General features: G+C 40.9%; 1 protein-coding gene and 1 non-coding gene across 8 annotated transcripts; both read left to right on the top strand.

Annotated features, from left to right (window-relative positions):
• Positions 1–26,949: 26,949 nt before the first annotated feature.
• On the top strand, positions 26,950–389,145 carry LOC125450743 (protein prune homolog 2-like). 7 transcript variants are annotated; one of them, XM_048526831.2, is made up of 20 exons: positions 26,950–27,144; positions 96,982–97,086; positions 106,441–106,643; positions 109,448–109,641; positions 117,148–117,306; positions 137,229–137,323; positions 252,968–253,126; positions 265,896–271,945; positions 276,074–276,190; positions 313,616–313,692; positions 323,060–323,278; positions 332,885–333,061; positions 352,141–352,243; positions 355,566–355,697; positions 356,585–356,671; positions 362,560–362,658; positions 374,318–374,353; positions 376,449–376,487; positions 379,810–379,857; positions 385,007–389,145. In XM_048526831.2, the coding sequence occupies exons 1-20, from the start codon at positions 27,109–27,111 to the stop codon at positions 385,038–385,040; spliced, it is 8,169 nt and encodes a 2,722-aa protein (XP_048382788.2). In that variant the 5' UTR covers positions 26,950–27,108; the 3' UTR covers positions 385,041–389,145. The 7 variants fall into 7 exon arrangements, with proteins under 7 accessions (XP_048382788.2, XP_048382790.2, XP_048382791.1 ...); XM_048526833.2 differs by lacking the exon at positions 374,318–374,353; XM_048526834.2 differs by lacking the exons at positions 26,950–27,144; positions 96,982–97,086; positions 106,441–106,643; ... (3 more) ...; positions 252,968–253,126; positions 265,896–271,945 and adding an exon at positions 273,482–273,572.
• A 15,065-nt stretch (positions 389,146–404,210) lies between these two features.
• trnai-uau (transfer RNA isoleucine (anticodon UAU)) lies at positions 404,211–404,306 on the top strand. The gene is made up of 2 exons: positions 404,211–404,248; positions 404,271–404,306. It is a non-coding gene; the product is annotated as a tRNA-Ile (tRNA).
• The last annotated feature ends 94,453 nt before the right edge of the window (positions 404,307–498,759 follow it).

The following is a 498,759-nucleotide window of genomic DNA, read 5'->3' on the forward strand; positions in this document are numbered from 1 at the left end:
GGCGAGCAAGTCAATAACCTCACTCTCTATCTGAGCAACAGACCTTTGCCAAAACTTTGAGTAAGGAGACAGCTTAGACCCTAACTTTTATAGTTCTTTAAAGGCAAGGGTAAGGTGCTGTGTTTCTGATGTGATTCAGTTGGTCCACCACTAGGTTTTAATTAAGACACAATTTATTTTAACAACACAGTTAAAAATACCAAAGAAAACTGGCATAATTTGAACTCTTCTGAATTATTTAATAAGATAATATATTATTTAACCACTAATTGTCAACAGTTCCAATATAGGTAGCATCTAATAAACGTACCTTTTGGAAAAAATGCATTTCAGCAAAACTTCTATGATTCTCATGTACTGTCTCTCTCCAGGCCAGAAGAAAGAACCTGCCCCTTATGATTTTTCAAAGGGAGCCTCACTATTTAAGACTTTGCTATAGCAGAGAACTCAATTCTTTAGCTTAGCAGCCAAGAGGAAACCTTTTAACTACCTAACTGAAAGCATAAGCCAAAGAACCTTGGTTCTCATAAATAATACAGCATGGAGGTAGGGGAAACACAGCAGGCCAGGCAGTGTCATAGGAGCAGGAAAGTTGACATTTCAGGTTGGGACCATTCTTCAGTTCTCAAGCTTTGTTTAGTTCATTTAAAAAGAAGGGAGAATTCACAGGCTGTTTACCAACCACCTATATGAAGCAGACATTATGGCGCCACTGTGAAAACCCTCTCTGCAAAACAAACAACACAGAACACATCTCTCTTAAAGGCACGGTACCATTACACATCATACAAGAGAATGAGAAGGAGAGAAATGAAGAGGTTTAGGGAGACAATTCGGAGTTTGGGGCCTAGGAAGCTAAAAGCACAGCCCTCAACAGAGGACTGATTAGAATTGAGAATTCCAAACACACCAGAATGGAATACAGGTGTCCTGGAGGATTTTGATGCTAGAGGTTACAGTGTTTGAGGGGGAATAAGAATTTTAAAATTTGATTGCTGCTTAACCAGGAGTTAGTATAGAGAAGTGAGCACAGATATGCTGGCTAAACAGTACTTGGAGCAAGTTAGGCCATTGGCAGCAGAATTTTGGATAGCCTCAAGTTTATTGAGTGTAAGAAGTGGGATGCCACACAGAATTTAGTTGAAACAATTAGGTTTAGAGGTAACAAGAACGAGGCTGAGGGTTTCCTTTACCAGTTCCCTGGTCCAACAGAGCCCAATCCACCTCCCCACCCCCAACCCCAAGGTAAGCCCCACTCCCTTGTACCAGGATGTTTTTCCCCACCCCAGCCGATGCACAACACCCCCTAACTCCCTTGGCATGGCCCCTTCGCACAATGTCTGTGAAAGCAACACCTCAACACCCAACAGCCCTCCAGACTCAATATTGAGTACAATAATTTTAGGGCCTGAACTTTCCCATGTCCCATCCCACAGCTCCACACATCAGGCCTTGTTACCACATAGCATGCTACTACAAGCCCCCTGTTGTTAGTCATTAACAGTCCCCTTTAACAACTATTCACCCTCCCAGCCTGATCATTAGCAACTCCATTGTCTGTCCAACTGTCTTTCTCTCTCTTTGGGCTCTATTCTATCGTTTACTCCCTACCCCACCCAGCTCCCTATTTTCTACATATCAACTGATGTTTTCCCAGCCACCATCAGTTTTGAGGAAGAGTCACCGGACCCGAAATGTTAACTCTTTTTTGCCTTCATAAATGCTGCCAGACCTGTTGAGCTTTTCCAGCAACTTTGTTTTTGTTCCTGATTTACGACATCCACAGTTCTTTTGGTTTTTACCTCATTTTGTCTTCTAATCTGGCTCCAATGATGCTTTTCCTTGCAGACTGACTGCAGTCCCACTATTGGATACTATTCCTGGTAGGAGGAACCAGAATGTTTCCAACTTTTGGAAAAAGGATTCCCTCACCATTCTGAGCTAATTAATGCAGCTTCAAACAATAAATGGCTGAGGCGCAATCTACTGGAGCAGAGATGAGCTCTCCCCTGATGATATTTCATGTGAGGAGGGTAACAGATTTCTAGAACAAGTAACATTGTGCCCAAGGTTATTAAAGGCCATCTCTAGCCTTGTCTGTCCGTAGTGACCTTTGTTCCATCCACGACAAGGAGGCAAACAAAGTATCTTTGAGCAAGCATAATAGAAGTTATTGGACAACATTGGTTGATGGTATTTTTGAGGAAAAGACATGATTTTTATATCAAGATGAGGGATAGAATCACTAGTGGGTACATGGTTGTGGATGTGAGGAAATGCATATAAAGGGATGGACGTGCAATCAGTTTAAGTTATTGTGAGGAATGTGCAAGAGTTGGTTTGCGAAAGGCAGGATGGGGTCTGGTGTGCCACATACAGCAGGATATAATGTTATTCTACTCAATTTCCAGTCCTGATCAAACAAATGAAATTCTTCTGGTACTATATCTAGCAGTTCATCACCAGGCTTCCATTGCTCACCTCCTGAGACATGTGCAGCTGTGCCTTCTCACTCTCGCTGACAGGCTTCTTCCTCTTGTTAATGGAGAAAATTATCTTCCTGTGGTCTTTCACAGACCACCATCAGATCAATTGATGCATCAGTGAAATGAGATGCAGGCTTTCCATGTTGGAACTCCATAATGACTCTTACTTTTCTCTGTTCCCCATTTCGACAATCCGTCAACTGTCATCTTCGCAGCATCGTTTTAAGTAATGAGTTAATACTGACATCATGGAAATCTGGAAGCAAATGCATGTCATGGGCAAAAATTGCAGCAATTGGTCTTACTTTTGGGTTCCCCATGTATGATACCCAATATCAAAGCATTGCCATGTTAAAATACCATCCCTATGGTCAGAATGCAGATTGCAGTTGCAGACCATTCAATGCAAAATGTCACTTAACTTCTGACCTCAGTACAGCCTTGGTTTAAATTTGGGCAAAAATATCACATTCCAGAGGTGATGTGAGAGTGACTGCCCTTGACGCCAAGGTCACATTTAATCAAGTATAGCATCAAGGAGCCCAAGCAAAACTGAAGTCAATGGGAATTGGAAGGAAAATCTCCGCAGGTTGAATTCGAACTTAACATAAAGAAAGATGCTTCTGGTTGTTAGAGCTGAGTCATCAAAGTCGAAGGAGAATGAAGCAAGAATTCTTCAGGGTAGAGTTCCAGGCCCATTTATATTCAGCTACTCTGTCAATGATCCTCCTTCCACCATAGAGTCAGAGTAGGGATGGCCATTAAATATCACACAATGTTCCGTACCATTATTGATGCCTTGGACACTGAAGTCAATTTACACAAAACTCATTCACAGCAAAGACAACAAAGTGTGAAGCTGGGTGAACACAGCAGGCCAAACAACATCTCAGGAGCACAAAAGCTGACATTTCTGGCCTAGACCCTTCATCAGAGAAGGGTCTAGGCCCGAACCGTCAGCTTTTGTACTGCTGAGATGCTGCTTGGCCTGCTGTGTTCATCCAGCTTCACACTTTGTTATCTTGGATCCTCTAGCATCTGCAGTTCCCATTATCACTCATTCATAGCAAACTTGTTCATGCCAGGCGATGTCTATCTTCAACAAGAGAGAATTTAAGTTCACCACCACTTTCTCAAGGGTAACTAGGGATGTATAATAAATGCTGGTCCAGCCATTGACACCTATGCCACATGAGTAAACAAAGAAAAGGAATTGCCATTTAATTATCAATAGCATTATCATCACTGAATACTATCCCCACTAACAAATCCTGCAGGTTACAATTGGCCAGACACTAACCTGGACCAACTAATCATTTAAATACAATGCATCTGAGTGCAGGTCAGGTTAGGAATTCTGCAGCGAGTAATTCATCTTCTGTTTCCTCAATTTCTCCAATATGATCTACAAGGTACAAGTTAAATACTCTTCACTTGTTCGGATGAGTACAGATCCAAGAGTCAAGAACATTGACAGCATCCAGGACAAAGTAAATCACTCAACTGGCACCCCATCCAGCATCTTATGCACCATAGTAACTCTTCAGATAACACCTCACAACCCCTTGAAGGACAAGGCAGATACATGGAAATCTGTAAGCTCCCCTCCAAGCAGCACACCACTCTGTCTTGGAATTACATTGCTGTACCTTCACTTTCACAGAGTCAAAATGTTGGGAATTCCCCTATTAACAGCACAGACCAAAGACTGGGCATTTCAAATAGGCTCCTCACCACCACCTTCTCCAGGGCAGTTATCGATTGGCAATTAATGCTGGTCCAGCCAGCTAAATTCACATCCCATGAATTAAAATAAAAAAGTGCACATTGGCTGATAAATTACTTTTACGTTGATCTTGAAGCAAATCAACAGAGGTCTTGCGTTGCTACTTTTATGTCCCCAGCACTAGTGCTTGTTTCCTGTGCTGCCAGTGTGATATGCACTGGGGGGAAAGGTGTACTCCATCAACCTCCTTGCTTGTCCTAGAAGGTGTTGATTCAGCACCACCCAGATGTCACACACAAAGCCTAATGAGCTAATGTGATGCCATGCTTCAGGTTTGAGCAACATATGGCCAACAGGTTTCACATTGTTGATTCAAGAGAAGCAAGCATGAACTTGTGCGGCGGGAGTTGCAGCAGTGCTAATTAAAGAGACAGACATCCTGATTCCAGATAGTATAGCTTCTTGAACCTTTGCTTATTGTGAAGTGTCAGAACTGTAGTGAAGGTTGAGCTTTTTTTTGAGTTCCTGACTTGGTTAGAGAGCATGTCATATCATGACAGCTGCATGGGGTGGAGGGAAACTGGGGACAAGAGTAGGTGGCCTGTACATGTTTAGGCTAGTAACAGCAGTTATGGGTTGGCAATGAAGTGCTTTTGAGTCTGTTGACAACAGGAAGACAGACAAGAGGTTGTGGAGAAGGAAAGCTCTAGGCTGTGCTCTCTATCAAGTTGAAACAGGATGCCACCATGCTCCTTGACAGTGGGCAGAAGGATCTCTGACAGATCTGATAAACACAGCATCGCAATGCACTTGCCTATATAGCACACTCTCCTTTTGGCTTCCCCATTGAGATCTTGATTTGAACCAGCTGCAGGATTGTTCCTCACCCATTTTATAAGGAATTGTCTTTCAATTGGTCAAATCATTCCTCAGTGTTCAGACTCAAGCGTGTTGTCTGAATTCAAATTTAATATCCAACGTCAATATATATCAAATTACATCAACTTCTTATTGACTTTTCTATGGACTAAAGATGATCAGGCTTGATATCCAAAGTTGAATTTCTGACCATCCTGACAGTTTAAACCAAACGACCTCTAACTTGTTCTTATATTTTCCACTTATTGTACATTCTCTACCATGATGCTCAGAATATATATTTACGTCAGGCTCCTTCTCACAGAGCACCCATCTTCATCGATTGACTTTTTATCAGTTTAACACAATGTCTCCACCTTCCAAAAACAAAAGCCACTCTGAGCATCATAGTATGATAACTGGCTGGCTGTAAGAAAACTTGATTTGTCCAGTTAATATCCAATTGTAACTCAAACCATTGCCTAATAGTCATATTGAGCTGAGGTTAACTTGATTGGACACAAATTAAATTCTAACAGAGTACCATTCAGCAAGATTGCAGATTACGCATCCTTTACTCCTGCCGAGGTTTCAGGCTATTCATGTCCAAGTTCACCACATGCAAATTCTAGCTCTATACCAACCTAGATACACAGTGCCAGTATCTGAATTGGTGGTTGTGTGTGTAAGAACCAATGTGATTGAATCCCTACGGAACGAGAACATTCAGCCCATCGAGTCTCTTGGATCCTCTGTGGAACATCCCATCCAGAATCGGTCCCAGCTCCAAACCCCTCCATCCTATGCCCATAAACCTAGAGTTAGCATGGCCAATCCACCTAAACTTTGGACTGTGGAAGGCCAGCAGAGCACCCGGAAGAAACCCACGCAGACACAGGGAATATGTACAAACTCCACACGGACAATCACCCAAGGCTGGAATCAAACCTGGGTCCCGAGCACTGTGAGGCAGCTGTGCTAACCACTGGGCCACCGTTCTGTCCAACGTCACACTCTTTAACAAATACACTGTTGGTCGCTTTTTTACTTCCAAAGTAGATAACATCACACTTACTCATATTATACACCATCTGCTCTGTTCTTACCTATTTACTTACCCTGCTCAGGTCCCCCTAAAGTGTCCACGTATCCTCCTCACAAATAAACGCCCACATAATTTTGCATCATCAGCAAATTTGGAAATATTATGTTTGATTCCTGAACTCAAATCAATTATTTTGATTGTGAACTGCTGTGGTCCTGGTATTGATCCTTGCAGTATCCCACATAACTGCTGCCTCTTGAGAATAATCCATTTACTCCAACTCTCTTTTTTCTTTACAACAACCAATTTTCAATTCATTGTTAGTTTATCAGCCATAATCCATGTGCTGAAAGTTGTTTACCGATCTCCCGTGTATGACCTGACAAAAGCATTCTGAAAAGCCAAATACACCACATCCACAGTTTTTCCTTTATCTGTATGACAGGATTTCCATTGTTCCAATGTAAGTCCAAGTTAACACTGTACAATGGTCTTCTATGTTTCTGAACATCAATTCCTTTATAATATATTCCGATATTTGCTCTACTACAGATGTCAAACTAACAGATCTGTAGGTCTCCATTTCCTCTGTTTGTCCATCATAAATAGTAAGGCTACATTTGTTACTTTTCAATCTGCAGGAACTTTACCAGCGGCTATAGAATTTTGAAAGACACCCTTAAAATATACCCTACAATTGCTATAACCAACTCCTTCAATATGTTGGGATATAGCTCATCTGGTCCTTACGATTTATCCAGCTTCACTCCAGTCAATGAGTACATGTTTATTAGTAGTAATTTCTCTTAGTTCTTCATTTGCAGTCTTCAGTTTGTTAGCATTTCTGAAAGATCTTCTGTATCTTCCTCCATGAAGGCAAACACAAAGCAATTGTTTATGTTCTCTATTATAAACAAAGAAACCTACAGCACAGGAACAGGCCCTTCGGCCCTCCAAGCCTGCGCCGATCAAGATCCACTGTCTAACCTGTCATCTATTTTCTAATGGTCTGTGTCCATTTGCTCCCTGCCCATCCAGTCATCTACCTTGTTGTAAAGGCTGTGTTCACTCAAGTAGGATACTCTGAAATCTTTGAAACAAAATTCCACATTCTGATCCTTTTGCTGATTTGCCTGCCTTTGCTTCATATGTTTTCCAATTTCAATCACCATTGTTCTACTTCTTATTATAAGTTTTGATTCCCTTCAATCCAAAATCCCACTCAAATTCCTATCCCCTAACTATCTGGGGGTGGCATGGGGCCTCAGTGGTTAGCACTGCTGCCTCACAGCACCAGGGATCTGGTTTTGATTCCAGCCTCGGGCAACTGTCTGTGTGGAGTTTACACCTTCTCCCTGTGTCTGCATAGGTTTGTTCTGGTTTTCTCCCCAAGTCCAAAGATGTGAAGGTTGGGTAGATTGACCATGCTAAGTTGCCCATAGTGTCCAGGATGGGAAAAGCAGGGACAGGATAAGGGGTGCATCTGGCTGGGATGCTCTTCCGAATGGGCTGCTTCCACACAGTAGGGTTTCTATGATTCTATCGAATTTTAAACCTTCCCTAACAGTACCAGCAAAAGAGAAAAGGCAAGATTTTAAGTATTCTGTTCAAATGCATTCTTTCATGACGTTCCTGTGCCAGCTGAAATTTGAATTATGAGGAGGCAGTGATGAACTATAAAATTGGACCCTTAGTAGGGTTGTGACCGTCAGGTGGATATCTGACTGGTCAGTGTGTATCTTGAGCGGAAGGAAGTGCTGATGGGTGAATCATAGATGTAATGTGTTGATTGAGGTAACAGGTGGTTGTGAATAGCAGATGCTAAATGAAGAGACATTCACTTAACTTTTTCAGCTGCACCACATTGTTAGAATTCTCATGGTTCACTGCTAGGTCTTCAGGTCCAAACTCCAGATGTTAGCCTTCCAAATATATGCTCCTTTTGACATGATAGTGATCCTTGAGGAGTCCATGTGACCTGTTGTGGAATTACTTCCTGCTCACTGATATCACAAAGACCTCCAACAATGCATTCACCACTCTGGAACATTCAATCTACCACGATGTATTTACATTACATTGAGGAGGCTTTTCTCATTTGTTTTGCAAAACATTCCTTCAAATGAGATGCATGGCATCCAATCCACATTGACATGGCTCAGGTTGACTTCTCTCAAAAAAAGCAGAAATTGAAGGTAAAACTCAACAGGTTTGGTGGCCTATATTCAACTCCAGCACCTGTGGAAAGAAAGCAGAGTTAATGTTTCAAATCTGGTGGCCTTTCTTCAGAACTTCTCTCCTAAGTTGTGCAACCACTTTTTCTGGTGCCTGTGTCATGGAATCATGTGGCAGGAGAGATAGAAGTGCTTGGTGCTGTCAGGACTTTGCAAAGATCATGTCACTGATATCATATTTGAACTTCTGCTGTATACCACCTCAGATGCTGCAAGCCTGGAACTGCCCACGCTGTTGGTGCCCAAACATCATCACCTTTGTCTCGTTGTGGAAACAAATATTTTACAACTGGACAGAGGGGACAAAGACTAATGGATGCAGGGTGAAGGAGTGGTTGGGATGGTGCATAGCATAGTGTACAATAATCCTTTTCATGCTGTATGAGAAAAGGATGTTGGATTTGACTTGAGACTATGATACAATGTAAGTAGGTCTAAACCCAACTCATTCGTCTGGAAGCAGGTTTCAACAGTTTCTCTCTGGCTTCTCATGCTTGATGGTTAATACCTCTACTATGGTCTCCTGCATGTTCTACTAGGTCAATGTCCTGAGCCTCATCTTCACCTTCATCCTCAAAAGACTCTGTCAATCTCGATTTTCTCTGCATCCAGGACATCCAATACTTTCTTACCTCCGGTTGTGAAGAACAGAGCATGCCAGATTAATGTGGCACACCCTTTCTGCTCTATATGGAAGGTCTTTGGTGGAGTGGTCCAGGCATTGAAACCTTACCTTAAGGAAGCTTATGGTCTGTTCCACTATGATCCTGTTGGAACCAAGGACAGAATTCCATAAAGGTATCTGTAACAATCTGGATGCACCTGTGTGTCTTGGTTTGGGATATGCCACAAAGGTTCCAGTTGCTCCTTGAAATGAGTGACTTGCATAAAAATTCAAGGCAGCTGTTACCGTTCTGACCATCAAAATTAGATGGACACCCATTCCTTCAAAGTAGGTACTGTTCCAGCAGATAATACAGTTCAGTGATAATAACCCAGAATATCTGTACTCTCGTCTGAATTGTGAAACTGTGAAATATAGAAAATGGCAGTGAGATCTGTTGATGTGCTGCCTGGACATTTTCCTGTACCTCCTTGGAGGGTCTTCACCTGCTGCTTCTCCCTATCCAGGGAATCCAGCAATGAACATAGAACATAGAACATAGAACAGTACAGCACAGAACAGGCCCTTCAGCCCACAATGTTGTGCCGACCATTGATCCTCATGTATGCACCCTCAAATTTCTGTGACCATATGCATGTCCAGCAGTCTCTTAAATGACCCCAATGACCTTGCTTCCACAACTGCTGCTGGCAACGCATTCCATGCTCTCACAACTCTGTGCGTAAAGAACCCGCCTCTGACATCCCCTCTATACTTTCCTCCAACCAGCTTAAAACTATGACCCCTCGTGCTAGCCATTTCTGCCCTGGGAAATAGTCTCTGGCTATCAACTCTATCTATGCCTCTCATTATCTTGTATACCTCAATTAGGTCCCCTCTCCTCCTCCTTTTCTCCAATGAAAAGAGACCAAGCTCAGTCAACCTCTCTTCATAAGATAAGCCCTGCAGTCCAGGCAGCATCCTGGTAAACCTCCTCTGAACCCTCTCCAAAGCATCCACATCTTTCCTATAATAGGGTGACCAGAACTGGGCGCAGTATTCCACGTGCGGTCTAACCAAAGTTTTATAGAGCTGCAACAAGATCTCACGACTCTTAAACTCAATCCCCCTGTTAATGAAAGCCAAAACACCATATGCTTTCTTAACAACCCTGTCCACTTGGGTGGCCATTTTAAGGGATCTATGTATCTGCACACCAAGATCCCTCTATTCCTCCACACTGCCAAGAATCCTATCCTTAATCCTGTACTCAGCTTTCAAATTCGACCTTCCAAAATGCATCACCTCGCATTTATCCAGGTTGAACTCCATCTGCCACCTCTCAGCCCATCTCTGCATCCTGTCAATGTCCCGCTGCAGCCTACAACAGCCCTCTATACTGTCAACGACACCTCCAATCTTTGTGTCGTCTGCAAACTTGCTGACCCATCCTTCAATCCCCTCATCCAAGTCATTAATAAAAATTACAAACAGTAGAGGCCCAAGGACAGAGCCCTGTGGAACCCCACTCACCACTGACTTCCAGGCGGAATATTTTCCTTCTACTACCACTCACTGTCTTCTGTTGGCCAGCCAATTCTGTATCCAGGCAGCTAAGTTCCCCTGTATCCCATTCCTCCTGACCTTCTGAATGAGACTACCATGGGGAACCTTATCAAATGCCTTACTGAAGTCCATATACACCACATCCACAGCTCGACCCTCATCAACTTTTCTAGTCACATCCTCAAAGAACTCGATAAGGTTTGTGAGGCATGACCTGCCCCTCACGAAGCCGTGTTGACTGCATTTGATCAAGCCATGCTCTTCCAGATGGTCATAAATCCTATCCCTCAGAATCCTTTCTAACACCTTGCAGACGACAGGCGTGAGACTTACTGGTCTGTAATTGCCGGGGATTTCTCTATTTCCTTTCTTGAAGAGAGGAATTACATTTGCCTCTCTCCAGTCCTCAGGTACGACTCCAGTGGAGAGCGAGGATGCAAAGATCCTCGCAAGTAGCGAAGCAATTGCATTTCTCGCTTCCCAAAGGAGCCGAGGACAAATCTGGTCCGGGCCTGGCGACTTGTCAATCTTGATGTTTGACAAAATTTTCAGCACATCAGCTTCCTCTATCTCTATCCATTCCAGCATGCACACCTGCTCTTCAAAGGTTTCATTCACTACAAAGTTCATTTCTTTCGTAAAGACAGAAGCAAAAAACTCATTTAGGGCTTCCCCTACCTCCTCAGACTCCACACACAAGTTCCCTATGCTATCCCTGATTGGCCCTACTCTTTCTTTGATCATTCTCTTATTCCTCACATAAGTGTAAAATGCCTTTGTGTTTTCCCTAATTCGTTCTGCTAAGCCTTTCTCGTGCCCCCTCCTGGCTCTCCTCAGACCATTTTTGAGCTCCTTCCTTGCCTGCGTGTAATCCTCTCTAGCTGAACTTGACCCTAGCTTCCTCCACCTTATGTAAGCTACCTTCTTCCTTTTCACAAGAAGCTCCACCGCTCTCGTCATCCAAGGTTCCTTTATCTTACCCCTTCTTGCCTGTCTCAGAGGGACATATTTATTCATCACTCGCAAAAACTGATCCTTAAACAGTCTCCACATGTCTATAGTTCCCTTACCATGGAACAATTGCTCCCAGTCCATGCTTCCTAACTCATGTCTAATCGTGTCATAGTTTCCTCTTCCCCAATTAAATATCCTCCCATTTTGCCTAATCCTCTCCTTCTCCATAGCTATGTAGAATGTGAGGCAGTTATGGTCACTATCACCAAAATGTTCTCCCACCACAAGATCTGATACCTGCCCCGGCTCGTTTCCGAGCACCAAGTCTAGAATGGCCTCTCCCCTCGTCGGCCTGTCAACGTACTGCGTTAGGAAACCCTCCTGAACACACCTTACAAAAACAGCTCCATTCAAATCTTCTGCTCGAAGGAGGTTCCAATCAATATTAGGAAAGTTAAAGTCACCCATTACAACAACCCTACTGCGTCCACACTTTTCCAAAATCTGTCGACCTATGCTTTCTTCAATCTCCCTGCTGCTATTGGGGGGCCTGTAATAAACCCCTAACGAGGTGACTGCTCCCTTGCTGTTCCTAATTTCCACCCATACTGACTCAGTAGGCAGATCTTCCTCGACAATGGAAGCTTCTGTAGCTGTGATACCCTCTCTGATTAGTAGTGCTACACCCCCTCCTCTTTTTCCCCCCTCCCTATTCTTTTTAAATGTTCTAAACCCTGGAACATCCAGCAACCATTCCTGCCCATGAGAAACCCATGTCTCTGTTATGGCCACAACATCATAGCACCAGGTACTGATCCATGCTCTAAGTTCTTCACTTTTATTCCTGATACTCCTTGCATTAAAGCAAACACATTTTAACCGATCCCTTGGTTCCTTCCCAGGAAAATCCTTCCCACTAGCTGGTCTACCTCTTGCTACTGCCTCACCTGCATCAGCTCTCACCTCCGGTATACAGCTCAGGTTCCCACCCCCCTGCCATACTAGTTTAAACCCTCTCGAACTACTCAAGCAAACCTTCCACCCAGGACATTGGTCCCCTTCCAGTTCAGATGCAACCCGTCCTTCTTGTACAGGTCCCACCTTCCCCAGAAGGCATCCCAATTATCTACATATCTGAAGCCCTCCCTCCTACACCAGCTGCGTAGCCACGTGTTAAGCTGCGCCCGCTCCCTGTTCCTCGCCTCGCTATCTCGTGGCACCGGTAGTAAACCAGAGAACACTACTGTGTTCGTCCTGCTCTACAGCTTCCATCCTAACTCCCTGAAATCACTTTTTATATCCTCAATCCTATTTCTGGCTATATCATTAGTGCCAATATGTAACATGATTTCTGGCTGTTCGCCCTCCCCTTTTAGAACCTTATACACCCGATTGGAGATGTCCCGGACCCTGGCACCAGGGAGGCAACATACCTTCCGGGAATCCCGATCCTGACCACAAAATCTGTGGGGAAATGGAACAGCATGTCAGCCATGGTATTCCTGAATCCTCACATCAATCACAATGAAGTATGCCATGATACAATGTGCCCTGAAGGCTTTGCATGGAGTTCAATGTCATGCCTGAGGTATGTAACCAAACCAAATATAAGTTGAAAAACAAAAGTGCTAATGGCCCATTAGCCAAGTGAAATTCTGGCATTCATTCACTATGATGGATCCCCACACCCCTCACCTCATTTCATTTCCTGCTTACTCACAGTGACACCTCCCAGCATTGTCTTCCAATGTCAGATATGAACATGTTATTCAGAAATGAAAAACCCAGCAAAGACTTTAACATTCTGACTTTACAGTTCGCATTTGGTTTTGCTTATCTGACACGACAAGGAGGCAATTAGTGCAAACTATCTACCAGTCATGGTTGCCTGATGCCATCATTTTTACAGTTCATTTTTGCTAAACAAATGTCCTTCCAATGAATATTAATTTAATGCCAGATGGATGGCTTTACTGAATCAGTGAATGCTTGATTCAAGGAATTACATCAAGAAGGGACTCAAATTCAAAGAATTCTTCTCAGTCCCAAAGAGAAGAACAGTGGCTAACTTCACTCACTCTGCATTGTGTAGCAGCCATTTTGTCTTGTTAATGCACAGTGATTTTGGATCGAAGATGTCAAGGTTTCAACACTGTACCCATGTTGGTGATTTGAAGGAGTTGTCTGAGAGGCAAGATGATCTGGCATGAAGTATGTTCCCTTTGTGTTTCTGTTTCTGCATCATAGAATCTGTCCAATGCAGAAAGAGTCTATTCAGCCCATGGAATCTGCACTGATTCTCTGACGAGCATCTCACCCACACCCAGTCCCCCACCCTATACCCGCAACCCCGCATTTACCATGGCTAACCCGCCTAGCCTGCAGATCCCTGGACACTACAGACAATTTAGCATGGCCAATCCACTGAAACTGCACAAATTTGGACTGTCAGAGGAAAGCAGAGTACCCAGAGAAACCCACATAGATACAGAGTGCAACGTACAAACTCCACACAGCGAGTTACCCACTTCTAGGATCAAGCCTAGGTCCCATCACTCTGTCAGACAGCAATGCTAACTACTGAGCCATTGCTTCATCCCTCCCTTCCCTGATGACATTTCAGAAGTCCCCACTCCTATTTCTTTCAGACCACATATAAAACTGTTAATGACTCAATGTTGAACCAATGGCTTTGTAAATTGCCATTCCTTTCATGATAATAAGCTTCGCTCATAGAGAGGCCAGAATGATTGTCATTTATGAAAACCTACCTGCCCACATTTACCCATTCCCTATACTGTAAGTGATCTCATATTTCTACATTGAATTGACCTGCTGTCAATGTATTCATTCCCTCAGTGATTCAGTCCCCAGACTTGAACCTCTCACTTTACCATAGATTACCTGCTGATAAGCTTCCTGACTATTAATGCCCAAAGTCCTAGGAGTAGCTGTGGTTACCACCAATCTGGCTGGACACCTGTAAATGCACACAATGGCAACCCGGTCTGATATCTCCACTGCACCCTGACTGGGCTATCATTAATTCCCAGACATGTTGCATTTGGATTTGCAGGACTGTGCCTCAATCCATGGAATGCAAGCACCCAATTTTCCAGGCTCTGATAGGACCAAGCATCTGACTTGACTGTGGTCAACTCCTGGGCTGGAATTGGACAAGCCCCTTGACTGATTGTGGCAGCACCCCCTGAGAGGTTGTAGTGCCCATTTGGCCCCACTATGGATCAGTCACCTTTGACTTTCAAACATGGCCATTTGCTTGAAGTACACAAGGTGTTTTGCCATGCATGCTGGTGGCACATACTGCCAGTGGATACTGACAGAAAATGGCACCATATAGTAACTTCTCTGCCCCTTTGGATCTTTAGTCCCTGAAACCTGACAAGCTGTCTGCCTAGCCCTTTGTGCTAAAAATTAATGCAAGTTCACAGAGGTTAACATGCTGTAACTTTGCACTGAAGAGCCTATGTGCTGAAAAGCAATGCAAGCCACACAGGCTGGGAGCCAAGTATGCACAAAGTGAGTAAGAAAGTAAGCTAAGAGCCATAAAATGTTTCCTGTGTAGATGTACAAGATGCATTTTGTGTCCCTGCATACAAAGCAACCTGGCAGAAGAATTTCAGTCATAAGTGGTCCTTGAACTACCCATCAAGTCTTGAAGCACTGACATGGTGTGAGAGTTGATACAGAAGTGGCCATGATGGCATGTTGAGGCTGCTGATTTGGCCATATGTGTGGAGGCTCGGTGGGGTCAGTGCTCATGGAGTGTGCAGGCATGTTGTGCTGAAGACAGAATTGTCTGAAAACCTGGAGAAGCAAGCAGCAGGCTGCTATTGCTAGGTAATTACTCTAACTTGCGTAAATTGGTACACTTAGTTACTTGCGAAGGAGTGGAAAATTGGGAGTTGCATAGAAATTAGGCTAATTTACCTAATAATGAAACAAAAACGGGTGGAAATAAAATGGTTGTTGCTCATTAACAAGATTCTGCACTCACCTTTCAAACCTGATGGGAAAAATCAAAAACATTTCTCTCAATCTCAATAACCTTTTTTTTTCTCATTTCTGTCATATTTTCTCAACTTTCCTGCCCTTGTTCATGTTGCTGCAACTTCTCTTCAACCTTGGCTGTATTTTTTTGAATGGTAAATAATACTGCTGGGGACCTCTTTTGTGAGCAGATGATACAGGCAACTTTGATGAACAGAAAGCAGGCCAAGAGTTGTTTTTGAACACTATAATCATGTAAATATGAAAATTGTATGGCTACCACCTCAGTCTATCAGGGTATAGTAGGTACCATTTCAAAACCTTTGCACACTTTAAGCTATCACAGATCTGCCTGGCTTCCCCTTTGTTTCATAATATGCTCCTTCCAAAATCAAAGTGGATAAAATGGTGCTGAGCAAGCTTGGTGAAAACCAAATGAGAGGTAGATTGCCTAATTTTGGTTTACAGTTTCAGGTTAAATGGGATACTAGGCACATTGGAGCCTGGGAATTAGGTTCACTCAGGACTATTGTCTCAAACTCCATCTTGTTATTCAAGATTAGCGGTATCAAAAATCCCACTTAATTCGTGCTTGATTGTACTATATCCACAATCATCCCCTCCACCCAGCACTGATGCTCAGTAGCAACCAGTACTATCTGCAGGCTGTATTGTAGAAATTCACCGATGGTCCTGAGACAGCACCTTCCAAACCTGTAACCATTTTTACCTCGAAGGACAAAGCAGATTTGTGGGAGCACTACCAGCACCTGCAAGTTCCCCTACAAATGATTCACAATGCTGTCTTGGAAATATGTTGCCATTCCTTCACCATCGCTGGGCCAAAATTCCATCCCTAATGGCATTATGGGTCAACCTACAGCACATAGACTGCAGGGGTTCAAGAAGGCAGCTCACCATCGTCTTCTTGAAAGCTACTAGGAATTGGCAATAAATGCTGACCTGACAGCAATGCCGATGCCCCATGGATGAATAAAAAGAAATTCTTGATATATTTCTTCACTGGCAAAGACACTTTCCAGAACCAGAGGAATCTAACTTCTAAGGATTCAGTTTGCAGCCTCAGCAACAGTCATTAAGCCACGACCAAGTGCAGGATTTTAGAGGGAAACTTCAATCTGAAGAGCCTTTTGCTGACTTATTCTCTTCCATCAGGATTAAAATGCAGAATACACAAAACATTCATTATCTCCTCTGTGATGTATTTGAATGAAAATCACAACTCATTCCGGGAACTATATTTAATTGTATTTTGTGTTATCTGTGCCCATTTTGATTTAACCAAAGGCATAAAAGATGGGACATTAGTCAATAAAGGAACTGATACCCGCATAAGCTTATTCATATGCAAATATGAGCAGAAGTAGGCAAATTGCCCCTATATCCTGCTGTAACTGTATAATAAACTCACAGCTGATTTGAAGACTTCATACCAATTCCCTGCCTACTCCTAATATCCTTTGGCTCCTTTCTTAATCAAGAATCTATCGACTTCTTCCTTAAAAATATTCAATCTCTGCCTCAACTACTGTCTAGGTAAATAGTTTCATAGACTTGTGATCCCCTGAGAGGAGAGAAAAGTCAACACATTTCTGCTGTAAATCAGAGACCACTTATTTTAAACCTCTGTCCTTTAGTTCTAGTTTCTCCCACAAAACAGTACAACTTACAGCATACACCATGTATTGTGCCCTGAGGAACTTGTACGTTCCAAGAAGGCCACCTGCATTCTTGCAAATTCCAATGAATATTGACATAAGCTCTCCAACATTTCCTAAAAGGATAATCTCCTCATACTAGAAATCAGTTAACCAAATCTTCTCTGAATGGTTTCCGATCCCATAATGTTCTTTCTTAAATAATGAGACTGGCATTGCATGCTGCATCCTAGATGTAGTTTCACCAATGATAATGGGAACTGCAGATGCTGGAGAATCCAAGACAACAAAGTGTGAAGCTGGATGAACACAGCAGGCCTAGCAGCATCTCAGGACCACAAAAGCTGACTTTTTGGGCCTTGTCCCTTCATCAGAGAGGGGGATGGGGAGAGGGTTCTGGAATCAATAGGGAGAGAGGGGGAGGCGGACCGAAGATGGAGAGAAAAGAAGATAGGTGGAGAGGAGAGTATAGGTGGGGAGGTAGGGAGGGGATAGGTCAGTCCAGGGAAGACGGACAGGTCAAGAAGGTGGGATGAGGTAGTGGGTAGGAAATGGAGGTGCGGCTTGAGGTGGGAGGAAGGGATGGGTGAGAGGAAGAACAGGTTAGGGAAGCGGAGACAGGCTGGGCTGGTTTTGGGATGCAGCGGGTGGAGGGGAAGAGCTGGGCTGGTTTTGTGATGCAGTGGGGGAAGGGGAGATTTTGAAGCTTGTGAAGTCCACATCGATACCATTGGGTTGCAGGGTTCCCAAGCGGAATATGAGTTGCTGTTCCTGCAACCTTCGGGTGGCATCATTGTGGCACTGCAGGAGGCCCATGATGTACATGTCGTCTGAGGAATGGGAGGGGGAGATAAAATGTTTCCCGACTGGGAGGTGCAGTTGTTTATTGCGAACCGAGCGGAGGTGTTCTGCAAAGCTGTCCCCAAGCCTCCGCTTGGTTTCACCAATGTAGAGGAAGCTTCCTCTACCTTGGGGAAACCAAGCGGAGGCTTGGGGACTGCTTTGCAGAACACCTCTGCTCGGTTTGCAATAAACAACTGCACCTCCCAGTCGGGAACCATTTTAACTCCCCCTCCCATTCCTCAGACGACATGTCCATCATGGGCCTCCTGCAGTGCCACAATGATGCCACCCGAAGGTTGCAGGAACAGCAACTCATATTCCGCTTGGGAACCCTGCAGCCCAATGGTATTGATGTGGACTTCACAAGCTTCAAAATCTCCCCTTCCCCCACTGCATCACAAAACCAGCCCAGCTCATCCCCTCCACCCGCTGCATCCCAAAACCAGCCCAGCCTGTCTCCGCTTCCCTAACCTGTTCTTCCTCTCACCCATCCCTTCCTCCCACCTCAAGCCGCACCTCCATTTCCTACCCACTACCTCATCCCACCTCCTTGACCTGTCCGTCTTCCCTGGACTGACCTATCCCCTCCCTACCTCCCCACCTATACTCTCCTCTCCACCTATCTTCTTTTCTCTCCATCTTCAGTCCGCCTCCCCCTCTCTCCCTATTGATTCCAGAACCTCTCCCAATCCCTCTCTCTGATAAAGGGTCTAGGCCCGAAACATCAGCTTTTGTGGTCCTGAGATGCTGCTAGGCCTGCTGTATTCATCCAGCTTCACACTTTGTGGTTTCACCAATACTGTTTGCAATGGCAGATAAGCATCTCTACTTAAGCATTCCAATCTTCTGGCAATATTGACAACATCCCATTTGTCTTCCTAATAATTTGCTTCTACTGGCATGTTAAAATTTTCCTATTCATGTACCAAAGCACATCAGAGTGGTGCAATTGCTTCCTATTTAAATAACATGCTGCTTTTTTATTCTTCCTGCTAAAGTGGACAGGTTCACATTTTCCCATATTGTAATCCATCTACTAAATATTTGCCCTCTGACTTAACCTATCTGTATCTCTGTGCTGACTCCTAATTCCTCTTCATAACTTACTTTTTTCCACCTTGTTGTCAGCAAATTTAACAACTGTACATTTGGTCCCATTAGCCAAGCCCTTAATATTGTATTTCACCCCAGGTGAGAAGGGTCCTAATTCCCCTCTTGGTTAGTTGCAACAATTTTATGAAGCATTTGTTGCTTACACATTATAATCACACTTGAAATAAAATTTAAAGCATCAACTATGAAACACCAATTCCAAGGTTTCTCTAAGTTTTCTTTCATATGATGATGGCTGCTAACATTGAGGAAGAAATCACCTTTTGTGTTCTTGCCAAATTCAGTCAATGTTGCTTTCTCTGTCGTTTGTAGGTCAAAGTAAGCTACTAAAATACGGTTAATTTGTACTTTTCATGTCCCACTCCATTGACCTTCCAAAACTAAACAACTGAGCAGCTAATGATTCTAACATGTTATCTACTACTGACAAGAGTTTTGGAATTCAGAATGACCTGGTCAATAATAAGAGGGAAGCATATGTCAGGTATAGACAGTAGAGATCGAGTGAATCCCTAGAAGCGTACAAAGGCAGAAGGAGTATACTTAAGAAGGAAATCAGCACGGCAAAAATAATACATGAGATAGCTTTGGCAATTAGGGTTGAGGAGAATCCAAAAAAGGTTCGACAAATACATTACGGACGAAAGAGTAACTAGGGCGAGAACAGTGTCCCCTTAAAGATCACAAGGCTTGATTCAGTTTCCAGTCTGCCAGGAGGAGTGTGTTTTAGCAGGATGCTGCCCAGAGTGGAGGGCAGGTCTAATGAGGAAAGGTTGAAGGAGCTAGGGCTTTTCTCATTAGATGAGAGGTGACTTGATAGAGGTGTACAAGATGGTGAGAGGCATAGATAGAGTGGATATCCAGAGGCTTTTTTCCAGGGTGGAAATGACTATCACGAGAAGGCATAATTTTAAGGTGATTGGAGGAAGGTATAGGAGAGCAGTCAGAGGTAGGTTCTTTGCACAGAGATTGATGGGTGTGTGGATTGCACTGCCAGCGGTGGTATTAGGGACCATTTAAATTGCTCTTGGATAGGCACACGGATGAGAGTAAATGAAGGATATGCAGGTTAGTTTGATCTTAGTGTAGAATAATCAGTTGGTACAACATCATGGACCAAAGGGCCTGTATTATGCTATACTATTCTATGTTCTATGTTCTAAGGATGTCCATGTGTGGAACCAGAGGAGATGGGGGAGATAGTAAATGAGTATTTTGCATCAGTGTTTACTGTGGACAACCATATGGAAGACATAGAACATGGAAAAATAAATAGCTGCATATTGAAAACTGTCCATATTACAGAGGAGGTGGTGCTGGACGTCTTAAACTCATACAGGTGGATAAATCCCCGGGACTTGATCAGGTGTACCTTAGAACTCTGTGGGAAGCCAGGAAAGTGAATGCTGGGTCCCTTGCTGGGTTATTTATATCATCGATAGCCACAGTTGAGGTGCCACAAGGCAGAAGGTTGGTTAACATAGTGTCACTATTTAAGAATTGTGGTAATCAAAAGCCATAGAGCCTTACATTGGTGGTGGGTAAGTTGTTGGAGGGAATCCTGAGGGACATGATCTGCATGTATTTGGAAAGGCAAGGACTGATTAGGGATAGTCAACATGGCTTTGTGCGTGGGAAGTCATGCCTCACTAACTTGGTTAAGTTTTTTGAAGAAGCAATGAAGATGATTGATAAGAGCAGAGTGGTGGATGTGATCTCTATGGGCCTCAGTAATGCGTTCAACAAGTTCCTCATGTTAGACTGGTCAGCAAGGTTAGATCACATGGAATACAGGGATTACTAGCCATTTGGATACAGAACGGGCTCAAAGGTAGAAGACAGAATGTGGTGGTGGAGCGTTGCTTTTCAGACTGGAGGCCTGTGACCAGTGGTGCTCCACAGGATCGGTGCTGGGCCCACTGCTTTTCTTGTTTACATAAGTAATTTGGATGTGAACATGACAGGTATGGTTATTACATTAGAGTTACAGGGAGAGGCTGACTTGGCTGGGGCTATTCTCCCTGGAGCACCAGAGGCTGAGGGGTGACCTTTTAGAGCTTTATAAAATCATGAGGTGCATGGATAGGGCAAATAGCCAAGATCTTTTCCCAGGTTAGTGGACTCCAAAACTAGAGGACATAGGTTTAGGGTGAGAGGGGAAAGATTTAAAACACATCGAAGGGGCAACTTTTTCATACAGAAGGTGGTGTGTGTATGGAATGAGCTGCCAGAGGAAGAACAAAGAATGAAGAAAATTACAGCACAGGAACAGGCCTTTCAGCCCTCTAAGCTTGCGTCAATCCAGATCCTCTATCTAAACCTAAGTGGAGGAGGCGGATACAAGTACAACATTTAAAAGGCATCTGGATTGCTATATGAATAGGATCGGTTTAGAGGGATATGGGCCAAATGCTGGATATTGGGACAATATTTATTTAGGATATCAGGTCAGCATGGATGAGTTGGACTGAAGGTTCTATTTCCATGCTGTATATCTCTATGAATCTGTCATTAAAGAATATTCAAAACTAATGTGAAATTCTATTGTATCATTATCACCATTTCTCAAAGAATCTTTTACAGCAAAATTATTAATTAGGTTTTCTCATTTCATCATACTGAATGGAAAATATCCCAATCCTTAGTTGGTTCTTCAATGGACTGTTCCAGAAACCATTCTCTTATACCGTGGCATTAATGCTGATTGCGTTTATCCAGTCTATATGTAAAATTAAAGTAACTCTTTATTCCTGTATTATTCACATTTCAACTGATTCTACATCTTGATTCATATCTGAGATGTTCCCTCACTGATGCACTAATGTCATTCCTACTAAGAGACCTACCTTTCTCTTTTTTACATTTTCCCTACCGTTACTAGGGGCGGCACGGTGGCTCAGCGGTTAGCACTGCAGCCTCACAGCACCACAGACACGGGTTCGATTCCAGCCTCAGGCGACTGTCTGTGTGGAGTTTGCACATTCTCCCCGTGTCTGCGTGGGGTTCCTCCGGGTGCTCTGGTTTCCTCCCACAGTCCAAAGATGTGCAGGCTAGGTGGATTGGCCATGCTAAATTGCCCATAGTGTTCAAGGGTATGTGGGTTATCGGGGATGGGTCTGGGTGAGATGCTCCAAAGGGCAGTGTGGACTTGTTGGGCCAAAGGGCCTGTTTCCACACTGTAGGGAATCTAGTCTAATCTTACCAAATAATGAAAATATTCAGTTCTCAATCTTGGTCATCTTGCCAGACATGTCTCTGTGATATAATTAAATCCTATCCACTTACCTCACTTTGTGCCTTCAAATCATAAATCTTGGTGTGAATGCCTCATGCAATCAGATAGAGTGCCTTTATCTCTTGCATATTAAAATTATTCAGCATTCTGATTCTATTTCATCTTTATTTTTGACTGTCTTCCAATTTCACTTTCTGTTTTTTTACTTCCTGTAAGCTGCTTTGTTTCTTTCCAATCTGAGCGCTCTCTCAGGTTCCCAATGCCGGCAAATCTGGTTTAAAATCTCCCCAATAGTAGTTGGAAATGTTCCTATTGGGGTATTAGCCCTGGACTTGCTGGGATGCAAATAAGAACATGAATTGCTGGAGAAACTCAGCAGATATCACAGCATTTCTAAAGAGAGAGGCTGAGTTAACATTTCAAGTTCCACACAACACTAAACAGTGCTGAAATAAAACCAGGTTACCATGTGCATGTGACACCTGCCCCAGAACCAGTCTCAAACCTTCTTGTCTTCTTGTTTCAGTTCACCAGCACAAGTTGAATCATTCAATTCTGGCATACGTGACTGTGTGTAATGTTCAGATTACTGCTTTTGAAGTCCTGCTTTCAAATATCTTTCCTCACTCCCTTAAATCTCCTATTGGGATTTCATCCCCTTTACTACCTAATTTGTTAGTCACAATGTGGACTATGATCTGTAGCTGTTGAATCTCCCCCAGAAGAATGTCCTGCAGCCTCTCCATGATATTACTGATGTTGCCAGCGGGGAGGCAACATACCATCCCAAAGTCATATTTATGGTTGGAGTCATGGTTATCTTTTCCGTTCATAATGAATCCTCTAAACAATCTTCTTCCTCCCCTCCTGTGAAGCTTTGGTGCTACCAGTTGCGCTTTGGCTGCACACTACTTTGGAAATATTGCTCTCACCAATATCCAAAATGGCAAACCAATTAGCAAATAATATTTTTTCAGGGGACGGCTGCATTAACTGCCTGATTTGCCTAAACTGCCTGGTGGCCACCCAACCCCTTTCTGCCTGCATGTTCCTGATCTGTATTTGATCACATTCCTAAACATGGTATTCAAATAGTTCTCCGATTTACAGGTTCACGAGAGTGACTCCAACCATTACTTTTGAGATTCTGAATCTTGGAGCACAAGCTTGTGAAGTGACATTTCCTGCAGATATGTTTATCTAGGAGGTGTCTGTGTATTCATGATTTCCCACATGTTACATGCTGGCTTTTACATGCAGATGAGCTGCCCTGCCACAACTTAACTTTACAGACTGTCTAAGTGTAAAGCTTGCTCATTACTCACAAACCAGCTACTTCAGCTGCACAGACATAAGAATCAGAAACTTGGGGGTGAAAAATGTTTAAAATGTAGAAATGAGAGCAACCCTCTCTCAACGCTTCCCACCCACCCACACATAAACTCATCAAAACCCCCTCTCCCCATTCACCAAACTCTCATTTTCTAAATCTGCTTTCAATCAGCACTCTATTTCAAAGTTCTACTTTTAACTGCTCTCAGGTATCAAGCGCAAAAAAAACAGACAATTATATGAAAGCAATAAGATTTAGACGTTGAAATTACATCTCTCAGCATGTGTGGAATTATTGTGAAGGTTTAGCTGTAGCACAATTGTACTTCCATGATATAACTCATTGCACAGATCACCTGTTTGATTCCCATTGGAAATCTGAACCCACTGCTTAACCAGGACTTGCACTTTGACAGTTGATAAAACACTATTTCATTCCGAGATGCTGCCCATTATCAAGTAATCTAGGACAAAAATTTAAAAAAATGATAACCCTTTCTTTCTGTTTTCCAGTATGTCTTATGGGTCCGATTTTCCGAGTTTATTAAGAAAGTGTTGGCAAATTTCTTTCCAGTTCCTGATATGTGCATTGGCCTGGAAAAGCTTCTTGTTGTTTTCATGAATGTGGAAAATTAGCACTTACATATTTTGCTTTGTCGTCTGGTTCTCTAGGCATAAATAAATAAGACTTTCAGTTTTAGCCTGAATCTGATGGGAATGTGCCTACAGCACTTCAGACAAGATAGGGCAATGTGTTGTATGATCCATTTGACTGTCAATGCCTGACTGTAGTTATTTAAGCCCATGGCAAACTGTTCCACTGCAGCATTTGTAAGGGTGCAAGCAGCAGTTCACAGGAGACTTGATCTATTTAAGAAAATTGCCTTTTTGCTCTGAACATCAAAGTAACAACCTAACATGTCTCCACATCTGAAACAATAAAATGAGAATAATTAAGACATATACAGCTGAAGGATGATTTTTAAACTAATTTGAACTGATTCACAACAGTTGCTTACTGCTATAAATAAAAATATAAAATCTCAAGGCAATTTTATTTTCTCCTGGATCAATTATTATTCTATGATTATATTTTACACATTATTTAGTTTTCTATTTGCAATTTTGATTGAGATTGGAATGGGATTTCTTTGTTTGTGTACTTTTCATATGTAGCATCCTTCATCATAGTATCCCCCAGCAGGACTGGACAACTGGTGCCAGATTATGAGCTGTTGTATTCTGTTGACTCTTATCCACCTGAAAATGGAATCATAGTAGCTGTGAGAAGGAGACTTCCTTTCAATTACTTGGAACAATATTCAGGCTTAGTTTTATCAGTGAAAAGATCTCAGTGTAAAATACAATCACGTGAATCTTTAAAATGCTTTATCATGCTGGTCACAATGATTGGAACGGTTCAGTAATAAGTAAATGATTTGTAATTAAGAAAGAGATGTACATGTATATTGGAGCTGAAACAATTGATACTTCAGAAAGTTAAGTAATTTTTAATACCACTATATGCAAGTTACAAAAAGGCATATGACCCCATTGCACATTCCACAACTAAAGGAACATAAACTATCCAAGCAAGGAGGCTAAATTAAACTTATGCAAAACACTGGTTCAGCATCAATGCAGTCCAGATTGCATCCAGTTCTGGGCACTACACTTTAGAAAGGATGTGAAGACATTAGAAGGGAGCAGTAGGAGAATTATTAGAGTATTTCCAGGAATGGGAACTTCAGTTACAAAGGGATATTACAGAAATTGGGACTCTTTCTCCTTGGAGAAGGTTAAGAGATTTGATAGCGGATAGCACTGATTTAAGGTAAAGAAGAAACATTAGCAATTTTTTTTGACAAAGCAAGTGGTTAGAATGTGGAATGCTTTGCCTGAAAATATGGTTGAGGCCTTGTCCATTGAAGTATTTAAGAGGGAATTGGTTCATAGTCTGAAAAGTAGAAAAATGGGGAAAACACAAGGGAGTGGTTCTAGGTGGAAAGCTGCTTCAGAAGACCAGCACAGACACAATAGGCTAAATATTGCCTTCTTCTGTGTGGTTCCCCAATATATCAAATATGGTTTCAATATGTTCGAAAAATTGCAGAAGTAAATGTAAACACTTGCTCCCACCTGGGCTAAGATATTAATTATACATCCATGGCAGCAGTGCTATTATTGTTTCAGCTCTACTGAAGAATTAGGCAGTAATATCACAATGTAATCAATATCTTTCCTGCTGTGCTCTTCAATTTTACTCTGAGCACTGGAATCAAAGGCTGCTCTTTTCAAATCTAGATGAGAGCGAGTATACAATATAGTCCTCACAATAATGTATGAAAAAATGTTGGCACCTACACATCATGAAAGAAGTTTATCTTTTCTTCTTAATGTTTCTAATTTTATTTCACATTCACAAAACTTTAAAAATGAAGCATTTTCACATTTAACCAATCATTTACTTTCATAATCAACACAATAGCTGATATGTGGTTAAAGGAGCAGCTTATATAGCCAAAAATTTATATTTATCAAAATTAACACACAGTTTTAAGGGCAGCGCATGGCGTCAAAATTCATCCAAGAAGCATTTATAAAGCATTGCATCACCTTGAGCATAGATTGCTGCAGATAGCAGTTGCCTACTGACGTCTGGGTCATCGATAATGGTATCAGTCAGACAAACGCGTTGTAGAGGGTTGTAGAGGGGCTGGGCTCAGAGTTGGGATGGATGGGAAATTGAATGGACAGGGCTGCAGGATTATGTTCATTATTAACTGCACAGAAACGCCAACCCAAATGTCTCACAAATCAAGAGCCAAACTCTTAACAATCAAGACATTTGATATGCACACCGGGAGTTGCTATTATACATATATATATAAACCAATATCGATGAACACCATTGCGATAAAATTGATTCCCGCTCTTCCCAACTCATTTCCCTCTGGGCAAAAAGGGCCGCAAAAAGTTTGGTGACTACTTTTTAACCACGATCGCAGTGCCTCGATGCGTGATACTTCAAAAGGTAGGCAATGATCCATAGCAGCAAGGGGTGGGGGGGGTGTTTCTGAATAATGTTAGGTCCTCCCCACTTTCTTGCTCTATTGCAGATAAACCTCACGCAGCAACTCTCTGAACTCCTGCCAATTGCAGCAACTTGGTGGTGATGTCAGTGAGCTGGTCACACTGTTCTCATTGGGTATAGCCAGCTCAACGGCTGTACAGACGCTTTCTGCTGTTGTAAGGATGTGCTGACTGTGATACTGGGCGGTACTGTGAGTCTCCGCTCCCGATCACACTGGGCGGTGTTGTTTTGAGGTGAGAGCACCGGAGCGAGGAGAAACCCGGCTGATATTAGGCACAACTTTCTGTCGAATGCAGAATTTACGCCATCACCAAACACACGGGCAGAGATGGAAGAGTTCCTGCAGTATACCAAGTCCATTCTGGTAAGAATGTCCTCAGATTGCCAGAGTTTTTAAACCGTGTACAGGTCGCTAAAAAAAGTACCCATCATATTTACATTAGTCATACAAATGATGTCTGCAAAACATTACTCCTTTGCTGAAGACTGGGTGTGTTGTACTGTGAGTTGCGATTTCTTTTAACAGTACAGGCGAAAAAAAACAATCAAATCTGGGCATTACAAACAGCAGCCACCAATTACTGGCCACTTTGTGGTCTGTATACAAACCAACACCTGCATTCGACCTCACTAACGTAAACTTCACAAAGGACTGGCAAAACTAACTATTACACGGGGCATTTCTGGAATATTTAGCCCTTTTATTTGTCAGGGATGGATTGGATTCAGCTAAGATATCCACTTTCTTAGGCTGTGGTATATTTAAGATAGAGCCAGTGACGCTGTAAGCGTTAAATACAGTTTGGCAGGTTAGTTGTGGATTAAGAAAGCCACATTTTTCCTCTTCCATAAGGATACGCAGTGTCAAAGATGAGACTGATGAATGTGCTATTCTTGCTGAGAACTGGGTTTGGATACAGGACTCCTTTTGCAGTAGCCTGTAATAACTTTGGCACGAAGGGAAGGACTGTGTCACTGCTACACCCCTACAGTATATTCCAGTTGTTGGCCTGACATGCGGGTTATGCACCGAAGGTGGGAAGCACTCAGCCTCCATTTCTGTTGGTACCTCCAACCCAGTTTTCAGTGGAAGGAAGCTGATAACATCATATTTTTATAGCAGGATAGTTTTTGATGACATTGGTAGTTGTACTTCCTGGACAATATTGCTTCTTTTGGGAGATGTCAAACTTATTCACAGAATTATATACATGTTTTCATACTATGAGATTAATTATTTTTAATTCATTCAAATTATGCTGTAGGGCTGGTGTCACATGTAGGCCAGACCAGGTAAGCGTGATGTTTCCTTCCCTAAAGGGCATTTTTCCATCAATCGACAATGGATTCATGGTCTATTGGACTCATGGTTTATTTATGCGACTCTTAATTCCAGATTTTTCTCACGTTCAAATTGCACAATCTCCTGTGGGAGGATTTGAACACAGATCCCCAGCACATTACCTGGGTCTTTGGGTTAACAACCCAGCACTAGGCCATCGTCTCCCCTATTTTAGGAGGAAAGTTACAATCACTACTAAATCTTCGTATTGTATGAATTTTAAATTCTTAGTATAGGAAAAGTTTTAATTCCCACATTTCAGTGCTTGGACAATTCTTTTGAATCTTATGAACTAGTACGTGTACAACTTAAAATGCTTCCGACACCCTCCCCATGCAGTAATAGTTCAAAGTAAATTGTTTTCTCACTAATGTAGATATTCATACAGTTAGCATAGCCAGATGTTTCTGTTGAAATGTAATGATGAATCTGGATTCATGTAGTTAATCCAGTCGGCTTTTGACACCAGGTATAATGTATAAAGAGCAAGTTTGTTTTTTTTAACCAAATCCTCATAATGAAAATAATTTTTTCTACTCTAATCCTGGAATAATGAGTGGATTGAAGACTTTTTGTCTGGATGCACTCTGAACTTCAGCAAGTGATTGCTATTTAATAATCATAAATAAAAGTTAATGTGAAGAGTAAATATTGACAGTGACAATGTTCCATATGAAATAGGAGTGAGTTAATGAAGTCCAAATTCAATGTTGTTTCACGTTGAAGCAAATAGAATCCAATTTATTGCACCTCAAATTAGAAATGTTTTGAAACCCATCTTTCAGAGTTTTTTAGATAATTTTTAAATGTTTGTACATACTAAGTTAGGCCCTGGAATTGAGTGATGTTTCAGTTAGAATAGTATATCACAGAAGGAGGTCTTTGGCGAACATTATGGTGGCTTTTCCCAAGACTAAATTAGTTAATTCCATCACCCTAATCTTTCCCACCTCCATTTAATATCTGCCCTTCAATACTGCTTAATTCCAATACTGAAATGACATTCTTTTCAAGCTGGGACAACTACACTCGCAAGCGTTGACCAATATTTGCGGAGTTGAATGACTTGCAGTTCTTAAAGAACCTACTGGAAAGTATTCAAAACAAGGCTCAAAACATCCTGCAATGACTTTTTAATGGAGTCAGATGGAGAAAGACTGCTTCTCCTGATTTGCTGAAACTACTGGCTGCTGCTGGCCTCACCTTTGTCTTCCATGCTTCTGTATGTACGTGTAAACCTTTGTGCTGGCTAAAATCGGTGAAGCTGCAGCAGTTAAGTTGCAATGAAGCCTCTAAATGGTCCTCACAGCTTCTTTTAATTATAAAGATGTTGCCCAAGAGGAAGTTTAGGACAGACCTTGAGCCCCGCTTTCTTTGTTTCTGGACAACTGAAATTGTGCTCAGTTTTAGGCACTAATCAATTTGTGCAGAACTTATAGAAACTTTGAATACTTTATTTTTAAAGAAAAAACATTGCAGGGGTGTGAAGAAGCAGCAGCGGAGCAGGATTGATTGGATATCTGTTTCATGTGCACTGAGTGGCTCCTTTTGTGCTGTATCATTCTATCTAAGTAAGATGCAATGTTTAGTGTTGAAATACAAGACGTAAAAATCTGTACCTCTGCCTAACCTTGGAATAAAGGCAAAGGTGGAAAAGAATAGACTGTGTGGTTATTGGATTTCAAGCCAGCTGCAATCCATGTTAGCTAAATTGACAGTTTTGTCCTTTAAAAATAATTTTAGCGCCTTGTTTATTAGAAACATTTTCAAATTACTTCAGGTGGATTATGACATTGTATTAGCTGAACTTATCATAGGAACTTTGGTCATTTTATCGTTGTCATGTTATGCCGTGAAAATAATAATTAATCTAGATACCTTCTCGTGCCTAAGTTGCATTGGAGTCTGATTAGTTCAGTTGTCTATGAACATGGTCCTTTAATAATGGGAATGGAGCAGGCACAGTCCCCATACTGTCTGCTGTTGTTCTTAGGACCTACCTCTACACCTTGTTCTTTTGTGACATTATGGTGCAAGAGTGATGTGGCTACAGTTATGATTGAAATGCCATGGAGAATGAGAATGCTAAATGGGAGGGGGAGAGAGATTGTATTTTTTTTGAGACTTCAGGATCTGAAAAGAAAACAGAACTCCCCAATTATCAATCATTTCATTCCAATCGTTGGCATATTGACTGATAACTAATGAGTTATCAGCTAACTTGGAAGCAATTGCTGTTTTTACATTTTAGAACATCAGTATTTGTTTCTTTTTAAATCTGTTTGGTTTTATATTGATAATTTGTTGAAGGACTCCTTTTCTACACTTTGGTATTACTGGGAAAGTAGTTACAGTTGGCTAATATCACATAAAATTGTCTTGAGAGACTCTGGTTATTGATTGACACAGTTGCTGAATAATTGATATATTGAAAGAGAATTACTTCAGAGTAGTTCCTGGTAGAACTTGTATTCTCAGTTCACCAGAAGCAGACCTGAGAGAGACAGTGCTTTTAAAATGAATGTGACTTTTTGTCTGGTGCTGATGTCTGTCTGCACTGGTGTCATGTTCAGCTGCCAGATTGCAGATAAGTTGCTTCCTGTACCTTTACCGTACTTTCTATAGTCAGGAGTTGGTTCTGCACGTTTTTAACACATACAGAGTTCTGTTTTTAGGTACTTTGCTGTTTGTGGATGGAACCAGTAATCATTTATTTCTTTGAAAATAGTTTGCAAGGTCTGGTTATTAACAATGTTATTATAATGCAGTGCCTAACTACTACATGGACATTTCTATCAACATTAATTTTTCTTAGATTTCACATTTCCTCTGGTGAAATGCAACAAATGTAGGACTATTTATAACTAGATTAAATGGCACAGAAACAGGCTATTCTGCTGAACCAGTCCGCATCTGTATTCAGGTTCCACTTGGGCCTCCTCTATATTTCTTCTAAGCCCAACATTGTGACCCTCCATTCTTCTCTCCTTCAGTGAGTTTCACATTGTTGTTAGGTATATACTTTCCTTCAGAATTCTCTAGTGGGTTTCTTTGACAATCTAAGATTGAAAATCCTTCGTTATGATATTCCCCATAAGTCAAAGCATTCTTTGTGTGTCCACTTTATCAAGATCTTTTGTAATATTATTATTAAGTGATCCAGCAGCCTTCTTTTCTTGAAAAGGAAACAGACCCAAATTGTCAATTTGTTCCTGATATTTTTCGTTTTTGTTTTCTGAGAATACTGAGGGGCCTGGGTCGGATGGTAGTGGAGAAGATGTTACCACCAGTAGGAGAGACTAGGACCAGAGGGCACAGCCTCAGACTGAAAGCATGACCATTTAGAGCTGAGATAAGGAGGAACTTCTTCAGCCAGAGGGTGGTGAATCTGTGGAACTTATTGCCACAGAAGGTTGTGGAAGCCAAGCCATTGAATACATTTAAGAAAAGTATAGATACGTTCTTGATTGATAAGGGGATCAAGGGTTTCGGGGAGAAGGCAGGAGAATAGATTGAGAAATATATTAGCTGGAGTGAATGTTGAAGCAGTCTTGATGGGCTGAATGGCCTAATTTTGCTGCTAAGATCTTATGGCCTTATTTTTGTCCACAGATTTCTGGTATCATACCTGCATGTCTTCTCTGCACCCTTCCAGTGACTCCCAATCTTTTCTATAATTTGTTGACCAGAACTGTGCATATTACTCAAGTGTGGTTTAACCAAGGTTTGATGCGTGTTTAGCAAATCTCCTTACCGATGTAATTTCTCGGTTTTGTTTTATGGCTTTTTTAACCTATGGTGCAGTGCTTAGCAATTGATTTTTTAATTTCTACTTCAAGATTCCTTTGTTCCTCCACTGTATCTCTCCTCTCAGACTGGAACAGGAAGTCAGTGCCACTGATGTCAATGTTATGTGCCAGTTGTCTGTTGAATGCTTGTCATCTGATTGCTGCTCCTTTTGCTGTCTGACCTGCTGCAGTACACAAGATCTGACTGCTCAGTAAACAAACCTTGTACCTTCAATGTATATCTTCTTGGCAGTAAGAATCTGAATTACAAAAACCTAGTTGTCATGTTGGCTGTTTTCACTTCGGTCTACCTTCACCTCACAAACCTATCATCCAGAATAAACAAGTAATGTCGGCTATTTGTTCCACACTAGTCTTACAGCCTCTGCTTATTTAGGATGTAGCCTTTCTTCCAAACCATTTCCACTTACTCAGCCTTAATTGCTTAAGAAAATCACCTTCTGCTGACAATGTTATTTGTCCTGTCCTCTAATTTCTCAGTGAATTCATCTAAATGATCAAACCTAGAAGTATACCTGAGCATATTAATTTGCACTGTAAATTAGTATATTCAATACATTAAATTTTACTGGTATGGATTATTCCTTTTTTTATTAACCACCCTGTAGCTTTCCAGCGTCACTACCATGCTTCACTACAACTGTTTCAGCTCTTATTTAATTCAATCATTTTGCATTTGTTTGTTCAATGTGAAAGTTTTGAGCTTACTTGCTGCCTTGCCTTATTTTTATTTGACCTTTGATGTCCATTTCATTCTGATTTATGCCTGCAGCAAAAATTTGGATTTAGTTATGATAGCTGGTGATGACTTACCTGCTGAGTCTGACATGTCTATTGACATCAATGGTTCATAACTTTTTTTAAATCTACAAACCGGTTAGGCAGGGAGAAAACTTTTTGCTGTCACTCTGTCCTTGATGACTTGATGGTTTTACCCCACCTGCTTTTGCTTGGCAGTAGAAATAACTCATCAGGATTAATGGCACTGCTCTTTGATAAAACACCAATAAGATGATTTTTGTTTGAAGCTGGTTCTAATTACGGGATGCACATTCTGCCAGTTCCTCCTTTAGCTCCTCAAATGTTGAAAATCCCATTTTGCAGTTGTGCCCTGATGGGACTGTTGGTAGCTGCTTCAGAACTGTGAGGATACAGGACATTCAGATCTTGGGAGTTAAAAGTCAAACAAATTTTCCTCACTGAATTCCGGGCCTCAGTTACTTGCGTTTTTCGGCCAGCTCATGGGTCACACTTTGAGAATCACTGGTTTACTTCATCCTCCTGCAGATCAAATTGTCCTGATTTTCCTACTGAAACAATTTCTTGTAGAATTCTTTTTCGTTCATTTGTGGGATACGGGCATTGCTGCCTAGCCAGCACTCACTGCCTGTCCCTACCTGCCCTTGTGAAAGTGATGGTGAACTGCTATAGTCCCCCTGCTGTGACCATGAAGGAGCAGTGATATATTTCCAAGTCAGGTTGGTGAATGGCTTGGAAGGGAACTTGAAGGTGGTGGTATTCCTGTATATCTGCTGCCCTTGTCTTTCTCGACGGAAGTGGTCATGAGTTGAAAGGATCTCTGGTGAATTTTTAGAGTGCACTTTGTAGATGGTACACACTGCTGTTACTGAGCGTCAGTGGTGGAGGGAGTGGATGCTTGTGGATGTGGTGCAAGTCCTGGTTGGTGTCAAGCTTCTTTAGTGTTCAGAGCTTCACAGCAAGTCCTGGTTGGTGTCAAGCTACAGAGCTTCACCCATCCAGGCAAGTTGGGGAGTATTCCTGACTTGTGCTTTATAGATTGTGGACAGGCTTTAGTGAGTCAGGAGGTGAGTTACTTGCGGCAGCATTCCTAGCCTCTGACTTGCTGTTAATAGAACATAGAACATTACAGCACAGTACAGGCCCTTCGGCCCTCGATGTTGTGCTGACTTGCCATACCAATCTGAAGCCCATCTAACCTACACTATTCCATGTACATCCATATGCTTATCCAATGACGACTTAAATGTACCTAAAGTTGGCGAATCCACTACCATTGCAGGCAAAGCGTTCCATACCCTTACTACTCTCTGAGTAAAGAAACTACCTCTGAATTCTGTCCTTTTTTTATCTTTCACCCCTCAATTTAAAGCTATACCTCCTCGTGCTCGCAGTCACCATCCTAGGAAAAAGGCTCTCCCTATCCACCCTATCTAACCCTCTGACTGTTTTATATGTTTCAATAAGTCACCTCTCAATCACCTTCTCTCTAATGAAAACAGCGTCAAGTCCCTCAGCCTTTCCTTGCAAGACCTTCCCTCCGTATCAGGCAACATCCTAGTAAATCTCCTCTGCACCCTTTCCAAAGCTTCCACATCTTTCTTATAATGTGGTGACCAGAACTGTACGCAATACTCCAAGTGTGGCCGCACCAGAGTTTTGTACAGCTGCAGCATAACCCCTTGGTTCCGGAACTCGATCCCTCTATTAATAAAAGCTAAAACACTGTATGCCTTCTTAACAGCCCTGTGAACCTGGGTGACAACTTTCAAGGATCTGTGTACATGGACACCGAGATCTCTCTGCTCATCTACACTACCAAGAATCTTACCATTAGCCCTGTACTTTGCCTTCTGGTTACTCCTACCAAAGTGCATCACCTCACATTTGTCCGCATTAAACTCCATTTGCCACCTCTCAGCCCAGCTCTGCAGCTTATCTATGTCTCTATGCATCCTCCATCACTATCCACAACTCCACCGACCTTAGTGTCATCTGCAAATTTACTAACCCATCCTTCTACGTCCTTGTCCATGTCATTTATAAAAATGACAAACAGCAGTGGACCCAACACCGACCCTTGCGGTACACCACTAGTAACTGGTCTCCAGGATGAACATTTCCCATCAACTACCACCCTCTGTCTTCTTTCAGCAAGCCAATTTCCGATCCAAACTGCTATATCTCCCACAGTCCCATTCCTCCGCATTTTGTACAATAGCCTACTGTGGGGAACCTTATCGAACGCCTTGCTGAAATCCATGTACACCACATCAACCGGTTTACTCTAATCTACCTGTTTTGCCACCTTCTCAAAGAACTCAATAAGGTTTGTGAGGCACGACCTTCCCTTCACAAAACCGTGCTGACTATCCCTTTTTATTCTTTTCTAGATGATTATAAATCCTATCTCTTATAACCTTTTCCAACACTTTACCAACAACAGAAGTAAGGCTCACTAGTCTATAATTACCAGGGTTGTCTCTACTCCCCTTCTTGAACAGGGGAACCACATTTGCTACCCTCCAGTCGTCTGGCACTATTCTTATTACCAATGATGAGTTAAAGATCAATGCCAAAGGCTCGGCAATCTCCTCCCTGGCTTTCCAGAGGATCCTAGGATAAATCCCATCCGGCCCAGGGGACTTATCTATCTTCACACTCTGCAGGATTTCTAATACCTCTTCCTTGTGAACCTCAATCCCATCTAGTCTAGTAGCCTGTATCTCAGTATTCTCCTCGACAACATTGTCGTTTTCTAGAGTGAATACTGTTGAAAAATATTCATTTAGAGCTTCCCTTATCTCATCTGACTCCACAAACAACTTACCACTACTATCCTTGATTGGGCCTAATCTCACTTTCATCATTCTTTTATTCCTTTAATACCTATAGAAAGACTTAGGGTTTACCCTGATCCTACCTGCCAACAACTTCTCATGTCTCCTCCTGGCTCTTCTGCGCTCTCTCCTTAGGTCTTTCCTGGCTACCTCGTAGTCCTCAAGTGCCCTAACTAAGCCTTCACATCTCATCCTAACATAAGCTTTCTTCTTCTTCTTGACCAGAGATTCCACTTCCTTCGTAAACCACAGCTCCCGCGCTCTACAGCTTCTTCCCTGCCTGACAGGTACGTACTTATCTAGGACACACAGGAGCTTTTCCTTGAATAGGCTCCACATTTCTAACGTGCCCATCCCCTGCAGTTTCCTTCCCCATCCTAGCTCCCTAAATCTTGCCTAATCTCATCGTAATTGCCTTCCCCCAGCTATAACTCTTGCCCAGTGGTATACACCTATCCCTTTCCATCACTAAAGTAAACATAACAGAATTGTGATGGCTATCACCAAAGTGCTCACCTACTTCCAAATCTAACACCTGGCCAGGCTCATTACCCAGTACCAAATCTAATGTGGCTTCGCCCCTTGTTGGCCTATCTACATACTGTGTCAGGAAGCCCTCCTGCTCGCACTGGACAAAAACTGACCCATCTATAGTACTCGAACTATAGTGTTCCCAGCCAATATTTGGAAAGTTGAAGTCCCCCATGACAACTACCCTGTCTCTCTCACTCCTATCGAGAATCATCTTTGCTATCCTTTCCTCTACATATCTGGAACTATTCGGAGGCCGATAGAAAACTCCCAACAGGGTGACCTCTCCTTTCCTGTTTCTAACCTCAGCCCATACTACTTCAGTTGATGAGTCCCCAAACATACTTTCTGCAACTGTAATACTGTCCTTGACCAACAATGCCACGCCTCCGCCCCTTTTACCATCTTCTCTGTTCTTACTGAACCATCTAAATCCCGGAACCTGCAACAACCATTCCTGTCCCTGCTCTATCCATGTCTCTGAAATGGCCACAGCATCGAAGTCCCAGGTACTAACCCATGCTGCAAGTTCACCCACCTTATTCCGGACGCTCCTGGCATTGAAGTAGACACACTTCAAACCAACTTCTTACTTGCCGGTGCCATCTTGCTTCCCTGAAACTTTATTTCGGACCTCCCTACTCTCCACCTTTTTGTATAGTCGAACTACAATTTTGGTGCCCATCCCCCTGCTGAAATAGTTTTAACCCACCTGAATAGCCTCAGCAAATTTCCCCCCCAGGGTATCGGTACCCCTCTGGTTCAGGTGAAGACCATCTTGCTTGCAGAGGTCCCACCTACCCCAGAAAGAGCCCCAATTATCCAAGAATCCAAAACCCGCCCTCCTGCACCATCCCTGTAGCCACGTGTTCAACTCCTCTCTCTCCCTATTCCTTGCCTCACTAGCACGTGGCATGGGCAACAAACCAGAGACAACAACTCTGTTCTTCCTAGCTATAATTTTCCATCCTAGCTCCCTGAATTTCTGCCTTAAATCCCCATCTGTATTCCTACCTATGTCATTGGTGCCAATGTGGACCGTGACTTGGGGCTGCTCCCCCTCCCCCTTAAGGATCCCAAAAACACGATCAGAGACACCACGCACCCTGGCACCTGGGAGGCAACACACCAACGGTGAGTCTCTCTCGTCCCCACAGAACCTCCTATCTGTCCCCCTAACTATGGAGTCCCCAATGACTACAGCTCTACTCCTCTTCCCCCTTCCTTTCTGAGCAGCAGGGACAGACCCTGTGCCGGAGACCTGTGCCCCACTGTTTTCCCCTGGTCAGTGCCCCCCCAACACCGCCCCCCCCCCCCCCCCGCAACAGTATCCAAAACGGTATACTTATTGTTGAGGGGAATGGCCACAGGGGATCCCTGCACTGTCTGCCGGTTCCCTTTCCATCCCCTGACCGTAACCCATCTGCCTTTTTCTTGTACCTGAGGAGTGACTACCTCCCTGTAACTCCTCTCAATAACTCCCTCTGTCTCCCGAATGATCCGAAGTTCATCCAGCTCCAGCTCCAGTTCCCTAACACGGTTTTCGAGGAGCTGGAGTTGGGTGCATTTCCTGCAGATGTAGTCAGCAGGGACACTAGTGTTGACCCTTCAACTGCCCTGACCTCCGTTCCCATTATTCTAAATTCCCAAAGACACTGTTAAAAAATAAAGAATAAAAAATAAACTTGTTACCTTACCAATCAGGCGCACAGACCTTTTTTATTGGTTAGAGGAGGAGGATGGGTGGGAGACACTATCCTAGTAGTGTTTCGGGTAACGCAACCACACAAATATATTACCTCACTTACTCAGCAGTCCCATGTCCATTCCTGTTCAGCGTACCTCCGCCTATTCACAAGGTAAGCTTTTTATAGATTCAAAAGCAGTGACTCACCGGCTTCCCGACAGGCCCCTGGTCCAAGCTCCCGCTTGCACTGCTGCTCAACCAGAAATTTGCTGCACTCGCATGGTTGCTTTCACTCATCTGTGCACATGGACACCCAGGTCTCTTCGTCCATTTATATTTCTCAATCCCTTGCAGTTTAAATAATACACTGATTCTATTTTTAGTACCAAACTGGACAACTTCTTATTTATCTATGTTCTACTGTATCTACAAGGCATTTGTCCATTCATTGAACTTGACTAAATTGCCCTGAGCCTCTTTACATCCTCTTCAGTATTGTCTATCCCACCTGGTTTTATGTTATCAGCAAGCTTATTAATGATGTACATTGAAAAGCTGGGACCTAAGCACTGATTACTGAGATACCACAAGTGTCACTGTGTTTGATTCTGAAAACAATCTCTCTTTGCTGTTTGCTCACCAGCTGTGAAATCTATGCTGGTATATTACCACTAATCCCATGTGTTTTGATATCTCTTCTGTAGGACTTCATCAAAAACTTTGTGAAAATCCAAATACACCATTTCCAGTGGTCTTCCTTCTCTATTTCGCTGGTTATGTCCTTGAACTCCAATATATTTGTCAAACACAATTTTCCTTTCATAAATCTATGATTACTTTCAGTGTCTGTTGTCACACCCTTTATAAATAACTTCGGCTTTTTTTCTGTACTAGTGTCTTTGGGCTCATCAGCCTGTAATTCCCAGTTTTATCCCTTCAGTTTTAAACATTAGATTAACATTTGCCACTCTACTAACTGCTATTACTGTTCGAGAGTCTACAGTACTTTGAAACATGACAATCAATGCATCAACTATTTCTGTAACCACCTCCTTTACTAACCTGGGCTGTAGATTATCAGGGCAAGGGGATATATCAGCCTCGACTCCCACTTTCTCTGGCAGACCAACACACTCTTTATGTATGGTGTTCCTTCCTCATTAAACCGCTTGCTGTTCATTTCTATATTTCTAGCTTGCTTCCTCTCATCCTCTAAACTTGTCTCCCCGATTAATCTTATGGTTATCCTCTGCTGCTCTTTCCATTCTGAAAAATCATCTGATTGACAGCTTCTTGCAATTATGTGCTTTCTAATTAAGTGAGGGAAAGCATCAAAGTTATTTAGTTAATCATAAATGGTACCTCTTCCTATTAGCATTATCATTTGTGGTATTTGGATTGTTTTGAAGAGAAGCATAATGATGCACATTACTGCTGTGAAGGTTTTCCTTTCTTCAAAATAAAGGTGGAAGTCATTCTGAAACAGTGAGCTAAATGCTTCAGTTGTAAGAAAATGTGACTGCGATCGCAATCAAGGGCTTGGCAGAACTCTGCTTAATGGAAACCCATGTTTATGTTTTTGGGTTTATGACTGGCAATGTAAACATGCTAAGCTCTTGGTTTTATTTTGGGTTCACTGGACTCAGTTGAGAAGAATTAAGAAATGAGTTTAGAAGCAAGGTTTCAGTTTCTCTCCTGTTCGAAGTTTTCGTGTCAGAGGAAACAGTGCAGCAACAATATTTTCTCTAATTTGTGACATTTCTAAGCCAGGAGAGTTTGGGATGCAAATTTTCAGTTTGTTGGAATCTAAGAGAAATTAGGCCATTAGAAAGGCTCATGCCATTAAACTAAGAAGAATCTTAAAATTTGTTTCTACAGTTCATGAAAGAGTAAGTTGAAGAAATCAGTTGAATAGATTCAGTGCGTTGAGATGGAAGAACAATTTCTCTGAACTTGAGTCTCTATGGCAAACAATGTTGGGAAACCAGTTAAAACTCTGTTCCACTATGTATGTTAAGGTCGTTCTAGTTGTACCAGATACATATAAAACCTACATTTTGTTCCTTTGTGCAATAAGCTTACTTGCATGATGCTGTAGGTATTCTTTAACAACAATGTGTTTCAGTGATAATTAGCACATTAACAAAGCAAAATATAATAAATGACGAATTAATCCAAGTTTCATAGAGATCTAACTAGTCCAGTAGTATCATCAGCTGGGGTCATAACACTTAGGAAAAGATACATCTGTAACATTTAGATTTGTGAATACAGGACACAGTAGTTTCCCCCGCTTTGTGATTTTACCAACAGCCCCAGGCCCAGTTGGGAAACAGTCACCTCATGAGTGGTGGTGTAGTTGAACCACTTGACAAAAGGGTCTATGGTGAAAGCCAAAAACCATAAACATTCTTTATAGAAGTTAATGATTTGAGGTTAATTTTCCCTCCAGAATCATGGGCTCCACAACACAAATCCAGCAGTATGTGGGGAAACTTTCCACTGATTCCTCCAATTCCATTTCTTAGTATTTCTGCTTTTGTATTATCAATGGAGGCAAAAGATCACTCAATATGCTTCTCATCAATGCCAACACATCACTAGCCTACAAGGTTACCATAGCACTGTAGACAGCAAAAACAGTAGATTTATACCACATTAGATTCTGAAAGATTGATGTATTCTGTCTGTAATAGTCAAATTGGACTAATCATGGCTCAATGAGCAATATCTGTGTGTGTTGGAATAGCACAATGTACAATTTGAAGCTGTGATGCTAACCTGGTGAAACAAAAACACAGGACGAGATACATGTTAAACAGCAGAGACAACAGCGATTCTATAAACTAAGTCATCAGCGCATAGTCATGCTGTCTTGCCACATCAAATTCAAATTGATAGTGGATGCCCAAGGAATTTATGAGAAGTGGCTTCTTGAACATCCCCTACCTGGTGAGGTATAAACCAAGCTCTTTGGTGCTTAAGGCAATTGCTGAAACATTGGCAGACATCGTCAGTTGTAATTACTGAACAGATGACCATTGTGGCTTTTCTTCCAAGTTCCAAGTAAATTGGTCACCAAACCATGGTATAGTAGAAATGAAAACACTAAAATGTAAAAGCTGCTTTCATTGTCCAAAATATGATCTCTCCTAAAAAGAGGAAAATACAATTTTGTTATTTAAAATCATACAGAATATATTGTACTGCTGTTAAGTTGCACTTAATAGTGCTATATAGCCTTTGCACACTGCTTAGCTTGGATTCCATTAGGACTCAATTCCAACCGATTACATTTTTGGTTCCGGCGTGGACAAGAGAGTTGAACTCCAGAGATGAGGTGGGACTGTTTTTGACATTAACGTGTCATTTGACTGAGTGTTAGAACATAACCTAAATGAATACCAACACATGACTGATGTACAGGATTCCAATGGCACTGTAGACAGCAGAAATGGTAGAATTTTGTATTAAAAATATGCTTAAAGATTAATGGCGTCTTCAGTCTCTAATAATCAAATTGATGGATTAATTGTGGCTCAGTGAGCTCTTTCTGAGTGTTTGTTGGGAATAGCATCATGTATACCTGAAGTTGAGATGCTAACCTGATTTAAAATTACTAAGTTGTATTTTCCTCTTCTAAGGAGAGATCATACTTTGGCAATGATAGCAGCTTTTGCATTTTAGTGATTTCATTGGATTGGTGATGACATTGCTTGGAATTTGTTGGGGGCAAGTCACAATGGTCATAACCTTAATTGGGGAGGCACAGGCCAAGTGCTTTTATCGCTGGACTGTTAATCCAGCGACCCAGATCATACTCAGACCCAGGCTCAAATCTTGCAATGGCTGATGGTGGAATTTGAATTTAATGAAGAAAATCTGGAATTAAGAGTCTAATGGTGACCGTTAATCCATTGTTGATTGTTGGAAAATCCCATCCACTTCATGAATGTCCTTTTTAGGGAAGGAAATCTGCCTCCTCACCTGATCTGGCCTACATGTGAGTCCAGACCCACAGCCCCTTAACTGCAAATAGGGATGGGTAGTAAATGCTGCTTCGTCAGTGATGCCCTCATCCCATGAACGAACAAAGGAAAGAAAGACATTGCAACAGAGATGGGTGATTTGTAACTGCTGATTTTATCATGAATCTTAGAATCTTAGAATCCCTACAGTGTGGAAACAGGCCCTTCGGCCCAACAAGTCCACACCCACCTTGGAGCATCCCACCCATTCCCATCCCCACGTAACCCACCTAATCTACACATCCCTGAACACTATGGGCAATTTAGCATGGCCGATCCACCTAGCCTGCGCATCTTTGGACTGTGGGAGGAAACTAGAAGAATTTGAATGCAGGGTTGATTATCAGGAATGAAAATCAACTGATTGTGTTTTCAGAAGCAACTGACTGCTGTTAATCTGTCTACATAGAGCCATTGTCATAGAGTCATACAGTGTGGAGACAGATCCTTTGCTCCAACCAGTCCAGGCTGACTGTAATCCCAAATCAAACTGGTCCCACCCTCCTGCTCCTGGCCCATACCCGTCCAAACCTATCCTATTCATGTACTTATCCAAGTATCTTTTAAACATTGTATTTGTGCCCACATCCACCACATCCTCAGGAATTTTATTCTACACGCAAACCACCCTATGTGTTTAAAGAAAAAAGCACCCCATTTCTTTTTATTGAATCTCTCTCCTTTCCTTTCACTTTAAAAATGGGCACACACTTACCTCATTGTAAAACTACACTTACTCAGAAGTGTGTTTCTGAAGAATTGGTATGTGTAAGGAATAGTAAAGACAAATCAGCAGACTCTTTGCATGGAAGGCAGAGAGACAGATTATGATATTACTAGGTAAATATTCCTTCTTCATCCAACTCTAACAAAACAGATTAACTGGCCAGTAAGGCTGAGAGGAAGAGCAGGCAGAGTGTGGTTGTGAAACAAAACATGTCTGGTGGACTGAAGCACATCTGTTTCAATGCAAGAAGTGCAACAGGTAAGGTAGATGAACTTAGAGTTTGGATTAGTACTTGGAACTATGATGTTGCTATTACAGAGACTTGGTTAAGTGAGGGACCGGTTTGGCAGATTAATGTTCCAGGATACAGATGTTTCAGGTGGGATAAAGGGGGATATAAAAGGAGTGAGGGAGTTGCACTACTTGTTAAGGAAAATATCACAGCTGAACTGTGGGACCGTACCTTGGATGGCTCACTCAGTGAGGTAATGGCTTGTTGGTCTAGGGGTATGATTCTTGCTTTGGGGATTGATCCAGCATGAATGTGAGAGATCCTGTGTTCAAATCCCGGGTGAGCCCTCATTACTTGCCTTCATTTGGGGTGGCACAGTGGCTCAGTGGTTAGCACTGCACACTGATAGCGCTAGGCACCCAGCTTTGATTCCACTCTTGGGCAGCTGTCCATGTGGAGTTTGCACATTCTGCCTGTGTCTGTGTGGGTTTTCTGTGTGCTCTGGTTTCTTCCCACAGTCCAAAGATGTGCAGGTAGGTGGATTTGCTGTGCTAAATTGCCTGTAGTGTCCAGGAGTATGTAAGTTAATTGGATTAGACATGGTAAATGCTGGGTTACAGGATAAGCAAATGGGCCTGGGTGGTGATGCTCTTTGGAGGGGTGGTGTGGACTTGATGGGCAGAATGGCCTGTTGCCACACTGTAGGGATTCTGTGATTCTACAGTTTGTTTTTTGTTCCATTGCTTTTTGTGGGACTTTTGTGTGACTGGCAGCAATATTTAATTACATTAATCAACACTGAAGCAATTAATTTGCTGTGAGAATGTTGGGTCATCCCAAAAGCACGATGAAGTGCTATGTAAAATATAAGAATTTTGTGTATTGAGCCAAGAAGTGCATTTGTGTGGCACATAAATGTCTTATGAATCATGCTTGTTATTCTTGTTTGCTTTTGGCAAGCTAGGGGTCTCTTCAATTTAAATGTCACTTCCATCCAATCTGATTTCATTGAATTTATACTTCCTGAGTGCAGAAGATGCAAGTTTTAGAATTAATTTTCTAATGAAAATAAACTCTAACTGTTGTTGTGAAACAATATGGAAACTGCAAAATAAGAAAAGTTAGAAGGGCATTTTTGTGCTGTTACAAAAATATTTGTGTTTGTATATCTAGCTGCATCGTCTTTCTGGAATTGTCATAACTAATTTTAAAAAACTGTTTTTGAATGTAATAAACTGTTTAAAAATGTACTGGTAATGACTAATGAATCTATCATTAAGCAAGAAATAGCACGACATCTGGATAAAATTGTCCCATTGGAACACCCAGCATGGGTTCATAAAGAGTAGGTCATGTTTAACTAATTTGGAATTCTTTAAGGACATTGCTTGCATGGTGGACAATGGGGAATCTGTGGATGTGGTGGTATCTGGATTTCCAGAAGGCATTTGACAAAGTGCCACACCAAAGGCTGCTACATTAAATCAAGTTGTATGGTATTACAGGTAATATATTGGCATGGATAGAGGATTGGTTGACCAGTAGAAAGAAAAGAGTAGAGGTAAATGGGTGCTTTTCTGGTTGGCAGTCAGTGGCTAGTCATGTGCCTCAGGGATCAGTGTTGGACCGCAATTGTTTACAATTTATATAAATGATTTGGAGTTGGGGACTAAGTGTGTTGTGTCAAAATTTGCAGATGACGCTAAGGTGAGTGGTAGAGCAAAGTGTGCAGAGGACACCAAAAGTCTGCAGAGGGATTTAGATAGTCTCAGTAAGTGGGCAAAGGTCTGACAGATGGAGTACAATGTTGCTAAGTGTAAGATCATCCATTTTGGTTGGAATTTCAGCAAAATGGACTATGTTTTAAATGGTAAAAAATTGCAGCATGCTGTTGTGCAGAGGGACTAGGGTGTCTTTGTGTATGAATCGCTAAAAGTAGGTTGCGGGTGTAGCAGGTAATTAAAAAAGCAAATGGAATTTTGTCTGTCATTGTTAGAGGGGTGGAGTTTAAAAACAGGGAGGCTATGCTGCAGCTGTATAGGGTCCTGGTGAAGCCACACCTGGAGTACTGTGTGCAGTTTTGGTCTCCTTACTTGAGAAGAGATACACTAACACTGGAGGGGGTGCAGAGGAGATTCACTCGGTTGATTGCAGAGTTGAAACAATTGGATTATGAGGAGACACTGAGTAGGCTGGGATTATACTTATTGGAATTCAGAAGAATGAGGGGAGATGTTATAGAAACATATAAGATTATGAAGGGAGTAGATAAGGTGGAGGCAGGGATGTTGTTTCCGCTAGCAGGTGAAACTAGGACTAGAGGGCATTGCCTCAAAATGAAGGGAAGCAGATGTAGGACTGAGGTCAGGAGGAACTTCTTCACCCAAAAGGGTTGTGAATCTGTGGAATTCCCTGCCCAGTGAAGCGGTTGAAGCGACCTCGCTGAATGTTTTTAAGGCTTGGCTAGATAAATTTTTGAATAGTAAAGGAACTAAGGGTTATGGTGAGCAAGCGGGTAAGTGGAGCTAAGTCTCAAAAAGATCAGCCATGATCTTATTAAATGGTGGGGCAGGCTCGAGGGGCCAGATGGCCTACTCCTGTTCCTAGTCCTTATGTTCTTATGTTCTAACTGTTAGGGAAATGTAAATTTGAAACACTGACAGCAAGATCCTGGACACAGCAACTTAGTTCAGTCGCTTAATTTTTATTTCCTTGTTGTACTCCTTGAATTTTTCTATATTTGGTTGAAATTATTGAATTATAAAAAAAATCAATTCATTAAATGTTATTTGGTCATGGGAGCCACTTTAGACCTTTTTAGAATTGGCAGCAAAATTGGAAGCCTACCTGTAATGAAAAATAGATTTGCAACTTTATCTTTTGAAGTTGAGATCAAATACATGTTTCCTCTTTGGTTCTTTGACCACTGCTGTAGGCCTAATCTAGCAGCTCTGTTCTTTGACTATTTGGGCAGCTCAGTCAGTAGTGTTGCAGTAGAGTCACTGTTGACAGTAGACAGCAAGTCTCCCACCCAGAATGCATTCTGTTCTCCTACCACCCTCGGTGCATTCTTTAACATAAAGAGAACTGATTCTTCAACTGACTTGTAGAAGGTGGTAACCAGCAGGAGATTTTCTTGTCCGTGTTTGCCCTTATGCCATGAGATGTCGTGGAATATGGAGTCAAGGATTCCCAGGGCAACTTCTTCTGAATAGGTACCAATATGTCACCATACCTTCATATCTTACAGACGATATAAATCTGTTGCTTGACTCATCTGAGGTGCAGGTCTTCCAAAGTTGACCATTTTTAGAGGACTTTGCAGAGGTTGCTATTGTCATTTCTGGTGCCCAGGTCCGTGCTCGGTGGTCTGTTAAGTTTCCTTCCTTCTATCAGATTTCGTAGCAATTATTTACAATTGTATGGCTCGCTAAGCCATTTCAGGGAGTATTTAAGATTTGGGAATGAAGCCACATGTAGGTCAGACAAGGTGAAGATAGCTAGCGAGTTTTGAGAAGATTTGTAGCTCAGGTTGAGGTTCTGGATGTGAGTTTGCTCGCTGAACTGGAAGGTTAGTTTTCAGACGTTTTGTCACCATTTCGTCACCTAACCAGATAAATAGAAAGCGGGACATAACACCAGCGCTTCGTCGGAGGCTCATTGAAGATAGCAGATAGTCCTTCCCTGAAGGACATTAACAAGCCTCAATCCACAAAGTTTAAGATCCCCAGCAGATTACCTTTGTCATCCCAGGTTTATGAATTAAATTCAAATTTCATTATCTGCCCTGCTGGGATTCAACTGTGACCCAAGGGCATTAGCCTGGGTCTCTGAGTTACTATTCATAGACAGTACCGGTATGCCAATCCACAAAGTTTAAGATCCCCAGCAGATTACCTTTGTCATCCCAGGTTTATGAATTAAATTCAAATTTCATTATCTGCCCTGCTGGGATTCAACTGTGACCCAAGGACATTAGCCTGGGTCTCTGAGTTACTATTCATAGACAGTACCGGTATGCCATTGCCTGTTTTTGAGGGTCAGAGGGAGGTTGAAAAGAGAGAAGCTGATCCAACTCCCACTCCCAGCCCCCATCCTCTTATTCTTGGTTACATTCCCATGCATTGTTTAGTTGTTGTATTGAAGACCACAAGAGAACTATAGACATTCCTAATAGTCTTCATTACACATCCTCAGCTTCTAGTTTTTCAAAGGTAGCCTTTAAGCATCCATAATACATTTTAAAAGTATTATCATGGCAAAATGATGACTTTTCTACATCTTGGTGTACTCACTACTATACTGTCCCATTATGGTTATGTACATGGATATAACAGGTAATTCAGCAGTGATTCACTTAAAGCACCTAACACTACAAGTAATGAATGCAGTTTTCTGACTCATATTCCATGAACATGTGATTGTGGAATTACTTTGTTCAAATGTCAATGTAATTCTACTTGGAAAAAAATTCAGTACTAATGCATGACAAAATATATCGTCTTGTAAGTTTGAAACATTTCACTTGTTGCAGAAAGGTTTTATTGAACAATTGCATTTACTGTGGCAATTTTTCACTATAATGCACTGAAGATAACAGCTGACTGGTTGACAAATTAACAAGCAAGAATAATCAAGCAATTTTGATATATTTTCAAATTAGCTTGATGAAAGATAATGCAATAGTAATTAACAAAGAATTGTTTAATCAGTCTTGCATCAATCACGCTGGGAAGCAATAAAGACAAGACCACTTTTTAAAATTCAATGCATATCTGCTTAGATTATGTTACTAGAAATTTCTTTTCCTTTTTTCCATTCTGCATCTTCCTGTACCTCTTTTGGATTCTATCACGTTATTTGTTGACCAGGAGAGTGGGTAGAAATCTCCCTCATCCTATTTAAATCTTATTCCTGTCTCTGCACTTCTCATAATGGAATACTCTACTCCGATTTCCCGGCAATTTTTCTCCTTGTTTCCGCTACCTTTGAAATTTTGTTCATTTTTGCTGCCTTTTTTTTTTGAAGTTTTGACTTCACTATTCATTCCCCCATTCTCAAATATGGTGTGCAATTTATTCTTTTTCTGTATGCAGGAATTGCATTTAAATGCGTTGTTTTCGCTTTCTGAAAGTGAATATAACTATATGTGAAAATTTAACCTGATTTAATGTTCATCATCGTTTTATCATAAATGAAAAGCATTAATCTTGAGAATGTCTTTGAAAGCACAGCACTGAATACAAACTTTAAATCACCATCTGCAAGGAAAATCAATAGCAGCAATGACATATATTCCTCTTTTTGTTCATGTAATTCTTCATTTTCATGAAAGGTATAATTTGTGAAATGTACCATTTTTCATTTGTTTCTTGTGCACACTGGGTTAGGGTGTCAACCAATTCAGTTGGCAGTAGGGAAGTCATGAGCCAAATTTTCAGGCCTCTCCTACAGGTTGGGAATGGAGAAGGGTGTTTAGTTTCAGGAGGTCTTTCCAATGTTAACTAGGGCAGGGGCAGTGTGGGACAGCGATCCTGCATGGCTCCCATTTTGCTGAATTTAAGTCGTTGAAAAAGATTGTTGATGTGGTTGCTGTCTGTTTCTGATCAGCATGTGTTGCCTCTGTATCACTGACTAAGGGGACTAAAGGATGTGCCCTTGGCAGTGCATGTGATGAAGGAAGTGGGCACTTGGACATTGAATGGGTCTTCAGCCCACCATCATGACCCACCTACGGCTTACCATCATGGGACAGAAGGCTGCCAAACAGTGAAATGTTCACATGGTCCAAAGGAAGGATGAACATGAAGTGGGCAAGGCTGGTTATGTGTTCAGTGGTGATGATGGGAAAACCCCCTGCAGAAAGGGTGGACCCTGACCATTAGGGGGCATGGGAAGGGAAGGAAGAATATGAAAATCGTATCCTCAACACAGCGTCACCTGTCAAAGGCATGACTCCCTGAAGATGACTGAGATCCAGCATGGAAACTAACTCTCCAAGCTGTGTTATCTTGTTAACAAACTGTACCTTTCAGTTGTTCTTGCCACATCCATAGGCATCCAAGTCACCATGTCCTTGCTATATGTCTACACCCTGCCAGAGATCAGCTGCTGACCTTGATGGCATTCTTCAACATGGCATCCAACACGATCACTGACAACTCTGTTTACCTGAGCTGGGCAGTACATTCATTTTGCTACAGATGTAGCCTCAAGAACAAGGAATATTGTGTTTCACATTGCATTTGTGGATTCACTGAGCTATGTGGCATCATTGATACACCCATTTTACCCTCAAGGCATCCAGTGATCACATGGTGTAATCCATTAACAGGAAGAGTTTACTCAGTACTTAACCTTACTTCATATCGGTACACACTTGCCTGGCATCTGTTATGATTGTGTATCCTCCATCCATCCACGTTGCTTCAAATCTACACTTCAACTCTCAAAGCACATAGATGGATTGACGATAGATACCTCTTGACAGAATGGTGGATTATTTGTCTCCAATTCCCAGACACTGATGCACCACAGTTTTTTAAAAAAAAGACCATTGTAGCAGGATATTGGAGTGCCCCACCCAACTTGCTCAAATATTTGAAGTGCTCAATAGAAAATCAATTGAAGTTTGAGTACCAGAGGCTGGATTGGTCAGGTTATGTCCTGCGATAGCTTGCTGCAAGGGCTGTGTCATTGTGGTGCTCAGTGTGTTGTCTATATGGCTCTCTAGAGAGGTGTGGACCTTGAGCATAGAGAGATCCTGCGGGAAGAGGAAGTGAAGGTGGAGACAGATGATACTGAGGGCACACAATCCTCTGTTGCTACAGGGAGGTGGCTGCGCTCTTAAGGGTTAATGAGGATTCCATCAATCCTCAGCATCTCATGATTCAGAAATGTTTCCTTTGAGTCTGCTCAAATTGAGAGCCAAGGCATGGAAAGGAGTCTGAAATAAGTGCTAATGGAAACATGGAAAAAGCATCTTTGACCATTAAACCCCGTACTGTTAATAAATGGGACACATCTGCTAAGAGTGTACATCCTCTGTCGAGGTCCCATTTTCGCTATCAACATGCCAAATGACATTTCCTGTTAAGGAGTCCCAGATGTTTGCCTGAAAGTGCCATCATTTGTATACTGTAAAGAGAAGAAAACAGCCTGTAAGGCTAAAGCTTAATGACCCTCTTAATTCTCCACTTCATAGAATCATAAAATCCCTACAATGTGGAAACAGGCACTTTGACCCAACAAGTCCTCACACCAACCTCTCACCCAACCTCCCACCCAGACCCATTCCCCCTATAACCTACCGAATCTAGGCCACCCTGAACACTATGGGAAATTTAGCATGGCCATTCCACTGAGCCTGCACACCTTTGGATTGTGGGATGTAACTGGAGCACTTGGAGGGTAACCCACACAGATGGTCACCCGAGGCCGGAATTGAACCCATGACCCTGGTGCTGTGAGGCAGCAGTGCTAATCACTGAGCCAGTGTGCCACCCTTTTTGTTTTTCTCTCTTTCCCTGTCTTTCCCCGCCCCCCCCATCTTTTTTCCCCTGAGGACTTCCCATCTTTCCGATTTTAGATCCAAATGACTTCTTTAAGGCAACCCTGTCTCTAGTTCCAGGTTCCCAGCTCTTTTGTGACATTTGCATTCACTGTGGCACTGTTGTCCACTCTTTGGCACAAGCAGCAGATATCTTTCTTTGGGCAACCACTGGTGTCTCTGGCTCCCATTGTGGAATCTAAATTTGTTCCACACTTCACTGACCTGTGTCTGTTCCTGGATCCACTGGCTGTATTTAGACAGGACACAAGTGTCCATATCAATGAAGGGCTCACTTGTGATATCTGCACTTATAGATTCATAGAATCATACAGCACAGAATCAGACCCTTAGGCCCAACTCATCTGGGCTGACCAGACATCCCAATCTGACCTAATCCCATTTGCCAGCATTTGGCTGGTTTAACGTCTAAACTTTTCCTTATTGGTATACCCATCCAGATGTCTTTTAGATGTTGTAATTTTACCAGCCTCCACTTCAAACAGTTCACCTCAGAAGACAGGTTTCTGCCCCTGAAATAACACAATGAGCCGGATTCTATCAACGCAAAGCACATGGCTCGCGTCCCCGAGAAGGGAAGATGGTTCGAGACTGACTGACTTTGAAAATGCTTTGCTCTGCAGAGACTTCACACTGGGGACAGTAAACAAGCTGAGGGTCACGGTTTCATTCTCTCAGTTGATAAGAATTCCGGCCCTTCAGAGATTCTGGTCGATTTCTCTCACTCAACAAAAACCTTGGAATGGGCTCTCCTTCACTTTTGATCTGGTTAAATAACATGATTTGGAGTGTGATAGCTGTGTACTTTTTAAAAAAAAAGTAAAATAGTCATTGCCACTGACCTAGAGTGTATTGATTCCTGATTTCAGTCAGCCTTTTCATCTGATCGTAAGCGATTCAATGAACATTTTTATTCATTCGTAGGATATGGGGATATGCCAGCATTTATTGCCGAGCTCTACTTGCCCTTGAGAAGGTGTTGGTGAGCTGCCGCCTTGAACCATTGCAGTCTATGTGCTATAGGTTGACCCGTAATGCCATCAGGGAAGGAATTCCAAGATTTCAACCCAGCAACAGTGAAGGGAAGGTGATAGATATATTTCCAAGTCAGGATGGGAAGTGGTTTGGAGGGAAACCTGCAGGTTGTGGTGTTTCCAGTAACGGCTTCCTTTGGCCTGTTAGACAGAAATGGTTCCAAAAGTGCTATTTAAGGATTATTGTTGAATCTCTACAGAGAGTACTCATTGTTGCTACTAATTGTTGGTGAAAGTCTTCAGTAAGAGACCATCAAACCACTGCCCCATGGCATTCAGTGACATGACCATCACTGAATTACCCCACTACCATTATCCTGGGGCTCACCTTTGCTACTGAGTGTTGGTGGTAGAGGGAATGGATGCTTGTGGATATGACACAATCAAGCAGGCTGCTTTGTCCTGAATGGTGTCAAGCTTCTTGTGTTATTGAAGTTTCACTCTTCCAAGACAATGGGGAGAATTCCATCATATTGACTTGTTACTTGTATTTGGTGGACTGGCTTTGTGGAGCCAAGAGATCAGTTACACTGTTCCTAGCTTCTGATAAGTTCTTCTGGCTACTGTGTGTACATAGCTGATCCGAGTTTTGAGAAGATTTGTAGCTCAGGTTGAGCTTCTGGATGTAAGTTTGCTCGCTGAGCTGGAAGGTTCGTTTTCAGACGTTTCGCCACCATTCTAGGTAACATCATCGGTGAGCCTCTGGTGAAGCGCTGGTGTTATGTCCCGCTTTCTATTTATCTATTTAGGTTTCCTTGGGTTGGTGAAGTCATTTCCTGTGTTGGCGATGTCATTTCCTGTTCTTTTTCTCAGAGGGTGGTAGATGGGCTCCCAATCAGTCTTTGTTGATAATAGCTAATCCAGTTAAGTTTCTGGTCAACAGTAACCCACAGGATATTGGTACTGGGGGTTCAGTGATGGTAAAATAATTGAATATCAAGGGGCAGTGGTGAGATAGTCAATCATTGGCTAGTACTTGTGTGGCCTGAATATTACTCGTCAGCCCAGCCTGGACATTGTCTAGGTCGTGTTGCGCTTGATCATGTATTGCTTTGGTATCTGAGACACGCAAATGGTGCTGAAAATTGTTCACCAATAAAGACACATCCCTACTTCTGACTTTGGAGAGAAAATCGTTATTGAAGCAGCTGAAGGTGGTTGGGACTAGGACACTACCCTGAGGAACGCCTGAGAGATGTTCTGGAGTTGAGAATACTGACCTCCAACAGTCAAAACCATCTTCCTATGTGCCAGGTATGATTCCAACCAGTGGAGAGTTTGCCTCCCGATACCCATTGGCTCCAGTTTTGCTAGGGCCACATTTAGTGAAATGTGCTCTTGATGTTAAGGGCTGTCACTCTCCCCTCACCTCTAGAATTCAGCTCTTTTGTCTGTGTTTGAACCAAGGCTATAATGAGGTCAGAAGCTGACAGCCCTGATGGAACCCAAACTGGGTGTCGTGTAAGCATATACAAAAAAAGGAACTGCTGGAAAAGGTCAGCAGGTTTGGCAGCATCAGTGGAGAGAAATCAGAGGGGTTCAAGTGACCCTACCTCAGAACTGATGGTAGCTAGGAAAATGGTAGGTTTTTATGTGGAAAGTAGAGTTGGGGTAGGAAAGGCATAAGAGTAAATGATAGGGAGAAGAACAGTTGGACAGACAAAGGAGTGGATAAAGATCAGCCTAGGAGATTGAATAATTTCTAATGGGGACAATTAATGACTAACAATGGGCTATGTATGGCAGCAGCCCACTATGATAATAAGGTTTGGGGGTAAGGACATGGGAGGAGGTGCCTTAGGCACTAACATTTTTGAACTTGATAGAGTCCAGAAGGCTGGAGAGTTCTCACGTCAAAAAGTTGGTGCTGTTCTCCCAGCCGGAGCACTGCAGCAAGCTGGAAGCAGATCTTGGCTAGGGAACATGGTGGCATGTTGAAGTGGCAGGCAACTGGAAGCTGTTCTGTGAAGCAGTTGCCCTGACTGCATTTCAGGTTCCCAATGTAGAGGAGACCATGTTGTGAGCAGTGAATATAGTCGACTAAGCTGATTACTGCTGAGCAGATGCTGCTTAATAGTACTGTTGATGACTTTTGCGCTTTACTGATGATCAAGAGTATACTGATGGGGCAGTCATTGGCTGTGTTGGATTTGTCCTGGTTGTTGTTTTTTGTGTACAGGACAAATCTGGGCGATTTCCAAATTGTCAGTGTTGTTACTACATTGGAACAACTTGGCCAGGTAATCACAGAATGCCTACAGTGTGGAAACAACAGGCTCTTTGGCACAACAAGTCCACACCATCTCCCTGTAACCCACCTAACCTACACACCCCTGAACACTACAGGCAATTTAACATGGTCAATCCACCTAGCCTGCACATCTTTGGACTGTGGGCAGAAACTGAAGCACCCAGAGGAAACCCATGCAGACACAGGGAGAATGTGCAACCTCCACACAGACAGTCACCCGAAGGTGGAATTGAACCTGGGTCCCTGCCGCTGTGAGGCAGCGGTGCTAACCGCTGAGCCACTGTGCCGCCCAGGGGTGTGGCAACCTCTGGAGCACAAACATTGGCCATTTTCTCAGTTATAGTTGGAATAATGTTGGACAGTTATGTCAAATAACCATTATCACGGTGGGTATATGGAATATATAAAGTCATTTTTCTGGATTTTAGAGAAATCTTAAGAATAGACTGCTTTATGGTCTAAACTGTTCTGTGCTGATATATTCGTAAATGATATGTAAAAGCTAAGTTGAGAATACTGTTTCAGAGATAGTGGGAATTGCAGATGCTGGAGAATCTGAGAAAACAAGGTATAGGGCTGGATGAACACAGCAGGCCAAGCAGCTTCAGAGGAGCAGGAAAGCTGATGTTTCAGGCCTAAGCCCTTCTTCAAAAATGGAGGAGGGGAAGGGGATTCTGAAGTAACTAGGGAGAGAGGGGGAGGCAGATAGAAGATGAATAGCAGTTTCAGGGCCGAACAGATTATGAGAGTTGCAGTGGGAGAGAGATTCACTGAGGTCTTTCTGGTGGGAGGAGGGTCCAGGCCCGAAACGTCAGCCTCCCTGCTCCTCTGCTGCTTGGCCTGCTGTGTTCATCCAGCTCTACACCTTGTTATCTCTATATTTGAGAATACTGTTATTGGATGCACAGTTAAAGTATGAGTATCAAATTCTATGTTAATAGCACATGGCTGGCTCAGCCATTTTATTTGCAAACCATAGTTTTAAATTGAGTCACCCCATTGCTGGAGTTCTGGAGTAACATGTAGGTCAAACTAGGCAAGGATGTGATGTATCCTTCAAAAGATTCTTTAAAAATAACAATTGACCTTTGTTCCCTGGACACTATTATGGTGGCTTTTTAATCCAGTGTTTTTTTAAATTGAATTCAACTTTGATAATCTGTTGTGGTACAGTTTGAATCCATGCCCCAGACTCTCAGCCTGGAGTTTTGGATTACTGGTTTGATATAACCACTACCTCACTGCCTCCCTTTATCTGCTATTCTGATCGAAGCACCAACAACTATATTTTAAATGAGCTAATTGTTCCATTAAAAGGTGAGAGAAATTTGGTACAAGATCTTTTTACTTTCGTAACATAATATTGATCTGTCAAACTTGCATGCTGTTGCCAGAGGATTCCTTGTGGAACATCTGAGGAGAGAATTAGGTAGAACAATTTCTAAAAGAGCACTTTAGTTCTGTTTTCATGGATGGACTCCTAGCCAACATCCCAGAAATGACATGGAATCAAAGGCCTTGTGAGAAGAAGAAATTGGAAAAATTTAGTATAATTAAATTGGCAGTGAAATTCATGGGACTAAAAGCTGATCAAGGCTGGGCCTGAAAATCTACATCTCACATTATTAAAGGGGACAGCCCTGATGAAAGGTCTAGGCCCGAAATGTCGCCTGTCCTGCTCCTCTGCTGCCTGATCTGCTGTGTTCCTCCAGCTCCACACTGATTCAACTCTGACTCCAGCATCTGCAGTTCTTGCTGTCTCCCAGCTGTGGAAATAATGGATGTGTTGATCTCATCTTCACAACTTCTGTTGATGTTCAAACACGCCTGGTGTCAAATGTAACTCCACTACTTGGGAAAAGGATTAAGGGAGAAAAGCAGAAATTACTGACCAGTTAGTCTAACATCAATAGTAGGGAAAATGCTAGAGTCTTTCATGGATGTGAAAACAGGGTGCTGAAAATTATATCAACAGCATTAGAAAAAGTCATTGTGGGTACAGCGGAAAATCATGTTTGAAGAACTTAATGGAGTTTTTGGAATGTAACTCATAGAAGAGATGAGGGAGAACCAGTGGATATGTTATATTAGGATTTTCAGAAAGCTTTTGATCATGTTCCATAGAGATTAGTGTGCAAAATCAAAGCACACAGAATTGGTGATAATATTGATGGCATGGATTGAGTCTTAGTGGATGGGAGACAGAATAGGAATAAATGGACTCTTTTTCATGGTGGAAGGTGGTGATGAGGTGATATAGCCATCAGTGTTTGGGCCTCAACTTGCAAACTAGAAATGGCAATGATTTGGATTGGGGAATCAAATGTTATATTTCCAAATTTGTTGATGGCACAAAACAAGGTGAAGGTGGGGATGTGGAAGCTACAGGGCTATATGGACAAATTGAGTGAGATGGGAAATGCATAACAGATCTAGTGTAACGTGCATTAAAATGAAGGCATTGACTTGTTTGGGAAAAACTGAAATGCAAAGTACTATTGAAGTGGCAGTCTTTTGAGAGATCTTCATGCACTAGGCAAACCGGGTGTCCTTGTACATCAATCATTGAAAGCAAGCATGAAAGTGCAGCAAAGTTCTGCATGGCAAATAGTTTTGTTGGCTTTCATTGCAAAAGGAAATCTTGCTGCAGCTGCTCAGGTTCTTGATGAGCCAGTACTTGGAGTATGTTTGTGCAATTTTAGATTCATTACTTAAAGGTATACTTGCAACAGAGGGAGTGCAGCAAATGTTCACTGACTGATTCCTGAGATGGTAGGATTGTTGAGAGAGGAGAGATTGGATCGGTTAGGCCTGTATTCACTGGAGTTGAGGAGAATGTGGACAATCTCATTTGAAGTGTGTAAAATGTGACAGGGCTGGACAGATTGAATGTAGGGGTGATGCTTTCTCAGAACAAGAGTTGTGGCCTGAGGACACTGGTTTGGCTACTTAGGATTGAGATGAGGATAAATCTCCTCACTGAGGGTGGTGAACCTGTAGAATTGACTACCACAAAGTGGTGGAGGCCAAATCACTGAATATAAGCAACAAAAATATTTTGACACACAAACAGTGCTAAAGGCTTTGGGGGAGTGATTGGAATATAGCATTGAGATAGAGGATCAGCCATGATTATATTGAATATTGGAGCAGGCTCAGTAGACCAAATAGCCTACTGTTACTTGCATTTGCTACATTTCTAATCCACAGTGGATTAACAGGGATTTTTAAAAATCGAACTACTTGAGTGGAGTTAGCCAACCTCTTGGTATTGTGAATAAAATTATGGCATGGGGTGACATGGTGGCTCAGTGGTTAGCACCGCTGTCTTATAGCACCAGGGACCTGGGTTCGATTCCACCCACGGACGACTGCTTGTGTGGAATTTGCTCATTCTCCCTGTGTCTGCGTGGGTTTCCGTCGGGTGCTCTGGTTTTCTCCCACAGTCCAGAGATGTGCAGGTTAGGTGGATTTGCCATGCTAAATTGCCCGTACTGTTCAGGGATGTGTAGATTAGGTGGATTATGGGGAGGATGAGCCTGGGTGGTATGCTGTGAGGGTCGTTGTGGACTTGTTAGGCCAAAGGGCCTGCTTCCACACTGTGGGGATTCTATGATTTAATGATAAAGCAGAGCTGTGATTTTTTATCCAGCGCACCCAAAGGAAACAGGGTGCTTTGTGTTTGCCTGTTTTCCAGCACTCTTTGATTTGTCATCAAACTGAAAACAGATAGCAGTATTGATTTTGAGTTTGAAAAGGTTGGGTGTCCTTTCCCATAGCTTTGAGAATCTAATATCTGCTGACACATTTGTGCGGAACTGTGATTAGAAAGGAATTACGTTGTCTGGCTTTGCAACAGCTGCCATAGAAGCATAGAAATATATAGGCTATTTTACACTTCAACCCTGCCTCATGATTAAATATATTTGTGGCTGTGCATGCAATGCAGCGTCCTGTTCCTGCTTTCTCCCTAACCCTTTGACCACCTTAGTCCTAAGAAACATATCTACATCTTTCTTGAAAGAATTCCAGAGGCTTGCTATTGTCTGGATGAAGAAATTTCTCCTCATGTCTGTCCTAAAAGACCTACCCATTATCCTTCGACTGTGACCCTTGGTTCTGGACTCCAGGTCCATGAAGAACACCCTCACTCCATGTACCCTGTCTAGTCCTGATGGCATTTTCTAGGTTTCTATGCATCCCCCACCCACCCCCCCCCACCCCTCCCAATTCTTCTCCCCTCAAGTGAATATGGTCCCATCCGATCTGGGTTCTTTTGTTTTCCAAGCTACTTGTGACCAATGCAAGACAAATATGATGGAGAACCCTTTTGTATGGAGGTTGGACTTCAGCCAAATGGATGATAGAGCTGTCCATTTGGCACAGCATTCAGCTGGAATGAAGGACGGTGAAAGTAACTTGAGAATACGTCCGGAATGAAATACAAGCTGTTACAAGTGATCTACAGGAACACTGTCAGAACCTGTTTGGAGATCTGGGCATCAAATAGATGACGATAGGTGAAATTACTCCCAAACGCTATCAAATTTTAGGGGAAATTTCAAATGTGGGTAAGACAAATGGGTGAAATGTTACACCATAATGGACAGAAACGGTGTGGAACTGCTTCTCAGATCACAGCTAAATTCTCTCTTGTGCTGGCCATCAGCAAACTTGGGAGAAAAGCAGCAAGCAGTTCGGAAGCAAAATGGTAGCAGTAACAGTTATAGGAGGGGTTGGAGCCATTTGCTGGGCACAGTGATTGAGGCTTTGCTTGAGGCTTGGTAGGGGAGTGGGTTGTCTGGAGGTGGTGGAGGGCAGGGTGTGGGCTTTCCTGCTGGTGGGACTTGGCGGGAAGCAAGCTGCTTGTCTGTTAGGAGGGGTGGGGGAGTGGGCTGCCTATAAGGGTGAGGTGTGATTTTTGGGGGATGAGGATTGAGGGCATCCTGGTGGTGGTTGCGGTGGACGGCAGGTGGCGAATAGGTTTGGTGGTGCATGGAGGGGCAGGGAAACAGGCTGCCAGCTGGTTTGGGGATGGGGGTGGAGAGAAGCAGGCTGGCTGCTGAGTGGGGTTGTTGGGAGCAAAAGGGAGGAAGTGTTCAGTGAGATGGCGAAAGGAGGAGGCTGCTGCAGGGGGTTGGTGGGGTGGGGGGTGCGGTCGGTGAGCAGAGAGGCTCCCATCCTCTCAATCTGAAATGATTGACTTCTTGTCCGGAGAATAATGGGGAATAATGAATATTCCCAAATTGGAGATTTCCCCAGCCGGGGAAACAGACACTGTTTTCCCTATCAAGCTCCTTCAAAATCTTATGTTAGAAGATGACTCCTCCTATTTTTCCTGACTTCCAGAGACCATAAGCCCAACTTATTTCAAATTTTCAATGCAGGATAACCCTCTCATTTCAAGAGTGAATTTATTGAACCGTAGCTGTTATCTTTAATGTCAACTTATCCTTACATATATAGACCAAAAATAAGCACAGTACTCCAGGCTTAATCCTACCAAACCTGTGTACAACCATAGCAAGTTTTCCTTTCTCTTGTACTACAATCTCTGCACTAAATGCTGTCACAGCCATCCAAAAATCCTTCCTCAATATAGTTCATGAGTTAAGAATTTGTGTTTAATTATAATTTTAACTAGAGAATGATTTGAATTTAAAAATACCCAACAAGGCTAAAGTCTTGAACAAGATCAGGTTAGTTTATTGCAAGACTGCTCTAGTTATTCTAATAATTTGACAATTTCTATTGAACTCTTCTGACTTGGAAGCTCTACACTAAACTCTGTTTGACTGAGGAAACTGCTCATTATGAGAAGACTCAATTTCCCCTGCTAGTTTACTGGGTTCTGATTATAGGATATTAACTTGAAGTGGGAACATTGGCTTTCTCTCTCCATTAATGTTCCCAACCTGTTTTGAATTTCCAGTATTTTATGTATTTTACTTCAGATTTGTACTATCTACAGTATTTTGGTTTTATACTCTGGCACACTTGACACTGAATGACATTGAATGTTTTAAGCGCAGATTTTCCTTGTCCCAAGTTGATGGTAGGACAGATGTACAAATTTACAGGTGAATAGTACATTTTACACTCTCCCGTCCCAATGTACTTCGCAGTTGGTGAAGAATTACAATCACTGTTAGTTTGACAAATGCAGCATAATTTCAAAAGATCAGAGAGTTTGTCCAAGAGTATTGGCAGGATGCTGAGATGAGCTCCAGAGCTTATTTAGTTCTGTCACCAAGATTCTTTACATTCATGCGATCCCAAAGATGATAATTTAAAAAAAAACAAATGGTGCAGCACTCGCTCAACATGATACTGATGTGTCACCCAAGATTATGTCTTTACATCTGTGCAGTGGGCACCATCCACTATCTTCTGAGTCAGAAATCAAAGTGCTATCTCTGAGTCAAGGCTGATATTTAAACAAATACCAAAAGAACTGCAGATGCTATAAATCAGAAGCTGCCAGACCTACTGAGCATTTCCAGCAACTTCTGTGAAGAAAAACCTCAGTTAATATTTCAGGTACGGTGATCCTTCCTCAGAACTGATGGTGGCAGGAAAATGTTGGCTTGTATGCAGAAAGTAGGGAGGGGAATTGGGTAGGCAGTAAATGATAGACTAGAGCTCAAAGACAGAAGAGCAGTTGGACAGACAAAGGAGTTGATAAAGGTCTGGCTAGGAGGGTGAATAGATGTTAATGGGGGGTGTTAGTGACTAACAATAGTTAGTGTGTAATGGCAGGCTGTGAGGTAGGGAGATAGAACTTGGGAGAATTCAGGCCCTAAAATTATTGAACTTGTTTATTATTGAGTCCAGAGGGTTACAGGGTGCCCAAGTGGGAAACAAGGTGTTGTTCTTCCATCTTGCACTGAGTTTTGCTGGAACACTACAGCAAGCCTAAGATAGAGATGTTGGCTGGGAATAGGGTGGTGGGTTAAACTGACAGGCAACATATAGCTCAGGGTCTCTTTTGCAGTGAAGACCACATTGAGAGCACTTACTGCAGTAGACTAGATTCTAGGAAGTGCAGGTGAAGTGCTTCTTCTCCTGGAAGGTACATTTGGGCCGTGGACACTGGGGAGGGAGGAGGTAAGTGGGCCGGTTGCAGGGGCAGGTCCATGGGGCTGTAGGGAGGTGTTAGGAGTGAAGGAAGTGTGGACTAGGTTGTCCTGGAGGGAACGGTCCCTGCAGAAGGTGGACAAGTGAGGGGAGTATGTATCTGGTGGTGGCATCTCGCTGGAGGTGGCTGAAATAGTATCTGATGATCTTCTGGACGTGGATGGTGGTGGGATGGCAAGCACAAACAAGGGGAACCCTATCGCTGTTGCGGGAGAGAAGAGAAGAGAAAGAGTGAGGGCGGAAGTGCAGGAGATGTGTTGGACCCAGTTGAGAGCCCTGTCGACAACGGTGCTGCAGAATCCTCAGTTGAAGAAGAAGGTGGACATTTTGTTTTAAACATGTTGACCCACTAAAGGTCGGCTTCATCTGAAAGGGACAACTTTGCAGTGATTACTTGATAAATTCAGTGACAATCTTCTTTATATGGCCAAGTTCCAAATTTGCAATACTTTTAATTGGCTCCCTAAAGAACAGAAGCAAATGCACAGAATAAAAAGAAAGATCTCAATATGTATTATTGTGTTTTTTTTTGCAGCAGCTTTATTATTGGCTTTCAGAAATTGTGTAAATCAATAATTTATTTTGTTCACTTATCCTCTATTTAAGGAAAACTTATTCTTCAGAAATGCTTTTCTGTTTGTTCTTCTAAACTTGAACCTATGAAGAAAGCAAATTGTGTGCCTTATTTCAGAATTTTGTTTTTACACTTCCTCCTCAATTGAAAATAGTCAATATAGATTAATAATTTCAACATTTCATTACTTAGTTAAAGAGTGTTATCAAATTAGAGAAATATATTTCTGCAATTAAATTCTTTGAGATCAACAATGTAAATTGTAAGGACTGTTTCGTTTTGTGTTTTATTAGAAACTGTGGGCTGAGCTATAAGAGCCTGTGTTTGAAATGGTAGCTATGTGTTTTGAAAGCAAGAAATCTGACAAACATTGGGCATCTTCTAAGAAACTGTTTGAATAAGCATTAATTCTCGTTTGAATTCTTGGTGATTAGGAGCTGAGACATGTTACCAGCAAAGGCTCCAAGAAGTTCAATGATAACTGGTCACTAGGCTATAGACCAATGATAGAAACCTTGTTTGCCAACAGCCATAATTTGTTTTTGGGTAGTTGAATAGCTTGGATAACTGAATAGTAGCTGGAGCTGAGAATAAGTTTACCGAATGTTCAGTTCTTTCCCAGCTTTGGAGCAGTCTGTCTTATCTCAATAGTCAAATTCACTGTAAGCCTGAAGAGAATCAGTTTATCTGTCTTGTAATAGTTACAGTAAGTTATGACTTTTCAATAATAAGTCAGTTTTTTTTTAAAATACAAGAGAACTGGCCACCTTGTGTCTCTTGCCAACAAGTGGAGAAGGACGACTGAAGCAATATGCTGACCAACAGAATATTCATAAAGACCACCTCAACAAAACCTGGAAACAATGACTACTGAACTGTCTTTCCCATTTTCCCCTTCGTCTGTACCCTGTTGAACCCTGTTTTCTTGTCTGTCTGTAAACAAGGGATAGTTAGTAAAGGGATTAGGGTTTTATAGCATTATATATGCCAATAGTTTATAACTAGTTACGCGCAGCTAGACTCTCACCGATTCCGATAAATAGGAATTCCTTGTTCAATGCTGAAACCTGGCCAGAGTTTTCTCACAGATAAGGGGAACTGCAGATGCTGGAGAATCTGAGGTAACAAAGTGTGGAGCTGGATGAACACAGCAAGATGCCGCTCAGCCTGTTGTGTTCATCTAGCTCCACACTTTGTTATCTCAGAGTTTTCTCACAACCTGAGTCAGAAACTCAAGTAAATTAAGTAACTTTACACACTTTTAAAAGTCTTTAAATATTTTCAGCATCTGCGGTTCTTCAGATTATTATTTTTATAGTGTTTTAAAAACCTTTAATTTGCAATGACTCCAGGAATAATGGGGTTGATTTCCATCATATTACCCCAATGAGTCAAGACAAAGTAAAAAGGCTTCTTTTCTGGAAAACTGTGAAACCTACATTAGGATGAACAACCTTTCCTGTAAAGTAGCCCAGTCGAATTAGAGTGAGGATCTATATGATTAAATAAACATTTGCTTGCTTATTTGCACTACCAGTTAAAATCATTGTTATTTGCAGCATGTCACTTGAAGATTAATGCACTGATACTAATTTTCTTCTTCCATTTAAAAGATAAGGTAATCTTTTAAAGGAGTAATGTGTTCATCAATGAGATGCTTCTGCTTCCCGAGCTAAGATATCAAGCGTTCAGACCACAATATGTATTAGTATATCGATATGGAGAAATAAATATACAATATTTATTACATTTATAGAAGGTGTAATTATCTATTTGAAGAATAGCCATCTGACTTTGACATGGATACAGAGCCTTAGAAAATGGCTCCTGGAAGTCACATTATAGCCCTTGTGCATTCAGCAAAGGTACATCTTTAGAGAAGGAATTACAAGCAATCTTCAGAAATTCAATGAGCATTTCTCAGGGTAAGTAGGAACTTGTTAACAGTGGCTTCCCTGAAAGTGTGAACAGATCTTCCCAGCTCATCAAAAAATGACACAATGAGAGTCATTCAAGCTAATGATTGAGTTTTTTTTCAAAAAGTTAATTACCTTGACTGAAAGATCTGAAAGGTCTTTTCTGCAGAGCTGGGTTAACCCAGTATCTAACGTGGAGCATGAATTTACTGGATGGGATAGCAGCCATTTCTCAATTTTGAACTGTATAGCAGATTGGCTGTGAAGAAACACTTTTTTTCTGCCGAGATTATAGCAGCTTTGTTTTGCCCATATTAACTTTAAACCTTTTCTAACTATATTTTTTGGGTAATAACTTCATCAGTTTTGAAAATTATTTCATAAACCACCACAAATATCAAACAACGACAAGTCCAAATACAGAAAAGAGAGAGAGGTCATGGTGATATGATGCAATGATCACGATCTTTCAATGTTGGCAAAACTAAAGAATGATCAATAACTTCAGAAAGGAGGTGAACACGCCCCTATTTACATCAGTGGAGTGGAGGTTGAGAGCGTCCAGTTCCAAGGAGTGATGATAACCAACAACTTGTCTTGGACTTCCCCATGTAGACATGGTGGTCAAGAAGGTGTAATAATGCTGCCTGTTCCTCATGTGGTTCAGGAATTTTGGCATATCCATAAGGACACTCACCAACTTGTACACATGCACCACAAAAAGCATACTATCCAGTTCATAACAGCCTGGCATGGCAACTGCTGTGCCCAGGACCAAAAGCAACTGCAGAAGGCTGTGTACACAGCTCAGACCATCACTGAAGCCAACCTTCCATCCATGGACTCTAATTATACCTCTTGTTGTCATAGAAAGGCGGCTATCATCATCAAGTACCCATCCCACCATGGTTATGCTCTCTGACAACCTCTTCTGTCAGGGAAAAGATACAGAAGCTATAACACATGTAACAGCAGGTTCTAGAACAAGCCCTTTCCTGCCATTATTAGACGGATGAATGGACTCTCGAATTTCAACTAATGTTGATCTTGACTCGGGCACTTCCTGAGCGGTGTAACCTGTAAGCCTCACACTGTCCAAGTTTTTTTTCCACCCTATGATCTGCATGTCCTTGCTTACTATGATCTACCTGTACTGCTCGCAAATAAAGCTTCTCACTGTACTTGGGTACATGTAACAATGAATCCGATCACATCAGATGAAACTAACCTCCTTATCTTCAAAGCCTAACGCTTTGCTGCTTGGTTTTTAAAATGAAACACCGAGTAAAAGGAATCTACAAACAGGCATGTATAAATTCATAATTTGCAGGCCATTCTGAGAATGTACATATACACACACACACACACACACACACACACACACACACACACACACACACACACACACAGACTTAACAGTTTGTTAACTGACTAAATCATGGCCTACATTGAGAGATAGCAAGAGCTACAGATGCTGAGGTCAGATATAACACAATGTAGGGCTGGAAGAACACAGCAGGCCAGGTAGTTTTGTTTTTTTTTCCTTTTGGCAAACTTTTCTCCTAAGCATTACTTATCTCAGCTGAGACAACACTTTAATATTGATGAGCCCTAGATTCAGCCTACATCAGCATGCGGGTTCACAGGATGGTTAAGGATGGATCCTAAATGACCCTTGTATAAAATTAGTATTGCTTTATTTTGAATAATTCTCCTTGCAATTCTAACAACCTCTTCAGAAAAGAAGTTATACAAAAGAAGGGTCCAGACCCAAAATGCCAATTTTCCTGCTCTTCTGTTGCTGCTTGGCCTGCTGTGTTCATCCAGCTCTACACCTTGTTATCTCAGACTCCAGCATTGGCAGTTGCTGCTATGTCTCCTTTTATAATCTTCTGTTTTTTTAACAAAACCATTACAATGTTTCTTCCGTATATGCACCATAAAATGCAAGGAAGGGTAGAAAAACATGTAACATTGCTGTACATAATAAATATCAAAGGTAAATTAACATATAAATTGCTGGATTTTAAGCTATGTGTACTTTAGGAATGACGTTTAGAATAAAGTCACGTTCACTCTACCTTCATTTCTAATTCAGTTCTGAGCACCCGCCTGCTACTCCACAAGAAAGTTAACTGAGGCAATATGCATACATTACTAAAGAGATTGTAGAACAAGTGTTCAGAATTTTAATGTTACATTTTACAATAAATAGATGGTAGTGCATGTTTTGGAGGTATTGATTTTTGGGTGCAGAAAACAGACTGAGTTGTTTTTCCAAATGAAGCAATGCATTAGATGCATTAACATGCTAAAGAACTGAAAGCCAAGCCTTAAATGTTAACTAAAATATACAAGTATTTGAATAGTTATTACAAAAAATTATCTTTAAGGGGGTAACTGACTGTTCCAGCTGTCGTACTCCGTTCACTGTGGTCAGTGTAATAAACTGCACATAACTAAGCTATTTGAGATGACTTGGATGTATTTTGAGAGTTACTATCAGATGGGATTAATAGGTATCACAGTGTAAATTCTGCCCATCAGGATACAAAGGTTCCATTCCTGGTAGGAGCTAACTCACTGTGTTCAAATGTATCCGCTTTAGTTTGCATGCACCAGAATGTTTCAGAAGCAGTGATGTGTTCAGACTTTGAAATTGAGCCTCACATCTTAGAGACGGTTTATTTTAGATGTCATATATCGCCATTATGCATTATGCAAAATCCTTTCTGGTTTATCAAGACGAGCCGATCTCCTGCCGAGGACTTCATGTGAGAATCCTCCCCCTCATGGGGATTGTTAACATTGATGTACCAAGCCATCCCTGGTGGTTCAGCTGGAAGACCACAATGTTCAGGAGAGAAAACTGACTGGGTATTTAAATAGTCAACTGCACAAAAACACCCAGAGCCCTGTCAGCTTCTGTGATGCAGCAGCTACCAGTTTTCAGGAAAAAAAAACAGCAGTACCATGCCTGCTTCTAGGAGCACAAACTTGCTAGGAATAACAAAACCACTGAAAAAGCTCATGTAGACCACAGGCAGTCTTACCCGAACTGCAAAGGGAAAAAATCCAGACCGTAAATCCTGAACAACAGCGGTCAGTAATTGGCAGCCATAGTATGTTATTTTCAATAGGGAGTGGATGAAAATTCTTCCTTTTTAAGGAAAATTTCTCAGTTGCAATGATTTAAATAAAAGCTGAAACCACTAGATATAGAAATTGAGTGTTCTGAAAATCACTTAAAATTATGGACTACGGTTGGGAAAAATGTCTTTGAAAACAAGAACACTTTTGTCAAGGAAATTGCTTACAACGTGTGTATAATTTGACTTTAATGAAAAGCAAAAGGGCACAAGATCTTATTTCTTTTTTAAAAAAAGGTAGCTTTAAGGGGACAAAGTATAGCAACCAAATGTTTTCTTAAAGATATGACAGTGGCACGACATCATCTTTCATTGACAAAGCCCAAGCTCAGTTGCATGGAAGTTGCAGGTTAGAAATTGGGTGTCATCTATTTGAAACAGATGAGGTTTTTTTTAGGGTTGAGAGAGTTTGGAACTCTGCCTGCAAAGGGGGTGAAGCAGAATCTTCCTGTATTTTTAAGACTGAGGTAGATTCTGGTTAAACAAAGGGGTGAAAGGTTAGGAGGGATAGTCATGGCCTTATTGAAAGGCAGAGCAAGCTGGGTGGTTTCAGTGGCCTATTGATGCTCCTGATTTGCATGTTCGAGTGCCAGACTGTTCTGTTCATAATAAAGCTCTCTGTTCAAACTAAGAACCCTGTCTGCTGTTATCCATTGCCTCTCTGCTAAACAGGATAGATGCAGAACAGATCTAGCAATTCAGAAATGACCATCGACAGCAGCACTGAATTCATTCAATTTGTAAATACATGGGCATGGTATATCCCTCACGTTAACTTTCCTCATTCTACCAAGCTGGATAGTAGTGTGAACCATGCTGGAGCTGTGCTAGGCATACCGGAAATTGAAATGTCAACCTGGGGACATCTCTGCACAAAGAGTATTTGTTAAGCTGTGGAGGCAGAATACTGTTGACAGCTAAGGACACTTATAACCGATGGATCCTACCAAAGCTTTGCAGTCCTGTCATACCCAGTTATCAATGACAGCAGAGAATACAATGAGACAGAGAGACTGCACAAATATCCCTATTCTCTGATGGTGGAGCCTAGTCTGTCAGTGAAAAAGACAAAACTGAAGTATTTACAACACACTTCAGCCAAATGTGTTTAGTCTATGATCCATCAGAGGCTTCTATCTGGGTCCCCTGCATCAGATTCTGTTTCATCTAATTCCATTTATCCCACATGATATCAATAAATGGTTAAAGGTAGTGGATAATATCAAAGGCTATGACATTGTCTTGGCTGTACACCAAAGAATTGTGCTGCAGATTTAGCTGCACCCAAAGTCAAGTTCTTCTGTATGGTACTGGTGCTGATATCTATATAGTTAATTATGGAAAATTGCTTAGGAATATCCTACGTACAGAAGCAGGAGGACAGATCTGGTTTGCCAATTACTACACAATTAGAAAAGTATTGGAAGGTGCCATGAATGATGCTATTGAGTAGAATTGACTTATTAGTAATATGCTCGCTGATGCACTGTTTGAGTTCCACCAGGACTACTTGGTTTCTGACCTTTGCAACTTTGAACCCAAAATGGAAGCAGAACTGAATTCCGAAGGTTATGGAAGTGATTGTGCTTAATGTTAAGGCATTAGTTGACTGGTTACGGCATCCAGTAATGCTTGTAAGTATGAAATTAACAAAAATCGTGAATGAATCTGCCACTGGGAGAGGTGATTCCTTGCATAAAGGAAGATTATGGATGTTGGATGACAATCATCTTACTGTGCAACATTGTTGCAAGTGTTTCTCAGGGCAAATCCAACATGCTTTAATAGTTCCCAGCGTAATTTCAGAAGTTGGCATGTTCACTAATGATAGCACAGTGCTCCACTCGACTTGTAACTTCATAGATAGTGATGAAGTATATGCCTGTATGGAACAAGAACTGGATATCATTCACACTTGCACTGACAAGTAGGATGTAACAATTGCACCACATCATTGTCAGACAATGATCATGTCCAGGAGAAACTCCAATCGCAAACCCTAGGTATGTAAAATTGTAACAGTATCTTACAACAGAGATAAGGTCTCAAAGGTTTTAATTATGAAGCCCTCTTGAGATGTTTGGAGATCACATTCGGTGATCTTTGCCTGGAGTTGATAGCTTTAATGACAAAAGGAGCTGTTTCTTAACTGCTTACAAAAATCAAATAAAAGATAAATACATGTCAAAAACATTGTAAAGGCTTAATGAACAAGTTGTGAACTGAATACTTCTTACTTGCGATAATGTTTATAATGTTAACAGAATGAAACCACATTTTCACATACCATCACAATGTGCTTGGTTGATCAGTATTGGGTTCCTCATGCATGCTTAAAGAGTTACACGTGGCTCCAGAGCTTCAGGTAGCAGACTTTTGGCCCAGAAGATCAAGGGCAGTAGACACAATACTACTGCTTACATATTCCTCTCCAAGTCTTAAGCTTCCCAGACTTGGAAATGTAACTCTATGCCCTTGCCTCTGCCCCGACCTCATTCTTGTCCTCCTAAATAAGACAGGAAGGCACCGCCCACCAACAAAGCACGCATACAGCATTTGAATTGTACTGGTTCAAGAAGCAGGCTCAGGATCAGCACTTAGGGATGGGAACTAAATATTTGTGTCAGCAATACCGATACACCGTGTCAAAATGAAATAAAAATACCGTTTAACACCGTTTTTATGTTCGAAGAATGGATTACTTGCTCTGCAAAATGCCGAATTGGAAGGTTGGTGTCACTCCTCCATGCTGTTTGACAGTAATGGATAGGTTTCCTGTAAGGCGTGTCCACGCACCAGGCATGCCCATCCAAGCTTTTTTGATCTTACCTCCATTAAAGACCACCTCTAAGGCTTTGCCGCAGAAGTGTGACCTAGCTGTCTGTCAAGCTGACACCTGCTCATATATATTTAACACATATAATGTATATGTAGAAACCCTTTAGCGTGGAAACAGGTCATTTGGCCCAATAAATCCACACTAGCTCTTCAAAGAAGATCCCATCTGGACTCTGGTTCAGAACGAAGAGAAAGGGTGGGATTCCTAAATCTAGAGCTTGTGAATGTTCAAGTAGGGTATGGCAAAAAAGGAAAAACCAATGCATAGAGCTTCATTTGGCAAAATGAAATGAGGAAAGCCAAGAAATTATATGAAAAAGATATTAGCAAGCAAAGCCCAGGGCAAGTCTAAGATAGTTTTCCAAAAACATAAAACACAACAGGACAATTTAAGGCAAGAGGTGACTGTGGTGTTTTCGCGGATGACCACTCCTGGTACCTTATGGTAGATTATGTTATATAACGTAATAATTCTGCACGTTTTAAAGTTTGAGCTGTACTTAGATCCACCCAGTTTGGTGACGTCACAGAGCCTCTGGGTGAAGAATTAGTTGGAACCTGACAGCCCTTCCTGATAGAGACTGATGTCTCTTTTCTGCCTCTTTTAGTAGTAGTTAACATGCCTGGGAGTTAACGTAACCTGCATATAGTTCCTGGAAGAAATGTGCCTGATAAATTTACTAAATTCTTTTGAGGAGGTAATAAGTACGGATAAAGGCTTCTTGAACCGATGGATGTATTTCATTTGGGTTTTCGGAAGATGTTTGAGTACTGCATGTTACGCCACTTAATGAGGTAAGAGCCCATCTTGACGGATGTAGTATATTGATAGAATAGCAGAGTGGCTAACTAATAGAAGACAGTTTTCTGGATGGCAGCCTGTAACTTATGGTGTGTCACAGATCAGTGCTGCAACCACAGTCTCCTGCAATATATTTTAATGACGCGAATGAGGAAAATGAATGTATTATAGCCAGGTTTGTAGATAACAAAAATAGGTAGGAATGCACATGTGAGGCAGACCAGAGTCGGCAGAGGCATGTTAACAGGTTGTGAGTGGGCAAAACCAATTTGGCAGATGGAATATATTATGGAAAAAATGTGTGGTTATGAGAATGAGAGGTTATCCTATTGATAAGTTCAAGATTCTTAATGCACTTGACAGGATCAATGCAGAAATGTGGTAAAATAACTCCACAAAGGCTAATATCCCATCTCCAAGTCACCCTTTATTTACACATGAACGTTCCTTGACCGTAATACTGCCTCATTCAGACTAGGGTGGCAGAGAGTCTGTCTCTCTACCACTCTCACTTTTTATGTCGACGAGTGATCTCTGATTAGGGCCTTAATCTTATTAGTCTGGTCCAGTCACCGAACTCGTTCTGAGGTCCAGCTGGCTAACCATATTACAATCAACAGTTTCTGCTTGTGGGAGAATTCAGGACCAGAAAGCATAATCTCAGAATATAGAGTCGTATTTTTAAAATAGAGAGGAGGAATTTCTTCTTTGAGTGTAGTTAATCTGTGGAATTCTTTAACACAGAGAGCTGCCGAGGCTGGTTCATTCAAGTATATTCAATTCTGAGACTGATCTTTAATTAGTAAAGGAATCCAAGTTTCTGGAGGAAAGGCAGGAAAGTGGAGTTGAGAATGATCAGATCAGTTGTGATCCACTGAATGGTGACGCTAACTTGCTGAATTGAATGTCTGACTTCTGTGTCTTATACTTTTTAAACCATATCCAAGTATCCAAGCCCAGTGTCCTTTCTGCTCAGTCTAACTCATGGTCTTCGCTCCACCACGAAGTACTTTAGGTTGCAATAGCAAAGAGGGTTACTGGCAGACTCCACCTCAACCATGAGCCAACAATGGTTGTTACCAGTCATCGCATTACATAGTGTAACATTTTCAATCCTTACCTGGGTAAAGGTTGTTTGCGGTATCTTATTTCCACCAGTCGTATTTTGTTTTTGCTTTGTCTTGGGCTTATCCAGTGAGTAGTGACATAGGACACGTTGCTATAGAGCATCAGCAGAGGAGTTATTGCTCTTCAAAGCCAAAAGGACTTATAACCACACTGGGTCAGGTGTAATTTCTGGACTTCTAGGGAGCTGATACGGGTACTCCTACTTCCAAAGGTCAGAGCAGAATTTCTTGTCTCTACACTGACTTTGTGATCTCTGTAGAATGGGTAGATATTAAGTAACATGAATGTTAACCCCTTCAGAAACATTACCTTATACCACAATAGGTATGGTTCTTTAGCATTATTGCTGTTTTATTTAGTATATCTTGTAGAATTAACACCCCCATAGGGCTGCTCTCTGAGAGAGATGACTGGTGGTAGTTTAACCTGAGTCACGATGCCTCAGGTGAGTTTGAGAAGACCACACCTTTGTAGAGACGTCAGCTGGTATGGAAATTGAGCCCGTGCTGTTGGTGTTATCTGCATCACAAACCAGCCTTGGCAAATCTGGGGACTATGTGAATGATTGAAATCAAGACTGCATTAACTGCGTACTACCTGTCCTTACCAAAAGCCCAACAATGCTTCAGCTATTATTTATTCTCCCACGTCCAACTCAGATCTATTGAACAGTAATTCAAGTCTACTTATCAGTTTCTCGGCCAGTTGTTTTGATTTATCCATTCTTAAATTGAATTTCTAATCTGAAAGTTACGTTCCCAAAACTCATTTGTAATGAAATTGGATATTCACAACAGTCTGAGTAGTTAGCATATAGTATGTAGCCAAGAGCAAGTGCTCTGTTTTAACAAGATTACATTTTCTTATCTTAGAATCCAAATGATTTTGCATTTTCATGTGGTCAGAGTGTCCGCTAAGTGCATTATGCCTCTTTCAACTTGGGAAGGAAATGGCCTTGATATGCAATATGTCTGAATTTCCTCCTTGCTGTTGGTCATTATTTCTGTTGTTACCCTAGAAAATATCAAGTAAAAGTGCTTTTAGTGAATTGTGCTGCATGTGTGTCGTGTTTATGTGGTGAAAGTGAGTTTCCTGGAGCTTTCTGCCAACAGTTTGCCTGCTGAGGCACATAGACCTCCGTTACAGAACTCCTCACATGGTGACGCTGACTAGGAATGTGCTCTTATGCCACACTGCCCTCTGGAAAGGTAAGGTGTTGCTAAATAGGCACAGCTCCATTATTTACTGAATTGAGCAAAAATGGGGTGATTGTGGCACCTTGAAAAATCCTTAAGTTCTGCTGCTGATGTTTGGTTTAACAGGTATTCTTCAATTTCTTTTAGTTTTGTTTAGAGTTCTGTTTGATCCCTTTCTCATTGTTTTTGTCTCACCCCATTCTATATTTTCAATTGTTGACCCATCCGCCTTTCCCGTATTTCCTGTTTTTGATTTTCATTTTGCTAGACATTTTAGCATTTGCTGGTGAGTAATCTCTGCTTTGATGCCTAGTGCTAGCTTCTCGTGTCTACTTATTTCATTTCAGAAGTCTCAGGCACCAGTACTTGACTATGTTGGATTGACATTCTCAACATACTATTGCTGCTTCTGAAATTAGTCCTTAATTCCCTGCAGCTGAACATTGAACTAGCTTCTTTGACTGCGTTGCTATTGTGAATTTACCTTTTTCACCTTCTAGCTGCTTGACCTTCACTGCACTTTGGTTCTCACATTCCACTCCCAGTACTTCCTTCTGTCAGTCTGTCTTCCTGTTTCTGCCTGTCTTCCTGTTTCTGCTTGTCTCCCTGTTTCTGCCTGTCTTCGTCTGTCTTCCTGTTTCTGCCTGTCTGTCTTCCATCCGAACGTCCATCCATCCATCCTTCATGTCTTTCTGTCCCGGTTTATTGTTCATTGTTTCAAAATGACCCTGGACAGTGGCGATACTACCTTCTCACGGTGTTTTGTAACAAAATACACGTGACAATGAATAAATCAAAGCAAAATTCCCACTGTACAGTTGCCTTTGAACATGCAGCTTTGTTGCAACCTATCGAGCAGCTTCCATTCTGCCCCCTCCTAAAGGACACCTGAGCTCCCTGAAAGATGTCGAAGGACCATAGTTCAGCTTTTCAAAGGGACACTGCACCTGCCCAAAGTCACCTTACCAGATCTGACATGTGCATGTTGTGTTTTGGATGTCCCATGAAAATGCACTCTCCCCTCCTCTCTCCCAAGTAGTCCCTATCAGAATGAAAGTTTAAAGTTTCAGGGGTGAGACTTCTGGATATGGGCCTTAAGAGACATTTTCATATTGATCGAAGGGCTCTCAGTCTTCATGAACGTTTATGCCTGAGTCTCCAAAAGTCCCAAATAGGTGTTATGAATGCAAAGTTGTAAACAGTTTTTGTCAACTATTTCTTTAAATCTTCTAAGTAAAGAAAAATGGAAACAAACACAAATTAATTAACATTTTGACCTGCACACAAAGTTAATCAGTTTGCCGATGCCATTTTAAGATTGGATTATGGTTTTCTGATTTAGATCCAGAAATACTGTGGGTAAAAGTTGCAGTTTTGGTTTGAATGGCCTGCACCCAATGGAGAAGCGGAGAGCAAGAGAGAGAACCATCTTAAACTGAAAATGTTGATTCCGTTGGGAGATTATATTCTGATCAGGGCAGTCTGTGAGAAAGTATAAAATGCTAGAATACCTATCTGGCTTATGGTTAGAGGCAGAAGTCTACGATATAATCTTTTACAGTGTAAGAGTGTTTTGGGATTGTGGTTTATCAGGCAGACAAGTTTTTTTTCTGAAAAATTAAGTTAGAAGTTAGGAGCATCTTTAAAATGTTCCCCTCAGCTATGTGCCGTGGTTAAGTGGTAAACTTGCTTTAGGTGCTCTGAAAGCTGATGTTAGAAATTAACTTTCTTTCTCTTATCTTTAAGGATTCAATATTCCAGTTGCTTGTGTTAAGAATTGTTATTCTATGAAGAGTGCCATGTATGACAAGTTAACATTAATCCTTTATATCTACAGTTTAAAACGCAAATTACCAATGAAAGAAAATAGTATTGTCAGTTGTGTTGTTAGTCATTTGATCCAGTCACAGCTTAAAACATGACAATTTGACATGCTTTTCTTTCACAGTGAACTGGAAGTTTGGATTTCTGTTTCAAAGTTATGGGTCTCCCTGGAGATCATCGTACCATTTTGTATGAGATTGAACTTTCCTGAATCACAAGATTGATAACCATAGAAAATGCATTACTGCCTAGTGCATAAATATTGCACCTTCTGGCTGCTTGAACTTGACTGCTGTTGGTCCTCAAGTTTCACTCCCAGTACTCCCTTCTGACATACTGGATTTGCGGGTGTACGCTGAAGTCTGGTACATTCTGTAGCTCTGCTGTACCTCTTGCCAGTATTCCCTAACTGACTGTTAGCTCTCCACTCCCTCAGCACTTTATTTTCGCTGAATAACATTCAGCAGTGATCTACAGATCTGTCTCTCAAAGAGCATTGACAGTGGCTGAGTCGGCAAGGTGGGCCCGAAGCTGACTGCTAGAGGAGTTGAGTTTAGTCTGGTGTAGTACTGTCTAGTGAATAAATATTGCTGTTGATGTTCACACACCTTTTTTAATTTCCAATCAAATGAACACAATGTGATGTCAAAGCTAAAACAGCAAAGCCAAGTATATTGATCCCGAAGATACAAGGAACTGCAGATGCTGGAGAATCTGAGATAACAAGGTGTACTGCTGGATGAACACAGCAGGCCAAGCAGCATCAGAGGAGCAGGAAGGCTGACGTTTCGGATCTAGACCCCTCTTCAGAAATGAAGAAGGTCTAGGCCCAAAGCATCAGCCTTCCGACTCCTCTGATGCTGCTTGGCCTGCTGTGTTCATCCAGCAGTACACCTTGTTGTAACCATTTATTAATCATGACAGTGAAATGTTACAGTTTAACCCTGTGAGATGAGGAATTCTGATGTTTTTATGCTGTTGGAATTGGATTTTCCACATTGATTTGGAGAAAAACTGTTAGTGTAAAGCAAGTAGCATATAGATATGCCTACATGGAGGCTTTGATCCTCTGTTTGAGCCAAATCTACAATGAAACAATGCCCCAAATTTTAACTGGTCAAAGGCCAAATTCATGCTTTTTTAATGTAAGGATGTATGTGTGCTAAATATTACAAATATGTCACCTGTTAAGGTATTGTTGATGAAATTATGAGATTAGTACAGATTGTGATGCATTTTGGTCATCTTAGTTAATAACTTCTACAGTCACACATCACATGTTATGACCCCAGGTGATGGTGGTATTGACAACTTAGATCCCTGGATGAGGTTTATATTGGAGTTTTTTTGATTAGTTAATCAATTAGTAGTTAGTCAATAAGATGTATATACATGGGGCTCTAGAATTTCTTCAATGAAAGGAAAGAGGTGTTTTGTACAAAATAGTCATGGGGAAAAAAAGACTTATTATGGAAGATAACTGATTTTGCAACACAGTAAAACAAAATTTCACCCTGTTTCCCCTCATGATCTATTGCAGACACTCCATTCCAGAGAAATTGCATAGCTATCTCAACTCTTTAGAGTTCTATTTAGTTGACTCCTGACCCTTTCCTTGCCATGATCCATGGAGACAATTTGAGTCTGTTCCTAATCTTAAACATGAGCCTTTTGCACATATTTGAGAGCATAAACACTCCCCATTCTAATACCTTTCAGATTTCTAAACAAAATTTCTTGGCTTGAAATTTTCACCAACCAAATACTTCTGCTTAAGTGACTTGTTCATGGAACTACTCTGAATCCATCTGAGGAAAAACAAAATTAGTTTTGAAACTCAACCCTGGTGATCTTTGACCTGAGTTACAAAATATTTGCTTGTCTTGGACGCTTAACTGAAACAAAAAAACTTTCCATGTTAACTCTACCTGTAGTAAACGAAACAGTATAAGCATCTTTTTATTAACAGTACAAGAGTTTACTTAGTCACTTAATCCTTGACAAAATGTTTGATTCGAATCTCTGTTCTGGATGGACACCTTGACCTTATTTTTCTTTTATTAAAGGAAAGCTGTGCACAGAGTTAACCAACAACCACCTTTTATTTTGAACATAATTTGCAAAATATGTACATAAATTATGCAACTTGTATTTCACAAACATCACCCAATAGACTCCTCAAGCTTCAGTTTCCATTCTCTTTCCTGGACATTTATCGCGTGTTTTGATTACTTTGAATAAATTCTACTTAGATCAATCCATAGTTTGTTTCTCACAAGTTTGCCCCTCTTCCCATTGCCTAATTTACAAGCAGCTTTTGCCTGGGTGACCTGTTTTGGTATTGTGCATCTCATTCAGACACCCTTCTTTCAGTCATCTGCTGTGGGCTGAGTAGCCCACTCCCTCTGCTAGAGTGCTCCTAAGATTGATGTTACAAATGAGCTTTCTCTTACATGATCTTTAAGGATTCAATATTCCATTACTACTTGGCAGGTAAACGTGGAGACATTACTCAAGGTCTGTCAAGAGCATTATACATTAATAGCATAATCTTGAAATGAAGTAAGGTACTGCAGATGTTGGAAATCTGAAATAAAAGCGGAAAATTATGGAAATACTTAATTCTGATGAAGGGCCCCTGATGTGGAGCATTAACTCAGTTTATGGACACTGACGCATTTTCTGGCTTTCTTTTTTGGTATAACCTCTGGATTGATTGAACAAAGTAGTTTAATATTTATTCACTTTGTCAGCTTAATATATTATTATGCCTAACCTGCATCTATTCTAACCTAATTTATTTCTAAACGAGTCATTACAAATTCACTTTCAGCATACCATGTTAGGTTGTGTTAATATTCCTATTACAATGGCTTTTGCAGCCCCTAACTACCAGAATCCTTTTTCCTATACATAAAATAATACACTGGAAAAAGAATGTTAGAACTGGTACTGTTGGGTTTTGCTGAGTTCAGCTGTTTTCCTTGGAAGAATTTTGTTCAAAGTCCATGTACTGATGATATAATTGGGGTCATTTATGGGGCAAGACTAATGAGCTTGATGGTAATAAGGTGCTGAATACACAGTTGACTCTGAAACATTTCTGGGTCTGTGATTTAACTTCTATTAATAATTCAGTGCTCTCTGCCTTATTAACTTTGCTGTTCTGTTGTTAAATGTTTGTTTATTTTCATTTAAATGAAATCATTACTGACTGGAAGCAGATGAAAGAGTCTTGATGCTAAATACAGTGAAGCTGATCTACTGGTCACTGGTGCAGCTGGGATATGCTCTGCGGACTGCACTTTCTTAAATGGGAATTCTAACGATAAGAGCTGTCTCCCTTCCCCCAATCCTGCAACCAGTCTAAATTTATTGGAAATGAACATTTTGAGCCAGAATCCAAGAATATATTTACATGCAAGGAAATAGTTAACTGTAGAAAGCAGGTTGATAGTATGAATAATGGTGCCAAGACTCATTTGTATCTGTATGAAACAGTATACTTATATAAGTGGAGAACTTCCCACTTTGATAGAATTGCAGCATCCTTTCAAGTGTTGGTTGCCCATTTACTTATTGCATTGTTACATTTCAAACCATCTCTGTTGGCTGAATCCAGTTATCTTAATTAGTGATCACATCATTGAGGCTGACAGGATGTTCTAGTTTGTTCTGATATGACATATATTCGTATTTTCAAATAGGAAACATGTTTTTAATACATCTTTCACTTGCTTCTTACTTTGCTATGTCCCCAGAAAGTTTATTAACTTCTTGAAATTTATGCCCATGGGTAAAGCCTCACTTACTGTACCTCATCAATATACTGTTCTTTCTGAGTGAAGCTAGATAATTTGTTAATGCATTCGAGATGGTTCAGAAGAGGTTTATTCATTTAAAAATTGGGAATGATGTTGTTGTCTTAGGAGGATTGGTTGGATGGCCTGAATTTGTTGTCATTGGAGAATAAAAGTTTGAGGAATGACTTGATTGAAATGTGTAAGATCTGGAATAGTCTTGACAAGCTGGATTTGGAAAGGGTGTTTCCTGTTGTGGTTAGTCCAGAACTAGGGGTGCGATTTTAAAGTTAGTGCTGTTTCAGGACAGAGATGAGAATTTTGTTTCTGAGGGTTGTGTAACATTGTAACTCTCTGTCTTGAATGCTTTCGGATGTACATAGATTCTTGTTAGGCAGCTAAATCAAGGGTTATGTGCAATTTGAAACAAGCAGATCAGCCATGTTCTTATTGAACAGAGCAGGCTCAAAGGGCTGAATGGTCTATGTCTGCTTCTGTTTTATACATTTGCAAGACCCTTAGAGCAAGAAACTGTAAGATGCAGAAACACACGTTCGCCATTAAGCCCATCAAGTCTGCTTCAGCGTTCAGTGAGATCATGGCTGGTTTGGTCATCCTGAACTCTATTTTCCTTCCTTTCCTTGAGCTCTTGATTCTCTTACTGATTAGGAATCTGTCTAGTTCAGCCTCGAATGTACATAATAGCACACTGTGTGGTTAAGAATTCCATAGATTCACTACCCTCTAAGAGAAAAAAGTCTTCATCTGCCTTAAATGGATAATCCTTTATTCTGAACTTATGCCTTTTGTTTCTAGATTCTCCCACAGGGGGAAAATAACATTTCAGAATCCATCCTTTCAAGTCCCAACAGAACTTTGTATAATTTGAAAGGTTAACCCTCATTCTTCTAAACTCCAATGAGTTCAAGCTAACCTATTTAACCTGTCCTCAAACCTAATGAATCTTCTCTGGACTGGCTTAAATGCCAGTGTATATTTCAGTTGATAAGGGGCCTAAAACCATTCACTGTATTCCAGGAATATTCTAACTGATGCTAACAAGTCTAACTAGTTTTAACAAAACATCCCTACTTTTATAGTCCCTTCCTTTTGAAATAGAAGCCAACATCCCATTTGTCTCCCCAGTTCCATGGTGAACATGTGTGGCGAGCATGTTGTGATTCATGGGTGAGGACTTCTGAATCCCTCTGTTCCATTGTTTTCTACTGTCTTTCTCCATTCTCCAAAATGCATGAACTCTCATTTCTTTGCATGATACTCCATCTGATGAGTTTTTCCCTACGCATTCAACATGTCCATATCCCTCTGCAGACTCTTGTCTTCACCACTTGCCTTCCCACCCATATTTGTGTTATGTGCAAATTTGAATTCACTTCCCTCGTGCAAATCATAAACCTGTTTTGAATAACTGTGGCCCCCAGCACTGATCCCTATCACTGTCCATTGGTTATGGTTGATATCCTGAAAATGCCCTCTTTATACCAGCTCTATCTCTTCCATAAGTTATTCAATCCTCAATCCAATCCAATGTACTTTTCCTTGGATCATAGGCTACTTAATAATGTAACAACCAAAGATGTGGTACTTTGTCAAACACTTCCCCTTTAACTATCCTACCTTTTACTTCCTCAAAGAATTCTATTAAATTTGTCAGGCATAATTTCCTCTTGATAAAGCCATGCTGATTCTCCTTGATCATGTATGCTTCTAAATGCACTGCTACTACATCCTTTGTAATAAGAGTCTACCGTTTTACCAATGCAGACAGTAAGCTAACTGGCCTATAATTACCTGGTTTTTAATATTGGTTTCTTTGCCTTTTTAAGTAAAGAGGCCACTTTGGCAGACTTTCAAATCTCTGGGATATTTCTAGAACTGAAGGATTCTTCGAAGATTATTATTAGTGCATCCACTTTCTCTGTAGCAGCTACTTTTTATATCTTAGGATGCATTTCATCAGATCCAGGGATCATATTGGTCTTTAGTTCCATTAGTAATGATTATTGTATTTATTGCCTTTTGAATATTTAGTTACTTTCGGAATGCTATTAGTGTCTTCTGCTGTGTTGACTGATGTGTTTGTTCATTTCCTCTGCCATTTCCTTCACCAGCCTCATTCTTTAAAGGTCTATGTTTCCTTCAGCCTCCCTCTTCCTTTTATATCTTTAAATAAACTCTTGTTGGTCCATCTTGATTTGACACTCAAGTTTACACTCAAAAGTTTATCTCCTGCCCTTGTTTTTGGATATCTTATTGTTTTTAAAAATTATCCCGATCCTCTGATTTACCACAATATATTATCACATTACAGCGTTTTCTCCAACCTGATGCTATCCTTAACTTCCCTGTTTAACCATAGTTAACATGCCATCTTCCTCGAGTCACCCTTTCTCAATGGACATTGATTTATCATGTGAGCCATGAACTATTTTCTTAAATGACTACCATTTTTCCTGAGCCCCTTTTTGCAGCTGAACTCCTTTCCCAGTCCACTCCAGCTAGATCAGCCCTTATTCCTTTGTAATGACCCTTTTTTTTGAAGCTCAGCATAACCGTTTCTGACCCACGTTCCTCCCTCTCAAATTGAATGTTAGATCTCCTATGTTTTGATCACTCTTTCTTAGGGGACCTTTTATTCTGACAAAATTTATTAAACCTGTCCCATTACACATCACTAGGTCCAAAATATCCTGACCCCTGGATGGATCCACAACATATTTCAGGAAACTGTTCCAGACCCACACTAATTCTTCCCCATGGTTACCTTGTCAATCTGACTGTTCCAATCTATGTGAAGATTAAAATCACACATGATTAATGCTCTCAGTATATCTTGATTTATTCTGTTTCCTACCATACAGCTACTGTTCATTGGGTGGGGTCTCCTAATAGTGTAGTCTTCTTCTTTACTCCTGACCTCCACTCTACTCCTGATGGTGTTGCCCCTTCAATTCCTTTTGAGAGTGACTGTTACTGACATCATGGCCACAAAGGAAGGTGGTTATCGCTGTTGGAGGTCAGCCATCTCCACTCCAGGATATCTCTGCAGGAGTTCTTGAGGGTAGTGTCCTAGACCCATCCACCTTGAGCTGATTCATCAATTTCCTCCCCTTCATGAGGTCAGGAGTGAGGATGTTCACCAATGGATTGGTGCTGAACATTGCGTATTCATGACTCCTCAGATACTGGAGCAGTCCATGTTCAAATGCAACAAGGTCTGGACAATATACAAATTTGAGCTGACAGTGGCAAGTAATATTCACATCGGATAAATATAAAGCCAATGACTATCACTTATTGGAGACAATCTACCCACTGCCCCTTGACATTCAATGGTGTTACCATGACTGAATCCCTCAACATCCTGGGGCTTAGTACTGATCAAAAACTCAACTGGACTCACCATGTGAATGCACTGGCTACAAGGAAGTAACTCACCTCCTGACTTGTCCACCATCTACAAGGCTGAAGTAGGTGGTATAATAGAATATTCTTTGCTTGACTGGATGAGTGCAGCCAGGACAAAGCTGCCAGCTTGATTGGCACCACATCAACTTTCTCCTCCTCTGACCCTCCGTAGTAGCAGAGTGTACGCTACAAGGTGCATTACAGAAATTCACAGACAATCCTCAGAAAGCACCTATTAACACAAGCCCGCTTCCATCTCGAAGGACATGGGAACATCAACGCCTGCAAGTTCCTCTTCAAGCCACACACTGTCCTGATTTGGAAATATATTGTGCTGCTCCTTCATTGTCACAGGGTGAAAATTTTGGAATACCCTACCTACCAGCACTGTGGGTCAACGTGAACTGCTTTAGCTCAAGAAGGTAAGTCACCACCATCTTCTCAAGGTCAACTCAGGACAGGGAACTGTGCAGGCCAGCCAGCTACACCCACGGGAAATTAATTAACAAAATACTTCACCCATGTGGATCATTGCTGCAGTCCTGTCTTTTCTAGCTGGCCACATCTGTGAACATCCAGCAAGGTGAAGTTCACCTGGCACAGACACTAGATCTGACTTCAGTTCTTTATGGTTAGATTAGATTCCCTACTGTGTGGAAACAGGCCCTTTGGCCCAACAAGTCCACACTGCCCCTTGAAGTATCCCACCCAGACCCATCCCCCTATAACCCACACACCCCTGAACACTACGGGCAATTTAGCACGGCCGATCCACCTAACCTGCACATCTTTGGACTGTGGGAGGAAACCAGAGCACCCGGAGGAAACCCACGCAGACGCGGGGAGAATGTGCAAACTCCACAGACAGTTGCCAGAGGCTGGAATCGAACCCGGGTCCCTGGCGCTGTGAGGCTGCAGTGCTAACCATTGAGCCACCGTGCCGCCCTAAATTGTTCAATATGATCCACTTGCTTTCTACATTAACCAGCTTTGGCAGTGAATACTCGATTCCTTCCGTGTCAGCGCACCAGTGAGGCAATTTTGCATCTTGGTTAGTGATTCTTGTTCTCATAGAATGAATTTACCTTCATATGTAGCCAATGAACTTTTCAGAAAAGTTAGTGCAGTTGTTTTAAAATTGTTTGTTTTGTTGGGCTGGCGCGGTTGTTTGTAACATGACCCTTTTAAAACTGAGCCTTTTGCTGATGTGGACAAAAAAAGTAAGTCTTTTCTGCTGACTGTAAGAGTCTTTTTATTTTGGGTAGCCCTTATCCAGTTCCGAGTGGGGTCAAACCCATGGCACAAAAACAATGTTCCTAATTTGTACAAATTACTCAGCATTTGGTTTGCTACCATAGATGGAATTACTTCATGCTAGTGTTGAATGTCAAAAATAAGGTTTGGCATTCTATTCAGTAAATCAAAACTCAAAAACAAAATATGGAAGACAAAGAATGTTATGACTACGTTTAAAAAAAATCTATTAAAGGAAACCTTCCTCTGCAAATTCTTTATTTCTGGTGATGAAAAATGTTGATGTTAGTGAAAGCCCACAGCAGCAGGGGAATGGTTTGGACGGTGCCCTGATGGCTGAGTGAGATTGCTAACTTTCTGGGTCATCATGGAGCATCCAGTACTGAAACATGAATCTCCTGAATTCTGCTGTAAGTAACCTGAAAGTGACTGGTGGATTTAAAAGAAAATCTAATATATTCATTCAACCCTTCGATTAGTTATCATCAAGTGAGGAGCGGTCTAATGGTTTCACTCTTTCCACATTGCTTGTTTGACTGCAGCCAGTTTCTTAATGAAAAGGATGCAGTTGCCCATTCAGTGAGTGTTTTTCTGTTTACATGCTGTGATATTTGAAAAAGGGTGATTTTCTAATGACCAGAGAGCTGTTATTCCACTTTGGATATGACTTGCACATGGAGACCCTGTGGAATCTCCAAAGTAGCAGATGCTCAAGGAGTCTCATGGGAAGTTGAAGATTGCACTGGACAATCCCTCCGTGTCTGGAAAAATCAAAGTCTCCACTTTTAAATCCGAGAATGTAGAGATTTATAATGAACCTCAGCAAAACAGTTATTCAGGGAGCAATGGGCTGTGTGTTTAAAAACACATTCTACTTCCTTATTAATTAATCAACAGACCCATGCTTGATTCGTACAGCCCTCACATGTCTGGACCCTGACCCAACATGTCTCCTGGCTACAACCCATTATACGGCACTGCATCCTCCTTTTCCCCCTTCCTCCTCAAATTAAATCCCTTGCAGCTGAACCCAATTCCACTCCTGTTTCCCCACTGCCTGACAAACCGTCTCCTTCCCTCTCTCTGCACCATACTCAACACACCCTTCTCCCCAACCAGCCTCTGGCCCAACCCCAAACTCCTGCAGGGCTCGACACGACCTCCCCTCAACAGCACTGAACCAAGCCCGCTTCCCCCTTCCTCTGCACCTGGCGGACAGACAACAATTCCCAGCAGCCCTCTTCCCACCCCCACCCCCACTGCTGCTAGCTAACCTGTTGCCAGACCCGGTTTTCTCTGTCTCTCAGCCTGACCTCCAGAAACACTGCATCACTTAACTGACCCTGTACTTAGTTGCATTCTTCCCACTTGGCACCTTATCATTTTCCCACTGGGCATTCCACCCAGTTGGCACTCTGTTTACCTGGCCCGTAACCCTCTGCTAGTCTGGTACCCTACTTGCCCAGCTCCTGTAGCTTCACATTTAGCTTATTAAAAGGAAACCTTCCTCTGCAAATTCTTTATTTCTGGTGATGAAAAATGTTGATGTTAGTGAAAGCCCACAGCAGCAGGGGAATGGTTTGGACGGTGAACTGATGGCTGAGTGAGATTGCTAACTTTCTTAGTTAGTAGCTTGACAGTAGCTGTCAGTGATTGTCAGGAACTTCTTAAATTTCAGTCTTTGCAGCTAACTGCTGTGAAAAGGGACATAATTTGGCAGTTTTGTGTTACAAAAGAGTTGTTCACAATGGAAATGCTCATATCTCTGAAGGACTGTGGATCAGAATCTTCTCTCAGTAATACAGAACTCCCTTCTCTGGATTTGAGAGACAGGGCCTGAGTGACAATCTGAGGTTGCTGGTCCTTGGAAAATCTGACTCAATCTTTTCATTTTTATTTTAAACCTAACCAATTTTTCCAACCAACCTGCTTGGGGAATGTTATTACACGTCTCTGGAGCAGAAGGGAGTTGAATCTGGCCCTCATGGAGCAGGATTAGGAACATGACCTCCTAATGATAGGCCCCCCCAATCATTATAAAGAGAAGGAGGATACTTATTGTTCTTGATTATTTTATTTAGACTTACTTGGACTTTGACTCACAGACTCAAGTTTTGCCTTCAAGCAAATAGAGTCGGAGGAGAGAAAACAAGTGATTTTACAGTCCAATTTAATAAAGGTATATAGGGCATTTGAATTTCATTGACATTGGTATTGAGGTGATTTAAACATGTATCTGGACAATTATCTGTTTCTCTAAAGATGGCTGCTGAATTGTGTTATTTAAAAGCTCCATCTGTGGCACCTGGATAGTCAAAATCGACAAACAGCATTTGAAACTTGCAAGTTGTCCAGGGACAGAGAGAGAAACAGCCCAGTCTAGATCTTCCACTGCCTCAGTTGTTCCAGCAAGCAGGATAAAAAGCTGCATCAATACTCACAAGTCCAGTTAGATTGTCACATGACCTTCTGTCTGCAACTGACCAGGGACCCAAATACAGTCATGGTTAATGTATTTCAGTCACCTCACTTACATTTGAGATTATCTACGCACACTCCTTCTGTAGCCAGCCAGATGACTATGTCAAATTTGTTTACCCTCTGCTGGTTAATACCCAGGTGATTGTTCTGGTGCTTTGCTGGAGAGTTAGCCGATGGCCCCCAGTCATCTTTCTGCAAGGTGATTGTTCTTGGTGCAGTTTTACTGTCAAGGTGTTTCCATTTTGGTATATATCAAGTGAAAGAACTGAGGACGCTGTAAATCAGAGACAAAAACAGAAGTTGTTGGAAAAACTCAGCCGGTCTGGCAGCATCTCTGAAGAAGAAAACAGTTAACTTTTCAGGTCCCGTTCTGAGGAAGGGTCACCGGACCCGAGACATTAACTTTGTTTATTTTCCTGCTCAGCTGCTGCCAGATCTGCTGAGCTTTTCCAGCAACTTTGTTTTTGTTCCATTTTCGTAGAGTTGGAGTGCGCAAGGTTCAGTGATACAAATGTGCAGGTAAGATGGAGATTCCTGCTTTGTTTTGAGAAGATTGGGACAACACATCCATCCTAGGATAAGCCAACCAGAGACACACACGAGAATTCCTAGAAGCATGGCATTCCAACCGGAACTCCATCAACAAACACATTGATTTGGAGCCCATCTACCACCCTCTGAGAAAAAGAACAGGAAATGACATCACCAACACAGGAAATGACACCACCAACCCAAGGAGATCTAAACACATAAATAGAAAGCGGGACATGACACCAGCGCTTCACCGGAGGCCCACTGATGATGTTACCTAGAATGGTGATGAAACATCTGAAAACGAACCTTCCAGCTCAGCGAGCAAACTTACATCCATTCCTGCTTTGTGTTTTGTTGTGATAAAATGACTATGTTCCCACCTATTATGATCTAAATCTGCACTTCTAATTAAATGTTTTTCAGGAAAAGTTCCTTTACTGTGGCTTTTTATTGTGGCATTTATCTTGTCAAAACTGTGGGGCTTACATAGAGTCCTAGTCCTTTTTTAAAACTTTTTCATCCTCCCTTTTCTTGTCCTGCTAATCTCTTTTTCATTAGATTCATGTAAGCTTTCTTGTTCTCCGCCCAAATAATTTCTGAGACCTTTCTGACTCAGTAGCCCTAGTTTCAGTGTCTTTTCCAGCTCTTTTACTGTTCCTTTTGAATGCATCTCATTGGAGCTTAAAGTTGATAGTGGTAATGCTGATGTGAGCATTCAGGATTTTACTACAGTTCTCTTGTCTTCCCTTTACTGTTTTTTATGCTTTCTTCATTAAATAATATTCATTCTCTTTGCAGATCTCGAACTTTAACTACTGGAGCCTTCATTTGCTCCTTACAAAGCCTGTGTTTGCTAAGGTCTCTATTCTCGAAGTAAAGCTGGCTTTTCTGACTGACCTAAGTAGAATATGTGCATTTAATGTCATATGAATGAACATTAACCTTTTCAGAACCATTACCTTGTACACCAATTGCCATCTCTAATTGAGGATACATTGCAGAACTGAAAGTAACTGTACATTCATTTCTACTTTTCACCACCATGCTCAGCCCCCATAGTCAACACTGAAGTAGGAGACAAACTGGCCTATGCAAGTTTGGAGAACTTGCAGAAGACTGAATTTTCTTTAAACAATTAATGGTTGCCATTCCCTTTAGGTTTCAACAGCTTACGCAGGAACCAGCTCACTTGCACAAGTAAGCATAGTGCATTGGCATACTGCCCAGGTTATGGAGCATTCAGCTGAATTATTGTTTTATTTTATTGGGCTTTGCTGACTGAAACTTAACAGAATTTAATGTTTGACAAGCTTTTTGTTAAATAAGGTGGGCATTATGTAGGATTGGCGTGAAATGTCAGAGGTCTCTCAGCAACCTGTTATGGGCAGTCCATTGACAGGTATTTTTGATGTGATAATAGTGGACAACGATCTGATTGGCTTAGGGATACATTTTTGCATAATTTGTGTACATCACGTTGTTTGTCAACTGTCTTCTTCATCATTATTTAATTAGTTTCACCCTGATTTTAATTGGTTATTTGGCTCTTGATAAATCAAGTGCCTGTACTATTGAATATCTTTTTCTTCAATGTCTTTCACCAAATAACTCTCATAATTATATGTATTATAGTATCTTTACATTCACTGCTGGGGGACAAAGAAAGCGTTTAAAGCATGTGATGATGTGATTTCAGTGCAGTGACACCTCTCAGAATCACTGAAATATTACAAAACAGGAGTAAGTGATTCAGCCCAACATGTCTATTTGCACCATCTCTTTCAATGAACAGCCCACCTTATCCTAATCACTTTCCGCCTTTTGTAACCTGGTGTATTCTTCCTTTCCAGATAACAACTGCCCAAATCACTTTTGAAAACCACTAAACCTGGCTCTCCTCACACTCCCTGGCTTTTGTAGATCCTAACCACTCACTGTCTGAAGCGACGTTTTTCCTCATATCATTGTTTCTGCTTTGATCTGTTGCCCCCTTGTTTTTGAATATAGGGTTCTTTTTTTCTCTACTACCCTGTCCAGACCCCTCATGATTTAAAATATCTCTTATCAACTGTCTTCCCTTCAAGGAAAATCATCCTAACTTCTCTAACTTAATAACTGAAGGATCTGATGGTGAAAGCATTTCTATGAATCTTTTCTTCTCCTTCTGTCTCATGCCTTTCATTTTTGCTAAAGTACGGCATCTAGAATGAGACATGATACTACAATTGAGACTGAACTCGTGGTTTATACATATTCTATCTAATTTACTTGCATATTCCCTTTATTACTCAAACCTGGGATATCGAATGCTTTATGAACTACTGTCTTGACCTCTCCTGCAACATTCGATAACTTATGATTTACATATGCACATCCATCCTCTCCTGCACCTATTTAGATTGTACTATTTATGTTATCCCTTCTTCAGGAAAGGGCCATTTGACTTGAAACATTAACTCTGCTTTCTCTCCACAGATGCTGCCAGACCTCTTGTGGTCCTCCAGCAATTTATTTATTTTGATTCAGATTTCTAGCATCTATGGTTCTGTGCTTTTTTTCAGCAAAAGATAGCATCAGGTTGAAAGGAAAACAAGATGCCAATGTGGCAAAGATGAGCGATTTAGGAAAGGTTTTTTAGAAGTCAACAACAGATCTCCCAAAAAAAATGGAGAAAGTAAACTTGGGGGGTAAGATTGCAAGTATTATCTTGACAGACAAGAGCTTCCTCAAATAAATATGTTTAGAGAATTGTCCATCTGATAAAAGACAGAGTTTGGATAAATGTGGTATTTTCAGGATGGCAACCTGTAACTAGTGCTGTAAGGGTCAGTGCTAGGGCCACAGTTATTTACAATATCTGTTAATGAGCTGGATGAGATAAGTGAATGTACTATAACCAAGATTACAGATGACTCAAAAATAGGTGAGAAGACAACTGTTAAGGATGGCAGAGAATCTGCAGTGGGATATAGACAAGTTATGCGAGTGGGCAAAACTTTGGCCGATAGGGTATAATGTGGGGAAAGGAGAGTTTATGTACTTTGGTCGGAAGAATAGAGGAATTGATATTACTTAAATGGAGAAAAAGAATGCAGAAATCTTGTAATGGAGGCATTTGGAGTCTCAAAAAGTTAGCATCCAGGTTCTGCAGGTAATTAGGAAGGCAAATGGAACATTGACTTATTTTTCAAAAGAGTAGAGGGGAAAATAAACAAACCACAGTTTTGGGTCCCTCATCTAAGGAAAGATGTTGTGCCATTGGAGACAGTCTAGAGAACTTTCATTAGACTGATAGCAGGTTTGGAGGAACTGCCATATAAGGGAAAGTTGAATAGATTATACCTGTACTTGTTGGTATAGAGAGGAATGAGAGTGACTTTATTGAACACAAGAATCTTAGGGGGACTTGCTAGAGTAATGTAGCAAGGTTGTTTCTCCTTGTGGGAGAATCTAAGGCCAGACGACAAAATCTTAGAATATAGGGTTATCCATTTAAGACAGATGAGGAATTTCTTCTGAGGGTATTGAATCTGTGGAATTCTTTATAATAAAAAGCTATTGATTCTGCAGTCATTAAGTATATTCAAGACTATGATAGATTTTCAGATAGATAATCAGTAAGAGAATTGAGTAGAAGGAACAAGCAGGAAAGTGCAATTCGAGCATAATCAGATAATCCATGATCTTGTTGAATGACAGCATATGTGGTGGGCTGAATGGCCTATTTCTTCGCCTGCATCCTGTGGTCTTATTTAAATTGTCTCTCCTTGTTCTTTCTACAATTTAGACAGTAGCTGGAACAAGCCTCTGAAATTGAGTTGCATGTTGTTTGGGCACCCAAACTGATGTCTTGTTCATACTTTAGAGTATGATGGGTGCATAAGCTTTAAGAATCATCGGCCTTTCATGACAGTTATCATGGCTCTGTTCTTGTGGTGATCTGGAGAATTTGGAACTGTGCACTGTGACAACCACCTGCTTTATAGTACTGGTGTAAGCACCAAACGATGCAATGTACCAATGTTTATCCAAGGTGGAAACAAATAAAATCATAATCTAATCCAGTCCATCTTTCAAAAGCTTTGACAGCCCCCATTTCCCTTTTTCCATGCATGGACAATGATTTTATAGCATGTAGTTTCACACACCTTAACTCAATGTGGTACCTCAACCTGTCATGTGACTCATTTTCATTTGCCTAAACCTTTCAAAATCATTTGTGGGAGAAATTTGATTTAATTGCTTTATCTTAAAAGCCTTTTCTAAATTTGCATGTTATTCGAAAATGCAGAATTGTTATTTTGATGACTTAGCTTTGGCACCCGTGTTTAATCTTGGAACAAATTTCAATAAATTTTCAAGATACAGCTATTGCTTCTGGTTGTGTTTTGTTATTTGGAACTGTGTGTATTTCAAACTTCATTGATCTTTTTATGATTTAATTCAATATGCTTGGCAGCAATTGTGTCCAAAATGTATTAGTTTTGGAAATGTGATTCGTCTTTTCTTCTTTGAATCTTGAGAGTTTAACTGGCTGCCTTGAAATAGTTCTGTGAAATTTTTACTCTTCATATCAGTGGCGTTGCCAGAGTCAAACTTTTCATTATAGCCTAAGCACTCTCGTGTCCCAGAGGAGCGCAGACCTTTTCCCAAACAGGATATCAAACTGACTTTATTGATTGGGAAGTTGCAAGACAACCTTGCATGAAGGTAATGAGACTGTTAACAACAAATGTATATGCATTGCCTTCAGTTATATTCACATTGCCACTAAACCTAATGCCATGTCAGACCCAGAAAGCACAAATTTCCTAGTTATCACAGTATTTAAATAGTTTTTTTTTAGAAAAAAACATGTTAGCAGAATCTTTTAAAAAAAAAATGACTGACACGTACTTACAAACTTAAACCTGTGACAAATACCATCTAGAAGGACAGGAGATAACAAGGTTCAGAGCTGGATGAACACAGCAGGCCAAGCAGCATCAGAGGAGTAGGAAAGCTGACTTTTCAGAGCTAGACCCTTCTTCAGAAAGGACAGGCGCACCAGATAGTGGGGAACAAAAACCACCACCTGCAAGTCCTCGTTCAACAGACTGACTTGGAAATATATTGTCCATGTCAAGTTCATATCTTTCATTGTCTTTCTCAACTTTTGATTGTGAACTGAAATGAGGAAAATGACTGGTTTAAAAAGCAAGGATTGTTGAAGGAGTGCTGCACTTGTTAAGAGCAAGTCGTCTGACATTCAGATGCTGTTTATAGTGTAGTTTGTTCAAGTGGTCCCAAGGAAAGTTTAGTTACAGGAACTGGGGATGCTATACAAATAGGGATTTGGTTGGCAATAGTAGGTGATTAGTCTGTGATACAGTGAGCATTTACCAATGACAAAAACTTCCTGCTTGCCAGCAACTTTGTCTCTCAAGTAGTTTGGGGGTGTGAAAGTTCAGGGTAGAAGTTATCGGTACTGTGAAGGGAAGGAGCTGTTTCTGTTGTGCAGCAAAAAGCATCTACAGCCTGAAGACAGGCAGATCATTTTTCCTCATTAGTTGCTATAAGCTATTACTTTAATTAATAACTCTTACGAACCTTTTCAAGTGTGAACCTGGGCCTCCTGCCAGTAAGCAAAGGTGAAAGAAGATTGCAAAGCAGCATTCTGATCATCAAAAGGACCATCTCAGCAAATTCTCTATGAACAGGGATAGTAGGAACCAGAGAATCTGAGATAACAAGGTGTAGGGCTGGATGAACACAGCAGGCCTAGCAGCATCAGGGTGGCAGGAAGGCTGACATTTCGGGCCTAGGCCGCCCTCCAGAAATGTGGGAGGGGAAAGGGGTTCTGAAATAAATAGGGAGAGAGGGGGAGGCGGATAGAAGATGGATAAAGGAGAAGATGGGTGGAGATGAGACGCAGGTCAAAGAGGTGGGGATGGAGCCAGTAAAGATGAGTGTGGGTGGGGAGTTAGGGAAGGGATAGGTCAGTCCAGTGAGGACAGACAAGTCATGGGGGCGGGATGAGGCTAGTAGGTAGGAGATGGGGGTGGGACTTGAGGTGGGAGGAGGGGATAGATGAGAGGAAGGACAGATTAGGGAGGCGGGGATAAGCTGGGCTAGTTTTGGAATGCAGTTGGGGGAGGCGAGGGGAGATTTTGAAGTTTGTGAAGTCTGTATTGCTACCATTGGGCTGCAGGGTTCCCAAGTGGAATATGAGGCACTTCTGCTTTCTGGAGGGACCACTCTCTCCGTGATTCCCTTGTCCGCTCCACACTCCCCCTCCAGCCCCACCACACCCGACACTTTTCCCTGCAACTGCAGGAAGTGCTGCATCTGCCCCCATACCACCTCCCTCACCCCCATCTCAGGCCCCAAGATGACCTTCTACGTCAAGCACATGTTCACCTGCACATCTGCTAATGTGGTATACTGCATCCACTGTTCCTGTTGTGGCCTCCTTTACATCAGGGAAACCAAGCGGAGGCTTGGGGACCGCTTTGCGGAACACCTACACTCAGTTTGCACTAATCAACTGCACCTCCCAGTTGTGAACCATTTCAGTTCCCCCTCCCATTCCTCAGACGACATGTCCATCCTGGGCCTCTTGCAGTGCCACAACGAGGCCACCCGAAGGTTGCAGAAGCAACATCTCATATTCCTCTTGGGAACCCTGCAGCCCAGTGGTATCAATGCGGACTTCACAACTTCAAAATCTACCCCCCCCAACCGCATCCCAAAACCAGCCCAGCTTGTCCCCACCTCCCTAACCTGTCTTTCCTCCCACCTACCCCTTCTCCCACCTCAAGCCCCACCCCCACCTCCTACCTACTAGCCTCATCCCACCCCCCCGACCTTTCAGTCCTCCCTGGACTGACCTATCCCCTCCCTAACTCCCCACCTACACTCACCTTTACTGGGTCCATCCCCACCTCTTTGACCGGTCTGTCTCCTCTCCACCTATCTTCTCTCTTATCCATCTTCTATCTGCCTCCCCCTTGCTCCCTATTTATTTCAGAACACCCTTCCCCTCCCAGATTTCTGAAGAAGGGTCTAGGCCTGAAACATCAAACTTCCTGCTCCTTTGATGCTGCTTCGCCTGCTGTGTTCATCCAGTTCTACACCTTGTTATCTGTATAAACAGGGACCAGTTTAATTGTCTTCACAGCTTTTCTATTTGCTCATAACAACCACATATTTTGTGTGCCTTTCTATCTATATGTGTGTACAGGGACAGAGTTTTATAAGTGGGTTAGAGTTTTAACCAGTAGAGTTATATGGGGAGGCCACAACCTATCGGCATTATTGCTAGACTATCAATCCAGAAACTGAGCTAATTTTTGGGGACCTGTGTTCCAATCCCATGATAGGTCGTGGAATTTGAATTCAATAAAGAACCTGGAATTAAGGGTCTAATGAGGATCGTGAAACTGTTGTTGATTGTTGGAAAAGCCCATCTCGTTCACTCATCCTTCAGGGAAAGAAATCTGCCTTTCTTACCATGGTCTGGCCTACTTGTGACTCTAGACCCACAGCAATGAGGTTGACTGTTAACTGCCCTCTGGGCAATTAGGGATAAGTAGATGGATAAGTAGCCAGAGATGTCCATGTCCCATCAGTGAATAAAAAAAAGTTGATGGCTTATAATTTTTTAATGTTCACTAGATTAATTATTTGTTAACAATTCTTGTGTAAACAATTTTTGTATAAACAGACACCTGGCCCATTCATTCCATCATCCTAGGTCTAAAAGATGAAAAAAAATTGGAGAGTTCTGCATGCTTTTTACAATTTTTAACTTGTGTGACAGCCCTGCGATTAGTGAACTTTATTTCTACATTGATGCATAACACTATTCCTTCAAAGTTTCTTCTTTAAAATGCTGGAGCACCCTAACAGCATTGAGTCTACCTATACAGAATAGACTGCAGTAGTGCAAGGAGGCAGTTCACCACCACTTCTCAAGGGCAACTAGGGATGGGCCAATAAATGCCAGCTCAGCCAGTGCTTCTCACAAGCCGTGAAAGAATTTTTAAAAATGTACAAAATGCCATCAACCCTAACGGAACTTTGATTGTCTGTACCTTTTTCACGTCTGGTTTTGACTGATCTTGGATAGCGTCTCTCATTCTGTGTTAAGCTCTGGAGGTGTAAGGCCAAAGTGTAACTCTGTCAATGACCTGACCCTCACCAAGTGTCATTCACACGTCACTGTTTGCTTCCTGACCTACAGATATCTCTGCTTAATTGACGTCAGAATCTTAAAATTCTCTTGCTTGGTTTCAGGTTTCTTCATGTTTTGCTCCTTTTTATCTCAGTAAATGTATCTAGCTTCACACCCCTCCAATTTGCCTTTTCTCTAGTTTTACCTTCTTGCATATATTCATTTTTTAAAATCAGTCTGCATGGGTTTCCTTGTTATTTGTTCCCTAGGCCCTGGACTATGGAATTCCCTCACCAGATCTTTCCATCCCTCTTCCTGTCTTTCATCTTTAAAAATACTCTTGGCTCTTTGACCGAGCTGTTTATCACTTGTTGTAATGGTCCCCTTTTAGTTCAATGTCAAGTTTTGTTGGATAAAACATGGTGAGGTGCCAGGGACATATTACAATTTAAAGGTTCTATATACGTATATAGGTTTTTCTTGTTAAAAGCATAGAGGATAATCATAGTTGAAGTGTTGGTAACTTTGGCCTGATTTCAAACAAGCATTCTTAACAAAAACTTTCTGGAATGTGATGATTCACTCAGTAGAATTTCAAACTCTCTGCTTTTGTCTGATGGCACCAGATGTTTGTTTCCAAATTCCAACAGTAACTTACTGCACCAGGTTTGAACTGACTGTATCCTCTTCTCCAATATTTTCTAAATGTGGATTAATTTACTTTTGGTATATGCTTGAAAATACACAATTTTTAAGACTACTTTTTCTCACATGTTTTTAGCATTTAGCAGATGTGAAGTTGCAAGAGAGAAAGAAATGCACATACATCTGATTGTTCATGGATTTTTAAAATTCACTTGTGAGATGTGGACATCATTGGTTGGCCAGCATTTATTGCCTGTCCCTAGTTTCCCTTGACAAAGTGGTAATGACCTGCTACCTTGAACTCTTGCAATTTTTTTATAGAGCCAGAGGCGTTTAGGGAAGGAGTTCCTGGATTTTTGACCCAGTGACAGTGATGTATTTCTATGTCAGAATGGGAAGTGATTTGGAGGCAAATGTGCAGATTGGAGGTCCTCCTTGTATCTGCTGACCTTATCCTTCTAGATGGAAGTGGTGGGGAGTTTGGAAAGTGCTGTTTAATGATACTTAGTGAATTTCTGAAGTGCATCTTGTAGGTAATAGACAATGCTACTCCTGGGAGTCAGTGATGAAGGGAGTGCATGTCTGTACAATGTATTTTCTTACCTTTAATGAATGTAAGCAATTGAGTGGTTCTCCACACAAAAAAATCATTAAATTATGCTACAGTTGTTTAAGGCTGTGATTATCCAGCATGTGAAGTATTCTGTTCAGTTCTCAACACTGCATCCTAGGAATTTGATATTGGGACTAAAAAAAATTGAATTATATTGAAAATAAGACAAAGCACAGTCTCTTTATGGAATTATGATGGGGGTGAATGTGTTCATTGGCATGGACTAGTAACAAACTAAGCTTGTGTCCCTTCGAGAATGGAAGATTAAGCAGTGATTTAACTAAGATGGTGATGATTGATAGGGTGGGTAGGGGAAACTCAGAACAGACTTCATAACTTAGTGAGAGCGAGCCTGGTAGTGATATCAGGAAGCATATTCTCTCACAGGGCATTGAAAACCTTGAACAGTCTCCTCCAAAATGATTCTGAGTGCACATAAATTGAAAAATTCAAAACCGAGGTTGGTTGATTGTGTTAGGATGCTCAACCAAAGTGAGTAAGTAGATTAAGGTACAAATCATCCAGGATCTATGTTTTGCATTTTGTTTACTTTTGTTCCCATGTCAATATCTGGAAATTTAGCTAGTTTGTACTTCATATTGACCAGGCATCGCTCCAATATGAAAATGGACCCGATTCGAGTCACCATGTCAAACCTCATTCACAGATCTGCAGACAATGAAGGAAGTTGTCCAAAAACTTGGATTGTTTTTTTCTTCTTTATTGCAAATTTGTACTAGGAAAAGTAAAGAAGTATTATGCATAAATTTCCCCTTAAGAATTTTTCACTTTTATTCATCTGACCTTAAAATTTTTCTTTCAGCTGCCTGTCTTGGACTGCTTGAATAACTTTGCCTGTTCGGACTGATCACCCTTCTTTCTTTTTCTGACTGTGCACTCCACTTGACTGCTAAAACTGTCCTCTACTGCATATTCTTCAACACAGCTCCATCTTTATTTTTGCCAGTAGTTAGCTTGTGCAATCTCCTACACAATCGATGTAATTCAGTGACTTTCTCTACAGCAGAGCTAAAAATCACTACTTACGACATTGAGGCATAGCTCTACCTGTCTTGCAACGCTCATATTCACTGACATTTGAGTGTGTGAGTGATATTGGGAACTGCAGATGCTGGAGAATCCAAGATAATAAAGTGTGAAGCTGGATGAACACAGCAGGCCAAGCAGCATCTCAGGAGCACAAAAGTTAATGTTTCGGGCCTCGACCCTTCATCAGAGAGGGTCTAGGCCTGAAACGTCAGCTTTTGTGCTCCTGAGGTGCTGCTTGGTCTGCTGTGTTCATCCAGCTTCACACTTTATTATCTTCACTGATGTTTGGTTCAGTTTCTCCTTTCTGAACTCCTGTTTGGCAACTCTGGAACTGCCCTAAGTAACATGGTGAAAACCTTACCATAACCCCTTCTATTGCTGGTGTAGAATTGAATGTTGACACCTACCAATTCTTCAAACTGAGTGTGCTCCGAATATTTGATTTCACAGAGAACTCTGGCTTGCTCAGTACAAAAGAGATGGATAAAACTAGAGGATTTAATCACATACTGTGCAGACAAGAACTTGGACTTGATACTGTCAAACTGGATATTGTGCAATCTCAGATTATATGAACTGAACTAATTATTATGGATTTTGAGAGTTTATTTTCTATATCCTAAATTGATGTATGTGATCATTACTTCAGTACAGTGCCAGTTATTAATCTGTCTCAATTGTTATCTCCAGTCTGCTCATTTTCCTGGAAGCTGATATAGTTATTTGATTAAGTTAACTCTGAAATGCTTTAAAATTAATTTATCCTGCACAATATTATTATATTTTTATATATGCTTGTGCAATATATTATACATACAATTGGACTTGGTTGCATGCAGTTCACTTTGGTTATGTTTATTTTACAGATGAGTGGGAATGATTTGCCCAGAGTTCATGTTGTGCTCGGTGACAACAAATGTGACCTGGATTCTGCTGTTTCAACTTTAGCCTATGCTTACTTCCTTTACAAGGTACAAGCACGGTGCAGAGTACACTTCTACAACTGAAAATAAAGTATTGTGTATACAAATAAAGACAGGAGTGATGAATTACAATGTAAAGTGAACTGATCATCTCCTGCACTGTAGCAGATAAATGGGCTAGATTTTCCAATGGTGTGAGTATGTCCAGCAGCTAGATTTTGGCTGAGGGTTGAGGGTGGTGTGTAGGATAAATACGTTGAATGCAAATCATAAAATGACAAACTATTTTGAAGTTACTAGAGCTTTGCAATCATTTCAATTGACAGTACAGGTGGAAGAGAACCCTTAAAGGAGAAATGCAACTTTTTTTCTGGCGTGTTTGTTAGGAATTTGACATCTAGATGGTGCTGTCACATCTTCAGGGGAGGCTTCAAAGCCAGTTAAATTCTTTTGAAATGAGATAACAAAGTGTGGGGCTGGATGAATACAGCAGGCCAAGCAGCATCTTAGGAGCATAAAAGCTGACATTTTGGAACGTCAGCTTTTGTGTTCCTAAGATGCTGCTTGACCTGCTGTATTCATCCAGCCCCACACTTTGTTATCTTGGATTCTCCAGCATCTGCAGTTCTCATTATCTCTGATCTAAATTTTTCTGAAGCCTAGTTACCATTGTCATGCCTAACAATTCACAAGAGTCAATTGTACTTTTTGCAAAGGATAACCAAGAGCAGTGAGCTAAATAGATATAGTATGGTAGCTCAGTTGGCTGGATTGGTGGTTTGCAATGTATAACACCACCAGTAGCAAAGGGTTCAATTCCCATGCTTGGTGAGGCCACTATAAGGTCCTGCCTTCCCAAGGTGTGGTGATCCTCAAGTTGAATTCACCAGCAGCTTCTCTGTTAGAGAGAGATGACCTATGGTGGCCTTCACTGCAGAGAGGGTGTAGTGTCGGGGTAATGCCACTGGACTGGTAATACAGAATCTCAGGCCAATATTCTAGGCAGAGAGTGAAACTTGAATTCAACAAGAAAAAATACCTGGAATAAGAGCTAGCCTGATGGTGATGATTGTTGAAAACAAAATCCAATTCATAAATGTACTTCTGGGGAGGGGCCATAGATAATCTCAAATTATGGACAGCTGAAGTGCACAAAATTAATTTACAACCTGAACAAGGTGGCATTGGAGTAGGGCTCCTGAACTGGAGCTTGTCTGCTCTGACAGCTTTTCCTGTCTGTTTTCTTTTATTTTTTCTGTTTTTGTTTTCTTTCTATACCTTTTACTCACACCAGTTGTCCTGAGCTTGGATGGCAGCAACGATGGCAGGAATCCAGTGTGGACTTTGAGCAAGCCCTTACTTACTTTTCCAGGACATGGCATCAAACTGTTGGCAGCTATGTTAGCGGAGGTGACCTTGGTGAGGTAGACCCAGTGGTGAGAGATGGTGCCTGAGGATGGGCAACTTGGTTGTTGGTCAGGTCTCGCGCTAGTGGTGACCAGATGGCTAGCAGAAGGGCATCACAGAGACAGCAACAAGGTGGGCCCAGTGATAATAAACATGACACTGATTTTGGTTGGCCTGGTATAGATGGTGGTGGTGGAGTATCATTCCAGGGGTAGAAGGTGGTGCCTGAGGATTAGCAACTTTGTTGATTGGGCTCGGTTTAGAAGGCGAAGTAGTGGAGGGGGAATGGTGGCACAGGCATCGTTGATGGTGATGAGCTGGCTTAGAACTGATTGACGCTCTTTAAGCTATATCTTTTATCCCCCCTTATTCTTAAATTATTCAAAATGCTGCCGAATCTTTATGACAAATAAAAGCTTTACACTGTCTTGTATCGTAGCATTCCTTTAAAATACATGTGACAATAATTCCTCCCACCCTTCTACCTTCCTCCTACCCTTCCACATTCATAACTGAGATGGCAAAGGGTGGGAAAAATAACTTGATTTTTGTGGAGTAGAGTTCTTTTCGCTTGGCATTCAGAGAGAGAACTGTTCTACTTCTGGCCTTGAACGTTTCTGTGGTTCTATTTTGAGAGGGATAAAAGTTCCAAAGTTGACAAGGGCTTCAAGCTACATCAGAAGGACCAAAATGCCATCAAAATGGGGTCGGCATTCCCGAGTACTGTCCGTGGAAATTTACAGGGTGAACGTCATGTTTAAATTACCCATGTCCACACCGCTCTGTGACATCACGTGATTACTGGCACAGGGTGCTTCCTAAATGTTGAGTTAAATCAGGAGGGGTCTGGACAGTCAAAGGTTGTGGCTGTTGCTATTCACTATGACATTTGGACGCAGTCCTTGGCAGTGAGGAGAGCTCCGAGCACCTCATTGGAACTCCTCACATTTGGTAGGAGGGTCCCCTGAAATGGCAGGAGAGGAATGACTTGGCTTTTGTGGAATGGAAGCTTAGATGTCAGCCACGGGAGAATAGCTGAAGGGAGATGAAGAAAGGGAAAAGTACTGGGGTGAATGGTATGTGGAAGTGGGTCTGAAGTGATTGGAATGAAACAGACGCCATCATTGTCTCCAGAGTCAGGAACAGCAGAAAGAGCAGAGAGAGCGAAATAGCCGATGAAATAGAAGAATTAATGACTAAAGGTCTTAAACACAGTGGTATTAGATTGTGGAATCCTTTACCAGCTCATGACCACGGAGGCAGCAACTAATATTTAACATTAAAGAATCTGGAGTTGTTGAAGAGAGTGGATTTTAAGGCCTGTCCTGTGTGGAGATCTCTTTGTTTCTGCTGTTCAGTTAATGGGTGGTCTCCTGGTTCTTGGAACGTTTTGGAGTTGTGGCAAACTTTATTGAATGGCAAAGGATGATGGTGAACTGAAATTACACCACGCTGGCTCGGCTCCAGTGTTAGTTGTCGTTTCAGGTGAGAGCGAGAATGCTCCAGTTATTACAGCCAGGCCTAGAATACTTGGCAGCTCCTGTTATTGCATGCATAATGACCGTTGTGATGATAAGGGCATCTATAAATAGAAGCCATTGCTTACAAGTTCTTTAGGTGATCCTGGTTTCCAGATGTCACTGTAATGAGAATTCAGTGATGTTACTTGAAGTATATGTATTCTAGGACCATGGTGGAAACTCAAGGACCTTCAGTTCAACTCATTCTCCAGACCAGATATTGTGAATAAATCTAGTCTTATTTTCCAGCATCTGGCCCATAATCCCCCTCAACCCTTTCAATTCATATACCCATGCCCTTTAAATGTTGTAATTGTGCCAGCTCTCTCCACTTCTTCTGGCAGCTCATTCCATACATGCACCACCCTCTGCATGAAAATGTTGGCCTTTAGATTTCTTTTAGATCTTTCCCCTCTCTCCTTAAGCCTAATTTTGGTTTCCCCCACACTTGGGGAAAAGACTCAGTCGATCTATCCTATCCGTACCCCTTGTGATTTTTATAAGTCTCTATCAGGCCACTCCTCAATCTCTGTTCCAATCTTTTCAGCCTCTCCCGATGGCTCAAACCCTTGAACCCTAGAAACTTCTTTGTAAATCTTTTCTGAACCATTTATATTTTCACAAGATCCTTCCTATAACAGGGAAACCGGAATACAGTATTCCAAAAGTGGCCTAACCAATGTCCTGTACAGCTGCAACATGATCTCCCAACTCCTATGCTCAATGCACTGATCAATAAAGACAAGCACACCAAACGCTGCCTTCACTATCCTTCTGTCTTGATGTCCCATTCAGTACTGACGCAAAGGCAGGAAATTCGTCATGGTTTCCAGCAGATCTCGGGGATAACGTTTGCTCAGGGGGTCCTGCCAGGGTATGTCGAGGGGATCCTCTGATATCAGCCTAGGTGTTTGAAAATGGTCAATCAGCCACTTAGGGCAGCCAGAGTCAGGATGTTGCCCACAAAAGGGGTAAATAACTGAATATTGGGCACCCCAACACCCATCTTGTCTCTCTGCTCTACTTGGTATTGATTTTCCTCCTGAAATGAGATGGAGGCAGATATAAAAGCAGATAAAAACAAGTGAAGGAAGATGTTACAGGCATTAGTGAGAGTGGTAGAGCATGAGCCTTGGTGGGAGATGGTACAGTAGGTGAGGCCCCAGAAGATGTTGATACTTCCATTGGCAGAGTGCAGAGATCATTGACCTTCTTTGTACAGTGCTGTGCATTCCTCGAGGTGGTTGAGCTGCTTTAACCCACATGGTAACCTTAGACTGATGTTGTGGCTTTCACTGCTGGGCCTGAGGGAAGAAGAAGCCCCATATCTACAAAAACCTCATTGATCAGGATTTCCCCTGCCTACAAGTGAGGTGTGAATCTCCCTGATTGCCACCGGGAACCATGGAAGGTAGCTGTGGACTGACTGTGCTTATCTGGGAGTGCAACAGTCCTTTAAAGATGTTGAGTGCAACAGACACTGGAGAAATCTGGGATATGTGCTTCAGGCAAGTTGTTCTGGGAATGGTGCATGGTAAGGTGGGGCTAAACTCTGCCATGATGGATGCTATAGGGGCAGAACAGGTGGTTAATGACATGAGTTTGTAAGATATGGCAAAAATCTCTCTCGACTTTAAGGTGGGAATCCCTCTAACTTATACTTAGTCATAAAATGTCAGATTCAGCCCAAGAATTGACAAGCCTGAGAATGTATATTTACACTTTTCTTTATACACTGATAGTTTGGTGAATAGTATTGAAGAATGAAATTTGTCCAGAAAATGTTGTATGTCATTCTTGTTCAATTTAAACATAGTGTAAAATAATTCAAAATTAGAACTAATGAACAGCATCCATATGGCTATCCAAGCATCATTATTCCTGAAGTGTCTCCGTTCAGTACTCCTCATCTGAGTGTTGTGCAGCTTGACTTAGTGGCATTCAGGATTCTATGTCAGTAGGTTGTAGGTTTCAACCCAAATCCAAGACTTGATCATATGGTAATTTTGAAATCCTGAGGGGGAAATAAGTGAAAATTGGTATGCTTGAATGGTAACTGAACACATCACGTCCTGAACAAATGCACTCCAGGGTCCTTTCTGATGAAGTGTCCTGACCCGAAACGTGAGCTTTCCTGCTCCTCTAATGCTGCCTGGCCTGCGGTGTTCCTCCAGCATAACACTGTGTTAGCTCCAACTCCAGCATCGGCAGTTCTTACTATCTCTCTTCCTACCTTGTTTTTTACACGTAGAGGAAAGATTCCAGCCAGTCTGCAATTCAAGGAATTGGTATGTTACTATATCAATGGAATGTTTATCAGCTATGATGCAGGTAATATAACTTAGGCTGGAGCTATAATGCAGTAGTAAGGATGATGCAGTTTTTAGATAAGATGTTAATCTAAGGGTTCTGTCATCTGTTTGAGATGACAAGTAATAGCTTAACACGAAAAGCCCTGACTAATTGTTATGATTTGTTGAAAATTGCTGCAGTGTTAGTCTACTTAGGAAGTGTTCAAATTTGAGGAAGTAGTCTATTGGGTATTAGGCAACATGGAATATTCTGAAGACCTGAATGGCATTACATAAATGTCGGTAAGATGGAGAAGGTGGCTAGTTGTAATATTGCTAGTGATCCAGAGACCAGAGACATGCTGGAACCCCGGACAGCCCACTTCTTTCTACTTCGCAAAATTCATAAAGCAGATGGTCCCAGTAGGCCCATCATATCAGCCTGTGCCTGCGCCACCAAGTTCATTTTCTCCTATATTGATTCGATCCTCTCTCGTCTTGCCTAGACCTTGCTCATCTACATCTGCAATTCCCTGCATGCCCTCCGTCACTAGGTCATTTCTGGGTCTATGGCCTTAACTGCCTCTGGTTCACCATTAATGTCAGATCCCTGTATACCTCCATTCCCCACCAGGATGGTCTGAGAGCTGTCGGCTTCTTTCTCAACTGGAGGCTTGAGCAATTCCCATCTACCACTCTGCTCTCCTTGGCTGAACTTGCTTTCTCACTGAACAATTTTTCTTTAATTCGACTCACTTTTGCCAAGTTAAAGGAGTGGCTATGGGCACCGGCACAGGTCCCAGTTATGCTGGTCTCCTTAGAAGGTATGTGGAACAACCGTTTTTCCAGTCCTACGTAGGCACCTCTCACAACGCTTTCATTCAGTACATCAACGACTGTCATGTTCCTGTCTAAACATTGAAAAATCTGTTAATTTTGCTTCCAGTTTCCACCCCTCCATAACATTTATGGTTCATCTCTGACCAGTCCCATTCCTTTTCTTGATCCCTCTGTCTCCATTGCAGGGAATAACCTCCCATCCACTGCGAAGCTGCTGACTCTCATAGCTACCTTCACCATAGCTCTACGCACCCCACATCCTGTAAGTGTTCTATCCCATTCTCCCAGTTCCTTCGCCCTTGTCATATCTGTTTGGATGATACCACCTTCTAAAACAGTGCAGCTGACATGGCTTTTCACCCACTGTGGTTGACAGGTCCCTCAACCGCATCTGACCTATCACCTGTGCTTCTGTCCTCTCCCCTTCCCATCACTCTCAACAGTGTGATCCGGTCCCCCTTGTCCTCACTTCTCATCCCACCAACCTCCGCATTCAAAGGATCATCTGCTGCCATTTCCGACAGCTCCAGCAGAATGCCACCACCACCTTCCCATCACTCCCTCAGTCTGCATTTTACAGGGACTGTTCTCTCAGGGACTCGTTAGCCCATTCCTTAATGACTGCCAGAACCTCTCTCTCCACCCATGATACTTACCAAAGTAACCACAGCACCTGCAGTGATTTGCTTCTGGAAACCTGCTGGTGAAAATCCCACACAGTAGCTTAGGGGCATTTAAAAGTCTGGCACGCTGTCGGTCTCAGGGTAAGATTCTTGCTTTGAGGCTTTTATGGAATGGATGCAACTGGCCTGGATTTTCAAGGACTGTTATAATATAGTAGTAATGGCCTTACACTGGGGCCACAAGGTCTAGGTTCATGTCTCCCTTACCATGGAGTTTCATGAAACAAATTGATTTTTTATGAAAGAAAACATATTTTATGAACGCCTTCCTAACCTTCTCTCTTTCCTTCTTGTTGAGGAATTGTGTTGTATGTGACAGTTGTTGCTCTCTGACCACCAGCCAACATTATTGAGCAGGTCACAGGGTGCTGTGAGGTGCTCAGTTGTTCTCAACTACATGTACTTGCAGAGACCCAACAATTGAAGGGGAACACATGTTAGAATGTTGACTTTTACCAGATGCCTTGAAATGGAGTTGTCATGCAAAGTGCTTCGCCATCGAGTGAAGTGTGAAGTGTAGGATGATCATAGTCCTGAGCTGTGACAACAACTACAGTTTTACCCACTCTACTCTCTTCATACTCTTGTCGGGAAGATGTTGTATAAAGTTGTTAGGGCCTGAAAGGGTTGAATAATGTCAATAAGGTATGAAGGGCCATTCTTCAGAGGAGCCAACCACTCCTCCAGTTCATCAGAGTTCTGTACAAGTTTGCCATGTAGCTGTTGCTGTACCTTTAAGTTGGGCCTGATATTCTGCAGAAGACGATTATGTACCTTAGATGTAATTAGCTACTAAATATCATGTAATAAATCTTGCCCCTGTATTGAAATCAGAGACAAATCTTTTGCCAAAGGATGCCCATGTGATGCCTTCCTCTCAAGTAATCAGCGATTTGACTGATAACAGCAGAAAAAGGATTGATAGCAGTGAATCTGCACATATAGTGTATTGGCTGTGCTGACGTGCAACATTTTAATTAGTGGGATCCATTGTCTCTTCTAAGGCAGAAGTAGCCAAGGTGGGAACAATGTGGAAAAAATCTGCTATTTTACGAAAACCACAATCTTTCAAGGAGAAGAAGGAAAAAAAAATTCAAGTCGGAAAACCGACTGAACCTTTAAACATTCAGCACCTCTAAACATTCAGCACCTCAAAAGCACACTGAGATTGTCGGCTTCTGTGAATGCAGTAGCCAGCAACATAAAGACCGTACGGGTAATAGACATATATTTGTAGCTGTAAAAGCTCAAATGAGTTGGAAACTGCAAAATATATGGAAAAGAACAACTGATGAAAAGATGAAGAGTCTCGCCAAAGCTGTAAGATGAAATGCCCAAATTGTAATTCTGGGATACAATAGTCAACATTGGACACATGATATGAGTTAAATCCCTGAGTAAGGTTGGAAAATTTTGTATTGTAAAAGCAAAATTCCAGGCATAATTAAAGAGAAATTAAAACAAGTCATAAAGCCCTGTTGGGCAAATCAGCATTGTTGTAAATGTTTGGAAAATTGAGAAGCTGTTCAGAAAAATATTTGTGAGAAAAGCGCACTTAAGGTAACTGTCAAAATAGCACTATAAATTTAATATTGAGCATGGAAAAGTTGAAGGCAGAAAAGTTAATTTGAAAGGTATTTTGAAGGTTAATAGACTTTTTATTGTTCAACTAAAATTATTTCCATAAGCTGCATTGTCAATGTGAAAACGTACAAAAGGTTTTAAGAAGAATCATAATGTAAATTCTCCAAAATGCTAAAAAGGATATATAAAATCATGGAGATGGGGGACCCAGTGTGATCATGTAAGCTTTCACCATTTTGTACACAAAATTAAAGGTTGTTTTACTCCAACTTAAACCCTTTTAGCGATAGAATCATAGATTGTACGGCATGGAAACAGACCCTTCAGTCCAGCTTGTTCATGCCAACCAGATATCCTAAACTGATCTTGCCTCACTTGTTAGCATTTGGCCCAGAACTCTCCAAATCCTTGCTATTTATTGTATCTATCCAGATGCATTTTTAAATGTTCTAATTGTATCCAGCTCCACTTCTACTTCTGGCAGCTCATTCAATATACGCATCACCCTCTGTGTGAAAATGTTGCCCTCTCAGGTCCCTTTTAAATCTTTTCCATCTGCCCTTAAACTTATGTCCTCTAGTTTTAGACTTCCGTGCCAAGGCAAAAAGACCTATGCACCCTATCTATATATCTCATGATTTTATAAACCTTTATAAGGTCACCCCTCAGAAGCTGGGTTTTGAACCTAGGCCTCCTGGTTAAGAGGTAAGGACATTACCACTGTCCATTAGAGGCCCCATTCTGACATTCACAGTCAAATTTCTGACTTCTGTTTCCTGTGTCTATTTGGCTACAGCACTATTTGGTGAGATCTATTCCAATGCCACATCGTTGGTTTCTGATGTTATCAAGTTAATGTTAAAATTGTAAAATGCACTTAAGTGGAAGTGGGAATAATTTTAGTAATTATGGTCTTAAAATGTGTGTACTACTGTCAAATTAGTTTATAACTTTCTGAGAGGAATTTCTTAGTTTCTAAACCTGTCAGGATTTTAGAGATTTAATAGGAGAAAGTGTATTCAAATTTTTTCAATTTAAAATATTGCCACAATTATACTGTATGCATTCCCTCTACAGACCCAATCAACTGATGATCTTTATGTGCCTGTTCTGAATATACAACGTTCGGAATTTCCTCTTCGCACTGAAGTTGTGCTGGTTTTGCAACAATTGAATATCCCAGATGATTCTTTAATATTCAGAGATGAAATTGATCTCCATTTCTTAAACAGAGAGGGGAAGCTGACTTTAACACTAGTTGATCATAATATGCTGACAAGGTACAGTAATTCAAAACTGTCATTTTCATTTAATATAATTTAAACAGGAGTTGATTTTGGTGTTCATTTATATGTCAAAGTTTTGGGTATTTTTGGCCTTTGATTATAAAAGGAGAGAAAATCTATTTATTCAACTGAATTGGGAGGCCCAGATTTTATTAATGCAATTGGATGACTCTGCCTGGAATGTGAGTGAGTGAACCGTTATTGCTGGGTCTATTTTCATTTTAGGTTTATAGCCTCTCATCTGAATAAAACTTGAACAATTTTTGGTGTCAATATTACTCCAGTTTCTTTAAAAGTGAAAGTTATTGACTTAATTTTTTTAAAATCTGGTAGTCAGAAATTCTTCTCTTGAAGCAGATACTAGCTCTCTAATAGAAACTTGTAATTTTCTGGAATTTTAAGTTGGTAATGGAATTAATTTTGCAGTTTATATTTGAAAAAAATACTTTTTCATTTGAAAAAGTGCAAATTTTAGAAAGATACACTTGGAGCATACCTTCCAAAAGGAAGACCTTTGGAGGTGATAATTTAGGCAAAATTAATAAATATCAATATTTATTTGAAACATCATTAACAAGCTAGAGTCTTCTAATAGGCAGAAGTAAGCTAAATGATGATTCACAATTATGCTTACAGCTCACACATTCATTACTGAAATGAGAGAATGTCGTTAATATGAATGGTGAAATTAGCAAGCATAACATGTACAATAATCATCTCGGAAAAAGGCAAAGCCATTCCTAATCACTTAATGAACAAGAAAAAAATTCAATGGCACCCTGATGATCACAATGTGTATGATATTTTTGATATACATGATAGCCACTTGTTTTACTTCAAATACACAATATTATTAAACCTTAATGGAGGGAGAGTGGAAATGTGTTTCCGTTTCTTAGGTGGGAAATCCAACTTTTAACTGTAATTCATTATTGGAATTACTCTGTCTGCAGGATATAACACCCAAGTATGCTTCCATTTCTTTTGTTGTGCTGATTCTTATGGGAATGATAATGGGGCCACATCCTATTCCTCCAAACCTGTCCCGTTATTGAAATCTTGCAGGGACCTGGAACTACTTTCTTTTTAATAAAGTAAATTCGTAATTTTGTTATTTACTAAAGGAGTGAAAACTGAAAATTCTGTAGTTTAAACAGGAAGAATTTTTATTATACAAGAGTCAAATGAAGCAAATATGAAACACCATCTTGGATAGCCACCTAATATTCGGAATCAACATACGCTAAATATGAATTAGCAGGTGAACTGTGATTAACTATAATCAAATAAATTGCAAATTACATAGATCTTACAAATTGATTTGACTATCTACACATTATATAAGTATTAACTCAATCGTAGAATTCTTTGAAATTTGTTTTTTTTTTCACAAACGATTTCAGCTGGAGTCATTGCAGAGCTTGTTCTAATCCTCAGCCAACTGCCACTAACCTTTAAACATATTGACCTTTAAAACCAAGCCCGAATTTCCAATTGAATCAATGAAATCCACAAATTAAGGAATTGGATAAGAATCTTTCTGTTTAATTTGGTATTAACTTTCCTGTAGCTAATGCAGAACCTTAGTGATCCAAACCTTAGGTTTTGGTATCAATATGGCAAGAGAACTCTTGATTTGAGTTTGTTCAATGATATAATTGTTCAGCACAATTTAATTTCCTTTCACTTGAGCAAATTTTCCAGGATTGGCTATAGCTGTTAAGTTGACCTGCCTGCTACACGTCAATGCCTAGAGCTCCCCAGCCCTCTTAAGTGAGGAAGTACGATGGCAGGGAAACACAATGGGTTGTAAAACCAAAATGGAAGTTGTGAAATGAAAGAGCTTGCATGGGTTTCATTTAATCAATACTACTCTCCATTTTCAAGCTTGCTATTCTCTTCTGGATGCTTGCCAATATTTTGATTACTAGGGTAGAGATTTATGGCTCATTGAGCTGAGCACTGTTTAATATTTAAGGTATTTCAACACTTCCAAACGTTTTTAATTGAGTAATGAAAGAGTTGCCCTTTTTGGGTAGCATTCTGCTTCCTACCGTCTTTTTTTATATAAGATGAAAACTCATGATGGCTAAGTAAAAACTAATGCTATTCATATAAGGCTTATGGATTATCTTCTTTTAACATCACTGAAATAACGAAATTTAAATGTTTCCACATTAATTAGTCAAATTCGTGGGAACAAATAGGTGTATGTTTCATTGAAAAATGTCCTTTAGTAGAGTTAAATGCTTAAATATTTGCAAAGGAATGATAGAATGAAGGTGCCATTTGAACAATAATTTGCATTATATGGCATCTTTTTTTTAAAAAAAGTGCAGCAATATTTAAAAGAAACACTCTTTTGATCTTGTGCACACTTAATAGGAAAACTTTATTTATTGGTACCACACAATACAGTTTTGTCCCATTAGTGATTTAATGTAATTTCCATTAGTTAAAGAAGCTAATTTAAACCAGTAGTGTCAAAGAGACAACAATTTCAATTTCGCAAATAATCTGTTTGGCATATTTAATATTTGGAATTAATTGATTAAGTAATGCACTGTTTACAGTATGGGGCTGATTTAATTTAACTGTGTGCTTGAATAAAGCTATGCAGGAAAATAGTTTGAACAATGGAGCCTGTAGGTTTGCTTTCTGTAACCAGAGTTTTGCAGAGTCAATCTGCATATTCCTAATTTTTTTAAATTTACAATTCTTACTTTTTGATTAGTTACTGTATGTCTGGAAACATGTAGACAATATAAATTACAGCCGGTACCTCTGATGTGTTTTAGTGATGATAAAGCACTTGAAACAGCTATTATCAAAATAATCGATCACCATGACTATCGTGAACAAGAACGATTCCACTCTACTCAGTGTGAAATTGTCCTGGAGCCAGTTGGATCCTGCAGCACCCTAATAGTTTCAGAAATTCTTCAAGAAGCTCCAGATTTGCTGAACGAACAATTAACGCATCTTTTCAGAGGTAAAAATAATTAATTCTGGTTTAGATCTAGTTGTTGGTAAATTATATTTGCATGGAACTTACTATCTATAAGATGTTTTTTCTTTGATACCAAAATCCATTTGAAAGAATGAGAATGCTGTAGTTTTATGTTCAGTAACCTGGATGGAATGGATAGCTCCATTGTGTTTCAGACAAGGTTCCAAGTTGCGTTTCTAGAACTGTGTCAGAAGGAGCCTTTTGGTTCTATGAAACAACCAGCCACTCCAGACAAGCTCAATTTGTACCCATAGCTCACTTGATTATTTCTGTACTTGAAAGAATTTCGGCCAAAATGTGTTATAGTGCATTAACATGACTGCAAAGCACCACTTCCACATTATGATCATACTATTAGATAGTATCAGATAGCCTGTCTGATTTTATTTATGAGAAGAGAATGTTTCGGGCAGGCCTAGTATTTATTACCGATTTCCAACATAGATAAATGAAATAATCCTGTTAATTGTGCTTTTGACACTCAACTATTAAAAACGCTTTCCCAACTGCTCTTGAAGGTGAGGCACACAAAGCGAGCAGAATTTGGTTTGTGGTTCAACTCGATTTTATTAGCAAAATGGTCCTACTAAAATGCTAAGCATTTCCCGAATTCCCACAATACTTACTGTCTATCTCACTCTGTCCATCTGAGAAGAGATATTACCCGTAACAATCCATGTGTTTGAAGCTGTTGAAATCTGCTTCCTCTTTGATATATCAGTCAGATAAAGTTGGCTTTCGTCCACAAAAGTGGACCTTGCAGGTCAGGGCAGATCTTTTCCTGGATTGACTGGAGTTGCTGCAATGTCTTCTGTCATGAGTCTTGGTACAGATCTTCCCTGCGAGTCTTCGCTAAGTCCTCACTGACTTCATTGTGGGAATGACGTCCGAGTTCTTATCCTCCTTCACCCTTGACCTTCCATAATGTCCTGTGGCCTTTGGCGACAAGCTTAGTTCAGATCATCCAGTGGGGTCGTGCCAGGAGGTGTAAAGTGCACATCTTCGGGCAGTCAAGATGCCAGCATGTCTGATCTCGCTGAATCTTTTTAACTTCTTTGAACTTGGTTTCTATTGTTTTCCGTAGCTGTTAGCTGCTGGTTGCTATTTAATTTAATTTTGGCCAATTTTCTGTCAGGCCTAATTTCACCAGCTGTGGATCAATTAATGATGCTCAATTTTGGGCCTGTGGGTGCTTGACCACAGCGCTAATTTCAAAGTAAACTGAGGCCTACTTTTTGAAATCCATGCCTTTGTGCTTGATCCATGGCTATTGTTTTATATTTCATCAGAGCAAATTGTATAAATTAAAACCTGTGGATAGGTGGCAATGACAGGCCAGATGTTCTGTCTTGCCTGATACTGACATTGTAACATAAATCTAAGAAAGTGCTGAAAGTGTAATGACTACTGCAGGGATCCAGATATCAGGAAACTGTCTATGTACTGCAGACCTGATGTGTGCTCTTTACACAATGGAATGTTGCCAGTTATGGCAAAAAAGTTCAACAAATAGTCCTCTGTTGTGTTTGAAGGGAACCAATTGAGTGCTAAGGCCAAACAGCCTGTGAGAGATTTGTGATTTCTTAAAATAATGTGTACGCTCAGCCTATGCCTTATTTGATATGGAAGGAGGTCTTTTGGCAAAATTGGTACTGATTCATTATACTTTGACTGTTATTGAATAATGCAGCATAGAAGGATGGCCATGCTAGTTCTGTGAAGGAATAATTTGGCCCAGTTCCTCCCTGCCCCCCCACCGTTGGTCTTGTAAATGTCTCTCTCTTTAAGATATCATCGAGTCATAGAATTACTACAGTGCAGAAAGAGGCCATTCACCCCATCATGTGTGCACCCATCCTTGAAAGAGCACTCCATCTAGACCCTGTCCCCCAACTCCATCCCCGTAACCCGACATTTGCCATGGCTAACTCATCTAGCCTACATTTTCCAAGACACTATCGGACAATCCACCATGGCCATTTCACCTAATCTGCAAATCTTTGGACTGTGGGATGAAATTGGAACATCTGGAGGAAACCATGCGGACATGGGGAGAATGTGCAAACTCCAAATGGCCACCCGAGGCTGGGATTGAACCCAGGTACCTGACACTTTGAGGCGGCGGTGCTAATCACTGAGCCTCTGTCCTGCCCCGAACATTTCAATACAAGCAGCTTCTGAAGTTGCTATTGGATATATTTCCATTACTAATTTTGGCAGTGTCTTGCAAACCCAACAATTTAAAGTTCTGCATTGCAAGGATTTTCATTCCCCTTGAAGAGACAGGGCCCACTCAGTCCTTTTTCTCATCATAATCTCTGTCAACCTTGTCACCTGAGAAGCCCAATCCTAGTCTCCCTTACATATCACTCCTGTTGGATAGAACATAGCCTTTACATGGAACATCTCTTAAAGATCACCCAGTGCAAATCTGCAGTTCCATTTAACGCTGACCTGATTCATTCTCGCCATGTCAACATTTGTCCCTTTTCCAAATTAGTTCTAAGTTGGATTGTTCCTTGTTCTTCTCCATGTCTAACTTAAACCTTATGCAGTGATGATCAATCTAAGCCACATATGCCCACATGTACTATGTCCACCTCATTTCCCAGCACCAGATCCGGAAATGCTTCCTTTCTGGATAAACATGCTTATCAAAAAAGCTGTCCTCAGCAAGTCCTTCTCCTTACTGATACTTTAAAATTACCCAATTTAATATTTGGGGAATTCAAGTCCCCCAATATCACCACTTTACTACTTGCATATTTCTCTGCTTTCCCTGCTGATTAGTTCTTCTGTCACTCACTCTAACATTACCAGTAGAATGACCTTATCACTTCTTTGCTTCTCGACTGTAATCAGATGCCTTCTGTCCTTATGAGCACGACTCTTTCCAATTCTGTGATGTCTTTCTTAATCCATATCGTCATCACCCCTTCCCTTCTCTGTTTCCTGAACAGTTAATATCCTTGTAAACAATAGTCCTTAATATATTATACTCAAATTTGGTTTTTTTCCCCATTACATTATGTTCTCATGCATTTACACGTGTTTCTAGCTCACTGACCTTGTTTATCATACCTTGTGCATTTACAGGCCTTAGCTGCAAACCTGTCTTTACATTTTCTTTATTAGTTTCTTAGTCCAAATTAATATGGTACAAATTCCTTCTGTACTACTGTCCTGAACTTGTACATGTGCCCTGTCAATTCAGTTTCAATCTTTCGCAAACACATTTGTGAACTGCGAGTACATGGGTTATACGTCCAAAGGTCTGAAGCAATCTCTTTTGGATGGGTGCCTACAGCTCCATAACTGGTCCCAATGCCTCAAAAATCTGAAACTCACACTAGTTTTCTATTTTATCTGATATACTATTACCCTGGTGCCATTCTACTAAATCTCCTCTGCTCTGTTGCCTCAGGATTTGAAGCCCTTCCTAAAATGCAGTGCCCTGAATTAGCAACAATACAGTCCTCCTATTGGGATGTAACTAGTGTTTTTAGCACGATTTAGTATACAGGCAGCTCCTTACCTCTTCAACCCATTTGGATGGCAGCATGGCTTACTTAAGGCGCTCCATCCAGAAAGGTGATTTCTACTCCCTTCTCCCCGCCCCGAAAAACCAACATTTTTGTCTGAGGCCTGCGTGAATAATTTACTCCTTTAACAAAACCAGGATTCAGCTGTTCAGACTCCCTGTCTCCAATTATTTACCTAAAAGAGCCCATATGTCATTTTCTGAGCTGCTTCTCTTCTATCTTGATCTTATTCACTAAGCAAGTCCTACTTTTGTCATTACTTGAGATGCTCTGGCATTTTCTAAAGTACAGCGTTTCAGTTACATTATCTGTGCACATGTAATAGCTTCAGTCAAAAGTTACCTCTGAAATATCATTAAAAACCATGAAACTGGATGATTATGATAACAGCCATTGCTATTATATAAATAGCAGTACAGCCATTCTGCACGAACCATTTATTAAAGTTTTAATCTGATCCTCGGTCAGAATCTCTGTTTGCTTTGTGATATCGGATGAGGAAAAATGTTTTAAGAAAACATCAGAGGTAATCTCACTGTTCTTCTAATCATGGGGCTTAGTCACAAAACAGCATTGTGGGTCTGCTTACACACGTGGACTTCAGTAGTTCAAGAGAGCAGCTCAGGATGGGCAATAAATGTTGGCTAGCCCATGTACTGTCAGTGAGTAAGAAAAAAATGGTTGGAATAAACATTGGCTTTGCAACTTTCTGAAGGACTGTGCAATACAATGCACCACAGTATAGCACCACACCTTGATGTCAGCCCTGATCCTATGCTCCTATCTTGAGATAATGGGAGCTGCAAATGCTGGAGAATCCAAGATAATAAAGTGTGAAGCTGGATGAACACAGCAGGCCAAGCAGCTTGTGTGTTTGAAATTCAAAGGCTAGAATGCAATTAGTCAAGTGACCCTTAAAAAAACTACAAGATCATCATTTGATGATGTCTGGGAACTTGAAGATTGAATTATTCAGAAAGCTCATACCTTGAAGGATTTTGAAATAAAATAAACATCATTTTCTCCATGGTAAGGAGCAGCTACTATTTGAGAACCAATACGTTGCTCATCATATTGCTTCATCTGTATGTAATGAAGGGAAATCTGAATAGTGTAATTAATCTGAGTAGAGCTATGTTAAATGAAATGTTTTAGCTCTGCTGCATTTTCCAAAGAACAGGCTGTAATCTCTGTTGTAAAACAGCTCTGCTTCTGAAGCTGCTTTTAAAATTTGACTTTAACACTTATAATTACTTGTAAGCATTTAAAGTTTTGGCAAAGATCTGTAGCTCAGGTCGTGGATGAGGTTGTTGTCTTGCTTGCCGAGCTGGCTTATTTTTGTTCAGACATTTCATTACCATGCTCGATGACCTCGGGCGAAGCAATGTTGCTTCACTCTGCTTGGAATATATGCTTTCGGGTCCATTATGGTGAGTACTGTCATTTCTGGTTTTGATCTGTATGGGTTTATTTGTGGGGTCCAATTCAAAATGTTTGTTGGTTGAAGTATGGGTGGAGACTGTATCATAGTTTCCCAAGCCAAATATAGACATGCATGGGAATTCCTAGAGGCATGGTTCTCCACCTACACGTCAATCAACAAACATATAGAATTGGACCCCATATATAAACCCATGCAGATCAAAACTGGAAATGGCAGTATTCACCACAATGGAATGGACAGTATAAGTTCTAAGCAGAGTAGAATAACATCGCTTCATTGGAGGCTCCACTGATGATGTCATCTTGCATGGTGATGAAATGTTTGAATGAGAACAAATCAGATCGGTGAACCAGTCAGCAGCCTACTTTTGAGCATTATCACTGCATTGATTGTCACAGAAACTTCTACTCCAATAACATGTTGGTTCATGATTCTCACTTGAATTAAGCTCAGCTTCTTCTGGTGAGTGCAACATTTAAAAAGTACATCTTGCAATGTTGCTTTCTCTGCCATACCCTGAAATTTTGTTTTATGTTCTGTACAACACCTTATTTTTCATGGGTTAGCAGATCTGTGATGCTCTGATCCAGGAATACCAATCCTGACACACTGGACAGAGTTTTATTTGAAGCAACCAGCTCGCAGTGGGGTGTCCGGTTTTGGTTCGGGAACCTGTATGATTCACTTGTGGGCTTTCAATGTCTCTTTAACTTAAGAGTGTTAGCACCCTGACCAATCAGGGAATGGGTGAGATGATGGAATTGAATCTGTCAAAAAGAGTGTCTCCAGTGAAAGGGATCCTGGCAAGGATACAAAAGCTGAACTATAGACTGATATCTAAGGCTTAAGCAACCATGCGAGTGGAGTGGAAACCTCGAATGGCTAGTCTCTGTAGGCTTCACTCTTAAGGTCCTTATATAGCATGTTATGGACTCAAGTGAGGTTAGATTTCATATAGATCAGAAGAGGACCTTCCTGGCTAGGTGAGCATTTATTGCCCATTCCTTATTGCCTGCAGAAGAGAGTGATGAGATGCTGTCTTAAACCACTACAGTTCTTGGCATTTAAGGACGCAAGATGCTGTTAGGGTGTTTCAGGATTTTGATCAAACAACAGTGAAGCAGTGGTAATATGCTGTGGGGCTAGGGGAGGAAGTTGGAGGTGGTGATCTTCCCATGCTTCTGCTGTCCTTGTCCTCCTTGGCAGTAGAGGTGACCAGAAGGTATTGTTGGAGGAACCTTGGTGAGTAACTGCAATGTAATGATCCACACTGTTACCACTGTGTGTTGGTGTTGAAGTGAGTGACCATTAAAGGTGGTGGATGGGGTTCCAATCAAGTGAGCTGTTCTGTCCTGATGACATCAAGATTCTTGAGTATTGGTGGAGCTGTACTACTCCAGGCAAGCTTTAAGTATTTCATTACATTTCTGACCAGGGCCTTGTAGATGATGGACATACTTGGGGGAGACAAGAGGTGAGAATATCGATACCAGCTTTTGCAGGCACTGTTATTTATATGGATAATCCAGTTGAATCTCTGGCCACTAGTAACTTCTGTGATGTTCATAGTCATTGAATGTGAAGGTGCAGTGGTCAGATTCTATCCGGTTGGAGATAGAATTGTCTGCCATATGTGTCTGCACATGGTAGTTGTCACTTTTTGAGTCCAGGCCTGGATGTTGTCCAGGTCTTGATGCATAAGGACCTTGACTGCTTCAGTACCTGAGGAATTTCAAATGGTGCTGAACATTATCTAATCATTAGTGGACATCCTACTGCTGACTTTTATGACGAAGGGAATGTCACTTAAGCAGGTGGACATGGCTAGGCCTATGAGACTTCCCTTAGGAGCTACTGCAATGATGTATTGGGGCTAAGATGACTGATCTCCTACAACCACAGCTATTTTCCTTCAATACAGATGTTGCTCCAATCAGTGGAGATTTTTTCTCCTGGTTCCCATTGACGAAAATTTTGCTCGGGGCTCCTTGATGCCACGCTGGATTAAATGTGGCCTGATGTCAAGGGTGGTCACCCTTAATCACCAGCAAACAAAATTGGAAGAAACAAAATAACAAAGACCTAATAAGTGCAGATTCAACCCTTAACTGATGCAATGCATAATTGCAGCTGTACTCTGGAACAAAATAATCTTTTACCAGTAAGAGTTACCAAACTTGAGATTAAATGCAGCAGTGAAGTACGTGATTACATATGTGTATTGGGACCATTCTGTTTCGAATAAGGGCTGTTGTGACATACTGTTTTGTTTCGATGTGTGAACGTTTATTACTGGTGATTTTAAGTAATTAATGCTGCAGTCGTTGGAGTGACTAGTTATCATTCGATTTAATCTTTACATGTTAACATCTTTTGTTTCTACATTTCACTTGTTGGAATTCAGTTTCTGTCTCACTGAACTACGTTTTGCAATTAATACTGTTGCATTAAATTCTAAGCAGTGGGATTACTAATTCTTTTGTAAAAATATTTGTTTGATAGGTGCAATAATCTTAGACTGCATGAACATGACCTCTGAAGCTGGAAAAGTAACTTTGAAGGATGAAGAAATGCTAGCTGCTCTAGAACAGAAGTTTCCGGATCTTCCTGCGCAACAAGAGATTTTTGACACATTGCAGCAAGCAAAATTTGATGTTTCCGGTATTTATTCTTTTTCTCCGTCTGATTTGATTGTCAATAGAGCAATGAGCCCAGTTTGCTTCCTATGATTAGCATTCTTGCTGGTAATCACTGCTTTGAAGATTAATAGTCCACATTATTTTGAGCCATCAACTAGATTTTTGAATCTACTGTTAAAAATATTAATCTACAACGTTTTTCTCAATCTTGGTAGTTGACGGAATTGGACCAGGTAGCTGTTTGCTCCTGATGTGAGTAGGTTCTGTCCATTTTGCACACTGAGCTCCATTGCCATGCAGCAGGCAAATGAGCAGGTGCCAAATGAGCACTCTTCTCTAATGTGTTGGCTTTAAGCCATTATGGTATTGGATGGCCAAAATACTGACCTGAAGTAAAGAGAAACAGGAAAATGATGCAGAGTGGGATAAGTGCAACTGGAAACCAGAGCAGAGGAAGTTCAGGAATTTATTGGGAATTTTTGTTTTCAATAATTTGTGAAGTATGAAATTGATCAAAAATGCACCAGATGAGTAGTCAGATGATCAACTGGTTACATTTGTACATCCTACCAGTTACCTCATGTTTGAGAGCTTCAGAAAGCATGTCCTTAATTACTTTGGAAGAAGAGAGTATGTCATTTAGTTCTTTAGTTGTGTTCTGCCATTCATAGAGATTCTGATGGATCTGCATCTTGACTCCATCTGCCCACTTTCAGCTTTGTATCCTTCTAGACCTTTGTGTAAAAAAAAAAGACCTCAAATTTAAAGTTATTTTTTAGAGTCAGGGATAGATACTGATGGAGAGTTTTCCACACTTGTCCTATATTTTGAACCAAATTTTTTTTTCAAAATTCACTTCTGAATTCTTTTGTTGCCTTGTCCTAGACTCCTCCATCAGATCACACATTTGTCTCGATTTTCCTTATCAGTTACTTCAAAATTCTGAACACTTCAGACAAATCTCCCCATAACCTTCTATATTCCAGAGACTTCATGTTTAATTTACATGATGTCTTCTCACAATCTAATTCTTTGAGCACAGTAACTTGCTGTTCAGTTTACACTTTGCTTGTGAGTTATACTTAATACGTCCAGACTGCATTATAATTGATTCTTGGAATGAGGGTATCATTAGCTTTTATTTCCCACCACCTTCTCAAATCACTTTGAACTGCTTTGATCTACTTTGACACAATGACATTGAAGGAATGTTACATTTCCTAGTGACAATAGCGTATGACTTGCAGGAGAACTTTCAATTGGTGGTGATCCCAAATATCTTCTGCCTTTGTCCTCTTAGATGGAAATGGTCAAGGGTATAGTGGGTGCTATCTAAAGAAGTTTGTATTACCATTGTCCATCTCGTAGATGGTACATACTGCTGCTGCTGAGCAGTGATAGTGGATGATGGAGTGAGTAGTGATGGAGCAGTGATGTAAGATGTTTGATTTTTATGTATTAGTACAATTTTTTAGAGTTTAGGTTTTGAAGAAGTGGCATGTGGCTTTTGGTATATCTCTAAGATTAACTTGTCGATATTTTCAGAGCCGTGTCTTTTTAAAAAAAAACAATATGAGAGGGTGTTGCTGTCATGATAATAGGATTTGTTTGCTTTGGGAGAGCTCTGAACATGGACAGAGTAAATATTGAGCATTGACTAGTTTACTGTTTGGAGGATCCGTTTTATTTTGCTTGGGGTACTAGCCCATAGTTTGGGAAACTTCTGTTTTTTAGTTTAGAACCATTGGTAGAAATCAGATATGTGAAAAGGGAACTAATTTAGAACTGTTGGGAAATGGGTTACCTCAGAGTAAGGAAGCTTAGAAGTTCCAGATCAGAAATGTTTGGTTAGAAACTTGAAGGCTTTACTCAAATAGAGGGTTGAGAGTCTAGGGTTAGTTGTATGACTTGTCAAGAATGAGGCAATGAAATTTCCACTGGTATGTGAAAGGAACAGTGAAGTTAAACCTGTAAATGTGACAAATGAGCAAACTTTCTCTGTGAAATTACTGCACAGGCTGGTATCCTATCATCAAGCCACCTTTTATCTACATGGGGAGAGTCCATGACACTGAAACAACTCCCTCCGAGTCAGCTGTCAGAGTGAACAGAATGTCTGACACACTCCTGCTCTTATCTGTCAGCCTGGGCTCCCTGACTGGGGCTGTTAATTTGGACCAGTCAGGAAACTCTGAGGGCTACCTGGCTGACCTTGTTACGCTCACTGCACTCTGAGTTCTGTAAAGTGTTGTTGTTGGGAAAGGTGGGATTTATATTTTATCACGTTTTGAAACCTTTCAAATTATGTTGTATCTAATTAGCTTGGCATTAACTTTCATATTCATTTCTTTTCTATAATGAACTTCTGTTCTATTGCTAAAACCAAATCTGCAATAGGGCGTGCATGCAGCTCAATGAAATACAACCTGATTAAATAAAAACAAAGCAAAATATGATCTTTCAATCCAGATTTCAGCCTGACTTGTTTGGTAGTAATATCAGCAATGAGTGAATGTTTATAGATGTGGTGCCGTTGTGTGGACTGCTTTGCCCTGGATGGCATAAAGGAACAGGCCATTCGGCCCAATAATTCCACACCAACCCTCAGAAGAACATTCCACCCAGACCCATCTCCCTACTATGCCCCTGTGACCCTGTATTTCCCATGGCTAATGCAACTTACCTACACTTTCCTGCACACTATGGATAATTTAGCATGGCCAATTTTCCTAACTTGCACATCTTTGGACTGTGGAAGGAAACTGGAGCACCCGGAGGAACCCCATGCGATCACGGGAAAAATGTGCAAACGCCACACAGACAGTTGCCTGAAGGTGGAATCAAACCCAGGTCTCTGCTGTGAGGCAGCAGTGCTAACCACATTGAGCCACCACACCATCCTTTTTTTTTCAAAAAAAAATTTCTAAATAAGTACTCGGACAGCCAAGCTAGCAGCTAGAGCTGACATGGTCAGCTACCTGAAAATGTTCCCCCACCAGCAAGAGTACATTCATAGAATCCCAAAGATTCTTGAGTGTTGTTGTGGCTGCACTCATCCAGGCAAGTGAGGAGTATTCCATTAAACTCCTAACTTGGGCTTGTGAATGGTGGACTGACTTTATGGAATGGGGAGGCGAGTTACACACAGTACGATTCCTAGCCTCTGAACTGCTGTTGTCGCCATTGTATTTGTATGGTGAGTCGAGTTCAGGTTCTTTTCATGGCAGCCCCCAGGGTCTTTATGATGGGGGATTCAGTGCCATGATTGAATGTCATGGTTTTATAGTTAAATTCTCTTGTTGGAGGTGGTCATTGATTGATTGTCACTTGTCAGTCCAAACCTGGATTTTGTTCAGCCCTTGCTGCATTTGGATATGGATTGCTTCGGTATCTAAGGAATCAGAAATTATGCTGGAAATTGTACACTTGTCAGTGACCATCCACAGTTTTAACCTTATGAAGGAAGGATAGTCATGATGGAGCAGCTGAAGATGGTTGAGCCGAGGACACTGACCTTAGGGACTCCTTTGGGATGTCCTGGACCTGAGATAACTGACCTCCAACTACCACAACTGTTTTTTTTTGCACTTGGTATGAGTCTCACTAACAGACAGTCCCCCTGCCTCCCCGTTTCCAATATCTCCAGCTTTATCAGGGCTCTTTTAACCAAACAAGGTCAAACGTGGTTTTGATGTCAAGAGCAGTCACTCTCAACTCATCTCTGATTCAGCTTTCTTGTCCACGTTTGAACCATGGCGCCAGGTCAGGAACAGGTTGGTCCTGGCGGAACCCAAACTGGGTGTCATTGAGAAAGTTAATGCTGAACAGGTACTGCTTAATAACACTATTGATGATTTGATGATGTCCCATATCTGCATTGCCATGCCTAACAGAATGATTCCATTGTTACCATGGGAGTTAAATCCAATATTCTCCATTGATTTTCTTTTTAGGGAAAGAATAAATTAAACTAAGTTTATAATTCTGGGGCATATTAATTGCAGGCACAGGACAGTTGCCTTCAAGATAAGAATTTATTCTCAAGAAGCCAATAAACAGCTCTCCCATCAGAATTCAGTAATAAGAGATAATGGGAACTGCAGATGCTGGAGAATCCAAGATAATAAAGTGTGAAGCTGGATGAACACAGCAGGCCAAGCAGCATCTCAGGAGCACAAAAGCTATCAATTGTCCTTTCTTAAGATATGAAAATGCAAACTCTGTGTCCGGGAAATATTGCAAAATATTGCCAAATGTGCCAAATCATATCATATGTTCTTGTGTTGTGCATGTCTGGATGCCCTAGAAAATAAATATTGTGGCTTCAGCTGCTTTATTTCAACTTCAGGTCTTCATGTTACTTAATTATTTTATCATTACAGATGAAGGCGTGTTGGGGTCGAAAACTCGTGGGATTATCCTTGTAATGGTGGTACTGACCCCATGAATTGTGCATGTTCAGCTAGTACACTTGGATAAATTTATTTGGTCTCTGCCACTTGAATTACATCCCAGGCTTGCCTTCACTGTAATATGGAAGACATGGATTCTCTTCCAGCTCCCATGCCAGCAGCTCCCTCGGGGAATCTTTGGAAGCGGTTGATGCCTCCATAAATGTTCTGCTAATTTTGATTTGCAGCATATCGGAATGACTGATCGGGATGTGTTCGTCCTCCAGTCCTCCAGCTCAGAGCCTCCCTTTCCCAGGCTCCCTTTCCTTTGCATCAGAGGAGCAGGAAAGCTAACGTTTCGGGCCTAGACCCTCAGTGATGTTGTAATTTAAGAAATCTGTTCCAAAATGTTCTTCAGGATCAACTCTGGATCCTGTCTGTTAAGAGTCCTTAGTAATTAATTTAGGAATTACGAGCAAAGATTTATGGATAATATCACAAGGAATTTTATTTAATATGATCAGTAAATGGGTGGTGAGTTTTAGTAAGTACTCATTCTCCCTGTTATTCAACACTGGCTAGTTTGCTTGGGATCTTCACAGTACAGTGGAAGACAACTGTATAGTGTGGCATTAAGATCCGGTGTGGGTCATGCTGCAGCAGTAAGGATCATGATAACCAGCTACAGTACTACAAGATCATGAGAACAATGTTGAAGGCCCAACAATATAGACAGAAGGGAGGCATGAGGATTGGGTATATCCATCTCGAAAAGATGACCCTTATGCACCTGTGCAAACAACTGAAGGCCCACATTCAACTTTCCAGTGCCATTTGGTACCTCTGGATATCTGTAAAAAATTACAAAATGCGCTATAGAGATAGGAGGAACTGCAGATGCTGGAAAATCTGAGATAACAAGATGTGGAGCTGGATGAACACAGTAGGCTAAGCAGCATCAGAAGAGCAGGAAAGCTGACGTTTTGGGCCTAGACCCTCCTTTAGCTAGGGTCTAGGCTCGAAATATCGGCTTTCCTCCTCCTCAGCTGCTTGGCCTGCTGTGTTCATCCAACTCTACACTTGGTTACCGCATGTGCCATAATCCCTTTCAGACAGCCTGTTGGTCATCAAATCATTGGATTGTCATAGCATAACACCCAAAGAGGCTTTTTCCTGTTTCATCTGTGCTTTGGGCCATGTTAATCCTGTATTTCCAAGTGAGCTGTGTAAATAGATGGGCCTGTAGAGGAAACAACTAATGTCTTTATTACATGCATAATCAGACACAAGCAGTAACATCTTAACTGTTCATTCACTTCTTTTCTTGATTCCTTGTGCTGCTTCCTCTTTACTTCCAGCTGAGATGGAGGCAGGCTGCTGACATTTATGCCTTTGTCCTGGGAGTCTCTTGGTGTCTCCTCATTTAAATATTCATCCAGGCTCCACCTGCTTTCAGAGGCAGAAGTGCTCACTGCTGCTGGCACCTTCTGATGTTGAATCTGTGGGTAACACATTTAACCCCAGCTGCATACAAATTCAAACGCAACAAGGCAGGAGCTATAATTCCAAGTGTGTTGTTTATCCATGTTTGAAAAGAGATGGCTAAGAAAGGCACGTTGGCACCCTTGCACCCTGGTTCATCACCTTGGAAGACCTGGTGAACAAGTTATTGGAGAGGAGTGTCATAGAGTCATACAGCATAGAAACAGACTGTTCGGTCCAACCAGTCTATACCATCCCTAATCCGAAACTAAACCAATTCTACCTGCCTGCACTTGGCCTATATCCTTCCAATACTTTATTATTCATGTACTTTTCAAATGTCTTTTAAACCTTGTAAGTGTACCCACACAACCACTTCATCTCTAAGCTCATTCCACTCTTGAATCACACTGTGATGTAAAACAAAAGTTGCTCCTCATGTCATTTTTAAATCTTTCTCCTCTCACCTTAAAAATATGCCCCTGGTCTTGAAATCCCCACCCTAGGGAAAAGACACCTGCCATTCACCTTATTCATACCCATCATGATTTTGTAAACTTCTGTAAAGTCATTCTGCAACGTCCTATTTCCAGTGGGAACAGTCCCAAGCTATTCCAGCCTCTCCTTATAATATACTCTCCATTCCTGGAAACACCCTGGTAAATCTCTTCTGAACCTTCTCCAGATTAATAATGTCCTTCCTATAGCAGGTTCCTGATCAGAACTTGACGTAGGAGTCCAGAACGGGCCTCATCAATGTCCTGGACCACCTCCACGTCCCAACAGAAATGGTGACATAACTTCATTGTTTTCCATCCAGAGGCTATGGTTGAGTTTAAAAACAAAATGTTTGAAAAACATACAGTATTGTTTAGCAGTTTCCTTACCCAATATCAGCTCCCCAGCTCTGCTTTCTTTCCAGTACGATGATATGTTAAAAGACAACTTTGCTGAGTGACAGTCATTACGTCCCAATTCTTATATTCAAAGGTCTAGCAATGAAGATAAGCATGCTAAAGCCCTTCTTAATAGTCCTGGCTACATGTGACACACACTTTGAAGAACTATCTACCTGAATCCCTACGTCTCTCTGTTCTGAAACACTACCCAAGGCCATATTTATAATTGTATAAGTCTTGCCCTTTCTTGTTTTACCAAAGTGCAATACCTCTCATTTATCCAAGTTAAACTCTGCTGCTGTCATCTCTCGGGGCTGCTGATGGAGACGGTCAGCACCAAACATTGCCAACAGGGATGGAGAAGCTACCTGGTCAATGTCTTTTCCGCAGTCAGAAGAAATGCGCAGCAGTGCGGTAATTATATCCTTTGCTCTGCTTGAATGTATGATCATACTGAAAAGAAAGCAGAGAGGGGGAGTTGTTGGTGGGTAGGAAACCTGTGAGCCAATAATTTGCAAACATCCGAGAAACCATGAAGTGATTTGTCCATTTCTGTTGGGTATGAATGCCTGTGTGATGCGATTTCAACTACAGGAACACGACCATAAAATGTAGGCACAGAACTATGCCATTCGGCCCATTTGAGATCACTTCTCCATTCAGTGAGATCATGGCTGATCTGATAATCCTGATTCTACTTTCCTGCTTTATCTCCATACCATTGGTTCCCTTACTGATAAAGAGTCTATCTGTCTCCGCCTTTAATCTACTTACTGACCTCGGCCCGACAGCCCTCTGTGTGATCAGAGATAATGGGAACTGCAGATGCTGGAGAATCCAAGATAACAAAGTATGGGGCTGGATGAACACAGCAGGCCAAGCAGCATCTTAGGAACACAAAAGCTGACATTTCAGGCCTAGTCCCTTCTTCAGAGAGCTGATGAAGGGTCTAGGCCCGAATTGTCAGCTTTTGTGCTCCTAAGATGCTGCTTGGCCTGCTGTGTTCATCCAGCTTCACACTTTGTTATCCTAGCCCTCTGTGTGAAACAGTTCCATCAATTTCACAACTCTGAGTGTAGATTGTATTTCTCGTCTCTGTCTTGAATGGATGATTTCTTATTCTGTGGTTATGCCCACTGGTTCTACACTGTCTCACAAGGGGAAATAACCTCTCAGCATCTAGCCTGTAAAGTGCCTTAAAAAAAAAACCCCATGTGTTTTAACAATGTCACCTTTTATTCTTCAGTACACTAATGAGTACAGGTCCCACCTACTCTATCTTTCTTAAGAAAATCCCTCCCTGCCTGGGATCAACCTAGTGAACCTTTTCTCATCTACCTCCAATGTCAGAAACCTCTCCTTAGTTAGGGGGGCCAAAACTGTTCACCGTATTCTTGGTTTGATCTAACTAATGCCTTGTATATTCATAACAAGACTTCCCTATTTTTATACATCATTCTCTTTGAAATAAAAGTGAACATTCTCTACTTCTTGCTAAACTTGGATGCTAGTTGTATGTGATTTATGAACAAGGGCTCAAATCTCTCTGTTCTGCAGCTTTCACCAGCTTTCCTCCATTTAAATCATATTCATCTTCTCTATTCCTTCTGCAAAAGTGCATAACCTCATTTTCACACATTATGTGCAAAGTGTTTTTTTTACCTCCTTGCTTAATCCCTCTACATGCCTGTGTCATCCTCATTGCTTCCCTTTCCGCATATTTTTGTGTCATCTGCAGACTTGTGGAAAGTACCAAGTACTGTCACCATTTGTACCATTTCTTCACTGACTGTGCTTGATTATATTGTGTACCTCTGAATGCTCTGTTATTACACTCTATAGACTTCGGCACTTTCCCAATGATAGCTATTCAGCTCCCTGGCTTTACAGTTTCCTGTTTTCTCCTTTTGTTTCATTCTCTTTTGGAATAAGTTTGTTTCATTGACAGGGAGATAGTAAGACCTGCAGATGCTGGAGCCAGATTCAATGCAGTGTGGAGCTGGAGGAACACAGCAGGTCAGGCAACATCAGAGGAGCAGGGAAAGCCAACATTTCGGGTTTACGCCCTTCATCAGGACTTGGGAGCGGGAGCGGCCAAGGCAACTGCGTGGTTAATGGTGCCAGGCGAATAGAGGAAGAGGTTGCGAATAGGTTTGGGGTCAAGGGTGTGGAGGAGGCCTGTGTTTGGAGTAAGCATGACCAAGCTTGGCATACTTGCCATCCTTGATGTCCGGTCCGGTGGAGGAAAAGCCATTGTTGAGGGTGTGGATCCTGTGTAGAATGAAAAACAGTGGAGGTCCTTTGCAGGCCTGGGAAAGGGAGGCTCTGAGCTGGGGGAGGCCTGACTGTAGTGCAAGGAGATGCCAATGCATGGCTGCGAGCTTGGAGCTGAAGATCCACAGAGAAAACAGTTTCTGGAGGTTTTGTGTATTGTAGATAATGCTTGGCGATGTTTGGTCCAAATTGGGATGGCCTGAATGTTGTTTGGAATCTATGGGGTATGAGCTGGCTGCATAGGCAGGTACTGAGAAAGGAGCAGTGCCTGTAGTAACAGGTTTGTTTTAGTATGTGGTTGAAGAGCTTCAGGATGGAGTTGCAGTGGGAGAGGGACTCACTGAGATCTTTTTGGAGAGAGGAGGACAACTTCTTCAAGATGGGAATCCTTGGAAGAGGCTTTGCAGTAGGGACTTCAGTGATCTGGAGATAGGAAGAACAGTACATGCTGGTGTCAGAGATAACATAATGTCGAGCTGGAGGAACACAGCAGGCCAGGCAGCATCATAGGAGTAGGAGAGCCGGTGTTTCGGATTTACACCCTTCAGGACTCGTGGTTAAGTTGACAGTTTTCCAATCCTTTGGGACTTTGCCAGAACTTAAGGATTCTCAGGAGACTTTTTTGCTATTGTATCCACAGTCACTGTAGCTACTTCCTTTAATGTGTTAGGATACAACCATCAGGTGCAGGAATCTTAATAGCCTTTCGCTCCAGTAGTTACCCCCGTATGTTTTCTCTGACAATTATTATATTCCTTCTATCCCTTCGCCCCTTGATTATATAGTTTGTGTCTTCTCCCATGCTAACTGAAGTGAAGTGGTTTGTTTAATTTCTCTCGCGTTCCCTGGTTCCCTGCTTTTTTCCCCCATAGATTCAGTTTGTAAGGGACCTCTTTCTTCCTTTGTACATGCTTAAAAATAGCTCTTACTGTCTCTTTGTATATCACTTGCTTGTTCACCATCAATTTTTTTTCCCTTGTATAATTTTAGGGCATCTTTTGGTGGTTGTTAAAACTTTCCAAATCTTCTGCTTTGCTCGTAATCTGTGCAATATAGTATGTTTTCTTGAATTTAAATTTGATACTTTCCTTAACTCACCTGGTTAACCAAGGTTGGTTTAACCAAACACCCTTATAGGGTTCTCCTTCTGGGTCCAAAGCGCTATCATGGGCTTCTGCTGACCAGTGCTGATCATCCCACATATTCACTTCTTCCCTAGCAGAGCCAAGAACACATCTAATGGGCAAAATCAATCTGGTGGAGACTAAGAGCTCCATCAGTTTAATGTTGATCCCATTCATTGTGCATCTTCTCTGCAGCTGTAACATTGTATTCCTTGCTGTGTTCTGTTAACTTGATGCCCTTTGTATGATATCATCTGCCTGTACTGCACACAGAAAACGACCTTTCACTGTACTTAGGTACATGCGACAATAATAACTCAAATCGAATCAACCTTGCCTGAGTTATTCAGATGAAGCTCAAAGATAATTCCACATAAACCCTCATCCACCAGCTTCTGGCCTGTTACATGATAATTTCAAGCCTGACAAACTGCTCACTAACTCTGCCTTTTAGTTGTGGCCCATGCAGCACTTCAGTACCCTCCATTTTGCACATGATACAGTAAAACAAATGTACAATGACATGCAAACGTTTTTCAGCCTGTTTAGCTCTGAAGAGGAGTTAGACTGGACTCAAAATATCACCTCTGTTTTTCTTCACAGATGCTGCCAGACCTGCTCAGTTTCTGCAGCATTTTCTGTAGCTACTTCCTTTTAATGTGTTAGGATACAACCATCAGGTCCAGGAGGCTTCTGGATGCAGAAGACTCGTTCTTGATTTGAATTTAGATAGAAATGAAGTGATTGAAAAATAGAGGCTTTACATTAATCATTTATTTTTAACTCCTGAATTCAAATACCTTCACGAATACTGTTATTTTGCAGTGTAAACAGCAGCAATGAAGATAAATTGAGCAATTCCAAGAAATTTGATATCCATTAACTTTACTGGACATGATAAATTTTGGTGAGTGTATTAGCAGAACAGTGCAATAGTTCCATGATTTTGCAGTATGAAGAGTGGTGTAACTCACTTATGATACAATTTCCCGTGATCTCTGTATCATAAAATTAACTGAATGTAATTCAGTTGTGCAGGACTTCACTAAATTCCGTATCCTTATCTGAGATTTTGTCTGACAGACCTGTCTTGTTATAGGCATTGGCAGGCTTCTTAAATTGCCAGAATGTTCCCTCACTGTTTCAGACTCAGCATCTACAGTTTTTTCTTCTCCCTTTAGCTCTATATTTTATTCATTCAACGAATGTGGACATCACTGGCAAGGTCAGCATTAATTGACTATCTCTAATTGTTCTTGAGAAGGTGGTGGTGAGCTGTCTAGTTGAGTATAACCGAGTTGCTTAATAACTTTAGAGGATAGTTCAGAGTCACATTGCTGTAATCTGGAGACACATAGATACATGGTTAAGGTCTACAGATTTCCTTCTGTGAAAGGGCATTGGTGAACTAGATGGGGTTTACAAGAATACATTACTTTCATTGTCATCATTATGGATGTTAGACTTTTTTGAATTTTTATTTAATTGAATTTAAATTCTCCAGCTGCCACAGTGGGATTCAAATTCCTATCTTCAGGTGATTAGCTTCAGAATTATTAATCTGATAGCAAAATCACTACACTACCATACCACAGTTAGTTTTTTCTAAATACGTGGCAGAACACAGACATTCTATTCGTGAACAGCTGTGGTAATTGAATATGTGTGGTACATTTCACTTGAAATTTACATGCTGACAGGTCCTAGCAGGGACCCTCCATATGGACTCCTGTAGACCCCATTCAGGCGCCCTGTAACTTTTACAAATTGGGACATAAATGGGTTCCTTGGTAAACGTGGTCCCCTCGCAGCCCTCAATAGTGGCAAATTTCTCAGAATGTGCCACTATTAGGATTGCTAGATCCTAGGTAATTTTAGGTCTTAAATCATTTTGAAAAGGCATTTTTGATTAATCACAGTTATTTATTAGAACCAATGACATTTTAGGTGCAACTACAGACAAAAGCAAAGCAATGGGGAGGCAAAGCTCAGAATTGTGAAGGAAACCATTCATGTTGTGAAGCAGTACTTAACATGCCTGGGCTGATCGTGGGTAGTCTTACAGCTTTACAAGGCGTTAGCATAAATATTGTCTTGCTAGATGTCCCAACTTCTACCACAAAGTGAAGTTCCGGGATGCAGTGCACTGGTCCAGATGGTAAAAATACAGCAAAGGCTGATGGTATCAATGGGGAATTAACAGCAGCACTAAAACTGTCACAAAGACCAGTGGTCTTGGCATTTATTGTAGCTGTGGATCAGCTCCACAATTTTCTAAAGCAACAAATCATATCTAACAAGGAATATAACTAAATCAACTGTCCTTTTTTTTAATGCTGTGATGTGCAAATATTAGTCATGTTAAAATGTGTGCCATAAATTATGTTTTACCTTTCTTGGAGAAAAAAAACTCTTGCCCTGTAAAACCTGAGTTTCCTAATAATACTTGATTTTGTTGAGTTAATCTTAACTGTGCCTTAGCTCTGTGTCTTTCAGACTCATAACTGCTGTTCATTTGTGTGTCTCAACTAATTGAGAAAATACTGCTCCACGCCATTGTTTGGAATATATAGAACACATTTTAGTCCAGAAACAATCTGTGAGCAGCAACTGCCTCCAACCTCTGTCCACAGATGTCAGAATCAGCAAAGCACCAACCTCCCTATATTGTTATAGATAATCCTGAACCACCTCTGAGTACATTTCAGTGCTTTGCAACACTTTGTTGCTGGCTGACTCCTTAAATTACAGTACTCCTTGTGTTGTCGCAGACACTCGTCAACATTTTGCGCATCCACATGGATGACCCTGTGGGCTTCTTAGATTGCTTCCCTAGAATTCACTGACTTTGCACTTTAGTGCAGTGCTTCAGTCAGAACTCCTAGGCTCACAGCATTTTTGTTTTGTTTATTCTTGAATGGGATAGAGGCATTATTGGTGAAGCCAGCAATAACCGCTCATCCCTGGTTGCTACATTCATTTTACTCACCCTCAGTACAGTCTTCCGTACAAACACCGAGCCAGGACATGTCTCGGCTAATGAGGTCTAGCTCAGTCCAAGAATCTATACCCTAAACAGCAAGGTGAATCAGCATTGAAACCAAAACCCTGTTTCATGACAATTCCGGTTACTTTCCAAAAGCTACAGGTTCTGAGGCCATTTTGACAGCTGCTGAGAGTGGAGGGGATAGATTGCCAGGCAGGCAAGGGAAGCATGTTTTGACAGGGTAATTGAATTAAAAAAAATTTATGGGCATTGTGGGTATCGCCAGCTAGCATTTATTGTCCATGAATAATTACCAGAGTGGATCTGGTTCCTGATCTTTGAAAGCCTACTTCCTCTTTATGCTTGTTAACATTCTTGATTTGGGAAGGGTACACAGGAGTCAGATGTCTGCATACGCCCATCAATGTCATCACATGCCTCATCTAACCGTGTCCTGATGTGCCTGGGGCATTTGTTAGCTCAGTTGGTTAATTAGCAATGGAGAATGACAAAAATGAGTGTTTGATTCGCAGAGATAGTAGGGACTGCAGGTGCTGGAGAATCTGAGATAGCAAGGTGCAGAGCTGGATGAACACAGCCAGCCAAGCAGCATCAGAGGAGCAGGAAAGCTGACGTTTTGGGTTTAGACCAGCATCTGCAGTTCCTTCTATCTCTGCGAAGAAGGGTCTAGGCCTGAAACGTCAGCTTTCCTGCTTCTCTGATGCTGCTTGGCCTGTTGTCTTCATCCAGCTGTACACCTTGTTATGTCCGATTCGCACACTGGTTGAGGTCACTGTGATGGTTCCACTTTCTTGACCTTACCCCTTGATGAGGTTTTGGTGACGGTCAAGTCACCACCAGCTGTCTCACTCAAATAAAAGGGCATGTCCCTGGTCATCTGGGATTGTGGTAACTCTACCAATTGATGTACCCACGTCACATGAACTTAATTGGCAAGATGCTGTTTCGTCTTACTTCACAGTGAGCTTTGTGATTCCTGAATAAGTGAGAAGAAAATTGTCCAAAGTTTTTTCAATTACTATGTAATATACTGATGCAAATAAGACATGTTTGCTCTTGAATATGCAGATGCAAATCAGCAACAGCTACAATGGCTTGCCAGCCTGGATCCTGAAGAAAATTTTAACTGTTTGGCTGAGGCTTGGCTTTGTTTTGAGGTTTTACTATGTTCTGACCTAGAGTCTCTCTGTTCAGGATATGTCTTGAGTGAGGTTATGCAATTACCTTTATTCAAGTGCTGTTCCTCAGGCTCAGTCAGACTGGCAAGGGCCTCCACTTCCATCTGAACACCCTGCTCCACTTACCGCATTTTCCAATGATAAGCCCAGTTGTAGTGCTGGTGTGAAGTCCAGTTGGGCTTCAGCTAATAGACCCTTTTGCATGGTTACATCATTGTACCCGCATACCAAATGGTCTATTGGCATCTCATCAAGGGTTAAACCTGCCTCTGCCGGTCATCTTAACTTAGTCAAAAATCCCAATATGGATTCCCCAGTTTTTCCCCTGGTTCTCTAATTGCCAGATAAAAACGGTGCTGTTGCACAATTAGATGAAGCTTGAAGTCATAGGAGAGATTTTAGTATCTGGTGGCTCTGGGAAAGTTAGGCTCCTAATAACGGATATACAAGCTGTCAGGCAAATTACTTGTTGCGTTGCATCTGCCCTGATGTCATTTGCCAAGAAAAAAATAATGCTTTCTGCCCACATAAGGGGTCTGGTCTTTGACTGCAGGATCGATTGCCTTCCCAAATAACCGCATGATGCCAGAAAAGCTTACCCAGATTCAAAGAAGAACGTTGTGAGTGAATTTCATCGGGAGTATGCTTTACCCTTGTTGCCACTGGCATCTCTCCACAGAGGCTGGTAACCTGTCAGCAGTTTACCCTTTAATTACATCTGGAGAGTCATTGACACTAATCCAGCTGCATCAGAGCCAGTTCTGAGTGAACAGGATGTCAGACGCTTCTGTCTTTATGTCAGCTAGGGCTCTCTGATTGGCCCAGATTAACAGCCACAATCAGGGAACTCATACTCTGTGCAGTCTACTTGGCTGACCTCATTACAATCACTACACAGTAGCTGAAAATAGAAGTGCCAATGTTGGACTTTGTTTTATAATAGAACAAATTTAACAACTGTACTTTGACAAACAGAGCTCAGAAGCAGGATTTTTGGCCCATTGGTACCTGTGCTGGATCCTTGAAAAAGTGATCTAATTCTCAACTCTTACTTCATAGCCCTACAAATGTTTCCAGATATTCAAATGATTCTTCCTTTAATTGAACATGCTTCCATCATGCTTCAAAGCATTGCAATCCAGATCATTTGACTAATGACAGAATAAATCAAGCAAAAGTATTCATGCTTCTGAATCCGTCTGTCAAATATTGTCCCCACCCTACTTTAACCATTTACTCATCTAAGGAGAATAGCCCCAGTTTTTCTATTTTGAGCTAACGGTTCCTGACACCATTCCAGTAATGTTCTTGGCATCCTCATTAAACCTTAGCCATCCTTCCTAAAATGTGGTACATATAATGGATTGTCGTCAATTCTGTATTGCATAACCTGTGCTTTATAAAGATGTAATGTAATATCTTTGCTTTTTGAAAAGAGAGACTGGGGGTTTCAGGTACATAGTTCTTTGAAAGTTGTGTCACAGTTAGGCAGGGTGTTTAAGAAGGTCTTTGGCATGCTTACCTTCATTGCTCAGACCATTTGAGCATTTGGATATGTTGAGACTGTACAGGACATTGGTAAGGTTATTTTTGGAAAACTGTGTAGAGTTCTGGTTGTCCTCCCATTGTAAAAGATATTATTAAATTAGCGTGTGTTCGGAAAAGATTTACCAGGATGTTACAGGGACTGGAGGGTTTAAGTTATAAGGAAGGCCTGGGACTATTTCCCCAAGGAGCGTAGGAGGTTGAGGGGTAACCTTGATAGAGGTCTATAAAATCATGAGCATAGATAAGATGAATAGCAAAGGTCTTTTTCTTAAGGTTAAGGGAGTTCAAAATAGGGGGGCATATTTTCAAGATGAGAGGAGAAACATTTAAATGACCTGAGGGGCAACGATTTTACACACAGGGAGGATTTGTGAGTGGAATAAACTGCCAGAGGATGTGATGGATGCAGGTGTTGTTAGAACACTTAAAAGACATGCGGGCAAGTACATGAAGGATGTGAACCAAATGCAAATGAGTGGAACTAGTTTAGTTTGGGAAACTTGGTCAGCACGGATGAGTTGGACTGAAGGGGGTCTCTCCATACTGTATGACTCTATATAGCTCATGTGACACCTTTATTCAAAAGAGGAAGGAGACAGAAAGCAGGAAAATAGGCCAATTAGTCTATTATCAGTCACAGAGAATTTGTAAAAATTCGTTATTAAAGAGATTATAGTGGGATTTTTTAAAATCATAATGAGATCAAGGAGAATGAAGGTGGGTGATCATGTTTAGATAATTTTGAGTTTTTTTAAGAGGTTGCAAGTAGTTAAAGGGGAATCTGTAGATGCACCATACTTGGTTTTCCAAAATGCTTTTCATAAAGCCCCACGCCAAAGGTTGTCAAACATGACATGAGCATGTGATGCAGGGGAGAACATATTAGCAAGGATAAACTACAATGCTTTTTTAGCATCTTATCCAGCATTTGAAGTTCATCATCCTACTGCACAAGTGCATGTCACTTCTCTAAAATTCTTCAAAGCCACATTGAAAAAGATTTTGCATGAAGAATTCATGCTGTGTGACAGCTTTGTGTAGTGCTGCAGCTCAATGTATGTTTATTGTAAGATGCTGTAAACTGTCTTAATTTGCATTGAACTGCTCATAAACTTGAGGTAAATATAACTTTGTGAAGATCTTGGTCTTGATAACTCCATGTACAAATGTTGGAGAGGTGTTGAGTATTATTTATTGTGCACCACGTGTGATTATGACGTTGTAGTCTTGCTATTTTGTCTAACTTGGACATGACTATGGTTCTGACAAATCACTGTAGCCAGTTTTCATTAGCATGTAAATTATCTTGTGTTCTTGTTTTCCTTCAGCCTGGATTTTGAGAGCGGATGCTACCAGTGTTAGCATTTCCACATACTGGTCTTGCATCAAGCTTGATCCAAATGAATGATTTCACAACAATTATACCTTCAGAACAGTCCTCAGAAATGCTACCGTAGCTATTCAACAGCAGATCAAATTTTGTTTAGTTGCCTCAAATTGAATACTTTGAGCCTCACTTCAATTCACTAGGCCGGTGATTGTCTAATAAGAGGTTGCAAGTAGTTAAAGGGGAATCTGTAGATGCACCATACTTGGTTTTGCTGACACATCTCACTTCAACGTTGAGCCATTTGTGGGATTTGACGTTATTGGATATTGCACTCCATTTGTTCACACAGTTTTAACCCTTCACCACCGTAGATTTTCAAGTGAACTGCAGCCTAAGTTAGAGACATTTCACTGAATTTGCTCTTGTATGTGCTTCTCTTCACATTGGAACAAGTTGCAGCCATGTAGTTGTGCATCTTGATGTATTGTTGATTTACCAACATTTTTCTACAAAAATCCCTGATTTTGTTTGAGTTGCATAGATGTTGTAGAGCCCCAGACTTCTCTTCACTTAAGCACTCTTGATTCAATTCAAGGTTGTGCTCTCTGCCTTTGTGACATCATTGTTTCGAGAGCACTGCAAATTGTTCTCTTTCTCTCATTAATCTTTGCCCAGCAGCAGTTGCATTATGGCATTTGTTTTGGCAAATTGAGCATTTCATGTTGGATGGACATGACTCTGCCATGTGTATGCTGTTATAGTGATTATAGGTAATCTACAATGCTATCTGCAGAAATTTAATCAATTGATCTCAGAACTTAGTGGTGTTAGAAGTCTTCTGACTATGGACTGATGCTGTGCTAGCCAATTGCACAAGACAGAATTCCTGAGCATTCTTTGTTTCCATCTCTGTGGTAAATACAATCATGCAAACCAGCTCAAATATATGATTTTGTATGTTTAATGACTTCGATTTGATTCTTTCATCCACTAACTCTTATACAAATCTAGGTAACAGTGTATATTTGAGAACATACCAAAGTTCCGATATCGTGATAAATTCATCAGTGCCACAGTGTATTACACAACTGTTTCAACTGCTTTTCTGATTTGCTGTTTTCCCACTATCTCATTTGGTTTAGGACTTGAGTTTCTCCAACCTTAACATTACTTTGTGCGTATTGTTGAGAGCAGAAATTTATTTTTAGCATGCTGTACAATTCTAGATCAATAGCTTTGCAAAACTTCCTATTTGCATTCAAGAATCATTTTATTTGTTGTCTGGATCACTTCAGATTCACCTTTTTGACTTTGAACATATGATTAGCTCTGAAAACCCTGTCTATTCTTTCAATCTATGAAATGAATGGTTCTGAAGCCGTCTAGTATGTTCCTCACCTTCCAAGTGGATGTATCCTGTGTGCACAGTCATATTACTCGATTTCAAATGTAATAATGACAGTAAATAGAAATTAACTTGTGGAGAAACTCCAATCTGGCAGTCTTTGTGAAGAGAGAAAGTCTGTTGGGTCCAGTATGACTCTCCAGAACACAGTGGACTCAAAACCTTAACCCTGTTGCTCTCTCCACTGCTGCTGCCAAACCTATGGAGTTTCTCCAGCACTTTGTGTTTGCATTTCACAACTCAGCCGTGTGCAGTATTTTGTTTTAATTTTAGTGCCACATTAAACATTTACTGTGATTGCCTGTAACAGTGTTGCCGAGTTCAAGTCATCCTCTGTAGAACTGACTGACTTACCCAAACCAGCTAGATGGCAGATGAATGAATGGACGGACACTAGGACCCTGCAGTGACCAGCTTGCATACCATCCACTATGTCCAGAATAGTGAGAACCAGCTCAATCCAAATAAAATTTCTGTCGTCTGATCTAGCCAGTCACATGGAACCAACCTATCTTGTTCGTCAAAGTCTTGACTATCACTTATTGCCAATATTTTTGTCCTCTGATTCCACCTTCCTGCTAATGATTTGCTAATATCAAAAGCTAGTAACAAAAAAAGACAGACATGAAGATAGCTAGATCTTGTTTAATGCCATCATTGCACAATGCACATTTTCATAGCAAATGAGTGCATTACACCCACAATGAAAATATTTTGATTACTTTCCAATGCATTTAATTCACTTTAATTATATAATCTTACAGGACAAAATGGGACAATTTATCTATTGTGAATGCGCCAGTCTTAAGAATTATTCAATTGGATATACTCCCATAACTTGACAATCCTGAAGATAGACGTAAATAAAACCTTGTTCTTTTCTACAGTATCTATCCAACTTTCTTTTGATGAAGGACATTTCAGTTTGCCACATATTGCTGCATCAAAGAAATTCCTCAATTGCATTTCTGATTCTTCTTCGTAACAAAACACACCTAATGAAACTTATGGAGTTACTGTGTTGCTTTAAGAGATGTCTTGTTGAATCAAGGATCACTGCTGATTGATGTCAAGCCATAATTTTTCTGTGATTAGCTTTATTTATTGATGTCATTGATCTCCAAACAGTATGGAGAATTTAAATTGCTTTGTTTTATCAAGTGATAGTTTTTAAAATATTAGCTCAAATTTTGGCTGTGTCAAATGTGTTGTGGTATTGCTTGATAATCCAAGGCAACAGGAAATAATTGCTGCTGTGCCATGTAGGAAAAGTTTTAAAACATTGTTATTTCCACTTCTGTTATAGGTTTTAACACTGAACAGGTTTTGCTGAGAGATCTTAAGGAGCTGTCAGAAGGAGATACAAAACTTGCAATTAGTACTGTGTGTATGACCCTGGAGGTGAGTGTATTGATGGTAATAGTAGCTACAATTTGTCAATAACATTAAATAGGGTGGCCCATTCTATCACATGAATATTTACTTTCAATACTGCATGCAACACCAACAGCGCAGTTTGAGTGATGTTACCACCACTTTATGGATGTAAATGCTTAATTGTGGACTGATTTGCATAATGCATATTAATAACATTTTTAATGAAGAGTGATTTATCATTATGTTTTAAAACATCACAAATGAAATATTACATTCTTTATTCTGAGAACTATGTGATGGCTCAATAGGGATTCCTTAATATAGAATGGAACATGACATTTTTCGGTTCTCTGGATGTACTATCAGATGCAGAAAGCACGTACAAAATTGGATATTGGCTATGAGAGCTATAATTTTTTTAAATTTTTCGTTTTAATAACTGGAGAGTGTGATCTTATTATAAAGTCTTTAATGCCCTTCTTTGAATATCATTGGTTAATTATGCATATTGCAGAGAGAAATTAGACTTTTGGAATGACTATTATTTTGTCTTGCTTGTTCAAATATTGTGCAAGGATTTATTTTTGAGTTACATTGTTTGTCTGAATTTTGCTAACCACTTTTATTTGTGTTACATCCTTTCACAAATTGATTCTAGCTTTGGCAATAAATTAAGTAGAACATTATTTTTTTAAAATGGCAAAATAAAAACTTTACAAATTTGTCATTTTGAATTTAGCCTGTAAAATTTGACTGTTTAGAATGTAAGTTTGATTGGTAATCATAAAAATATCAGCCAAAAACACTTCTCCACATTAAGATACTCAAAGTGTACTGATGCAATTATAGATCATTCAATGGTAATTGAGAATGGTACATGCGTTAGTAACGAGGTTCACCGTTAATTCACAACTGCATTTTTGGTAGAAGGACAGGATGCAAAGCAACTGAGAAGGAAATGAGAAAATGTCAAGGCCAAAACAAATTGCAAGACTAAAGGCACTTTTATGTCTTGGCAGTTGTAACCAGAGATTTGTGCCTGTTTGACCTTGAAGAGGTTTGAACTTTGTGTCTCATTAATTTCCATTTTCAAGCTTTCTAAAAACTCAATATTTTAAAATAATGCTTGCTTACATTCTTTCTCAATCTCTTGTTTCTGTTTATTCACATGTCCTGTTATTTTATTGACATGTACGCAATTCAGTAAGCCTGATCTTCTGCATTTCTAAAGAATTATTAATTTGTCAACTTCCAATTACCTGCCTTGACAGTCTTTCCACCAACAACTGGTATCCCAGTTTTGCCGCCTGCTGTCATTTATTTTATTCTGTGAAACTCAAACCATTGCAGTTAACTCTCTTATGCATCTTTGCCAGCTCCAGCTATCTCCAGCATGAACTAATTTCAAAATTTTCTTGAAAGACAATGCAGTTTTATTCGCCACCAGAAACGTGTCAACAAACACTGGGGATGAGCTTACCAACAGCATTGTGGCTGTAGAGGGTACAGGGCAAGTACCTAGTACAGACAGGAATGCGAAGGTAGTTGTCGATTACAGCTTTTAAGAGTTTTATGTTGTGAGAATGAAATCTGAGTCCTGGCTGCTTAGTAGCTGCCTTATTTTTATTCTGGAACAGGGTAACTTGCGGATAGCCTCAATTTCTTCGTCAGTTGTGGTTTTTCCAAATAGATTCTTTTCACTGGCGCTGATTTGAGATGAAGGAAGTGAAAGACTATGTCAGATGTTGATGTCCTGACTGTGTCCAAACCTTGTTGCTTTCTGTCCTTTTAGAAACAGAAGGAATAGAAATTATCAGTAGGATTTAGCCATTTGATTTATTGACGCATGATCTTTCAGCATGATTGGCCGATCCTCTGTCAATGCAGTGTTCCTCTCTTCCCTCCTGCTCTTGACTCCTTAATTGTTTCTTAAACATACTCAGTGACCTGGCCTATAAGAGTCTGGAGTTAAGCTAGACCAAATCGATTTCCTTCCCTAAAGGACATTAGTGACACAGTTGATTTTTTTCATGGTCATCATTAGAGTCTTTTTGTTGCATTCACATTCCACCAACTGCCATGGTGAGATTTGGATCCTAGTGTCACAATATTACTGAGATCTTTGGATTATTAGCCCTCCAATAATACTATCTGGGCATCCTCTCTTCTAAGCTTTTGCTTCCAATGTGCGAAGTTATCATGTATGTGTAAGTAAATTAGGGATGCAAATTTCTGCATTTCAGTTCTTTTTGCTTAAAATAGTAAGGAGGTGATTTTGTACAACCCACCGTGTGGGCTGCCTGAGTTTAGCAGGTGACTACAAGAGGTTAGCAGTGTAAACACACTATATAAGGAGGGGGGAAGAGCGACAGTGTCAACATGGAAAAATAGAAATCATGTTTGACAAACTTGTTGGACAATTTTGAGGATTTCCCTTTTACCATATTCTCAATGCCCATACTGCACCCATGAAGTCTCCTTGGTTAATGAATCACAACTCCTCCATGTTGGATGTCACTTGGTATGAGTGCAGAATACAATGTGGTTGGGGAACTTCAATATCCATCAGTAAAAAGTGGCTCAACAGCGTAATTACAGACTAAACTACTCACGTCGTCTGCTGGTATTTATGGCAGGAAGTGAGAGAACCACCAATAGGAAAAATCAGCCTTGACCTCATCCTTGCCAATCTACCTGCCGCAGAGACATCTTTCCACAAGAATATTGGTAGGAGTGACTACAACATAGTCCTTATGAAGATGCAGTTGTTTTCACATTGAAAACCATTTTCATTGCTTAGCTGGCATTGCCACACTGGCAAATGGGACAGACTTTGAGCATATCTAGTACCTCAAGACTGGGCCATGAGCCACCAGCAGCAGAAGTGTTACTCCAACTCAATCTGCAAAGTCATGGCCTGCATAACCCCACTCAACCATTACCATCAAGCCAGGGGATCCACCCTAGTTCAATGGAGAGTGCAGGAGGGCATGCCAGGGGCAGCAACTGGCAAACCTAAAAGCTTGGTGAAGCCACGAGACAGGATTACGGGTGCACCAGACAACATGAGTAGCAAATGATAGAGCTATGCAATCACAAAACTAATGAATCAAATCTGAGCTCTGCAGTGCTGCTGCATTCAGGCATGAATGGTGATAGACAATTAGCTCACTGGAAGAGGAGGCTCCACAAATATTCTCATCCTCAGTGAGGGAAGAGCCCAGCACATTAGTGCAAAAAATGAGGCTAAAGCATTCACAGGGACCTTCAGCCAGGAGTGCCAAGTCGATGATACCTCTTGGCCTCCTCCAGTTCTCTCCAGCATTACAGATACCAGTGTTCAGCCAAATCTATTTAGCCCATGTGATATCAAGAAACAGCTGTAGGCACTGGATATTGCCAAGGTAATAGGTACCAACAACATTCTGGAAATAGCACTGAAGGTGTATTCTGCATCTCTGATCATGCTGTGCTAGCACAGTTACAACACTGGCATTTACTCGACTATGTGGAAGATTGCCCAGGTAGACCTGTACACACAAAACAGGGCAAATTCTAGCCAGCCTATTACCATCCCATCTGTCTACTCTCAATCGTCAATAAAGTGATGGGATGTGTTGCCAACTGTGTAGTCAAGCAGCACTTGCTCAGCAATAGATGGCTTAGAAGGGGTGGACGCTAGGAAGTTGTTTCCGTTGGGTAGGGAGACTAGGACCCGTGGGCACAGCCTTAAAATTAGAGGGGGTAAATTTAAAACTGAAATGAGACGACATTTCTTCAACCAGAGAGTGGTGGGCTTGTGGAATTCATTGCCACGGAGTGCAGTGGAAGCCGGGACGTTGGATGCCTTCAAGGCTGAGATTGACAAATTCTTGATCGCTGGAAGGAATCAAGGGCTATGGGGAGAGTGCAGGGAAATGCCCATCAACCATGATTTAAATGGCGGAGTGGACTTGATGGGCCGAATGGCCTTACTTCCACTCCTATGTCTTACGGTCTTATGGTCTTAATAGCTGATCACTGATGCTCAGTTTGGTTTCTGCCAGGGCTATACGACTCTTAATCTCATTACAGCCCAAGATCAAACTTAGAAGAGCTGAAATCTAGAGGTTAGCTGAGAGTGACAGCCCTTGCCATCAAGGCTACGTTTGATTGAGTGTGGTATCAAACTGCCCTAACAAACTAGAGTCAAATAGAATTGGGGAAAGCTCTCTAATGTTTGGAGTCATACCTGGCACGAAGGAAGATCGTTGTAATCATTAGAAGTCTGTCACCTTGGCTCCAGGACAAGGCTGCAGGAGTTCTTCGGGGTAATATCCTTGGCCCAATTATCTTCAGCTCCTTCATCAATGACATTCCCTCAATCATCAGCTCAGAGCTGGGGATGTTTGCTGCTGATTGTGCAATATTTAGTACCATTTATTACTCTTCAGATACTGAAGCTGTCAAAGTCCAGCATTTGGCTTTCCAAGTAGTAAGTAACAACTGTGTTACTGAAGAACTAGGCAATGACAATCTCTTAAGAGAGTCTAACCAAAAGAGTAAAGTGGGCCTCTATTCCTTAGATACTGGGAGAATAAGAAGTGATTTAATTGAAAATAATAAAATTCTTACAGGACATGTCAGGGTGGATATAGATAGAATAATTCCCCTGGTGCGTGTATGGAAGGAGCTGCCAGAGGAGGTGGTGGAGACTGGTACAATTACAACCTTTAATAGGTTTTTTTAATGGGTAAATGAACAGAAGGGTTTAGTAGGATATGGGCTAAATGCTGGCAAACGGGACTAGATTAATTTAGGACATCTGGCCAGCATGGACAAGTTGAACAAGAAGGGTCTGGTTCCATGATGTACAATTCTATGACTCAATGTTGCCTCTAGAATTAGGGATATACTTTTATGACTGAGATAAGGAGGAGTTTCTTTATCCAGAGGATGCTGAATTTTTGAAGATCTGTACCACAGAGGGCTGTGGAAGTTCAATCACTGAGCATGTTCCAAAATTGATTGTTTTCTGGAGATGAGTGAGAGTAAGGAATGTGGAAATGGTTTGGGAGTTTGACATTGAGCTAAATTATCAGGCATGATTTCATTAAATGGTGGGGCAGGTTTGATGGGCTGATTGGCCTATTAAAAAGTTCCCCTTTTTATAAAAATGTTTCTAAAAATCATAACACTGTGCAAAATTCCCAGGCAGCTGCAATAATGTATCCACACCAAACTAATAAAGCCTGCCCAAAATATTCACACCTTCAAGCAGAGTTAACAGCAGTTTAGACAAATGCTACTCTTTGAAGATGTGGCTCCTGATGGCTGTAAGGAGTCCAAACACTGGTGCAGAGGAATGGTCTGTAAGAGTCCATCTGGCCGCCAGATTTCTAACCGAGTAAACAGTCAGGAAACTTTAATAGACTGGACAGTTTATTGCACCAGCCTGGATTTCCATATTGTACAGGCAGCAGGTGATGAGCGCACTGCTTCTTTGCTTGAAGAGAAGTAGGAGTGTGTTTGCGGTTAGAGCATCTGATATCCTCAAATGTAGCTGCTGGGAATACCATGGGCATGTTGACACAGACATTGATTCAATTAAACTGAGACAGTGAAGCTATTGGCTGCACACAATCTAAATTGATTCTGAAACCCGTCAGCCAACAGCAGGAAGCAGTCCTAAAATCAATGATCTCTCTCTCTCTCTATGTCTGTCTGTCTCTGTCTCTGTCTCCCTCTCTCTCTCTCTCTCTCTCTCTCTCTCTCTCTCTCTCTCTCTCTCTCCCTCCCCCACCCTCTCTCTCTATCTCTTTCTCTATCTCTCTCTCTCTCCCCCTCCCCCCCCGTCTCTCTCTCTCTCTCTCTCTCTCTCTCTCTCTCTCTCTCTCTCTCTCTCTCTCTCTCTCGCCCCCCCCCCCCTCTCTCTCTACTGGTCCCCCCTCACTCCCTCTCTCTCTCCCCTCTCTCTCTCTCTCTCTCTCTCTCCCCTCTCTCTCTCTCCCCTCTCTCTCTCTCTCTCTTTCTCTCTCTCTATCTATATCCCACTCTCCATCTCTCTCTCTATCTATATCTCTCTCTCTCTCTGTCTCGCTCTTATATATCTATCCCTCTATCCTTATCTGTCCCTGGTATACCTATCTCTCTATCCCTATCCCTTTATCCCCCATCCCCTTTTCCCCCTATCCCACACCCATGTCTTGTCTTTAACTCTCGCAAACTATTCTTCAGATTACAGATGGCTGTCTGAAAAACACCAGGCAAGAATAAGCAAAGCAGATCAGTGTAAAGTTGACATTTATTTTGAGATGATTTGAATGTAAAAGCAGGGATGTACTACTGAGGCTTTATAAGGCTCTGGTCAGGCCACATTTGGAGAATTGCCTGCAGTTTTGGGCCCTATATCTCAGGAAGGATGTACTGGCCCTGGAGCAGGTTTAGAGGAGGTTCACAAGAATGGTCCCAGGAATGGAAAGCTTAACGTATGAGGAAAATTTGAGGACTCTGGGACTATACTGATTGGAGTTTGGAAGGATGCGCGGGGATCTAATTGAAACTTTCAAAATACTGAATGGCCTTGATAAAGTGGATGTTGGGAAGATGCTTCGATAGGTAGTAGAGACAAGGACCCGAGGGCACAGCCTTACTGTAAGGGGAAGACCTTTTAGAACAGAGATAAGGAGAAACCTCTTCAGCCAGAGAGTGGTGAATCTATGGAATTCACTGCCACAGAAGGCTTTGGAGGCCACGTCATTGAATACATTTAAGACAGAGATAATTAGATTCTTGATTATCAAGAGGATCAATTGTTATGGGGCGAAAGCAGGAGAATGAGGCTGAGGAACTTATCAGCCATGATTGAATGACTGAGCAGACTCGATGGTCTGAATGGCCTAGTTTCTGCTCCTATATCTTATGGTGTTATGGAAACTTTAAAATGGATTTCATGTGCTGAAACGTGTGAAGCAGGAATTTGACCCTGTAACATTATATGTTTTAAAAAGTGGATCTGATATATCAGCAAATCTTCTATGTCCCCTTTTCTACAACTGCGAAGTGATGCTCCCCACATGACTTAAGCAGAACTGGAAACAGCCTGCTAGTCTTCAAACTTTGAATTCTCAGATGCTCTTAGTCAATAATCCTCTGGGTTTGGCAGTGTCCTGGTACAGATTACCACTTATTCTTGCATAAGGGTAATCTCTGTCACCAGGAGGTGGCACGTGGGATGCCGAGGAGCCAGAAGTAGAATTGCTTAATGTGGAATCCCTATTCCCTGCCCCTTTAGTCCAACATCCTCTTCTGGCCCATTTCTACTTTGCTGCTAGCCAAAAACTAGAAGACATTTTACTAAACTTCAGTGAGTTGCTGAATGGTCATGAAGACAATTTCCTCAGTCCTAAATAAGGTATCATTCTGAATGTGTGGGCTGTTGGTGAGGGCCAGTTTATAGCATTGGATGTTCTATACTTGTGTTCAGTTTTCCTTTGGATATAAACGTCAGTATGAAAGGTGAAGACATCATGGTGTTCACGGCAGAGATGGAATCCTCCAATCTTACTGACGTCCACACTCCAGTGTGTCCGGGAAGACTAATGCAAGCTCTGACATTGGCTGCTCCAACATGTGTTGACAGAGGGATAGGCTCATGTAGGATGTATTAGCTTGAAGAATGATGTGCACATGAAGTCTTGGGAAGGCAGAATCAATGGCTTTGTCTGTAACTGTGTTGTGCCATTCACCTATCCTGCCTTGATGAAGTCCATGTAAGTCTTATGACTCTGAATCAGGGAGTGGGACATCCCACATGCCAAGCTTTCCTGTCAATTCCGTGGTACCTGGGAATTGTTTACAGAAACTGATTCTGTGCTTCAATCTGTTGGGAATGAATCTCCCTGTGACCCTTTTCAATCTACAGCATCAAGTCAAGAGAGACACACCACTGAAGCAGAACACTACCCTACTATGTTAATGCTTTGTCTCTGCATTTTTAAAAAAAACTCTTTCAGACATCTTTACAGTCCTTCAAATCTGGCCTCATAGATTCCCTTGAAGTAGTGGAACTGAATTAGACAGATGAGTGCTCACTCTAATTGTTGGGAATCCTGGAAACCCGTCGCAAACACACTGGCTGTGTTTTAAAAAAAGCAAACAAGTTTTGGGCCCTTGATATGCTGCTGGAACTCTCTCCTCTTGGCAATTCTGAAAGTTACAATTCAGCAGTTGAAACTACATTACGTAAGTGATATTATACATGCCGTGATGGGAAAAGGGATATGCAATAGGATCATCTGGAGAGCCCAGATGTGCAGCCTGGTCCAATCAATGAACTGGATGCATATCCATAAGTGCACACTGTCCTTGCTGAAGAGCAGAAACGTCCTATACGTGGATCCGAGAATTACCATAAGGATTCTTAGAGGCTGGTGTATGAATGATGCCAGTGTATGTAGATGTGGGTGGATTGTGGCTGGGTCCTGTGGAGTGTGCCCTGATATGTTGGAACAAGTGGCGAACAGGACTTGCCAGGTGCCTGCTCTAATTTCCATGTCAATATTTCTTTGGCCAGATGGATATCTGTATATTAATGAGATGAGTTTGAATGTTTAACAAACAGTAATCTGCCTGATATGGCAACCCACTGCTGCCTTGTGAGAAACTTGGCACACCGCTTGGCAAAAGCATAAAAGGTGAAGAGAGGTGCTCCCAACTTCAAGATAAGCTTTTACTTCAAATGGTGCCTTAGGCCACATTGCTCAGCCACTAAATGCTTTTTCCCTGTGTTGTAGGTGTAACTGCTAGTTCCTAATCCTCCAAGCATCTGCCTTTCAATAAGGTTAATAAAGGGGCCTAGGATGTGATGGAGTATAGAGTATATCTGAGTTGATAGGAGATATTGTGTCTGTCAAGGAGTGGTGTAAGGGCCCATGGTGTTCAGGGTGACCGATCCGATGGTGGGGGCAAGTGTCAGGTGCAGAAGGCATGGTGCTGTAGGGGTGATATCTGGGTGGGGGATGGGGATGTCAGCTGTCAGGGAAAGAGGGGCTAGTTGGGTCCAATGGCAGGGTTTTTGGGGGTTCTGGGAAGAATGGGGGTTGTCATGTCAGGGCTGTTTGGGGCATGTGATATTGTTATGAAGCAGAGGTTGATCCTACTCTCAGAACTAAAAGCATAACAGCCAAAGAGGAGCAGCTCACCCTATAATCTGTAAAAAGGTTGTGAAAAATGGTCTAAACTGCTTTTTGGCAACTTCTAGTGTTTAAATAAAATAAATCCGTGACATATACTTTAAAATCAACAGTTTATTTATCTAACTCTAACAGTGAACAAATTAACTAAGGTCATAACAAACCATATAAATCCCTTCTAACTAGTAAATATTCCCAAATAAAGCAAGATTCTAATGGTGTGCTGTTCCAATCAAAACAAGTCCCACCTAGTTACAGTTGGCTTCAGGTATTCTGGAATGTTCTTTTCCTTATCCATGGATTCTTCTGTCAGGAATGTTAACTAGCTGTGCTGTTGGTACCGTTATCTAGATGGTGCTTTCTCTAAAACATAGAGGAGGCTGTGAGAGCCAGTGATTTTTCTCTCTTTCTCTCTCCTCCCTCTCCCTCTCCCTCTCTCTCTCTCTCTCTCGAGAGTGCTAAGGGCCATTAGCCCTGGTGGATGGCAACTAGCTCTGGGGTCTTTGTCTAACTGCCCCCTTCTTTTATAACCTTGATAACCTATCAATATTTCTAACGATAGGATTGGTTCACTGTTTTCAAATCATCATACTTAAATTTAATAGGTTTTTGGCATCTAAGTGCCTGGTTCAAATTGTTTGATCAAAAACTTGTTTTCTTGGTTTAAAAACTGCTGCTTGGCCTGCTAACTGTATGACATTTTGATACAAATGTGTCAATTCAGGTGCTGTTTGTGGACTTGCAAACTTTCAAGCTGCTGCTTACAGACATCCATTGTAAATCTGTAAGCATAGAAAAAGCACATGATCTTTTAAAGGGCCCTCACAATTCTAACCCCCCCCTCGGCAATTTACCAACATCAAATTCTAACTTATTCCTTCCCAATCCACATGTACCCTACTCAAGCTTGCAACGTACAATGGGTGTCAGTTTGATGGTTAATTACTAGGGAGTTACTGAAAATTTTTAAAGGTCTGACTTTTCATAGAACTGCAAGTAGGAAAATAAATCCTTTGAGCCTGCTCCGCCATTTAACACGATCATGACTGATCTTATCCCGGTCTCAACTTTCCTAAGTAGTTATTTATTTAACGAAATCTGAACTTTGCGGATACTTTTTGACGGTTCCAGGTATAGGGCAATTGCCCAGCAGAGTCTTCACTTCTCCAGGAAATTCCTTAAGAGTCTGCAGTGTCAGAGAATTGGCCAAATCCCATCCACATCCTGTAGTGCAGCATAGCTGCAGAAATATTATTTAACTAATGGAAAATTTGGGCCAGATTTTTGTTTTGAGGAATGGTCAGTCTTATAAAGCCTGTTACTTCAAGCATACACATTATTTGCTTATCCCACTGGTGTGGTTAATTATGAAAGAGGAATTGCATAAAATTATCTTGTGTTTGACATAGTGGAGCTACTGTCCTATTGGTCACTTAGTTTCACCCTTTCATCAAATTATGATCTGCTTGATAACCCGCCTGTTTTCAATGTAAGTGACTGCCCTCTGTGTTTGAAGAATGACTCTATTCTATTAATGAACCTAAAGCAATGTATATTTACTTGGTTTTTGAAGTAGGTGTTATTTCAGGTATGCTACTTAACTTTACTAATGTGTTATTCTGTTGCGATACTGAGAGATTGGCCAAAACACACATAATCTAGTTGGATTCTGCTGATAAGCTCCCACTGCTGGACAATTGACTTAATGCAAGGAGTCGGTGCTGCTTGCACTTTCCCTGACTGCTAGTAATATTCTATTAAAGGTTACCTTTCTTTTATTGTTTTACCAGTTACAATAGCAATAAATAATTTGGTTTCAAAACAAAATAATTAAATTAATCAGAGACTACACTTACACCACAATGAGAATTCTTTGTTTGAAAAATGTAATTTTGCTTTTTAATGGTTCTGTTTTATAGCCTATGTCTGCAGCTTATGTTTGAAAGTTGTCTGAGGAAAACAACCACAATTTGATTCCTGTGTCAAACTGAGTCTTCGCTCCAGTTATATTTTATTAGAACACTTTGTGAGATAACTATTGCTTCTTTAATTTGTACCTTAAGCATAATTTACTATGAATCCTAAACCAATATGAAAAGGATTACATGCTTCCAGAAAATGCTTTTTATATTTTTAAATGTGGTATAAACAGAAATTGTTTGTTCAAATCCTGCAGTTGTGCTTAAATCCACAACTTTCTCGGCAAATGACAATTGAACCAAAGTCACAGACTTCCTGTTTCAGAACACTTTTTTTTCAGATATTTTTAGTATTAAAGTTAATTTGTACCTTCTCTTGTCCTAAGAAAGTATCCAGTACTGAATAAAGGTATTGCTTTTTTTGAAAATTATTCATATTACATTGTGTTGAATTTAGACATTTGTATTTGTATAAGTAGAGGTTTGTAAAATCATGAGGGACATGGATAGGGTGAATAGTCAAGATAGTAGTAGTTGCAACAGTAGTAGACTTGCCAACTTTAAGGGCATTTAAATGGTCGTTGGATAAACGTATGGATGATAATGGAATAATATAGGTTAAATGGGCTTCGGATTCGTTTCACAGGTTGGCGCTACATCGAGGACCGAAGGGCCTGTACTGCGCTGTAATGTTCTATGTTCCACAGTCCATTCTATATGTGTAGAACTGAAAATATCAATCCAATGCCTATTTTGTATTACACTTAGATTACTGACATCCCGTGGCAATTTACTTGTTTTATCCCAGGACGCTAGTTAAACAATTTAAGAGTGTTCAAGGACATGATGTCAAGTTATTCAAAATATTTCTGTCAAAATATAATTCTTCTGCAGTCTTTCTTCTGTTGGTTCTTTTCCAACATGAACACATTGATGTCCAAGATACTGTACTAACCATGAAATTAAAGGAGCTGCTATTTGTTTACAATATTAATTTAATTCACAAGATAAATTTGCATAGTTGTCAAAATTCTTAAATTTCACTTTTTGGAATAGTCCCCAACACACATTAACGTGGCTATACAGAATCATAAGGTTTGATCATTTCATCTGCCTTCACTTCTTTCTGAAATTTTCTATTGTTGACCTATTGTAACAATGAATTTAAAAAATGACAGGATTTAAAGATTTTTATGAATTAAGATCTTTAAACCAGTGATTTTGAGGAATTGAGGCATTTTTGATTATAATATTTTAAGATTGCAACATGAAACTAAGTAATGCATGTAAAACAAAGTAAAAATAATTATTCATATCTGAATTTTTGGAATTATTTCAATGATTTAATTGCTTTTTTATATTTAGCCTTCAATACTTTTTATTTTTATAAAATCAATTTAGCTTTATGTAATTCCTGGCCTCAAAGGATAAAGTTGTTCTTGAGATTGTGAAATAAAGTGGACTAGTACTACTTAACAATAAGTAGTGTATAAGATTGAGGGGCATGGACAGGGTGGAGACGAAGCAACTATTCCCCTTTGTTGAAGGGTCAGTAACGAGGGGACACAATTTTACAGTGAAAAGCTGATTTATTGGGGATTTTATGTGGAAAAAAAGCTTTTCACCTAGAGTGTGGTGGGAATCTGGGAGAGTAGTAGAGGCCAGAAGCCCCTCAGCCTTTTAAAAATATTTGGATGATCACTTCAAATGTTATAACATTCAAAACTCTGGACAAAGTGCTAGAAAGTAGAATTAGTGAAGATATGTGATGTTGGTGCAGCCTTGATGGGCTGAAAGGCCTCTCGTGTACTCTAAGTCTCTGACTCTGATGCCATTTTCCTTGCCAATAATTCTTATTGTTCGCGAATTGCGTCAACTTGGGCAGTTTTTTTAAAATTAACTTACAGGGATATAATAGACTTTGTACTTGGTTTTACTTACATGTATTGTGAGTAATTGTACAACATAATTAGAGATTTTTTCAATAATCACATTTACAAAATATTTATAAAATTAGAAGTATCTGCAACTTACACTGAAGTGTTTATACTCCCAGTACATTAAATACTCATATATAATGTATTATGTCCAGTTTTGTGATGCAATATAGTGCACCTAAATGAACAAGGACATTATAGTAATTCATCCTTGGGAACACTAAAAGACGCGTATCTATAAGGTGACTCTTATCTCTGACAAAAGTCACTGAGAATCTGCCAAAAACATGTCCCTGCTATAAAGAACCTAGCCACTCATTTTTGTATACTCTGGACCTTTAGTGATGTACTGCATAGCCGAGGGGAGGCCATTAGAGATTAATATTAAATAAATCACCAAGGGGTCCTCTCTCAACCCAAATCTTAAAGCCACATAGTGTGCTACTAATGTGCTTAAATGGGTTGAAATGAATTTGTTTCATGGATGTCATTTACATTATGTATATATTTATTTATGATTTTTTAATTGTGGTTGGAAATAAATGTTAGCAGATACAATATGAACTCAGTAATAGTGAACACTTTATGCTAAATCAATCAGTTCCAATTAATCTTAAGTGTACTATGGCAGTGTGAGACTAATTCTAGTAGCATTTGACATCATGAAAAATAATTCTTTTAAGATGAAAGTGGAATTATTTAGATGTTTCAGATGGAAGTACCCTGCAAGTTTAATTATCATTAATATATAATGGTATTGGAACTACTACAAGTAATAATAATGTTTCAATGCAGGTATTAAACAAACCTTGTGAGAACATGTAACAATTTTTAAACAAAACTTTACTTTTCAACATTGCATCTTGAATAAAAAGTAATTTTATTTTACAAAGCAGCACCCAAACCAAGTATTCACAAATCTACATATTTACTCTCAAATATTCTGTTGCTACAATAATTCTTTCAGAAATGATTTTTGCTTATAATTGACATAATGCTTATTAGATTGCTATTCAGTACAAAGTATTCTTTAGTAAAAAAAAATAGGAGTTAAAAATTTTAGACTGGTATTCCTTTCTTTTAAGGGATTTAGTATTTTGCCTTTACACTTTAAAAGTATGAATGCATTGCTTCATAAAACTATTCCTCGATTACAGAGGTTCCTTTCTTTGTCATTCAGAAAGCAAATGAATGCTGTTTGAAATAAATATCTCCCTATATGCTAATTTGGTGGATTTTTTTCCAATTTAGCCAAATTTGGTTCTGTTCAAAAAAAAACAAACTTGCATTTCCTTTACCTTTAAAGTTATATCATTAGATTCCCACCATATGGAATTCCCAGCATCACACTGACTGCATGCTCAATTTAAACCGGATGCATTTTTAAACAAAATGGTCTTAACATGTCCCAGTGGGATATACTTGAGGGAACAATACTCTGTTTCAGAGCCATGAACTTCTCTTATATGTGTTCACTGTAAGATTTTCTCAGAACAGGTAATGTGAAATTGAAAGTTTTGCACATCATAGCTGATTTTTGCAATGCCATTACTATCAGTAGGTTATTTGTTTCCTTCGAATTGAACATCATCAGACGGCTAAATGACATGACATTAGCTTATAAGCTGCTGTGGGCGTTCCATTGACTGTGAGACTAATGTGTTTCTCTATCTAAAAGTTATGGAAGTTTTATTTATCTCGCATACTGTCAAGAGTGTGCTTTAATACTTTCACTGGGATTTGATGATGTCTTTTTTTTTGCAGTAATTTATTTCATGCCTAGTGTTGTACAGATGTTGTATCAGCAGGAATTTATTTCTTTACATTTTATCAGCTACTCATTAACCCTTGCAGGGCTACTCATGAAATTTGCATTGTTGAATGTGCATTTTCCTATTTATTCAACAATAAACCAACACGAAGTGACATTTTAATCTTCACACAGTGGAAATTGATTAACAGGAGGACATTTCAATTGACCAGGCTACTTGTATGTCATTGGCAACTGTTGATTCTGCTCTGAAGTATTAGAAACATTAGTGTTTGAAGCTTATTTTAATGTTTCTCTATTTTATGTATGTTTAAAAAGTTAGTCTGTACTTTTAATTTTTAAAAGTATTTTGCAAATGTTAAGACTGTCTTACTACAATGGCCAACTTTAAATAAAATGTGACTGAATTTGCCTGTATTCTGATATAATCAGTGATTAATTTTCTGGCTTAAATGTAATTGATTGTAGTTCTGTCTCCCTGTTCCACATGATGTTGTTTCATGTTTTTGGATTTTGCACTTGTACAGTGTCAGCCGTTGGTAGTACTTGCGCTTCTCACAGTCTTTATATTCTTCACTTAGAATAGGCAAGCCGTAATTGTTTTGGCAATTTTCATGAATATTTAGTCCAACAACTTTGTGCATTCCATGCATTTTGATCGCTAGCATTTGTATAAGATGCTGGCGAAGAAAAGAATTCTGGAGAAGTTGGCAACTTGGAAAGGAACACCCTGATTTCCAAATTTAACAATATGTGTTGTTGATGTATGTTGCTGCCTGATTTACTCTTAGAGAACAGTGAGTGTTGATAGGCGGAACTTTTGCATTCATAATTTGGCTGTGAAAATCCAGATGGTGTCCCTTTTTGTAGCTATCAGCTTTTTTCAACAGATTGATTAAAATTCATCACATCTCGGAGAGATTTCAAAATTAGATTGTGAACGTGGTCACTAACCTCACAGGTACTTGGACAAATACTTTGCCTGATGAATTCATCATTAAACCCCCTACAAGTTAGAAGTAACTGTAATCTGAGCGTTGTTCTAAGTATGGAAATACCTTATTTACATAAATATGTTTAAAATAGAAAATAACCGCAGGCATTTTGTGTAATCAGACAAATAAAATAGGAATGGATTTGACCTTTAATTTCTAGAGAGGCATTTTTGGTATATCATGGAAGTGCCAGTGGTGAATTTCCTTAACCCTATCCCTAATATCCTTTCGAGCAATTACTGTGCTGTGAAAATGAAGGTGCATTGGTTTTCCTGCGGTAGATGTTGGGTCTACTATGGTCTTCCAGCTAGAATTGTATTCTAGATCCCTGAATAAATTTGCCATTTTCTGTGGAAAGTTTTCTGCCGTTTACATTATTGTGTTTTTCTTTGCCTGGTGGTTTTGACAACTCAATTTACATTGAACAGTGATGCATAAATACCACTACTCTGGGATTATATCTATAGATATGTAAATAGCCATCGGAATGAGTAAAATTTGGACCCCGGAGCTGATTACAGATCCTGTCCAAGCATCTACAATGGAGATGCTAAGCAGGCAGGTCTTTGTACTGATGCCAGAAACCACCTCTCACACATGAGCACACACTTGTGCCACCACTATATAAAATAATACAGAACAATTATTAATTAAAGGTTGAATTGTGGAAGTTGAGAAATGCTGTGGTCAGATTGAACCATGTTCTCAGTTGGCTACAGCAAAAGTAAAGAGAAACCTTAAATTATTGATATGGCAAAAGGATTTCTGGCACTAGCTAGTGATGAATAATGCTCATGCTCTGGACTGTGTATTGAACCTGTGACTTTTCGATTTAAGCTGTAAAAGCGCAGTTGATACCTGACACTGGATTAACTCCTGTCTTGGATAAAAAGTGCACACCCATGCATTGTTGTTAGAAGAAAGGATTTTCATAAATTAAGGTGGAAGGTTTTTCTTCAAGGCATTCAGAGTTTGTAGCCCTCCATTTCATTGCAGTATCAAGGCTAGAGAACGTAGGTAGTGTTTCACTTAAAACAAGAATATTGTACTTTAACCTTGGCATCCCTAATGTCACTTATTAATGTTCAAAAATTCAGAAAGAAATTGATTTGTGCCCAATTATTCCTTGTTTGCTACCAGCAGTCAATGTCTGTGTTATGTTGCTGGCTGGGTTCCGCCAAAGGACACGTCCAGGTCATTGAGATTGTACACGGCCTCTGGAAATAGAGATCTCCAAAGCGGAGGTGCTCAATGACAGTTGTATTTAAGTGCCCGGAGAAGCTCTGAGACTTTGATGTTTGTACACTATTTTACCTCGAGGCTTTCCACATAAACTTGATTACCCTGTAGCTGCCCTGTTAACTTCATTCTCATGTAGCTGATATCCAGATCAAATCTTCCAGCCTAGCATGTAGCCGGAGTGGAAACAAAATCATCTGTATGGTTTACCACTGAGAAATGAATATTCTGGACTTTTTGGCATGTAACACCAGCTGAGATTTAATATTCTTCTTCTGTTCAAAAGAAAGCAAAACCAATGACATTCTTTAACCGAATGCATCAAACAGTGAGTATCTCGTGGCAGAGGTCAGATTTATCATTCTTTATAGATAAAACTGCATGTGGTGGCCTTTGTCGAGCCAAACTTTTATTTGAACCGATTGCATTGTAATATGTATACAGAAAACCGTATTACATTACAGTTATAAATAAAAGATGAATTGATTGGGACTATGCTTCCTTCGGAAGTTATTTGATATTTTGATGCAATGCTTTCTTATATACAAAAAAGTAATATGTTGCTCAATAGGATATTCAAGTCATACCAGACTCATTTAAACTGGTACTGAAATGTAATTTGCTCCATAATTAAGTTCTCTATACAAAATATTGGTAAGAAATCTCAGATTAAAAATCTACTTAAATTCTAGCTGCTAACTACTGTGGTTTTGAATGGCACTGACTTTATTATTATTGCTTATTAAAGCACAATTTTTTTGTTCAGTTTTAAATTGTTGTTCATTCGAGGTAGACAAAAATAACAGAAAATGTATAAATTAGTTTTTAAGAGTGCACTGTTAGACACAGCTAATATGTTGAAGTGTCACTATTGGAAACACTAAGAAATCCATTCAATATGGATGCAATATGTAGATTTTCCATTCAATTACTTTTGGTTGAAATGCGTTCGAACCTGCTAACAGCAGCAGATTTTCTTCGGATCAGGGAAGGATAGGGATTCTGGCTGGAAGAGGTGTGAATGATACATTATGGCAGTTCATCATGGTGTGTTATTGCAGGCAGCGCATGCTGTATCTGAAGGATTTAAGCAAAAAAAACTTGTAAGGTTTTGTTTTAAATCCCCAATATCGTTTTTTGTGCAATTGGTCATACAATGAACTACTGCATAACCCATAATCTGATGTAAAACTTTGGCTCCTTGGATGTTAATAGCAAAGCTGGATACCTGGGACAAGTGTTCTATATATTCATGCTAACTCCCAAATGAAACAAAAAACATCATATTATACACATAGATTGCATCAGGCAGGCGATGGCCTAGTGGTATTATTGCAAGACTATTAATCCGGAAACTCCGCTAATGTTCTTGGGGTTTGAATCCAGCAATGGCAGAAGGTAGAATTTGAATTAAGTCTAGATTTTTAAAGAAAAATTAAGAACCTGTTGAAATCACAGCCAGTTGTCAAAAAACCCATCTGGCTTACTAATGTCCTTATGGAGAAGAAATCTGCCATCCTTACCTGGTCGAGCCCACGTGTTACACCAGACCTCCAGCAATGTGGTTGGTTCTCAACTGCTCCCTGCAATGGCCTTGCAAGCCATCCAGTTTAAAGACAGCTAGGGGCAAGCAACAAATGCTGGCCTGCCAGCAACAGCCACTTCCCATGACTGAATTAAAACAAAAAAGTTCATATTTGGAATACTTGGAGGAAAGTACTGGGTAGTACTGGAAGCAAGTCTGTCGCATTTTGTTGTAAGTGAGCCATGTCCCTGAGTCATGCTGCTTCTCAAATTATGTTAACAGGGAGCTATATGCATTGATTTGGAGCTGTAGCATTGCTTCACAGCTGTCGTTGAAATTTAGTCTGTTCAGCTGGAAGATCTCTTGTCTTTCAATCTTGCTTTTCCAAGCAAGGCAATGGGTTACTCTTCTTAGTTACTTTGGGATTCAGAGAGCACCCCCTGCACATGGGTTAAACCTCTCCCCGCCCCTGTAGTTATGGCTGAATGGTGCACGACTCCTCATTACCGGGATCTGCCATCCTAGCTTCATTACAGTAATTTAAATTGTCTTTGAGACATTCAAAAGAGAGATGCCATCCTCTGTTGCCCACCTCAGTAGCTGAGCTTGCAGTACTGCAGGCACTCTAACTGGGCTGGCAGCTCTTGGAGTTGGGCTATCGCCCTCAATTCATAGGAGGTTGTATTGGTGGCCTCTTAACTGACCACAACAAGAAAATCCTGCCCAGGGTTCTACTTTTGTCTTGCTGGCAGGATAACTAGCTTGTGAACAATTTAGTCCACTGGCTGCTATTTGATTCATACCAATAGGTTTCGCAAAATTCCTTTTTAGATTTTTGGCAGAGTAGATAGCTGGCTGACTTCTAGACTTCCGTGTGCGTGAATTTGAAGTTGAGGGCACTATATAAAATCACACAGGTGGCCTTCCAACTATTTACTTGCCTGCTGCTAAACTGCTTGAGATGTAACAGGGTGGAGGGAGGTCTGCTCAGCTTTGGGCCTCTTGTAACCCAGAAATCCAATTTAATGGCTATCTGGCCAGCAGCTCTCTAAGGTCTGGGGTTCTCCTAGGAAAGGGACATTGAATTGCTTTCAGCATTGAATTGCTTTCAGTGTCAAATTGCTGCTGAGTAAATTTCAGGATCCTGTGCAGGCTTTCTGCTGTCCCCAAAACTCTCTTTACATTGGCACAGCAACACGGTGCCAATTCAGCTTAATATGTAACTTAAATCAGGAATTCTGGTGTTGATTCACATTTTTGCCTTTTGCTCAGGAGTGTGTAATTGATGAGTTTTATTCTCACTTTTATTGGATTTTTTTGCTAAAAGTCAACGTTATTTTGTTTTGCCCATGCCAGTGGTGAGTTGTTCTTGATGTACGCCACTGTGGCATTCACATAGCATAAGTTGCACATGCAAAATCTTACTTAATCTTGATTCTTTCAGTCTCTGGTTTTAACAGACTATTTGGCTTTACTTTACCTCATCCATAAAAGAAGATGCTGATATGCAAGTACATGCCAGTCACATTTGTAGGAAAATTCTTTTGCAACAATTTTGAAAGATCAAATTTGGAATGCATTTGAAATACAGTTTGAAGAAGGAGAGTCGACATTGAATCAAACTGTAAAATGCCATGTTTGTCACATGCTGAAAGTTTTCAGAGAGTGCGTTGACATGGTGGATGGAGGAAATCAATTAGATAAATTATTCCTGAATTGTTTAACAAGGCCGGAGAAAGAAGTTGCATTAACATGGCACTCCCCATTTCAGAGGGGCATCTCAAAATGTTCCTTAATTAATTCAAGAGAAGTGGGCATGCACTGACATGCAGGGCCCAGGAAAGGGGAGTGCTACAGTGATAATTACTGGGTCCATACTTCAAGCAGACTCAGGAATGGACAGGGCAGTCGCTTATGTGACCAGTCACGGCAAGTTCATCCCTGTACTTCAGACCCTGAGCCAGTGAGAAACTTCTGCTCCGTTCAGAATTCTGTCATGCTGGAGAGGCTGTTCACCTACCACATTTGCTGATGAAAAACTAACTAATGATTCTGTGAGCAGCAAGTTTGATTGATACTGAGAAATTATTTTAACTTTCTGCGACTGTGAGTGTCCAATTACTGCATATGTGGACGTAAACGCAAAATATTGTTACTATGTGACTGCATTATCTAATATAAGGAGCTAGTGAGAATGAAACCGTTGCCCCTGAAAATTAGTAGTAGGCCTCAAGAAAATCTCAAGAACCCTAAAGAAGAAAAATTATTTTGGCGTAAGCTCACGTTCATTAAAACGGAACTGTTTACACAATATGAACAGCAAAGTTGTGTGCTGGCAAAGCTGTGGTCATCAAGTAGACTATATTTAAATCTGTACTTTTTTGACAGCCTCCATAAATTGAGGTATAGATTACAAGAGCAAAAAATTCGTGCTAAACCTACTTAGACCGTTCAACCCCATTATGACTACTATTAACAGGTTAGTACTTGTCATAAATTTATATAGTCTAGAGTCATAATATTTTACAGCGTAGAAAGAGAACCTTTGATCCATTGGATCCACACCAACCTGTCTATTCTAATCCCATTTTTGAACAATTGGTTAGCCCAATTGGGTGGATGGCTGGTTTGCATACAGAGTAATGCCAACAGTACATTCTGAGAATCTGTTTGACTAAGACACTAGACTTGTTCCAGGGATGGCGAGACAGTCCTATGAAGAGAAATTGAGCAAACTGAGCCTGTACTCTGGAGATGAGAGGTGATCTCATTGAAACCTACAATGTACTTCAAAGGAAGGATGGGATAGGTGCAGGTAAGATGTTTCCTGTGTTTGGGAAGCTTAGAACCATGGTTGTCGTTTAAAAATAAGGGGATGCCACTTAGGTCTGAGAAAAAAGGAATTATTTTACTCAGAGCTGTGAGCCTGTGGAATTTTCTACCACTGGTTAATAGATTTCTGATCACCAGTGGCATACAGGGTTACATTGATAGGATGGCTAAAAAGTACCAGTGTTTAATCAGCCAAGACCATACCAATGGTGGAACAGACCCAATGAGCTGAGCGGCGTACTCTTGTTCCTATTTGCAGTGATGAAGCATACATAGGGTGTTGTATGTGACAGACCTGTTCTTGTACCATCAACCCTTCTCCTGTATGCCTCACCTTTTATCCCCCTACATTTGACCCTTCCAACATAATATTTCCTCTCCCCACTGTTACCATTTAGCCTCTTCTCCCCCACCATTACCTCAGATCATATGATCATTTCTGTTCAAATGCCATCTCTGTCACTGTACCCAAGCTTGCGACCATCTAATGGACTTTCTGAAACTTAAACTTCTGGATAGACTCGGACTCTTAATCTCCTAGTATCCTCCATGTTCCTTTTATCTGCTGCTGTGAGCCACCCTGTCAGACTATTGAATACCTGACCCTGACCACAACTTTCTTTTTGACTTTCCCTGTTTTCTCTTTCACCATAGCCCCTCGTTTGACTGTCAGGACCTCATCACTGATAGCACAAACCATATAGTTGAGGCCGTTCATCATCTTTCAATTCCTTCTGGACCTGCTCAATCTCAACCCCTTATAAGACCACAATACCCAGGATTCTAAACCCTCCCCTTTCCTACAGCTGCTTTTTCCTGAACAACAATCTTTCAACATTTTGCTGTCTTGTAAGAGTGTTCACTGTGGATAACTGTTCACCTTGGTCACAAACTAGGAGAGGCAGTGGCATGCTGGTAATGACTCTGGGCTAGTAATCTGGAAGCTCGGGAAACCCATGCTCTCGGCACATGGATTCAAGTCCTACCACATCATCTTTAAACGATTCTGACCTGGTACTATGAGGTCCTTATGATAAATTTATTTGAAGGATAGGTCTTAATTAGAAACGATGACCTATTCATGGCATGTAAATGTATTGCAAGTATGAGCGTTCATCCGTTTGGCATAGTTTTTTTAAAATAGAATCCCTACAGTGTAGAAACAGGCCCTTCAGCCCAACAATATAATCCACCTAATCTGCACATATCTGAGCACTGTGGATAAGTTATCATGGCCAATCCAACTAGCCTGCACATCTTCGGACTGTGGGAGGTAACCGGAGCAAACCCACGCAGACATGAGGAGAATGTACAAACTCCACACAGACAGTTGCCCAAGGATAGAATCGAACTTGGGTCCCTGGTGCTGTGAGGCAGCAGTGCTAACCACTGAGCCAGCATGCCATCCATGATGTGTCGTGCCACTGACTTTATGCTTTCCTGTCCTGAGGACATCATTGTGCAGCACCACTGTGATTTTGTGCACCTTTAAATGACATGCAAAAGCAGCTGTTGGTTATAGAACAATGAGTTTGTCTCTGGTAATGATCAAAGTCAGGAATGTTACATTTAGTCACATGTAAACCTTACTGATTTTAATGGATGGGTGTCATTTAGGTGAAGATTTGGGTTCCCTATTAACATGGCATGTCTGCTGGTATGTCATCCACATGCATGATCTAATGTCCTAGCAACTACTCATAAGTTGAGGCCATCAAACCCAGGGAAGCTGAGATCAGTCAGTAAGGTAACGTAGGAGAGAAATTACAAATTGTATATAAAATTGCAAAGAGGAAGATTATCTTTTGGCTCTCAGGTTGCTTGTTTGGAGGTCATTGGGGTTTAGTGAGGGCTAGGAAGGATGTGCTGTTTCCTGCAACTATTACAGATGAGGAGTAGGCCTTTTAGCCCTTTGAACTTGCTCCTCTATTCAGTCCGATTGTGGCTGATCTGATTGTTAGTTCAGATTTGTGTATCTGCTTGTGTTGGTAACCTCTCAGCCCCTTTAATTAAGAAGAATCTACCTTTTGCTGCCTTAAAAATTTAAGGACTCTGCTCCAACCACTTTTTGAGGAAGAGAAATTCAAAGACTTTTGACTCCGAGTGTAAAAATCTCATCTCTGCTTAAATAGGCAACTCATCACTAATAAACACTGACCCCTTGCTACATCCTGTCCACATCTACTTGGTGAAAATACTCAGGATCATCTTATCTTTCAATGATATTGTGTCTGACTGTTCTTGATACGGGCCTTGCCTGTGTAACTTTTGCTTGTATGACTACCAATTCTAAACATTAGTTTGGTGAACCTTATCCAAACTGTCTTCAATGCATGAGACTATTCCTTAAATAAGGTGATCAGTACTATGAACAGTAATACAGACATGGGTTTCATCAGAAGCTTATGTAATGGAATCATAACTTCCCTAGTTTTGTAGTCAATTCCCTCGATGATAAATTTTGAGTTTTCCCATTTACTTGCTGTGTCTCTGTACTAATCCTTTGTGATTCTTGCATTACAGCACCCAGATTCCTCAACATTTCACAGTTCTCTTAGCAGTTTTTTAGCTTTCCAGCCAAAATGGACAATTTCTCATTTTCCCCTGTTTAACTCCATTTTCCTGGCATTGCCCACTTACCTAACCAATTTATATCAGTTCTATAGAAGAGTCACTGGATTCAACATTAATGCTGCTTTCTCTTCACAGGTGCTGCAAGACCTGCTGAGTTTGTCCAGTTATCTCTCTGTTTTTGATTTTATGTCGTGCTGTCGATTCCTTATGTCCTATTTACAAATTACTTTCCTACATACTTAGTGTCCAGTGTATTTAGCAACCATACCTTCCATCCCTTCATCTAATTTATTGGTTTAAATTTTGAACAGTTAATGTCCCAGTATTGATCCTTGTGGCACACCACTCATTATGTAATGCAAGCCTCAAAAAGACTCAGTTATTCCTACTCACTGCTTCGTGTTTGCCATTCAATCTTTTATCCAAGCCAATAACTATCCACCACACAATGAAATTTTATTTTCCACAATAATCTTTGATGTGGCACATTATCAAATGCCTTCTGTAAATCTGAGTACAGTACATTTACTAGTAGCATTTATGAATGCTACTTCCTTAAAGAGATTGTCTTGCACAAGGTAAACCCTGTTTGACCAATGTTGTCTCTGTCTGATTAGCATGAACTTATTCAAGTGCCCTCCTATATTAATATTCAATATTAACTTCTAACATGTTGCCTTTGATAGATGTTTGATTTTCATATGTACTAGAGTACAGTGAAAAGCTTTGTTTGTGAGTAGTGCAGATCACAAGTAAGCAAGGATGCACAGGTCAAAGGTTGTTTAAAAAAAACTTAGAGGCATACAGGTTACATTGCGCAGGACAGGTGTTAAGTAGAGATCGACATTATTTAAGGCTAGAGAGTACATTCATGAGTCTAATAATGGCTGAGAAGAACCTAACTGGCCAACAGTTTCATGCTTTCTGTCTCCCTTTTTGAATGAAGGAGTTATGTCCACTATCTTCAATTTAATGTAAGTGTACCCAAATCAAGGGACCATTAGAAAATTAAAACTAATCCATAAATCATCTCAATAGCCCTGTCTCCGGCCCTAAAATCCTAGGATGATGTCTGTCAGGACCCAGGCACTTGTCAGTCTGAAACTCCAGAAATGTACTTCATATCATTTTTCTGCTGACTGATAATCCTGAGTTCTTCCCTCCCTTCAATTCTGGTCTATCTTTGGGATATTCATTTACAAGTGAGAAACAGATGCTGCTGCAACAATCAAGTGGGTGGCTGAATCCACAGTATTTTGCAGCCCCCACTGATAGGTGTTGGATGTAGGGGCAGCCTTTGAATATTTGCAAGTGTTGTTCACACCTCCAACTCGCCTGGTTGTATGATTTTAGACAGTTGGCACCCCCTGCACGTCCTCACTCCAGTTTAACCAATAATGGCTATTTGATGGCTGCTTCCTACCTGGATGCAGTTCTCATGCCAGCTGGAGAAAGTGGTGAACAGGATGAAGCAGGTAGGTTACTGACAAACTACAGTAATGAATCAAAATGTGCAACCTTTAGTTAACTCAAAGAAAGCCAATTATTCTTGACAAAGGCATGCATGTGCTGCTCAATGGCATTCTATTTTGGTTCAAAATAGTGAAATAAGCAAGAAATTGTTACTACTATTGGAAGCACCAGATTTACAGCCTCTGCTCCAATTTATTCTTTTACAATTCATTTGCCATTATAAAAGTATGGTCAAAACATGATACAATTTTTGAGCTGCTTTGTTATATTTGTTCTCTGACATGTGGCACAAGCAATTGAAGTTGAAAGCACTCACTTGTCAATCATTGCAAATCCCTTTTCTTTCCCCAAGTACTTTTTGTTTCTGACGCTTCCCTTTCTGGATTTTGTACTCTACGCCAATTATGAAAGCCACAATATTTAGACATCTGCAGGTGTGGCTTTTTTCCTAAGTTACACTTGTTCTTGGGAAAGTGATGGATCTGTTAATTCCTGTGTGCTGTGCAGCAATTGAAGTGTTCCTTTTAAATCTCAGTAAAGGAATGGCAGCTTCGTGCTCCTGCTACGAGACTAAAGTAATCCAGTGGCTGAGACGAATGATTGGAAGTCAAATTTGAAATCTCACTGTGGAAATGAAAAAGCCATGAATATACGAATCTGGAATAAAAGACAAGGCTTAGTAATTGTGCCCATTTAATTATCTGCTTGTCATAAAATCCCACCTGATTCACTTTTTTCCCCCCCTTTAGGGGAAGCAATCTCCTGTCATTATGCAATCTAGTCCACATGTGCCTTTAGACTTTTAACAATGGTTCTTAGTGTTAATTGCTGTCTGAAATGGTTAAGCCTGCCAGTCTGTTAAGCACGTCTAACGACAGGCAATAATTTCTGGGCTTGCTAGCAGCACCCATAACCACTGAATGAACTGTAAAAGAAGAAGTGAATCCTGTTTCTGTCAGCTTACATCTGTCTGGAGTCAGCAGTATCAATGCTTTTCTGCAATAAAAGAAAAAGTAGTTTAAAAGAAATATTTGCTTATTTTCCCTGCTGTATAAGAAAGTGAAAGCTTTGGCTCGGTACATCCTTTGAACCAACATCCCTGAAACCAATGTGGGGAGTTGGGTGGGTGAAATGCACATTGTGCCGCTTTGCGAATCCAAACAGGGTTGCTGCAACATGCTGCACTTCCAAACTACAAGGAAAATTGCTACTTTGCAAAATAAAGCTCACACTCGTTGTAATGTGAAGCAATGGTCTGGCAGAGATTTTTGGTGGTGATTAGTTCAAAATTATTATCATCTTTTTAAATCTATTTTTCTAAATAGCATGTTCAGAGATATTATTACTCGCATCTGGAGCAGAAAGGACTTGATCCCAAGTCTCTTGATCTATGGGCAGTGTCCAGTGCTACTGAACTGGAGTTCCATCCTGGGCCGCCTCCAGTGCCACAATGACACCACGCGCAAACTGGAGGAGCAACACCCCATATTCCACCCACAGCCCAATGGCCTAAACATGGAACTCAAGTTGTAAAATCTCCTCACCCCGGCCTCATCCCATGTCCAACCCTCCCTCTCGTCCCTGTCTCCTTGACCTGAGACAACTTGTCCATCTTGTTTTCCACCGATCTGCCACACCCATCCCCACCATTCCCTACCTGCACCCCCCTATCACCTTCCCAACTACCTTCCCCACCCCCACCTCTCGCCATTCTATTTATTTCCCAGCTTCCTTCCCCCCTCCCCATTCTTGAAGGGTCCTGTCCTGAAACATCAACTTTCCTGCTCCCCTGCTGCCTGGCCTGCTGTGTTCCTCCAGCTCCACACTGTGTTGTCAGTTCCTGAGTAGATACGTTTTATGGTTTTATGCCAAAAATCTGCTCAGTTGAATTACTGCATTGTATCAATCTTCCTTTATGTTATATTTTACCCATCATCTGGCAGTACACACAACAGCTTTCTGTTTTCAACTTTCAAGGTGTTGCTTATTGTGATGTAATTCTATACGTAGTAAAGTTTCAGTAAATTTGATGGCAATTTGTCTTTAAATGGTTTATTTAAAGGTAACCAGCATTAAATACAATAACGTTGCTTATATATTTAATATGTTCCTAGTTGAAATTTGAAGTGCAACCAAACCAGCAATTGGGGATAATGTTGTGAAACATAAAGGTGAAAGGTTGAAGGAACCATTGTTTTGGCAATTAGCAGTGTAAGTGAAACATTCATTATACAGCATGCTGGGAAGTTGATGAACTGTACAGCAAAACTGAGCCTACAGTCACCACTGAGATGAGTCATAACAAAGACTATAAAATATTTATGAGTACAATGAACAGTGAACTGGGGTTTTCTGATGCATGTGTAAAATCTTTTGATGAAAAATTGTTACACCATTAGTTCTTAAAGGAATGCTCTTTACATAAAAATGTAACTGCCTAAAATATGAAAGAACAAAGGAAATACATTCGCTGATTTTAAAAAAAAGGATAAAGATGTAGCTGCATCTTCCACCCTCTTTAATTAGCAAGTGAAATTTCTTATTCCAAAAATCAGCACGTATTTAAATTCAGACTTTTTTAATCTGAGAATTTGAACTGATATTTTGTGTAAATGACATGTGCATATCTGCAATGGATATTGCTCAGATCTTCCTTGACTGACGCACTAAAGAAAATGCACAAAATTTTAGAGCAACAATAAAATTGCAGCCTGAAATCAACTGGGTTATTAGTTACTAAAAGTCAGTTATGTAGGCAAAAGTGGAGGTGGTGATCGAATTTAAAAACTACTTAAAAGATTGGCAGGAATTTTAAAGCAATTAGAACTTTGGATATACTGCTAGGAAAGAATGATGAAACTGACTGCAGGACTTAACATATAGCTCTAAGGCGATTTACAGGATTGACTTTGTTACAGTTGGGAAGGAAAGAAAAAATGGTTTAATTATACTGATGACAAAACATGGATAACATTGAAAATGGTCTATGAATGTAGGAGAAGGTGCAGGTGAATCAATTCATGCTGCCTGCCCCATCTCTCTAACTTGTGGCTAATTGTCTCAATGGCATTTTCTCACACACCCTCTCCATATTCGTTATTGTCACTAATCTCCAGAAACTTGTTGATTTCTGTCTTGAAACTGCTCAATAATTGACCTTCCACATCTATTTGAAATGCCAAATTTCAAGGATTAATTATCTTTTGAGTGAAGAAATTTCTCATCTCAGACTTAAATGGCATTTCCCATTTATCCTGAGTTTATGCCATTGGATCTAGTGACACCAGCTAGGGGAAACATTCTATGCATCACCCTGTCATGCCCAGGCAGAATTTATATAAGTTTCAAAGGGATCACCTGTTGCCCCTCAAAACTCTGGGGAATACAGAATGTAGATGGCAGTATGGTGGTTAGCAGTGCTACCTCACAGCACCGGGGACCCAGGTGCAATTCCAGCCTCGGGTGACTGTGTGAACTTTGCTCATTCTCCCAGTGTCTGTGTGGGTTTCAGCTGGGTGTTCCGGCTCCCCCCCCAGGTCCAGGTATGTGCAGGTTAGGTGGATAAGCCATGGTATACAAGTGGATAATGTGGGTTTGGGGAGGGATGCTTTTCAGAGGATGAGTGCCAACACAATGGGCTGAATGGCCTTTTTCTGCGCAGGAGTGATTCTGTGATACAGATCCTGTTACCTCAATCTCTCCTCATGAGATAATGCTGCTATGCCAGGGATTAAGGAATCAATCTGGTGAACCTCCTTAGCTTAGCCCTATACAACTGCAGCAAGACATTTGTACTCAAATCGCCTGGAAATGAATGCCTTCTTATTTGCTTGCTGTACCTGCAAGCTAGCTTTGAGTGACTCCTTGACAAGCACACTCTGAATTTATTGGATGCTCAGATTTCTTAATCGCTCATTGTGGAGGTGGGAAAGGCTTTGGTGGTGAATTCCAATTACCTATTTGGTAGTGAATTCATATTAACTGTTCTCCCAATATTTTGCTGTAATTTTAGTGGGAACACATTTAAAAAAAGTTTTCTTGGTGCTACTGTTTCTTTGTTTCTTTCGCTGAAGGTTTGTGATTAAAGTGGGATTATTAGTAAGCTAAACTTCTAATTTATTTTGAAATGTTTGTGTTGAATATTGTTTGATTCAAGTTATTGCACAAATGAGATTTGTTCAAGCACTCTATCTATTTATCCTTATCCTGTTATCAATGAAATGTGATGAGGGCAGGTACAAGATGATAATCTGGTTGTATTAAATTTAGGTCCAAACTGGTGAAATAGGACATCATCATTAGGTACTGTTTGTAAAATAGGTTTTTTGTGACTGTGGGGACCAGTTGGAATCTTTAAAAATTCTTTCATTGGGTATGGGCATCATTGGATAGGTGAGCATTTATTGCCCATCACTAATCGCGTGTGAGAAGATGATGTTGAACAACTTTATTGAGCCAATGCTGCCATGGCCCCTAAGGATAATCCATCAGTGCTGTGAAAGAGAGTGGTTCAGGATTTTTACCCAGTGACTGTAAAGGAACAATGATGTATGACCAAGCTAGAATGGCACATGGCTTGGAGTTTTCAGGTTCCCACGCAGCTGTGGACCTTGTTGTGGAGAATATGGGTATGGAAGGTGCTTTCGGAGGAGCCTGGGTGAGATACTGCAGAGCGTCTTGTAAATCATGTACACTACTGCCATTATGTTTTCATTATGAAGAGAAGATAATGTTAAAGCTGTGGATAAGAGGGATGCTTTGTCCTGCTTCCCATCAAGCTTACTGGAAGTTGTTGAAGCTACAGCTATGTAAATAAGTGGTGAGTGCTCCTTTAAGTTCTCTTTTTTTGCCGTGGAACTAATAGGTTCTCATTGAAGAAACAGGGAGTGAGTTATTGACTGTATGTTTCCTAGACTCTGACTTGCTCTTGTAATCACATCATTAAAATGGCCTGTCAGTTCAGTTTCCAGGCACTGGTAGCCTCCAGGATAATAGTTGGGGATCCAATGATGATAAAAACATTGAGTGTCACTGGGGCAGGCTGGCACTTGTTGAAGTTGTCACTATCATGGTGCAAATGTTACTTTCCACTGTTCAGCTCAAAGCTGGATATTGTGCAGGCCTTGCTGCATTTGGACACAGACTGCTTCACTATCTACGGTCAGGTGAATGGTGTTGAACATTGTTCATTCATCAGTGAACATCTCTGCTTCTAACCTTAAAATGGAGGGAAGATGATCAATAACGGAGCTGATGGTGTTTGTGAAATTTCTGTTCTGAGGAACTCCCCTAGCCCTCGAACTGAGATGATAGAATTTCAATAACTGCAACCACCTTCCTTTTTGGGTGCAACTCCAACCAGCAGAGTATTGCCCCGAATCCCTTTGAGTTCAGTTTTGCTTGGGCTCCTTGTTGATGTATTCAGGCAAATGCAGCTTGATGTGAAGGGCTATAGCTATTGGCAATAACTATCATTGACGGTAAATAGCAATAAAATTAGCTGCTGAACTAAACATGTTATGTTCAAATTGTTTAGACCTGAATGATTAAAAATAAGTTTTATTCAACATTAGTGAATGTGTGCTGTCTCATTTCTTAAGGTAATTCTTAAATGTAACTCTACAGTTTAAAAATAACTACATTGCATGAAGTCATTGTATCGTTGGTGTACTGGTTACCTTCTGTATTCAAGTTTCTGGATAATACAGCAGCAAGTTGCAAAGACCCAGTGCAAGAGGAAGTGAGCTCCTATTGCCAACTGCATGTGGGCAAGTGCATGTCTTCCACTTTGGACCTGGGAAGGATAAATGATAGGGCTACAGAGTCAATGAGGTTTGGGAATTCGAGAATGTATCATTTAAAGCCAATAAACAGTTACACAAAGCAACTGAAAAGGTGAATTTAGTGCTGACTTTGTATTCCAGTCCCCTTTATATAAAAGATGAGAACGTCACATTGACCTTGGAAGTTGCAATGCAGATTCACCCAGACCAAAAGACTTCCATTGAGAAGAGGTTACATAAGCTGGCTTCTGTTCCCTCTTACTTCTCTTAGATATAAAAGTACTTATCACGTGAGGACTGGTGAAACATTATGTGGATTTTTTTTTAAATTAGAAAGGTAGGACAATGTTAACTGGGACCTGAATTATTTCTATTACTGCTTTTTCAGACTCGTCAATAAGGCATACGACTAAGACATCATATTTGTTGAGATATATAATTGACAACGTTCCTATATCGTTAAAGATGCATGTTGTCAATTCCCTGAGGAGGTGCAGATGATCCTAACAGTAACCACCATGCTTGGCAGAGGGAGTAAGTTTTATATTTTAAAATATCAACCTGATTGGATATGGTACGATGTGCCTCACTGCACATGGGACTTGAACTTAGACTTTCTGATCCAGATGTGGGGATATTAACACAAATACACAAGTCAAAGGGAGGAAACGTATATGTTGTCAACATTGTCATTGGAAGAGGCTCAGGTGTTTGTGTGCGGTTACTGCTGGGATATATTTACCACATTTTTTTAAAGAAAACTTCTTGGAAAGCAAAAACAAGTTCAGTTTTATATCACCTCTAAGTCTGTGTATCAAAATCAGGTCAACTTAGCTAAAAACGTCAGGGAAGAAAAAGGTAATTAACTGCATTATATCACCATGTTCCAATACATTACAATAATTTATCCACTGGAAAGAGGTGGCTCATGAGAAATGAAACTATTCTTTTCTCAGCAATTTTCAAAACACAAACTACTATATAATATCCTTCGTTTTTAAAGAAAAAACACATTGAATAGAAAAGAGATCATAATGGAAAGTTGTCAATATAATAGCTAGTACCCAGATATGTCCAAGGACTTATAACTTGGGTGTATTTGTGACCTACTTTGTTAACGATTCCCTTGAATACTTTTGCACTTTTTCCAGGCTGGTTTCTTAATTCGTTTACAAAACTCTGATGTTTATGAAGGTTATTTTGGTGGCAGTTCAACACAGCACGAGGTGTTGGGCCCAAAAATGTGCGTAGATCTCTCCTAGTTCTTGTTCGTCATCTTTTTGAAGTATTCAGGGTAGGGTGAGTGACCTCATTATCATATTGATATTGATTAAATCATACTACAGAAACCTTTAAGTTGATTGCTGTTTGGAATGTGGCTCTATTACATTCCCAGAGTGACAGCTGTAGGCACTAACACTGATTCTTTGTAAACCCTCTTTAGCAACAGATCAATCTACCTCATAGTTTCAGTTTTGTAATGTAGTTCATACAGGCTCCACTTCCACCACTCACTGGTAAGAGGTTTTGTAGAAATTCCTGGCATATGAATTTCCTGCCTGCATTCCCCCAATAATTTCAGCTCCTCCACTGTCATGAGCCATGTTTTCATGAATGGAAGTTCCACCCTAAGTGAACCCTGATGGACTCAATCAACGTGGGCAGAACTGTAACCAATCTGAGTTGATGCCCTTGTCCCCTTGCTGCACCCAGTGAACTTGCTCAGAAATTGAATGGTTTACAAACAACAGTTCAGGGTGTTATTTCACATAAACTTTAAACCAAATCGAAATAATGAATTGTGCATTAGAAAAATAATTACCTATGTTTTAGCTCCCCCTAGTGGACTGGATTGAAGTGGTTTCTTTGTGAAAGTTCAGTGGTATTTCAGATGTACTTTAATTCTAAATGCTGCTCTTTATTTGTTATTTCATTAAATTTATGCACTTCATTCAGTTTCTCATTCTGGTCATGTACCACAGTGGTTTTACCTTTAATTAGACACTTGTGAGTATGTGACAAAAGATTATTTACTAAACAACAGCCAAAGGAAAACTAATTTGAGACTTGGATCGTAACCCTCGGGGCAGCATTGTTTCTCTAGGCTATATACAATTGTAAGATAATAGGTTAGCTGAATGTTCTTGGGTAAGAAATACAACATTAGCATAAGAATTCAACATTAAAATCCAAATGTGTGAATTATTCATCTTGAGTTCAGTTTTACATTTTACCCTTCGTTCTGGCATGCATGTGTTTTCTGTTATGATTTTATTCCATTACTTGATATGATTTTCTTCCACTGAATAATGCATTTGTTTAATTGTAAGGGCAGAAGTGCTCATTGCTAGTCCAAGTTATTACCTTTCGCTCACAATCACAGTTATGTAATTGAATATAGTTATAACATTGAAAGTCAAAGTTTGAACTTTAGAACATTTTGTGTGGTATTCTGCTTTGAAAAGTGCTATTGTTTGGAAAATAGTATTTTTTGTTACTTTTATATTCTAAATGCTTAGGATAGGTATAAACACATATTAAACAGTTAAAATAGTTAATATTCAAGTACAGTTCAGATAATCTTGTGCTCAATAACTGATGAAAACATTAAAATAACCAAATAGGATTTTTGGCTGGGAAAAGTGAAAAGACTATATAAGCCAGTCCAACCTGTCTCTGCCTCCCTAACCGGTTCTTCCTCTCACCCATCCCTTCCTCCCACCCCAAGCCGCACCCCCAGCTACCTACTAACCTCATCCCACCTCCTTGACCTGTCCGTCTTCCCTGGACTGACCTATCCCCTCCCTACCTCCCCACCCACACCTTCTCCACCTATCTTCTTTACTCTCCATCTTCGGTCCGCCTCCCCCTCTCTCCCTATTTATTCCAGTTCCCTCCCCCCATCCCCCTCTCTGATGAAGGGTCTAGGCCCGAAACGTCAGCTTTTGTGCTCCTGAGATGCTGCTTGGCCTGCTGTGTTCATCCAGCCTCACATTTTATTATCTTGGAATCTCCAGCATCTGCAGTTCCCATTATCTCTGAGACTATATAAGCTCACCCGTTTGCCTTGCTTAAAACATAATCCGACTTCATACAATTTATAAGTTTATTCATGAACCCCCAGCATCTTGAAATATGTAAAAATTATTTTTAAATCCAGTTATTCTATCTACTTCAAAGTTTTCTTTAGAAATAAATTTACAGGATGTTGTCATTTCTGGCAAGGACATAATCTTTGTCCACCCTTAGGTGGTTAGGAACCTTTTGAGGTGCAAATAGTATAGATGCACGCAGTGCTAATAGGGAGGGAGTTCCAGTATATTAACCCAGAGGTATAATAGGCTGTTTATTTCCAGGTAAGATTGCAGAATGACTTGCATAGTAAATACCAGCTTCTGCTCTTGTTAGTTGAGGTTGTGGGTTTACAAGGTGCTGTTGAAAGAATCTTGGTTTGTTGTAGTGCATCTTGTAAATTAGATATACAGCTATCACTGCATGTCAGTGAATGGTGTGTCAGTCAAGTCGGCTGCTTTACCGTGGATAATATTGAGCATTCAGAGTATTGTTAGAGCTGCACTCGTCCAAGTGAGTGTATTGTATTCTGCTGTGATCTAGATTTGTGCCTTGTCAAATGTCTTTTGAGAGTTAGGAGATCAGTAATTAATTGTAGATTTACCGAGAATCTGACCTGATCTTTTAGCTACTGTGTATTTGTGGCTGACCCATTTCGGTTTCTCATCAGTTGTGATTCCCAGGATTTGGATGGGGGAGTTGTGATTAAACTTCCTTTTGTTGTACATAGTCATTGCATAGTGTTAATATTATTTGTCACTAATTCACTCAAACCTCAATGTGCTCTGGATCTTGCTGCATGTGTGCATGGACTGATGGAATTATGAATGATGCTGAATGCTGTATAGCCGTCTACAAATATTCCACTTCTGTTGTCTTCATGTGTAGGTCATTGAAGCAGTGAAAAGTGGTTGGGCCTAATGCGTTACCCTGAAGGCATTCTTGCAATGATGTCCCTTTATGCTAGGCATGATTCCAACCCATGGACAGCTTTCCCCCGACTTCTATTCACTTCATATTTGCTGAGGTTTATGAATTAAATTGACTGAAGCCTGGAATCTGTGATGTTGGGAATAGTGAGCCAGTGGACAATCAAGTTGTAGTGGAATACAATTCAACAACTAATGGTGTTTCATGAATACCCAGTTTTCTGCTGATAAGTCTGTTCCTGATCCATCATGCGTAAAATGGTGCTGCAAAATGCAATTGAGAATCTTTGCAGTGCAAAAAATAGTAGTCACTGCCAATGAATTTGTTGCAGATAAAACACCTCTGGAACTAGCAAATTAGTGAAAAACATGGAAGAATTCCTCATAACATATGTGCTTTCACTATCTAAATGATATTAAATGTGGAAGAGTACTGATTCATTAGCTGAGGGAAGATGATAGGTGGTAATTCAGCAGGCATTTCCTTGCCCATGTTTAACTTGATGCAGTGAGAATTCATGGGCACTGAAGCTCATTGTGTAGGTCCTCCCTAACTGTATGCTGCTGTGCCACCACATCTGCTGTGTCTGCCCTACCAATGGGACAGGTCATATCCAGGGATGGAGTTGGTATCTATTACCCTCTTGACTTTTCCCCTGTGTTTTCTTTCCTAATTTCTACCTTATTACCCCATTCGTGGGTAGTAAGGTTTGTTGTCCAGCAGAATTGGTTTCTGCCAAAATAAACATATGCATAATGCCAGATTTGAATTATGATCTTTCCATGGTGGACCTATCAGTAAAATACTATTGAGTAGCGTGGAATACCAATATCCTCCCTATGAATCCCCAATCAGCTTGCTCTCCTCGTTCCTCAGGGGACTATTGAAAGCTTCTCCTTACGGACAAATCAAAAGCATATAATAATCAAGATTCCTCTGGAATGCAGTGCTCAGTATTTTACTGTTGGCCTATCCAGTGCAGCTATTCCAGTTAAAGACCTGATCATGCTTTGTGCATTTATCTTGTTTAATATGCAGAAAAAATTAATAAAGAAGATGTACAACATTGCACAACATGTTCACCTATTCATCCCAGGCTGTAGCAGTATTGCTGATAGTCAATTTTTTTCTCAGTTGTGATTTTACATGTGAAACAAAAATAGCAATTATTTTATGTACGGACCTTCATTTTAACTCAGCAAGTTAGTGGCTGTGTTAAAAATGTGACCCGTATAGTTTTCAAACAACTGATTAACTTTTCCCATTTACCTGTTGGTTGAATGATTACCGTGCAATTCTTATTTTCTGCTTCTATAACAGTTTTAGTAATCTGCTAGTTTAAAGCATTCATTTGTCCAACTTCTGAGATTGGCAGAGGCGCAACCAAAATGATCTTGTTGCATTTGTGGTTCTCGTGGCACACTAGATTTCCTGTGGTAGTGACCATTGGTCTGTAAAATACATGGAATCTGTATGTAATGTACAACATTTTTTTTAAAAAAGCTCAGATCTCAAGATATTTGTTAAAGAGAGAATGCTATGATGATTTGCATTAAAAATTAAACACTGTTGAAAGTAATGATGAATTGGTTGTGTTCTGGAGACTAAAATTAACATGAAATCATCTCTGCATTGAAGACAGTATTAGTTAAGCTTTCTAATGGTTAGGCATGGTAATTATTTTATAGTTATGCTACTTCCTTCTAACAAGAATATCATTAGCACTTACTATACAAATAAAATATTCAAAGAGAGCCATAGTAGACATCGTAAAATAAAAGGTATAATTTGTTGCTCGTTTTGAAAGCAATTGTACTAAAGGAACTCTTTTTCAACTACTGTAGCCATCAATATTCTGTTGCAATCCTAGGCAGTGTACACTCTGTGCAATGTGAATGCAGAACAAGGACTGAAGGGTACCACATAGGCCTTGTTCTGTGGGAAATAATTTGTTGGCATTTTGAAAAAGTACAGCCTTTGGCTCAGTTGCTACTGCATAGGGCCGATGCGTGTGGTGTATTCTGAGAAGACATATTCATGTTGGGGTGGTGGTCATAACCTGTCCCAATCAACTGAGACATTACTAGCTATTTTTGTGCCTGTTGGGTCCTTTAGCCCTCTAACTACTTGTTCCCAGTAACCCTTCTAGCCCCTGTCACTCTGAAAATCTAGCCCTAAGTGTGTGTTTTTGCCTTTAGGGAATTTCAACCAAGAACGTTATAAGCTGGTGTTACTGAGACTGGACACAGAGCACATTGAGGCATGCAAAAATTTTACATGTACCGTATTGCAAAGACATTTACTCCTTTTTGAGGGGGGGCAAATGGCACAGATGCACTTTCAATTAAGATAATGCTGTGAAATTCCTTATTGACAGCATCTCATTTTGACAGGGTTGACAGTGGGATAATCTCGACCCGGAGTTCTGTGTTGGTTCTTGGTCTGGGAAGGAATGTTGTTGGAAAAGCTGGGTGGTGCAAACCAGTACTTGGCTGGTTCGGCAGAGGGCAATGCGTGTGACCAGATGAGAAATCAAGAGAAACCTTCTGCACATCAAATGGCTCTACACTGAGGCAGTTCAGCCAAACACTGGAGAGTTCAAAATGTGAGAGAGCAAGGGGTAAATGATATGGGGGAAATGTCAAAAGTAATTTTGCACCATGCTTGCCTGGATTAGGGGCTCCTTAAGGAAACAAATGTCGGGAATTTATCCTCGGTAACTGTGCTGAGATGGGGGCGATTTTACGGAGTGTACTAGAACTGGAAACCTGGCGTTCTTGTGATTTAATTAGGTGGAATGGAAAATGTTGATTGTCTGATGGCAGGCTGAGATAAAATCATAGAATTATACAGAGCAAAGAGGCCCTTTGGCCCATCGAGTCATTAGTGCCAAAACTACAATAAGTCTATACTAATCCCACTTTGCAGCATTTGGCCCATACTCTTGAATGTTATGACATTTCAGTTGCTCATCCAAATAATTTTGTTCAGGTTGTGAGGCTTCCATAGATACTACCCTCCTAGGCAGTGCATTCCAGACTTCCATCAGCCTCTGTTTTCCTCAAAACCCATCTCAATCTCCTGCCTTTCACCTCAAAACTGTGCCCCCGACCCCCCAATATGGAACAACCTCTTTCTATCTATGCGGTCTGTGCCCCTGTAATCTTATTCACCACCTCTGCCTCAAAGGAGATAGGCTGGATCAGCTCAGGTTTTCTTCATTACCCCATCGCAGGATCCCAGGAGACATTCTGGTGAATCCCCACTGCAATCCTCCAGAGGTCAAGTTAGTGGCATGGTGAGCCATACCAGCCTGTGGTAGGTTCCTGCTGGTGGCCCCCTGCCTGCCAGAAGTATTTGTAACCACGAAATGTTTTGGAATTTGGCTTTACCTGCAAGGTAAAGTGAATGTTGCACACAAATGTTATAACACCTGGTATATGCCCGTTAAATAGTTGCAAAGACCTGCTGACTTTGTGCAGTTGTTTGTAAGTTCTGTGGTTGATCTTGTTTAACTCCAAGAACCAATGCTGTTTTGTTTTCATTGGAAGAGTTTGAGTAAACAATGTATACATTGTAGTACATTAGTCTTTCTGGTGGAAGATCTGGGGAAACGCCGATAGCTTGGAGAGAGACCTTTTGATGTTAGTTTGTTCTGCAGGATACTTAGCTCAAGATGAAGATGTAAGACAGTTTCTCCTAAGGGAAATGGTAGTCTAGAATTAAAATAAACAAAATTACCTTAAAATGAAGAACTTAGTAATGGTTGCAAACCAGAAACGGTTGGATTTAACCTTGACAGGGTTGTCTGAAGCTGAAGTTTGAAACTCGGGTATGTGACGGCTGTTGAACTCTCCTGACTGAGAGGTGTAATCATAGTTAGATTAAGATGATAGAGGTGGTAGAGAAGAGATTATCTTTGGTATGGGTAGTATAAAAGGTTGTTTTTGGGATCCATGAAGAAGAGTTTATGCAATTAAAGGGATTATCTTTTTGCCGTATGTTTCAAAACCTTTAAAAGTACATTCCATGTAAATAGCTTGGTTTATTCTATTTTATCCTCATTTCCTTTCTGTAATAAATTTCATTTTTATTGTCAAAACTCAAACCTGCAAAATTGCATGCTTATATTTCAGCAAGAATCTATTGCATTAAAATCAGAAAAGAAAATCCGTCAAGCCAGATTTTGGTCTGGGATTTGATTTGTTCAGTAAAAACATCAGCTGGGATTATAATTTTTACAAGTGAAATTTATTTCCATCTTTGTACTTTCAAGTCTTACATTAATGGAAATGTAGTTGAGCAAGCAAGTTTTGCTGTGATGTAAGTTATGAGGTAATGCAGGGTCAGTTAGCTCAGTTGGCCAGACAACTGGCTTGCGATACAGAGTGATCCCAACCGTATAGATTCAATTGTACACCAGCTGAGGTTACTATGAAGGCCTCTCCTTCTCAACCTGTCCCCACATCTGAGGCACAGTGACACTCTGGTTAAACTACCACTGGTCGTCTCTTGAAGGATGTTGCTAACCTTGTGAGGATGCAGAAAAGATTTACCCAGATGTAGTTGAGACCGGAGGGCTTGAATTATATGGAAAGGCTGAGTAGGCTGAGGCGTTGTTCCCTGAAGCATTGAAGGCTGAAGGGTGATCTTAGAGGTATAAAATCATGAGGGGCATGGATAAGGTGACTAGCCAAGATCTTTTTCCTAGAAATGGGGACGGAGGGGGGAGTCCAAAACTAGAGGATGTAGGTTTAGGTTGAGAGGAGAAGGATTTCAAAGGGATTCAAGGGTATCTTTTGCTCACATGGGGCGATGTGTGTATAGAACGAGCTGCCGGAGGAAGTGGTGGAGGTGGGTACAATTCCATTTTAAAGACATCCGGAAAGGTGCATTAATAGGAGCGGTCTAGAGGAGTATGGGCCAAATGCTGGCAAATGGGGCTAGATCAGATTTGGGACGTCTGGTCAATGTGGACAAGTTGGACTGAAGGGTCTGTTTCCGTGCTGTATGACTCACTTTCTCCCTGATGTCAGAGCAGCTCTATGGTCAGCTAAGACTATGACAAATTTACCTGTACAAGGTAATAACTATGAGAAGATTAATTGAGGACAGGGCACTAAGTTCTACATAATCTGATAATATCATGAGGACTTGGATGGAAAAGACAGAATACCTTAGCATCTTGTAGAGTGAAGGCCTATAGATAATGTCCCCTCAGTCTTAGTAACTAGATCTAATTATACCTAACATAGATCATGCAACAAACTATATATTTTTTTGAAGACAAAAGCTCCTTTCCATTTATGCTCATAAGTATTGTTCCTCAACCAACTGGGTCCCTAGACCCTATGAAGGAATGAATAGGACGGCAGTAAACTACACCAGCCATAAGCAGGTATTGGTTAGATTCGCACCACATATAGCATGGAGATAGGGGTAGCAACATTACTTACGATCACAAGGTAACAATGGCAACATTTCCTGTAGACCCAGAAGAACAAGTGGACATTTACAGCAATAAAAGCTTTATGGCTTTAAGAACTACTCATACAGTCACTTGGTTGCTGCAAAAACCGATCATAGAACCAACCTGCAGACAAACTAGCAGAAAGATCAACAAAGGAGAAACAATGCTTAATGATAAGTTCTTTTCTTAGACCTGGTTATAGAAGCACAAGGTTAGAGAAGCAAAGCTGAACTAGAAATTAGTCACATTTTGCAGTAACAGATGTTCTCAAAGTGAGCATCTACAGAAGCAGTCCCAATTGGAGGCTCACCTTGGAGGTGAGCAGCTGTTGGAGCTCTGTGAATAAAGTTTAAAACTTCCAGTTGGAAGGGAGAAATACGTGAAAAGTGCAGAATTGTCTGAGAAAGCTTAAAGATTTTTAAAAAATGTAGATGTCATGAGCCATGCCTACAGTATGAAAATCCGAGGCTATTGTACTAATTTAAATAGCATTGGCAATGCTGTGAAGCTAGGATTAAGGTCTGAATGGGGCTACTTAAATGCAAAAACAAATAAAATCAAATAGAATCATAACAAACAGAGGAAGATTGTAAGATCATTGAGGCCACAATAAGAGATGGGAGATCTACAATTTAAACTGCAATTCAATGAGCAGAAGTTATTAAGGATACAGGCATCAGGTTTTATTTGGGAAAGTCATGGAAAAAGACTGGCATTGTTTATCAGATCATGAAAGGTAGGAAATTTCCCAGCTTGCCCACTTAAGAATCTAAATCTTGCATTTTATCTGCAGGATATGGGAGACATCCAGTTTGGAGAAAAAGAATGTTGACTCCCTGCTTTGCAGCAAGGACCTGGAAGTCCGGGTGGATGGGGGGTGATATTGAGGTGGGATATTTTTCCCCCCTTATGACCAGTGGAGGTGGCTATTGGCATAGGCCATGCCAGTTTGGTCAGTGGTTGTCACTGTGGTCAGTAAGATCTCCACTAACAATATTGTAGGAAGAAGGTCAGTGTCCACCTCTGGTTCACCAGCATAATCACCAATATCTTGTCTCCAGTACCTGATATTCAGGCTCTCAGCTACTCTCTGTCATCTTTCACTGAGGCTCTTGCTCTATCCATCTCATTATGGCATGCATTATCTTCCCTCACTTGCTCTTGTTTGTCCTAATCCAGTGCCACGAACCCTACATGCCCATTGGACTGCCTTCTCCCTCACTTGGGACACCCGTACAACGGCACCAAAAGTAACAGCTAAGCCATACACGTTTATCTCCCTTAGTACCTGCCTCTATCTCATTCCAGCAGGAAAACAGCCCACAATAGGGTTGTTAGAGTCAAGACAGGTGGTGGCTTGACAGACATTCAGCTCCTCATCTGGAGAGCCACCTCACTCTGACTATCTCAAGTGCCTGACTGACTGTGCCATGCTGTTTGCCTTGACTTGATGGAGGCCTGCTGACAGGTGTAACATGCTTCCTGGTTTTGAATTTTCTTTAAATGTCCACATTACAGCAGTACTGAGAGTCTGGAGGGGGCAAAACACAAAGAAAGGCAAGCGCTGATACTGTAGACACCCAGGTCAGCTTAGTATGAGTGTACACTATGACTGTGAGCAAACAGTCCCAAAATGTAGCCTGGTTCAGTCCATGAGCTGGATTATGCCCCTGAGTGCACAGTGTCCTTGCTACAGTATTACAATGATAGTTGCCAGTGCAGTACTGAAGTGCGGAAACATCCTGTAAATGGATCAAAGATGTACCATGAAGGTTTTTTTTGAGACTGGTACATGTTGGACGCTATTGTTAATCCAAGAACAAGTGTCACTGCCTCAGTAAACAATTTGCCATGTTGAAGAAATAGAAGCTACAGACCACAGAGATAAAACTACGTGGACCAGAAAGACTGGCTTTCAACATTGATGGAATGCTACAGGCAAAACTGCATCATTTTTACTGGTAAAGTGCAGAAGTATTTTGTAATATTTTTACTCTTCTGTTTATAAGTTGAGGTGTTTTCATTTTTCATCTTTACCGTTTTGAAATTTTCTGTAGAGTGAAGGTGCTGCAAGTTGTTGTACAGACAGTTTGATTTATTTTATGAATAAAGGCTATCTTATGGAAGTCTATTTTCTGTTGCAAACTCCCAATTGGCATTTATTTCATTTTGCGGTCATTTTCTGGTTTTGCTTGGAAAAATATTAAATTCTCATTAGTTTTGATGTCAAGACTGCTTAAGTAAAGTAGTCATAGATAACAACTGGAACTTTGATATTCCGCCAGGAATAAGTGTATCTAAATGTTGAGTATGTGATTTATTCTGAGCAGATATGTGCCCGAATATTGTAATTCTGTTTGGAAATGTGAAGTCCTTTGATCTTGTTGCTGAACCCTTTACATGTACACTACACATACATGCACGCTGCAAGGGCCCTATTGTGTTAACATCTTTTCATGGTCTTATGGCACAAGAGTAGATTTAGAATGTCTGAGTTGAGTGTGCAAGAAGTATTTGATGAAATTTTTAAGCGGGTTAATTACAAATGATATTAATTGATTTTTATCTGTACTGCTACAAGTATTTGGGCCCTGAATTGTTGTACTGGTGTCAACAATGACTTGTGTACTTTGAGAACTTGAAGAGCATAGTGCACATAATGAAGCCCATCATCTTGTTGTTCCATGGAAAAGAGATTCAATTCTTCTTGAAAAGGTGTCAGACAAAGCCAGCAAGAAAAAAACAATTTTTTGAAATTTTATAATTATCAGCATAAGAACAAAATATTTATGTAGTTTAAACTAGGTCATTGTTAATTTTGCAGCTGAATTAGCTGTGTAGTTCTGGGTGATAGGATGTTAAGTCAGATGCTGCATGCAGTGAGCGCTCACCAGGCTGATATTGACAAAATAAAATTGATACCTGACGGGAATGCTTATTTGTGGACAATAAATCTGAATCCTTTCACCTTATTCCTATTTAAGAAAAGCTTGGATTTCCCGGTGAATACCTGAATTAATTAAGGTTAAATTTGACTCATTGGACTAGCTTAAATTTTATTTACACTATTCATCAGGCTGGGTGAAATCCACCGTTTGAATGAATTGAGCTTTTTTGAGTTGTCAAAAAACATCTGATAAGGAAATTGTGAATTACAGCTTATTGCTAAAATCTTAGCAAACAAGATTAATTGTTCTAATAAATAATGAATTTGAATAGAGATATGTCACAGTAATTCGGCATTAGCTGCTTGTTGGTTTTAAATTTGCCATTGAGTTCAGTGTTAGAGATTTATATAAATTAGTAAGATTAATTTAGCATTCCATTCCTTATTTAGATGACAAGTTAATGGCATTTTGTAGGCAGGGGACTGAATAGATTAAAGTCTATACGCTCACAGTCAGCCATTTTTCGAGAATTCATACATACTTGCCATTTTGCATAGGGAAACTGGTTGCCTTATCACTTACTAGGAGGACGATATGTCAGAGTAATATCTATACGCAGAAGGCTATTTACTTCTTTTAGATTTTCTAAGCTATATTCACCCTCCATTGTATATCTACGTAAGCTGATTTGAATTTCATCTCCCTTAGAAATATGGTACATCTAAGTGACATCCTATATATTCTTGGGCCTTGCAAGTATAGATGTACAAACATGGCTTCTATACTCTCAAAATTTTACAGAGAACATTCTATTTGTATAGTAGTCAGAAAACTTCTACACCTATTACAGCAAAGACCTCTGAGAGAATTGGAACTAAAATCAAAATCTGATGATATTACTGCCAACAATTCTTAAATGTTGAAAATTTCTATTGTGCAGTCTGAGTGGCATAAATTCAAAGAGTATAGCTCCTCTGGTGTTGATCACCTCACAGCAATTTTGACAACCCTGCAACCTCCAAGTCCATCAGTTCAGGTACCCAAACCTAGCAGATTGCTTATTTATTTTTTTTCTTAGCATTTTGCACACAAAAGATTTCATACAAATGCAGACAAGCCAGACAAGTTTGTGTTCTTTTACACGATATCTTGTGGCTTGAATTTTTAATGTTTTGTCAATAATAAAATCTGGGCTTTAAGCCTTCATGGTTAACTAGCATAAACTCTTTCCTCTCTTAGTATTTAGCATAAATGGTATTGTATTTGATGGGCACTTTAAGGCAATTTCTAAAGAAAAAAATGGTCGAGTAGCATTTGAGCATTGCTAGAAAAGTAACATTTTGTCAGAGCTTTTCACTTTGCAGTCATCAGGACAATTTGCAAGAATGCCAATACAAAGAGAAAATTAGCATTCATAATTTGAGAGGAGAGTGCCGATCAGTTGGTATTTGGACTCTGATAGAGGCGTTGACTTGGAGCACCAGCTAATAATGACTGACCATTAACTGCTTGGCTTCATGTAAATATTGAACCAAGAAGGTTAACTCAGTTTGATCATGGCATTGACCTAAGGAATAAACCAGCATTTGTTTGTTACAAACGTTTGTTCAAAAGAAGTGAAACAGAAGCTGTTCATGTACAAGATCTTTCTGTCTGCAGTGAAAGGAGCCCTTTGTATTACCATACTTTGCTTCCAGTCCACGCAAATGTGCTAAGCCGCAATATTATCTGGTAATCCTAATTTTTTTTTACACGGTCAAGATTATCCTAAAAGTAATGTCCAAGCATGGTATCGCTTCTTAAATGTTGAACACTGTCATGAGTTTCACAGGCATAGGCTATTTGGATACAGTTGCTACCTTGCTCATTGCAAACGTCTGAAGAAACACAAGAGACAAAACTTCAACAAATTTACTTTCATTAAGTAATACTTAAGTTCTGTAATAATAGTATTGGTAAAGGCTTTTAATTTTTTTTCATGCAGAAAATAAGTTAAGACTGTATCGTATGCTTAAGAATTAAGATGTGAGTGGGTCAGCAATTTTAAAAAATATCAGAGTAAATTTAAAAATGTCTTTATCTTGAAGATTGTTAAATTATTAGATAACAGTGTGAGGCAGAGATGAAAATCAAGTAGCAGAGTAAATGCAAGGTTGTGGGATTAATTTGAACTGCTTCATGAAGAATTTTGGAAGTGCTGAAATGAAACAAAGAAATGTGGATGCTGGAGATCTGACACAAAAACAGAAATTGTTGAACAGGCTCAGCAGGTCTGGCAGCATCAGTGGAGAGAAAGTAGAGTTAATGTTTTGAGTCCAGTGACTCCTCATCAAAATAGTTCTGATGAAGAGCCACTGTAGGCGAAACGTTAACACTGCTGTCCTCTCATAGGTGCAACTAGACTTTTTGAGTCTCTCCAGAACTTTGTTTCAGTTCCAGCATACTGAGTTGAATATGTGGTCAGTGAATACAGTTTTAAGTATGGGGCAGAATGACAGAAAGTTAGTTATAAATGCCACATGAATATTACCCACATGATGTAACTGTAAGTTCTGGCATAAAATATATTCCAAACTTAGAAGGAACTTCAGATACGATGAAAATGATATAAATGCTTGGATATGACATTGTTATGGCAAATTATTAATGATTATTTTCTGTTTCAATGGTCTCACAGTGGTTGTTGTAAAAGGAGTGTGGCCCTTATAATAAGGCAGTACCTTGTTTTTGCAGAGTTGAGTGATGCTGCAAATTAACAATTAGCTTATTTTTAGTAGTCTGCTTATATGAAACGTGAATGGAATTCTCTTTCTTGGTGAGGAACACAGGATTATTAACATTCAAAAGGAGGCCATTTAGGCCATCATATCTGCACCAGCTTTGAGGATTTTAAATTAGTGCCAACCTCCTGCCTTTTCCAAACCCTACTTCTACTTAAATTATCATTCAGTGCTCTCCTTGAACACCTCAATTGAGCCTGTCTCCACCTTACATCCATGCAGCCCATTCTATGCCCTAATTACTTGCTGCATGAAGTACTTGCTCACCTCATGTTTGCTTCTTTTGCAAAACTGTTCAGATCTCCACCCCATTGTTCTTGGTCCTTTCACGAAAGGGCACAGTTTCTCTCTCCCTGCCATATCCAGGCCCCTTGTGATTTTCAAAACAGGAGAACAGCTGTGAAGAAACTCGCAATGGGTGGCTAAAGCAAGCTAAACAGTAGGCAGTGATTAAGGGCACAGAGGTTGGTGGTGTTTAAGGTGTAGGACTAAGTAAAAGTGCTATACCTGCTCCCACACAATGTATTTGGTGCTCATCATACACTCCCAACCATTACACTTCATTAATGGCCAAGGAGTGATGCCACAGGCCACTATGAAACCCATATAGGGAAAACCAATAAAATGATAACTGTATGAATGATGAAGCACGCCAGCTTATGAAATGTAATAACTATTGAGTTAATGTTGACTGATCAACAGGACTTGGTTTGTACAACTATTTATATGCGTTTCCTAGCCATTGCTCACATGTACAATACTCTTTCCCTACCCTCTTGCAGTGATGCAGTGAGCACCCCTGCTCTGCAGATGGGGTGCTCCACAGAGTCATGGAGCCTAGTTGGCCCTGGAGGTTTGACTGGGTAGCTCTGGGGACAGTTGGGTTTGGACAGTGTCTTGTGCAGAGTGTCCGAGGCTGACCATTCTTGGCTGGAACTCCCAATAGTCTAAGCAGGAGTAAACAGGGTAAAAGGTGGAGGACCCAGCCACCTCTGTAGTCTGCTGAGTGCAGACTGTTGAGGGGCCTGTGTCTGACTCCTCCACTGGGTATCTCGTGGTGATGGCCTGCCTCTTTGTGAGGGGGAACTGATGCTGGAGTGGCACCTGACTATGCTCAAGGCTCCCTGACCCACTTGACTCTGCCTTTGTTCCTGAAAACCAGTGTTACTGCTGCAGTGTTTGGTGATGATGAGCAGTGTGTTGCTGGACTGGCTGCATCATTGTCTGAAGGTCAATGTATCCTGTATGCCTGCCTGTCACTGCTTCTCCTTGCGTTTTTGACAAAATCCCTTGTCACCGAGTCCCACTAGGTTACCTCCCGCTGAGGACTCAGAAAGTGCCCGGTCACTGGCAGAGCTTCACTGCCGATGGCCTGGGGTATTTGTCCCTTACCCAACTCCGAGGCTGTGGGTGTGTCAGATACATTGAGTCCCCTTATGGAGCCCACTGAGATATCCTCACCCAAGCTTCTGAAGGCTCCAAGGATGGTCTCGCCAATGCATGGCACTCTTATTTGGGAAAGTTGAGGAAGTCTCCTCTGCCAGAGACAAGCTAATCCTGGGAGGATGGGTGTAATGCACCATTGGCATCTCTGGGAAGTAGTGGTGTTAGATGCCTGGTTATTGTGACCATTGCAGTGTGATCCCAACTGTTACTGACTCAGGTATTGGTGCATAGACATTTCCACATCTCTGTAAGAGTGGTTACTGTCTTCTGCCGGGGCAAGTATCCTTCCCTTGGAGAGGGCAAGGACACAGACATCGGTCACTTCAAAAGCTGTCCACGTCAACCCACCCGGTACTGAGATTATGATATAAAGGGACCATTTGAGGACGATGCTATTGGGTGGGATGGCTGATAGGGCAGGTGTGTTTGGGAGGTGGGTCTTGATGTGCTCTGAGGAAATGAGGAGGCACCGGAGAGGGCGCACAGGATGGGAGGAAGGAGGGGGGTTTAGATAACAAGCCTGAGCGAGGGCAGTTATTTCACACAAAAGAGGGATGTGTCACAGCATACATGTTGCTGGGAAGTGGGTGCTGTGGCACTGATGAATCTAAGGTAGATAGTTGAGGATTACACTTAGCCTGGCAGAGCAGAGAAGATCATGGACACCCTGGAGATGGCACTGACCTGGGTAGGGATCTCCAACACACTGGCATGGTGTAGTAGCATGATTCCCTTGGCCTGACCTCCAGGAATGGGATGACCCCTCTCCAGCATTCCGTGTTCCTCTGAGGAAAGTGGTGCCAACCTCCCTTTGCTCCATCATCTCTCCTCATTCCTTCCACACCTGAGAAGAACTGCTTATAGATGGCAGCACCCTGCAGGTGGGCAGTAGGCTTTGGAAGATCGCGTGACTGTGAAGGACCTCCACTGAGTGGACAGTTGCTCATTGTAAGATGGGGTGAAAATTGGACACGATTCTCTGGGGAGAGCGTAAAGAGTTATTAATGTGTTGAGTTTGGTCTGATGCAGCAGGTAAACTTGCTCAGCCTTATGGCAGGAATCAGTACACAGAAGTCAACACTTTGCCCAGAGAATGTAGGATTCAGCCGTCTGTCTGCCTTCTTGGCATCTTCTGGAAGAGATACCTGCATTTACAATTGTAGCATTTCTTAGTGATGTCTGGACAATGCCCATTAATGTTAACTTGTATGATTTCTATCACATTTTTAGCTATTTCTCTGTGTAGGCTGGGCACACACTTCTCTAGAGACCCTGTGTATTATAGACCCTGTTGCCATATTGATGTTGTATCAGTCTTTTCCAGCACAATTTGAATAATTTTGGAGAAAGTTTAATCTATCTTGGCCTACAAGAAATATGACAATGCTTCGTCAAGAATACCCACAGCGATCCTGTCTCTTAATGAATTCGGATTTTAAAGCACCATGTTCAGCATTCCACTGATTTGTGGAGGTCATCAGTGAAATTGTCTGCAGAATTTCCTGGAAGCTGAACTCTTCCCTCAAGTCTGCAGATAAAAGGAAACACCAATGCAAGGTCCCCTCCCAGCCGTACAAAATTCTGACTTGTGACTACGTCATCGTTCCTTCGCCATTGCTGAACATTGGGAAGGTCCCTCTCTAATGGCACTGTGAATGTACCTACAATACATGGGCTGCAGTGGTTCTAGAAGGCAACTCACCATCAGCTTCACTAGAGCCGTAAACGCTGTCCCTGCCAGCAGGGAGTACATCCTGTAAATGTGTAAAATAAAAATGTGGTGTGGGAAGAAAGCTGAACAAAACATATACAAGTAAAGCTCTGAAGCAACAAGTTCTCATGCCCAAGGAACTGCAAACAAGCCATGACGTCCCCCAGATTTAGCAAGGAGTAAAAATAACCATGTGTGGTTTTGAAGTAACTGAATATTACCAGCCATCGCTGGAGGACTGACAGGTGTGGCAGTATTACCACTGAAGGTAGCCGTATCTGCATTTGAGACTCTGCGTTGTTTTTTTAGTTCTGAGAAGCACTAACTCTTACCTTTCAGGATTTCCTAAAGCGGTCATTGTGAAACCTGACAATATCTAAAGATGGTTTCCTAGAAATACTCCTACTCTTCAATCAACTGTATTTCCAGAAAAATTCGCCCTGTAGAGCTGTGGACACTGTTGTCATATAATGACAAGCTGTTATAGAGGTTACATAGCACAGAAACTGACACTTTGGTCCAACTCGTCCATGCTGAGCAAGTTTCCCAAATTAAACTAGTCCTACTTGCTTGTATTTAGCCCATGAGCCTTCAAAGCTTTCCTATTCATGTACCAATCCAAATGTCTTTTAAACATAGTAACTGTACCTGCATCTACCACTTCCTCTGGCAGTTCATTCCACATACGAACCACCCTCTGTGTGGAAAAAGTTGCCCCTCTGGCCCCTTTTCAAACCTTTCACCTCTTACTTAAAAAATGTGATCCCCAGTTTTGAACTCACCCACCTAGAGAAAAAAGAAACCTTTGCTATTCCCGTTATCTATGGCCCTCATAATCTTTTAAACCCCTACAAAGTTACTGTCCAACCTTTTGCATAGTAGTGAAAAAAGTCCCAGCCCATTCTTGTAACTCAAACCCTCCACTCCTGGCAACATCCTGGTAAATCTTTTCTGAATCCTGTCCAATTTAATAGTATCCTTCCTGTAGCAGGATGACTAGAACTGGACACAGTGCTCCAAATGTAGTCTCACCAATGTCTTCTACAGCCTCAACATGATCCCTCAACTCCTATGCTGAGTGGTCTGAGCAATGAAGGCACGCATACTAAATGCTTTCTTAATCATCCTGTCTACCTATGACATAGTTTTAGAAAGTTATGTACCTGAACCCCTAGGCCTCTGTTTGACAACATTCACCAGTAACCATTAACTGTATAAGTCCTGCATTTGTTTGTTTTACCAAAATATAATATTTTGCATTTAACTACAGGAAAAAATTCTCTTAAGTAATAGAAGGGGGAAGAAATTTTGCTTCAGTTGTGTAGACGGTTGTCAGATCTCCTTTGGAGTACAAAGTAATGTGCTTTTGGCTACCAAAAATGCTAAGATGTACAGGCCTTTGTTGTCAGCTTAGCACAGATTTTCTAGAATGGTACTGGGAAAAGAGACTAAATTACCAAATAGCTGCCTTTGCTCAACTTGAATTTGCTTGAAAATAGAAGGCAGAGATGATCTGATTGAGGTGTTTAAAAAAAAAATACAAGCCTAAAAGGATAGATACACAGAAGCATTTTTGCCTGGTAGAAAAAAGAATGAAAGGAAATAATTTTGTGCAAAATAGGGACTATCACCTGACATGATTCCGGAACATATCTGGAAGTCAAATGAACTTTTTGATAATTTCCTGGTAAGATTTAAGCAGTGACGTGCATACTTTGCATGAGAGTTCTCAAATAATGAGCTCAGTGCTGCCACTTTGGTTCAGTTTGGCCATGAAGTCTCCGCAAATTAGAAATTGTTTCATGGCTATTTAAAAAGTTCCTTTTTGTAATGTTTCATATTTATTTGGCACCATTTGCAAGCAGTAGGTCATGCTATAGTGATAATGTTGTTGAAATGTTAAAGGTATTAAAACGGAGAAATCAAAAGGGAAGTATTAATATTGCTGATGTTGATATATTAATGCCCACGTTGGATTTATGAGCTGTTTGAATTATTTAATAAATAGACTCCATTCAATGTAAAATGTAAGTGACTGTTAAAATTTCTTGTGACCAAGACCTGATGTTGTACCCCTGGATAGCAATTAAGAGTTGAGCTGTCTTCAGCTCTATAAACCTAACTTGGGGATAAAGAAATGCAGAAGCTCAGATTTTATTCCACGCTTTGTGTGACTGCAGCCCCTGGAGGAGTTTGAAAGCTGCTAGGTGCAAAGTGATCTGGGCAAGAGATCAACCTGGGTGCTTTGGCACTGTGCCCTACTTTAAAGAATAACATTTTAAAAGGCTGTCCAGTTTTCACCCTTAATCCCCTTCTCAGCCTTCACCCCAGTTTCCATCTGTGCCTTCCGAATACCCCTATGACTGCTCATGTTTCCATGCCAAACTGTGCCCATTTCTATGACCTTTATTGCTTCATTCTAACTTGATATTAACTCAGCAAACCCCCTGAACAACCATCACTACCACAATAACAACAAGCCAACCATTTGATTGGCATCACATCTACAAACATTTACTCCCTACACCACCACTGCACAGTAGTAGCAGTGTGTGCCAATGACAAGATAAACAATAGCAATTCACCAAGGCTCCTGAGACAATGCCCTCTAAATTTGTGAGTATTATCATTTAGAAGGACAAAGGTTGCAGGTACATGGGATCACCAGCACCTAGAAATTGCCTTCTAAACAACGACCATCCTGACCTGATATTGCTGATCCTTCATTGCCGGTAGGTCACAATACCAGATCTTCCTCCTTGACACCATTTTGGATGTACCTCCACCAAAAGGACAGCTGCGAATCAAGAAGACAACTTACCAATACCTTCTCAAGGACAATTAGATTTGATCAATTACTGTGGACCCCAATAGTGATGTCTGCGTCCAGTGACTGAATAGAAACTTTGCCACGCTTTGCTTTTACACTCTCAATAACAACACATTCCACATGGGCAGATTCAGGACCCATGATGAGATTGAATAAAATTCTAAATTGTCTATTGATTGATTTAGTATAAAGAAAACTGATTTTAAAATACCCAACTGTTACACCCAATCTTCCTCAAATACTCAGTCCCTTATCAAAACAATTAAGCTGTGAACTAGCAGGTACCACATTGAGTCAATGTTAGGTTGTGAAATTCGTGATTTTGTACTAATCCACCCAATGATAACTGTTAGACTCGCACCAAAAGCTAGAGTGTTACAACAAGCACTCACTTATCTCAACATTATGGACTACTATTTTTCAAAATTGTTAAAAGGCAAGAAATTTAGAAGTCTTGACAGCTTGATAATTCACTTTGACAGCTCCAGTGAGTTTCATGGTTCCAGTGGGTTTATCCAGTTTTTACTTGAGTGCTTGAACACCTTGAATAACCCTGAAGGACTCTTGACTTCTTCCAAAGGGCACCTCACCACCGTCAGAGGTGTCTATGCCATATCCAAAAGGGTACCTTATCTTTCCAAAGAAGTCTGTAAATTTAATCCTTCTCCTACCAGCGACAACGTGCACAAGATATATTTTAGACATCCCTTCCTGTGGAAATCCCACCTAATTGAAGGCAGTTTTTTTTTAACTACATAGCTGCTTCTATGCCATGCAGATCCCTATCCCACCAGTGACAACCCTATCCCCACCCCATTCTCATCCCTTGGAAAATGAAAGGAGCTCATTGAATGTGCAAACATTACAGCCCAAAATTATGTCAAAAATGAACTCATTGCCTAGTCTCTCGAACAAACAGTATTGTGTAGGTATGTTTTCTCCAAAACAATTGTCACTGTTTTATGTCTGCTGTTTGTTCACATGATTCTTTAAATCTTTTGAATAAATGTCAACTGTAGTCACTTGGTTTCAATTTTAACTGTTTGAAGGCAGTTGGTGGTTTAATTGTGAACCTTTATTTACTACCCTGATTTTGCCAGAGATTTATTGACTCCCATTTTCACTTCAGGCACTGAAACACATCAGAAATTTATCAACTGGTAACACTGTATGAGGACTAAGTACAGAATGCAAGAAGCTCTTTGTAAGTCTCTTTCCACGAGCAGCACTGATCTCTTTACAATGTTTGTTCAGTGCAGAATATAGGTTTGAATCCAAAGCCTATGTAGCTTTTTGAGTCTGTATTCAAGCTTTGAAGCTTGTAAACCTGGAATGCCTTTGTGAAATATTGCAAGCCATGGCAACAGTTACTAAGATAGACAACACAATACTCATGCCATGCAAGATGACTCCAATCACACTGAAGCCAGACTCTTTGTATATCCAGCTGCGGTGTTAGGACTCTTTGGTAGCAGTTCAGGTATTTCATACAACTTGTGTGAAGGCAGAAGTTTTCTTGTCATGGCTGAAATGCTGAAGTTCTCATCTCTGCTGCCTGAGAGATGCTGTACGTGCTAGATGGTGAAGAAGCTGATAGAGGGAAGAAAATTGTTCAGAGGGCTAGAAATGAGAATGTGCTTATTGCTTTGAAGAGTAGAGAGAAAATGAACAGTTGTTAACTATACTAATCTAGGGAATTGAAACAAAAACAGAAGTTGTTGGAAAAGCTCAGCAGGTCTGGCAGCACCTGTGAAGAGAAATCAGTGTTAACATTTTATTAGCTCCGAGTTCTGAGGAAGGATCACCGGATCCAAAATGTTAACTCTGATTTCTCTTCACAAATGCTACCAGACCTGCTGAGCTTTCCCAGAAACTTCTGTTTTTGTTTCTGATTTACAGCATTCACAGTTTCAGTTTTTATGAGGTAATTGAAACGTTCCTGCAGTATATGGTGCTGCATGTGACACTTGGAGCAGACAATCTGTTTTCTTTCTCAAGTCTTGTGGAATGATGACTTACTTACTGTCCTGTCATTGCTGCAGAACAGGAGCTCCCTTCTGGTTCTTACTATTCCATACACTAGCAAGGCCTCTGAGAACTTTGGGTCTTACTGCAATACACTTTATTGAAGATTAATGTTCCACTGTCATAAAAACTGGAAAAATCCTGAAGGACTGCAACCAATCTTTACGAGGTGCGTCACTTCTTTGACTAGGTCTCTGACTGACCTACTGGAATTTGCACCCTGAAAATACCGACCTTTCTGTTGGATCATCAATTCAATGCAAACTCAACCAACTCAAACAAATTATCTTTATTTAAATCATTTATATTTGATCATTTTCAGGAGATTATGCACTGATAATGATTTGAGGAAAGAAAAAAAAATCTAAAATAAATGATTATGTACCAATCTGAAAATATTTTTTAGAATGTTATTTTTAAAGCTTTTATTTGTTGCTGTTCCCCAACATCTCTGAGAACAGTTTATCCACATTTATGTGAACATCAATATCGTACTATGTTGTTTACTATCATACAATGCAGAAATATGGTTCATAATTTTTCCTCACTGTTTCTTGCAGGTACTAGATTAAGTTTTGATTGTAGCAAAAGCCCATGTTTATGAACCTAGTATTTTAATATTTTCCTTGCTTTCCACTGGCACCATCTTGCTCAGTGTCTTATGTTGTCTGACTTGAAAAGTTAGAACAACACTGGTATTATGAAAGTTTTCTCCCCTTTTCTTGTGAACATATTGATTATTCATTGCCATGTGCATAGGATGTGCATAGTTTTGTTTAATCACTAGTTTAAGTATCTTTACTTCTGGAGTCTTCCTCCTAAGCAATCAGCTCTCTAACAAATGAGTTGCTGGAGGCATTAGACTTTGCTTTAAAATTTCAAGTGTTTACAAATAGACTTTTCATTACACCATTAATTGGAATGAAAATTAAAACAAAACTGTTTTTAAATCTAACTCCTTAATTTCCTGATTACATTATTCAGTACTATCTTTAAATTATTCCACTTAGGAGTGGTCAGTAGCTTTACATGTTGCAAATGTGTGTACTTCATTGGAAGATGTTGAATGTCAAATAGGACAAATCAGCTGAAAGAGTTAAACTTGTAATGATATTTTCTGTTTACTGAAAAATCTACCAGATTTTTATGGTAGACCAACTTTATCTATACAGCCACACAAATAATTATCTATGATAATTACCAGCCTGAAGATGAATCTCTAAATGTTTTTCTGATGATAGTGCTGGGGTTGGCAGGTGTTAAAAGTGCCTCCTAGGGACAAAGATTGAAGAGGGGATAGTTCCCACTAATCCTTGAGGCAAGGATGTTTTACATTGTATTCTGTCATGTGAAAAGGAGCCTTGTGTGGTGCCCTACTAATGAAATTTAATAGGCAGAGGTCATGTATCTTTATGAGAAAACAGAGGAGCTCTAGCATGATGAATGTACTGTGCAGGGTTCAATGGAGGGTGCTCATGGATAAAATCCATGTTTAAACAGTGTTCCGTGCAACTGATAAGCATTTGACAATTTAAAGGACTGCCTCACACAAATATTATTTTTCTACCTTGTCACCTTTTTATCAAATATAACATTGAGTTATGCTAAAGCATATTTCACCATTTTTTTTGTCACACTGTTATGCTACTTCAGATTTTTTGATAGCCCAGTTATATTTGGTACTTTGAGGAGAAAAGATATGCATTTATTAATCTTTTACATAAATAGTCTCAAGGCCTATTTGCACTATCAAAATTTGATCAGATGCACAATCTTTGTGTTGATTACCGATCATACAATCATAGTGTTTTCATGACAGCTTTTCATCTTGAATTCAGATATTGCAAAGGTGTATATTGGAATGAACGTTCAGCAGTGACGACTTGACCCTCTTGAGTAACTAAATTACATCAACACATTATGGAAGGTGGAGTGGGGCACAGTTGCAAAAGTGAGGAGAACTATTTGATGCATCTGTCAGAAAATCCATTTTTTAAAAAGAAGATTCATAAAACAGTTAAATTTGAAATAACTGCTGGTTTGTATGGAGCAGTGATGATACCAGTTCATTTGCTGAAGTTCTACTGCTGAGTCGGGAGACACTTCAATAAATCAAACAGAGCTTGATGGATTCTCCAATTCATTCAAATGAATGCCTGGAAGAGTGAAGAAATCTTGTTGTATTCCCTATTTGACAAAGGCTGTGCAAAGAGCCTGAATGGATGAATGGATGATTAATTTTTGCCAGAAATTTTATTGACAGCAGGAACTGTATTTTTGCTTTTATTTTATTCACATGGTATTATTTGTGCAGAGTGTGGATTACAACGTTTTGATGGAAACCTGCAGCCAAGTTATGTAATCCACCTTCAGGCAAATGGCTGAGAGGTAATAATGAGATCATATCTTTCCGAGAGTTACATTTTCATTTGGTCAAAAGCCATTGCAACCTTGCACTGTTCATGCCTCTCTACCATAATTACTATGATAATGGAGTGGCCAAGATCTTATTGTTCATTTATGTTTCCATTCTGATATTCACATGTATCAAGTTTAAAATACTTTGCAGAAGTTCCCTCTAAGCATCTTCACTCATGAGGACTTTGGAATTTTCAGAATTATTACTATTAACATTTATTTGCTGTCCTTAAGCATAGTTGTCAATAGCTTGTTAACCAAATGTTATATATTTAATTGAATTTTTTACAGTTAGGTGAAGATTATTTTAATATAAACTTGAACATTACCTAACACAATGCAGCAAGAGTTAGTTAATCAATGATTCTGGTAATTTATCGATTTCCCACACCATGCAGACTTGCACATTAACTGTCCTTGTTAGATTTGTCAAGATTCCCTCAATTCTCTGTTGGAAAACTTGGAAGACATTTACCACCCAACTTTTATATCAGTGACATCCAACAATAATGAATAAGGATAGTCACTAGAGGAACATAGATTGGATATATACTTGAGGAAACAATTTCAGGGCTATGAAAGAAAAAAAACAGAGACTACCTTCACTGTGATGTTGGAGTTCATCACTTCTGCTCTACTCCTCAAAAGGCTTTATCCATCCACCAATTAATCTGCCCAAGGTGGAAGAATTATTCCAGAAGATGAAGTCTACTACTGAATTGGCAGCTTTCAGGCTCTACCTCAGTTCCCTGCTCCAGATCTTTGGAGAAGGGTGAGTAAATAGCAGTATCTCACTGTATATCTGACCCTGGCCTGATTGACATCGTCATTCATAGGTTAGCAGTATATGGTTTGGCTGTCCACCGCTCTTCAGTTTTGATCATACCTGAATTGCCTAGTAGCAGAATTGCATGTTGCCTGTTGGCATACACGTGATCTTCTATCACCAGCATGCACTTCATGGAAGAGAAAGTATGGCTGATAAGCCAAGCAATCATTCAGCTTGCAAGGTACTTGTGTTTTACCTTAAGGTCTTTATTAGTTACCTCCTCTAAAAATGGTACTTTGGCTCAGTTTTTTGTTTGATGTAAAGAACCATCTTGGTCAGAACTTTGCCATCCCAAAGTGTGAGAGAACAGAGTTCTCAATAGGCCAAGCTACTGCCTCCAGTCCCAACTCTGAAAAACATTCCCAGTGTGTGGGACTGGCAGATGAAATTTCATGCCTTGTTGAAACTGTGTGACTGAAGAGCTTACTAAAAATTAATCTTCTGACCTATAGAGAAGGTTGCTTTTCGGAGTTCTTTCTAGTGCTGACAAGTTGTGACTTTATGGGAATGAGGGTGACAGTGTTAAAATAGATTTGTAAAAAAAGTGTAAACTTGTATAATAAAGAACGAGAACAGAACAATAATAGAAATTTTAGTAACCAAAATTTTGTTATCATAACCCAAACCCATCTCTTCAGTCAGCTATTCATCTTTTAGTTTCATTTTTAAAAAAATTATACAACTGGCAAATCTATATCCAATAATTTACTCTGAAAACTCTGCTTTTATTTAACAGCATTAACACATCTCACCATTTCACCACAGCAGCTAGATTAATGATACACTTGAGTGCCCTCTTTCTTATTATTTGCATTTATGGCTTTATGTTATTCACATGCAAGGAAATAACATCCATCTGTACCACATCATTCTACGGTCTTTCTCTGTTTAGATACTATTCTGTGTTTTTGGTCTTCTGCCAAAGCGACAAGTTTGTCTTTTTTCCATTTATACTTCCTTCTGCAAAGGTTTTGCCCTCATACTTGAAATATCTATATACTTCTGCAGACTGTTTGGGTTGCATTTTCACCTTTTGACTTGGGAATGGGGAGCCACGCCATTTCCCAATCCTGTGATATTGCTACCAGTTCTTGCTCATGACATTTTTTTTTATCATGTGATGGGCTGAATGCAGGGATTTGGCTCTGAAAGTAGTTAAGTGTCACACTTGGTGGTATGTGGGTGCCGATGTGGAAAGGTCAGGCATGCTGCTGTTTGCAGTAAAATTGACCCAAATTTGGTAGTCGATTCTGAGACACCCTCACCTTCACCTTCCTCACCCCTTCTTAGCTTGCATACATCCTCCATAGTCACTCATCCAGTACCCACAATGGGCAGTACTCATAATAACAATGGAAATTTTGAAGTGCACATAAAGTGTCGAACTAAACAAGCCATATTTCAAAGTGCACCTAATAATATGTGGTCCGAATAAAATTTCAGACTGCCAATATAAACAGTCATTCAAAAAAACACTTGAAAAATGATTCATTATCAAGAGGTTTCATACAGTTCTAGCACCACTTCTGTGTTCTTAAAATCTATGCCTTTTCTCATAAAGGCAATTATGCTGCCTTAGCCACTTCATCTAACTGACTCACTACTTTAAGAGACCGATGGACGCACGGACCAAGGTTCCTCTGATCCTTGTTGCTCCTCTGGCTCCTACCATTTCTTCCCTCGCCATGTTTGCCCTGCTCAATTTTGATTTGATTTATTATTGTCACATGGTGCAGTGAAAAGTTCTGTACAGGCAGATCATACTGTATAAAGTGCATAAGGGTAATAGAACTTCTGAGCAAAACAGATAGCTAAGCTTTCATTCGGAGATAATCCTAGGAGATTATCCACTGGATAACTTACTCCAATGTGTTGAAGATGTTCTACTTTCACAATGCAGGAAAAAAAAGTTAATGGTCCTTTTGAGGACAAAGCCCAATCATCACTATAGCATTTTATTGCAATATATGACTCTGGCAACATTTGTTGTACTTAGCTGACCAGCACTTTACAACTCCAGCTCAGGGTTTCCCTCGAGGCTGAAGATGTGTCTAAGCAGGTAAGATCCTTTCCCCTTTGAAGTCTGGTCTAAATTCTATTAAAACGTGAGGAAAAATGGAAGATTAATAAGGGCCAGGATGGAATTTGTGTGGGAGATCTATAACAGGCACAGCCAGAGAGCTTTGCTTTCAAATTTATTGAGAAGAAAGTGCTTGAAATGTGGCAAAATTCCAATTAACCCAGAAAGAAGCAGGGGAGTTTTATTTGCAGAAGGCAGTAAAACCTTAGAAGTGGGTAGTCACCATTTTTGATCATTTAAAATGAAAGTGAGAAATCCGATAAAGGCAGGAAACAAAAACTGGTAAGCAGTGCAGAGGTACAGTATAACAAAGAAACAGTTTTTAAAAGGTTGAATGCAGTAATTTAAAACAGAATAGCTACTTAATACAAAGTAAAGCTTTATTGATGAATTTGACACAGTACAACAGCAATGCGGTGTTTAAAAAAGAACATTACAAAGAAAATGAATGGAGTCTAGCAAGCTCTAATTATTCAAATTTAAAACATTTGTGAATATAAACTTAAAGAACAGATAATTTGAAGCAATATTGAAATGATGTCGATTTAGGATGTCTTTACAGTAATACTTGTGGTCTTGCATGCAAGGAGGCATATCCACCACATGAGAAAAAAAATGACCAACTGGGAAAGATTCCCAGGCCATTCCTGGAGCAACCGGTTAATCCACAAGAGACAAAACTTTATTGGATGTGCTGTTGATTTTGTGTTTGATTGGACAAAATATACTGTTCCATCAGACCGGTTAGTGGCTAAAGAAACAAAAGCTACATACTACAGAGGTACGAGTACGGGATAGGATAGCTGTCAGAAACATAGGTGTACTACAAATTACATGACAACCAACATAAACAAATTGAAACAGAGATAGTAGGAACTGCCGATGCTGCAGAATCTGAGATAACACGGTGTGAAGCTGGATGAACTGCTTAAACAAATCGAAAATTCTGCTTGCAATAAACCAGCTTCAGTTTTGAGCCTGCATGTGTGCATACTTCAACATCTACATTTGAAGAGTTGTAAGAGAATTGACAACCACCAGAAAATCATGGGACTAGAGGCAAGTAGCTGTCTAAAACAAGCCAGGAACAAATCATTGTCAAGAAGACAAAGGCAAACACAGGTTACACAGAGCTGGTCAATTCTCTGACTTCTTAAACAGAATAGTCAACACCAATGATTTTGGTTGTATTCATTCATGGGATGTTGATATTGTTGTCTAGGCCAGCATGCAATTAAACAGTAATTAACTTGTCCATCTTTATAGAACAATGAGTTTTTTAAACCAGTATGTGTGAGACCATAAGAAATGGAAACAAGAGTAGGCCTTTCTGTCCCTCGACCCTATTTCATCATTGAGTAGGATTGTGGCTGATCTGACATTAGTTACTTTCCTGTGTTTACCCCATAAACTCTTGATTCCCTTACTGATTAGGAGTCTATCTCAGCCTTAAGTATACACAAGAACTCTGCTCCGACAACTTCCATTGGCAAGGAGTTCCAAAGACATTCAACCTTGTGAGAAGAAATTCCACATCATCTCAATCTTAATTGGAACTACTTTACTCTGAGATTATGCCAGCTGATCCTAGACTTTCCAATGAGGGGTAGCATCCTCCAATTACCAAGCAAGTCCCTTATGAATCTGATATATTTCAATGAGATTACCCCAAATTCTCCCAAAGTCCAGTGAGTACAGTCTAAAGCTGTTCAGATTTGCTCACTGATAGATAGTTCCTCCACACCGGGGATCATTGTACTCATGAATCTTCCCTGAACTGTCTTCAGTGAAATGTTATATTTTCTTAGATAAGGTGAACAAAACCATTTCAGATGTGGTCTCACCAGCACCGTGTACAGTTGTAGCAAGACTTCCTTACTGTAATAGTCTAACCCCTTTGAAATAAGGGTCAATATTCGAATAGCCTTCCTGATCAGCTGCTGTAGCTGTGTGCTGTGTTTTATAGAACATAGAACAGGCCCTTCGGCCTTCAATGTTGCGCCGATTTGTGAACTAATCGAAGCCCATCCCCCTACACCATCCCATCATCATCCATATACTTATCCAAAACTTGTGTTTTGTGCGTAAGTACTCCCAGAGAGCTGTTCTTTTAGTGATGGTGGAAATTTGTTTGCATTGTGAGAATTTTATAATTGAAGAGTGTAGCTTGCTTTTGGTTTAGATGAATCAGGAATTCATTTTTGTTTTTTGCTTTAGGAAAACTCCCATGGATTAAAAAGGTATTTGGTGGTAGGGGTTTTAGTTTCAAAATTCCGGAGCAGAAGAGTTTGGCTGAAAGTCTGAATGGATTTTTGAAGTTAAGAACATCTAACCTCAATTGTGTGACTGATCAAAGAAAGGGCTTTCAAACCTCCTAGGCCCAGAATTGAAAGAAATTGATTAGTCAAACTTGTAGCTATGGGACTGTCTGTGTGATCGAGAAACAAACTATTTCTGGTATTTGAGTACAGTACTGTGAAATGATGGTGTTGGGATATATTTGGGGAGGCGATGGCATGGTGGTATTAGCGCTCGACTGCTCAATCCAGAAACTGAACTAATGTTCTGGGACATGGTTCATTCCCACCTTGACTGATGGTCGAATTTGAATTCAATTAAAAAAAACCTAGAATAAAGAATCTATTGATGGCTATGATACTATTTCCATTGTGGAAACAAATAACTATCTGGCTCACTAGTGTCCATCATGGAAAAGAATCTGCCATCTTTAGCTGGTTTGGCCTACAGGTGATTCCAGACCCACAGCAGTGTGGTTGACTCTCAGCTATCCTCTAAAATTGCCAAGCAAGCCTTCCAGTTATATCAATTATTACTATATTTCAACAAATAAATGACAATGGATGTTCACCTGGAATCGACCTATGCACTGGAAAAAGCAACCCAGTCAACCCTGCAAATTCCTCCCTACTAGTGTCTAAATTAGGAGATCTGTCGGACAGACTAGTCAAGCAAAAACCAGCTCTGGGAGTCCTCAGCATTAACTCCTGACCTCCAAGTCTCATGGCTTCATATTAAACATGGACAAGGAAACCTCCTGCTGATTATTGTGAATTGCCCTCCCTCCACTGATGAATCACTATCCTGCATGTTGAAAAACACTCGGTGGAAGCACTGAGGGTGGGGAGGGTGCAAAATGGACTCTGGGTAGGGGACTTCAATGTCCACCACCAAGTGTGGCTCGGTAGCAGTACTACTGATCTAGCTGGACAGGGCTTAAAAGGATATAGCTGCTAGACTGAGTCTGCAGCAAGTGGTGAGGGAACCAGCAACAGGGAAGAATGTAGTTGACCTCATCCTGACTGATCTAATGCCTACAGAGGCATCTGCCCATGACTGTATTGGTAAGAATAATCACTGCACAGTCTTCGTGGAGACCAAGCCCCACCTTCACATTGGGAATAGCTTTCATTGTGTACTGAAGCATTATCACCATGCTAAATGGGACAGTCTTCGAACAGATCTAGCAACTCAAGACTGAGCATCCATCAGATGCTGTGGGCCCTGAGCAGAATTAAATTCCAGCACAGTCTGCAGCCTTATGGCTTGGCATATATCTCCACTCAACCATTAGCATCAAGCCAACGAAATAAACATTGGTTTAATGGAGAGTACAGGACAGCATGCTTAGACCAGCATCAGGCATACCTGAAAATGAAGTGTCAACCTGACGAAGCTCCCACACAGGACCACTTGCTTGCTAAGCAGATGATGATGAACAGAGCTAAACAATCCCTCAGATCAGGTCTGAGCTCTGCAGTCCTGCCACATTCAGTTGTGAACGGTGGTGGACAATTCAACAACTTGCTAGAGGAGGAGGATCCACAAATATCTCCATCCTCAATGATTGAAGAGCTCAGCACATTAGTGCAAAGGATAAGGTTGAAGCATTTGCAGTAGCCTACAGCCAAAAGTGCAAAATGGATGATCCATCTCACCCTTGTCTAGTGGTCCCTCGCAGCATAGATACCAGTCTTCAACCAATTTGATTCAGTCCATATAATGTCAAGAAATTGTTGGAAGTACTGGATACTGTAGTGGATGTGGGCCCTAACAACACTCTGCAAATAGTACTGAAGAATTGTGCTCTAGAATTTGCTACTCACTTAACCAAATTGTTCTGGTACAGTTACAACACCGACATCTACCCGACAATGTAGAAAATTACCAAGGCTTGTCCTGTAAACAAAAAGCAGGATAAATCCCGCCTGGACAATTCCCACCTCCTTAGTCTACTCTCGATCATAAATAAAGTGATGGAAGGTGTCATCAACAGTGCTATCAAACGGTACCTGCTCAGCAATAACCTGCTCAGTGACACCCAGTTTGGTTTCTGCCAGGGCCTCTCAGTTCCTGACCTCATTATAGCCTTGGTTCAAACATGGACAAGAAAACTGAATTCCTGCAGTGTGGTGAGAGTGACAGCCTGTGACATCAAGACTACTTTTAGTCAAAAGTGACACTGAGGAGCCTGAGCAAAAATGGAATCAATGGGTATCAGGGGAAATCTCTCTGATAATTGAAGTCATTCCTGACACATAGGTGGTCATGGCTGTTGGAGGTCAATCACCTCAGCTCCAGGACATCTCTGCGGGAGTTCCTCAGGGTAGTGTCCTAGGACCAACCATCTTTAGCTGTTTCTTCAATGACCTTCCTTGCATTATTTTGGTCAGAAGTGGGGATGTTTGCCGATGAATGCGATGAATGTTCAGAAACATTTGCGACTCATCAGATACTAAAGCAGTCCATCTTGTACTTTAACAAGATCTTGACAACTTCCAGTCTTGGGCTGATAAGCGCCAGGTAATATAGACACAACAAAAATAGCAGGCAATAACCAGCTCCAAAAAACAGACAGACAATCTAACAACTACTGCTTGACATTCAATGGTGTTACCGTCACTGAGTCCCCCACTATCAATGTTCTGGGCATTACTGTTGTCCAGAAAGTCAAGTAGATTCACCGTATAAACACAGTAACTTGAAGAGCAGGTCAGAGGCTAGGAATCCTGCAATGAGTAACTGACCACCTGACATCTCAGAGTCCACACTATCTATGTGACACAAGCGAAAGGCGATGGCTAAGTAGTACTATTGCTGAACTGTTAATCCAGAGATCCAGACCATGTGCTGGATACCTAGGGTTTAAATCCTGCCCATGGCAGGTGGTGGAATTGGAATTCAGTAAAAAGAAATCTGGAATTAATGTTAGCTGATGACCATGAATCCATTGTCAATTGTCAGAAGAAACCCAGCTGGTTCACTCATGTCCTTTTGGAAGGAAACTGCCATCCCTACCTGGTCTGGCCTACATATAAATCCAGACCGCAGCAATGTCGTTGACTCTTTAATACTCCCTCGGCAATTAGGGATGGCCAATAAATGAGCCAGTGATCCCCTCATCCTGTGAATGAATAAGCAACAAACAGGGTCAGGGCTGTAATGGAATACTCCCCACTTGCTTGGACGAGTGCAGCCCCAACAAAACTCAAGAAGCTTGACACAATCCAGGATAAAAAAGCCCCCTTGATTGGCACTAACCCCACGAGCATTCACTCCCTTCACCACTGACACTCAGCAGCAGCAAATATACTATCTACAAGATGCACTGTAGAAATTCACCGAAGATCCTAAGACAGCATATTCCAACCTACATTCACTTCCATCTAGAAGGAAAAGTGTAACAGACACGTGGGATTCCAGCACCAGCAGGTTCCCCTTCAAACTACTGTGCATCTTGACTTGGAAACATACTGCCATTCATTCACTGTCACTAGGTCAAAATCCTGGAATTCCCTCCCGAAAGGCATTATGGGTCTACCTGCAGCACATGAACTGTAGCAGTTCAAGAAGCCAGCTCACCAGCACTCCCTCCAAAGGCAATAAATATTGGGCATTGCAGTGGCACCCGTATTCCACGAGTGAGTAAAACAAAAAATTACCATGTATTTCAAAAATCTTTTAAATTTGTTATATACTGTTTAGTAAATATGTCTGTTTGGTTTTGTTCTCCTTGTTAAAACCAAATCTGTAGCATTGTGTGCTTGCATTTTGGTGAAGGACCAGCACATTAAATAAAAATGAACAAAATATGATATATTGAATCACATTTAAATCTGGGATTACATTTGTCCAGCAGTAACATCAGCTGGGATAAGAACGACATGAAAAGTCCCTCAGATGATGCTGTGTGACAACTGCTTGAGTTTCCTGGGAAGTAATCCCCTGCTAAGAAAATTCAGGAGATTGTGCGCTTTGGTTAGAGTAAAATATTGACAATGAGATCTATGAGAAGCAACATCCCCTGCAAAGGATAACCTCTGAAAAGTTCGAGGAATGTGCAGTTCTGTGAAAATCTCTTGGTAAATTGCAGGTGATGCTGTCGCGCTCTCTCTCTCTCTCGCACTTTTCATGACACGCTGTCCACTCTCACCATTTCCCTGATTCCAGAAATTACGAAAATACTGCCTGCAGATTTTAGCAGTGTTACGCTCTCCCACCTTTGCTTTTTTTTGTATATAGCTTCATTTTCCTTGCTGATTCTGTTTCATTACCCTTCCATACTCTATCCCAAGGAGAACAGCAACTATAACAGCTATAACTGAAAGCAAGTGGTGTAACTGACACCTTTGCATTATTCTATGTCGACTTCACCAACTGTAACTACCTCCATAAAACATATAGCACTTCCACAAACACGCAGCCAATAGAAAGTATTCAGCTACTAAGCTGCATGTTGTTGATGATCCCTTTAAAGTGATGCTTTCGGTGGGGAATCTTTCTTTCTGCTAAATGCATGTTTGGCTTCTTGAGAATCAGAAAAAGCTTTAACTAGGTTGGTGTTTAAAATGGCACTGCTGATGCCAAAACAAAACAAAGACTGACTCGAGCGCTTGCATGCTTTTGATGCTCACTCCTCATCTCCATGCTAATGCTGTTGTCAAAGTGGCATTTTACGTGGGCCACACAAGAAGTCTCTGTGTGGTGCGGATACCATTCTGATAACAAATGGTACCCAGAGTGCTGAAACTATGAGTGCTGTGGAACGCACTTTTGTGACCTTTCTCTTTCTAGGAAGTCATTATAGTTTTGTTTCCAAATAGAAACAAGAACAGTAGTGTTATTCCATATCATCTTGATTTTTTTTGTGACAATGTAAAGCTGCATTTGATTTAGGCTCCAATTTGCCAGTCAATGTAGAATTTACAATACTTCATCTAATTCCAGAATGTAGAGTTATTAGTTTGAAGCTGTATGTCGATATTTGGAAGTACTTCAAAACCAGTGTGTCTGCTTGAAGCTCAGCTGCTCAGTTTCACCAGATTTCTTATGGTGTAATTAATATTTGCCAATCTTTTGAAATTACAAAAAATTATTGTCAATATGAAGCAGTTTTTGAACACCGGAAAATTGAAGCCAATGTTTTGCTTTTCTTCTAGTTCAGTTTGAGACAGGTGGGAATGTTGCAAATATTTTCACTGGCATCACTTATGCATCTACAAATAGAGATTGTATGCTTTATGCAACACATTGAAGAGCCATGCAGATGGGGAGACATGTTGTTGTCACCCTGCTGAGAAAAATTAAGTGAGTCAATTAAAGAGGAGTCTGGAAGTATTGAATAAATAACTGGTCTGTGCATAGAACTGAAATCTAAAATACAGAAATCAATGAAGTTTGAAGTTCGTTAATATTTATTAAGGTTGATTTAGATCTAGGTTAAGTTGATAATTTGAATTTATATTTTCACGTTTCAAGACATGGGAAAACAAAGAGAGTTACTCACAAGGGAGCTGGACTCTTTCCTGTGCTTTTAACTAGACGTTGGTTAAACATTTAAGAGGACAAGCCTTTTACTGCTGTTTGTGCTCTTGTAGATAGTACGACTGCTGATAACTAGTTGCCAGGCATGTGCTGTATTTCATCTTGTCTCATGTAACTGATATATTCCGGTCTTGTTCTATAAAATTTTTGTCCAAAATTTTCCAGGCTTTAAAATTTTGACATGCTCCCAAAAAATTCTATTCTGTTGCATTAAGTTTACAACAGCCGACTGAATGCAATAGTAATAAAAATAAATTCAGATTTTACTCATTAACTAGATGAGCTTTCATTTATGGTCAAATGCATGATCTGTAGGTATGAGGGAGAATATAAATCATGTGCTGCCTCCTTGGGTTTGCTTCAGCCTTTGTTAATATTTATTATAAGAAGCAAATGTTGAAGGTAATAGACCAGGCTTTATATCACCCTCCACATCTTGTTGCTTTGTATGCTTGGTGTTGCCATTTTGTTGAAGCAGGCCTAAGAAGTGTGTAGGGGAAAGAAGTGGTCAGCAAACTGCCAATTGAAAAGTTAATGTTTAGCTTTGCTGATGTGGCCTAAGATTAATTGTCCTTGAGAGTACACACAATACTTTTTTTTAAAAAAAACTTATTTATGGGAATAGCAGCAGCAATTAGTGAGTGTGGGACACGGGGACCTGACAAAAGCCTCCTGCATTTAATGTTAAGAGTTTGGAGGGTAAGAATCACAGGGAAGGCCACGTTTAATTAATCTACATACCTTTGCCACTTGCTCACCTGCTTGTTGCTGAAATGTCTATAGGATAGCCATGGATTACATCTCCTAGTTGATTTTTGCTTCAGCAGCAGTCTCCCTCAGATTTGCCAAAATCTGGAGAGAGAGGTGAAGCAGGAAAGTCTAGGCTAATGTGTCAGAAGAGTGTAGCATATCAATTTGACTAAGTTTCCATTCACATTTGGGATGCTACAGATAGCATGAAACAGAAGACACCTCACAGTGAAGGTAAACTAAGAGAGAGGGATATTGTGTGCCTGAGGCACTTAGAAAATGTATCAAAGTTAAATCATTAGGTGCATCGAATAGAAATCAAACAATTAGGGTTGGGAACAACTGTGAGTCAAGTAATAGTTGACAAAATTGAATGGAACATCATTAGAGGTAGAATAAGGAAAATGTATTTATCTTCACAACTGAGGTGCTATTTGTGGCTAGAATGTTGTTGAGGAATTTAGTGTGCCATCACAACCAGCAATCTCCATATACCTCTAAAGAGGCACAAAAATATTCTAAGGAATAGTGATTATAGATTTCTAATGTTACTTTGGCAAATTATTATTTCCAAAGGAAACCTACCAAAGTTTCAAGGTAATGGAATTTTAACCTAGATTTTTGCCATGACAGCATCTTCTTTCTGCTGAAGATTCTAAGTCTTGCCCATAAACATGGCAATTCTTATTTTCACAGGAAAAGTGTTGCAGTCTCATGCGCGCATCGTTTGCAGAGGCAGTGAGGCCATTTCAACAGCAGCTGCTTCTACTGAAGTTGGGTTTGGTAGCTCTGCAGTGTGAAATCCAAAGTGTACAATTTACAACTGGTCAGAGCCAATCTGAATTTTGAGGATTTGTTTGGATGGCCATGGTGCCTCTTTGGATATGAGAAAAGCCTTTTAGATCTGGACCCAAGATGCCTTAGGTGCTCTTTGACATTGTTAAAAGTCAATATTAATATGTGTAAAATGTCTTGAATGTGAAAAAACAGAATTAGCGTTTCACGTCCGGTGACCCTTCCTCAGAACACTGGAAGATAGGTCACTGGACGCGAAATATTAACTCTGTTTTCTCCCTCACAGATGCTGCCAGACCTGCTGAGTTTTTCCAGCAACTTTGTTTTTGTTCCTGATTTACAGCATCCACAGGTGTTTCAACTTTTATTTAAGACATTTGGAATTCCTGGCCTTTACATTTTTGAAAAAAATTGTGGAGTACGAAGCTACTGATTGCTGTCTGCCCGTTGTCTGTTGACATGTGCCTGACGGTTTCCAATTCTGGACAGTTTGATGACCGATCTCTCAACCAACCATTATTATTGAGATAACAAAGTGTGGAGCTGGATGAACACGGCAGGCCAAGCAACATCTTAGGAGCTTTTGTGCTTGGCCTGTTGTGTTCATCCAGCTCCACACTTTTTTATCTCGGATTCACCAGCATTTGCAGTTCCCATTATCTCTAATACACTATTATTGAGACATGCCTTTCAGTCACAAATATTTGCGAGATTGGTGAAGTGGGACTATGAATGCACTCCAGTGCTTGTTGTTATAAGGGCTGGTGCATTTGAATGACAGGTTTGGTGTTTTAAGGCTCTGATTAGTTAAAGGAATATAAAAGTGCTAAATGGATTTTTACGAATAAAATATTTTTTGTAGTGAAGATTGCAATAGAACTGGAAACTTTATTCTACAAAACATTACATTATCTCAGCGTGGGTCTTGATACCTGCCCATACCAGATTCGAGAGAAATCGGCAGGATAGATGTAAGAACATTGGATAATATGTGGGGGCATGGGTTGACATAAGTTAGCACACCATCTATAAATGTCTGTGGGAGATAGGTGGACATGGAGAGTGAGAGAGATCTATTCTGGGTGTGCAAGAGGGAAGGGGTTTGTGGGGTATGAAAGGTGATAGAAGACTGGTATAGGTTGGCATGGAGATAAGCAGGTGGCCAAAGGAAGTCAGTGGTAGGCTGTGGGTTGGAATAAAAATTGAGGTGTGTGGGTGGGGTACATAGCTTGGCATAGGGCATAAGGGTTAGGTGGAGAAGGTAGGGCATGGCGAGCATTTGAAGGGTGAGGAGGGCTAAGGACTGGGCGTAAGTTTGAAATATTTTAAAAAAACAATAACTTCAACACCAATGCGTTGAGGTAGACATTATGTGCAGTCTTCTTCCTCACCAGGTTCTCAATTCTGAGTCACCCAGCTCAGCCCCCAGGGAAGTCCACCACCCTGGGATGCAGACCCAACATTCCAGGCCATTCTTTACCTGGATCAGAAATGCTGAGCTGGGAAATGTTCTGACTCTGCGTTTTTGACTGGAAGCACAAACCCAGGCCTGAAATCCAGAAGATTATTTGTGAACTATAAACCTGGACCCTACTTCCATATCATAAGAGGAGAAAAATACTGACAGACACAAACTGCCAATATCAATACAAAATTGCAACTGAAAAGTTGCAGGTGGATAGTTAGAGTCTGCACTTCTAATTGGTTTCCGCTATGAAAGTGATAAAAGCAAACTTGCCAAGAAAATAATGTAAGTTTGAAATGCAGATGAGTGTGTCTCTCAAAAGTCACTGCAGTAACATAGAAGGATTTTTTTTTGCGTATAATCTTAATCTGGCAGTGACATTCACAGTTACTGGAACAGTTGGCCTAGAATTTGATGTAACATGGTGGCTCAGTGGTTAGCACTGCTTCCTCACAGCAGTATTACTGTTCAACAGTTCGATCTTTAGTCAAATGCAGGTTGCAAAGAGAGGTGCCCCTACCCTACTCAAGTAGGACTAGTGTGATCTGTAGCAAAATCTGTTCACTGCAGCAAGCAGTCTAGGGTGTCTTTTGGACTTAGTGTTTATATGGATTAGTGATTCTCATTCAATAAATTAGTTTTAGTTTTAACAGTACAAACAATAGATGGTTTATCCTCTGAAGCTTGCTGAATATAACGTTTATTGTAGATGTCTTTGAAAAACCTTGGGCAAAAGGCCCTTTAAAATTTTAAAGTTTGCAGCAGAAAGTAACGAAGAAATTAAGTTTTCAAAATGCTGCCAGTGAAAAATAAACAACACTTTTGTAGCAACTGAAAACTGATAGACTTGCAGTTTATTCTTTTTCCTCCAATTTTTACACTGTTGTATGTCCTTGACAACAGGAAAAGTAAACACTAAGAACAGGGCCTCACCTAGTTTCACAATTACAGTCCATCACAGGACCTCGTGGCAAATATGGTTCTCCAGTCAGAAGGGCCAATGAGGCACGGGATGACACTAGCATGCCCAAGGGGTAGACTGTTCTTCAGCCTCTTCGACTTTCTTAGCCCTTCCATGGTGATGTGGGTTGCTGAATGAGCCCATTGGTTTGGCTGCAGTTGGCATCTATTACATCTGGACCTTCAATGACACTGGTCAACACTGCACAGTGATTCAGTCTCACTGTACACTCAGTAGTACAGCATGTTTCTTCAAGGAAGTGACCATTTTCTCATTACAGGAGCTCCCGCATTTAAATCCTCGTGTCTTAACCAGCCACATGTGCGATGTGGAATCCTTTGGGATCCTCAAGAATCTAACACTTTCCTCTGGTGACCCACATCCTTATTTATGTTTCCTATTTGAATGTTATGCTGGGCATTCTCAGGCAGATCAAGTTATTCAGTCATAGTTCCCCAGTCTTGTAAGAGAAGAAGAGCATACCTCTCGGGAAGTATCTCATGTTTGCCCAGTGAAGCTGGACCTCTCCGAGAGGAACAGAATGCTGCAGACTCTGGCTCCATATCCTTCTCTTTTTGCTGCTTTTCCAATGCTGCCATTCTAGTCCTGATTGAGGTGAGTATCTCTTTGCAGTTGAATGATGCAAATGACATGCAAAAGTGCAGCCTGCCCACCTCCCTACCAGCTATGCTGGGACTCGCTCATTGTTGTTCACAACTTCCACTGCAAACCACCAAAAAGGCAGTGATGAGAACTTGGGCTACTCAGCAAATATATCCATACAATCAATCCCATTGGTGGCAGAAATTACTACTGCATTTCCTCAGTGCCCCTAACCTGAAGGTAAAGCTGTTGAATAATTCAGCTCTCTTCAACGCCCCCATCTCAACCATTAGTCATAGCCTGCCACCAGGGTGCCCTACTGATGTTCAGTACCACCTTGTCAGTTGGAGTCAGATTGTGCAGATTGCCACCCATCTGAGATATTTCTTGAGAGTTGTATGCAGATGCAGAGAGAATTATGTCTTACTAGGTCGCTCTACCAAAGCTAATTCAACATGACATTCACATGAGATGTTCCTTTCTCTGTAGCATTGTTTATGTGAGGATGGCTGAACTCTCAGCTTTGCAGCTAAGGGAGAATTATGGGCACATAGTGTGCTTAGTTCATATACTTGCTGGGCTATACAGAGTTAGAGGCTGTCACCTGGGTGTCACTTCACAATCACCATTTCAAACATAAACATTTTATTGAATCTTTTTCCAACATTTAAACCTTTGATTCTTTCTCTACTGCTGACTTCTGTCTCTATCTCCATTCAGGAACTTTGGATGTGTCGGAGCCCCAGGGACAACTTTTTTATTTGTTCATGGGATTTTGGCAACGCTGGCTAGGCTATATCTTATTTCCCAGAAGACAGTTAAGAGTCAACCACATTGTTGAGAGTCTGGAGCCACATGGAACCAGATCAGTTAAGGATAGCAAATTTCCTTTCCTGAAGGTCTTTGGTGAACCAGGTGGGTTTTATGACAATGGACAGTGGTTACATGGTCACCATTAATAGAACATAGAACATAGTACATTACAGCACAGAACAGGCCCTTCAGCCCACAATGTTGTGCCGACTAATAATCTCGCATCTTGATTCCTAATTTTTACTGAATTCACATTTTACCATATGCCAAGGTGGGATTCAAACCCTTATCCCCAGAACATTAGTCCAGGTTTCCGGATTAGAAATGTAGTGATGTTTGCACTACACTATCATCTCCTACAATATTTTTCGCGATTGTCTTCATTAAGGCTTTGAGAATCTTGTATGAATATTGGTGCTGCATGACCATGGATGCCTACCATACCAATAATGACCCTCTGAGCTCCCCACTACACCATCTCATCAACAAATGGCGAGACCAGTTTACCTGATTCTCACTTTTGCAAAGGAGCTTAAATTACTGGGTCCGGCCTTCAGACTGCTCATAGCCCTAGTAATTCCAGAACCAGCTCACTCCGACTTTAAAACATTTTACATCATTGATGCTGATCTGGATTGAAAATCCAAGCCAAGGACATTTCCTTTTCAGAAGAAACCTAGCTAGCTTTGTCGGAATATGTCTGTGTTAGTTGTTCGACATCAAAGTTTTGTTTTAACCAAATCTATTTTGTGATTGCATCATAGTTCTGATCGTTCATGTTGAATCTTCTGTTGGATTTGAAAATTACCAGTTATTCAGGCGATTATTTTCTGGTTGGCCACTGTATCAAAACTCAATGTATTAAAAACACTTTTGCATTCCTTTTAAACTAATGACCTATTTCACACTACAATAGACTTTATTTGACTTCATGTCCTATTTAAAGAAAAATAAATCTTACAATTGAATTGAATAGGCTTATTAGACAAGTCCAAAATAAAAGGCTCATGGTATTAGCAAGGTAAGATCTTGCAAATTCAAGCATATAAATAAGGACCTGCTATCACACAGTCCACCCCTCTGCATTCAAATTTTTCATTTCAATTACCTGGTATTGGACATTTCTTTTGCATTAAATTCTTACTTTATTTATAATGTTTAATTTCTTTAACTCTTTTTCAAATCATCTAGTGCGTAAAACATTTGAAATATCAAAAGGTAGACCTTGCTGCTGAAGATGAAATTCTCCACACATAGGAATGTTTAATTCCTAATCGATATGATTGCATTAAGTAAAGAAACCATGGGTAGTCGAAATAAAAGCAAAATAGATTATGACTATTTCAATGAAAATAAAGAATTGTAACTATTTCTGTAGACTGTTATATTTTCAATATAGTCAGTATTGTCCAAACATTGAAAACATTTACTGATATAGTTCTATACTTTACAAAATGCATGGATTTCTTCATTAAGATTTGCAAGAACATGTATTTACCAGAGATTTTAAAGACCTTATTCTGTAAAACAGAACTAACTGAAGATTAATTGGTATTTGCAACAAATGGCACACAGGCTGCTGCTCTGCGTGTGTTCACTAATTTTCAGCCTATTATATAGCAATTCAAACAGATTACAAACTTGAAGCAAAACTGAACCTCAAGAAGTCTAATGCAAATTAATGCAGCAAAAATGAAGATGTGCTTACCCGGAATTTACTGATATTTTCTTCTTGCATTCTTTCTAACACACAGCTTGTGCAGGACTAATTATCTAAGTAGTTTATTAACCCTCTTCACCTGATTATTGTTGGGTATTTATAGTAAATGAGTTGTCAGCAGAAAGGCTTCATTAGACACATCAGGATGTCATCTGCTGAAAAATGATTTCTGCTTCAAACTGACAGTTCCTTCATGTCAAAGTGATAAAGCTGCTCCAACAAATACCATATTGTGCACTCCATGAGTAAAGTACCAGTAACAAAACAAGCCAGTTTGTTCTCAATTTTGCCAGGTTAATATTGACATAATTTACTTGGAAATGTTAAGAATATTATCACAGACAGATTTAATAGTTGTTTGGAGAACTGGGTTTTGGATATTGGATTGTTGTTAGCAGTTTGCACATTAGTGGGTTGCAGGGAGTAGGGGTCTAGTGAAATAGTTTATTTTCACTGGTGCAAAATAGGTGATAGTAAATCAGTGATCCATTTTATTTCCTTCTCAATAGAAAATCAAGGCGAGTGTAAATGCCCTGCCAATTTGTCATTTCCTGTTTTGCGTTATTTTTGTAGATCTGTTTCCTTCCTATAGCTTTGAAAGCTGATCAAGATTTTGAAGATGATGCTTGGAGTTTCTTGATTACAAATCAACTTTAAGTATGCAATATCTGTTTACTATTTATGAAAAGTTTGTATATGCGCATTTCTTCCATCTGTTCCTGGAAAGTTGTTGTCATTGCCCTCCTGCTTGCCGCAGAAACAATATTTATTGCTCAAGTATGAGTGTCAACTGGCTATTTCCATGTCTCCAGTTGTACTGCTGTACAATTTTGTCTCCTTTTAGCACATAGATTTGGAAATTAAAATAAATTTACACATCAAGAAACACAGCTTTCACTGTATTACCCAGAGTACTGTGCTATGATTATGTATGAAAAACTACTCCTGATACCTGTTCCTGATAATCTTTCCCATTGTAATGGGAATTCTCTTGTTCTATTGGCATGGCATAATTTGAAGTACTGTAGTGCTCCAGATTAATTTTATCTATAATCAACATAGGGATGGCGTGGTGGCTCAGTGGTTAGCACTGCTGCCTCACAGCACCAGGGACCCGGGTTCAATTCCACCCTCAGTCAACTGTCTGTGTGGAGTTTGCACTTTCTCCCCGTGTCTGCGGGAGTTTCCTCCAGGTGCTCTGGTTTCCTCCCACAGTCCAAAGATGTGCAGGTTAGGTGGATTGGCCATGCTAAATTGCCCATAGTGTTCAAGGGTGTGTGGGTTATAGGGGACACGGGTCTGGGTGGGACTCTCTGAGGGTCGGTGTGGGCTTGTTGGGCCAAGAGCCTGTTCCCACACTGTAAGGATTCTACGATCTATGATCTTTTATGATCTAATACTGCTGGAAATTTGAAATTAAAACGAAAGGTGCTGGAAAGACACACCATATTTGGCAACATCTGAGGGGAGCAAAACAGAGTTAACCTTTTATCAAAATCACAGTTTCCAGTTCATTGATATGTGCATGTTGTCTTGTGTTGTATAGTCAAATTAACTAAAACAATTAAGGAAGCCCAAAAAAACTGTACCTTTTATCTGCTATGTTTAACAATATGTGATAAGAATCAGTTTTTATCTATCTGGATCATTTTGATTGCTCAGTCCAAGGGGTACATCTGTTCGTGTGTTATTGGTAGGTAGTTCCTGTGCACATTGGTTGGATGGGGGACCGGAGAAGGTACTTGGATGATGCATGTATCTCTTCGAGTGATTTGTTGCAGTGGCGGTGAAGTGGCGTTGTTTCGTGAAGAAAACAGGAGAATTTAGAGTCCAACCATCAAGTTATCTGGCCTGGAGAGATTGTTTCTGTGGCTAATGGGATTGAGAGTGGCTTAGGAGGGCTGGGTGAGTTGATGTGAATGATTCCGTGTGGCAAAATGAAGGGGAACATTGTGCTACAATTTATGCATGAAAAACAAGTCTCTCTGTGAAACCATTAATGTTTGTTAGCTTTGAGTGAAAAAGGCTTAGACAAACTATCTGATGAATTAAAAAAGAAAGCAGCAACGATTTCAGATACTAGTAAGCTGATAACCAGTTTCAACACAGTCTAACTGCAATCAGCATGCCACATACTGAACTGAGACTCGAGGAGTAAGCAGTTACAATCTTGTTAGAAAACCTGAATCCAGAACAAAAATTTGTTACAGAGCTCAGACCATCTTTCAGATTTAGCAAATAGTGACTTTTTTTCTTGAAACACAAGGAAATTTAAAAAAAGAGTTCTTCTTGGGAAGTGTCTGAGAAACTGACACTTTAAATACATTAAAATATACCGTTATGCGAAGAAATCTTGGTTGGGATCCAGATTCTTTCCTTGGCTTAAAATATAACTTGGGAAGAAATTAAATGCATTAAATATAAAATATTAATCTCCTCTTACACTCACGCCTCTGACTTAATATTGCTAACTTATCTATTTGCTCTCATGTCTACAGTTAGACATGATGCTTGATAATAAGTTATCAGTGTGCTTAATTAATTGATGCACCTGGAATACCATATTTGAAAGTACTATTTAATACCATGTTCATGTTGTTGCTTGAGATAACTGAATATTTTTCCATTAAATTAATGAATAGATGAGTTGAGAATTTTATTTTTATAAAAATTTACTAATTATATTCAATCATTGTTTGCTAAAAAATTAAACTCAGATTTTAATTTAGGGAATAGTTTTGCAGTGGGACCAAAGTTTTAGGGAGAGAGCTCAACTGTTGTTGGATAGAATTGACTATCATGGAAAGCAGAGACCTAATACTCTTCAATATCAGCTGCTGTTCTCATGTGTTTTTCCTTGCATTAGTCTCTTAATGAATTTCTTCTGTCTGAATTTCTTTTTCTGTTCCCCTTTAACTGAAATCATTACTATTGAGCCACGTAAGCTGTCTCTTGTGAGTTTGAAGTCTCTCAATTGGCATGCATTAATTCCATTCATGCTGAATATACTAACTTTGATGAATATTTCAAGGATTTGCCACGGAGATAGTGGTAATATCACTGAACTCCTAATCAAGAACAGCAGGCAAATGTTCTGGAGACATGGATTTGAATCACACCGTGGCAGTTAGCAAAGTTTGAACTTAGTAAATATCTGGAAATGAAAGCAATATAATAATGACCATGTACACATTGTGAATTGTCATGAAATCCCACCTGTTAATTACTATTGCTGAGTACAGTAGTCAACTGATCATTCTTATCTTCTGTGGCATGCATGTGACTTCAGACCCATATCAATGTAATTGACTCAACATCTCTGAAATGGTCTCCTCAGGTAGGGATGGACAATAAGTCCCGGCAGCACCCAAAACTCAGTACTTCAACACTCTGTAATCACCCCCTGTCTGATTCTTATTGGCATTTTTTTTTGTAATTCTCCCTTGTTCCTTCATTTTATTTTTTACTGATAAATAATTAATCTCTGTGTAAAGTTTAGTATCTGTAGTTCACCAAGTGAGGAATTGCAATGAGACCTTAAAGCCGATTTTCTAAGTGTATGCCCCCAAAGCGAAGTCTCACCCTCCCAGAGCAAGTCAATGGATTCCTTATTACATGCTGGTAGATTGAGAAAGGGTCCAATATTGACTCTAAACAAATAGAAGAAGTTTTTTTTATACCTGGGTGCCTGAAGGTAAAACAAACCTGTGTCTACTGCACTTCAAGTGCAACTATGTACCTGTGTTTGGGACTAGTATCAGCTTGAAGTTATCACCTTTTCTAATGCTAATTCAGCTATTACTCATTTGCCAAGTTGGCCAATGTGTAAAATTATATAATATCCATGCTTGACATCATGTGCTATGCTTATTTACTGCCAGCTGCTCAGTTTGGGTTCTCAGCCAAAGAGAGGTGCTTACTAATTTTGAATTGGCAACTGAACATAATAGATCCCTCAGGTTAATTTTATCTGACTACTTAGCAATCATGCAAGTATTGCAATTTTATCTTTCAGCCATTGGAGTTCTTGTACTATCTGCAACTTGTTTGAACTGGTATTGACTCAGCCATTTGTTGCAAAAGTGCCACATTGGCATTGAACAAAAAACTCGAGTTAGTTCAACGTTGAAATGCAATCTTCTTCAAATACTTTGACTTCTATTTTCCTGACTTATGATTTGGTTTAACAACTCAAATGGATTATGTTGTTGTCACAGTTGCTTTAAAATGACTAACTACAAGTAACTACAGTGTTGTTCATGCACCTTTGTTGGTTAATAATAATGGACCTACATTCAGATGGACTGCTTTGGTGTCACGACTGACTACGTATCTTTGATAGAATGACAAATGCATTGCTGTAAACTAAACACTGTATAATTAGGCTTTTTTTTGTAAAGTGAACAAAAGTGAAATACATCTCTTACTTATCCCTTTCTAATTAAAGGACCCTGTGCATATAAACAAATAGAACCTTTAATTAGTGCATTCTCGGGGCTTCATAAATCATTTTTTACATGTCACTAGAATTAACATAATTTATGAATCCTGAATAATTCAAGTGTAGTATTATAGTTCAAATAACATAAATCATTTATATCTCGGCTTGCTTTGTAACAAAACGCCCTTCAATGTTTATGCAACTCATATAGGAGTTCTGATTTTTTTTGTTTTGCATGCAAAAACACTCTCAAATGTTTGCATGTCAGTGTAGGTACTGCATGTGTCAAGAAAGGAAGCACTTAATGTAACAAGCCTAGGTGAAGGAATTGAGTGCATGTACTATTTTGAGGAAGCCAAATAAATCAAAACTAAATAAAAGACGAAAAACAAAAGAAAATATGTAGCTTAAATCATTGAGATGTCGCTAAGAATTTTTTAAAGAAAATAGTGTCAGAGATTTTACAAAACAGAAATGTTTGTGTCTGATACTGTCTCCTGAGGTACTGGACGCAGAACGGTGTTTGGTTACACATTCTGGAATGTCTTGTGACAAAAACTGTCTGTCAGCAGCCGTTCACCACCTTTGTTCAATAAGGGAATGATGGATTGAGACTTTGGAATAGATTAACAAATATTACCTGTTACATATATTACAAGTAATTTATCAGCTGGTAGGCAGACAAACAATTTGATGATGAGCAATCTCGATTGTGACTGATAATGAATTGCTGTTTGTGAGGACGATTCAATCAGGCAGTTAGATAATTTAGTCTATTGTGGAGAATTCCTTGATTATCACGAAGCATTATTAAAATTTAATGTGGATTTAAGTTAGAAAGGACTGAATGATCAAACTGTTGTGTTAAAACACTCTCAATCTGAAAAAGCCACGGGGAAATTGTTATAACTATTTATCAAAATCCATCTTCACCAATCTACCTGGCATAGCAGAGAGGAAACATATAATAGTTGCAATATTTTGTATTGATCATGATTTAATCCTGCCCCACTGCTGGGCATTTTATTCCCTCGGTTATCTCTCCTGCTGCATTCAAGCTGCTGAATTATGCTATAAATGCTGACAGCCCTTCAGAGTCTCATCCGCGGGACCATTCTTAATGTTTTGAGTTCATTGGCAGTTCACAGACTGTTCAATTGTTGGGACTTTACCCGCTGAGTTTACACCTGGCATCTACTCATGTGCACATTCCAGTGTGGATCTCTGGATATGAGATGCTGTTCTACCAGCTTGCACTGAGCCTCACTAGAGCACTGCAGCAGGCCCGAGATACACATGTTGGCCACGGAACATGGTGGTGTGTTGAAGTGACAGGTCACTGGAAGCTCGGGGTCATTTTCGCAGACAAAATGTAGGTGTTCCAGAAAGCAGTCACCCAGCCTGCGTTTCGTCTCCCCAGTACAGGTGGAGGAGGGATCCACTTGCAGACCATGCAGCCTTTAGGACTCAATATTAAGTTCAATCATTTTAGGGCTGAACACTTTCTCCTATGTTCTTTACCCATGCCCAACACTCCCAGGTCTTGTCATCACATGGGCTGCTTTCAGCACAGCTAACCCATTTTCATCTACAAATGATCCCCATTATCAGCTTTTCTCCTTCCCAGCTTACCATTATCCATTAACTTGTTTGCCTAACTGCCCTTCTGTTCCCCTGCACCCTGCCTCCACCTATCTTCTCACTCCTTTACCCACCTCACCCCGTCTTAGCATATGCCAACTTTTCCTAGTCACTACTTGTTCTGAAGAAGAGTCAGTAGAGCTGACACGCTAACTCTGCTTCCTCACCACAGAAACTGCCAGATGTGCTGGCCCTCTCCAGCAAATTCTGTTTTCTATTTTTGATAGTGTAATAGTTGTCCAGTTTAGATTTTCCAAATTCCTTGCGCACAGCACATGTCCTGAGAAATTTTGCATGTTGCAGGGAAGATTGGAAATAATTGTGGCCCCAGCGCTGATCCCTATGACAGTTCACTCGTTACAATTAGAAAATGTCTCCATTACCAATTCTATTCTGTTAGTCAGCCAATTCTCTATCCATGTTAATATACTATCTCCAAAACCACGTGCTCTTATCTTAATTAATCTAATGTGGTACCCGGTCAAACACCTCCCTAAAATCTAAAGGTATCATATCCGCTGCTTCTCCTTTATTTATCTTGCCTGTTTCCTACTCGATGAATTTTACTATAAATGCCAGGCATTGTTTTCCATTTGTGAGGCCATGCTTACTGACCATATTGTGCATTTCATGGAATCATACAGTACTGAAGAGGCCCTTTCCCCCATCGAATCTGTATTGCCAGTTGTAATGTTCTGAATGTTCTTAGCATTTTCCCACTAATAGACTTTAGGTTCTCTGGCCTATAGTTACCTGTTTATTTGTTTCTTCCCCTTGTTAAGGTGTTGCATTGGCTGTTTTCCAATGCTCTGGGTCTTGTCCAGAATCTAAAAATTGGAAGATTACTACAGTGCATCCAGTATATTTGTAGATAATGATTTTAAATAGCCAAGGGTATATTCCAACAGGTGTTGGCATGGTAACCGAAGGGCAGCCTCTGATACCAGTGTCCGAACTTGAAATGGTCAGTCGGAGGTTGGAGAGGGATTTGGCTGTGGGTGAGCGATAGAGAGAGTGGTGGAGCATTGGCCTTTGTGGGATGTGGCACAGTAGTAGATTTAGAGTGAGTGAGATATTGGAGAGAAGATTGTGGCACTTAACACGGGCAGAGTGGAGGAGGTTATTGACCTCCTTCCTACAGTGTTGAGCATTTGTCCAGACAGCTGAGAGTGCTTTAGCCTGGGTGGCAACCTCAGACCAGGCTGGCATGGTGTAGTGTCATGGCCTCCACTGCTGATCCTGGTAGAAGAGGGCATCCTGTTTGTGCATCACCCAGCCCAGCGGGACCTCCAGATCACTTCCTCCTTACAAAGTACGGTAGCAGTTTCCCCCTGTCTGCCACATCCTGGGCAAATATCAGTTACCGAGCAGGGAAATGCTTGGCACCTTGCGATATCTGCTGAGTTGCAGTGTTCTGAGAGTGGTGCATGGTATAGGGACTGGAATGTGTTGCGAGTAGTGCCACAAGGCTGGGTTAGATGGTTAATGCAGTGAGTTTGGTAAACCTAAGGTTTTGTGGTGGAAACTCCTCCAAATAACACAACTCAAGGTAGCTAAATAAACCCCAAGATTGAGCCCTGTAAGTCTTGAAAGGGGAAAAGAAGATGCTCACAAAGAGAGAGACATCCATCCATCTTCTGACACAAATGTTCAGATTGCTGTTAACTACGCTTCAAAAATTTGAGACATGGGTGTTCCAAAGAACTCTCTTATATTTATGTCCTTGCAAGCCCAAAATAATTAAAATAAAATGGAATTAAGTTGGTATTGTAAGTGCTAATATCGGTAAACTTGTACAAAAAAATTGTTTCTGCTATAGTGTAGCTGTAGATATATTCTACTCCAGGGCAATTGTATTGGTGTTAAAATACCCTTTCCCTGGGAATTTCCATACAGAATCCAGCCTATAGCTGAAAGTTGGCTGAGTTCCTTTAATGATCAATAATTTTTCTTTGCTGAGCTGACAATAAATTTGATTGGGTCGGGTTACCTTATTGACGATTTAATATAGTGGAACCATTAACAGTTGAATCAGGATTGTGGTTGATGTTTACAACCTGCTGGATCAAGATCTATATGAAATGGACCAGGTGGTCATTCTTTGGCATCTATTAAACCCAACGTCACCTTTGTTTACAGGATTTTGTTGTCTGCAGCCCATAAATGTGACTGACGACTTAGTTGCCAGCGCAAGTATATATGTCAACTCTATGATGACAGAAACCAGAATTAGCAGGGGCTTGCGTTTGCAGCTCTGTCTCGCTTGCTATAGAGACAGGGTATCAAAAATTGACTTTTTCTTATTCACAGGATGTGGGTATTGCTGTTTGTCAGCATTTATTGACCATCCCTAATTGCCCAGAAGGTAGTTAAGAGTCAACCACATGACGTCGCATGCAGATCGGACCAAGTAAAGCTTGCAAATTTCTTTCCCTGAAGGACATTAGTGAACCAGATGGGTTTTTCTGACAATTAACAATGGTCTTCATGGTCATTGTTATACTCTTAATGCCACATTTCTATTGAATTGAAATTCTGGCATTTGCCATGGTGGGATTTGAACCCAGAACATTACCTGAGTCTCTGGATTAATAGTCTATCGATAATACCACCAGACTATGGGCTCCCCTTACTTGTAACAATAAGGAGTCCAGACCTCCCAGTGGTATTCATCAACTGCAAGAGTTTCTTCTCCATCATGTGGACATCACTGCTGGTGCATTGGCTACATTGTATTTCATAGCTTCCAACTCCTCTTTAAATTCCTAGTGTATATTTCACCCTTTGCTGTGCTTCTTGTGAGCACAACATACCCTAAGTATTATGGAGATTCTGGCTGCTGTGTACTGAAGACCACCTTCCAATCTGTCCAGACATCTGGAATGCATCCTCAGTGGGCTGCTCAAGAATTAGTTGTCACATAGCACTTATTAGATTATGAATATATATATGTAGCTCAAATGGAAACAAAAAGTTGCTCACCCAACATCATATAACGCACTCATGTGTATAATCCTAATGAACCACAAATCTTTCCTGTTCCTCTTCCTAGCATTTTTCTATGATTCCTGGGGCATTAGGACAGGTAAATGTATGCTACTTGTATCCCTAGTTGCTGAGGTCCTTTTAGTTCTCATTTTCCAAGTTTAAGAGCCCATGGCCTTCAGTACTGACTGTTCCACTTAAATCTGTACAGAGGCAGATGACTGTGAAGATGCAAGGAAGCATATGGGATACTGATGGAGTCATGAATGAGCTGGAGAAAAAGGAAAGTGCTTTGAATTTAATGTCCTCTTCCATGCCCTTTTTTTGTTTAAACCACATTTCATCTCATGGTGTATTGCACTTCCCTGTTAGTAGTAAGATACGCTATGCTGTCCAGTGGAGCAGTGAATGACTAAAGTTAGGATTTCATTTAAGGTGATGGTCAATTTATGCAAGTTCTTGGAGAAACCTTGCATGCAATTGTAAGTGTGATGCATTTAGTTCTTCCTGCAAATAGTCACCATTTCTATAGAAAGAAACTCCATCCCAAATAGCTACAATATCATGTGGCACATGATTGAATGGACTGCCCTAATTCATCTGTTAGCAGTAAAGTCTTGAATTAGGCATGAAAACGCTGCAGATAGTGTCTTTGCGGATCAGGATGCAGCTGAATGTGCTACACTTCTCACCTTTTCTGCTCTACTTTGGTGATTAAAAGTGTTTGGTGCAGAATCACAAGCATATTATTGTGTACTGAATGCTCCAGTCAAGTTTTCTTTAGGTTCACAGGTAGCCTTCTGCATTTGGTTGGTGGGGTGGAAAGTGTCCATTGTTTTGTCCCTAACACCACATTCATGAAGCGTCACTAAAATGAAGCACAGGTTTAAATGCTGGACTCCATTTGCCAATTCCTTCTGTTGTGCTCCATTAACTATATAACCACAATCATGTGGCATATATATTTAAATTTTGAAGTTGAAATTGATTTATGCAGGTCCTTTCCACATTCTTCATCCTAATTGGTTGGAAAGCCCAGAAATTAGTGTTAAAAGCAATAGCATGCACTTATGAGTTCCCAGTATGCTGTCAGACTTTTGGTCCTTAAAATCCACTGGAGAGGGCGATATTTCATCTACTATGGCTTAGTTTCTAATTAGTTGACATGAATGAAAACATCCAGAAACAAATTCATAAGAAATGTTTTAAAGTTTTCTGCCTTGCTACGGGTCAAAGCTAAGGCTGTGGGATAGAAAGAGGTTACTCCAGTGCAAATCAAATAAAATATCTGCCTGGGCTTTTGCAAATAAGATTTATGCTTTACACACCATATATGTATTTTTAGTCAGCCTGTTCAGATGTGTCATGACTCCATGTGCAGGGCAGTTGGGGCTTGAACTTTGATCTTTTGGTACAGGTACTAACCCTAACCACTGCACCTCAAGAGTCCCCTTTCATGTGTATATTCTTAAATGTAACATTAATTTAAGTCAACCTAACAGTTAACCCAAAGCAAGCGTAATTTCATCAATAATGGATTTCTGGGAGCATATGCAATGTGGTGATCGAAAACCGGGAACATGTTCTGCTGTCCACACTTTGCAAGATCATTGAGGCCCTATTCTAATGCCCTCACATTAAGAAGATCGTTGCTCAAAAAGACAAGTATCCCGTGCCAAAGATTGTATTATGTGGTGGTTGACCATCTTCTGTTTATCTATCGTGCATCTGCTTTCTAAGAGAGACTGAAGAATACGGCAGACTGAAGAATATTGCAGTGTGGACTAATGAGAGTCAGCTGTTCTTTTCTAATATAACAAACATTATTTTCTCACATCTATTTAAATTAGATCAATCTTCTTAAGTAACGATGATGCTAGATGACCCCAACTTAACCCAGGCTAATTTTCACCAGGACCCCATGGAGAGGAAATTTTTTTTTCGCAACTAAAACCGGCAGAGCAGAGCAGCTTCCAGATATTGCTATATGCATATGTCTGTATGATACAGCAGACTGCGTATGTGCACCATCTTGATCTGAACGATGTTGTGTTTGTCCCATTAAAGGCATTACATTTGGATGTGCACACTTTTCTATATGAAAATGTGGCGCATGCACCTGACAAGATCATTTGCTGCATTCTTGAAATCACAATCAAACAAATGGGAAGCTGTCTGCCAAAGCTTTTTTTTCATAAAAAGAAAACAAGTCATTGTTTTCCAAATATCTTTAGAAAATCCTGTCATCTCAACATACTATAGCTTCCAACATACATCTGACATTTTTGTCATTAAATTGTTCTTAACTTGCAGTTGGTGAGTATCCCCCTCTTCCCAGTAATTGAAAAGTACTAACATCAAGCTGCCACGTTTTGGTATTCAAAATATTAGAGACACAGAACTAAACTTTTTAAACTTCTTGGGTTTTTTTTGACAGAGGTCAGTTATCAATGGTCTTGCGTTAATCTTGCTGCTGAATCAAAAATTTGTGGCTTCAAGTTTCCACTCCTACAGAATTAGCACACAGTGCAGTTGAACTTTTGGAGGTGCCAACTTTTGAATCTGATCACAAAAGGTATCATGACACAATTCAATGAAGTACAGTGGATTTTCCCCTCATGGTCTCATCAATACTTATCCTTCGTCGATGAAACTGAACAGATCAGCTGGATTTTTATTATTGTTTTTGTGGATTTTGCTGAAAAAAAAGTTGCATAATAAATGTTACAATGGCTTTGCACCAAGTATTTAATTGGCTGTGATGCATTTTCAGAAATCCTAATGATACACTGTTAGTGTTTACTCCCCTTCAATATAAATTATATCTGGAAAGAAAATTGTCCATTTAGGCAATTTGAATTTATTAAAGCAGCTAGATGCATATTTGCCATTTTTGCCACGGATTCCGATTTCCACGGACAAAGTCAAGAGTCACACAACACCAGGTTATAGTCCAACAGGTTTATTTGAAATCACAAATTTGTGGAGCGTAGTCCCTTCATCACCTGTCAAAGGAGTTACGTTCTGAAAGCTTGTGATTTCAAATAAACCTGTTGGACTATAACCTGGTGTTGTGTGACTTCTGACATTGTAACTCTAGTCACCGTCTCTTAGAAATACCTGTTTGCCTGGTTTATGGTCCCAGTATTCAACTTCTTGAGCCCATTTTATCTCTCTAACTTCTCAACAATTGAACGCAATAAAAAATCAGATGTGAAGATATGGAAGTAAAACAGGAGGGTATTGAACACTGAGGTGAAATTAGATGCAGTGCCTACACTTAGAGGCAGGGTGGGCCTGCAAAATTTCCAAACATTAAGTTTTAAGTGAAACTGGGATTGCGTGGCTTTGATTAATAAATACTGAACATGTTCTGAGTTGGAGTCTCCTGATTTCCGTTTTCTCAGTTCCTTTGCAGCCAAACTGATTTTAAGCAGAAGGGTCTAGACCCGAAACGTCAGCCTTCCTGCTCCTCTGACGTTGCTTGGCCTGCTGTGTTCATCCAGCTCTACACCTTGTTGTCTCAGATTCTCCAGCATCGGCAGTTCTTACTAACTCTGTAATGATTTTAAGTGATGTTATCTATTATTCTCTTGTCAGAATGGTTACAGTACAAACCAAGGAATTCAGTGATGCCATTCTGCCTGACAACCACCAATTAACTTATTCTAACAAAGATTCCTACAGCCATTTCCCTATGATATCAAAGGCAGGGCAGGTGGAAGATCCACTTTTAACCCTTTCGACCAGAATTTAAAACACTGGTCTAATGGACTGGGAATACAATAAAGATGGATCCTATCTCACATTCGAGACTTCTGGCAGATAGGGGTGTAACTTAATATATTCTGTAAAGACTGGGATCTTTGTACCTCTATTTCTACATTTATTTAAGCAAATTGCCTTCCAGAGGAAAAATGGAAGTGTGGCATTTGGGGTTTGTGACAGCACTGAAGATCCTCAAAAATGTTAATGTTGCTTAACGTAAATACTGAATGGATTCCGTACTTATAGCACTTTAAAATGAAGTGGCACTAAAATAATAGTGTTACAATATCTGGCATTATCATCCAACTATAATTGATACATAAACTATTCAGTTGTGATGTGTAGCTTACCTTATACCTGATAGCAATAGGCCTCACAAGCAAGTTGTCTGAATCCTTGAAGGCTCAAGTAAAATGGTATATGTAAAGGCATTGAACGTCCTTGGTAAAGAGAGCTGTTGTCGTTTTACATGAAATCGTGAACATGTGAGATCGAGACTTTGACAGCTCAGCAATGTTATAATACATTTAAATATTAAAAACGTCATTAATCGACAATGTATTAGAGTAAATTGTAAGTCCAAGTTTATATCTGTTCTTCTTTAAAGAAACAAAATCTGATTCATTATTCATTCACCTTAATGATGAGGACTGTCCACACAAACATGCATGACTGCACACACATTCTTCTGCCTTTCTGGCTTAATTTAGATTCCAGCAAACAAAATAATAGTGCTCATGGAATGCATTTTTCAAACTCTCTAAGCTCATTATATCGATGAGCCAGGGTTTTGAGCATTCATAGATCATGTGAAAGGAATGCCAAAGTAGGGTTTAGGATATTATAGCTGTGGCTTCACTATTAGCAGCAACCCTTTGAGTGAATTTTGTTTTCTGTGTTCTTTTATGACACTGCAGCACCATCTAATGTGTTTCTTGTAGAAAGATCTAGCACAGGCTGATGCACATAATCAACATTTAAGTGGAACTTATGGATGTTGGTTAAAAATAAAAGCATTTTTTTTCAAAAATTATGCTGATTGCATCCTCAGCTATGAATTTACATTACCTATGTTAAAGTAAATATCATACCTTTTAGTTAAATAGCGTTTGTGCTTTTACAGGTTTTGAATTTGTTCTTTTTGACTCAGTCTCAGATATTATTATTACTAAAATAGTCCTGTTCTTTTTCAAGGATATTAAATATGTGGTTACTCCGTTGAACTCGTCAAATTGAATCAGAGACACATTTGAGAATTGCATTTACCAGGAAACTGAAGTTTAGTTATTTTTGGCAAGACCCTGAAATCTATTGTCTTGAACTGTGTGGTCACTGTATTGAATTCTTCCCTTGATTAAATTATGGCCTGGTAAATGGTGTTTATTGCATATGCTTTGGTCATTTTCTAGTAATGGTATATGCAATAGATTTTGCGCTAGCTGGGAAGGACTAAAAGGAAGATGTTGGTAATTTCCACAGCATTTACCCAAAGAAACACAGTAAACAAGTGTTTAAAAGGATATTGCGTTCCATGTCCACAGTATTTTGTTCCCTTATGTCAACAATGCTTGGGTGAATGAATGGATGAAGTTTATTAAACAGTGAAACTTGAGCTATATCTTTATACAGAAGCAAATAGGTCCTTGCCTCCAACCAGCTTGCACAAGTCCACCTCCCCTTCAGCCACACTGTTCCCATGTTCTGGGATCTGTTGGAGATGGTTGCGCTGAACCTGGAAGCATTACCAGCTACAGACACCATCCTCCAATGCTAGCTTCTAATTGGCAGAGTGCTCTCAGGGTGGAATTTCTGCACTGGGATTCTAAATCCCATGGAAGGTTTGCACTTCCCAGGGACTCACTCCGATCTGACAAGACCTCCGTCATGTAAGCAATGCAGAGCTCCCACCTGTTCTCCAGCTGTTGGGGCTTCCTCCTCTCGTCGTGCGAACAAAATCATGGGTTCTTGTCCGCCTTATTTGTCACACATTATTAGAAATATATTCAAGCATCGGCCCAACTTACATTGAACTCTCTATTAAAAATGATGATGGGACAAAGATTTTAATAAGATATAAAAAGCTTCTTTCCAGTTTGACCACCAGTGGAGGCATGTATCCAGAAAAAGTAGCATTTGACTCTTTATGGTTCTAATATCTTGTGTGAAATTACTGGAGCCTCATCGGCCATGATTCACAGCAACCTTTTTCTCTCACTTTCATGCTCATGACCTCACGCTTTATACAACCAGATTGTTGACCATCTTTCTTGGGGAATTATGTGACACAAGATGGGTAAATGATTTCCCTGATCCTACTAGCATTTATGTTGCTGGCGCCATGTTGAAAGTCCCAGATGCTCACTGTTTCAGGTGCTGCAAGTTAAGAAATGGTTGTCTCACTTAAACGAAGACTGGGGGGAGTTCAGAAATGGTTCCCATCCCATGCTGCCTCCAAGGACAGGTTATGGATTGCCATCCAAAGCCATGTCTGGCACGCACTGTCTGCTAGATTTTGCATGCAACTGCATTCCATTGCTTTCAACACTGGTATTTAACATCAATGGCAAGACAAAAGACAGTTGAGAGAACCTTGAGCACGCTCCCAGTGCTCCTTTATCTCAGATAGACAGGATCATGTCAGTAGGCATAGCTAGAGAGAGAGAACCACACAGAGAACTCTCTGAAGCTTCTGCTCAGGATGCTCCAGTGGTGCATCCTCCCCCTCATTGATCCCAGCAGCTCAAACCAAGGAGGCTGAGCCCACTTCTGGGTTGAACACATTCAAAAAGGCCTAGACCCTCTCGACCTAAAAGCACCAGGAGTTAATGGTCAAAGCCTACAGGAGTAGAGCAGGATCCCTCCACCCAAGCTGCAAGACAGAATTGCACCTAGATGTCGAGGGAGACAGTAGAAGAAGAACATTTCTTGAGGGCACATTGACACCAGTGAAACATCATTGTAAATAACCTTCCGTGTTTGTAAATAAATCTTCACTTGCACTGTCAATATATCTGCTGGCTGTGTGATATAAGCAGCATTTTCAGACATCCCAAGGATGAAAGAAGTTGTAATGGCTAAGCATTGCTAATCTCCTACAAGCAACCAACTCTTTGCCTGCTATCAGCCTCAAGAATCCAGGATATTAATTGCTGCAGCCAAGATATAGCACTTCAGTAGTGTAACTCAGACTGAATGCACTGTGTAGGGATTGTGCTAGGCCTGTCCTGCACACATCATTCTACATTTACCTCCTTGTGAGTAACAGCATAGTTTCACACAGTTCTGGAGGGGAGGGTTCATTCTATTTGTTTTTCAAGAGAGCACACTGCCTTTCAAGTTGGGAGAGGTACAATGGGCAGCTCCTATGTCTACTCTACCTCCATAATGCGGTGGTCTGCTGAGGAAAGTTACACAACACACTGCGTTTACAGGTTCACTGCTGTCCGAAAGGTTGCTCAAGCATTTCAGGACAACTTAGTAATCCATGTGCACCCTGAGAGAATGCCATGCCAGCAAGCAGAGAAGGGTCAAACGGAGACTGCTCAGAATTCCTCTCAAACTGCTACCTAACATGAGAGGCCTTGCTGCACAACACTTGTTTGTAATATCTTAATGAAACTAAAGCTACCTAACCTTAATGCCAAGCCAGGTTAGTGAATACCACAGGATCTGTCCTTGTATTCTTACAGTTCATTGTACAAAATGTGGTAGCGATGAAACATTGTCTTTCAGTCCTTGCTATGGAAAATGTTGGAAATGTAAATTTCAGAAGCCTCTTTTAAATGAGTTTGTCTGATTACATTTGATTGGTTGATGTGACAAGGAGCCAATGAATATACACAATCTAATGGGCATGATTCCTTGAGGCCTTAATTCTTAACATGCAGTAGTGGCAATGAAAGACCTGCTGATTCAGTGCAAGTTGAAGCCAGATATGATTACTCTAGTTGTCACTAGCTAGGCCTCAAATTCTAAATGCCTTGTTTTTCTCTGAAGATAATTCATTATCTGATTTTACCCATTTTACAAGGGGTGTCAACCTTTTCTCTGCAGTAATTGCACAGTTGCTTTCGATCTGGTGCGACAAAGTTCCAGCTTTTTTTTGGTCTGAGTGACTTGCGGGTTTTGCTGGTGATGCAAGAATATCTCTTTCCTGGTCTGTCCCAAATACTTCATGTTCCTTTTTGTGTTGGTGTCTGTGTGGATCCCACGACTTTCTGCCCCTTCAGAGTTTTCCATCAAGCCACTTTATAAAGCTGTTTATGTTCCCAAATTATTCTCAGAGCCCACGCCTTTGGAAATTCCCATGTCCCTTTTGGCCTTACACTCTCCCCTTAAGAGGGTTGAGTTACTGTGGCCTGTTTGAATCCCTCCTTTCTGGAATTTCTAGTCCACCTCTAATCACTGAAGTCCCACATTATTATCCTCACTTGCCCCCAGTTGTTGTCACTGTCACCATTCCATCAGGGACCCGATATAACATGAGATGCTTGCCATGCTCAGAATTCCACAGACTGCCCTGTGACCATTACTGACCAAACCCTAAAACTGACCATAGTCCAGTTCACAGACAGAATTGGCAGAACAGCCCCAACTGAGCATGGCCTAATTCCTAAACTGATGTCCCTGCTTTGCCCTGACTGAACAGCCAATAATACCTGGATAGTTTGACTTGCGGGATTGACCCAGTTCCCAATTTGGAAAGGCATGGATGCTCATTAGAACTTTCTAACCTTGACTTGTGAGTATGCGATAATGATAATGAATGCACATATCCAAGTAAGTTATTACATATTCCAGCAGATCCTTTACTAGCTAGAGGAAAAATACAATCTAATAACAAGTAACAAACGATGATTTGGATAGAGAATAATAAATTCCATTCCATTTTATAATGAGCAAGTAGTTAGTTCCCCTAAATTTTGAAGATACATAAAATAAATGAAAAGTTTACTGTGTTGTACAATTACAGGGAACATTTGTTTGGCAGATTACCTAAATAAATAAAATGAAGATCTCCTGAATTTAATATTGAAAATCAAAAGTTTGTATTTGGCACCTTTTACTTAAAGCTGTCTCTTAATTATCAAAGAATCAAATTAAGGGCCTATAATCAGAGATAACAAAGTATGGAGCTGGATGAATACAGCAGGCCAAGCAGCATCTTAGGGACACAAAAGCTAATAATCAGTTCTCTTTGTCCTACGCAACTATCAGATAATGTGAAACACTTATGAATTTAAGATCTTTCATTTTATTTCTTTCACAATTTGTTTGTGAGATGATAACGGATGTAGTATAATAGTGTGTGTCCAATATGTAAAAGACTTGTATAACCTTTCACCTGTGATTTGCTAAATCTGTTTATTCATCTTGGTGAGGCTCGGTACAGGTATTAAAAAATGGATTTAAAACCACCATGCATTGCTCTTGTGCAGCATCTAGTGGCCAATTGGAATTCAGCAGCTACCAGTGAATTGACTGGGGACGCATAAAACTCGTGAGAAAATTACAATTATTTTATAATCTTGTCCTTTCCATCCCACTTCCATCACCACTCATTTGTCAAAACACTTCTCCTCAAGGTGTTGCTTATCTATGCCTTAAATACAGTATTTGTAAGGGTATAAGAACTAGATGCCATGGGGACCCTTCGGTCTGCTTCGCAATGCAATAATATAATGACTAATGAGATCTTGGTTTCATCTCCACTTACCCACCTATTTATTAAAACTATTGACTTCCCTGTCATTAAAAATCTGAATATCTTAGCCTTAACTATATACAATGAATTAAGCTGTTCACCTGTCTTAGGTAGAGAATCCCAAAAACTTTCTTCTCTGAGTATGAAAACTCATCCTTGGCACCATCTGAAATGACTGTGCATTATTCTGAAATAATGCCTCTTGATTCTAGATTTTCTCATTAAAAGCAAAATTGCCTCTTGGCATTTAACCTGTCAAAATAGTTCCATTTCCAGAAGTTCATCTTTCATTCTACTGTGTTCTGATTTAACCTGCTTAACCTTTCCTCATAAGAAAACCCCATCATTCCAGGAATCATCCTAGTCAACCTTCTCTGACCTGACTCCAGTTAAAGTCTATTCTTTAAACAAAAAAAAATCAAAACTGTACATATCACTCCAGGTGTGGTCTCACCAATGCCCTATATAGATGTAACAATGTTTCCTTACTTGTAAACTCCGTCCCTTGAAATAAAGGGCACAATTCCCTTTGGCTTCCTCATTGCTACACCTGTACCCTAATGTTTTTGCCTCATAAATGTGGATACACAGAGCCCTCTGATCTACAGCATTCTGTAGTTTTGCTGTGTTTAAATAATATTTTAATTTGTGTTCTTCCTATCAAAGTGAGTAACATTATACTTCCACCTTTCAAATTTCTGCTGAATAATTTAACCTATATATGTATTCCCTTGATGATGGCACTCTTGCAACTTGCCTTCCCTCTTTTCTTTGTATCATCTGCAAATTTGACTACGTATACACTCAGTCTCTTCAATCAACACTTTATAATAAATGGTAAGCAGTTGAGGTTTCAGCACGTGGTATCATGAGTTACAGTTTGCCAGTCTGATTTCTTACCAACGCACACTAAACTTTTAGGTGGAATTTTGTTGCTTGTTTTGTGGCTTTCAAAATATGCTACAACTACTGTGGTCTCTTTTTATCCATCCTGCTTGTCACATCTTCAGAGGATTATAATGAATTTAAGTATGATTTCCTTTTCACAAAATCATATTAACTTTGCCTGTGTATATTATGGTTTTCTAAATGTTCTGCAATTACTTCCTTCATAATGAAATCTAGCAATTTCCCAGTGACAGATATAGTTTCCTGCATTCTGTCTCCTTTTTTTTGCAGGATCTTTACATTTGTAGTTTTTCATGCTTGGGTCTTTGCAGAATTGAGGAAATTCCGGAAGCGCTCAAATAATTCGCTGTCTTTGCAGTAGCTTCTTTTTAGAGTCTACTCACTCGGCTGCAAGGTCTAGGGGACTTTTCAACCTTTATTGCCAGCAGTTTGTCTTGTTTTTCTCCACTGACTTTTCCAGCTTGATTATTGTGCTGTTATTGTGATGCTTTTAGCATCCTTGCCATCATTTGGACTTCCAAATGGAAGTTTCAATTCAGATAAGACAAATGTGATTCTAAATAAAGTAACTTTTTTAAAAAAATTGAACATATTGGAAGCATGCTTTGGCATGTTCCTAAGCCTCTTGTTCCCTACTGTTGGGCATAAATGGGACAGCCCCACAGCATCACAACACAAGATCTAAACAAGTGTTTTCACATTTTGACAAAATAATTTGCTCTATATTCCTTGGTTATCTTCCTTCAAGACCATTCCCCTCTGTATTAATACTCTTACATCCTAAATCTCTTAAAAGTGTATTACTCACATGGTAACAATGTTGGAATATAATAAAATAAATCAAAACAGATGGGTGGAACTTACTTGATAATTAGTTCATCTTTGTTTTAAAAGTGAGGCTACCATAAGTCCATAAGAGTTTAAGTGCCTGAAAAATTGTCTATAGTTGTAAAGGTTAATTATTTAATATATAATAATCGGTAATAGAAACAAGTAATTATCGCACCTTGGGAAAAATGAGGTGTCTGACTTTTTAGAAGATCATATTGATATACCTTTTAGACATGGTGCTGTAATGGTACCTGGGGCATTACAGTATGTTCATTATGTTGAAAAATGTTAAGGTTATACGCTTGCAGAGTAAATTAAAAGGCAATGAGATGGTTCTTCTTTAATTTGTGAGTTAATGTAATTAATTTGATGTCCGTTTTTTTCCCAAAGGGAAATTGACGCTCAACATTTAGTGTGTTATAAATTTATCATGGACCGTCCTGGGGGGCTGCTTAGTGCCCTTTTTGTAAATTTTGCATTTTGCAAAGAACAGCACATCATAACAAGCATGTCTGTTTTAACATTTAAAGGATACATACCTTTATTACACTATTCTACATACATTTGTTGGTTTTTTTTAAGGAACTTACCTTTGCTTCATAGGCTGCTTTTTTTAGAAAAATATTTAGAGTACCTATATTGTCAAATTAATGGCTGTTGCATTAAACTGAATGATATTAATTTGTACCATGGCAAATGGTCTCATTGGGGCTACTGTAGGAAATATTTGTAAAACATATTGCTGCTACATTTAGTGGAAGATTGATTGGAGGAAACAATGTACTTTCTTATACACTTGTACCGAACAGAACGCCCATGGGATCTCTGATATCAGCGTTCTTAGCAGAGGCAGTATTGCAGAGACTCGAACAAACAGCTCTGCCAATCATCCAACCCAAACTTTGGGTCCGCTACATGGATGACACCTTCGTCATCACTAAACAAAACAAATTAGAGGAAACCTTCAAGACCATCAATGATACCCTTTACTGGCATAACATTCACAAAAGAGGAGGAAAACAACAACAAACTGCCATTCCTAGATGTCACAGTGGAGCGAACAGCCAATGGGGAACTTCAAACCAGCGTCTACAGGAAAACAACACATACGGACCAAATACTGAACTACAGAAGCAACCATCCCAACACCCACAAACGAAGCTGCATTAGAACATTATTCCAACGAGCCACCGCACGCTGCAGCACAGAGGAACTATGAAGAGCAGAAGAAAATCACCTATACAGCGTATTCAAAAAGAACAGGTACCGAATGAACACAGTCCGCCGATTTCTCAGCAGCAAACCCAAACAAACAGACAAAACGTGCCCAGAAACCATAACCACTCTCCCCTATATCAAAGACATCTCGGAAATGACTGCCAGACTACTCAGACCTCTTGGCATCAAGGTAACCCACAAACCCACCAACACACTAAAACAGCAGCTAATGAACTTAAAAGACCCTATACAGACAACAGGCAAAACAAACGTCATTTACAAAATACCTTGCAAGAACTGTGACAAACAGGCAGAAAGCTAGCCACCAGGATACATGGACATCAACTAGCCACAAAAAGACATGACCCACTATCACTCGTATCCTTGCATACAGATGAGGAAGGACACTACTTTGATTGGGACAACACATCCATCCTAGGGCAAGCCAAACAGAGACACGCACGAGAATTCCTAGAAGCATGGCATTCCAACCGGAACGCCATCGACAAACACATTGATTTGGAGCCCATCTACCACCCTCTGAGGAAAAGAACAGGAAATGACATCAACAACACAGGAAATGACATCACCAACCCAAGGAAACCTAAATACATAAATAGAAAGCAGAAAATATCACCAGCACTTCACCGGAGATTCACTGATGATATTACCTAGAATGGTGACGAAACGGCTGAAAACGAACCTTCCGGCTCAGCGAGCAAAATTACATCCAGAACTTATACCCAAAATTGTTTTCCAATGTCTTTGGCTGCTACAGTATAAATTCTGGCTGCCAGCTTGAAGAAATACCATTGTACCTGATGCACTGGCTAACTTTCCATAGGTATGTAATCTCAAACTCCACTTCTGTTATGTATCTCTTTGTGTTCAGCTTGTGGCAACTATTTAAGACGCGTCAATTGTAACGGCATCAGGAATGGACATTTAAAAATATGTGGATATTCAGAGCCTAAAGAGAGCTAGCTACTGTTAGAAAATATGAAAATAAAACAGCAGTCTGCAGGGATTAGTGAGAATCAAAGTGGCTTTCCATTTTCCATTCCGTTCCGCTGTGGAATTGATGTTAACCATGATGTGGAAGTTGACGTGGAATTGAAAGAGGTGAGACTGAGCTGGAAATGTTTCCACACTCCTTGGCAAAATAATGACATATTGATGGGTTTAGTTTAAAAACCTGAGGAAATAAAACTAGCATTCCTGCTCTCAGTGCTGGGGTAAGAGGACTGCAGCCTAGTTTTCACTGAGGAGCAGAAAAACAGACTCCAGAGATCTTGACGACTTTGAAGACACGTATTGGATCTCACAGACAATGATATGCCTGAACAATATGTGTTCAACATCAGAGCTTGGGCAGAGGTGGTCTATTGATCAATAAGTGACTGCACTGACACGTCTCGCTGAATCTTATGAGTTTACACAACTGAAAAAATGATCTGTTTGGAAATACAGTTGTCTTTAATGTAAGAAATGCTTCCATGAGAGTCCACCTGTTGAGAGAGGAAACCTTTACTCTTGAGAAAGCTATCAACATTTACAGAAGCTCAGAAATTGTCTGCTATCAGCAAGAACATAGTGATTAGAGAACAGATGAAGCTTTGCATTATGGTGAGAGATATTCCAGGCCAAATGAGAGTGTTTTAAAAAAAAACATTAAAATAGTTACTGAAAAGCCATCAAAAAAGCCAGAGCCAGAGAACAAAGTGCAAATGTTGTGAAGGGCATCACACAAATGAAAGGAAAGCATGTCCAGCCTGGGGAAAGCAGTGCTGTAGTTGCTGAATTGCTTTGCATGCAAATGCGTAGTTAAAAAGCTCATGAGCTAAAAATGAAGCAAAGGACGCATATAACGGTGATTACTAGGGAGGTGTCAGCCAATGACTCTGATAAAATCACTCATTCAACAAGGTAATGTCATTGAATCTAATGGTGACAAATGAAACTGCAGAAGTTGAGCATCAGCTGAGCCTAAAGTGTCAGACAGAAGACTGTACTTTCTACAGCATTTGTGAGCTTTGCTAGTTGTTAGTGCAAAGCTGTTCAAGATGCAGATCCATAAATTAACTCTTGAAGGTAAGTTGACAGTTTACAATTGAACCACCCTCATTCCTAGAGGACTAACTAAGCTGAAAGCCCAATGCAATGGGAAGAATAGAAATCTGGAGTTAAGAGCTAAGACATCAAGCAATCTCTATTTGTCTCAGCTGAAGCAAGTCTAAACCTTGGACTGATAATACTAAATGTGGCAAGAGAGATTTGCAGTGTTTTGGCAGCAGTAAGCCATTAACAGCTCAGCAGATCATAGAAGACTACCAAGATGGTTTTATGGCTCTTGGATGTTTTTATTGGTGAATATCATCTTGAAGTGGCCGAGACTGAGACCAGCGTAACACCTTCTGAAGGGAGTTGTAGCGGCCCTCGAGTCCAGCCTGTAAAATGAGAGAAGAGTTGAAAAAGAAGGAATGAGCAACAAAATGGCATCTCCCAAGGACTGGCCTAAAAACGTGGGAATATTGGGGAAAAATCTGGAAAACTGAGTATGCATAGACCCAAAGGACCTTAATAAAATTTCAAAGAGATCTCATTATCACACACTGAATATTGGTGAAATGTTACCACAACTTGCTAAAGCAAATAAACTTACTACCTTTAATGTGGTTTCTGAAAAAGGGTCCTGACGCGAAACATCAACTTTCTTGCTCTCCTGATGCTGCCTGGCCTGCTGTGTTCCTCCAGCTCCATACTGTGTTATATCTACTATCTTTCATGTGACTGGTTACTCAAAAGTGAAGCTTTGTTTTAACAATCCCATTTTATGTGGCAACAGTATTAAGTACCTAGAGTCTGAGTTAATGTGAACTGGAGTGATACCTGTTTTAAATATTATAGTAGTGGATCATTTTATTTAGTACTTTTTCTCAAAACTTAACAGTCAAAATGTGAGGCCCTGCCATTCTATTTACATTCAGATATATTGCACTGTGCAAAATATTTTGGGATGTTTTACGTATTACTTTTGTCCGACGGTTAGTAATTCAATAGCATGAATTATGAATGGATTTTTACTTTTCATTTAATCTCTGATATTAACTTTGGCAAAAATTGTGTCTTTTTGGCTAAATTTTAATTTTGTGGAATATCTAGCCAAAGTCAAGCTTTTACACCAAGTCTAACTCATAATAATGTTGCAAAGCTTACGATTGTTTTGTTATGCTATGGAAATAGAATTGACAAGTTATTGTAATGCATTCATTAAATATCAGATAACCGGTATAATTGGTTCAGTTTGTGTTCCACTGAAGGTTTTTTGAATTTGAAAGATTAGGTACTTTGTAATTTTTGTAATTTTTTTTCGATTGCAGGAAAGAAGGGTTTGATCAAATGGCAGTTGTATAATTTCATTAGAGGTTACCATTTGAGAAAATATTTGACGTGCCTGGAAGAGGTGATTTAATATTCCAAAGCAAAATAAATAGAAATACGATATGTCTCAAAGTAGCTAATAAAGGTTTAGCTTAATTACTAAAGTTGCAATCTATTTAGAAGTTGGCCTGCATTAAGATATTAAACTACATTAGTTATTAATGATAAACTAAATAAAATTATTTAGAGGTTGTATCAGTTTCTATCTAATGGTTGTATTAATTGTCTTAATCATTTGTGTAATAAATTAAGATCAAAATTTGAGATATTTTCGTTTATTGTTTTTTTTGTACTAAATAATTTATGCTAATTGAAGATTTAATTCAGGATTTATTGAGGTTATTGAATTTCCTGTTTTAGCCCGCTACCAATTTGTGGCAGGAGATAAAAACTGAAAGGGAAAGATGAGCAGGATCTGAGATATATTGGTGGTAAACCACAATTTTTATTCAAAAATAAAGCCTTAGATACATTGGTATTGGAATTTGCTACCGCAGAGTAATTTTTGATCTTAGGTCTTTCACTAGAAAGTGCCCACAAATTCTAGTTGATTTACACTGCATCAGAATTATTCCATACAATATCAAGGCAAGTAGTTTTGAGATGACCAACTGAAAAGAGTCTTATGCAACCTGGTTTCAGTGAGTTTTGTTTGCTCTGAGTTTGGAGTTCAGCTGCAACTTCTTTAGATACAGGTGCAAAAGTATTGCACGTCAATATAAGGTGTTATATACTAACATAAAGTGGTGTATAATGTTCCCATTTTTTCCATTGAGTGTTAACATCAACCATTCCAAGATTATGTAAAATAAAGCAACATGTTAAGGTTTTTGCTTGAGAAAAGATATGATGGTACTGTAACTTATAAAGTAGTGGGAGTGGTTGGGTCATTATTTTCTATTCCATTATTTTCACCTCAAAATGAGTATTGGACCATGTACATCAATTTATCATATTTTGTTGTCCCTCTTCACCCCTGCTTTCAAAACTTGGAATGTTTTAATTTAAAATAATCATATCTTGACTGTAGCAATGCCAAAACTGAAACTAGTGTAAACACCTGCAGTTTTTAATATTGTAAGTTGAATGCTGTTGGTATTAACATTGCTTCTGGTGCTACCATTCCTAACCCATGGTAAGTACAAATTTTATTCTGGATTGGAAATGTTTAAAGTGCTGTTGAGTCGCGGTGGGTTATTCTTGCGATAGCTCTGTGGCTAATTACAAAGCTATTTGTGTACTTTCAGTTAAGGAAGTTGCGCTATCAAGACCGGTTTCACCTTCTTGTTCTTGCAATTTTGTAATTGTGGCTAGTCAAGGAAGTATCATTTGTAATAGAGAAAAGAACAAAGGATTGCAGATGCTAGGAATCAGAAATAAAAACAGAAGTTACTGGAAAAACTTAGGTCTGGCAGTATCTGTGGGGAGAAAGCCAAGATGACATCTCTGTTTCAGTGACCCTCCTTCAGAACACCTCTAATTCCAAAGAAGGGTCACTGGTCCCAAAACATTAACTCTGTTTTCTGTCCACAGATGCCACCAGACCCATTGAGCTTTTCCAGCAATTTCTGTTCATCACTTTTGATGGATTTCTTTATTATATTGTGTAAGATCAGATTTGTGAATCAGTAAGTGGAATTTAGAATCATATTGTAAGACTTGATCTTTGGCAAAAAGAAGTAGAGATCTGTCGATGGTAACTTTTTTGCTGAAATATGTAGACATTAGCATATTGATATATTGCAACAAGACACAGTGCTGCTGAGTAAATTCATAACTCTTACAAGTGTTATATTTAACACACAATAAACCTCCAGTGGCATTTCTCATTATAAGTGGGAATATTGTCTATGACTTGATGTTCATTCTCTCCTCACATGAGTTTTCTATTTCCCTCCTGTTTCTTTCTTCCTTTTTGACCCAGATTGATAGCATTGTGAGAAAGGGGAAACTCCAAAAACTTCTGCCCTTTCCACTTTTTACATCATTCTTGACATCCTGCATGTTCAAGCTCGTTACATTAACTTCCTATTCCGTGAATTTTGTTTCTATTGTTTTCGAACCTTCAACTCTTTGCTCCTTATCCTGCAGCCCTTCAGCATTGTATTTCTCCTCACGTATTTCTGTTTCTGTCTTAAAGTTCAAATTCTCGGCATAATAGTGTAATCTTTCACTCACTGGCTAATCTTGCTCTCTATGCCTTCAATCCCGTCGTGTTCAGTCATGCATGTTATTTATCACCTTTGATTTCCCTTCCCTCATCGTCAAGTAGTAGAGGTACTCAAGGCATTGATAGCATTTGAAAATTTAATGTACTAGTTTATGATGCCTCACTATTTACAACCTAGAAGATTAATCCAGGGCTGACTGGGGTGCTGCAAAGAGGATGAAATGAGTCTGAGTCAGAGGCCGTAAGAAGGGGTTATAGCATGTAAAAAACAATGTAGTTAGCCTGGCAGTGGGAAGGAGCAGAAGAATCCCAATAAAAATCCCCATGAGACTAAAAAAAAACTTTTCTGAGCTCCTGATGTCAACCCCAATGCCCCATCATGTGTGAATTGGAGATGAATGAGGTATGAGCTGGCTATGAAAAATATTACTGAAAGAAGAACTGCAGCAATTGTTAATTCTTGTCTGGCAAAAAACAAAAACCAAGAATGTGGCCAGCCTTGGCTAACAAAGGAAATTAAATATAATATTAGATCCAACTAAGATGCACGTAAAGTGGCCACAAAGATCAGTAGACCTGAGGACGAGGAGCAGCTTAGATTTCAGCAAAGGAGGAAAAAGAATTGATTAGGAAGGGAAAGATAGAAGACAAGAGTAAGATTGCGGGGAATACCTGTGAAGGCTCTTACAGTCAGTGTATATGTGAAGAGAAAAAGATTAGTGAAGATAAATATGTGTCCCTTGCAATCTGAAACAGGGCAGTTATAATGGGAACAAAGAAATGCAGACCAGTTAAATGCATATCTTGATTCTGCCTTCACAAAGGACGTCACAAATAACATCCCAAAAATATATACAGAACACTGTATCTTAAGAGGGAGGAACTGAGGAAATCAATATTAATAGGGAGAAGGTGTGGGGAAATTGTTGGGATTAAAGGCCAACAAAGCCTTGTGACCACATCCCGGAATGCTCAAGGAAGTGGCCCAATTAATAATGATTGCATTGGTTGTCATCTTTCAAGATTGTATGGATTCTGTAACAGTTCCTATGGATTGGAGAGTAACTAATGTAATTCCCCCCATTTAAAAAGGGGCATTGGGTAAAGATTTCAATGAAGATTCTTCAGCGCCGTATTCACAGCACAAAATGATTTTTAAGCAGAGATCCTTACCAGTGCAGCATTGGAGAGGTCTCTGAGGCTGTCTCCAAGTCACTCTGACCCTCCCAATCAAATACAGGATATTTATGAATTCTGCAATACAAAGAATACATGCAACGTTGATATCAATGCTTGTACCTCTCTTCTAACAAGCACATCCAATCCTGTGACTGAATGATCAATAACAGACAACCCTATGGTCAAGTCTAGGTGTTCTCATGATTTTCGTTAACACCTATCCTTGGGCTTTCACAATACATCTTATTCAATCACATTCCAATACCGACATTTGCACTCACTATTCAATCCTCCCTGCTATCAGGCACATTCCAACGCTGACAGTGTTCAATCCTCCCTCCAGCAAGATTGGGGTTTCTCCCTACTGTTTAAGGTTGCCTGTCCATAGGAATTGAATTAAATCCCCTGATGTTTGCTTGTCAGTTGCATTTATAATTTCAACATACCCATACAGGTTTATATATTGTGTAGTGGCAATTGCCTAAATGTCTTGATTATTGTGGGATCAGACTTTTCTTCCTACACTTTATTAAATAACAACTCGTTGGACTCTTTGGTACCAGAGGCCTCTTGTCTAGGCTTTTCAAGGGTACACCTTATCAAGACAATTTATGTGCCTTGAGCTGACTTCCCACAGGAATCTAATTACATTTCTCAATGTCTAATACACCAGAACAGAAGCTACTAATATTATTGCACAAATGTATATATGCATACACATTTATGTAATTATAATTATTACCTAAATGGTCTTAACTAATGTGAATCTAGTTTTTTCCTCTTCTATCCTGCCTACATTCCTCTGCTCCTTCTTACTAAAATTCCCACGATGCATTTTACTATCTCATCTGGTTACTATGTAAATGAAGGTCATGATTCTGACTGTGCAAACTGCTGCTCTCAGCCATTTTATGTTAGCTGAAAGCCATAATCGGCCATTTTATGTTGCCTTCAGTCATGGCAGCTCCTCCAGAGAGTTGACAGAAAATAGGGAATTATCAACCAGTTGTCCTGACCTTAACTTGAGTATTTTCCCTACTATCAATCGCAGAAGAGTTAATAGCAGAACACTTCAAATGGTGACATGATTGGACAGAGTCAGCCTAAATTTATGAAAAGGCAATCATACTTGACAAATTTATTGAAATCTTTTGAGGACGCAAGAAGTAAAGTTGATTAAGGGGAACAAGTTGAAGTGGCTTAGTTGGACTTTGAGTAGGCATTTGATAATGTCCCAGACAAGCGATTAGCATGTAAAATGAAAGCACATGGGATTGAGGGTAGTGTACTGACGTAGAAAGAGAACTGGTTGCCGGACAAGAAACAAAGAGTAGGAGTAAATGGATCATTTTCTGAATAGTAACCAGTGACAAGTCGGGTAGCATAGGGATCAGAGCTTGGACCCTTAAGAATTTAATATATATATTCATAATATATATTAATGATTTAGGTGAGAGATCTAAATGTAAAATCTTAAAGTTTGCAGACAATATAAAGTTGGATGGGAGGATGAACTGTGAGGAGGGTGCAGAGATGCTTCAATGTGTTTTGGTCAAGTTCAGTGAGTGGTCAAATGCATGACATGTGATGTGGTTATATATGTTATGTATATGGTGGATAAATGTGAGGGTATCCACTTTGGTAGCACAAACAGGAAGGTGAAATATTATCTGAATGGCGATAAATTGAAAGAAGGTGGAGGTGAAATGAGACTTGGGTATCTTCTACAGCCATCGGCGAAAATAAGCATGTAGGTACAGCAATGATGTATTATTGAATGGGTATGTCGACTTTCATAATGCAAAGCTTTGAGGACAGGAGCTGAGATGTCTTGCTGGAATTGTACAGTGCCTTAGTGAGGCCACGCCTGCAGTTTCATGTGTCGTTTTGGTCATCTTATCTAAAAAAGGATGTTCTGACTCTTGAGAGCTTGCAAAGGAGTTTTACCAGACTGATCCCTGGGATGACAGGACTGATGTTTGAAGAGAAACTAGATCATTTAGGACTATATTCAGAGCAATTTCGAAGAATAATCTCATGGAAACCTGTACAAATCTAGTCCTATTAGAAAGGGCAAATTCAGGAAGGATGTTCCTGATGATTGGGGAGCCCCGAAACAGCCACAGTCCAAGGAAACAGAGTATGGCAGTTAAAATTAGGATGAGGAATTTCTTCACCCAGAAAGTGATGAGCCTGGGAATTCTTTGCCACAGAGAGCGGTTGAGACCGAAGCATTGAATGTTTTCAAGAAGGGGATAGATATATTTCTTAAGACTAAAGGGATCAAAGTGTACAGGATGAAAGCAGGAATATAGTAGTGGGTTGGATGATCAGCCATGATCAGATTGAATGGCAGAGCAGGCTTAAAGCACTGAATGGCGTATGACTGTTTCAATTATCTATCTTTCTATGTCTCTCCAACATCACGGTGTGACAGCAAACAGGAAGTGAATGCAAAGTACAAAACATTTAACATGTTGTGTAGACCAGCTGAAACTGAGTTTACATAAACTCACCATATACTTGTCTCTGTTTTTAAAAATTTCAATCTGAAGGAAGTGCTTGGTGGCCTTGATATCACCACCCTTGATTTCTTTGAAGGCAGCATATGATAGTTGTGGTACCGATATTTGATTTCTTCTTTAGCTGAGGAAACAAGCTTCGCTGTTTAGGCTTTGAGAGCTGGAACGGGAACAGACTATTTCTCCCCTTAGACTGTTCAGTTAGATCACGGCTGATCTTTGCCTTGATTCCATTTACTCCCCTCTCTATAATCATTTGATCCTTCACGTTTAGCAAAATTGAAACGAGTTTAGGAAATAGTTACAAATCTTATAGTAGATCTATCTGCAGTGGAGCAATGAAACTTTGAGATATCTTTCCACGTCTTTTTCTCTATAGTGTTCTCTCCATCGCTGAAGATTGTTTAGATTTTTGTTGGAATCATCTTTCCTGTATGAGATTTAAGATGGAGAGTTGATAGATCTCCTGAGCAGCACTTGTACTCTGGAATTAAGTGAGCTAGTTATCCTCAGTGCTGCTTGTTGAGGGAAGGGAAGCGAGTTGATTCCAAAGCAGGATAGGGATTTGGGAGTGGTGATTTTTATCCACACAACCCATTGGAATACACTGAGTTTTGGAAGCGTTTGGCCTTATTTTCTGTTGCTTTGAAGCCAGTTCATAATGCTATAGAAAAGCTATTAATAGCGTAACTGGCTTTAATAAAGAAGTCTTGGTGTATACCTCTCGTTGAAGTGTTGCACTAAGTGTGTCAGTTCAGTATGGTGCACAGTGATTAGTCTGGCTGTTACTTCTTGCTTTTAAATTTCTGGCTAGCAGGATTGTGAAAAGCAAGCTGAGAGCATCAGCCTTTCCCATCTATACGTATCCTCTCAATCAAACTGGAGAGACCTCCCCACTGTGACTTAAGAAAACTGGAAACCTCATGGAGCCAGTCTCAACCACGGGTCCCTCAGGAGGCTTTGCCCTGTATGAGCAGCCCTCTACATGTCCAAATGCATCTGGTTATGCCATGATATCCACAAATGAGATTTCTAGCTATGGGTGTCTAATCCCACTGACTTTAGGGAGGGAAGAATGCTAAGGGAACAAACCCTGACAAGAAATCTGGAGTGGAGTCCCAGAGATACTAATCTGTCATCCATCAGGTGGTTTCCAGCCAAATGCTACAACATAGTTGATTCCTAACAGAATCCTTTCCTTGAAGTTAAACTTCCTGCTTGGAAACCTGGGCAACATTTCTTCTTTCCACATGATTCATCAGTTATAACAGAGTAACATCAGACACTTTTGAGATTGGTCATGGTTAAAGCAAAGCTGTGCCTTGGCGATTTTTGAGTAAGTTTTGGCAAGATCAGTTGGGGCTGTTGGAAAACAAGGCTGAAGTCTGTAATGTTCTAGCCTGAGATTTACTGTTTGCTGATGATACTACACTGGCATCATATGCTGAAGATCATTTGCAACAAATTGTAGGTAGCTTATGCTGGGCCTGCAAGGGATTTGGACTGGCAATCTGTTTCAGGACGACTAATGTCTAAGCCAGAAGGTAGAGTCTCCACCTTACATCAGCACAGATAACCTCACCCTGGACGCCATCGACAGCTTCACATACTTTGGATCAAGCATTACGATAACCAGCGCCCTAGTGGCAAAATCAACACCAGGGTTGCCAAGGCCACAGATGTCATGCCAGAGTTGGGAAGTCATGTGTGGACCAAATACAAACTAATAACCTGCAAAGTTCTATGTGCATCAAACTTGTGTTCTCTGTAACCTACTTTACTGCTGTGAAACATGGACAACTTATGAAAGCCAGGAAGCTTGCTGAAACAGCTTCTAAATCTTCTGCCTCAAGCAAATATTGGGCATCTTGGATAAATTGCTGAATATTGAAGGACTTTAGAATGCAGGAATCCCTTACATGCTTACCTCTTGTCTAAGTAAACAATTTTAGCCTTCTCAGCAAGTTACTCGATCCCATATGTCTTCAGGAATTCATTTATCTTGGGTTTATTTGTATATTGTCTATTCTATAGCCTTGTAGAATAACATTATCCTTGTAGAATAATGGTAATGGAATTGAGTTTAAAAATCTCCTTCAAATCTCTTCTCACATTTTCTATTATTATTTTGAACCTCATTATGATTTTGAGCAGTTGAACCTACCACAATAGTGCACAACTTGTCTGATCTGTTTTTGTTAATTCTGTCCATGACTTTGAAAACTTGAAATACATCATTTGGATGTTTCTTTTGTAAAGGAAATAGCCTACATCGACTGATTTAACATCCTAACGCACAGCAATGTTGAATGTCAATTACCTGTTGCGTCAATCTGAAGAAACACATTTGTTTATGTCTGCAGAGGTAACATAAAGAAATATTGGATAATAGGTGAATTACTTAAGGAAGAACTTGTATTCACGCATTGCTTTTTATTATTGCAGGGCATTTTGTTTGAGAGAGTTTTATAATTATTGGCTTGACATACTCTTTTTATTTCTCAAGTCTTAAGATTTTGCCACCACATTAGCCTAATACTTGAAAATGTGATGGCCAAGGAAAAATGATGACATCTGCCCTGGATTGTTCCAGAGATTACTTCATGCCAACCAGTGACTTTACTGTACTGATTATTTTATTATCATGATTAAACTGGTACCTCACTTTTCAGTCTGATCTTGTTTTCATCTAAAAAGTCTTTGTAAATGCAGTTTCCAATTGGAATTAGAGATTGAACACTGTTGAATTTTCCCTTGAGATAACTAGGTGTAGAGCTGGATGAATGCAACAGGCCAAGCAGCATCAGAGGAGCAGGAAGGTTGACATTTCGTGCCTAGACCCTAGACCTTCTGAAGAAGGGTCTAGGCCCAAAACGGTAACCTTCCTGCTCCTCAGGTTGCTTGTCCTGCTGTGTTCATCCAGCTCTACGCCTTGTTATCTCAGACTCTCCAGTATCTGCAGTTCCTGCTTTCTCTGAATTTTCCCTTCCCTAATCCAGGTTTAATTGGACAGAATTCTTTGAAACTCTGGCTGAGAGGGGGCAACTCTGGATAAACTAAGATTCCAAACTGATAACTAACTCACGGCATCTAATGGTTCATTGAATCAGAGAAACACACTAATTTTATTGGCGAGTCTCCTATTTTCCGCCTAGAATTACTTATTGTTATAATTGTAGACAAGTTCAAAATATGACTGAGCAAGGCAAATACTTCATTTAATGCTCAATAACTGAATATCAAGATAATTCCAAGGCAATGAATGCATTTGACCTACTAATAATAAATAGAACTAGTACATTCAAAACTATTTTAAAAGTATTCTTCTTTCTGTCAATCTTTTTGTTTTTTGTTATGATATCTTCCTGGTTGAGTTGGTGTTCAGTTTTAATATGCTTTGTGTCAAAGTTCAATACAAACAGATCACTCCAATTCTAAAGGCCTGTCACATTTAAGTGTCTTTCTTCATTAGAAGATGGGCTGGTTATTTTTTGCTTAGCTGATTTGCATACTTTAATTAAAATTCAGTATTCTATTATTATCCAATGTGTCATTAGATTTAGCAGAAGTCATAAATTACTGCTGTAAAAATCAGCTGAACATGGACATAGCAGGAAGTCGAGCTGACAACTCTGCTCTGAATATTTTATATAAAGGAAATAGTGTTCCCACTAATTTATCCTCATGTGCAGTTTTTGATGTGATAGAAGCATAGATTCATGCATTATGTTGATTTTTTTTAGCATTATGCCTCTTTAATCTGCTAATGACATGCTCAGAATTAACTGTTTGTCCTCTGTGTCAAAATGCAGAAAGTGGTAGGAACCTGGTCCAAGACATAATTTATTTTTGTCCCAAAATAACAATTTCTGACATAAATGAGGATGATTGAAGATAATTCTATGTTTTGATTCACTTTTGAAAAATCTAAATTTGAGTATGATGATTTGCACAATAATGAACATTTGTATTGCTTCTATTACCACCATTCTCAAAGCAGTGAACAAACAGATGGAAAGAAACAGTGAATGTTGGGTAAAACAACTTAACATAGAAATATCCCTCAATTGAACAGCCTTTAGACACGTGAATAATGTTGTATTCCATCTACATCTTTAGACATGCCAATCAATGCGACAAATTAAACTTCATGCTAGTCACTTAGATCACTGTAAAGCTAGAGAATACAAAATAAACTATTAGATTACTGTAAATTGAATGACAGTAATGAGCCCCTGGCAAAATTGTTGCAGATCAATCATGAGTCCATCTCTTTGACTCTTCTTTATAGGACTTGCCTATTCGGAGTGTGTGTGTGGGTGGGTGGGTGAAGGCAGAATTACTGAAGCGAAGGAACTGTGCAGACCTCAGGTAAAGGAAGTTTAAAAAAAATAAGATTTCTGGTCAAAGCACTAACCCAAGTGCCTTTGAACTAAGCATTTTATTCCAGCAGCTCAGAAAAAATCTCTAGGGTAGTTGTTACCTCCTCTTGGGAGCTGTCCTTGAATCCAAACAGTGGAGCTAATCTTTTGATATCAGTTGACCCAGTTGGGTCCTAATTACCTTTATGTACTGCCCGAAATGCCTTTGAACATTGTAATACCCTATCCTGCCTGTGTTGGCCTTGGTTCAATGAAAGCACATTATTCAGAAGATTGTACGGTCAAAACCCAGAGAAGTGGCAAACTAATCAGTGCTTATCCGTCAGGCAGTGTTAAGTATGTGCTGCACTGCCAGAAGTACCATCTTTCAGGTGGGATGTCAGACTGTGACCATATCTGCTGTATTAGGTGGAAGTAAAAGATGCCTTTGCACGATTCAATCAAAATCAACTATTCAATTTCTCCTAGAGAGTTTTGCATGTTTTACCGTCAAATAAGTGATCCCCACATTGTTTTGTTATCCATACAGTGTCCCTTATTGAGGCCAGTTTATAATCTGTACCTCATTATTATATTTAAGGCATGTTTATCATACATCAGCTTATTATTGAAGGCCACCTCTGTAAATGTCCTGACCTGACAAACCATTAAAAGGGCTCCTATGCACAATAGTTTCATGTTGAGGAAGTGAAAGCATGAAGGAGTCAGCCTTGCTGTCTCTTGAGGCCAGTCCGAAGCAACACCTGAGGTGGGTAGCTGGTGAAGCTGAAATGCAGAAATACTGGGATATCTGCCCAGTTAGAATGATGAATGTTACCTCTCCCCTCTCCATTCATGCCTCCATGCAACCCCTTATATTTTTAATGCCACTCCATGCTTCTTTATATTGTTTATGCCTCCTTAATATGCCTTCATATTCTCAATGCCTACCTCAGTTTTCCAATCCCCTAACTCTCCAATGTGTCCTCCATTCTTAGTACCCCAGTCGCCATAATGAATGAGAGCTAAAAGAAAGTTGAACAATTAATGGAGTGCTCAACCAAACAAATTTCATTTTCACTTGAAAAATCACATTCGTAAATCACATTTGAAAGATCTAAATCTGCTTAGTTATTAAAGCTGCTGTAAAAATGTTTTATTTTTAGTAACCACAAAGACAGATAATCCATTAATGCCTTTAAGGTTTTCAATCAAAATGTTTGAAGGCACATGACACCATGTTATAGTCCAACAGGTTTATTTGAAATCACAAGCTTATGTCAGGTGAAGTCTTTGCTCCAAAAGCTTGTGATTTTAAATAAATCTGTTTGACTATAATGTGGTGTTGTATGACCTCTGACTTGGACCACCCCAGTCCAAAACCGGCACCTCGAGATCATGTTTAATCAGAATGTGAATGCAGTGCCCTCCGCTGATAAGTGATTCTGCACCTTTGGTATGTTCATCATGCATTCATAATGTCTCAGCTATAATGGAAATATCCTGGGAAGCCAATTGATGACATTGCCAGGTGCATGGTTTGACCAGGAATGCGACACATTATGAAAGTTCCTGATTTGCCCTGACACTCTGTCCTCGATGGCAAGAAGTGCAATTTCCCACTGAAGCCAACAGAAGAGAAGTTTTTTCTTGTGCATTCGACAGTGAACATTGCAACTTTGTGACTGTCAACTATTCCCGACCACTATAATTGTTGTAAGAGCAATTCTTATTGTTGGTCATGTTTTTGTATGAGGCTGTCTCCATTATTGCTTGCTGTTACACTGCTTCACAGAACATCTACGTTCTGCCTGCAGTAATGACCATGAGCTTTCAGTTGCCTGCCATTTTAACACACCCCTGCTCCCTGGCCAACATCTCTGTCTCAGGCTTGCTGCAGTGTTCCAGTGAAGCTCAGCACAAGCTGGAAGAACAACACCTCATTTTCCGCTTGGGGACTCTGCAGCCTTCTGGAGTCAATATCGAGTTCAATAATTTTAGGGCCTGAACTCTCCCATACCTTAGGCCCCTCCCTCACATGCAGAGCCTTGTTAGCACATAGTTTGCCATTATCCACCACCTATTGTTAGTCAGTAATAGCCTTCATTAACAGCCATTCACCCTCCTAGCCAGATTGGCATCCACTCCTTTGTCTGTTCAACTGTTCTTCTCTCTCTTTGGGCTCTATTCCCACCTATCGTTTACTCCTTACCACCTCCCACCCCCACCCTATCTTCTACACGTAAACTAGCTACCATCAGTTCTGAGGAAGGGTGACCAAACCCAAAATGTTAACTCTGATTTCTCTTCACAGATGCCGCCAGACTTGCTGAGCTTTTTCAGCAATTTATGTTTTTTTGTTGCACTATTGCTTTCCATGGTTTGCTGCCACCACCATGTTTCCAAAAGGCCTGTTGTTGAATAGAAAAATCACTTGCTCATCGAATGAGAGGGTGCTCTTACCTGAAACAAGATGTGGCCTATTGCATGTTAGCAACTAAGTATAAGTTGTACTGATGTGGCAGACATTGTTACAGAAACTTTGAGGAGGACTAGATGTAAGCTTTATTCCTCCAAGATCCAAAGTTCGTCTCCCAAGCCTGTTTGATTTCATCACAGTAAGAGATGCTTAAGGCATTCTTAACCATGGTATCCTAGTAACTTTGCTCCCTTATGTAACAATAATGATACTGATTTTTCCTGCCCGTAGTGGACAACTTGTTGACAACACACATGATAGGACACAGATGAAGCAGTGTTCTAGTTAAGTTGGAGGCCTGAATCCTGAAAGAGTCCTGAAGTGAGTAGTGTAACACAGTATGGCTGAACAGATTGGGATAGTCAGATTTGAAGAAGTAGCCAAGAGGAAGAATCAATAGAGTGTTGAGGTTGTTTGGCTCGCCAAACTGGTTTGTTGTTTCTGCAGACGTCTCGTTACCGTGCTGGGTAACATCATCAGTGCAGCCTCCGATGAATGAATATGTTGTGGATATGAGGCAGATTTAATGAATGATGTCAGAGTGAAAGGTCCCCCAGGAAATAATGACCATAACGTGGCAGAACTTCACATTCAGTTTGAGAGGGAGATTTTGAGTCAGAAACATCTGTGCTAAGGGTAAATAAGATTAATTGCAAACAAAGAAGGACAGAGCTATGTGTGGAGTGGACTAGGAAAAGGATTTAACCACAAAGGCAGTTGAGGAAAGATGTCAGACATTTAAGAAAATTGGTTGTGGCTCATCAGCAATGACATATCCCAATGAAACAGAAGGATTCTACAAATGGAATAATCTAAACATGGTTAATCAGAGAGTTAAGGATACCATTGAATGAAAAAAAGTACGTATGAGGCAAAGATTAGTGGTAAATCAGGATTAGAAAAGTTTTAATAACTACGAGGAGAAGATAAACTTTGAGGGTAAACTTACAGCCTGTCATGATATTACTTGCAAGAGTTTCTTTAAATTTACAAAAGGAAGAGGGGAGCTAAAATCAACATAAGCCCCATAGAAAATAAGACTGGAGAATAATGGAACCAGGAAATGGTTGAAGAGTTGAATCAATAAATCAGACTTTACAGCATAACATATGAATAGCATTACAAAATTACTAACCAATCAAGGAGCAAAAAGGAAGAGAGGCAATGTATAATTATTCCATCCAATAAAGTGCAAAGCAAACTAATGGGGGCTAAAGACTGATGAGTCTCCTGGACCATTGGGATGTGTCCTAGGAAATTAAAAGAAGTAGCAATAAAGATAATCTATATGCTGGTTGTTGAATACGTTGATTCTGGAAAAGCCCTAGAAGATTGGAAAACTATCAATATAGTACCTTTATTTAAAAATGCAAGTAGACAGACAGCAAATAGCTAATAGTCCACACAGGTCTGGCAGAAGGGGAAAACAGAGTTAATGTTGCGGTCCGGTGACCCTTCCTCTGAACTGTTCTGAGGAAGGACCACAGGACCCGCAATGTTAACTCTGTTTTCTCCTTTATAGATGCTGCCAGACCTGCTGAGTTTTTCTGGCAACTTTGTTTTTTGTTCCTGATTTACAGCATCCACAGCTGTTTTGGATTTTTTTAAACTAATAGTCCAGTTAGCTTAACGTCAGTTATTGAGAATATGTTAGAGTTTATTATAAAGGATGTAATGACAGATCATTTAGAACTGCATGATGTAATAAAGCAGAGTCAGCATGGCTTCATGAAGGGGTAATTATGTTTGACAAATTATATTAGAGTTCTTTGAGGAGATGTCAAGCAGGATCGATAAAAGGGAATTAGTGTATTTAATATATTTGGATTTCCAGAATTTGTTTGATAAGATACTTCACATTAGGCAATTTATTAACATAACGGCCTGTGTTTTCGAGATGTTTTATTAGCATGGCTAGAGCTTCTGCTAATTAATAAAAGATGGACAATTGGGCTAAGACAGAGCATTTTTGGGATGGCAACCTGTAACTCATGGAGAGCCATAGAGATCAGTGCTAGAGCCACATTTATTTACAGTATGTATGTTAACAGTTGGATGACGAAAATTAATGTAAAATCACCATGTTTGCAGATGACACAAAACTTGGTGGAAGTCCAAGTTGTGAGGATGACAGAGTTGATAGATGGATATAAGCAAGTTAAACCAATGGACATGAACTTGACCGCTGCAAAACGTGTGAGATTATGCATTTTGCTCAGAAGAGTAAAAGAGCTGAATATTGTTTCAATAGAGAAATACTGCAGAAAGCCACAGGACAGAGGAATTTGTGAGTCCCCATCCGTAAATCATGAAAAATTAGCATCCAACTTCAGTGGGTATAGGAAAGAAAGTTGGAATATTGGCCTTTATTTCAAAGGAAATAGAAGATAAAAGGAGGGGCGTTCAGCTAATAATATACAAGGCATTAGTCAGACCACAGCTGGAAAGCTATAAACAGTTCTGGGTTCCTTAATTAAGAAAAGATGCATTGGCATTAGGGGGCAGTCTAGGGAAGGCTCACGAGACTGATCTTTGGTATGGAAGGACTGCCTTGTGAGGATAAGTTGTATAAGTTAGGTTTCTACTCATTCCAATTTTAGCAATGAAAGGGGTTCTTATTGAAGCACATTTGTCTTGAGGGGACTTGATTAGTTAGATATGAAAATTTGTTTCCCTTTGTGGAAGAGCCTAAGAACGGATGACTTAATGTCAGAATAAGGAGTTGCACATTTAAGACAGGGGTGAGGAGGAACTTCTTTTCTGAGGGTATTCAATCTGCAGAATTCTTAACTGCAGAGGGCTGGTGAGGCTGTGTCATTAAGTCCATTCAAGGCTAAGATAGATGGATTTTTAATCAGCAAGGGAATCAGAGAGGTTATGGGAGAAAAGGCAGGAAAATAGATCAGCCATGAATCCATAGAACGTGGAGCAGATTTGATGGCCTGAAAAACCTACTTCTGCTTCCATGTCTTATGGCTAATAGCACAGATCCTGCTCATTAATACTTGAAGAAATATTAAAAATGAAGCATCTGGAACATCTCATTTCACAAAATATAATGTGAGCTTTTTCGATGCATTATTTTGTTTGGGATTCTGGTGTAGCCATTCAAGTCATTAAACACTACGTAGCTTGCTGTTCCAATCCATTCACATTCTGTGTTGCCTTTTGAAGTGCCCTGAGATATTGTCATTGTCAAAGCAAAGTCCAGCTAACACGAAAGAATAAAATACCCTGTTGCTGTTGTCTCCTGAGAGAATCATCTGCTGAAATTGTGTCAGCTTTGAAACCACTAAAAAATTGTAAACAGGATTTAATTATTTGTTAATTGGACTTTTTGTTTGTCATTGTTTCTTTATCTGTGTTGCAGGCCTTTCTATCTCGTCCAAATGTTGTCGACAATTTAAAAGTATTTACTGGAAGGCATGGTTATGACATTCTTGTCTTGATGACATCCTTCCTAAATGAAGGTGGTGAAGCAGTTCGACAAGTCGCCATCTACACCGACAATTATGAGCTATGCAACAGAGTAAGTAATTTATCTGTCCTTTTCTTTTCCATTCTTCAGTTCTGAAGAAAAGTCATTGGACTCAAAATGTTAACTCTGCTTTCTTTCTTCACAGATGCTGCCAGACCCGCTGAGTTTCTCCAGCAGTTCCTCTTTTTGTTTGTTTCAGATCTCCAAGCATTTATAATTCTTTGTCTGTCTTACTTAAGTAATGTAAAGTTACCCTCTTCGTTTCACTGCATTTATTTGCTGAACTTTATATTTACAATAAGTATTTTAAAACAAAAGCTATTGTAATTTAGGGGGATTTAGGCTTTTTGCCTATTATTTTAAATACACAGTGATGGAGCCAGGTTTCACTTTAGCATTTATAAGGACTACCTTTTTATTTTTGTCTGTAAAAACTATGGACAAGTTTTTCAAAGAAGTTTTATTTTGAAATACCAGAGAATTACTAGGATGACTGCAAACTTTTACAGCAAAGAATTCAATACCTATCACGAACCATTCATTTTTTGTGCCTGTGTTCCTGCAATATGCAGACTGTTAGGAGCCAAAGTGTTGTTTAGAAGTAACACTGGCTCTCGCTAACTGAAAACATTGGACCTGGAAATAGTTTGCAAAAACACTGATACAGAGAAAAGGGTGTGCTGTTGTTCTCCTCAGCAGATGCTGCCACTTCTCTGCAATGTTAAAAAAACAGTTTAAGCATGAAGAAAACCTTTCCCACAGCAGTAACTGTGAGCAATGGCCTTTGAATTGGAATCAGCAACATTTTCCAAGTGAATTGAGCAATACTTTTACAAACCATTGGAAGCTTCCAGAAGAAGTGAACTGAAACCTGGGCATCAGGAATCAGAAAGTGAAGACCACTGAACTGACTTTCCATGTGTTTTCTGACCGCAAACAATATTCTAGTTTACCCATTTGGTTGTCAGTGTTTGTGTGTGTTTGTGTTTGTGTGTGTTTGTGTTTGTGTGTTTGTGTGTGTGTGTGTGTGTGTGTGTGTGTGTGTGTGTGTGTGTTTGTTAATGGAGTTTATAAGGGAATTAGAGTTTTAGTAGCAGTGTTACATGTTTGCGGATTTTATCTGGTTGCCTCTAGATATAGTCTATTTATAAGTAATAAATAATTCTTGTTTAGTATGGAAACCTGGCCCATGCTTTCTGTCAACATTGGTTTGAAGATCAAATAAATTGGGGTACTAAGCAAGTTTTGCAGAAACTCCAACATTTGGTACAACTGCAGGAGCAGCAAGGCTGTATTTACAGCGCGCTCAGCCCCTTGTGTGTGTCGTAACGTGTCCAATTTTATCATCAATTATCAGGATTAGTGCGGAAGGAGGCCACTGAATCTGCATCAAACCTGTGAAAAACATTCCACCCAAACCCATGCCCCTACTGTATTTCCATAACCCCACAATTACCTGGGTATTAGGATGCTTTTCTATTGGTGCTTATGAAATGGAAATCATGTTTGACAAGTTTATAAATGTTCTTTGAGAATGTATGGTGTTTAAGGGGGAAGTATATTTGGATTTTCAAAATGTATTGAATAAAGTGTTGTATAAAAGTTTGCAATGCAAGACTATACTCATGATGGTGGTAAATAATTCAGGTAAAAATCACCAAAAAGCACTGGCTAACTGACAAGAAACAGAAACCAAAATTATTCTGGACACTGGAAATCCGAAACAAAAACAGAAATTGCTGGCAAAGCTCAAGAGGTCTGGCAGAATCTGTGGACAGAAATCAGAGTTAACATTTCGGGACATGTGACCCTTCATCACTCGACCCGAGACGTTAACTTTAATTTCTCTGCATAGATTCTGCCAGACCTGCTGTGTTTTTCCAGCAATTTTGTTTTTGTTTCTGACAGAAAACAGCGTTGGAATTAAATAAGACCTTTTCTGGTTGACAAACTAACTTGTGGAGAGCCACAGTGTTCGGTGCTGGGGTCTCAGTTAGTTACAATCTACATTAATGACTTAGATAAAGGAAATTATTGCATTTTTACCAAACTTACTGACTGTACAAAAATTGGTAGGAAGGCAAGATGTGAGGAAGAAAACAAAACTCTGCAAAGATATTTGAATAGATTAAGTAAGTGGGCAAAATGGAGACAGATTGAGTACATTGTGAGATAATTTGAGGTTATACACTTCATGGGAAGGGAAAGATGCGAAGAATTTTTATTTTAAATGAAGAGAAGTTGCAGAATGGTGTGGTGAAAATGGATCTGCATGCCCATGTATAAGAATCGTGAAAATTTAGCATGCAGCTACAGCCAGTAATTAGACAAATGGAGCCTGTTTCTTTACTGGAAGGTGAGTATTAACTAAAAATAACAAAGTCTTGTAACAAATGTGCAGGACTTTGGTGAGTCCAGACATAAACTATCACTTACAGCTTTGAACTCATTATTTAAGGAGGGAAATACTTAGATTGGAGTTTTTTTCGGAGAGGGTTAATGAGGTTGATTGAGGAAACTCTGGAGTCTGAGCCTATATTTGAGAATAAGAAACATTATTAAAGCATGTAATATTCTGAGGGAACTTGATACCTGTTCACAGGATGTTTCCCCTCATAGGTAATCTCAAACTAAGGGACACAGTTTCTGAATAAGGAAGTGATGAGGAATTTCTTCTTTCTAAGGGTCACAGATCTTTAGAATTTATACTCTAGTGAACAGTGGAAGCTAGGTTTTTCAATATATTTAGTTAGGCAGATTTTGTTTTTTAAATCCACATAGAGAGCCCAATGTTATGGGGGCCAATCGAGAAAAGGGGATAGTCTGATCAGCTGTGATTTTAATGAATGGTGGAGATGAGTTGAAAAGCTTCCGAACTCTAATGCTCAGTTGCGAAAGATGTATATGCATGCATCAGCTGTTTGTTCGCAAAGCTACAGAAAGACATTTCCTTATTCTGATGGCACAGCATAGATTGGCTGTGATTCTTCGTCAAGGATTTGAGCAAGATATTTAGTAGTGTACATGCAACCAACGTACAAATACATTTGGTCTGGCAGCATCTGTGGAGAGAAAACCGAATTAATGTTTCCAGTCCAGTGACACTTTCAAAGAAGGGTCTGCTGTCCTCAAGAAAGGTCACTGAGCTTGAAACATTGACTCTGTTTTCTCTTGACGGATGCTGCCAGACCTGCTGAGTTTCTCTAACAATTTTTTTTGTTTAATATTTCCACTGTCTGCAATTCTTTGTTTTAATAGACAAAACATTCATCTTTCTGATGTGCCTCAATGGGTAGCGTGGTCGAAATTAAACCACACTCTACTTGGAATCATCGCAAAAATTTTAAAATTATAACCCAGGTTGACACAAAACTCAGATCAGGTTTCTGTATTTGGGGTGGCATGGGGGCTCACTGGTTAGCACTGCTGCCTCATAGTGCCAGGGACCTGGGTTTGGTTCCACCCTTGGGTGACTATCTGTGTGGAGTTTGCACATTCTCCCCATGTCTGCGTGGGTTTCCTCCCACAGGCCAAAGATGTGCCGGTTAGATGGGTTGGCCATGCTAAATTGTCCATTGTGTTCAGGGACATCTAGACAATGTGGGTTATAGGGTGATGGGTCTGGGTGGGAGGCTCTGAGGGTCATGTGGACTTGTTGGGCTGAGGGGCCTGTTTCCACAATGTAGGGATTCTATGAAATTTAATAAAGATGACAATTTATTAAAAGTTCAACGAACATTTTATTAACTGCCACATATGGGACCTGGAGTGTGCCAGTTGACCAAATATTCTAGATAATTGAGGTATGCGTAACTGCAGTAAACCCTGACCAAGTGAAGCTTTGAGACATCTACATCCCTCAAATGTCTTTGTAAAAACATTTGCATACCTTCTTAAAATCAAGATAAAAATGCAAGTAATGGAACCATAATGTAGGGGATATACACATCAATGTTATATTTCATTTACAGCATAAATATTTGGACATTGTGGTAGATTGCGGTATTTAAGGTATATAATTTTTGATGGTTTATCAAGAGTGCCATTTGATAAGGCGTTGAATAAAACAAAGTATGGTTTAATTAGACTTCAGCTACAGGTAAAAACTCATGAACCATTGGCATGTAAGTCTACTCATTAAAGGTCTATTTTCTTACATGCACAGACAAAAGAAGTTTGTTATAAATGGAAAGAAAACCTGGGAATGAAGTTCAGTGATTCCTGAGATGATTCTTGAGCTAGTCAGAACTCTGCTTCTTGGTCCTCCTTTTATTTGCAAAAAGGCACAAGATAGCTGGTTCACTTACTAAAATTGTTCTCAGATATACTTCTAAAATCACAGCTTACAGCAATTGTTGGAGGGAAAATAACCTGGTTTTCTTCAGACTTAAAGTGGCTTTTCCTGTAGAGAGCTCCTGATCTTGTTGGGCTCTGATGGCTAATCATCCCCAATGGACTACAGTCCACATTTAGGCCTTCCCAATTTGGCCCCAACCACAAAAATGTCTACATTCAGGACATTGAGATCCTTCAAAAATGTGACTCCTGTAACATACACTCGCAGCAATGTGCCGACATCTCCTGGCGCTACAATCAAGCCGACCCCAGCTCAGCCTCCCTCTCCCAGACCTGCAAGGACCTCTCCTGTTTTTTTTATTCTTCGTAAGATCCACAACCTGAACTTACAATTCTGCTCAACTTTATTGGATGCTAAAAAGCATAAGTACAGTAAACTTACAGGTGACTGCCACCCAAAATGGGCCTCTTGCACCTCCCAAAACCCCAGCTGTACCCAGGACCTTCTCCACAATGTGCCCACTGCCATCAACCATGTGACCACTTGTGGACCATCCGCGGATGACGTCACATCCGCCACCGCTGGGTACACCACTTTGGGGACAGCAAACGCCATCGACACCTGCTGCTGATGCCACAGCCTCCATTTCCAAGTCCAACACCATAGACACTGAGGATGCACCTGCCAACACTGCTGCTGCCGCCACCTACCCTGCTCTGCCGACCACCAACGCCGATGTAACTCTGGACGTTGCTGACATCAACGCAACGTCACCCACCGCTGACGCAACTCTGCCCACCGCCGACACCGACATTGCTCCGCCCATACCCTCCAGAGCCAGCAGCTCCAGAGGAGACAGCAGCACCCAGCCCTGCCGAGTCTTCACTATCCCCCCTGACCTCCCCCTCACTGAGGACGAACGGTCAGTCCTCAGTAAAGGGCTCACCATTGTGCCCTCTACCCACACATCAACGAATACCGCTCATGCTTGGATATTGAACAGTTTTTCCATAGCCTCTGCCTCTGTGCTCACTTCATCAATCATGCGGCTCACCCTCCCCCTATTAACCCCTTCTCCTGCCTCCAACACACCACTTCCTCCTGGACACCACCTCAAGGCCTCCTACCCTCCCTCGACCTTTTCATGTCCAACTGCCGTCATGACATCAATGGCCTCAACCTGTCCACCCCTCTCACCCACTCCAGCCTCTCCCCTGCAGAATGTGCAGCCCACCGTTCCAATCCCAACGTTACCGTAAAAGCCGCGGACAAGGGAGGCGCAGTTGTCGTATGGCGCACTGACCTCTACGTCACCGAGGCCAGGCTACCAACTCTCCGACACCACGCCCTACTGCCCCCTGGATCATGACCCCACCCCCGATCACCAAACCATCATCTCCCAAACCATCCGCAACCTCCACCTCAGGTGAGCCCCCACCCACAGCCACCAACCTCATTGTTCCCCAACCCCGCACCACCTGCTTCTATCTCCTTCCCAAAATCCACAAACCCGCCTGTCCTGGCTGACCCATTGTCTCTGCCTGCTCCTGCCCCATCAAACTTATCTCCACCTATCTTAACTCCCTTTCCTCCCCCTTGGTCCAGGAACTCCCTACCTCCGTCCATGACACCACCACCTTCAGAACTTCCAATTCCCTGGTCCCCAACACCTCATCTTTACCATGGACGTCCAGTCCCTAGACACCTGCATTCCCCACGCAGATGGCCTAAAGGTCCTCTGCTTCTTCTTGCCTCGCAGGCCTGACCAGTCTCCCTCCACTGACACCCTCATGCCCTTAGCCAAACCCATCCTCACCCTCAACAACTTCTCTTTCAATTCCTCCCACTTCCTGCAGGCAACGGGGTGGCCATGGGCACCCGTATGGGCCCAAGCTGTGCCTGCCTGGGTAGATTACGTGGAACAGCCCCTCTTCTGTAGCTACACTGGCCCTAAACCCCACCTCTTTCTCCATTACATTGATGACCGTATCGGTGCCGCCTCGTGCTCCCACGAGGAGCTCGAACAGTTCACCCACTTCACCAACACCTTCCACACCAACCTTAAGTTCATCTGGACCATCTCTGATACCTCTCTCTCCTTCCTGGACCTCTCTGTTTCCATCTCTGGCAACCACCTGAAAACCGATTATCCATTTCAAGCCTACTGACTCCCACGGCTGCCGAGAATACACTACCTCCCACCCAATTTCCAGCAAAAATGCATCCCCTATTCCCAATTCCTTCGCATCCGCCGCATCTGCTCCCAGGATGAGGCATTCCACTCCCGAACATCTCAGATGTTCTTGTTAAGGACGGCAACTCCCCCCACCCCCCAACCAGTGGCCAAGAATGCCCTCAACTGTGTCTCCCATATTTCCCGCAACTCATCCTCACACCATCTACCCGCAATAACAACCAAAACAGAATCCCCCTCATCCTCACATACCACCCTACCAACCTCCAGATCCAATGCATCATCCTCTGACAGTTCCGCCATCTGCAATCTGACCCCACCACCAAAGACATACTTCCCTCTCCACCCTTATCTGCATTCCAGAGGGACCAATATCTCTGGGACTCTCTTGTCCGCTCCACACTCCCATCCAGCCTCACCACCCCGGCACTTTCCCCTGCAACCGCAGGAAGTGCTATGCCTGCCACTACACCTCCCCCTCACCCCCATCCCAGGCCCCAGCAAGACTTTCCACATCAAGCAGATGTTCACCTGCACAGCTGCTAATGTGGTATACTGTATCTGCTGTTTGGTTGTGGCCTCCTGTCCATCGGGGAAACCAAGCGGAGGCTTGGGGACCACTTTGCAGAACTCCTACGCTCGGTTTGCACGAAACAACTGCACCTCCCAGTCGCGAACCATTTCAACTCCTCCTCCCATTCCTCCTAAGACCTGTCCATCCTGGGCCTCCTGCAGTGCCACAACGATGCCACCTGAAGGTTTCAGAAACAGCACCTCATATTTCGTTGGGAATCCTGCAGCCCAATGGTCTCAATGTGGACTTCACAAGCTTCAAAATCTCCTCTCCCCCAACCACATGCCAAAACCAGCCCAGCTTGTCCCTGCCTCCCTAACCTGCCCTTCCTCCCACCTTAAGCCCCACCCCATCTTCTACCTACTAGCCTATCCCACCCCCTTGACCTGTCTGTCCTACCTGGACTGACCTATCTCTTCCCTAACTCCCCACCTACACTCACCTTTACTGACTCCATCCCCGCCTCCTTGACCTGTCTGTCTCCTCTCCACCTATCTTATCCTTTATCCATCTTGTATCCGCCTCCCCCTCTCTCCCTATTTATTGCAGAACCCCCTCCCCCTTCTCCATTTCTGAAGAAGGGTCTAGGCCTGAAACACCAGCCTTCCTGTTCCTCTGATGCTGCTTGTTCATCTGGCTCTGCACCTTGTTATCTCGGCTTTTCTGTGTCCTGTTACCAAGCTATTCAGCTAACTAAGAACCAGTCACAGTTGTTGGCAAACAGAAGGCCTTTGTCATCAATAGCTGGTGACTTGTCCATTAACCAATCATCTACTTGTTGCTAACCAAAGCTGTATTTGTATATAATTCTTTGGCTCCAGTTTACCTGCAACCATGTCTTAACTCTGGTTTGGACAGACAGCTGTGTAACCAGTACTTACAATGAGTGCCAGGTTATTTGAATACACAAAATATAAAACAATCCTCCAGCAATTCTTGGTTTTAAAACAGTTATTTGTTCATTTTAGTGCTAAATTGAAAATACAGAGAAATAAAAAGACAGGGTCTTTACATTTGAGTTATTTCATATTTTACTAGACTGAATTTCCTTGGGTTGTCCCATGAGCCATGCTCATGAGCTCTCAGAAAGAAACTCTAGTTTACACTAAAATCTCTACAATTTGGTAGCAAACAATCATTGGTGCATGTCAGGAAATAACATGAAACGTTTCCAGTTTATGCCCCCTGCATAATGGCAGCCTCTAATAGTGGGGAAACCTATTATTAACAAGTTTTTTTAGTCTTGTACAGTACACTGCTCCAAAAATGCTTGAACAGATTTTACTGTTTCTCAGATTTTTTGCCCCCTCTATCTTTAAATGTGAGATGCCTTATTTATGAAATGAAAATAGAAAGAAATTGGCCTGAATTTTAATGTGGAGATGGGTGCTAAGTTGGGAAGCTGTCACGAGGTTCAGAAACCCAGAGTACTGAGTTCTCTCTATGCTATACAGAACTTAACTGCAGTGTTGCTTTATGTGGTGTTACTACTCAGAAATAGCCTGATGGACAGGGCTGTAGCCTTTTGGCCAGGAAGCCAGTTTGCAGGTTGTGGTGGGAGTGAGCAAGACCTTTGTGAGGGAAGGTGGGGACATGGTTCCTTTGCCCATCCTTGGAATTTGGAAGTAGTATGAAGATTATTTAGAGTGCTGGATAACTTCGGGGAGAACTGATGACTCATTGAAGTGAAGGTATTTATTGGATGCCTAGCTGAGCCTGGAAGACAAGTTCTTGCTCCTTCTGACCCCATGAGCAGTGCAGTGAAATGCATAGGTTCAACTTCTCCTGCCTTCTTTCAGCTGGTGAGTTTCCCAAGGTCTGGGAAATTATCAATATAAACAGAATGACTTACAATAAAAACATGGTTCATCATTTGTAATTCCCAAATGACCAACCAGAATCCTGTAAGTGGACTAATTGCCAGCCCCTTGTCCAGCCTCCATTAAAGCTAAAGATGTGAGGCAGGTTGGTTTCCACGTTTCAGACCCCTTGCATCTTAATCTTTAAGAGAACTCCAGATTCAGCCCCGTATTTTAGAGACAGCACCATATACCTGCCGACATATTCTACCCCATCAATTGGCCCCAGGAACCAGTGAAGTGGTTCACTGATCTGACCGTTTTCCATGCACATATCCCCATTTTATAGGTGTGGAAGTGACTTTATCTATACTGGACTAACAATTGCGAGACCTGAAGCAATAAACATCCAGAAATATGAATTCAAATTCTACCACAACAGCTAGAGACATCAACTTCAGTTAATTAAATTCATTTGAAATAACAAGCTAATACGAGGTGACTTTTATGAATTTATCAGATATATATCTAAAAGTCCTCTGGTTCTCTCATGACATTTAAGGAATGAAATCTGCAGGCAATAGCCCACCTGACCTACATGTGACTCCAGAACTGCATCAATGTGCCTGTTTTGTAACTGCACTAACAAGCTAGTTGTATATGGTTGTTATGAAAATGTCAAATAGCAATAAAGTTGATCAATTATCTGCACTGATTTAGGCATCAGGTTCAGATGTCATAAAGGCACAACTGCCCAGTTGACCCTGCAAATTTAAGCTCACTAACATAAGAGGATTTGTGCCAAAATTATGAGAGCTGTTTCATAGACTGCTGCTTGGCCAATATAACATGACAAGCTTCACTGAATCATATTCATCACCATCACTGATTATTTTCTGTGGCAGAACAAAACAAGCAGAGGTGACAGTGAGTGCTGTAAAGTCAGGAAGTTCTGGCACTGGGTATCTTCAAAATTTACACAGCATCCAGGATGACTTGTGGCAACAAGTTAACTGTAGGCAACCAAATATTTTTCTAATTGCCACTGAACTTCTACCCTCCTCCCCTCAACTATGACTCTTTGAAACTACATATAAAACATCTCCAGACAAAGTACTGAGCATAGAAAGAATGTACTCTGACAGGAACTTCAACTTCCATCCCCAAGAGAGGCTTAGTTGCACTTGAAGCAGCTTTAGTTGTGAATAATTATGGACTGTTTGAAGGAAGTTGGAACGAGATGGAATTATTTGAATATTCTCTTACTTGCAAAGGATACAGTGATTTCCTGGAATTATGTCCAAAAGTACTTGGGGCTTGATGCACTTAACTAATTCATGAAGTCAAAAGTTTAATGCATGCTCGAAGCCAGTTGCTATTCTTAATGAAATCAAATGAATTTGGGAAAGTGGATAAGCATAGTGTACAAGGAGATGAGACAAGGGGTTTCTAGCCATAATTACTGGAAAGGCAACTGTCTTTGAGATATTTAGGAGCCCATTGTAGTGGTCTAGCAATGCTGTCAAGCCTACAATTCTGTTTTATAGCAGATCCAGAAGTCAGGGAGAAAAGAAGAACCCCAGAAGCTGCAATGTGTTTTGTTTTTTGGAAGACATTCCTACGAACTTAAGAGTTTTCAAATTACCAATATTTCTGTCTACGTGGTATAGCTTGAAGCAGTGGACTGTTTTAAAAAAAATCAACAATGTGATCCATGTTGATTGGAATCAGAACTGGACATCTTTCCTGGTTATATGGTTGTCAATAATTCAGTTGCATTAACAGGATAGTCAGTGGATGTGAGAAATCCTCAAATGTTGCTGTTTCCAGATTTTGGTCCGCAAGAATGCGTTTTTCCCTTTTGCCCTTTTTAAAAAAAAATCCATCATTTCTGCAGACTTGTTTTCATTGAGTGATTGCTTCTGTGCTTTTCAGTAGCTGTCCTTTGCTTTGAGCGTATGTTTCATCATAAACAGATTATTTTAATTTCATAAAAACATCACCAGACTGCTTTAAGCTTTTGATGATAGTAGGGTTTGATTATCTCACATACTTCCTGTCACAGTTATAACACTTTTTCATATGTTGGTAGAAATTTCGACTCTCTTACTGAGGACACCTTACTGTGCATTATGAGGCTGTCCCAAAATGATAAACAGGATACATTCAGAGGAGATCATATTTAATAGAAAGGAGATTTTATCTGGCTGCTGGAAGCAAATAGCCTCAATTCCAGGACATTGCTGCAAGAATTATAGAGTCATAGTCACGCAGCACAGAAACAGACCCTTCGGTCCAACCAGTCCATGCTGAACATAATTCCAAACTAAACGAGTCCAATCTGCCTGCTCCTGGCACATATCCTTCCAAACCTTTCCTATTCATATGTCCATCCAAACCTCTTTTAAGTGTTGTAATTTTGGCCGCATCCACCACTTCATCAGGAGGTTCATTCCAAATGCGAACCATCCTCTGTGTAAACGCAAAATTGTCTGTTGTGCTTTTTTAAAAAAATCTCTCTCCTGTCATGTTAAAAATGCGCAGCTTGGTCTTGAAAAGCTAGTTTCTTTATTTCAACAATCTTCAGCTTCTTCATTAACCTTGCCTTTACCATATGGCCACAAATGGGGATGCTAGCTAATGACTGCGCAATATTCATTTTCGTTTTCAAATTCTCACATTCTGAAGCAAAACTTTCTGACTTTCCCACTTCTCACGTTGCATGCAGCAAGACATGTATAACATTCAGTGTTGGGTTGATTAAGTAAAATTCATGCAACAAATGCTAGTTATAGGTGTTTTCAACAAGACAGAATCTAACCATGTCTTGTCAACATTCGATTGTATTAACATCACTGAAACTGCAGCAATGTTCTGGGGACCACTATTGACCAAAACTCAATGAAAGCAGCTACATCAACACTGAGGCTATGAAAGTAGGCCAGAAACTGGCTGTTCTATAGTTCTTGTGAGCCAAAGTCTGTAAACAGAAGATGAAATGTGATAACTTGAGTGGCAAATAGCACACTATCTGACTCCTGACAGTCACTCAGCTATCTATAAGGTAAAAATCAGATGTATTATGGCACACTGTCTTTTGTCTTATTGAATGTGTGTCTAACAACACTCAAGATGCCTAACATTCCTGTCTGCTTAGGTGTGTATGATCTACAAGATGCACTGCAGCTCCACGGTAAAATAATTTCAGCAGCACCTTGTAAAACCAAGAAATCTTTAGCCTAAAAGGATATAGGCATCAATCACATGGGAGCACTAACACTTGCAGATTCCCATCCAAACGTCACTCCCATCTTGACTTGGAAATATGACACTGATACTTAATTGTAGCTGGGTTAAAAATCCTGGCACTTCCAGTCTAGCAACTCTGTAGGTAAATCTACATGACGTGGACTGTAGCAATTCAGGGAAGTTGCTAACTATCACCTTGGACAATTGGAAATGGGCAAATAAATCCTGACTTTCCAAAAATGCCTGTGTCCTTTGAATGAATAAAAATATTCTGAAGAATTTGTTGGGTGGACATTGATTACTTGGAGTAATATTTAAATTTGGCACCAAATCAATTGACAGGGTTGAAATTTCTGTGTTCGTATAAAAGACCAAAAATCTGCTTTCTGGTCCGGAATATTAACGGTGACTATCTTTATCTGTTTCATCATTCATCTTATTCATGTGATTTTGATTTTTTTTTGGGTTTTTTTTATTTCTCAAACATCACAGAAAAATAGCTGTTCTGTTTCTGTTCTTATGTAACGACTTTGTTTTTTGATTGGAATGGCACAATACGTGAATTATGTAGCAAAATATAACTTCTAAGTTCCAGAAAACGGAGATCTCATGTTCTGACCAGTTACACTAACAGCAATTGCTAAACAAATTATCCTAGATAGGTTCATTAAAATCAAGTGTTAATTGATATTTTCATTGTTTGACAGATATGCAATACATTAGAGGAGTGTCAGAGTCCATGTCTACAGCTATTGCCCATAGAATATGGGTTGCAGGAAATCAGAGCCTACCAGCAAGGGAGCTCTTCAGTTTCATGCAAGCAAATGCTCCCACTAATCAAAGACTGTATCTATAGGCGACAACAAGAAATGATAATGAACAGGAGAACTTCTTCCACTGAAGCTGTCAATGGCAGTGCTCCAGTTTCAGAAGGATCGTCTGGTGCTCTAGACTTATCTGGTCCTGATGTAGATTCCCAGAATACTGAATACATCGGTGATAATTCATTGGAAAATTCTCAGAATTTGAACTCTTCATTGCAGGCCCATGGCGATGGCAATTTCGACCTAATGAGTCCAGACAGCGGATTGGCCACTATCCGAAGTAATCGGTCATCTAAAGAAAGCTCTGTTTTTCTCAGCGATGAAAGCCCAATACGAGAAGCAGTTGTGCCACCCTCTAGCATTGTACATGGATATGATATGTTTGGTTCGCTGCCTGAAGATGAATTAGCAGAGGAAAAGATAGCATCGGTTGCCAGCATGAATGATAATTTTGATTTGTCTGTCCTTGATCCATCACATTGCACTGACACACATGCTGGTGTTACAGCAAATAATGAAGGGTTTTTGTCGAAGTTAGATTCTGCCCCTCAAAAAAAAATTGTGGAAGACGTTCCGCTAAATTGTAATTGGTCTAAGCCTTCTACAGAGATATCAGAAGAAACCAGTCCAGAAGCTGACCTGGTAAAAGCAGAGGATGTTCATGTTTACAAACAAGGAAGTGCCAGTGATAAGTCAGGAGAAGATCAAATGCTGCGACAAGTTGTTAGATCCGATGTGGCTAATATTTCTTTACTTCCTCAAAACCTTTCTGATGATATAATTGGATCACAAATTGAACATAAGAATGTCCCCCCAACACCCATGAACAGTCTTGTAGATGGCTCACCCCTGGTTGAAGGGCCTCATAATATTTTTGCAGAAGACGTCATCGAGAAAATGAACGAAATTGTTATTCTTGACGCTGATCAGTCAGATTCTATGCATACAGGAGAACAGAAAGAATTTGAAATTAGTGCGAAACAGAATGTGCCAAGCTCTAAAGACATCTGGAATGAAAACCAAAATGAACTAAATGTACTTGAGCAATCTCCTGATTTTTGGACAGACTTTGATCAGGAATTCAGTCAATCTAATGTTACCCATTGTGATATCTGGAGTGAAATTGGTAGACAGTCTAAGCAATCAGTTATGAAAAATGTTGATGATCAGTGGAATATAACTGAACAAAGCATTTTCCAATCAACATCTGCTGAAGCTGACACATGTGATGAATTAGACAAAAGTCAATTGAGCTCGAACACTTCTAACAACTGGAGCAAATCCGTGACAGTTGCAAATTTGTCAGGTATTGATAATTTTGATCCTTGTTACAAATTTGGAACCAAAAATTTAATCGTACCCAATTCGCTAAACGCAACGACATTACTAGTTCAACAGGACAAACAGCAAGTTATAGACAGTTCACATATAGGTTCTGAACAGAAGCAGTATACAGCAGCAATAGAAAATACATGCATTTGGAGTGAACCAGTGCATGAAGTTATACGGCCTCATGGAAAACTTCCAGACATTTCAAAGGATTTCAAGCAGAAAACCCAACAATTAAACACTGAAAACCGAGAGACCTGCACAGAGTCTATAGAAGATGCTCAACTCTTTGCATCACAAATGCCCACAACGTTAAGCGATTCTGAACTGGAGATTAATTTGCCAGTTGCTGTAAATACAATTATAGGGAATGAATCTACGAATAAAACCCAGTTGACTGGTGAAATTTTCGATACATTTGACCTCAATGTCAGCAATTTAACTTCTGAAAGTGAAAAATTAAGGATGGTAAAGCATGTCTCTCCGACTACATGTAAGCATGATCTAGAGTTTAGTCCTGAAAAGGAGAAAAGGCAGTTAACCATTGAAAATACAGATTTTTGGGATGAACATTTCCAGGAAAGTAACGCTGAAATATGGAATATTGCTCTACATGATCCCGAAAGGCCACTGTTGAGTAATTCTAATCTATTGAGTAAGCAAATAAACAGCATTAATCAGGCAAGTCAGGAAGGGAATGAAACAGAGCAGGCTATTACTCAGCCAATATTTGAAACTACCACTCCAAGCACTGAATGTGTGCAGGAAGGACAGCAAGCTACAATTAGTTGCAATCAGGCAGGATTTGAAATGGTAGAGTCATTGAACCCAGGAGAATGCAAACAAACATCTCCAAATACTTCCGTTATATGGAATGAATTTGAACATTGCAGCAATTCACCTTTTGAAAGTCTAGAGGGAAGTGACAAATATATTGAGACGATCAGTCAGCAAAGTGCAGAAACTTTAGATAAAATGGTAAATTCAGATCTGAACAATAGATATTCTTCAACTGAAAATCCATACACAGAAGACGGATATATGCAAGAGAGCAGCCAACTTTCGACAGGGATACATCATCCATATAGTGTTTTTGAAGAGGATACTAATGAATCCACATTCATAAGTCAAGAACTCCAGTTCAAGCAAGTGCAGGAATTCAGTCAGCCCACTGCAAGGCAGCCTCATGTAGGCCATGATTCTGAAATTGAAGGGAGATTACCGGACTATAAATTTTGCAAATCCTCTGATTTTGAAATGGTAGAAATGGATAACCAGCAAACCTCTTCAGCTCCTCAGACATGGAATCAGTTACAACAGGAAGATTCTGAGCTGAATGAAAAAATTTCAAATCCACAGAGCAAATGTGAAGAATTTTCTTATTCTGAAAGTTGGGACATATCTAGACAGAAAACAGAACAGCCAGTGCTCAACATTGTTGATATGCATTGTAAAGAACAGGGTAGCCAATTGTTAGCCTCTGAAATACCACAAGATTATCTAGCAGGCACCGATACCTGCAGAAGGGCAATGGAAGAAGATAAACTACAAGCTGTAAAGAATGCTGATAATTTTCACGAGTCTGACTTTGAGTTTATCCAGGCAACAACCGATTTCCCTCTTTCAAAAAGGTTTGAACAAGAGCAATCAAATGCACCTGATTCTAACCGATCTGTAGAAGATGAGTATAACCGTTCTTGCACTGAAATTCCCGACACTTGGATAGACTCAAAATATGAATTTCCCAAGTTGCTTCCCACTAGTAATGATGCACGTACTGAATTTGAGCAGGAGTTAGTCGAACAGAATGAAAATGCTCCTGATATTGTCAATGACTATCACCAAGATGCGCATCAGATTTCCTCAGCGAATCCTGATTTGTGGGCTAAATCTGATCATTTGTTTTTTGATTCAACTACTGTAAATCCTGATATTTTGAATGATCATGAATTAGATTCCAGCCATTCAACTCCAAACAGCCCGGACAAATGGAATGAATTGGTTGAGGCAGAAAAGCAAGAATTGGGAAATCCAGGTATGTGGATGGTGTCAGAAGGAAAACCTGCTGAACTGAAGACTGAACTTCCTGATATAATGGATGTAACTGGACAACAGTCATGCCTATCAATATCAGACAATGTTGCTTCATGTGAGTTGGCTGAACCTCCTCTCAATGATCAATATCAGTATGTACATAATGAATTAGTGCAACAAGCAAGTCACTCACCCTTAGTTGCTGTGGACTCACAGTCATGTAAAGTACAATTAAACAACCAGAAGGAAACAAAACATGCTGATGGTTGCATTGAATCAGGAGAAGATTTTGTTACAGAAAAACAAACATTTGATAAAAATAAAGATCTGACAGAATTAAATCAAACTAAGTTTGATTCTGTACAAGAAGATGAGCAACAATTTTTTGTTCGTCCTGATGCTTGGATTCAGTTCGAAGAAGATGCTGCTGAAGCAGTCAGAAAAGATCCAGATTCACAAGGTAAATATCAAGAGAGAATACGTTATTATGATTTAGAAAATCATAAATTTACACAGGACAGATACGTTGTAGCTCATGAAGAAAATTTACAGCTTCCAGTGGAAGAAATTCCTGTTTCTGGGGATAGTGCGTTACTTTGTGAAAATGGCATTTCATGGGGAGAAACTAAGCAGTTTGAAATCTCAGGTGCTGAAAACAATGTTTCGTGTATAAAGAAAACACATGATACACCACCTGTACCTCTACAGGATGAAAGCTTAGATTCATTCCAGCAAACTAAAGAGCAACAGAGCAGTATTTCAAAAGACAATCATTCTAATCTTTACCAAGTCAATAATTCATATAGTAAAAATGATGGGATAAGCGAAAATGAACACCTTTTTTCAAAATCCAGATGTGCAGATGACTATTTTACTTCTGCTACTTCGAGCTATAGTCTAGACACAGATATATATGATCCAGAAATGATGGAATACTTCTCTGTATCAGAAGAAAATATTTTGAATATGGAACCACTGAGAGATTTTTCTCAGATAGTAACAGACGCTACTCATTTGAACAATGCGATTTCATCTCCAAGTATCAGTGCTTCCAAAATCATGAAGGATGAGTTGGTTACAAGACAGAAAACACCCAAAATTAGTGATGAGGGATCTCAGCCAACTCATCCTGAAGTTCAAAGTTTAAATAGAGACACTGAATCAGACATATTTGAAGATGCATTTGTCCATGGTGCTTGTGAATCTGTAAGGCAACCAGATTCACTGAAAATTTCAACAAAGGTTACAGAAGACCGAAATATGTTTCCACCAGCAGATGGTACTGTAGCACAGCCTAACACTGATATGTCAAACCAAAGTAATATGGAAACAGAGCAAGTGGTGCAAAACGTTCTAGAAAGTGCATGGCTTTCATTTGGAAATGCAAATAGCAGCAGTAACAGCAACGAGACTTCCTGCAGCTTGTCATCTAGTATCCATAAATCAGACTTTTGGGAAGACCTTAGTCCCCAGGATTGTAATATAGTCCCTGAAGGATTTTCACATGTGTCTGTTTCTGAGAGCGCTATTGCAACAGTGAGGCATAAAGAGATGGCAGGAAGTGAAGTAAGACTGGAAACTGCAGAGAAATTGTCAGACCCTTGTAGCAAAAGAAGTGTTCCCCTTTTGGAACAAAGGTTTGATAACCAGTACAGTTCCTTGGTTTCTTCACTCAATTCTCCAGTTTCCTGTATTGAGATTGGTAACGAAGTTGACAATGTGGGTAATTGCCAAACCCAGGTGAACTCAAGTGAACTTTGTACCAATGATTTTAGCGTGACATCTGATAAAGACCATGACACAGGAGAAATGGATTATATTATTGTAGCTGGAAGCAAAAGACCTCGTGAAGAAGTGCCAAGTAGCCAGCAAACTAAAAGTCTGGCCATAGATCTGAATACAGATGTTATAAAAAAAGATTTTGAAGAAGATGATTCTTCAACACTTCCTTCAGCTGCAATTCAACCAAGAATCAGTGGAAATGAAACAAGTAACTTTGAGAGATTTTCTGGTATCTTACCTTCAGCAAATAATGCCCCTGATGCCCAGTTTATAGGGAACAATGATCAAAATCAAGGTGGGGCACACTTGGATGAGACACCAACTAAAGATCAACAGAGTGGAAGAATAATAGATTTAAACGAACTGTCAGACACCTCACCTGAGGAATATCCTAGTAGGACAGAAATGAGTGAATCTGGTTCAGAGCATTCAATTAAAGAGCTGAAGACAACGAATCTCGTTTCTAATGAAACCAGTGCAGATAACACTGAAGGATCTGAGACTGACTATGATGCCATGCATCATAGGTCTTCAGAAATAGATGTTATAGCGTATGCGAAAAGAACTTTATCTACAGACGAGCTAAGCGACAGTGAAACTGAGAGCACTGCATCCCAGTTCTCTGTGAGGGAGGCCAACATTTCACATGAAGATTTGAGTGAAAGTGAAAAGGTGGCAGAACAGAATTATCCCAAACCATCTGCTACTGAACATTCTGCTTTACCAGAAAAAGAATTAAGGAGGGAAAAGATCATTTTAACTGAGAAGGGAGATACGACTGAAGTGAGGTAATTTATGCCTATTTAAAGTTGCTTTTAATTTTTTTTTGAAAATATATCAGTACAAATCCTATATGTATACATAAAAGCTGAATGTTAGTACTTTTGAAACATTAGTGCTTTTCTCTTTTCATTAACTAAAATGACAACTTTCGATTGCTTCGTAAATGAAACTGATATAATTCAAATTAATTTTGGAAATTTAAAAAGTACTCAACAAATTTGGGGACCACAGTTTGGTAGCGAGAGTTGGTGATTGAGAGTGAACAGAGCCAACAGTTAAAAGTTGAAGTGTTGAAATTGTATTCTTTGTGGAATATTTTCAATTGAAAGAATTCCGATATGTGTGGGGATATTCAAACCTTTGCTAAATCAAATGGTGCCTTGCAGTAATGGTTTCTTGACAAACCTCAATGTGACACCATTGCTCTGGCTAACTCTATGGCCACCCAGCGATTCTCGCATAGTGGAAGCTTCCCTTCTTCATCCTATGTTTCGTCTGTTCCCATGTCCTGCTCATCCTCTTGCTCTGTGGGCATTCCACCATCTTTTGTTACTAGTTTCTGAAGAGTTACTTTCTGGACATGTTATGTAGCCATCAGGATATCATTAGAAACCGTGACAGGTGGGTATTGCAGGGTAGCACTCCAGACATCAAAGATGTATTTTAGGTGAGCTGATCAGACTGTGCAATGAGGGTCTTTGTCAGCAGATAATTGTAATTGTAATACCTAATACCTAATTGTAATTTGGGGTGGCATGGTGGCTCAGTGGCTAGCCCTGCAGCCTCACAGCATCAGGGACCCGGGTTCGATCCCACCATCAGGCGACTGTCTGTGTGGAGCTTGCACATTCTCCCCATGTCTGCTTGGGTTTCCACTGGGTGCTCCGGTTTCCTCCCACAGTCCAAAGATGTGCAGGTTAGGTGGATTGGTCATGTTAAGTTGCCCGTAGTGTTCAGGGATGTGTAGATTAGATGGGTGACAGGGGGATGGGTCTGGGTGGGATGTTCCAAGGGTGTGGACTCGTTGGACCGAAGGGCCTGTTTCCACACTGTAGGGATTCTATGATCTGTGACCTTTGGGATGGTTCCTGCTCATGAACAGCCTTTAGAAACCAAAATGTGTGCGTGCGTGTGCATGTGCGTGTGTGTGTGCGTGTGTGTGCGCGCACGCGCAGGGTTGGAAGAAGAGTAGAACGTTTGACCAGCATGGAATATGCACGCAGGCATGTACAGGGATGAATGCTGTTAGACTTCCTGTTCTCTCAATGCAAAATATAGTGTTTATTATCGGAAGTACAATCTTTACCCTTGCTGCATCTTTTAAATAACAAGTACATGATTGTAGAAACTTACTAATGTCAAAAATGTCTGGTCTCTTATTAAAGACTGAAATAGAAAGGCTGAGTTGTATAATGTTACAACAGTTTTGTAATCATTACAATGTTAAAACAAAGTCACATATTTTTCGTAAAAATAGTATCAGAAAGCAGGAAATGATCATGAAGTTGCAGCAATTCCAAGCCGGCCAGGAAGTTGCATAAAATTAACAGGTATAGTTTCTTTATGTGGCCGATATTCTTTGAGCAGTTTCCAGCTAAATAACCTATCTCCTATTGATGTCTTCTGTCGAATGTAAGTATATATTGTTATGAATAGATTATCCAAGTGAATTCTACATTTGAGTGCTGTAATATAGGTTAAGCTAAAGCAAACTCATTAAACACATTTGCTACTATACAGATTGTGTACCTGTATTCAGTTCTATTGTAGATTAATGGTGGGGAGCTAGTCAAGAAACTCTCCTACCCCTACCATGTACCATTAGGCATATTGAAAAGATTTGCAGGTTGATAATCAACCTGATTTGCCTAATTCTTGAATACATTTTTCATGGCCTTAATTCTGGAGTAGAACTTGTGCCAAAAGTTAGGGAGACTACCTCTACATCAGAGGATCTGCCTTTTCAATTGGCCCTTAGTTATACAAAACTGTGTTTTGACATGGTTGAGCTTTCAATATGAAAACTTGAGGAAAGATGCTATCACAGTGAACTCAATCTCTGAGAGGTCCTTTGTACAGGAATTTCTTTTATTGATGGACAACATAAATATTTTTAAACAATCAACTTTGCAAATATTCAAGAATAAAATGTAAATTAGGTACAAAGTATGAACATTGATAAGTGTGGTTTTCACCTGCATGTAGTTCTAACACTTGATATGCCATATACAACAGGATGTTAGGAATAACAAGTTGTTTCAATTAATCTTGAGGTTTATTCACGTCTGTTTTGTTTTATTTTGTTTTACATTCAAAGGACTTGTTATTGTGAAATGAAATATAAATTATATTAAATAACAATGACATAATTCAGTGATAACCCAGTGTAGAACTGGAGGAACACAGCAGGCCAGGCAGCATCAGAGGAGCAGAAAAGTTTTATGCTTGGGATTGGGATCCTTCTTCAGAAATGGGGGAGGGGGAAGGGAACTCAGAAATAGAGAGAGAGAGAGAGATAGAGAGAGAGAGGAGGGATGGGGCTGGGGAAGGTAGGTGGGATGGTGATAGGTGAGTGCAGGTAGGCAGTGGTGGGGATTGGCCAGTGAGGTGGGAGTGGCACATAGGTGAGAGGGAAGATGGACAGGTTGTGTCAGGTCAAGGAGGCAGGAATGAGATGGAGGGTTGAGACCAGGGTGGAGGGAGATTTTGAATCTGGTAAAATCCATGTTTGGGCCATTGGGCTGCAGGCTCCCGAGACAGTATGAGGTGCTACTCCTCCAGTTTGTGGGTGGTGTCATTCTAAGGAGGCCCAGGGTAGACATGTCACCCAGGGAGTGGGAGGGGTTGTTAAAGTTGGTTTGCACCTGGGAGGTGTTGTCATTTGTTGCGAACAGAGCACAGATGCTCTACAAAATGGTCTTTGAGCCTTTACTTGGTCTCACCAATATACAGGAGGCCACATCAGGAACAGTGGATGTAGTCGACCATGTCAAAGGATGTGCAGATGTACATCTGTCTGATGTGGAAGGTTTGTTTTGTGTTTCTACATTAACTCTTTGAACTCCCCCTCCCATTCCCTGGGTGACATGTCCATCCTGGTCCTCCTCCAGTGTCACAATGACGCCACCTGGAAACTGGAGTAGCAGCACCTCATATTTCGCCTTGGGACCCTACAACCCAATGGCCTAAATGTGGATTTTACCAATTTCAAAATCTCCCCAACACCCGCTTCATCCCACGATCAACCATCCATCTCAACCCCACATCCTTGACCAGACACAACCTGTCCATCTTCTCTCCCACCAGTCTGCACCTCCCATCTCACTGACCAATCCCGCCAGTCCCTACCTGCAGTCATCTATCACCATCCCACCTACCTTCCCCAGCCCCACCCCTCCTCTATTTACTTCCCAGCTCCCTTCGCTCTCCCCCATTTCTGAAGAAGGGTCCCAACCTGAAGCGTCAACATTCCTATTCCTCTGATGCTGCCTGGCCTGCTGTGATCCTCCAGTCCTACACTGTGTTATCGCTGACTCCAGCATCTGCAGTTGTTACTATCTCATACTATAATATAATGATGTGCGATCCATAATTTCTAAAATGTGCAGTGTGCAGTGTGCAGATAAGTGTAGACATGATTTGTAGAATATTTGTAGAATTATTTTTCCATTAATTCTAATCTGAGCAAGAAATTCTCGAACAATTTTAGATAAAACACATTTCTAAATGTTTTAACACTTTTCTGTATTTTAATATCATTTGATACTCTCCTTTTAAAAAATACTACTTGGATCAAGCTTTTAATTAGCAGTCTTATTACCAATTTGTTTGGTACTGTATCAACTTTTAACACCGTTAGGAAGCAACTTCTGTTCTTTTTCAATAGGTAATGTGCTTATATACATGTAAGTTATATTGTAACGATGTATCAAGACAGCATAAAGAAATTATTCAATGTGACATACTTCTTTAGGCCCACTATATCAAGTTATCAATTGGACCAATAATTAAACTTCTTGCTTTCATTTTCGTCCTTTTCCCTTGAAAAGTTAATTTACAGGCAACACTGTACACTTTAATGAACATCTTCCTAAATGACAGATTTTCTTTCCCCTGTTACTTTGATTTTACAGTTCCTTAAACTCCATACAGGAGTATGCACCTCAAAACTGCAAGGCAATGGCGCAAGATTCTCTCCAGGATCCCGTCATGGAAGTAAAGGGAACCGCGCTGTATGAAGAGTATGCGAGGTCAGTTTTAGTAATCACAATCTTTCATTTATACTTCCTCCAAAATAGTTTATTCTGAATTGCCATAGTAATTGTGCTAATGTTGTGAAGGATGGTGCACGTGCCCTAATCTTGAGTATTTCAGGTTTATTTTTAATTCTTATATTCAGTGTTTCAAAACCACTGAATATACTTTGAATGCAGCTCTGGTGATTGTAGGAAAAGGGTGACTGGAAAATTTGATGTCAGTGAATTTGAGCAGAAGTATATTGTATTTTGTAATTTCTTTATGGCACCATGAATGGTAACATAAGCTGTGTCACCAGTTTAAACTCAGAAATTCAAAGGTTGCACCTCAAGAATGTATTCCAAAAATGGAAGGTGAAGCTCATTCCAATTTGGGGGTTCACATCTTTTCCACTAAACCAACAAACGTAAGATATACAAAAGGAAAAGAAGATGATGACTATATATTCGAGAGCAGACATCTGGGTTGGTAGATATTTGATGACCTTTACAAAATGAAGAAATTTTTGAAGGTCAGTTGCTACAGCCCTAAAGGCATGCCAGAGGGTCTTACGCATGCAAAATGACATCCTTATTGTTAGAGACAGAGTGCCATACAGACTGTGATTCTCAAGTTCTACAGTAACACCTTTCTGTGACATGCTAGTTCCAACTATAGATAACACAGTGTGGAGCTGGAGGAGCACAGCAGGTCAGGCAGCATCAGAGGAGCAGGAAAGTTGACCTTTCGGGTCGGGATCCTTCTTCAGAAATGGGGAGGGCAAAGGGAAATCAAATAGAGGGAGGTGGTGGGGCTGGGGAAGGTAAGTGGCATGGTGATAGGTGAATGCAGCTAGGCAGGGGTGGGGATTGGTCGGGGAGGTAGGAGGGGCAGATTGGTCATTGAGAGGATGGACAGGTTGTGTGTGGTCAAGGAGGCGGGGGATGAGAGGAAGGGTCGGGGAGATTTTGAAACTGGTAAAATCTACATTTAGGCCATTGGGCTGTTGGCTTCCAAGGCCACGGCCAAATGTGGACTAGTTCGAACTATGCTGGGGACCACCCAATGACAGTGGTCTGAAGGTAACTGTTGTCATGAATTTCTTTGCATGTGGACCCCTTCAGGCTGTTGACATAGTGATCTAAGTGGAGTAAAACTGTCAGCTACCACTGCAATGCTCAGGCAGGCTGGGTCACAAGGATGGCAACAGTCACATGGAATAACAGATTGTGGCCGATGATGTTCTTCCCAAGGCCTTGGGGTATGATTGACCTCATACATGTTACCATCAAAGGCTTCAGCATGTAAGAACCATGCCTTTTTATTTGTATCTTTAAAAATAGTGGATTGCAAGGAGTCAGAATGTCTTCAAATAACAAATTTACCAAGATGGTTACATAACTTCTCAGCAAGAAATTCACTACCTGGTGTGAAATCTCTTTTGTGAGCTGGGGAGTTGTTTACAAGCGAAGCTAATTGGTTCACAGCTAACTGAGCAGGTTGAAACTGAAAACAAGTGACAGAGGCACAAACACAGAAAGGAGGAGGGGTGGCAGGAGAGATAGATAGAGAGAGAGACTCAGAATGACATGCAATAGTGCTATTGTTCTCCTCAGTGGAATTTGCCTGTTCTCTGCAGTAAAAAAAAATTTCTGCAGCAGTAGCAGTGAACAGTGACATTTAAATTGATAAATTAGAGACATTTTCCAAGTGATTCAGCCTTTCTGCACTTCTTACAAGCCACAAGAAGTTTCCAGAGAAAGACAACTGAACACCAAGGTTAGCCAGAGTCTCAAAGAATCATCTCAACATTGGAATTGGAAAGCAAAGACCTCTGAACTGACTTTTTTTCTACCTCTGCTAGTAATTTATTTTTCTGACTTGCTTGTCGCTGTGTATTGTAAAGGCAAGGGGGGGGTTGTTAAAAATGAGATTAAAGTTCTGGTTAGAAATCAGTTCAATATAATAATACTATCTGTTTATTTGAAATCATAGTTTATTGCTTATAATTTAAAAAATTGTCATTTAGTACAGAAATATGGTACGTGCTTTCTATCAACCTTCTCCAAATCATTTCCAGTTCTTCAGGGGCCAGAGAGCTGCTCCATCTTACTTTTTAGAAGCTACACACGTGCCTGCATGGTCATGCATCCCTTCACACTGATGGATAGTATCTGCACTGGTGTTTGGTGCTGAGAGTAAATGTACTACTGCATTTGCTGATACTTCCTTTTCCACCTCAGAGGTTGCAGAAAATCCTTTCATTGCTGGGGCTGTGAGCATTCGATAATTCACCTGTGAAGGACACAAAGAGAGGGTGGGTGGTAGCCATAAACAAAACTTGTGTGACTGTGAGCACAAGATATTCCACAATGGCAGCACCTGAAGGCACATTGAGGTATTTCTAGGAGAGAAGTAAGGGGTCTGAGTGATGTGGGCTAAGATGAGCTGTGGCGGAGTTGGACGACAGTTGTGGTAAGGCCCATCTCAATGTCAAGGGCAATGAGGTTATGTCTTGGCTGTTAAGGAACTGAGACAACAGGAGCAGTCTTCAGAAAATCAGGAAGAATGAAGCAGTTGGTAACCATGAGCTCTGCTGCATTGGGCACTACAAGCCAGAGAGAAGCTCATTAACGTCTAGCCCGAATGAATGACAGCTGAGTGCAGCAGATGATCATGAACTGTTTTTTAAAAAAACAAAAATTTTCAAATCACGATGCTGAAAGCTGGTTTGCTTTAGCCTCTATTGATTTTATTTGTGTTCCCTCTTGCTTTCCGTAAATAAAGGCTTTTGTTAGTATTTGTCAGATGGCATGCCCATATCTGATGTTCTCCTAGTAGACACTGGCAAGCTGCAGGTCGACAGTGGGCACTAGGGACAGGGTAGTGCAGGCTTCGAGGGTCTTCAGATAGGATGTAGTTAACCACAGCTGAAGTTTGTGGCGTGATGGTTAATCAGCGATAAGGGTGAAAGGATGGAGTTATCAATAAATGTCAGCTATGCGTCATGAGCATGCAGCGCCAGGGCTGCTGTGCCATGACATTGCGGACAAGGGGCAATGTTGGATTGCCAATGCTTGCCTAGTTGTACAGTGGCCATTTTAAATATGACATGGGCACAAGCGGTGCCAATCTGTCCATAGGTGTCTATTGAGTGGCAGTTTGTTGTGGGAGCAGCTCATGGTTGGATAGGGCAGCAATCAGACATGAGAGACAACATGAGGGGGGCGGGGCAGGCAGTTAATAGGGTGAGTTTGATAAGAGACAGCAAGAGAACTCGCTAGGCCGTGCATCAAAGATTCCTGTAAAACTCTAGATGCAACTCAATCTGTGCCCTGAGATAATAAGGTGTAGAGCTGGATGAACACAGCAGGCCAAAAAGCAGCATCAGAGGAGCAGGAAAGCTGACATTTTGGGTCTGGACCCTTTTTCAATCTATGCATTAATGTTCAACCCTAACAGTTTGCAATTCACAACTTCCACAACACACATTCTTAAATTCCCATTCGAGCCCTGAACATCCAGACTCCACGGAATCTATGAAAATAATCACCAACGTATCTATAGCCACTTCCTTTAACACTCTGGAAAGTAGACTATCAGGTCCCAAGGATTTATCAGTTTTCAAGCCCATTAATGTCTCCAGTACACTCTTCTTACTGACACTAATTTCCATCAACTGAGGACATAAGAGCTAGGAGCAGGAGACGTCCATTCATCCCCAAGCCGCCTCCTTTATTTAATTCAATCATGGCTGATCTCATCTCAGCCTCGACCGTGAGCAGTTTTGGTCTACATATTTAAGGAGACATATTGTTTCATTGCAGACAGTTCAAAGAAGGTTCATGACGATGACCGCTGGTATGGAAAGATTGTGTTATGAGCAAAGGTTAACCAGGTTGGGACTTAACACACTGAAGTTCAAAAGAATGAGAGTTGATCCCATTGAAACATGTCAGATTCTTAAGGGGCTGGACAAAGTAAATGCTGAGAGGATGTTTCCCTTCATGGAAGAGTCTAGTACCAGAGGGGATAGTGTCAGAAAGAAGTGGCTCCAATTTAAGACTGAGGTGAGGAAGAAGTTCTTCTTTCAGAGGATTGAGTGTCTTTGGAACTCCTTGCCACAGAGAGCTGGGGAACAGAGTCCTTGTATATATTTAAGGTGGACAAATACAGATTCTTGATGAGTAGGGAAATCAAGGGCAGGAAAGTGAATATGATGAATGTGGGATCAGCCAAGGTGGAGCAGGCTCATGGGGCCAAATGGCCTACTCCTGTTCCTATTTCTTATGGTTAAGCTTGCTTAAACCGACCTTAACAGAACTATCTCGTCTCTCAGCAAGATAGTCAGAATCATGTTAAGATATAACCCACCCAGCTTTCACAGTCACCCAAAATGACCTCAATTCCACAGAGATTTGATACTCTCCCTCCTATGCCAGTTACCAGTTTTCTGTCATATTCTGAATTGATTAATTCTCATGCTGTCATGCTCACTGGCACACTACACTGAAAGAAAACTGAAGGTTAGCGAATTTTGAGAAGATTTGTAGTTCAGGTTGAGGTTCTGGATGTAAGTTTGCTCACTGAGCTGGAAGGTTCATTTTCAGACATTTCTTCACCATCCTAGGTAACATCATCAGTGAGCCTCCGGTGAAGCGCTGGTATTATGTCCCGTTTTCTATTTATGTGTTTAGGTTTCCTTGGTTTGGTGATGTCATTTCCTGTTCTTTTTCTCAGAGGGTGGTAGATGGGCTCCAAATTTGGAGCTGTGATGATACAAGTGTTTTTCTTAACTTCCCATTACAGTAATCAGCATCTAATACAAGAAGAAAATTCAGGTGTTTGATAGACAACTGCCACTATCAGACTGTTTGACTAGGCTATTTTAACTTGCAAAGTAATAACCCCGCTCGCTGATGCTCAGCTCCTGATCACATTACAGCTTTGGTTTGACTATAGACTGAAGAGCTGGACCCCTGTGATAGGGTTCAGTGGGAGTGGGAGTGATTACCCTGACGTCAAGTCTGTATTTGACTGATAATGCCATCAAGGAGCTATAGTGAAACTGGAATCAGTGGGAAACTGGGGAAAAGTTCTCTGCTAGTTGGAGTTAAACTAAGCACAAAGGAAGATGGCTACATTTGTTGAAGCTCATTTGTCCCTGTCCAAGGGCATCACTGAAGGAAATCCTCAGGATGGTGCCCTGGGCCAGACATATCTTCATCTATCTCATTATTGTGCCCCCTCCCCCCCCCCCCCCCCCACCACTGTCTTAAGGTCAGAAAGGACGATGTTTGATGATGATTACACCATGCACTGTTCACTACTCCTCAGGTACTTGAGTAGTCCATGCCCACATGCGCAAAGACATTATCCAGGCTAAGGCAAATAACATTCACACCACACTGTAACAGCCAATGACATCTCAAGCAAGATAGAATCTAACAATTATCCTTAGACATTTACTGGTGGCATTTACCATCACTTAATCCTCCATCATCAGCATGCTGGGAGTTACCACTGGCCAGAGGTAATAAAACTGGATAAGCCAATTAAATACTATGATTACAAGAGCAGATCAGATGCTAGGAATTCTGTGGCAAGTAACTCACCCTCTGTCTTCCTGGTTGCCGTCCATCCACTACAACACACTTGTCTGGAGTGTGATGAAATTCTTTCCCCATATCTGGATGAATACAGCTCCAACAACTCTCAAGATGCCTGACACCATCCATGACAAAGTAACTCACTTGAATAGCTTGCCATCCACCATCTTCAACATTCACTCACTGCATCACCAATACACAATGGCAGCAGAACGTGCCACCTTCAAGAAGTACTGCCAAGTAACTTGTCAAGCCTCCTTTGCCAGCCTCTTCCAAACCCACAACGTCTAGCACTTTGGAAGAAAAAGGGCATCAGATACATCGGAACACCACCATCTGTAAGTTCCATGTAACATCCTGACTTGGAACTGTGTCATTTTTAGATTCTGTGTGACGGAGTCAAAACCCAGAACTGCCTCCATCAGAATAATGTAGGTGTCACTAAATCCCAAGGACAGGAGCAGTTGGAGAAGGCCAAGCCAGAGATGCTTTCATTCCATGAATGAATAAACAAAAAAAAATACGTTCCATGGCTCTGTCTTCCCTGCCAAAGGTCATAAATGCTTCCTTTTGGCAAAAGACTGAAATGAAAAATAAAATCACACTTACCTCTGTGAAAACATCCAAACATTTAATAACAACCTGATTTAAATGTTCTTTGTACAAAACACTTAGCCCAGCGGCACCTCGCACTGTCAGGTGTTCCTTTAAATCCTGAGCAGGGACCTAAGTGACCTGCTGGCTCCATGTCCGGACATAGTGCCCACCACGTTGTGTCAGGTGAGCAGCCTACCTCCTCCGAAAGCTGTCGGCCGGCACCCGCTGCTGGTCATTAATTGTCCATTAACTTTTGAATTGGACTGGACCAGAGGAAGCATGAGTCAGCAATTCACTCACATCTGGATTGATCAAAGACCTGTTGACTGCAACAGACTGTTTTATCCGTATGCTCGCATCGAGGATGTTCATTATACAGTTTGAGAGCCTTGTGGCTTAATTATTTAATTCTTAAAATTGTCCGTTAAAAATAAGAAAGAATGATGTTTTCTTATTGATGCACTCCAGCTTCAATGCACTTTCACTGTTCGGACCCAAACCTCTGCATTATAGCAGACACTCCTCATTGTATTTGTTAATATGGTTTACCGCAAATTTATCAGCTGTGTGATTTTAGTACAAAATCTCCAAATATTTCCTATATCTATGTAATAAAATAACTACATGTTTTTATTTTCAGATTTTATTAATTATTTCTTTGGTGTCACTTGTACAGGAACTTGATATAAATGAGTTTGACAGTATATTAGAAATAGCACACGAATATTTGAAAAGCGATGGAATTTTATTCTTAGGAGACCATGGATGCGAACCGTATTGAGCAAACAACTATTTCAGCCAGAGGGTGGTGGGAGTTTAGAAAACACTGTCTGGGAGGATAGTTGAGGCAGGAAAGATCACAACCTTTAGAAAGTATTTGGTTGAGCACTGGAAATGTCGTAACACTCAAAGCTGTGGGAAAATGGGATTAGTATAGATTGTAATGTACTTCTGGTGGTTCAGTCTATCAAGTGTGCAAGGCCTTTTCTATACTGTATGATTCTATGAAACAATTTAGGCTACCAGTTCAGTATAGTTCTGGGAGAGAGCTGGATTTGCAACTGTAGTACCTTTTTCAGATAAAGTGCTAAATTGAAGTTTTTCTGCTTTTCAAATGGATGTAGATGTTCCTAATGATCAAAGAACAGAAATTCTTCTGGTGCTCTGGCCGGCTGTTATTCTTCAAGCAACACATTTTCTGAAGTAGGTCCCAGCCGTCAACTTTCCTGCTCCTCTGATACTGCCAGGCCTGCTGTGTTCCTCCAGCTCCATACTGTCTTATATCTGAAAACAGATTGACTAGTCACATCTTATTAAGAGCTATGCAACCTTGCCTATGATACAACAAAGATGTAAAAGACACCACATAAAAACAAGTATGTTCTTCTTGCACACTTCCTGAGGGAAGGGTCAATGGACCCGAAACGTTAACTCTGAAGCTCTTCACAGATGCTGCCAGACCTGCTGAGCTTTTCCAGCAACTTCTGTTTTTGTTTCTGATTTACAACATCTGCAGTTCTTTCAGTTTTTGTGTTCTTCTTGCATTTAATACTTTGCTTTTTTTTTACATTCTGATTTGATAAAACATTGTGATTTTGCATTATGGTTTGACATTTAATTTTATGTTAGGATTAAAGTCAATTGGCTCATTTTCAATCTTTGTTCAGTAGTTGTCATACATTGTTCCTTTCAAAAGCATATGGAGGAAGATTATTCATCCTAATATTATTTTCAAGATTACTGCATGAATCAATGGTCATTTATATACTAATGTTTATTTTCAAATGCATATTGAAAGGAGCCAGATGTAATATTGAAGGATTATTAAGATAAGGCTCTGCTAAATGCAAACTTCAACATGAATATTCTTAGTAATGGACAATGAAAAATAACAACAGTTACTAAGGACTCTATTTAAATTCTGAATAATTAAATTTAGCCTGGGATATAATTTGATTCAACCATGAGCCACAGAGCTACTAATTTTTTTTCATACTGTGATTTGATACCTCAAATTACACACATTTATATTTACAAATTGCTGTATGAAAATAAGTCCCACTTCAATTCCATCAAAAGGTTTGCACCACCTGTCCCCTGGTGTGATTTTGATGAGTTGAAAATTCATGTATGATAGGATGGGATTTAATTGTAAATTTACAAAAGAATTCCATTTTTTTGATGTTCAGTTGAGCTACCTTGCATCCTAATGATGGTAGATCCTGTATGAAATCGTGGTGAATAGACCAAAGAGTATTTCAATTAGCTGTATCTACATATGAAAATACTTCTAATTAGCAAATCTCTCACTCTGTCAAAATCATTGAAGACAAAAGGTTTCATAAATAGAATTAGTTTAGTATTTAACACATTTCTAAGTTTCTAAGATCTCATGGTTTTAGGATAAGTGCAGTGCAGCTCTACACTGTATATCTCATGCACTGTCTGTATCAAATGGTTGTGTTTTTAACTCAATTTTGCAAATAACACTAAGTAGGAAATACATTCTGAAGAGGCCTTGGAGATTTCAGCCAGATAAGGATAGGTTGAATGAATAGGCAAAAATTTGGCAGGTCAAAATATATCAAGTTGTTCACTTTAGCAGGGCGAACATAGAATATTACTTAAATGGAAAACAACTGTCAAATGCTGAGATACAGAGGGACCTATGTTTTCTAGTGAATGAGTCACAAAAGGTTACTGAACAGGTATAGCAAGTAAATAAGAATAATTATCAGATAATTATGAATTTGGAACTCAAAACACAGATCAGCTACTGATCACTGAATGAGCAAGTATAGAGGTCTGAATGGACCGCTTCTGCTCCTAATTCGTATGCATGTAATACATGTAAACTGCCTATTAAAACCTACCCAATTTGGAATTAAAATCAACTCCACGTGTTTAATCTCACTAAGTATTATGAATTTATTTTGTGTATATTTTTAATTAGCGAGAATTAAGAGAGATATATATACACAAGAATCTAATGCTCAGTAGCTAGTTGATACATAAGATTTGGTGGCATCATGTTCAAATACTACTAGACAAATTACAGATTTTTATTCAGATATATTTTGCGGCAATTCAAGTTTAGCAAGTGATGATTGACTTTGTGTTTAGCCTTTTGCCTTCCAAGTGATATTTAGGATACTTCTCAATGAAGAGAAAAACTAATATTTTCCTGAAATTTTATACTGATATGATATTCAGATACTGCTCAAACTAATTTAAGTCTCATAAATCTTACCATAATCATATACCTGATTATAACTTATAGAATACAATCTAAAAATCTTTAATGCTACAGAAACAAATTAAATCTTGAAGGATGCTGCACTCGTCAGTTGAGATGGAATTTAGTCACTCAGCATTTGAGTTTCCACCTAGCTTGCAAATGCGATAGCTTCATTATTAATCTTGATGGACCTACAGCTTCTTTACGACGAATAGTTGAATATATAAAATGTTCCTAATGTACTTACGTGGGGCCTAGTTTTCTGCGCTGTTATAACAGTCATAAAGCTCAGATAGGATTGTATTGATACTCAATCTCTTGAAATGGTGGAAAAAGGAAGAAATGCTCTCTTTTTAAAACATTTTAGGCATAAAGTTAAATTGCCTTAAAATTACAACACTGATGATCTGAGCATCTCTTTTTGTTTTGCAACACAGCAGAAATATGGTCAACAATGTTCTTGCATTTGTATGGTATCAATGTGATTTAATGACCAACCCTATGTATCTCAGTTTCTATGTTGCCATGACACCATACAGCTGCGATTTATCACTAATGAAGACTTGGATGCAGTGTCAATGCTGTTCACACTACTGACTACAACATGCAATCTAATTCAGTGAGCAATTCAGAATGTGTTAGCCTGCTGAAATCATTCTCAGCAATGTTGTAATGCATGCGCATTGGCAGGCATGCTGCTGCAGTTTCCATTCCACAAATGAATTCAAGTATCTTAAAAAGGAAAGATTATGCCTAGAGACCTTGGAAGCAACTTTAAATTGGTAAATCGTGTACAGTTTTAAATCTCTGGTTGTAGGGATGGTACTTAACATTTGAGGCAGAGTAAGGTTCATGGCTTTGAGGAGATAGCAAGAGTGTGAGATTACTGGAATCACTCTTGCAAAGAGCCAAGATTTAATTTTGTCTTGGTGCTGCAGACACGAATAGTTCTATCTTTCATAGTGGATGCTTCCAGTGTTGGCTCAGAGGCAAGCAGCAAAGGGTAAAGTTTGGTGGATGTTTTTATTTGTGACTGGAACAGTGTCCAGTTAGATTCCAAAGGCCCACTACTATGCCCCTTGCTTTTTGTGGTAAATATTGGTGTTTTGTACTTAGAGATATGATTAAGAAGTTTTCAGGTAATACAACTATCGGCCTCATAATTGGATGATGAAAGTGATAGACTGCAGGAGACTGTCAACGGACTAATCAGCTCAGTGGGAGTGACTATTGGAGTTCATTCAGAGAGTATGAGATAATCCACTTGGGGAGGTCTATAACATAATCAGATATGAAATAAGTGGTTTGGGACTGAGAAGCGTCGAGGAACAGAGACTCTGGAGTCTATTTCAACAGAGCCCCAAAGGTGGCAGCACAGATTGATAAGGTGTTCAAGAAAGCATATGACATACATATCACTTCTTTTAAACAAAGCATAGATTATTACATCAGGGAAGTCGACTAGAACCATATAAAACATTCCACAGTTGGAAGGCCGCACAATCTTCTGATCATCATGATATAAGAAAGAAGTACTTGCATTAGAAGGTACGCACAGGAGATTTAATGCATGTTGCCAGGACTGGAGAATTTTATTTACGAGGAATGATTGCATAAACTAGAGTTGTTTTCTTTGGAACAGAGGATGCTGAGGGGAGAATTAATTGAAGCACATTCGATCCAACGGGATCCACACAGGGTAGGAAGGCCGTATGCCACTTGGCTGAAAGGTCCGTAAACAAAGCATTTAGGTTGTGGCAAGAGATTTAGAGAGTATCTTAGAGGAGAGCTTTGCATCCAGAAAGTAGTAGAGATTTGGCAGTGTCATAGAGCCAGAAACTCCCAGTGAAAAAAACAATTGTCTGTGTACTTGAACCTCAAGGTTAACTCGGAAGGCTATGAACTAAGACCTGGGAGATCTTCATCAGTCAGCTTGGGTGTTGTGGACCGAATGGACTACTCCTGCCCTCTTAAATTTTTATTCTAATTCGCATAATGTGTACTGATTAGAAAGGCAGTGGATTAGTGAATTGGAAATGTCCTCTGCATTGCACATTTGTTAATATTTTTAAAAGTTTTAAGAAGGCGTTCTTCTTCCCATATATTTCAAGTACCACTGATGACACCTTAGTGCAGTAATTATAGATTTTCTGGGCATGATAGCTAACTTTTTTCTGTCAGGGAGAGAAGTTTGGAAGGAAGGGTGAACCTTCTCTACTACTGAACTATCAATGTATCAGTCCCAATGATTCCTCCGATCTGCATCATCATTAGCCACTGATGACGTTTTGGAAGCCTTGAGATGGTAAATGTTGTGCCCTTATTCAGGAAGGGCTGCAAAGAAAACCCTGGGAATTATAAAACAGTAACCTTAACATCTGTGGTAGTTAAGCTACGTGAGAAGATTCTGAGGGATAAAATATACATGCATTTTGAAAAACAGGGTTTGATTAGGAGTAGTCAGCATGGGATTGCTCGTGGGAGATCATGCCTCACAAATTTGTTGGAGTTCCTTGATGAAGTGACCAGGAAGGTTGATGAGGGCAGGGCAGTAGGTGTAGTCTGTAAGGGTTTCAGGAAGGCCTTTGATAAAGTTCCACGCGGTAGGCTGTTCTGGAAGGTTAGATTGCATGGAATCCAGGAATAGCTGGCAAATTGGATATACAATTGGCTTGACGGTAGAAGCCGAGAGTAATAGTGAAGGGATGTTTGTCAAATAGGAGCCTGTGACTAGTGCTGGGCCCATTGTTGTTTGTTATCTATAACAATGATTTCGTTGAGAATGCTTAAGGCATAATTAGTAAGTTTGCAGATGACACTAAAATAGTTGGTATTGTGGACAATGAGGAAGGTTATCAGAAATAGCAGCAGGATCTTGATCAGCTGGGGAAGTAGGCCAAGAAATGGCAAATAGACATTAACATAGATAAGTGTGAGGTGTTGCATTTCGAAAAGTCAAATCAAAGTAGGAGTTTCATGGTGAATGGTAGGGACTTAAGGAATGTTCTGAAACAGAGGGTCCTTGAAGTTCAGGTACATGCTTCTCTGAAAGTGGAGTCACTGGTAGACAGGGCTTTGAAGAAGCCTTTTGGCTCACTGACTTTCGTCAGTCAGGGCATTGAGTATAGATGTTGGGAAGTAATGATGCAGTTGTATGGGACGTTGGTGAGACTGCACTTGGAGTATTGTGTTCAATTTTAGTCACCTTGCTATAGAGTGTTATTAAACTGGAAAGAGTGCAGAAGAAATTTACAAGGATGTTGCTGAGACTTGAGGGACTGAGTTATAGGGAGAGATTGGACAAGCTTGGATATTTTTCTTTAGAGCATAGGAGACTAAGGGGGGATCTTATAGAAGTGGATAAGATCATGAGAGACATGGTCAGCATGAATGCATTCTCTTTTTGCCAGGGTTGGGAAATCGAGGGCTAAAGGGCATCAGGTTAAGGTAACAGGGGAAAGGTACATGGGAACCTCAGGGGCAACATTTTTACACAGAGGGTGGTACACATTTGGAATGAGCTGCCAGCGGAAGTGGTTGAGACAGGTACATTAGTAACATTTAAAAGAAATATAGATGAATATATGGATAGGAAGGGTTGAGAAGGATATATACAAAGTGTGGGGACATGGGAGTAGTGTGGATGGTCAGCATGGACTGGTTTGGGCCATAGGGCTAGTCTGTGTTGTAGGACTCTCCGCTATGAGGAAGGTGGAGTGGAATGGCAGGTAAAATGGGAAACCTGCCACAGACTATTCTTAACATTATCAATAATGGCAAAAGTAAGTTATTAACAGTATTACTCCCGATTACAGCTTGTAGGAAAATAATGAATAACTTCAATAAATAGCTTATTTATTATAAACCACATTGCAAATAAACATCTTGCATTGTCACTAGAGGGAGCTATTTGCTAGCAATTGTCAAGATTTCTAAACTCGGGCTTGTTGATTAGTGATAATGGGAACTGCAGATGCTGGAGAATCCAAGATAACAAAGTGTGAAGCTGGATGAACACAGCAGGCCAAGCAGCATCTCAGGAGCACAAAAGCTGACGTTTCAGGCCTAGACCCTTCATCAGAGAGGGGGATGGGGTGGGGGTTCTGGAATAAATAGGGAGAGAGGGGGAGGCGGACCGAAGATGGAGAAAAAAGAAGATAGGTGGAGAGAGTATAGGTGGGGAGGTAAGGAGGGGATAGGTCAGTCCAGGGAAGGTGAACAGGTCAAGGAGGTGGGATGAGGTTAGTAGGTAGGAGATGGAGGTGCGGCTTGGGGTGGGAGGAAGGGATGGGTGAGAGGAAGAACAGGTTAGGGAGGCAGAGACACGTTGGACTGGTTTTGGGATGCAGTGGGTGGAGGGGAAGGCTGGGCTGGTTGTGTGGTGCAGTGGGGGGAGGGGACGAATTGGGCTGGTTTTGGGATGCAGTGGGGGAAGGGGAGATTTTGAAGCTGGTGAAGTCCACATTGATACCCTATGGCTGCAGGGTTCCCAAGCGGACTATGAGTTGCTGTTCCTGCAACCTTCGGCAGGCATCATTGTGGCACTGCAGGAGGCCCATGATGGACTTGTCATCTAAAGAATGGGAGGGGGAGTGGAAATGGTTTGCGACTGGGAGGTGCAGTTGTTTATTGCGAACCGAGCGGAGGTGTTCTGCAAAGCGGTCCCCAAGCCTTCGCTTGGTTTCCCCAATGTAGAGGAAGCCACACCGGGTACAGTGGATGCAGTATACCACATTGGCAGATGTGCAGGTGAACCTCCGCTTAATGTGGAAAGTCATCTTGGGGCCTGGGATAGGGGTGAGGGAGAAGGTGTGGGGGCAAGTGTAGCATTTCCTGCGGTTGCAGGGGAAGGTGCCGGGTGTGTTGGGATTGGAGGGCAGTGTGGAACGAACAAGGGAGTCACGGAGAGAGTGGTCTCTCCGGAAAGCAGACAGGGGTGGGGATGGAAAAATGTCTTGGGTGGTGGGGTCGGATGGTAGATGGCGGAAGTGTCGGAGGATGCTGCATTGTATCCGGAGGTTGGTGGGGTAGTATGTGAGAATGAGGAGGATCCTCTTTGGGCGGTTGTGGCGGGGGCGGGGTGTGAGGGATGTGTTGCGGGAAACACGGTCAAGGGTGTTCTCGACCACTGTGGGGGGAAAGTTGCGGTCATTGAAGAACTTGGACATCTGGGATGTGCGGGAGTGGAATGCCTCATCCTGGGAGCAGATGCGGCGGAGGCGGAGGAATTGGGAATAGGGGATGGAATTTTTGAAGGAAGGAGGGTGGGTGGGAGGAGGTTTATTCTAGGTAGCTGTGGGAGTCGGTGGGCTTGAAATGGACATCAGTTACAAGCTTGTTGCCTGAGATGGAGACTGAGAGGTCCAGGAAGGTGAGGGATGTGCTGGAGATGGCCCAGGTGAACTGAAGGTTGGGGTGGAAGGTGTTGGTAAAGTGGATGAACTGTTCGAGCTCCTCTGGGGAGCAAAACGCGGCGCCGATACTGTCATCAATGTAACGGAGGAAGAGGTGGGGTTTGGGGCCTGTGTAGGTGCGGAAGAGGGACTGTTCCACGTAACCTACAAAGAGGCAGGCATAGCTGGGCCCCATGCGGGTGCCCATGGCCACCCCCTTAGTCTGTAGGAAGTGGGAGGAATCGAAAGAGAAGTTGTTGAGGGTGAGGACGAGTTCGGCTAGGCGGATGAGGGTGTCGGTGGAGGGTGACTGGTCGGGCCTGTGGGACAGGAAGAAGCGGAGGGCCTTGAGGCCGTCTGCATGCGGAATACAGGTGTATAGGGACTGGACGTCCATGGTGAAAATGAGGTGTTGGGGGCCAGGGAATTGGAAGTCCTGGAGGAGGTGGAGGTCGTGGGTGGTGTCACGGACGTAGGTAGGGAGTTCCTGGACCAAAGGGGAGAAAATGGAGTCCAGATAGGTGGAGATGAGTTGATTAGACAAGCTTGAAACAAAAGTAACAGTAATAAAAAAGATAGCAAGAACTGCAGATGCTGGAGTCAGAGACCACACTGTGTGGAGCTGGAGGAACACAGCAGGTCAGGCAGAATCAGAGGAGCAGGAAAGTTTTTGGGTCAGGACCCTTCTTCAGAAATGGGGAGGGGGGCAGCTGTTCCTCCTGCCCTGTACTGTGTTGTCTCAGCAAAAAATTCATTTCGTACATTTCTTAGGAAGGGCTTGCCTGTTTCCTTGGAACAAATTTAGAAAATTCAGGCATTAAGACTTAAACACCTCGGCCACGATTTAGTGTGCTGTGCACTTCACATGGAGGTTGGTGACCTCAGGGCTGATTAACTCCCCGCCCACACAAGCTAGAAAGCTTGTCAGTTCAGGCACCAATTAGGTACTTTAATGCTGCCTGACAAGCCTGCCATCCAATCAGGAGCTGCCCCTGAAGTTCTGCCCATACAGAGGCTGGCACAAGCTGAATAAAGGATGTTGCTAGAGGCCCAGGCTGCACACAGCAGGGAAGAGCTTCACTGGTGAGCATGGGAATTGGTTTTTTTGTGGGGGTGGGGTGCTTGTTATGGGGAACAGGTGGGTGTCAGACATGAGGGCAGTGGGGTGGCTTTTAACAGCTTCCCTCTGCCCCTAGATTGGGGCAAATGTTACGCTTCTGCACCCACCCCATGCCAGCTGACAGATCACAGTTCCCTGTCTTTAAGCAGTCACTTTTTTTTTTACTGCCTACTGGCAGGTAGGGAAATCAGTCAGTGGTGGATTCCTCACTAGCTCCAGGAATGGGAAAAATATTGCCTCATTAGGTTTAGAATGAAAATTGCTTGTGTGATATGGTTATAGCCTGCCTCAGCCCCAACCAAGTATATGCTCAACCACACAGTATCATGGTGTTTTCTTTTTCATTTCTCACAACCCTATTACATTTCTGAAAGAAAGGATGGAGAATTTGTTTTTGCTGTAGTTTCAGAGATACTGCCCATCCTAAAGTCAGTTTTGACAGAAGATGAAGATGCATCCTCCCAGTATGAGTCAGTTCTAAACTGTGCAGTAGATTGTGAGCTCTGCATATTCAGTTATGTTCATATTCAATTATGTTTGAGACAAAGATCAGGAAAAGAAAATTACTTAATTAAAATTCATTTATTCTAGTGAGGTTTAAATTAGTACAAATGCTAATCAAATTGAAAAACATACAAAGAACATTAAATAATTAATAAAGTGAATACACACACGTTTGTACATCAAATTTCAAAGTTCATTAGCAGTTTACAATGACAAATGTTTTAACAGTCAGAAGCAATGGAGAATGAAACATCAGACCTGTAATAAAGATTACCACAATCATAAATATAATTTTTAAATGTGGCTAAGTTTGCTGTACTGCAAGGTCAATTTCTGACCTTATTGTTCACACCTTCAATTATGTTGCTTCTTTTCATTGTTAATTAGAACCCATTCTACAGTTGCAGCAAATGAGACAAATACTCTGACAAACATAGCTAAAGTTCCATCATTGGAAGAGTTTCATCAGTGTCATTTTTTTTTTGCATCTCCAAGCCTTTTAGCTTTCTCAATTTTTCTGAGGTTACTTCTTACTGTTTTTAAAATTTGCTGATGGAAGGCCACCTCTATGTTCTACATCTTCCTCTAGAAGGAATTAACTGAGCAACAGGCTTCACCTTTAGTCAAAAAGACAGAAGAAATCATAAAATAACTAACTAGCCCAGTCTATCCACAGGCCTTTGTTAATCATGTTGAGGGAATATTTCTGCCAAATTCTGTCACCACAAATGCTAAACAATCAAACCTTGACAATATCCAGTTAAGTTTAAAAAATTATTTTTTGTTTCATTCAGTTGCTTCCCTCAGATGACATTTCCCTGGTCCCTGCACCACAGGAATATATAGTGTATTTGTAACTAAAACACGTGTTAGTTGAATCATTATTTATTCCTGTGTGAAATTTTAAGTGCTCGGGGAACTGAATATAGGATCTCAACATTGTATGAGCATGGAACCAAATTAACAGAATGTCTACTTAATGATTCTCTGCATTTCAAAGAGATAAGCCTGTGTAGTTCAGCTACCAATGTTCCTTCATTTCTTTTATTAGAATATATAAAGTTATGGAGTAATACTTAAAATGTTTTCTTTTGAAGGTTAAAATATGATTGTATGATTGACCTGCATGTTTGTAATTTTTTTATTTTTCTGAAGTTTAAAATTTAAATGAGTGTCTGAATAAATAAATCGGTTGATATCCCAACTGCAGGCTTTCATGTTGAATCTCTGGTGCAGTCTGTACCTTTTTTTGTTGAAGAAGTTGTATTAAGTGTATCTGAGCCTTTTGTGCTCCATTGGGAACAGTCTAAGATTTTGTTCTCATTCCAATAGCTTTTCATCACTGTTCAATCCATCATTAGTTGAACCCATGCTGTCTACTCAGTATGATTTCTTTCTGTCCTCTCTGTGACCAGGAAACACAAATTCAGATGGAATTTAGTCACTCTTAACTGACTGTGATCTAACCATTGGCATACCGCTGGATGAGCACAGCAGGTCAGGCAGCGTCAAGAGGACCAGGAAAGCTGCAGTTTCGGGTTGGGACCCTTATCGTCAACTTTCCTGCTCCTCTGATGTCGCCTGGCCTGCGGTGTTCCTCCGTTCCACACCATTTTGTAGAACCGCAGCCTTGTCTTTCAAAAATCTGCAGGCATGTAGTTGCAAGCATCAACCACTAGGTGGTAACAAGGTGTAGAGCTGGATGAACACAGCAGGCCAAGCAGCATCGTAGATGCAGGAAAGCTGACATTTTGGGCCTAGAAATGGGGGAGGGGAAGGGGATTCTGAAATAAATAGGGAGAGGGGGAGGCGGATACAAGATGGAAAGAGAAGATAAGTGGAGAGGAGACAGACAGGTCAAAGAGGCAGGGATGGAGCCAGTAAAGGTGAGTGTAGATGGGGAGTTAAGGAGGAGATAGGTCACTATGGGAAGGACAGACAGGTCAGGGGGGACAGGATGAGGTTAGTGGGTAGGAGATGGGGATGGGGCTTAAAGTGGGAGGGGGGGGGGGATAGGTGGGAGGAAGGACAAGTTAGGGAGCTCGAAAGGGTCTAGGTCCGCAACGTCAGCTTTCCTGCTCATCTGATGCTGCTTGGCTTGCTGTGTTCATCCAGCTCTACACCTTGTTATCTCAGATTCTCCAGCATCTGTAGCTCCTGCTAGCTCGGGAATGAGCTGGGCTGGTTTTGGGATGCAGTAGTGGGAGGGAAGATTTTTGAAGCTTGTGAAATCGGGTATTCCAGCCAAATAAGGAGCGATTATTTTGAAGAATTCCTCTACTCTGGCACTGAATTGGACAGTGAAAACGGCAAAGCTAGATAATCTCCATCCATTGATAAGCCACCTTTTGTAGAAATCTGCTTTTAAGTATCTGTTAGCTGTAGTTTATTTCATGCAGCCCATTTTGTTTTTAAAAAATGTTAAGTTATCAGTTCACTTTCCTTAAAGGCAAGAGACAGAATTGAAGTATTCTGTACCTCAGCGTAGGTCAGTAAACTTTAACCTTTCTTGCGTGTGCTGTTCCACTGATTTTTTTTAAAAATCAAAGGTTTTCCAGCTGAAAGATATTTTTATGAAAAAAATTTAATCTGTACTGCAGAAACTGGTAATGCTATATGTCTGAATTCATTGATGTCCAAGGTTGTTATCCTATTGATTTTAAATTAGGCTTTCACATATCTGTCACCATGACAGTTTCTCAGTGTCAGTATACCTCCAGTAAATCTCCTCTAAGCTTTCTACAAAGCCTTGGCAGTTTTACCAAAGGGTGGTGCACAGCATTGAAAGCAAGACACAAAATTTTAGCCAGTTACTTATATTGCATAATTTTCTTGGTTTTGTGCTCCCTGTCCCTATTAACAAAACCAAATGCCTCATGTTTCAACAAACCTTATCAATTTGTATGCCATGTCTAAAGATTTGCATGTGTACATCCAGATCTCTCTTCCTGCATCCCTTTTTGAATTCTACCATTTTAATAGCATTATATCTACTTAGTCTCCAAAAGACTTGCCACACCTCCATAAGCCACATTTAATTTTCTCTATTAAAAAGGGAAGTTTGTGGAAAGGCTCAGCAGGTCTGGCAGCATCTGTGAAGCCAAAAACAATTAACGTTTCAGGTCTAGTGACCCTTCATGAGGTTAACTGATTTTATTTTCTTCACCGATGCTGCCAGACCTGCTGAGTTTTTCCAGCAACTTCTGTTTTTGGTCCTGATTTACAGCATCCACAGTTCTTTTTGGTTTTAATTTTCCACACATTCACATGTTTTGCAAAACTATGTCCACCCTCCCAATGTTTGCTAATATCATTCTCATTGTTTAACATTTTAATATTCTGTATCAGCAACAAACTTGCTATTCTTCTCCTAATCACCCCTTCAACAACCCCTTTACAAAGGCGATCAGTAGTTACGAAAAAGAACAATTAAGAAGGGTCTAGGCCTGAAACGTCAGCCTTCCTGCTCCTCTAATGCTGCTTGGCCTACTGTGTTCATCCAGCTTGTGTCTAAAAAAACTACTTTCCTTCAGTTACCACCATTCCACCACTGTCACCATTATTCTGCTTTTCGCTTTTCCTTTCAAGGCAAGATTAAATTCCTCTCTCCATTTTCCCCCATCCCCCACCATTAGAATTAACAGGATTCAGAATCAAAACTCTGGTTGGGGTCATAGCACATAGGAAGAGGGTTGCGGTTGTCTGGGATCAGGTTGTGTTTTGTCACAGTTCCAGGACATCTCTGCAGGAGTTCCTCAGATTTTCTAAACAATCTGTTCAGAGATATTATTACACACCTCTGAAGCAGGTGGGACCTAAACCTGGGCTCCTTTATCAGAGGTAGGAATGCTGGTACTACACTGCAAGGGCCCAGATCCTTAGGGCAGTGTCCTAGACCCAAACATCTTCAACTGCTTCAGCAATGACCTTTTCCCCATTAAGGTCTTATGTCAGGATTTTCACTGGTGACATCTGAAACCCTCTGAAGACTCAACTGAATGAGAAGGGCTGCAAATGTTCAGAGGTGAGGTGGAAAGTCAGGAAAAACCCCCACTTGAGCTTAGCAATAAGTTAAGTAATCAAGAAAGATGTGAAGACCTTTTAAATGGAAAGGGAAGATCATTGACAAATCAATCCAACTTAGATGATGAATTATTATCTTTGGAATAGATGGATTACATCCAGGCTTATTGAAAGAAGTCAGGAAAGAGATAATTATGGGTTTTGACATTATGTAGCTATTCATTTACAATGAGAATTGCAGTGCATTGTAAGAGCTGAGCATTTTGTTTTTCTACCTTCTTTCCTGCCTTCGCTGTTGGCTAGGGTGAGAAGTTACCTCAGTTTAAGCCACTTGCTGTGAGCCCACATGTTGAATTTTTTTCTCAGTGCAGTACAGAGAGCTAGCAACAAGACTGGAATGAGTTTCTTCTTAAATTTTATTGAGAAAAGAGACTAAAAACATCGTCACATATATGTAGGAACTCTTAAATTTGATTTTTGAGGAGTATGAAAGATCATTACAGTCTGCAAGGTACAGCTTAGTGAATCAGCACTGTGTGCTTTCTTTTTAAACACCTTTGGTGAATTTTTTAGACATAACACAAGAATTCAACCCTTTGGGGAAAAAGAGTACTGGTGCAACTTAAAAACAAGGACTAAATATTTGGCTGGAAGTAAGTAAAATAGAGGATAGAGTATGATTTCTAACCATTGTGGTATTAATGCTTTTTATCCAGTACAGCCCGAGACCCCAGCACTATAGGATATGCTGATATTAATGAGAAATTAGACTCCTATTACATCCCAACTGAGAATAAAATTGCATTGAGAGTTGCATAATCAAATGAAGCAGTTCTGAAGTGAGACTATCACAGAATATATTCACAAGTTAAAGAAACTTTGCTGTGGGTGTTGAGTAATCTTTGAAAACAACCTTTCCAGGCCAAGCAAAGTGCTATGCTGATGAGAAAAAAATTAATCATATCCAAATCATAGAAACCCTACAATGTAGAAGCAGACCATTCAGCCCATTGTGTCCATACCAATCGTCCAAAGAGCATCCCACCCAGACACCACACCCCCACCCCCATCCTCTCCTTAAGACTGCATTTACCATGGTTAATCCACCTGGCCTACACATCCCTGGACACTATATGGGCAATTTAGCATGATCAGTCGAGCTACCCATCTTTGAATTGTGGGAGGGAACCAGAGCACCTGGAGAGGTAGGGAGATTTTGCAAACTCCGCAAAGATAGCCACCCAAGGGTGAAATTGAACCTGGGTTCCCTGGTGCTGTGAGGCAGCAGTGCTAACCTCTGAGCCACTGTGCCACCCATTTCTCAGCTCCAAAGAATATTGGGCTAGTCCATTTCAATCTCTCGTCACAGGTTAGTCAACTGATCCCACAACAAGTTATTTACCTGATATCTTACTGTTTCAACACCCTCACAGGACACGAGTCATTACTTTGCCAATGTTTAGAGAGCGACTGTTCCAGGAACCTCTGGAACCCACCAGTATGGTTCCTAGTCCATGTTGCATAGGTCCACACACACTGTTAAGATAACAGTGTGGAGCTGGATGAACACAGCAGGCCAAGCAGCATCTCAGGAGCACAAAAGCTGACGTTTCGGGCTTAGACCCTTCATCAGAGATGGGGATTGGGAGAGGGAACTGGAATAAATAGGGAGAGAGGGGGAGGTGGACCGAAGATGGAGAGAAAAGAAGATAGGTAGAGAGGAGAGTATAGGTAGGGAGTGGATAGGTCAGCCCAGGGAAGACAGGCAGGTCAAGGAGGTGGGAAGAAGTGGTAGGTAGGAACTGGAGGTGCGGCTAGAGGTGGGAGGAAGGGATGGGTGAGAGGAAGAACAGGTTAGGGAAGCAGAGACAGGCTGGGCTGGTTTTGGAATGCAGTGGGGGGAGGGGAGATTTTGAAGCTGGTGAAGTCCACATTGATACCATTGGGCTGCAGGGCTCCCAAGCGGAATATGAGTTGCTGTTCCTGCAACCTTCGGGTGGCATCATTGTGGTACTGCAGGAGGCCCATGATGGACGTGTTGTCTGAGGAATGGGAGGGGGAGTTAAAATGGTTCGCGACTGGGAGGTGCAGTTGTTTGCTGCGAACCGAGCGGAGGTGTTCTGCAAAGCGGCCCTCAAGCCTCCGCTTGGTTTCCCCAATGTAGAGGAAGCCACAATGGGTACAGTGGATACAATATACCACATTGGCAGATGTGCAGATGAACATCTGCTTGATATGGAAGGTTATCGTGAGGCCTGGGATAAGGGTGAGGGAGGTGGTGTAGGGGCAAGTGTAGCATTTCCTGCAGTTGCAGGGGAAGGTGCCGGGTGTGGTGGGGTTGGAGGGGAGTGTGGAGCAGATGAGGGAGTCGCGGAGAGTGGTCTCTCCGGAAGGCAGAGAAGGGTGGGGATGGAAAAATGTCTTGAGTGGTGGGGTCGGATAGTAGACCCCACCACCCAAGCCATTTTTCCATCCCCACCCTTCTCTGCCTTCCGGAGAGACCACACTCCCTCGTCCGCTCCAACCCCACCACACCCGGCACCTTCCCCTGCAACCGCAGGAAGTGCTACACTTGCCCCCTCACCCCTATCCCAGGCCCCAAGATAACCTTCCATATCAAGCAGATGTTCACCTGCACATCTGCCAATATGGTATATTGTATCCATTGTACCCGGTGTGGCTTCCTCTACACTGGGGAAACCAAGCAGAGGCTTGGCTGCTTTGCAGAACACCTCCACTCGGTTCGCAACAAACAACTGCACCTCCCAATCACAAACCATTTTAACTCCCCCTCCCATTCCTCAGATGACATGTCCATCATGAGCCTCCTGCAGTGCCACAATGATGCCACCCGAAGGTTGCAAGAACAGCAACTCATATTCCGCTTGGGAACCCTGCAGCCCAATGGTATCGAGGTGGACTTCACAAGCTTCAATCTCCATCCCCCCCCCCCCCCCCCCCCCACCCCCCACTGCATCCCAAAACCAGTCCAGCCTGTCTCCGCTTCCCTAACCTGTTCTTCCTCTCCCATCCCTTCCTCCCACCTCAAGATGCACCGCCATTTCCTACCTAACACCTCACCCTGCCTCCTTGACCTGCCTGTCTTCCCTGGACTGACCTATCCCCTCCCTACCTCCCCACCTATACTTTCCTCTCCACCTATCTTCTTTTCTCTCCGTTTTCGGTCTGCCTCCCCCTCTCTCCCTATTTATTCCAGTTCCCTCTCCCCATCCCCCTCTCTGAAGGGTCTAAGCCCGAAACGTCAGCTTTTGTGCTCCTGAGATGCTGCTTGGCCTGCTGTGTTCATCCAGCTCCACACTGTTATCTTGGATTCTCCAGCATCTGCAGTCCCCATTATCTCTCCCACAGTGTTGGTCAGGGGAGTGCCACGAGTTTGACAAATCAACAATCGACAGTATATTTCCAGTTTGGGGGGCATTATCTAACAAGCAGAAGGTAGACTTCCCATGTTTTTACTGCTTTTGTTGTTCTGAGTTGTAATCGTTGCAAGTTTGTCAGATGCTTTTGAAAGAGCCTTAGTGAGTTGCAGTAGTTCATCTTGCTTTCAGCGCCAAAGAGACATTGAGTCATGCAGCGTGGAAACAGACCCCTCTCCCCAGTACATCCGGGCTGACCAAATTTCCCAAACTGAACTAGTATAATTTGACTGTGTTTGGCACACATCCCTCTAGACTGTGTTCCTATCCATGTACCTATTAATTTCTTTTTAAATGTTGTAATAGACCACTTCCTCTGGCAGCTTGTTCCATGTCCACACCATCTACGTGAAACATTTGCCCCTTAGGTCCCTCTTAAATATTTTCCCTCTCACCTTAAACCTATGCCCTCCAATTATGGACTCTCCTACCCTAGGGAAAGACCTTGGCTATTCACTTTATCTATGCATCTTGTGATTTTATGAACCTCTGTAGGGTCATCTGTCAGCCTCCTATCCTCAGAAAAAAGTCTAACCCATAGGCCCATGGTCCACACTGTTACCATTATATGCTTAGGAGCAGGATTAGGTAATGCAGCTTCTTGACTGACTGATCAGATTGTGTGGCCTGCAACCTGCACTCTTATCTATTCCCATACTCCTTGACTCTGGTAATTCTTCTAAATTCAAATAGTAGTAGACCAACCTGTCCAACTTTTCCCTTAAGTTAATCCTCTTATGCCAAGAATAATTCAAGAGATACTTTTAAGAACTGCTTCTAACGCTATTATGTTTTTTTCTCAAGTACAGTAGGTAGACCAAATCACGGTTCTCAAGGTGTGGCTTCAGCAATAATCATCATAAGATTTCCCTTCTTTTTTCCCTTTTTCAGTAAACAATATCATTTTGTTTGCCTTCCAAATGCGGATAGTGAAAGGAGTGAATGTTTAAGGTGGTATGTGATGCTAGCTGAGTTGTGAATGTTTTCCTGGATGGCGCCAATTGCTTGACAGTCATTTGGCATTCCATTCTTGTGGACAAGTGGGGAATACTCCACCTGGATTGTACCTTTTTGTAAATGGCAAACATACCTAACAGATTCAGGTGGCAAATTGCTCGAAGCAACGTTGTTAGCCTGCCCTAGTATTCACAGTATGTATATGGCTGCAGTTACATTTCTGGTCAATGGTAACCCTACTTTGATAGAAGATTCAGTGATAGTAATACCATTGAATTTCAAGAGGGAATGATTGGCTTCACTCTGGTGGACATGGGTCAGTGCCTGATTCATGTGGCAAAAGTGTCAATTGTAGCTGTTCAAGCATAGAATCCCTACAGTGCGGAAGCAGGCCAATTGGCCCATTGGGTTCACACTGATCCACTGAAGAGTATCCCACGCAAACCCAGCCTGCTAGCCTATCCCTGGAACCCTGCATTTCCAATGGCTAATCCCAGATTGCACATACTTGAACACTGTGGGCAATTTAGCATGGCCAATCCACCCAACCTGCACATCTTTGGACTGAGAGAGGAAAGTGGGGCACCCAGAGGAAGCCCACGCAAGCACTAGGAGAAGGTGCAAACTCCATACAGACAGTTGCTAAAAGGTGGAATCAAACTTGTGATTCCAAGTGGCATTTTCTTCAGCATCATGGTGGGTCTGGCCTGGGATTCCAATTTGAGGTGGGGCTCGAGTCATCCATGAGCCCAGAGCCACAACAGGGAGTAAGTGGACTTTGTCGTAAATTCTCTTTCTTCTAAATTTCATCTTTTTTCTTTATTATGTTATCATCGAAGGACTGTTTATTCTGAAAGTTTAATTTCATTGTTTTTCTAATTTATTGCTACAATTTATTACTAGACTTTTCTTTATCTTTCTAATTTTTTTCCACAGAATTTGTACTCCTGAATCCATACCTAGGTACCTAACGTGGCACTGTAATGTGCCGACTTGTAAACATTTCACTGTACTCATGTGAGTGCATGTGACAATGCTAATTCAGTTCCATTCAATTTCCTTCTCTATTGCAATAACACTAGTCCCATTCAAAATAGGTGTCAGTAGACCTTCCAGTTTTATTTCTGCATAGCCCTTTGCGAAAGCTTGGATTCACGGACTAGCTTTGTTTTGGGAATTTTACAAAATAAACTCCCTGAAAACAGAGACCAGCCTTTGATGAATTCTCATCACTCCCCAGTCCATCAGAGCTGCTGCTCTGCTTCTTAGTGAAGAGATATCAAGAAGCAGGTGATCATCTGTGTTTTTAATGTGTCATCAGTCATGTGATAAGCAGTGTAAAATGGAAGATCTGTTTTGGGAATGAGCTGCACATAGGATGCAGAGGTTAAAGTAACAAATACTACACACTAGTAACAAGATTGTCCACAGCCTTGAAAGGTATGGGGTTTAATAGATTGTTGTTTTTTTTTAAACATTGCTGTTTGGAGAAGCAGAAGCTGAAATTATCTGTTTATCTGTGCCTATTCACAATGAACTGCATGCAACTATCGGTGCTTGCTGCTTCTGTTGAATGTAGCTACTACTTCATTAAGTATTTTAATTTTAAAGCTATGTTTGTTTCTCTGCAGATTCACTAGTAAATTGCACACTACATTTGAAACAGATATCCTTAATGAACTATTTCAGATTTTAAAAAAAATAAGCTGTGAATGTTTTTATTATATTTGTAAGGCTGTGATGTGTGGAATTTTATATGCTGGACTATAATAGACCACCAAGATTTAATGAGGTAATCCTGTCATTTGCATGTAGAGTACCAATGATAGAATTCCGGATAAGTATCCTTCTGATGACAAAACTGGTATAAATGAGTAGAGATAGACTCAAGCGAATGATAACATGGATCTCGGAGATGGGCTCAGTCCAGTGTGCGTGAATAATTTCTGCATCCTTTTGTTGACTGTATCATACAAATAATTGAAGATCAACTGTGAAAAGAAAAGCACTGATTTTTTTTAACAGTGCAATAGGCAAACCACATACAGTACATGAATCCACAATGCAAAACATGTCATTGTGAGAATAATAATACAAATATGTCATTTTACTGTTCATCCTGTGCTTGCTGCTGGTCATGTAGCAGCTGCACGATTGTATTGTGGCCCATTGTCTAAAACTGAAACCTCGTTCTTCCCCTCATTCATTTAATCCTTCAAACTGATTGGCTGCAGACAGTTTCTTTTGTGGGTGGGGAAAGAGGGGGGGAAAAAAACTGCTTCGGATACAGTGTCATGAATTGTTTACTTTCATTTCCTGTACTTTGAATCCATTTGCTAGCTTGAAAGGCAGGTCTGCTGTTGGGAAAGGTAACAAAGCATTGTGAATCTTATCTAAAACCGTGATTCACTGTAAATAGGAAGGTTGCCTCGGGAAATTTATTTGCATGATTAGAAACGACATTTGGCACAGATCAACACTTTCTCGTTGGAACTGAAAGTCCTTGGAAGGTAAGTATCTTTGTGCATAGTTATTAGGGGAGAAATGTATTCCAATAACTACACTTTGCATGTTGCTATATGTTAATCTTCAATTAACATCAATGACTACATCAGTGGACTTTGGTTTTCGATCAAAGGATTCCATATTGCAGGATAAAGGCAGAGCATACACTTGTTCGTGGTACTTGTGTTGAAGATAATTAGCATTGAATATCTCTGTAGATCATGTTCACGTGAGCATGATTCATTAGTAGAGAGTTGTTGATCATGGTCCGCAGTCCACAGTGAAATAATTTTCAAACAGAATTTGAATTTCAACTAATCTGTGGTGAAACATGAACACAATTTCTGATATGCTTTCTGGCAGTGTGAATATATAGAAACTCTAACACCGCCCCCCCGCCCCCCCCCCCCCCCCCCCCCCCCCCCCCCCCCCCAGAAAGAAGGAAAAGGCAGTGAATTGATTTCACATGTTTTGTCATAGCTAGCACTGTGGAGGCCCATAAGCAGTTAGCGCACGCACTTATGCGACAACAGTGATTTTATACTTCAGATCTAGGAGTATGGAATGATACACTTGTCTATATTAAATACTTCCACTATTTGTAATTGATAATTATGTGCCCACTTTATGACAACATTTGGTTGGTGTGCTCTTTTGAGCTTCTGGAGTCAAAATCACAGGATGGCATGCTGGGTCAAGATGAAAGTCAGCAGGCCATTTCTGATTGAAGTTGTAAGGCTGGATGGCAGATTTATTTTTAATCAATGATGAATTTTGAGGTGAAAGTTCAGAATTCAGTATTGCCCCAATAATAGCAGGCCGACACTTTGCCCAATTAAAATCATTACATTGAGGTGAATGTTAAAATAATAGAACAAGGCCAGAGCACTGTCACTATTCTGTTGTCCAAGCTCAAGGAATAGAGCTGTAAAACAGAAATAATTGACATGAATCTTCAATAGATTATCATTAAAATGATGTTTTTGTATTATTTTTAAATGTTAATTGTGAAAGGTATTTTGGCTTTCCAGTGTCACATCAAAATAACGAGCTTCTAACGGGTGTTGTGATTCAAAAACCTGGAAAAGATGAATAAGTGTAATTTTTTTTTAAGAATTACACTCTTGGTGAATGATGAACAAAAACTGGATGTGTAAACTTCCTGGCTTGGCACTCACAGATACTGTATTGCCTCTGACTCCATCTGCTGTTGCTATCTCGACCTAAACTCTTACCATCTTTTGTGGCTAGCTAATTAACCAGTGGCATTCGAACGAGGTCAAGAAGTTTAAAACACACTCCAGGCCTGAAATAAGGAAGGAGAGCTGTTTTGTATACTCACCCCACCCTGGCCCTGTCCACTCACCCAAAACTCACCGAGAGTTAAAATGACTCTAGATCTCTCAATGTTGAGCTCCAGTGGCACAGCAGTAGTGCCTCTACCTTTTTGATGCAGAAGGCCTGGGATTGAGTCGCATTTGTTCTGGAAGTGTCATTAATAAAAATCTGAACAAGCTGATACAAATATCTACAGACCGGCCAAAAACCAAGGCCTGTCAGTTGGAAGTCAAATGCAAGAAGAATCTGTTTTGCCGTTGCTTTTGTCATCATTCATCAAAATGCAATCTATCAAAAGTTGTTAAAACTTTGAATTAATTTATTGTACAAATTTGCTATGCATCTTTGATTGCAATATTCTTTACTGTAAATTTCAGATGCTAGTTTTTCTAAAATCCTAGGCAAAGTCTACATGAGTAGACAGTTTTTCAATGTTTTGACTATCATATCTTTAGTGAATGTATGTAACGATAAAATGATTTATAACATTATGTAACAGTGCTGTTAGTCATGTGTATGATACTATGAAGAATGCATGGAATAGTCTGTACTAGTCAGCACATTTCTCACAGACTAATAGAACACTATTATGTTCAATAGTGTAAGGAAAGGTTTGCAGGAACTTAACAGAATCCGACCGCAGTTGCTCACGTGTAAGGAGAAAGTTACAAGCCACAGGCTAACAGAAGAGACTAGAATAGCCATTCTCTCCAAAATACAGCATAAAACCCTTAACTACAAGCCTCATGACAGCCAAACCAGTTTTAACATTGAGATAAAAATATTATCTTAATCAAATGAAAATACACTTAATCAAAATGAAATAAGCTAAGTAGACTGTACACCCTTTTATTTCCTTTTTTTGACTTGGAACAAGTTGTATTTGTCCAATGAAAGGTGTAGCAAAAGTGAACAATGCTAAAATAAACATGGGATTGCCAGAAATATGTAATGATTTGATTAGATTGCTGCCTGTGCTAAGTTTCAGTTCCCAAGACATTAAGAAAAAATGGAATTATAGAGGCAAACCAGTGAAAATGTGACTCTTTGCAGCTGAAGAATTAGTTATGAAGTGCAAAACTGTTCTTTAGTCCTGGAAAGAGGCAATTAGAGGAACCACACAAATACACAAGCTATATTAAAACCTTTGGGTAAATTACTACCAGAGAACATTTTCAGATGAAGACAAATCATCGTAGTAAGGTGGTATAAGTTAAATATATAGGCTGACTTGAGAATAATACTTTCATTAAAAAATGAGTTCTTCTGATAGTGGAAGACTGAAGGCTCATTATCCTGCAGAGTTCACTGTTTTGTTTTTGGAGATAAGTAATCTGAAAAATGGTTTTCTTCTTGGTAAAGAACTGCTGCTAAAAAGAATTAAACTCCTGTTAACAAATGAACTAACATTATCTTCAAATCATGTTGAATATTTTTATTCAAATTTAAAACTGATGAAAGAATTTTAAGTGTTGGAAATTGTTTAAAAAATTTCTGATTTCAGCAACACTAAGGCAAAGGAATTTTTTAATGAGAAATGAAGGCCTAGATAGTCATAATTCATTTTAAATTTTGTTCCGTTTAGAACAAGATTGATATTTACTGAGCTATTTATTCCCTATGTGCTATAACAGGAATGAGAATGATTCGAACTTGTAATGTATATCAATATGCTAACTAAAATCTAGTGTGACTTTAAAATAAAATTGTGGTTGTGAATGCAGTGTAAGGCTCTGACAGTTAATGTGAGAAAAGAAATGAAGGTGATGCCCTGGCAGGAAAAGAAGTGCAAAATTACGTGCACAAGTTATGAAAGATTTCTAAAGCAAAAATATTGAAATGTACTGAAATCTGTATTTATACTCTGTATTTGAGCTTTAACTTTTATATTTCATAAAAGCCTGCAGACATACTGCAGTCATTAAATAAATTATTGCAAACAAATTTTTCTGTTTGCAGTATTGTTATTGCATGACGATATGGGGCAGTATCTTGGTCCAGATATATTTGCAGAATAGGTAGACGACATATTTTCATGTCACTGGTCCAGGGAAGGTGATGGCCTAGTGATATTTCTCCAGAAGTTTATGTAATGTTCTGGGGACCTCGCTTCAATACCCAACACAGCAGATGGTGGAATTTGATTTAAAGAAAAATCTGGAACCAAGAAGTTACCAATGACCATGAAACCATTACTGATAGTCAGAAAAAGTAGTCTGGCTTACTAATGACCTGCTAGGAAGGAAATTTGTTGTCCTCACTTAGTCTGGCCTACATGTGATGCCAGACCCACAGCAGTGTGGCTGTCTCTCAACTGCCCTCTGCAAACCACTCAGTTCAAGGTCAGTTATGGATAGACAATAAATGCTGTCCAGCTGGTGCTGCCCACATTCGACAAGTGAACAAAACAAAAGATACTGAGTTAGCTGGCACCATCACACCATCAAATTATATTTTTCTGGGATTGGAGCACAGATGCAATGTCTATTTTGCTGCAAACAGGATAACCAACAGAATTCCTTAAAAGGTTAATTGAAACTGTTGATTGGGGAGAGACAAACTGAAAATTTGCAGTTGCCCCTTGCTTTCCCATTCCCATGGCATCAGGAGCAGGGCAGCTGCCCTGGAGGAGCCTACCAGTGGCAGATTGAGGTGCCAACATTTCAGGTTGACTGTGAGGCTCGTCCCTACTTCCCTGGTCGCAACAGTAGCTACAGGTTGCCCTGAGGACTGATTCCCACTCCTCAATGTTTGCTAGCTCTGGCCATTTTTGTACATTGTGTGTTTCGAGATGGAGGTACCCTGGCACTTCCTGACCTGCATTGATTGGCTGTCGCTCCTTCTCTACTGGAAGATCTGCTTTTTGCCCTCCTCCTTCACAGGCCACCTGCCATCTGTTTTTGGAGGCATCCTTTTTGCTAATAATTGGTCAGTTCAAGCAAAATCCATGCCAATGACTGCTGCAAAAGCACCAACATTAAGACCCAGTTTTGATGCCAGCTATGTGCTCCGACTCAAAGTCAAATCTTGCCCATTGTATAACTGGGCATACGCTTTCAATAAGTTCTTTAACTGTCCTTAAATGGTTGCCACTTGGTGATGAGAGAAGTGAACATTTATATGTTAACTGTCAACTAATGTCACATCTAAAGTTTTGGTTCTTATTCAGAATCACTAGCAGACTGTATTTTCATTAAACACAAACACAGTTTATGCTCAGTTGAGGAATACATGGATTATCATTGAGATGGATGGAATTCCTTGAACTGTTACGTTACTTTTAATTATCAGAAAATTACACTTTGTAGTTACTGTTTAAACTTCATTTTCTTGATATCTTTAAGTATGTTCTGCATTTGGTTAGAGTATGTTTGTTACTTTGTACCTTAATGTCACTGTCCTCAATCTTGGTGTTGGATGTTAGTATAGTGTACTTTTCAAGAACTGGTGTCAACAGGGAACCAAACCTTTTTATAAGAAGGATCTAATTGCACAGGTCTTTGACTGGAAATATTGTTAACCCAGATAGTGGCTTGTTTGAGCACTGTTGAAGTTCTTGTAAAGCTACATGGCAATAGGTGCCACTTTTGACATATTACCCTTATTCACATCTCAATCTCCAATGACACATTTTTGGATTGTCAAACTAACCAGATAGAATGTGTATCTATTAATTACCATTTTTAATTTGAGCAGAGTTGCTATCCTCTGTCTCTCTTGTGGACCGCATCAGTACTATAATTTCTTTGCTTTTAGAATGAACGATGAAATAAGAACGTAGGATGTGTGCGCTCATTTTGGGTGATTGGGACTATGGGACTGAAGTTGTTTACAGCCAAAGACCATTTATATCAGTCTCATTGACAAACTACTTATGTATGTTTTTCTTACAAAGCAAAATTCAGAACTGGGGCTAGCCATATCTATTATTTGAACAGCTAACAGCCAGCTTGTCCCACTCAGTTACTGTCTCCTAGAATTTGTTCTGTGGGCGCTAAGTTACTTCAGTACCTTGACAACCGATTGTTCGAATAACTCCTGATTACTGCACAAGCATAATGCACCGTGATTGGCTTCCTAAAAAGCAATAAGAAACAGCAAGAACCCAATTAACCTCAGCTGAATTTTTCAAAACCTTTCCAAGGTATTTTATTTATCCTTTTAATAAGGTAGTAAGCTGAGAAAACTTTGAAATCAACATTTCTGGAATGGAAATCTGTTTGCAAAAACGACACTTTTGAATAAGTTAGCAGGAAGTAAATGCAGAAAGATCTGGATGGTATAAATTTTTGTTGCAATCTCACCCAAAAACAGTTACCAGCCTTCCTCAGTCCACCTTAGTGTGTAAAGAATAAATTGAGGTAAGCTGTTTTCTTTCCCAGATCATCAGTTGGACTGTTTCCAACCAGCCCCTTGACAATCATGTCACTATATCAGGGGTCATTACCAAGAAGAATGTGTTCCAGAGTCTTTGCTCAAGTCTCAAACTGCATGGACTAAAATCCTTGCAACTTTTTCAATTTTTTTTTTCAAGACAATAGTGTTTGACATCACTACAAGATTATTTTCTTGCAATTATCTCTTTGACGAGATGCAATGGCATTGTGGTAATGCCACTGCAGTAGTAATCCAAAACCCCAGATTTATGTTCTGAGTGACATGGGTTTAACTGCCACCATGGTAGATGTTGAAATGTGCATTTGATTGGGGGGAAAAAAAAACCAGAGCGAAAAATCTAACCAAGCTACCATTGTCAATTTGTCATGGCTGATCCAACATGCCTCATGACCACTTCCCTGTTATTCCCACAGCCCTTGATTCCCCTGCTGATCAATATCTATCCATCTCAGCATTTAATATACACAAGGCCTCTGCTTCACAGGTCTCTGTGGGAAAGAGTTTCAAAGAGATTCAGCCCTTTGAAAGAGAATTTCTTCTCATGGTCGTCTTAAATTGACACACTTTTTTTCCTCAGACTATACCCTTTGGTCCTAGTCTGTTCCATAAGGGAAAAATCCTCCTCAGCATTTATGCTGTCAAGCCCCTTAAGAAAAATGGGATTGCTTCTCATTTTTATAAATTCCAGTGAGAACGTTCCACCATTTTTAACTTAAGACAATCCGTCCATACCAGGTATCATCCTAGTGAACCTTCTCTGAACTGCATCCAACAAAGCACTATCTTTGCTTAAATATGGGGACCAAAACTACTCTCAGGACTCCAGATGTGGCCTCTTTAGCACCTTGTACAGTTGCAGTAAAACTTCCCTACTCTTACACTCCACCCTCAATTGGGTCAACATTCTAATAGCCTTCCTGATTACCTGTTGTATCTGTATGCTAGCTTCCTGAATTTCAGGCACAAATATCTCAAGTCTTGTGTTATAAATTTCTGCAATTTTTATGTTTCATTTAAATAATATTCTACTTTTTTTTGTTTTCCCTTCCAAAATGAACGATTTCACATGTTCCCACTTTATACTCCATTTGCCAACTTTTTTGCCCACTTAACCTGTCAATATTTCTTTTTAACTGTTTACATTCCTTTTCTAACTTTCCTTTCCATCTGCTGTTGTGTTGTCTGCAAATGTGCCTGCAGTACATTTTTGTTTCCTTCCTCCAAGTTGTTTATGTATAGTGTATTCAGTTGTAGTCCACTGGGTACAGGTTGCCAAACTGCAAAAGAGCCCCTTATTCCCACTCGCTGTTTCCTGCCCATGAACTAATTCTATATTGATGCCAATATCCTACCTCCAACACCAATGGATTTGTATGATTTAGCCTTTTGTGAGGTATAATGCCAAACATGACACATCCACTGGTTCCCCTCTATCCACTCTAGTTGAGATTCCCTCAAAACAAACTCTGATAAATTAGACACAATTTCCCTTTCACGAGGTCATGCTGACTCTGCTTGATTAGGTCATGATTTTCCAAATATTCGGCTATTACTTAAGTGATTCCAGTATTTTCCAAGAATGATTTGTTAGGCTAATTGGCAGCCTATGTGAGCAGCCTTTGAGGACATGAGACTGTGACATCATCTATTTCCCAGAAGAATGTGCTCATCCCTCCAGATGTTCCTTAAGATTTATGACTAATGACAAATGAAGATTTGCAGCTTGCATAATCAAAATTTACGGTTATCTGTTGCTGTGACAATCCTGACTGCATTGGTACAGAGTACTTGTGTGAAAGGAACAAACTGCTAGATAGGAGATCATCCACACTCTCTTCAGGTGGCCTGGACAATCTATTAATCTCATCATGGAGCTTGCAAGATGAAGGACAAAATCCTGTGGACTGGGAGGAAGGGAGTGCACTTAAGGCAGTACAGTGGTGGACCAGAACCCCACCATTTTGTTGCCATTGCCTGAATTAAGCTCCATTTGGAGGGCCCAAGCTTTACCTTCCTGCTGTGCCACCAATCCGAACTCTAACCGAGCAATTAATAAACACACAAAAGCCTTAACCCTTCTGAGCTGCCATTTGAGCCATCAGCTCCAGAAGGAACCAGAAAGAGTCAATCCATTCAACTAGTTCACAAGTGTAGGCAGGCTGGCAGCTTGTCAGATTGTCCCTCATAGTAAATTTTGGAATCATCGCAGTAATTCATAAATGATCAGGGGAATGGCAGCAAGGGGGAAGCTGTTGAGAGCCACGCCTCTACCTTTGCTTTCAACATCCCTTTCCCTGTGGCCTGTGTGCCACGAGAGAACCACCTTCATCCCCCAGAACAAGGTACTTTTCTTACTTGACGTTGCCATGCATAATCCTGTGCCCTGGGAGTCAGTTGGCTGGTCTTATGAGAGGAATAGAGTTCACATAAAGGATTATGGGAGTGCTATATTCTGTGATCCTGATCCTGACAGGAATTAAGCAGAGTCCCCTACTTACCTGATGTAGCATATTACACGAGTGCATGGATCCTGTGGAGGTATTCACAGAAAATCATTTTTGTCCGGTCAATGTTTTGCCAAATGAAATGGCTATTTGTCTCAGTATATTTGAGGAAACATGCAAAAATTGGTTGCTGCATTTAGCAAATAATGGTAATTTAAAATCAATAGCTTGCTTATATGTATAGCACCTTACACATAATGAAACATGCAAAGACACTTCACAAAAGCACGGTCAGGGAGAATTTCCTTGTGTCAGAAAAGGAGAGATTAAGGCAAACAAACAAATATTACTCAAAGGTAAATTTTAAGAATCCTTCTTAAAGGAAGGGACATAAGCGTGGTGGGGGAGGGAGGGGGTGAGGTATTTGAAGAGCATACAGTCTTGGTATCTGATTGTTTTTGTTACTGAGAATTATACAAAGTTGCTGGAGAAGCTCAGCAGGCCTCACAGCAGCCGTGAAGGTAAAAACGGAGTTAACGTTTCGGGTCTGGGAGTCAGAACAGAGGGTCACCGGACCTGAAACGTTAACTGTTTTTTTTTTCCCCCTTCATAGATACTGCCAGACCTGCTGAGCTTCTCCAGTAACCTTGTTTAGTTCCTGATTTACAGCATCTGCTGATCTTTCGGTTTTGATATTGTATAATTCTCAGTGATGGGCTGGTAAAAATGAGCACATTCTAATGGCTAGAATTCAAAGGCCAGAAATCTACTGGAAAGTTGTTGGGCAGGAGAAGATGACACAGGTAGGGAGAGGCACAGGTGGGGAGTTTCAAAATCAGGATCAAAAATTTATTTTGAGGCATTATTTAGCCAGGAACCAGGGGATCAACTGAATTTGTCAAATCAGTTTACAGCTTATTTACTTGAGGTCATGATTTTAGTGCCTTCTTATAAGTACATAGCTTGGAATGCTGCGTAGGAATGATGGCTGACCAGGTCTTTGGAGTGTGTTAGAAAACAGTATTTTGGATGACTCAAGTTTATAGAAAAAAGATCATCTGACTAGGTGTCACCCATATGATGTAAATACAAGTTTTGTTTTGTTTTAAATGTTGCCTTTTTTTTACTTTTTAAACGTTTTGTTATTCCAAGCAGAAACAGGAAACTGTACATTAAACCTTTCATTTTCCCACAGTCATTATTCCAAACACAGCAATTGGCTGAATAGTACCATACAGCAGATCTAATTTATACATGTACAAGTATCCAGTAGAGGGCTTGTCGTGGAATGCTGCGGGCAGGTGTGCGTGTGTGATGTTGTATCTTTATGACTGTGGAGAAGTCAGACATATCCCTATCTGATTTAGTAACTACATCGCCATCATCCCTTCTTTCACAATGGTTTCTATAGCTGTTGTTTGCTGAGCTTCAACTTAAGGCAATTTGTTGACAACTTAAGTGAGGGCATGGACTGTGAACCTGATCAAGCGTCATTTTGAATTTGTATATTATACTCATGGTTTTGCAGTTATAACCTGGCTCAAAAGTCCTGACTTCAAGTAAACAAGCTGTAAATTGGTATGGCGTGCACACATTCTGTTCAACATTAAATTTCGAATTATCCTGACAATGTTTGGTTCTTTAGTGGTACATTTTAAACAGATGTAGGATTGAGACTTGTTATTTGGAGAAGATTAGAATAAACAGAAATCTTAATGCTTAAAATCTGAAGTATGTATGAAATTACATTGGCCAATCATGCATTGACCATGTTACCAAACTTATTTTTAGAAGTTCTGCGTATTACTGGAATGAAAACTTGAGAACAATATTCATGTAACATTCAGAATAATTACTTTGTGTTCATGTTTCGCAGATCAGTGTCGGAGGATGTGGGAATGGACATTCCCTTTGAGGGTGTGCTAAGTCCCTTAGCTGAAGACAGCAGACCTGGTAGGAAGAGTTTGATTAATTCATTCTGAAAATAAGTTGTGTTAAATTTATGTGCTGAGAATCAATGTCACAATTATGACTCATCATTTTGTTTGCTATGAAATTGAACTGAAAGTTGCCTTACAAAGCTCACAACTCTCAGATGTGGTAAGAACGAATTGTTCAACATTGAATGAATTGCTGTATTTTCTTTAAGGACAATCCATTTAGTCTATAAGTTGCCTTTACAGTGTGCATTGAAATATTTTTACAAGTTGATTTTTAAAGCAAGAATATTTTCTGAAATCAGTGATGCAATTTTTTTGGGGTCATTTATTACACATAGTACTTATATTTTAATCTGTTGAGCATTGGCAAATAAGCTTGGGCCTGTACCATCTCAGTTAAAGGTACATGGTCACAATCGACGCATTCTGAATACTATTCCATTAAATTTCACTAAATACTTTTTTGCTTCATTGAACAATAACTATGACATTCCTTTGGTTTGTTAAAAGCAACTTTTATTTACATAGGACATTTTGATATAGTAAAACATCCTAAAACATAACACAGGGGTATTTCAGACAATGTTTGCTACTAAATTATATAAAAGGTGTTTGGAGAGGTAACCAAATGCTTGGTATGGCAACTGTTCTGCCCAGGACCATAAGAAACCATAGAAAGTTGCATACACAGCCCAGACCATCACACAAGCCAAACTTCCATCCTTGCTGCAGAAAGGGTGTCACATCCTCAAAGACCGCTCCCACCCCAGTCATACTCTCTTCCAACCTCTTCCATCAGGCAGACAATGCAGAAACTTTGAACGCATGTTCCAACAGGTTCAAGAACAGCTTCTTCCCTGTTGATGTTAGACTGCTGAATGGACCTCTCTAATTTCAAATCTACTATTGATCTCACTTTTTTGCACTGCTGTTCCTCCTTCTTTCAAAGCACCCTATAAACTGTAGGTCCTTATGGGGTATGATCTGCCCGTACTACAATGAAAAACAAAACTTTTCACTGTATCTAGGTACATGTGACAACAATAAATCAAATCAAAAGTTGAATAAGAGGTAGGTTTTATGGAGCATCTTAAAGATGAGACCAATGTGAACATGTTTATGGAGTAACATCTAGGGCCTGGCCCTCAGTAGCAGAGGATACAGCAGCCAGTGATAGACTGAAGGAAATCAGATCTGCTCAACAGGTCAGAATTACCGCATTGTAGAGGTGGACTTCTAAGTCTGGAAAACTTTTCTGAACTGCGATGGGACAGGATCTTCAAGGGACTTGAATAAAAAACCTGAATTTTCAATTTGAGGTGTTGGTGCACCCTGAGCCAAAGCATTTTTGAAAATTTGTTCTCTTGCGGCTCATGGGCATTGCTGGTTGGCCTGCATTTATTGCATATCTTAGATTGCCCTTGAAGGTGTTAACGAGCTTCCATCTTGAACCACTGCAGGGGTAATTGCAGGTAATGATGTATCTGCTGCTCTTGTCCTTCTGCCATGGGTTTGGAAGCCACTGGTAGTATACACTGCTGATTGAATATTTGTGGGTGTGATGCTAATCAGGTGGGCTACTTTCTCATGGATGGTGTCAAGCTGCTTGAGAGCATTGAGAGCTTTTGTTTAATTCACTCAAGGGATGTGGTTGTCGCTGGCTGGCCAGCATTTATTGCTTGTCCCTAGATGTCCTTGAGAAGGTAGTGATGAGCTACCTTCTTGAATCACTGTATTCCACTGCTGTAGGTTAATCCATAATGCCCTTATGGAAGGAATTCCAGGATTTTGACCTCGCGACAGTGAAGAAGCAGCAGTAGACATCTAAGTCAGGATGCTGAGTAGCTTGGAGGGGAACTTGTTGGGGTACCATGTATCTGCTGCCATTGTCCTCTTGTAGATGGAAGTGAATGTGAGTTTGGAAGGTGCTGCCTGAGGATCTTTGTGAATTTCTGCAACATACCATGTAGATCGTATGCACTGTAGCAACTGAGTGTTGGTGGAGTGGGTAGCTGTTTGTGGATGTGGTACGATGCAGCACTTCTCCAGGCAAGTGGGAAATATTCCACCACTCTCCTGACTTGTGACTTGTAGTTGAAGGTCAGAAGTCACATCTCACCAGGTTGTAGGCCAACGGATTTATTTGAAATCACAAGCTTTTGAGGTGCTGCTCCTTCAGGTGGTGTAGATGGTGTGGACGGGCTTTGAGGAGTCAGGAGGTGAGTTACTTGCAGTACTCCTAACCTCAAGCCAGCTCTTGTAGCCGATTCATTTATATGGCAGTCCATTTGAGTTCCCGGTGAATGGTAGCCCTCAGGTTCCTTGAGGGAATTCAAAAGGCAGTGGATGGATTGTCTCTTATTGGATATAGACAGTACCTAGTATCTGTGTGGCATGAGTGTTGCTTGCCACTTGTCATCCCAAGCCTGGATATTGTCCATGTTATCTTGTATTTGGACCCGGACTGCTTCAGTACCTGAGGAGTTACGAATGGGGCTGAACGTTGTTCAGTCCACACATCCAACCTTCTGATGGAGGGAACGTCCTTGATACAGCTGGAGGTGGTTGGGCCTAGGGCACTACCCTGAGGATCACCTGCGGATGTCCTGGAGCTGAGATGACTGGTCTTGAGCAAGCACAACCATTTCCCTTGTGCCAGGTATGACTCCAACTCATGAAGCGTTCACCTCCTGATTCCCACTGCTGTTTTGATCATGCTGTTGGTACTACACTCAGTCAAATGAGGCCTTATTGTCAAGGGCAGTCACTCTTTCTTCACCTCCTGGAGTTCAGCTCTTTTTTTATCCATTTTTGATCCAACCCTTTCCATTACCGAAGGGTTGATAGGAGAACAGGACTTGTAATAAATAGAATATGCACAATGGAACATTGGATGAGCTTAGCTTAACGTATTTGAGATCCTCCCATCAATGAGCGTCTAAGCTTGGTGTTAGGCTCCTAATTTACGTATTTTTAATGCTTGTTTTTTCACCTCCCCTACTAACCTGGCTGGTGGAATAAGTACCAGGTTTGCTCTAGCTAGGAATCTTCAATGTTTGCTATGCCAGCAAAATATTAGAAGTTACTTTTTATGCATGAAAAGCGCAATCCATTTCAACAGCTCATCTAAGACCTACGCTAGCTCCATACTGCCTGCTCCTCTACTGTTCTGTTTCCACTCCCTGGGAATTAACTGAAGACTGCTGCCAGGAGGCCAGAGCTTACCTTTAGTTGCCTCAAATAGGCCTCCTGCCTCTGAAAACACACAAATCAGGACCGGCAGCTGACCTGATGTTTTGAAATAAAGCCTGTGACGTAATTTCAATCTAAAAATCATCTTGGGTCTCCCAGTTTGGATATTCTATGTTTGCACTTTTTTAAAAGGCGATAGTCAGTGTCCATCCTGGTAAGTGAAGAAATATGTTCTCCCTCATCCCGCCCCTTGACCTGTCCATCCTCCCTGGACTGACCTGTCCGCTCCCTACTTCCCCACCTACACTCACCTTTTATTGGCTCTGTCCCCACCTCTTTCACCAGTCGGTCTCCTCTCCATCTACCTTCTCCTCTATCCATCTCCTATCTGCCTCCCCCTTTCTCCCTATTTATTTCAGAACCTCCTTCCCCGCCCCCATTTCTGAAGGGACTAGGCCCGAAACATCAGCCTTCCTGCTCCTCTGCTGCTTGGCCTGCTGTGTTCATCCGGCTCTACACCTTGTTGTCTGTCTACTGTTTCCTTACTAACTTTTGCCATCATTCCTCCACTGGAACTATCTCCTCTTCTTAGTTCTTTGCTTTTCAATCTCTTCACATTTTGCTAGGGAAATTTGGTAGATTTGATAAGGGAATGGATTATCAGTACCTCCAAACAGCATTTGGGCTAGGGATTGCAGAGAAAGCACAGCGTTCAGAAGCTCCTTTCCCTCCCACTACCACCTGCCTATTTACTCCAGTTGTGTAATCCTTTGTCTTCCATTGCTCACATCTACCTGAACACCACCTCTTCACTCTCATCAGTCTTCATTCCTATCCCCTTGAAATGTTTCTTAAGCTTTTTTAACCTCCAATACACTGTGCCAGGCTGCCATCGCATTTTAAACTCTACTTCCTTCAGCCCCTTCCCCAAAGGCAGGCTGGAGGGAACCTCACCCTGCAGTAGTCATCCTCACCTTACCTTCCTTTCTGCTTCACTTGGAGACTTGCTCTGCTTCCCAGACAGTAGGATTTTTCAGAAAAGTGAATCGGAACAAGCCCTCAGTTTTGAGGCTTGATTTTCACTGTCCTGTGCATGGGAGTTTGGATGCAGGCAAGCTGTGAGAATAGTACATTTCTCATGGTGTATCAGTCTTTCAGTGCCTTGATGTGCTGGAGTGTTTGAAGGGAGTGTGGTGTGTACGAAGAGACTGGTAACCTGTACTTCTCCAACTAACTTGCAGTTAAACAGCCTGAAGAGGGACAGAATGATATTCTGAAGCCTGATTATTGAGCAAATGGGGTGAAAATTGTTTCCACACAGTTTTGGGCACCACAGCAGGTAGCCATGTTTATTGCTAATGAAAAGCCACACTGTCAGTGGCCACCCCCAGACTTCTGAAGTACTGTGTGCCGTTCCTGTCTCCCTTTTATAGAAGGAAAATATTTTAAATTGGAGAGGGTTCAGAGAAGATTTTACAGGAATGTTGCCAGAGTTGGAGGGTTTGTGATATAGAAATGGACAGGAAAGGCTGGGACATTTTCACTACAGCATAAGAGGTTGAGTGGTGACTTTATTGAGAGGCATAGAATTGGTGAATGACAAGGATATTTTCCCTAGGATGGAAGAGTCCAAAACCACTGGGCATAGTTTTAAGGTGAGAGGAGAGAGATTTTAAAAAGGACGTGATGGGTGACGTTTTTAAGCAGAGAGTGGTTCCTGTGTGGAATGAACTGCCAGAGAAACTGGTGGAGGCAGGTACAATTACTAGGTTTAAAAAGCATTTGGTAAGTACTTGAATAGGTAAGGTTTCGAGGAATGTGGGCCAAGCAGAGACAGAGGTGGGACAAGTTTAGTTTGGGAACATGGATGGCGTGGACTGAAGGGTCTGTTTCTGTGCTGTATAACTGTATGACTCAATGTAATTTATGGGATCACACAAAGGTGCAGAATCCACACAGTGAGATCACGACTCACGGCCTGGACTGTGGCAAGGATAATGCTGGTGCCAGCATACCACCATGTGAAGTTAAGCATGGGATTTGCTGCACAAACATGTGCGCATTTTGGCAGGAAGCCCACAGGCAAACATTGTCAGGCATGCGCAACAAAATGCTTGGTATTTTGGGAAGCTTGTCAGTCAGTCTGTTATTCACCGTCAAGGAATGTGGAAGAGCTGGTCATAATTTAACATGATTTTCCACTGATTTTAGAGCTTGTCCTTTCCTTGCAGTGATAACTGTCTCCATTTGCAGATTTAATCAGTGTTTGAACCCAAATAGCCCAGCCTTCGTTGCAGCTCAAACAGCAGTCACCCAACATCAAATCGCTGCAGTGGAGGCTCAGACTGGTTTCATTTTGATCAGCTTGCTGTCATCATGGCAGTGACTGCAGTGTATGAGGTGGGGTGGGGGGTGCAGTGTGGCTTGCTGGTTGTCAGAGCAGTCAGGCCTCCACAATTGCACCAAGCTCGTAACCTCTCTCAAAATGATAGTATTCATTCTATAACTGCCAGTGCCTTAATATTGCCTGTTAACCAGCCAGTCCAGTCTGGTTCACGTGCTGAGATGGTGCAGCCTGAAATAGGGACAAAGCTGCTTGTGATCATAGTCCTGCTCAATGGAAGTCAACAGCCTTTCATCGACCATGCTCCGACTACTGGACTGGGGATGTACAAGTGTTATTAGTTAGCAAATGGAAGTATTTAGCTTGGAGTGTTCACTTAGTGATGTCGAAGTGAAGTTTATGGTGCAGGAGTGCTGGTAAAAAGGGAAATAGACTTGCAGTTACTGGTATCAGTGCTCGGTTAACTTCTGGGAAGAGCTGCTTTATGTTCGGCTGGTTCTTTCTCAGGTGTGGACATCACTGGCTGAACCATTGTTTGTTTATTGCTCATCTCTAACTGCCATTGAGAAGCTTCCTTTTTAAACCGCTGCAGCCCTCCTTTTTTGACTTCCTCTTCCTCTTTCTTTTGTTCTTAGCAATTCACTAGACAGCTACAAGATCCAGACACGCACAATTTCACTACCCCAGTCACTTTTACAACCCTCGTGCTTGCCCTGCTCAAAGTTGCAGTGAGGGCATCCTGACTAAAGTGCAAACATCTCCAGTGTTGTTTCTCTGAGGTTGAAGTGGAGAATAGTCACCTAAACAACAAGGATGGATACAATTTCCTGCTGACAGCCCATCTCTGCCTCCCTCCCTCCCCCTCTCAGCAATATGTCCTGCTCTGCATAGCGCCTGTTAATTTTCTAAGTCATACTGTGAGCCAAGGCAAATACATTCCAGTGTCATCTCAAACCCCAAGGTTAACTTTCAGAAATGTATCCACACCATTACTAAAACTGTCAATTTCTATAACATCACCCAACCCCGCCTCACCTTTGTTCACCAACTGCTCAAATCCTCATCCATGCCTTGGGTATCTCTCTCATAATGATTGCTCCACTGCTGTCCTAGCCAGCTTCCCACAATCAACATTCATAAACCTGAGGCCATCGAAAGTTTTTTGCTTCCCCTGTGCTGACTGTCAAATCCTGTTCACCCACTCACCCCTGTGCTCACTAGCTGTTGGTACACCGAAATGTTGATTTTAAAAATCTCTCCCTGATTTCAGATCCCTCCATATTCTGACTCCGTCCCATCTCCGTTTCCTCCTCCAGTTCTATAACTCTTACTGATAGTGTGCTTCTCTTATTTGGGCCCCTTGAGCATCTTTCATTTTTTTATTGATACAACTCCAGTCTCACGGTTGGTCCATATACTCTATAAGATATTCCCTACTTCTCTGCCCATTTAAGTAGATTAGCCTCCTCTTAAGACACTGCTTTAAACATTATCTCCTCGACTGCACGTTCTTCAACGTCTCCCTGAATATCATCTTAAGCTTGGTGCCAAATTTAGTTTCATAATGTAGAGTGAAGTAGAAACTGTTAGAAAGCTGAAGCAGAAATAATCCTCAGTATTAGTTGTTAGATTTAGCAATACATTTTTTAAAGAGAATTCTGCAAATATAAAAATTGCACAGTGGAATTTCAGCCCAACAGTAGAGCAACTCTTGGCAAAGAATATGCAAGCAGATCTTGTGTTAAGCATGATCCTAACTGTGAAGGTGGTGATGGCCTACCTTTCTCATCATTGCAGCTCAATCTCCTGGACCCAGCAGCAGTAGCAATCTCTTTGTGCCTGCATCAGTTAAGAGAAAGAGGCCACATTTGGAGTATGTGTGCAGTTCTGATCGCCAATCTGTAGGAAGGATAGTGAATGCTTTGTAGAGTGTGCAAAAGAGGTTTACCAAGATGTTGCCTGATTTGGATACATTGTATTAGCCATAACAGGCAGGGAATAGAGGGATATGGACTATGTGCAAGCATTTGGGATTAGTTTGGAATAGCATAATGGTCAGCACATGTGTAGTAGGCTGAAGGGTCTGTCCCTGGTCCTCAGCTGTTCAATATCCTAGTAACAGTCAAAAGGTCATATTTCCTCTTTATGTCACCAGTTGCAGTGTTTTTAAATGCCTAAAGGGTTTTAGGGGTTAGTGAAGGAAAGAGGGTGAATAGCCCAGAAGGTGGATTGTCATGGGGTTTGCTGGGGTTGAGGGGTTAATTGAGGTGTTGGGTTTATTCAGGCAGGGGAGGTGTGAGTTGCACTTTGCTGTTAATCACTGACCTATTCCATAAATTAATAGTGGACCAAACTGGATTAAGCATCGAGGTAAGCATTGCACATCAAAGTCTCCAACACTTCCAACATTCCAACAGAGTTGGGATATTTTTGAAGAGGCTCAAGCACAAGTCTTCTGTCAGAAGTTTAAACTTCTCAGCCAATTACTGTGAAACATGTATGGGCGAGGACTTGTGGAAGATCCCAATGTGCAACAGCGAAGCTAACTCTAAGTTGAGGTGTGTTTGGAAATGCCAACTTTAATGAACGTGTGATCCTGTCACCAAGTGTAACAGAATGTCAAAGGGGGCAAACATGAAGTTTTATTTCTTATCAGTAACTTTTTTATCAATGTATTTAATTTTTATTTTTGCTTTAAATCGGAGAACATGCAAAAGTTAAGGTGTGCAAGCTGGACTTAGATACTTGCCATTCCACAGCACTAACTGAGGGAAGGAGCTAAATAGTTGGTTCAGTAGAGAATGGTCTGAGCCCTTGGCAGTGGGTTGATGGTCTTGGAGTTTGAAAATCCTTGAATAGAGCCCCTGGGATTAGTCAGCCTTACAAGAGGGAATTTTTATTTGATCTGAAATCAGTGTAGGACAATCCTGATTTCTGATAGAAAATGGGCTTGAATGTGGGGCTTGTTTTCCTGGTAGATTTCTGATGCCTCTTAGCAGGGAGGGATAGTGGGGCTATTACATACTGAGCAGCACCTTGAGTAATTTGTAAAGAGCTTTCTGTGAACATCTGTAATTGATGCCTGGAGATCAGTGTTTTTTATGCCTCCCTGTCTGTCCACCCACACTTTGTCTAACACATAATGTCACTGCATAAGCCTTTTGAAATTTGTTTTGATTTTTCTTTAAGAGTCTTCAAATCTGATGCAGAAAGAGTTCTGTTATTCAGCTGTATTCAAATGCAGATGATAGATCCCAGGGAGTATAAGCTCAGAAAGGAAATTTACCTCCAAGTAACAATGTCATCATCTATATTAAAGAACAACTGCTGGGAGATCTTACTTTGGATATTTCCTTGCTTTGGTTGACAGGACTGAGGGATAAAGTTTGTAATGCCAGTTTCTCCTTCCCAGCAGTCCACTATTATTGGTTAATCTGAATCAAGGTTGTTTAGTAAACTGAAATTGAACAATACAATGTCTGAGATATGTTTCAGATTGATACAACTCACTTTAATCATAGACGTTGGTTGGATTGTGCCTTTTGCATTTGTCATTTACAGATCATTAGATTAAAATTGCAATTTTTAAACGCATGCTAATGCTAACAATTCGATAATGTGTTGAAACTACCTTCACGTGTACATGCTTGGATAAGTGTCTGAACAAATATGCTGCTTCAGGTAATTTTAATAGGTATGCAAATAATTTATAGCCCATTTGCGTGACGAGAAGATTGACCATGTTTTGATGTACTCGCCAACAATGAATTTCATTGAAATTTCAAAAGAACGACAAATTGAGATTTTGATTTAATCTTTTCTCTATTTCCATTGATTTAATTAGCACCACCGAATTCCCTTGACCTGAATGGAATCCACCAAGGGAAGAAAAAGCTTACAGCTCCTGATATCAGCCTTTCACTTGACCAGAGTGAAGGGTCAGTCCTGTCTGATAACCTTGATACCCCAGATGATCTTGACATCAATGTTGATGACCTTGAGACTCCAGATGAGGCGGATTCTCTTGAATACACAGGGCATGGTAACGAACTGGAATGGGAAGGTAATAAATATAGTTATTGAACAGGTTTTTAATCTTCTTTTTTGTTTCTTTTCATAATACACCTTAAGCTTCTTTCAATTTTTATCACTGCTTTTATGACTTTATCTGCTAAGGTTTTGCTTTCTACTGCCTCAGCGCAAAGATCACAGGAACAAAGTAACAATGATATCAAGCTGGAAGTCACACTGAAGTAGCTTTTGTTTTATTTTTGAAGCTGTTTCCTGTTTTATACTTCTGTCCCCAAGAGTAATATGATGCTATTCAGCTTGGCTGCAAAGTGGTTAACGCCATCACACTTGTTGTGTATTTTTAGTTGCCCTATTCTACTCACTTATTTCTTGATCAATTGAAGTCTGAACCAGTTGAACTGGTTCAAGGCATTTTATTCAATTTCCATTAGCACTAAAAGCTTTAAAACACGTGATGCAGCAGGCTTCATAAAAACATTGCTGATCTCACGATCTCAGAATTGTTACAGTGCAGAAAAGATGGCTGTTAAGCCCATGGTGTCTGTACCAGCCTACCATTTGGTGTGAGGTCTAACCAGTGTCTTCTACCAGTTCAACATAACTTCACTGCTATTGTGTTGTATGGCCATTTGATAATGCCTCAAACTGTGTGATGCCTTGATCTGTGCTTAATGACTTGTGTTCATATACACTCAAGTGCCTGCGCTTGCACACCCTTAAGAACTATGGAGATAGTAGGAACTGCTGATGCTAGAGAATCTGAGATAACAAGGTGTAGAGCTGGATGAACGCAGCAGGCCAAGCAGCATCAGAGGAGTGGGAAAGCTGATGTTTTGAAGGGTCTAGTCCTGAAACATCAGCTTACCTGCTGCTCTGATGCTGCTTGGCCTGCTGTGTTCATAAAGCTCTACACCTTGTTATCTTAAAAACTATGCCCTCTTTTGTCTGTCCATATTATTCCTACCAAAATGTATCAGGTCACAGACTTCTATATTGATATTCTTCTCACTACCCACCTGCTCAAACTTACTTGTATTCTTTTGACTGTATGCTATGCTGTCTTTGCTGATTACAATGTTTCCAAGTTTTGTATCCTCAGCAACCTTGATGGGAAAGTGAGTGAGTGCGTGAGTGGGTGAATTTGTGATTGTGTGTGACTGGGGAGAGCAGGGCATTGTGGGAGTGAAAGAGGAAGTATTGATGCAAGGGACTGAGTGAAGGAGAGAGGGAGCGGACTGTGAGAGAAAGGGTGGAGGGTATGTGAAAGGAAGGAGATAGGGAAGGAGTTGATGGTAAGAACAGATGATTGAGGGGAATAAGTGAGAGGCAGAGTGGGGAGGAAGCGAGAGAGAGAAAGATGGATGGTGTGAGGACATGAGGTGGAGGGGTGTTATTGGGGATGGGGTGAGATGGATTGAGGAGAAGAGAGATGTTGTGGGGAACATAGGGGAGAGTGTGTGTGAGAACAATGATGTGAAAGGGGTGGGGAAGATGGCAAGAGAACAAGATTGAAGAGTGAAGGAGAAGGGGATTGAGGGATGGTGTGAAAGAAGGAGAAAGAAGATGGCAGAGAGTGGGATGTACAAACTCCTGACTGTGGGCCATCAACATCACTAAAGAATTTTGAATAGCTGCTTGTCTCTCCATTTCAACTAGCACATTTTCAGAGTGCCATTTCAGTAATTTAAGCCACTGTCCTCCCCGGAAAAAAAAAAAAAAAAATTTTGCTTGATGTCCATATCATTGCAAACTCTCAATCTGTATTTTTGAGTATCTATATATAAATGAGCCATTGCTGCTGATGTTTAGCTTTAAGAGTTGTTTTTCCCTGAAGCTTAATGGAAGGTAACTGTTTTTGTCCTGTAGAAAACATAATTTTAAGTTTGTTTTCTTGTATTTATTTATGCTGGAATTGAAAAGTATTTTGATTACTCTTTTCAATGTTCAGAAATGTTCTGCAATCATAGGGCCCCAAAGCTGATAAACTAGGTTGGAAATTTATCATCTGAAATTGAGGAAATGTATGTGTTTACTGTGAATACAAAGGAACCTATTATTCAATGACCGCTTGCAGTATAAAATGAATCAGTGCCTCTCATGCAGAAAGTAGCAGGAAGTCTGGAAGGAGAGATCTACATTGATAATTACACAGATCACTTGGGGGGGAAGAATGTTCAGTGGCGAAAAGCATTGATGTGCATGCTTGAGTGAATTCTGCTTTTGTTCTAATACATCATTCAGAATGTTTGGAAATATTTTTGTTATTGTCCTGAGGTAACCTAAGTGAGAGAAAATAATGTATATGTTGAGTGGGATTGGCCTGTGCGCCTCAACTTTCTACGCTGTTCTTTAATCATTGTTTGAATCCCTTTTGAGATGAATGAATATTTGTTTGAAACAAAATCTTCATCACCTTCGTTAATTTCCATTTTGTTATTTGTATGTCTCAATCAAATAAATGTATTATTAGAAATGTTTATACAGCTGTAAAACCCTCTTCTATTTGCCCAGACTGAGTCCAGTGAAATCATGGATCCAAAACCATTTTAAGATGTTTTGTGAATCTGAGTAGACATTTCATATGGTGTGACTAAAACTGCCCTTCAGAGATCAAGTTGCCTAGATTTCTAGGGCCAGTTTGCCAATAGTCAGGAATCTTTATTCCAGGTCTTGGTGGAGTAATGATTCCAGGCAGTCAATATACAGATTAGTCATGTAAATGTCATACAACTGTGCTGCGTGTCTGTTCTTCTAATAACAGTTTATGACTGATTAATACTTCCCCCTCGTTATTCTTGACTGTCTGGTGCAGGGTGTAGCCCACCATATGCAGCAAGAAAACTTGTGTATAAAAGAATGATCTTTATCGCTCCCAAAGCTGTTTTATAAGTCGTGGCTAAGCCTTGGACAGTGTACCAACAGGGAGTTTGGTCTATGCATTGTGTTTCAGCTGGGGCTCAGTTTGTAGCATTTCTTGCCTCTGAACTACATAGACTCAGGCTCAAGTACGACAGCAGGATTTGTGTGCATAGTAACCGAGGCTGCGCCTCAGTACTGTGCTGTAGGAGGTACCATCATTCGAATGAGATGCTAAGCCGATGCTGCATCCACTTGTTCAGATGGATGTGAAAGATCCCATGGCAAGGGCGCTGTACTTGGTGTTTGTCCCTGAAGCAGCATTTCAAATAAGCAGATTCACTGTTTATTATCAAATTGAATTTTCTGAATGGGGTAGTTCAGTGTTCGTTAAATGTGGCATGTTATTTTCTGTGATGCTGGCTCAATTAAAACAGAAGGATTTTGTGTGCCTGATTTAGCTAGTCACTGACTCTCTGATTTTATTTTATTATGTTTTAATTTGTGATTTCAAAATGGCTCAGTAAAGTGGAACCTTAATATTTTTTCAACACACCAATATGAAACTACCAAGCAGAATAAATTGTCCTGCAGTATTACTGCCTTGCCTTGTTTTGTACGAATGACTTAGTTCTATCTGACTGCTACAACAGAACTTGGCTGATGCACAAGTTCTAAGGAAAAGGATGGTGTGGATTATGGAGGAGGACTTCTTAAAATAAAGGCTTTTTGTGCCATGCCTGTCAATGGGACCACTCCGTTCTGATGACAAGTCCCTTTGACAAAGCACTGAGTCTCTGGGTAAGATAGGTCTTGTCCACCCACAAGACCACAAGCATTTGACCAGGTTTAGTTTTCCATTTGTTTTTCAATGGTGGCTGACCTGTCCAGTGCCAAATGATTACCTCGCTGATGGGATGGGGCTCAAGTGTTTACTGAAAGAAGTTGAGGCAAAAAGCCTACTCATGAGCCATCTCTCCCCAGATTTAATCAGTGCAAAGGGCAGTTTAATAGTTTGTGCCTGACCCAAAATCACCTCCACACTCATGTTTGGGGAGGCATTAATTTCGACCAGATGGGTCAAAATATACTGCGCAGAAAACACAGTAGTCCCAACCAGTCCAAAGTGCAAGTCTTTTTTTCTTTCTCATTCTTGTAGTCTTTCTCTTGTTTAACTCCCATGCACTGTTGTTGTTACAATCTCTATCAGTTTCTGTTTGATATTAAGTAATATGGTATGCCCAACCTGAACAATACGTATAGCAGAGTTCTGAGGAGGAGCCAGTGGACCCAAAACATTCAATCTGATTTCACCCCACAAATACTACCAGGCCTTCTGAGCTTTTCTAGCAGTTTCTGATTTCCATCATCTGCAGTTATTTTTGGTTTTATTGCCTAGGGCAGGTTCACTTCAGTTGAGTTGGTTCCATCTAGTGGTGAAAAATGAGCCCCTTCTGTGTCAACCTGAATAATCCAATGCCTAAATCAAATCTGCCTATAGTACTGTCAGGTGATCACTGATCAGCTTTGAAACATTTATCAGTGGGAGGTGTGATTCTTTCTACTCTGCTTTAGGTAACTTTGCAACCCAGTAACAGGGGAAAGAGTAAATCATTCAATCCCTTGATCCCATTTTAACATTCATTGTGATCATGGTTGATCTTTCACTTCAACTCCAACTCTAGTTGTTTCCTGCCTGCCCTCCATATCCCACGATTCCCTGAGATTAATTATCTATCAATCTCAAGTCTTGATTATCTTCCATGGTGGAAAAAATTCACACCCATCTAAGTTAGACAGTTCCCATGTTTCACAATCCCTGAGAAAGAAATTCTTGAGAGCCCCTAAATGAGTGACTCTATCCTCAGGCTGTGCCCCTATGTTCTGGATTCTCCAGCAAGAGAAGTAACTGCTGTGTCTCATGTTATGACTCATTAAAACTTTATTATTCAATGAGATCACATTGCCTCCTTCAAAATTCAAGAGAACCTAGGGCCATTTTACTCGGATTCTCATTCCAAAGCAAATGTATCTTCCCTTAGCCATGGAGACCAAAACTGCACACCACTCCAGATGCAGCCTCACAAAACTCCTTCCAAGTTGTTAGAAAATTTCTTTATTCTTGCACACCAATCCTCTTTTAAAAAGGGCCAACATGCCATTTGCCTTCCAAATTTTCTTACTGTACAAGCTTGCTAATTTTGTGTTCTTTTACGGAGTACAAAACTTCTGAACATCAATGTTTAAAAGGTTTGCATCTTTAAAGAATATTCTGTGTTTTTATATTTGTAAGACTAAAGTGAATAGTCTCATACCTTTCCCACATTATATTCCATTTAACATATTGTTCATTTGTTTAACCTGTGTAAATCCCTTTGTAGTAACTTTTTAAATAAACATTGAGAGGACACACCTAATTTGTATTGTTGGCAAACACCGATTATATTACTTTGTCCCCAATTCCCAGTCCTTTATCATTTGTGAATAGCTTAGTGTCCAGCAGTGATTGATGTAGCCCTTCTCTGGTTGTAGCCTGCTAACTTGAAAATGTTCCTTAATCACTACTGCTTCTTTTATGCTTTTTAGAAATACAAAATACATATTTATGTGCAGGAATGTGTCCAAAAATACTTCCATTTGTCAAATACAGTTTTCTTTTTTAAACTCTGACTTTATCAAATTTTTTTCTGTTGCAGTTCAGACTACCCTTAACAAAAGATTCCTGTATTTTCATAATAACTAATGCTCAGCTACCAGGTCTGCAAACCCATTTTATCTCTCCTTCATGTTATTAATATGGGGTTTTATTTGATGATTATTGTTTTGCGTCTGTACTTAATGAGGCAAAATGGCATTGGAAATACCAACATGTAATCTGTTGTGAAATCTGCCTGACAAGAAGCCTGGGTGGCTTGTTACTTTGGGACTGCGGGGCCCAGGGTACCATTCAACAATAGCAAGACACAAAATGTTCACAACTAAAACAAAGCAAAAACTGGTTGGCTAACAGTGTGGAGCTGGATGAACACAGCAGGCCAAGCAGCATCTTAGGAGCACAAAAGCTGATGTTTCGGGCCTAGACCCTTAATCAGAAAAGGGGGATGGGGAGGTAGCCCTGAAATAAATAGGGGGAGGCAGACTGAAGATGGATAGAGAAGATAGGTGGAGAGGAGACGGACCGGTCAAAGAGGCAAGGATGGGGCCAGCAAAGGTGAGTGTAGGTAGGGAGGAGATAGGTCAGTCCAGGGAGGATGGACAGGTCAAGGGGGCAGCATGAGGTTAATAGGTAGGATATGAGGGTGTGGCTTGAGGTGGGAGGAGGGGATAGGTGGGAGGAAGGACAGGTTAAGGAGGCGGGGACGAGCTAGGCTGGTTGCTCCTGTGATGCTGCTTGGCCTGCTGCGGTCATCCAGCTATACACCTTATTATCTCAGATTCAATTACTTGTTTAGAGCAACACAGACAAAAATAATTAACATGGACTGAATATAGCAAGAATATGGAAAGGTCCTTTCTCCCTCACTCTCAATTATAGTAAGCGGTGCTGGTGAAATAAAAACAACTTGGACAAACCTCTGTTTGCTGGTATATCATGGTACTGCAAGCTTTGTCACTCCTAGGAAGCAGGAGTGCAACTAAATAGTTGGGACTGAATATAGAATCCCTACAGTGTGGAAACAGGCCCTTTGGCCCAACAAGTCCACACCAAACCTTGGAGCATCCCAGCCACACCCATCCCCCTATAGCCCAACTAATCTAGGCCTCCCTGAACACTATGGGCAATTTAGCAAGGTCAATCCACCTAACCTGCACATCTTTGGACTGTGGGAGGAAACTGGAGCACCTGGAGGAAACCCACGCAGACATGGGGAGAATGTGCAAACTCCACACAGACAGTTGTCTGAGGCTGGAATTGAACCAGAGTCCGTGAGGCTGTAGTGCCAACCACCGTTCCACTGGGCTGCCCCCATTTAAGGTTTCACTTGAAAAATAACTTAAATTATCCTTAATTACTTCCAATAAATATTGCCCTAGGAAGCCATCATTGAAATGTTCTGCAAACCCATCTTTGAAACCGTGTTTGTAGACAAACAAACCTACAGATAGAACTAAATAGTGATGAGGTCTGTGATAATTGATAATGCTTTATATATCATTCCTTTTAGTTTAAGGCATTTGTAATAAGTTCCCTCATGCTATCTGCCTCCATAAACTTAGTCTATTGTGTCTCTTAAAATTATGGCTGTTGTCTCCATTCTAATCTATTCTTCAGTTTCATGGTAGTCCTTACTACCAATAGCTATGTTTATTATTGAGGCAAAGTGGTATTAGAGCAGAACTGTGATAATATCAGAGATAATGGGAACTGCAGATGCTGGAGAATTCCAAGATAATAAAATGTGAGGCTGGATGAACACAGCAGGCCAAGCAGCATCTCAGGAGCACAAAAGCTGATGTTTCGGGCCTAGACCCTTCATCAGAGATCAGAAGGGCCTCTGTGATGAAGGGTCTAGGCCCGAAACGTCAGCTTTTGTGCTCCTGAGATGCTTGGCCTGCTGTGTTCATCCAGCCTCACATTTTATTATCTTAGAGCAGAACTGTCCCTTGTTTTTGAAACAACCAAAATTTGTCTCCTATCAATAAAAATGTGGATATCTTGGTCTTTCTGATTTGTGAAAGAATTGGAGTGGTGTTATTGTGGCCATGCAAAAGTTAATCGTTATTCTGATCTCAAATAATGTCATCTCTGGATAAGTCAGACCCTAGACTGAAATTTTGCTTGATAGATCCCATTTTGTTTTTATTATTTTAATTTTAACAAGTGGTATTTCACCGAAACACGTATGCAATGCTACTTGTTAGTAAAGCAGAAGTTTATTTCACAGAAATGAAGATATAATAGAGTAAACCAAGCTGTTTACATAAAAAGCAAGTTAAAATATTTCAAAACACGGTAAAAGGACAATCTGTTAACTTCAGACAACATCCCTTTACAGTGCTCAAATACCAGAGAAATATTTTCTGTATCACACTTAGGGATGGACTTAGCTTTGGATTTAATTCCCTGGTTTTAACAATATGATCATCTTCCTTGAAATTTCATACAACTGAGATTAGACTCCATGGTTGTAACCAAACATTTGTGATTTAGAAGTTAAAAACTAAACTTGTCTTCTGATGTAATATATTTATTACCAGTTCTGAACTATCTGCTTTCTTTGGGAATAACTGTTTATTGTAGCCACTTTCAGGTAAAACTTCTGCAAAACTGAAACTAAAAGTATTGAGTTATGGGTGTTTCTCTGAAATCAAAAAAATCCAAAATCTTCTAACTGAAGCTTGTTTACTTTGTTCATTTATAACACTTACCCCATGAAAATAAAACTTGTTATTCTCCTAAAACAAACTTGCTCTCATACAACCTTTTTTAAAGTAAATCACCATGGCTACAGAAATATGTGCAAGTGAGTTAGTAAACAATTTCATATGCGCAGCCAAAACCTGGATGGCCCTGGTTCAAAACTCACATTCTAAACTAAATAATATTAAAATATGTATAAAGTACACAAACTCTTGTCACTTAAGGAAGGCAGTATTTGAGATCAGTCCTATGTGAGTCCAAGTTATACATTTCTGAATAATTGTGGTAAAAATAGCAAAATATAAAATATATCAGATGGATAAAAGTTAACCAGCTCTCCTACAAATGACAGACTTTGAATGTAATGGCAAGACGCATGATACCACAACTTAATCCAAAGCAGGTTTAATTTTCTGGTCCACCCTGTCTGTTTTTATCAGTCAAATTATCACTGTGCTGGGTGAATCAAGGGCATGTTTATAATCTGGGATAGTAGGAACTGCAGATGCTGGAGAATCTAGATAACAAGGTGTAGAGCTAGATGAACGCAGCAGGTCGTGCAACATCAGAGGAGCAGAAAAAAGGGTCTAGGCCCGAAACGTCAGCTTTCCTGCTCCTCTCCTGCGTGGCCTGCTGCATTCATCCTGCTCTAAACCTTGCTATCTCATGTTTATAATCTGTTCTCTTCAATGGAAAATCGGTAATTAAGGGTTAAGAATTGGTGAAGTAAAAGAGGACTATTTGTCCCTGTAGACCCTATTTATTCAATAGCAAGAGTTGAGAAGCAAATAGAAAAATGGGAAGAGAATACCAAACTTAAAACACTAAACTATATTTTGCTGTGAAATATTCACAGTGGCAGCTGGTTCTATTGAGAATGAAGTGAAGAATCAGTGACCAGAAGAGAAGTTATTTGCTACATTAAGCGTTTGACAGATGGGAAGTACAAAACACATCCTGCTAAATAGGACGAGAAGCTCCATTTCTATCAATCTATTATTGAAACAATGACTGTTTTTACAAGACGCATGATTTGATCATTTTAATCATGTTCTTAACATGAACAAGCTCCTTAAAAGTAGTGTGACTTGAATGTATTTAACATTGTCATACTGAAGCATCGTTGCTGGCAAATGATAACCTTTTTTGTCATTTTAATTTCTGCCTTTCACATTGTTGCAAAACTTCCCTTTTGTTTTCTTCCCTGCTGCATTCTTCCACTCCAACTGTACTGATTTGGACACTATATTTTTTCCACTTCACAGATCTTGCCTGGCCTGTTCTAATCTCCAGTTTCCAAGATCTAAAGCACGTTCCATTACATAATATTGCTTGTGTTGAAATATGTTACAAAGGTTTTTCAACTAAACCTTACTTTTCGTAATATTGAAGTATTGATTAAATGTTTCTTTGTTTCAGATGAAACACCCAGTGCCACTCCTGCTGGAAAAGAGGTGGTAGAACCTATACCAGAATATACTGCCGAAGAAGAACGCACAGATAATCGGTTATGGAGAACTGTTGTTATTGGGGAACAGGAACATAGGATTGACATGAAGGCTATTGAACCTTACAGAAGAGTTGTCTCTCATGGGGGTAAGTCAGTTCATCAAACCATTTGTGTGTTTGTGCTTATGATGTGGAAAAACACACAAAATAAAATCACAGATCTAAGTTCTGTATTGTTTATTTGACTTGATTCCAGTGTCATTTCTTGTGGAAGTGAATTTTAAAAAATGTTCTCAGCAAAAACAAAGTTGCTGCTAAAGCTCAGCAGGTCTGGCAGCATCCTGGAAGGATAAAAGAGTTAATGTTCTGGGTCCTTTGACCCTTCCTCAGAACTGACGGTGTCTGGGAAAACATCAGTTGATATGCAGAAAAAAGGGGAGGAGAATGGAGCAGGGAGTAAATGGGATAGAGCCTAAAGAGAAGAGCAGTAGGACAGAGTTGCTAACGATCAGGCTGGGAGGGTGAATAGTTGTTAATGGGAACTATTAGTGGCTAACAACAGGGGTATGTAATGGCAGGCTATCTGATAACAAGGCCTGGGGGTGTGCGAGGTAGGGGGCTGGGACATGGGAGAGCTTAGGCCCTAAAATTATTGAACTCAATATTGAGTCTAGAGGGCTGCAGGGTCCCCAGGTAGAAAAGGAGGTGGTGTTCTTTCAGGTTGCGTTGAGCTTCATTAGAACACTGCGTCAAGCCAGAGGTAGTCATGTTGGTCAGAGAACTTTATCAGCATGTTATCTGTCCTACTGCTGTTCTCTCTTTAGGCTCTATCCTATAATTTACTCCCTACCCCATCCCCTATTTTCTACACCCAAATGGGTGTTTTCCCAGCATCCATCAGTTCTGAGGAAGGGTCACCGGACCTGAAACTTTAACTCTGTTTTTCCCATCACAGAGATGCTGCCAGACCTGCTGAGCTATCCCAGCAACTTTTGCTTTTGTTCCTGATATACAGCATCTGCAGATCTTTCAGTTTTTATTTTTTAATAAAAAGTTCCATTAGGACAGTAAGCTGACCTTTCTGGTTTACTTTTAAAATCTGTCACCAGTTTGTTGTTCACTTACTGTTTGTTCCACAGCACTTTTAGCTTTCCACTTGTTTATTTTAGACCAGGGTAATAAATCCCAAGATAATGAAGTCTCCTTCAGCTTTGTTTAGTTAGCTAGTGGAAATGGAAATGTCTTTCAGCTGTATATGTTGTAAATGGCAGAAGTACATGTGTGATTTGCACCAAGAATAGGTGTACTGTTTTTATTTGTTCCTGGTATTGGAATTGTGCCATGAATTACTGTTGGATATGGTCTCTGACAGTGTGATAAAATAGGTTCAAGCAATTTTATCCAGGAGATTAGTTTTTGACTGCAGAAAAGATAGAAGTCTAATTTCGGAATAACAGAGTACATTGCTCCAAAAACAGAAAACACAGGAGAAACTCAACAGGCCTAACAACATATTGTGACCTAGATACAGATATTACTTTTCATTTTAACTGTCATCTCTAAAACTTATGAATGTAATATTGTTACTAAATTGTGGCCACATGAAATCGTTATAAACTTAACATTTATTTGTAGAATTTGTTTTAATTGTGAATGGTAAGGTGATTGTTTAATTGCAAAACTGGTAAACTGCATTTCACTTAATTATTGATTTTTTTTCTATATCAGCATCCCATTTGAGATATCATTGCACACTAGGATTTTCACAAGAACATAAGAAACAAGAGCGGGAACAGGCTATTGAGCCTCATTCCAGAAAATCGTGATGTATCTTCCCCTGAATTCTGCAACTGTAATAAAGGCCAACACTCCATTTGCCTTCCCTTTTTACCCTGAACTTGGATGCTAGCTTCTTGTGATTCATGGACGAGGACTTGCAAATCTTTCTGCACTGTAACTTTCTGCAGTTATTCACCATTTAAATGAAATTCCATTCTTTTATTCTTCCTGTCAAAATGCATAATCTCACATTTTCCTACATTATGTTCCATCTGCCAAGATTTTGCTTGCTTCTTTAAACTGTCTGTATGCCTCTGCAGACTCTTTGTATCATTGGCACCAATTAACTTGCCACTATTTTTGTCATCTGCAAATTTGTACATAGTGCATTCACTTTCCTCATCCAAGTCACTAATATACATTGTAAGTAATTGTGGTCCTATCACTGATCCTGTGGCACTCTACGAGTCACAAATTGCCATCCTGAAAATGAGTCCTTTATCTCAACTCTGTACTTTCTATGTTAGCCAGTGCTGTATCCATGCTGATATACTATCATCACTACCATGGATACTTCTCTTACTTAATAACTTAGCAAACGCCTTTTGAAAGTACATCCATTGCTTCCCGCTTTTCCATCCTGCTTGTAACTTTCTCAAAGAACTTTAGCAATTTCTTCAGGCATGATTTCTACTTTCTGATACAATGCTGACTCTGTTTTACCATAAAATGTATTTCTAAATGTTGAGCTCTTATCCACAATACTGAGCGTTGCCATCTTCTGCGAAACCTTTTGTGTCATTTTATCAAGTGCCTTTTGAAAATCCAAATATTACACCCCGGTTACCTTTACCAACTGTGCTCGTCATATCCTCAGAACTCGAGCAAATTTGTCAAGTGTAATGTCCCTTTCACAAAACCAATTTGACTCTGTTCAGTTGCGTTAAGCTTTGCTAAATGTGCTGCCATTTTATCCCTTAATAGGGGATTCTAGCATTTTCCCATTCATAGCTATTAGGCTAGCTGGTTACCTGCTTTCCGTGTCCCTCCCTCCTTAAACAGGGACATCTCCTTAGCAGTTCTCCAGTCTGCTGGAACCCTCCCAAAATCCAGTGAGCTCTGGAGTATTTTGACTAATGCTTCCACTATCTCTGCAGCCACTTAGTTAAAAGCTAGAATGATTGTAGTGCCCTTCTTATGCACCTTCATTATTTGATTTATACTTTGACATACCGTGAGACACCTCTTTGGGGCTTGAAAACAACTTGCACCAATGAATTCTTACCCTTGCTATTCTCCATTTCCACCAAACTAATTTCACATCATGACCTTTTGTATCTAAATCTCTGCTAACCACCGTGTTGATATTTCCCTTTGTTAATGTATTGCCTCACCTCCTTTTCATTTTTGCCTATTGGGATTTTTTGGATTGAATACACCTTCATTGTTTTCTCCCTGAACATAAGTGTACCCTGTTTCTATTACTTTGTTCGACCTCTTCATGATACCAGTACAAAAGTTTTATTTAGCTTATTTCTTTTCAGGATGTAAGTGAAACAAATAAGATTGCTCCCATCTGTCAAGAGATCGTAGGAAATGCCGATGCTGGAGAATCTGAGGTAACCAGGTGTAGAGCTGGATGAACACAAGCAGCATCAGTGCAGCAGGAAAGCTGACATTTTTGAGTCTGTACCCTTCTTCAGAAAAAGGGTCTGAAGGGTTCAGACCCGAAAGGTCAGCTTTCCTGCTCCTCTGATACTGCTTGGCCTGCTGTGTTCATCCAGCTCTACACCTTGCTCCCATCTCATCTAATTAAGACATTTTTAGTCAGTTCATCCCTTGAACCTAAGTACTCCTTGTGGGGTGACATTCTCAAAATGGCGTTCAGCACTGATATGCGGAATGTTGATCGAATGACAAAGGAGAATTGGTGATATATGTTCAGTTCAGAATGATGTATGACTTACTACAGAGCGTGCAGATGATGGTATTCCCATTTCATTGTTCTTCCCCTTGCTAGTAAAGAGACATTATTCTAAACTAATTGTTGCATTGCATCATAACATGTTAAATGCAATAAAATGTTTGAAGGAACTTGACAGTAGCATCATACAACAAATGTGTCATGGAGCCACTTAATGACATGTTGGGTCAAATCACCAAAAGCTTGATCAAAGAAGGGTAGGCTTTAAGGAATGTCTCAAAGGTAGAGAAGTGAAAAGGTGCAGGAACTGTATTCTGGACTTTATGACCAAGGCAAGTGAATATCTTAACAGTAGTTGAGATGCTATAATTAAGATTAAGGATATTCAAGAAATTAGAGTTCTCCGAGGGTAAATTTGGAAGAGATTATAGAAGTAGGCCACTGGATGGATTTGGAAAATAAGGATGAGAATGTTAATATGAAGCTGTTGTCAGGGAGTCACTAACAACCTAAACACAGCGGTGATAGGAGAATGAAACTTAGAGCAACTTAGTACTTAAGACGCAGTCAACAAAGTTTTGGATGACCTCACCGGAGAAAGTGGGAGGCCAGCCAAATGCCCACTGACATGTTCAAGTTAGGGGTAACAAAGGTACAAAGGGTTTCAATAGCAAAAGAGCTGAGAAAGTATGAAGTTGGGTGATACAGAGATGGAGATAGTTTGGCATAGATACAAATGCAGAAGGCCATCTCTGATCAAGTGTCGCACCAAGTTTGGGAGCAGATTGGCATAATCTTAGACTGTTGCCAGGGAGAGGGATAGCATCAGTGGTGGGGACAAAAAGAATTCTTAGGCCTTCCATTCAATTGGAGAAATAAATATTCTCATTCATTATTGGATGTTGAAGGTAAGTAGTCTGTTAATTTAGCAAGAATGAAGCAGTTCAGTGCTGTCATCCCAGCATGTTGTTGATCTGTTTCATGTTGATTGCGAAGAGGCTACTTGACTTTTTAATTGACAAATGTTCTCATTTAAGATTCCAAGGAAAATAGATTATCACATAGTGATAGCTTATTCCAGAAATTTAAAATTGTCTTTATTGATTCCTGGTTCATACTTTCTTAGCTGTCAGCTTTGCATGAATAACTTGATATTTTTAGCTGCTTGAGCCACATCGTATTTTATTTTGGGAGTTACAATGCATTTGGATCAAAGTCATGGAAAAGTTCCAATTTCTAGCTTTGACAGTGCAGTAATCATAATTTCAAGTGAATTTGCATTGTCAACACTTCTAGAAAGTCTGAGGAGATCATGCTGATTGTTGAGACTGAGACTGCTTTGATGATCCAAATAAGCTCTTTAAAAGTGTCAGCAAACTGGTCAAGGATTTAAAACGTAGAATGTCCTGGAGATTAATTCTGTTGGATTGGATTCATAGGTAGAAACAAGCATGTGGACTAAAGTTAAATGAGGCAATATTCTCATGGAAAACATCTTATTCTCGTTGCTCCTATATCAAAACTTAAACTAATGACCCTGAATTTCTTAGAATGTAACTAGATTTGGCTGCAGTAAGTATGATCCAGTGTTCCAACCTCTATCAATAATGCCCTTCATATTTACCTGCATGCTGTATTTTGCAAGGATTATGATGGTAAGACAGAAGTTACACAAACAGGGGCCAGTCTTCCAATTATAATACAAAAGCTCCTATATAATATTTGTGTAATATTGCTTGCAGCAGCAGCGCGAGCGGGAGCTTGGAGCAGGAGCCTGTCGGGAAGCTGGTGAGTCACTGTTTTTGAATCTAGGAAAAGCTTACCTCATGAATAGGTGGAGGTAGGCTGAGCAGGAACGGACATGGGACTGGTGAATGAGGTAATATATTTGTCAGGTTGTGTAACCTGAAACACTACCCGGGTAGTGTCTCCCACCCATCCTCCTCCTCTAACCAAAAAAAGGTTGTGTGCCTGATTGATAAGGTAACAAGTTTATTTTTTATTCATTATTTTTTAAGTCTTGGGAATTTAGAATAATGGGAATGGAGGTCAGGGCAGTTGAATGATCCTCCCGCAGAATGTGGGAGGTAAGGGTCGCCACGAGTGTCCCTGCTGACTACATCTGCGGGAAGTGCACCCAACTCCAGCTCCTTGAAAACCGCGTTGGGAACTGGAGCTGGAGCTGGATGAACTTCAGGTCTTTCGGGAGGCAGAGGGGATTATTGAGAGGAGTTACAGGGAGGTAGTCACTCCTCCAAGTACAGGAAAAAGGCAGATGGGTTACGGTCAGGGGACGGAAAGGGAACCGGCAGGCAGTGCAGGGATCCCCTGTGGCCATTCCCCTCAACAATAAGTATACCGTTTTCGATTGGGGGGACGACTTACCAGGGGAAAGCAGTGGGGCGCAGGTCTCTGGCACAGACTCTGTCCCTGCTGCTCAGAAGGGAAGGGAGAAGAGGAGCAGAGCATTAGTCATTGGGGACTCCATAGTTAGGGGGACAGATAGGAGGTTCTGTGGGGACGAGAGAGACTCACCGTTGGTGTGTTGCCTCCCAGGTGCCAGGGTGTGTGATGTCTCTGATCGTGTTTTTGGGATCCTTAAGGGGGAGCAGCCCCAAGTCATGGTCCACGTTGGCACCAATGACGTAGGTAGGAAGAGAGATGGGGATTTAAGGCAGAAATTCAGGGAGCTAGGATGGAAGCTGAGAGCTAGGACGAACAGTTGTTGTCTCTGGTTTGTTGCCCGTGCCACGTGCTAGTGAGGCGAGGAATGGGAAGAGAGAGGTGTTGAACACGTGGCTACAGGGATGGTGCAGGAGGGAGGGTTTTGGATTCTTGGATAATTGGGGCTCTTTCTGGGGTAGGTGGGACCTCTACAAGCAAGATGGTCTTCACCTGAACCAGAGGGGTACCGATATCCTGGGGGGGAAACTTGCTAAGGCTACTCGGGTGGGTTAAAACTAATTCAGCAGGGGGATTGGCACCAAAATTGTAGTTCGACTATAGAAAAGGTTGAGAGTAGGGTGGTCCGAAATAAAGTTTCAGGGAAGCAAGATGGCAACGGCAAGCAAGAAGTTGGTTTGAAGTGTGTCTACTTCAATGCCAGGAGCGTCCGGAATAAGGTGGGTGAACTTGCAGCATGGGTTGGTACCTGGGACTTCGATGTTGTGGCCATTTTGGAGACATGGATAGAGCAGGGACAGGAATGGTTGTTGCAGGTTCTGGGATTTAGATGTTTCAGTAGGAACAGAGAAGATGGTAAAAGGGGCAGAGGTGTGGCATTGTTGGTCAAGGACAGTATTACAGTAGCAGAAAGGATGTTTGGGGACTTGTCAACTGAGGCTGAGGTTAGAAACAGGAAAGGAGAGGTCACCCTGTTGGGAGTTTTCTATCGGCCTCCGAATAGTTCCAGATACGTGGAGGAAAGGATAGCAAAGATGATTCTTGTTAGGAGTGAGGTAGTTGTCATGGAGGACTTCAACTTTCCAAATATTGACTGGGAACACCATAGTTCGAGTACTATAGATGGGTCAGTTTTTGTCCAGTGTGTGCAGGAGGGCTTCCTGCCACTATGTAGATAGGCCAACAAGGGGCAAAGCCACATTAGATTTAGTACTGGGTAATGAGCCTGGCCAGGTGTTAGATTTGGAAGTAGGTGAGCACTTTGATAGCGATCGCAATTCTGTTATGTTTACTTTAGTGATGGAAAGGGATAGGTGTATACCACTGGGCAAGAGTTATAGCTGGGGGAAAGGCAATTACGATGCGATTAGGCAAGATTAAGGGAGGATAGGATGGGGAAGGAAACTGCAGGGGATGGGCACATTAGAAATGTGGAGCTTATTCAAAGAAAAGCTCCTGTGTGTCCTAGATAAGTGTGTACCTGTCAGGCAGGGAGGAAGCTGTAGAGCATGGGAGCCGTGGTTTACAAAGGAGGTGGAATCTCTGGTCAAGAGGAAGAAAGCTTATGTTGGATGAGATGTGAAGGCTCAGTTAGGGCACTTGAGGGCTATGAGGTAGCCAGGAAAGACCTAAAGAGAGCTCAGAAGAGCCAGGAGGAGACATGAGAAGTTGTTGGCAGATAGGATCAGGGTAAACCCTAAGGCTTTCTATAGGTATTTAAGGAATAAAAGAATGACGAAGTAAGATTAGGCCCAATCAAGGATAGTAGTGGTAAGTTGTGTGTGGAGTCTGATGAGATAGTGGAATCACTAAATGAATATTTTTCAACAGTATTCACTCTAGAAAATGACAATGTTGTCGGAGAATACTGAGATACAGGCTACTAGACTAAGTGGGATTGACGTTCACAAGGAAGAGGTATTAGAAATCCTTCAGAGGGTGAAGATAGATAAGTCCCCTGGGCCAGATGGGATTTATCCTCGGAAGCCAGGGAGGAGATTGCCGAGCCTTTGGCATTGATCTTTAACTCGTCATTGTCTACAGGAATAGTGTCCGATGACTGGAGGATAGCAAATGTGGTTCCCCTGTTCAAGAAGGGGAGTAGAGACAACCCAGGTAATTATAGACCAGTGAGCCTTACCTCAGTTGTTGGTAAAGTGTTGGAAAAGGTTATAAGAGATAGGATTTATAAACATCTAGAAAAGAATAAATTGATTAGGGATAGTCAGCATGGTTTTGTGAAGGGAAGGTTGTGCCTCACAAACCTTGAGTTCTTTGAGAAGGTGACTAAAAAGGTAGATGAGAATAATGGATGTGAGTTTGCTTGCTGAGCTGGAAGGTTCGTTTTCAGACGTTTCGTCACCATACTAGGTAACATCAGTGAGCCTCCAATGAAGCGCTGGTGTTATGTCCCGCTTTCTATTTATCTGGTTTGGTTTCTGTGGTGATGTCATTTCCTGTGTTGGTGATGTCATTTCCTGTGTTTTTTTCTCAGGATGGTAGATTGATTTAGAGCCAATGTGTTGTTTGTTGATGGAGTTCCAGTTGGAATGCCATGTTTCTAGGAATTCTCGTGTGTGTCTGTTTGGCTTGTCCTAGGATGGATGTGTTGTACCAATCAAAGTGGTGTCCTTCCTCATCTGTATGTAAGGATACAAGTGATAGTGGGTCATGTCGTTTTGTGGCTAGTTGATGTTCATCTATCCTGGTGGCTAGCTTCCTGCCAGTTTGTCCAATGTAGTGTTTGTCACAGTTCTTGCAAGGTATTTTGTAGATGACGTTCGTTTTATTTGTTGTCTGTATAGGGTCTTTTAAGTTCGTTAGCTGCTGTTTTAGTGTGTTGGTGGGTTTGTGGGCTACCCTGATGCCAAGAGGTCCGAGTAGTCTGGCAGTCATTTCGGAAATGTCTTTGGTGTAGGGGAGAGTGGTTATGGTTTCTGGGCCCGTTTTGTCTGTTTGGGTTTATTGCTGAGGAATCAGCGGACTATGTTCATAGGGTACCCGTTCTTTTTGAATACGCTCTATCGGTGATTTTCCTCTGCTCTGTATAGTTCCTCTGTGCTGCAGTGTGTGGTGGCTCGTTGGAATAATGTTCTAATGCAGCTTCGTTTGTGGGTGTTGGGATGGTTGCTCCTGTAGTTCAGTATTTGGTCCGTATGTGTTGTTTTCCTGTAGATGCTGGTTAGAAGTTCCCCATTGACTGTTTGCTCTACTGTGACATCTAGGAATGGCAGTTTGTTGTTGTTTTCCTCCTCTTTTGTGAATGTTATGCCAGTAAAGGGTATCATTGATGGTCTTGAAGGTTTCCTCTAATTTGTTTTGTTTAGTGATGACAAAGGTGTCATCTTCTCTAAAAATTTTCTCAAAACTCGCTAGATGAGATTAAACCGGTTGATGTGGTATATATGGATTTCAGCAAGGTGTTCGATAAGGTTCCCCACAATAGGCTATTGTACAAAATGCGGAGGAATGGGATTGTGGGAGATATAGCAGTTTGGATCAGAAATTGGCTTGCTGAAAGAAGACAGAGGGTGGTAATTGATAGGAAATGGTCATCCTGGAGACCAGTTACTAGTGGTGTACCGCAAGGGTCGGTATTGGGTCCACTGCAGTTTGTCATTTTTATAAATGACCCGGATGAGGGCGTAGAAGGATGGGTTAGTAAATTTGCAGACAACATTAAGGTTGGTGGAGTTGTGGATAGTGACGAAGGATGTTGTAGGTTGCAGAGAGACATAGATAAGCTGCAGAGCTGGGCTGAGAAGTGGCAAATGGAGTTTAATGCAGACAAGTGTGAGGTGATGCACTTTGATAGGAGTAACCAGAAGGCAAAGTACTGGGCGAATGGTAAGATTCTTAGTAGTGTAGATGAGCAGAGAGATCTGTGTCCGTGTACACAGATCCTTGAAAGTTGTCACCCAGATTCACAGGGCTGTTAAGAAGGCATACAGTGTTTTAGCTTTTAATAGAGGGATAGAGTTCCGGAACCAAGAGGTTATGGTGAAGCTGTAGAAAACTCTGGTGCGGCCGCATTTGGAGTATTGCGTACAGTTCTGGTCACCGCATTATAAAAAGGATGTGGAACCTTTGGAAAGGGTGCAGAGGAGATTTACTAGGATGTTGCCTGGTATGGAGGGAAGGTCTTACGAGGAAAGGCTGAGGGACTTGAGGCTGTTTTCATTAGAGAGAAGAAGGTTGAGAGGTGACTTAATTGAGACATATAAAATAATCAGAGGGTTAGATAGGGTGGATAGGGAGAGCCTTTTTCCTAGGATGGTGATGGCGAGCACGAGGGGGCATAGGTTTAAATTGAGGGATGAAAGATATAGGACAGATGTCAGAGGTAGTTTCTTTACTCAGGGTAGTAAGGGAATGGAACGCTTTGCCTGCAACGGTAGTAGATTCGCCAACTTTAGGTACATTTAAGTCATCATTGGATAAGCATATGGATGTACGTGGAATAGTGTAGGTTAGGTGGGCTTCAGGTCGGCACAACATCGAGTGCCGAAGGGCCTGTACTGTGCTGTAATGTTCTATGTTCTAACTGTGATCAAAACTATGCCCCTACTTCTGCAAAATGGCTTCCAAAGTTGATCCATTATTTGAAAGGATAGTTTTAAATGATTGAAGCAATAAACAGGAACAAAAAGCAAAAAGAACTGACTAAAATTGCTTTCGATGGGATTACACAATATTGCACTGCTTCACTTTCAGCTGAGTTTCCTGTTCTGTGAACATCTCGCTCAACTGGTGCAATCTCAATGGCTATTACTTAGATGTGTTACCATCGTGGCTGATTGTTCTAGTCTACCATGACTTCAACCACTGCAAGCTTATCTCCGATTAAAACAATGTACTGACCATTTTCACTGAAGAGTCTAGGCCCGAAACGTCAGCTTTTGTGCTCCTGAGATGCTGCTTGGCCTGCTGTGTTCATCCAGCTTCACACTTTGTTATCTTGGATTCTCCAGCATCTGCACTTCCCATTATCTCTACTGACCATTGTCATCTATTAAAATTTTGGAAATATTTCAGTATGCTACTTTTGCTGTCCTATTTCCTTTTGATGGTATTATATAAGTTAGTGTCCTGCTCAGTCCTGCCCTGCATTTTCAGTCTCTTACCCAGAAATGTAATAGTGCATGAATAGAATTCTGCCTTTGAAACTGTGCCACTATTTAATTAGATAACAATTGATCTGTACCTTAACTCCATTGACCTCTCTCAGTTTGTAACCTTTTAATAACTTTGTATGACAAAAACATATAAATTTCTGTTCTTGACAGCTTTTTAGCAGAGGGAGTTAGAATTCTGTTCTCCTTTTTGAGGGTAGAAATACATCCAAATATCACTGCTGAATAGTTTTATTTTAGTTTTATGCCTAGTTCTATTGTGTTGGAATTAGACAAATTAAATGGCCATTTCATAGGCTATGACATAAACAAAGAAAAGACAAACCTTTTCTTTCCCAGCAGCTTTCCTCATCCCTTTATATTCAATGGGCATGCTGTCCTTTTGTTCTGGCACCAGTACACCAATTCTGCCAAGGTGACCCATTCTTTGCCTGAGTGACCTCTACGCCCACTCTATCAGGGTGACTCTGTGCCATCTCTGCCTGGCTACCAACTCTTAGAGGGAAAATCAACAAAGGATCAGGAGGAGGGGAATGACAAATAATAATCAGCACCATAAGTAATAATGTAATATCAAGCATAATAAAAATGAAGTGAAATTAATTTTAAAATATATAATGATACAATGAACGCTACCAGTTCACGGAGACTCCTAAGACAGCACTTTCCAAACCCACAAACTCAATCTTCCTAGAAGCCCATGGAACAAGAGAAGAATGGGAGCCCACAGCCTGCAAGTTTCCTCCAAGTTACACACCATCTTGCCTTGAAACTATATCAAGAGTCATGGAGAAGTACATCATGGAAACAAAGCCTTCAGTCCAATTCGTCCATGCTGACCAGATATCTTAAATAAATCTAGTCGCATTTGGTGCGTATCACTCTAGACTGTTCTATTCATTTACCAGTCCAGATGCCTTCTAAATGTTATAATCATACTAGCCTCTGCCACTTCCTCTGGCAGCTCATTGCATTTATGCACCACCCTCTGCATGAAAAAGTTGCCCCCCAGGTCCCTTTTTAAATCTTTCCCTTCTCACCTGTAGTTTCAAACTCCCCTACCCTGCGGAAAAGGCCTTGCCTATTTATCCTATCTGTGCTCCTCATGATTGTATAAACTTCTATAACGTCACTCCTCAGCCTCTGACACTCAAGAGAAGATAGCCCCAGCCTATTCAGCCTCTATCTATCACTCAATTCCTTCAATCCTGGCAACATCCTTGTAAATCTTTTCTGAACCCTTTCAAATTTCACAATGTCCCTCTAATAGCAGGGAGATCAGAAGTGCACACAGTATTCCAAAAGTGACCTGACCAATGTCCTGTGCAGCCACAACATGACCTCCCAACTCCTATACTCAATGCACTGCCCAATAAAGGCAAGCATACCAAACACCCTCGTCACTATCTTATCTACCTGTGACTCCACTTTCAAGGAATTGTGAACCTGCACTCCAAGGTCTGTTTGTTCAGCCGCAAGGACTTACCATGAAGTGTATATGTCCTGTCCTGATTTGCCTTTCCAAATGTAGCATCTCACATTTATCTAAATTAAACTCCATCTGCCACTCCTCAGCCCAAGGGCCCATCTGATCTAAATCCTGTTGCACTTCCAGGTATTCTTTGCTGTCCATCTCCCATTTTAGCGTAATCTGCAAACTTACTAACTATACTTCCTGCCTTTGCCAGTTCTGTATCCAAATAGCTAATTCTCTATCTGTATTCCATGTGATCTAACCTTGCCAACCAATTTACCATGAAGAACCTTGTTGAACGCCTTACTGAAGTCCATGTTGATCACATCCACCGCTCTGCCCTCATCAAACCTCTTTGCTACTTCTTGAAATAACTCAATCAAGATAGTGAGACACAATTTCCCACACACAAAGCTATGTTGAGTATCCGTAGTCGGCCCTTGCCTTTCCAAATACATGTAAATCCTGTCCCTCAGAATTGCCTGCAACAACTTTCCTACCACCAATGTCAGGGTCACTGGTCTATAGTTCCCTGGCTTTTCCTTACTATCTATCTTAAATAGTAACGCAATGTTAGCCAACCTCACCTCTGGCTACCAATGATACAAATATCTCAGCAAGGGGCCCAGTAATCACTTCCCTCGCTTCCCATGGAGTTCTAAAGTACACCTGATCAGATTCTGGGGATTTATCCACCTTTTTGCGTTTTAAGATGTTCAGCACCACCTCATCTGTAATATGGACATTTTTCAAGATATTGCTATTTACTTCCCACGTTCTTTATCTTCCATATGCGTCTCCACAGTAAACACTCATGCAAATACTCGATTAGTATCTCCCCCCATCTCCTGCAGTTCCACACCTTAGGTGGCCTTGCTGATCTTTCAGGGGCCCTATTCTGTCCCTAGTTGCTCTTTCATCTGTAATGTTTGTGAAATCCCTTTGGATTCTCTTTACTCTGTTTGCCAAAGCGCTCTCATGTCCCCATTTTCCCCATCAAGTATACTCTGACTGCCTTTAAAGTCTTCTATGGAGTCTCTCAATCCCTGCTGTCTATACCTGACATGTGCTTCTGCCTTTTTCTAGATGGAAACCTCAATTTCTCTAGTCATTCAACATTCCCTACACCTACCAGCCTTGTCCTTCACCCTAACAGGCACATACTGTCTTTGGACTTTGGTTATCTGCTTTTCTTCAGGTTTCCCATTACCACCATTGTTACATTGTTGCTGGATCAGATTTCTGGAACTCCCTAACAACCCTTAGCCACTGTTAAGTATCTGACCACTGAGAGCCTGGTGAAGGGTGCAGAATAACCTGGGATTGCAAAGAGGGCTCATATGACTTCCACCATCTGCACCTGACCACCTGCAGCAGCAAGAACCTCAATGGGCTATAGGCAAGAGTTGCCATTTCCCAGGTCATGGTAGTGTCCAGTTACCAGGCTGTCGTGCTGACCAAGGAATCTACATACCTTTGTAAGATTTACACTTAATTGGATAAGATGACAAAAAGGTTAAATATGTATAACAAAAAAAATTGGTTTTAAAGAAAGGTGCAGCCATCCTAATGCGTATCTAAGAACTTTATGACCAGAAGAAATAAGAACATGATAGGCCATTCCTTCCATTGAGCCTGCTCCGTCATTTGGTAGGATCATGACTGATCTGACATTCCTTACGTACACTTACCTGCAACTTCCCCATAACCCTTGATTTCCCTACTGATCAAGAATTAAACATACACAAGGACTCTGTCCCCAAAGCTCTCTGTGACAAGGCATTCCAATGCCCTCAGAAGAAATTCTTCCCCATCTCAGTCTTAAATTGGAGCCACTTCAGTCTGTGACTATGCCCTCTGGCCCTTGACTGTCCCATGAGGGGTACATTCTCTCTGTATTTACCCTGTTGTTGAGAATCCTGTATGTTTCAATGAGATCACCTCTCATTCTTTTAAACTGCAATGAATAGGATCCCAACCTGTTTAGCCTTTGCTGATAAGATGGATCAGGATCATCCTTGTGAACCTTCTCTGAACTGCCTCCAGTGAAATGATATCTTTCCGTAAATAGGGGGCTGAAAACAATTCACAGATGTGGTTTCACCAGCATCTTGTACAGTTGTAGTAAGACTTACCTACTCTTGTACTGCAACCCCCTGGAACTAAGGGTCAACATTCCATTTGCTTTCCTGATTGCCTGCTGTACCTAGGTTTCTGTGTTTCTCATACAAGTCCCTTCAAGTCCCTTTGTATAATGCTTTCTGTAGTTGTTTGCGATTTACATAATAATGTTTTTGTTTGTTCTCCCTTCCAAAATGAACGACTTCATAATTTCCCACCTTCAATTCATTTGCCATCTTTTTGCTCACTTACTTTAACCTATCCATATCTCTCTAAACTGACTGTATCCCTTGAACAACCTGCCTTTCCAGTTTTTTTTGGTGTTATGATTGCTCATGGTCAAACCTTTGAGTCTGCTTACATGATTTCCAGTGGTGTCAGTTGAAAATTGCTCATTAATTTTCAAGGAAATAAAGTTCAGCAATTGATGTGCTTGGAGCCCTCTGTGATTTCATTTCAGGGACATTGACTTCAGTAGATAACTGCCATATGTCAAGCAATAGCTGAATGCTTTATAACATGGATCATTGTAAGTGTTAAGCACGGTGATATGTCAATTTTTTTCTGGTTGTGAGCATCTCTCAAGTAATTACAATGTTACAATGGTGCAATTTTCAGGAAAATCTAGGCCTTTGCTTGTGGCAGACTTATATCTAGTTCCTCTGATGGTACGTTTACTGTGATTTTTTACCTGGCAATGTTACCAAAATGTTTTGTGTTATTATATGAAGACCAGCTGTTCTTCATTAAGCCAATTTTCTTCTAAGTGCATAAGTAGGATCAACACAGCTGATCTATGTTTTCCAGCTACCATTTTATCCCTTGAACAAAGTGTGGATTAAGGTTGAGGGAATGTTTTAGAAGTGTAGTTGCTGTTGTAATCTTGTGAACACAGCTAATTTGAACATAGCAAACTCCCAAAATCGTCAAAGTGGTAATAGCTAGAGAATCTGTATTTGTAATGTTGAGTGAAAAACAAATATTGGCCAGGACACCAGGGATAACTCAACTGTTCCTCTTCAAAATAGTGCCATGGGATGCCTGCAAAAAGACAGACAGGACTTTGGTTTAAAATTTTATTTGAAAGGTGGCACTTCTGCAGTACAGCACTCCCTCAACAATGCACTGGAATGTCACTTCACAATCAGTACAAATTTACCTCCAGCAAATAAGACCTTGAATGCAGACCTGCTTCAGAGGCTAACAGATCTAAGTGTGAAATTAGTAACTGCATATAATTGGCATTATGTTATTTGGAAAGCACATCACCAAAGCATTTTAAAAGGCAAGTGGAAAACAGATGTTTCTTTTAGTTTGGGGTGAAGGTCAGTTGAATCAAAGTACATGCATTATTTTTTTTGTCTAAAAACCAAAAGAACTGCAGATGCTGGAAATAGGGAACAAATGCTAAATTGCTGGAAAGGCTCAGCAGGTCTGGCAGCATCTGCGGAGTGAAAGCAAAGTTAACGTTTCGGGTCCAGTGAAATTTCTGAGGCAGGATCACTGGACCCAAAATAATAACTGTTTTCTCTCCGCTAATTTTGTCTGTTCTTTATTCTTCTTTTGAAAGATTTGTTTTCCCTTGAGAAATGAGCTTCCACTCCACTCTCAATTTTTTTGACTACGTCCTGGAAAACAGAACTACATCACAAGGCTAAGCTACATTGTAGGATCTGAATCATACCTTGCATAAATCGATAAGAGTTCACATTTAAATGTTTTCATATTATCCCTGTGGTAGAATTTGATTTATGGTCCTGACAGTGGGTTTGTCCGATGACTGACTAGAGAAAGGATGGTAACCCCACAATGGCTGTTCCGGGCTATGCCAAGAAGTTTGAAAGGCAATCAGGCACTTACTTGGCCAGCATTGGGGTCCTCAGAGTGTCCAGCCACTCAGAGGCCAACAATTCTCTGGTACCTGCAGCTCCACCTGCAAAACTCCGACAGTTTTAAATAACTACTGTTTTAACTGTCTTCATTGTGAGGAGAACAATCCCAGCTACTTTGGTCTCTCCACATAACTAAAGCCCTTCATTTAATACATCTCTGCATTGACTTCAAATATTGATGTCCTTTCTGAAAAACAATGGCCAGAATGAAACACTGGTGAAATGAGAATTCATTAAATGTTATCGGACCAAATAAATGTAACTTTGCAGATCTGTTTTATAAAACAGAGAATCAAGAATGTGTGTGCTGTTCTGAGGTCAAAATGATTACTTGACAATATGTAGGATTTACATTCAAAACAAAAACAAATCAATGTCATGAAAACCATATTAAAGTTAAATTAAACATTTGTTTGCTTCATTTACTGTCAGAGTAAAAGTAATACCGTTTTGATTTATAAATCTCATTCTGAAGGGGAATGGTATATAAAAGTTGATAAGTGATGCTACAACTCTGCAGTGCATTTGTGGACTTGGAGTACTGCGTACAGTTTTGGTTTTCTTACTTAAGGAGAGAAGTACGCATATTGGAAACAGCTTGGAAAATGTCCATCAGGTTGCTTCCTAGAATGAAGGGTTTTCTGTTACAACAAAGGTTTAACAGGTTAGGATTCTATCCATTGGAGATTAAAAGAGTGAGAGGTAATTTTATTAAAACATTGAAGATTCTGAAGGGCTTAAGAAGGTCAGTGCCAGAGGATGTTTCCTTCAGTGGGGATTCCTAGAACTAGCAGACACCATTTCACAATATGAGGTATCGCAAGATGGAAATGAAGAAGGTCTTCTTTTGTTAGAAGATCTTAGTCCTTGATTTCTAGGAAATAGAATTTCAGTGGAGCCTAAATTTGATCATGGAATATATTCATGGCTGAGTCAGATTTTTTGATCACAAGTTCTGAGGGACAAGCAGGAAAATAAAGTTAGGATCACAATCAATATTGGAATAGCATGGCATAGGTGTAGAGTGTTATTTGTAGCTATTGAAGACATTACCTTCTGTTGTAGATACTTATGTATCTATCACTGTTTACTAACAGGGTTATTGCAGAATATGTCTTGGTAGATCAATGATGGGACATCAAAGGAATGGATTGATATGCAACAGTTTTTTATGCTGTATAGTGTAAGGAAGATATAGAAGTTAATTGTCATTCCCCCACACTTCAAACTCACAGCAGAATGATTTATTTTAATATTAGAGTAAAATTTAAATCCAATTTTCATGTTATTTCATGGTTTTGTTAATTCTGTTTTAATTTCTGTACTTATTCACCCCAAATCAAATTTCAAAACACACGCACATTGTGTGCATTTGGAATGAACATCAACAAAATAAATTATAAATTTGAAACAGTACAGTTTTTGAGGTTGTAACAGTGTTTCCATAGAGGAAACCACAGCGCAGTTGCTGAGAGATCAGTGCTTAACTGTATTCAAAGTTTATAACTAATTTATTTATAAAGTGGAGGAAAAATAACTTTTAATGTTCAGATTGGTGAAGATCTGGTTTGGTTTTTTTTAGAAAGGAGCAGCAATGGCCTAGTGGTAGTATCACTGGACTGTTAATCCAGAGACCCGGACAACATTCTGGGGACCCTAGTTTGATTCCTGCCATGGCAGATGGTGAAATTTGAATTCAGTAAATATCTGGAATTATGAATCTAATGGTGACCATAAACCCATTGTCGATTGTAAGAAAAACCCCATCTGGTTCACTAATGCCGTTCAGCGAAGGTAACTGCCATCCTTACGTGGTCTGGATTGCATGTTACTCCAGACCAACAGCAATGTGGATGTCTCTTAACTGCCCTCTGGGCAATTAGGGATGGGCAATAAATGCTGCTTAGCCAGCGACATCCTCATCCTGTGAATGAATAAAGAAAAAAGTCAGTCACTTTGAACTGTGATTTAAAGATCTCAATGACTCTCATGTGATTTTAGCTAAATGACCAGGAACCTCTCTCAGACATTTGTTAGCATTTTTGTTGACTTGAATGTTGCAACTGAAAGATAGCGGCACCCAGATTCAGAACAATTCAAAGAGACAAGGTCTATTACAGCTCAGGTGCTGCTCATTTAGTAGTCTCCAAAAACAAAGTGTGGTGCTGGTTGAACACAGCAGGCCAAGCAGCATCTCAGGAGCACAAAAGCTGATGTTTCGGGCCTAGTGAAGGGTCTAGGCCTGAAACATCAGCTTTTATGTTCCTAAGATGCTGTTTGGCCTGCTGTGTTCTTTGTTATCTCGGATTCTTCAGCATCTGCAGTTCCCATTATGTCTGTAAAAGTATCGAGTTGCTTAGAAGAAAACCACAGAAGCATAAGGCTGTCAAGTTGTTCAAGAGGAAGACATTGTTATAATTACAGATTCCTTGTGTCCTTGTAATTCTCTGTAACACTGAACAGTGCACAATATTAAGCAAATGCTTTCTTGTTTTTCTCAGGTTACTACAGTGAAGGACTCAATGCCATCATTGTGTTTGCAGCATGTTTCCTGCCAGAGAGCAGTCGACCTGATTATAATCATATTATGGAAAATCTCTTTTTGTGAGTAGAATATCAATATTTGCCTTAAACTCGTCTCTAACTTACTGAACCAATATAATCTATGTCCTATACCTTGGCCTGCTACTTAATTGGCTGGATAAAGAACTTTTTTAATATAGGCTAAGAAATAACTGCATGTGAGTTTGCAAAAAATTGATTTATTCTAAAACTTAAATTCCAATGCCATAAAAACTTGTACAGTACACCTCGTTATGACTCTAGGGCTTTTTTGTTTTCCAGCAAATATTTTGGATGTGTGTGTATTGTTGCCATGTGGTTAAATGCTCTGGCAGTTAATGCATGCATTATGATGTCCCATAAATAAAAATCAGTCGATGGGCTTGTTAATCTGATATTGTTGAAGAATGAACGTTTGCCAGAACATCCAAGAAAAATTGTTTCTCTTTAAAAAGCATGGGATATTGAATACCCATCTGAAGCACTAGATTGAGGTTTGATATTGTAGTCTGTTTAAACCTATGAATAATGTCTGTGTTAAAATAGCTGAAACATTTTTAAACAGGCTAATACCACATTTCAAGAGCAATAACTCTGAAAATCCCCTTTCTTTCATTAATTCTCAAAAGTGCTCAAGGTTATGTGCTCATGGTGTGACGTGGTTTGATCCCATGACCTGCTGAGAAAGTTGACAATGTTCCAACTGACACTTCTAAACCAGTTCCAAAATCCAGCTTTATAGCCAACCAAAAGCATGAAACCTGAAACATAAACACAATACTGGAAACACTCAGCAGCTGAGGTAGCATCTGTTGAGAGACGAAAGCTATTTCAAGTAGATAATTTTGTCACAATGAGGCAGTATTACAGGTGAACAGCTAATTAGGAGGAATGGAGCAAAGGAAGGCTTAGATGTAGAGAGAGAAGAAAGACTGCAAATGCAAGAAAAGAACAATCAAAGTGGTTGGGCGAAGAATGTGCGATGATTAAATAACATGGGATAAAATGTGAAAGATAATGATACACAATAAGAATACAGAAGTGAAATCATGAACTCTTCTCGCAATCTGACTGTCGGTTTTACTGTTTTTTTTTGTGCCTCCATTGTCTTGTACAATTATCACTTCTGTTATTGCACTCTTTTTGATTAGCTGGAGGACAGCATTTAACAGTCATTGGGGACTGGTTAGTGCAGTTGGTTAGACAGGTGCTTTGTGATATAAAGTGGCACCAGTAGTGTGGGCTCGGTTTCTGCACTGCTGCGGTTACTTTTGGAGGCCTCACTTTTTCAAACTCTTCTCTCACCTGAGGCATTGTTACCCTTAAAGTTAAACCACCACCAGTTATCTGTTTCTAATAGGAGAGCAGCTCTATGGTCTGGTAATTCAGTTTCTTGATGCCTGGGTAGATTAAAATTCCATTGCTGACCAACTTAAAACTGTTCCCTTTCCTTTTGAAGTTTCCTTCTGCACTCATCATTTTCCTCCTTGTCCACCATAGCCTTTCCAGCTTCCTCTTCCCTCTCACCTTGTATCAGCTTCTTCCTGTTTTTGTCCTTACAGCCTCCTAGTGAGATTGTGAAATTATAATAAATTGGTATTAATAAAGTAGATGTAGTGTTGTAGAAATTAGTGAAACTGAAAATTGTCAAAATCGTAGATCTTCACCAGATGTCCTTTGCCTGCTAACAGAGATAACGAATGCATTGGCTATTATCTTACAAAGCATTATTGATTCTGCAAAGGTGCCTGTAGATTGGAAGGTTGTAAATGTAACCTGACTGTTTCAGAAAGGAAGGAGAAAATTATCATGGAACTGAAAACATGTTAGCCTAACATCAGAAATGAGAAAATACATGAATTTACTATAATGGATGTGATTGCATATTTTTAAAAATACTTCTACAGTTAGAGTCAAAATTGATTTTTATGAAGGGAAAGTCATGTTTGACAAAAGTGGTGATAGATTTTTTAAGGAGGTTACCAGCAGATTCAATAAAGGGGAACTAGTAATGTGTTATTTGGATTTTCAGAAAGTTTTTTTGTTAAAATCCCACACGTGATTCAGAAGCAGAATTAAAGTGCATGTTTAGGACTAACATACTGGCTTTGAGTGAGAAATAATTAACAAGCAGAATGCAGAGTGTGGGAATGAATGGGTCCCTCTCAGGTTTGTAACTGTGACAAGTGATACAGTACAAGGACGGTACTTGGGGCCCCAACTGTTCACAATGTATATCAATGAATTAGATGTTGGTCGCCAATTGTAATATTCCCAAGTTGGCAAATGATGAAATTTTTGGTAGGAACGTGCCTTGTGTTGTAGATGCAAAGAGGTTTCAAGGGCTTTAGAACAGGCTGAGTGAGTGGTTAGGATTTTGACAAATGGAAATAATGTAGATAAGTGTCGTTACCCTCTTCAATAGGGCAAATGAAGGTGCAGATTGTTTTGTAAATAGTGAGAGATTGGACACTGTTCTTGTCCAAAGGGACCTAGATGTCCTTGTTTATGTGTCACTGTAATCTAACATCATTGTGCAGCAAGCATTCAAAAGACAGTGTTAGTGTTTGTCAGTGTTAAATTCTATCTTCCACTGATTCACCAACCATATCAACCTGTTCATATCTTCTTGTAACCTAAGGCCTTCCTCCTCATTATTAACCACCTAGCCAATGTTCCTGTCATCTGTAGACTTACTTATCATAACCCCAGCACATTCTCATCTATATCATTTATGAATCTCTCAAACAATAAAGAACCCAACACTGATCCCTATGGTATGCCACTGGTTACTGGCTTGCAATCATGCAAACAACCTTCTATCACCACCATCTCCCCTCTGCCACTAAGCCAATTTTGGATCTAACTTGCCAAGTTACTATTGATCCCACGAACATTTACTTCTTAGATAACAAAGTGTGAAGCTGGATGAACACAGCAGGCCAAGCAGCATCTCAGGAGCACCTTGCTTGGCCTGCTGTGTTCATCCAGCTTCATACTTTATTATCTTGGATTCTCCAGCATATGCAGTTCCCATTATCTCTGATACAACATTGACTTTTTTATCAGTTTCTCATGCAGGACTTTGTCAATGGCCTTGCTGAAATCCTTAAACTACACAAACTACCCTATACTCATTTACGCACGTGGTCACCTCCTCTCAAAATTCAATCACATTCATTAGGCATGGCCCCTTCTAACAAAGCTTGGCTGACTGTCCCTGATCTTGCCTTTCTAAATGGTTATTCACTTTCTCCTTCAGAGGCAATGGCTAATAATTCAATCAGTCTGGTAATTCTGAAAATTGTAGTTGAATGCAATTTTTAAAATTCATCCAAACAAAACCATTTTCCTTTGGCCACAGGTATGTGATCAGTACCTTAGAACTCTTGGTAGCTGAGGACTACATGATTATTTATCTCAATGGAGCGACTCCACGACGAAAGATGCCAGGTTTTAGCTGGATGAAAAGGTGCTATCAGATGATTGACAGAAGGCAAGTATTTGTCATTGTTTACATTACAATCAACTTTTCAGTACAGAGGAAGACTCTTCACCAACATTCCTACCGCCCAAACACAACCAACACAAATTTCAGGGTGTTTATACTTTTAGCAATTAGAGCACCTAAATTCAAGCCCTAAACAGCTTTTCTATTTTCAGTCTTATGCAGTTGTATCCACCTGAAGTTCAAGTGAAGAGAGCTGTGGTTAACCACTTAACTCAACCAGAGATCAGTCTCTTGGACTGTTATCAATACATATAGGGTAGACCACAGAATTGCACAATAGAAATTAGTTCGTCAGTGCTATTATTTTGATAGCATTCAAAGCCTCAATTAATATCAACCTTTAACATTTTCAATTTCAGTCTTCAATGAACATTTGAAGGAAATTTGATTGGAATCATCCTCTTTCTTTTATCTGGAAAAGCCAAGAATGAAGAAACTCTCCATCAAAAAGAGTTTCTTTCTCTAGTCTATTATTTCTTCATGGTATCTAATTTATTTGGAGTAAACCCAACATTTTTGCTTTTACTATCTTATTCAAAGCTTCCAATAATAACATAAACAACCCAACATTCAATGTTAGAATAGCACTAAAAAATAACATATTGCATTGCTCATTGGATTGAACGTACTACATAGACTAGGATATACGGTATCATCAATCTCTGACTGGGTCAAAGGGATTATTTTCTTGGTTTTTTTAAAAAAATTCACAACCCATCCGTAAGTGCTTAAAATCAATTTAATAAACTTTCATTTCTCTCAGATTATGAATATGATTTAAAATAATAGTTATCTGAACACTGGGAAGTCGGGAAAATGTTGTATCTTGTTATGAGGTGTTAGTATATTATTGAGAGAATTTTTCATCACAGGTTGAGGAAGAATCTGAAATCATTTATAATTGTGCATCCATCATGGTTTATCAGGACGATTCTTGCAGTCACTCGGCCATTCATTAGGTAGGTCATTGTGGTTTTGCGCATGATATTCAGAGAGATGGACAAATATTGTGCAATAAAATATTCATATTTTACGGATATCTGCAACTAGCATAGATATTTATTTACTATCATTGCAGAAGTACTTCGAGGTGTCTCAGTTTTTTTATTACTACAGATTAAATTGTGCAACTAAATTACATTTTACGGCCCATAATTACATCGGTGCCGCTGTTAATTGGTGTAATCCTATGACTTCTGGCATCTTGTCTGTACTCTGTATCCTATATTTCTGCTGGACATGGTTCAGGTGTAAGATTTGCCTCTGAAATGGACCACAGAACTTCTGCATCTGTATTCCTCAACAGTAATTTTTTTTTATTCATTCATGGGAAGAGAACATCACTGGCTAGGTCAGCATTTATTGTCAACCCCTAACTGTGCAGAGGGCAGTAGAAGAGTCAACCACGATGCTGTGGGTCTGGATTCACATGTAGGCCAGGCCGAGTAAGGATGGCAGCTTCCTTCCCTAAAGGACATTAGTGAAATTCTAGGTAAATCATGACAATGGTGAAGTGTTGTAGCAAAATTTGACTATCATATCTCAGGCGGTGTTCAAACATTTGTTACCTATTGATGCCTGGTATCATCAGCAAGCCATAGGAATTGGTAAACAAAATGGCCAAGCTCCATCAAATTTGCTTACTACTATTGTCATTGGTGATCACTAATATTAATTGGTCTCTATCAGTTAAACCACAACAAACCCAATAAAATATGAGAGAGATTCCAATGCTGAAATGTCAGATTTTCTGAAAACACAAGGATTGATAAGAAGTCAAGTTCTGAGTTGAATGAAAAAGTTAGGATTTCATTGGGCCCTCCGTGATGAGTTTGGTGGGAGCAGAAGTATCCATGCCACCTTCCTGCCCCACCGTCAATGAAAGCCCTCAAGTAGGCAATTAATCCCCAGCATTACCGCCACTCACCAAGCCACAGGTGGCAGCCTCGCCCTGTAGAAAGCCTGAAAATCAAACCCTGGCTTGCTTGCTTACCTTCGTCCAGAGGGTGTTACTTGTTAAAACACTCTCTCATTCCTGACCTGAGGGATCAGGCATTGAGGAAGCTGCTGAAATCCAACATGCCACCTCTCCCCTTCCCTTTCCTGCGACCCTGCCTGTCTCCCTGATGGCTCCCTTGAGCAATGCGCATTTAGCATCCTTCAGCTGGCAGGCCATGAGACCATGAAACATAGGGGTATAAGTAGGCCATTCAGCCCAGAATGTTTTGGCTGCCATTTAATGAGATCATGGTTGAAGTAATAACCCTCCACTCCATTTTCAGACTTTAACCCCACCTACCCCCAACCATCCTGGCCTTGATCCCAGGGAAGACCTGCAGATGACTCAGTTAAATGCCTGACTAGCATGTAACCCAGTGAACCTTGTTAAAAGTTGGTGACACGGAGCTCCCGCCAGCACTGCAACTGGTATGCATGATCCCAAGGCACCATTATATAACACCCAGAGAAGCTTTGAAGGGAGGTATATTTAGATAGATAAATAGATTAAATGAGCAAACAAGAGTTTGGCTGTTGGAGAATAATGTCAAAAAATGAGAGTCTACCCAGTTTGCTGAGAAGAAAAGAGGGCAATTTGTTAAATGGACAGAGACTACAGTGTATTGGTAAAGAGGGAACTATACTTGAATCACCACAATTACCATGCAGGTACAGAAAATTAGCAAGGCGAGTGAACTGAAAGCCTTTGTTGCAAAGAGGATGTTTTTCGGTGACTGTATATGTTGCATTGCGACTGTACCTAAAGTGCACTGTATGGTTTGGACCACTTGAGGATGGATATGCTGGCTTTGCAGGTAGTTTGGAGAAGTTTCACTAGGGAGAATCATTTGTCCAGTGAGTAATGGAGCAATACAGTGGCCCAGTGGTTAGCACTGCTGCCTTACAGAGCCGGGGACCCAGACTCGATTCCACCCTTAGGCCACTGTCTGTGTGGAGTTTGCATATTCCCTCTGTCTGCACAGGTTCTTCTGGGTGTTCTGGTTTACTTCCATTATCCAAAGATGCACAGACTAGGTGGACTGGCCAATGGGAAGAGCAGGGATAGGGTGACGGGTGTGGGTCTGGATGTGATGCTTTTCAAGAGGCTGGTATGGAGCTGATGGGCCAACGGGCTTGTTTCCACACTGTAGGTACCCTACGATTGTATGTGTAGCAGGTTGACCCTATATTCATTAAAATTTAGAAAACCGATAGGTGTTCCTATTGTGTTATAGCAAGAACTGCAGATGCTGGAGTCAAAGTCAAAACATTGCGGAGCTGGAGGAGCACAGCAGGCCAGGCAGTATCAGAGGAGCAGGAAAGTTGATGTTTCGGGTCAGGACCCTTCTTCAGAAATGGGGAGGAGGGAGGGAAACTAGCTGGGAAATAAATAGAGGAGGAGTGGGTCTGAGGACGTTAGGTGGGATGGTGATAGGTGAATGCAGGTAGGGAGTAGTGGGGATTGGTCAGTGGGATGGATGGGGCAGATTTTTGGGATAGAAGATGGACAGGTTGTGTCAGGTCAAGAAGGCGGGATGAGAGGGAGGTTTGGACGTGGGATCAGGCCGGGGGTGGGGAAATTTTGAAACTGGTGATTTCTATGTTTAGGCCATCGGACTGTAGGCTTCTGGAGCAGAATATGAGGTGCTGCTCCTCCAGTTTGCTAGTGGTGTCATTGTGGCACTAGGAGGCCCAGGATGGACATGTCACCCAGGGAGTGGGAGGGGGAGTTAGTGTTTGGCAACCAAAAGTTGTTGTTTGTCACGTGCAGAGTGCAGATACTCTGCAGAACGGTCACCCAAGTTTACGCATGTCCTCATTGATGTACAGGAGGCCGCATAGGGAGCAACGAATACATTAGACCAGTTGGAGGATGTACAGGTGAACTCCTGTTGGATATGGAAAGTTTGTCTCAGGTCTCGATGGGAGGTGAGAGGGAAGGTGTAGGAGCAGGTGTAGCACCTCTGCGGTTGCAGGGAAAGGTGCTGGGTATGGTGGGGTTAGTGGGGAGTATGGAGCAGACAAGGGAGTCGTGGAGTGAGCGGTCCCTAAGAAAAGCTGATCGGGGCAGGGTGGGAAATATATCTTTGGCTGAAGGGTCAGATTGTTGCGGTCCTTGAAATAGGAGGACATCTGGAATGTCGGAGTGGAGCACTCCATGTTGGGAACAGATGTGGAAGCAACAGAGGAATTGGGAGTAAGGGATTACATCCTTGCAGTAGGTTGGGTGAGAGGAGATGTAGTCAAGGTAATTCTGGGAGTCAGTGGGTTTGAAATAGATGTTGGTATTGAAGTGGTTACCAAAAATGGAGACAGAGAGGTCCAGGAAGGGGAGGGAGTTATTGGAGATGGTCCAGGCGAATTTGAGGTTGGGGTGAAAGCTGTCAGTAAAATTAATGAATTGTTCGAGTACCTCCCGCTTTGATGCGATCCCTTGCTCCCAATTCCACTGCCTCCACATCTGTTCCCAACATGAAGCCCCCCACTCCCAGAGGTCTCAGATGTACTCCTACTTCAAGAATCGCAACATCCCCTACCCCCTCTGATCAAAAATGCCCTCAACGGCATCTCTTGCATTTCCTGCACTTCTGTCCTCACACCCCCAACAAAAATAAAGACAGTCTCCTTGGTCCTCACATATCGCCCTGCCAACCTCCGCACTCAGCGCATCATTCTCTGCCACTTCCGCCACCTAGAATCCAACCTCACAACCAGATAGTTCCCTCCCCACCTCTCCCTGCCTTTTGTAGGGACTGCTCACTCTGTGACTCCTTGTCTGCTCCACACTTCCCCACTAACCCACCACCCCGGCACTTTTCCCTGCAACCACAGGAGGTGCTGCATCTTCCCCTGCACCTCCCCCCTCACCTCCATCCAAAGCCCTAGGCAAACTTTCCAAATCCCATAAGGATTCACCTGTACGTCCTCCAACCTGGTCAGATGTATCCTTCACTCTCGATGTGGCCTCCTCTACATTGGTGAAACCAAGCAGAGGCTCAGAGACCGTTTTGAAGAGCACCTGCGCTCTGTACCCAACAAACAACAACACCTTTTCAGTCGCCAACCATTTCACCTTCCCCTCCCACTCCCTGGGTGACAGGTCCATCATGGGCCTCCTCCAGTGCCACAATCACACCACATGCAAACTATCACCATCCCACCTATCTTACCCAGCCCCAGCCCCCCTCCCGCTATTTATTTCCCAGCTCCCTTTCCCCCTCCCCAGCCCTGATGAAGGGCCTAAGTCTGAAACATTTACTCTCCTGCTCCTGACCTCCTGTGTTCCTCCAGCTCCACAGATGCTCTCATTGAAACAAATAGAATTCTGAGGTGAATTCACTGAGAGGATGTTTCCCCTCTTGGGGAGATCTAAGACAGCAGAGGCCTGCTAATCTTTGAAATTCTCTACCCCAAACAGCAATGAAGGCTGTTCCTTGAGTATTTTCAAGGCCAAGTTAGACAGATTTCGATCTTCAAGGAAGTCAAGGATAATGTGAGGCAGGTTGAAAAGTGCAATTAGGGTCAGAATTAGGTTGGCCATTAGAGATTAGGCTTGAGGGCCTCTTCTGCTTTTATTTCTTTATGTTCTTAGGCTCTCATGTTCTCAAACTGTACTGATCTTGATCCGATGGGCTGGCTGGCTGGCTGAGTGGCAGATGGAGTCTAATTTTGATAAATGGGACATTGTATTTTGGTAAGGCAAATTACAGCAGGATTTATGCACTTAATGTTAGAGTCCTGGAGAATATTGCTGAAGAAAGGGACCTTGGGGTGCAGGTTCATAGTTCCTTGAAGGTGGAATTGTCGGTAGACAGGATAGTGGAGAAGGCAGTTGGTACGCTTGCCTTTATTGGTCAGTACATTGAGTACATATTGCAGCTGCGTAGGACATTGGTTAGGCTACTTTTGGAATATTCTGTTTAATTCTGGTCTCCCTGCTGTAGGAAAGATGTTGTTAAACTTGAGGATGCAGAAGAGATTTACAAGGATGTTGCTGGGGTTGGAGGGTTTGAGCCAAAGGTGAGGGCTGACTAGGCTGGAGCTATTTTCCTTGGAGCAATGGAGGTCGAGGGGTGACCTTTATAGAGGTTTATAAAATCATGAGAGGCAGAGTTAGGAGTGAATAATCAAGGTTTTTTTTCCCCCAGAGTGAAACACTAGAGGGCATAGGTTGAAGGTGAGAGGGGAACGATACAAAAGGGACCTCAGGCAACTTTTTCATACAGATGGTGATGTGTATGTATGGAATGAGCTGCCGGAGGAAATGGTGGAGGCTGGTATAATTACAATATTTAAAAGGATGGGTACATGAATAGGAAGTGTTTAGAGGCTAATGGGGCTAGATTAATTTAGGATATTCTGGACAGCATGGATGAGTTGGACCAAAAGGTCTGTTTCCATACTGCACAATTCCATGAGTTATGACCTAAATATATGTAACCTTGGAGGATTTTAGTGTGTAGATTTTTACATTAATTTTAAATCAGGAGAGCAACAGTGAAAAATGGGAGATTTGCTCAAGTGGTCATTGACTACTTTTGAGAATGATATGGAACAAATATTCATGTTGGAAACAAGTAAAAGCTCAATTCCTGGTAAAAGTAGACTTATTTTGTAAAATCAGAGATATAGGAACTGCTGATGCTGGAGTCTGAGATAACAACAAGTTGTAGAGCTGGACAAACAGCAGGCCAGGCAGCATCAGAGGAGCAGGAGAGCTGACGTTTCAGGTCTGGACCCTTCTTCAGGGAAAAAAGTCCTTTCTAAAATGTTTGGGAAATGACTGCTCTGTCATGTTTATCTTTGTGCTTTGAACAATATAACAACAGTTTTGATTTATTTTCTTCAGTTCGAAGTTCAGCAGTAAGGTGAGGTATGTCAGTAGCCTGGCTGAGCTGGAGGAACTCATCCCCATGCAGCATGTTCAGATTCCGGAGACTATCAGAAAGTGAGTAATGTATTGTACGTGTGGATGGTTGATCCATGTGCTTAATATAATTAGCAAAGCCATAAAATGGCATTTTTGCCTTGCTTGTCACAAACTTTGGTAATTCTATCCTTTAAAATGTCCTGGAGATGATTTAGTTTGTAATGCTTTACAGTGTCTATCATGTACTCTTCAAAATAAATTTGAAAGTGAATTTGAACAGATTAGAATACATTGCCATATATGTTATGTTAACTAGTGAACATCTGTATATTTATTAATGGTGAAAATTATGCTATTCTATATGGAACCATAATCATTAAATTTACAGGAATCCGGTCTGCAGCGTTTAGATTTGTTCATTTCTTTGCGTTGCTTATTTTCCTCTGCAATTAATTACTCAAATGCTTCTTAGCTAATTCTGTTTCCTGTTCAGAGTGCTATATTCTGAACCTAATTTTCTTGCTTTGCTGTAGTTTGTTTGCTTCCTAGTGAGGTTGAAAGATATATTCATACAACCCAGCACTTTCTTAAAGCCCAATTCTATAAGGTTGTTATTTTAAACGATGAGGAGAATTAGAATCAGTGTGAAAGTCGAGTACATTATGAAATTCTGTACCTACCAATCTTATTCAGGAAAATAAGATGATGACAACCCAAGTAAATCCACATTTTGTGGATGGACTTTAGGATTGATTAAATGTCAAGGACATATTATTGAAGCAGTGATTTTTTTTATGGGTACCACTTATTGCAAAATCATTTGATATGCCTTTTACACAGAGGAAATCTTCCTCTTCCCAATAGAAGAAATCAGAAGACTTGTATCATTGCTTGGTTTCATTCCAGTACTAAATCTGTACTTTTAAAAATAGCACTAAAACAATTTTCCAGCAGTTTATTACCATGGTCTGTTCATACACAGATTTACAGCATATAATGTTAACTACAAGCATTCCCTACAGGTTACACATGGCATTTCACAATCTCATTCCATTTCTGTGCAAAGAGCTGTAGCAGAGATAAGAAGTATCTCTGAGAAAAGGAAAAATGGGAGTGCTTCCATTTTCTTTCCATTTATTTATAAACACCAAAGTAGGAAAACAACTACTGCTTTCCCTGTCAGGCAAATGTTGCAGTTGCAGCAAATAAAGTAGAACTAAAAGTATTTTAAATTTAAAGATTATTAACATTTCTAAGGCAACAGTGAACTGTTATTATCGTATGTTTATTCATTAACAGATGTCTATCACTCCCTTCCCCCTTCAGAAGTGATGTTTATTACTTGTGTTTTAATTTTATTGGTAAGATAAACAGGTGAAGAGCATTGTCTCGTGAAGTACTTAGAGCACTTATAAAGGGCTGTTGTGAAGCTGTGGTAGTGTCACTGCGTCTGGATCAGGAGACCCAAGTTCAAGCCCCAATTGTTCTATACATGTGTAATTGCATCTCTGAACCAGTTGATTAAAAAATATCTTACACCATTTATAGGGAGAGACTGAGACACTGGGCTGGTAGGTTAAAAAAAAATCCGTCCTGTAGTTCTTCATTCTGTGAATAAACTAATATTAAAAATGGTATTAGTATCTATTTACTAACTCACTTAGGATCAAATTAATAATGATGTCATCATAACTTCTTACATTTATGGTGTCAAGCTAATATAAATGGTTTCAAATTATTCTGTCTGGTATTTTATTGCTATCTGCTATCACTGCATTAAAATTGCATCATAAGCTTTATGATCGCTTGCCATTATTTCTACCGTTTAACTTCAAATCATTCATGCATCCCTAACACATCCTGAAAATGTTTCTTTTCATACGCTCATGGGCATTGAAGGGAACAAGGCCGGCATTTATTAATAATAGAAAAAGAGGCAATGAAATCACTTCTTGAACTGCCGCAGCCCATGTGGTGAATAAAGTTCTAAAGGACTGTTAATGAGGCAGTTCCAGGATTTTAATTCAGCAGCAATGAAGGAGCTGTAAATATTTCCTAGTGAAGGTTGTGTAGCCTGGAGACCCTGGTGCCCCTTGCCTCCTAGGCGATGGTTTTGGTTTTGAATTTGTCTTCGCAAGTTGCTACAGAGCATTCTGTAGATGGTACAAATTGCATGATACACCATGCTGAAGAGACTGAATGATTAAAGTGGGCAATACTATGCCGATCAATAGCTGTTTTGGCCTGGTTGATGTTGAGTTCCTTCAGTTGCATAAGCAAGTGGAGAGCACACCATCACATGTGAAATTATTTTTTGTGGGGAGAGATTTGGGATTCAGACAGTGAGTCAGTCGGTGGAGAATTCAGAGACCCTGATGTGCTCTTGCAGTCTTCTGCTGCCCAGTTAAGTACTGGTGCCTCCCTGGAGTTTGAAAGTGGCTTCTAAGATGATAATCTGTTGCATGTCAAGGGAAGGTGGTTCCACTTTCTTTTGATGAACTAGCCATTGCAAATGTCATTATTGTAGCGACACTAGAAGAGGTGTGGCTACTTCTGGCTTTTGTTTGCCCAGTCTATAGGACAGCATTTCTTAGTACCAAGGTGCCACATGTTAGTGAAAGGGGGGGGCCTTTCTCTTCCTTCTGAGCAAGAAGCCAATTTTGAGACTGTTTCCATGCCCTGACTCTGCCCCAGGAGAGAAGGTTATCGCATGTAATTTTGGTGACGGTGGCGTGCTAATCGGCAGGGGGGTCAGGCTGAGTGGCCAATTATCAGCTCCATGGGTGTGAACTGAATAAATGCAGGCCACATTTAAACAACCAGAGTTTCTGAAAGAGGCAGAAAGTGGGCATTCCAGGGCTGCCTCTTGTTTCTGTCTCTTTGTCAAGGGCCTCAGTTGAGGTGTCTGAAGGTGCACAGAGCTTTGTAATGGATCAGTCCAATTGAGTGGCTTGCTAATCTGTTTTCAGAGAGAATGATCAATCAACCATAATGGTTGAATGAGCTTAGGGTCATACTATTGTAAGGATAACAGATTTCATTCCCTAAAAAATGTTTTTGCACCAACTAGGATCTTTTTGTGACAATTTGGCCATTTCACAGTCAGTCTTAATGAACCCAACTTTTTTATTCCAGACACATTCATTTAACTGAATATAAATTCTTAGTTGAAGGGGTGTAAATTGAGCTGATGTCTCCAGGACAGTAAGGTCTCTGCATTCCTTCTCCAGTAATATAACTGCTTTGTTTTCAATTTCTTATGGTGTTTCTTCCTCTTGCAATCTGACTGCAGGCATGTTAGACTTCAGTGTATTTTCTGTTTTCAGTATGTAAATTACTGTTTCTGTTAAACAACAGCTTTATTTTAAAACTTCAACTGTTTTGGAGACTGACCAGAATATTTACCCAAACCATAAAATTGCAGTTTCTTCCTTACACATGCTGGGTGCTACTGCTTGACACACATTCGCTTGTGTGATTCACATTATTATCTGCTGCTTGTTTGTATGAGCGGTGGCTGGATGCCAGAATACTAAAGGCTTTGATGGTTTAATTGGATGTGAGCATAATCCTGAAACTGCAGCCTCTTCCTGTTTTATATCCTTGGCTCTATATTGTCCAAGGACCACAGTTACTATTTTAGTTCACCAGCATTATAACTACGATCCTGTGTCAAGGCTTCCCTGGTTTAGATCTCCTTCAGTGACAGATTACAGTTGTTAGAGTTCTTCACTAATCTTTGATCTCGAAGTTAGCATCATTCTATCCATCACTGAAGTGCAACCTCCATCAACAATCTACTATCTAACAAGTTGTATTCCTACTAATTGTGTAAAATTTTAATGGGTCTGAGTTTTTCTGGGGTGCTACATAACAGGCAGCCCACTTAGAACAACGTCCTTCTGTGTGATTAGGCTTAACTTTTTTTTTGTATTATAGTTGTGCTTCCTACTCTGCTGTTTGTAATACACATGAAAGTCAAACTTTAGAGATTTGAGGCTGTGAAAAATAATCACTGATTAAACTCTTAAATGTTTATTGCACTAACCAGCATTTTTTAAACTAATTAATGACAGGATTCAGTTCCTGAATGAATAATTCATACTTGGTGGTTTCCAACTTAACATACAATGCCACACTCATAGATACTAACTCACTTTAGAGATAATGGGAACTGCAGATGCTGGAGAATTCCAAGATAATGAAATGTGAGGCTGGATGAACACAGCAGGCCAAGCAGCATCTCAGGAGCACAAAAAAGCTGACGTTTCGGGCCTAGACCCTTCATCAGAGAAAGGTCTCTCTGATGAAGGGTCTAGGCCCGAAACGTCAGCTTTTGTGCTCCTGAGATGCTGCTTGGCCTGCTGTGTTCATCCAGCCTCACATTCTACTAACTCACTTTAGCCAGTTGCTCAGATCAGATTGCTTAACTGCTACCCAGATTCCATCAACTCAGCTTTGTTGTGTCCCTGATGCTTTGTTTATTCACTTAATCGATGCCCTGTTACACTCACTGTGTGATTTGCTGTTGAACTCCTGTCATCACCGGAGCTGCCATCAAACATTTCAAAGGCAGTGCAGCCATTGTATAAAGGGAAAACGGATCTAATCATTTTATTCTGGAGTCCAGGTTTCCATTGTGAAATTTGCCTTGCTATCTCTCCACATTGCAGATCTGCTTGAAGAAGCAATTTACATTGAACTATATTCTAAAGCATTAAGACGTCGAGGAACAAATTACTTTAGCAAGCTTATAGGCCCTAAAACCACCTTCTGAAAGAGAAACATCAGACTCCTGCTCCCCATCTTCTCCAGTCAAAATCTTTCAAAATTCTGCTGATATTTTCTTTGTACTTCTGTCTTGGAGGGCTAGGACCGATTTCAGTACTGATTTCATGGTTCTTCATAGATCCTCAGGCTAGACTTCCAAGCACTACTATAAGTGGTCTTCTATAATAAAATAAAGATGATGAGCCAGAAACAGGCATTGCTGCCTGGAGCAGTTTTGGAACTGCTAATGTCATTGTTACATCATTGGCTTACCTCCGAGGCTGATCTACATATTCATCAAACTGCGTTGCCACATAATCCACTGTTCATTTTCGTGTGAGTCATCCAGTTCCAAGTTTTAGACGCCACACGTTCTAATTTCCTGAAACGCACATGGTGGTAGTTTTTATTGAATCTTTTTTTTTTTTCTCCAGTGTCCCCACACGATCGTGTAGCTGAAGACTGGAACTCAGTGGGAGATAATGGGAACTGCAGATGCTGGAGAATTCAAAGATAATAAAATGTGAGGCTGGATGAACACAGCAGGCCAAGCAGCATCTCAGGAGCACAAAAGCTGACGTTTCGGGCCTAGGCCCTTCATCAGAGAGCTCTCTGATGAAGGGTCTAGGCCCGAAACGTCAGCTTTTGTGCTCCTGAGATGCTGCTTGGCCTGCTGTGTTCATCCAGCCTCACATTTTATTATCTTGGAACTCAGTGGGGTTGGGAAGGAATGATGGAATCTGCAGGACATTGTGGCACCTCACTTTAGGTCCTTTGTATCTAAAAGTAAATGCTGAAGCCAGTGGTGGAATTGTCATAGAGCAGTAGCTAACCCAGCACCTTGAAAGAACAAAAATTAACAATGAGAATGTAATTGTTAACCAGGATGTTTCAACAACCTTGTCATTTCAAGTGGAAATGTGTAAATGTAGTTCTTCCTCCCTGTCACACGACATGGAGGTGTTAACAGGCTCTGCTCCAACTAGAACAGAGCTAAAAATAAAGATTGCAAACTAATAAAACTGAAGAAAATTTGGAACTTAAAATCATCACTAAACTGTGAATTAATCAAACTCCTCTGTTAATTACTATAAACCCTAATTAGCTGCAGCAAGGGACTCAGCCTAGAACTAAGGAATGAATCACTTAACTGGCAATACAAACAATAAATTAAGTGTTAGTTGCTGAGATTGCCTAAATTCAATCAATTTATTTCACTTAATTAGATAGAAATGAATAGACAGCTAGACAAGCGCATCTTTGAGAAGGGAAATGGCTATTTCATCACTTTCTTCAAAGACATAGGTATTCCCTTTCTCTATAAAATGATGCACTGTGGGCTGATCTTACATCGACATTGGTGTTCAGGTACAGGCAAGAGAATTTGTGGTTGCATTTATCCTGAATGTTAAAAGTGGCTGCCTGGACTCTGGACTTTCTGACCTCAAGAAAAGTACTATATTTCCACATAAAGGTTGTGGCGGATAATCCAGGAGGGAGTGAGGAGGACACTTTGTGAGAAAAGCACCAAAGCCTCAAGGCAGGCCCTCCACCTAGTCAGCCTCAGCACAAAACATAACGGAATAAATCTTGCAACACTCCTTCAGCCCTCATCCTCACCATCCCCTCACAGCCCCACTGCTTGTTTCTCATGTAACCCTAACCCTTCTCATGTACCGTAAAAGCCCCATTCCAACTTATACTGACCCATGCCAACACTTGCTACCCTTTACCCTTCCAGCTATGATGCCCAGTATCTACCAATGGCAGACAACACAGGACATACACAGAGATGAGAGAACATAAGTTCTAAGGGCTGAATGCTTCATTAAATTTCACAGTGTTTCTCTCTGGAACATCATCCCAAACTTACCTCGTTAATTGCCTGCCCTGTTCCAATAGCATCTCTCTCATCTGACACTAGCCTGATTCTCCTCCTCCACCACAGGTAGAAAAGTTTGCCACTACTGGGATAGTGTGGAATAAACCATTAAACCTGGTGTCCTCCACCATTTTGAAATCGATGCCATGCACCTGGCCAAGCATTGGCAGCCCACGGCTGATGTTGCTTTGCACATGCGGTCATGCATTCCAGCCCTAATCACTGTTAACGGACAACGCAGCACACCTCCCAGGTTCGGAGCAACTTCCAACCTCACAATCCTATCTAAGTCACTACCAATGGGTCCTAAGTCAAACCAGCTCTCATCTACTGGAACTGAATGGTTTAGTGGTATTATCACTAGACTGTTAATTCAGAGATCTTAGCCTTCACTGGTAGAGAACTCTAAGTGAAGAAATGTATCCTTATCGCAATCTAAAATTGGCTGTCACCTATCCTGAGACCCTTGTTCTGGAATTCCCGATGAGGGAAAAAGATCCAGTGCCCTGTCAAAATTTTATCTGTTTTAATGAGATTCCTCTCACTGTTCTAAAGAATACCAGCCCAGTCAACTCAATCCCTCCTCACACGACAAACCTGCGATTGCTCAAATCGGCCTAGTGAACCTTCAGTGTGTTCGCTCTGTGGCAACTTTTTTTTAGTTAAGGGGAATGAAAACTGCACGCAACGTTCAAAGTGTTGCTGCACCAAACCCTTGTACGACTGCAGTAAGACTTCCCTGCTCCCATATTCAAATGGTTTCGTAATGACGAGGCCTATGGTGGAGCAGACAGCGGCCCTGCTGAAAATGATGCTGTGTTTTATGGACAGGCGTGGAGTCTTTATACTACACATGCTGCATAATTCAAATATACTATACTTTGCTCAACTGGAGGGAAAGTGGTGCATGCTGAACAACTGGGAAGGCAAGAGCAATTTTCTGATGATCAGGTCAATGACCTGGACGAATATCTTCCTGCACACGATATAGTGCAAAAATGTTGGATGCCACAAACTGGACAGGACTTACACTATTCTCTTTTTATTCTTTCGTGGATGTGGGAGTCGCTGGCTAGGCCAGCCTTTATTGCCCCTCGTTAATTGTCCAGAGAGCAGTTATGTCAACCACATTGCTGTGGGCCTAGAGTCACATGTAGGCCAGACCAGGTAAAGACAGCAGACTCCCTTCGCTAAAAGAATATTAATGAACCAGATGGGTTTTTCTGACTGTCGACTATTGATTTCATTGCCATTATTCAACTCCTAATTCTCAGAAATGTCTTGAGAATAAGCTTGCCATGGCAGATAATGGAATTTGAAATTAATAAAAAATCTGGAATGCTAAACAAACAGGCTGCTTTGCACTGGATCATGTCAAGCTATTTGGGTGGTATTGGATCTGCACTTATCCAGGCAAGTAGGCAGTATTCCATCAGGGCAGGACTTCACCAGGGATGGTGACCATGGGGTCTGGGGCATTATCTGCACGGTATGAATCTGTGAGTATGACTATGTCATGCTATTACTTAAGCAGCCTGTGAGACTGCTGTCCCAATTTTTGGCACTAGCACCCAGATGTTAGTACAGAGGCCACTGCTCTCCAGGGCTGTTTCTGCTGTTGTCTTTTCTGGTGTCTAAATTGATGCCTGATGATCCATCTCTATTAAGCCTACATGTAGCGATTGGTACATCTGAGTGGTTTGTTAGGTCATTACAGAGGCAGTTGAGAGTCAGTAACTTTGCTGTGGGCCTGGATTCACATGTAGGTGAGACTAGGTGAAGCTGGCAGATTTTCTTCCCTAAAAAGCGTTAGTGAGCCTTTCACCGTTCCTTTACCATCACTGCATCTAATCCTGGAATTCCTTCCCTAACAACACACAGTCACCTTCCAGGGCAAATAGGGGTAGGCAATGAATGCTGGCCCAGCCAGTAAAGAGAGCAATGTATATTAATTCTGAGGAGAAATGGTAATGTAGCTGCGGAGAGGACTTTTCAGGATGGATAAGAGAGTCTAGAACACAGAGACACAGATCCAGATTTAAGGAGGGTCCCATTTGTGCTCGGGTGGAGAAGGAGTTTGAGTACTGTTAGTCTTGGTAATTCTCTACTCCAGAAATAACTGGAAATGGGATGATTGAATATTTTCCTGGTTGAATTAGACAGATGTTTAATGGATAAGATGGTCAAGGGTAATGGGGGTCAAGCAGGAATTTGGCATTACGATCAGACCAGCCATGATCTTTTTTAAAAAAAAAACGAGGATTGTGGCAAAATGACTTATTCCACCTTCCTTTTGGTTTTGACGTTCCAATGTTCTTATGTGGAGATTTTTCTTTACACAAAATGACAATGAATAACACAGAATGTTATAGCTCACAAGGAAGCCATTCGGCCCATTGTGCCTGCCCTGGTTCTATTCCCTTTGTACATCCCTTGCCTTTTCCTCATATCCCTGTATGCCATTTAATCCAAATAATCATCTGATACTGTTGTGAATGCATCAATTGAACCCACCTCCATCACATTTCCAAGCAATGCATTCCACACCCTAACTATTCAGTGCGAAAAGCTTTTTCTCTCACATCACCCTTGTTTCTTTCGCAAGTCATTTTAAATCTATACCACCTTGTTCTTCTTTTCTTTGTTTACAACCAGGAACAACTCTCCCTATGTCCTCTGTCCAACCCTGCCATGATGCTGAGAACTTAAGTCTCCTCTTAGCCTTCTTCTCTCCAAGAAGAATAGTCACAATTTCTTCAATCTGTCCTCATAGCTGAAATTTTTCATTTCTGAAGCCATTCTTGTCAATCATTTAAATACTGTCTTGTACAATTTCAACAGCACTTCCCTGCTCTTGTACTCTGTGCGCCTGTTGATAAAACTGAGAACACAGTTTGCTTTTCATGTAAAAATTTCCAACATTTTGAGACAAAATCAGAAATTGTTGCAAAATCTCTAGAGATCTGGGAGCATCTGTGAAGTGAAAGCAGGGTTAATGCTTCTGGTCCAGTGACCCTTCTTCAGAACTGGACCCAAAGAGGTAGCTCTGCTTTCTCTCCACAGATGCTGCCAGACCTGAAATTTTTCCAGCAATTTCCAGTTTTGTTTCTGATTTCAGCATTTCCATTTCTTTTATTTTATTTCGAACACCTGAAAGGCTGTTTACAAGAGTTTTGAGTTTTAAACTTAATCTCCATACATCAGTTGTTGGGTGGACACATACTTTTGTTAAATCCCTGCAAGATCATGATGGATTTGTGTGTGACACAAGCTGTTTGTTTGATTTCTCATCCTACTGTAACCATTCCTGAATAAGAATGCAATCGGGGAACACGCTCCAGTCAAAGAACCTGAAACTAGCAAAAGCACAATAGGTCAAATCATTGACCATATATATCCATTTGAAATTCATGCAGTCTTAAAATTTACATCTGATGACTGAATCACATATGGTAGCACTAATTCCATGAGACCAGATTGTACGCACTAACTTTCCCACAAGACTAATGACAATCGGAAAGACCGTAAATTCTATAATATATTTGTCATTTCATTATAAATTATTGTATGAATATGAATAAGGACAGCATGGTGGCTCAGTGGCTAGCACCACTGCCCCCAGCAGCAGGGACTCTGGTTCAATTCTGGCCTTGGGTGACTATGCAGACTCCACACAAATGTTTTCCCTGTGTTTGTGTGTGTTTCCTCTGTGTTCTCAGTTCCTCCCACTGTCCCATGATGTGCAGTTTAGGCAAAGCAGCCATGCTAAATTGCCCGTAGTGCCCAGGGATGTGCATGCTAAATGGATTAGCCATGCGCAATGCATGGTTACAGGGATAGGTAGGGGACTGAACGTGATGCTCTTTGGAGGTTCGATATGGACTCAATGGGTCACATGGCCTGCTTCCACACTGCAGAGATTCTGTGCCCCATCTCATGCTCCCACCCTCTCCAGGGTTCCAATAGTGGCACTATTCTGTTAGCATCGGGATGATCTCATCAGTAAGAGGGAGGAGCTTAAATGTTAAGTGCAAACTTCTTAAACTCTTCCTAAATACCTTGCTAGTACACAACTTTTATTGCTGTACCTTTAGAAATTGTCCATTGGTAAGGAAGTAAAATAGAGATTTGCTTAGTTCACAGATAGTACTCTATTAGAGTACTGTCAGAACTAGAAAAGATCTTGAACAGTTTTGCATATTACGGGATCTTATTTCATCTAGTAAATTACCATTCTATCCTATTAAATTGCCTATTTGCAGTAATTATTTTTAAAGGTTTTTTTTCTTGTAACCGGTCATAATTTTCAATTAGCGATTTACAGGTAACCCTGCTTAACCCTTGTATTTTTTTGTGTTGCATTCTTGAAATAGAATGATTCAACAAGGTGCAAGTTTTTTTTTAGTAAGCCTTCTGTGAAGGCAGAATGTATATCAGCCATTTTTTTTAGTTTGGTTGAAATAATGCTTCGTTAACTGCTTAGTTACTTTAAAAGGATAGATTTCTGATTTTCACCTGCAATTTTCCTATTGTTCTGCAAGCTCACTACAGTGAGTAAGCTTTAATCTGCACACATTATTCTCAATATAGTTTCTTTAAGAAAAGGGTAACTTGATCTCATTTCAACATTGTGGGCACTGTTGGTAATCACCTTACAAGTGAACTTTTTCCCATTCAGCCCGAACAGACCCTTGATTAAACATCACATTTTTAAAATTTCTTCCATATCCTGTATCTGTTTATTCTAAAGTAAATATTTGTGATTGCAAGTTTGAATTTTCATCTTTAAGATCTATGTCTAAATACGTCAGAAATTCTAAACAATTTTAGTGCACTGTACAGCACAATTACAAATCATATTTCAATTTGTTGGACCAGTTGTCATCTAGTCTAATTTGACGATCTGCGGTGTTCACTTTAGGGATGTTCTTATCAATGTCCAAACTAACACCTCTTATTGATTCTTCATGTGCTATCATTCATTCCCACTGATGACACAAAGGTGATTTCTTCTGCCTGCTTAACTATTGTGACTGGATTTTTAATAATTTCCTAACTTTGGTTTAATGACTTATTTCCTATAAGGTATGAAGAAGAAAAGTGTATAAAAAGAAGGATGAGGTAAATTATGATATTTCAAGTCATGTTACAGTCTACAGCACTGCCCTCCATTGCAGAAAGCTAACTGTTTGCGGTTGGGTGATAACTATATTTGCTTGAATGTGCTGATCTATCTTTCTCTTTTTACCTTACATTTACTCTAATTAAAAGTGTGAGTAACACTGGTACATGGCTACATCAGGGTTGGCAGGTATCAGTAGTTTTTAATGTACACTGTACTAAATCGTTCCAAGACTTCTCAGAGGACTGGGAGAAGAGAAGTCATTATACTGAACCAAAAGAGATATTAGGTCAGGTGGCCAAACACTTGATCAAACACTCTCACCCATCCCTTCCTCTCACCCCAAGCCGCACCTCTATCTCCTACCTACTAACCTCATCCCACCTCCTTGACCTGTCCGTCTTCCCTGGACTGACCTATCCCCTCCCTACCTCCCCCACCTATACTCTCCTCTCCACCTATCTTCTTTTCTCTCCATCTTCGGTCCACCTCCCCCTCTCTCCCTATTTATTCCAGAACCCTCACCCTATCCCCCTCTCTGATGAAGGGTCCAGGCCCGAAACGTCAGCTTTTGTGCTCCTGAGATGCTGCTGGACCTGCTGTGTTCATCCAGCCTCACATTTTATTAACTTGATCAACAAAGTAGGTTTTAATTAGTTTCTTAAAAGGAGTAGAGAGGCACACAAGTTTGGAGGTAAAAGTCCACACCTCAACATCTAAGGGACAGTAGTGATGGAGATGAAAGAGATGATGGATGCATGTGAGACCAGAATTAGTGTACAACTGGAACCTGACCTTTTGTCTTTAGGTAATGTCAGGTAGTCATACGTGTTTGGGAAATAGGAGAAGCCAAGGATAGATCGCTGAGAGACATCATAAATAATGGTGCATTAGTGGGAAAAATATCACTGCAGAGATCTAATTGCTGAAGGCAGTTACTGAGATTGGCAGAGGTGAGGCTTTGGAGGGTGTTGGACAAGGATGAGAATTTTAAAATTGCTGACTGAGTTTCAGGGAGCCCTTGCAGCAAATACAGGAGTGATCTGTGAATGGAGCCTGGTGTGAGTTACAATTCAGGCAGCAGAGTGTAGAATGAATAAAATTTCATAGTGTGTGGACAATGAAAAGCTGGCCAGGTGAGCATTGGAATAGTTGAGTACAGAGGTAACAAGAGCTTCTGTCAGGGTGTCAGCATCTGGTAGAGACGGGTATTATGGAATTAGAAGTATTTGGATTTTGTTATTGGATGCTGGAGGTTTATCTCAATGCCAGAGAGAATGCTCAGATTGTGAACAGTCTGACCGAACTGGAAATAGTGACTAGGGAGAGAAATAACGTCAGTAGTCAGGAAATTGAGTTAATTGAGAGGGCAAAAAGATGGTGGTTTTGGTCTTGTTTACTCGTAGGAAACTTCAGCTCTTTCAAGACAGGACGTTGGACGAGCAGGGTGATAGCACTGCTGTGGAGTGGTCGAGTGAGCTGGTGTGGAAGGAGAATGGTGGGACTCGGGAAATTCTGTCACTCTAAATGAAATTAGAGGTAAGAGGTAGCAGCAGTCCCACATAGCTGAATGAGAACAGAGAGATGTTAGAGGAGAATGATTTTAGGCCAGTCATGTCCATAATTATCGGGTTAGATGTGTGTTGTTTACCTTTCTTCCTTTATCAAGCCAGGATTATACAGATCAACTTTTTGCATCATTCAAATAACCAATTATTTTTATTCAATCCAGAATGAATCTCCTTTGCTTTGCCAGGTTACCAAATGCTGAATGTTAACAATACCTGAGTAGGCGGCTGCATTTTCAGCTTTCAATAATAAGCATGTGATTTTCCTTTTTTTTAAAGCTGTCTCATTGTCATAGATCTGTTGTGAAGGTTTGAGATAGTAAATATTGTTAAACAATGAAAGGTGATAGTTTTTGACAGCATTCTGAGTGGGAAATACTAATCACAGTGCAAAATACTTAATCTCTGCATCTTGAGACCTGCATCAGGCTTAGCAGCATGTTAACAGTTATATTATTTTGTTTTGCAATTGTCTTGCTGTTTCCTTTTTATAATTGTCAATATTAATCATGATTATCTTTTGCAGGTTGGATGAGGAACTAAAAGAAGCATCAGAAGCAGCAAAGTGAGTTCAGTGTTATTTGACCTTTTTTAACATTATGTATTTTATTTCCTTACCAGCTACTACATTAGCCATTAATTTTGGAAGCAACCTGCGCCCACGAGTAACTTCAGAATTGAGTTATTTCCACAATGAAAAATTAAAATACAAAATTGCCCAGAAGTCAAGTTGAAATTCTTGTAATTTTATTTCACTTACTGGATTTGGCACAAGCACCCTCATGGCAGAGACATTGGAAAGGGATTTCAGATTGCAGTATAGGCAAAAAACTACAAAACTAATTCTTCAAAATAAAAAAATAAGTTTCGACAATAGATAAAGCAGCCCATTGTGGATTGTGTACAAAATTTTACCCACATTTCTACTGTTCAAATAGTACCCTCGGGCTCAGCAATCATAACAGAATTGGTGCATGGGCTGGGTTCTGTGAGCCACCCATATGCAGGAAGGCAGGTAGGTGGATCTGTAGAATCGAATGTCCAGCCCAATGCTGGCTTGCCCATCTCTGCCCCGACATCAATTATGAGTAGTGACTGAGGCAATAGGTGGGTAACTCACTTTTGGGGTACTTGGGACTCTTAAGTGGGCAAGTAATGCTCATTTGAGGCTTTCATCCTCAACTGAGAGAGGCTTGCACCTCACGTAGCTCTGCAGGTTATCCCTCTGGTCAGCGCAAGGGCAGAGTGTTTCCTTCCAGGCCCCTGGTGGTAATTGGAGGACCACCCTACAGTTTACCACCTCTCCCACCATAATAACTAAAGGCACGTTGGCCGAAAGCTGAACAAAAACGAGCTCACCCCTTCGATTTATACTGGGATGCAAGGAGCCCAATCTCAGCACATGATGCAGCCCACCGAGTTTAATCCAATCCACAGATTCCCAAATCAGCTCCTCAATCACCTTTACAGAATTATCAAGATCGTTCAAGACATACTTCCCTTCACGTATGAATATTATCCAGGTTCAAATCAATTCAGAAACAAGTGGTGTCGATTTTAATTGATTTGATCAGGTCAGATCCCAACATGTTTGTTTGAGAGATGGTAAGAACTGCCGATGCCGGAGAATCTGAGATATCACCATGTGAAGTTGGATGTACACAGCAGGCCAAGTGGCATCAGAGGAGCAGGAAAGCTTAACGTTTCAGGTTGGGACCCTTCAGAAAGTAGTTCAAATCTTCAGACTTCTGAAGAAGGATCCCGACCCGAAACGTCAAGCTTTCCTGCTCCTCTGCTGCTTGGCCTGCTGTGTTCATCTACCTTATGTTTGTTTGAGAATTGAGTTGAGCTTTAAAAATCTGCAAGTATCAAACTGATAGCTTCATGGTCATCCTGCTGCTATCCACTTATTTTAAAAATTTTAAAACGAGTCAGTTCACTAATATCCTTTAGAAAAGGAAGCCTCTTGACCTTTCCATGTGTGGCCATATATGACTCCAGTCACCATCAAATTAGGTGACCCTTAACTGCCCTCTGAAGTGACCAAGAAAGCAATTTAAATAAAAACCAAAAGAACTGCAGATGCTGTAAATCAGAAACAAAAGCAAAAGTTGCTGGAAAAGCTCAGCAGGTCCGACAGCATCTGTGAAGAAAATAATCAGAGTTAACATTTCTGGTCCGGTGACCCTTCCTCAGAACTGATGTCAGTACTAACGATAAGAATTATTTTCAATATTTCAAGATCAAATAAGAAAGACAATTATAATTCAACAGAAGACAGAATGTTTGCAGGCCTAGGGACTGTCCATTTAATGGAAGACAAAACCATTTGCAGAATAAAACAAGCAGCGATCAAGAAGTGTCTTTGGACATAACAAAATAAGTGATTTTTTAATGAACAAATATTAACATAGTCAAGCTTACTGGTTTTATGGCAGCTGTTTTGTCTTTGAGAACGTATACAGTGCAGACTCCTTGATGAACAAGACTTATTTTAGCTAAAAACATAAAGATAGAACAAAAATACACGTGACAGAACTCTGACAAGATGTTTTGTCTCTGTCATAGCATTAATAATTAAACCGACCTGAGAAGTCCAGGAGATTGTGTGATCCAATTGAGCAGATCACTGCTGGGCAACATTTGATGCATAACTTGTTGCGCCAGAAGGAACAAGCCTGCTCCTGCTAGCCTAGCAGTGTTCAGAAGGTGCTTATACAAGAATGCTTCTTTCAGCTTGCCATATTTCCCAAAGTCTTAGAAATGTGATCATAGAAGTTAAGGGCAGGCATTCTTATAATATTTAAAAGATCGTGCTATCCACTTATCACTCATCTGCAAACATTTCCATTAAAATGGAAAGTGAGCATGTTAGAGACTTGTTGAGTCCATATAATTCATATGCATCTATCTTAATTGTTGATTTGCATCCTGCCATTCAAGCTTGTTGGCATTGCCTTGCGTAGCAGCCATCAAATCAGCAGGAGAAGTAGCCGAGAGAAGTTTGATCATTTGTTTTTATTTTTCAGCGATTTCCAAGACCCACATACCAACAAATGTGATTGCATTTATTTGTCCAGTTATCTTTTCTGATTTGGGACTTTATAACAAAAAAAAACTGATCCTTTCGGGGCAAGATCCAGGACCATTCAGTGATCCAGGAGTTTTCCTCACCAGCTATACAATATATAGATGCCCTTAATGCATTACCAGCTACCTGTACATGGTAACCTGGAAGGTACCAGTTACCTTTATGTCTTAGTCATTCCAGTTAGTAGCAGCTACATTTGTCTTTCACTAATGGTCTAATCCAGTTTCTTCTGATGGGCTTTGACAGAATTGTACCTGCTGTGGGACTGAGTCCTTCTCCGGGATACTCAGTAAATATTTGGTGTAGACTGATGCCCTCCCTCCACACAACTGTTACCCCTTTTCTACCCCCAGATTCACCTTACAGCTTGATCCTGGACCTTACCCTCAGTGAATGAATTCATTTCACTGCGCAGTCCCAAATCAGAAAAGAAACTCTACAAATATATTGGGGAAGCAGAATTTCCATCAGTGTAGAATTCTTCACAGTTCACTTTGAAGTTATAGGCTTTGGTGTATGGAATCCTCACCTATGGAGTAGTTAGAAAAAGAAGGAAAGAATGAATTTTCGCTCTGATAAGCACAAAATCCTTCCCTCTCCTTTGAAGAAACTAAAAACACATTTTATTTGTTTTGATTTATTTGGTTGATGTGACAATATGCACAGCACTACTTAAATCATGTAGCTTGATTCTGTCAAAAACATTGTATCCTCTGTTTCAGAATTGTTCATGGCTTATGGTGTCAGAAATTAATCTTGTTTATTCCTCCCTTCCTTGTGATTTTTGTTTCCATAGAGCTAGCAGACTGTCAAGTGAATCCAAAACACCTACAGGGGAACAGCAGTAAGGATAACATTATGATCGATACAAATCATCTGACTATTCTTTATAGCTATACAGTTCTGCTTTGCATTTTGATCAATTCTGTGTTGTGTTGTGGTGCATAGTCATCTATTGTAGTATGTTTAAAGGTTTATTGGCATAAATGTATTGGACGATTTCTGGATTGAATTACTTCACTTAATTTTTCCAAACAAACATGCAAGCATATAAGCATACATACAGGCACATGTACACATTAGGTGTAAGACTTGGCCACTTAGCCCCTCAAGCCTGCTGTGCCATCTGGTAAGATTGTTTCCAATCTGATCACTCCACATTCCTAAACCTTACTATGTAATTCATATAAAGTTACATTATTAACTTAATAATGTTACTATTAAGAGTATCTACATTCTCAACAAGAATCTGAGATAATGGGAACTGCAGATGCTGGAGATTCCAAGATAATAAAATGTGAGGCTGGATGAACACAGCAGGCCAAGCAGCATCTCAGGAGCTCCTGAGATGCTGCTTGGCCTGCTGTGTTCATCCAGCCTCACATTTTATTATCTCAACAAGAATCTGTCTATTTTCTGCTGTCCTAAATTGAGCACCCTTTATATTTAAACATGACATCTTTTGGGATTCTCCAACAGGAAGAACCATCCATTCCATGTACACCCTGTTAAGACCATAATGTTGTGTGTACAAAAACAGAAGTTGCTGGAAAAGCTCAGCAGGTCTGGCAGCGTGATCTCCAGCTATGCCTGTCACTTTGTGGAGTATGTGGAACATTCCTTGTTCCGGTCCTACTCCAGCCCCCACCTACAACTCTTTCTCCGATGTATCGATGATATCATCAATGCTACTTCCCTCTCTCATCCAGAATTGGAACTGTCCATCGATTTTTCACTACCAATTTCCACCCTGCCTTCACTTTCACCACGTCTACATGTAACTCCTCCCTTTCCTTCCTCAACATCTCTATTTCGATTTCTGGGGACAGACTGGCCACTAATACCCACTATAAACCCACTGACTCCCACAGCCACCTGGGATATACATCCTCACACCCTACTTCCTGTAAAGACTCCTTCCCGTTCTTTCAGTTCCTCCACCTCCATCACACATGTTCAGATGAGGCCAACTTTGACATGGGAGCCTTCGGAATATCCACCTTCTTCCTCAACCGAGGATTCCCCAGCACCATTGTTGACTGGGCCCTCAACCAGGTCCCCCCATCTCCCACACTTCCCGCCCTCACCCTTTTCTTCTCTCCCACAACACTGATAGGGTTCCCCTTATCCTCACTCACCATCCCACCAGCATCCACATGCAGGAGGTCATCAGGGACACCATTCCCACCATCACCGGACACACATTCCCCTCCCCTTCCTTGTCCCCCTTCCACAGGGACCGTTCCCTCTGGGACACCCTGGTCCTCTTTTCCTTCATCCTCAATACCATCTCACCGCCCCACAGCACCTTCCCCTGCAACCAGTGAAGGTAAATGGGCAGGCGTTGTACCTCCTCCCTCCCCATCATCTAGGGGCTCAAAAAATCTTCCAGGTGAAGCAACACTTCACCTGCACTTCCCAGAATCTAGTCTACTGCATTCGCTGCTCACAATGTAGTCTCCTCTATGTTGGAGAAATGAAGTGTAGACAGGGTGACGGCTTCACAAAACATCTACATTCTGCTCACAAAAACGACCTTGAGCTACCCGTTACCTACCACTTTAATACACCACCCTGTTCCCTGGCCAACATCCCTGTCGCTGGCTTTCTGCAGTGTTCCAGTGAAGTTCAGCGCTAACTGGAAGAACAACACCTCGTTTTCCACAGGGGGACCCTGCAGCCCTCCAGACTCAACATTGAATTCAATAAATTTTAGGACCAAAACTCTCCCATGTCCTAGCCCTGTACCCCACACACCAGGCCTTGTTATCACAACCTGCCATTACACACTATCTATTGTTAGCCACTAAAAGTTCCCCTTAATAGCTATTCACTCTCCTAGCTAGATTGTTATCAATGTCTTTGTCTATCCAACTGCTCTTCTCTCTTCAGGCTGTATCGTTTACTCCCTACCCTATTCCCCCTCTCTATTTTCTGCATATAAACCAATGTTTTCCCAGCTATCGTCAGTTCTGAGGAAGGGTCATCGGACCCAAAATGTTTTTTTCTTCACAGATGCTGCCAGACCTGCTGAGCTCTTCCAGCAACTTCTGTTTTTGTCCCTGATTTACAGCATCCACAGTTCTTTCAGTTTTTAATCTTGTGTGTACAATCTGGTTACCTCTGTCTCTTCTGAACTCCGATGGATACAAGTGCAGCCTGTCCAAGCTTTCCTCATAAGATAACCCACACTTCCTGATATTAGTCTAGTGAATCTTGTCAGAACAGTTTCCAATGCATTACATCCTTTCTTAAGTAAAGAGACTAACACTGTGTAAAGTATTCTAAATGTGATCTCCCCCACAATGTGCATAACTGAAACAAGACCTGCATATCTTTGTGTTTGTTGGTCTCACTATAATACACCAGACCCCTCAGCATCTTAACGCTTTGTAATCTCTCACCATTTAAATGATGTATTTTAATATTCTTCCTGCCATAATGGACAATTTCACATTTCTCCACATTATACTGCATTTGTAGATCTTTGTCTATTCACTATATGTACCCTTACGTCCTCTTCACAGCCTACTTTTCTATTTATCATAATGCCATCAGCAAGTTTAGCAATAATATCTCCTGTCCTTTCATCAAAATCGTAATAAATTGTAAAACCTCGAGGTCCCAAATTGATCTCTATGGCACAACAGTCATTACATCTAGTCAACCAGCCCTATATAACTGAACACCATGTGCTTTTGTTTTTGCAATAAACTTTGATGTGGAAGTTTAACAAATGCTCTTTAATCAATGGTAACCCTTTGCTCGGAGAACAAGGTGATTTCTTCACTCCTTTGTTGAGAAACAGCAATGCAGTATGTCCATACCAAATAATTCAAACTAGTCCACATTGTCCACAGTAGCAATAGTCTCATCATTGTTATATGCAGTGGTAATTCATCGAATCTCCCTTTTGGTGGATAGGAGCAAATATTGATGAACATTGAGTCAAACAAATATAACATGACTCTATTCAAAAATTCAAAAGTTACTCCGAGTCTAGCTATTACGATGGATTGTTTAGGGTACGATACCTTTTTGTGTTCGCCCCTAAATAAATGGATTTCACATTAAGAATGAACAACTTTTTAATGAAAGGACACAAAGATCAAATAATTATGCAGTGTAGATTGTATATGTTTACCAATATTGTTAATATTTAGAATATATCATTGTGCAAGTAACAAATCATGGTAGCAGAAAAATTAAAGGATAAAACCATTAGTGGAAAAAAAACAGACGTACGAGAACATAGTGGAAATGTGAAATAAAATGGAAAATGTTGTGAATACTCGGGTAATACAGATGGTCTTTATAGAGAGACAAAAGCATGATTAATGTTTCAAGTCATCATTTTCACTGGAACTGTGCTCAGCTATGTTTACATTGTCAGATCCATTTTTTTGTTAAAACTGGAATTAGCACAGAATTCTGGACTTCTTAAATCAGGTTAGAAGTATTTCCCCAATTATTTCACTCCCTAAGAAACTGATTATGATAGATACAATTTCACATAGTCTGGATGGTGATTTGCTCAGCAGGAATATTATGTACAGTTCTGGGCATTTCATTATTGGAATTATAAAACGCATTGAGGACAGTGCAGAAGAGATTTTCAAGAATGGTTCCAGAGAGGAGAAACTACAGTTATGAGTAGAGATTGAAGAGGTCAGGACTGTGTTCCTTGGAGAGAAGAAGGCTAAGTGAAAATCTAATAGAAGTTTTCAGAATCATGAAAGGGCTGGATACCATAGAGAGAAACTGTTCCTTCTTGTAAAAGGATCAAGAACCAAAGAACATAGCTTTAAAGTGACATTCAAAAGAAGCAAATAAAATGTGAGGAAAAACGTCTTCACACAACAAATGGTTTGGGTCTGAAATGCACTGCCTGGAAATGAGTTGGTGGCAGATTCAATTAAGGCATTCAAGAGGGTATTGTAACTGAGATTTAAACAAGTGCAAGGTTATGGAAAATGGTAGGAGAATGGCATGAACTTATGGTGCCTTTTTGGAGAACCATTGAAGACAAAATTGGTGAAATGGCAATTGTAATACTTCCGTGATGTGCTATATAATGTCCTTTTTCCAGAACCAACTTTAGGCTTTGTTACTTCCTCTGTGTCAGAGCATAGCGAAGGAACTTTGAAAGATGGTGCAACACCATGTGACTCACTTTCCTGCAAGTCAATAGATCACTCCCAATGAGTCAGATAGCCCAAATGTAGTCACCAGTGTTCAATTGGTGGGTTATTTAGGGCATGGCAGATTCACGTAAGTTATGTTTAATTAGAGAGGTTATGCTGAATCCTACTAAATTACTTTGAATTGTATGCAAGCATTTGATTTTGAACATTTATGAATTTCCTCCTGAGTTTACAGCCTTCACACTTGCATTTTGGCAATTGTGAGACATTTCTCTGCTCCTGGGGTAACTTATGGCTTCTCACATGACCCTCCAAACTCACCCACTACCTTGCCCATTCCCACAGGCTGCACAAAAATCTGGGTCCTTGTTTAGGAAATGAAAGTAAACCTATATTGATAATCACATGAAAGTACGCATTAGCAAAACCAAGGAGAGATTCAAACTTAGTAATAGTATTGTTAATCATCAAAGACCTGCTGTCTCTCATTGGCCAGGCTCACTGATGGAGAATGGTCTCTTGGTTGAGGTGCAAAAGTGCAACATACATCCATGAAATATTATCCTAGCCAGGGGTCTTAATTATTCCTCAAATGTCTCCTTAAGTTGCATGTGTTTAAAACTCAAACTGCTGTACTGTGATAATAACATCAAATGTGACATTTGAACTTGATACCTTTTTAAGCATTTTACTTATCACAGTCAGCATAATAATTGTTAAATTTGTTTTCTCTGACCCTTCGGCCCAAGTTTGAAAACAAAAACCGCAATGATTTTGTGGATTCCCTTTTTTTTTCTTTGACTTTCTTCTTCAAGTTTGCTATAATTAATTACTTTTCTTTTTACTCAGAGTTGAAACAGCACTCAACAAACCTGTGGAATAACAGTGAGCAAGGACTTCAACTACCACTTAGTTTTAGTTTCTGACTAACAACTGAACGAGTCATCTTCCTTCATTAATTATTGACTTAACTGTTTACATGTTGGTTGTTCATGTTCATTTTATGAAGTGTTATTCTGTGAGTCATGCATTGGGACAGTTGTGCCTGTGAATAGAATGTCAAATGATATTGTAATAAATGGCAATAATATACATCTAGTTCAAGACTTTAATTTCAAAATAATTATCAATCAGAAACACTGCATCAGCATTGCCATATTTAAAGGAAATCTCCAAATGTCAAATTGCCCCTTTTCTTCCTGCTTTATCCCTGTGAGCAGTAAAATGATCATGACTTTTTGAAATGAGACTTTTGCATCCACCCGTGACTGGAGAAAGCATATACTTGTGAGGTTTATTTGGAAAATCTTTTCCTGCTTTACAAAGGAATGAAAGAAAAATAGGTCTTTAATTAAAATTTCAAAATGCTCATATTGAATTCTTGAAAGGCAACTTTAGTTTGACCTATTCTGACATAGCTTAAACCATGTAATGACCACTTTGAATGTTTTTACTTTCACATTTCACGAGTGCATGTGATTTATTTTCAATTGATTCTGTTCTGGAAGGAAGGAAATTTTCTGTCAAGAAGCATTTATAAACTTTTTAAGATTTCTTTCAACACTGCTGTCTGTTTCATTTAAGAGGTTGGAATTTCCTGTCTTATCCATACCATGTCCTGATCACTTGAAGGAGGTTCAGATCTGGCCAAAGGTTCTCTGTATTTGTGCAGTGAGAGATGGTGAAGTGGTACTTTAATCAGAGATAGCATTTTAAAGAAAACTCCCTTGCTTAATTCCCTCACAAAGCCAGTAGTTCCAGGCAAAATATATTCTCTCTGAACTAGCCATTTTTTTTCAAACACAGTCATGCACTCTAACACCGGTAATCCCTTCCAAATGTTGTGTAGTTGCCAAAAGATGTCTATTACTGTACTGGGACTAAATGCCCAGTTTTAAACAATTGCAATGAAAAACAACTTTGGGCACAAACAATGTGTTTTCATTCTTCGTTTTTTCTATTTTATCCTTCGTTTTTTCTATTTCATCCTTTGCTTTTCTATTCAAAAGCATTCGTAAATTTAAAAAAAAATCATGTTTCCCACCAAGACACACAACAATCATCATCACTAGATCAAAATCCTGGACACCCTATTTAACAGCACTGTGCTGTGGGAATTTTTCTGACAAACTGCAGCAGTTCAACAAGAAAGTCTGCTATATTGTCAATGGCATGTTGGAATGCACAATAAATGCACCAGCCCTGCTAGTGATACTGACATTCCCAAGAATGACTCTGAGAGCAATGACAATGAAAATAGAAGTTGCTGGAAAAGCTCAGCAGGTCTGGCAGCCATAATCAATGTAAAGTAATCATATGTCAATTATGAAAATTGTTGCATCCAAGTTTAACATATGATTATTTTCTTAATGAATATGCATATAATTTCTAAAATTTCTGTAATTCTGTTCTGCACTATTCAAGATTTATACCAACCTACTTTAATTAAAGAACATCAGGAAGGATGACAAGGCTTTAAGCCCCACCTAAAATTGTTTTCATGGGGGAAATCCCTGGTTCATTCCAAGACCAAATCACTTGACCATTGAGACCATGAAGAAAAAAATGAGTTAATGTTTCGGGTCCGGTGATCTTTCCTCAGTTCTGAGGAAAGGTCACCAGACCCGAAACATTAACTCTGTTTTTTTTTCTTCGCAGGTGCTGCCAGACCTGTTGAGCTTTTCCAGAAGCTTCTGTTTTTGTTCCTGATTTACAGCATCTGCAGTTCTTCCAGTTTTTAAAAAAGCAATGAAGTTGTCCAGTTTGTTCAGCTTTACCATCTTGCCGTTCATTGTGAATTTGGATCTTTGGTATGCACCAACTTCATAGCAAGGTGTACAGTAACATTACTCTTGTGTAGATTGAGTTTGTCAGAAAATATTTTCACTGTGAAAGTTCCAATTCAGAAACCTTAATTAATGTCATATTTGTTGTTAGAATCCTCGGTACAACTTTATTTCCCTTTCTACTACATACCACTGAGTTTGATAATTCACTGGCAAAGGGATTTATTCCAAATTGCTTCTTAAAATGATGATTCATTTTGATTACCTAGTTTGTTCTATTTTTGCCTTTTTTTAAAAAAAATGTGTAGTGTAAGAATTTTACAAAATATGTACTTTTTTTGTTGTATAACTCACTTAGTTCCAAATCGGTTTATTTTGAATTTTTACACTTGCTTTTAATGTGTTAACTCTGCAATATAGAATGGAGATTTCCTTTAACAAGAAAGCCATCCACATTGATGGTTGCCAAGAAATCAGTGACTTCTAAAGTTATATTTTTGAGAATGTGTGTCTTTTTTCCTAAACTCTTACCTTAATAATGAGAAAAGTTTCAATGCAATAACCTGTAACTTTAATTGTTAATTTTTTGTGAGCTTCTGTTTTGTGATTTTTAAAGAATTATGTGATGTATTAACTATTTCTAACTTTAATGAGTCCTTTGGCCTTGAGTGTTCTTTAGCTTTCTAAAATATTGTGATAGATTTCCAGGGTGAGTGAGCCATAATCAATGTAAAGTAATAATATGTCAATTATGAAAATTGTTGCATCCAAGTTTAACATATGATTATTTTCTTAATGAATATGCATATAATTTCTAAAATTTCTGTAATTCTGTTCTGCACTATTCAAGATTTATACCAACCTACTTTAATTAAAGAACATCAGGAAGGATGACAAGGCTTTAAGCCCCACCTAAAATTGTTTTCGTGGGGGAAATCCCTGGTTCATTCCAAGACCAAATCACTTGACCATTGAGTGCATTGCCTCTTCTATCATTTGCCGTGGTTCCTCTTCCTGACTGACCCCTTCTAGTTGCTTATCAGCACAAACCCTCAACAGTCATTACTCAGTGATTTATTTGTATCATTTAGCAGATTATGGGGAGTTTACAAAACTTTTCCCCAGTCATGAATCTGCTTCCTTGGGGTGACAGAACTCCATTCCAATAAATTAATATTGGTGATTCACAAAATTTGTTACTGATATGTGTTGAAATATTGAGCAAATTCTGAAAAATGTAAAAGAGCTGTCTTCACTAGTAAGTTCTAGATAATCTCACATTTTGCACTCCCTAAATTCATGGTCAGTACATTATGGTAAGCAGAAACCCCTTAATTTTTTTATTGTATCAAGTCAATGACATTCTCTCATGTAAACAGTGTTAGAAAATATTAAGTAATTAACATGTGCAAGTCAGAAATTGCCCATTACATTTTCAGTTGTTTTTTCCTATTATACTTTATGTAAACCATTTACTCTGTCATGTGGCATAGCTAAGTGAGCCATTGAATGGCTGGACTCACTTTTTAATAGGATTTAAAGATAAACTACCTAAAGTGACTGCAAGGAAGATTTTTTTCTTTATTCATTAACAGGATGATGGCATCACTGGCTTGGCAGTATTTATTGCCTGTCCCTAATTGCCCAGAGGGCAGTTAAGAATCAACCACATTGTAGTTACACGGAGATACATGTAAGCCAGCCCAACTAAGGATGGCAGTTTCCTTCCCTAAAGGACATAAGATGAAGGTGTTTGTAAAAGGGCATGTTTTTCTCCATGTCAAGCAACGTAACAGTCTACTCTTTTCTGTGCCATATTGGCTGCACGGAATTTCACGTGGCTAAAATTTCAGATCACAGTTAAATTGAGCGATGCTATTTCAATGTGGAGTTGGACACGGATACTTTTGAATCTAAGTTAAATACAGTGTATATATGGGAATTTAAGATGTCAAACAGCTAACAAACATGTGCATGCTAGGGCAGAGGCTACAGCATCACTAAAGGAGAAATCAGTACCTTGTAGTAGCTGTATCTGCTGCTCTGTTTGCCTGTATGTAAAACAATGCCTTCTGCTATTGTATCCCTTAGGCGTTATTACTTTGACAAATTAGTGGCCATTCTTTATGTAAGAATATGATGTGAAACTTAACATATTCTTAAAATGGTAATTTGCACTATTAAATGCTGTGATATCCTTTATGTTGTGTTTTTTTATTTCAACTGTTACAACTTTAGAGTTAGTGCACTGGAAATCAAGCCCCATTATTCATGGAATCATCTCAAATATGAAAAGATTTAATCAAACTATCCAGAGTCCCCAGTTTGCCTGACTGACGCTTCTAGGTTGAAAGGAAGTACTCACCAGTGTCTGTATGTAATAAGAAAACATCTGATCATTACAATCGACCAGTTTTAACTAGTGACAAGAAAGAGATACAAATTATTTTATAACTGTATTACTTTAAATTTTGCCATTTCTTAATAAAAAGAATCTCCATACCCTGCACAAACAGATATACAAAGAGCCAAGACAATATGCATATTTTACAGATGAGGGAGGACCAAAAAGCAGAGTCAATGAAATAGTCTGGCACTGGTCCACATTGAAATCTATAATGAGACATTTTCTCCCTACCCCATTCCCTTCAAGTAGTTGAGGAGGACAGAGGCTGTGGATACATTGATCCTCAGCTTTACACACTCATCAGTGAAAATCCACCCATTCACTGTCTCTGAAAGTGTTTTCTTCCTTTTCTCTTTAAAGAAGAGATTTAGCAGAGAGACAAAGAGAGCGTATTTAGCTGCTCAAGATTTTCTCTAGCTTCTCGACAGAGAGAAATTTTCTCCTTCATAGACTGGATGTTTCTGCTGTATTGTCCAAATGCAAAGCTGTAACTGCTCGCCCAGGAATCAGTCAAGAAGTTGTTAATGTACTTGGTTTTGCTGAACTCTCAACTGGTCCTGGTTGAAAAACCAAGGTCTCTCGTTGGCAAAACACATCCAAGGAGTCGAGGTGTGTAGCACTGTGGGTGTATCCATACACCATGGACTGCAGGGGTTGAAAAAATCAGGTCACCATCACCAGGACAAGGGTAACTAGAAATGTGTATTAATTGTTACCTAGCCAGCAATTCCCACATTCTATGACTGAATTAAAAGAAACATTCTTCCCACTCCCCACAACGTCCCAAGATAACCTGTGCTCATTAAACCTGGACTGCTCGAGAATCCCTGATTTTACTTTGTTGTTATCTGCTGTGCTTTCAGCCATCTCAGCCCTGAGCTTCAGCATTTTCTATCTCACTTTCCTCCTTTAAGAACATAAAACCTATATCTTTGACCAAGCTTTAGCAATTTGTACTAATATTGCCTTACACACTCGGGGTCAACCTTTGCTTATAACACTACTATAAAGTATCTTGGGACTTGTTATCATTTTTAAAAAGCCAACGAAATAGATAAGATTGTTGAGAAACTATGAGAGATTTATTAACATTATACCTGGGTGAGGTGCTGTGGGGAGACTAGCATTACTCTCACAGCAAGGAAAGTTGAATAGAATTAAGTTGAAGTTTTATTTTAAGCAGTTTTAATCAGAGTGGAGAGGGGGAACAGTTTCTAATAACATGAGGATCAGTAACAAGAGGATACAGACTTAAGATGAAAAGAACCTGTAGGGAGATGAGAATAGTTTTATGCTGGAATATGCTAAAATATTAATGATAGAAACAAATTCAATAGTATATTCCAAAAGGTAACAGGGAACACAGTTGTAATGAAAATAAATTGCAAGGTTACGGGAGAGGAGCAGGGAAATTAGACTTACAGCTCTGTGCTATATCTTTCTATGACACAAATTGACTTTTTTTAATAATTACAAGATCAAATACCTTGTAGCGATTTCCTGTGTCTCAGCAAAGAAGTACAATCCTGAACAAAGGGGACAGCCAACACATCACATAAAATGAGGCTGAAGTATTCGTAATAATCTTAAGCCAAGAGTGCTGAATTGATGATGCATCTTGGCTTCCTCCTGAGGTTCTCAGCATCACAGATGCCAGTCTTCAACTAATTCAGTTGGTTCACATGATATCATGGAGGGACTGAAGCCACTGGATATGGTGTAAAGACCCTGATAACACTTGTCTCATTAATGCTTTCTTTGGATTAATCATGCCTACACAGCTCCCAGTCTCATTATTTATATATGGACAATAGACCTGAACTCAGAGAGAAGTGAGGGTGACTGCTCATGACATCAAAGTGACAATTGTCCGAGTATGACTTCAAAGAGCCTAGAAAAAATGGGGTCCATTGGAATCAGGGAGACTTCTCTGCTGTCTTGCTTAGCAGAAATGAAGGTAGCTGTGGTTGCTGGAGGCCAAACATCACAACTACAGGATTTCCCTGCAGGAGTTTCTCTGGGTAGTACTCTGGGCCCAAACATCTTCATCAATAATCTTCCCTCCATCATAAAGTCCAAAAGAAGGAACTTTGCTGATGATTGCAAAATGCTCAACACCACTCACAACATGTCAGACATTGAAGTAGTCGATGTCCAAATGCAACAAGACCTGGATAACATTTAGTGCTAGATTGGTAACATTTGTGCCATGCTAATGTCAGACACTAACCATCCTCAACAAAAGAGAATCCAAACTTGGCCCTTTGATGTTCAATAACATTACAATCGCTACTCCCCCACTAACTATATCCTGGGCCATTGGCCAGCACTGGAGAAGAGCAGATGTGTCAATACAATAATTTACAGATCAATAAAGACCAGATTAAAGTGTATGGATTCTGTAGTGAATAACTTGCTTACAAATTTCACCATCTACAAGACACAAATCAGAAGTATGTTAAAATACCTCAAACTGCCTGAAGCTGTGCACCTTCTAAGACAAAGTTGCTCCCTTAATTGATACCCTGTTTAATGCTTTTAACCCTCACTCTCTCCATTATTGATATACAGTGGCAGCAGGGTGTGCATGCATAACTTGCAGTGCAACAGCACACCAAAGTTCTTTAGACAGCACCTTCCAAACACATGACCACTATCACTGAGTTGGCCAAAGGCAGCAGATTATGGTATCAACGTCACCCGCTGGACCCTTCCAAGCTTCCACATTCTAATTTGGAACAATAATCACGATTCCTTCACTGTCACTTGGTCAAAATCCTAGAACTTCTTAACAGCACTGTAGATCAATTTTCCTTCTGAATGTGTTCAGCACTCGTGGTCCTCCACAATTCATGTGGTTTCAAGGTGGGGGAGAATGTTGCTGTTAGTGCATCTACACCACATGGACGGTAGTGGTTCAAAATGACAGCTCACTCACAAATGCTACGGGGCAATTAGAGAAAAGGCAATAAATGCTGGCCTCAGCAATGACTGGCACACATCTGTGAATGAATTGAAGAAAATTAGAGAAAAGGCAGTTTGGAGATGGGTGTTAGGGCAACATCACTAAATTTGCAGATTTAGCTAGAAAGAATAGAGAATTGTGAGGATGACACTGATTGACTTCGGAGGGACATTGACAAGGTAGCCAAATGTGCAGTTGCTTGGTAGATGAAATTCTGTGCAGAGAAATGTAAGGCAATGCATTTTGGTAGACGAAACACGAAGAGAAAATACAGACTCGATGGTACAACTTTGAGGGGAGCAGAGATGCAGAGTCACTTCAGAATTCAAATACATGATTTTCTGAAGTCAGCCAGGCAGGTTGAAACAGTTGCCAAGGCAGCTTACAGGTCCTCGGGTTTATAACTAGAGGCATTGGGTATAAAAGTAAGGAAGTGATGCTACATCTCGACAAATCATTGGTCAGACTGCATTTAGAGTATTATGTTCAGTTCTGGGCACCTTATTTAAAGAAGGATGATAAAGCCCTGGGGAAAGTTCAAGGGAGATTTGGGGGCATGATACCAGGAATAAGGGGGATAAAAGAAAGATCAGAAAATTGGCCATATTCTCCTTGGAGCCGAGAAGCTTAAGTGGTGAACTTATTTGAGGTGTTCAAAATTATGAAACTTTCAAACAAGGTTAAGGAGGATATTCTGTTGCCACTGGTTGGTATGTTGGTCACAGTTTCACATTTGTCAGAAGGAGAGCAAAGGAGTGAGATGACTAGAAACTTCCTTACACAAAGAGTTGTTAGGATTGAGATGCACTGCCTCAGAGACTGATGGAGGCATGTTCCATAGGAGGCTTCAATAGAGAGTTAGGTATATATTTGAATGTGATGAGTTTAGAAAGTTGCAGAGACAGAGTGGAGCATAAGACTAGTTGCTGCAGACATGATGGGATCAAACAACTTCCTTCTGTACTGTAAAATTCTTTGATTCTAAGACACTTCCACTTGCTATTGTTATTTTCTCTGTAAACTTTACTGCATCAAAATTACTTTAATTAAAAAAAGTGAACAGCCACGCTTCGTGATCTCTGCAGTGGAAAACCGGTAACACTTCTAGACCTCTCCACATCAGCATATTTAACTAAGCAGAATATTCCATCATATTGGACAAAAGAACAAGGCTAAAGCATCAATGGAATTATTATTAAAGTCCAGCTAAAAATCTGCTTTCTAAAAATGTTTCAAGTTCCTGGAGATACATGAGGACTATTATTCTTAAAAGGGCAAATATTTTTGAGCATATGGGAGGAGTTAAAGCCCCCACAAGTAATATGAATGTGGAAACAGGAGTTGGCAATTCAGCCCTTCTAGCCTATCCTGTTATTCAAGACAGTAATGGCTCATCAAATACTTTATATTGGATTGAAATACTAGCATCATCCCACCAATCAGTTTTCAGGGGGAGTGAGAAACCCCTGTGGAACTAATAAGCCAGTTAAATTATCAAACAAGTAACTGCTCATTTTAACCAAGCATTTTAGCTTCAAGAGCCTGTGCACCCATTCAGCTTGTGGCAGCAATTCATTATGGTCAACTCGGCAGTACGCAGCAAGAAGTGCTCAATTTATTGAATCTACCACCACTGTTATGTTTTTATTTCCCCAGAACTTCAAAATAATCACTCTTTTAAGTTCAAATGTTGAGCTTCTTCAAATACATTTCTCAGAACTCACCATGTGCAGCAGTTTGATACATTGTTGCTCCAATGCCTGCCTGTATATTGGCAGTGACTAATGTAGCATTCCAGGAACTTACATACAATTACACATGAACATCTGTTTTCTAAATCATATTGAAATAATACAATAATGTACCAAACACATTCCCACAACTTGTTCAACATTTTCTGATTTTTTTTTCATCCATCATCTTTTCTCAGTTGCTAAAATTCCCTCATCCAAAATGAGCCTCAAAGCAAAATTAAAACTTAATTGATTTTGTGTTACAGAATAACTATTAAACATGCTGCTTTAATTTTTAAAAGAAATTTGTATGATGAATTCAGATTCTAAAAAAATCTGGTCTGAAACTTGAAAATGTCCCAGGGTAATGAAACTTTCTGCACAGTTTATTTTTATAACTTTTATCACAATAAAGTTATATTGACTTTTAAAAATAGGCTGCTCTTGTGCGAATAAGAATAAACTATTACCTCACTTATCTGCCGTAGCTTTGTTTTGTGTCCCATACATTTTGTAAAGCATATTAATCTAAGGACAAGATAAAGATAATTTTTTCATGTTTTATTCAGCATCCAAAAAAAGGAACTTTGCATTTTGAAGCCAAACAATTATCTCATTAATGTCTTGATGACAGCTGAAAAGGTCAGTGATATTACAAGTGCAAGAGAGAGGTATAGCTATTTCTGTAATCCCTAAAACCAAAAGATATATATAGAGGCTAAGGCATCTATTCTCATTCATATTTACTTTTAAAAAAAAAGTTAAATGTTGAATACAATAAAAATCCTTATGAAGCAAACAAAAGAATTTGAAGTAAGAAGGCTAGATGAGAAAGCCAACAGTTAAGGATGGAACAAAGTGTCAGCCTGTTGCCTTTTAACATAATTGGAAATTTTCCATTTTACTGTCTAGTTCCTTAAGAAGCTTTCTCAATATTTGATGAGTCATTGTATAAAAATATTGTACACTTTGGAGCTGCATAAAATTTTACCAGTTCTATACTAATATTCTCATTAGCTCATTCTTCTACAATGGTTCGCTAACATATTTTCAGTAACATTTTTAATTCCCAGGAATATAATTCCAAATGTAATTGTAACATTTATGCAAGGTTTTCAAACAACAAAAAGAGACTTCCTATTTTTCATTAGAAGTAAATCTTCACACAGACTTAGGGAAATTGAAATTTCCTTTGTGCATTCAGTGTTGATTTTTCTACTTATAGTGCCAAGACAAAATATTTCTTTGCTGCTTAAAGCCACTGAAACAATATGAAGTTGTTCAATAGCTGAGGCCTGGTGGAATAGCACAACAAAAACTGCAGTGAGAGTTTATCAATAGCTCCAAGTAAGTGCTACAACTCCCTGAAAATTCAAACTCTGGCTTCATAACTGTCTAAACAGTATAATGACATGGTTCACAGTAGTTCTTTATATTCCTCATACAGAACTATGTTTCATGAGACTTGCTGAAGGGAAAGTAAGGTCAATGTTTTTTCAGGCACATTGCCTCACTACTTGTCTTGCAGTTATGTCAAGAAATCTGTAGACTTGGGTATTGGAGACTACGCCACTTAATCTTATGAGGCCAGAGCAAAGTTACACTGTAAGATTAGTCAAAGAGTCTTGCTTTTGTAAAGGCTCCTTCAGTCATTTGAAGCCTTGCAGGCCGTGGATACAGGCCAGATAATAAGGTACATGGCTGCTGTATCTTCCAACAGGATAAGCATTTATGCAAAATGCCATGTTTTTTGATTCAGGTCCAGGGGAACAAGAGCACCTTGGGTTTTCAGCAACTGAAACAGGGAGAATATGTTGTATTATTTCTTACTTGCATTTCCTGTTTCTATTGATACAACAGATTTTTTTAAAATTGCCTCAGAGAAACTATTTTTTCCTTTTAGAAAGGTTACTAGTCTGCAGTATTTGCCTTGTGACTGCCAGCACAGATAGTGCTTAAAATTCACATTTGGACAGAAGTAAAATTATTGGCAGTAAATAGGCAGAGATAACAAGGTGTAGAGTTGGATGAACACAGCAGGCCAAGCAGTATCAGAGGAGCAGGAAAGCTGACGTTGCAGGCCTAGACCCTTCTTCAGAAACATAGGCAAAGTTTTCAACATATTTAGTAACAGTGACAGTTTTTGATTTTAAACATATTTAATGACCTGGAGTTTATGATAGTTACGACAGTGAAATTGTTAGTGTTCACAGTAATTGTTCGCTGAAGCTGACTGCAACTCCTGAGATCTACACATATGTCGATTAATATGGAAATCTAGAAGTTGGTCATGGTGATCCTATACTTCTCTGGAGTTGTATTGTTCAGGCTCAATTGACCCTAAAGTATTTATTTCCATATGGTTGTGGGGGGGTTGCTGATGACATTGACCCGTAACCATCCTCCATATTACTGGGGGAGGGGGTTAAGTTTTGGATGTATGGGAAGGCTTTGGACCGGACAACTGCCCCCATGCCAAAAATATATGTCTATGTAATATCCAATCCAATGGTTCAAGGCAATCAGCTTTCATCAGAATGGACAAGAGATACAAACATAACAGATTTCGACCAAGTAAAAGAAGGACTAGTGAGCAGAAACAGATAGGTAGGTCTGTGACTAAGTGAAGGGGAACAGAGATTAAATGACAAAGGTTTCCATGCCGAAGACAGTGGTACCAGGTGAAGTGAAGAAGCAAAGACAATATTGAGATGGTGTGTGAATGGCTGAATACTTCTTTCAATTTAATGTTGATTATTCACTGTTTTTGTGATGTCTTCTCGTTTACATTGAGGAGACCAAGCACACACTCAGTCAACATGGGGGACTTTCTGTCACTTGTCCTTCCAATGCTCCAGCTCAACCCTGACCTTCCTGTGATTTGCCTGTTTCAGTGTTCCAAAGAAGCCCAAGGTAAGGTTGGAAATAGCACCTCGCATTTCTGTTTGGCTGTCTATGACCTTCTGGGCTCAACATTGACTTCAACAATGTTAGACCAGTGCCTGTTGCTTCATTTAATTTAGAGTTTTTATTTACTGGTTTTCTTGGGTTTTTTTTTGGCTGCTTCACTTTGAATTTGGCTGGCTAGTATACAGCCACTCACATCCTCCAGACACTTTTTTAAACAGTATCTATTGCCACTCCTTTGGCTTTTTTAGCATCAAAACTTTTTGTCATGTTGTCTTCCAGACCATCCACCACAACACAGACTTTGATCATCCTTCACCCACCTTCTTTCACTTGCTCAAAACCTTTTAAAGTTCTACCTTTCCTCAGTTCTGATTAACAAATCTGTTTCACTCCACTTTTGCTGTCTAACTTTCTCAATCTTTGTTAAATGAGGACTACGTAGATTTTAGTGGTGTGCAAATTTCATTTACTGCTATACACACTCAATGACTTTGAAAAGTCAGTTGTGTATTTATTGAATATTAAAATTTCTACATAATACATAGTGCAAATTTTAAAAATGTCATTTAAATGTTTGATGATTTTTACTATCAATGTAATTCAATCATAAGTATTGATTTAGTTTCTGAAAATTTTCATTAACAGTGCAGGATTTTTATTGGAGACTGGCAACAGATCGTTATGGCCACATGGGGATAACTCCTGTGTTCTGAACCAAACCAAAGATCACCTGATTCCAGAGTGCTTCCCAAACAACTTCCTAAATTCAGTCTCTTTAGAACTGCGAGATTATCCAACCCAAACTGGTTGTCAGTTAGAAATTCAATGGTGGAGGAACGAGATTAAAAGGGACTCAAGCAGGAGATGAAACTCTTCTGTGAGCAAGAGCTTAGCTCAGATTCAGCTTTGGGCTCATCAGATTAATCCAGCAACTAAGAAAACACAAGATAATAAAATGTGAGGCTGGATGAACACAGCAGGCCAAGCAGCATCTCAGGAGCACAAAAGCTGACGTTTCGGGCCTAGACCCTTCATCAGAGAGGGGGATGGGGAGAGGGAACTGGAATAAATAGGGAGAGAGGGGGAGGCGGACCGAAGATGGAGAGTAAAGAAGATAGGTGGAGAGAGTATAGGTGGGGAGGTAGGGAGGGGATAGGTCAGTCTAGGGAAGATGGACAGGTCAAGGAGGTGGGATGAGGTTAGTAAGTAGATGGGGGTGCGGCTTGGGGTGGGAGGTAGGGATGGGTGAGAGGAAGAACCGGTTAGGGAGGCAGAGACAGGTTGGACTGGTTTTGGGATGCAGTGGGTGGGGGGGAAGAGCTGGGCTGGTTGTGTGGTGCAGTGGGTGGAGGGGACGAACTGGGCTGGTTTAGGGATGCAGTAGGGGAAGGGGAGATTTTGAAGCTGGTGAAGTCCACATTGATACCATTGGGCTGCAGGGTTCCCAAGCAGAATATGAGTTGCTGTTCCTGTAACCTTCGGGTGGCATCATTGTGGCACTGCAGGAGGCCCATGATGGACATGTCATCTAGAGAATGGGAGGGGGAGTGGAAATGGTTTGCGATTGCGAGGTGCAGTTGCTTATTGTGAATCTCCCCTTCCCCCACCGCATCCCAAAACCAGCCCAGTTCGTCCCCTCCCCCCACTGCACCACACAACCAGCCCAGCTCTTCCCCCCCACCCACTGCATCCCAAAACCAGTCCAACCTGTCTCTGCCTCCCTAACCGGTTCTTCCTCTCACTCATCCCTTCCTCCCACCCCAAGCCGCACCCCCATCTACCTACTAACCTCATCCCACCTCCTTGACCTGTCCGTCTTCCCTGGACTGACCTATCCCCTCCCTACCTCCCCACCTATACTCTCTCCACCTATCTTCTTTACTCTCCATCTTCGGTCCGCCTCCCCCTCTCTCCCTATTTATTCCAGTTCCCTCTCCCCATCTCCCTCTCTGATGAAGGGTCTAGGCCCGAAACGTCAGCTTTTGTGCTCCTGAGATGCTGCTTGGCCTGCTGTGTTCATCCAGCCTCACATTTTATTATCTTGGAATTCTCCAGCATCTGCAGTTCCCATTATCTCTGATACTAAGAAAACACAGCCTGGGTTAAATAGCTCCCAGAAGAAAGAACAGTTGATCTTTGTCAACTCGGCAATTAATCTTTTGCCAAGTTTTTACAATGTTGTGTGATTCAGAGAAGGGGAACTGGCTATCCATCCCCAAAGCTTTCCTCTAAATTATTCTTTTGTTTATAAATTATAAGGTGTAACATATACTGTAATTCAACATTCAGGTTGGGAAAGTATTGCTTTTATGAAGTACTATTGATATTTGAAATACCATTTTCATAAAATGCTTTCAAATTCCTTTTTTTCAACAGAATTGCCTGCCCATCTGCGTCCTTGTGGACAGCTTTCTTCGAAATTCTTCACCACGATGCCAATGCCTGAGCAATTAGTTCTCACACAAACAATGCATTTTGTGATATTTGCCACAAGATGTCACTGTTAGTATAATTCGAAGTTAATATACAATGCTTAAAGGTCAGTAAGTGTAACACTCTATGCTCCATAAGTTTAGAGAAGAAATCAATTTATTACAGAGTAAATCTAATTTATCTTGCCAATTTGTTTAGGCGGCAGCTAAAGTGCTGTGTGCAGTTCTGCTCACCACGCTATAGGAAGAATGTGTTTACTTTAGAGGGGGTGGAGAGGAGATTTACCGAACGTAGGGGACGCAATGGCCTATCCAATAGCCATTATCTATGGACTGTTAATCAGAGACCCAAATAATGTTCTGGGGACCTGGGGTCAAATACCACCGCTGCAGATGCTGGAATTAAGAGTCTAATGATGACCATGGTCCATTATTGTTGAAAACTCATCTGGTTCACTAATGACCTTTAGGGAAGGAAACTGCCATTCCTAATTGTGTTTGACTCTTAACTGACCTCTGGGCAATTAGGGATGAGTGATAAATGCTGCCTAGCCTGCGATGCCTTCATCCCATGAATGAATGAAGAAAAGTTGCGTGGGATGAATGGAGTAGTTCAGCTATCAAGAGAGCCTGGATAATTTTAGATTGCTTTCTTTAGAAAGCTGAGAGGGGATTAAAGTTGAGGAGTATAAGATTATTAGGGGCTTTTCAGGGGGATTAAAAGAGTCAATAGCAAGGATGCATAATTATAAGGTGAAAGGCAGGAGGTTTAGAGACGTTTGAGATAGCGGAAATGTACTGTTTAGGAGGGTAGTTGAGAGAAGAAACATCACAATCTTTAAAATGTACTTGGATGAGCCCTTGAAATGTCTTAGCATTCAAGGCTATGGGCCAAGAGCTGGAAAGTGGGACCAGTGTAGATTTAGAATAGTTTTTGCTAGCATAGATTCAATGGGATGAAGGATCTCTTCTGTACTGAACAATGTTATAAATTAATCAGTGCTTATACAGATAAATTTTAGATGAGAAATCATTGCACTCATATCTCCTGTAGAACTAAGCTGCCATATTGGCACCAGCTATTTTACAAAATGGTCTTTGCTAAAATGTTTATCCAGTACTTCTGCTGACCACAGTGTAGTATCAGACTTAAAGCGAGCAAGTGCAGATGCTGGAAATCTGAAATTAAAGCTGAAAGTGCTGGAAAAACTCATCAGCATCTGTGGAGAGAGGACTGTTAATATTTTGAGTCTGATATAACTTTTCCTTCACACTTTCAGTTTGAGTTCTGAAAAAGAGTCATATCATATTCGAAATGTTAACTGTGTTTCTCTCTCCACAGATGCTGCCAGACCTGTTGAGTTCCTCCAGCAAATGTTGTTTTTGGTATCAGACTGCTTACGTGATATCTGGTTTTGGATGATTGCAGTTACTTCCAATCAAACAAATGAATGACCAAAGGCATCATGTGCCCTCAACTTGAATTCCATTCTCTCGCCATTTATTATGCTTACTGTCTAAAATTGGGCCTGATTACATGCAATCATCTGCCACCCCATACAAAGATGAACCGTCAACACAGCGATCAAAAACATTGGGTAGCATTTTTCGAGTGGTGGTCTGTCACAGCCACAACGGGCTGAATGGCTTTTTCCTGCAACCAGTGCTAGGCTGAAATTCTGAGAATCAGGGAGTTGGTACAGCCACGTTTTTGGAGGTCTAGTTCCCACCCTGTTTACTGCTCTCTTTCACTGAGGGGAGTTAGTAGGTTTGTCTTTAAGTTGTGTGCTCCTTTTTATGCCAAGTGTAATGGGCTTATCCATGCTCTGGTTTAGAAGTGTGGCCTTCTGACAATGCACTAAATAAGACAAATGTTACTTGCTGCCCTGCCAACACACCCACCACCCATTTTCTCCTGAACAAGTAGAGTTTTATTTTAGGTACTCCAGCACATTATGTCAATTTTACTGTGGATTTAAATTGGTGGCTTCTCCAACACATGTACAAATAAGCTGATCCACAAAAATTCCAGTCCAAGCAGTTGAACAGGGTTTTAACATTATTAGTATGAAAATGTGAGGTAACTCAAAGAGAAATTTTGAGACCAGGGCCTATGTTGAAATAGTCACTTACTTTCATGAATGCAATAGTGAAAACTGCTACTCTACCATCAAGGTCAGATATCGTGAAAACCTCCCACACTGTTTTGCTTAATGACGAGTACCCAGCTGTAGTAGTCACTGAACTGGAGAATAAAGTTTATGAAAGATTAAAAACAAGTGTTGTGCATCCTAAAACTGGGAACAGAACAAAATTGAAGTTCTAATCTCTGCACCTGATCCAAAAATATTTATTGCCTTTGAGTGAGAAAAAGAATCAAGAAGCTACCATTTCTGTTTTATTACCTCAGGATGTCCCAGAGTGGTTTACCGATAACAAAACATTTTTGAAGTGTAGTCAAAGTTGTAATACTGGAAATTCAGCAGCTAATTAGCACACAGCAATGCACTCCCGTTAAATTGATAACAACCAGACTACTTGAGTGACATTGGTTACATGATTAATGTTGGCCAGGACATCCTGCACATCTTTGAGGAATTGCCAACGGATCATTTATATCTGCCAACGAGAACGTGGAGAGGACATTCATTCAGCAGCACATCTGTAAAGTTGGTGAAACCAACTGATTTGGTTCTCACAATTTTGAAACTTCAATTTCCTTGCATTAAGGTGAAATTAAGAAATTAGCTTCTTTAAATAGTTTCAGTTTGATCACTCATGAAATACATTGTTATTGTCATACAGACAATAAAGTTGCAAGCTAATTTCAAAAAGCGTACTCTGCAGATGCAACCTTCTTCCTTATTTACACAACCAACAAAACAAGGAAATCCCTGGTGTAACTGTGCTTATGTCCCATTTGGAGCACTACGGCTGCAGTGTGCACTACCTGCACCGGTGTTTACCAAACTTTGTCCAAAAGACCACAGGAACACAGTTTGTATGGTTATACAATCTACGGATGTACGATTGTATGGAGGCTTGAATGGTTGGAGAAGATTCCAGAAATGGGGAAGGTTGAAGGATTGGAGAGATATGAAAAAAAAGTGAAATGTTCCCATTTTGTTTTATTTAGATATATTGTCTTTCATGTATTGCAATCCAATGTGCTTTTAAGACTTTGTGCTGACAACATGTGCACTGGTCATTTTGTGCTGTGAACTGTATGTGCAGCCTGGTGAGATCAGGCTATAAAACACTTTGCAGAGGCTGCAATGTCCATTTAAAGGTTGAAAGTGCACCATCACTTGTTTTGTCTAATTATCAGGAACAAGCTGTTCTCACACGATGTAATAAATCTAAAACTGTTTCACTATCATTGAGATAAAGACTGTTTGTTTTCCATTTACGTACCTATTTGTACCCTTTTCCCTCCTCTGTGTAGTGCAATATTTCCTGTTTGAATGACTCATGTTATAAAAAATCAATGAAAGGAGTTGTTCTCTGACTGGTTTCTGGTGTTAGGAAGCAGATGTATATTTGATGTTTGGATCATATAGGTCCCGCAACTGACAGTGTGCTCAAGAACCTAAACTATTCACTTGTTTACGTATTCCTACGACACTACAAGATAGTCACATAAACTACAACCAATAGCTGAAATTAAAATTAATCTATGGAATTTGGTAAATTCTATTCTAGGTAGTGATTGCTGTCTACAGCTTCCATCATAGTGATATTCCTAGTCATTATTGGTTGCTCTCCTGAGCTTGCTGAAACTAATGTATGTGATGAGTATATTTACACACAGAGAAAAGGAACGCACAGCAACACATTTTTGAACTATAACAATTTATTAGTTTCTTAATATATGACGAAGTGAATTGAGTAACACTATCTATGTTGTTGGAACATTTCAAACCCCATGTGGGCTAAATGTTAAATAAGTAGGGTTTCTAGAACAAGGCGTTTCAAAAAGGAATGATACACCCACCTCTATAAAATTTACAAAATAAATTGCTCTGGCCTTTAAAGTTTAGTAGTTCCTGCCATAAAATGCATATATTATTGGAGTAACCATACAGTAAGTACAACATGCTGATATTGATCTCTGTGACTTAGTTTGGTGAACACCACTGACGAAAGAGTTAATTTTTAGAGTACGCAAAGTACAGCAACACACTTTTGCAACGTAGCTGAATGAATGACAATTCAACAGATAAAATACTCTTCTGCAATATTTTTAGTGGGAGTTAAAAGTAAATTGCTGATAAACCTTTTTTTTCTTCGCTTAAAATCAGGAATTTGACAGAACCCTTACAACTCCAAATTTTTCAGTGGTATTTGTGAATGAGGTGACCATGATATAATAGCCCAGCTCTTCTGATCTCTGAATAGTTGGACACTGAACAAGAAAACAGAGATGTACATTGGCACCCATGGGAAATCCAGATGCACTGATTTCTGATCAGAATTTGCCCTCCTCTCTGGGACCATGTGAAAACTCTCTATTTGGAAAGCACCATCTTAATTACTTGGATAGCTACCCAGCTAATATTAGATGGAAAGATCCTAATCTAATACCTGGACAACTATACAACTCACCACCGACATCCCAACTCCATCCTCGACCCTCATAACTGACACCCAAAGACTTAAACTGACAAAACCCTGCCATCCTGCTCCCCGCCTCACAACACTTCAACTCCCTTCATGACCCTCATACTTCCCTCCCATAACCTGTTCTGGATCCAGCCTGATGAGAGACCACCATTTAATACTCCTGGCCTCTGGCCTGTCCCCTGACCTGACTAAACATTGCTCCAGTGGCACAATTGGTTAGCGCGTGGTACTTATATGACAGTATAGAGGCATGTGCAATGCTGAGGTTGTGAGTTCAAGCCTCACCTGGAGCAGTTTTAGTTTGTCATGGTGCAAGATGGTAAGGAGATAAAGCTAAGTTTGTTGGAAACTGGCAGTTTCCGAGGATTGGGAAATGACTTAATGGATATTTGAAATGTGTGCGGAGTGATAACAGGAGATAATTTTGTAGGCGGCACGGTGGCTCAGTGTTTAGCACTGCAGCCTCACAGCTCCAGGGACCCGTGTTCGATTCTAGCCTCGGGTGACTGTCTGTGTGGAGTTTGCACATTCTCCCTGTGTCTGCGAGGGTTTCCTCTGGGTGCTCCGGTTTCCTCCCACAGTCCAAAGATGTGCAGGTTAGGTGGATTGGCCATGCTAAATTGCCCCTAGTGTTCAGGGGTGTGTGGGTTATAGGGGGATGGGTCTGAGTGGGGTGCTTCAAGGGGTGGTGTGGACTTGTTGGGCCGAATGGCCTGTTTCCACACTGTAGGGAATCTAATCTAATCTAAACATTACCACTCTTCTGACCCTCAGACATTTCCTGAACCCAAACTCCACCTCCAGCCTGTCCTAGCTACACCCGCAATTGAGCTCCCTCTCTGATTCTCCAACTCCTCATAAACCCTGATTGGGTTAGGTTCCACCACTCTACTCATAGCTAAGTTACCCAACTCTCCCATACTCAACCTGATGCCTCAATATTGGCCCGTCCAAGATGGTGGCCAGTTGACTGGGCTGTGTGTGCGCTCTTGTCTGGGGCTCAGCTGCTCCCATTTTTGTTTACTTTTGCTCTGTTTTTTCATTTTTCTTCGCTTTGTTGGCTTAGTCAACAGCATCAACACAACAATGTGGAGGCAGTGGCCTAGTGGTATTATCGCTGGACTATTAATCCAGAAACTCAGATAACATTCTGGAGACCCGGGTTAAAATCCTGCTGTGGCAGATGGTGGAATTTGAATTCAATAAAATATCTGGAATTAAGGATCTAAAGATGACCATGAATCCATTGTTGGGAAACATCCGTCTGGTTCACCAACGTCCTTTAGGGAAGGAAAATGCCATCCTTACCTGGTCTGTCGTATATGTGACTCCAGACCCATGGTAATGTGGTTGACTCTGAAATGCCCTCTGGGCAACTAGGGATGGGCAATAAATGCTGCCTAGCCAGTGACACCCTTATCCTGTGAATGAAACAAAAAAACGCAACAAGAGTAGGCCATGCACAGAGTGGTGAGACTGGCAAGGTGACATCTCGGAGGAGGGTGGATGAGTGGGAATCCTGGCATTGTGGTAGCCCCACTGACCTGGTAGTGGAGCCAGGGACTCCTGGTCACAGTGGGCCCTGAGCAGGGACTCCTGCTGTTGGTGAGGCAGCGGCTATGGTGGTAGAAGCTTGGCATGCCTGGACCAGAGACCCCTGGTGTCATCGAGGCAGAAGCGGAGCCTGGGACTCTGTTGCAGTTGTGCTAGGCCTGGAGTCAGGGCCTACTGCTTTGAGGCAAGTGTGTGTTCAGCACGGGACTCAGCAGCAGCATTGGATCCAGCGATGAAGAGATAACACCTAAACAGTGACAGTTCCTGTCATGGTGAGTGCAGTGCACATAGCGTTGAGGTGATGAAGGAGGAGTGGGGACCCAGGTCAGGGTGTCGCAGGTGAGCCAGCTCAGGAATCATGATGTACGCAGCAGAACGAAGATAGACTTTCTTTCAGTTATATCGTTTTACTCTTTTAATTTTAAACTACTCAAAATGGTGCCTGACTGTGGCGACTGTTGAAGATTTTCTCTGTATTTTACTGTATTATTCGCTGTAAAACGCAAGTGACAATAAATCGTCCAAATTCAAACGATGACCCCCAACTCTTGTCTACCTTCCCTCCCCAATGTCTTCCACCAGCCATTCCACCCTGCTACCCCTTCACCCCACACATGTCCACCCTACATACCCTCACCTTATCACTTTATGAACTTAGCTTATCTACTATATCAATTACCTGTATAATCACCCCTTCACCCATTTAGTCATCTGTTGGGTTAGCCACTCACTCTTCCACTTACTCTTTAAATGTCCCAAAGCTTTTCACTGTGTTACTGAAAGAAGACTTTACTAGAATATGCAGCTAATACAATAAAAATGGGATGATGCCTTTCTAGCCCCAACAATCCGGTGTTACAAAGAAGAACTTCCATTTCAGGTGTACGCTGCATTTTCTAAAGTAACTAAGATTTGAAATCCCAGCCAGAAGTATTGATTGCTGTCAGGAACTGCAGATGCTGGAGAGTCCAAGATAATGAAATGTGAGGCTGGATGAACACAGCAGGCCAAGCAGCATCTCAGGAGCACAAAAGCTGACGTTTCGGGCCTAGACCCTTCATCAGAGAGGGGGATGGGGTGAGGGTTCTGGAATAAATAGGGAGAGAGGGGGAGGCGGACCGAAGATGGAGAGAAAAGAAGATAGGTGGAGAGGAGACTATAGGTGGGGAGGTAGGAAGGGGATAGGTCAGTCCAGGGAAGACGGACAGGTCAGGGAGGTGGGATGAGGTTAGTAGGTAGGAGATGGAGGTGCGGCTTGGGGTGGGAGGAAGGGATGGGTGAGAGGAAGAACAGGTTAGGGAGGCAGAGACATGTTGGACTGGTTTTGGGATGCAGTGGGTGGAGGGGAAGAGCTGGGCTGGTTGTGTGGAGCAGTGGGGGGAGGGGACGAACTGGGCTGGTTTTGGGATGCGGTGGGGGAAGGGGAGATTTTGAAGCTGGTGAAGTCCACATTGATACCATATGGCTGCAGAGTTCCCAAGCGGAATATGAGTTGCTGTTCCTGCAACCTTCGGGTGGCATCATTGTGGCACTGCAGGAGGCCCATGATGGACATGTCATCTAAAGAATGGGAGGGGGAGTGTAAATGGTTTGCGATTGGGAGGTGCAGTTGTTTATTGTGAACCTCCCCTTCCCCCACCGCATCCCAAAACCAGCCCAGTTCGTCCCCTCCCCCCACTGCACCACACAACCAGCCCAGCTCTTCCCCTCTACCCACTGCATCCCAAAACCAGTCCAACCTGTCTCTGCCTCCCTAACCTGTTCTTCCTCTCACCCATCCCTTCCTCTCACCCCAAGCCGCACCTCCATCTCCTACCTACTAACCTCATCCCACCTCCTTGACCTGTCCGTCTTCCCTGGACTGACCTATCCCCTCCCTACCTCCCCACCTATACTCCCCTCTCCACCTATCTTCTTTTCTCTCCATCTTCGGTCCACGTCCCCCTCTCTCCATATTTATTCCAGTTCCCTCACCCCATCCCCTCTCTAATGAAGGGTCTAGGCCCGAAACATCAGCTATTGTGCTCCTGAGATGCTGCTGGGCCTGCTGTGTTCATCCAGCCTCACATTTCATTATCTTGGATTCTCCAGCATCTGCAGTTCCCATTATCACAGGAACATGAAGGTTTACAGGAATATGGGTCAAACTTTTGAAAATGAGATGAGTTCAGATTAGGAAACTTGGTTGGCATGATGAGTAAGGTCAGAGGGCCTGTTCTCATACTGTACTACTCTATGACTCTATGATACAAATATCTAATACCACTTTGTTGTGCATAACATCCTTGTTGCAGTGGTGCATTAACAAATTTCTTTTGGAGATCCAAATATTTTGACAGTCAGAATTACTATTGGTATAGTGAAATGTATAACTTAAAAATTGGTACATTAGGAAACTTGTTAGCTCAAGGGAAATTGAATTTAATTGGTGAAGTGCATTTTTAAGAAACCCTGCACATTAGCTATCTATCTCTGTCTTAAATACACTCAATTACTTAGCCCCCACAGCCCTCTGCAGCAATGAATTCCACATAATGAACATCCCCCACTTTAGAAATTCCCCTTTGTCTCAGTTCTAAAGGTCATCAGTTCACTCTGAGGTTGTGCCATCAGGTCCTAGTCTGTCCTATTAGTGGAAACATCTTCTCCATGTCCATGCTATCTAGTATTCTGGAAGTTTCTGTCAGATCCCTACTACCCTTTAAAACTCTATCAAGTACAGGTGTAGAGCTCTCAACCATTCATATACAACAAGCCCTTCATCCTCACAATCATTCGTCTGAACCTTCTCCAGACTCCCTCCAAGACCAAAACATTCTTCCTATGATACAGGACTAAAAAAACCCTGCACATTAGCAGACAAAAAAAAATGAAGAAGTTCAGATGCCATGTCTTTTGTTGGAAATGAAAGATTATTTTCTACCCTTTTATTAGAAAACTCTGTCTGATAAAAATTTACTCTCACAAAATCTTGATCTTGGTAATTAGCTCACTTTTATGGGCTAGAAAACTTCAGTTCATTAGGAATTCATATTCATAATCGCTAAGAAAGAAGCTCATTTTTGCTCTGGGTATCTGGCCCATATTTTCGATCTGCAGGATATGCAGACACCTTTGTTCCAGTGCGCAGTGCTCCTTAGGATCAATCACGTCGCTGGAGTCAGATTCGTTTGGGCCTAAAGAGGTAAAGTGAAGCTGAACCTGCAAGACTGTGTAAAATATCCATAGCTGGGAGAGCAGAGACATGTAAAGCAATTTGATACACATATACACCAGACTGCCAGCAGTTGAGTGTTGTGTCATTACCATGGAACCCTATTTATTGGCGCTTTTCTGGTCATTTGGTCAAGATGAGGATGGCAGAATTCACACTGGATGAGAAGAGATAGTGAAAGACTAGTCAAAAAGATAAAGGAAACATATGTAAGGTTGAGGAAACTGAACTCAGAAAAGACCCTTGAGGAATATAAAAGCAAGCAGGAAAGAACTTAAGTAAGGAACTAGGGGTCTAGAAGGTGCCATAACAAGTCCTTGGCAAGTAGGAGTGAGGAGAATCCCAAGGCACCTTATCGGTGTGTGAGCAGCAACAGGGTAACTAGGACCACTCAAGAACCAAGCAGGGAACTTATGCATAGAGCCAGAGCAAGTGGGTGAAATCTTTAATGAATGCTGTGCATTGGTATCCAAAGAGGAGACGGACACAGATGATAGTAAGAATAGGGAGGCATATGGTGAGATCTTTGTAGCCTCGTTAGCCACAGGGGTGGTTGCAGATGACTGAAAAATAGCCAATGTTGTTCCTTTATTTAAGAAGGTCAACAGGGATAGTGCAGGAAAATATAGACCAGTGAGCCTCACATCAAAGGGAGGGAAATTACTGAGAAGTATCTTACAGAGAGGACTTATTCACCTTTGGGAAGAAATGTGCTTACTAGAGATAGTCAGCACGGCTTTGCGAGGGTTTTTTTGAGAAAGTAACAAAAGATGATTGATGACATGTACAATACCAAACCATTTGACAAGGTTCCCAGTGGTAGGCTGGTACAAAATATTAAATCACATGGAATCCATGGTAAGTTGGTCAGTTGGATACAAAATTGGCTTGTTCATAGAAGATGGAAGGTGGTTACTCAGAAGTGGTTTTTTGACTGGACATGTGTGACCAGTACTATTTTACAAGGATAAGTGGCTAGGACCTCTGTTGTTTGCAATTTACTTAAATGACTTGGATGTAAGTGTAGATGGTCTGATTAGTAAGTTTGCAGTTGACATGAAAATTGGTGGACTTGTGGATAATGAGGAAGGCTGTTAAAGGATATAGCAGGATATAGGTCAGTTGGAAAGTTAGATGGAGAAGTGTTATATGGTGTTTATTCCAGGCAAGTGTAAGGTGATATATTTTGGGAGCTCAAATGCAAAAGACGAGTATAGGATAAATGGCAAGGCCCTTAGGAACACTGATATAAAGTGACAGCTTGGGGTGCAAGTCCATATCTCCCTGAAAGTAGCAACATAAACAGATAAGGCATTGAAGAAGGTATATGGCATGCCTGCCTTCATTGGTTGGGGCATTGAGTGCATAAGTTGGCAAGTAATATTGCAGCTGTACAAAACTTTAGTTACACCGCATTTGGGGTATTCGGTGCCATTCTAGTAGTCACACTGTAGTAAAGAATATGGAGACTTTGGAAAGGGTGCAAAATAGGTTATCAGAATGTTGCCTTGAGTGGAAAATATTAGCTGTACGGAGTGGTTGGACAAACTCGAATTGTTTTTGCTAGAGTGCTGGAAGCTGATGGGCAACCTGATGGAAGTATATAAAATGATGAGACATGTGGATGAGGTGAATAGTCAATCTTTTTTACCAGGGTCAAAATACCAATAGTAAGGGGCTGAGGTTTCAAGTGTGAGGTGGGCGAAAGTTTAAAGAAGATGTGTAAGGGAGGTGTTTTTTACACAGAGGGTGTTAGGTGCCTGACAGGGGAGACCAAGCACATATGATAGCATAGTTTAAGGGTCTTTCAGACAGACACAGGACAAGCAGAGAATAGAGGAATGTGGACCAAGTGAGGCAAATAGAACATAGAACATAGAACATAGAACAGTACAGCACAGAACAGGCCCTTCAGCCCACGATATTGTGCCGACCATTGATCCTCATGTATGCACCCTCAAATTTCTGTGACCATATGCATGTCCAGCAGTCTCTTAAATGACCCCAATGACCTTGCTTCCACAACTGCTGCTGGCAGCGCATATTATGCTCTCACAACTCTCTGTGTAAAGATCCTGCCTCTGACATCCCCCTTATACTTTCCTCCAACCAGCTTAAAACTATGACCCCTCGTGCTAGCCATTTCTGCCCTGGGAAATAGTCTCTGGCTATCAACTCTATCTATGCCTCTCATTATCTTGTATACCTCAATTAGGTCCCCTCTCCTCCTCCTTTTCTCCAATGAAAAAAAGTCCAAGCTCAGTCAACCTCTCTTCATAAGATAAGCCCTCCAGTCCAGGCAGCATCCTGGTAAACCTCCTCTGAACCCTCTCCAAAGCATCCACATCTTTCCTATAATAGGGCGCCCAGAACTGGATGCAGTATTCCAAGTGCGGTCTAACCAAAGTTTTATAGAGCTGCAACAAGATCTCACGACTCTTAAACTCAATCCCCCTGTTAATGAAAGCCAAAACACCATATGCTTTCTTAACAACCCTGTCCACCTGGGTGGCCATTTTAAGGGATCTATGTATCTGCACATCAAGATCCTTCTGTTCCTCCACACTGCCAAGAATCCTATCCTTAATCCTGTACTCAGCTTTCAAATTCGACCTTCCAAAATGCATCACCTCGCATTTATTCAGGTTGAACTCCATCTGCCACCTCTCAGCCCATCTCTGCATCCTGTCAATATCCCGCTGCAGCCTACAACAGCCCTCTATACTGTCAACGACACCTCCAACCATTGTGTCATCTGCAAACTTGCTGACCCATCCTTCAATCCCCTCATCCAAGTCATTAATAAAAATTACAAACAGTAGACGCCCAAGGACAGAGCCCTGTGGAACACCACTCACCACTGACTTCCAGGCGGAATATTTTCCTTCTACTACCACTCGCTGACTTCTGTTGGCCAGCCAATTCTGTATCCAAGCAGCTAAGTTCCCCTGTATCCCATTCCTCCTGACCTTCTGAATGAGCCTACCATGGGGGACCTTATCAAATGCCTTACTGAAGTCCATATACACCACATCCACAGCTCGACTCTCATCAACTTTTCTAGTCACATCCTCAAAGAACTCGATAAGGTTTGTGAGGCATGACCTGCCCCTCACAAAGCCGTGTTGACTGTATTTGATCAAGCCATGCTCTTCCAGATGGTCATAAATCCTATCCCTCAGAATCCTTTCCAACACCTTGCAGGCGACAGACGTGAGACTTACTGGTCTGTAATTGCCGGGGATTTCCCTATTTCCTTTCTTGAAGAGAGGAATTACATTTGCCTCTCTCCAGTCCTCAGGTACGACTCCAGTGGAGAGCGAGGATGCAAAGATCCTCGCAAGTGGCGAAGCAATTGCATTTCTTGCTTCCCAAAGCAGCCGAGGACAAATCTGGTCCGGGCCTGGCGACTTGTCAATCTTAATGTTTGACAAAATTTTCAGCACATCAGCTTCCTCTATCTCTATCCATTCCAGCATGCACACCTGCTCTTCAGAAGTTTCACTCACTACAAAGTTCGTTTCTTTCGTAAAGACAGAAGCAAAAAACTCATTTAGGGCTTCCCCTACCTCCTCAGACTCCACACACAAGTTCCCTATGCTATCCCTGATCGGCCCTACTCTTTCTTTGACCATTCTCTTATTCCTCACATAAGTGTAAAAATGCCCTTGTGTTTTCCCTAATTCATTCTGCCAAGCCTTTCTCGTGCCCCCTCCTGGCTCTCCTCAGACCATTTTTGAGCTCCTTCCTTGCCTGCGTGTAATCCTCTCTAGCTGAACTTGACCCTAGCTTCCTCCACCTTATGTAAGCTACCTTCTTCCTTTTCACACGAAGCTCCACCGTTCTCATCATCCAAGCTTCCCTTATCTTACCCCTTCTTGCCTGTCTCAGAGGGACATATTTACTCATCACTCGATTCATTTAGATAGATTCATTTAAAATGGTATCATGGTCAGCACAGACATTGTGGGCCAAAAGGTCTGTTCCTGTGTTTTACTGTTCAATTATTGATCAGCCAAGTTATTATAGCTGCCTTCTTGGCTAATACTTTCCCACCTTTAGCTTTCATCTTACAAATGGGAATTTGCCCTTGTTAGTCACTGGCAATTTCCCACATCATTTTGGAGTTCTAAATGGATAAATTGTTCACCTTTCACAGTGCAGAAGGTTTTGCTGAATGGGAAATATTTTATGAGAGAATTATACATACTAACCTGCCAGGGTAAATGGTGGCCTTCTTTGTAATGGCCCAGAAAGCTGTAATTACAGCAATAATTCAGACTTTGGGCCATAGTGTAAAAGTGGATATTTAGTTAGGACATATTGTTATCCTGTGGCACCCAGCATATGATGATTTACAGCATTGTTCCTGGTCACGGAACTGCAACCATCAACACTGGCACTTGTAGGGCCCAAGAATGGTTCAGTTTTAATAGGTATACTGAATATGATCTTTTCCACTTTATACAAAATGGACCGCTCCTTTTTATTAACATTTATGAGACAACTAGTAGTTATGAAAGTGTTGAAAAGCACAGGAATTTTTTTTTCAAATTTCAATCCAGCTTCATGCTTGCCAGGTGAACTGTTTTTTTACTGGCCCTTCTCTCGACCTGTCATTAATTCTGTGAGGAGTTTGTAACATTATTCAATTAAACCATACTAAATATTCCATGTGCTTGATTAACCAATTGAACCTATATCTGTACCATATGATTTTTGTCATGATTTCCTTGTAGTCTGTGTGAATATGCATGTCACTTAATGCATGTTTATGAGATTGAGCTTCCACAAAAACTTCAGCAAGTTGTGCCTCTACATGAGCTTCTTCAGATTAAATTGGCCCTTGTTTCTCATCTAAGAATATCCAAGTAGATCTGATAAGATGTGGGTGGAGAATGCATAGCTGCTGTTATCTGGAGATTCAACTTTTGATCTGTCACTGACATTGGGTGTTAACTTTCCTCAGGATAGCTGAATAAACACTGTGTAATTCAAACATTGAAGCCCTGAAGGTGAATTATTCTTATGAAAAGAGATTGGGCAAACTGGGCCTATTAAGATTGTGAATGTTTGGATGTCTCTACCACACAGAGTAGAGAAGGCCAAACATTCACAATCCCAATGGGGTCAGTCCTTCAGTACGTTTAATGCATAGATTGATAGATTTCTGATTATTAGTGATGCACACAATTATGGGGAGGGGATAGATAAAAAGCATTAAATTGTTCAATCAGCCATAATTGTGTAGAATGGAGGGCTATGCTCAAGAGTTGAAAGGCTGTTTCTTTGATGCTACACGTATGTCTTCTATAACATGATAGCTGTGTTCTTCTGTGACCCCACGCTATAGAAAATCGCCAGAGAAATTCACGTTGTGGGAAAATTGCTATAGAAAATCATTATACTGTTCAGTAGAATGTTGGCGTTATCCAAACAGCGTCCGCTGTTCATCAATCACATTACAACCAATTCGTATCAATGAAACATGTGTAATGGCAAAAATATCTGCACAAGGCTTAGAAGGCACACAGTATTCTCTGATAATGAGAACTGCAGATGCTGGAGAATCTGAGGTAATAAAATGTGAGGCTGGATGAACACAGCAGGCCCAGCAGCATCTCAGGAGCTGCTGCTGGGCCTGCTGTGTTCATCTAGCCTCACATTTTATTAATACAGTATTCTCTAATGTGCCTTATCAGATTTTAATGGCAGCAGGCTGACCACCATTCTGAAGCTAAAAATGCCCTTAGGACCAATATCTAGAAGGCATCCCAACAGATAGGTTTTGAACTGCCACGTCTGGAATATTCATAATGACACAATGATGGATAATGAGCCTCAATTCAGGACAAATTTTAAAAACTGAAGAATCAATTTCTAAAACTGTCTGACTGCCCATTCTTCCTCTTGCTCATCCTAACTTTAGAGTGACAGATGCATTTATCATCAAAAGATTAACACTGCACGATAAAAAAATTGTGAAATTAGTACTCTTGACACATGTTATAACATTTACAGTACAGTAATAGTCAAATATATCGCTGGTCCAATTCAACACAAATAAGTGAATTGAATAAATGAATGAATTAAGCAAGATGAGCGCCTAATTTTTAAAGCAATGCATTCAAGTAGAATCTTTCCAGTTAAAGACTGTAATATGGTGTTGGAAGTCAGATAGCTGTAAAAATGGCTTTTCTCCAAGTGCTATGGCTTATAACACTGACTCAAAACATCTGTCACATTACAACCATCTGCGGTAAATCCAGAAAACCATCTCAAACATATTGGTTTGTGTTCCAACGTGGTGAATTCCAATAATGTCCATTAATAAATTATAGGAGGGTGCAAATTCTACTAGATATTTTAATTTATGAGTCTAGGAGATTCGTATCGCAGGAGCTAGTCATACAGTCTAGAAAATGCAGAAAATTTGTTTTCTGTAGGATTACACAGTCTTGAATATCTTGTTACACTGTTCATTGTTAATTACAACCAGAGGGCGCAAGTGACTGCTAATCTTTTCTGTTAAGTTAGAAAGGAAAAACAAATATGCCAGTCTCCAGAGACAAGTTGGTGCAATGATCTAAGACCAGACTTGATGAACTTTATGCATGACATTCAATTTTCCGTTTGCAGAAAATTGTGTTGAAATTACTAATGAAAGTGTGCACCCGACATCAGTTTGCTGTGTGCAGCCAAAAAAAAAATCTAGTGAACTAAAACATGATCTCACCTTAACATTAAATAATGTAAATAAGCATTGAAACAGTAATGGTATGTGTAGACTAGTATGTCATTTCCTGCCAGTTAGTTTTCATCTACTGGTAGATATCAACAGTGTCGGAGTAGAACATCAAAAGTGAAAAACAATTTGTAACTGAATTGAATGGGAAAATTGGAGTTTCATGGCACATTTCACAATGCCAACCTTGGCTTTTACTGGCTAATTCTGGTGACATTTTACCCCCAAAGATATCCACGTGGCACCCCATTTGCTAACATTCAGACCTTCCACTGATGTTCAGTGGCAGCAATATGTGCCATCTACAAGATGCACTGCAGTAACTCATCCAGATTCCTCCAAAAGCACCTTCCAAATCTGCAACCATTACCATTGAGAAGGACAAAGGCAGCAGATAGATGGGAACACTATCACTTGCAAGTTGCTCTATAAGCCATGCACCACCCTGACTTGGAAATATGTCTCCATTACTTCACTGCCACTGGATCAAAATCCTGGAACTTTCGTACAGAACTGTGGGTGTACCTAAACCCGTTGCCACACCACACATTGCACTCCACCCCACACACCCTCACCGCCATCACCACCATCTCACAATGAGCTACAGAGGTCTGAAAAAAGCTAACCACCACCTTCTCCAGGTCATTTAGAGATAGATAGTGAATGCTGATCCAACTAGTGGGGTCCACTTTGTGTGAATCATTTTAAAAGACACATTTCTAATGATGCACTGTATTATCCACAGTTATTGAACAATAAAATCCCAGAAAGGTTCAGGTTTAATCTAATAATGTGGAGAATGAAATCTCATTAAGTGCAGCAGAACACATGTCCACATAAAGACTAATCAGAAATCACTTTATGTGAATCCCTGAAAACCAAGCATTAGGCTAATCAAAACCAGCCCAGCTCATCCCCGCCTCCCTAACCTGTTCTTCCTCTCACCTATCCCCTCCTCCCACCTCAAGCCGCACCTCCATTTCCTACCTACTAACCTCATTCCGCCTCCTTGACCTGTCCGTCATCCCCGGACTGACATATCCCCTCCCTACCTCCCCATCTATACTGTCCTCTCCACCTATCTTCTCCTCTATCCACCTTCAGTCCACCTTCCCCTCTCTCCATATTTATTGCAGAATCCTCTCCCCCATTCCCCTTTTTTGATGAAGGGTCTAGGCCTGAAACGTCAGTTTTTGTGCTCCTAAGATGCTGCTTGGGCTGCTGTGTTCATCCAGTTCCACACTTTGTTATATTAGGCTAACACATGTTGGCCTGTGCTTGATGTTTTTAGCATGCTAAATGTAATAAGCCAAAGAGCAAATACATTTGTATGGCAACAATAGTGCTGAACTGAGGTGTGTCAGATGCTTAGTGGATAAAGGCAGTGTTTGCATTAAAGTCCAAGGTGACTCCAATGGTACTTACCCAACAGGTTGTTTATGGCGCACTGACCTCTACATCGCCGAGGACAAATGCCAACTCTCCGACACCTCCTCCTACCGCCCCCTTGATCATGACCGCACCCCCAGGCACAAAACCATCATCTCCAATACCATCCATGACCTCATCACCTCAGTTGGCTTCCCACCCACAGCCTCCAACCTCATTGTTCCCCAACCCTGCACGGCCTGTTTCTATCTCCTTCCCAAAATCCACAAACTCGCCTGCCCTGGCCGACCCATTGTCTCCACCTGCTCCTGTCCCACCGACCTCATCTCCACCTATCTAGGCTCCATTTTCTCCCCCTTGGTCCAGGAAATCCCCACCTACGTCTGTGACACGATCCATGCCCTCCACCTCCTCCAGAACTTCCAATTCCCTGGCCCCCAACACCTCATTTTCACCATGGATTTCCAGTCCCTATACACCTGCATTCCTCATGCAGATGGCCTTAAGGCCCTCCACTTCTTCCTGTTCCACAGGCTCGACCAGTCCCCCTCCACCAACACCCTCATCCGCCTAGCTGAACTCGTCCTCACCCTCAACAATCTCTCTTTCGATTCCTCCCACTTCCTACAGACAAAGGGGGTGGCCATGGGTACCCGCATGGGTCCAAGCTATGCCTGCCTCTTTGGAGGTTATGTGGAACCTACACTGGCCGCAAAACCCCACCTCTTCCTCTGTTACATTGATGACTGTATCGGTGCCACCTCTTGCTCCCAAGAGGAGTTCGAACAATTTATCCACTTCACCAACACCTTTCACGCCAACCTCAAGTTCACCTGGGCCATCTCCAACACATCCCTCACCTTCCTGGACCTCTCTGTCTCTATCTCAGGCAACCACCTACAAATAGATGTCTATTTCCAGCTCACCGACTCCCACAGCTACCTGGAATACACCGCCTTCCACCCAGCCCCTTGCAAAAATTCCATCCTCTATTCCCAATTCCTCCGCCTCCACCACATCTGCTCCCAGGATGAGGGATTCCACTCCTGCACATCTCAGATGGCCACGCTCTTCAAGGTCCGCAACATCCCCCCCACAGTGGCCGAGAACGCCCTTGACCGTGTCTCCCGCATTTCCCACAACATGCCCCTCACGCCCTGCCCCCGCAATAACCGCCCTAAGAGAATCCCCCTCATTCTCACATGCCACCCAACCAACCTCCAGATACAATGCATCATCCTCCGACACTTCGGCCATCTACAATCCAACCCCACCACCCAAGACATTTTTCCATCCCCACCCTTGTCTGTCTTCCAGAGAGACCACTCTCTCCGTGACTCCCTTGTCCGCTCCACACTCCCCTCCAACCCCACCACACCCGGCACCTTTCCCTGCAACCGCAGGAAGTGCTACACTTGCCCCCACACCTCCTCCCTCACCCCCATCCCAGGCCCCAAGATGACTTTCCATATTAAGCAGATGTTCACCTGCACATCTGCCAATGGAGTATACTGTATCCACTTTACCCGGTGTGGCTTCCTCTACATTGGGGAAACCAAGCAGAGGCCTGGGGACCACTTTGCAGAACACCTCCGCTCGGGTCGCAATAAACAATGGCACCTCCCAGTCGTGAACCATTTTAACTCCCTCTCCCATTCCTTAGACGACATGTCCATCATGGGCCTCCTGCAGTGCCACAATGATGCCACCCGAAGGTTGCAGGAGCAGCAACTCATATTCCGCTTGGGAACCCTGCAGCTCAATGGTATCAATGTGGACTTCACAAGCTTCAAAATTTCCCCCTCCCCCACTGCATCCCAAAACCAGCCCAGCTTGTCCTCACCTCCCTAACCTGTTCTTCCTCTCACCTATCCCACCTCAAGCCGCACCTCCATTTCCTACCTACTAACCTCATCCTGCCTCCTCGACCTGTCCGTCCTCCCAGGACTGACCAATCTCCTCCCCACCTACACTCTCCTCTCCACCTATCTTCTCCTCTATCCATCTTTGGTCCGCCTCCCCCTTTCTCCCTATTTATTTCAGAACCCTCTCCCCATCCCCCTCTCTGATGAAGGGTCCAGGCCCGAAATGTCAGCTTTTGTGCTCCTGAGATGCTGCTTGGCCTGCTGTGTTCATCCAGCTTCACACTTTGTAATCTTGTTTCTGAGCAATTGTCATCGTTTGAGACTCAGTGGACTCTCACTTAATTTGTCCTCTCATTGCTGATTCACCAACATGGTGTGAAGGCTGAGGATTTGTATAGCAGATTTTCACAAAAGGGAAGATGGGGATTCAATGCAGTAAAAAATTTGAAGCATACTCTTCAAGGGTAGTCAAAATTTGGGTCTTCTGTTATCTGGGCTGAATCTGTAAGCCCCAGTGGGAGTGATACAATAAAAGTGATGGGTGCACGTTCTTGATGTCTGGAAGCATGTGCAGAGGTGGGGTGAGTGGTGGCAATGGTAGCAAACCAGTGGACCCTGTAATGACCCAGTCAGCCTCCAGACCTCAAAGTCTGGCTGCGAAGGGCGTTTAAATTTTAAGAGGGTGGATAGCAATATCTCCATTGTGAATGATCACTCCCTTATTAGTCTTGCAAATACTACCTTCTGCCTCTTCAGAGATATTTATTTCTGCAGGCCCCCAGCTTTGAATGCTCTCCGAATGTCCTCAATTAGTCAGGGAGCCCACTGTTTGTCGACTTATTTACCAATTAACGTTAAATCCCGCTGTAGAAATCCTATCTACTTGGCATAAAGACTATCTGGCCACATCAAAAAATTTGGGCCCATATTTGATCTATTTGTGTTCTGAAGTCCACATTCCCACCTTCCCACAGTAACCTTCAATTCCTTTGTCTAACAAGATTCTACCTGCCTTTGCCTTAAAAAGATTCTGAGGGGAAGAATTGAAAAGTCACACAGAAAATAGTACACCTCATCTCTGTTATGGTATTAAGACAACCTTAATTATAAAACATTTTCCTCTAGTTCTGGGCTCACCTACAAGAGGAAACATCTTTCACACATTCACCATGTCAAAAGGATTGAGAATGTTGCATATGTAATTAAGTCCTCCCCTCTTTCTTCGGAGTTCCATTGGAAATAAGCACAGTCTGTCCAGTCTTTCCCTATGAGCCAACCCATTCAATCCATGTATCAGTTTGGGAAGCCTTCTCTGAACTTCCTCAAATGCCTTCACATTCTTTCTTTAATACAGACACCATTATTGCACACAATGTTTGAAATATGATTTACCAATTCTCCACGTGTTTAAAGAATAAAATCCTTTACCTTGTTTTCTTCTCATAATAAAGAATTGCATTTCATTAACCTTCTTAATTACTTGCTATAGCGGCATACAGCTTTTTTTTGTGACTTTCTCCAGTATATCTGGATGCCTCTGTGCATTGGATTACTGCCATCATTCTCCAATTAAGTAATACTCTGGCAGGAAGAATAGAAAAGCAAAGTGAACAATTTCACATATTCTGAAATTATACTCAGTCAAATATTTGCCCTCTGACTCAACTTATCTATACAAATCTGCATTTTCTATTTGACCTATTCACAATTTCATTTCTTACTTCTCTTTGTATTTCTGCAAATTTAGCTCATGTGCCTTCACCCCTCTCATCTAAGTTGTTGACATAAATTGCATAAAGTGGAGTCCCCAGTACAGAACCCTGCAGGAACCGACCGATCTCTTCCTGACAATTAGAATAAACCTACTTACACATACTGCCTGCTTTCTGCCAGACAGTCAATCCCCTTTCTGTGCCAAAATGTTACCCCTCCATTGTGTTCTAATGTCCACAGGAACCTATCTTTGATATCTTTTCAAATGCCTTCTGGAAATCCAAGTAGAGTATATCTACATGTTTCTATTTGCCCACAGCATAGGTTACTCCTTAAGACCATGAGACGCAAGAGGAGAACTAGGCCATTCAGACCATCTAGTCTGCTCCACCTTTTGATGTGCTTGTGGCTGATTTGATAATCTTCAATTCCAATGTCCTCCCTTTTCCGCATAACCCTTGATTCCCATTTTGATTAGATATGTGAAAACCAAAAGAACTGTGGATGCTGTAAATCAGGAACAAAAACAAAGTTCCTGGTAAAGCTCAGCAGGTCTGGCAGCATCTGTGAAGGAGAAAACAGAGTTAATGTTTTGGTCCATTAAATATGTATCTATGTCAGCCTCGAATGTATTTAATGACGCAGCTTCAAAATCACTCTGAGGTAAAGAATTCCACAGACTTACCATCCTCTGGGAGAAGAAATTCTCCTATATTTCTGTCTTAAATATGTGATCCCTTAATCAAAGTTTTGTCTTCTGGTCATGGACTCTCCTACAAGGGGAAACAACCTTTCTGCGTCTTCCCTTTCAAGTACCATAAGAACCTTGTATGCATCAATAAGGTCACCTCTCATCCTTCTATATTCCAACAAGTACTTCAATGAACACCAATAAATTTATTAAATATAGTTTCCCCTTCACAAAATGATACTGTCCCTTTATGATTACCTTAGTTTATCTAAGTGCCTAGCTAAAAGCTCCTCAATATAAAGCAACTAAACATTTATCTTAATAGTTGCACAAATATATTTCCCAAAATAAAAACCTTAGTTACATATAATCTACATTGATTCATTGAATGAATGGATCTGAATTATTTGCTGGCACCTTGAAGTTTAATAACAATGCAGTGTATTGTAATTTAGGGCAGATTATATGCAAAATAACTATATTTACAAACTGCATTTTTTTCCAATCTACCAATTGATCTCGGAAAAATTATCTAATAAAACCTCTAATTATTTTACAAATGTCTCATAATTTTTTCCCCTTTGTTCGTGGGATGTGGGCATTCCTGACTTCCCCATCTGATTGCTCAGAGGCCACTTCAGAGCCAACCACATTGATGTAAGTCTGGAGTCTCATGCAGGCCAGACCAGGTAAGAATGGCAGATTTTCCTTCCTAAAAGAATATTAGTGGATCAAATGGGTTTTTATGATAATTGACATTGGGTAAATAGTTGCCATTTGGCTTGCATTTTCCTCCAGATATTTACTAAGTTCAAATTTCACTAACTGCCATGGTGGCTGAAATAACTCCACAAAGGTTGTTATCTGTCACCAAGTCACACTTTATTTAAACGTGCATAGTACATGACAATGACTCAGGTAGCTCGGAGCCAGCTCTTAGATGAGCAGAACCTCTGACACTCCTGTCAGCCAGGACTCCCTGATGGGGCCAGGTTAACAGCCCCAATCAGGGAATTCATATTCTATGAGATCCACCTGGCTGACTTTTTTTCCAATCACTACAGTGGGATTCGAATTCAGTAAAAATCTGGAATAACAACAGCCCCTCTTGCTTGCTGCAGTAACAGCATCACTTCCACCACTGACACCATGTCTGAAAGAGCCCTAGACTACCTTTGTCACCTCCTATGGGCTATTCTCCATCATCAATCATGAGCTCAGCTGGCACCCTCCATGTTTTCATCCCTGCCTCCTTCTGGTTGCAAATCTCCCATTCACTCCTTGAGAACTTGTCCACAGTTTGAGCTGTCTCATTGGGAATTGGTGCCCTCTTGTTATAAGGTGATGTGATCTCATTCCAATGTGCCACCAGCTTCAAAATTATTCGATGTGGCATTGGGCCACAATAATCATTCACAATTCAGACCACAACTGCCAGGATCTACATGAATATCTTAGACACATTTAAGATGGAGTTGTGTCATGTCTGCACCAACAGACACAGCATTCAGATATCATCCATCACAGGAACCTTTGTGTTTCTGCCAAACACCTTTCCTAGCTAGAGGTGCACACCATGGAACTTCTTGAGGGATCGAACCCTGCAGCAGTGATGTTCATCTTCTGTACTCACAGGGAATGAAATCTCCTGCCATGCTCTCTTTGTCATACTGGACAGCCTCTCTTTCTTCTGGGGTATATGATTGCTGTCTTTCGCTGCGCCTCCTTGTCCAGAACATTGAGGTCCTGGTTGCAGACGTGGGGCAGTCTTCCCTCATACATTCAACAGCTGGTCTTCTCTGTGACGTCATGCTAATGAAGAATGCTTACAGGCAAGTAAAGTTTCTGTCTCTGTTTGAACCCACTCAAATGCAGAAACTTGCTTTGCAGTTCGTCACAGACTTATGTTTGTAAAGTTTGTATCGCACTAACATAGCATACTATCCTCCAAAGTCTCCAAAGATTCTGCTGGCCTGATCCTTCTGAGTCACACAACTACAATGACAGTTTGCTGCTGTGAGGGTAATGTGGAAGTCATAGTTGGGTGCCAATTCTTTTTTCAATTCATTAGTGGCTAGGCAGCATTTATTGTCTATCCCTGATTGCCCAGAGGGCATTTCAGAGTCAACCACATTGCTGTGGGTCTGGAGTCACATGCAGGCCAGATTGGGCAAGGATGGCAGTTTCCTTCCCTTAAAAGTTTATTAGTGAACCAGATGGGTTTTTCCAACAATCGACAATGGATTCATGGTCAACATTAGATTCTTAATTCCAGATTTTTTTTGAGCTCAAATTACACCATTTGACGAGGAGGGATTCAAACCCTGGTCCCGAGAATGTTACCCAGGTCTCTGGATTAACAACCCAGTGATAATATCACTAGGCTATCGTTTCCCCAACTCCCTGACGGATGAAATATGAAGAGTAAGTGTAGGGGCAAAGGTTCTGCATTTAGTACCTCACAGATCAGGCTCTGAGGCACTATTCTAATAGGAGTCATTGCAGGGGCTTGGGGCCAGCTGATAGCACTAAGATGCTGCCATCTCTATGGCTGTGTCTCATATGGCTTTTCCTGCCTTAAGTAACTACACTGTGCTCCTTCATTCCACAATGTCAACAGGGAACATTAGTCTTTATATTTTTCAATGGAAGATCTTTACTGGGCCATCTTTTCTCATATCAGTCATCAGGTGGACAACCATTATACTTAATACTACGTGTGTATACTTAATATTAAGTGTGATAAAAGTCTCCTCCCATGATTTCACAGCACACCATTAGCTTCCTGTCTCACACAGAACACATTTACTGTACTTAGGACTGTATCTCATACATAGACCCGGTCTCCACATTTAATGCTACCAGGTAAGCAGTCCAACGCAAATCTGCACCCATGCCCAACATCAGGATCCGTGCCATTCAGAAGCATTTCTACCGAGGCTGGCACAGGCACTTAGGAAATTATATGATGCGAGTCAGGACACGAGGAACCTGAACAGGAGGAGTATAGCTTCTGGCAGACAACTGTGCAACAAACTCACAAGAAAGACTTTCAGTAACATCTTATCATATTCTAGTCATGCACATCCAAAATAATATTAATTCAGAAATAGGAAGAACTGCCAATGCTGGAGTCAGAGGTAACACATTGTGGAGCTGGGGGTCACAGCAAGCCAGGCAGCATCAGAGGAGCAGGAAAGTTGACATTTCATAGAACATAGAACATAGAACATAGAACAGTACAGCACAGAGCAGGCCCTTCAGCCCACAATGTTGTGCCGACCATTGATCCTCATGTATGCACCCTCAAATTTCTGTGACCATATGCATGTCCAGCAGTCTCTTAAATGACCCCAATGACCTTGCTTCCACAACTGCTGCTGGCAACGCATTCCATGCTCTCACAACTCTCTGCGTAAAGAACCTGCCTCTGACATCCCCTCTATACTTTCCACCAACCAGCTTAAAACTATGACCCCTCGTGCTAGCCATTTCTGCCCTGGGAAATAGTCTCTGGCTATCAACTCTATCTATGCCTCTCATTATCTTGTATACCTCAATTATGTCCCCTCTCCTCCTCCTTTTCTCCAATGAAAAGAGACCGAGCTCAGTCAACCTCTCTTCATAAGATAAGCCCTCCAGTCCAGGCAGCATCCTGGTAAACCTCCTCTGAACCCTCTCCAAAGCATCCACATCTTTCCTATAATAGGGCGCCCAGAACTGGACGCAGTATTCCAAGTGCGGTCTAACCAAAGTTTTATAGAGCTGCAACAAGATCTCACGACTCTTAAACTCAATCCCCCTGTTAATGAAAGCCAAAATACCATATGCTTTCTTAACAACCCTGTCCACTTGGGTGGCCATTTTAAGGGATCTATGTATGTGCACACCATGATCCCTCTGTTCCTCCACGCTGCCAAGAATCCTATCTTTAATCCTGTACTCAGCTTTCAAATTCGACCTTCCAAAATGCATCACCTCGCATTTATCCAGGTTGAACTCCATCTGCCACCTCTCAGCCCATCTCTGCATCCTGTCAATGTCCCGCTGCAGCCTACAACAGCCCTCTACACTGTCAACGACACCTCCGACCTTTGTGTCGTCTGCAAACTTGCTGACCCATCCTTCAATTCCCTCGTCCAAGTCATTAATAAAAATTACAAACAGTAGAGGCCCAAGGACAGAGCCCTGTGGAACTCCACTCACCACTGACTTCCAGGCAGAATATTTTCCTTCTACTACCACTCGCTGTCTTCTGTTGGCCAGCCAATTCTGTATCCAAGCAGCTAAGTTCCCCTGTATCCCATTCCTCCTGACCTTCTGAATGAGCCTACCATGGGGAACCTTATCAAATGCCTTACTGAAGTCCATATACACCACATCCACAGCTCGACCCTCATCAACCTTTCTAGTCACATCCTCAAAAAACTCGATAAGGTTTGTAAGGCATGACCTACCCCTCACAAAGCCGTGTTGACTGTATTTGATCAAGCCATGCTCTTCCAGATGGTCATAAATCTTATCCCTCAGAATCCTTTCTAACACCTTGCAGACGACAGGCGTGAGACTTACCGGTCTATAATTGCCGGGGATTTCCCTATTTCCTTTCTTGAAGAGAGGAATTACATTTGCCTCTCTCCAGTCCTCAGGTACGACTCCAGTGGAGAGCGAGGATGCAAAGATCTTCGCAAGTGGCGAAGCAATTGCATTTCTCGCTTCCCAAAGCAGCCGAGGACAAATCTGATCCGGGCCTGGCGACTTGTCAATCTTCAGAAATGTGGTGGCCGGGGTGGGGGGGGTGATAGGTGCGTGCAGGTAGGGAGTGGTGGGGCTTGGTCAGTGAGGTGGGAGGAGCAGACAAGTGGGAGAGAAGATGTACAGTTTGTGTCTGGTCAGTGAGGGGGGGGGGGGGGGAAGAGAGGGAAGGCTGTTTGTGGGATGAGGCTGGGGTGGGGAGATTTTGAAACTGGTAAGATCCACATTTAGGCCATTGGGCTGTAGTCTCCTAAGGTGGACTATGAGGTGCTGATCCTCCAGTTTGTGTGTGGCATCATTGTGACATTGAGGAGGCCCAGGATGGATGTCACCCAGGGATAGGGGATGGGGGATGGGGAGGATGGGGGATGGGGGGGGGTGGGGGATGGGGGATGGGGGGGAATGTGGCGGATGGGGAGTTGAAATGGTTTGCAACTGGAAGGTGTTGTCATTTGTCACGAACAGAGCACAGGTGCTCTACCAAACAAACAGTCTCTGAGCCTCCGCTTGATCTCACCGATGTAGAGGAGGCCACACTGGGAGCAGCGGGTGCAGAAGGCCACATTAGCAGACATGCAGGTGAACTTCTGCCTGATGTGGAAGGTTTTTTTGGGGCCTTAAATGGAGGTGAGAGTGGAGGTGTAGGGGACAGGTGTATCATTTCCTTTGGTTGCAGGCAAAGGTGCCGGCGGTAGTGGGACTAGTGGGGATTGTGGAGCTGATGAGGGAGTTTCAGAGAGAGTGGTCCCTCCGGAATGCAGATAAGGGTGGGGAGGGAAGTATATTTTTGGTTGTGGGGTCAGATTGCAGGTGGTGGAAGTGGTGGAGAATGATACGTTGAATCCAGAAGTTAGTGGGGTGATAATGTGAAGACAACTGGGATTCTGTCTGTCTGTCTTTGGATGTGAGGGCAGTGGTGTGGGAAATGCAAGAGATGCAGCCGAGAGCATTTTCGACCACTGAAGGAACTCCCCATCTTGGGAGCAGACGTGGTGGAGGCAGAGGAATTAGGAGTAGGTGATCACATTCTTGCAGGAGGATAGGTGACAGGAGGTGTAGTCTTGGTAGCTGTGGGAGCCGGTGGCCTTGAAATAGATATTGGTTTTGAGGCGGTCACCAGAGATGGAGACAGAGAGGTCCTGGAAGGAGAGAGATATCAGAGATGGTCCAGGTAAACTTAAGGTTGAGGTGAAAGGTGAAAATAAAGTTGATGAACATACCTGCATAATACTCTATTTCTCATTAATGGCAAAAAAACCCTGTAAGCATTGTGAGCCAATGTTCATCTTCAGTTCTACTGTAAATATATGCTTTCAACAAAGAAAATGGTTAAAATAAAACTGCTGACAACAGAAAACAAACAGGACCTCTGAACCTCTGAACTAAAATGTAACTCACTACTTTGCACTCGTTGTGTGGCACTTATCTTTGTCCTGAAATGTCTCATGATGTGGAGGTGCCGGTGTTGGACTAGGGTGGACACAGTTTATGGGCAGAGAGATCAAACGATCATACAACTGGTGAAAGTGGAGTGAACAAAATGGCTGACTGACTGCCTCCGGTTAAATCATCAATCTTTCAATAGGAGGCAGTCAATGATTCAACAGGAGGCAGTCAGTCAGCCAATTTAGATGTGTTCACTCCACTCTCACCAGTTGTATGATCCTTTGGTCTCCCTGCCCTTCACCTCTCTGCCTATAAACTTTGTGTGCTGTCCTCTCACTGCACCTGATGAAGGGGTTTCACTCTGAAAGCTTGTGATTTCAAATAAACCTGTTGGACTGTAACCTGGTGTCTTATGATTTTTTACTCTGAAATATATTCTCACTTGTTTGTAAAGGAACTACAACTGCCTTCTAGCTCAGCTTTAAATCAAATTCAATTTTAAAGCTGGCAGCTGTGCTTACTGGATGAGTTCCCAGTTCATCCATTAAATTGCAGGCCTCCCAGGCAGAGTGAACAATTGCTGGTTTTGAATAACAATGTGAACATTAGCTAAGCTTAAAGTTTCTGTGGTGGCCGGAATTGGACAAAAATTCCACTTCACTATATGGGGGCCGCGAGTTGTGATCTTTGCAAATAAAGCTTATTAACCCCAGTTCTGAAGAAGGGTCCAGACCCAAAACGTCAGCTTTCCTGCTCCTATGATGCTGCCTGGCCTGCTGCGTTCGTCCAGTTCCACACCTTGTTATCTCTGACTCTAGCATTGGCAGTTTCTACTATCTCAAAGCTTATTTTTGTGTTTGCTGTGCTTCTCTTAATCCATGGAAGCGAACAGAAAAAAGCATTTAAGTCCTGTTCTTTCTCTCTTCCCCCCTCCTAAGCTGCAATTCCTCTTTCACCTTCAGGTAATCATTGTGTCTTGATAAGGTTCATTTTCACACAATTACATACCACTTCCCCAAAACTACTACATTATTGTCAAGTTCTAGCTATTTTGTTAACTAGAAACCAATGAGTTCCCTCGTGCATTAAAATACAACACCATGCATGCCAAGCATGCCAATAGCTAGTTTTCAAGTATTAATGTTTATGCTCGACATTAGCAACAAGCTGCCAAATGCCAGCCAAAAAAAATGTTTTATTTTCTAATGCTGAACAACAGTGGCATTTTTATAAGTGTGATAATTTATTTCCTTGTAATACCCTAGAAGGAAAATCATGATAAAACTTGAAAATGACACATCCTGGCCTGATTCATCTTCTATACTTGAAAATGGAGCTCTAATACACCCAAGTATTACAGTTCTTTTACTGGTTTTTCCCTCTGGGACATGTCTCATAATTCACCAATCACAGTTTTCTTATTGTTTCACAGCATGTTCTGGTTAAACCTTTTTCCTCCCTTATTAATGCAATGCAGATGTGGACTCCCACCACTTGTAAAGAGTACTATTATGTAACTCAGCTGAATAGGTTACATTCATGGTCAATGCTTTTCAAGTCAACTGTTATTTACGTATAGCATAGATAAGCCAGTGCTCTGTTTCATACTATCCTGAGTTTTTAAATTAATTCCTTGGAACTTAGATGCCATAGATATCATAAAGATTGTGCTTTGAAATAGGTTCCACTACCCGGTGCATAGAATCACCTGCCAAAATAACAGGACAGTGTTACAACAGCACAATAATTGAATTTGATATTAGGACTGGGTACCATCTGAAATTGTGGAAATGAGCCAAATGACTGTTGTCCCACATTGCACATGCAGTAAATACACGTACATGACAACTATAATGGAAACATCATTCAATCCACCTACAGTACTCTCCAGGACACACTGGTCCACTTCTTTACTCCTAACAACACCCACAGCCCCACAGCACCATTCCCTGCAACTGACAAAGGTGTAGCAACATCTACCCGTTTACTTTCTACCTCCTCAGAGTACAAAGGCCTAAACACACCTTCCAGGTGAAGCAGCACTTTACCTGCACTTCTCGCAATTGAGTGTACTGCATTCACTTCTCACAATGTGATATCCTCTACACTGGGGAGAGGTCAGAAATCACATGACACCAGTTTATAGTCCAACAGGTTAACTGAAAACACAAACTTTCAGACTGTAGCCCCTTCATCAGGTGAAGTGAGAAAGCAGCACACAGAACACAGAATTTATAAGTAAAACATCAAAGGGCCACACAACTGATGAGGATGTATTAAACATCCCGAAAATTTTGTTAAATCTATAATCATTTAGAAGATTTTAATTGATTAATACATACATGTAAATCACCAAATTTCTTTCAAGTCACTGCCATGAAAGAACTGCAAGTTTTCTCAGTGTAAAGAAGACGTAAGAGGTCAAACGGTGCATGTTAAGTGTGAGGCCTTGTTTAGAATCTGTTTGTGTTTTGGTTTGGAGTCAGATGGTTTTATTTCTAAAGTAGGAATTTATAAAACACTACATTGACTAACTGACTATAAATCGTGAGCTTTTTCAACAAAACGGAATGCATCTGCAAATACAAATTCCTCCATAGGGGGGTGTTTGTGTGTCGGTGGTGAGTGTGTCGGTGAGTGTGTGGGCCTGAGAGTGTGGGCCTGTCTGTCTGTGTGGTGACCTGTAGTGCAACATGAACCCTAGATCCCAGCTGAGCCTGTCCTCATGAGAGCCGAACTCAGCTATCAGCCTCTGCTCAGCAATTCTGTGTTGTTTTGTATCCCGAAGTCCACCTTGGAGGTTGTTTACCCAAGGATTTGAGGCCAAATGCCCTTGACCGCTGAAGTATTCCCCAACTGGGAGGGAACATTCCTGCTTGGCAACTGTTGCACAGTGTCCATTCATCAGTTGTTGTAGTATCTGCATGTTCTCGTCAATATACCATGCCTCAGGATATTCTTTCCTACAGCGTACAAGCTAAACAACATTGGTCGAGTCACATAAGTATCTGCCGGGCAAGTGGTGGGTGGTGTTCCCATGTGTGATGGTAGTGTTCATGCCATTGATCCGACATGCCTTTCAGAGGGTGCCATGACCGGGTTGTATGGTGTTGTGGTTGATGTTGTCCTGAAAGCTGGGTAGTTTGCTGTGGACAATGGTCTGTTTAAGGTTTGGTCGTTGTTTGAAAGCAAGACTTGGAGGTGTGGGGAAGATCTTGGTGACGTGCTCATCGTTGTCGATAATGTTTTGAAGGCTGCGAAGAACATGGTAATTTCTGTGCTCCCGGGAAGTACTGGATAACAAAGGGTACCCTATCAGTCATATCCGTGCCTGTTTTCTGAGGAAGTCATTATGGTTTTACCCTGTGGCACGCCAGAACTGGCGATTGATGAGTTGAGCATCATATCCTGTTCCTATAAGGGTGTTCTTCAACACCTTCAGGTGTCGGCCACATTCCTCCTCATACGAACAGATCCTATATATGCATAGGGCTTGTCCGTAGGGGATGGCGGTTTTAATACATTTAGGTTGGAAGCTAGAGAAATGCAGCATCGTGAGGTTATCTGTGGGCTTGCAACAGAGAGGGGTACAGAGGTGTCCATCCATGATGGAGATGTGTGTGTCCAAGAATGAGACTGATTCTGAAGAGTAGTCCATGGTAAGTCTGATACTGCGATGAAACTTGTTGATTATCGTTATGTTGATTCCTTGTCATGGATCCAAAGGTAAAAAAGGTTGCCAACACGTCTGGTGTATAGTGTTGGTCGGAAGTTCTGTGCAGCAAGGAAGTCTTTTTCAAACCTATGCATGAACACATTGGCATATTGAGGAGCAAACCTGGTCCCCTTGGCTGTTCCAAGTGTCTGGACGAAGAACTAGTTGTCGAAGGTGAAGACATTGTGGTTGAGAATAGAGCATTTGAGTTGTAGGATGGTGTCTGGAAATTGGCAGTTGGTGGTATTGAGCACTGAGGCTGTTGTAGCGATTCTGTCATCATGGGGGATGCTGGTGTAGATTGCCAAAACGTCCATTGTGACAAGGAATGTTCCCGGTTCGACTGGTCCGTGGCTGTTGAGTTTCTGGAAGAAATCTGCAGTATTGCGACAGAAGCTGGCGGTTCCCTGTACAATGGGTTTCAAGATGCCCTCTACATAGCCAAAGAGGTTCTCTCACAGGGCCCCATTACCTGATACGATGGAACATCCAGGTGCGTAGGCTTTGCAAGGTAGTAGAAGTCCCCTATGTGGGAAGTATGTGGGAAGAGAGCATGTGGAGTACTCTGAAGGACTGGATCAAAAGTCTTGACCGGTCTGTTCTGTTGATGGATGTGTTCCCTGCTTTAAATCTACTCCTTATTCCCGCCCACACTCTATCTTCTGCACAAAAAAGAACTTTTTCCTAGCTACTATTAGTTCTGAGGAAGGGTCATCAGACCCAAAACATCAACTTTGATTTCTGTCCACGGATGCTGCCAGACCTGTTCAGCTTTCCTGCAATTTCCGTTTCTGTTTTTGGTAGCATCTGCAGTTCTTTCAGTTCTTACAGCACTTCTAACATCATTGGAGCAGAAAAACAAAATACATTTAATGAGATAATAATTGACACAACTTGCATTTGCAGAGTTCATTTCATATCCCGAAGACACAAAGAAGCTCATAAATGATTTGTTTTAAAATATAGTAATTTTCAACAAAAACATACTACTGCACATGGAGGCAAGAAAAGCAAGACTGCTCTTTGAGAGTCCCAAAGAGCTAAAACAATTCTTGCCCCTGATCTGTCTCTGATCACTGGCTATTAAGCCCTATCTTTGGGCTACTTCCAATATTTGGGTTGAACTCCCTTTGACCTGGATGTGCATCTGAATGCTAATTCTTACTAGCAATATCCTATGAAACCTGTAGTTTGAGTGTGTATTGGGTCCCCAGTTGTTGCTGTCCACTTTTGGAGCACAATAATATTTCAGGCTCAAAAATGTCCAAAATACATTTCCATCCATGAATGTTTGATTCACCTTTGCCCTTCTCACGTCTGCCTCATCCATGAGCTCAACATTGTCAGAATCAAATTTACAATGTAGGAATATTTACTTTGAGTTATTGATGGATTAACTTTTTTATTACTACCAATCATGGCAGTTAGAAAGTATGTATTCTTTAAACAATAGTGTTGTAACATATTTTGATATTACATTAAAAGCTGCTACACAAAGGCAAGTGGCTGTTGTATCATAATTTGACCTTCAATTTCTTCAGATCTTCTGCATCTTGAAACTTTCCTGATTTGTTTCTGTGGGAATGGAGAACCAGCCCTAAAATTCCTTGTTAATAAAGTCTGAAGCTGGATGAACACAGCAGGCCCAGCAGCATCTCAGGAGCACAAAAGCTGACGTTTCGGGCCTAGCCCCTTCATCAGAGAGGGGGATGGGGAGAGGGAACTGGAATAAATAGGGAGAGAGGGGGAGGCGGACCGAAGATGGAGAGAAAAGAAGATAGGTGGAGAGGAGAGTATGGGTGGGGAGGTAGGGAGGGGATAGGTCAGTCCAGGGAAGACGGACAGGTCAAGGAGGTGGGATGAGGTTAGTAGGTAGGAAATGAAGGTGCGGCTTGGGGTGGGAGGAAGGGATGGGTGAGGAAGAACAGGTTAGGGAGGCAGAGACAGGCTGGGCTGTTGCTGGAGACTATAGTTTGAGGAATGCCATGCCACATCAGACATTGTTGATCAGCCAATTAGGAACTTCTGTGCCGAGCACCAGGCAGGGCAGCATGGTGGCTCAGTGGTTATCACTGCTGCCTCACAGAACCAGGGGCCCAGGTTTGGTTCTACCCTCAGGTGACTGTCCGTGTGGGGTTTGCACATTTTCCCTCTGTCTGTGTGGGTTGTTCCAGTTTCCTCCCACAGTCCAAAGATGTACAGGTTAGGTAGATTGGCCATGCTAAATTGCCCATTCAGGGATGTGTAGATAAGGGGATGGATCTGGGTGGGATGCTCCGAGGGTTCCTGCGGACTTGTTGGGCCAAAGATCTTGTTTCCACATTGTTGAGATTCTAAGAAACACAAGCATTTTTGAATAAAAACAGGAAATGCTGGAGAAAGTCAGCAAATCTGGCAGCATCTGTGCAGAGTAACAGAGAGTTAAAATTTTGAGTCCAATGACTACCCTTTGGATATTATAAGACATTTTGGCGATGGGCTATCATGGTAAGAGTACGTTTTGGGGGTTTTCTGTGGACTGCACTGGATTTCCGTGTGAGGCCTCAATGATATTTTTTTAACCCAGTGGTGATAGGTCTGAGAACCAGGTATGGGTTTCTAATTTATATTCTTTTGCCAATTACAGTGATGATCAGGAGGAAACAAAGGAATGATAGAGAGGCAACATGAAAATAATACACTGTCAATGATATTACAAGGCACTCAGATTCTGCAAAGATCTTAGCAAGTAACATTTCATACCATTCACTCAGGAAACCCAAGTGGCTCAAGAGTTAACACTTCTGCCTCACTGCACCAGGGATCTGGGTTCAATCCCACCCTTGGGCAACTGTCTGTGTGGGCTTGCTCTGGTTTCCTCCCACAATCCAAAGATGTGCAGGTTAGGTAGATTGGCCTTGTTAAATTACCCATAGTGTTCAGGGATGGGTCTGGGTGGGACACAGAGTTGGTGTGGACTTGTTGGGCTGAAGGGCCTGTTTCCATGCTGTAGGGATTCTATGATGAGCCTGTCTATTGTGCTGGTGCTGTTTTTATTTTAGCGATAACCGACTAATCCCACACTTCTGCTCTTTTCATGTTGACCTGCAATTGTTCCCCATTTATTTAACAAATTATCTTTTGAAAATTACTATTGCGTTGGCTCCCAACGCCCTTTCAGGCAGTGCATTCCAGCTCACACAGCTCATGTGTACAAATTACTTCTTCACGTTACCTGTGATCTTTGGCCAATTACCTTAAACTAGTTTGATTAGAACATAGAACATAGAACATAGAACAGTACAGCACAGAACAGGCCCTTCAGCCCACAATGTTGTGCCGACCATTGATCCTCATGTATGCACCCTCAAATTTCTGTGACCATATACATGTCCAGCAGTCTCTTAAATGACCCCAATGACCTTGCTTCCACAACTGCTGCTGGCAACGCATTCCATGCTCTCACAACTCTCTGCGTAAAGAACCTGCCTCTGACATCCCCTCTATACTTTCCACTAACCAGCTTAAAGCTATGACCCCTCGTGCTAGCAATTTCTGCCCTGGGAAATAGTCTCTGGCTATCAACTCTATCTATGCCTCTCATTATCTTGTATACCTCAATTAGGTCCCCTCTCCTCCTCCTTTTCTCCAATGAAAAGAGACCGAACTCAATCAACCTCTCTTCATAAGATAAGCCCTCCAGTCCAGGCAGCATCCTGGTAAACCTCCTCTGAACCCTCTCCAAAGCATCCACATCTTTCCTATAATAGGGCGCCCAGAACTGGACGCAGTATTCCAAGCGCAGTCTAACCAAAGTTTTATAGAGCTGCAACAAGATCTCACGACTCTTAAACTCAATCCCCCTGTTAATGAAAGCCAAAACACCATATGCTTTCTTAACAACCCTGTCCACTTGGGTGGCCATTTTAAGGGATCTATGTATGTGCACACCAAGATCCCTCTGTTCCTCCACGCTGCCAAGAATCCTATCCTTAATCCTGTACTCAGCTTTCAAATTCGACCTTCCAAAATGCATCACCATGATTAAACCATGAATATTTTTACAAAGGAACACTTTCTCCATTACTTCTTCAAAAACCACAATTAGGCAAATATGATTTGATTTTAATAAATCCTTACTAACTCTCATTTATTAGTGCATATTTTTCAAAATGCCAAGTCATTTTGTCCAACTTACTGCTTTTAAATGTTTCTGGATGAAGTTATGAGAATTAGCCTGCGGTCACAGGATTTCATCTTTAACCCTTTTCTTAAAAAACAAGAGATGTAACATTTACAATACTTTAACTCTCTGGAGCAACCTTTATAATTAGAGTAGTTCAAAAAGTTGTGGTCAAGGTCTCTGCAAATAAAGCCCTTACTTCCCACATTAACATAGAACTGAGAGACTAAACTGCTTTTGAACACTGGCAGTTTTCCTCTATTCCTATATCATCTTTTTCTACCTAGTATTGCTATTGCTTCCTTTTTTCCTAGATTGACAGAGTCTCTTTCTCTAATGAAGACATATGCTGAATACTGATGCTCTCTCGTTCTACTAAACAATCTGCCTTTTGCATCCTAAACAACACCATTCATTCCCCTTTCTGTCTATAATTTATGAAAAGACAACATTAGTGTTATATTCTGTTAGCTACTAGTCTTTTTGCATATTCTTCCCTTTGGCCTGCCTACGATTCCTTTACTTGATCTCCTGTACATTTTATATCCAGCTATAATCACTGCTGAGCCATCTATTTGACATTTGTCAAAATCTGCCTTTCTCCGACTCATTTTAAACTCTATGAATGTTGTTTCTACTTTGGGTTCGAACTGAGGCCTCAACACAAATTTTCACCAAAAAGATGTAAAATTTCAAAGTTATTTTTTGATCATGTTTCTGCTCAAGCTTAATTTTTACAGCTTGTATGAAGGCTTACAAATTAGTATAATTTGCAACAATATCCAAAAGTATTAACTTGTCTTGAAGTATAGCCAATTTTTATGGATGGGCCAATTTCTGGTGTGATTCTTTTAAAGTCAAACAAAAGACTGTGCAATCTCGATTTGCATAGAATGTTATTTACAATGGAAATGTTGGGACTATTTTTATGCTGATTTGGTTAATATTGTGAACAGAAGAGTGCAATCAACCAGAAAACTCAGCCATTTTTTTTAGACATCCTGGTAGGTCGAGCTTTGGATGTTCTTTCATTTTTCATTTTATAAATGTATTACTCTTTCCACAACCCTACTCCTATTTGAAGGATTCCCCTTATTCAATTACTATATGATCTGCCACCTTTTGATTTGAATCCACTTCATATTTTTCAGCTCACTGAAGTTAGCGATTCTCCAGTCACGTTATTACATTCAATTATCCACTGTATGATTTCTAAACTATTCTAAACATGATGATATAATGTTCACTGTGCCCAGAAGCTCCCTTCTGAAATGTGTTACTCTTTTCTTTCCAGAACTAGATATACAAAGGCTTCCTTCCTAATTGGGCTAGATGCACATTTGATCAAGAATGTTCTCTTGTAGAAAAATGTTCTTTTTAGTCTCTGCACTGTTATTGTCCCTGCCCATGTTAGGATAATAAAAGTCCACAATTACAACAATTCTGTAATTCTTGCATGTTTTAGTAATTTGCTGGCATGTTTGTGCCACTATCTCTATCTCACTATACTTTGATCTATAATATATATTCTGTAATATAATTGTACCCCTACTGTTTCTTAACTTTCAAATATATTTTTGCCTTTGACCCTTTTCCATACATTGTCCCTCTCCAGTGCTGAAAGGGTGTACTTGATCAAAGTTGGCACCCACTTTCTTTTTTCCCCATCTTTCCTGATCACTTTGTTGGTGAGAAAATTAAGGGGTGAATTTCCTCAGCCTCTGAAGGATGTGGGCAATGGCGAGTTAATTGGGAAAATATGATGAGATCAGAATAATGAGCTTCTCAAAGCTGAGAGAGAAAAAGGTGTTGAAATTTTTCACCCAAGGTGTCAACAGCAAGCCAAGAATCTTGGTAGTAAGCCATGAAAGGCCTAGTTTCACTTACATCTCATTATTGTTCTCACCTCCTTCATATCCAGTTTGCTATTCCCATGCCTGAGAGAAACTAGATGGCAGCAATTCCCAGCATGAACGTTTCCTCCTCCAGCTTTCATCATAGCCGGCAGTGCCTAAGGTCATGCTCCATGTGGAATAATTATATCTACACCCCGCCCATGGAGGTTGGGATTGGACAAATGCCAGGCTCACCACATCATCATTACATATTTCCCACTGTCTTGGAATATATTTACCCATTTTAATGTTGTACTTTTGGTATGCAACAACAGTGTTTATTGTCATGCTGCTATAAGCCTGCTTTGCATTTAAGGATATGCATCCTTATCATTCCCTTTTGAGCTTTGCTGCCCCATTCAAATCAAACAGGCTTACATTAGCCCTGCATTGCTTTGCCTTTGATACAGACATAACACCAGGCAACTTGGCACAAGTCTCAGCAGTGTTACTGCGCTACACCAATGTCACACGTGTATTATATATCAGCAGCTTACTTGGCAAGCACACTGCATGTGTGTTAACGAAAAGTCATGACTGAAAGTCTATGGAGAGAGGCCCTCAGCCAAATCAAACAGGGCTGTAGGGAAAGCAGCATTTTATTCCTGTGCACGGGTTTGGATACGGTCAGTCAACATCTTGATGTGGTCGGTGTCAGTGGTTCCACTTCATACAGTCTGTGAAATGGACCAGCGCAACTAGTCCGTGGATTCGTCACCTGATGAATTGCACAGTGCTCGCTCATGGATCTAGTTACTTAGCAGTTAGGAACTGTCCTTTCATGTCAGTCATGGTATTGGATAGTCAATAGTGAGGGTTTCTTATCCAGTGTAGGCTTTGTCCTGCACCAATTCCCTAATCTTGCATTCATTAGTCTTATCATACTCTTCCTATATGCAGTACCATGTCGTACTGAGAGTAATCAAAAGCTTGCTACTTTTGAGGTCAACTTCTTAACTGAGCTCCTGAATCGGTGTTTGCAGGGCTTCAAGCTTTATCATTCCTATGAAATTTTGTACAGTTCTGAGCAAGCCTTCCTATTCACTAAAGTCAAAGCATCATGGTTTCAAGGGCAGCTTCTGAATATCTTTGTAATGTTTTCTTTGTCCTCCTCTTTAACACTGGCTATTTCTGAGCTGAACAACAGAATGTAAAAGATGAGATGCCTGTGAGCCATATGGATGCAGTTTCTGGTCCACAGTAGTTTGTTTGGTAAGGGTTTGCCTGAATACTGGCAGAGCTAGCCTCAAGAAGCATGCTGGCATTTGTCTAATGGTGTTGTGGCCTTGAAGAGGGTACCTTTGGCTGGGGAAACCTACGGTAGACATTTTTGTTTGGAGAAGGATGTCAGTGTTGAGCGCAAGTAGTCACATTTTCATGGAGGCACGGTTGGGTCTGTCTTTGATCCAGAGAGTGCCAAGAAAGGACAGACTGCTCAGAACTAACTGGGAAACTGCCCATGTTTAACAGGTGGTCTCCACACACAACAATAGGTACTCCAACAAGGACAAAATAGTCGCAGAGTACGGAGTCAACTCTTGTGGACTACTTCATTGGCTCCGTTGAGCATACAGTGGGTGACCTAGCCAACTCCTTTCCTTTCACTGGCATTATCGCATGGTGCTGGCAAGAATTTTTCCAGTAGACTCTCCTTGCATCCTGTCACCAATGGGCCAGAAAAATAAAGCCTATTGATGAAGTTAAGTCTGAAATGAAGTCGGAACTTCTGAGGTAGGGTCACCCGACCCAAAATGTTAACTCTGGCTTTTCTCCACAGATACGGCCAGACCAGCTGAGCTTTTCCAACAATTTCTGTTTTTGTTTCTGATTTACAGCACCTGCAGCCTTTCTGTTTTTTAGTGAATTAAGTGAAGAGACAGTTTAATGTAAATTACCCAGATAGCAAGAACTGCAGATGCTAGAGTCAGAGATAACAAGGTGCTGCCCAGCCTGCTGTGTTCCTCCAACTCCACACTTTGTTTTTAGTAGATGCAAGAACACAATGACTTGAAAGTACATACGTAGCAAAATTTGAAGGTGACAGGGAAGGGTAATCATGTTATGAAAGCATATGGAATACTTACTTTGTAAATAGGGACATGGAATATAAACAGGCAGATCACAGATTAGATTTCAGTTGGATTATTGTGTGCAGTTCTCAGAACCAGATAACAAGATATAACAAAAATGATAAAAATGTTAACACCTTGGAGAGTTTATTAATATGATAACAGGAAAGAGAGATTTCACTTACATAGTGAGATTTGAGAATTCAGAATTGCTTTCATTAGAGCAGAAAACATTAAGGGGAGATACGATAACAATATTCAAAATGTGAAGACATTAGATTGAATAAATAGGGAAATATTGGGCAGGATTTTTGGACTGGGTTTTGTGCCCATTGCCCAAAGACTTTACAAGGAACACATCACTAGCAATCCCAATGGCTCAAAGATGACTAACTGACTATAGATGGGACTTCTGTCCCTCACTTGGGAGTAAGTTCCACCTCAGAATGCTGTTGACAAATCTAATTGGCTGGAATTTCACTAGTCCTGGCAGTGACAAAAGCTGCAGTGGGCAGAACTGGCGCCTCAAGAAATCCCGAGTCTAAGTCTCATAAATACAGGGTCAGAAATCACACTGGACCAGGTTAAAGTCCAGCAGTTTTATTTGAAAACACAAGCTTTCAGAGCTGTAGTCCTTCTTAATGTGTTGGTGAAAGAGGTGGTATCAGACACAGAATATGTAAGTAAAATGTCAAAGGTTCACATCATTGATGAGGAGATACTAAACAAATCTAAGACGCTGTTAAATCTTTAATCAATTAGAAGGTTTTAATTGATTAATATGTACATCTAAATCTCCAAATTCCTTTCCAGTCACGGTCCTGAGAGAATCAAAAGTTTTATCAGTGGAAAGAAGAGGCGACATTTTAGGTCAGACAATGTTTGTTTAGAGATAATGGTAACTGCAGATGCCGGAGAATTCCAAGACAATAAAATGTGAGGCTGGATGAACACAGCAGGCCAAGCAGCAGCTCAGGAGCACAAAAGCTGACGTTTCGGGCCTAGACCCTTCATCAGAGAGGGGGATGGGGAGAGGGAACTGGAATAAATAGGGAGAGAGGGGGAGGCGGACCGAAGATGGAGAGTAAAGAAGATAGGTGGAGAGAGTGTAGGTGGGGAGGTAGGGAGGGGATAGGTCAGTCCAGGGAAGACGGACAGGTCAAGGAGGTGGGATGAGGTTAGTAGGTAGCTGGGGGTGCGGCTTGGGGTGGGAGGAAGGGATGGGTGAGAGGAAGAACCGGTTAGGGAGGCAGAGACAAGTTGGACTGGTTTTGGGATGCAGTGGGTGGGGGGGGGGAAGAGCTGGGCTGGTTGTGTGGTGCAGTGGGGGGAGGGGACGAACTGGGCTGGTTTAGGGATGCAGTAGGGGAAGGGGAGATTTTGAAACTGGTGAAGTCCACATTGATACCATATGGCTGCAGGGTTCCCAGGCGGAATATGAGTTGCTGTTCCTGCAACCTTCGGGTGGCATCATTGTGGCACTGCAGGAGGCCCATGATGGACATGTCATCTAGAGAATGGGAGGGGGAGTGGAAATGGTTTGCGACTGGGAAGTGCAGTTGTTTGTTGTGAACTGAGCGGAGGTGTTCTGCAAAGCGGTCCCCAAGCCTCCGCTTGGTTTCCACAATGTAGAGGAAGCCGCACCGGGTACAGTGGATGCAGTATACCACATTGGCAGATGTGCAGGTGAACCTCTCCTTAATGTGGAATGTCATCTTGGGGCCTGGGATGGGGGTGAGGGAGGAGGTGTGGGGACAAGTGTAGCATTTCCTGCGGTTGCAGGGGAAGGTCCTGGGTGTGGTGGGGTTTGAGGGCAGTGTGGAGCGAACAAGGGAGTCACGGAGAGAGTGGTCTCTCCGGAAAGCTGACAGGGGAGGGGATGGAAAAATGTCTTGGGTGGTGGGGTCGGATTGTAAATGGCGGAAGTGTCGGAGGATAATGCGTTGTATCCGGAGGTCGGTAGGGTGGTGTGAGAGAACGAGGGGGATCCTCTTGGGGCGGTTGTGGCGGGGGCGGGGTGTGAGGGATGTGTTGCGGGAAATACGGGAGACGCGGTCAAGGGCGTTCTCGATCACTGTGGGGGGAAAGTTGCGGTCCTTAAAGAACTTGGGCATCTGGGATGTGCGGGAGTGGAATGCCTTATCGTGGGAGCAGATGCGGCGGAGGCGGAGGAATTGGGAATAGGGGATGGAATTTTTGCAGGAGGGTGGGTGGGAGGAGGTGTATTCTAGGTAGCTGTGGGAGTCGGTGGGCTTGAAATGGACATCAGTTACAAGCTGGTTCCCTGAGATGGAGACTGAGAGGTCCAGGAAGGTGAGGGATGTGCTGGAGATGGCCCAGGTGAACTGAAGGTTGGGGTGGAAGGTGTTGGTGAAGTGGATGAACTGTTCGAGCTCCTCTGGGGAGCAAGAGGCGGCGCCGATACAGTCATCAATGTACCGGAGGAAGACGTGGGGTTTGGGGCCTGTGTAGGTGCCGAAGAGGGACTGTTCCACGTAACCTACAAAGAGGCAGGCATAGCTGGGGCCCATGCGGGTGCCCATGGCCACCCCCTTAGTCTGTAGGGAGTTTGTTTAGAATCTGTTTGTGTCTTGGTTTAGAGTCAGGCTGGTTTTATTTCCACATTAGGAATTTATAAGACTCTTCATTGACTGTCTAAAAATTATGCGCTTTTTGAACTATATAAAATGTATCTGCAAATACAAATTCACCCTATAGATTCACACATGTGTGTGAAAGAGAGAGAGTGCGTGTGAGACAGAGAGAGAGCGAGCGAGTGAGTGAGACGGAAAGAGAGTGTGAGAGCGCCAGAATGTTTGGGCATTTATGTGTGTGTGTGCACACGCGCAAGTGTATGCATGTACGATATTGTGCCATAATTTATGCCAATGGTAATTCTCCATAAGGGGTATACAAAGTCTGGGGTTGCTGTGTTTCAACTCATTAATTGATCTGTCCCAGATATGCAAAGAAAAATGATAAAATAAAACACCATATTCCAGACAGCAGCACCCTCATCTGAACCGTCAGGTTTCAGATTTGCAAATAAGTGTAAGAAATAAAAGCTTGAACTGTTTTATTACTCAGCAGCAGTTTGCCTGGAAATGCACCATCCAACAACTTTAATATTGACTCTCTTCACCACTGATGCAGAGTGACAGCATTGGTGTCCCAGCTACAAGATGCACTGCAGTAACTTACCAATGCTCCTTCAATAGCACCTTCCAAACATGCAATCTCAATCACATGGAAGAACAAGAGTAGCAGATGCAATGAAAGCAACACCACTTGTAAGTTAGGAACAAAAACAGAAGTTGCTGGAAAAACTCAGCAAGTCTGGCAGCATCTGTGAGGAAAAAGTCAGAGTTAACATTTCAGATCCAGTGGCCCCTCCTCAGAACTCAGGAATCTGAGGAAGGGTCACCAGATACAAAACGTTAATTCTGATTTTTTCTTCTCAGATGCTGCCAGATGTGTTGAGCTTTTCCAGCAACTTCTGTTTTTGTTGCTAATTTACAGCATCTGCAGTTCTTTTGGTTTTATTTTAGAATCCCTACAGTGTGGAAACAGGCCCTTCAACCCGACAGATCCACACTGACCCTCAAACATCCCACTCAGACCCATTCTTCTATAACCACCCTGAAGACACATCCCTGAATACTACGGGCAATTTAGCATGGTCAATCCACCTAACCTGCACATTTTTGGGCTGTGGGAGGAAACCAGAACACCCGGAGAAAACCCACGCAGACACAGGGAGAATATGAAAACTCCACACAGACAGTCGCCCAAGGCTGGAATCAAATCGGGGTTCCTGGCACTGTGAGGCAGCAATGCTAACCACTGAGCCACTGTGCCACCCTCACTACCTGTAATTTGTTCTCCATGCCACACATGATCGTAACTTGGAATTTTAATGCCATTCCTTCACTGTCACTGGGTCACAATCCTGGAACTCCCTTCCCACCAGCATTGTAGATGTTCCTACACCCCAAGGGCTGCAGCAGTACAAGAAAGCATCTCACCACCACCTTCTCCAAGGCAATTAAAGATCAGTAGTTAATGCTAGTTTAGACAGTGACATCCATATCCCACAATTAAATAATAAAAAGCCACATGGTCATAAAAAGTAGCAAAATGATATTGTTCAAATGGATGAGTAATAGTCTAGGAAAGTTAATACATTATGACTATTTGCAAATTATCTAAAATGACATAATTAGTCCGCTTAAGGGCTAAATATCATTCCTACTAAGACTTCTGTCCATAGTCAAGTCATAAGTGAATCAATCAGGTCTTGATTTGTATCTGCTGCCATGAATAGATCTATTGATGAAAGATAGCACTGTCTACTGGCTGCACTGTTCTGAAAGAAATAGAAAATGCATTCAGACCCCATGCTGGTTGATTACAAATTATACTCTCAGAAGGTTTCTCATTACTTTGGTTCCTGTTGCAGCTTGCTCTAATCGGCAATACCAATGGAGCTGCCAGTGGAAGACTTCAGAGAAGATCATGGATGAAAAAATTTGTAGAAACAGATCCTGAAATAGAATTGTAGAATGATTATAGAAAGAGACACTTCAGCCCGACATGACCATGCAAGCTCTCAACAACTGAGCTAGTCACCCTCCTGTGTGTCTTTTCCTCGTTGCTCTACATTTTTGTTTTGGCCAGATAATTATTGAATGCTCCTTTGAAAGCCATGGGTGAAACTGCCTCTGTCATAGCTTCATTGTGCATTGTGGGATTTTGCCAACTGCTGATGGTGCTGCTCTTTATGTAATTGGCAAGGTAGGAAGCTTTCCCAAAATATGCCAATCTAAAGAACAATTGAGAACATTTTATTGAATTTTAATACCAGTGGTATATAATAGTGGTGAATAGAAGAGTTTCACATCTGCTAAGTAACTTGGTGAATGGCTTAAATCAAAAACTACTAGGCTGTTTCCTACTAGATTACAACGGACAGAAGGAAATGCTTTTCTTCAGGCAACACGAGGAACTTGATTTTCAATCAATCAATCAGTGGTTTGCAACCTGATGCTGAGAAAACACTGATACAACCTTCCAGTTTTAAGGCTGCAACTGGACTAAAGGCAGCCAAATGTGCCCTGTTACTGCCTTAGAAAAGAGAGGTAACAGCACATAAGAGAGCTTCACCAAATACAGAAGCGAAAACTGCTAACTGAAACATTTGCATCTGACCTGGTACAAAACACCAGAACCAATGTTTTCTCCGATGATAAAAAAGTCACTTCATTATTCTCTGCATTGCATGTGACTGCTGTTCGCTTCCACAATCTAACTGTTTGGACGTGCTGAACTGGAAACCATCTTGTGCTGCTCTTCAATCCTTCCCAAGAGTAATTAGGCTTGGACAACAAATATTGGCCTTGCAGCAACAGCCCAAGAAAGAATAAGTCATTAATTGAAGACAAAGGAGTTCCCAACTCCCACCAGCAACATTTTGCTTCCAACCCTGCCCTCACTTCGGAAGTTTCAGTGTACTCAGACGTATCAGGACACTGACACGAAAGAGGAATGCATTATGCATGATTGAAAATCCTGCGTGAGTTGCATATATCTCATGCTATTTCTTTCAGGTTGAGCTAATTAAATCTCAAATAGATTAAATTTGGAGATTGTTGTGTCATCTTTATTTCATGTGATACAACTTTTCAATTTTAAGTTTACTTCACATGGTTTCCATTACAGTGTGATATCATAAAAACGGACAAATTAAGCCAATCAAATCCCACAATACAATTCAAATCACATCAAGCCAATTTAATTCACTCCACATGTTAACAAGAAGTAGCTGAAGATACCTAATACTACTTGAAATTAGGCCCTGACAGCATTCTGTCAATAGTACATTGGAACATAGGAATAAGAGTAGTTCATGCAACTCCTAAAGACCATTTCACCATCCAGTGATATCATGGCTGATCTCTAACCTAACTCCATATACCTGCCTTTGGTCCATGTCCCATATTACCTTTGCTTAAGAAGATGCATCGATCTCAGATTAAAAGTTACCAACTGATTCAGCATCCATTGCTGTTTGTGGAAGAGAGTTCCAAATATTAACTATCCTTCCTGGATAGAAGTTCTTCCCACCACCTCTCCTAAATGGTCTGGCCCTAATTCTCAGGCAATGAGCCAAAGTTTTAGAATCCCCAATTAATGGAAGAGGTTTATCTTTACCCTGTCTTTTCCTGTTAATATCTTGAAAATTTCAAATAGATCACCTTTTCTAAATTTCAAAGAAAACAGGCCTAGTTTATATAATTTCTCCACAAATGTTAACCCCTGAATTCTAGGTATCATTCTTATAAAGTTGTATTGCACTCCCTCCAAGACTAATATATCCTTCTTGAGGTGTGGTGCCCAGATCTGATCACAGTATGCCAAGTGGTTTCTAATCAGGGTTTTTTTTTAAATAACTGCATTATAACGTCTGCCTTCTTTTACCTGCTACAGGATCCTGAGTATCTGGCCTGCTGTTATAGCCACAGTATTTATATGGCAAGTACTGTTCAGTTTCTGGTCAATGATAACACCTAGGATGTTGCATTCCAGAACTTGCCACACAACTAGCCAAATCTTTCCAGTACAGTTACAATACCAGCACCTACCTGACCATGTGAAAAATTGCCCAGGTATGCACTGTCCACAAATAGCAGAATAAACAGGCAAGACGGTAGTAGCTGTTGGAGATCAGTCATTTCAACTCCAGGACATCTCTGCGGGAGTTCCTTGACTGAGTCTCCTAGTGTCAACAATCTTCAGCTACTTCATCAGTGACCTTCTCTGCACTATATGTTTAGAAAGGGGATATTTGCTGATGATTGCACAATGTAAAGCACCATTCATGACTCCTCCGATATGGTAGTCTATGGCCTAATGAACCATGAGCCAGACATTTTCCAGGGCTTGAATTGTCAAGCGGCAAGTAAATTTTGTGTCACACAATTACCAGGCAATGATCACCGCAAAAAGAAATAATCTATGACATTCCATGGTATTATCATTGATAAATCTGCCACTATCAACATCTTGGGTTTTATCAATGACCAGAAACTGAACAGTACTAGCCATATAAATACTGTGGCTATAACAGCAGGTCAGATACTCAGGATCCTGTAGCAAGTAACTCACCTCCTGACTTCCCAAAACCTCTTCACCATCTACAAGGCACAAGTCAGGAGTGTGATGGAATACTCACCACTTGCTTGGGATGGTGCAGCTCGAACAGCACTCAAAAAGCATGATGTCTTCCAGGACAAAGCTGCCCACTTGATTGGCAGCATATCCACAAATATTCCCCCTCTCCACCACTGACACATAGTTGGACCAGTTTGTATCATCTACAAGATACACTGCCGAAATTCAGCCAGAGAGTGTACCTGTCTTCAATCTCAAACTGCCAACTCAAAATGCAGCTAGGTCCAACCTGGGAGGTTGGTGTTGACCCTGAGCACACAGCATCTTTGCTGCAGTATTACAATGATATTTACTGTTGCACACAGAGTTGCAGCATTGATGTGCAGAAACACCCTATATCCACAAGTATTCCACTCCCTCCACCAACACTCTGTAGCAGCAGTGTGTACTCTCCTACAAGATGCACTGCAGGAAATCACCAAAGATCCTCAAACAGTACCTTCCAAATCCACAACCACTTTCATCTATATGCCATGAGGGTTCTTAGACGTGGCACACTTTGGATGCCAGTGTCTGTGGACATGGGATAGGTGAGGACGGAGCCTATGGAGCATGTCCTGAAAAGTTTGGTGCCTGGTTTCCAATATGGAAGTGGTTTGCAACAAGCAGTGAGCTGAATTCACCAGTTACATCCTCTGAGTTTTCTCACTTCTAAACTAGTTTGGGGAATTTGGGGAGGCTTGTCAGGCCATCAACAGGGCATTTAACAATTAATAATCCTTTCTCATCAGCATTTCGCCAATTATTAGCATGAAAAGTGTGAATGATGACACATGTTGCTCCCAATGTTGAGAGGGGCCCCACCCTTCTTGCCTGATTCGATAAATCTTGTTGTAGTTCATGGTGCTCAGATCCCTACAAGATTCCAACCTTAGTTGATGTTTAGAGGAGGCTAGCTACTATTGTAACAATGAAATGAGTTATCTTGCTAGACAGTAAATGTTAAATATGGAATGCTAAACAGCAGATACGTGGGAACACCACAACAGTTGTATGTTTCCCCTACAAATCACTTATCATGCTGACTTGGAAAACTATCACTGCTTCTTCAGTGTCACTGGCCAAAATCTGAGATTCCCACCCACTAACAGTGTGAGTGTAGCTACATCAAACGAAGCACATTAGTTCAAACCAGCAGCTCATAACCAACTTCTGAGGCATGGACAAAAATGCAAGTGATACAGGAAGTGATGAACATAGCCTACACTACGTAAAGAGAGCATTCAACTCATTTTAGACAGGAAACTGAATTTTTTCTGATGCTACATGAGTAAACCTGGATGGGAGAGAAAATATTTTGACTTGAAAGTTGATGCTTGTTGGCTAGGAGACCCATTTTTTAAAATGTATTCATTTGTGAGATGTGGGTGTCGCTGGCTGGCCAGCATTTCTTGCCCATCCCTAGATGCCCTTGAGAAGGTGATGGTGAGCTGCCTTCTTGAACTGCTGCAGTCCACCTACTGTAGGTTGACCCATAATGGCATTAGGGAGAGAATTCCAGGATTTTCACCCAGCAGTGAAGGAACGGCGATATATTTCCAAGTCAGACAGAATGGTGAGCGGCTTAGAGGAGAACATGAAGGCATTGTGATCTAACACAGCTGTTGACCTTGTCCTTCTAGATGGAAGTGGTTTTGGATTTGGAAGGTGCTGTCTGAGAATCTTTGGTGAATTCCTGCAGTGCATCTTGTAGATAGTACACACTGCTCCTACAGAGTGCCAGTGATGGAGGGAGTGGAATACTTGTGGATATATTGCCAATCAAGCTGGCTTCTTCATCCTGGATGGTGTCACACTTCTTGAGTGTTACTGGGGTTGCACTCATTCGGGGGTAATGCAACTTTGGGCTAACCTAGAAGCAAACCAGTTGAATTGTTAACCTTGGGTAAAACACAGTCTGTGTATTGCTCTAATATCAGTAAGTAATTTGGTTTCTGGCGGAAATATCTTTAGGTTATCCTCAATGCGCAACTTGAAAAATCAGTCTATTTGTATTGAATGGAGTCACAACAAGGTTGCAGGCAGTACCTCTAGTTTAATTTATATCAATCGATTTATGAAGATAAGAACATATGAAAATAGAGATGAGAAAAATATCAGCCAAAAAGGCCGATCTATCAAGTCAGTGTCATATTGTCATCGTGCAATTTTATATAATGTATGACCCTCCTCCACCAGAGGACTTTCAGCCACCACATAGTTTTCTTTGAGAAACAAAAAGAAATCATATGTCAGTTTCAGGATGGACCACTTAAAAATTTCTGTCTTCCCCCGAAAGGGAATTAGGCAGGTTCCAGGAGATTATAATGACCGGAAACCACAGGCATCAATATCCATTTGCCTTCTGTATGGCTATGTTGAAATTTGAATGCTTGCTTCAATCTTGAGCTGGCAACTCATTTGTTAGGCTGACAGTTCCCTGCAAAAAGAAGTACCTGCTGACATCTGAGCTAATTCTATACTTACGTAATTGAAACTTGTGCATTCTTGTCCTCCCTACCCTATCTAATAACCTATGCATGCAGTTCTGAATCTCATCTGCACATAACTTGAAACACACCCGAATAAAACATTCCAAAGTCTAGCTTTCTAAATCTACTTAAACAAGCATCAAAAGTAGTGTCTCTTCTGAAATTGCCCAGGCTTCCATTTTGCTGGTTATGTAAAGAGACAAAAACTGGACATGATATTCAAAATTCTATCTACCCAAGATTTTATACAAATGTAATTTATCTTTGCCTGTGCTTGTCTCTAAAGATGCTTGTGTAACCAAAGTATTTATACTATTTTCTGATTTGTGCTTTATCTTTGTGGTAGTATATCTTAGTACTATTTATTCACACAATATTTGTGTGGTGATGACTGTGGACATTCAGAGGCTGATATGCTTTAACATCTAGTTTATTTTTTTCCTAGGAAATCTTGGAAATATGCTTTCCACCCATGTAACACTATATTAATCAATACGATATTAGGCCTGCCGGATAAGTCCCAATCCATCATGCCTAGACCTGTGTTCAGAACTTGGTTACATAAGGGGAATTCAGAATGTCATCACATAGACTTTTTTTTAAAAGCACAATATCTTTTTTATTGGTATCTCTTTTATTCCAAGGGAGTATAAATCAAGAGGCATACACAATATTTTTAATTTTTATATGTCAATTAATCATATTTATTGTCTTAAGATTTTTATTCTTTCATGGAAATCTGCTTATTTTCTTTTCCAAGGCTCTCTAACACTTGAGATTGTGGTATCATTTCATCAAATAATCCAGGCACCAACAGTGGTACTGTTACTGGACTGGCTACTTAGAGTCTGATGTTAATGTTCCAGGCAAGTGGGTTCAAATCCTGCCTTTGTGGATGGCGAAATTTGAATTCAATAAAAATTTGGAATTATAAAAAAAAACTTGTCATTGCCATTTTAAAGGAAATCTGGATCATTAGTGTCTTTTAGGAAGAAAAATATGCCATCTTTACCTGATCTGGCCTACGTATGACAGCAATCCCCTAGCGGTGTAGTTAACTCTTAACTATGAAATAGCCTAGCAAGGGACTCAGCTCAAGGGCAATTAAAGATAGATAATAAATGCTGACCCAGTCAGTGATGTCCACAGCCATGAATGAATGAAGAAAAGACAATAAATATGAATAACTTTATGCGAAAGAATTAAGAATAATTGGATGTTCCTTTTGAATCACTCCTTTGAAGCAAAAGAGAAACCAAATATATTGTGCTTGTTTCAAATTTTACATGATCACACTCTAAATTCTTTTTAAAGAACTTATCTGAACAAGGTGCAGTGGAGGTTATGTATGACACATACTGAAGCTGCCCTTTCTCTAGGTCAAGTAGTGCCTGTCTTAAGACTGGATTCTGAAATTACAGGGTGAATGAGCACAGTTAATTTTTGATTTTGAGACTACAGGGTGACAGGAAATGCATTCAGACTCATTGAAGCATGCAAGTTTTCCCCACTTGTAACTAAATAGCTTGTCATGTCATAATGTTATTTTCTGGATGTGCACAAAGAACTATGCAAATGATTGCAAATACCAAATATATTTATAATATCACTATTTATCTGGAGATCACAAAGCTTATGCTGTTCTTATTCTCTTGAAAGGTCAAAACATTGTATCTCTATTTGCTAAATTCATGGCAATTTTGCTGAGATTACATATCCTCATTTATTATGGTTTTAACAACGTCTGATATTGTTCCAAAACCTCCAGTCTCCAAATTGTCAGTGATCCCAGACAGTGATTTCATAATTAATGGTCAAAAACAGATCCTGGTGAAGAAATTAGGAGATTATGACTTCTTTTCTTTTGAGGGCAGTAAGCAAGAATTGACATCCAGTTTTATTTATACCAAAGTGGTCACTCTTCAATGGGTGGCGCAGGACTAAAATTGATTGCAAATTTGAACTGGTCTGCTTTGGTATACCTAATCTCTCTAGATCTGCAGCAGTTCAAAGCTTCTTTGAGACACTTATACATTAGTTAGCCGGGTTTTTTTAATGCACTTGCAGGATGTGGGTGTCACTGGCTGGCCAGCATTTATTGCCTGTCACTAGTTGCCCTTGAGAAGGTGCTAGTGAGCTGCTACATACAGTGCAGCTGCTGGAGTTGTGAAAAGGTCATGTGGCTTCTGTACAGACTCTCATCACTAGTGTTTTCAAAAATTCCTGTGCCTAAAAGATTCTGGCTCTGAATGGAAGATTTAGGTCATTCAAAAGCCACACATAAAAGGTACAAGAAAAGAAAAGATTGGTTACCAACCAGTTCTTGTGATGTTTAACATTCACATCAACAGCTTCCTATTCCATTGTGCATGCGCTGTTCCCATATCTTTCACGGTCTTTTCTCCACCACCTAGCAACCTCGTTTAAATAATTGATATGGTTTCTTTTTAATCACTAACTCAGATTACGCATTCAATAATCTTGTTTCAGTAAAAAGCAAATTGTCATTGTCACATATGATCACTTTAAAGCAGTTAGAGAAGACAAATGGAAATTGCTAGGGATCCTTAACAAATAATTTCAGGAAATATTCTCAGAACCTCGGAGGGAAGTTTGCCTGCTGGAAAAATTGCTGAACGTTAATTGGCCTGGTTTCCTGATGTTTCTCCAGTACTGGAAAAAAGCAGCAGACTTAAAGATAGCCATAGTCATAGGCTTGAAATGAGAGGAGTAAGTTCAGCGAGTATGGTGCCCCTGATGGTGCCATGGCAAAAAAAAACCATGTGTCTCAGAATCCTTTCATTCGATGAGAAAATAGTTCTACAATTGAAGAACAACTGAGATTAATATCTGAAACGGAATTCAATGTTTGCTTTATCTTGTGCTTTAAGCCAAAAAGCTTCCAGGTACACATTGAGATGTTGGTCTGGAGTATCTCTCGGGTTGTGGGCACCTTCATATTTAATGTGCTTGGCAATGCTGGCTGCATATTTCCAAGTCAGGCTGTGCAGCTCTTTATGCACTGCAACGGTCTGTTATTTGCACCAGTGCAAAGTAATTTCTCAAATACAGCTCTCGAGTGTGGTGTCTAAGGCCACACTGTTCCCACATTGATCCTCATATGATGCCTTCTCTCTTACTGCCTTCCAAATCATGTGATCAGTTATAATTATGATTTATAAAGATCTCAGTTCCCACAATCTCACTAATCTCAGAGAAATTTCCTGTCATTGGTAACGTAATGAATTTGTAGACTACTTATATCATTCAGTGGAACATATTTCAGGCTGACACCTGCATAACACAACAGATTTCACACTTTAAATGTTGAGATTTGTGGCCTGAATTTTACCAGACATTGGCTATGTGTCAATTTTGGCAAATTTCATTAATAACTTGCACATCGATAGAATAGAATGCTTTTTTATTACTGAAGTCACTTGCAGTATGAAATGGCTCTCTCAAAGTGACATGTGGGCAGACTCCCACACCCTACACCTGGGGGAAGCCAGTTATGTTGCTGAATCATACTGCCTGAGCTTTAGCACTGAACATGTCAAAGTGATGAGATATAATAAGCTGTATCATTAACAGTCTTTTGCGGATTGAGGGCTCTGAGATCCCATGCAAGTCCCCAGTGGATCCTTGAAAACTGCCAATTTTGTAAAGGTTTAGTACAGCTGTCTTGTTGATGGCCACTCGCTCCATCAGGACACAGATCCTGCTCTAGCAGTTAGCTTAGTTTTGAGTAGTGCTCAGAGGGATCTTCATTCTGTTGCGACAACTGTACCTCGCTCATTTGTAGAAAATGGCACGAAAGATCATAGTCTTTTGTACCTCCTGTTCATCCTGAGAAACTTTTCAGCTGTGATCTCTTCATGTGTAGCTATTTAACATCGACTGAGGGTTGCTGCTGGTCCTGGGTTTGCTGGTGCATCCATCTGCTGCATCTCAATTTCTCTGTGTGAGTTTGAGAGTTCCATGAGTATGGGAGACGGCACAGATTGTGCTTGGCACAGTGAGTCACAGATTTAGCCTGGTAATCAAGGCTACCCACACGTAAAACTCTTTGTTCCTGGCACTCCTTGACAAGCCCATCAGTTCTGAGCTTCCAAACATTCTTACAAACAAATTTGACTTAAGATTTTAACTCTCAATATTAATCCCTGAGCCCAGCCCTGAAGATTTATCATTGTGTGACACTGTCTCTCCTCGAGATCAGGGTGGTAGTGATCATCAATGCACTCCTCCCCCCCGCCCTGTAACCCATGCTCTCCAATGTATTATTGTATCCTCTTTTATCTGTTAAATTTCTCCCCTTTTGCATTCAATCCCAAGCATTAAGTTGCTCCACTTCATCACTGCAGAAGTGGCCCCTGATCACCCCCTGTTGGCTTCATAGTGCTGGCCACCAGCACTGACCCACCCCCTGACCGACATGGACAGATGACCCTGGTTGATGCGTGACCAGACCTACGACTGAATTCTTTGCAGCTGCCTGACTGACTTTCTGCAATTACCCAGACTGGTTACACTGGGCCTGTAAGACTGCTCATGAACCACTCCGCAGACAATTGTGACACCACCCCCACCCAATTACTGAAAGTGGTTGAATGGCCCTGCCCAAGCCTGTGGACAAATAGTGGACACAGCCCCTGACTAACAGAGCTGGCACCTGTCTTTCTTGACTTGACTGAGAACCACTCTTTAACCTTTGAGATAATAGCCATTTGATTGAAGCACATGCCATGTGTTTGCTGCGTAATCTGCTGACGCATGGTGCAAGTGTGAGATTGTGATACCATATTGCAACGTTTTCATTCTTTTAACTGGTGACTGCTGACAGCTATGACAAGCTGCCTGGCTTTGTGTCTGCACTAAAAGGTGGGTCAAGGCAGAAGTACCGTGAGCCTTTCATCCCTGGCTAAGGGGGCTAAGCACCAAAATACAAGGCAATGCAGTGTTTCAATAGGCATCCTATTAGTTGCTAGGTGAGTGAGCACTGACAGAACAAGTGATTGAGCCCTTGTTCAATTTATGAGTTGGGTTACTAGTTTTCACAACACATTGAGAGATGTGTTTATACTGTTGCCTTGTCCCAACAGTGGGCAATGATATCTAAGATGTTACAGCACCAGGGGTATATGTGTGCAGAGTGAACTCCAGTGACAAATTACTAGTCGGTTTGTGCAAGTCAGACTAGTTGTGAATGTGCGTTGTCACATGGTGATAACTCTCTGATTGGATCCTGGGCGGGTGAACATCTTGCCAGGGAGAGAAGCCGCCAGACTTCAGAAAAGCGTAGATCTCTATCTCTAGCAGTCACTCTCTCTCTTTCGGCAGGGAAGGAACCAAAGCCTGGAAGACCGCAAGGTAATCAGCTATCAATTCCTGTAAACTGTTGCCTTTTCTCTGTGACTGAATGACTTCTCTATTAATGTGACAAGTGCTATTTGCCTTCCACAAAAAAATTACGATTTGGAAAAGTGGTATCAGAGTACAGAAGGCCTCAGGAAGCAAAAAAATGACATAATTGAATCTTCAGGGCTAGTGTTATAGAACTTCTTCCCCAATATAATTTTCCCCATCAATAGCATTCATATTTGTTTGTCTGTCTCTGCCTATATGAGTAGGAGTTTAAGAAGGGAGTTAGACTCTCCGTCAATAGTCTTATATGTTTATCATTGATATTTTTGTTTGCCTGTGATTTGATTTATGTGATGAATGGTAGTTCTTATTGTTATGACATAGACATAAATAGCCAAACCAATTCAAACTTTCCAATTCTGCATTCATAACAGTGAAATTAAAGCCTTCAAAGACCCTCAATAGCCAATCCAAGCCTTTGCAAATAATCAATTTCAAACACTGGATTTAAAGCTTAAAACGAGACTTAATAATTTAATAAATATATAATAACTTCAGTGCAGAAGAGAGATTAAACAACAAACTAATCTAATTATTATATATGCTTTAAGTGCAAACCATTTGCTTTCAGTCTCCTATTCATTCAAAAACAAGACAAAGAAATATAGTTAAGGAATAAATAAAAGAAAATAACCAAGCCAGCTAACTTACTCAGTGTGGAGCTGCATGAACACAACAGGCCAAGCAGCACCTCAGGAGCACAAAAGCTGACGTTTTGGGCCTAGACCCTTCATCACCTCTCTGATGAGGGGTCTAGGCCCGAAACATCAGCTTTTGTGCTCCTGAGATGCTGCTTGGCCTGCTGTGTTCATCCAGCTCCACACTTTGTTATCTTGGATTCTCCAGCATCTGCAGTTCCCATTATCACAGCTAAATTAAATGGTTTTTACAATGTGTTGATTCATAGGCATAGATATAGATTCTATGGTTGCTTTTTTGGAGATTTCTATCATAGTCATCTTTTCACTCATATGTGGTAATACTTCTAACTCAGCTCTCTACCCTCTGGACTTTTAAAAATTGGTGTGGGAAATTAAGTAGGGAGCTTTCAAATCTTCATGTTGTGCCATCAGCAGTCAAAACACTTCTGCCCAGAAAACACAGTTCAAACACACCTTCAACTCAGATCGCTCCCTGAGAAACGGATTTTCTTTCTTCAAGGCCTCAAATACCATTCAACACCTGCCATTTACTTGAACATGGAGGGTCTTCCAGATATGCTGGAACCAACTCCCGGGTGCTAACTTTGTTAATTGCCAACTTCTACTATCTGTTTAACACAATGCTCTTCCAATGATCACTGTCCCCATGGGAACCATTCTAAACCAAAACTTGGGCAACAATTAGGCCTGGCCTCACAAACAGGCCTTGTCTCACAATCTGTTTCCCGAAGTTTAAAGATCGTCCTAAGCTCACCACTCTAAACCAAAATTGCTGAGAGAATAAAATTAAAAATAACAAAAATTCAGGGAGTGTTTTCACATTATTATGCACAGAAACTTGGTTGATGGTTTCTGTTAACCTGAGTCTGAGTCTATCAGACAGGTAATTTGGGAACTTTGATTAAATATGCATCTTTTGTGATGACCTCAGGAAGGGTGGAGCTTGACTATCAGCTTTCCATGACACTGTGCTTAGGGAATGTGCATAGTCACTGCCATTGGGGCATACCCTGAGATATTGGTATCTGCTGTTCAAGATGGAGGACCAGGGAAGCCTGATAAATGCTCTGAACTTCATATCAGGGGTTGTTACCAAGCAGTTTCTATCTAGTGAGTGGTTGATGCATTTATTGCTTTTGAGAGAGTATGAAAGGCTGGGCCGTGCATATCATCTAATAAGTAGTGGCAATCCACAAGTCATTGGGTTTCGACCTCACCACAGATATCCGGGTTAATGTGTATATCACTCAGTCTCATCTAACTTTGTTTTCTCAGCTGGAAGAGTATTTGTTGACCGTGTATAACACTAGTGGTATAGTATTTACCTACATTTCTGTTGTACATTTTTTAATGAGAAGTGATTCCCCACAGGTAATAGAAAACTGCTAATTTTACCAGAGGAAGCATTCATTTCTTATTGAAAGATAAGAATGGAGTTGTCAAGTCAGGGAATAAATAAAATCAGTAGGGAATTCATTACATCTTAAAAACAAGGTAACAAGTAACATTGATAAGACTCAGATATAGAACTTACACAATTAAATCAGGTCTAGCCCTTCCAGAGGAATGCTGGTTCCCACAGTGTAGAAGGCTATTAAATCAGTTACCAGGTGGGCCCCATTTAAGAATCTGCACCTTCATTAACAATGAGTCTAATTAGTGCCCTTTTCCTCTTCCTCATTGAGTTCTTGCAGAGCTGTAGGAATGATGAATTAAAAATTACATAGTTATGAGATTCCACAGAGTGAGGTGAAGTTTTCAATCCTTTCTACAGGCATTGGAATCCTTTCTTTGGGAGAGATTGAAGCTGTCAATTCCATCAACTGACCACTCTGAGTTCTACCTCCCACAGCAACAGAGCTTTGTGACTCACATGACTTCAAATTCTCCCTTCCAAAAACATAAAGATTAAATTCTGAAAGCACCTGATCTTAACCATCTCTGAAAGTAGCAGACAAAATAATAATACACATTAGATCTAGGAGCAGGAGTAGGCAATTCGTCCACTTGAAGTCATTTCATTTAATATGATCATGGTCAATCTCATTTCAGCTTCAATTCTACTTTCTCACCTGCTCTCCATAATCCTTCAACCTATTACTAACTAAAAGCCTGTCAACCTCTTCCTTTAATTAACTCAGCATCCACTATACTCTGGGGTAGTGAATACCACAGATTCACGACCCTTTGAGAGAAATAATTTCTCCTCATAGCTATCCTAAACTATGACCTGTCTTTCTTAATTGACCCACATGAGGAAACATCCTCTCTACAACTATTTTTGTCAATTCCTTCACCATTTTAAACATCTCAATTGGGTCTCCTCTCTTTCTTCTAAACTCCAAAGAGCATAGGCCCAAATTGTTCGATCTCTCTTTGTAACACAAACCCCTTCATCTCTGGAATCAATCTGTGAACCTCTTTTGAACTGCTGTCAATACAATGCTATCCTTCCTCAAGTATATGGACCAAAACCTTAATTAATACTCCATATATGCTCTCACTGATGGTTTGAATAAATAAAAGGGTAACTGCTTTTCAAATTTTGTAAGCAATCTTTAATTAAAACAGGCCACCTACTTTACTGATATACCACATTGGAGATGAGGGGGACATAGATGGTCTTTGAAAGTCACTACTCCCACCCCTTGCTTCTGGCCTCCCAGACCTGCCTCTTCCTGTTAACCCGTCCCACAATCCCCTAAAAATATCTACTTACTTACTTGCAGTTAAGTCTCAGGAGTCTGTTGGTTCTGATCAAGTGGTAGCTTCTGGCAGGTCAAGGCTTCAATGTTGAGGCTTGTGATACAGCAGGAAGACCACTGGGCAGTTTTAAAGTGGCCAGTTAGAGTTTTGTCTGATGGCCTTTCTCACTGGTGGGGGCTGTGGGCTAGTTAATTCTGAAGACACCTACTCTCACATTCACTGCAGGGAACATTGAACCTTGACCTTTTTAATTGTTCATTTTTCTTGTGGAACCCTCTAACTAAATGGAAAAAGCCTGTTTGGTAATAATAGAAGTGTTTTATACAACTATTGTGTTTAGCACGCAGTTTCTGGGGTTGAATACCTTTTTAGGTACTGAGTAAAATCATTTGTGTGCTTATACAATTAAGGTTCATCTGAGGATAATTCAATGCTCATGTGGATGACATTTTAAATGCCTTGACCTTGAGTGGGCCATATCTCCAATTGAAAAGTAAATATCCTGTAGATCTGCTATTTCCCTTTCTTCGAAAACATGGTAGCCACTTGAAAAAAAGAGTAATTTTCCTTTACCCAATACGTGTGTGCACTGCAAGCTGACAAGATTTCTCCTGAAATACATGGAATACGACAGTGTGAAATTTTGAATCTTCACTGATATGACAACAGCTGCCTCTGCTCCACATGTTGCCTTTAGGTCACCCTGCAGCAAATGGTCCAACTCTGTCATAGCCTGACTTGATAAGCGCAGACAGTAAAGACAGGACTGCTCTAATACATCCCCTGAATACAAAATCATTTTAAAAAGTAATTCCAAGGATAATGATGGATGCAGACAGATTGCCTTAAGTGTCAGTGCCTCTTTTAGCTTCTGCTCAAATCAATGTGACTCCCGTAAATTCTGCAGCTCATTAAGAATTCTTGAAGAGTGTGTTTTGTATAATGCCGGTTTAAATGATGATAGAAATGGAGAATAATGAACACAAATTCAGGAACAAAAGAAAATCCATAGCTCAAATAAATGTAAAGTGAGTTTTATAAGGGAGTGAAAGTCTTAGTAGTGGATCTATATGTTGATGGCTCATAACTACTTACCTGTAGCAACAATATTATTTTGTAATTTGTAGTAATAATTGCCAATCAACAGGAACGTGATCCATATTTTATTGCAACTTACTTCTAACATACAGGTAAATTGGGAACTTTGTGTATGGTAACAAAACCTTTAGCTTTTGTGATATTTCCAGGATTAGGAGCTCTTTATTACCCCTGCATTAGCCCCATGAGGAAGTACAGAGATCCACTACGTTTCACCATTTTGTTGGTTTCCTTACCACCAGCTGCAGACTCAGTTTAGCATCTCCCAACAAGAGTGATGCAGCAATACCTTGTGAAAATGTACCCCATAACTACCTTAAAAACTGAAGCCATTAATTCAGTTCTAGTCATTACATTAGGAATATAAACTGCACATAACCAGCTGGTTCAGCTTTGTCCTGTTACTGAGCAATGATGTAAGAATGCAGGGAGTCTCAGTTTCATTTGTTATACACTATTTGTTGATGGAAACCTAATCAGCATTCATTACAAAGGTGCACAGTACTCTGTAATCTGTTCCAATAAAACATGAGTTCTGCAATTATATTCTTTACTGAATGTGCATTGAACTAAGCAGAGATGGGAGACATGATATGTAGATTATTGACAAGCTTATTATTAGCTCGGTTGCTTGCAAGATTTACTTCGTTATTAATATTTCATATTATTTAAAAATCTGAGGCTATTTTGGACTGATTATTAATGACTGTTACCTGATCAGAGAGATCTGGATATTAATCCTGACACCTGAAACTCTAATGCAGCTGTATTCTATCATTAAAAATCTGGCAGAATAAAACATAGGTAGGAAAGTAGCAATGATAGTTCATACAAATTTAATGCAGCATTCAGAATCCATAATTTATAAGTTAGGTCAATTTCATCTTAATGCTCTGAGATTGCATTAGACAAAGTGATCAAACTACAAATTAAAACTGCCAGACAGAAATATTTGAGCGACCTATTTTTAGAGCAAATGTATTCTTGCTTGCTCCCAGGGCACACAATATTCAGTATTTTCCAAGTCAGGTGGCACATAGCTTCAATCTAGTTTGTTTAGTCCAACTGCAGAACTCCAGTATGTTTAACAACAGCAGAGATTCAATGTATTTTATTCAGAACAATTCAAGTGCATTCAATATGATTTCAAAATTATATTCTTTTCTATCAAATTATTGCAATAATTCCCTCAGAAACAGTAATTATAAACACTGTAGAATTTAACATTCAGTTCGAGATGGAGGCAGTTGGATTCAAAACAACTGTGTTAAGCTTAAGAGAGTTAGTAAGAACTGCCGATGCTGGAGTCTGAGATAAGAGTGTGGAGCTGGAGGAACACAGCAGGCCAGGCAGCATCAGAAGAGCAGGAAAGCTGACGTTTCAGGTCAGGACTCTTCTTCAGAAATGAGGGTAATACAAACAAATGAGGGCAGAGCTGGATGGAACAATGGCAGAAATTTGAGAGGCTAGCTCATAGCTTATAGTAGAGATATTTCCAGTGAGGGAGGAGAGTTCTAGGAGGGGAATAAGTCAATTATGGTTAGACAGGGAGATTAAGGTGTGTATCAAATTGAAAGAAAACAGACTATCTGGCAAAGACTAATGGTAAGCCAGAGAATTGGGAACATTTTAAAAATCAACAAAAAACAACCAAAAATAATAAAGTTGGGAGACAATAAACTTTGAGGCTAAACTTGCAAGTAACAAGAAGGCAGATAGCAAAAGCATGTTTAAATATGCAGAAACTGAAACCAAGGTGAACATAGGCCCCTTAGAGAATGAGGCTGGGGAAATAATAATGGCAGGAAATGGAAAAGGAGTTGAGTAAATATTTTGCATCAGCCCTCTCAGTAGAAGTCATGAAAAGCATTTCAATATTAGGGGAGAAACACGAGTGAAACTAAGAAAGCTAAAGACGGGTATGTGCCTGGATCTGATGAGATCTGATTAAAGAAAGCAGCTACAGAGATAGTGATGCACTATCAGTAATCTTTGAGGAATCCTTGGATGCTGTAAATGTCCTCGAGAATTGTAAAACTGCCAGTGTAGCAGTTCTATTTAAAAAGGGAAAAATGCAAAAAAAGTAACAATCGGCCAGTTTGTTGAATGCCAGTTATTGGGAAAAAGATATGCATAAATATGTATACATGTATATGCTATATAATAGCGGAGTGTTTGTAAATGCACAACATAACCAAGCAAAGATAACATGGCTTCAGGAAGGGTGATCACGCCTCACAAAGTTACTGGAATATTTTGAGTGGATAATGAAAACGATAGATAATGGGGATTTCTCTTTTATTCATTTGTGGGATGTGAATGTTACTGGCTGGCCAGCATTAATTGCCTGTCCCTTGTTGCCTTTGAGAAGGTGATAGTGAGCTTTCTTGAACTGTTGCAGTCTGTGTGTTTTAGGCTGACCCAAAATGCCCATAAGGAGGAAATTTCAAGATTTTGACCAAGCATCAGTGAAGGAATAGTGATGTATTTCCAAGCCAGGGTGATGAGTGGCTTGCAGGACAACCTGCAAATGGTGGTTTTCCACTGTATCTACTGGCCTTGTCCTTCTCTACGGAAGTGGTCATGGGTTTGGAAGGAGCTGTCGAAGGATCTTCAGTGAGTTTCTGCAGCGTGTCTTGTAAATAGTACTCACTGCTGCTACTGAGTCTCAATGACAGAAAGAATGGATGTTTGGCATGTGATGCCAATCAAGCAGAATGCTTTGTCCTACATGCTGTCTAGCTTTTTGAGTGATGTTGTGGCTGCACTCAGTCAGGCAAGCAGAGAATATTCCATCACACTCTTGACTTGTGCCTTGTAGATAGTAGGGAGCCAGGAGGTAAATTACACCCTGCAATATTCCTGATATGCTGATCTGCTCTTGTAACTACTGAGTATATTGTATCTTTGGATTGCAGAAGGTCATAGAATCCCTACAGTGTGGAAACTGGCCCTTCGGCCCAACAAGTCCACATCAAACCTTGGAGCATCCTACCCAGACACATTCCCCCACAACCCAGCTAATCTACAGACCCCTTAACACTGCAGGCAATTTAGCTTAGCCAATCCACCTAAACTGCACAGCTTTGGACTGTGGGAGGAAACAGGAGCACCCAGAAGAAACCCACACAGACACAGGGAGAATGTGCAAACTCTACACAGACAATCCACTGACGGTGGAATTGAACCCAGGTCCCTGGTACTGTGAGGCAACAGTGCTAACCACTGAGCCACTGTGTTTGATATCATACCACCCATTTGGCTCCTTAATAAAATAAGAGCATATGCTATTGGACTTAATGACTAGATGATTGGCTGAACAATAGAAATCAGATAGATGGAATAAGGGATAACAAGCTGTAGAGCTGGATGAACACAGCAGGCCAAGCAGCATCAGAGGAGCAGGAAGGCTGACATTTCAGGCCTAGACCCTTCTTCTGAAGAAGGGTCTGGGCCCAAAATGTCAGCTTTCCTGCTCCTCTGATGCTGCTTGGCCTGCTGTGTTCATCCAGCTCTACACCTTGTTATCTCAGATGCTCCAGCGTCTGCAGTTCCTACTATATCAAATGGAATAAGGGGGCATTTTCCTGATAGCAACCAATAACTAATGGAGTACCTCAGGCATCAGTGCTGGGGCACAATTATTTTTTAAAAATTTATACATCTTTGATGTGGAAAGTGTATGTAAAATAGCTGAGTTTGCAGATGACACAAAAATGGGTGGGAAGTCAAGTAGTTTGCATAACTCCAAAAGTCCGCAAGGAATATAGACAGGTTAAGAGAGTGAGGAATAACTTTGTAGATGGATTATAATGGGTGGGCTGGAAGTAAGGTAATGCACTATGGCAGAAAGAACAGAGGAGCTGAATATTATTCTAATGGAGAAACACTGCAGAGAGCTTTGGAATAAAAGGATTTGGGAGGCCTTATCCATGAACCATGAAAAGCTAGCTTGCATGTTCAGCAGGTAACAGGAAGACAAATGGAATGTTAGCCTTTATTTCAAAGGGAATGGAGTATTAATACCTAAAACTATACAAGACGCGGGTCAGACTACAGCTGGGATACTGCAAATGGTTGCGGGCCTCTTACCTTAGGGAAAATGTACTAGCATTGGAGGCAGTCCAGAGAAGGTTCTCTAGGCTGAAACTTGGTATGGAGTGACAGTCTCATGAGGTGAGGTTGAGTAGATTGAGGCTATACACAATGGAGTTCAGACTAATGAGGAGCAACCTTATTCAAACATATAAGATTCTTAGAAGACTTGACAGAGTAGTTTCCGAAAGTCTAGGATTAGAGGACATAACATCAGAACAAGGGTCACACATTTAAGACACAGATGAGGAGGAAATTCTTCTCTCTGAGGGTAGTGAATCTGTGAAATTCTTTCCCACAGAAGTCTGTTGAGGCTGAGTCATTGCAAATGTTTAAAGCTGCAACATACATTTTTTCAATCATCAAAGGAATCAAGGGTTACAGGAAAAAGGCAGGAGAGTGGGGATGAGGATTAACAGATTGGCCATGATATCATTGGATGACTGGGAAAACTCAATGGCCTTAAGGGCCTGCTTCTGTTCCCACAACTGATGACGATGCAATATTGGTAAAATTGGTTTGCTTCCCCTTACAGTCTAATAACTCCATCCAAATCAATTCAAGATCTTGATGCATCAATCCAACATCCTTTCTTACTAACGTACTGAAGTCATCCCATATTAAGGGTGCTACCCCACCTCCTTTATTTATTTTAGATTATCCTCCTTACATGGATAAAACACTTAGATATTTGCTTTCCAATATGGGGAGGTGATGGCCTAGTGGTATTACCAGGGGACTGTTAATCCAGAGATCCAAGACAATGTTCTGGCAGACCTGGGTTTGATTCCTGCCACAGCAGAATTTGAATCAATAAAATCTGGAGTTGATTCTTAACCATTCTCTGAGGAATAAATGCTGTCTAACAAGCAATGCCCTCATCCTGTCAATGAATAAAGGGGGAGAAGAAAAGTTTACCTGCCAAGTCTCTATATTAGCAAATACTTCTTCGTTAACTTCCCTCAATTTATGGATTGAAATGATCAAACTTTTCACTAACACTGTGATCACTCAGATGGAGTGCTTTAAACTTAGCATTTCTAACATTATTCTCTATTTTTATTCTATTCAACGTTTGACATTGCATTCTCTCTACTCATTTTTATTTACTATTCTTCTATTTCCTTTTACCAGTTTTGTTTCACTTAATGGCCTTTGATCTATGACCTGTGATTAGCTCTGAACTTCTCCTTAGGCTCCCATTCCTCTGCCAGACAAGTTTAAGCACTCCCCAAGAGCACTAACAAATCTCCCTGTGAGGCTGTAAGTCCTGCTCCTGCCAAACCACAACCCATTGATCCAACCATGTGATCATTAAGCTTCCATGCGATCATCCAATCATTAAATTTTCCTGGACTATACTCACTAGGGTGTGGGACTGGGAGTAATGAGATTACTGCTTTGGAAGTCTACTACCTTTTGAATCTTCTTCCTAGTTCTCTGAAATCTGCTTTCGAACATCATTCCCCATTCCTGGCTAAGTCATTGTTGTTGACATGGATCACAGCCTCTTCGCATTTACTCTCTCTACAAGAAATTTTACTGTCTCCAGCAATAGCCTTGGCCCTGGCACTAGGGAGAGAACATCCCAACCTAGACCCACATTTACAGCCACAGACACACCACTCTGTTCCCTAAACTGAAAAAAAAACCCAACCGGTACTTCTTTTCCATGCTTCTTTTCCCCTACCGTACACTATGTGTAGTGCCACTGACGTAGCTCTGGCTGCATTCCTGAACAACCATCGTTCTCAACCCTAGCAGAAAGCAGAAAAACAGCTTGTGAGTTAAATTGTCTCAGGGGACTCCAACCTGGCCTGCTTGGTTCTCTTAGATATTTGAGGGACCACGCATTCTTTATTTGTCTGAAAACCTCTCAGCTGCAGCGTGACTCCCTCCCTAAATGTACTATCCATGTAGTCTACCAGCTCGCAGATGCCTAACAGTGACTTTTGCTGCTGTTAAGTTCTAAAACCTGGAACACTAGCTTCCGCAGATAAGTTCGTCATGCATATTTACTGCATTCAGGACTTACCACATTCCATAGGCTGTAGATTGTTCCGCTCCGTTGAGCTGCCCTGCAAAATTTTAACTGTTCTAACTTTACTATAAGCGTAGTTTACCAATTACTCACCAGCCTGCTCTTTCTGCCGCACCTATATAGGAGTCAAATATGGAAAGGTGAAGAATATAAATGCATAAGGGAGAAAAATACAGCACCCCTCCCCACTCCCCAAACTTATTCTGCTTGAAATCTTTCTGTTACATACAAGCTTTATGGAGATGTTTCTATTTAATCCCCTTGGAGCTACTCTGCAAGAACCAGACCAAACCTATTTACAGAAATATTTATCACCTCTCCAACAGAATTTTTAAAAGATGTTTAAAATTGGATGAAAATTGCTTTTGAGTTACCTTATTTTAATTCTGAACATAACCCAAATTACTTAAAGACTGGCTATAGACCATACTTTCAGAAAGATATTTAGATCCCTTGACCCCATTAGGGATTGCTTCCTTTTGGCTTTTGGGCATCACCATTTGCTGGAAGTACAAAGCAGTGAGTTTGCCATGTAAGCTGTTGGCAAAGATGCAGCCATGGTATCGATACAGTCCAATGCCACATAGTCACATATCTGCCCTCTTTACTGTTCAGTCCTAACCACGAGAAAGCTACCTGCCTCTCCCTCTGCACTGAAAATCAATGCAAGAGACAGAGGCTGGCAGTACACATGTAAGTGCAAAGTGGGTGAGTATTAAGAAAACAAGCTAAGAGCAATGAAATGCATCCTGATTAAGTTTGTGTAATAGGTATATCCTTGCAAAGCCATCTGGAAGAAGCATGCAAATTATGGGCTGTGTTACATCCCATTTAAAACGTAAAGGGCTGAAGTGTTGTGAGACTGATCCAAGGGCAGGCATGGTGATGTAATGACATTGACAGTTTGCCACTGCTAGCTTGCATGGATGAAAGATCAAGAGGTCCATGTCCATAGGCCCTACAGGGATGTTGTGTACATTGGATGATACATTGGAGGATGTATCCAGGATCAGTGACTTGTAGCTGCCAGATACCCATTTTGGTTTCATGTCAGGAAGTTGTACCATCTAGTCCCTCAAGGAAGGACTGGAGAACTTGAAATGGTATACAATGAGGTGATTTGGGCCATTAATGAGATGTAAATGCTTGGAAACAAAGGTAGCCATCAACTCAATTACAAAATTTTGAAGTTACCATTTAAAGTGTAAGGGGAAACTTGGGAGGAAAATGTTTTTGCTGAGATTCTAATGTTTTCATTCCCACCTTATTTTTCCAACTTCCTTGCCACTGCACACACCACACTACAGAGGGGGCAGTTCAGCTACTATTGCAAACCTCAAGGTAGTTTGAATTCACAACATCCTACCATTCAATTAAAGAGCAGCTATACTAGAAAATGGTCTTCACTTTGTATTTCAAAAGAGACAGACAAAAACAGTTCTACTTTACACATTTGAGATAATGGGAACTGCCGATGCTGGAGAATTCCAAGATAATAAAATGTGAGGCTGGATGAACACAGCAGGCCAAGCAGCATCAAGATAATAAAATGTGAGGCTGGATGAACACAGCAGGCCCCCTCTCTGATGAAGGGTCTAGGCCCGAAACGTCAGCTTTTGTGCTCCTGAGATGCTGCTTGGCCTGCTGTGTTCATCCAGCCTCACATTTTATTATCTACTTTACACATTTGATCACATTTGATGTGATATTTTCAATCAATTCATCTAATTATGCAAATGAATCAGAGGTTGAGGAAAACACACTACTGTATTAATGTAACACTTCTGTTTCCTATCCTGTGATGGGCCAGCCTGATGCCTGAATTGGTGCCAACAATAACACAGACAGTTTGGGTTTTATACTGTAGAATTACATGCAATAGAAACTAGATTAAATTCAGGTCATTTGGGACCCTTCACAATTACTTAACAAAAAAGAAGCATTTAATTTGTGCTTGGGTAGGATTTGAACCTGAGTCCCAGAGGCACATGTTATAATGCAGTACTCTATTCAGCCTTTATCTAGGAAATACTTCCACAAAGATTTTCTGAAAGCCTGATTGTAAAAATGCAACAAAAGGGAATACAACAACGTTAACTTGTGCAACCAGTTCTAAAATCAATCAAAACGCTCGTTCTTTTGTTGTCCTTAGTGCAATAAAATGGACAGTGCTGTCAATATCAGTTTTACGAGCATTTGAGCGAGGATGTCTACCCCAACTGCTGGTATGGGACTATCCAATTACAGGCTGAACAAGTGATAATGGGTAGAACGACAGATTGAATGGAAAAGGTTCTTTCATCACATACAATTCCAGTTAGCTGTCCATAAGGGTGGGTACACTGAAACAGAAAAAGATGTTGACATTTCCCATAGTCAGTGGAAACCAGAGCTAGCAAATGAATGAATAGTCATCATTCAAAATAGAACAAGTCATTTATTACTAACGCATAGACTACTTTGTGCTTTGAATGTTACTTCTCAGAATTTTACAGTGTAAATTGAATGCTATACATTTGCAAACAGTATTCAATGCTTTTTGCCAGGCTAATGGCATGAAAATATTATATTTTAAAAGTACAGCCCTGTATTTAGCAGGGTAACTGCAATGATCAATCCAGGCTTCTAATATTTAATGTGGCTCAGCTTTATGTTTGCATGTGTACTCGAAGGCTGCTAAATTACAGTCACATAAGGGCTATTGTAAGTAGCTTTTAAATAACTATAAAGACACTGTTAAATAAGAGAATCAATCTTAATCTTCCACTGAAAGATTAATCATCTCATTCCTGAAAGGAGAATTTTAGGCTGAAGTTGTTCCTTTAGTCTAGTTATATCAAGAGACATTATTAAAACAATATAAAGTTCGAGAGTTTCTATTTATTCAACTGTGTTTCTTTCAAAAACAGTTGCACAATTATTACTGTGGGAACAGAAACATTTTTGTGCCATGACATTTAATACTGAACAACTTGTCAGTTTTTTTTACAGCGATCAAACGTATTCTGTAGAAATCAATTAGATTAGCAGAGTGGGAGTGCACGGCAGCCTGCAGCTGCAGTAGATCTACAAGTATGTGGAGGATATAGGTTTACAGGAGAAATAGCTTTACACTGCTATGTCGCATTTTGATTTGGGAAAACCACAAAAGGACATGGAACTGCTACGATAGTCCTGTTGCAGTGAGATTACAGATTACCCTTGGGTAAAACGTACATCTGTGTTTTATCTTGTGCTGTAACATGAGGTCAGCTCATTTAAATAGCCCTTTCCATTATCATGAGCCTAACAGGCTAGGAATGCACAGAATCAGAAAGCAAGTTATCAGATACCAGCAGCTCTTAAGGGGATGCTTGTTACTGCTCAGAGAAACTACCTGCAAATATAAATCATAACAGAAAGAAGACAATATTGCAAAATGCTGCTTTGGTTATGCTTATAAAAGAAGTAAAGAGCAGTAACTGAACTATTTTTCTTTATTTACCTATCAAAATGTTTCATGATTTTGAACACTGCTATAAAATTAACTCTTAATTTGTAAGAATTGTTTCTTTCATCTCTCCACATAACTGAAACCTTTCATCCCTGTTACCATTCTAGTAAATCTCTACTCCTTTTCCAAAGCATTAACATCCTTCCAAAAGTTCAGTGCCTCAAACTGTAGCCAATACTTCAGTTATGCTGAAGCAACAATTTATAAAATTTTAACACCACTTCCTTGCCTATGCCTCTGTTTATAAACCAAGAATCCCAAATGACTTGATAGCAACTTTTACTATATGCCCTGCCATCCATTGTTCATTTCTGCAGTCTATCTGTTCTCCTGAAGACCTACTACTGTCCTTTCAGTTTATACCATTTCTGAGTTTCATGCCATTACACAGCTTTAAAATTATGTCCAGAAGTGATCCTAATGCAGCCCTTGGGAAATGCCACTGTAAACATTCTTCTGGTGTAAAAAATAAACTTCTCGTCATTACTTGCTACTTTCTGTCTGAATGTCAATTTTACACCATCCCAGCTGTTGTCACTAAAATTTCATAGGTTTCAACCTTAATGATGTCTATCATTCCTTTATTTATTAATGGATTGAGAGCATCGCTGCTATGCAGCATTTATTGCCCAGAGTGCAGTTAAGAGTCAATCACATTGTTGTGGGCCTGGAGTCACATGTAGGCCAGACCAGGTAAGGATGGAAGGAAACCCAAAGGACATTTGTGAACCAGATGGGCTTTTCCAAACAAGTGATTCAAATGGGTTCATGGGCATCATTAGATTCTTAATTTGAGATTTTTAAAAATTGAGTTCAAACTCCACCATCTGCCGTGGCAGAATTCAAACCTAGGACCCTAGAACGTTATCTTGGTCTGCAGATTAACAGTCCAGCAATAATACCACTAGGCCATCACCTCCCCTACAAGAGGATTGTAATGTTTTATTGTAAGACTTCATCATATATCTTTGTAAGTACATCAATTGCTTTTTCAACTACACTGTGATGCCATTAAAGAGCACAAACAAGTATAGCCAAATACTAAAGTAAAACAAAGAGCTGTGGATGTTGGAAATCTGAAACAAACAAAAACAGAAGTAGATGGAGAAATTCAGCTTGCTTGGCAGCGCCTGTGAAGAGAAAACACTTAATATTTTGAGTACAGTGACTCTTCTTCAGAACTGATAGCAGCTAGCAAAAGGTGGTATTTATGCTGATGGTGGGATGCCAGTTGACATGGAACAGTGAGTGGATAGTTGGAGAGGGAATCCAGAGAGAGAGAGAGAGAGAGAGAGAGAAAATAACAACTCAGCAGACAACGGGATTGTTGACAGTAGGCTGGGGAAGAATAGATGCTAGGTAAGTGATAATAGGGGATGATGAACATTTGAAAATGTGTTAGCTGTACTGAAAGCAACCATTTCAAGACAGGGCGTGGGTGTGGGCGTGGATGTTAGACACGGAAGGAGGTGGTCAAGCTCTCAAATTTTTAAAGTCAATATTGAGTCCTGAAAGCTGTAAGGTACCTGGATGGAAAATGATTTGTTGTTCTTCCAGTCTGTGTTCAGCTTCACTGAAGCACTGCAGCAGGCCAGTGACAGAAATGTTGGCATGGAAACACAGCGGTGTGCTGAAGTTGCAGGCAACTAGAAGCTCACGGTAATTATTACGGACAGAGCATTGGTGTTCTGCAAAGCAGTCACCCAGCCTGCATTCTGGCTCCTCAATGTGGACAGACTGCATTGTAAGCAGCAAATACAGTAGACCAAATTGAATGAGGTACACGTAAAATGACCCTTCACCTGGAAGATGTGTCTAGGGCCCTGGATAGTAAGTAGGGAGGAGGTAAACTGGCAGGTGTTACACCTTCTGTGACAAGTTGTCCTGGGGCTGTGGGCAGGTGTTGGGAATGGAGGAGGAGTGGACCAGAGTATCCAGGAGGGAATGGTCCCTGTGGAATACTGACTGGTGTGGGGAGGGGGGATGGCAGAAACGTGGCTTATTATCCTTTGGGTAAGGAGTCTGATAGGATGGATGGTGAAACCCCATTATTTGATTGTCAGAGCCCTTCACCATTACTGATGCATTTCCCACATTTCTTCCCTCAATCCTTCTCTTCCCTCCCACAACTATCGGGTCTTCCTATCACTCACTTTACACCCAACTATCCTCTGAATCCCGAGGATCATATGCTTTCTAAACTCTAGCGAATATAGTCCTAACCAATCCAGTTTCCCACCATAAGTCTGTCCTGCCCTTCTCGGAATCAGTCTTTACCTGTCAAATGAGTGGTGTTCCAAAAGCTGGTGATTTCAATTAAATCTGTTGGACTATCACCTGGTGTTGTGTGACTTCTGCCTTTGTCCAACACCAGACCCTCTGTATCTTTCATTGCACTAGGCATCCCATGTGACTGTAACAAAGGCAATTTTTTTCCCCTCCTCAAGCTACTTGACCAGTTTTAGTCTTTGATCAGGCTGAGCAGACTCCCTTCTCCATTGCTTTTTACCTTTTAACTGGCTGGCTGTGACTATACTGTCTGTTTCCACTCTTACCCACCTAATCATAGTTAAAATGTCATTTTGCAGTGGCTCTTTGCCTGCTTCCACTCCTGTTACCTCTGATGCGTGCAAAGAACTAACCTCTGCCCAATCCTATTTAATACTGTATGTACAGGCTTCCCTGCCATGACACAATGTTGGTTTGAACACATTCTGACAACATCCCACCCTACTTCATCAAACCTTCTCTCAACTCTACCACTGCTAATTTGTCATTGCTAATTACTCATCCAAAATTTTATCCAATTAATGGTGGATAGCAAGAGCTAAACTACTGTCTTTCATTAATGTGAACAACTCCATTCCCTAACTGGCAGCCTCATCTCTCTTATTGGCAATTGTTGTTTAGTCAAAGCTGTTCATAACCTTGGTGAATCACGTGTCCCTGAGATAAGCTTCTGAATACATTCCCACATTATTACTTAAAATGCCTATTTTGACCTCTGTTACATTCACCTTATACTGTCTGGCTTTATGTCATCTGCTGTTGAAATTCTCTTTAATGCTTTTATTACCCCTACCTTCACTGTTCTCATGCACACTTGACTGCCCACCCCCCCCCCAATCATCTAACTCTCTGTAAATATGGGTTTGTTCAAAACCCTGTTGCATGTGTCCTAATTCACAATAAACAATGTTAATCCTCTAACTTTGTACTCACAAGCTTTCATTGGCTCACGCTTAAACAGTGCCTTGATTTTAAAGTGCACATCCTCATTTTAAGATTTATCCATGGCCCCACTGCTCCCTATCTCTAATCTCCTCCAACCCCATAATCCTCTGTGGGATTTGCACCACTACTTCTTGAGGTCTGCATTTGGCTGTTTAAATAGAAAAAAAAACTTACATTTAAAACAATTTTTTAATGAAGTTCAGGGCTTAAATTTTAGAATCAACTTCCTAAACCTCACCCCTTCTCCACACTCCTTTATGATATTCCTTAAGCCTAAGCTTTGACCAAGCTTTTAACTATCTACCCTAACATTGTTGTATGTGGCTTAATTCAAATTTTGCTTTAAAACAGTTCTGTAAAGTAACTTGGACTTTTATGGCAAATTGCTACATAATTGCAAGTTTTTGTTGACACTTGCCACATCCATTTCATTAATGAAGACAGATTCAACATACTGCTTAACTATCACAACCATGGCTCCTGCCTCCAAAGGAATTTTTTTTTTAATATCTCTAATCTGCTCTACACTTTCTCTGATTCTCATTTTGCTATTAATAGTGAAGGCAAGTAACTCAGTTCCTGTTTTCCTAAAGTTTGATACACCATGCACAGGGCATCAGTCATGACTGTGATGGGATACTATTCACTTGCCTTCGTGGTTGTAACTCAATACTCAACAAGATCAACATCCTCCAGGACAAGCAGTCCATTCAATCAGCATTACATCCATCACCAACAGCATTCACTCCCTGAACCAACAACACACTGTGGCAACAATGTGCACCAACAGATGCAGTGCAATCACTCACCAAGCGTCCTTAGACAGCACCTTCCAAATCCCTGATCTCTGCCACCTAGATGGACAAGGATGGGAAGTGCATGGGAACATCACCAGCTGCAATGTCCCCTCCAAGCCTCACCTTGTCCAGACTGGGAAATATACCACTACTCCTTCAGTGTCATTAGCTTAAAAACCTTAGAACTTCCTCCCTCATAACATTGTAGGCATATCTACACCACATGGACTGCAGCAGTTCGAGAAGAAAGCTCACCACCATTTTCGCAAGTGCAAAAAGGGATGGGCAATGAATACTGTCCCAGCCAGAAGTGCCACATCCTGTGAGAGAATTTGTTTGAAAAATGCATAACTAGCTGTTGGAAAAATATAAGTTCAATTTTTTTCTTATGCATGTTGTTCTGTTTTTGACTGACCTTTGAAAGGCCTTCATCTTATATGAAAGCAGCAGTAGTTTCCCCATTTAGTCAAGTACTTAATTTACCATTCAGCCTCAGTTACATCATCAAACACCAATCAACACTTAAAGATGCACTTCATCATGGTTATGAAGCTTCCTACTTGTGTAGAACTGTTAGCATTGAAAATCTCGTGTGATCATTGGTGAGAAACTGCTTATCTACCCATTCCACAAAGATCAGGTTAAATTCCATGTTTGATGCACGGATTTGACTGTTCCTTTCCTTTTATATCAAACAGCTTGAACGAGAAATTTGTCAAGGCCAGTAGTGCAAATGAAACATTTCCATTGAGCTGGAAAAGGACGGCCAAGATTTTTAATTCTAAACTAATTAAAAACAGTCATCAGGTTAGAAAGTCAATCTCCATAAAGTATTTGAATTACCATGCTGTGAACTTCAGAAGATCAGGTTGCTGAAAGATCTGCTGTCTTTTTGCTATGTGCCGAAATTGTGCTGCTGGCAGACTAATGTCACTTCCCTGGCATACCCAGCATCCTGACAATTACTGCTTGGCCACAATCATTGAACAAAGTATTTTGTTAAAACTAGCCCCAAAAGCTTTGAGAAAGTTTCAAAGAATTCTCTGCTGCTTGTTGTCTCAAAGATTTTCAAATGGTTGTGCTCCATTTCCAAAGGTACTTGTTGATCATAAATACAAGAAAATAGGCTTCAGTCTAGAATCATTTAAATAAATAGAATATTCAATCTTCCTCAAATAGCCATATCCTTGATTAATTGAACTATTTTTAGAAATAGAGATAGGGTCTAATAATTTGTGAGGATTATTATTACGTAAAATATCTAAAGCAGGTTTTTTTTGTGGCACATTCTGTGCATAACTCCCTTATGTTTTCATGACAGCTGTACCATTTAACCTTACAGATGAAAGCATATTGGGATACTTTTAAGGAATTACATATATAACAATGATCCTATTTTACTAAGGAAACCAGTTTCTGTATAAAGTAGCTGTCTCAGCTTCATGACGCAGGCATGTAAGCTATGATGATTGTGCCAACTATTGATCCAAGGTTACAGTTTGGAGGGTTTTCCTCCAAATATATTGGAGACTGTTTTGATTTTCTTTCATCTTCATCTTTTTTTCACTCTTCATACATTCCTTTATTATGCTTGTTCACTGCTGTCATCATTGAGTAGACAGAGGTTTATCTTACACGTCCCTGGAATGTGGACACCACTGACTATGCCAATGTTTATTGGCCAGCCCTAATTGCCCAAAGGACAGTTAAAAGTTTGCAGCATCACCTTGATTCTGTAGTCACATATACGCTAAACCAGGTAAGGCAGATTTCCTTTCGTAAAGGACATCAGTGAAACACATGGGTTTGTAGAGCAATCAACAGGATTGTCATTAGGCTAGTTTTTCTTTGAACTCAAATTTGAAACGTATGCCAAGGTGGATTAAAATTCATGCCCCCAGGACATTAACCTGGGCTCTAGATTTCTAGTCTGCTGACATTACCACTATACCACTACCCAATGGATGGTGGCCAATTTCTGAAGACATCAAACTTGAGGATAATCCGTAAGTCTTCATGGTTGACAGATTCAAGGTTTTTGTGAGGATAAAAGGTTATGTACAGCTGTTCCTTGCATTTTATTTGAATTTGCTGTGCAATATCAATGATATCCATGAAACCTCTCGACGGGAGAGAAATTCAGTCCGATAAAAAGAACTTTGTTGCATTGGTTCAGCTGGTGACTTACATAGGAAGGTTCCTCAAGCCAGTTTGCATTCCTGCCACAAAATAGTTACAGTTACATGTCCTGAGATTCCCAGCATGCACTCCTCCTATGAAATATAGGGAATGGCATTGTGTCAGCAAGGCAGGAGTGTACCTCTGCTGTGTTTCGGAATTTCAGCGGGCAGTCCATCTGCTTCAGGTGTTTTGTTTCTTTTTAGCTGTTGAATGGTTATTTCAATTGCTCTCTACAAATAAATATACAAATAAGAAGCAAGAGAAGGTCACTCAGCCATTTAAGCCTATTCTGCCAGTTAATAAGGTCACAGTTGATCTGATTGTGGCCTCAACTCTAGTTTCCAGTTTATTTCTAGACCCCTGATTCAGACCCAGCAATTGTAGATACTTGCTTCTGTAATTGTCACATGCTTCTAGCTCACACTTACTTCGGGGCTTCTCTCACAAAATATATAATAAAAAGCTTTGCCATTGGGTGCTGTTCCTGTGTTGTTGATCTTTCTACAAGTTTGTATAATGGCTGATTGACTGACATGTATCCACAACAGTAATTCATAAAACTATAAAGCCTTCATAACTGTAAATCCCCAGTACTTCTCCTGCATCCACTGGCATTCTTAGCTCTTGAGTACGTTGAAATTCTCACCATTCTTACCGTGTGTTGAGCAACAATGTCCAACACTGCTCCTGAACTGTGTGTGCTGCAATGCCAATCACCACCACGCTGGGGTTGGGGCAGTCTGGTGCTATTTTTCTTTTTCCTTGATTGTATCAATGATCTATCAGATTTTCAGTGGTGAAGGAAAACAGCTAGTGAATTTTTGTGAGAAGAGGCAGTTGTTTTAAGCATGATATAATTTTTTGCATGATAGCAAGCATGCGCAAGTTACCTAAAATGGGATTGGTTAGCTCAGTTGGCCAGACAGCTGGTTTGCAAAGCAGAACTCAATTTCAATGGTCACCGTAAATACCCCGTCTTCTCAACATTACCCTTTGTCTGAGGTTTAGTGACACTCAGGTTAAACCACCTGTTGTCTCTCGCTGTTGAGAGAGCAGTCCTCTGGGACTACAGCAACTGTACATTAGTAAGTTAGAAATTGCTACTGTAGCTATAAGGGGGTCAGTGATATAGGTCTTCACTCTACAAGATCCTAAGCTGTTCTGTGTTCACCCACCCATGTCCTTATGACATGATCTGGTTGAGCGGATTGAAATGAGATTAACTTTAAACCTTTCAAACCCATAATCTCATACAACTCTAAGTCAAGGCAAAGTCCCTGATTGCTGAGTGATTTGATTGGCATTCTCTGAAAGACAACATGCAACTCTTCAGCTAGCTGCTCTTCCTTTGCTACATCTACAAGATCCTGCTCAATGTTCTATGATGTATTTGCTTTATTCATATTTATCCTACACAAAATGTGATATTGACGAGTACTGCATGCCTGATTTTCACAGAACATACAGTAAAATAATTAGCCACAATGTGTATGGTGGGGTTTTTGATGGCCTCTTTGTTTCTACTGAACTGGTTGTTCTGTCAGCTATAGACAAACAAATTGCACTGATGAAACCTGTGCTTCGACAGTTCACAATTATCTATAGATGTTAGAAGAAATATAAAACCCACAGAGGAAAAGGGAATTCAAACTTCGAAGATCAGCATTTTAATTAAAACCAAGTCTGCACTGAGAATGTGCCCAAACTAATTAAATGTGTAATAGAAAAAAAAGTTGGCAATGTAGCTGCCATTCGTATCACTTTCTAGTGAGGCTGTGTTGGTCTTGTGTTATACTTGTACCTTTGTGTACAAATGAACAAAAGGAAAAGCACAACACTGAAACAGGCCTTTTGGCTCTTCCAAGTTTGTGCCAACCATCATGCCCTAATTAATCTAAAAACGAACCTGCCATTTTTTGATCTGTATCCCTCTATATCCTCCCTATTCATGTACTGATCCAGGTGCTTCTTAAATGCCTTCAACGTGCCTGCTTTCACCACCTCTTCTGGCAGTGCATTCCAGGCCACTACCACTCTCTGCATGAAAAACTTACCTTGCACATCTCCCTTAAATTTTCCCCCACTGACCTTGAACCTGTGACCCCTTGTAATTGAAAATTCAGCCCTGGGAAAAAGCCTTTTGACTATTCACCCTATCTATGCCTGTCATAATTTTGTAGACCTCTGTCATGTCTCCTCTCAGCCGCCGTCTTTCCAGTGAAAACAATCTTAGTCTACTTAACCTTTCCTCATTGTGAATGCTGTGGAGACCAGGTAACATCCTCATGAACCTTCTGTGCACTGTCTCCAAAGCTTCCACATCCTTCTGGTGATGTAATAACCAAAACTGCATACAATATGTCAAATGTGGCTGAACAAGGGTTTCATATAGCTGCAACATGTTTGGCCAACTCTTGTACTCCAGGCCCTGGGCAATGAAGACAAGCATGGCATATGCCTTCTTAATCACCTTGGCTACCTGTGTTGCCAATTTCAGGGAACTGTGAACCTGCATGCCAAAAACATCTGAATGTTAGTGTTCCTAAGGGTTCTGCCATTTACAATATAATTCACACTTAAATTTGATCCTCCAAAATGCATCACCTCACATTTGTCTGGATTAAACTCCCACTGCCATTTCTGTGCCCCAGCCACCAATCAAATGGAAAAAATTTCCACCGTTGTTGTTTGTGACAATAAAAGCAGTTCATCACGAACATATTTACTATTCTGTTCCAAATAGTGTACACAGGAAGTTTTGACCTGATTTTCTTCACATCAACTATTTAAAGGAGATTTTTATGGGCAGGATCTTACTTTTGTTTGGCTGACAACCAGTTACATCACGTTTTTGGATGAGTTTTTTTCCCATGAGGCTTAGAGGGCTCTCTCACCATTATAGAACATAGAACATAGAACGTAGAACATAGAACAGTACAGCACAGAACAGGCCCTTCAGCCCACAATGTTGTGCCGACCATTGATCCTCATGTATGCACCCTCAAATTTCTGAGACCATATCCATGTCCAGCAGTCTCTTAAATGACGCCAATGACCTTGCTTCCACAACTGCTGCTGGCAACGCATTCCATGCTCTCACAACTCTCTGTGTAAAGAACCCGCCTCTGACATCCCGTCTATACTTTCCACCAACCAGCTTAAAACTATGACCCCTCGTGCTAGCCATTTCTGCCCTGGGAAATCGCCTCTGGCTATCAACTCTATCTATGCCTCTCATTATCTTGTATACCTCAATTAGGTTCCCTCTCCTCCTCCTGTTCTCCAATGAAAAGAGACCGAGCTCAGTCAACCTCTCTTCATAAGATAAGCCCTCCAGTCCAGGCAGCATCCTGGTAAACCTCCTCTGAACCCTCTCCAAAGCATCCACATCTTTCCTATAATAGGGTGACCAGAACTGGATGCAGTATTCCAAGTGCGGTCTAACCAAAGTTTTATAGAGCTGCAACAAGATCTCACGACTCTTAAACTCAATCCCCCTGTTAATGAAAGCCAAAACACCATATGCTTTCTTAACAACCCTGTCCACTTGGGTGGCCATTTTAAGGGATCTATGTATCTGCACACCAAGATCCCTCTGTTCCTCCACACATTATCTTACCAAATTTGCCTTAGTAACCGCCTACCCAACCCAACAGAATTGGTCTCATCTGATTCTAACCTTGTTTTGCACATGCTGTTCCCAGAACCAGTCGCCACTGTCAGGATGTGAGGCTGGATGAACACAGCAGGCCTAGCAGCATCTCAGGAGCACAAACGCTGACATTTCGGGCCTAGACCCTTCATCAGAGAGGGGGATGGGGTGAGGGTTCTGGAATAAATAGGGAAAGGGGGGAGGCGGACCGAAGATGGAGAGAAAAGAAGATAGGTGGAGAGGAGAGTATAGGTGGGGAGGCAGCCCTGACCCATTCACAGCGGCCGGCCCCCGCAGCCCTGACCCGCTCACAGCGATTTGCCCCCCGCAGCCCTGTCGCGCTCACAGCGATTTGCCCCCCGCAGTCCTGTTGTGCTCACAGGGACTGGCCCCCACAGCCCTGTCCCGCTCACAGCGACTTGCCCCCTCAGTCCTGACCCGCTCACAGCGATTGCCCCCCGCAGTCCTGTCGCGCTCACAGCGATTTGCCCCCCGCAGTCCTGTCGCGCTCACAGGGACTGGCCCCCGCAGCCCTGACCCGCTCACAGGGACTGGCCCCCGCAGGCCTGTCGCGCTCACAGCGATTGGCCCCCTGCAGTCCTGTTGCGCTCACAGCAACTTGCCCCCTCAGTCCTGACACGCTCACAGCGGCTGGCCCCCGCAGCCCTGACCCGCTCACAGGGACTGGCCCCTGCAGCCCTGACCCGCTCACAGCGATTTGCCCCCTGCAGTCCTGTCGCGTTCACAGGGACTGGCCCCTGCAGTCCTGACCCGCTCACAGCGACTTGCCCCCTCAGTTCCCCTCCACCCACTGCATCCCAAAACCAGTCCAACCTGTCTCTGCCTCCCTAACCTGTTCTTCCTCCCACCCCAAGCCGCACCTCCATCTCCTACCTACTAACCTCATCCCACCTCCTTGACCTGTCCATCTTCCCTGGACTGACCTATCCCCTCCCTACCTCCCCACCTATACTCTCTCCACCTATCTTCTTTTCTCTCCATCTTCGGTCCGCCTCCCCCTCTCTCCCTATTTATTCCAGAACCCTCACCCCATCCCCCTCTCTGATGAAGGGTCTAGGCCCGAAACGTCAGCTTTTGTGCTCCTGAGATGCTGCTGGGCCTGCTGTGTTCATCCAGCCTCACATTTTATTATGTTGGATTCTCCAGCATCTGCAGTTCCCATTGCCACTGTCAGGATGTCTTGGATTAACCCACATTCCTAGCACTAGTGCCATCTTTTCTGCATTTGGACAAGCTCTGTCAGTGTGGAACTGCCCGGAATGGCTCCTGACATTTCCTCTGGACATGACAGTTAAGGGAAATTTGGCTTTCTGCTTTGTGGGCACGGCAACATGCAGGGAGAAGTCCTCATCACCCGGAACTATCAGAGGACACTACCCACCGAACAATGCCAGCTTGGTCTGAAATTACCACTCAGCTCACTGCAGTCTCAGACATGTGAAGACTGTCAGCGTTTGTGATCTGCTACCTCACATGCACCCTATCTCTGCTACTGTATGAACCTCCCACCAAGATACATGCGTTATTACTCTCCGTATTTCCTGCAACATCTTCCCTTACTAGCTAGTCCCCAATGTCACTCATCCTGGTTGCCCCCAGTGCTGCCGACTCACTCAATCAGGCACTTCTCCACCAGCACCAACATTAACAGGCTTTCAGTAACACTCACTTACATCTCCCTTAATAACTGCCTCTCCCTCATTCCAGGATGAAAACCGCCCACAATAGGGCAGATAGGGTCAAGATGGATGGTGGGTTGACCAATATTGGAGACCTCACTCCTTATGTGGAGAGCTTCCTGTCTCTGGCTTTCCTGAACAGCTGACTGTGTGGGGTTAAGCCCCTAGACTGGTATTTGTGGCTGCCCTTGACTTGGTGTGCCAGCCAAAATGAAGGTCCTTTGAATCTAGTGCTGACCTGCTCTGACTTCCATATCGAGATCTTCTTGATGTCTAGCTTGTTTGGTGTGTCTGGTGAGATAGGAAATTTAGTATGAATGAGACAGTTTGTGGTATTAATAAAGCATTCATCAAGTCATAATCCCTCTTCGTTGACAACTTGTTGAATTTTATAAGTTTCTATGAGCTTCCCATCATTCATTTAAGCATCAGTGAATATACTCCTAGCCAGTCCATTTGTCATCATCCCTCAGTCCTGTCATCACACTAAGCAGTCTGGTAAATCTCCATTGCACTCCTTTCATAGCAGGAACATCCTTCCTGGATAAGGATACCAAAACTGCATGTAATATTCTAGATATATTCAGCTAGACTTACCAAGTCCTGCACAATTACCAGAAGTCATTCCTGTTTCTGTACTCAAATCCTTTCTGTATGAAAGCCAACATACCATTTGCCTTCATCACTGCCTGCTGCACCCATGTGCTTACTTTCTGTGGCTGGTGTGTGGGTCTTGTTGTGCCTCTTCCTTTCCCAATCTATCACCCTTCCGATAATAATCTGCCTTCTCATTTTGCTAGCAACATAAATAGCCTCATAATTAACCACATTATATACCATCTGCCATCTGCATTCGCTCAACATGTCCAAACCAAATGAAGCATTTCTCTATCCTCCTCTCAAATCACTCACCCATTCAAGTTTGTGTTGTCTGCAGACTTGGAGATATTCCATTCAGCTCCCGCATCTGAATCATTAACAGATATTGAGAATAGCTGGGGTCTAAGCACTCTTCCTAATGATACCCCACAGGTCCCTGGCTGCCACTCTGAAAAACACATCTTTATTCCTCCTCCTTGTTTCCTGTACGCCATCCATTTCTATTTTGTTCTCTATTCTCTAAACAACTGGTTTTTGATCCACACATTACATTGTGTGCAAAACTAAATATTACCACAATGTTATTTGCTGCCAAACTGATGTACTATTGATTTAATTTTCTATTCCTCTCCCTCCTGTCACAAGGTATAGAGTCACCCTATTTTGCAGATGGTGTGCAGGGTCTCTGCTCCATTATGGAGGCCATAGGCCCTGGACATTTGATTTGTTGATCCTGGGGACACTGATTTTTAGATGGGTCGGACATACTGAGGACATTAAAATAAAACAAAGCACTGTGCATGCTGGAGGTCTGAAACAAATAAAAAGGGGTTTACAGGAGAAACCTAGTGGGTCTGGCATCATCTGTGGAAAGAAGACAGTGTTAACATTTCAAGTTCAGTCATCCTTCTTCAGAATGAATAGCAGCTAGGAAAAGTTCTCCACCTCTCCATCTGTATCCTCACTTCTTTACTCCTACCTCATTATCAGCACAAATACCATTTTTGCCAGGCTGCTATCTCTGTATGTATCTGAACAAAGCCCTTCATCACCAAGATCTCAGTTATCTCTTGCCAGGGGTTCCAAAAGTGCATGGTTTCCAAAGTTCTCTGATTGCCAGTGGCCTGGGGAGTTCCTCCCTCAACCATCTACAGAGCTGTCAGTGTGTCAGATTCACTGTGCCCCTTATAGACCTCACAGAGCTATCCTCATCTGTGCTCCTGGGGCTTCCATGAGGTAGTGCTGACAATGGTTCCTTCCATATGCCTGCAATGTCATTGAGCAAATCGAGGAACTCTCCTCCGGGAGAAACGAGGTGGTCCTTGGGAAGATGGGTCCACCTACAGTGAATAAAAGGTATACAATGTTGCAGCCATTGGTTAGTTGTGGTGTTCGGTGCCTGGTTAATGTGATCATTGCAGTGTATGACTATCTCAGTTACTGGGGCATTCCTGCATTCCTAAAGGAGTAGACCCTGTCTTCTCCTGCAAAAAAAGGATCCTTCCTTCGAAGGGAGTGAGACTATGTAGTACAGAGGGCATGTGGGGTTAGTTGAGAGGTAATGAGAGATGTTGCATGCAACAGAAGCACTATCAGAGAAGATGCATTGGTGGGGAGATTGGTGCAGTGACACAAATAAGTGTGAGGCAGCAAAGAGAAGGATATTACACTTACCGTTGCAGAGCAGAGGTCATTCACCTTCTTCCTACACTGTTGCCCAGTCGTCTGAACCTGGATTTGGTACTGACCTGGGTGGAAATCTCCAAACACACTGGCAAGATGTAGTTGCATGATTCTCTCTGCCATTTCCGCAGGAAGAGGACACCTCTCCTCTCCACCATCCCACACACAAGTACCTCCCTAGTCTCTCTCAGAGGACGACGGTTCCAGCTTCCTCTTCTGTACCATGTCTCCTTATTCTTTCCACAGTCGAGCTGCACAGTTTGCAGATAGTAGCGTTCAAACAGTGAGTTTGAAAAATGGCACAAACTTAAGGGATACTCATCTTAGAGAGGATCTTCACTGAGCAGCGAGCTCCTCTGTGAATGGGGCATGTTGAAACAGGGCAGAAAAAATCAATTAATGGGCAGGTTTGATAAAGACTTACAGGAAAACCTGCTCAGTGTCACAGCAAAAATCACTGCAAAAACCTCAATGTGAATTGCACTTCCATATTTAGAGTCCCATTTCACCGTTACCTGAAATTGGTTATTTAAAATTGAATCCATGCTCTCTCTGGACTTTTGCTTCCATTTACTACACTTTTCTGTCTTTATGATTACATTTTACCAAGTACTGAAGTACAAAATCTCCACTGAATGCATTGTAGGGATGGTTTCTTCATCTGTATTGTACCTCTCCAAACCATTATCTGCTTTGTTGCTGATTCTGCTCATTTGTGGATTTAGTTGCTAACCCTGAAGCATTATTGTGTCTAGTAAATTGTCTGTGCCAGTTTACCACTCCTTGGTTTGTCATGAGCCTTCCATATGCTGGGAAGATTTTGGTGGTGGTAGGTTCAGTTCCATAACTTCCCCAAATTGGAGCTTACTCCTGGTGCTGTCCGTTATTACTCAGTCTCTTTATGATTCATCTGCTACTCTGTTCTGCTGCCATGTTAGCTCTTGAATCTTCTCTAGCTGATGTGATCTGTTACTGGGTTTCTCATTTGCTGTCATTCTCTGTTATCATGGTAGTAGCTTTTGAAGAGGTTGGGTGCTCCACATCACTTAAGAGAGACTGCGGAGCCTAAGGTCTTTTTGAGATTACTGCTGATTTGATGTTTAATGAATAATTTACTCTACACAGTGGCATCTCTCTTTAAAGTCTCTTCATCGTGTGATCCGTACATCCCTAAAAACATTGTTTATTATTTACATATTGGAATTTTAACCCCTTGTTCTACATATTTATCATCAACCACAGAGATCTACTATAACCATGGCTGAATGGGGCCTGTAAGATGAGTCTGTGAGCCTTCAAAGATGTCAATAGTCTCAGCACCAATTATGCTACTTGCATTTTGGTTGTTTAACTCCTGACAATGGCCAGTATAATCAATATTAGCACCACCTCAGAACAGAATTTCTTCATGAGCTACTGGCAATAATTTTGCTGTTTCCAGCAGGTGCAATAACAACTCAAACAATTCCATTATGGAAATGACAGTAAGTTCATTAATAATATCTTGTGATGTATATTACGTTCTGAAATATGATTTGTATTTTTACATCATGTTTGTTAATTGGAATATACTGTTCTAACAAATTAGATACGAGGCATAATGCTGTCCACTATGTCAACTGCACTGTTTGTTCAATAATTTTGAATTGTTTCAAACGTCAACCAGTTAATGGCTTAAGCTGTTGAAGAACAGGCTTATAATGAACTTCATAGTAAATACAATGGCCACTGCCATATTAGGTACATTTTGATGCTTCTTTAATTTTGGAAATGTTTTTGTGGGATAATAATTCCTTAAGGATACATTGGTTATTTGTTGTAATTTGTTGAACCAAGGAAAATAATGGAAGTCCCAGGATAAAAGATTAAAGCTAACAATTTGTATCATTTTCCTAAACAATGTTTGACTTGATTTTAACGTAGAATTCAAGTGGAGACAAAAAAATTTAGCATCTGCAATGCATTGCAGTTGCTCAGGATGTTTTATGCTAATAGAATGAAGAGCTGTTTTTGAATTCTAATGTAATCAAGGGGTGTGGGAATAAGATGAGCAAATACAGAAGAAGTAATTCATTGGAGATTTAGTCAATGGCAAGTCGTTTCCACATTGGAATGAGAAATGTGTGCCTCTTCCACTTTCTGTATTTTGCCCTTTTCTGCACAAATGGGATAGGAAAAGAAGGGAGAAAAAATGATCCAAGGCAAAAAGCAAAGCAGTAAGCAGTTATTGTCACTTCTGGAAATCACTAAGCATTGTGTATCAGTGTAGGTGCTCATGTGTGTATTATGTGGAGCTGTGCTGGAACACTACGTTGCTTGAATTTGCTGGTCTCTAAGAGAAACACCGGAAAAGTACAATTTTGAACTAGTTGCATAAAGGTAAAATGTTGTGCATGCTGGAAATCTGAAACAAACATGGAGAATGATGCAGAAACTCAGCAGGTCTGGCTGCATATGTGGAGAAACGCTTTTTCAGAAGAGCCATGCTGAACTCGAAACATTAAATCTGTTTCTCTCTCCATAGATGTTGCCAGGCATGCAGAATTCCTCCTGCCTTCTCTGTGTTTAGTTGAGTTAGTTATGCTGGTTTGGAGAGTCACTTGGAATTGTGCAGGCATTGTACATCTCTGAAATAGATGAATGCTCGTTGCTTGTTTGTGGAATAAATCTACAGTCCCCATGAATTCCTACAAAACGCCATACTAATGCTTTGGCCTAGAAAAGAGGTCATCAGAATGAAGGTGTCAAAATAATCCACACTGAATGCCAAATGAAGCAGCAAAAAGTCTAACTGTTAGAAATCAAACATTCCCTTCAGGGCAGGAAGCTGTGTCAGCCAAACTTGGTTTCTGGTTGTGAGATACTGCTAGCATTATTCAAAAGGCATTCAGTCTTAAATTTAGCTGCTGCTAGCATCTCCTGGGTCTGTCTGCCATGTCTCTCTGGCCTCTTCAGCAGCATTAGCATTACCTTCATATCCCTCAATATCTCTGTTGGACTCCCATTCTTTTTTCCTTTAGGGGAGGTAGGTGACTGGTTTATCTGCCCCTTGTCATTGAACTAGGTTGTGCAGAATGAAGCAAACAGTCAATATTTGGGAAATATGGTCCAGTTAGTCTTCATGTATCCCCACTCAGTGATCAAGTCAATGGGAGTGCGTCTTTAGAAGACAAGTCATCTGTTTAGTGATGGTTCTAGTGGATGTATAGACAGCATTGTGGCCCTGTTCAGCATCAATATGAATGTTTCATACTAGTGTTCATTAAGCATGCTTCTGGGAGTTCTCTTTGTCACTGTGAGCCTGGGGATGATGTTGGGGAATGAATATTCATGGAATCTGGGAATTGTGCAGAACATAAGCATCATGACAACCCCCAGGATACCAAAAACGTACTTGCAGGAATGCCTGCCTGTGGTCACAAAATGAGCTGGACATTGAGGGAGTGAAATCTTTTCTTGTTCAGGAATCTGACTGGATGATAGCTGAAGGGAACTGAAAGATGGAGTAAATGTGTCAACACATGAGGCTCGGCACTCTTGGTCATTGGTGAACTGCGCAAACAGACTATGCTTTCCTCTGATGGAATCTATGAACACACAACCTCGTTGGAATCTCAATGTTATGAATGGCTCGAGCTGCTTTAATTTTTATGCTGTAATAAATACTTCATTTCAACATCAAGTCCTTAATTCAATGCTTGCAAAATTGTTTTATTTTGACCTCTCTTTTGATTCACTAACTTTAAATGTTAGAAATTTCCCAAAAAATATCTCAAGACTCTCCCATTTCTTTAGTGCGTTCTTAGGTATTCTCTTTTTGACTAGCCTGAGGACAATAATAGCTCATGTTAACTTTTAAAAATGTCTTCACCCCCACTCCCTCTACCAATAATCAAAACTCAATCCCTTCACACCCCCTCCACACTGCCCTCCCCCTCAATTCCCTGTAGGTGGTCTTTTTCTTTTCTCCGGTACCCCCTGTGCCATGCTTCAAACTTCCTCTGTTACTTAGCCATTCATGAATTCCCTTGACCTTCCTGAACTCTTCCAGAACCCACGCCCAACCAGCTTTCCATTTCCACCCTTTTTCCACTCTTACAAATCACCTTCTTTCATTTTTGCCACCATTTGTCACGACCTCATTCTGTTTCCTATTCTCTATATGCAGCACCCACTCTTCATTTCTCCAAACACAGTGATTCACATTTCTTCCTTTCAGTTGTCTACCTCCTTTCCTCAGGATCCTTTTAGTATCCCAAACAACTAAATCATCTAAGTTTTATTCCCTGCCATGCCTTCCAAGCTTCCCAACTTTCTCTGTAAATTTTCCTTTGTGCCATATCTGTTTTGAGCCAGTCGTGAGGTCCTCAATCAGATTTGCTGGTTCAACTCGTGCTGCTGCTTAGATTGGATAGATTGAGTGGGCTGGACAGTCTGAGTTCTTTATCTTTTGAGCAGTAGACAGCAGCAGTATATTAGAGTTCTGAATGAGCCTTCCGATAAGTGGTGTGGTCTGGACAGTCTGCATCCCATACACTCTAATGGTTCTAGTAAAGAAGTGCCCTGATTATGAATGACCCAGGCTACTGGAGAATGGTGTCACACTAGAGTTTCCAAGAAAAGAGTCTACCTCACCAGCTACATTTATGAATGCACATTTTTCTCATTTTGTCTAACAAAATTGCAATGGTAAGTTTCATTCAATTGATTAGAATATTAGTGAGTGTTTATGGCATGCTAACAATAGCAAAAAAGTGACTCAACTATCATGGTTGAGATGACTAGCCTGCCTGAAAGGTTCTAAGAACCAGATACCAAACCTTTCACCCATTGTTGGGAATCTGAATTTTGAACTTCCATCCAATTCAGATTCCTTACTGCCTTTCTAAGTACTCCAAGCTACCCATAAGCTTCCGCTCCATTTTGTCCACACATATCTAACATCTTGATTCTAACAGTTTATTTTCAACACAATCATGCATTCATTTTAAGGCTCTTCACTAAAGTACTTGTTTCTACTCATGATTGAACTGTAACTGCACATGTTGATATACTGCTGATTTACCAATAGCTTCCTCCAAAAATCTCTATCATTTGAGTGATTGTTAGTGACATCAGTGCAGTGCAGCCCTAGCTTCTCTTAGGCACTCTGAAATCTTTTCAAGATAGGGAACTCGACCCATCTGTCTTCTCTGCTTGGCATTTCCACTATAATAAGTTTTCTTTCCCAGTTTGGCCATTATTCAACAAGCAGTTGCAGTATGGCTGATCTTTTGGGAATGAAAATATTTCGTATTTCTGTATGCATCTGGCTTGTGATGTATGGTTACAATTAGAGTCATAGAGAGTTATTAAATCTTTTTGAACAGGACTTTCCTGTCAGGACTCACCCTCTTACACTTGGCAGAATTATTTTAACAGTTGATAAAAGCTGTATTATTGTCTCTTGCAATGAACAAGGTTTTAGGGCCATTATTTTATGTCATACTAAAAGCAATTTTACATGATTGCTTAAAGCTAAACTTTTGCATTCTTATTAAGTTCTTGTCGTTTCTTTCATCCATTTATGAACCTGTTTTGTATTGTATAATTTAAGAAAAATATTGCGAAAGTTGGAATTCAATGATAAATTTTTCAGTGCACAATGTACACACTAATTGTTTCATTATTTTTCTAGATTCTGTTTCCAAATTTGTAGCTTTCTGTTATTTCTAGAGGTTTAGGAATAAAACATTTCTTTAACTTAGTGACAATTAATTCAAATGGTATGTCTTCTGCCTTGTTGGCAACAAGAAGATATGCTTCTGGGCCAAATGCTCCTTAGCAAAATTGCTTTGTTGCACTCAGGAATTGTTTAATTTTGATTATGAACTTTTTCACTTTTATCTTTGAATTCTGATATTTTATTAACTATGAAAAACACATTCATTCTTTCAATGTATGAGGCAAATGATTCTCAAGTCCTATCATATACTCCTTACTTTCCAATATATCAGGTGGATATTGCAGCATTACTCTGTAGGTCCCCGAAAAGCAGTGAATCTTTAAGACAGATGTATGGTATCATACCAGGCAACATTCTAACATAAATATCTCCACCTCGCCTTCAGCAGTATGTAGTGAAATAGATTCAGTGCAGTGGATTCACAGCCAAGCACAATGTTAGTTAACTAACGTCATTGTGACATCAGTTAGCAGACTATGTGCAAGTCCAAAGCTTTTAACCATGTAAATGAAAAAAATGTTATTCATAAACTTCAAGACATCTGTCTCGACAAGAAAATAGTTTCTGTGGTATATATTATATTGGCTAACTTCTTCCTGCTACCCAATATCCTTGTCCTCTACCCTGGAAGATTGCTCTCATTCCCCCATTCCTCAGTATCCAGAACATCGCTTCAATTTTACGGATCTTTGCCAAAACTTTAAATCACCTCATCTGTTGCTCCATTTTTGAAAGTGAGTCATATTGACCTCAAAACATTAGCTCTCTCTTTCTTTCTTTCTTTCTTTCTCTCTCTCTCTCTCTCTGTCTGTCTCTCTTTCTCCACAGATGCTGCCAGGCCTGGTGAGTTTCAGATCTCCAGTATCTGCAGTATATGTATTTTCTTGCACATCACTTTGATGCCTGCTCCACTTGTGCAGAACACAAAATGCTGGGATGGTATGTCACATTCTCTCCAGAGTATGCTGGAGGGATACCTCCCCCCACCCTGAGATCAGTCCAAGTAACAGACCCGTGTCTTCAGCAACCTTATTGTCTATTCTACTGCAACCCTGTTTGAGACATTGTCAGGATTATATAGAACCGTAGAAACATAGGGACATAGAAAATAGTAGTAGGAGTAAGCCAATCAACCCCACAAGCCTGTTCCACTATTCAATCTGATCATAGCTGATCATTCAACTCTGTATTCTGTTCCTGCTTTCTACCCATAGCCTTTAATCCCATTAGCCTTAAGAACTACATCTAACATGTTCTTGAAAATATTCAGTAGCTTGGCCTCAACTGACTTCTATGGCAAAGAGCTCCACTGGCTCACCACTCTCTGGAGGAAGCAGGTTTCTCTTCATTTCAGTCCTAAATGGTCTAACTTGTATCCTTAGAATCCTACAGCCTGGGCTACGACACTGATCTCATCATTGGGAATGAAATGAATTATTGTGATGTGGTGCAGATTGCATCACTCGCTGTCCTGGTGCATTTGTGTGTGTCTGACTGAGAGATCCCACACAGGTCAACTGTCATGCCCTGGAAGGAGCCACACTAGCATTGTTATTCAAGTTGCTGTCATCTTCAAAGCTAATGAGAGGGGATGGCCTCCCATTCCTGAGCCCACAGGTCCTTTTTCAGCATTTTCTGTCACATTATCCTGCATTAATACTGCTTCTCATGTATCCCAACAGAAATGAGAGTCCTGCTTAGCCCATGTGTGCTGAATTTCCCTGAAGCAGCGGTCTCTCCTTGAACTGGGTGCACCTTGTCCTCCATGAGAGTCTACTGCTGCTCCTGGACTTGCTTTGGTCATGGCACCCTTGCACCTCCTTAGGTCAGTGACCAACATACCACCAACATCAGGGCCCATCACTCTTGTTGGAAATGACCTCAAATGGGAATAGAAAATGCAAAAGAATTTCTTAGATCTCAGAACAGCCATCAATAGCATTCCCTGCAGATGAAGGCAGAGTATACTTCATCACATGGTGACATATGCTGGATACAGATCATAGGGACTGGTCTTCACCAGACATTCACCTTTAGAATCAGCCTGTGCAGCAATTTGGTGAAGGTGCCGTGCTGGCTGAATGACTCATGCCCCTGCCATATACTTATTGCTGATCTTTTCAACATTATTGAGATGCCCACATTCAATTTATAAATGCCAATGGCATGTTGCAATTCACCTTTACCCAGAATCTGACACCTAAGCGCCTTTACTCTGTCAGTATCGCAAACAGGTAATGAATTGAATGGAAATTGCAAAGGAGTGGCACAGTGGCTCAGTGGTTAGCACTGCTGTCTCACAGTGCCAGGGGACCAAAGTTCAATTCCACCCTCAGGCAACTGTGTGTGTGGAGTTTGCGCATCCTCATGTCTGTGCGGATTTCTCTCAGGTGCTCTGATTTCCTCCCACAGTCCAAAGATGTGCTGGTTGGATGGATTGGGCATCTAAGTTGCCCATAGTGTCCAGGGATGTGCAGGCTAGGTGATTTAGCCATGGGAATTTTAGGGTTATAGAGTGGGGATGAGTCTGGGTGGAATGCTCTTTGGAGGCTTGGTCAGTCTTGGGCTGAATGGTCTGTTTCCACACTATGGGTGCCCTGTAGTAAATTAAATTTGGCTGTGATTTATAAACAGCTGCTTCATGTTTTTATAGGCTGGTTGGCGATACAACAATCAGAAATATCCAGTTGAAGAGACGGGTCAGGCTGGAACAGGACAAGGAGTGAGGAATGATAAAATGTGAGGCTGGATGAACACAGCAGGCCAAGCAGCATCTCAGGAGCACAAAAGCTGACGTTTCGGGCCTAGACCCTTCATCAGAGAGGGGGATGGGGGGAGGGAACTGGAATAAATAGGGAGAGAGGGGGAGGCGGACCGAAGATGGAGAGCAAAGAAGATAGGTGGAGAGGGTGTAGGTGGGGAGGTAGGGAGGGGATAGGTCAGTCCAGGGAAGACGGACAGGTCAAGGAGGTGGGATGAGGTTAGTAGGTAGCTGGGGGTGCGGCTGGGGGTGGGAGGAAGGGATGGGTGAGAGGAAGAACCGGTTAGGGAGGCAGAGACAGGTTGGACTGGTTTTGGGATGCAGTGGGTGGGGGGGAAGAGCTGGGCTGGTTGTGTGGTGCAGTGGGGGGAGGGGATGAACTGGGCTGGTTGAGGGATGCAGTGGGGGAAGGGGAGATTTTGAAACTGGTGAAGTCCACATTGATACCATATGGCTGCAGGGTTCCCAGGCGGAATATGAGTTGCTGTTCCTGCAACCTTCGGGTGGCATCATTGTGGCAGTGCAGGAGGCCCATGATGGACATGTCATCAAGAGAATGGGAGGGGGAGTGGAAATGGTTTGCGACTGGGAGGTGCAGTTGTTTGTTGCGAACTGAGCGGAGGTGTTCTGCAAAGCGGTCCCCAAGCCTCCGCTTGGTTTCCCCAATGTAGAGAAAGCCGCACCGGGTACAGTCTAGGCCCGAAACGTCAGCTTTTGTGCTCCTGAGATGCTGCTTGGCCTGCTGTGTTCATCCAGCCTCACATTTTATCATCTTGGAATCTCCAGTATCTGCAGTTCCCATTATCTCTGAAGGAGTGAGGAATGCCTGTTGGAATAAATTGCGTCTATTTCAATGCAAGAGGGCTGACAGATAAGGCTGATGAACTCAGGGTGTGGATATTATAGCCATTACAGAAACATGGCTAAGACAGGGACAGGAGGGCAGCTTAATGTGCAGAAGTACAGGTGCTTCAGGCAGGACAGAGGTGGAGGAAAGAGGGGAGGGGAAGTTGCATATTTGATTAAGTGGAGTAGTCTGAGATGAAATAACCGAGGGATCATCCAGTGAGGCTTTATGGGTGCAGCTAAGAAGTAAGAAGGGGATGCTGATGTTATTGGTGTTGTACTATAGGCCCCCAAATAGTCAATGGGAATTCAAGGAACAAATATGCAGGGGGGCTGGGGAAACTTGCAGGATCAATAGGGTTGTCAGAGTAGGGGATTTTAATTTTCCTAACATATTGAGACTGCCAAAGTGTTAAAAGCTTAGATGGGGTGGATTTGTTAAATGTGTTCAGGAAAGTTTCTTCAAGCAGTGTAGAGGGTCCTACTCAGGAAGGGGCAAAACTCTCCCTACCATTGGAAAATAGGCAGGACAGGTGACTGAGGTAGTAGTAGTTGGGGCGGCACTTTGGAACTAGTGACCATAATTCTATTCATTTTAAAATAGTTATGGAGAGAGACAGAACTGGTTCACAGGTTCAAGAACTAAATTGGGGCAAGGTGAATTTTGATGGAATTTGGACTGGAGCTTGCAGGGGTTGATAGGGGTAGTTTATTTGCAGGCAAAAGGGCCTCTGGCAAGTGGGAGGCCTTTACAAGTGTGACAGCTAGAGTTCAAGGTCTACATGTTCCTGTGAGGGTGAAGGGAGGAGTAGGGAACCCTAGAAGACAAGAGATAGTGAAACTCTGGTCAGTATAACAACAGAGGTATGGCTCAGGTACAGGTAGCAGGGATCAAGGGAATCCCTGAAGGTATATAGGGGGTACAGGAGTTTACTGAAGAAGAAAATTAGGAGGGCAAAATGGAGGCATGGATAGCTTTGGCTGAGAAGATTAGGGTGAATCCAGAGAGACTTTTTAAAAATATATTAAAAAAGAAAGAATAACTAGAGGGAGAATAGGACCCCTCGAGGACCAAAGTGGACATGTATGTGTGGAAATCCAGGAGCTGGGCACGGTCCTGAATGAATATTTCTCTTCTGTATTTACTGTGGAGAAAGACATGAAGACTTGGGAACTTGGGAAGTTAGTGGTGATATCTTGGGTACAGTCCATATCACAGTAGAGGAGGCATGGGACATATTAGAATGTATGAAGGTGGTCCTGGCCAGATATATCCAAGAACCCCTGCAAGAAGCTGGAGAAGAAATTGTGGAGGCCCTGATTGAGATATCTGCATCATTGTTAGCCACAGGTGAGGTCATAGAAGACTGGAGGGTAGCGAATGTTGTGCCCTTAATTAAGAAGGGCAGCAAAGAAAAACCTGAGAATCATAGACCAGTAAACCTAACATCTGCGTTAGGTAAGCTACTAGACCAGATCCTGAGGTATAAGATACACATGCGATTAGAAAGACAGGGTTTGATTAGGAGTAGAGAGTGTGGCTTTGTGCGTGGGAGATCATGCCTCACAAATTTGTTGGAGTTCTTTGATGAAGTGACCAGGAAGGCTGATGAGGGAAGGTTAGGAGACATAGTCTATATAGATATCAGTAAGCTCTTTGATAAGATTCCAGACAGTAGGCTGCTCTGGAAGGTTAGATCGCATGGAATCGAAGGAGAGCTGGCTAGTTGGATACACAATTGGCTTGATGGTAGGAAGCAGAGTATAATAGTGAAAGGATGCTTGTCAGACTGGAGGTCTGTGACTAGTAGTGTGCCTCATGAGTTGGTGCCGGGTCCATTGCTGTTTGGTGTCTATAACAATAATTTGGATGAGAAGGTATAAGGTCTGATTAGTAAGTTTGCGAATGACACTAACACAGGCGGTATCATGGACTGTGAGGCAGATCATCAGAAATTGCAGCAGGATCTTGGTCAGCTGGCGAAGTGGGCTCAGAAATGGCAAATCGAGTTTAATATAAATAAGTGCAGGGTGTTGCATTTTGAAAAGACAAATCAAAGTAGGAGTTTCATGGTGAATGGTAGGGTCTTAAGGAATATAGTGGAACAGACGGACCTTGAAGTTTAGGTGCATGCTTCTCTGAAAGTGGATTCACAGGTAGACAGGCCAGTGAAGAAGGCTTTTGGCACACTGACCTTTGTCAGTCAGAGCATTCAGAATAGAAGTTGGGAAGTTAAGTTACAGTTATTTTGTGGGGAGGCAATGGCCTAGTGATAATATCATAGGATTGTTAATCCTGAGACCCAGTTAACATTCTGGGGACCCAAGTTCAAAACCTGTCATGGCAGATAGATGGATTTGAATTCAAATAAAGAAATCTGGAATTCAGAGTCTGACAATTGTCATGAATCCATTACTGATTGTCGGAAAAGTCTATCTGGTTCACTAAAGCCACTTTAGGGAAAGAAACTGCCATCCTTACCTTGTCTGGCCTATATGTGACTCCAGACCCACAGCAATGTGGTTGACTCTTAACTGCCATTTAGGTAATTAGGGATGGACAATAAATGCTGCCTGGCCAGCGACATCCTCAATCTGTGAATGAATAGAAAAATAAACTTGTATGGGACGTTGATGAGACCACACTTGGAGTATTGTGTTCAGTTTTGGCCTCCTTGCTATAGGAAGGATGCTGTTAAACTGGAAAGAGTGCAGAAGAAATTTATAAGGATACGGCCAGGACTCAGGCGACTCAGTTATCGGGAGAGGTTGGACAAGCTAAGACCTTTTTCTTTAGAGTGTAGGAGTCTGATGGGAGGATCTTATAGGAGTGTTCAAGATCATGAGAGGCATGGATGGGGTGAATGCACTCACTCTTTTTTTCCAGGGTTGGGGAATCAAGAACTAGTGGGATCAGTTTAAGATAAGAGGGGAAAGAATACACAGGAACCTAAGGGGCAACATTTTTACACAGAGGGTGGTATGCATATGGAATTACCTGCCAGCGGAAGTGGTTGAGGCAGGTCATTAACAACATCTAAAAGGCATTGGGATGAATAGGAAAGGATTAGAAGGATATGGTCAAGTACAGGAATGGAGTTAGAGTGGATGGACATTTTGGTCCGCATGGACTGTGCTGTAGAACTCTATGCTTATAATATCCTAACATCCAGAATATGTGAATCCTGCCTGTTCTCCCATTAAGCTGACACTGAATGTCCCCACCCTGGGCATTGTCCCAGCCATTTTCAAGTAACATTTCACATTTAGAGAACAGAAAGTGATGGCTGGGAAAGCAGCTCACGGTGGACACGTCAGCACTGCATTCTGCCTGGTCACCAGGTGATTTCCCCAAAAGCTTTCATATCCTCTATAACCTCACACTAGCCCTTCTGCCATCTCCCCTACATGTGGAGACCCACCACATTGATCTTCACCTAGAATTGTCCTCCCTGCCACCTGAATCCCATCATTACATCATAATGCTGCCCACCTTGCTCCATTTGACCCTTCTATGTCATTCTGCATTATCCAAACACCTTGAATTTCTTCCACCATTGTCCTTATCCCTATTCTACAAATACTTCCATTTCCTGTCCTCAGCTTTGACTCCTCCACCTCCTCTGGCAGTGCTCCTACAGCCCATATGTTGATAGATCAGCAGATGGAACCACAGAATCATATTTGCCCCAGACCTGTGAGTGATTTTAAACCCTATACATGAACGCTGACCTCTCTGTTGCAGCTCTCTAATTGTGTGCAATTCCCCGGACTGCTTGAGATGGCACTACAGCACTGACTTTTGAACTTACCACAGACTTTATTGGGGCAGATGCTCTGACACTGAGCCTTTGAAGTGGATGGCTGATCATGATGAAGCCCCCTGACCATAAGTGGACTATGCCCATGACAGATGGTATCTGGACACCCTGACTGGCAGCAGCCCTCCTTGACTGGACTGAGGACTAGCCTCCACCAATTTCCTCCGCGGCCATTTGGTTGAATGAATGTGCGGTGTATTTGTTGCACAGACAGCTGGCACCTGCTGTAAGCATTAGATTGATGTCTTGGTTTGACGTACATAGATGTATCAGTAGCCCAAACCCAGCCAGGGCACATGCCCACTGAAAAGCAGCCTGTCAGTATTTGACCATGGTGGAATTACCTACACGCTAACAGATATAACATGGCAAGGCAATACAAAGCATAGATGATGAGAACAGGCAGATAGATGCAAAGTGAATGAGCTAATGAATACCCGGTGATACAGCCTACTCCAATCTGTGAGCCGAATGCCAATCGGGCAGGCAAGGTGTCCCTGCTACAGTATTCCAATGCTAGTTTTCTGGTGCATCCTGGCCTGTGCTTCCTAAACATCCTGCAAGTATATCGAGGAGGTGTCATGATGTTCATGATGAGTTGTCAGATGCCAGGTGCCAATGGTAGGGATGATGGATCCTTGTGGCTAGTGCCTGTGGATCAAGCCCTAAGTTGTAATTTGGCCATGTGTGGCACAGTGGCTCTGTGGTTAGCACTGCTACCTCATAGCACCAGGGCTCCAAGTTCAATTCCACTCTTGGGTGTCTGTCTGTGTGGAGTTTGCACACTGTAGGGAATCTAATCTAATCTAATTCCCTCCCACATCTGTGTGGGTTTCCTCTGGGTGCTCCGGTTTCCTCCCACTGTCCAAAGATGTGCAGGCTGGGTGGATTGGCCATGCTAAATTGCCCTTATTGTTCAGGGATGTGTCAATTAGGTTTATTAGCCAGGGGAAATACACGGTTATTTGGAAAGGGTAGTGGGATGGGTCTGGGTGTTGTAGACTTGTTGGGCTGAACGGCCTGTTTCCAGACTGTAGACGTTCTATGATGATAATTCTACAATATACTACATGGAATCCATTTGGAGCAAGAGGTGAGCTGAATCCACCAGTTACACACTCTGGTTTCCGTATCAAGTTTACTTATCATCTAGTTTGTTTGCCATTTTGGGTAGATAGCAAGCTGAATATTGATAGGATTGGCTGTTAACAAAATATTTCACAATTTATAATCTCCTTAATTGGCAACTCATTGCTACATAAGCCACAATCTGTGATTATTTGGGAAAAGTAGAAGTGCCATGATAATGCTGTGGATAATTTAGAGAACCAGAGTAAAACTCATTTCTAGTTTAAGTGATCTGTTTTGTCCTGAATGGGGTCAAGCTACTTTATAGTATTGTCAAATTATATTCATTCAAGCAAGTGTGGAGTATTTCATTGAACTGTTGACTTGTGCCTTGTGGATGGTGGTCTCTCTCTGGGGAATTATAAAGTGAGTTACTCATTGCAGAATTCCCAGGGTCTTATCTACTCATGCAGCCTTCAAATGAATGACCCTGTCTAAGTTTCAATCACCTTCAGGTTTTGCTAGCAGAAATAGTAATATTAATGCCATGGAACATCTAGAGTAGTTGGTTCTAAAAATGAAAATGCCTTAAATGGTTATTGTCTGACACTGATGTTACACGAAAGTTACTTGCCAATTATCAGCCCAGACCTGAATGTTGTCCTGTTCTTTCTGCAGACGGACATAAACTGCTTTGATTCTCGGTTAAACTGTGAATCAAACTGAACACAGCAGTCACCAGTGAACATTCCTACTTCTGACCTTATGACAGAGGGCAGATCATTAATTGGTTTTGGGTATGTTGATGTTGATTATGTTGATTAATATGCAAACCTGTCATGTTCATCAGTATTAATAATTGTGAGTTCCATTGAGAAATCATCTACAAATTCATTTCAAATAAATGGCAAAGAACAGTTTATCATAGCTGATTTTAAGACACTTTGTGCTTAGTGATAGCTTCTTTGCTTGTGAGCCAGCAACTTTCGGTTCCAATCCCACTCAAGGGCTGATTGCCATAAAAGGTATGTGTGTAATGTGTCCATTTTATAATCTACCCTGTAAATCATTCCAGCATTCCTGTGGCAAGAACCCAACAGCCTCCTGATCAGCCATAATTAATATAGACTAGCATCCCCCAAGCTACAGTTTCTGGTTACAGGTTTGTGACCCGTTCTAGGAAAGTATAGCTATGGAAATATACGCAAACATGCTTTGTATGCCACTATGTGTGAGAAAAGGAAAAACAAATGTTAAGACAACTTATTCTTTCTGTGCATCTTTCAACAGCTCATGATAACTTGATAAGTTGCTTTACAAACTACATAATTCCCCATCTGAATTTATGTGTTGTGGAGAGAAGTGTCTTGTCATTTGCTGCCACTTGTTTATGTAGAAACATAGAAGATAGGAGCACAAGGAGGTCATTCAGCCCTTCAAGCCTGCTCAGCCATTGTCTATGATCATGGCTGATCGTCCAACTCAACAGCCTAATCCTACTTTCTCCCCATAATCTTTCATCCCATTTTCCCCAAGTGCTCCATCTAGTTGCATCTTGAATACATACAACATTTCAACATCAACTACTTCCTGTGGTAATGAATTCCACAGGCTCGCCTCTCTTTGGGTGAGGAAATGTCTCCTCATCGTTCTAAATGATCGACCCCGAATCCTCATCCTGTGGTAATGCTTCGCTGAAACATACTTTGCATATATTCACAAAATATCTTCTTGGAATTCTAGATTCATTTTAATGATATTAAAAATTGCTGAAAGGAGGCATAAAGCTGAAGCCTTTGCCTTGTACACTTCAGGATTCAGATGCAAGAAACCACAAGTAGGTTGCTGTCACCAAGTCGAAAGGTGTTTTGTCTGCCACACAAATGAGTCACATAATATATGGGTTTCAATGCTATTATGGTGCCAAACATGTAGACTGTATGTCCCAAAGAATGGCAGAACATGTGAAACAACATGTCTTTTAAAGATTCACAGCTGACAGGATACTGGTTATGCCTAACCAGCCCAAGCTTAACATGCCTCAGAACCCCATGTCTGATATTTAGATGTGATTCTGTTACTGGGCAACAAGTACTAAGTAATCCAGACCATGCTAAGGATTACACAATCATCCAATGTAAGATTATCAGTTGGGCTTGAAGTGAGATGCATTTGTGCATGCTAAAAATAAAACCGTTTTATGCAGTTAAAAGGAATTAATACATGCATTACAACTTATTTTTTGACAAAGAGTTCATGTAGACTGCTGATCTCTTCCGCATTTCAATTGTAAGGCCCTGAC

The sequence above is a fragment of the Stegostoma tigrinum genome, chromosome 3, assembly GCF_030684315.1.
Source record: "Stegostoma tigrinum isolate sSteTig4 chromosome 3, sSteTig4.hap1, whole genome shotgun sequence".
Classification (NCBI taxonomy): Eukaryota; Metazoa; Chordata; class Chondrichthyes; order Orectolobiformes; family Stegostomatidae; genus Stegostoma; species Stegostoma tigrinum.

Excerpts from the sequence above, each read along its gene's own strand:
- LOC125450743 (XM_048526831.2), top strand. The coding sequence starts at position 27,109 with ATGGAAGAGTTCCTGCAGTATACCAAGTCCATTCTG. Across the intron at positions 271,946-276,073 it reads GGAGATACGACTGAAGTGAG|TTCCTTAAACTCCATACAGG; the intron begins GTAATTTATGCC and ends TTGATTTTACAG. Across the intron at positions 374,354-376,448 it reads TGTATAAAAAGAAGGATGAG|GTTGGATGAGGAACTAAAAG; the intron begins GTAAATTATGAT and ends TATCTTTTGCAG.